Source organism: Cervus elaphus, chromosome 18, assembly GCF_910594005.1.
Source record: "Cervus elaphus chromosome 18, mCerEla1.1, whole genome shotgun sequence".
Classification (NCBI taxonomy): domain Eukaryota; kingdom Metazoa; phylum Chordata; class Mammalia; order Artiodactyla; family Cervidae; genus Cervus; species Cervus elaphus.
Genome location: NC_057832.1, coordinates 104,590,784 through 105,134,312, shown reverse-complemented (window position 1 = coordinate 105,134,312; position 543,529 = coordinate 104,590,784). Strand labels below are relative to the sequence as shown.

The 543,529-nt window shown below is 42.3% G+C and overlaps 9 protein-coding genes, 1 non-coding gene and 2 pseudogenes across 26 annotated transcripts; 4 read left to right on the top strand and 8 right to left on the bottom strand.

Annotated features, from left to right (window-relative positions):
* Nucleotides 1-15,957: 15,957 nt before the first annotated feature.
* Nucleotides 15,958-17,132, top strand: LOC122674251 (transmembrane protein 243-like). Its single transcript, XM_043872435.1, has one exon. It carries the CDS (start codon nucleotides 16,320-16,322, stop codon nucleotides 16,674-16,676), a length of 357 nt encoding a protein of 118 aa, XP_043728370.1. The 5' UTR covers nucleotides 15,958-16,319; the 3' UTR covers nucleotides 16,677-17,132.
* Nucleotides 17,133-36,494: 19,362 nt separating this feature from the next.
* On the top strand, nucleotides 36,495-93,516 carry LOC122674248 (solute carrier family 23 member 1-like). Its single transcript, XM_043872433.1, has 12 exons — nucleotides 36,495-36,608; nucleotides 51,282-51,425; nucleotides 54,395-54,552; nucleotides 65,875-66,034; nucleotides 77,728-77,909; nucleotides 79,583-79,703; nucleotides 80,794-80,950; nucleotides 81,603-81,856; nucleotides 89,327-89,491; nucleotides 89,874-89,982; nucleotides 91,358-91,453; nucleotides 92,803-93,516. Exons 1-12 carry the CDS (start codon nucleotides 36,567-36,569, stop codon nucleotides 93,045-93,047), a joined length of 1,833 nt encoding a protein of 610 aa, XP_043728368.1. The 5' UTR covers nucleotides 36,495-36,566; the 3' UTR covers nucleotides 93,048-93,516.
* LOC122674252 lies at nucleotides 43,153-43,497 on the bottom strand (annotated as a pseudogene).
* On the bottom strand, nucleotides 82,402-82,915 carry LOC122674250 (40S ribosomal protein S19). Its single transcript, XM_043872434.1, has one exon. It carries the CDS (start codon nucleotides 82,874-82,876, stop codon nucleotides 82,439-82,441), a length of 438 nt encoding a protein of 145 aa, XP_043728369.1. The 5' UTR covers nucleotides 82,877-82,915; the 3' UTR covers nucleotides 82,402-82,438.
* Nucleotides 93,517-94,041: 525 nt separating the features above from the next.
* On the bottom strand, nucleotides 94,042-116,502 carry STRA8 (stimulated by retinoic acid 8). The gene is given in 11 exon segments (XM_043871797.1): nucleotides 94,042-95,429; nucleotides 98,635-98,746; nucleotides 100,853-100,926; nucleotides 104,357-104,633; nucleotides 105,432-105,650; nucleotides 108,824-108,908; nucleotides 109,520-109,595; nucleotides 113,069-113,296; nucleotides 115,463-115,585; nucleotides 115,588-115,713; nucleotides 116,494-116,502. Coding segments are annotated over 11 exon segments (1,404 nt in total). The 3' UTR covers nucleotides 94,042-95,354.
* An 11,017-nt stretch (nucleotides 116,503-127,519) lies between these two features.
* WDR91 (WD repeat domain 91) lies at nucleotides 127,520-151,796 on the top strand. Of its 4 annotated transcripts, none has more exons than XM_043872566.1 (15): nucleotides 127,520-127,691; nucleotides 129,034-129,213; nucleotides 129,785-129,992; nucleotides 131,710-131,789; nucleotides 132,785-132,915; nucleotides 134,220-134,385; nucleotides 141,539-141,694; nucleotides 143,416-143,609; nucleotides 144,079-144,229; nucleotides 144,833-144,927; nucleotides 145,073-145,241; nucleotides 146,697-146,805; nucleotides 147,600-147,712; nucleotides 149,022-149,219; nucleotides 151,266-151,796. In XM_043872566.1, the coding sequence occupies exons 1-15, from the start codon at nucleotides 127,569-127,571 to the stop codon at nucleotides 151,428-151,430; spliced, it is 2,238 nt and encodes a 745-aa protein (XP_043728501.1). In that variant the 5' UTR covers nucleotides 127,520-127,568; the 3' UTR covers nucleotides 151,431-151,796. The 4 variants fall into 4 exon arrangements, with proteins under 4 accessions (XP_043728501.1, XP_043728500.1, XP_043728502.1 ...); XM_043872565.1 differs by having other exon boundaries at nucleotides 127,521-127,691; nucleotides 131,707-131,789; XM_043872567.1 differs by lacking the exon at nucleotides 127,520-127,691 and adding an exon at nucleotides 127,873-128,010 and having other exon boundaries at nucleotides 131,707-131,789.
* LOC122675030 lies at nucleotides 145,737-145,855 on the bottom strand (annotated as a pseudogene).
* Nucleotides 151,797-156,906: 5,110 nt separating the features above from the next.
* On the top strand, nucleotides 156,907-161,764 carry CYREN (cell cycle regulator of NHEJ). 2 transcript variants are annotated; one of them, XM_043872943.1, is made up of 4 exons: nucleotides 156,907-157,162; nucleotides 158,532-158,791; nucleotides 159,967-160,042; nucleotides 161,198-161,764. In XM_043872943.1, exons 2-4 carry the CDS (start codon nucleotides 158,661-158,663, stop codon nucleotides 161,447-161,449), a joined length of 459 nt encoding a protein of 152 aa, XP_043728878.1. In that variant the 5' UTR covers nucleotides 156,907-157,162; nucleotides 158,532-158,660; the 3' UTR covers nucleotides 161,450-161,764. The 2 variants fall into 2 exon arrangements, with proteins under 2 accessions (XP_043728878.1, XP_043728879.1); XM_043872944.1 differs by lacking the exon at nucleotides 156,907-157,162 and adding an exon at nucleotides 157,169-157,400.
* A 327-nt stretch (nucleotides 161,765-162,091) lies between these two features.
* TMEM140 (transmembrane protein 140) lies at nucleotides 162,092-176,496 on the bottom strand. The gene is made up of 2 exons (XM_043872942.1): nucleotides 175,826-176,496; nucleotides 162,092-163,578 (listed from the first exon to the last, which is right to left on the bottom strand). Exon 2 carries the CDS (start codon nucleotides 163,549-163,551, stop codon nucleotides 162,985-162,987), a length of 567 nt encoding a protein of 188 aa, XP_043728877.1. The 5' UTR covers nucleotides 163,552-163,578; nucleotides 175,826-176,496; the 3' UTR covers nucleotides 162,092-162,984.
* A 7,406-nt stretch (nucleotides 176,497-183,902) lies between these two features.
* On the bottom strand, nucleotides 183,903-184,009 carry LOC122674960. The gene has a single exon (XR_006335121.1). It is a non-coding gene; the product is annotated as a U6 spliceosomal RNA (small nuclear RNA).
* Nucleotides 184,010-185,761: 1,752 nt separating this feature from the next.
* On the bottom strand, nucleotides 185,762-287,628 carry AGBL3 (AGBL carboxypeptidase 3). 4 transcript variants are annotated; one of them, XM_043872928.1, is made up of 20 exons: nucleotides 285,828-287,628; nucleotides 281,653-281,806; nucleotides 280,571-280,678; nucleotides 279,649-279,709; nucleotides 265,411-265,596; nucleotides 251,123-251,230; nucleotides 248,190-248,328; nucleotides 246,197-246,976; nucleotides 242,614-242,776; nucleotides 240,619-240,745; nucleotides 239,524-239,624; nucleotides 239,202-239,314; nucleotides 238,347-238,413; nucleotides 228,376-228,465; nucleotides 220,157-220,214; nucleotides 218,311-218,376; nucleotides 203,332-203,380; nucleotides 201,691-201,884; nucleotides 196,719-196,950; nucleotides 185,762-187,177 (listed from the first exon to the last, which is right to left on the bottom strand). In XM_043872928.1, the coding sequence occupies exons 3-20, from the start codon at nucleotides 280,631-280,633 to the stop codon at nucleotides 186,766-186,768; spliced, it is 3,009 nt and encodes a 1,002-aa protein (XP_043728863.1). In that variant the 5' UTR covers nucleotides 280,634-280,678; nucleotides 281,653-281,806; nucleotides 285,828-287,628; the 3' UTR covers nucleotides 185,762-186,765. The 4 variants fall into 4 exon arrangements, 3 of the variants coding, with proteins under 3 accessions (XP_043728863.1, XP_043728864.1, XP_043728866.1); XM_043872929.1 differs by lacking the exons at nucleotides 242,614-242,776; nucleotides 246,197-246,976; nucleotides 248,190-248,328; ... (2 more) ...; nucleotides 281,653-281,806; nucleotides 285,828-287,628 and having other exon boundaries at nucleotides 265,411-265,428; XR_006334986.1 differs by lacking the exons at nucleotides 185,762-187,177; nucleotides 196,719-196,950; nucleotides 201,691-201,884; ... (8 more) ...; nucleotides 248,190-248,328; nucleotides 285,828-287,628 and adding an exon at nucleotides 281,888-282,136.
* Nucleotides 287,629-289,174: 1,546 nt separating this feature from the next.
* Nucleotides 289,175-516,817, bottom strand: CALD1 (caldesmon 1). Of its 10 annotated transcripts, none has more exons than XM_043872933.1 (16): nucleotides 516,726-516,817; nucleotides 446,151-446,191; nucleotides 416,488-416,580; nucleotides 392,945-393,056; nucleotides 329,002-329,148; nucleotides 324,250-325,336; nucleotides 322,947-323,024; nucleotides 316,780-316,922; nucleotides 312,117-312,375; nucleotides 309,030-309,170; nucleotides 303,189-303,232; nucleotides 303,005-303,083; nucleotides 300,735-300,872; nucleotides 300,163-300,258; nucleotides 293,930-294,010; nucleotides 289,175-291,451 (listed from the first exon to the last, which is right to left on the bottom strand). In XM_043872933.1, the coding sequence occupies exons 4-16, from the start codon at nucleotides 393,013-393,015 to the stop codon at nucleotides 291,446-291,448; spliced, it is 2,370 nt and encodes a 789-aa protein (XP_043728868.1). In that variant the 5' UTR covers nucleotides 393,016-393,056; nucleotides 416,488-416,580; nucleotides 446,151-446,191; nucleotides 516,726-516,817; the 3' UTR covers nucleotides 289,175-291,445. The 10 variants fall into 10 exon arrangements, with proteins under 10 accessions (XP_043728868.1, XP_043728869.1, XP_043728870.1 ...); XM_043872934.1 differs by lacking the exon at nucleotides 516,726-516,817 and adding an exon at nucleotides 491,531-491,841; XM_043872935.1 differs by lacking the exon at nucleotides 416,488-416,580 and having other exon boundaries at nucleotides 516,726-516,798.
* Between the last annotated feature and the right edge of the window lie 26,712 nt (nucleotides 516,818-543,529).

Below are 543,529 nucleotides of genomic sequence, written 5' to 3'. Positions count from 1 at the left end.
AATCATAGAGTGTGAGTCAAAGGTTGGCTGGGAAATAGAACTCTGAGGGACTTCTTGACTATGTTGTGCTTATGTTGAGTTTTGTTTACATAGACTACCAAGTTAGCCAGTGTCTCCTGGATTTGGGGCAGATAAGAAAAAGGAACAAGGTAATTGTTTTCAAATATTTGAAGGACAGTTATGTAGGAGAGGAAAAAGGATGAAGGACACAACTGAGTCTGGGATGTAAAGGAGAAATTTGAGTTTAATAAAGTCTAACATTTGTTTCCAAACATCTACTTTGGGCTGGGCATTATGCCAGGTGCTTCAGGAGGTACAAAGATAAGGTGATTCCTATTCTCTTACTCTGAAAAAGTCTGGATAGTCAACTCTAAGACTGTGGACTTCTCCAGTGGTCTAGTGATTAAGACTTTATGCTTCCACTGCTGGGGGCACATGTTCGATCTCCAGTCAGGGAAATGAGATCTAATATGCCACCCTCCAAAAATAAATAAATAAATAAATAAAAATTAAAAACTAAGACTGGATGTGAATGTCTAATGTATGAAATGTCAAACCAGCTCAAAGAAATGCAAGCTTTGGATAAACTAAGACTTGGGTGGGGACACAGCCTGAACAAAGAAAGGCCTTGTGATGAGATTGCATAGGCCATGTTTAGGGACTGCATCTCAGTTTGGAAGGAACCTGGGATTGTGCAGGAGACTTGTGAGAAAGAAGGCCTGCAAGAGTCCTGGACTCTGATTTTGTTGGAAATGAGCCTGTTTCCAGTTTCTGTTTTAGGAGAGAGACATTATAAGATTGCACTTTGTAAATACACAGCCCTAGGCAGGAATGATGAAGATGGGAGAGACACTGAAGTGAGATTCTTTAGGTTAATGAAAAACCCCAAGAGTCTGGGGTTTTGCCTCAAAGGGACTGTTGATGACCGCCTGAAATTTTCTGTGAAATAAGGTGTGTGCATGTGTGTTCCATCAACACATAGGAAAGTCCACAATACAATAAAAGGTCTAGCTAGGAAACAAGAGAAATAGTCCAGGTGAAGGTTACTGATTAATAAGGGGTGAGAGGATGAGAAGGGGAAATAATTCAAAAGATATTTCAGAATCTTGAATTTTTCCCAGTGACAGATTAAGGATTAAAAAAAAAATTCAGAAACATGTTGAAGTTTCTAGAAGTTTCCACTAGACTAAGTTCTGAGAGCAAGGAAAACACCTACCTGTTTGTTTGTTTAGGCCATACCAAGTGGCATGTGGGATCATAGCTCCCTGACCAGGATTGAACCTGCCACCCCTTCAGTGGAAGCACATAGTCTTAACCAGTGGACCACCAGGGAGGTCCCCATATCTACCTGTTAGCCATGCTAGTCCCAGCACTTAGCAAAGGGCCTGGCACATAGTAACCTCTCAATAAATGTTTACCTGAATGAGAGTAAAATTTAGTATGGCTGTGGTTTGCAGCCAGATAACTGGAATAAATAATAAATAAATAACTGCATTGTGCTTAAAAGAACTGTGGACTCATGAAAAGGAACTAGTTTGAAAAGAAGGTGATTTTTATGGAATGTGTCGATTTCGAGGTTTCCGCAGGTCATCAAGATGGAAGTGTCCAGGAAATAGTTGGAAATTTGGATGCGGAACTTAAGAGGAAAAGCCAGAGGTAGAAAATATAGTTTTGGCATCATCTTTACAGTGGAGAGAAGTGAGGTAGAAATCTGGGGGGAAATAGAGATGAGTGGTCTGACAAAGAACTGAGTATATGGTGTCAATGTAGGACTGTTTCTAGGCAAGACTTACTCAAAATGGTATCCTGTATGAGGCTTTCACCAGGAAACCAGGGGTTTCACAACCCCCAGGAAGGCTGGGAGAGGAGAGGCTAGGAGGACTCTCTGGCTTGCAGGAGATCTGGAATTGCTGGGGTCCGAGGAAAGTCTTCACCCAAGAGCTCCCTCTCAACTGCCTGCAGCGCTAAGTTGGTGATTCTCAGGAGGCTGCGGGAAGTGGCTACCAAAACCCTGTGTTTGCCAGTGGCCAGCGACCTGCCCATAGCTGCTGATTCTAGGAGTAAGACTTTTTCTTTCTCACCTTTCAGATTTCACTTTTGGGCCTCTTACCAGCAGGGCCTAGCCTGGGATCCTGTTGGAGGCACTCTGAGAACTGTGATGCAGAGAAAAGGGTAGCAGGATGTGGGGCTGATGATTGTCAACAAAGCTGGCACCTGTGGTTTAGAGCAGCTAAAATGGGTCATGTCACTTCCCTTCAAAACTCTCCAAAACCCCCACTCCCAACACGTTCATAATGAAGTTTAAGTTTCGCTAGGGTGGTAGCCAGTGCCTTCCCAACGCACAGTGATATTCTGTGTTTCACAAGACTGTCTGTTCCGTGCCTTTCTGTTCTCTCAACTTGGAATATCCACACCAATCTCATCTTCACCCTGGTAATCTGCTCCTTGAGGCTTGCTCTCAAGTTTTGGTAGTCCTTGGTACCTTTCTTACCCTGAGTAATGTTTTCTTTATTTTTGTCTACATGTTTCCAGGGCTTAGCGTACTGACTGCCATTTTATTGGCATAAATGAGAGAAGGAAAGAAACTTTGGGTGGTGGACTGCTATTAAATTTTATTGGTAGGTGATCAGTAATGATCTTCAAGGGACTGGTTTTAACTCAGAGGAGGTACCGAAAGTCAGTTGCAGTATGAGTTGAAGAATGAGTAGGAATTAAAGAATTAAGAGACATGAATGGCCAAGACGTTTGATGAAGAGATGATGACAACACAATTTCAGAGGCCAAATTAGAGTACCAGCAGCTTCCTGCCTGTCGCCACCCACCGCCTCCGCCTATCCCCGAGGAAGCCATAAGCCTTTTAGAAGTCAGAGAAGACAAAACTACCTGGAAAAGGAAATTTGAACAAGAAAGCTGAATTCAATCAAGAGCACATGTGGAGGTTTACTCATAGAAAGAGGGATATTTTTTCCTCCAAGATATTAGTAGTAGCAAATACGAGAGAGGATTTTGAGGTTAAAAACAAGAGATCTTTTCTTTTTTTAACATATATATTTTATTTAAGTGTGGTGGTTTAGCCACCAAATCATGTCCGACTCTTGCGACCCCATGGACTATAGCCCACCAGGCTCCTCTGTCCATGGGATTCTCCAAGCAAGATCACTGGAGTGGGTTGCCATTTCCTTCTCCATTTATTTAAGTATAGTTGACTTAAAATATTTCAGAATCACAGCAATATTTCATTTATACACAAGACAAGAAATTTTAAGAGAACCCATAAGCTCAGTATAATGAGGAGGCCAGGGGTAGACTCAGGGTTTGGAGCTTAACCGACAAAATGTTTAATTAGCACTTAGGAAAATGTAGCAGGAAGGTTTTAAAAAAAATGGATAAAAAGAGTGGCAAACAAGTAGAAAGGGCCTAGTTGAGGTTAGCATATATCTGAAATGGACCCAATCAGAATAATTTGATGTCGTCCCCAAATACTTAACAGTCTTACAGCAAAGAAAGGCAAGCAGGCAGTAGAGAGTACCTGGACTTTTAGGAAATAGACATGGCAGAAACCCTGGGGTTGGTGCTTTGGGAGAGTGGTGCTCTTACCACCAGGTTCGGTCCCAGAGAAGGCCAGCAGCAGGGGATGTTCTTAAGCCACGTACCGGTCTCCTGGGGCAGGGCTTGCTGCCAATGAGGTTGTGCACACACACTAAACAGTTTCTTCTCAGGGCAGAGCCGAATGCGGGGGGGGTGGGGTTGGTGGTGGTGCCATACCAACCAAGAAGTTGGACTTCTCCCTGATCCCGAAAGCTGCTTCCAACATTTAAGATTTTATGATTATTTTAGGATTGCTGTAGAAGTTGGCAATCTTCAGAATTCATAACTGAGTGTAAAATGTAATAGACTATGTGCAGAATTATTAAAATAAAATTCACAATAATCAAATTTCATATATTGATTTTCTTCCAGGGGTATCTATGTTCTCTTGTTAATAGTATCCCCTTAATTCTTTTTTTTTTTTCCACTCAAAATATTTCTTGAGCCAGAGGTACTAGGCTGTGATATGCTGTAGGGATACAGTTGGTAATAAAACAGACATAACTCCTTCTTTCTTAGAACTCATACTTGAGTGATAGTGCTGACCATTAAACAAACAGTTCAGTAGTGACTATGCACTCATCAAAAATGCAGAGGAAGGAATTCTCTAGTGCTTCAGTGGTTAGGACTCCAGGCTTCCACTCATGGGGTCTGGGGTTTGATCCCTGGTCAGGGAATTAAGCCCTGGAGAAGGAAATGGCAATCCACTCCAGTATTCTTGCCTGGAAAATTCCAGGGGCAGAGGAGCCTGGCAGGCTACAGTCCATGGGGTCACAAAGAGCTGAACATGACTGAGCATGCATGCACGTCAGGGAATTAAGATCCCACAAGCTTTGTGGCTTGGCGAAGAAAAAAAGTGCAGAAGAATATGTTTATCACCCTATGGTAAGGAAAGCATTTATAAGCAAAATGTAAGACCCAAAAGAAAAAATATTGATTCATTTACTAAACCTAAATTTAAGACTTATAAAACAAACACTATAAACAAAATTAGATCAACAATAGACTAGGGGAGAATCATTGCCACGTATGTATTAATAACCATAATCTAGTTGAGAAACCCCTGATATGAAACAGCAAAAAGTGCTGCTGCTGACTCCATGGCCTTGGGAAGACCACTGTACCAGTGCTGGCCTCTTCATCTACACATCAAGATCTTTATACTCATGTGGCCGTGAGGCTTGAATGAAATATTGTAAATGAGCATGCTTTGAAAAGGAAGTACAATGCAAATACCAAGAAAGAGTGTGTAATGATTTACTGCTACCGTGCTTTCTTCACCTGAAATACTGCTGTCAAGTGGCAGGCTGATGGCTGGGAACATGGGCATACACTTATGGTCACGTGGATTTCGTCAGTGTAGGTCAAGGAGCCTCCTAGACAGCCCTCCACAGGCCACGCTGCATTGTGACCGTCACTCCCCCTGGGAATAGCACCCACAGTTTCCTTTCAAGAAGACCTTCAGTTCAAGTGACTTCTAGGTTTGAATTCTGCTACCAACCCTCCTGGGGAAAAGCCACTTTTTTGGGTTTGATTGCCTCAGATGATCAAGATGACAGCTTTGAGTAATTACCCTTATTATATTTGACACTTAAAGAGCTTCTAGTCATAAGCAGCTGTTGTGATAACCACTGTTATTCCAGGTTTTCATGTTGGGAGCAGATGCTCCTACACGGTATATGGCAGGGTATCTAAAGTGTGTTTCAGAATCCTGTATCTAAGAAGACTTTTAGGGACCACCAAATGTGTCCTTATATATCAAAGAAGGCTGGGACGTCCCTGGTGGTCCAGTGATTAAGACTCTGTGCTTCCAGTGCAGAGGGTATGGGTTCAATCCCTGGTCAGAGGACTAAGATCCCACATGCAGCCAAAAAAAAAAAAAAAGGCTGAATTGTAACCCCACATAGACAGATGAATATTTTGCTTATTTATTCCTTGAACTTACATTTTACTGAGTACCCACCAGCTAGAGTGCCCTAAAGGAAAGGAAAGGATATGTTCCCGACCACTAAAGAAGTCACAGGCTCAAAGGGGAGACTGACAATATTTCTTAAAGTGTTTTGAATGAGAAATATAATAGAAAGTACGTAAAACCTAGATGTGTGCGGTGATCTAGTAACATGGTGGAGGGAGGGACTGGATCAGTATTGGAAGGTCAAGGCCAACTTCCCCGGGGAAGAAACACAGAAGCTGGGCTTCAGAGGATGAGTAGAGCTTGCTAAGTGAAGACCAAAGGTTTGAAGGAGGACAGAAAGGACAGGGAGGATATGATATTCCAAGCAGAGGAGGTGGCAGGTGCAGGACCCTTGAGAAAGGCATAGGAGGACTTACGTGGTGGTGTGGGAGTAGCAAGAAGTGACGCTGGAAAGGTAGGTGGTGGCCAGGTTTTGAAAGGCCTTGACCACCATCCCAAAGACTGTGGATTTTCTTTTGTAGTCAGTGTGAAAGAGTCTTTTCATGTCTTAGAAAGGTAATTTGGATTGTGCTGTACCAAAAGTGTTGCAGAAGAAAAACAAGATGTAATGTGTGTGTGTGTGTGTTAATTGCTCAGTCGTGTCCCCATGGACTGTAGCCCACCAGGCTCCTCTGTCCACAGAATTCTCCAGGCAAGAATAGTGGATTGCCATTTCCTTCTTCAGGGAATCTTCCAGACCCAGGGATTGAACCTGCATCTCCTGCTTTGGCAGTGGGGTATTTTATCACTGTACCACCTGGGAAGCCCTGTACATAATGAAACCAGTTAAAAAACTACTGATGAATTGCAAGATTCGGGTTGACGTACATACACTGTTGATACTGTGTATAAAATAGATAACTAACGAGAGCCTAATATATAGCACAGAGAACTCTGCTCAATGCTCGGTGGTGAGTAAAAGGGGAAGGAAGTAAAAAAGAGCAGATATATGTATCCGTATAGCTGATTCACTTTTACTGTACAGCAGAAAGTAGCACAACATTGTAAAACAACTATACTCCAATAAAAATTTAAAAATAAATAATGAAAAATTGTAAAAACTGCTGAGAATAAGCCAGACACAAAAGGACAAATATTATATGATTCCACTTACATGAGGGGCCTAACATCGTCAGAACCATAGAGAAAGCAGAATACTGATTACTAGGGCCTGGGGAAAGGGGGTGAGGAGTTCCTGTTGAATGAGTACCATTTCAGTCTGGGATGATGAGAAAGTTCTGGAGATGGATAGCATAGCAGTATGAACGTATTTCATGCCACTGAACTGTACACTCAGAAAGGATTCAAATGGTAAATTTCATGTTATGCATATTTGACTTTAAAACAAAGAGAAAGAAAGAGAAACAAAGCATTTGTCCTGGTAAGAAAGTGCACATGCATCTGAATTGAGATAATGAGTTTAAAGAAGAAAAGAATAATTGAATTTTCCCCCAATAAGAGTGATTTAAGTTGAAAAGACATTCCTGAGAGGTAGTTGCCAGGACTTGTGTCTGGGTGAAAAGATCAAGGAAGAAGGAAGCAGAGATGACAGAGGTCTTCGGTTTACACACAGCTGTGTGTGTGTTGGCTGAAGAGGAAGGGAAGGAGGAGTTTGATGCTGGGTGGGATAATCTACAGTGGACAAAGTACACGTGTTCATGCACACACACACACAGGATATCAGGGAAGAGCACAGGGTTAGAGATGACACTTCAGGGGTGACTAGTATGGAACTGAAATCATTCAGGGAAGAGTGAGGAGAAAAAAACAAAAAGAGAACCCTAAGCAGGCTTTTGGAGAACATCAGTTTTGTGAGACTGGAGGAGACAGAGAGGAAAGAAGAACCAGGGTGGGGAAATGGCTTTATGGAAGCAAAGAGAGGAAAGAGTATCGTGGTCAATTAGGTCAAACGCTACGGAGGTTAGTTAGGATGACGACAACACAGTTGGCAGATTAGACGTTTGGGGTCACTGACGACCTTTTTGGAGGGAAGGTAGCCGAGCGATCACAGAGGGGTAAGAAGTGCCTGGAGTGTGAGGACATGGACGTGGTCAGCAGAGAGTAATTTTTCTGAAACACGTGTGAGATTCTTCATCTCCTTTGCAAATAACACTAGAAGTTTTATCATTAACCCTCACTCTTAATTATATATGGGTTCACACTTCTGATTTCAATGAGAAACCCACTCAGCAGGGTGGAGCTGTGAGTTGAGTTGAGGCCCGCTCTGCTCTGCCTGTGCATTTGAGCACAGAATCCCAGGAGGCAGAGAATCCCAAATGCAAGCCCCCTCCCAGGTTGTTATGAAGATGCGAGTGTCAGGGTGGAATGACCGGACGGACTTAGTCACAGCGCGTCAGTGGGATGTGTAACCCATCAGTGGGCATGGGGTGCATAGGCCTTGTTTTGTGTGTGTGCCCAGGGCCTGCCCATGTCAAGGGTGCAGGGTCCCTCAACCATGCTCCTGACATGGGCAGGCAGCCTGTCTTCTCTCTAGAGGTTTATAGGGACACAGAGTATCCTGTTCCTTATTCATCCTCATACCCTTCTTAGGACATCTTTCTTCCTTAAGTTTAGTTCCCTTAAGGCACAGGATGCGGCAAGTTAGAAAGATCTTTCTGTTGACATGGGGACCGCTGCTGACGGGGACAGAGCCTGAAGTCGGATCTCGGCCGGGGGCTTGCACTCTCCAGCCCATCCTAGGAGAGGTCTAGATTGGGCCCCAAAGACTATGGGATGGAGAAGACAGGACGGATGGCTGAGTGAGCGACAGCTCCGTCTCCCGCCTCGCTCACCAAAGAACCCGGAGTGGGGATGGGGTTGGGGGAGCGGGGAGAAGTCTCCACAAGGCAGCCTGCCCAGGATACCTCCCTGCTGCCTCGGCAGGCAGAGCGGGAGCCCAGGGCAGCAGGGATCATGCTGCTGCTCCTCCCAGTTCTCCGGGGATCCCGGCTCTCCTGGGTCCCCGCCTCGGGGAGGCGTGTCTTGCGAGGTCTGAGCAGAGCGCAGGCCCCTTGGCCCCTGGAGCTGCTGGCAGGGCCCCTGGTGAAGACTCCAGAGGGGAAACTCTGGCCTGCCAATTGGCCTGAGGAGGCGTCCCTGCGATGAAGGATGAAGTGGGAGAAAAGGGAGGGAGGGAGACAAGAGGGACCCAGGACGCCATCTGTGGGGGCCCGCCATGGGGTTGTGTCTTGGCGCTCAGCGCTGTCTTGCTCTCCAGACTCGGATGTTTTCTCTGCTTCTGGGGGGAGGGTGGGCCTCCTCCCCCGTCTTCACCGGACTCGGGGAGGGGCACTTTCTCCTATGGCATGTCCCTCCACTGCTTTCCCCTGCCTTTGAGGATAAAAGCCAGCGAGGGCAGTCTGCTAACCAGTTGTAGCTAATTTCCAGTCACACAGGGCGCTCCCCACTCCTGTATCACCAGGAACCCGTTTACCATCTAACGAGAGGCACTGATGGGCTATGGGAGTCAGGTCTGTTCTCACCACCCCCCCGTCATCAGGCAAGTGGAGTCCAGGTAGCCATCCAGTCACTGGGCATCGAGTGGGCAGAAGGGCCAGGACGTGGGGCTTGAGGGAGCCGGCTCAAGGCCCAGGCACGGCTGAGAGCCTGGCTGCATAGGAGGAACCAGCCAGCACCCTGGGCAGGGCGGGAGGGTGGCTGGCAGGAAGCCACTCCAGGGGACGAAGCCCACCTCTGCGGGAGCTGAGTGATGTTGGCCGCTGACAAGCGAAAACCAAGCCAGAGGACTCTAAGTCACCGATAATAAATATGGGGGCAAGAAACCAGTCACTGGATCCAGACTCTGGGCCACAGGCAGCACCCTCAGCCCATCACTCCCGGGTGGTGGTGGTGGTTTGGTCACCAAGTCGTGTCTGACTCTTTGCAACCCCACAGATTGTAGCCCACCAGGCTCCTCTGTCCATGGGATTCTCCAGGCAAGAGAACTGGAGTGGGTTGCCATTTCCTTCTCCAGGGGAATCTTCCCGACCCCAGGATCGAACCCGAGTCTCCTGTATTGCAGGCAGATTCTTTGCCAACTGAGCTAGAGGGAAGCCCACCACTCCCTGGGCTGAAGGAAAAATTCCAGTATGGTAGCTTGACCTCACAGTGACCAGGACCACCCGCCCCCCCTACCCCCACCCCCCCTGGTGGACTGCCTGGGCCTTCAGGCACACAGATCAGGGCGTGGTCCAGCTTGAGACATTCCCTCTGAAAGCCCCAGCTATTGGGGTGGTGAGTTGATGGAGTAAAGGGCAGGAAGGTAGCTCTGCGTCCCCAGCCCAGCCCTGTCCATCAGCCCCACACACCTCTTCCTGTGTAGGGCCACCTCCCTAGGTAATACCTGGGGAGAGTGGAGAGAAGCGGGCTGGTCCTGGGAGAGGACTTGGGAGCCAGGAGTGGCTTCGTGGGCTTCCCTTGGGGCTGCAGATGTCACATGTCAGGCCCTTCTGGCACCTTCCAGTCAGCTTGCCTTTCCTCCCCACTCCAGGATGTCAGCACCATGGACAGGACCCAAGCCCAGAACTGGGGAGATGAGGTCTGTTCAGGGTTCAGGCCAGTTGGAGCAAGATGGTGATGATTTCTCCACTGGGTGTCACTGCTTCCCCTTGCTCTCCATCACACAGGCTCCGCCTGACTGCAAGGTCAGGACGCGAAGGAGGCCCCTCCCTCTCCGCCAAGTAGGGAACAGGGAAGGAATTATCTGGGTCAGTCCGGAGAAGGCTGGCTGGGAGCCCTGCGATGGCTTTTTAGTCTTTGATGCTACTTAGCAGGCAGGACCCCACTTGACCTCAGCGGTAAGATTAGGGTTGGCTGCACTCACTGCCCTGCGGAAAACATCCTCGGAGGGCTCAAGGGTTCCGTGAGGCCCTGGCCAGTCCCACTGGCGTTGAAAGTGTGCTGGCCCACCCTCAGGGACTCCAGATTGCAGCACTGCCTCCCCAGGGACAGAACAGCACAGTGCGGCCTGTTAGCTGACACCCCACTCAGCACTGGGGCCCAGAGAGTGGCCTGAGCCTGCCTGGGTGATGTCAGAGCTGAAAGGAGAAAGGCAGTGGCCTGGGCCCTGGGGCTTGTTAGAAGGACTCAGAGGAAATGCCAGAACTAAGAGAACTCATGTCCAAGAGAACAGCCCTCCAGTCCTGCAGAAGTCATATTTCTGAGCAGAAAAACCCACAGGCATTTCTATCACAGAGCATCCCAAATGATCTCTGACGTCACTTGGCAGTTCCCACTGTGCCCAAGTTGGGATGTGTGCCTGTTTCGTCTTCATTGGCCAGGCCTAGAGCTGAGTGAGGGGCTTCCCAGGTGGCACTAGAGGTAAAGAACCCACCTACCAAAGTAGGAGACATAAGAGACAAGGGTTTGATCCCTGGATGGGGAAGATCCCCTGGAGGAGGGCATGGCAGCCCACTCCAGTATTCTTGCCTGGAGAATCCCATGGACAGAGAAGCCTGGCGGGCTACAGTCCACAGGGTCACAAAGAGTCAGACATGACTGAAGGGACTTTGCATGGATGCAGAGCTGAGTGAAGCAGTTTCTGTATGTCTATGCCAGGAAACAATTATGGAAGAAAGTGTGTCATCAAGTGTAAAATCAGCCAAAGTGCCATCCGCTGGGACTATGACCTGGTTTCACCCCCAACAGAGCCATCCTTTGAATGGCTATGGGAGCCGCTTCAATGGGGACACGCAGGACAACAGAAGAGAGAGCAGGCAGGCGTGTAACCTCTGCGCCTTCAGCCCCACCCCCTCCAGTCCTCACTGCACAACCTCCCCCATCCCTCCCTGAACTGACAAGATCCGACAGGACATCTTTCTTGTTCCTCCAAAATCCATTTTGTTGGATTTTTTTTCATTCAAGTCATCTAAAGGGCTAAGGGCACAAATTGCGTTCCCAGAGTGGTCACTGGCCTGAGAACACTTTTCTAAGCTAATTACTGGAGGTGTGATGACGGTCCAGAGTGCCAGGCTGTTTCCGTGTTGGGGAGCAGGATACTGTGTTCCTGTTGCATGAAAACAACTCCTTTTGGGTCCAGGAGACAATGGGGGTCAGGGCTTCACTGCCAGAAGGGTGCCTGGAGAGGCTGCTGGTCGCCATGTCTGAGGCAGGAGGGAAGGTCAGGCCTGAGTGACAGGTCCCTCAAGAGGCTCTTACACAAGGGTTCTCCTGGCCTGCGTCCTAGTTTATTCAAATGCTCCTGCCATGACTTGGTCATTTTATGCCACTCTACTTCTGATTTGCCAGGCTTCTGAGCCTCCACGTACGTTTTTAGAGTGTCTGGTTTAAGCCTAAAAATATTTGGCGGGGGGGGGGGGGGGGGGGCTTGTGGTATATGGGATCTTAGTTCCTTGACCAGGGATTGAACCCGTGTCCCCTCAGTGGAAGCATGGAGTCCTAACTACTGGACCCTCAGGGAAGTCCTTCAGCCTAAAATTTAACATGCCTGCCCCAGACACCTACTTTTAATGAAAGAGGCTGCTTGCTTCTCAAAAACTAATAAACAGGCCAGGTTAGTGGAGAGGAGAGTTTGCTTTATTTCAGATGCCAGCAACTGGTGGGGAGCAGGGGGCGGATATCTGTGCAAAAGCCAGCTCCACCCTTACCCCCTAAAAAGCACGGGTGAAAGCTTTTATAGACAGAGTGTTTCATGCAGAAACAGCACCGTCATCTCTAACAGTCATCTTCAAATCGGTCATCAGTGGTCTGACCAGCATCATCTTGGTTGTTTTAGGTACAATTAACCTTCAGTTCCAGGGTCCATTTGTTCCCATTTCTTTGTGGCCAATTCTCAGAATTGTGGCAGCTCATGTCCTGGGTACAGTCTGGTCACCGTGTGGTTAAATTCTGCACCTCGTGTTCTAGTACCTATAAGACAGCTCCCAGGATATGGCTCAGAATATTATCTACAGCCCTTGAGAAATAACTCAAAGTCCTTGACTATGCTTAATGACTACATTTTTTATTATTTAGTCTCCTTTGACTGTTCTCCTTTGTTTTTATATGTTCTCATTTCTCTGATTAAGTTATTCTTTCACTAAAGTTTTTCCATTGACAAAAGGCAGGCAGAGGACATGGTGGGGGGAGTGGCAAGGACCATCGGATCCCGCTCTGTTTCACTGCCATTGAAGCTACTATTACAATGCCTTTTGATTTCTACCTGCCCTGCTCCATCATTTCGAGTTCATCATCCTTCCCCTGCCCCCCATCCTCCAAACACACACTCACAGCATCCACCAGAGACCCTCTGGTCAATGAGGGTGTCTTGGCCACTGAAGTCATTTCTCCCAGACTGTCTTAGGAGAAGTGTGCTTGACTTGATGACTCTGGACCTCTTAGACCCCCTCTGGGGACTTCTGAACCTACCCCTCAAATTCTTCTGAGTGTCGGTCCAGGGAGTGGCATTGCTCAGGAAACTTGTTCACATCTCCAGCAGCAATCAGAGTGGCTTTGAGATTTTTCCAGGACATCAGACACAGGGTGGATGAGGGTCTAGCCCTCTGCACTTTCCTGATCCTGGGAAAGAAAAAAAAAGTCAAAGCTGAAACCAGACAGTATCAGAAGGAGGGTGTGTAGACTTATGCAGGTGTGTGCAAGTTTCCTGAAAAGAAACTTCCGTGAGACACGGACCTGACTACACCTCCAAGTTCAGCCTGGGTGGCTCACTCTTCAGTCACCCTCAACAGAACAGCCCTCTCCCACACCCCCCTCCTGTTTATAGTTTTCAGAGCTGTTGACACAATCCTTTAATAGCTTCCTTTTCCTCCTCCTCCACAAAGCCACCTTGCTAAGCCTGATTGTGCTGCTGCTATGTTGGGGGTGGGAGTTGGGTGAGGGGCAGGGATCTTAGTTCCCCATCCAGGGTTTGAACCCACGCCCTTGGCAGTGAGAGCGCAAAGTCATAACCTCCGGACCACCAGGAGGTTCCCTGTGCTTCTGCTTTGGTGTCAGCAGCTGTGTCCCACCCCCACTTCCCAGCCCTCTACACACCTTGCTCCAACACAGAGCAGATCTGAGGGAAGGAAGGAAACAGACATCAGTAAGGACTGACCTTTGTGACTGTCCAGTTGGATCCCAGGCCAAAAGCCAAGTGACCAAGAAGTAGGTGATTCAAGCCCCAGGGCCGTCCTGAGCCGTCTAGCAGCCACTCTCCGCTTTGATCTCTGGTGCTTTCTCTCCCTCCTATCTCAGCTCCAACATCAGTCTATTTTGTCCCACCAAAGTGCAAAACTTGTTTAGAAAGGATGGCAAAGACAAGTTCTATTTCAGACTCTCACTTCTCTCTCCCCAAATTCTCCCATGGTCCTTCTCCATGGGCCCTTTTCATGGAAGAAATGTCATTACAAAGGTGTAGTGTATGTGCTCAGTTGCTCGGTTGTGTCCAACTATTTGCTTCCCTGTGGGCTGTTGCTCACCAGGCTCCTCTGTCCGTGGGATTCTCCCATCAAGAATACTAGGTTGGGTTGTCATTTCCCACTCTAGGGGATCTTCCCAACCTAGGGATTGAACCCAAGTCTCCTGCATCTCCTGCATTGGCAGGGAGATTCCTTATCACTGTGCCACCTGGGAAGTCCTCATTACGAAGGGGAAGGTGGCCAATGCAATATCCCTGAGGAGCTGCTCTGGTGAGCAGTGGGCACGTGAGAAACTCCAAACCTCTCCATCCAGGATTGTATCAACTGTGTTTTCTTATTTTCTGGCATCTGGGGCTCACAGAAAGCCTGCCCGGTGGAAGAGGAGGTATTGGAGTCTCCACCTGTTTGTGGACAAAGACCTGGCCCAAGAGTTCAAAGTCACAACTTAATGACTGAGACATACTGAATATGTCTGGATAATGTGATTCAATCCAACTGTTCTTCATGGAGGACCTACCGTTGTGTGCCATTCAGAGTGATGGGGAGTGGTGAGCCATGGGGCTCTGAGAAGGCAAATTGTGAAAGCCATCACAGGCCATGCCAAGGATTCATTTTACTGTAACCTTGGGGCACAGGTGAGTCAGGAAGAGTTTTAAAAAGGAGAATGACAAGACTAGATTTATGTTTTAAGAGTTGACTCAATGAAGTTAGCTTAGATGAAATAAATATTATAAATTTGCCACCCCTGGACAACTGGACACACATGAGATACATTTAGGAGGTGAAGTGGACAGGACTTAGGAAGAACTGCGTATGGTGGACTGCGCTCTGGCTTGGGTATTGGAGGACATTAGTGTCCTTCACTGAGATGAGATGTGTGGGCGGAGCAGGTTCTGTCCTTCTCTGGACCTTAGTTTCTTCTATAGTTCTTTCCAGATTTCATCATCTAGAATCCTACTTTCCAGAAACATGTCTGCAAGAAGATGAAGGGAAAAAAGGGAGAAGCAATGTTTACCCTGGTGGGCTCTGAAGTCAGCTGCTGATATTTTGCCAGACCGGCATTCAGAGGACTGAGTTCACGTGGATCTTGGTCAGAGCTGGGCAGAAACCACCCATGATGCCCACCTGGTGTGCCTCTCAGGAGAAGCATTTCAACATGTAGCCCAAGCTCTGCTGCTTCTCAGTCTCCTTAGAAATGTTCAACGAGAAGATGGACGCCACGTGCAAAAAGTATTTAGGTCAAACTCCTATCAGAGAAATTGAGCGAAGAAAAGGCCAGAGGCTAAAGCCACTCTTCTTGTAAAGCAAATCACAAGGGAATTCCACACATGCCAGATGGTCTTAGTCTGTCTGGGCTGTGATAACAGAACTACTATAGACTGAGTGGCTTTAACAACTGTTCTGGAGGCTGAAAGTCCAAGATCAAGGTGCTGGTGGGCTCAGTGTCTGCTGAGGACCTGCTTCCTGGTTCACAGACGGTCATCTTCCTGCTGTGTCCTCACAGGGCAGAAGGGGTGAAGAAATTCTCTGGTGTCTCTTTAATAAGGGCGTTAATTCCATTTATGAGGGCTCCACCCTTACGTCCTAATCACTCCCTCAAAGGCCCCACTTCCAAAGACCATCATGTTGGGCATCAGGATTCAACATATGAATTTGGGGGGAGCACAAGAGCGCAGATCTTAGAAGGTCTCTGGCTCTGGGCTCCCACCCCCCACCCCTCACCGCCATCAACCGAGAGCCGAAGAGCTGCAATGGAGCGCAGTGCCAGGACACCACTGCCTCCAGTATAACACTGGCGATGGTGCGAAGAACGGCCAACCATGGGCACCTCCATGATATCTAGTCCCTGATTTGAGCTCGAAGGTGGAGTGTGGGGAAGACAAACACTCATTCTGCTTTGTCTGTGGCTCACACAACCACAGTTGCTACTCCTGGAGCAATTTTCTACTTGTGTAAAGCATCAGCCCTCCTCCTTAAGGTTTCGATAACAAGGCTGAATTCCTATTAAAAAAAAAAATGTAGAGTGGCCGCGGGTCCCGGCCGTGGGAGCGGACCGGGGACCCGCCGCGCAGCACACTCTCGCCGCCCGCGCGGAAGGTCTCTCTCTCTCTCTTTCCCCGACGCCTGGCACCGCATCCCCGCGCCGACGTGGACCGGGACCCGCGCTCCCCAGTGCGGCCAGGACTCCCGAGCGTGCGGGGGGGGGGCGGGGGCTGGAGACGCCGAGCTGCTCACGATGAGGAGGGGAGAGAGGCTCGGGCGGAGCGGCCTCGTCCCGCGGGTCTGAGCGCCCACCCCCGCCGCCGGGACTCCGGCCTCCCTGGGCTTCGGCGATGAGCGCTCGGTGAGCGGCGGCGCCGCGAGTCGTAGACCCGGGACTCCGGGAGGCAATGCTGGCTCGGGGACAGTGACGAAACCCTAAAATGGAGGACTTTTCCACCAGGACCTACGGCACAAGTGGCCTGGACAACAGACCTCTGTTCGGAGAGACGTCTGCCAAGGATCGAATCATCAGTTTAGTTGTTGGCAGCTTAACATCTTTATTGATCCTAGTAACGCTGATTAGTGCTTTTGTTTTCCCTCAACTACCTCCAAAACCGTTGAATATATTTTTTGCTGTCTGCATCTCTTTGAGCAGTATCACTGCCTGCATACTTATCTACTGGTATCAACAAGGAGATTTAGAACCGAAATTTAGAAACCTTATTTACTATATCTTATTTTCTATCATCATGTTATGTATATGTGCGAATCTGTACTTCCATGATGTGGGAAAGTGAGGCTGCCAAGAGATACACTCACCAGGTCTCTTCAAAGCAATACATTTGGACTCGAATAAGAGCTGGATAAGGTATGCTGAAGAGTCTCCTGCAAAACGCTGATACATGATTTTGATGTTAATTGTAAATCTAAATTCCCTCTTGCAGGGGAGACATATCCTATATCACTTTGCTTTTTCTTTAAGGAGCCGATGCTGCACTTAAACATTACCCCTTAAAGCACAAGTCATTTTCACTTTTGAAATTTTTTATATAAAGTAATTGCAAGGCACAAGGCTATGTAACAAACAATCTTGCATTTTAAGACAAATATTCTTTTATTTCTGTTAAACTGAATATACAATTATTGTTCCCTAGGCAACCAACTTTTGCTTATAACTACAATTTCACGTTAACAAAACACAGACGGTGAAAAGACAACTTTGATTGTGTAGATCTAATTACAGTAACAAATAAAATAATTTATACAAAAAAAAATGTAGGTGGGCAAAGAGGAAAAAACATTCATTTTTTATTGTGACCCTTCATTCTACTAGGATGGTAGATGTTCAACCTTTCCAGCTGGGGTTTCCCCCTTTCCTGGAGTTTGTGGCTAAGTTCGGGAGCACATGGGTCATGCCAGGGCTTTAGGAAAGGTCCCATTTGGCCTTGAGTCACTTGTACTCAGGGCTTCCCTGGTGGCTGAGATGGTAAAGAATCTGCCTGCAATGCAGGAGACCCGGGTTCAGTCCCTGGGTCGGGAAGATACCCTGGACAAGGGAATGGCAACCCACTCCAGTATTCTTGCCTGAAGAATTCCATGGACAGAGGAGCCTGGCAGGCTGCAGTCCATGAGGTTGCAAAGAGTCGGACATGACTGAGTGACTAACAGCTGTGCTCAAAGGTGTCCCCGGAGTTGTCTGTTTTCTGGCTTTTCCATGTTCTTCAGTTCACATATGTCCCCATGAGAAGGCCCTCATCATTTCAGGCCATCAGCCATCATGACCACCTCTGATTCTCTGATTTTTTGGCTTGAGGACCCAGGAATTATTCAGTTGCCTCAGTCTCCTGGGAGGGTGCCGCTGGGTCCCTGCCACTTGGACCCATTGTGCAGATGGTCCCTTCAGGGTCTTGCCGTCCTCTTGAGGGACTCTTTCCCCAGGAAGTGGGGTTCAGCCACCTCTTGGAGATCCACAAGGCTCTGACATTTTCCATTTCCGCTCATCATCGACCCCCTCAACTACCTGCAGTGTGAAATCCTTCCCTTTATAAATGGTGAACTTTTATTTTTTAGCCTGAGGAACCCAGTATTATCATTATTTCCAAAATATTATGCTTCCACAGTGCCTTCCTAGTAAGTTTGATGTCCTCACAAAGATGGGGACATTGGCTCTGCCCTGCACAATGAGTGCCTGGCTGTGTGGGTCAGCCACTCCTAGGGTCTCTTGGGGACAGCTAGCTGAGACTGGATACCGGGCAAAGATCTCTTCTCCCTTCCTGGCACCATGCCCGCCCCTCCCTCTCTCCTTCCCATACAGGGGCCCAGCATAACTTTCCTTGAATCTGGATAAGTCTCTGAGTGCCTTCCCCGAAAGCGGGCGTGGGGGTGGGGCTTTATTCCCTGGGATCTCAGCTTTAAAGGTAAGCGGTGAATGTGGGTGGCCACCTGCCCCCGGTCTCCAGCTATATCTGCTTCTTCCAGTCCTTGTCCCTGGGTCTCAGCCCTCTGCCATCATACCGGTGTAGAGTCAGCTGGGGGTAGGATTGTGTGGGACCCTCAGCGCTCCTGCCTCTGTGTCCCTGGTCTCCTGAGACCTTCCCAACCACACCTCACTTTCACACTTTCAAATGAGAGTTCACAAGTCTATGGGTCAAACCACCATTGAAAGGGCAGAAAGTCCTGGAAATACAGCAAAAAGGACACCCATAGGCCCCAAATCCTGAAGAGATCTCTTGAAACGATGCCTCATTTGCTCTGGCTTTCCTAGGAATTCAGAACCCTCCCCAAACTCAGTTTCTGCATTGAACCTGGCCCCCTTCATTGGGTGGGCACCTGGGGCCTCTCCGGTAAAGTGCCCCCCCCCTTTCCTATCTGATGGGCCGTGACCCCTGCCTGGTCCCAGCCAGTCATACCAGGTCTAGTAAATACCCTCAACCCTCAAGGCAGAGAAGGAGGGCTCCTGGAATGGCCCCCTCCCTCTCCAGGAAGAGTGTCTGTTCTAGAAATTCCAAGACTGGCATGTTGTGTTGTGCTCAGTCATATTTGACTCTTTGTGACCCCATTGACTGTGGCCTGTCTGATTCCTCCATCCATGGGATTTCCCAGGTAAGAATACTGACGTGAGTTGCCATTTCCTTCTCCAGGGGATCTTCCTGACCCAGGGATCGAACCCACATCTCTTGCATCTCTATTGGCAGGTGGATTCTTTACTATTGTGCTACTTGGGAAGCCCCAAACCTGGCATTGGGAAGCTTAAAAATTCATTCTCTATGCCTCTCCTTTTCTAATATTTTCTTCTGAATCAAGAGTGAATCTGGTCCACAGACTCTTAACAGCCTGTGTAACTCCCATCTCTGTTCTTCCATTGGCCCTGAATCTGCTGAAAGCATTCAGCATTCCGTGGGACCCTCCCCCGTGCAGCCTGGAGGGTCACTCTGAACTCCGGCCTTGAGCGGCTCCACTGTGACTCTACCCAACTTCCCACGGCTGTGAGTGGATCTCCTTCTGGTCTGTGATCAGTCGCCTCTGCCCGAGGAGTCTAGCCAACTGGGTGAGTTCCCACACTGGAGGGTAGGATTCTCGGTCTGGAAAACCAAGTCTGGAAATTGACCACATTGTTCTAAAACTTGATCAGTTCAGGGCTCCTGCCTGCTTGCCTTAGAGCTGTGTCTTATAGAACAGGCAGAACATGGGGAGCAGAGAATATGGGCACAGAAAACATGCATTAACAGTGCAAAAATGGGATCTTCTCACTACAGTGAATGTTTATTTCTTGATGAAGGGGGGAGGGCAGCAGGTAATCACCTTCCAGGTGTGTGCTTGATAGGGCGTAGAGGTGGAAAGTGCTTCAGCGGGGGCCTAGAGGGCAGGCCCACTCTGTTGTTGGGCTTTCAGTCATGTCCATCTCTTTGAGACCCTATGGACTAAAGCCTACCAGACTCTTCTATCCATGGGATTCTCCAGGAAAGAATCCTGGAGTGAATTGCCATTTCCTCCTCCAGGGGATCTTCCCGACCCAGAGATCAAACCTGCATCTTCTGCACTGCAGATGGATTCTTTACCACTGAGCAATCTGGTGGAGGCTTCCCTAGTGGCTCAGATGATAAAATGTCTGCCTGCAATGTGGGAGACCTGGGTTTGATCCCGGGGTTGGGAAGACCCCCTGGAGAAGGAAATGGCAACCCACTCCAGTACCCTTGCCTGAAAATCCCATGAATGGAGGAGCCTGGTAGGCTACAGTCCATGGGGTCACAAAGAGTCAGACACGACTGAGCAACTTCACTTTTCATCTGGTACTTCACCTAGTGATCACTCACCTAGAGCCAGACACCTGGAATATGAAGTAAAGTGGGCCTTAGGAAGCATCACTATGAACAAAGCTAGTGGGGGTGATAGAATTCCAGTTGAGCTATTTCCAATCCTAAAAGATGATGCTGTGAAAGTGCTGCACTCAGTATGCCAGCAAATTTGGAAAACTCAGAATGGCCACAGGACTGGAAAAGGTCAATTTTCATTCCAATCCCAAAGAAAGGTAATGCCAAAGAATGTTCAAACTACCACACAATTGCAAGCAAAGTAGTGCTCAAAATTCTCCAAACCAAACTTCAACAGTACGTGAACCATGAACTTCCAGATGTTCAAGCTGGATTTAGAAAAGGCAGAGGAACCAGAGATCAAATTGCCAACGTTCACTGGATCATTGAAAAAGCAAGAGAATTTCAGAAAAATATCTACTTCTGCTTTATTGACTACACCAAAGCCTTTGACTGTGTGGATCACAACAAACTGTGGAAAATTCTTCAAGAGATGGAAATACCTGACCACCTGAGCTGCCTCCTGAGAAATCTGTATGCTGGTCAAGAAGCAACAGTTAGAACTGGACATGGAACAACAGACTGGTTCCAAGTCGGGAAAGAAGTACGTCAAAGCTGCATATTGTCACCATGCTTGTTTAATTTATACGCAGAGTACATCATGCAAAATGCTGGGCTAGATGAAGCACAAGCCAGAATCAAGATTGCTGGGAGAAATATCAATAATCTCAGATATGCAGATGACACCACCCTTATGTCAGAAGGCAAAGAAGAACAAAAGAGCCTCTTGATGAAAGTGAAAGAGGAGAGTGAAAAAGTTGGCTTAAGACTCAACATTCAGAAAACTAAGATAATAGCATCTGGTTCCATCACTTTATGGCAAATAGATGGGGAAACAGTGGAAACAATGAGAGACTTTATTTTTGGGGGCTCCAAAATCACTGCAGATGGTGACTGCAGCCATGAAATTAAAAGATGCTTGCTCCTTGAAAGAGAAGCTATGACCAACCTAAACAGCATATTAAAAAGCAGAGACCTTCCTTTGCCAACAAAGGTCTATCTAGACAAAGCTATGGTTTTTCCAGTAGTTGTGTATGGATGTGAGAGTTGGACTATAAAGAAAGCTGAGCACCGAAGAATTGATGCTTTTGAACTGTGGTGTTGGAGAAGACTCGAGAGTCCCCTGGACTGCAAGGAGATCCAACCAGTCCATCCTAAAGGAAATCAGTCCTGAATATTCATTGGAAGTACTGATACTCAACCTGAAACTCCAATACTTTGGCCACCTGATGCAAAGAAATGACCCATTTGAAAAGACCCTAGTGCTGGGAAAGATTGTAGGCAGGATAAGGGGACAACAGAGGATGAGATGGTTGGATAGCATCACTGACTTGATGGACATGAGTTTGAGCAAGCTCCGGGAGTTGGTGATGGACAGAGAAGCCTAGCGTCCTGCAGTCCATGGGGTCACAAAGAGTCAGACATGACTGAGTGACTGAACTGAACTGAACTGGTACTTCTTATTGATCACGTGGCCAGTTCACTTGCCTGCAATAGCACAGAACTTGCGTGGGAAAACTTGTTAGGCTCCTCCACCCGGATGCTCCCTATTATGGTGCCAAGTGATCATCTCCTTTCTACATCTTCCTTCTGCTTTTCTTCCCTTTCATTTGGAAAAACTGCACCTTCCCCATTCTAGGTGTCCTGCAGACAGCTGCCCGCTGTAGGACCCCACCACCACGCCAGTGCCATGGGCTGCCTGCAGGGGTGGGCACATAACCCAGGTGGGACCAATCAGATCCCGTCTCCTAGAGTCTGACTTCTGAGTGATGGCGCAAGGCAGAGACAGTGGGTGGGGGAGGTAATACCCGGAAAGACAAAGTCTGTGTTCCTGCTGCTGTGATTCTAGATCCACAGCTGCCATCCTTCCCAGCTCCTGGTTGGTCAATTCTTCATTCTCTGAGCTACCAGAGTTCTTCAAGTAAATGCCCATTTCTTGCTAAAGTTGGTCACAGTCTGTTTCTGTTGCTTGCAACTAAGAATGCTAACTCATAGCATTTGATTTACCCCTACTAGGCATCCTCTGATTTCCCAGCTCCCCCAATGGCCAGGCGGTAGCCAGTGCATCATGAGTTGCCAACAAATGCTCTGGAAGATAGCCCTCTGGCCATGTGGGCCACGAGGTGACCCACGAAGGCTGCTGAGTGGTGCTCAGGCAGGGAAAAAGATCAGATGGGGCACTTCAAGCTGGTGGAGTCTGTAATCCCAGGATCGCTCATGCCAGAAGGGTCTCTGCATGAGAGCCCAACCTGACTTTCAGTGGTCTCCAGCCAGCCCCTTGCTCCTCTCCCAGCCTTATTGACCTGATGGAGGTGGGGGGTGGCGATTAGCAGAGCACGCCGTAGGAAGAGCTAGAATTGTGAAGGCACCAGAGCTGGCTGCAGGGCAACGGGCAGCTTGTAACAGCCATTAAATTTTGGCAACCTGTTTTCCAACTTTGGAATATGCCTGGTTGTATTAGAGTATGCTTAGTCGTTCAGTTGTGTCCAACTCTTTGTGACCCCGTGGTCTGTAGCCCACCAGGCTCCTCTGCACATGGGGATTCTTTTCCAGGCAAGTACTGGACAGAGTAATACTCTATAATACTCCTCCTCCAGGGGATCTTCCCAACTCAGGGATCAAACCCAGGTCTCCCACACTGCAGGTGGATACTTCATCTTCTGAGCCACCAGGGAAGCCCTGTATCAGAGTAATAGTTTTCAACCCCACTCTCCAAAAGCTGGTTTTGGATTTTGGTTTTACAGACAGCAGTCTCCTGGTCAGTACCATCTCATCCAGGTGTCCAGCCCTGTCTCCCCTGACGCGACTTGGATATTCTTCCCAGGGCCCCGCTTGCCCAACAGAAGGACGTGGACATGCAGAGACAGACATGAGCTAAAGGATTAGCAGAAGCATTTAGTCTACACAAGAAGAGAAAGAGAAAATAGTGTAACTGGCAAATTGCCTGGTATGTTCCTATTAAGCCACAACAGGTGACTGCTCCTGTCAAGCAGCTTTGGAAGAGAAAAACAAAGAGGGATAGCAACTGAAAAAGAGAAAATAAGACAGATACACATTACTGTATATAAAATAGAAAAACAGCAAGGACCTACTGTAGAGCAAGGGAACTGTGTTCAATATTTTGTAATAATCTATAATGGAAAAGAATCTGAAAAGAATATATAAAAAAGAGGAGAAAAACAGAATTTTTAATGAGTTCTTAGCTATACTTCATTTATTTAAATTGTACCTCCATTGTATCATTATAGATGAAAAAATTACATGCTAAAGACTTAATTTTCAGACTGATATTCTCTACCAGGAATCAGCAAACTTTTTTTTTCTTTATAAAGGGTCAGGTAGTAAATTAGTTTAGGCTTTCTATCTTGTCATAGCTATTCAACTCTGCCCTTGTAACACCAAAGTTACAATAGAGAATATATAAATGAATGGGCATGGATGTGTTCCAAGAAAACTCTATTTACAAAAATGGGCCATGGTCCAGGTTTAGTCTGTGAGTCAGTTTACCAATCTCTGCATTATAAGAGAGATTTAACTGGGTATGGGAATTATTAATATTTAGACCAGGAGGTCATACATTAAAAGCCACAGTCCACTTGAAGCATTTTCCCAAGCTGCATGTATCAAAATTTGAAGTAAATAACTTGGCAAAATCAAACCTAAAAGTCTAAACAGAATTCAGCTTCTGTTAAAACAAGTCAGGACTTGATGAACATTTAGAAAATCCCAGCCTCCATGACTAATGTCGGTTTCTTGGCCTTTTACATCAAGAGTATAAGATTAACGAATCAGCATGTTGATGTTTGGCAGAAACCAACACAGTTCTGTAAAGCAATCACCCCTCAATTAAAATTAAAAAAAGATGAACAAACTAGGTTTTCATTTGAGTGAAACATCTCAGAGACAAGTAGCCTTTACCCTGCTTCCTCGTTACTCTCTTGGGTTGTGTGTGTCACATTTTAAACAATGGATTCTATTGTGTAGAAGCATGTTGAGGTTGTCTGCATTGGAGTCAATTTTAAGTTAGTTTTATTGCTTTTGAAATTTAACAATCATTGTTCGTGAAGGGTAAGACCTTGGTAAATTTTGTGTAAGTTATTCCAGAAAAAGAATCAGTCTAGGACTAAAGAGAAAAGTGTAAGTATGGGAATTTTTTTTTTTTCTTTTTTTGGCTTCAAATGACAGAAAATGAAAATCAGATTCATTTAAGCCAAAAGGAGAACTTATTACCTGAGATATATGGCTTGATGTATGGATTCAAATATCACTAGGGCCTGATCTCTCTTCTTCATATTGGCTTCCTTCACAGACTCTGTGTCATGAGGTGGCTGTTGGAAGCTACATCCTGTGGGTTCAGGTTTAGCGACAAAGACAGAATCCCTCCCTTCCCCAAATCCCAGCAAAATTCCATTGCATCTGTTACTCTGGTTGGCTAACATGCCCATCACGCATCCAAGGCAGTGGCCAGGAGCTTGCAGTGCTCCAGCTGGCCTCTCACCCTCATGCCAGAGATGCAAGAGACACAGGTTTGATCCCTGGGTCCGGAAGATCCCCTGGAGTAGGAAATGGCAACCCACTCCAGTATTCTTGCCTGGAAAATTCTATGGACAGAGAGCTTGGCAGGCTACAGTCCATGGGGCCACAAAGGTTCAGACACAACTAAGCAACTGAGTATACAACTGGCCTCTCACCCTCAAGCCAGGCAGCCAGGGGCAGAGTGAACTCTGCCTGAAGTCCATGGGCTGGCTGCTGTGGGGTCAGGATGGTTCCAGCTCGGAAAATCGGGGAAGGCTAAGCAGATTCTCAGTGGTAAAACCCTTAGTTTAGCTTGACCTTCTGAGAAACTCTGTTGGCCTCTTTCATTCCTGCCGTCAGGTATGCATTGCCCCATGGCTGTCTCCCGGCAGATTCCCTCCTACGACCACCGACTACCAATCTATCTGACCTCAATCAGTCCAGATCAAGCCTCCTTGTGTAGCCTATTCCACATACAAAGATGGTGCATTCAGTGGGGCTATTATGCATTATAGATGGAGAGACCCAGTGCCTTTCTCCTCCCAAAGTGCCTGGGGCCTGAGGAACTGTCTCAGCTCTTGGATTAGAAGTTTATGTGTGAAAATGTAATGGAAGAGTTTTTAACTCCTTCATGGGTTTGAGGAACCTTCATAGGTTCCTAGCTGCTGCTGCTGCTAAGTCACTTCAGTGGTGTCTGACTCTGTGTGACCCCATAGATGGTAGCCCACCAGGCTCTGCCATCCCTGGGATTCTCCAGGCAAGAACACTGGAGTGGGTTGCCATTTCCTTCTCCAATGCATGAAAGTGAAAAGTGAAAGTGAAGTTGCTCAGTCGTGTCTGACCCTTCGCGACCCCATGGACTGCAGCCTACCAGGCTCCTCCGTCCATGGGATTTTCCAGGCAAGAGTACTGGAGTGGCACTTGCCAGTGCCTTCTCCGATAGGTCCCTAGAGAGACCACATATTCTTAAAACCAGTTTCTTATTCTTATTTCATATTCTTAAAACTGTCATTGCTTGAACTAATTACTAGATTTCCATGGTTTTGGAGAAGACTCTTGAGAGTCCCTTGGACTGCAAGGAGATCAAACCAGGCAATCCTAAAGGAAATCAACCCTGAATATTCATTGGAAAGACTGATGGTGAAGCTCCAATATTTTGGCCACCTGATTCGAAGAGCTGACTTATTAGAAAAGACCCTGATGCTGGGAAAGATTGAAGGCAGGAGGAGAAGGGGACAACAGAGGATGAGTTGGTTGGATGGCATCACGGACTTGATGGATATGAATTTGAACAAGCTCCAGGAGTTGGTGATGGACAGGGAGGCCTGGCATGCTGCAGTCTATGGGGTTGCAAACAGGCGGAGATGACTGAGTGACTGAACAGCAAGATTTCTGTAACTTGAAACACAGGGTAATAAATAATCACATGTGACTGTATTGAATGTGTAGTGGAGAATCGCAGGCTAGTGTATGTATAGGGTAGCAGGATCATTCTAATCAGGGAGGTAGGGGTGAGCCAATGTCTGGGATAGCCAAGGAAATGGGAGAGTTGGGGTACCACTGAGGCTTTGGGGTAAGAGATGGTAGCAGAAGCTGAAACCACATAACTCAGATGAGACTTGAACCCACTGTCTTTTAATTAAAATCACACACCTGGTCTCAAGAATGACTGAAGTTCAGGTTTTATAGCTCAGCACAGAAAGAATTCAGTGAGAGACAAAGCAATAGGTAATACATGGATTTATTTGGAGAAATATACATTCCACAGACAGTATCTGGGCAGTTTCAAAAGGCAAGAGCAGCTGGAGGGCATGAGGTCATCTCATGTGAGTGCTGTCATAGAAGAAGCACACTCCACAGAGTGTGGGCCATCTCAGGAGGCAAGAGGCCCTGAAACATGGGATGGTTAGTTTTTACCGACTGGGTAACTTCATACCGACTAGGTAATTTCATAATTCCCTGGTGGTTCAGTGGGAAAGAATCTGTCTGCCAATGCAGGAGATGCAGGTTCGATCCCTAGGTCTGGAAGATTCCCCTGGAAAAAGAAATGGCAACCCACTCTAGTATGCTTGCCTGAGAAATCCCATGGACAGAGAAATCTGTCTGTGGTGGGCTATAGTCCATAGGGTTGCAAAAAGTCTGACAGGACTTAGCAAATAAGCAAGAACAATTTTGTAGGCTAATGAGTCGGAGGATTATTTCAACTATCTTGGAAAAGCAGTGGAGATTTCTAGGAATTGGGCCACTGCCCACTTTTTGGCCTTTTATGGTCAGCCTCGAAAGTGTCATGGTGGCTGTGGGTGTGTCATCAGCATGTTAATATATTATAATGAGCCCCCAGGGGCTGCTGGGAGTCAATTCTTCCACCATCTAGTCGGTTCTAGCTAGTCCTCGAGGGCCCTTCCCTCCTGTTTCAAAGCCAGGCCCAGTCAAGCATGAGAGGAGGGACGAATCTGTGGAAGTAACTTTGTTTTTTTTTCCTTTTTTGGCTGTGAGGGTCGTGAGATAGTTCCCTGACCAAGGATTGAAGTGGAGCCCTTGGGATTGAAAGCACCGAGCCCTAACCACTGGACCGCCAGGGAATTCCCTGAAAATGACTTCTAAGGTGTGGAAGGTGGAGGGAAAGTAGGGGAGGTGGGGCGGCTGGCTTGGCTCCTCACAGCACTGAGCAAGAAAGGAACAGTGGCAGAGACCACAGGCCAAGGGGCCAACGCTGGGAGGACGCCCAGCACAGAGCCTTGTGAGACAGAGTGTCAGCCCCGGAAGAGAGGTGCTGAGGTTGAAGAAGGAGGAAGACGCTGAGACACTGTACAGGCAGCCAGACAAAGGGGTGAGAGGAGCCCATCTCTCTGCTTTACCTTCCTTGTGTGGCTAACCCAGTGCCATTTTACCTCAGTCTATAGAAGAGTTTAATTGTCCATCCAAGAAATTGGCAGCAAGAGGAAAAGTCAGAGCCTGCGAGGCCAGGCCTCCAGTGTGGGGAGGGCAGAGTCTGAGAAGACGCCTCTTCCCTCGCTGTCCCTGAAGGTGACCCCAACTCTGCCCTTGCCCGCAGGTCTGTGAGGGTCGGGGGTGTGGGGGCAGTGCAGTCAACTCCCCACTCCTGGACCCTCCTAGTGCCCCCCTTAAGCCAGGCCTTCCTGGAGCAACGTACAGAGCTTGTGCTGTTCATTGTCCATGTAAATGTTGGCTCTGGCCCTCTGTCATCACCTCCTGCCTCTCCCTGCCCTGGGGACTACAGAATTAGCCTGCTCTGGGGATCCCAACCCCTGCAAGACCCATCCCCTTGAAGCTGAGCAGCCTCACTTCCCCTTCTCAGGTGGACTTGGGGCCCCAGGTGCCTTTTGGAGAAGATCCATGTGAGGCTGTCATGGCTAACGCCATGGCAGGCAGCCTAGATTAGGAGTAGGCCTGGTTTCCCAGGGTAACATAATTATCAGGCCTCCTGGAGCCAGCCAATCAACATACGCCTAGCCAGAAAAAAGGGAACCTATCAGGGGAAAGCTGAAAGCCCCACGTTTTTGCAAGCCCAAAAACTACCTTGCAACTGTGTAACCAATCCACTTATGCCAACTACCCACTGTGTAACCAATCCGCTTGCGCCAACTACCTGCTGCTTGTTTTGACCTAATAAATACCTGAGAGAACTGGGGCTCGGGGCCTTTTGTCCTCACATACCTGGTGAGGGCGGGAGGCCCTGGCTCAAGTCAGTAATAAATTCCCCTATTGCAAGTTGCATTGTTTTGAGGAGTCTTCTTTCCCGACCGGGGACTCGGACTACGGGCAGAACATTTGGGGGCTCGTCTGGGATCCCTTGACTGGGGAAGAACGCTTTTTGGGACAAAGGGGAAAAAAAGATAGGTAATAGCACCGGTGCTCAGGCAGGTTTAGAAAAGACCAGAGTAAAGCCGAGGCCCTGCTGTGAAGCGGGAAGGTGTCTGGCGTTAGGGAAAGCTTTCCATGAGGGAACGGACTGGCCGTTCCGGCTGGCGTGAGGCCGAGGCCAGCGAGCACGCTGGGAGGCAGCCAGCTCTGCGGGAAGGAGACCTCCTCTCCTAAGCCCGAATCTGGGGAACAGTGGACGCCATACGGTAAGGTGACCCTTGTTCCAGAGGATCTGTGTCGTCGGCCAATGTATGTCTGTCTGTGTGTTTTTCTGTGTAACTGCCGGCATTGTCTCCTGTCTCGTTGTTCTCTGGTGTGTCGCTGTCTACTTCTTCCTATAAGGCCTTGGAGCCTCATTTCTGTTTCTGGGAGTTTCAGTGAACAGGCAGACAGTTGTTGGGGCAACTGACGAGTCCCGGCCAGGGCTACTCCCTGGCGGATTCTGAAGGCCTCCCAACAAGTCAGCCCCAGTAATGGGAGCCCAAGAGGGTGAAACTCCTTTCTTTTTTCTCGTATTCTACACCGAGAATCTGGCCAAATAAAAACCCGTCTGTGTGGGCACGGGACAGGCACTTAAGAGCCGATAGGGCGCCTGCCACTGGAAGACTCCCGTGAAAGGATAAGGGGGTCACGGAACGGGCTAGAAACCCTTAGGGTGCCCGCCCCCAGCAAGAAAACTTCCGTGCAACGACTAAGGCACTCAAATAGTTCCACGAAGCACACCACAAGCCCAACCTCCTGGCCGCCACCACTCCCGATAAGATTTATTGGTGGAAATTCTCGGTGACTTTCTTCTGACTCTCGCTATGGGGCAAGGAGAATCCACCCCACTCTCTCTCATGACTGATCATTTCTCGGATGTCAGGGCTAGAGCGTATGATCTGTCGCTGCTAGTTACAAAGAGTAAATTAATAACCTTTTGCTCTGCAGAGTGGCCCACCTTCCAAGTTGGATGGCCTCCAGAGGGAACTTTTCAACCTTCTATTATTCGGGCGGTGAAAGAAAAAGTTATGGCTCCTGATCCCTGGGGCCACCCGAGCTAAGTCCCGTATGTTATAGTCTGGCAAGATCTAGTAGAAGATCCGCCCAAATGGTTAAAACCTTTTGTTCACAAACTCCCTGATTCTCCTAATGTACAGGCCCTGGTTATGGAAACTCCCACTCCCCCAGAGGAAGCCAAAAAGAATAAGGGCCCAAAATCGGTCTTGCAGGAATCCTCGGACCGGAACCTGATTGACTTGGAGACGGAAATTAGGCCCCTGCCATATGCCCCTCCTCCGTTGCAGGTGCCCCCAGGGGGAAGAGCCCCCCCCCCCCCGATGAATCAGAAGGGACAAGGGAATCCCGACCCCGGAGAAAAAATAAAAGAAATAGGGGTGAACAAGATCATGGGGACTCAGAGTTACCTTCATCTACTGTACAGGCACTCCCCGTCCGGGTGGGACCAGCTAACCCGGACGGAAAGCGAACCTATCAATACTGGCCCTTTTCCCATTTTGTTCACTCATAACCCCACCTGGGATGATTGTCAGCAGCTGTTGCAGGTGCTCTTCACCACAGAAGAACGGGAGCGAATCCTGGCAGAGGCGCGGAAACGGGTCCCGGGGGTCGACGGGAGACCAACCGCCCAGCCTCATCTCGTGGACGAGGGGTTTCCTCTGTTGCGGCCTAACTGGGATTTTGAGCGAGTGGAAGGTAGGGAGCGTCTCCGGTGTACCGCCAGACTCTAATGGCTGGCCTGCGGGCCGCAGCTAAAAAGCCAACAAATTTGGCAAAGGTAAATTTAGTAAGGCAAGAGCCCACTGAGAGCCCATCAGCCTTCCTAGAGAGGCTAATGGAAGCCTTTAGGCAATATACACCCATGGACCCCCAGGCTGAGGAATCACGCGCTGCAGTTCTACTAGTGTTTGTGAATCAGGCAGCCCCAGATATTAGGAGGAAATTACAAAAGATAGAGGGGTTAGGAGAACAGACAATATAAGACTTACTGAAAGCAGCTGAAAAGGTATTTAATAATAGGAAGACCCCAGAAGAAAGGGAGGAATGACTTTGTCGGGAGGAAAGGGAACTAGCTGAAAAGATCAGGAAAGAAGATAGGGAACATAGGGCGAAGGAAAACCGGAAGAACCAGAGAGAGCTAGCCAAGATTCTTTTTGCGGGGATGAAGGCCGGAACAGAATTGAGGGAGCCTCGAGGCCCCCAGATGGGAGAAACAGAGAGACCAAAAAGGCAGGCCCTAAAGAAAGATCAGTGCACTTACTGCAAAGAACGGGGGCACTGGAAAAATGAGTGCCCTAAGAGGGACCCGAAGAAAAGAACAACCCAGAGAGAGAATTTCCCCTGGAACTCGAGTTCTATATGTGGGGGAAGACAGTGACTAGGGGAGTCAAGACTCGACACCCCTCCCCGAGTCCTAGGTAACCATACATGTGGAGGGGAAACCCGCTGGCTTCATGGTGAACACTGGCGCCCAACACTCTGTTTTAAATAAAAAACTGGGACCAGTGTCTAAAAAAACCAGCCTGGTGCAGGGAGCCACAGGGACAAAAAAAATATTGTTGGACCACGGAACAGAAAGTAAATCTGGGGACCCATCAGGTGTCCCATTCGTTTTTGGTGATACCAGGATGCCCAGCCCCTCTACTTGGACGGGACTTGTTGACTAAAGTTAATGCTCAGATCCATTTTGACCCTGGGGGAATGTCAGTCACGGATGGACTTGGACAGCCGATACATGTCTTGTCTCTAGCTTTAAGAGATGAATACAGACTTTTTGTGCCTAAGCCCTCAGAGGTTATAGCACCAGATACACAACCGTGGGTTCACAAATACCCGTTGGCATGGGCAGAAACAGCAGGAATGGGACTGGCTAAACAGAGACATCCGGTCATCATCGAACTAAAAGCCGAGGCAACTCCTGTGAGGGTGAGGCAATACCCTATGAGCCAGGAGGCTCGGCGGGGGATCACTCCCCACATTCGACGGCTCATAGATGCTGGAATTCTCAAGCGGTGCCAATCCCCTTGGAACACCCCCTTACTACTGGTGAAGAAGCCGGGGAGTACGGATTACAGACCTGTCCAAGACCTGCGAGAAGTCAACAAGCGGGTGAGTGACATACACCCTACTGTCCCCAACCCGTATACCCCCCTGAGCAGTCTCCTGCCTGAGTACACTTGGTACACTGTGTTGGACTTGAAAGATGCTTTTTCAGCCTACCCCTGGCGGCCCAGAGCCAGGAGATTTTTGCCTTTGAGTAGACTTAGGGGGAAGGCCAACCGGTAGTACAACTAACCTGGACCCGCCTCCCACAGGGTTCCAAAACTCCCCTACCTTGTTTAATGAGGCTCTGAGTGAGGACCTCTATGAATATCAGACTCGCCACCCAGAGGTCATCCTGCTGCAGTATGTGGATGACCTTATGTTGGCTGGAACCACAGAGGAGGCATGCAGCCGGGCCACCAGAGACCTCTTACAGACTCTAGGCACCTTGAGATATCGTGCTAGCGCAAAGAAGGCGCAAATATCCCGGCAAGAGGTCACCTATTTGGGGTATAAGATCAGGCAGGGGCAAAGGTGGCTAACTCAGGCCATGAAGAAAACAATATTGCAGATACCAGAGCCCAAGACCCCCGCCAGGTGAGAGAGTTTTTGGGGACTGTTGGATATTGTAGACTGTGGATCATGGGGTTTGCTGAGAAGGCCCGGCCCTTATATGAGGGAAGTAAAGAGACCCCAAACTGGACTTGGACTGAGCCAATGAAACAGGCTTTCCAGACACTCAGATGGGCCCTACTAGAAGTGGCCAGCCGGGACTACACCGCCCCCATATTAGCCGTGGGACTTCCACCTCCTGGTATGGGGACTCTGCCGCCAGTCCCCGACTATTCCCTCCCTGACCTCGTTTGGATCAACGAGGATACCACCCTCCAGAAGGATGACAAAGATGGATGGTACTGAGATCAAAACAACAACCTGATATTGCCTGCCATCCTGGGTCATCACCTATGTGAACACCTACACACAACTACACACTTGAGAGAAAAAAAGACCTTGACTCTTCTCCAGATGGCCTGCCTGAGGTTCCCTCGACAAAATGCAACTGTATGAGAGATAATCCAGGCTTGCAAAGTGTGCCAGCTGATGAGGACAGGGAAAAGGCAGCACACTGGAACGAGGTACCAAGAGGAAGAGCCAGGGCAACACTGGGAGATAGATTTCACTGAGGTAAAACCAGGCAAGTACGGGTATCACTATCTGTTGGTTCTGGTAGATACCTTCTCAGGATGGGTAGAAGCCTTCCCCAATAAGGGAGAGACAGCACCAGTGTTTGCTAAAAAGATCTTAGAGGAGATGGTGCCTAGGTACGGGCTGCCAGTGACTATAGGCTCTGATAACGGACCTGCCTTTGTGAGCCAGATTGTACACAGGCTGGCCCAAGCTCTGGGGACAAAATGGAAGTTACATTGTAAATATAATCCCCAGAGCTCAGGACAGGTTGAGAGAATGAATTGGACCCTAAAAGAAACTCTGACAAAGTTGGCAATGGAGACTGGCGGGGACTGGGTGACCCTCCTTCCCTTCGCGCTCTTTCAAGCGCGTAACACCCCTTATAAGCTGAATCTTACCCCTTTTGAGATTCTGTATGGAAGACCCCCTCCTGTGTGTCCTATATTCGAGAGAAAATGCCTACCACCCCCTACCTTGGGACAATTCCAGCAAACACTGATGGCATTAAGTAACAAGCAAGGGGACCATCCCCTCACATAATATTGGCCCGGGTGATTGGGTTTGGGTAAAACGACACCAATCTAAAGCATTAGAACCTAGATGAAAAGGTCCTTATGTTGTTCTCCTTACCACTCCTACTGCTGTTAAGGTCGATGGGATCGGGCCCTAGGTTCACTGCAATCACTTGCGGCAAGCCACCCCAGAAGAACAAGAGAAGATGCAAGCAGAATGGGAGGCAAGACATCACCCGTCAAATCCTTTGAAACTGAAACTCGTACGACGAGAGCCCTCTTAACTCTCCTGCTGATAACAGTTTTCATCGGCCCAAGAACAACCAGCCACAACCCCCATCAGCCAGCTAACCTGACTTGGGTGATCTACAATCCTGAGAATGGATATGTGCTTAATTCGAGCTCCAACGTGGCCCCCAAAGGGACATGGTGGCCAGTACTGACCTTTGATTTGTGCGTGCTGGCGGCTGACGGTAATGGGTTTGGTCCCCACCAACTGACCAAGTTCTTTGCCCACGGCTCTTTCGGTCTGTTCACCCATAACTGTGAGCGAAAAGGCCCACAGTACTACGAACAGGTGCCTGTCTATGTCTGCCTGGGGGGGAAGAAGGGATCAGAACCAAAATGAAAAATGTGGGGGAATTGACTCTTTTTATTGCGCCGCTTGGGGTTGCAAAACCATGGGAACAGTCCACTTCGCACCTCCAAAAATCCTTGAGCTCCTTGGCTAAAGTAGTGTTACAGAATAAGAGAGGTTTAGATTTGTTGTTTCTACAACAAGGAAGATTATGTGCAGCACTGGGAGAAAAATGCTGTTTCTATATCGACCATTCAGGGGTGGTACAAAAATCTCTCCAGAAAGTAAGAGAAGGACTAGCCCAGCGAAAGAGAGAACAAAAAGCCCAACAAGGCTGGTTTAAATCTTGGTTTCAGCGCTCCCCCTGGTTGACCACTTTGATTTCCACCCTCCTGGGTCCACTCATAATATTAATATTGTTACTGACCTTTGGTCCATGCATTTTAAACCGTCTGGTCTCATTTATTATGGAGCGCCTAAATACCATCCAAATTATGGTATTGAGACAACAGTATCAGTCAATTTCACAAGGTGAAGAGGACGATTCCTCTACTTGAACAACAGACAGGGGGGAAATGTGAGGCTGTCATGGCTAACGCCATGGCAGGCAGCCTAGATTAGGAGTAGGCCTGGTTTCCCAGGGTAACATAATTATCAGGCCTCCTTGAGCCAGCCAATCAACATATGCCTAGCCAGAAAAAGGGGAACCTATCAGGGGAAAGCTGAAAGCCCCACCTTGGGCCAACAAAAACTACCTTGCAACTGTGTAACCAATCCACTTATGCCAACTACCCACTGTGTAACCAATCCGCTTGCGCCAACTACCTGCTGCTTGTTTTGACCTAATAAATACCTGAGAGAACTGGGGCTCGGGGCCTTTTGTCCTCACATACCTGGTGAGGGCGGGAGGCCCTGGCTCAAGTCAGTAATAAATTCCCCTATTGCAAGTTGCATTGTTTTGAGGAGTCTTCTTTCCCGACCGGGGACTCGGACTACGGGCAGAACAATCCACATTTCCTTTCTGGGTGGTGTGGGGAAGCCTCTCTGACCACACTCCCTGGACAGTGTCCCCTGAGCCCTCTTCAGGCCCAGAACACTTGCCTGGCTCCGATGGGCATCTCCTTGAGCCCCGTGGGCTGTAGGACAAGATTGTCTGGGTTTGAATCTCAGCTCCTGCATTTGCTACGAATCTTGGGCAAATAGCTTAACCCATCGACACCCATATTTCTTAATCTTAGAAAAATCTGAATTTATAGGATTTTAACTCCTTTTGTAAAATAAGGATGTGAATGATAGTTTGTAGTGAACAATTAGTAAGAAAAACAGAAAAGGTATGGTGCAGTGCTCAGTTAATATTCAGTAAAGGTCAACTACCTTTGACTCTCTTCTGACCTTGGTTTTTTCTCTTATAGCCTAAGTCAGCTCTGTCCCCTCCCATGTCAAGCTTCTCATTTTTGTGCTTTTCAGGGCTTCCTCTTGGATGGACTCCTATCAGTGTCTATATATGTCCCACTATGTGTTTCCTGAAACTTGGGTCCCAGTGCTATCTGTTCTAGAACATTCCATCATTATGAATAACAGGTATTTGCTTGCATTGGCCTTCATGTGCATACATGCTAAGTTGCTTCATCGTGTCTGACTCTTTGCAACTCAGTGGGCTGTAGCCACCAGGCTTATCTGTCCATGGGATTCTCTGGGCAAGAATATTGGAGTTGGTTGTCATGCCCTCCTCCAGGGGATCTTCCCGACCCAGGGATTGAACACATATCTCTTACATCTCCTGCACTGGCAGGCGGGTTCTTTACTACTAGCACCACCTGGGAAGCCCCATTGGACTTCAAAGAGCGGAGTTTATCGAGAGTTTTAGAGGAGCATTTTAGTACTCTGTGCGGGATAAGACCGAGACTATGCCTTCTTGGATTTGTCTCTCCAATAGGTAGGTTGCTAGAAGTTTCTGCATATTAGGGAGACAGGCACCCAAGGAGTAGAAGCATTTTTTTCTCAGCCTCTCACCTGAGGTCTTTGCTCCACCCGTGAGACTTATTGCCCTCTCCCAAGTCAGCATTTAGGGTCAGCCGTCCCTCCCTAACGACTGTGTCCATGTATCTCAGGGGCCAGGCTGCTGGTGTCACTTTTGCAATGCTTTCATTCCAGCTCAACCAGTCACTAGAAATCAGCTTTAGAAAACAGAAAAGCCTCTATGTCTGGCCCAGAGCCTCACCCCCCTCTTCTCCTGCCCCTGGGAACCTGGTTTCCGGAAAGTGCTGCCCTGCCACTTCTCAACAGGCTGCACCCTGATTTGTCTCTTTGGTGCCATGGGGGATCATTAACTTCTGCAACTACCCACACTTTTCAAATGATGCAACGCTTACTATCACTAGGTGTACCTTGGTCCCCTGCAGTGACCGCAGGGGGCCGGAGGGGGTGTCTGTTATAGACCAGCAGGTGGGGCTTGGAGGCCCCACCCTCTCAGATCCTCGTCTTTCCCTCTCTCTTATTATTTCAGCAGGCTGTGAGAAGTTAATCTTCCTCTCCTGCAGCAGCTTTGCTTCTTTTCTATTCTGAGAGGAAGCCAAAACGAGAAGACCCCAGGTGGCCATGAACTCTGCCATCACCAGCTGTGAGCACCCCAACCCCTTGGTGAGTGCTGGTAGAAGAGAGGGGATGATAGCGGTGGGGGGTGTGTTAAGTATTAATTTCTCAGTCCTGTCCGACTCTTCGCAACGTCATGGACTGTAGCCCACCAGGCTCCTCTGTCCACGGGATTCTCCAGGCAAGAATACTGGAGTGGGCTGCCATTCCCTTCTCCAGGGGATCTTCCTGACCCAGGGATCAAACCCAGGTCTCCTGCATTGCAGGCAGATTGGTGGGGTAGCCGAAAAGAGGAAAGACTCTGGAGAAAGGTCCCAGCATGGAGTCCTAATGCTGATTCATAAGCAAGGTGGCTCGTGTTCTAAGTGAGACTTTGAATTGTTACAGCTGTTCTCTTGCCGCCACCCTCACAAGGCAAAGATTCCACCCTCGGTGCTAAACTCCGTGAAAGAATTACAAAGGAAGAAGGGAGAGCTGAAAGGTCCTCTTTGTTTTACTCTGTTGAATCTAGGTGTTTGTTTTCCAGGCTTGTCAGCATTATGATTTCTTTGATCAGAAACCCTTTCTGAAGCAAAGCAAAGAGAAAGAGGAAAGCAGAGAGAGAATGAGGGTCCAGGAGTGGGGAGTTGACTGCACCGCCCCCCCACCCCCGACCCTCACAGACCTGTGGGCAAGGGCAGACTTGAGGTCACCTTCGGGAACAGCGAGGGAAGAGGCGTCTTCCACATACAGGGAGCGAGAGAGGCACTGAACTTCTGTTGACTGAATGGCTGAAGTCCCAGCATTGTTTGCTTCCTTCAAGCCAGCGAAGCATGCACTTCTTTTACATACAAGGAAGCTGAGGCCCAGGGAAGTAAAGTGACAATAACCAATCTGGAGGCCTCTCCAGCTAGTCCTTGAGCCCTGCTCCCACCATTCTTTCCAGCCTAGTTTGGCCCCCTAAAAACAACCGGGGGGGGGGGGGTGGGGGGAGCTGACTGAGGGGGGACCCTCTGCCCACCATAGCCAGACAGAGCCTCTCCCCACCAGGCCCAGCCATGGTGTCTGTGGGACAGGTGCCATGCATGAGCCTGGGCTGGGCCCTCAGAACTGTCCCCTGGAGCCCGGCTGCCAGACCTTGCCCACTGCTAATCAGCCTTCTGGTAAAGAGACTGTGGCTGACTCTTCTGGAAAATTGTGACAGGCACCTCAGAGAAATTTCCTCTCTTCTCAGAATTCCTACTGCTGAAAGTAAAAATTCAAGTGGGCAAATTTAAAGCTTAGTTGGCTTTATTTTTTAAATTATTATTATGTCTTTTGACCACACCTCGTAGCATGCAGGATCTTAGTTCCCCTACCAGGGACTGGACCCAGGCCCCCTGCAGAGACAGTGTGGTATCTTAACCACTTGACTGCCAGGGAAGTCCACTCTAATTGGCTTTATTCAGTGATTCATGAAATGGACAGCATACCATCATAGAAGATAGATGGGAGCTTTGAGGAGCTGTACCAAATGGAGGAGTTTTATAGGCAGAAGGAGGCATGGCAAAGTTATTCTATCAAAGAGTGGATTGTTTCAGGCCAAGTCACTTTCCTGAAAAGCAGCCGTCTACCAGGCAGATCACTTCATTAGTTCTGACCAGATAATTCAAGACGGAATAGCAAAAGGTTACATTCCTGTAAGAGACCAAAACTGCATGCAATTAATTAGGTTAGGTATTAAGTCTTGGTTGGCTGATATGGGCTTAGCATTAGTTACTCCATTTTGGACCTTTAAAAATTTTTTTAAACACTCTGTTACCATCTCATAGACGCAAAAAAAAAACAAACAAAAAAAAAACCCAACTTGGGAAATAAGTTGAAGACTCTATTTCTGAAAGCTGTGATGTTTTCCACATCTTTAGCATACCTGAGGCCAATAGGGAGTGGTAGGGTCTGGGCACATATCTATCTTTATTCAGTGAACTGTCTTTTCATTTTCCTCAAAGCCTCGATCTCAGCACCCAGATTAAAAGGCCACTTTTCTGAGATGTTTTGGTTTTCCTGTGCATATTGCTTTGTTAGAACCTTCTAGGGATATAAACATGGGGAAGACAGATTCCCAGCCATGTTTGGAGAGACCTGGACAATCCCAATGGCTAGAGTCAGTTGACTGGAAGTGTTAGGAAACAAACCTAGGGGGCAAGTTGGGGAGTGGGAGGCTGTGTGGGGGATGGATAGAGTCAGAGGGCCAAGGGATTCATTTCCCCCCAGGAATCCTCCTTCCCACTGCTGTTCCCTCTGTGCCAGTCTCCTCCTGCTCTGCTCCAGGGAGACAACAGGCTGTCCCTGAACACACAGGAATGCATGCCAGCAACTGCTCTCGACCGGAGAGGAGAGTTCCATTCTCCCATTTACAAGGGGACCTGGGACAAGCCGTGTAATCTCACTGAGCCTCAATCTCCTCTCTGGAAACTGGGTTGTGAGAATCAAACGAGAGGATGCACTGGAAGCTCTTTGCAAACTGTAAAGCGCCATAAAATGCCACACCTCAACGAATGCCTCTTTGAGCAAGTGTTTTCGTGAAATTACAGCCCATGTGTTGAGCTGATAGACTCTTCCAATCAGAAGAAAAGCTTGTGGCCCATCTTCTCATACCAGTGCTGACTCATGGGGAAACTTCATTAAGAGTTTATTCTTCCTTCAAAAAGGGGCTTAGAGGCATTCTTCTGCCACTATGAGTCAAAGACTTAAAAACAAGTTATTTATTTGGCCATACCAGGTCTTAGTTGCAGCATGTGAACTCTTGGTTGAGGCATGTGGAATCTAGTTCCCTGGCCAAGGATTGAACCTGGACCCCCTACACTGGGAGCTCAGAATCCTAACCCCTGGGCCACCAGGGAAGTCTGAGAGTTACAAAATTTTACTGACCAGGGATTTCCCTGGGATAAAGTCACTTCCCTCATCTGGATATGTACTGAGGTGGGGCTTTTTCCACCTCCATCTGGGAAGCCCCTGCTCTACAATATCTCTGGGACGTCACGTTTCCATGTATATCTTTAATATGCTAGTGACTCATCTCTGACACACAGGAATCTTAGCCCACTTGTACCTTCTTATTTTACTTTTTGTCCCAGCACTTTCTGTAAGTGACACAAAGTGCTTTACAGCAAAAGACGTATTTTGATCAGGCCGTGTGCTTTCTACCAGCCATAGCTGACATGTTTCACAGAAGTCACACTCTTATCATAGTGAGGAACCAGCTGTTCTCAAGGAAGAGAGCTTTTCTCCACTCTTAAGTTCTAATTTTTTTTTCCATGTTGAGCCTCATACAAGGACAATTTCCCAGAAAAGTGTTGTAAAGCAATTACAGAAGTGGTTTCCATAACCTCATCAGATCCAGATTGATATCCAGACAAAACTTAGAATATTCAGAGTCATCAGGCTGAGAACACTCTTTGAGTCATTGACTTTTTTTTTTAAAGATTTTTTTCTGATGTGGACCAATTTCAAAGTCTTTATTGAATTTGTTACAATACTTCTGTTTCATGTTTTGTTGTTTTGGTCACTGGGCATGTAGGATCTTAGCTCCCTGCCCTGGGATCAAATCCTCACTCCCTGCATTGGAAGGCAATCTTAACCAGGGGACCACCAGGGAAGTCCTGAGTCATTCATTGACTCCTAAATGGGGGGGGGGGAGGCCCCAAACTAACATCCCCCCTACTGTCCCCCCCTACCCTCCCCCCACCCCCCGCCCCTTCGCCTTTCTGAGAATTCCAAGGGGTCTTGGGAGAAGATATGAGGTGAGTTTGCTAGAGCTGTACCTGCCTGAGTCATGTGAGCTCATTCACAGGCACACATAACAGGAAGCCACATACACTTCTGAGCATTTTTGCAACCCTCCCAGAGTCAGAAGGGGACACGGAGTCTGAGAGAGGGGAAAGTGAAAGTGAAAGTGAAAGTGAAGTCGCTCAGTCGTGTTGGACTCTTTGCGACCCCATGGACTGTAACCCACCAGGCTCCTCAGTCCATGGGATTTTCCAGGCAAGAATACTGGAGTGGGTTGCCATTTCCTTCTCCAGGGGATCTTCCCGACTCAGGGATCAAACCCGGGTCTCCCTCATTGTAGGCAGACGCTTGACAGTCTGAGCAGTGATGTGCTAATGGCTGCCAAGCAGGGGACAGACAGACCACCGCGGCCCCAGTTCAAACTGCGCGCTCTGTTGTTCTGTGTAGCCTCCGCAGCGTCAATCAACCAGCCAGCCAATCAACAGCCACTCTTTTTTCTTCTGCCCCTCCTCTTTTCTTCAGCAGGTTCTGCTGCTGCTGTGCCTATTGACTGCACCATGCGGTCACTAAAACCTCGCGATAAGTGCTCCGGAGTTCCCTCGGGCATCCTCCAGGCTATCTTTGGCTTGGCCTTGATCTGCTTAGGCAAAACCACCCTTCTTTCACATCCAACCCAAATACCAAAGCTGCATCAGTACAGCCTTCTTTTCAGGAATCCAAATAGATCAGCATAATGTTTCCAAAGAGTTCTCACCAGTTATGGATTTATTTTTAAAAGTTGATGAGAGAATCTTCATGGTCATTAATTTATACATGTGTTCATTTATTTATTTTCTCACTCAACAGATTGTGCTGTGAGCACTAACTCTGTGCTAGCGATGGAGTAGAGAAGTTATGGGACTTTATGGCCTTTTAGATGAGGAAACGTGTTTTATGGCTGTGAGGCATGCCTGGGGCTGTAGTCTGAGGCAGGAGAGAAGTCAGGGAAGGCTTCCTAGAGCAGGTTTGGGAGGCATGCTTCCAGGCATTGCTGAATAGATGAGTAGAAGCAAAACTCTTACATTTAAGTTTCAGAAACTAAATAATATATTCATGGGCAAATGCTGCACTGAGCCCCAAGAACAGGGTGACTCTGCAGACCTGTGTTGTGGCTGACTCAGTCCACCCACTCTCTGCAAGCCTGACGCAGCCCTGAGCTCCTCCCACTGCCTGGACCTCAGTGCCCTGGGATATTTTCTCCATCGCCAGTGATGGGGCCCCCACCTACTGGGAAGGAGTTGAGATCCGGTTTGCCAGTGCTCCATCCCACGGAAGAGGAGGACTGGCTTCCTCTATCTCCACGTGGAGATAGCACATCCATCCCACCCAGTCCCCACTTCAGACAGAACTGTCCTTAGTTGCAGCTTCCCTGGTGGGATCTGAACAATACTCTTAAAATGGCAGTCCTTAACTGGGGGTGATTTTTACCCTACTGGTGACATTTGGCAATGTCTGTAGTCATTTTGGGTTGTTAGAACTGAAGGTGCGGGCAGGGGCTTGCCACTGGCATCTAGTGGGTCCAGGTCAAAGATGCTACTAAATATCCTGGAGTGCATTATATAGCCCCAACCCCTGCCATATACACATACAACACAAGGAAGAATTATCCTGTCCAAAATGGCAATGGTGCTGAGGTTGAGAAACCCTGTCTTAGAATATAATGTTCCCTAGGGCCGTCTTAGCAGCAGCAGCAGGGACCAGTGCTGTCCTGGAAGTGGTAGGGGACAAACACCCAGTTCTTGAACTGGTGACTTTCTTGCTTCTCTCCACTTCAAAGCAACTGGTGACCCCTTCCCCTCCACTCATCTGCTTCTCCTTCTCCAGAGCAGGGCCACTGATCCTTAGGGAGAGCAGCCATCCTTAGGGAGCGATCCTTAGGGAGAGCCCACAAAATTGTGGGCAATTCTGTGCCCACAATTTTGCTCCCATTTCTTTCAAAATCAGAAGGAAAAAAAAAAGTTTTAGATGAAAGAGAAAATTTTTAGTATATAATAATATATCTTTATATCAATATAGTCACAAAAAATAGCAGATTTCTTCTATAGGAGGAGCCCATAGCATTGAAGTGATTAGCATTCCCAGGAGTCATAGTGCAGCTTCAGTTCAGAACATGTTCTTTGAGGCTGTGCTGGAGTAAAGGGTGCTTGACCATGGAGGTTGGTCTTGGTATAGGTGCCTTTAACGTCTTTTCCAGAACTTCTCTGTGAGAAGCCCACACTATTTTCAGGGCACCCTGGCTGTGCCAATAGGCAGAACCTGCTCTTCTTCTGTGGTCTGACCAGGGCCTAGGACCCTGCTGGGGCTTGTCACCTAATTGCCTGATCTTCATGCTGGTGGCCTTACCCCCCCTCTGGCCATACTGAAGACATTGTTTTCCTGTTCCTCTCACCTACAGCTGCCCGAATGTCACTCAAGTGTGAGTTAAAAGCCTTTGAAACATGGGACCAGAAGCTTATCATAGTTATAGCAAATAATATATTTACTGGGCAGGCTTACTGTGCAGATCACAGAACTATGTGCTTCATGCTCTGTTTTTTTCCCCAGGTTTATTAGATGTAATTGACATATAACATTGTGTAAGTTTAAAGTGTCTAAGACATTGACCTGATACAACTATATGCTGCAAAATGATTACCACCATCAGTTCAGGCACTCAGTCATGTCTGACTCTTTTTTTTTTTTCCAACAATAATTATGGTATTTATTTAAAGTAATACATTTACAGCCAAAATAGTTCTACATTGTACATTTCACATTTAACCAACTTCATAAAAATACTTGAAAACAGCTGTACCCACAGATTTAGACTATTAAATTATTTCTTTGCCCATTCTTCTCTCTCTTTTCTTTCCCAAATAACCTCTTTCAGATATGGTTCAAGTTAGAATTTATCCTCCTCATATTTTGTCCACTGCTCTTTAGGCAGGATTTGCTGCCTCATGCTGAGGTCCAGTGCTCTCTTAATGTGAAACACTCTGTCGTTATAAAGGTTCTCAGGTAGCCTTCTTATGGCTTCTTCTACATCGTCATTCTCATATATTGTGTCATCTCGCATGAAGCCCAGTTTATTGAACCTGACAGCATTGTAATGCCATTTTCGAATACCCTCCAGCCACCTGCTTGATGCTGAAACAGCTGGCCAGCCCGCCATATTGACCTGACACTGTGTCTGACTCTTTGCAACCCCATGAACCGCAGCACACCAGGCCTCCCTGTCCATCACCAACTCCCGGAGTCCACCCAAACCCATGTCCATCGAGTCAGTGATGCCATCCAACCATCTCATCCTCTGTCACCCCCTTCTCCTCCTGCCCTCAATCTTTCCCAGCATCAGGGTCTTTTCAAATGAGTCAGCTCTTCACATCAGGTGGCCAAAGTATTGGAGTTTCAGCTTCAACATCAATCCTTCCACTGAACACCCAGGACTGATCTCCTTTAGGATGGACTGGTTGGATCTTCTTGCAGTCCAAGGGACTCTCAAGAGTCTTCTCCAACACCATAGTTCAAAAGCATCAATTCTTCGGCTCTCAGCTTTCTTTATAGCCCAACTCTCACATCCATACATGACTACTGGAAAAACCATAGCCTTGACTAGACGGACCTTTGTTGACAAAGTAATGTCTCTGCCATAGCAGTTATTAATAGATTCCTAGATGTCGCTAGTGGTCAAGAACTGCCTGTCAATGCAGGAGACTTAACAGATCTGGGTTTGATCCCTGGGCCAGGTAGGTCCCCTGGAGGAGGGCATGGCTACCCACTCCAATATTCTTGCTTGGAGAATCCCATGGACAGAGAAACCTGGCAGGCTATGGCCCGTGGGGTCTCAAAGAGTCGGACACAACTGAAGTGACTTAGTGAGTTAGCAGCAGTTATTAGTAGTTAGCACCTCCATCACGTCATGCAGTCACCACTTCATTTTTGTGCTGAGAACATTTAGGATTTACTCTCTTAGCAACTTTCAAATATATAATACAATTATTAACTATAATCACCACACTGTACATTAGTTTCCCAGAACCTATTCATGTTAAACTATTTGTTTGTATCCCTTGAGTAACATCTCCCCATTTCTTCATGTTCCAATTTAAATTTTTCATCTATGAAGTAGGTGTTATTAACATTTTTGTTACACAGATCAGAAAAATAAGGCTTATACATGTCAATAATTTGCCCATGTTTGGTAAACTATATAGCCAATAAATTAGAGGAGAGAGTTTATGAGTTGAAGTTACTTTGTAGTAACCTTAAAGGAATGTAACTTGGCTATTGACCCTGCTGCTACTGCTGCTGCTAAGTCACTTCAGTCGTGTCCGACTCTGTGTGACCCCATAGACGGCAGCCCACCAGGCTACCCCGTCCTTGGGATTCTCCAGGCAAGAACACTGGAGTGGGTTGCCATTTCCTTCTCCAATGCATCAAAGTGAAAAGTGAAAGTGAAGTCACTCAGTCATGTCCGACTCTTAGCAACCTCATGGACTGCAACCTACCAGGCTGCTCTGTCCATGGGATTTTCCAGGCAAGAGTACTGGAGTGGGGTGCCATTGCCTTCTGTGGCTATTGACCCTAGAACATTCTATATGCTCTACACTTATTTACATTTGTGTTATGTCCATTCATTCCACCATTTACACAGTCTACACTGAGCATTGGGGTTGTTCTAGAAGCTGGGACAACAAAGGAGAGTAAGGCACAGTGAATGCATCCTAGGAATTCAGTTCCAGCAGCAGAAATGGATAAGGAAATAGTCCATTGTAATAAACACATTATGATAAGGGCTTTGGCACAGGGCTGGCCTGTGGGAGCATAAACACCGGCAGCTACATCATCTGGGTCAGAATCCCTATTTCCTTGCACTTTTTCTTGAGAAACCCACTTTTCTTTCTTTCTCTTTTTTTTTTTTGGCTACACCATGTGGGATCTTAGTTCTCAGACAAAGGATTAAACCCTTGCCCTTGGCAGTGAAAACATGAAGTCCTAACCACTAAATGAATCATCAAGGAATTCCTCTGCCCATTTCCTGACCATGGAGTTGATCCCCTCTTCCACAAAGTTTATTTTCTGTTAGGGCTTGCTGCAGATGTGTAATATAAAAAGTCACTGGTCTTTTGAGTCTGAATCTAGAAACCACAAGCTGGCCAGCATATATCACAATACCATTGTTCTTGCTTCTAGAAAGCTGTCCATCTGTCTGGTTGTAATAAGAAAGGGAAACTAAGCAGGAGCCTCTGGGGCTCCTGGGCACAGAAGCCTTTCCATGTCCCTTGTTCTCTGTTTGTGGGGAACAGACTCCAGCCTCCATGACCTTCCCTGAGTCCCAAAGGGTAGATTCAAACCGTTGCTAACCAAGGAAAGGAGGGGATTTGGAGATAACAGAGAGCAGCCAGGAAACAATAGTGCAGGCTTTGGGCAAGGTCCTGGTTCCACCTCAAGAGATAAAACAATATCTTTCGAGCTCTTTAAAGAACTAAAGTAGAAGCAGTGACAGACTTTATTTTCTTGGGCACCAAAATCACTGTGCATGGTGACTGCAGCCATGAAATTAAAAGACATTTGCTCCTTGGAAGGAAAGCTATGACAAGCCTAGGAAGCATGTTAAAAAGCAGAGATATCACTTTGCCAACAAAGGTCCATGTAGTCAAAGCTATGGTTTTCCCAGTAGTCATGTATGGATGTGAGAGTTAGACCACAAAGAAGGCTGAGTGTCAAAGAATTGATGCTATCAAGTTGTGATGCTGGAGAAGACTCTTGAGAGTCCCTTGGACTGCAAGGAGATCAAACCAGTCAATCCTAAAAGAATCAATCCTGAATATGAATTAGAAGGACTGATGCTGAAGCTCCGATACTCTGGCCTTTTGATGCAAAGAGCCCAATCACTGGAAAGGACCCTGATGGTGGAAAAGATTGATGGCAAAAGGAGAAGAGGATGACAGAGGATGAGAGGGTTAGATAGCATCACTGACTCAATGGATATGAATTTGATCAAAGTCTAGGAGATAGTGAAGGACAGGGAAGACTGGCATGCTGCAGTGCATGGGTTCACAAAGAGTGGGACATGACTTAGCTACTGAACAGCAATAACAAAAGGACTAAAACCCCCCAATAAATAGAAGATGTCACCATTCTTTTTATTTATTTGTTTGTTTTAATTGAAGGATAATTGCTTTACAGAATTTTGTTGTTTTCTGTCAAACCTCAATATGAATCAGCCATAGGTATATATATATCTGCTCCCTCTGAACCTCCCTCCCATCTTCCTCCCTATCCCACCCCTCTAGGTTAATACAGAGCCCCTGTTCGAGCTTCCTGAGACATACAGCAAATTCCCATGGCTATCTATTTTACATATGGTAATGTAAGTTTCCATGTTACTCGCTCCATACATCTCACCTCTCCTCCCCTCTTCCCATGTCCATAAGCTTATTCTCTCTGTCTGTTTCTCTATTGCTGCCCTGCAAATAAATTCTTCAGTACCATCTTTCTAGATTCTGTATATATGCATTGGTATATACCCACTCCAGTACTAGTACTCTTGCCCAGAAAACCCCATGGACAGAGGAGCCTGGTAGACTGCAGTCCATGGGGTCGCTAAGAGTCAGACATGACTGGGCGACTTCACTTTCACTTTTCACTTTCATGCATTGGGGAAGGAAATGGCAAACCCACTCCAGTGTTCTTGCCTTGAGAATCCCAGGGCCAGGGGAGCCTGGTGGGCTGCCAACTATGGGTTCACACAGAGTCGGACACGACTGAAGTGACTTAGCAGCAGCATATGATATTTATCTTTCTCTTTCTGACTTACTTCACTCTGTATAATAGGCTCTAGGTTCATCCGCCTCATTAGAACTGACTCAAATGCATTCCTTTTTATGGCTGAGTAATATTCTATTGTGAATATGTACCACTTCTTTATCCATTCATCTGTCCATGGACATCTAGGTTGCTTCCATGTTCTAGCTATTGTAAATAGCACTGCGATGAACAATGGGATACATGTGTCTTTTTCAATTTTGGTTTCCTCAGGGTATATGCCTAGGAGTGGGATTGCTGGGTCATATGGTGGTTTTATACCTAGTTTTTTAAGGAGGAAGATGTCACCATTCTTCATTCCAGATTAAAGGAACCTCAAACTCATAAGATCGTGTGTGTTAGTCACTCAGTCATATCTGACTCTTTGCAACCCCATGGGCTTCAGACAACCAGGCTCCTGTGTCCATGGAATTCTCCAGGCAAGAATACTGTAATGGGTAGCCATTCCCTTCTCCAGAGGATCTTCCCAACTCAGGGATCAAAGCTGGGTCTCCTGCATTGTAGGTGGATTCTTTACTGTCTGAGCTACCAGGGAAGCCCAAGAACAAGGTTCTCATCAGATTACCTGAGAGCAGATTATAGCAGTGCCCTGTACACAGTCTTCTCTTGTGTTGTCGGAAGAGGGTGTTTGCTGGACCAGTGCGTTCTCTTGGCAAAACTCTATTAGCCTTTGCCCTGCTTCATTCCATACTCCAAGGCCAAATTTACCTGTTACTCCAGGTGTTTCTTGACTTCCTACTTTTGCATTCCATTCCCCTATAATGAAATGGACATCTTTTTTGGGTGTTATTTCTAGAAGGTCTTGTAGGTCTTCATAGAACTGTTCAACTTCAGCTTCTTCAGCATTACTGGTTGGGGCACAGACTTGGATTACCATGATATTGAATGGTTTGCCTTGGAAATGAACTGAGATCATTCTGTCGTTTTTGAGATTGTATCCAAGTACTGCATTTCAGACTCTTTTGTTGACTATGATTCTTACTGCATTTCTTCTAAGGGATTCTTGCCCATGGTAGTACATATAATGGTCATCTGAGTTAAATTCACCCATTCCAGTCCATTTTAGTTCGCTGATCCCTAAAATGTTGATGTTCACTCTTACCATCTCCTGTTTAACCACTTCCAATTTGCCTTGATTCATCGACCTAACATTTCAGGTTCCTATGCAATATTGCTCTTTACAGCATCAAACTTTACTTCCATCACCAGTCACATCCACAACTGGGTGTTGTTGTTGCTTTGGCTCCATCTCTTCATTCTTTCTGGAGTTAGTTCTCCACTATCTCCAGTAGCATATTGGGCACATACCAACCTGGAGGGTTTCTCTTTCAGCGTCCTATCTTTTTGCCTTTTCATACTGTTCATGGGGTTCTCAAGGCATGAATATTGAAGTAGTTTGGCATTCCTTTCTCCAGTAGACCATGTTTTGTCAGAACTGTCCACCATGATCTGTCTGTCTTGGGTAGCCCTACATGGCAATGGCTCATAGATTCATTGAGTTAGACAAGACTGTAGTTCATGTGATCAGATTGGTTAGTTTCTGTGTCATAGCAAATATCTTCTTCCAACAACACAGAGAAGACTCTACACATGGATATAAGCAGATGGTCAACACCAAAATCAGACTGATTATATTCTTTGCAACCAAAGAAGGAGAAGCTCTATACAGTCAGCAAAAACAAGACCAGGAGCTGACTGTGGCTTAGATAATGAAAACCTTATTGCCAAATTCAGACTTAAATTGAAGAAAGTAGGGAAAACCACTAGACCATTCAGGTATGACCTAAATCAAATCCCTTACAGTGGAAATGAGAAATAGAGTCAAGGGATTAGATCTGATAAACAGAGTGCCTGAAGAACTATGGATGCAGGTTTGTGACATTGTACAGGAGGCAGGGATCAAGGCCATCCTCAAGAAAAAGAAATGCAAAAGGGCAAAATGGTTGTCTGAGGAGGCCTTACAAATAGCTGTGAAAAGAGAAATGAAAGGCAAAGGAGAAAAGGAAAAATATACCCATTTGAATGCAGAGTTCCAAAGAATAGCAGGGAGAGGTAAGAAAGCCTTCCTCAGTGATCAGTGCAAAGAAATAGAGGAAAGCAATAGAATGGGAAAGACTAGAGATCTCTTCAAGAAAATTAGAGATACCAAGGGAACATTTCATGCAAAGATGGGCACAATAAAGGACAGAAATGGTAGGGACCAAACAGAAGCAGGAGATATTAAGAAGAGGTGGCAAGAATACACGGAAGAACTATACAAAAAAGATCTTCATGACCCAGGTAATCATGATGGTGTGATCACTCACCTAGAGCCAGGCATCCTGGAATGTGAAGTCAAGTGGGCCTTAGGAAGCATCACTACAAACAAAGCTAGTGGAGGTGAGGGAATTCCAGTTGAGCTATTTCAAATCCTAAAAGATGATGCTGTAAAGTGCTGCACTCAATATGCCAGCAAATTTGGAAAACTCAGCAGTGGCCACAGGACTGGAAAATATCAGTTTTCATTCCAATCCCAAAGAAAGCCAATGCCAAAGAATGTTCAAACTACCCCACAATTGCACTTATCTCACACACTAGCAAAGTGATGCTCAAAATTCTCCAAGCCAGGCTTTAACAGTACGTGAACCGTGAACTTCCAGATGTTCAAGCTGGTTTTAGAAAAGGCAGAGGAACCAGAGACCAAATTGCCAACAACTGTTGGATCATCGAAAAAGCAACAGAGTTCCAGAAAAACATCTGCTTTTTTGACTATGCCAAAGCCTTTGAATGTGTGGATCACAACAAACTGTGGAAAATTCTTCAAGAGATGGGAATACCAGACCATCTGACCTGCCTCCTGAGAAATCTATATGCAGGTCAGGAAGCAACAGTTAGAACTGGACATGGAACAACAGACTGGTTTCAAATAGGAAAAGGAGTACATCAAGGCTGTATATTGTCACCTTTCTTATTTAACTTTTGTGCAGAGTACATCATGTGAAACACTGGGCTGGATGAAGCACAAGCTGGAATCAAGATTGCCAGGGAAAATATCAATAACCTCAGATATGCAGATGACACCACCCTTATGTCAGAAAGCGAAGAAGAACTAAATGAAAGTGAAAGTGATGAAAGTGAAAGGAGGAGAGTGATGAAAGTGAAGGAGGAGAGTGAAAAAGTTGGCTTAAAACTCAACATTTGGAAAACTAAGATCATGGCATCCAGTCCCATCACTTCATGGCAAATAGATGGGGAAGCAATGGAAACAGTGGCTGACTTTTTTTGGGAGGGGCTCCAAAATCACTGCAGATGGTGACAGCAGCCATGACATTAAAAGATGCTTGCTCCTTAGAAGAAAAGCTATGACCAACCTAGACAGCATATTAAAAAGCAGAGACCTTACTTTGCCAACAAAGGTCTATCTAGTCAAAGCTATGGTTTTTCCAGTAGTCATGTATGGATGTGAGAGTTGGACTATGAAGAAAGCTGAGCACCAAAGAATTGATGCTTTTGAACTGTGGTGTTGGAGAAGACTCTTGAGGGTCTCTTGGGCTTCAAGGAGATGCAGCCAGTCCATCCTAAAGGAAATCAGTCCTGAATGTTCATTGGAAGGACTGATGCTGAAGCTGAAACTCCAGTACTTTGGCCACTTAATGGGAAGAATTGAGTCATTTGAAAAGACCCTGATGCTGGAAAAGATTGAAGGCGGGAGGTGAAGGGGATGACAGAGGATGAGATGGTTGGATGGCATCACCAACTTGATGGACATGAGTTTGAGTAAGCTCCGGGAGCTGGTGATGGACAGGGAGGCCTGGCACGGCAGCCCATGGGGTCACAGAGAGTTGGACACAACTGAGCAACTGAACTGAACTGTACATGGCCTGATCTTATTAGCAGCCCCACGCTTGAGCCGTTGCTATGAAACTTCTCACCAAATCCCTCTGGGTGGAGACACATGGTTTTCGAGGGCAGGAGCCATTGTGTTCCCCTTTGCCTGGCAAAGCAATGAGCTATTCTTTTCTACTTCATCCAAAACTCTGTCTCTGAGATTTGATTTGACACTGGTACATAGAGGCCAAACTTTTGGCATCAAAATGCACTTGATTCTTCTTGAAATGCTCAAACGTGTTTTTGTCTTTTTCCCAGCAGAGGGGTGATGGTGTGCTCAGCTCCCATGAAAGTGACAAAGGCAGAAAGAAGGATGGCCAGCTCAAGACTCCCAGCAGCAGCCACCTGGCTTATGGCATCCTGGATTTCCCACCATGGTATCTCTGTATCTTCTTGGGGATCCAGGTAAGGCCACACAGAAGCATTGGGTGCAAGGAGGCTCTGTCTCAAAAGGCACATCAACACACATGGATCAAATTAGTCAAGATCTAACTTCAGTTGCTTATGTTCTTGGCTTCCGTATTGTGAACCTTTTGGGGACTCAAGGCTCCTCCAGGCTTTCTTTTCTCCCAAGGAGTTTGGGGATGGGGGCAGGGAGTTAGGGGAAGTTTCTCCCCCATGTTAAGCTACTAGGTCACATCAAGGACACCAACTGGGCCATTGTGAGGTTTTTTTTTTTTTTTTTCCAAGATGCCAATTTTAATTTGTTTGGAAACAACTGAAATGTTTGATAACCAGTGCTTGGGGAATATTGGAAAACAAGCATTGTCAAACACTTGTTGGAATGTTATCTGGTGCAACTTTTCTATTTACTGGTAAAATACATGTTATTTAACCCAGGCCTTAATGCTTAAGAATTTCTCTGTAAAGAATTCCCCAGTGGTCCAGTGGTTAAGAGTCCATCATTTCACTGCCAAGGCATGGGTTCAATCCCTGGTGGGGGGAACTAAGTTCCCACAAATCATGTGGCCTGGCCAAATTAAAAAAAAATTTTTTTTTAAACAATTTCTGTCTAGATATGCTGGCAAGACTTGTTAAGATAAGTACAAAGATGTTCTATTGATTAATCATAAAATCACAACAACAAGCAAAACCCAGAAACACCCCCAAAATATCCATCTTGGAGAACTGTGGCATATTCTAACAAATAATTTTTTAATGTAGCTGTTAGAAATAGAAAGATATATTTACCTTACAGTTAAAAAATGATCACCAACATAGATTAAGTGAAAAAAGTCAAGTAAATAACTGTGTATAGTGTGATCTTTTCTTATGTTAAAGACTAACAAACAAAAAAAGAGAACAGCAGAAATAAGTATATGTAGTAATTTTTGCATGTCTTGAAGGAATCATAAGAAACTAATAGAGGTATTTAACCTTGGGTTGAGGAACTAGAAAAAGGAAAGTAGTTTTCAACTTTCACTATTTGTTTTGTAACTTTTTGTAGCTTGAATCTTTAATCTCATAGATGGATTTGTTTTCATTTTAATCCCAAAATGTTCAATGTGGAATATCAGGGGTGGGATATACTTTTCTGTTTTCATCCTTGTGCTTTTCCACAAAAGAAGAGAAGCAAATGTCTTACTATTTTTAAAAATATTATTGTGAGCCAATAAAATGGATAATGCAGATACTTTATTATGAAAGGGTGTTGAATTTTGTTAAATTTTTTTTCTGCATCCATTGGGGTGATGTGATTTTTATTTTTCATTTTATTAATATGGTGTATCATATTTATTGATCTGTACATATTTAACATTCCAGGGATAAAAATCCTACTTAATCATGGCATGTGACCCTTTTAATGTACTATAGAATGCTGTTTGCTAGAATTTCATTGAGCATTTTTGCATCTATATCCATGAGGGATACTGGCCTGTAATTTTCTTTCCTCGTAGGGTCCTTATCTTGCTTTGGAATCAGGGTTATGTGAAAGTCGCTCAGTTGCGTCTGACTCCTTGCAACCCCATGGACTGTAACCTGCTAGGCTCCTCTGTCCAAGGGATTTTCCAGGCAAGAATACTGGAGCCGCTTGCCATTTCCTTCTCCAGGGGATCCTCCCAATCCAGGGATCAAACCTGGGTCTCCTGCATTGCGGGCAGATTCCTTATGGTCTGAGCCACAACCCCATCAGGGTTATGCTGGATTGTAAAATGAGTTTGAGAGTGTTCCCTCCTCTTAAATTTTTTGGAGGAGTTTGGGAAGGCTTGGTGTTAATTCTTCTTTAGATATTTGATAGAATTTGCCAGTGAAACCATCTGGTCTTGGGCTTTTCTTTGTTGGGAAATTTTGATTACTGTTTTAGTTGCCTCACTAGTCATTGGTCTGTTCAGATTTTCTATTCTTCATGATTCAGTCTTGGCAAGTTGCATGTTCTAGTAATCTATCCATTTCTTCTAGATTATCCAATTTCTTGGTGTGTAATGTTACTATTGTTTTATGGTACTTTGTATTTCTATTGTATCATGTCTCATTTTATTTGAGTCCTCTCTCCTTTTTTCTGAGTTTAGCTAAGGGTTTGCTTATCTTAAAAAAGCTCTAGTTTTGTTGATTTTTTCTATGGTTTTTCATTTCATTTATTTCTGTTCTGATCTGTATTTTTTCCCTCTCTTCTTCAAACTTGAGACTCAGTTTGTTCTTCCTTTTCTAGTTCTTTGAGAAATAAAGTTAAGTTGTTTATTTGAGACCTTTTTTCTTTCTTAATGTAGGTATACATTGTTATAAACTGTCCTCTTAGAACTGCTTTTGCTGCATCCCATTAGTTTTGGTATGTTGTATTTCCATTTTCATTTGTCTTAAGTTATGTTTTATTTCCCTTTTGATTTCTTCTTTGACCCATTGGTTGTTCAGGATGTGTTTCTTAATTTCCACCAATTTGTGTCTAGTTTCCTTCCTCTTATTGATTTTCAGTTTCAGACCATCGCAGACAGAAAAGATTGTTGGTTTGATTTCAGTCGTCTTAAATTTCCTGATGCTGTTTTGTGACCTAATGTATAATCAGTCTTGAAGAACGTGCTCAGGCCTTCCTGGTCAATGGTCTTGCCCTCACCTTGTGCCTTATTTTAATAATGAGCCTCTTGTCTTATTCCTTTTCTTAAGGCCACTTCCTTGGTTCCCGTTACATCCTCCTGCACTGTGTCCCTACCTTGGTTTCTTACCTAGAACAGCAGTTCTCAGCCCCAGGGTCCTGCCTTTGAAGCCCAGACCTTCTGGTTGTGTCCCTGCTTCTTGCTGCCAGGGCTTCCTAGTTCCTGCCACTTGCCTGGATCTCCTCTGAGACCAGCGATTGAGCCTCCAGTGGGAGGAATAGGATTAGGCGGAGTAGGCAGCCACAGCATCTCTAAGTCTGTCTCCTCTCTCTGCTCTGCCCACAGCACTTCCTCACGGCCCTAGGGGGGCTTGTGGCAGTGCCGCTCATCCTGGCCAAGGACCTGTGTTTGCAGCATGATCCCCTGACCCAGAGCTACCTCATCAGCACCATTTTCTTTGTCTCTGGCATCTGCACTCTCCTGCAAGTATTTTTAGGAATCAGGTAGGTAAAACTCCTCCCCATGGATTCTGACTTTTATCTCCCAGGGTAGCAATAAGATTTGCTTGGCTTGTAGCCTGAGATGAGTTAGAAAGCTGGTGTGACATGATAGAGGGAGCAAAGGATCAGAAATAAGCACCTGAGTTGAAGTCCCAGCTCCAACATTTACTATCTACATTAGCCAGAGTTCTTGGTTAAAGGAATACAAATAGCTACAGGTAGCCATGCTTGAAACCTTTTACCTTTGCAAATTCTACAAGGCTTGTGGCTAGTGAACACACTGTGGGGACTCCTCCCTGGACTTTAGAAGGAGCAGTGCAAGTGAGGGAATCTTCACTGTAAGTCTGCTTGTGACCTAATCTGTGCCAGGTCTGTGCCCAGTTTTGGAGATGCAGAGGAACATGGAAAACATTCCCTACGATGTGCTTCTGTCCAACCTGTCTTGTGAGAAAATTACTTGAGAGGAAAAATTACTATTTATTCTTTTTTTCCTTCCAGTTGTAATTGTCAGACAACACTGTATAAGTGACAGCATGAGGATTTGACTTACATACGTCAAGAAATGATTAGCGCAGTAAATTTAATGAACATCCATCATCTCACATAGATACAAAATTAAAGAAACAGAAAAAAAATTTCCTTCTGATGAGAACTCAGGATTTACTCTATCATTTATTTATCCTTTGTCAATTATCTGAATCAAACTACAAGTGAAGGCTGTTACAAGGTGGCTGATTATTCCAAGATAGGCTGCCTGTAGAGAGTACCTAGAGAATATTCCTTCCTAACCTAGTCTTCTTGCCTAAATCAAATCAAAGACTCTTTCCAAAGTGCTGCTTTTGCAAGTCATTTACAGGAGATATACCAGTGCTTAAGGTCTCCTATTTTTGTTGAGGAGAGGGGTTTAGAGCCTACATCTTTGTCAGATTATTTCCCTTCTCTCTCTTCCTTCTTTTGTCATCATCTCTGAGAGCCAAGATTTCTTCCAAACCCCCCACCAAGCACTGAGAGAGGTTTAAGGTTTGGTCTGGTCTGTTTCTCAAGTCCCTGAAATCCAGGCCCCCTCCTACCTTCCCAGGATCAACCCCTGGAGTGACAGGTGCCGCAGTAGCGAGGCCTTGCAGCCACCTGCCTGGACACCCAGGAGGTCCCACCCCTGGGCCGCCCCGTGGAGAGTTACATACACAAGGCTCTTCTGGATGGGGGAGCTCCTTGCCTTAAACTGAGATGGTGTTCACTATAATAATGGAAAAAGGTTGATCTTGGAAGCTGGGGGCCTGAATTCTAGTTCTGGCTTCTGTGTTGTGGGAACCTGCACAAGCCATTCACCCTCTCTAAAACCCAGTGTTCTCATCTGTAAAATGAGGGAGTTGAAGTGTGTCGTATCTGTAAGTCCTTTCATCTCTAATATGTGGACACCTGTGTTGTTGACAGAGAAGATGATGCAGTACTATGTTCCAACTGGAATCTCAGTACTGAGGGTGCTTGTGGGCCTCGCCTTTTGGTAAACCCTGTGAGAGGTGTAACAAAATCAGAAGATAGAGTTAAAAGGATCTGTTTACCTAAACATGCAAAGAAAGAGGGAAATAAAATTAAGAAATAAAGCCATGCTAATGTCTTAGACTAAGATGGGGACAGGAATACACCTGAGATTATTTCCCCAAAATAGCCTTCCTGTTTGGAGACTAACAAGTACAGTAGCTCATTAGAGACATTAGAAATTATAAAACTAGCTGATAGCCTGTGAATCAAAGGCCTAGTAGATTTGATTGCAGGTTATCAGATAAACAGTATTTAATGATGTACTTTTTTAGACTGTAAACAACAATGCTGATACTGCAATAAGATTTCAGAAGGTGTTAATGATTAAAACCATGTTAAATAGTCAAAGGGAATGATAAGAGGCAATAACGGCTTCCCGAATAAGAGCTGGAGAGCGCAGTGCCCACTGCGGAGCAGGCAGCTGCAGCCCTGGGCAGAGGGATGGCTGCCTCCCTGGTGTGACTTTAGGGTCTTGGGTGGATCTCCCAAGGCCCTTCCCACTGAGGTGCTCAATTCTGAATTTATGTAACCATTTGTTTCAAAAGAAAGCGTTAAGTTTAAATGCTGTCACTAAAGGAAATGAAATATTGACTGTGTAATTCTGGGTCTTAATTCCATTTCTGGAATTATTCATTTTTACCTAGGATTTTCTTTTTCTGGAGTGGTTCCAAGTGATATATCTCCCTTTTTATTTTCCTGGGAATGTCTCAAGTGTGGAGACATTCAGATCTGGCTTCTATATAGTCTTGCCCAAATCAGCCTGGGTCCTTTTCTTCCATGGACTTGCCTGCAGCTGGGCCCTGATCTGCCCGAGCTCTGTATCTGTTGCTAGGTTCTGCAGAAAGTCCATGCCCGTCACCAGAGGTCTGCAGCCACCTTGCCCTTGCCTCAATGACAAACCGCACAAGCCACCAGATGTGCCATTGGAACTCTGTGCTTGCTAAGTCGCTTTAGTCATGTCCCATTGTGACCTTATGGACTGTAGCCCCCTAGGCTCCTCTGTCCTTGGGATTCTCCAGGCAAGAATACTGGAGTGGGTTGCCATGCCCTTCTCCAGGGGATCTTCCAAACCCTGGGATCAAACTTGGGTCTTCTGCATTGCAGGCAGATTCTATACTGCTGAGCCACCAGGGAAGCCCGCGAGAGAAATACATCTTATGTAAACTGATAATCATTTATCTAGTTAAAGATAGCAAAAAGAATCAAAGAAATGTTAAAGGTTATTTCTGGGTGATACATATTATATATGAAAGATATGTACCAATATTGTATGTGTGCTGATAAAGTTTATCTACTCAAGGGTTAAAAAAATGATTAGAACAAGATGTTAAAAATTATTTCTGGGTTGTGGAATTATGTTGATTTATGCTTTGTATTTTTATTTACCATTAATTTTTCTTCAGAGTCCATGTGTTGCTTTATAACTGGGAGAAATAAGAACCATTTAAAACTCTTTCTTAGAAAAGTATCAGGGCATGTTTCTTGAGCCCCACACCCTTTGAATCTTTCAGTTCAGTTCAGTTCAGTGACTCAGTCATGTCTGACTCTTTGTGATCCCATGGACTGCAGCATGCCAGGCTTCCCTGTCCATTACCAACTCCTGGAGCTTACTCAAACTCATGTCTATAGAGTCGGTGATGCCATCCAACCATCTCATCATCTGTTGTCCCCTTCACCTCCCGCCTTCAATCTTTCCCAGCATCAGGATCTTTTCCAATGAGTCAGTTCTTCTCATCCGGTGGCCAATATATTGGAGTTTCAACTTCAGCATCAGTCCTTCCAATGAATATTCAGGACTGATTTCCTTTAGGATGAACTGGCTGGATCTCCTTGCAGTCCAACAGACTCTCAAAAATCTTCTCCAACACCATAGTTCAAAAGCATCAATTCTTCAGCACTCAACTTTCTTTATAGTCTCCCTCTCACATCCATACATGACTACCGGAAAAACCATAGCTTTGGCTAGACAGACTTTGTTGGCAAAGTAATGTCTCTGGTTTTTAATATGCTGTCTAGGTTGGTCATAGCTCTTCTTCCAAGGAGCAAGCGTCTTTTAATTTCATGACTGCAGTCACCATCTGCAGTGATTTCGGAGCCCAAATAAAGTCTGTCACTGTTTCCCGTTTCCCCATCTATTTGCCATGGAGTGATGGGACCGGATGCCATGATCTTAGTTTTCTGAATATTGAGGTTTAAGCCAACTTTTTCACTCTCCTCTTTCACTTTCATCAAGAGTCTCTTTAGTTCTTCTTCCCTTTCTGCCTTAAGGGTGGTGTCATCTGCATATCTGAGGTTATTGATATTTCTCCTGGCAATCTTGATTCCAGCTTGTGCTTCATCCAGCCCAGCATTTTGCATGATGTACTTTGCCTGAGAGCAAAAGTCCAGTAGACTGCTCATTACCATCTTGGAAGTGGGGCTGGGAGATATGGCTCACGGCTCCAGGCTTGAGACAACCTCCCAGATTCTGCAACCTTTGTCTCTTCACCTGCTTTTATCTCTGTTTTCCCAATCTGTTTCCCTGTGGTGGTCAGCATTAAAGCCCTTAGAAGAAAAAAGAAAAGAATAGGTGTGCAAATCTGTGGGGCAGATCAGAAGGGAGGACTGGAGCAATGTGGGTGGCTGTCAAAGGCACTCTCAAGGCAGTAGGTAGTGATGGCTTTAAAGAAGACAGACACACAGCCTTCTCCTACCAGAGAAGGAGATCTATCCCCTCCCCTTTCTTCTAGGCAGAGGCAAGCACTCTCATCCCTCCAAGCTGATTATTTAGCTATTTTCCCCTGAGTCTCCTGGTCATCATTGAGTGTTCGCATTATAATGTTGTTGTTTAGTCACTAAGTAATGCCTGACTCTTGAGACCTCGTGGACTGTAGCCCACCAGGCTCCTCTGTCCATGGGATTTCCCAGGCAAGAATACTGGAGGGGGCTGCCATTTCCTTCTCCAGGGGATCTTCCCAAACCAGGGATCAAACCCATGTCTCCCGCCTTGGCAGGTGGATTTTTTGCCACTGAGCCACTAGGGAAGCCTGCACATTATAATGACTGCGTGTTTTCTCTAAAATTAATATCTTTTAAAAAATACTTTAAAGTTTCTGTTTATTTTCATTTCAACGATAAACTCCCTGCCTGTTGGTATAAATCTCTTCTTGATAATTTCATCGCATCAGGTAGCTATCAGCTTCATCTTGATGGACTACCCCCTGGGGCTCTCTGACTTGCTATAGTCTGGAACAGTCGATACGTGTGCCTGGTGTATATTAGACGTGTCATCTTGAGATGCCTCTTTACCCTTATCCTGGCAATTCTCTTCATGTCTATTTTCAAGTCTAGATCTCTTGATCCCAGGCCTTCCTCTTCTTTTTGGTGGAACATGATTACACAGTAGTTCCCTCGGAGACCACATGGGAGATAAATTCTGTAAGACTCTTCATATGTGAAAATATCTTGATCCTATTCTCATATTTGATTGATAACTTGGCTGGATATAGAATTTTAGGTTGGAAATAATTTTTTTTTTTCAGAATTTTGAAATCATTGTTCCCTTGCCTTCTAGTTTCCAGTGTAGTTTTAGGAACTCCAAAGTATTATGCAACCTTCCCCCTTCTGCTGCAGGATTTTGTACAAGCCCAAGTTGTGCTGAGTCTATTTAACTGGAAGAGATCCATTTAGTCATAGTGTCTTAACATACAAGATTGACTATGATCATCCTACTGTTACAACTGTTCAACTAGGCTTGACTTTTGAGCTTGCATGTTGGTCTCTGCAAGGTCCAATTTTAGCAAGAATCCTGCTCAGTCCTTGAGGTCAGACTATCCACCCTCACTCTCTGATTGGGTTCCTCATTCTCCATCATCCCCAGGTGATGTCCGATCACCTTGTCCTGTCTTCATCAAGAATCCTCTCTTCACCCTGATGCTTCCTCTTAGTACTTTTCTATCCACTGAACCCCACCCTCCTCCTTGGCTATAAATTCTCACCTTTCCTTGTCACATTGGGAGTTGAGCCTGATGTCTCTCCCCTATTACTAAATCCCATTGTAGTAGCCCCCTTGAATAAAGCCTGCCTTAACGTCTTTAACAAGTGTCATGTATACTATTTTTATGGAGTGCATGAGAACTCAGGGAGAAGGATTGAAGCTTGACTTCCCAATACTTCCAAAAGGTTAGCTGTTCCTACTTTATGAGCCCAAATGGAAGTATTCATATATACTAAGAAATGAGAAAAATTACTCACATAATCGTTACCATAAACTGTGTAAGCAGTTTGTTCTTACCACATGTCCTCTTACCAACTGTTCTTATAACAAACATACTGTCACAATTTGGCCCCGTGACTAGACTTTCTGATCAGGGCTCTGCGCTTCCCAGTTGAACCCTGCCACTGGCACCTCCCCCAGTATCAGTTCCTCATACAGAGACAAAGCAGCATTGTGCTACACACCCTGCAATACTCCTGAGATAAGGATGAGAAAATGCTGTGTAACTTTACAACACTATACGAGCTTAGATGTTGATAGTACCCCCACGGACACATATCTGTGGCTTTGACCACTTAAAATACCAATCCTATCAAATTTCTAAGGCACGTTCCTGAGACTGTAGATTTTGCAAGTTGTTGTAAAGGAAAACGGTGGGGAATGTTCTTCAGACTTGAGCATACAGATGAGATAGTAAAGAGGGAAGGGAAGGGGAGAATGGACAAGGGAGAGTCTGAGAAAGCACATCTTAGAGAACCAACCTTCAAGAAATGGGAATGCCAGGCAACAGCTTTAAAATAAAACAAAACAAAAAGCCCATATTATAACATCTGTTATTTGAGGAAAAATTAAGAAAATGTTTTAGCATACATACCTTTTCCAACTCTTTGCAACCCCACGGACTATACAGTCCATGGAATTCTCCAGACCACAATACAGGAGTGGGTAGCCTTTCCCTTCTCCAGGGGATCTTCCCAGCCTAGGGATCAAACCATGTCTCTCACATTGCAGGTGGATTCTTTACCAGCTGGGCCACAAGGGAAGCCCAAGAATACTGGAGTAGGTAGTCTATCCCTTCTCCAGGAGATCTTCCTGACCCAGGAATCAAACCAGGGACTCCTGCATTGCAGGTGGATTCTTTACCAACTGAGCTATGAAGAAAGTCCTCATATGACTGAAACCAGGCTTCAACAGTATGTGAACTGTGAACTTTCAGATGTTCAAGCTGGATTTAGAAAAGGCATCGGAACAAGAGATCATATCGCCAATATTACCTGGATCATAGAGAAAGCAAGGGAATTCCAGGAAACCATCTACTTCTGCTTCATTGACTACACTAAAACCTGTGACTGTGTGGATCACAACAAACTGTGGAAAACTCTTCAAGAGAGGCGAATACCAGATCACCTGACCTGCCTCCTGAGAAACATGTATGCAGGTCAAGAAGTAACAGTTAGAACAGGATATGGAACAATGGACTGGTTCCAAATTGGGAAAGGAGTACGTAAAGGCTGTATACTATCACTCTGCTTATTTAACTTATATGCAAAGTACATGATGTGAAATGCCAGGTTGGATGAAGCACAAGTGTAACCAAGATTGCCGGGAGAAATATAAATAACCTCAGATATGCAGATGACACCACCCTCATGGCAGAAAGTGAAGAGGAACTAAAGAGCCTCTTCATGAAAGTGAAAGAGGAGAGTGAAAAAACTGGCTTAAAACTCAACATTCAGAAAACTAAGATCATGTCATCTGGTTCCATCACTTCATGGCAGATAGATGGGAAAACAGTGGAAACAGTGACAGACTTTATTTTCTTGGGCTCCAAAATCACTGCAGATGGTGACTTACAGCCATGAAATTAAAAGATGCTTGCTCCTTGGAAGAAAAGTTATGACCAACATAGATAGCATATTAAAAAGCAGAGACGTTACTTTGCCAACAAAGGTCCATATAGTAAAGCTATGGTTTTTCCAGTAGTCTTGTATGGATGTGAGAGTTGGACCATAACGAAGGCTGAGTGTCAGAGAACTAATGCCTTTGAACTGTGGTGTTGGAGATGACTCTTGACAGTCCCTTGGACTGCAAGGAGGTCAAACCAGTCCATCCTAAAGGAAATCAACCCTGAATATTCTTTGGAAGGACTGATGCTGGAGATGAAGCTCCAATACTTTGAGCACCTGATGCAAAGAGCCAACTCATTGGAAAAGACCCTGATGCTGGGAAAGATTGAAGGCAGGAGAAGAGGATGACAGAGGATGAGATGGTTGGATGGTAACACCGACTTGGTGGACATGAGTTTGAGCAAGCTCTGGGAGTTGATGATGGACAGGGAAGCCTGCCATGCTATAGTCTATGGGGTCACAAAGAGTCGACATGACTGAGTGACTGAACTGACTGACTGACCCTTTCCAGAAGTAACCACACATTTCAGAGGGAATAATAATGAAGATTATTCTATTTATTGAGCTCTTCCCCAGGCATCGTGCTAATCACTTATATATATTTTATCTTCACTGTTACTCCTTGGGAGATTACTACTATATTTTGTCAAAGAGGACACGGAGGCTTGCAGAAGCTGGGCAACATGCCTTCGTCACACAGCTGATAAGGCAAAGTCATATTCGAACTTGCCTTTGGTCTATACCATGCTCTTAATTGGTGTTATAGGGCTGTGGTGAAAAAACCTAAGACTTATCCTGGTTAATTCTATGACCCTGGTCTCCAGATCTGTTATCTATAAAGTGATAAGTCCCGGCTGGATATGCTTCAAATGGCCCTTCTATTTCTAAAATGTTGAGTTTTAAAAATCAACAATCTGTGGTTTACAAAGGAGTTAGAAGGCATATGTATAATAATAGTGAATCATATTCAAGGTAATATTCAAGGTAATTCAATTTTTAAAATAAGATGAAATTAATTGTGAAATTAAAAGCAGCTCTGAGATACATTAAAGTCACCACAAAAGGTAAAATGTATAAAGAACAATGAAAGCCTTGTAGTGATACTGAATGCATATATCTTAAACATGTACCAAGAAAGTGCATAAAAGAAAAACTAGTAGAAATGCAAGAAATATACATAAATCTCTGTCAAAAGAGTATCAATAAGAAGTATGAGCAAGGTGGTAATGCTCATAAAACAAGGTGGGGAGGGGGACAGGAATGGATGGAAAATGGGATTGGAAGATCTGAGTATAGGAGAGCGAAGGACGAATTTATGGATACATTGTATGAATCTAGTGGTAGGACATAGGAATACACTCTAGTAAATTAATGGAAACAGTTCATCTTGCTCTTGAACATAAAATGTATTTAGTAGTTACAAAAAGGTAGGGGGAATTCCCTGGTGGTTCAGTGGTGAGGACTTGGTGCTTTTGATGCAAGTTCCCTTGGTGGGTGAACTAAGATTCTGCAAGCTGAGAGGTGCAGCCAAAAAAAAAAAAAAAGGTAAAAAGTGCATCTATCATGTTAGTACATTATCCCAACTACATGTAATAATCTTGAAAAAAAAAAATAACATGAACAGAGTTAGAAAAATGCTGAACTACTTGAAAATTTTGAAATATCCCTTAAATAAGTTCTAAGTTAGGGATATAAAAACAGAAAATATTTTTTAAGTGAAAACAAATCTCACCATCAGTGAAACTGCTTTAAATATATTTTGGCAGTATCTAATTTCTATGTAATGAGTAAAACAGTTTATAGACAAGGAAAAACAGACATAAAATCACATCTTTCATGACTTAATGAAATGCAAATTCACATTTGTCAGGATTTCATTATATGCCTATTAAACTAAAAAAATGAAATGAGAAAACCCAATGTTGACAGATTTTGCAATACTAACCTCGGTCCTGGAGGAATAGAAAAGAAAAATAGACTTCTCTGCCCTCATGGAACCCAGTAATACTGAAATGGCTGAGGCCATGGTGGTATAGCAATGATGGATTGTTTATAACTGTAAACTGTTTAAAGAATCCCTGAGGAAAAAAAAAAAAGAATCCCTGAGAGTGAGTTACTGTAAATGATTAGTTTGTTAGTACAAGGGCTAACGAGGAAATATGTAACTAGAATATAGGTGGGAATTTTGTCTCACTCACTGTGGTATTTCCAATGCCTGACAACCAGTGCTTCCCACAGAGCAAGTCCTCAGTAAATATTTGTTGAATGAATGAAATGTGCATATGGAATTACAGCAAAAAACTGAAACACAAATCTTGTCTTACATACTGTTGGTACATATGATATGCAAAGATGTCTGTGTTCATTTTAAAAGCTCAAAAGGGATTTTGCAATGATATAAGTATAGTGTGTTTCCCTTCTCTGTCAAGATACTTAGCTTCATAATTTCTATGAATTTTTAATTGAAGTATAGTTAATTTACAGTGTTGTGTTAGTTTCAAGTATATAGCAAGTTAAGTCAGTTATACATATATATAAATATATATTATATATATAGATTCTTTTTCATTATAGATTATTATAAAATATAATTCCCTGTGCTATACAGTAGGTCCTTGTTGTTTACCTATTTTATATATATATATTAGTGTGTACATGTTAATCCTGAAGTCCTAATTTATCTCTCCCCACCATAATTTTTTTAATTAAAAAATCATTCATACATACCCATTCCATCACCCATGTTTCCTGCCCTGTGTGTGCCATATATTCCAATCTTTTGGAGCCTTATGGGTCTAGATTTATGAATCTAGATCAGTTGTTCTCAACCCTGGCTGATGTTAGAATCACCTGGAGGTCTAAGCTCTCCCCATGCCTGGGTGTACCATTTGACAAGCCTGTGAACTCATCTGAGGCTGATGCTCAGGCCTTGCTAGTTCCTATGTTTAGCCAGGACAAAATCCAGTTAGGCAGTAAAACTCTTTCATATACTTAATATTTTCATTAAATAAAACGTGTTTGTTCTCAAGAAGACTCTTTAAGCTATCTTCATGGAATCCTGATTTCAAAAGTACTCTTTTAGTATTGTTAGAACAAGTATCTAAACTGGGTATGCTATACTATGACAAATGCAAGCAAGAGGCTAAGATCCTCTGTTCCACTCTCCCTCCACACCAGTTCTATTATAATATGCAGGGTGAGGAGACTAGGTCAGCCTCAACAGCTTCTGACCTTCTAGTAAGACAGGGTTATTGGAGGTTGACTTATCAGGCTACATTCACCTTGAAGGGAGACAAGTCAGATGGACACTGCTAGAAGTTCTCACAGAGGCCAGAGTGAGACGCTGACCAGGAGGAAGAAAGGCCTGTGTGGAGGACGCGCCCTGATAATGGACCTCAAGCATGTTCAGTCCCTGTCATAAAAAGGAGCCTGGAGGTAGAGGTCTGGAATTGCCCTTCATTTTTGAAGGTGCAAAGGAATCTGGCCACCCAGATTCTAGGCTGTGCATCTCTTGTCAGTGGGGGAACTTGATGTGTGTGAACTGTGCTTTGATCTCTGGGACTGGAAGGCAGCGGCACTCACCAAACATGTTCCCTGAGTTCTGTGCTGCCCCAGATCGTTTCCCAGTACGTGACTCTCTGCTCCTGGGCCCGCATCTCCAGGAACGGGATCAGGTCTGCTGGTCTTATCCTCCCCACCTCTCCTACCTGTCCAAAGTCTGGCACAGTTCGTGGATCTGACCTGGAGATTGATAGGAGTTCCCTATAACTGAGAACTGCAGGAGTCATATGTTGCCCTGGAACCAAGGTAGGACTTGGGATTAAAAGGCCTCTGCTGGGGCCAGTGACAGGCCAGTGTTAAAGGGGCTAGTGGGTAACTGTCTCCTTTCCCCTCCTCCAGGCTGCCCATTCTCCAGGGAGGGACATTTGCTTTCTTGGCACCCTCCCTGGCCATGCTGTCTCTTCCCACCTGGAAGTGCCCCACGTGGACACTCAATGCCAGCCTGGTGAACACCAGCTCGCCTGAATTTATTGAGGAATGGCAGAAGAGGATCCGAGAGGTAAGGGGTTGAGGGGGTGGGGGTACGAGGAATGGGGTGGTCCTCAAAAGGGGCTTCGGAGTTGACTCATTTTTTCAGATCACTGCTAGGCAAGATTCCAAACTTTAAGACACTTGGTTCTTGTTTAATTCAATTGTGTCATTCAGGGAAAGAAACGGGTGGCCTTGAAGCAGGCTCTAAAGTTTGGCTGTGCTCCAGAAGTTGAGTTCAGTGAGTGTTAGTTGCTCAGTTGTGTCTGATTCTTTGGAAATGCATGGACTCTATCCCACCAGGCTCCTCTGTCCATGGAATTCCCCAGGCAAGAATACTCGAGTGTGTAGCCATGGCTTCCTCCAGGGAACTTTCCCAACCCAGGGATGGAATCCTGATCTCCTGCATTGCAGGCAGATTCTTTACACTCTGAGTCACCAGGAAGCCTGTGCTCCAGGTTGACTTATCTAAATGATTAGGAAATCAGCACACAGGATTGTCAGCAGAAAGCCCAGCCACACCCTCAGGGACCGTAGGCCTCACAGCTTCCAAACTCTAACATCCTCACCTGGCCTCGGAGGTGAGGTGTCAAGGATGGCTCATGGGTGGAATAATATATGAGAGTGAAGGTTGCCTGAGATTTCTAGGAAGTCCAATCAGCTCCCTCCCAGCTTGACCTTAAATATGTAAGCCTGGAGTGACTCAAAGGACCACCTCTTCTGGAGCAGGGGCAGAGTTACACAAGCACTAGATGGTGTGGGGTTCTTCTTGTTGTTCAGTCACACAGTCACAGTCATGTCTGACACTTTGTTACTCCATGGACTGTAACACACCAGGTCTTCCCGTCCATCACCAACTCCCAGAGTTTACTCAAACTCATGTCCATTGAGTTGGTGATGCCATCCAATCATCTCATCCTCTGTCATCCCCTTCTCCTCCCACCTTCAATCTTTCCCAGCATCAGGGTCTTTTCAAATGAGTCAGTTCTTCGCATCAGGTGGCCATAGTATTGGAGTTTCAGCTTCAGCATCAGTCCTTCCAAAGAATATTCAGAGTTGATTTCCTTTAGGATGAACTGGCTGGATCTCCTTGCAGTCCAAGGGACTCTCAGGAGTCTTCTCCAGCACCACAGTTCGAAGGCATTAGTTCTTTGATGCTCAGCCTTCTTTATGGTCCAACACTTACATTGATATATGACTACTGGAAAAACCATAGCTTTGACTAGACAGACCTTTGTTGGCAAAGTCATGTCTCTGCTTTTTAATATGCTGTCTAGGTTGGTCATAGCTTTTCTCCCAAGGAGCAAGCATCTTTTAATTTTATGGCTGCAGTCACCATCTGCAGTGATTTTGGAGCCCAAGAAAATAAAGTCTGCCACTGTTTCCATTGTCTCCCCATCTATTTGCCATGAAGTGATGGAACCAGATGACACAATTTAGTTTTTTGAATGTTGAGTTTTAAGCCAGCTTTTTCGCTCTTCTCTTTCACTTTCATCAAGAGGCTCTTTAGTTCCTCTTTGCTTTCTGCCATAAGTGTGGTGTCATCTGCATGTCTGAGGTTATTGATATTTCTCCCAGCAATCTTGATTCCATTTGTGCTTCATCCAACCTGGCATTTCACAACATGTACTCTGCATATAAGTTAAATAAGCAGGGTGACAGTATACAGCCTTTACGTATTCCTTTCCCAATTTGGAACCAGTCCATTGTTTTGTGTCTGGTTCTAACTGTTGCTTCTTGACCTGCATACATGTTTCTCAGGAGGCAGGTCAGGTGATCTGGTATTCCCATCTCTTGAAGAGTTTTCCACAGTTTGTTGTGATCCACACAGTCACAGGTTTTAGTGTAGTCAATGAAGCAGAAGTAGATGGTTTCCTGGAATTCCCTTGCTTTCTCTATGATCCATCTAATATTGGCAATATGATCTCTTGTTCCTATGCCTTTTCTAAATCCAGCTTGAAGATCTGGAAGTTCATGGTTCATGTACTGTTGAAGCCTGACTTGAAGGATTTTGAGCATTACCTTGCTAGCATGTAAAATGAGTGCAATTATGGGGTAATTTGAACATTCTTTGGCATTGCCCTTCTTTGGGATTGAAATGAAAACTGATCTTTTCCATTCCTTCTAGTACAAGGTAGTTTGCTCAGGCATTACTCCAGCCCTCACTTATTGTCTTAGTGTGCCTTCCCTAAGCTCACTAGGACTGGACCAAAGGCATTCCAAAACTCAGGGCTATGGACCTAGGGTGGAGTCTGTTAGTAGATATCCCTGGGAGTCTAGCTGACTCCTTAGCGAAGCCAGGGCCCATCCAGCCTCCCACCCAGTCCAAGTTCAGCAGCCTCATGGCTGCAATAAGGGTCACATTCTCATTACGTGACAGATGAAGGAAGCGGTAATACAGAGGAGACACATTCCTAACAAGATTCCTATTCTTACCCAAGTTTGACCAATGAGAGGGAATAGAATGGACAGAACACTCCAGTGGGGGATGGGGCGGAGGGACAACAATGTAAGTCCTGATCTGTTTCCAAAGGCCTGAGAACCAGGAGTGCTGATGTCTGGGGGCAGGAGAAGATGGATGTCCCAGCTCAAGCAGGAAGTGAAAATGTTCTTCCTCTGCCTTTTGGTTCTGTTGGGTCCCTCAAAGGATTGGATGGCACTCACTCACATTGGGTGGGCTTCCCAGGTGCCACTAATGGTAAAGAACACGACTGCCAATGCAGGAGATGTAAGAGACATGGGTCCAATCCCTGGGTCAAGAAGATCCCCTGGAGAAGAGCACTCCAGTATTCTTGCCTGGAATATAACCAGTATAAACCAGCTCCAATATTCTTGCCTGGAGACTCCCGTGGACAGGGGAGCCTGGAGGACTACTGTCCATTGAGTCACAAGAAGTCTGACATGACTGAAGTGATTTAGCAGAGAGAGATACTCATTTTGGGTAGGGCCATCTGCTTCATTCAGTTCACTAGTTTATATACTAATCTCTTCTGGAAACACCACAGAAATAATGTTTTATCAGCTGTCTGGGCATCCTTCAGTCCAGTTGACATATAAAATTCACCATCACATTGTGCATATGTTCCACTTGGGTAAGCACTAGCAAATACATTTCTGAAGTGGATGTTCCAATTTACCCTCCTGCCAGCATCATGTGAGTCCCAGTTACTCCACAATCTCACCAACATTTTCTAGCTTTTTCATGTTAGCCACTCTCCTGAGTGCATTATGGTAAACTTGTATCATTCTTTTATGATGCTATTGAATGATATAGAATTAATTATAATTGTCCTCATCTTATAGGTCTATTTGAAAACCTGGACTCACTCTTGCTCCTATGCTTGCCACATTAACAGTGTGTGTGTGTGTGTGTGTGTGTGTGTGTGTGTGTGTGTGTGTGTGCTCAGTCGTGTATGATTCTTTGTGACCCCATGTAGCCTGCCAGGCTCCTCTGTGCATGAAATGTTCCAGGCAAGAATACTGGAATATGTTGCCATTTCCTAAACCAGCAGCTCTTCCCGACCTAGAGATCAAACCCGAGTCTCTTGCATCTCCTTCATTGGCAGGCAGATTCTTTACTACTACGCCACCTGGGAAGCCCTTTAACTGGTGACTAGAGTTCAATATCCCAATATAGATTTTGTTATTTATCATTATTTCTGTGACTTTCATTTCATCAAGTATCATGTAAATCACCTGTGAGCTCATAGTCAGTCTATGACCTTTTAATCTTAAAGTTCAGACAACAGACCATGTCCTAAATATGCCAGCATCACTGTAGGTATTGGTGTTCATTCCTCACTGTCCATTCAGTACAGCCCAGTATACTTTGGGTCTAACTTTATTAGATGTGCTTCAGTTTCATAGAATTAACTATGATGCCAGCACCCCTCATCCCAGATTGAAGATGTATCTAGAAGTATGACTAAGAAATCATTTTCTTATTCCCATTTTAAACACAATGGGCAAAAGTAGCATTATTTGATGCAAGATTTGGTGACTCTAATTCTTTCTGCCACCATCTTTCCCCCCCTCCCACGATGAGCCCTTCTCAACCCATTTTCTTGCTCCTAGAGGGGGTTTTGAGTTTTTCTCCCCTAATTTTTAATTAGTGGGCAGGAAAAATAACATTGCTAAACATTCCTTTGTGTGTCCTTTCCCAAGGTACTTTCAAATGATTTAATAAATATATTGTCACTGGATTCTTTCCACTGGGTAGGATGCATCCTGAAAAACATATCAGACTTTCCAATCCGGCCCATAAATACCGTCAGAATACCAGCAAGTCAAATTAAATTGATTCTAGTATTCCATCTTAAGGAACACAACCAAAGCTCTAGTCCTGGGAAAATAAGATTTCTTTACCCTCTGCTCCAACTGCTCCACTGGCAACTCACTTTTGTACCCCATTTTCAGCTCGATCTTGAGCTTACACTATGTTACCCTGCAAAGCCTGCCCTTCCTGCCTTTGTCACCCACATTTTATTGCTTCAAGCACACATTCTAATTTTGCAGTAATTTTACTCCTTTGGGGTGAAGTGTCATGAAATATGAAAAGATCAATTGATATTGTATTTCTTGGTCCATTCCTGTCATGTTCATGCTGTGAAAAGTGATCCTTGAGCTGTTTAATACATAAGTTGATCTTCATGATGATTTCAGTCTGGATTGCTGGTCTGTATATTGTAGCCTGGGCCAGGGTTTCAGTGATGGGATAGGCAAAGTTCAAATCAGAAACACTGTCCATACCAGGTTTTTCGTGTTGTTGTTCAGTCAGTAAGTCAGGTCTGACTCTGTGACCCCATGGACTACACCACGCCAGGCTTCCCTGTCCTTCACTGTCTCCTGGAGTTTGCTCAGACTCATGTCCATTGAGTTGGTGATGCCATCCAACCATCTCATCCTCTGTAACCCCCTTCTCCTCCTGTCCTCAATTTTCCCCCAGCATCAGGATCTTTTCCAATGAGTCAGCTCTTCACATCAGGTGGCCAAAGTATTGGAGTTTCAGCTACCAATGAATATTCAGGGTTGATTTCCTTTAGGATTGACTGGTTTGATCTTGCTGTCCAAGGGACTCTCAAGAGCCTTCTCCAGCACCACAATTCTCCAGAACCACCAGGTTTTTAAAGAGTGTTAAAAATCTCCCATACTCTGTGGACTGTCCAGTTTGGGCAGCCTACCAGTTCTGTGATGGGCCATTTATCTTCATGTTCTCCCACCAGAGGCACCTGTGACCATCACTGTCATTAATCAATCATTGTCATCAATCTGGATCATCCTGGGAAACACAAACAATGTCAGACAGAGATGGAGATCGTGCAGTTTGTGGAGCCCACATGTGCGTGGCTTGTGACCTGAGGTGTCATCTCCTGGACCCTAGTGACTACATTCAAAGTCATACTTCCCTCCTCTTTTTTAAGACACGGGGACATTGATATGAACCACCAGTATTTGAGATTTGACTATTAAGTCCTGTCCCATAAAAGGTGAAATTTCAGTACAGCCTCTATGACCGACTTGCCAGACCAAACTGCTAGTCCATTGGCCACAGCTTGAAAACCTAAAATTCTAAAGGGATGATTCTGGGTAATTTCGTGTCCACTGGCACATCACACACATTGTTCATTGGCTGGACTTAGACTTGCCTTCCTTCCTCCATCAGAGCCTTTCTATTGAAATGTTACACTTTTTAGAATCAGTCTCTCTCAGGTGGATGAGCAGCACCTTTAGCAAGACTCCAACTTGCTTTCTGAATTCAAAGACCCACATAGTGAGATCCAAATCTTGGTTGCTAGAGTTAGATTATCTTGTGAAGTAGTGTCCACCCAGGGAAGGCAAGGACTGTCACTTACTCTTGGATCCTATGAACTCCTCCTTGTGTAACTGTGTTTTCTTTTTCTGATTGTAACTATTTCCCTTTAACCAGCAAGTTCTGTTGACGAGACTTAGCATGCACACACGCCCCTTTCTTATTTGAATGTCTTTCTGACATCATTCAAGATATCGTTGAGATTTCTGATCTTAGAGTTATTTGGTGCCAGTCAATAGTGCTCTAATTCCAAACAGTGCCCAGTAGCAGACTAGTTAGGAGAGTGGCTTAGCCACTTCAAAGGGAGAGTGGCTGAGTAACTGCTTTGGGCCACCTCTGCATCAAATGCCCCACTCAGAGCTGAAGCACCTAGCATCTGCCAGGGTCAGGCCTCATTCAGTGTGGACTCAACCACCAACACTTCTGTTATCTCAGGAGTGCTGTGCTGGTTGGGGTGCTGGTCTGAGACCAGTCTGAGCCATAACTTGTGGATTTCAGCCAGAACTTTCTGCTGTTCTTCCCTTTCAAAACAGCCTTTCTGCACATGCCTGTGCTCTGATGTACAGTCCAAGAGATGTGGATGTACTTCAGTGATCTATCAAGTCCTTGTGCTTCCTTTCTTTTCTCAAGGTGGACCCAGAGTTAACAGGAGTTTTTAATATTTAATAAACTTTTCCATGTAGCTCTAGACCAAGACATACCTAAGGATTTCACTTGTCAAGCTGGTGGGCCCTGGATTTTTGCCAGGTCAATTGGCAAACCTTCAAATGCCATTTGTCAAACAACATTTTTCAAAGCAGGGTGTATTTCTTCTTCAGTGCAGCCTATTTGTATTATATCATCAATAGCATGAATCACAAAACACATGTGGTTTGAGGTTTGGTTTTGTTTCTGCTCTCCCCCAGGGAGCCAATACTTGGCTTTGGTAAATCCAAATTAAAACTAAGCAAAGAATAAGAAGTGGAAATTTTAATTAACTATCAAGTTAAGGAAAAAAAGTGGGGGATTCTATTCAAGCCAAACTGAGGATTATAACCCAGGGAGCAGATTGTCAGGAAGCTCTGGGAACTGTTTCACCTGTTAGAAGTCAAAGGCATAGTCATATACTTTTTTGAGACAAAGGATCATATGTTAAAATGACATACTGATATTTCATGTAAAGTTCACCAGGAACACATTGTCCAGGTAAACACATAGAAGGGAGCAGCAGGTCACCATGACTCCCAACAGAGCTGAGAAAGAACACTATTCTTTCAAGAAGTTACATTGCTACAACCTAGAGGGGTGGGATGGGGAGGGAGATGGGAGAGAGGTTCAAGAGGGAGGGAACATATGTATACCTATGACTAATTCATGTCGCTGTTTGGCAGAAACCAACACAATTCTGTAAAGCACTAATCCTTCAATTAAAAGATAAATAAACAAATAAAAGAAGTTACATTGTTAGCATCAGAAGAAAAAAAAGACTGCTTTACTGTTTATCTGGCCCTTCCATCTTTGAAGAGCTCTGGTTAATGTGTAATGTGGGTGCACACTGCGTTTTAGGGAGGGAGGAGGCCCAAACAAACAGAAAGAATTTTATATTTAATTTTTTTTCTTGTCTTCCTTTGTTGTTGTTGTTCAGTCGCTCAGTTGTGTCTGACTCTTTGCGACACCATGGACTGCAGCACGCAGGCTTCCCTGTCCTTCACCATCACCCAGAGTTTGCTCAGACTCATGTCCATCGAGTTGGTGATGCCATCCAACCATCTCATCCTCTGTCATCCCCTTCTCCTCCTGCCTTCAATCTTTCCCAGCATCAGGGTCTTTCCCAGTGTGTCAGCTCTTCACATCAGGTGGCCAAAGGATTGGAGCTTCAGCTTCAGCATCAGCCCTTCCAATGGATATTCAGGATTTATTTCTTTTAGGATTGACTGATTTGATCTCTTTGCAGTCCAAGGGACTCTCAAGAGTGTTTTCCAGCACCACAGTTCAAAAGTATCAATTCTTTGGTGATGAGCCTTCTTTATGGCCCAGCTCTTACATCCATACCTGACTATTGGAAAAACCATAGCTTTGACTATACGGACCTTTGTTGGCAAAGTAATGTCTCTGCTTTTTTAATATGCTGCCTAGGTTTGTTATAGCTTTTCTTCCAAGGAGCAATCATCTTTTATATTTAATTTTTTTCTTGTCTGCCTTAAAATATGAATTTTATTTCATCAGTTTCTTTACCCTGATCTGCTAGATGCCAGGGGCACAATTTCCCTTTCACTTAGACTTACTGAGAACTATAATTCATTTTTTTAAAATTTATTTTTGGCTGGGCTGGGTCTTCATTGCTGCGCGTGGGCAAGCGGGGACTACTCTCTAGCTGTGGCACGTAGGCTTCTCATTTCAGTGGCTTCTCTTGTTGCAGAGCGTGGGCTCCAGGGTACTCGGGCTTCAGTAGGTGAGGCACGTGGGATCAGTGGTTGTGGCTCCTGGACCCTAGAGCACAGGTTCAATAGTTGTGGCCCATGGGCTTAGTTGCTCTGCAGCCTGTAGGATCTTCCTGGATCAGGGATGGAACCCGTGTGTCCTGCATTGGCAAGTGGATTCTTCATCACTGAGTCCCCAGGGAAGCCCCGAGAACTGTAATTTCTTATGCAAGAATCTCTTGCCTTCGTACTATCTGAGAAGAAAGATCCAACAAGTTAATTTGTTTCCTCTCCTGCCTGAGCACTTCTGTTGCTCAAATCCTTCCTGGGTTCTAAAGACGTGTCTGCTGCAACACTGGAATAGTCAGAAGCAGTTACCTTGTGTTCTGAGGACACAGTACTAGCAGTGAGAGGATGTTCAGGGATGTGGGTCATGCTGAGCCTGCACCGGGCACAGGATCCCAAGTGACAGATGTAACCGAGTTTTCTTTAGTGCATTCACTATTCTTGTGCTTCTGAGTCCTCTAAAGCCAGGGTCAGCAAACTATGGCTTTTAGACCAGATCTAGCCTGTAATCTGTTTTGTGCTGCGCTGTGCTCAGTCATGTCTGACCCTTTGAGACCCCATGGACTGTAGCTCACCAGGCTCCTCTGTCCATAGGGATTCTCTTGGCGAGAATACTGGAGTGGGTTGCTATGCTCTCCTCCAGGGGATCTTCCCAAACCAGGGATCGAACCCAGTTCTCCTGCATTGCAGGCGGATTCTTTACCATCTGAGCCACCAGGGAAGCCCAAGAATACTGGAGTGGGTAGCCTATCCCTTGTCCAGGGGCTCTTCCCGACCCAGGAACTGAACTGGGGTCTTCTGCATTGCAAGTGGTTTCTTTACCAGCTGAGCTACCAGGGAAGCCAAATCTGTTTTTCACTCCTTACCAATTAAGAATAATTTTTACATTTTATTTATTTATTTATTATTGGCCACACCATGCTGTGGGGTGTGTGGGATTGAACCTTTGCCCCCCTGACATGGAAGGGTGGAGTTGTAACCACTGGACTGCCAGGGAAGTCCTGGTTTTTACATTTTTAAGTTGTTTAAAATTAAAAAAAGAATATGTGACAGAAACTACCTGTGGCCCACAAAACCTGAAATGTTTATTATCTGACCAGTTATAGGAAAAGTTTGCCAACCCCTGCTTTAAAGCACAGGGCCCAGGGTAGGGGTTCCTCTTGCCCAGATCCAGAACGGTAGCCTCCACTAATTCTTTTCCACATCACTTCCAAGTGTCTGAGAGTGAGCACAAACCCAGAGTCTTAGCTGTGGTGTTTTAGCTCCATCTGCTGGTCCAGGGTTTTTCACCAGTAAACAAGGGAAAGTTTTTGCAAGTTTCAACTTCCTTTCACTGATCAATGGATTGGTTTAATTCACTGAGCTAGCCTATTGGAATTCAAGGTAGATTTTTCCATGTTTCACTGGGTTATATTTGTTTACACACATCTCAAGTCTTGAAACCACCAATGGTTAGCAGTCCCACTCTACATCACAATAGTAGCCACAAATGAAAGTGAGGCAAATATAGGACCAATAGTCATGTCATTACTTTCTGGGAGATAAGAAATAATAGAAAGGAAAGGTAAATAGTGATTGTGTTTTAAGAAAATGATGATAGGGAAGAGATGGCAAGCTCAGGTTTCAACACGTTACACCAATTTAAACTTCACCTTCTGGTATTAGGGTAGTTTAAAAAATTGTGTATACTTGTGTATGCTTATCTATAAGTGAAATGAATGACAGCAATGATAAAATGGCTAGGTGGGAGAAATTAGGATTGTTTTGTAACTATAAGTTATTCATGCGACTCATGAAGTAGTATAGTGTTATTTGAAAGTGGACTTGAGTTCACTGTAAATGTTTATTGCAAACTCTAGGGAAACCACTAAAGGGAAAACAATGGATAATAGTTATGCTAAGAAAGGAGAGAAAATGGAGTCATATAGAAATCTCAGTTAAAACCACCAAAGGCAGAAAAAGAGTAGAAGACAAAAACAAAGAGTAGAAGACAAAAAAAGAAGTGAGGAACAAGGGCAACAAATAGAAAACAGTAATGGATATGGTGGATATTAATCCAACTAGATCAATAATTACTTTAAACATCATTGCTCTAAATGCACTGATTAAAAGACCAGAGATTGTCAGAGTGGATCAAAAAATAAGACCCCACCATATGTTGTCCAGATGAAACCTACTTTGATTTTTAAAAACTTTTATTGGAGTAGAGTTGATTTACACTGTTGTGTTAGTTTCAGATGTACAGCAAAGTGAATCAGTTATACATATACATATATCCACTCCTTTTAGATTCTTTTCTCATATGTATAGACCGTTACAGAGTACTGAGTCGTGTTTCCTATGCTATACAGCAGGTCTTTATTAGTTATCTGTTTTATATATAGTAATGTCATCCTCAGGATATGTCATCCTCAGTCTTCTAGTTACCCCTCCTCTCTTATCCCCTGATAACCATAAGCTTGTTTGCTACATCTGTGACTCTATTTCTGTTTTGTAAATAAGTTCATTTGTACCCTTTTAAAAAACATCTACATATAAGTGATATCATATTATATTTGTCTTTCTCTAGAAACCTGCTTTAAATATAAAGATACATGTAGCTTAAAAGTAAATAGATGGAGAGGAATATACTATATTAACACTAATCAAAATAAAGCAGGAATCAGACTTCTTTCTTTTCTGGGAAATCAGACTTCAAAGCAAGGGATAAAAAAGAATGTATAACACCCAAATAAGTAAAGTAAAAACAGAGAAATAAACTTAATGAGTCCCATAGCTCAGCGGTTGGCAAACTACAGCCTATGAGTCAAATTTGGCCGGTTGCCTGTCTTCTGTTTGTTTTTTGAATGGCCCGCAAGCTAAAAATGGTTTTATAATTTAAATGGCTGGAAAAAAAATCAAAGAAGAATAATATTTTACGACAAGTCCAAATTGTACAAAATACAAATTTCAGGGCCTGTCCGTGGAGTTTTATTAGAACATGGGCAAGCTCATTTGTTCCCATCTTGTCTGGAAAAGTTTTGACTGAGCCTGGACAGCCCACAGAAGCTCAACAATTCACTCTCTGTCCCCTCTGCCAGCCTCTGCGACAGAAAGTAGGCAAACAGAGAAAAGTAAAGCAGCAAGACGGTCAATACACTACTGGGTAACACCAGTATTACAAGTCGTCAGCATTATCACCCTGATCAACAGATAATCTTGAAGTCTACTTTCTGAAAAACTTCACATAAGGTGAAAATGTCCAACAGACAGTTGGCAATAGAGGGCTGGAGAGAGGAGTGAGGTCAGAGCTCGCCTTCCGTGGGTTCCTTTGGGGTCCAGCCTTGCCCCATGCCCTGCCTCCGAAGGTATCGCCGATCCGGAGGCCTGGGCAGGCCTGAGGCCCCGCCCCGCCGCAGGCCCCGCCCCGCCGCGGGCTCTCAGTCGATGAGCCCCACTCTTCCTTTTCAGCTGCAGGGAGCCGTCATGGTTGCCTCCTGTGTCCAGATGCTGGTCGGCTTCTCTGGCCTCATTGGCTTCCTCATGCGCTTCATTGGCCCCTTGACCATTGCTCCCACAATCTCCCTGGTGGCCCTGCCTCTCTTCGATTCTGCGGGCGACAACGCGGGGATCCACTGGGGGATTGCTGTCACGTAAGTACCCTCTGGGGTGGGAGGGCCATTTGAGTTCCCTCTAGAGGAAGGTTACCCAATATAAAGAGTGAGTCCTGGATATTGGCAAGCTCGGGTGGTTTACAAGTACTTTCATGAACATTTGTTGTTGTTAAGAGACCAAGTCGTGTCCAACTCTTCGTGACCCCATGGACTGCAACATGCCAGGCTTCCCTGTCCATCACCATCTCCTGGAGTTTGCCCAAGGTCATGTCCATTGAATAGGTGATGCCATCCAACCATGTCATCCTCTGTTACCCTCTTCTCCTTCTGCTTTCAATCTTTCCCAGCGTCAGAGTCTTTTCCAGTGAGTCAGCTGTTTGCATCAGGTGGCCAAAGTATTGAAGCTTCAGCTTCAGCATCAGTCCTTCCAAAGAGTGTTCAGGGTTGATTTCCTTTAAGATTGACTGGTTTGATCTCCTTGCTTTCCAAGGGACTCTCAAGAATCTTCTCCAGCACCACAGTTCAAAAGCATCAATTCTTCAGCACTCTGCCTTCTTTATTGTTCAGCTCTCACACCCATATGACTACTGGAAAGACCATAGTTTTGACTAGATGGACCTTTGTCAGCAAAATGATGTCTTTGCTTTTTAACACACTGTCTAGTTTTGTCATAGCTCTCCTGCCAAGAAGCAATTGTCTTCTGATTTCATGGCTGCTCTCACCATCTGAAGTGATTTTAGAGCCCAAGAAGAGGAAATCTGTCATTGCTTCCACAATTCCCCCTTCTATTTGCCATGAAGTGATGGGACCAGATGCCATGATCTTAATTTTTTTAATATTGAGTTTTAAGCTGACTTTTTCACTCTCCTCTTTCATCCTCATCAAGAGGCTCTCTAGTTCATGTACATTATAATACCTTAAAAAGCAGTGACATGGCTATTTAGGATGTATTATTACTATTTATTTGTTATTAATCCTCACAGACAATGAGTTCACCATAGGCAGTGTATAAACATACTTAGTGCAGGGTTCACAGATGGCTGATGCTACCCGTCCCTTGCCTCCTAGGCTTTCACTGAGCAAATATTTGTACACCTCCAGCTCCTGGGAAGGGTACAGAGACATGGCCCAGCTCTCAAGCATTTGGTAGTTTAGCAGAGGGTTAAGACTTGAGTCCAAGTACCTGTGACACCAGGAGAGAGTGTTGAGGGTCCCAGAGTGTCAAGCTTGTTCAGGGGATGGGGCAGTGACAGCCAGCTTGTGGGGGATGGAGATGGCGGGGAAGAGTGTCAGGAAGGCTTAGGAGTGGGGTGGAGAAGAGGCCCTCAACATTTAAACAGAGCTTTGGAGGAATTTGGCAACAACAGATGGATGTGTTCATTCACTCTGACCTCAAGGGCCTGCAGGACCACGTGGGAGAAAAGATGGTTTTTGGCTCCAGTCTGGATCTATGCAGCTGTCATGCTCATTTCTCAGGTCCCAAGGAATAGTAGTCCTCTGCCCACTCTTTCTCTTCAGCCACCTGCAGCCTCTGAAAGGGGCCCGCCCACCTGTTCCCAGCTGGCAGGATGCAGAGCAGGGCCTAGATGAGGGCCCTCCTAGCACAGCCCCTGCTCCCCAGACCCAGAAGCACACAGTGGCCCAGCTTCCTGGATCCTTGCTCTGGATGAGCCCCAGCTCACCAGGTTGGGTGTGGTTTGTTTCTGTTTCAGGACCATCTTCCTCATCGTGCTGTTTTCTCAGTACCTGAAAAACATTGCAGTGCCTGTGCCCGTTTATGGACGAGAGAAGAAGTGTCACACCTCTAAGCTCTACCTGTTTCAGGTCTTCCCTGTAAGAAGCACTCCCCACCCGCCACCATCCTTAGCTGTCTCACTTGGAGAGTGAGGAGCAGCCTCCTGCTCATCCAGATGGGCCTCAGGTCAAATGCTCCCCACCTGCAGTGGCCTCTACTCCTCGGCCTCCCCTAACTGCTCCTCCCCACTCTGCCCGTGGGTGGTAGGAGCATTGGCTTGATGCCCTGCAGCTCCTCCCTCAATGTTTCTCTCCTGCAGGAGCAGATAGCTCACCCCAGGTTGCTACAGTGGTTGCCAGTGTGGGACAGCTTCCTTATGTTTGCCGGGACGTCCTCAGAACATGGCCCTGGGGGAGATAGCCAGGATCACCACTGTAGGTGCAAAACGAAGGGCCAAGATGCTTAGGTTCTTTCTCATTGGTTCCTGGATGATTCAGATGGTGCCTCCTTTTTCAGAGCCTTCTCTGTTGAATTTGTTCCATTCTGTCAAGCAGGCACATTTGCCAACCCCATAAAGGTGTTTTCAGGTTTAATTCACCTATGAACGACATTCTGCATCGTAAAAAAGATACTTCCATATAGTGATCTCATTGATCCTTCCACAACCCTGTAGGCCAGTGGTTCAAAACTTCAGTGTGCATAAGATTCACTTGGGAACATTGCTAAAAATACAGATGTCTGGGGTTCTACCACCAGAGATTAACAATCAACATATCTGAGGACCCCACTTTAAGAAATCCTGCTTCAGGCTCTGCAGAGCAATGGCTGAAATTCCATTGTACAGATGAGCAAACTGAGGCTCGGGGAGTTTGAAGCAAGTCACGTGACCAGCAAACAGCAGAAAGGGAGTCAGCTTGCAGTCCTTCTGACCCAGGCCTTGTCTACTTTCCTAGACATTTCTGCCTCTACCTGGCATAAGGTCTCCCTATGGTTTATTGTCTGTGTTCCTTTACTGAGTTACTCATCCACTGACACGGCAGATTTCTGTTGTCACTGGAAGGGATCCTAATCCAACACTTCCTCCTTTTGAAGAGCTTTCCTGAATTCTCTCCTTTGCCCAGCCCTGCTGGGAGGTGTGGACCGGGGCAGGGAGTGGGGCCAGGTGTGAAGGGTACCTCCCTTCCGCAGGTACTGCTGGGGCTCTGCATCTCGTGGCTGCTCTGCTTCGCGCTCACAGTCACCGACGCCCTCCCGTCAGCACCCACAGCCTACGGGTACCTGGCCCGCACTGACACCAGAGGCAACGTCCTGAGCCAGGCTCCGTGGTTTCGCTTCCCTTACCCAGGTAATGAGAGCACTGGGCCCTTATTGCCTGGGACACACGCTTCTTAGGTCTGTCCATGGGGCTCAGGGCACCAGAGTGGGTGGTGGGTGGAGAATCTTCTTCAAGGGATCTGACAATAGCCTGTGGGTGGGAAAAGCACAGAGGAACCCGACCTCTAGCCAGCATCTGGGTCTCCTGGACTTGGAGGGTCCCACACAAGGGAGGCTCGAGACTGAAGGAGAACATTTCTGGGCTGGAGGTCAAGGCCATCGCTTAGGCCTCTTTTGTCTCCTTTCCCTGCAGTTCTTGGCTCAGGTTGTGTGAATAAGCACGTTTCAGCAGTGATAGGCAGGGGTGGCCTCGTGGACTAGGGAGCTAGCGCCTCCCTGAGTAAGTATCTTGACTTCAGAATGCTTCAGGGCCTTCCTGGGAAAAGGCCGGGGTGCTCGTTCTTTGTGTGCCCTGGGAGCTCAAGGTCAGGGCATCTGACCTACCCCCAGGGAGGCATGGGTAAGCAGGGGTTCAAGACAAAGTCTCAGGACAGTTGTGGGGCTGGAAGACGTGTTGCCCAGTTTTTAAAGCCTTCCGGAGAATCCTCTCAGAAAGAAATTATTTGGGGGTCCAGTAACTTGTTGTCTTCTGGGTTAATATTCCCTCTGCATTGGATTTTCAGGACAGTGGGGCCTCCCCACCGTCAGCCTGGCTGGGGTCTTTGGGATCAGCGCAGGCGTCATCTCCTCAATGGTGGAGTCAATAGGCGATTATTATGCCTGTGCCCGCCTGGTGGGGGTGCCACCCCCTCCGAAGCACGCCATCAACCGAGGCATCGGCATCGAGGGCCTGGGCTGCCTGCTGGCAGGAGCCTGGGGGACAGGGAACGGTACCACCTCCTACAGTGAGAATGTGGGCGCGCTGGGCATCACCAGGGTAAGGCTGCAGACAGAGGTCCATAGGTGTGTGTGGGGGACGGGGGTGGGGGTGGGTGTGCAGGCTAAGTACCTGGATCTGTCACCCATGTCTTAGTCTCTTACTGCTGCTGCAACAAATTACCACAAACTTAGTGGCTTTCAACAACCCAAATTTATTATCTTACCAATCTGGAGGTCAGAACTCCAACACAGGTCTCACAGGACTACAGTAAAGGTATTAGCAAGGCTACGTTCCTGCCTGGAGGCTCCAGGGTAGAATCCATTGCCTTGCTTTTTCCATCATCTAGAGGCTCCCCACATCCTTGGTTATGGCCCCTTCCCCCCATCTTAAAGCCAGCAACATTGCATCTCTCTGACCTTTCTTCCTTTGTCACGTCTCCTTTTGACTACCCCTGGGAAAGAGTATCTGTTTATGTGGGTATGTGTAATTAGATTGGGCCCACCTGGGTAATTCAGGATACTCTCTCCACCTCAAAATCCTTAAGTCCCTTTTGCCATGTGAGTTTTGGGATCAGGATGTGGACATCTTTTTTTTTTTTTTTAACTAATGAGGCAATTTATTAACCCAGCATCATTTGTTCTAATGCTTCTTGTTGGCAGCTGCCACCTGTCCAGCGATTCTGTCCAGATCTCTCTGTCCCTGAGGTGTTAGTTTGCGGCCCCCATCTTGGTCCTTTTCCACCATTTTCAGCCCCTCCAGGGCTTGGAGGACCCGCCGGGCCACGCTCTTGGAGCCTCTGCTGAAGTGGCTGGGCATGACGCCGTTCCTCTGACGCCCACCATAGATCTTGGTCATGGAGCCAACCCCAGCGCCACCCCGGAGGTACAGGTGGCGTGCCGTGGAAGCAGCTCGTGTGTAGAACCAGTTCTCATCGTAGGGAGCAAGTTCTTTATGCTTGGCCAGCTTGACGGTGTCCACCCATTCAGGGACTTTCAGCTTCCCGGACTTTTTGAGGAAGGCTGCCAGAGCTCTGACGAACTCCTGCTGGTTCACGTCTTTTACAGTAACTCCAGGCATTGTGCGGCCTCCGCGCTGCCAGCCAGGGGAAAGGAATGTGGACATCTTTGAGGAGCCATCATTCTGCTTACTGTTCTTGACCTTCTTGGTTGTGGTCCCCTGTACCTGCATGTCCAACGGGTACCTCTCACTCAGCGTGGCCTCTGTGATGTTCAGTCCATGCCCCGTTCTTACTTCTCCTCCTTGTAAAGCTTGTCCTAGTGAATCTTTGTCGTCTCTGTCCTGTACCCCTCACAGTGGATTCTGTTTTCTCAGGGTGCCTGTGGCCGTCTTGTCCACTTTTCTCCAAGCAGGACCACAGCTTGATCAATCATCTCTCACCTGAATGTGGTAGCATCCTTAACTGTCCCTCCCCAGAATCTTGCCCATCCCTCATCTAGCTGCCACGTGGCTGCCCAAAGATCTTCCTAGAATCCAATTAATCCCTACTTAAAATCTCTTCGGGGGCTCCCGTTTTCCACAGGAAAGCCCCCTAAGTTCAGCACAAGTTCTTCAAGATGGTGCTTTCTAAGAAGGCTTGAAAAGAATAGTATTACGATGTTGCTTTCCTGTCTGCTTCAGTGCAGAGGTACGGTGTTTCCCAGAACAAATGAAGTCAGCTTTGGAGAATACAGAGCCCGCTATCCACTTCCCCTCCCTGCATTTTCTGATCGCTCTCTCAGACCTATCCACCTCTGTATCTGCATGACCTCGGGTCCACAGTGGGAGCTAAAATGTGTGAGCAACAGCAGAGCCAGCACCCACCCCTGGAGCAAGTACCATGTGAATTGACACCATGGACTCTTGGATATTTTCCCAAAGTTTCCAAACCTTTAGTGCAAGTGAAAGGAATGTTTTTCCATGTGAGGATCACTGACCCACACAGAAATATAACAAGAATGGGCTACATGAGTATAAAGCAGCAACTATTTTTCCTGCTAAAGGAAGCAAATATCATGCAGAACAGAAAATTATACTCAATAAACGGAACAAAAATTTTTTTGATGTATCATTTCTGAACTAACTTTCACTTTTCTGAACTAAGGCTGTTTAGACTAGAGGGAAGGAGCAGGGCAGAAAGGTACATGCTGCTGCTGCTGCTAAGTCACTTCAGTTGTGTCCAACTCTGTGGGACCCCATAGATGGGAACCCACCAGGCTCCCGTCCCTGGGATTCTCCAGGTAAGAATACTGGAGTGGTTTGCCATTTCCTTCTCCAAGGCATGAAAGTGAAAAGTGAAAGTGAAAGCGCTCAGTCGTGTCCGACTCTTAGCGACCCCATGGACTGCAGCCTACCAGGCTTCTCCATCCATGGGATTGTCCAGGCAAGAGTACTGGAGTGGGTTTCCATTGCCTTCTCCAGAAAAGTACATGAGCAGGCTACAAATCCAGTTGTTGTTCAGTTGCTCAGTCGTATCCTACCCTTTGCAATGCCATGGACTACAGCTCAGTTCGGTCGCTCAGTCATATCCGAATCTTTGTGACCCCATGGATGACAGCACACCAGGCTTCCCAGTGTCCATCACCACTCCTGGAGCCTACCCAAACTCATGTCCATCACGTCGGTGATGCCATCCAACCATCTCATCCTCTGTAGTCCTCTTCTCCTCCTGCCTTCAATCTTTCCCAGCATTGGGGTCTTTTCCAATGAGTTGGTTCTTTGTATCAGGTGCCAAAGTATTGGAGTTTCAGCTTCAGCATCGGTCCTTCCAATGAAGATTCAGGACTGATTTCCTTTAGGTTTGATCTCCTTGCAGTCCAAGGGACTCTCAAGAGTCTTCTCCAACACCACAGTTCAAAAGTATCAATTCTTCAGCGCTCAGCTTTCTTTATAGCCCAACTCTCACATCCATACATGACTACTGGAAAAACCATTGCTTTGACAAGATGGACCTTTGTTGTTAAAGTAATGTCTCTGCTTTTTAATATGCTGTCTAGGTTGGTCATAGCTTTTCTTCCAAGGAGCAAGCATCTTTTAATTTCATGGCTGCAGTCACCATTTGCATTGATTTTGGAGTCCAAGAAAATAAAGTCTGTCACTGTTTCCATTGTTTCCCCATCTATTTGCCATGAAGTGTTGGGACCAGATACCATGATCTTCATTTTTTGAATGTTAAGTTTTAAGCCAACTTTTTCACTCTCCTCTTTCACTTTCATCAAGAGGCTCTTTAATTCCTCTTTGCTTTCTGCAATAAGGTGGTGTCATCTGCAAATCTGAGGTTATTGATAATTCTCTCGGCAATCTTGATTCCAGCTTTTGCTTCACCCAGCCCAGCATTTCGCATCATGTACTCTGCATATAAGTTAAATAAGCAAGGTGACAATATACAGCCTTGATGTACACCTTTCCCGATTTGGAACCAGTCCGTTCTTCTATGTCCGGTTCTAACTGCTGCTTCTTGACCTGCATACAGGTTTCTCAGGAGGCAGGTAAGGTGGTCTGGTATTTCTGTATCTTTAAGAATTTCCCACAGTTTTTTGTGATCCACACAAAGGCTTTAGCATAGTCAATGAAGCAAAAGTAGATGTTTTTCTGGAATTCTCTTGCTTTTTCTGTGATCCAATGGATGTTGGCAACTTGGTTTCTGGTTCCTCTGTCTTTTCTAAATCCAACTTGTGTATTTGGAAGTTCACGGTTCACATACTGTTGAAGCCTGGCTTGGAGAATTTTGAGCATTACTTTGTGTGTGTGTGAAATGAGTGCAATTTTGTGCAGTAGTTTGAACATTCTTTGGCATTGCCCTTCTTTGGGATTGGAATGAAAACTGACCTTTTCCAGTCCTGTGGCCACTGCTGAGTTTTCCAAATATTGGCATACTGAGTGTGGCACTTTAACAGCATCATCTTTTAGGATTTGAAATCACTCAGCTGGAATTCCTTCACCTCCACTAACTTTGTTCGCAGTGATGCTTCCTAAGGCCCACTTGACTTCACACTCCAAGATGTCTGGCTCTAGATGAGTGATCACCGCTTTGTGGTTATCTGGGCCATTAAGTTCTTTTTTGTATAGAAGTGTGTATTCTTGCCACCTCTTCTTAATATCTTCTGTGTCTATTAGGTCCATACTGTCCTTTATTGTGCCCATCTTTGTATGAAATATTCCCTTGGTATCTCTAATTTTCTTGAAGAGATCTCTAGTCTTTCCCATTCTTTTGTTTTCCTCTATTTGCTTGCATTGTTCACTTAGGAAGGCTTTCTTATCTCTCCCTGTTATTCTTTGGAACTATGCATTCAGATGGGTATATCTTTCCTTTTCTCCTTTGCCTTTCACTAGTTCTTGGTTCTCTCCTAGTTGGTGGGGTGGGAAGTGGGGGACAGGTGGTGGCGTGGGGGGAGGAATTAGGTTGAAGGTCAGAGACCTCCCATCACTTCTCTAGGGTGTTGTAGCTTCCAGCTCAGATGTCAATCCTGAGACCAAAAGAGGCCCAGGGTTGCATGGTAAATACTGTGGTGGTAGGATTTTGGATGACCTGCCATTTATGAGATCATCAGTATATCCAAAGGGCATTGGTTGAACCTGACAAGTTGATATATTGTGCTTAGCTTCATGCTTAGTTCCCACAGTTCATTGTTAGGGTTATAAACAAAACAGAAGTTTCCTTTGGCGTGGTAAACTCTTTTTTCTTTTGATAGGCAAGAAGTAGATGTATTAATATAGGATAATTTTAAGAGATGCAGCGGGCAGGCGAGGGAGGCCTGCTGATGTGGTAAATTCTTATCACATGTTTTCTTATGAAGTCAGTTAAATAAATTGTGCTCATGAGGTTCTCAAGGCAAGAATATTGAAGTAATTTGCCATTTCCTTCTCCAGTGGACCATGTTTTGTTGGGCCCTGTATAGCAGGGGCATGCCCTTCAGCCACTCCATGTAGCCAGAGGACGTGACTGGTGCCCTGGTTGTCCCACTGCTGGTCCTCACTGACCGTATAAACCTTCACCAACCACCAGGTGTCAGTCAGTGGTCACTGTGCTCTTAAGCTGGGAAGAAGAATAAGCAAAGGTAGAATCTACTACTTTATCACTGCACTAACGGATTTCAGGTTGTTGACACTGGAGTATCTTAAAATTTTTAAAAATTGTGGTAAAAGACACATAACATAAAATCTACCATCTTAATATTTTTGAAGTGTACAGTTCCGTACTATTAAGTGTATCCACAATGGTGTGCAACAGATCTTCACAGCTTTTTATTCCTACAAAATAAAATATCCTGGAGTATCTTTTTAATGTTTTTGTTTGTTTCTTTGGTTTTTTGCATTTTGGCTGGGCCACATGGTGTGTGGGATCTTCGTTCCAGGACGAGGGATGAAACTTGAACCCTGGGAAGCCCTGTCAAGCATTGCCCATGTATGCATGGACTTACCTGTGGGCTCTCAGTTCTGCCCCCTTGGTGTATGTGTCTATTTTTATGCTAGAACCATACTGTTTGGATTACTATAGTTTTGTAGTATAGTTTGAAATCAGGAATTGAGATGGCTCCAGCTTTATTTTTCTTTTTCAGGATTGCTTTGGCTATTTGGCATCTTTTGTGCTTACATAAGCATTTTAGGGGGCTTCCCTGGTGGCTCAGATGGTAAAGAATCCCCCTGCAATGCAGGAGATCTAGGTTTGATCCCTGGGTTGGGAAGATCACCTGGAGAAGGGAATGGCTATCCACTCCAGTAATCTTGCCTGGAGAATCCCATGGATAGAGGATGCCGGTGGGCTACAGTCCATGGGGCTGCAAAGAGTTGGACACAACTGAACAACTGACACTATACTACTATATATAAGCATTTAGGATTTTTTTTCTATTCCTGTAAAAATGCTGTTGGAAATTTGATAGGGATTGCAATGAATCTGTAGATGACCTCAGTAATATGGACATTTAATAATACTAATTCTTCAAGTCATGACATAATATACCTTTGCATTTGTTTGTGTCTTCTTCAATTTCTTTCATCAAAGTCTTATAGTTTTCACCTCCTTCTTTAAATTCATTCTTAAATATTTTATTGTTTTTGATGCTATTATGAATGGGTATGTTTTCTTTCTTTTTCAGATGTTTTATTATTAGTGTAGAAAAATGTGACATTTCTGTATGTTGATTTTCTATCCTGTAACTCTACTGAATTCACTGATTAGTTCTAACAATTTCTTAGTGGAGTCTTTAGGATTTTCTACATATGAGCTCATATCATCTGCAAGTAAAGATAATTTTACTTCTACTTTTTTTATTTGGATGCCTTTTATTTCGTTATGTTACCTGGTTCCTATGGCTGTGACTTCCAGTAATGTGTTGAATAGGAGTGTGAGAGTTGTCACCCTAGTCTTGTTTCTGATTTGATCTTAGAAGAAAAGTTTCCCACCTTTCAGCACTGAGTATGATGTTAGTTGTGGGCTTTTTATATATGCCTTTAGGTACATTCTTTCTATATTTGATTTGTTGAAAGTTTTTTTTTTAATCAAGAAAGGATGTTCAGTTTTGTCCAGTGCTTTTTCTGCATCTATTGAGATGATCATATATTTTTATCTTTCATTCTGTTAATGTGGTGTTTCACATTTATTGATTTGCATATGTCGAGACATCCTTGCATCCCAGAGATAAATCCCCATTTGATCACGGTGTACGATCCTTTTAATGTGCTGTTAAATTTGGCTTGCTAATATTTTGTTGATAGTTTTTGTATCTATATTCATCAAGGATATTGGCCTGTACAGTTGACCCTTGAACAATATGGGAAATGGGGTGGGATTAGGTGCACCAACCCTCCTCGCAGTCAAAAACCCTTGTATAACTTATAGTTGGATCTTTGTGCATGTGGTCCCTCCATATCCATGGGTCCATCATATCTGTGGTTCCACATTCAGAGAGTCAGCCTACCATGGATTATTTGGTGCTGCGGTGTTTACTGTTGAAAAATCTGCATGTACAGGAACCCACACGGTTCAGAATCATTGTTCAAGGGTCACCTGTACTGTCTCTGCTTGTAGCGTCCTTATCTGGCTTTGGTAATGCCAGGGTCCTGCTGGCCTCCTAAAATGAGCTTGTGAAGTAAGTATTATTAATTCCACCTGATAAATTTGGAGGCTGATATTTGGAGAGGTTAGATAACATGCATAAAGTCACACAGTTAGTTAGAGGCAGAGTTGGATCTGGCTGTCAAACCCCATTCTTAAGCATCAGGCCACTCCTTCCCCAAAGAGACTTCATGCCACTTCTTTGCAAAAAACTGCCCAGAGAAGGAGCACTGGAGTCAGGACTTGAAGATAGGTATGAGAGCAGCAGAGAGGTGAGGTGGGGAAAGAGGCCGGGACCCAAGGCCACACCCTCATCCTTTCCCTAGCCCCATGTGGGAATAGAGGGGGATCCTCCTGCGGGTCTCCTAGAGCTGTTGTTTGCGATTCCCCAGGAAGAGGGCAGAGATCTCCAGGGCATGTGTCCTGGCTGGAGCTCAGCCACCGTCTGTACCCCTTTCCCCTGAGTGCTGCAGGTAGGAAGCAGGATGGTGATTGTCGTCGCGGGCTGTGTGCTGCTCCTGATGGGCATATTTGGGAAGATCGGGGCTGCATTTGCCACCATCCCAACACCCGTGATCGGAGGCATGTTCCTGGTGATGTTCGGGGTCATCACTGCCGTGGGGATTTCCAATCTCCAGGTGAGGCGAGGCACCCTTAGAAAAGCAGCAGCATTGCATCTCCTGAGAGGAGCCCACGGGGATGGAGATGAATGGAACAGGGCGGGGACAAGGGAGGAGAAGGGAATCCTCTAGTCCCAGTAAATGCACCGGCCCCAAATGGAAGGAAGAAGTAACCAGAAACATCCAAACTTCTGAAAAACAAAATTGCATCCTTTTGGATTGGATTATTCAAACCACTCAGCTCCCAGGGTCAAGGGGGAGTTGGGACTTGGCTGAGAGCCTGTGCCCTCAGAATCCAACGTCCCCCTCCTACCTCCAGTGATGGGTGAGCAGGGGGCACTTTGGAGGGGTGCTTGGTATTCAGTACAGGTGCTGATGGCTCCGGGCCCCTCTCCTGCAGCACGTGGACTTGAACTCATCCAGAAACCTCTTCATCTTCGGCTTCTCCATCTTCTGTGGGCTTGCCATTCCCAACTGGGTGAACAAGAACCCAGAGAGGCTCCACACAGGTGATTGTCCATCCTCTAGACTGTGACCATTCCAGGGGCAGAGCTTGAGGGGGGACCCTTGGTCCCCGGGAATTCCTGTCACTTCCTTTAAATTAACTATAGTCACCATGTTGTACCTTACATCGCCATTACTTATTTCCAGTTTTGTTGAGATATAACTGGCATACCTCACTGTATGAGCTCCAGGTATACAGCATAAAGTTTGGATGTACATACATTGTGAAATGATGACCATAATGAGTCTAGTTAACACCCATCATCTCACATAGATACAAGAAAAAGAAGTGGGGAAAAAGGAAAAAATTCTCCCCTTGTAATGAGAACTCTTAGGGTGTATTTTGCTAACAACTGTATGGTTAACATACAGCAGCGTCAACCATAGTTTTCATGTTGTACATTACACCCCTCATACTTACTTATCTCATAACTGGAAGTGTGTACCTTTGGATCACCCTCCTCCAGCACCTCCTTTTCCCACTTCCCGCCTCTGGTAACTGCAAATCTGATCTCTTTTTCTATGAGTTTTTATTTTGTTTAAAGAGTCTACATATAATAAGTGAGATCATACATATTTGTCTTTCTCTCTGATTTATTTCACAGCATAATGCCCTAAAGGGCCATCCATGTTGTGCAAATAGCGACATTTCATTCTTTTCTTATGGCTGGATAATATCCGTTGTAAATATACACCACATTTTCTTTAGTTGCTCATCCATTGATGAACACTCAGGTTGTTTCCATATCTTGGCTGTTGTAAATAATGCTACTGTGAATGTGGCTGTGCATGTATCTTTTTGAGTTGGTGTTTTCATTTTCTTTGAATAAATACCCAGAAGTGGAATTCCTGGGTCATATGGTAGTTCTATTTAAAAATTTTTAAGGAACATCCATGCTTTTTTCCATATGGCTGCACTAATTTACAGTTCCATCAATGATGTGTAAGGGTTTCTATTTTTCCACATCCTTGCCAGCACTTCTCAGTCCTTTTTGGTAAAAGCCATCCTCACATGTGTGAGATGGTATGTCACTGTGGTTTTGATTTGCATTTCCCTGATATCTGTGATGTTGAACACCTTTCATGTACCCGTCGGTCAACTGGACATCTTCTTTGGGAAAATCTCTGTTAAGATCCCCAGCCCACTTTTTTTTTTTTTTTTTAAATTATTATTATTATTTTTTTTCCAGTGGGTTTGTCATACATTGATATGAATCAGCCATGGATTTACATGTATTCCCAATCCCGATCCCCCCTCCCACCTCCCTCTCCACCCGATTCCTCTGGGTCTTCCCAGTGCACCAGGCCCGAGCACTTGTCTCATGCATCCCACCTGCCCAGCCCACTTTTTAATTGCTGTCACTTTTGTCTCCACTCTAGGGATTCTCCAGCTGGACCAAGTCATCCAGGTGCTGCTGACCACGGGCATGTTTGTTGGTGGATTTCTGGGATTTCTGTTGGACAACACCATCCCTGGTAGGACTCGTCTTTGCTCTGAAAACTGGCAGTTCAGGAACCCTGAGTGGGTCCAGGGTCTGGGTGGGGTGATTTAAAGTCCCTGTCTACAAATATAGTCACATTCTGAGGAATATGAGGAAGGGAGTTAGGGCTTCAACATATGATTTGGGGGGTGGGTGGGTGAGCACAATTCAGCCCATAAAAGGACCCTAAGGTGGGAAATATACTAGAAGCAAAGCTCAAAAGGCACAGCCCCAGCTCTGTTAGAGCCTGCAGTCTAGTTGGGGAGGGAGAGAACACATGTGTATATTCATATTCCAACACAAGCCGTAGCTGGTGTGCTGTGTTCCGGGTGCTCCGTACTGAGTGTGCAGAGAGCAGCAGGACACGCCCTGCCTTCTGGAGCCTCACAGGCTTGTCGGAAAGGGAGACACAACCACAGACCATTACCATACAGGGCCCTGAGTGTGGTCAGGAGCACATCAAACCCATCAGTGCTGAGGATGTGTCAGGGGAAGGGTGCAGAGTTGTCCTCACTGGTGGCTCTCCGTGCTCCCTTCTTGGTCCTCCTACAGTTTCTTGAAAGGACCTCTGTAATAACTCCTGCTTCATGATATGCTGTTTTCCACGTTTCTTCGCTCCACCAAATGTAAAATACATCTGCATTCCAGAAACTGAAACATAGAAAGGTCCGCCCCAGAAGATGAGGAAAGAACAGTGGTTCACAGAAGGTCACACCCCAGAACTCAGAAAATGCCTGGTGATGAGCTGAGTTGTTGTTTTTCAGTCAGTCACTCAGTCCTGTCTGACTCTTTGTGACCACATGGACTGAAGCACGCCAGGCTTCCTTGTCCATCACCATCTCCCGGAGCTTGCTCAAACTCATGTCCATAGAGTCAGTGATGCCATCCAACCATCTTGTGTTCTGTTGACCCCTTTTCCTCCTGCCTTCAATCTTTCCCAGCATCAGGGTCTTTTCCAGTGAGTCAGCTCTTCGCATCAGGTGGTCCAAGTATTGGAGCTTCAGCTTCAGCTTCAGTCCTTCTAATGAATATGTTTGATTTCCTTTAGGATGGACTGGTTTGATCTCCTTGCAGTCCAAGGGACTCTCAAGAGTCTTCTCCAGCACCGTAGCTCAAAAGCATCAATTCTTTGGCTCTCAAGCCTTCTTTATGGTCCAACTCACATCCATTGAGTTGAGTTGGGCGGAGTTGAGCTGAGCTGATTCTTGGGGTGGGCTGGGAGGAGGAGGAGGAGTTGCCGGCAGGACCAGGGCACTGTGAACTGGCCTCTCCAGAGGCTCCTTCCGCCCAGGTCCGCCGGCTCCCTTGGGGCCCAGTCCTGACCCCGCTGCTGTCTCCTATTAGGAAGTCTGGAGGAGAGAGGCCTCCTGGCATGGAATCAAGTCCAGGAGGAGTCTGAGGAGACTACGAAGGCCTTGGAGGTCTACGGCCTCCCCTGGGGGATCGGAACCAGGTTCTGCGCGTCCTCCTGTGCCCGGTACCTCCCCTTCTGGCCCGGGGAAGGCGAGGTGGCAGCGAGCCGGCTCTCACTCTGCCCCCGGGACACCTCAGGAGAGCGGCCGGAGAGCGCCGTGGACACCCGCATGTGAGAGGGCCCCGAATGCACCGTCCCCACTGTGTGCTCCTCTGCCCACCCACGCATGGGAGGTAGCCTGTCGTCCTGAGCACCTCTGCACCCCACACTTGGTGGCAGAGTTAGACAAGTGTTAGATTAAGGCCAGGGCAAGCGTGCTGTGACCCCGTCAGTGAGTCAGCGAGGTCTGGCCTCAAGCTACATCCTTACCCCGTGCTCCAGCCCTCCCGTCTCCAGTCTAAACCAGTGCAGCCCGGTGTCCACACAGAAAGCCTCTAGGCAGTATTTTGATGCGTTGGGAGGCAGAGGCTTTGGGTGGGGCAGGGGACAGAGATGGAGCTGTTAGCTGAAAGGTGACAGTAACATTTCTCTTCCTCTGCAAAGAAGTATGAGGCCTGCTGACCCCTCCCATCCAGGTTCCTCCCAGTCAGGCCCCTCCCCTCCAGGCCCCTGCCATTGGTAAACGCTGCCCTTGTGCTAAGTCACTTCAGTCGTGGCCGACTCTGCAAGCCTTTGGACATTAGACCACCAGGCTCCTCTGTCCATGGGACTCTCCAGGCAAGAATACTGGAGTGGGTTGCCATTTCCTCCTCCAGGGGATCTTTGCAACCCAGGGATGGAACCCGCCTCTCTTACCTCTCCTGCATTGGCAGGCAGGTTCTTTACCACAAGTGCCACCTGGGAAGCCCCTGTAAACACTGAAGGGTCTGCAAAGCTACAGTCCCTGCATATCCCCAGTGCTAGTCCTTGGAGTCAGATTGTGCATCACAGGATGGTATGGTGAGGCCGGGAGCACTGGGGGTATGGAGTCAGATGGCACCAGGTTTGGACCCTAAGACTTAACCTGCACTTCAGGTTCTCACGGGGACATGAAACAGCCAAAGCCTCTGAAAGGCCGTCAGTGGAGTGGAGCCACTGTTATCGTGATTTACAAACTTTACAGAGCCAGGTGAGCCTGTTCTCTCTGCATCCTCAATGGATTAGTCAGGATTCTCTAGCAAAACGGAGCCAACAGGGTGTGTGTGTACATACATATATATACACATATATACATACATGTCTACAGAGAGACATATATATGTGTACACACACACACACACACACGGGCAAGGCAGATGGAGAGATTGATTTCAGGATTGGGCTCAGGTGATTGTGGAGGCTGGCAAGTCTGAAGTCTGCAGGGCGGGCCATCAGGCTGGGATGAGTTGCAGCTGGAATCTGAAGGCAGTCCCTGAAGAATTCCCTCTTCCTGAGGGAGATTAGGGCTTCTCTGATACCTCAGTTGGTAAAGAATCTGCCTGCAATGCAGGGGACCCTGGTTCAATTCCTGGGTTGGGAAGATCCCCTGGAGAAGGGATAGACTACCCACTCTAGTATTCTTGGGCTTCCCTTGTGGCTTAGCTGGTAAAGAATCTGCCTGCAATGTGGGAGACCTGGGTTTCATCCCTGGGTTGGGATGATCCAAGGGAAAGGCAACCCATTCCAATATTCTGGCCTGGAGAATTCAGAGCCATGGGGTCGCAAGCGTGGTCTGTTTGGTCCTTCAACTTATTTGATGAGGCCCACCCACACTATGGAGGGTAATCTGCTTTACTCAAAGTCTGCTGATTTAAATGTTAATCTCTTCTTAAAAAAAACCAAAACCTTCATATAAATATCTAGAAAAATGTTTGACCAAGTACCTGGGTACCATGGCCTTGCCAAGCTGACATGTAATAATAACCACCATCACCCCCCGTACACAGGCTCAGGTGCCCTGATGCACTCTGCCCAGCAGCCTCACCAAAAAGCATTCCGAGCACTGTGGGACCTGGTGTGGACTCCATTCAGGAGTCTTTATTGTCAGAAGAAGCAGATATAGGTGATTCTGCCTTGGTGTCCTGGAGCACAAGATTGAGGTCAGCACTGCTCCTGGGCTCTTAGAGCTTGCAGGATGTGGGGTGGATGCCAGAGCTCTCTAGAACCCATCAACACAATGCCCTGAGTGTGCTGCAAGTACCCAATGTCATGGGACAGATCCTGGCCGTCCTGTTCTTGAAAGACTCCTGGCTGGCCTGGTCCTCGGGTGCTCCCCTGAAGAGGAGCACAGCGGGAGCCAGTGTGTGCCCTGCAGCGGGCCAGCACCTCATTCAAAACAACTCCGAAAGACCGACACACGCACACTGTTCTTGAATACTTTATAACAACCAGAAACTACAACCATCAAAATGCTTTCAGGACAGCCCACTCCAAAACGCCAAGTCAAGGGCAACTTGGGCTGCCAGAACTCAAAACCAGAGACCACCAGCTTCCTCCATCCCCTCCTGCTTCCAGCCCTCCTGCATCACAGATCTTCATCGTCAAACGTCTCCGTACACCTCAACATTATCATCTCGTCATCGACAGGAAGGTCTGGCTCCTGCAAAACACAGGTAGAGGAGGATTCAAGTTTTATTTGAGGGCTCCAGGCCTCAGGTGGGGGAGATGGCCCCAACATCTCAGGCATGCCTCCTCCCTCTGCTTCTCCCCGACATCTCTTCAGCGGTATCTTCTCCTCCAGCTTCCAGCCAGGAAGTTAAGAGCAATGAGGGGCAGGGAGTCCATTTCCATTTCACTCGACTCCGTACTCTACAGTCTCCAGAAGGGCTTCTCCTGGATACAGTAGAACTGGCTTCTCTCCTCTCCTGGGGATTTCTAAGATCCCATGAGAGAGACAGGGGGAATCTTAAAGGTTTATCCAAATGCCCTCAACAGAGGATGATGAATTATACCACAATGCACCCACCCGTGGAATACCATGCAGCTGCTTCCAATAAAAGGAAAGGGGTCCTTCTCTGTGGGATACTCTATTTTAAGAGCAAGGTCCAGAGCAGTGTGTATGGTGGGCTGCCACTTGTGTTTAGTGTCTGTGTGCTCAGTTGTGTCTGACTCTTTGCCACCCCATGGACTCTAGCCTGCTAGACTTCTCTTGTCCATGGCATTTTCCAGGCAAGAATATTGGAGTGGGTTGCCATTTCCTTCTCCAGGGGATCTTCCCAACCCAGGGATCAAACCTGGGTCTCCTGCATTGCAGGTAGATTCTTTACCACTAGTGCCACCTGGGAATACCATTTGTATTTGATAGATTATATAAATATCTGCAGAATATTTTTGGATGACTGTATAAGAAATTGGTCATGATAACTGCCTTTGGGGAAGGGAATACAATAGGAACAAGGGACACTGGTAGGCGAGAGACTACGTTTTCTTTGTATATCTTTTGGTAACATTTAAACTTTAAACCATGTTCATGGGTTAGCTATTTGGAGATCATTTTGAAAAGACAGCATTATGTTAATTTAGCAAGCGTTTCTCATTCCCTTAATGATGACACCAGCTAACCTCCCTGATTCCTCATTAACTCTTCCCCTAAAAGTACATTCCTGGGTTTGTGTTCTTCCTGAGTATCCCCACTCCAGCAGAAAATCACCCCTGTAATTTGTTAGCCCTGCTCGTTAGGGGTTGATTCCCTTGGGCCTTGGGAAGCACCCCTAATCCAGCCAACCATCTCATGGATGTGGGACCAGATTGGGGGTGATTCTGAGAATGAAGCCTCTTCAGCTCCAGAGAGAATTGTCCTCACCTGCTGTGCCCTCCTGATAGGGGTGGGGCACATCAGAGCCAGGGTATCCAAGAGGGGGAAGAACTGGTCAAAGGAAAATCACCCCGACCCCTTGTTTAGGGTGAGGATGGTGGCAAAGGTTGAGAAAAAGGGGAGCTGGAACGTGGAGGATGCCCAGAGGCCAAACATCTGGGGAGGGAGCCACACACTGGAGTCTGTCACAGTGTGCCTGAATGTCATTTTGAGTGTCCTACTTCCTTCAGTCAGTCAGTTCAGTCACTCAGTCGTGTCCGATTCTCTGCGACCCCATGAACCGCAGCGTGCTAGGCCTCCCTGTCCATCACCAACTCCCAGAGTTCACCCAAACTCATGTCCACTGAGTCAGTGATGCCATCCAACCATCTCTAGGCCCCTGAAAATGGTGATGAGGGACTCTTCAGCTGCAGATCTGTGAAATTGCTAGCCTGCAAGAGGTGTCTGCTGGGACTGGGTGCTGAAGTGTGTTGAGTAGCATTCCCCCCAGTTCATGTCCACCTGGAACCTATTTGGAACTAGAGTCTGTGCAGGTGTGATTAACTAAGGCTGTAAGCGGAAGTCATCCTGGATTTGGGGTGTGCCCTCGATCCAAATGATAGGTGTCCTTACAAGATGAGAGGGACAGAGAGACGCACAGAAGATGGAGGCAGTGATGCAGCTACAAGTCCAGGGATCTCTGGCATTGCTGGGAGCCTACCGGGAGCTAGGAAAAGGCAGGAAGAATTCTCCCCTAGAAGTTTCAGAGGGAGCATGGCCTGTCAACACCGAAACTGGGCCTTCTGGGAAAATAAATTTTTGTTGTTTTAAGCCCCTGAGTTTGTGGTAATTTGTTACATCAGTCCTAGGAAACCAATACAGGTACTAATTAAGTTTCATCCAACCACCTCCCTGAAGCCAACAGTGCGGGATGAACGGGGAAGAGAATGCAGCTGCCCTCTTTACACACCCTGTACCAAGGCCTGAGGCCTCCTGCATGAGGACACTCTTGGGCAGCTTGTTCAAGACACAGATTCCTGGGGCCACATCTCACAACACTGAATGGAAATCTTGGGTGTGGGGACGTCAGGAATCTGCATTCCAGGGAGCTCCCAAGGTGAGTCAAGTCTGAGTGCCTCTGCTTTACATGGGCTCCAGTCCTGCCAGTTCTTTCTTTCCTGCAATGTGTAGAGTAACGAAGTGGGGAAAACAAAGACTGTCCCATCCATCCACTCTCAAAGCCTTGGTAAAGTGACCTGACTTCACTGTGTCCAGAGAAAGGGACTCAGTGGTCAGGGCTGGTGGCCAAGGGTTGGTGGGGGGGTGCAGAGAGCAAACTGCAGGGAAGGGCCTTGGCTCCAAGTGGTCTCAGCAGAGGGAAGTGAAGGGTGAGCAGGAAAAGGGCCACACTGAAAGGCTGCCCTGATTATTTTTGGCCATTTTCATCACTATCACGTGCCTTTTAAAATAAACAGCTATATTTTTGCTAAATCAGTGGGAAAATCCATGGCTCTGAATCTGAAAGGAGCTGTCTCCTTGGCAGCTCATGAATAACCCCCTCCCTCCATGGAAATTTCCAGGAATGCACCTTCTAACCAAGACCCCCACAATGCATGTCACTGTGGGCTGCAAAAAGCAGAAATTAATATCCTTCAAAAGCTGACAGCAAATATTACCCCAGGGTCTCAGAAAATGATGAACTAGTTCAGCCTCTCAGAAAGGCATCAAGGAATCACACATGTAGGAATGCCTGCCAATGGCCAGGCCTCTGACGTCTGGTCCCTGCCTCAAGGTTCCCAGGCTTGGATGTGCCCTGAAGAGCATCCCTCTGCCTTTTCCCTGTTTCCCTGGACATGCTCCTTCCACAAGATGCATTAGATTGAAGTCACCTATCCGTGGAAGAACGTCCCCCGTGGTGTGAACTGGGGGAGCTGCAGCCAGTGCGCCCCTCCAGAGCCCACCATCTGACAGGAGGCGAGCCAAGGCCTGACTGCACCCTGCTCCATCCTACCTGCTTGACCTGAGTGTTAACACAGCAAAGGCCTTTGAAAAAATCGATGATCTGCACGTAGAGCTGAAACATCTCCTCAGGATTTTTTGGGTTGCAGACGGCCAACGTGGAGCTAACGGCAGAAAGGAGGAAGAAACAGCATTTAGAATCCTGTTTACCTCCACTTTGTCGTTGCTGTTCAGTCACTAAATCGTATGTGACTCTTTGTGATCCCATGGACTGCAGCACGCCAGGCTTCCCTGTCATTCACCATCTCATGGAGTTTGCTCAAATGCATGTCCATTTGTTCAGTGATGCCATCCAACCGTCTCATCCTCTGTTGCCCCTTCTCATCCTCCCCTCAATCTCCACCTCTAAAAATATCTGGATTACAATGAGAATCAAACACTCTGAAGCATGCAGCTGAGCCCTCCGGTGGCCCAGCACCTTCTGTGGAAGGTTTACACCACCCCAGTTCCAGCATCATGTCTGGAAGCTGCTGGGGAAGCAAGACTACAGGGAGGCTGGCCCATGGGTCCTCGTTCAGTGTTCTGAGCTGTGGCCTGGGGAACAAGGAGCAAGATCTCCTCTCTGCCCAAAGTCAGGCTCTGCTCCCACCCGTGGCTGCCCAGGCTCAGGAAGCCCAGGGCATGATCAAGTTCAGTCCCTTGACATGCCTCTGCTCAGGAGGTCTAACATGAAACGCCAGCCCTGGCACAGATGGAAGGCTGCCCTGAAGATTTTTTTCCTGCTGTTTCCTGGGACAAGGGGAGAAGCCCACCAACGGGACCGTGAATCAGGCCTGGACAGCTGGTGGTGCTTTGACCTCACTTCACTTTTTTTTAATCCCCTAATTGGTTGTTTTCTGTTCCATCAGCAGGGTGAGGAGTTAACAAAATTATTTGTCAAGTACACTTTGGCCACTTTTCAACCAAATTGTGTTCACAGCCCAAGCCCAACAAAGAAATAGCAATGTCTGTCTCCAGCCGGTTTCAGCAAAATCAAACTCTGTACCGCCGGGAAGAGTCACCATGGAAAATTGCTTTGAGATTTCAGGCAAGTCTGGCTGGGCTGGGGGTGGGGGAGAGGGTGGCAGCTGAGTTGCAAATACTGCAGTCTGATCTGCCTGCAGGCTGCCAGGGTTCCGGGCTGGAGCCACAGGCCTTAGAAAGAATGGAGATGTTCTTTGGGATCATGAGAACAAGAATGTCACCTCACTCACAAGGCAGAAAGACTACATGTTCTTGCTTCTTTAAAAAAAAAAAAATGTATTTGGCTGTGTAGGTCTTACTAGCAGCACACAGGATCTAGTTTCCTGACCAGGGATCCATCCCCAGCCCCCTGCTTTGAGAGTGTGGAGTCTTAACCACTGGACGACCAAGGAAATCCCTTCTTGTTCCTTTGTAACCAGGTATCTGAGGGGGCTGTGCCTTTAGGCTGTAAGACCACAGCTTTTCAAAGTAGCAAGGAAATTTTAGTCCTAAACTCTCTCTTTCTGAGGGAACAAAACTGTTTTTTATGTGTGTGTGTGTTTAAAAAAACCAAGCTGCTTCTTGTTTTAAAATCTCCCCAGATGCTCTTCTGACTTCAGGGGGTCATCCCCTCCTTCTACATCCTTCCCATCAGCACTGTGAAAACAGCTCCTCCCTTTGTGCAACTCAGAGACCCTGTCCCTCCCCGCCAGGCTCAGGCATGGGGCCTGTTGCCCCGTTGGCCCAGGCTCTCTGTGCCCCAGAGCTCCCTGTCCACCTCTCAAACCAGACTGACTGCTGTGACCCATCCACGGCCACCTCACCCCAGGAGACAGTGCAAACCACCAAGAGTTGACAACTCTGGTTGATGTATCTCAGCCCTGGACCACAACGGAAGAACTGTCTATGCTGAAGAAGCCCCAGAGAAGATCCTTCCCAGGGCAATGGCACAATCCTAGGACCAGCCTCTTCTGAATCGCAGGAAAAAGTGGATTTCCAAGAACTTCCACTGAACTATGCTCCCCTCTGAGAGGCTGCAAGGGAGAGGGTCCTAAACACCCCAGCAGGGACATACACACACACACACACACACACACACACACACCAGAGTTTCATACCCCTCCTCACCTGGGGCTAGATGTGCCCGGACACACACACACACACACACACACACACCAGAGTTTCATACCCCTCCTCACCTGGGGCTAGATGTGCCCGGACACACACACACACACACACACACACCAGAGTTTCATACCCCTCCTCACCTGGGGCTAGATGTGCCCGGAGCTTCACTTTTGTCCAGGAAACTTGCCACGTCAAAGGCATCTTCAAAAAGGATCTGAAAGAAACCATAAAACTTCACGTGTTAGAAATCCTCCACACTCTGATGTTTGCTCTGGGCTGCCAAGGGATAGAAAGGCTCCCTACCCCTTGTCCCCAAAGGGATGCATGTTAAAGATGAGGCCCAAACCCAGGGTCTCTGCTTGGTGACCTTTACAGGGGATGAATATTAAGTTCTTGCCCACCCAGAACACACTGCCAACCCCAGAGAGTGGCTGAGAAATGGGGAAGCACTGGGGACCATGGTCTCCTCTTTTTAAAGAGGGTGGGAGCTTAGGTGGGAGAGGCAACAGCCAGAGGTGAGCCTCTGTTTACATGGGAAAGGGCTCATCTACACCGCCTGAGGGACAGACTGAGCCCAGGATCCACAATCTAGTAGTTTCATGCCAGGGGAACAGAGGTTAAGGGGTCTCTACGGTTAGGTTGCAGAGAGCCCACTCCCAGGGTGGATGTGCCACAGTCAACCCATGTCCCTGCCCCACCCCCACTCCACCTTGGGAGTCCCGTGCAGTCACACCAGTCACCTGGGGTGCTTGTTAAAAACACGGATTCTGAGCCATCCCCTTGAAGACTCGGATTCAGTGGGTCTAGAGTAGTAGCCAAGCACCTATCTTTTAACTAAATTCCATGTGAGAACCATGGGGAGATCATGGAGGGTTAACCATAAACAAGTGACCAAAGGGCAGAGATTTGAAAACACAAAAATAATCTGTGATAAAGGATGCAATCCTTAAAGCAGGAACTAGGCATCCTGGATAGGTCCTCCCCACACTGGGATCGTCTGTAAGCTGGCAGGACAGGGTGACAATAGTTTCCCATGCCTGGCCCTGGAGTCTGGGAGGCCTCCCAGGGAACGTGGTATCCAGAGCTGTCCACTGGACCACAGAAAAAGCTAGAGAATGCCAGAAAAACATCTGCTTCATTGACTACTTCAAAGGCTAAAGCCTTTGACTGTGCAGATCACAACAAACTGTGGAAAATTCTTAGAGATGGGAAACCTCTAGATCACCTTTACCTGCTTCCTGAGAAACATGTATGCAAGTCAAGAAGCAACAGTGAGAACCGGACATGGAACAACAGACTGGTTCCAAATTGGGAAAGGTGTACGTCAACACTGCATACTGTCACCCTGCTTATTTAACTTATATGCAGAGTACATCATATGAAATGCTGGGCTGGATGAAGCACAAGCTGGAATCAAGATTGCTGGGAGAAATATCAATAACCTCAGATATGCAGATGACACCACCCTTACGGCAGAAGGGAAAGAGGAATTAAAGAGCCTCTTGATGAAGGTGAAACAGGAGAGTGAAAAAGCTGGCTTAAAACTCAACATTCAAAAAATGAAGATCAAGGCATTCGGTCCCATCACTTCATGGCAAATAGCTGGGGAAACAATGGAAACAGTGAGAGACTTTATTTTGGGGGGCTCCAAAATCACTGCAGAGGGTGACTGCAGCCATGAAATTAAAAGACACTTGATCCTTTGAAGAAAACCTATGACAAACCTAGACAGCAGAGACATTACTTTGCCAACAAAGGTCCAAAAAAAAGTCAAAGTCAAAACTATGGTTTTCCCTGTAGTCATGTAGGGATGTGAAAGCTGGACAATAAAAAAGACTGAATACTGAAGAATTGATGCTTTCTATCTGTGGTGCTGGAGAAGGCTCTTGAGAGTCCTTTGGACACCTAGGAGATTAAACCAGTCTTAAAGGAAATCAACCCTGAATATTTTTTTTTTTTTATTTTTTTTTTTATTTTTTTTTTAACCCTGAATATTCATTGGAAGGATGATGAAGTTGAAGCTCCAATGCTTTGGTCACTGGGGTGTGAAGCGCCAACTCATTGGAAAAGACCCTGCTGCTAGGGAAGGATAGAAGGCAGGAGGAGAAGGGGACGACAAAGGATGAGACGATTGGATGGCATCACCGACTTAATGGACATGAGTTTGATCAAACTCCAGGAGATAGTGAAGAGCAGGGAAGCCTGGCGTGTGCAGCGCATGGGGTCACAAAGAGTCCGATACGCCTGAGCAACAACAAGGGCTGTTCCCCCAGCGTCAGAGGCGCCTGGAGGTTCTCTGGCTCTAAGACTCCCCAGAGAGGCACCGGACCTCTCCTCAAAGAAACCACCTGCTGAGGAACGTTTGAAAAGTCAGGGCAAAGCAGGGGGGTGGCGCCATGCAAGCTGAATGTCTTGCAAAGCACTAGATTAGGAGCAGAGAAGCAAAGAACTGCCCGCTCCGCTAGAGCAGGGAGGAGAGATGCGGCCCCAAGTGGGAGCAGCAGCCTTCCGCGGCTGTCCTAATTCTGGAAGACCAGCGGAGGAGCCCACCTTGATCTCAATGCTCAGCGACCGCTAACGCGCACCAGCACTCTGCTTGGCTGACCATGGCCGGCGCTAACAGCTTCAACTTCAGCATTTACAGTAAAGGCATGGGTACCTCCTCTCTATTCCCCAACGCTCTGTGGGGTGGGAGGGAACTGACCCCCCCCCCTCTCAGGTCTTGGCCCTGATTGGTCCAAACAGAATTCTATCTCGGTTTTTCATTGGCTCAATTACCTGGCAATCTAGCAAATTCTGACCAATGAGAGGGAAGGAGAGGCATGGTGGAAATTTCTGGAGATGTTCTTCCTTGATGCTTAAGAAAGAGCCAGAGGCAGTCTTTTCCCTTGCCTGACGTAGAGGATGTATGGATGTGAGAGTTGGACTGTAAAGAAAGCTGAGCGCCGAAGAATTGATGCTTTTGAACTGTGGTGTTGGAGAAGACGCTTGAGAGGCCCTTGGACTGCAAGGAGATCCAACCAGTCAATCTTAAAGGAAATCAGTCCTGAATTGACGATGGACAGGGAAGCCTGGAGTGCTGCAGTCCATGCGTCGCAAAGAGTCGGACACAACTGAGCGACCGAACTGAACTAAACTGATGTAGAGGAGAAGGAATAATAACTTGATTGCTACTGGCCGCCGTTCCACAGTTTTACCCTGTGCGGGAAATGGGAGGGCGGGAAAGGTGAGATGCCAGCCTTGAGAGGAGGCAGAGCAGGGAGAAGGGAAGAACCGAATCTGCGGCCACACGGCCTAGAGACATAGCGAAAGTCCTCCTGCCGCGGGCCCTCCCGGGTTGGGCAGAGTACATCACCTCTTGGTTTAATGAGAGAGTACTTGAAACTGAAAGAATCTTAGTGGATACAGCCTTCTAAGCCATCTCTTCTGTAATCCCCATGGAAAGGCCAGGAAGGTAACAGGAGAAAAATAAATGGTTCTGTGGTTGTGCATATATGTCAGGAAAATCAGAAACGTACTGCGCCAGCATCCGGAGAGCACCTCCAGGTGGCTGCGGGAACCCTGCTAACTTGCCGGGGCGTCTCCAGGCACAGATGATGGAGTCATTCCTATCCACCCTCCATCCCACCTGTGGGTCGGCTCACCTCCTCAGGGGTGGAGACGAGCGAGCAGCTGGCTCCCTGGCTGTCAACCCCGCTGTCCTTCATGCTGTCCTCGGCACAGGCCGGCTCTGGATAGGACCCCACGAGGCCGCTCTGTGTCTGCTCCCAGGCCTGCAAGAGGATGGTCTTCATCTCCTCCGAGAGGATCTGCCAAAGATGGGAGATGGCCGCGGACACGATGGGGAGCGTCACCTCCTTGGAGGAGATGATCTTGTTCCTGATCAGAAAGTCCATCGTCTGCTTGTAAAAGTTGAGGTACCTGCAACCGAAAGGGCAGTGACCCCCAGACCTGAACGCAGCGGCCCGAGGTCCCCCAACCCCAGGCGGCTCCTCGGGATCCCGTGGTGGGGAGGGGGGCGGTGAAGAGCACAGGCCTTGCCCCGCACTGTGGTTCACCAGGGACTCAGCCTCATTAGTCTCCGCCAGCCCTGACCCTAGCAGTGCAGAGCCAGCTTGGGGGCCACGGGCGACTTAGTTTTGTGTTTTGGGGTCCCTTCTAAGTCCTCCCAGCGCCCTCTGCGAAGCTCACTGTCAGACAGAAGAGAGGATGAGAGGAAGGGCAGGCTGACTCTCTCACCAGGGGAACACGGCTTCAAATTTAGAGCCCAGGAATGTGCAGACATGATAGGAGCCCGCTTAAATTTGGAAGCTGTGGAGTAAGCCTCTTTCTGTTGAGCCAACTCCTCCAAGCCCACATACATGGATGTGTCCGGCCTTGAGTTTGCTAAGGAGCAGTGAATAGCAGGTGGAATCTGGGCTAGCCATTCACTGCTTCCCTTGCTCCAAGACCAGTAATGCTGCGGGGGTGGGGAGGCACTTTAGCCCTCAAATCACACCAACAGACCCCCACAGTGTCACCCCAGATAAAGTCAGTCTAAGGAAACACAGTGCATGTGCTGTGCAAATGTGGTTTCAAGACTATTTCTCTAGCCCCTCTGCCAACCCCATCCCCGAGCCCTTCCTGTGTGGAAATCTGGAGGGCCCGTGACTCAGGGCCTGTAGGGTGCTCCCGCTGGAGCACTTGTCCCCTTCCCCACGGGCACCAGGCCTTTCACACCGTTCAAATTCCAAGAGATCTGGCAGCAAGGTGACGGAGGAGTTTAAGAGCTCCACTTTTTTCTCCTCTTCCTCCTCCACCTCCTCATACTCTTCCTCCTCTTCTTGGTCCTCCTCCTCCTCCTCTTCTTCCTCTTCTTCCTCCTCAACATCCTTCCCAGCTGCCTCGATGGAGCACCAAGTGTCTGAGCCTTTCCAGTTAACTTTATTTGACACCAGACTGGGGAGGAAATAGAAACAAGACAATTACAGGCTAATTTCCCTTATGAACATCAAGGCTGAACATTTTAATACAGTTTTAGCATATTTTATATATATTATATATATGCATAAGTGGGCTTCCCCAATAAGTGGGCAGGTAAAGAATCCGCCTGCCAGTGCAAGAGACACAAGACACACAGGTTTGATCCCTGGGTCAGGAAGATTCCCTGGAGTAGGAAATGGCAACCCGCTCCAACATTCTTGCCTGGAAAATCCCATGGACAGTGGAGCCTGGTGGGCTACAATCCGTGGGGTCGCAAAGAGTTGGACATGACTGATGTGCCCGAGCATGCAGGCAACATGGTGCTCTTACCCTACCTACCCTACCCTACATATGTATAAATACATTATGACCAAGTGAGGTTTATCCTAGGAATATAAGGTGGCTTATTCAAACTTTGAAAATCAATCAGTGTAGCTCACCATGTCAACAGATTAAGGAAAAATATTAATTTCTATATGTGCAGAAAAGCATTTGGCAAAATTCAACATTCATTCATGATTTTAAAAAACTCTCAGCAAACTAGGAATAGAAGGGAATTTTTTTAACCTGATAAAGAGCATCTATAAAAAGCCTATAGCTAACATTATACTTAACAGTAAAAGATTGTTTATCTGCCAAGCTCAGAAACAAGAGAAAGATGTCCTCTCTTACCACTTCTATTCAAAATTATGCTGGAGATTATAGCCCATCCCAAAAGATGAACCAAAGAAATGAAAGGTGTACAGATTGGAGAGGAGGAAATAAAACTGTCTTTGTTTGCAGACAATGTGATTATCTATGTAGAAAATCCCAAAGAACCTAAAAATATGTGGTCAGAACTAAGAAGGAAGCAAGGTTTCAGAATACAAAGTTGATATACAAAAACCAATAGTATTTCTGTAAACTAGCAATGAATAACTGGAAATTGAAATTTAAAAAGTAGCATTTACAGTAGCACCCAAAACCATGGTTAAATATTTGGGTTTAAACTAAAAGCTCCACCTAGAAAAGAAAGCAATGAATAAACTGGACTTTAAAGTTTTTAATTCTGCTCTTCAAAAGACAGTTTTAAGAGAATGAAACAATATGACGCAATTTGGAAAACCAGGGCTTGTACTCAGAATTTCTTCATACTGACAGGAATAATCTCCAAGGCATCAGATTGAGTCAAAAGGCAAGTGCATCAGAAGATAACATAGGAGGGGTCTCAGTCTCTCTCTCTCTTTCTGTTTAATTTCAGAGTGGAAGAAGTCTTTCTGACTATTCACCTAACATCAGATGCCATTGTAGATCGACAGATTAGACTTCAGTTTTGCATGGACAAGACAAAAAACAGAAATGCTGAAATAGTAAAACAACCAACCAAGGTATGATTGTTTGTAATCTATATACTAGAAGGAGAGCTGATTTCTCGTGATATGTAAAGTGCTTCTACCACTAAGAAAAAGACCACCAACCGAACAGGAAAATGGGCAGAAATTAGGTAAAAAAAGCTTCCAGGAAGGGAAATACAAATGACCCTGAACAAAGGCACTTAAGCTTACTCATAATTTAATTAATTAATTAAAAATATAATAATTATAAAATGCAATTAATCTAGTCCTCTACTGGTACCACACTTCTAATTATTGCAGGTTTATAATAATTCTAGTGAAAAATCTTCCCTAATTAATATGATTCTGAAAGAAATTTAGCCATCCAGATGTGGGTGATACAAGTATTAATAAGATTTTAGTACATGATAGTGTTCATACGTTAAATCAGGAGGGAAAGCATGGCTTACATAATAAATGGGGCGTGGAGTCAATAGCTAATGTCTGCCTCACTGAGATCATCTCCCAGGCTGGTTTCTAGGTGGGGCCAGTCTGATTTGTAAAATATGGCCACAAATACCCTGCCACATATACTCAGTACACACACACACACACACACACATGTGCGCACGCATACACACACCATTTGCCTCTTCCCCTCCACATGACCAAACAGTGTGGATTATGATTATAGGTGATTACACCCTTCTTAATACTTTTCTGTATTCTCACAGTGTCTACAATGTGAATTTAATTTAATCATTTCTCTCTTGATTATTTCCTTTAGGATATAGTACACATTTGCTGTTTTAAAAAACTGGAAATACAGAAAAGCACAGAGAAGACAATATAAGAAATTAGTAACCCCGCCCAAAATGAAGGGAAACAACATCACTTGGCCTCCACGGGTTCTCGGGAGCTTCTGATCACAAGCTGTGTGCAGTCCTCTTTTCAGACTGAGTAAGACTGTTTACACACGTACTCGGGTGCCTCCTCAGAGGCCGGTCTGAGCGTACACCGTGCTGGAAACACCCTGGGGCCACCAGAGATGACGCGGGCCCGGTCGTGGTCCCCAGAGTCCAGGCCGCGCTTGAAGCAGCTGTGCGGGCTGAGGCGGTGCAGGGCTTGGACCCTCCGAGGGCGCAAGGACTGAGTCTGCCCAGCGCACGTCCAAAGCTGCGAGAGCTAAATGTCCCCCGTGAGGTCACAGAAGCGCGAGACGCTCCTCAGTCAGCCTCTCTTGTCTGAGTGCCGTGTTACAAACGAGGTTCCCCTTTCAGCACCCCTTCCCCTTGCAGCACCTGCATGTACTACTTTTTCCTTTCTTCTCTGACATCCTTTTTAGCTTTTCTTAGGTTCCTGTGAAGCTAGAAGGTAGGCAGAGATTTGGATTTCCCTTATCTTCTTATGTATCTTTCAGTAAAACCATTAGGTAAGTTTTTTAAAAGCTATAATACTATATGAATACTGTGATCTCATTTCTCCACAAAATAATGTGCAAAATAGAAGAAAATAAGGATATTCTTGATGGTTAACATTGATTTTCTTTGAGTGGTGAGATAAGAAGTACTTTCATGTTCTTTTTTCGGGTACTTCTGTTCTTTTTGACATTTTCTGTTAATAAGTAGGATTATTTTTATATTTAGGAAAAATCCAATACATGTGATTAGGATAACACAGAGAAGAGAACTCTCCAGCACAAAGCTGTTCTAAATCGATAAGCAGTGTCTCTCACTCTGCTCTGCATTCTGGCGGGGAGGGTGGGCTGCCGAGCCGCAGCAGAACTGTGGTAGAAGAGCGGCACGTTCTGGGTCTCCTGGTGCTTGGGGCTCTTACCTGGGCTTTCTGGAGTACATGCTGGCATATTCTTTCTTGGCCTCCTCTAAGCTGTTTGCATTCCCATCCTCCAGGTTGAAAGACTCTATTAAGGAGTTGAAGGCAAGGGTCACAGGTGATAAAGTCGGGACTTGGTCCAGTCTCTCCTGCCTTTCTGGACTGTGTGGACCATGGGTGGTCGCTGAACCCACCCAGGTTCAGGGTTAGGGGTCAAGAGCCCAGTTTCACCTCTCTTTTTAGATGGGAGGGGGAGAGGGACAGGGGAAGAGCTTCTTGAGCTGACCCTTCTCAGTCAAGCCATGGAGAGCACCCCTTTCAGAATTCAGCTCCCACTGGCTCATGAAACCCCAATGTCCAGCCTGAGTGCCAAAGAAGGGAGACAGCTTCTGCCCTTTGCTTTTGAGTTGGACAGCCCCGGTCCACTTCTCTGGCCTCTCAAGAGGTCAGGCACCTGGGAAGGAACTCCTCTTGCTCACACAGCCCACTGACGTTTGTCCGTCCTGCCAGACCCTAAGCTCGCTGAGGACAGGGGCATGGGTCTGATCGTACCCCTGGTCCAGACACAATGCCTGGCACACAGTAGGCTCTCAGTAAATATATGTTCACTTGGCTTACCCCAATCTCTCTGTTTTCAACAGAAAAAACCAACCAGCCCTACCCTGGGAGGCAGAGGGGTGGCAGCCATGGATCGCTTACCTTTCAGCTTCAGTAGCTCATCCAAAGTTTGTTCCAGTTCCTGAATATGATTCTTCGCCTTATTCAAAACTTGCCACTGAGGACAGAGACAGACAGTGCGGAGAAGCCGGCCTCCCCTCGCAGAGTTGGTTTTGTGAACACGGAAGCCCCTTTTCTGCCCTGAAGCCACCCCCACCTCGGGTGCAAAGTCTCAGTCTTTGACAGCGTCAACAGAAAGGGTAGGAGTTAGTTCCTAGCCACGGAAGGCACGACATTTACTTTGTATTCTGGAAATGGTTCTCACAGAAATACCAAAGCATTTGGAAACCATTAAGCTGTGTTCAGCAGACAGTTAGGGCTGCAAATGACTATAGATGCGCTGTGAAGTTGGGATGGACAATGTCTGCAGAGGCAGCAGAGAGCCCTCCCTCCCCCCATTAACTTATGCTCACTTCGCACAGTGTGCTACCGGTGGGTTAACAGTAAATGTACTAGTTTAGTACTAGTAAATGTACTAGTTAGTAAAAATACAAAAATGTATTTTTGTTTGCCAAATGCATACATTCTAGTTGACCTAAAGTCTTATCAAGTGCTCTGTCAATTTGAACTTCTGAATTTCCTGTCCTGCAAAAATAGAATCACAAGCATTTCCTTGCTCCCTCCTTCCCTTTCTTCACCACTGGATGTAACATTATTCAAGTCAAAATGGTAACTGCAAGATTATACAACGATGAGAAACGCTGAATATTGTGTACTATGCAGAGCGCCCAGTGCCTGTGAGGAGTCCCAGACCTTCCTCAGGCACGCACAAGGGCAAAGAGCTGTGTGCCCAGCCCGGGGTCACAGAGTAAACAAAACTGCCCAGCTTTCAGGCCGCTGACATTCTAAGAGGGAAGATGAGCGTGGAGACAACCCCTCATCACACAGAACACACCACAGCCCCTCTTAATGCAGAATTCCGTGAGCGCCGCAGAGGACTGTGGGAGGGCCGGCAGGGGAGGAGGAGGGACCCACCCTCCTGGAGGGCCCGACTGAGTCCTGCTGGCGCGTGAAAAGGAGACTGGAGAGCGACTAAAGGCACCCCGCTCTGCAGACCCACTGGACGGTGACAGGAGACCCAGCGGACCACGGGGATCTCGGGCTGCTCCTTTAGAGCAGGGCCCCTGCCGTCCTACACTGGCTGCTGGCTCTAGTCCCGGGCTCAGAATTACACTGCTGGGTCAGCAAGGACTCTGTCCACTCTCGGGATACCCGGGGCCGACAGGCTGCCTGAACCTCGGGCTTGGGAGGCGAGGACTTTCTAGCCCTCTGGGCCAGGACGGTCACCTGCGTCCGCGCAGCACGGCCACCCCATGCCCACCTTGCAGTCTGACTGCGTCACCTGGGCCAGAACGGAGCCAGGTGGGCCAGGTGCCGGTCACTGAAACTCTGTTTCTACAACATTTTTGGCAGGCTGATTTTCTTAGGACCTTTGTCTGAGTTGAATTATGTCCCCCTAAAAAAAGATGTGTTAAAGTTCTAACCCCAGGCCTGTGAGCGTGACCTTATTTGGAAGCAGGGCCTTTCTCGAGGTAATCAAGTCAACGTGAGATCATGAGGGTGGGCTCTAACTCAGTATGACCAGTGTCCTTATAAAAAGAGGAAATTCGGACATAGAGACAGACACATACAGTAACTGGAGTGACGCCTCTGTAAGCCAGGGAGTGCCAAGGATTGCCAGCAAATGCCAGAAGCCAAAAGAGGCAGGAAGTGTTCTCCCCTAGGGCAGTCAGAGAGAGCCCGGTCCTGTGGACACCTGGATTTTGAACCTCTAGGGGCTAGACCTCTGAGACATTTCTGTTGTTCTAAGCCATCTCCTGTATGGTATTTTGTTTTGGCAGCCACAGAAAACTAGTACAACCTTGCTGCCACACATGTGTGCATCTCACTCTTGTAAGGCAAATCCTTTCTGCATGGACGCTACAAATGCAAAACTCAGCATTGTCCCTCCAGCAGGAGCGCAAAGGAAGAACAGGGCAGAAGATATTTGATTTCCAGTCTGCCCCCTGGCTGTGCCATCCCAAGCAAATAGTCTAACTTTCTGGAGCCTCAGTTTGCTCCTCTGCAGAGTGAGGGTGACATGAACAGAGCTTGGAGGAAGAAATGAGGTGATGCATGGGGAAATGATACTAGCCTTCTAAACCACCTAGGACCGTGCTATGTTTTTCATGCTTTTTCTTGTTAAACTCCACGGCAGGCCTCAGGAAACCGTGACTGGGGTCCCTGTTTAACCGATGTATTAACTGAAGCTTAGCAAGGAACCTGCCTCACGTGGACTGACACCACTTAACAGCCAGGCTCTCCGCCACATCAGGAGGTATGAGTTTTCAGGGGTGCAGAGGGTTTCCCTCTAGATTTACCTCCACTCCTTCCTGCCAGCCCCCAGTACCTGTTTTTCCTTTAGTCGTGCTGCCTGTCTCTGCACGCTTCTTCACTGGCCAGTGACAGGGGCCTTGGGGTTGTTGTGCACCCTGGACGCATGTCACCCAGGGGGCACGGAGCAGAGTTGTTCTGGACAGGCCTTTTGCTGAGAGGCCCGGATTTGGGCCTCTGAGGTCAGGCTAGTCTGCAGCGGGGAGGTAAGGGGCGGCTCTTAAGCTTTACCCACGTGCAGCAGCAGCCAGAGCGCCGTGAGGCGTCCACAGCTGGTTGTCCTTCTAGAGGAGCAGGTGGGAGCTCTGTTGAGATTCTTCTTGCCCCCCTTGGATCCGGGCACAAGGGTACCTGCTCTGGAAGCAGCATCAGCCCAGAGGGAAACCCACAGTTGCAGGGCAACAGGCTGGTCCAGAGAGACGGACAGTGGAAAGAGGGCCTGGTTTGGAGCCCCAAACCTGGCCTCTCCCTGGGTCCTGCCACCAACCAGCTGGCAGGTCCTGTCTGAATTCCAGTTCCCTCGTTTGTTAAAAAGGGTGAGGGGCCTTGAGGCTATCGTGACCTCCCCGACGTTGGAGACCTCCTGACTGCTCCCTCCAGTGATACCAACTCCATCCTTCCATCACCACCCGAACCCACGTGAACCTTCTGTGCTCCGCCAGAGACAGCAATCAGCAGTACAGTAGCCCAGTAAGGAGAAAGGCAGAATTAAGATCAGGAAAAGATAAATGCTTACCTGGAGAGTCCTGCCACCTAGGGAAAGACCTGGTTAGTGCATGAAAACTGAGGGACACACATGCGCCTGTAGTGGGGGGGGGGGGGGTGTTGCTTTGGGGGAGGGACGTTTGTGTGTGCTTACAGTGGGAATGCAGGGTCTGGGCAGTGGCTGGAGGCTCACTGCAGCCCACGAGAGCGATGGGCATCAGTGTGGCCAGCTTACCCGGCCTCTCGGCGGCTCATTTCCCTCCTGAGGCCAGGCTTGTCTGCAGGGGGTAGGTAGGGCCCAGAGCAGACAGAGCGTCCTGAGGTGTCCACTGCAGGCCACTGACCCACCTGGGCTGCAGCCCTCGGGGGTGGAGCTCCAGGCCAGTCTCCACCCTGGCTCCACAGTCCTTCCACGTGTGGGAGCTTTTCCTCCCTCCCCTCGGGTCCCCATACCTTTGAGGCTGTGAGATCAGAGTGGGAGTAGACGGCCTTCCTGAGGTTGCCGAAGAGCCCCGCCAGGGTTGCTCGGTGGCGGGCCTGGGACAGGCGTCTGCGGGCCACCCGCTGCTCCAGTTTCTGGAGGGGCCGGGGCATCACCCCGCCGCCGCCGCTGCCGCCGGGGTTGCTGCCTCCTCCTGCAGTCTCCATGAGAAGCTGCAAGGTGCTAGGCTTGGCTTGGCCCTAAATAGTAAAGGTAAAATATTAAAGAGAAAGGAAGGTAGATTGAAGCCAAAAGGGGAACAATTCCCAAGTAAAAGGTCCCAAACCAATGAGTATAATCGACAACAGATACACAATCAACCATAGGTGATACAAAACCTGTTATTGAAACTTGACTCCTGAAAACCCAAGGTGCTCATACCTGACTTACAGTTGAAGGGCACTGCTGCTTTACAGCAGGAAGTCTCCAGGACCTTGCAGGTTCTCACTGGACACTTGTTAATTGACCACAGTGGCCAAGGAGGGCAGGCTGTACCCTGAGATCTCATTCTTTACAGTCTGTGAGAGGTGGGGCAGGTGTGTCCCAACCCTGTGAGGTCTTCCCTAGCCACAGAATCAGAGGCCCATCCAGCCTGACGGCTAGGTTACATCAGAGGCCACCTTTTATAGTCTCCAATTTCCAGACATAAACAAATCTTTAATAGGAAGCAAAGTGAAACAGCGAAGTGAACAGGAAGCCCAGAGAAAAACAAGGGTTTCCCAGGTGGTACTAGTGGTAAAGAATCTGCCTGCAATGTGGGAGACCTGAGTTTGAACCCTGTGTCAGGAAGATCCCCCAGAGGAGGAAATGGCAACCCACTCCAATATTCTTGCCTGGAGAATCCCATGAACAGAGGAGCCTGGTGGGCTAGAGTCCATGGCGTCACAGAGTCAGATACGACTGAGGGACCAGGACAGCACACCGTACAGGGAAAAACAAGAACCTTTCGAACTTAAGAATATGAGTCTTCTTTACCTGTTTAAATTAAAAAGAAATGCATGTGCCTGGACACCAGGGCATTTAGGTTGACATTTAGGCTGAGGTAAAAACACCAAGGTCCTCCCAGAGTCTCAAATTCTCTAATAGTCTAGGCATATGAATGCCAAAGGCCTCTGGACTTGTGGGGAGTCTAGAGCTCTCCTGTGCCAATACTGATAATTTGACTTTCCTCTCAGGTTTCTTACCCGAACACATTCCTCTGGAAAGATCTGCCCGTCTGTGAAGTTTGCCGCACGCGATAAGGGTGCAGCCCTCTGCCTCTCCTGTAGGGGGCAGACACTCCCAAGACTTGCTGCCTCCAGAGGCTGCCTCCACCGCGTCTCCGTTTTTTTCCCTCCCACTTAGAATGCAACCCTCCCCCCCGCCTCCCCCCGGTTTATACCTGTCTAGAGTCAGCTTGTCCTTCAGTTCTCAATTTAAGCCCCAATTTCTCTGAGAAGTTTTTCAGACCCAGGTCACACTGGCTTCTCATTTGAATCTTGTTTTGTCAACAAATCAAGATCCTTTGTCAGGATCCATGTATTCAGCATCTAAAGTGTCTCTCCGAGAGTGCATCAGAATAGATATAAGACAGGATAGCAGGTGGCAGAGGATGAGATGGTTAGATAGCGTTCTGACTCAATGCACATGAATTTGAGCAAACTCTGGGAGATAGTGAACGACTGGGAAGCCACCTAGAGTTGAACTTAAAAAAAAAAAAAACAACAAAAACTCCCTAGGCTAAACTTTAAAAAAAAAACTATGACTTCACCCTTTCCAAGTTTCAAAGTAACTTTCAGTCATCTTAAATTATCAATCCCTAAACCATTTGAGTGTGATCCAGTTGTATTAGAGCTTCCCAGGTGGCGCTAGCGGTAAAGAACCTGCCTGTCAATGCAGGAGACGTCGGTTGGATCCCCGGGTGGGGAAGATGCTCTGGAGGCGGACATGGGCAACCCACTCCAGTATTCTTTCCTGGAGAAGCCTGGCGGGCTACAGTCCATAGGATGGCAAAGTCGCACAGGACTGAGGCGATTTAACACATGCACATGCGCGCGCGCGCACACACACACACACACACACACACACACACAGAGTCTCTTAGCAAATCCTAAGTGAATGCACACAAGACACTGGATGTTTTGCAACCCACCAGCAGCTTCCTTTGGTTCCCTATGCTTATAAGATCATGCTTAAAAGAAACCCAGAATCATTCTCAGAAATCTGTAGGGTGTCAGCATGACGTGTACAAATGTACAAAAGTTTGGACTCAGGCCTAAATGGCCACCTGTTTGGATCCACGAGTTTCACTAAGTCGCATGTATTACATAAACCACCCACAAGTCCAGTGCACTATTCTGGAGGTGAATGGGTGGCGTTTAGTCGACTCGCATCCTCGCAGGGAGATGAACACCTGGGCACCCGGGCAGCGGGAAGCCATGACAGTGGTGGCAGTGGGTCACCGGCCTCACGTGCCAAACACAGTGGGGACCCTCGCTCCCCTGGGCCCGACAGACCTCAGCACAGGCGCGCGGACCAATCGCAGTGTGGCCCTGGGCCCACAGCCAATGAGGATGTGCGGTGGTGGACCAATGAGGTGCAGGCAGTGGAAGAAACAGTGTAACAAATTGTCCAAAGGCTACACACAGCGGCGGGGAGGGGGAGCGGGGCGGGCTGACCTTTTTACCTTGCCCGATGGCCCCTTTCCAAGTGAGGCCGAGGGGGGTTAGGGAGCGGATCCCTGTGTCACCACACGGCTTGTATGTGCCCACCGAGGGCTAAATGGATGTCCTTCGACTGGGTCCGCTGGCCTGACCTAGAGCCCCAGTATCCTCATCCCTCAAACGGGGCACCAGCCTGACTGGATTTCCCTGAGGCTTAGAGAAGACGTGGTCAGTACAGGTCCAGAGCACAGGTTCCCTGTCTCGGGGGAAAGATGAGAGCAAGCAGATGTGAGGAAATAGATACAAGGGGGGACCAGGGAATTGATGTTTTAAACTAGGGAAGAAGAAAAGGGGGTGGGCCATAAGAGAGGTTGCACAGAAGAGGCCTTTAGAAGGTGGGATCAAAATAGCAAGAAGAAAAGAGAAATAGTGCTTTACTCTCTGAGACAAGAATAAACAGGTATTCTTCCAGCTTAGGCAAAAAAAAAAAAAAATTCATTTCTCCCCCAAATAGAGATTCGTGTGTCTAGGTGTCTTTCTGCTTGAATTCGTGCTCCCCTGGATGTTTCGGGGATGGTCTGTTCCCATGCCTTCAGTTTGAGGCTAGGAAGTTCCAGCAGCCAGGCGCCCCTTGCTGCTCCCTATCCTGGGGCAAGCTGCTTCACCCCGGGTAGGGGTGAACCTGAGGTCAAAAGGCCTCCTGCAGGGGGCCTAGAGGCACTTGGATTTGGATTCTGACTGGGGATTTACCTCACAGTGACCATGAGGACCATGAAGTGAAGTGAAATGAAGTGAAGTGAAGTCGCTCAGTCGTGTCCGACTCTTTGCGACCCCATGGACTGTAGCCTACAAGGCTCCTCCCCCCATGGGATTCTCCAGGCAAGCATACTGGAGTGGGTTGCCATGAGATCTACCTAAAGCAGACAGACAGGGTACCTGGCCCCCTGGTGGACGCTCTTGAAATTCAGCTTCGGAGTTTGGTGGAACACTAAATTAAACGGTGTGTTACGTGGAAAGAAACTGTCACATGGAAAGCACCCAGGAAGAGCAAATTCTCCTCCTCCTTTTCAAGAGAAATATTAAATATTCGTTTTAAAACAAAATTCTGCCTAGCCTGAGGCCCTGTCCCTTCTGGCTGTCCAGGACCCTGTGACCTAGGGTCACGGAGGGTCTCTGAGGAACTGCTTTCTCCCCTCCCCCCTCTTTGTTTCTCCTCCCTGCCCCTGCTGCTCGCCTCCCAACACCAGTCTCAGAGTTGTTGTGAGACCCCTGTGTGACTGAGGGCATTCAAGAGTCTGTACAGAACTCTTGCCTGGAAAATCCCATGGATGGAGGGCCTGGTGGGCTATAGTCCACGGGGTCAAGAAGAGTCTGACATGACTGAGCAGCTTCACTTTAACTTTTCACTTTCATGCATTGGAGAAGGAAATGGCAACCCACTCCACTGTTCTTGCCTGGAGAATCCCAGGGATAGGGGAGTCTGGTGGGCTGCCGTCTATGAGGTCGCACAGAGTCGGACATGACTGAAGCGACTCGGCCGCAGCAGCAGCACACCTCTGTCTTGGAGAGCTTTACCTTTGCGCGAAGAGGGCACAGAGAGGTCCAGAAACCAACCTGCCCAGCCCTTTGTCTAGTCATCCCCTCTCGACCACTACCACACATGTCTGGCTCCCTGGATGTGGCCATTGAGGAGCAGGTATGCACCCAGAAAAAATGCAGTCCTGGGGTAGGACGTTGCTGAGAGGGTTCCTTACCTGCTGCAGCCTGATTTCTTTCTTGAAAATGAAGACCTCTGGCCCACTTCAGTCAGCCTTCCTCACAGCCGTGAGGCAGAAGGCTCTGCTTATGAACTCTGGGACCTCTAGGTGGCTTCTCACCAGTTTTGGATACAATCAGAGTTCTCCCCAGCAACAGCCACACAGAGACACACCATCACCTTTTGACCCTGACTCCTCCCTCCCAGTACCAGAGATCCTGCTGTGAAATATCCCCCCTCATAGTAACATGGGTCCTGCCCAAAATACCTCCCCTGCCAAAGCAGCATAGATCCCGCCCTGAAATACCCCTTCCCTCCACCAGCCTGAGAGCATTTCTTTCCCTCAGATAAGTTCTATACCAGTCCCAACAGGGAGCTTTCTAAGATTTCTGCATAATACCAGCCCACTATAGCCACCCGTGTTCTGCATCCTCAGCCCTAATTTTCTGGTTGGAGAAACAGCCTTTTTCACTTGTTCTCCATTGTTGGGGATGACATGTTTAAGATCATTTAAAAATCAAAATGGAGGAACTGTGATTCAGACATCTAAAATGGAGCTGGTGGCCATTGCAGATGTGGTTTCAGACACTTTGCTGCATCAATTCCTAAATTTTCTGAACTATATCAAATTCAAGGATGTCACCAGCTATTTTCAAAACATCTGGTAGCAGCTGCCAGCTGCAATCTTATGGTCTCAAGGTCTATGCTTGTAACTATACAACCATTTTGGGCACCAACCAATCCCTGCTTAACTGGCACCCTTCTTGCCAGCTCCAGTCCTAATTCTTGACAAACAACTTATGTAAATTTTATAGGTTTTGTGTATACAAGCCGCCTCTATTTTGTGGTCCTGTGGAACATAATTCAGGTGCTTCTTGAATCTGTGTCTCCTGGGCTATAGTCCTTGCTTTGGCTCAAATGAAATTCTCTTCTGTCCCTTATTATAGATTGTTTATTGATTATTTGCATCAACATTAGTTCTATCCATTTCATGTGATAACAGTCAGGGGTCTCAGACTCTATCATCTTTGTATCCTCCAAACAAAATGACAGTGATGGATTGTGTATTGAGCATCTGCTATGTTCTTAATCCTCATGGATGATCTTGCAAAGTCTTCTCTTCCCCATTTCATAGATGGGAGAAGCCAGCTCAGAGAAGGGCAGTCACCTGCCTAAAGTCTAAACACTTAGAGTTCTCTCTGGTTTTCTGCTCACTATGCCTCGTTGGGTAGCATTTAGTGAAAGGAATATTAACTTTTTTCTGCTGGAGAGAAATTTGCATGATTTTGTAAGTTTCTGAACAGAAGATTCTCAGCTGTGAACTGAGGTCTGTGGACAATGGCACGTAGGGAAGGATGAGGAAGGTAGAGGCCCACAGAAGGGTACAGTCTCTGACTCCAGTTAGGAGCTCCCAGCTCCTCTTCTGTCAAAAGGAGCCTTAGATGCAATCCTAGATGGGCTTCTGCCTTTCATCTCCTTTGCATAGGGCCAGATTCTGGCTTCCAGAAGAGCCTGGGAATCGAGTAAGCTCCTTCACGAGGAATAGGTATTGCTGAGTCAGCTTGGCTGAGCACCGTCTACTGTAGAAGGACAGATACATGACTCCCACGACGCATCCCAGGGTGAGAGTGCCCATCCTCTCCTGACCTCCAGAGTAAAACTCCCAAAGGTCAGGGCCTGTCATCATGACTCAGAACCATGGGACCTCCCTCTGGGGTTTCTGTTTTAAAGAGTTTAAAGTGTATGAAAGTGCTGTGAAATGGAAAAAGAGCAACACAAATACTGATGAAGAAAGTTGGGGCTTGAAACTATAGAATTCCCAGAAGAAGACATAAGGGAAAATCTTCAGAACATTGATTTTGGCAGTGATTTTGTGGATATGACACTGAAAACACAGGCAATGAAATAAAAATATACATCAAACTAAAAGGCTTCTGCAGAGCAAAGGAAAGAACAGAGTCAAAATGCATTCCAGGATGGGACAAAGTATTGTATCTCTGAGAAGGGGTTACTACCCAAAATACGTGATGAACTCCTACTACCCAACAGCAAAAACCCAAATAACCTTTTTAAAAAACGGGCAAAGGACTTGAACAGAGGTTTCCGAAAAGAAGACATAGAAACAGCCAATGGCAATATGAAAAGGTGCTCAATACCACCAGTCATCAGGGACATACACACCAAAACCACAACGAGATGTCACCTCATACCTGTTAGGATGGCCATTATCAAAAAAAGTATGGCAAGAATATAGAGAAATTGGAACTATGTGCATAGTTCCTGGGAATGTAAAATGGTGCAACAGTTAGGGAAAATAGCATGAATGTTCCTAAAAAGATTAAAAATAGAACTAACTATCCAGCAATCCCACTTCTAGGTATTTATCTGAAAGAATGGAAACCAGGATCTTTTTTTTTTTTTTTCCCTTTTTTTTTTTTTTTTTTAATTTATATATTTTTTTTCCAGTGGGTTTTGTCATACATTGATATGAATCAGCCATAGATTTACACTTATTCCCCATCCCGATCCCCCCTCCCATCTCCCTCTCCACCCGATTCCTCTGGGTCTTCCCAGTGCACCAGGCCCGAGCACTTGTCTCATGCATCCCACCTGGGCTGGTGATCTGTTTCACCATAGATAGTATACATGCTGTTCTTTTGAAACATCCCACCCTCACCTTCTCCCACAGAGTTCAAAAGTCTGTTCTGTATTTCTGTGTCTCTTTTTCTGTTTTGCATATAGGGTTATCGTTACCATCTTTCTAAATTCCATATATATGTGTTAGTATGCTGTAATGTTCTTTATCTTTCTGGCTTACTTCACTCTGTATAAGGGGCTCCAGTTTCATCCATCTCATTAGGATTGGTTCAAATGAATTCTTTTTGACGGCTGAGTAAAATTCCATGGTGTATATGTACCACAGCTTCCTTATCCATTCATCTGCTGATGGGCATCTAGGTTGCTTCCATGTCCTGGCTATTATAAACAGTGCTGCGATGAACATTGGGGTGCATGTGTCTCTTTCAGATCTGGGAAACCAGGATCTCGAAAAGATGTCTGCACGCATGTTCATTTCAGCATCATGCACAGTAGCCAAAGGTAGAAACAACTAAATGTCCATTGACAGATGAATGGATAAAGAAAATATGGTACACACAATGGAATATTATTATCTATACAGTGGAATATTATTCAGTCATAAAAAGATGGATAAACCTTGACAACATTATGTTATGTGAAACAAACCAGTCACAGAATGACAAATACTGCATATGTGAGATATTTAGAATGGTCAACCTCATAGAAACAAGAGTCCAAAAGAGGCAGTGAGGAGGTGAGGGGGTGAAGCCTGGAGGCCAGGTATGCTCTTTTAATAACACAGGTGAGAAAATATGAGAGCTGGTGGTGGATGAGGTTAGAAATCACTGGATATTGAAGGGAAAGCCCACAGAATATTGTGATGGGTTGATGGTAGGAGGGCACCACAGAAAGAGGGGAATCAAAGGTGACTCCCTGATTTTGAGCCTAGAGAGCTGAAAGGATGAAATGAAAGGATAGGGAAGACCATACGGCAGGCAGGCTCAGTTCTTATAAATCAAATCATTGGTCAACTCCTTTAGTCAGTTGCCACATAAAGTGAATTTTAACTACACAAATAATACACATTCCCCTTGTAAAATGAAGACACCCGAGCCCACCCTGGTCTTCTCTCCACCTTTATAGATTTAGCTACTGTTATTAGTTTGATATGTCTGCTCCCAGATCCTTTGCTAAATGTTTACATACCTACAGATAGTCCCTTGGCAAATATTGTTTTGTGAGCTCTGGGAGGAAAGAACCTTTACATAAATATATCACTCTGCAACATGCTGTTTTTATTCAATCAAATAAATTGGAGATGAGTTCATATTTGTATTTGGGGATCTACCTAATTTGTTTTCATGGCTGCGTAATATGTATTCAGTTCAGTTCAGTCACTTAGTCTTGTCCGACTCTTTGTGACCCCATGGACTGCAGCATGCCAGGCTTCCCTGTCCATCACCAACTCCCCGAGCTTGTTCAGTTCAGTTCAGTCGCTCAGTTGTGTCCGACTCTTTGTGACCCCATGAATCGCAGCATGCCAGGCCTCCCTGTCCATCACCAACTCCTGGGGTTTACTCAAACTCATGCCCATCAAGTCGGTGATGCCATCCAGCCATCTCATCTTCTGTCGTCCCCTTCTCCCCTTGCCCCCAATCCCTCCCAGCATCAGGGTCTTTTCCAATGACTCAACTCTTCACATGAGGTGGCCAAAGTACTGGAGTTTCAGCTTCAGCATCAGTCCTTCCAATGAACACCCAGGACTAATCTCCTTTACAATGGACTGGTTGAATCTCCATGCAGTCCAAGGGATTCTCAAGAGTCTTCTTCAATACCACAGTTCAAAAGCATCAAATTTTTGGCACTCAGCTTGCTTCACAGTCCAACTCTCACATCCATACACGACCACTGGAAAAACCATAGCCTTGACTAGACAAACCTTTGTTGGCAAAGTAATGTCTCTGCTTTTTAATATGCTATCTAGGTTGGTCATAACTTTCCTTCCAAGGAGTAAGCGTCTTTTAATTTCATGGCTGCAACCACCATCAGCAGTGATTTTGGAGCCCCCAAAAATAAAGTCTGACACTGTTTCCACTGTTTCCCCATCTATTTCCCATGGGATGGATTGGCATAACTTATTTCAGTTTTTCCCTGATGTTGGACATTTTGGTTGTTTCGGATTTCTTTTTCCTTGTAGAAATCATGAAGAGATGCCTTCCTGCGCAGTTGGTGTGAACGGGTTGGTTGGAACTGTTATTGTCATGCCCAAGGATAAGCAGGTTCTGAAAGGCTGATTAGTGTTAACTTCACTACACAGGGATCTGAGGGAGATATCAGAATGCCACACTTATTGTCATTCAATAAAAAATATAACTACTGCACACACACAGACTGTGCATGGTAGCCCTGGTGTCAGTGACAGCCCCTTTGGCCTACGTTGGAAGACTAAAATAATTGGAAACTCCTTTTCAGTTTACTAGGAGAAAGACACCAGAATGCTACAACTCTTCCTGTGGTCAAATGCCAGGGTAATCAGATGGACCCCTGGTGAGCTTGGACCTAGGAAAAGGGTAGGTTACCTCTAATGGCCCAACTTTCATGGTCTAGTCATAGTCTTGTCACAGGACAGAACTCAGGATGTCTGCTGGACGAGATACACTTAAGGGCTTCAGTGGGCTCTGCCCTTGGTCACTCACTTGATCTCCGTGTTGTTGTTGTTTAGTCACCGAGTCATGTCTGACTCTTTGCCACCCTCTGGACTGTAGCCCGCCAGGCTCCTTTATCCATGGGATTTCCCAGGCAAGAATACTGGAGCAGGTTGCCATTGCCCTCTCCAGGGGAACTTCCCAACCCAGGGATTGAACCCGTGTCTCCTGCATTATAGGCAGATTCTTTTACCACTGAGCCAGTGGGGAAGTCCCTGATTTCTGTGAGTCTGAGTGCAAAACCTTTTCTGATGGACAGACACACTATTTTGTGAATTGATATGCTCAGTCAAGTACTGTGAGCCAGTAGCTTCTCTCTCTCTTTTCACTAACTGTGTTTCTTTGGTTTCTGATCCATCTTAGGCTGGTTCTGCAGTTCAGCACCCAGTGGAAATGCAGTTTCCTCATCCCTAAGTTCTTGGAGGACACCTCACTGCAGCTTCTAAGTACTTGCAACTTCCACCATTGTAAATAACTTCCATTATTACAAATAATTTGCGCTCTTACAAACAACCCATTCTACATGAATCTTGTTTTTGTAAAAATTATTCTTAAGGGAAATTTTAGAAGCAATAGCCACTGAGTTCAAGAGTATGAACATTCTGGCGGGGGGAGTAATCACTTATAATGTCATCCCTAGAAAATTAGCTCAATCTGGAGCTTGGTGAGAATGTACATTTCATTTTATGTTGATCAACACCAGGCAATAGATTTTTCAATGGAAATTTGCTAAGGGAAAATAACATCTATTTTAATTTATGTCACTGATTTTCAGTGGGGTTGAACATCAATGTGCAAACAGGTCATGCATGCCAGACCACTTCCAGTTTTCAGAAGAGCCCAGGACTCTTTATGACACTGACCACAATAAGAAAATATTTCTCTGCTGAAGACAATGGCAGTGGGAGCTCTGTACTGAGCATGTAACTTGGAGTCCCAGGCAGTACAGTCACGTGGACTTCATTCATTCATTAATTCAACAAATAGCTCTTGAGCACCTCCTTTCAAGGGACTATGCTAGGCACTGGAGGATCAACAAACACACTCTCTGCTCCCAGGAGTTTATAATCAAGGAAATGAGACAGACAGTTACAAAGCAATGTGATACTCACAAACAGGGTGCTAGGCCAAGGGAACAGAGAGAGGGAAACACCAAGTGTAACTGGAGTGGTGAGGGCCAGGGATGACTAGGCTGAGTCTTAAAGGATAGGAGTTCAAGGGAACAACCGCAGGCAGAGCAGGCAAAGGATGGGGGTGACAAGAAATATCAGAAGCTGTAGATTAAAGAAAGGGCAGCCCAGAGCATCAGGATCAGAAGTAAGGGCAGGAGGAACTTCCCTGGCAGGCCAGTGGTTAAGACTCTGTGCTTCCAATGCAAGGGGCACAGGTTTGATCCCTGGTTGGGGGCCTAAGATCTCACATGCCTCCCAGAATGTCTAAAAAAAGAAGTATGGGTAGGAGATGAAATTCTAAGATAATCCCAGAAACTTAAAGAGCTCCAGAGCTCTTATACCTTTGACCTGTTATCTGTGGGACCCAGGGTTAAACTGATTGATCCCTGTTCGCGGTAGAGTGCTCCAGCCATGAAAGAGACCCTGTGTGGTTAGTCTGAGCTCTAATACTCTTCAGGAAGGGGACATAATTGTCCTCACTTAGGCACGCAGCCTATCCCACAAGCTGACTAATTCAGTGATGCTACTGTGAGCACTGGAGGACTTGGAATCAGAAGCGTCAACCTGAGAACTTGAATAAATCATTTAAGCTCCCTAAACCTCAGTTTTTTATTTATAAAATGAGGAGAAAAAGACTTCATAGGGCTGAATGAGGTTCAGATGAAATCAGTCAGTCAGTTCAGTTGCTCAGTGGTGTCCGACTCTTTGCAACCCCATGGACAGCAGCACGCCAGGCTTCCCTGTCCATCACCAACTCCTGAAGCTTGCTCAAACTCATGTCCATTCAGCCGGTGATGCCATCCAGTCATCTCATCCTCTCTTGTCCCCTTCTCTTCCTGCCTTCAATCTTTCTCAGCATCAGGTTCTTTTCCAATGAGTCAGTTCTTGCTTGGATGGTGCCTGGGAATCTGCATTTGGACCAATTTCCGAGGGATTTGTGGGAACACATATGTCTGAGACTCACTTATTTCATGGAAATGGAGCCTAGAAGGGGTTAGCTGCCAATCAACAAAGCTTCCAAGCACAAGTGACTATTTTAAGCTTAATAGTAATAGTAATAACTATAAGTCAGATACCATCTTAGGCAGTAGGGCTATGCATGCATGCTTAGTCACTCAGTAATATCTGACTCTTTGCGACCCCATGAACTATAGTCAACCAGGCTCCTCTGTCCATGGGATTTTTTTTCCAGGCAAGAATACTGGAATGGGTAGCCACTTCCTCTTCCAGGGGATCTTCCTAACCCAGGTATCGAACCTGACTCTCTTACACTGCGTTCTCTACCACTGGACTATTTAGGAAAGCCCCAGTGGGGCTATAGTAGCAAACAATTAAGACAAAAATCTCTGTTTTCATGCCGCTTATACTTTCAAAGGGGGTAGGGGACAGATAATAAATAAGTAAAATATCTAGTATGTCAGGTGGTGATATGTGCTATGGAGAAAGATATAGCCGGGCAAAGGGGCTAGGAGTTCTGGACGTGACATCACTGCTATTTTGTACGGGATGGTCAGACTTTTCTGACAAGGTGACATTAGTGCAAACGTGCATAGCCTCCTTCCTGTGTTTGCTCAAATGAGCCATCCATATGGGTATCTGGGAGAAGGCATTCCTGGTAGAGGAAAGAGCTCCTACTAAGGCCCAGAGGAGCTGTCTTTTGTTGATCAGAAAAACAATCTTAGTTGGTTTTATAGACTCTGGTCTGAAACTGCCATGGCAGTTGGGTGGGGGGAGGGGACCGAGGTGAGGGCTGTGGCTTCTGGTGCCTTTTAAAGGAGAATCTAACTCGAAACTTTCCTGTAGCAGGAGGTATTGACATTGGCTACTTGTCAGGATTTCCCAAGTTCCCTTTTGAAAATCTGACATCCCAGTCAAAGTATTAATATGACTTGCCCCAGTTCTCCTAGTAATCACAGAGGCGACTCTTCTTGCCTGCCCTGTGTGACAAGTCTGTCTGCTTAGGGGACACTTACACCTGTGGAGACAGGTAAAGCAGGCAGAGAGCAACTAGTCTCTACCTTGTCTTGCCATGGGTTTTATGCTTTGCTATCTTTTCAAGTTTCTCTAGTGCAGATCAGAATACCTTTGGGGCTCAATTTTCATGTAATAATATTGGAGGATCTGGGCAGAGTGGCAGTAATGATTCTGAGTAGTACTTTGCCAAATACAGTAAGTCCCCGGCATATGAATGAATTACGTTCTAAGAGCGTGTTCGTAAGTCTAATTTGCTTGTAAGTCCAACAGAATTACCCTAGGTACCCACTAACACAATGGGCTATATTATAATACTGTAATAGGTTTATAATATTTTTCACACAAATAACACATAAAAAATAAACACAAAAAATAAAGAAAACATTTGTAATCAAATAGTACAGTACCTTGAAAAGTACAGTAGTACAGTACAAAAGCTGGCACACAGGAGCTGGTATCAAATGAAAAGGCAAAAAATGAAGATATTGTACTGTTATACTCCATACAGTACTGTAAAATACAAAAAACGACAACTATTTGTAGGGGATGCACACATGTGACAATGTATGCCAGACACATGAACTAACACATGATCGGACATGTGAATACACGTCTGTATCTTTGAAAGCTTGCAACTTGAAGATTTGCATGCAGGGGACTTACTGTACAGAAAGCCATACCATTAGAGAGAAGGGAACAAACCTTGCAGTTTACTGATGGGCTGTTTACTCTGCTAAGCATTTTACATACATTATCTTATTACATTTTCATTATTACTCTGGAAGGCAGGTGGAAAGTGAGGCTCAAAGATATTGAATATTTCCCTGCTTATATGCACTTTATAAAAATGTCAAACAAAAAAGCAGTAAAAATTCGGAAGTAAAAGTCCCTTGGAGTCTCACCTGGGAGAGGAAACAACTACAAGCGGTTAGTGTGTGATCTTCCTGAATTTGTAAAATGTACACAAAAGCACGCATCTCTCCCCAACTCCTTTCCTCAAGAAACTGGGATCATATTATACATTCTGTTCTGAAACTTGCCTTTTTTTTTTTTTTTTTCTTTTCTGGTAACAGTGTGCTTTGATTGTCTTGCGGTGTTGATAAATCTTATTTATGAAAGTAGGTTTTGGGGGGAGGTTAGGGCTCCCTGATAACACACCTGGTTGTGTGATTTCACACAAGTTACTTTGCCTCTAGGACTACAGTTTCCCCCATTTGTAAAATGAGGGCAGGCAGAGCACAGAGGATTCGGCGCTGTAATGCCAACGATCAGGGCATCTCAGCCCCCTGCCCGCCTCGTGACTATCTGGGATAATCTCCAAGGTCCAGCCCTACTTGACTTGGACGGCAGCCGCCCCTTTCAATAACTCAGATGACACAGCCGCCGGCGCTGCCAGTAAAACCCAGCTAGCCGTGCTGCTTTCATTTGCTCTTTGAGCTGGGTGATAGTGACGGGAGCAGCTGGGCGGGCCCGGGGGCGGGGCCGGGGCGGGTCCAAAGGCGCGCGGCGCGCACTGCGTGCTCTCTGGTAGGCCGGCTTCGGCGTGACGGGCTCGGCGCTCGCGCCCGGCCCCGCCCCGCGCGGCCTTAGCTCCGCCCCTTCGTCCCTCACCCGGCGCAGCCCCTCGCGGCGCTGGCGCAGAGATGGCGGAGGCCGTGGAGCGCACTGACGAGATGGTCCGCGAGTACCTGCTCTTCCGCGGCTTCACGCACACTCTGCGGCAGCTGGACGCAGAGATCAAGGCGGACAAGGAGAAGGGCTTCCGGGTAAGGGGCTGGCGGGCGCGGCGCAGGCAGAGGCGGCCCCGAGGGAGCCAGGAGCTGGCTCTCCCCCAGCACTGCCCTCCGGGGCGGGAGCGGCGCTGTCACCGCGCCAGGGGGATCATTGACATCAGCGCGTCCGGCACTCGCTTGACAGATGAGGAACTGAGGCCCTGAGAGGGGACGTTACTTGTCTGAAGTTGCCAACGAGTCAGGAGCATCGCCGAGGCTGGAGCCCAGGTGCCCTGACTCCTGGTCCAGGGCTCTGTTCTCTACCCCAGTCTCCCAGCAGGTGCTGGCCAGTCATTGGCTGGATGGCGATGAGGTTTGAGAAGCTATGATTGGATAGACGTTTGGGTTTTGGGACAGAAATATTCTAAAGTCGGCTTCTAGTGGCATTGGGAGCAAAGGGGTCTGCAGCCCATGTGAGCTAGGTTCAGGTATTTGAAATGGCTTTGTCAGTGACCCATTGGCAGTTTTGCTTCATCTCCGAGGAAGACCTTGTTGTACATTTGAAAACATAACTTTGCTCAGACATGATTTTCTGTTGAGTTCTTGGAAGTTATATGTGTGTGATTTGTGTGTATACCTGCTGGCTTCAGTTGGTGTTGGCAGGTGAGTTGAGAGAGGCAGTGAGCTAGCAGCAGGAACACCGGAGGGGAGTTAGGAGACCTGGGTTCTTGTCTTGCCAAAGTTAGTGGCTACTTGGTGGTGGGTAAAGCAAATCATTTCAGCTCTCTGAACCTCAGTGTCCTGGTCTGTAAAATGGGGAGAGGGGAGGTTAGAATGGTATCAGTATTCAAAACATGTTCCGTCTTGTGTCCTCTGATATGAGTGCTCCTCACACACAAGGAGGGGACCTCTTTTGGCTGACACTCTCAGCAGCTGCCAGGGCTTTAGTGGTGCTTAGAGGACTTGAAGGAGACAGTACATCTAACATGAGCCTTGGAATCCTGGAATGGAGGAGGAGCATGGAGATTGTCTCACTCCCTCTTTTTTGCTTTTTGAAATCTTAGGTCACTAAGACCGGAGAGTTGAAGTGACATTGCCAAGGTGGTTGAATAAATTAGAGCCAGGTCCAGGCCCTGGACTCTGTCTGGTTCCTGGGCCAGAGTGCTTTTACAGCTGAAATTTCCATGCCTGCCAAAGGGTAGAAACGCATACCTAACATTAAGAAAAAAACTTGAAACCTATTATGTTACAGTGTTTTGAAAGTTTTATAGATTGCTAACTTAAAGAAAAAAAAAAATCGAAGCATCCAGAAGCTGCAGCAAGAGGAAAAAAAGCTGTACTAACTCTGTGGAGTGAAGAGAGAATTCCCTTTTCCATCACATCTTTCTCTCTCCAGGTGGACAAGATTGTGGACCAACTGCAGCAATTAATGCAGGTGTATGACCTGACTGCTCTTCGGGATTACTGGAACTACCTGGAGCGGCGGCTCTTCAGCCGCTTGGAGGACGTGTACAGACCCACCATCAACAAGCTGAAAACCAGCCTGTTCCGCTTTTATCTCGTCTACACAATCCAGGTGTTTCTGGTTCAGGGATCTCTTGGTGGAGAAAAATCTTTAATCCAGAAATAGATTTTCTTTTAACACCTAGGGACAGCTCTTCTCTGTTACTCTGGGAAAGGGTGGGACAGTCAAGTGCAAATTATTTTTGACTGTTTTCCAATTTTTTTTTTCCCCTTCTCATCTGTAGATCATCTGACTTATCTTCCTCATTCCTATTTCTCCTCTTGTCTTAAACACATTAGCCTGGGTGGTGTTTCGAAGAATATAAGTAGTTGGGTTAAAGTTTGAGTAAAAAGGTTATGACTGACTTGGGGGGGGGAGTAAATCACTTAGATTATTTGAAAATCAACTGGGAATTAATTTTTAGGGTGGCATTTATCACTAGGGCTTTAAACAAACTTCTTTAAAGTTACAAGAAACTTGAGAAAAGAGTGATGATTTCTTTTATAAAGAGTTCATAGATCATGTTTGGTGACTTGCTCAGGAGGCCAGTATTCAGAGGCTCTCTGTGGTGTGGTGGTGAAGAGGCTTACCTCTGGCCTTCTGTCTCTCCCCTTTCTTTGCCGCCGCCTCTGTGTCTTGGCAGACAAACAGAAGTGACAAGGCTCAGGAGTTCTTTGCAAAGCAGGCCTCGGAGCTCCAGAACCAGGCCGAGTGGAAGGATTGGTTTGTCCTGCCCTTCCTGCCATCCCCAGACACCAACCCCACCTTCGCCACCTACTTTTCGCGCCAGTGGGCCGACACCTTCATCGTGTCCCTGCACAACTTCCTGAGTGTCCTCTTTCAGTGCATGCATATCCTCTCAGCGGCTGGGGGGCTGGCGGCCCAGTCTGAGGCCACCTGACCGCGAGATCAGCGGCTGCTGCGCTTAACGCAGTCATAAGATCATGGTCGTGTTGTCACGTGAGGGGGCTGGGCAGACTGTGGTTATTTTGATCTGGGAGGGTGGGAGTTGCAATTCTTAGTTCTGCTGCTGAATAGCTGACATGTGTGGGTGGGGAGACTGTCCTCGCTGTAGGGCGATAGGAGCCCTCGAATAGGCCGGGGTCTCTCCCCGCAAGCACAGCGGAACCGGCCGGCCTCCAGAGCAGCCTCTCTGCGCATGCCCCGTGGCCCCCCAGGCTTTCACTGGACTTTGTTGGGATTAGGTAGCAGGTGAAAACATTTCTAGGGCTGAAACATCCTTCCTGTGATAGTGTCTGGGTCACTGTCTTCACAGTGACCTCAGGGTCCCTCAACTTGTCGGAGGACAAGGCAGCTTTAAGAATAGGTGGAGAGATTTAGGAGAGAGAGAGGACGTAAATAATTTCCAAGCCTACCTTATGTACCCTTTTGTTGTGGAAAGCTGGGGACATTCTCGCTCACTTGTACTTTCTGGCAGGAACTCCCCAGGAGGAGAAGGGGGTCTGGTTTGAATGGGGCTGCCTGGTGAGTCACTGATAAGCTGGGCGTTGTGGAGGCCCACCCACCATCGCCTTTTGGTCTCTGGGAGGACCATCTTCTGGTGGAGGTAGGAAGGGAGCATTTCCTTTTGTGCTGGGGTGAGTGTGAATTACCCAGGTTGGCCCTTTTTCTCCCCCTGCTGCCACTCTTTATCCTGAGGGCTTTCAGACAAAACTTGCAGGGGCTGCAGCCCAGAGGTGGTCAGGGCTTGACCTCGTGGGCCCTCCAGGGAAGCTCGCTTGCCCAACCGTGGCCCTGCCGGCTTAGTGCTTCTCTGGACTGACGCTGTATGAGGTGGCTGGGAAAGACTGACCCTGTGACCTCGTTGGTGCATCCTCCTAGGTGGCTCCTAGGCTGCAGAAAGCTTGCTTCTCAGCCTGAACCTTTGCCAAGGAGAGACTCACCCTGAGGAGGGAAAAGGCGAGCGGCCAGTCCTTCTACCCAGCTGGTAGAGCAGCTGGCCATGTGCCCACAGATCCACTGGCCACTTGGCTGGCTTTTCGCTGAATGTCGCTAAAGCTTAGACTGAGTATGAAGCCTGCAAGATAAACCCTTTACTGCCAGCATTTGGGAGAAAGCGTCAGGTTTGGAGGTATGTCCTCTGTGGGCTAGCCAGGCATGTTGTCAGGTGTCCGTGAGTCTGTCTGAACGAAGTCAGGCCAGACCCAGGGTCAAGGGAGAGACTGTTCATAAAGCTTTGAGGAGCCCACAGCACAGAGTCTTTACTCCGTGTCACATTCAGGGGTGTTGCTGAGGTGTCTAAAGTGTCTGAAATGGCTTTTAATTGTTTTGCAGGCAGGCTTGTTCTTTTTCTTTTAAAACACGTTTATTGAATTGTGTTATTGCAGAGTTTGTGATAGAATACATATTTTAATTGGCAATTTTTCCCCATCTTTATTGGAATATACTTGACAATGAAACATTGTGTGTATGTGTTTGTATATATATATATACACATATATATATATGGTGTAAAACTTAAGGATTTGGTCTATGTACGCATTGTGTCATGACCACCGCAATCAAGTTGATTAAAAGGCAGGCTTATTCTTTAACTCAGTACACCAGTTCCCGTGATCCTGAACTTTGATGCAGAGTGCCAGAGGACCAACCAGGTTCAAGAAGAGAATGAAGTTCTTCGCCAGAAGGTTTGTCTGAATGACGCTTGCTCCTTGGGGAGCAGTTCTGCTTTTCATGTGTGAAGTTAGGCAGTGGCCGTGGAGGGTGAGTCAGTAGAGGACAGCACTGGTCTCAGGTGAGAGTGAGTCACCAGAAAGGCAGTGTTGGGAGCTGTGACAAGCCTTTGAAAACCAGAGGCGAGGTTGACGTTTTATGTCATAGCATGAGCAAGGTAGTAACAGCCGTGAAATTTTAAGAGGAAAATGACTCTACGCATGGATGTCTCCTTGCAGCTAACCTGCTTGTATATCTCCGCTTCCCACTCACCACTCCCAGGCCTTTTCCACCCATCTCCACATCTGTCTTGTTTATAGCCCAGATATGATTTAATTGTTCTCGGCCTGACCAGGTTTTTCTACTTTGGTAAAAGAACAGCTCCTGGGCAGCTCACGTTTGCCTTTCCATTTGCCTGAGCATTTCTCTAACCTTGAAATTGATGCACCATCAGAAAAGGGAGGATTTTTCAGAAAAAGGAAGCTTATAAGCTGTTTCAGTTTGGGGGCGTTTAAGGTTCTTAGGTTTGGGCCTGTGTGTATAATTATCTTCAGGCAAAAGGTAAAAAATGCTGACCTTCATTAAAAAAATTTTTTTTCCATCTGAGTTCCAAAGTCTGGTTTTGTAGATTCCCAAGAGGAAAGCAGGAGTGGGTGGAGCTATTTTTCTCAGTGAATTCAGGAAGAAGCAACTCAAATGATAAAAGGGAAGCAAGTCAAATGATAAAAAGAAAAAAGAAGTAGCTTCCGTATTATCTAACGGTCTTTAGTTTTCTCACCTCTTTGTCGTCAAGTCACAGCAGCCTCACCTATCTTTCCAGCCTGCAGAGGGTGAGATGGGCACCCCGAGGCTGAGGGCGAGTGGCCTTTGAGGCAGTGTGGTTGGGTTTTGGACGTGATGTGTCTGATCTTCCCCAGGGGAGGGAAGGCTAGGTGAGATCCCCGTCTCACTCACCCCCACCTCTACGTAGCTGTTTGCACTACAAGCCGAAATCCACCGACTGAAGAAAGAGGAGCAACAGCCAGAGGAGGAAGAGGCCTTGGTCCAGCACAAATTGCCTCCTTATGTCTCCAACATGGACCGCCTGGGGGACTCGGAACTGTGAGTGTGTGCCGCGCCCCCTCCTCGCTCTGTCCCCAGCGTTCTCCCTCCTGGTGACGCCTCCGAATTGCCAGGAACCTCCTGAGCACCCACTGTTCTAGTCTGAGTTTTCTGAGTCTCTGGGCCTGACCGGAGGCAGGGAAACTACAGGCTCTGCCAGGGGCTGACACATCCAGGTGTGTGCAGCCTGGGTTAATACACACAGCCATCGTCGTGAAGCCCTGGGAAGTTTCTGTGCTCTGCCAGGAGCGCCCCATGGATGCCAAGATTGTCAACACATTTCTCCATAGACGCATGCTCTTGTCTCAGGTTTCGGAGCGGTAGGCAGGTTGGGAGAGAGGTATCTGAGCAGCCTTAAAAAACAGCCATTGAAAGCCAGAGACCCAGATGATGATGATAATAGCAGTGGAAGAGACGCAGGCACCACAGGTCCCAGGATCAGTGGTGAATCAGGATGCAAACCCAGGTAGTCAGACCCCAAACCTGTCTGTGGCCAAGTCCTGCAGCAGATGAAACTGCTCTGGTTTCTGAGCTAGTGCCTGCTGATGGAAGTAAAGTGCAAGCCAAAATTTGAACTTAAAAACTTTCAGTAACTATCTTAAAAAAGGTAAATTTTAATGATATTTATTATTTAGCCCAGGCTTCCCTGGTGGCTCAGATGGTAAAGAATCTGCCTGCAATGTAGGAGAACCCAGGTTTGATCCCTGGGTCAGGAAGGTCCCCTGGAGAGGGGAATGGCCAACCCACTCCAGAATTCTTGCTTGGAGAATTCCGTGGACAGAGGAGTCTGGCCGGCTACAGTCTGTGAGGTCTGACACTCATGTCAGCAGAGTCTGACACTGCTGAGCGACTAACACTTTCAGTTTTATATAGTCCAACTTTTTCAAAGTATCATTTCAACATGCAATGAGTATAAAGTATTCATGAGCTATTTAACAACTCTTTTTCATGCTAAATCTTGAATTCCAGTGTGGATTTTATGCCTGCAGCATTTCTCCACTTCTCCATTTGGACTGACCACATCTCAGGTGCTCAACACCACATGTGGCCAGTGGGCTGTAGACAGCTCTGCTCTGGGCTTTACCGTGGCCCTCAGAGAGCCGCAGCCTTCCTGGTTGTGCCAAGTAGGCTGCGAGCTCCCTTTGTGAAAGGACACCAGTCATCAGGCCGCCTCAAAGCCCAGATGCACAAACCCGGCCACGGCCCTGGTTACTAGCAGCATCCACAGCCCACACAGTGTGCGCCACGGGCTCTCCCAGGCCCCCGTCCAGCGCCGTGACCTGGTGCCGTGTCTGCTTGTCCAGAGCCATGGTGTGCAGCCAGAGGAACGCCTCCCTCTCCCAGTCGCCGCGCGTGGGTTTCCTGTCCTCGCTGCTGCCTCAGAGCAAGAAGAGCCCCTCAAGGTTGTCGCCCGCCCAGGGCCCGGCTCAGACTCAGAGCTCGGCCAAGAAGGAGTCCTTCGGCAGCCAGGTAAGTACAGGTCCAGCCTCCGACACCCCGCTCGTCACCCACGTGGAGACTTGCCCGCCCTCCCCTTGGACCTGCAGGTGGGAGGGTGGATGGTGACAGGAGGAAGTGTGCTCTGAAGGGTCCCTTCCCTTTTCTCATCAATTTCCTCTAACTCATGAGTGCTTATGACTAAAATTTGGTTATTCAAGCATGAGTTCAAGCGATTCTGGACTTTAAAATTTTTGGTGATAGAAAGTAGTGGGTAAAGAGTAAAGTTCTAAATCAGTGTGGTATTTCTTTTACTACAAGTTCTTATTTCCTGATGCTACAAAGGATTTTTGCTATTTTTTTTTTTCTTTCATAAAAGCTTGCAAGAAAATTTCTTTTATGCCAGCATATGTCCAAAACTTGACTAGTTTTCCGAGCGGAGATGATCAGAATTCATTGCTTTCAGAAATGTTGGCCAGAGTGAAGCTTTAACAGACCCAGAGTGATGCTTTATTGCTTGGGTTGGGACTGTTTCCCTCTCGAGATTTTTATTACTTGCAGATACAGTAAGTTGTCATCATCTCTGTCTTCCTCTCCTGCTGCCCTTGGCTTGAGAACAGTTGGAGGTGACACAGCAGTGTGGGGCTGCCTGGGGAGACGGGGGTCTGTCCACGCTGCCACTGGGACGTTGGGGCCTTTAGCACAGCACTTGGATTTCATACTGTTGTTCAAGTGCGGATGCTGAGCAGGACATGCGGGGAGAAAAAGCATGGGCTTCGGACTCAGCCAACTGTACCTTGTTTAGCATCCTTGCTCACATCTCCCCACCCACTTGGCCTGGGAATGATAAAAGCATTTACTCCCTATGGGGAGAGGTGTTTGAGTTGAAATGAGAGCCCATGGTATATGCAGTGCCTGACAGATTATGAGCTCACAATACATTGTAGTTATTGTAGTTGGGGAGGTATTAGCCTGTAATAGATGATGTATGGAGTGCTACATCCCTTGAAATGTACGTGAAATGATGAAATTCAGTTTCATTAACTTGAAAGCATGGAGATGGGGTCTTTGCGCTTTGGCCTGTGGCCATATCTTTACGTGTTCAGGCGCTAAGCTGAGGGTGAAATGTGATTGGAAATGTTTGTGAGGTTCCTATTCAGGAGACCAAGGTAAGAATGTGTAATCTGCAGGCAAATGTTCCTTACTTTACCTTTATTACCTTTACTTTACCTATGTTCAAACAAAGCTTCTGGCTTGTTAACAGAGCAGACATAGCACTCTTCATTTCCTGGGTACAGACGATAAATGCTCTCAATCTAAAAAATCCAGGGGTTGGCTCACTTGTTTTTTTAAATGATATATTTGACTCAGCAGTGATGTTTCAGCTCTAAAAATAACTAGTATATCTGAGTTTCAAGAAAATCAGAGAATTTAGAGTTGGAGGAAGTTTAAAGGTCATCTGGCCCACCCTCCTATTGTCTAGGAGGGTGGGCCAGATGACCTTTAATTTGATTGATTGCCTCCTGTGGTGGGGAGCTCAATGCTTGTGTTGGGGTGGGTGTTGGCCTGTTTGAAAGTTGTTAGTTGAAGCCTCTGTGATTTTCACTCACAGATCTTAGCTTTGCCTTCGAGCTGCATAGAATAAGGCTTCTTTCTGTCTTTTCCATGCTAAACACTATGTTCATTCCTCCCTTTCTGCCCAGCTATTTACCTGTGTGGCATGATTTCTAGACTCCTCACCAACCTGGTTCCCTTCTTTTGGGGGGGGGACATTCTAATTTTTTAACTCCTCTATATGGTTGATGGCCAAATTCGAGTTTACAATTCAGGATGCTCTCTTACCAATACCAAATGCTGTTAGTTATAGGATCACTTCCTGTGATTTTAGTGATATATTGCTTTTAAGTCAATATAAAATGACACTTTTTTTTTTAATAAGCCTGAGTCAGGAAGATCCCCTGGGGAAGGAAATGACAACCCGCTCCAGTACTTTTTTGCCTGGAAAACCCCTTGGACAGAGGAGCCTGGCGGACTACAGTCCATTGGGTGGCAACAGTCAGATATGATGTAGTGACTAAACAACGATTGTAAGCTTCAATTATATCAGCATTTTGCCCGCTTGTGATCGGTCCCTGTAACTGCTGTTAACACTGAAAAGTTCACTACATTATAGATGTAGAGTCTACAGTGATACATTCTCTGTGCTTTCACTATGAACCTGGAGGCAAAATTTTAGAAGTAGCTGTAAAACCACAGTTCCCAAGCTCTTCCGGGCTCTCTGTTATAGAAACCCCCCAGGCACCTCCTCAGCAGGCTCCCCACTGCAGTGTTACCCCACCATCCCCTCCAGTCACAGTTTCACTCCTTCCACACCCACTCAGTCACCTTGGGAGGACGAGGGGGAATTATGGTTATTACAGAGATAACCTTTAATTGACGGTAATGTAAAGAAAGCAAAGCGTCCACAGGCTTGTGTCTTTGTAACTCTTATTAGTATCAAATTATCCTGTAGCTCCCTGACATCGGCAGTAAGAATGCCGCCCCTGGGGCTGTTTCCATGGATCTCAGCAGGATGGGGAAAAGGGAGTCCTCCTCCCCATCTTTCATTCTGTAATTTCTCTGTTACTTGGGCCTGTCTTCTGGGTGGCCTCAGGTGAGGCCAAATTACTGGAACTTGTTTTCTGTTCCATTTGGACGATTGCCTGGTAAGTCTATTCAGGCCACCAAAAATGAATTTAGATCCTTCTCTGGAGTGAGAGGAGAGAAGGTCAGATGATAAAGCATGATAGATGTACCTCTCTTGAACTGTAGGAGACAGGTAGATTATGATAGATTGAGACAATATAATTTGGACTGTTGGAATGTTACATGAATCCAGTAGTTAAGATTTTTATGAAGTTTGCTCTTAAAACAAAATGAAACTTTGAATTACTGGGTGTGTCACAGTGAGTATTTACTTAAGTCATATGCCTTTGTAGCTGGACACAGGTTTACTTTACCTACTTATTTAGGTGTTTGGTGGATAGCTGCATTCATCAGCTTTTAGTGTGCTATTGTTTTTTGTTGATGTTTCCCCTTCTTTTGGATGTCTTGGGGATTCCCTTGTGGTTCAGCTGATGAATCTTAGATACAGTTTAAAGAGAAGTGCTCTCTAAGTAGGATATGCTAGGTCATGTTTAGGTCTATAGCTCTCTTGGTATAAGTTGTCCTATCATTATAAAGATAGTTTTTCTTATTTATATGTTAACACCTGTTTGAATTTTCATTTTGGAGTACTTTCCAGCCTGTAGTACATTGGACAGCTTCCTTGCCATCTTGACTCAAGAAGGAAGCATTGCTTTTGTTCTTCTTAATGTTGTAATATACTTGCTGGGGAAGTGTTGTAAGTGTCTTTTGTGTCAGCTGCAGGAATTTGAAGTCTATCCTAAGCCCCTCTATTCCATCCATTTAGGCCAACTGAATTGGGTCCTCTTAACACCACCTGTTAGAAAGGGAAAAGACAGCATTTATCAGGTGTAGCAGGTGAGTAAGGACAGACAAGCATTCCACCAAGTGCCAGTGCCTGTTCTGCAGCCTCCTCCACCTTTGGCCCCAAAGTGGGATACCCCTGTAGTGTCTGTACTTTCCCTGGACATGCATCAGTAGTAAATGGATGCTTTTCCTGCTTCTTCTCAAGTATCCAGTATAAAGGTTTCTTGGTCAGGCTGATAAGTCTGTCAAACCTGAATCATAGTTGTGCCAGGCTAGTTTGAGACTTCCTTGCTTGCCAGGATCCCACTATTTTGGAAAACTGCTGTCAACCCAGGAAACTGATCTTGCTCTCAGCACTGTTTTCATAGCTAGCTGTGGGGTTCCCATCACCACCTTTGTGGTCCAGAAAACATGGCCTTTACTGCTAGCTATTTTATCTTTTCTATCAGAATGGTAGAGTTTTTGGAGATGTGTTTTGGAATTCATTTCTAATTTTATTTATTTGAGTCCTGGTTTTTTTCTTGGTAAATCAAGCTAACGGTTTGTCTATTTTGTTTGACTTTCAAAAAACCAGCTCCTGGTTTCAATGATCATTTCTTTCTTTTTTTTTTTTTAAAGATTTATTTATTTTTATTTTTGGTTGTGCTGGGCTTCATTGCTGCACATGGGCTTTCTCTAGTTGCAGAGAGTGGAGGCTTCTCTTCTTTCGGGGCATGGGCTCTAGGCTTGTGGGCTTCAGTTGTTGGAGCTCATGGGCTCTACAGTGCAGGCTAAGCAGCTGTGATGCACAGGATTAGTTGCTCCGTGGCATGTGGGATTTTCCTGGACCCAGGATTGATCCCATGTCCCCTGTATTGGCAGGCAGAGTCTTAACCACTAGACCACCAGGGAAGCCCTCTATTGACTTGTTAATCTATTTCATTGTTTTCCTTTCTGATCATTGTTATTTCTTTCCTTCTATTAACTTTGGGCTTTGTGTATTCTTCTTTTTCTAGTTTCTTGAGGTGTACAATTAAGTTGTTTACTTGAAATCTTTCTTTCTTCTTAATGCAGGTGTTTATAATTAGAAACTTCCCTTTTAGAATCAGTTTTGCATAGGTTTTGGTATATTGTGTTTCCATTTTTACTTGTCTCAAGATACTTTTTGATTTATCTTTTGGTTTCTTCTGTGACTCATTGGTTGTTCAGTCTCCATATATTTATGAACTTTTTAGTTTTATTCTTAAAATTGACTTCTAGTTTCATCTATTGTGATACTTGCTATGACTTTAATCTCCTTACATTTATTAAGGCTTACGTTTATTAATATATGATCTATTCTGGAGAATGTTACATGTGTGCTTGAGGGTGGTATGTTCTATAAATGTCTATTAAGTTCACTGGGTCTAATGTGCAGTTTAAGGCCAGTTTGTCCCTAGTGATTTTCTGTCTGGATGATCTCTTCATTGGTGAAAAGTAGGATATTGAAGTCCTCTACTATTATTGTATTGCTGCCTATTTCTCCCTTCAAGTCAGTTAATAGTTGCTGTATATATGAGGTGCTCTGATGTCAGGTGCATAAATATTTGCAAATATTATGTCCTCTTGTTGAAATAACCCTTTTATCATTATAAAATGGCCTTCTTTATCTCTTATTTCAGTCTTTGGCCTAAAGTCTCTTGTCTGATATAGTATAGCCTATGGGGGTTTTCCAGGTGGCACAGTGATAAAGAATCTGCCTTTAATTGACCATTCTAGAGAAACTATCTGTGACAAATACCTCCAGGTACCACTGGAGGTCGCTTCAGTCAGAAAAACAAAAATAACCAATCCTGTCAGCCACAGTTAGGCTCCAGATAAACTAATAGGCTTTAAAATTTCCTTTCTTAACTGTTCATATGACCTCAGGGTCCCAGGGAATCTATGTCAATCATTTAAAGACCTCAGGGTCCCAGGGAATCTATGTCAATCATTTAAAGTTGTTTAGTGTTAACATAAAATATAACAAGTAGAAGAACTAAAAGGCCACATGTAGACTTTGGTTGAATTTATTCTCTTTACTTAGGACTTGTGTACAAATGATTTGTGAGTAGGTTGGTCTCAAACTGAGTGGCTATTGGTATCTATATCCCTTTGCTAAGAGTGTAAAAAAAAAAAAAAGGAGGGGGGGTAGGAGTGTGACCATCACAATTTGTGGGAATAAGATTAGAAAAAGAGAACCCAGCCAGATCATCTGGAAAGGTGATGAGGTGGCAGCTCCTTTTTAAAAAGCTCTAGATTAGAAATCTTCAGTCTCATGGGAGTGGGGTGGGGGTTATGTACTCAGTCATGCCCAACTCTTTGTGGCCTCATGACTGCAGCTCGCCAGACTCCTCTGTCCATGGGATTCTCCAGGCAAGAATACTAGAGTGGGTGCCTGACCCAGGGATTGAACCCATGTCTCTTGTGTCTCTAGTATTGGCAGGCAGTTTCTTTACCACGATTGCTACTTGGGAAGCCCTGGTTAGTTGCTTAGTTGTGTCTGACTCTTTGTGATCCCATGGACTAGAATTCTCCAGACAAGAATACTGGAGTGGGTAGCCATTTCCTTCTCCAGGGGATCTTCCTGACCCAAGGATTGAACCTGAGTCTCCTGCATTGCAGGCAGATTCTTTACTGTCTGAGTCACCAAAAAAGCCTGGGGTAGGAATTACTGAGTTCATTTGCTGTAACGTTGGTTGACTTTATCTCTTGTTGCTATGAAAAGGAGCCAGAAGATGCCAGTTTCTCTCTTGTCCAGTTTATCCTGCCCCAAAGTCCTCGAGTTTCCAACTATTTCTGTTAAAAGACTTTCTGGTTGCCCAATAATCATTTCCAAATACCTCAATATTTGTTAACTTTGACTGGCTTAGTCATGCACTTGGCCCAAAACAAGAGAGGGTATTGTGTGTCTTTTTCCCTTGTAGAGGGGTAATTATATTTTGCATAATTTTTTTTCCCTCTCTGTTGCCCAAACACATTGTTGCTTTTAAATATAACACCAGAGTAGGGCCTGATCTGTCTCATAATTGTTGCTTCGCTAAGTGCTAAATAAACTAAATAAAGTTAACTGTTGCTGAATAGATCAGGAGGATATGTGTGTATCTACCTCCAGGCAGTAGATGTGGCAGGCAGAGAAGTGCTGGGGAGTTGTCCTCTCAGGATGGGGGAGTGGAGAACAGGAAAGAGGAGGTACAGACTGCTGGTGTTTTGCCCTTGACCTTGCTCATGGGCTGAGATAATAATATGTTTTTTAAAAAAAAATTTTTTTAATTTAGATTTGGCTGTGCTGGGTCTTTGTTGCTGTGTGGGCTTTTCTCTAGTTGCAGAGAGCGGGAGCGACTGTCCAATTGCAGGGCACTGGCTTCTCATGGTGGCTTCCCTTGTTGCGGAGCATGGGCTCCAGAGCGTGTGGGCTTCAGTCCTTGCAGCTCCCGGGCTCTAGAGCGCAGGCTCAGTAGCTGTGGCACACGGACTTAGATGCTCCCCAGCATGTGGGATCCTTCCGGACCAGGGATCACACCCGTGTCTCCTGCATTGGCAGGCGGATTCTTTACCACTGTAATGGCAGGGAAGCCCGAGGTAGTAACTCTCAGCCTGGACAGGGGGGAGCCTTACTCAGCACTAAAGGTAGAGTCCCTTCCTTGGCTCCTGCTCCCCTCCTTGCCCGGCCCCACGTGGGACAACACGTTTCACAGCCTGGTGTCTCGTCCTCCAGACCGCCAAGGGCAGGGAGCTGGCCGGCACGCCCAAGGACGGGAAAAGCCTCTTCGGCGGGCTGACCCCGGGGGAGTCCAGCTGGTCGCAGCACCGGCAGCGGCGCCTGCAGGACCACGGCAAGGAACGGAAGGAGCTCCTCTCCATGACTCTGCAGGTGCGGCTTGGCCTCAGTGTCTCGCGAACGCCCGCGGGGACACCCCACAGGCCCGCCTCCATGGTGGACAGCCGTGGGATACGGTGGGGGGATAGGGGTCGTGCAGGGCCTGCTCTTACCTCTCTTGATTTCTTTCGCTACGCCTTGTGTGGTTTTGCCTAACTGGCTTTAACCGCTTGCAACTTTGGTTGTTTCATTCCAGAATAATCTGGCTTTCCAGGGATCCCTTTTCCCGGTGTAGCGTTGCCCTAAACAGGGGCCATAAAATGCTGACCTCTGAAGATGTTCCCCGAAGATGAGCTCTGTGAACAGTTGGTTTGGGACCGCTGCATGCTCTGTCCTCCGCTGAGTTTAACTGTGCCTTAGTGTGCGCATGTCACGGGTGCTCGGAGTCGGGGGAGAGGGTGCCCTTGGTGTAACCCAGCATCGCGCAGACCTGCTAAGTCACGGGCCTTTTCTTCTGCACGCCCTGCTGGAGTCGCTGCCCAGAGGGCCATGTGCCCACACAGCGGCCGTGTGGCGGCCCCGGCCCTTGCCAGGCTGGTTCAGAGACACTTCTCACCAGTGAATATGGGTTGTGGTTTTCCCTTCCTGGTGGTATAAGCTGCTGCTGCTTCAGTGAAATATTCGGGATTGAAGGCAAAGCCCCAGGGGATTTACTGCCTTAAGTCACCTTGTTGACTGTTTATCTCCTAATCCAGGCTACTTGTCTGTTTTAAAGGCATTTTGGGGGTTAGCAGCCCTGAACGTGTTCTGGTCCGATGGCATAGAGCCTTACAGCTCACATCTCGGATCCTTCTGGGCTATAGAATTAGAGGTATAATCCTATACCTCTAGAGCTCAGCCACTCCTGAAAGCACCTCTGAGCTCCAAGGTCTCTGTTCCTTTATTTTGTTACATTTTATTTTTTCTGTAAAACTGCTCTTTCTGGGTCTCTGAGGAGTGCTTCCAGGAGTCTCCAGAACCAGGGGGGTGGTAGAGAGCACCCTGGCTGAGGCTCCATGGCCTGGGTTATGTCTGGGTGAGCAGGTGGTAGTCGTGGTGGCCAGCGCCCAGGGCCCCCGAGAGGCAGAGACGGACAGCAGCCCCCTGGGTGGCAGTGTGTGTGGGTGCCATTTGGTGCCCTGCCTTGCGCTAGCTTAGCTGCTGTCCTCGGACCTAGCCCATCACCCCAGTCTCCCAGGAGGAGGTGCTGGTGGGCGGCCAGGCTTACCTCGGACGGACCTGGCTTCACATCGGCGTCTCGCCCCCGGGGCCAGCTCTTGATCCTAGGCAAGGTTACTTAACTTCAGCTTTCAGTCTTAGTTTCCACAGCTGTAAAATGGGGTTAGTAACAGGATCACAGATGGTTGAGGGAGCATTACATGAGACAGTCCATCATGTTCACAGTGTCTGGCGTGCAGTGGGCAGTCCCTCCCTCACTGATTCTTGTTATCACTGGCCTGGTCTGTTAGGGTTGTGCGTGTCCTGGGTCTCGTCAACTGGGACCGGGAGTCCGTGGCCCACACTTCCTTCCTCATGGTCTCTAGGTTGGGGCTGCCAGTGAAGCAGGCTGTTGGAGTTCAGAGTTCTTTCTTTAAGACCCCATGACCACCAAGATCCTCCCCCGAGGGCTGTGGCCTGGCATCCTAGACACCCCCAGCCTGTCCCCAGACATAGGGAGCAGCCGGGCCCAGCGCCGACCCCTCAGCGCTGACTTGTGCCTGCTTTGCTTGGCGCAGGGTGCGGAGAAGAAGCCCGAAGCTGGTGGCCCAGAGGCAGAGCCCTGCCCGGAGCTCCACGTGGAGGCGCTGGAGACGCTGACGCGGGTGCCCACGGCAGGCCCTGAGGGTGGGGGGGTCCGCCCCGAGCAGCCGTTCATCGTGCTGGGCCAGGAGGAGTATGGGGAGCACCACTCTTCCATCATGCACTGCAGGTGGGTGCTGACCGCCGGGGTGGGGCCTTGGGGGAAAAAGGGGTGGGCTCCCTGGGAAGCCTGTGGTCTCGGGCTGTGCGTTTAAAGGCCTGGCAAGTAGGACGATGAGGGATAACAGAGATGCAGGTGGTGGGATAGCCCCAAGGGACCGTGAACTGTCAGAGGAAGGCTGGACAGCTGCCACTGGGGCTGTTGTTGGTCAAGTCAGCTCCTCCACTCCTTCTGATCCTGGAGAGTAACGTCCAGAGGGTAGGTGATGCCCACTGGGCCCAGCACGTAATGGATGCTTTGTGAGTAGTTCTCAGATAGATGAATGAATGAATATTTCTAGAAGTAGTCCACACCCGTCCTTGGAGCGTGGGCATCTTTCAGCAGGAGAGTCAGAAAAGGCAGTCCTCTGGGCCTGGGCTGAGGAGGATGGCGGACTCAGGCAGGGATGCTAATGGTATGCCTCTCTGTCTCATCTCAGGGTGGACTGTTCGGGGAGAAGGGTCGCCAGCTTGGACGTGGACGGGGTCATCAAAGTGTGGTCCTTCAACCCCATCATGCAGACCAAGGCATCCTCTATCTCCAAGTCACCGCTGCTCTCTTTAGAGTGGGCCACCAAGCGGGACAGGCTGGTGAGTGGTCTTGCCCATGGTTGGACCTGTGGTCTTAAGTGAGGACCTCCCAGGGTTCTCCCCTGCTGCTCCAGCACCACAGGCTTGGTTGGGACCCCAGGCCAAACCCCTCCCCTCTCTTCTCACTCGAGCACCGCACCTCCAGGACTGTCCTGAAGGCAAGGATGGCCTCCTCTATTTTTCCCGGAGGCCTTTATAGGCCCAGAGCCAGAGCTGTGCCCAGGACATGCAAATGGGGCTATCACCCAGACCCATGACCAGCTGAGGCCTCTGCCCATGGAGGTGGTGGTGGGCCAGGAGCCAGAGGACAGGACCGGGGCAGCTGGCATTGAAACTGGAAGATGGGGGGGTTGGAGGGCAGAGGGTCTCCTTTCCAGTTCTGCCTGTGGTGATGTCTACCTCCTATTCCACAGATTCCTTCAAGGTCAGCTCTAGTGTCTTTAATTTTTAAAAGAGGTCCGTTTTATCCGGTTTCCCCTGTCCTACCTGCGGGAGTGGGGGTGGGTCACCCCACAGCCTGCGCTCCCCCTCACAGGGGTGGGCCTTGCCCTCCTGTGAGCCTCTCTGAGCAGGCCTGACCCTGAGCTGTCCCTCTCCTTCCAGCTGTTGCTGGGCAGCGGTGTGGGGACCGTGCGCCTCTACGACACGGAAGCCAAGAAGAACCTCTGTGAAATCAACATCAATGATGATATGCCCAGGTGAGCCAGATGCCACTCCCCCTGTCACTGTGCCTGGTGGGCCGGCCTTGGCCTTGGCCGAGCCTCCGAGCCCAGCTCCCCCTTCCTTTGCGGGTGGGCAGAGTGCTGGGCTGCCCCCACTGCTGACACCCTCTATGTGTTGCAGGATCCTGTCTCTCGCGTGCAGCCCCAGCGGGGCGTCTTTTGTCTGCTCGGCTGCAGCTTCGAGCCTCACTGCCCATGTGGACGTGTTGGCACCAGACATCGGCGGCAGGGGCACCAACCAGGTGCCGGGCAGGCTGCTGCTCTGGGACACGAAGACCATGAAGCAGCAGGTGGGAGTTCCCCATGGTGCCCGGGGCTGGGCACCCTCCCGGGCGGGGAGCACTCGAGTTACACCGTCCGCTGTTTCTTTGGTCTCTTCCCTCTTTGCTTTGGGCTCCTCACATTTTGATTTGTGAGATTTCAGAGTGTGTTGAAAAGTAGTAATACTCCAGCGGGGCAGATTGCTGGCAGCTGAAGTCGTTCAGAAGGTGCGACAAACTTAGAATTCACACAATGCCTTCTAGTGGGCCCTTTTGGCTTATTGAAAAATTTAAACATTTTTTTAATATTTAAAACTTTTTTTTAGTAGCTTTGAAAGTGAAAGTCGCTCAGTTGTGTGCAACTCTTTGGGACCCTATGGACAGTCCATGGAATTCTCTAGGCCAGAATACTGGAGTGGGTAGCCTTTCCCTTCCCCAGGGGATCTTCCCAACCCAGGGATCGAACCCAGGTCTTCCACATTGCAGGCGGATTGTTTACCAGCTGAGCCACAAGGGAAGCCCAAAAGCCTATAGCACCCAGTATTCCCAGGCGGTCTCCCATCCAAGTACTAACCAGCCGTGACCCTGCTTAGCTTCTGAGATCAGACGAGATCGGGCACATTCAGAGTCGTATGGCCATAGAAAGGGTGGTATGAGTAGTTTTAGGCTCACAGTAAAACAGAGAGGAAGTTTCAAAGATTTCCCCATGCACACTGTCCCCACATGTGCCCAGCCTCCCCTGCTACCAACTTCCCTCACTGGAGTAGCACACTCGTTACAATCGATGCACCTACACGGACACATTGTAATCACCACAGGTCCACAGCTGACATCAAGGTTCACTCTTGGTGTTGTGTGTTCTGTGGGCTTGGACAGATGGGTAATGACATGTACCCTCCTGCCCCATTCCATCCAGCAGACATCTGTACATCTGTCCTCTGGCATCTTGTAGGTGTTGTACCTTATCCCACCCAGTCTGATCAGGTCCTTTTTAATCTTGTTATTTCCGCCTGCAATGCAGGAGACCCTGGTTCGATTCCTGGGGCGGGAAGATCCCCTGGAGGAGGGCATGGCAACTCACTCCAGTATTCTTGCCTGGAGAATCCCCATGGACAGAGGAGCCTGGAGGGCTACAGTCCATCAGGTCGCAAAGAGTCAGACACAACTGAATGACTAGGCACATTTTCTGCTGAGGGCCTTTCTTGGGATTTTTAATTTTATGTTTACTTGTTATTTTCCAATTTTTTCATTGAGTATTGAATCCATAGAAGAGAATACTGAAATCACAGGTGTTTGGAGTAAAGAGAAGACTGTAAAACGAGCACCTGTCTACTGTCACGGTTTAAAAGTGGGACACTGCTGATCCTTCTGTGCTCTGATGTGTCACTCCTCAATCTCGGGCTGCTTCCCCCTTTCAGACAGGACCTGTCTTGGGATTGGTTTCTAATTGTCTTACATTTTAAACGTGGTTTATCCTTTTTACAGCTCCAGTTCTGCTTAGATCCGGAGCCCATTGCCATCAACTGCACCGCCTTCAACCACAATGGGAACCTGCTGGTCACGGGGGCGGCTGACGGCGTCATCCGGCTGTTTGGTAAGAGAGTGTGCTCACGGCAGTCCTGGTCCCCTCCTCCATCGGCCCAGAGAAGAGAGTTGGGTTTTTGCCAGTGGGACTAGAGGCTACTGTGGAAATTCAAGATTCTCCTAAGAGAACTTAACTTTGGTCAGCGTCTGCTTCAGGGCCGCCCTAATTACCTTGTTCCTGATCTGAGCCAGTGGACATGGGAGGGATGGGGCTTAGCAGTCCTTCAGTCCTGAGCTCTTGGATCTGAGTCCTCACGGCCCAAGTGAGATCCAGGAGTGATGCTGTCCTGTCCTCTTGGTGGGGCCATTTCATAGTCCCTGTGAGAGCAATAGGAGGGTGGGCTTCAGAGTCAGCAGCATGCTCTTTAAAGCTCCTCATGCAGGCCGGTCCCAGGAGACCGGAGCCAGCGCAGAGGCACCACTGGGGACTGTATCTTTAACTGATCTCCAGGGCGCCCTGGTAGGAAGTTACAGTCCCTTCCTGGGAAGGACTTCTGTGTCCTCCTAGACTTATAGACTCCACCCCAGGATTCCTGAACCTCACCTTTGACCAGTGAGAGAAGCTTTCATTTAAGACAGGTTAACAGAAGACTAGGCACGGTGGAGGAGAGAACTAGTGAACTGAAACACCCCGTGCAGGCTCTTCACTGCGGTCAGCTCTGTGACTCCTGTTGGGTCCAGGGGGTCCTCTGCCTGCAGAACGGCTCCTGCCCACCAGGCACAGGGAGGGTGAGGTGCCTCTGCCTGCGGGCAGGTGGACCCCAGGGCCCGGGTGGGAACCCTAGCGACGTCTCGTTGGCTCAGACATGCAGCAGCACGAGTGTGCGATGAGCTGGAAGGCCCACTGTGGGGAGGTCTACTCCGTGGAGTTCAGCTACGATGAGAACACGGTGTACAGCATCGGTGAGGACGGGAAGGTAAGTGGGAGCGGGCTTTGGTCCGGAAGCTCCCTTCCCCTGGCTTAGTAGGCATCTGAGATTCTAGAGGGCCCCGCAATAGAACAGTGGACCGTGTTCAGTCCTGACCATACCTTTCACCAGCTCTGTGACCTGGGCCTCTCTCTGCTCAGCTTTGTCTTCTGTAAAACAGATGAAAATAGTAACTGGTCTCATATAGGACCTTTGTGAGGTCCCACTGAATATGAGTTCAGTGGGAGTCAACTGTTAGGAAAGGGGAAGACCCACATCCTTTCTCCTGATTGTAGCAGAAAGGATGCATCTCCCTGATCCACCCTGCTCATGGGTCCCAGTGTGGCCAGGGTGTACTTGAGTGAGTTTGGTCACCGGGTAATCACAGCATGGGTGGGTAGAACTTTCTAGGCCGGGGGGCTGGAGACAGCTGTGCCCAGAGTCAAGAAACATAAAAAGCGAGCTGGGGAAGAAGGTAAAAATAAGCGTCCCCTTTTAGTCTCCCTGGAAGAATTCGTTAGGATCTCTGGGAAGGGAGCTGGGGCAGGCAGAGCTGGGATAAGGTCTCACTTTTCGTGTGTCCCCTCCTGGGCCTTTGGGATTGTATCCTGTCCACCTCTCTTATCCAGTGAAGATAGCTGTTACAAAGTGAATTCTTCACTTGAAAACTCTTGAGAAGGGATTTTTAAATCAGAGCTTGACTCGCTGTTCATCTGAGTAGAGTTCTCAGTCGGGAGGAGGTCACAGCAGGCAGCCTGGCCCTGAAGCAGGCCGAAGGGTGTTTGCAGTACAGCCCCCGAGCTCAGCTTGTGCTCCACCACCCGTGTTCCATCGGCTGCGCTGCTGAGGAACCGGAAGTGTATTTGGAATTTAAGAAAAACCTAGCTGGGTTCTAACCTCATGAATAATACAGTTACAACAACTGTACAACAACTGTTGTATACAACAGTTGTTGTATACAACAACCTTATACAACTGTTATACAACAATTGTATAACAGTCGCTGGAGCATTGCCCCAGCTTGAGCGATGGGAGTCCAGGCCGGTGCCTACACTCTGCTGCTCCTGGAGTCAGGCCAGAGAGAAAGTTCTGACCTGGACATGATATGTCTAGATTTTCTTTCCTTCAAAATAAAAAAAAAAGCTTACATTGTGTCGGGAGGCAATGGGACTGGCTGGTCATCTCCCTACCTTTTTTGGGGCCCACGGACCCCCCCCACTTCCTGGGGGCCGCCTCACTGCTCCCCGCACCCCGTCCCCCGGGCCCCGGGCCCTGACCACCCCGCTGAGAGCGCTGCGCTCATGCTTTTTGGCTGCAGTTCATCCAGTGGAACATCCACAAGAGTGGCCTGAAGGTGTCCGAGTACGGCCTGCCCGCCGACGCCACGGGCCCCTTCGTGCTGTCCGGTTACAGCGGCTACAAGCAGGTCCAGGTGCCCCGGGGCCGACTCTTCGCTTTTGACTCGGAGGGCAATTACATGCTGACGTGTTCTGCCACGGGGGGCGTCATCTACAAGGTACCTGGGGGCCTGCTGGGTGGCAGGGAGGTTCCTCCCCAGAGGTCTGGGCCTGGTTGAGCTCAAGCCCCCGTCCCTGCCTGGTGGCCATGGAGACGCCTCTGGCCGGGGATGGACACCGTCTAGGCCTCCCGGCTGCAGGCTGGCTCGGGGGAAACTGGGGGGACGGAAACCCTGAGGGTGACCTGCCTGTCCTCCTCTCTGCTCACCTGTCCCTGTCCCTTCACGAGACTCTGCCCCTTTTCTGCCTGCTTCCTTGGGAATAATAACAATTATAGAACATCGAGAGCTAGGGAGATGTTGGTTTGGGTGAGTGCCCAGGTGGTCTGTTCCAGTTACTCTAATCTGGCGTAGATTTATTGTTTTATGAGATGTCCTGTGGGTCAAGGACATTACCAGCCATGGCTGGGACAGAAATTCAGGGGTGTGATGTGTCACGTGGCAAGTAAGTTGTCCACTCTGTTCTGTCCCTCAGTCGATCTGCTTGTCTTAATTGTCTCGTCACAGCCTCTCTGGTTCATGTACCTTGTTTGTGTATATAGTCGAGTGAAATTCTAAACCTCTCCATCTGGACTCATCTTACCAAGCAGACGGGGGCGATGAGGCTTTGTGTTGTGGCCTGAGCGTGTAGTTCCAGTTCCACATGAATGCGGTGGTGCTTTGTCTATGGGCAGAAGGAGTCACAGAGTGGGATGCTCTCTCCCGAGGGCTCACTGTCCACGGGCAGCTGTGCCCTGGGGGGCAGCCGTGGGTGGGTGTGGCCGTGGCCTCGGGCAGTGTACACCGGAGACAGTGTGGCCCCTCTCCTGGTGCTAACACTCAAGTGAGAATGAGACGCAAGCATCAGCAGTGGGGGCAGTACAGAGCTGAGGGCTCAGAGGGGAGGAAGCCAGATGGGAACCCAGTCCCTGGGGAGGACTGGGAAAGGGATGCTCGTCTGTGGAGTCACGGCCTTTGGAGGAGGAGGAAGGTGGGCCTTGGGGTCCCACGGGGCAGCGGGGAGCAAGGGGTGAGGGGGAAGGGACTGTGGAAGTGGGAAGTCAGGAGCCTTCTGGACCTGAAGAGTGGTGCCAGGGAGCCTGGGTTTACTCTCACCAAGGCTCCTCTTCCCTGTAGATGATGACGACTCGGGTGGCTCTTGCCCTCCCCTTAGAAATTAATTCCAATTTGTGTTTACTTATTTATTTGTTTCAGTGGATATTTTAATAAAAATCTTTTTTAAGCTTTACTGAGCTACAGTTGATAAATAACTTAATAAACTATATGTTTAAGGTGTACAGTGTGATGCTGTCATATAGAGTTCCATAATTTCTTGTAATTGTTATTGGGAGATACTGTAAAGAGCTTTCTGTTTAAAGCCTAATTTTATTTCATTATTTAAAGACTTGGTTGAGTTCCAGGTGGGCTCTCCTTTTGCTCTCTGTATGTATGTATATTATTTTATTTTTGATCCTGTAGGCTTTGTCACTTATCCTGATCAGTTCAGATCAGTTTGTAGTCAGACTTGCTCTTAAACCAATATAAGAGTTGAAAGTTTCCCCCCCATATCCTTTAAAAATGTCAGTTCAGTTGCTCAGTCGTGTCTGACTCTTTGTGACCCCATGGACTGCAGCACGCCAGGCTTCCCTGTCCATCATCAACTCCTGGAGCTTGCTCAAACTCGTGTCCATCGAATTGGTGATGCCATCCAACCATCTCATCCTCTGTCATCCCCTTTTCCTCCTGCCTTCAATATTTCCCAGCATCAGGGTCTTTTCAGACGCCCACAGCAGGTTAAAGGTGGCAGAGAGAATTCTGCCTCTTAGAGAATGTTAGGGACTTATTTTCCACTTTGGTTGAAGGAGTAACTGTAGTCAGGAAATTGAAGGTATCGCTGGTCCAAGTGGCGAACATGAGACTTTCTGGCCGGAGGGATATGTGTGCCTGGGCATGTCCTGGGCTTGGGGTGGCAGCCCCCGGGCTCAAGGCAGTTTGGCCCCCGGAAGTGAATAAACTGCATGTGTTTGTGAGCAGTGCCTGATGATGTTGCCTCCTGTCCCCTTGCAGCTGGGTGGGGACGACAAGGTTCTGGAGAGCTGTGTGAGCCTGGGCGGCCACCGCGCCCCTGTGGTCACCGTGGACTGGAGCACAGCCATGGACTGCGGGACCTGCCTCACTGCCTCCATGGACGGCAAGATCAAGCTGACCACCCTCCTGGCCCATAAAGTCTGAAGGGACCCGCCCTGAGGGTCACCCACAGAAGCAGTATTATCCTAGGATGCGGGCAGAGAAGACACAGGAGAACAGGAAGCTCCCCTCGCGGCCCCCTGCCGGGTGGGCAGTCTTCAGGGAGAGGTTGCCTGGAGTGCTTGGGCACTGTCCAGATACCCAACTGGAACGGGAGCCACGTGCAGTGGCGGCACATGCTCCCCAGACATGGGCTCGCTGGGTCTGCCAGGAGCGGGCTCCAGATGGCAGGGGAAAGCTCAGGAAGAAGAAGCGCTGTGGTGGCTGCTCTGTTGGCCCAGAGGAGATTGGAAGTATTTTGTATATATTTGCTCAGTTTTCTTTTTTAAAAAAAGAATACTCTTGTGGTCACCGGGCCTCTCTTTCTGGAATGTGTGTGTGCAGCAGTGTGTCTGCCTTCGCCCTTTTCCCTGGTGACAGTCATGGCGAGCCCGGGCCCCGTGCCCCAGCTCTGACCTCACCAGCCATGGGGCTGACCTTTATCAGAGAGTTGCTCTTGCTTCGCCATAGAAGTAGAACATCTTTTCTCTACCGTTCCATTGGCCAACCAAGGTCTGTGCCATTCCTTGGTCTCTGGACTCGTGTCAAGGAGGCTTTGGGCTTCCCTTGTGGCTCAGCTGGTGAAGAATCCGCTTGCAATGCGGGAGACCTGGGTTCGATCCCTGGGTTGGGAAGATCCCCTGGGGAAGGGAAAGGCTCCCTACTCCAGTATTCTGGCCTGGAAAATTCCATGGACTGTATAGACCATGGGGTCCCAGAGAATTGGACATGACTCAGCGACTTTCACTTTCAAGGAGGCTATAGTGTCTCTTCTTTTCCCTGAGAGTTGGCAGCTTTTGTTCCAGAAGCTTCTCGGCACAAGGGCAGGGTCTGAGGTGTCTGCCCCTTCCATCTATGTGACGGTGGTTTCCTGGGACCTGTCAGGGGGCTCCTCCTGTTCTGTGAACTTTGCATCCTTGAGTTTGAGCAGAGCCAGCCACCAGCGCCCTCTGCTGGTGAGTGGCCAGAGGACAGGAGCAAGTCGGCCAAGAGGTGGCCTGGAACCTAGGGTCTCGCCATCGGGGTGTGTCTACAGCCTGGCCCTCTGCTTCCTGGCTGGGTGGGACCTTGAAAAGGCAGATGCCCTCACAGGGTGGAGAAGCACGAGAGGATGACTGCCTTCTCCTGCTTGCATTTTCCATCTGAGGCGCTGGGGTTTCAGGCCCGGACCTCGGTCTCCGACCCTTGACAGGACAGCCTTGTCACCAGGCTCTGCTCAGAATAGTTGTTGCAGAGGCTCTCTGGGCTCCAACCCAGATCTGGGGTGCAGGCCTGGTGAGGGGGTGCTCCAAGTTACCTCCTTTTGGAAAATCATGAAACGATGGGTATTAAAACTTTGGCTGTGATCTACTGGGAGTTGGTGGGAAAGCAGGGAGGCTCGATTGTGAGAAAACATGAGAGACTTAGTGATAAGTAGTTACTTAAACATTTTTACCCATTTCCACCTGGTAGTCTTCCTTCAAATGAATAATCACAAGACTTTTCCACCTATAATTGTCCCCAGTTTCTGCACTGAAGCAACAACCTTATTTCTCTCCCCCAGGGATTCTGTGGGCCATTTAAAGAGTGGTCATGTGTTTCATTTGGATGAGAGAATTCACGATTTAACTTTCCCTCTCTCCATCTCGAAGTTTCTGTCTTAATGCCCATTGAGGGCATATGGACATCTTCTCCATACATATGGTTTCCGCAGCTCGCCAAAATGTCTTTAAGGTTTGTAGAAAAACAGCACTTGAAAAGCTGTCTCTTTTCTCATTTCCTTTATGCTCCGTCCCCCTCTTGTTTTGAGCTCTGTTCACAGCTGATGTGACCGAGGCTCCACCAGGAGGGATGGGGCAGGGGATTTCCACATCACTTTGAAGCTGCCTAAAAACACAAAACCAAAACAACAATAGCCTCTGACCTTTTGAAATTAGCAGGTACAATACGTGCTGCGGGCCACCCTGCCCCTCCTGGCCTGTCTCTCTCCGACCCCCACCCCATCCTAAGTGCCTGTCAGCGTGCCTTCTTCCTGGGGTTCCTCCTTGTCCCTTCCCGCCCCCCTCCAAGGTGACTTCTCATCTTCCAATAAAGCATGTCAAAACTTAAATTTACCTTTCCTTCACGATGCCAGCTTGGCACCTACCTGGGAACCACAGCGAGGTCCCTCCCCTGGCGCGGGCAAGGCCAACCAGATGAAAACCGTCAAGCCAGTCCAGCCCCAGTGCCCGGCCCTGCACGCCCGGCGCAGCGGTGGCCCTGGCGCTGGGCTGGGCTGCGTGAGAACAGTGAGGCGGTTCCCCTCGTTATCCTCGGGGCCTGTCTGCGCTTGCCTGCTCCTGCTCCGAGACCTCGGGCCCCCTGCGCTCAGCATTCAGACGGCTCCCGGAGCTGACTCCCACCCATTCAAATCCCTCCGCTTGGGTTTCTTGTCCCTAGTCGGGCCTTCACACAGAAAGGTTTTTATGCAGATGGGCGTCCTACGTTTTTCAGCAGGCTATGGGAAGAGGTTTTTAAGGAGAAAAAGGTAGAGGAAGTGGTTCTCACAGTAGTAAGTGTCCCCATTCCTTTACAAAATGATACATCTCCACTGATTAGACTTGGGTTTGTCTTGGCTCACAACTTGTGGGAACGGAGGTCAGTGAGGTCACTAGAGGTCAGTGATGTTGGAACCTTTGGGAACCAGAGGAGAGGCAGGTCCTGCCTCCTGAAGAGGCTGGAGGCAGAGCCCAGGTTCAACCCACAGCTAAACAACTCCAGTGCCCAGCAGGTTGGTTTTGTGATGTGAAATCCTTGATTTATCTCCTTAATCCTTGACTGACTTAAACATTCCTGGACAAGCCTACCTCCCTAGGATTGAGGATTAGTTATGAGGTGAAAGTGCTTTGGAGAAAGCAAAGTCACCACGCAGTTATAAGCGAGATCTGGCTCTGATTTTCCAAGCTCTGGATCACATTCCCCTATCCTGTGCCTCTAGTATATGGAAAGTAATTATTCTATTATTACCTGCTTTGTTGTAAGTCACATTTTAAATGGCTGTCTTGATAATTTCACATTTGGGGGGTCGATGGTCCTTATCATCCTTTTGCCTCAAAAACACAAATGTTTGTGATTTTAGTCATGTCTGCCACTTGGGGTCTTTTTTTTCCTGCCTTTTTGAAACTATTTCAAGCTGTATGATTTTGTGTAAAATGAGATGCTAACTCCACATGTGAACTGCAGCACTCGGCATCAAGTTGAAAGCAGAGTGAGGACACCTGGGCAACTTTGTGGAGCAGCTCTGTTCTCAGAGGGAACACCTCAGTCGCCAATTTGAGTATTAATTATTAGTAACTCCTACTTTCTAGATAACACATGTAAACGATGTTTTTAATTTCTCTTCCTGCACCCAAGGGACTCACCTTGCCACCACTCCCCCTACCAGGGGGTGCGTGCCTCCAGCAGGGAGCCTTGAACTTGGTTTCTCTGGGACTTCTCTTCCCCCTCTGCCCTTCCCCATCAGAGCTTTCCAAAATGAAGCTCCCCCTTCCCCCTCTCCTTAATTTCTGGTTGGAAGAAGGGGCCTGGGAATTGCCACTTTAACAAAGTCCAACCAGCAAGCCACAGGACTGAAAAAGATCAGTTTTCACTCTAATCCCAAAGAAAGGCAATGCCAAAGAATGTTCAAACTACCACACAACTGCACTCATCTAACATGCTAGCAAAGTAATGCTCAAAATTCCCCAAGCCAGGCTTCAACAGTATGTGAACCGAGAACTTCCAGATGTTCAAGCTGGATTTAGAAAAGGCAGAGGAACCAGAGATCAAATTGCCAACATCTGCTGGACCATTGAGAAAGCGAGACAGTTCCAGAAAAACATCTGCTTTATTGATTATGCCAAAGCCTTTGTGTAGATCACAACATACTGTGGAAAATTCTTAAAAGAGATGGGAATACCAGATCACCTGACCTGCCTCCTGGGAAATCTATATGCAGGTCAAAAAGCAATAGTTGGAACTGGATGTGGAACAACAGACTGGTTTTAAATCGGGAAATGAGTACGTCAAGGCTGTATACTGTCACCCTGCTTATTTAACTTAACTGCAGAGTATATCATACGGAATGCTGGGCTGGATGAAGCACAAGCTGGAATCAAGATTGCCAGGAGAAATATCAATAACCTCAGATATGCAGATGACACCACCCTTATGGCAGAAAGCTAAAAACTAAAGAGCCTCCTGATGAAAGTGAAAGAGGAGAGTGAAAAGGTTGACTTAAAACTCAACATTCAGAAAAGTAAGATCATGGCATCCAGTCCCATCACTTCATGGCAAATAGATGGGGAAACAATGGAAACCATGACAGACTTTATTTTTTGAGGGCTCCAAAATCACTGCAGATTGTTACCGCAGCCATGAAATTAAAAGACATTTTCTCCTTGGAAGAAAAGATATGGCAAACCTAGACAGCATATTACAAAGAAGAGATATGACTTTGCCAACAAAGGTTGGTCTAGTCCAAGCTATGGCTTTCCAGTAGTCATGTATGGATGTGAGAGTTGGACTATAAGGAAAGCTGAGTGCTGAATTGATGCTTTTGAACTGTGGTGCTGGAGAAGACTCTTGAGAGTCCCTTGGACTGCGAGGAGATCCAACCAGTCAATCCTAAAGGAAATCAGTCCTGAATCTTCACTGGAAGGACTGATGCTGAAGCTGAAACTCCAATTCTTTGGCCACCTGATGTGAAGAACTGACTCATTGGAAAAGACCCTGATGCTGGGAAAGATTGAAGGCAGGAGGAGAAGGAGTCGACAGAGGATGAGACTGTTGGATAGCATCACCGACTCAATGGACATGAGTTTGAGTAGACTCCGGGAGTTGGTGATGGACAAGGAGGCCTGGTGTGCTGCAGCCCATGGGGTCATAAAGAGTCGGACACAACTGAGCTACTGAACTTAGCCAGCAAGCCTCAAATGGAGTCACATCTGGGAACCGTTAAAAAAAAAATACTGTTAAAATTATTCACGACCCTGGTTAAAGAACAGTAAGGAAACTATTAGAGGGTGTATTAGGTAGGGTTTTGCTGTGGGGGAGAGGTTGAACTCAACTCCCAGTACAAGGGAAGTGGCTGGGTGGGGGTCAGTGGATGAATAATTACTAAGAGGAAACACCAGGGTGAAGTGGGCTTCTGGCTACATCGACCTAATAAGATTATTGCTGGGAGCGGCCGGGTAATCAGACATGACCTGGGGGGATGGCATGGCGGTGGATGAGAATCAGGTGTGGAGGGTGGGCGGACTCCGGCTAATCCAGTATTAGCAGTATTCTCGGTAAAAATGGACAATGTGGAGACGCACGCGTAAGTCCAAAAGGCAGGGCCTCGTTGAGAAGAGTTCAGATCCCACCTGAATTTGGCCAAGGAGAGACTTGGTCAGGACCCGGGTCAGCGGAGGCCTGAGTGTCCCCCCTCCGCCTCAGCGGGCAAGTCCTGCCCCACCGCGGAGGGCGCAGACCACGCGGCCCGCCGGCAGGGGGCGTGCCGGGTCGGCCACGGCGGCGGGCGGCCGGAGCCGGAAGTGCGGGAACGTAGGGGAGCGCGGGGCGGGCCGCGGTGCGCGTGGGGCCGTGGCTCGGCCGGCTGGGCTCCCCGCTCCGGACCGCCGTCCGGATCCGCCTCCCGGGCCCTCCCCGGAAGCCAGGGAGGGGGCGCGGGCCCAGAGGTAGGAAGCCCGGCCTGAGGAGTACCGGGAACGTGGGCGGCTGTGTCGCGCGTCCCCCCTCGCCCTCCTCTAGCGGGCTGGCCCCGCTCTCGTCGCGCCCGGAGCGGCGCGGGGTCCCCGAGAGCGGGAAGGCCGAGAACTAGGGGCGCCCGGCGGGTCGCTGCGCCCGCAGGGCCGCCCCAGGCCCTCACCCGTCCTCCGGCCGGCGGGGCCCAGGGCCAGGGCCTGGAGGGCCCAGGTGCGAGTCCTGACCGGCCGTTTCAAACTTTTTTTGTGACTTTGTGCGAATTGCTAAATGTCAGTTCTTCGTCTGTAAAATGGGCTTCAGAATATCCATCTCATGGTCAAATCAGTATATGCACCGAGCACCGCAGCTGTGCTTGTGCGGGGCGGTTAGCGGTGCTCATTAGATGTGGCGAAGATTGAGGGCGGGAGAAGGGGCCACAGAGGATGAGATGGTTGGATGGCATCAGTAACTCAATGACATGAGTTTGAGCAAACTCCGAGAGTTGGTAATGGACAGGGAAGCCTGGCTGCTGTAGTCCATGGGGTCTCGAAGAGTCGGACCACAATGAGCGACTAAACAACAGCCTTAGATGTGGGAGTGACTATTACCACCTCTTGAATTTTCACAGAACGCGCGCGCTGAGCTGTTTTCAGGGTTAACTGCTCAGTGGAGGGTAGAGATCTGCACCCTTTGAGTCAGAGTCGGGGTTGAGTTTCAGGAGGAGGGGCAGGGCGGGAATCCAGTGGGGGTGGGTTAGATGAGAACCGGCCCCTGACCCCCAAAGCCCTGGCTTCTGGCTTCTGCACATCCAGGCACAGTGATCTCTGACCCCCACCCCCGACCCCCACTGCTGGCTGAAATCTGACTGGTCAGAAGTATCTTTGGATTTAAGGGAGTGGGTGTTGGCCAGTGACCCCTCACTGTGAATCAAAATGGCCTTGGGGTTTCTTATAACCACTCCCAGATAGAGGGAAGGAGAAATCTGTGATGGGAGGAGGGGAGGGAGAGAGCACTGAGAGATGTTTTAAGGGTAGGGTAGTCTGGACACCCTGGGGACAGTGAGCATCTCCCCTGGAGAGGAGGAGGGGCGCCTTCCTTCCTCCTGTGTTGAGGGGCTCAGTGCAGAGGCTCCTGGGAGCCTGGGGCCCCACTGCTGGTGGGGGCCCTGGGCCCTGAGTGGAGGACTGCTTCGCCTTGACCCCCATTGCCTGCCCACTCCACACCTGCCTCTTCATGCCCTGTGAATGACCCATCTGAGTCTCCTTGGCCCTGCTCACCTCTGGCCTGCCCTAACCAGTCACTGTGGCTGATGCCTGGGAATATTCTTATATATTAGAATTCACTGGACTTTGTTCTTTGTAGGAATTAAAGCTGGACTCCTGTTGACGACAAACGGACCTACAGTTCCTGGTGTGTGATGAGAGAGTGGGATTTGCTGTCCTGAAGTCACTAAGCTTGGACCCTGGTTCTTCTTCATGAGAGACTAAAGAGATGGAAGCCTTAAAGTCTGAGAATAAAAAGAGGGTGCTGCCCACATGGATGACAGCCCAGGTGTCTGAAAAGAGGGCGGCGCAGGTGAAGACCCCCAAGAGACCAGCCACGGTGCCAGCGGCTGCAGCCAGGTGGGGCAGCTTCTGTCCTCCCGGGGGATTAGGACAGGGAGCGATTGAAACCCTCACTGTTGCTGGGGCCCAGTCGTCCAGTGTTGGCAGAACAGTGAGGGGGGTGTTTCAGTCCACAGACGTCTCATCCACTCTTAGGGGTGAGCAGGCTGCAGGTGGCTGTGCCCTGGCAGGCTGGCACTGGCTTCTGCCTCTGTTGGTGAATCTCCACCTTCAGGCCTGTATGGGTCAGCTCCCAGATAGCAGCTCCAGCTCTTGAGTTAAACACACATCAGCCAAGCTGTCAGACACCAGTTGTCCAAACTGCCAGTATCTTCATTTGCCCCAGAAATTGTGACCATCCAATGAGGGGGTAGGTGGACCAGGTGATCCACCTACCACCATTTTCCTGCAGATACATTTTCAGGGACAGGCAGACGAGCCGCAGGTTGCTGGGCCGGTCGGAAATCAGAGGCTGTGGGGGGTGGGGGGGAGGTTGGTTAAATGGTGATATTGATGGGGGTCTCGAAGCTGCCAGGGAGGGGGTACCCCTGTCCTCTCTGGGCCGTAGTCTCAGGTGCTCACTGTCCCTTTCTGACTCTTCCCCTTCTAAGTTTTCTTCATTGACCAGCCTTGCTTTCTGATCTTTGCTGTGCTGTATTAGTCGCTCAGTTGTGTCCGGCTCATTGCGAACCCGTGGACTGTAGCCCGCCAGGCCCCTCTGTCCATGGGGATTCTCCAGGCGAGAATATTGGAGTGGGTTACCATGCCTTCCTCCAGGGGAATCTTCCCGACCCAGGGATTGAACCCAGGTCTCCTGCACTGTGAGGGGTTTCTTTACCACTGAGCCACCAGGGAAAGCCCTCCTTTATTGTATGCACGCATGGGGGTGAGGGGTGGCATCCAGACATGTCTTGGTCTGTTTGACCTTCTTGTGCGCGCACGTTTGTGTCTCTCTCAGGAGCCGGCCGTCTCACCCTATTTCTTAGCAGAGTTGGTGGACGGTGGGAAGCCCCCACGGTTGCCCCAAGAAGCCCCTGTGCCAGTCACTGGTTCCAAGGATGCAGAAGCCACGGCAGTGCCCGGAGAGGCTCCTGCTCTCAGCCCTGGCAGACCGGCCCCGAGATGCCACTCTGGGTCTCATTCTTTCCTCCTGGTGATTCGTGCCTGTCTCTAACTTCATGCTTTTCTCTCAGATTTCCTGCCGTGAGGACCGTGTACTGCATGAATGAAGCCGAAATCGTCGACGTTGCCCTGGGGATCCTCATTGAGGTAAAGTCAACTGTGTCTTCTATTTTTTTAATTTTGTTTACGTATGTATTTTGGCCGTGCTCGGCCTTTTTCTCTGGTCACGGGGACTGGGGGCTCCTCTCTGGTTGCAGTGAGAAAGCTTCTCATTGCGGTGGTTTCTCCTGTTGTGGAGTACGGGCTCTAGGGTGCATGGGCTGTAGTTGGCAGAGCACAGGTTCAGTAGTTGTGGGTCCTGGGCCCAGTGACTGTAGCGTGTGGGCACTGGGTCACACAGGCTTCAGTAGTCGTGGCACATGGGCTGAGTTGCCCCGAGGCTTGTGGGGTCTTCCGGACCAGGGATTGAACCCATGTCTCCTGCATTGGCAGGCGGACTTCTCACCACTCACCCACTAGGGAAGCCCAGCTGTGTTTTTTCTGATGACCAGAGACTCCTGACAGGCAGAAACCAGATCAGGCCCTGGTTCGTGCTGATAAAAGAGGCGCCCTGCCTGTTGGCAGCTGGGAGCCCGCTCACCTGCAGCCCGCTCCAGGGGAGGGGTGCACCCGCCGGGCCCTTGGGGCTGGAGACCTGGGAGGCCGTGGCCGTGTGAGGGAGGGTGGCCCTCGCTGTCTGGGTGACTCTCTGCTGGTGGCGGGTGGAGGGGACATGAGTCGTGGACTGCTTGTTCTCTGAGGGTCTCCATCGGGCAAGGTGACTTCTGAGCGCCGCCCTTAGCACCTCGCCCCTAAAGGCCTGGCTTCCAGAAGCGGCTAATGGTTGTCCCACCTTCGAGTGGTGTAGTCCCTGAGAGTTGCTCGGGGCCTTTTATGTATTCCTATCTCCTTTAATGCTTGCAATAAGCTGCCGGTCGATACTATTGCAAGTCCCAGTGAGTGAGGCCCACACTCAGGGTTCGCATCCTGTGCTCCTTTCATTCTGCCAGCCTGCCCTTCCACGTCCGTTGGGTCCACCTGTCTTCCCTGCGCCGCTGTTCCTCAGGCCCCTGCCCGGCTCGCCCTGCTGGTCCCGATTTCTGCAGCGCCTGAGAAGGAGGGTGGGGAGGGGTGGAGTCGGGTGAGGGGTGGGGGGCCCGGCCCCCCAGCGCTGGCTTTACAGATGCTACTGGGTACGTTCTGTGTCCGTGCACGTTAGGGAAGTAAAACCCATCTGTTTTGCCTGCCGTTTCTTCTGCTTAGGAGGACCGAAAACAGGAAAAGCCGTTGGAGCCGCCACCTCTGGCAGGCGCTGATAAGCCAGAGCGCTCCCCGGCCAGCCCAGCGCCACCATCCCCAAGTCCCTCCTGGAGCCGAAGCGACGACAGTGAGGAAGAGGACTGTGGGGCTGACAGGCCTGCCCCAGGGCCCGCGGGCTCTGACGCGGCCTGCAGCAGAAGCCTCGAGGAAGACCAGGACGAGCTAAAATACGTCAGGGAGATCTTTTTCAGCTAAGGGACAAAGTTCCAGGACTTTCTGCTCAGAGTGGCTGAAGGAAGCTGGGTTTCCCCTCTCGGCCTGGGCGCTGCCTGTCAGACTGTGACAGCTTCTGCCCCCAGCGTCGAGCCTCCCTGGGCTGGGTGGGTTCACTGCGGGAGGTGAGCAATCAAAATGAGCTCCTCCCAGAATTCCTGCTCTCTGCTCTCCTGCTCAGGGGCCTGGGAGCTCGACACTGTCTTACTCAGGTACCTGGTTCCAGGGAAATGAGATCATGGGGGTCAAACTTACTGGAACTGGAGAGTCAACTTAATAATTTTCAAGGAAAAACAAGTTTGGCTACTAAGTACACTGAAATTCCTACGGTTTGGCCACCCAAGGAAGAAGCCTATTTTTAAAATCTCTTCCGTCACGTGTCAGTCAGTCACTGAGCCCTTGTGGGTCCAACCCTGAACTAGACACCTTCCCCCAGGGCTGGGCTGCCCGCTGAGAGCCTGCCTGTGGTCCCATGTACAGATTGGGAGGCCTCCCCACCCACCAGCCCCTCCTCCCCTGGGCCACCACCTTTCTCGGCCTCGGCCTTGATCCCTAGGCAGTTAGAAAGTAAGAGTGGGATAGGAGCCCCAAAGAGACAGTGACGGCAAGACATCACACTGGAGCCCGTGTTTCTGCCTCTATTGAGTGTGGCTCTGCACAGGGGTGAGCCGGTCACCTGATGTACAGATTGTCAGTGTAACAGATGCTGAAGGATACTCAAAGCGCCCCCGCGCGTGAGCGGTGCTTGTGTCCTTTCGGTGCCGGGTGAGAGGGGAGGGGATGCGGCGTCTACATTCACGTGGGCCGGTTCAGTCCCGTTCAGCTTCCTCTCCTGACCAGGGATCTGGCCTATTGGGCTCCTGAACGGCCAGGTCGCATGCTGGGAGGGGTCTGTTCATACGTAGTGGTTAGACCCTTGTTCTGTCTTCAGGCCCAGGAGCCTTTTCAGGGGAATGTTCAAAACCGCCAGACTGTTCTCTGTGCATTTTTGTTCTGTGAATCCCTCAGATCACTCCTCGGCCTTTGGGAGCATTGTCTCAAATGGAGATGGGGAGCTTGCTAGGCTGGGTTCCTGGGAACACCGAGGCGTTCCTTCATAAACCATCACCGTGTTCCCGTCTGGCATTTGGCAGCTTGTCCTGGAAATCTGGCCCCAGTGACAGGAAGCCTTATCTCCCCATTGTTCTGAGGATCAAGTCAGAATGGCTTGCTCAGGTCACTTAACTAAAGCAGGAATTCTTGCGACAATGAGCTACGTGGTTCTCGGGTGTTCTTAGAAGTCCCAAAGGACAGACCACCCTATCCTAAGAAGCCGAAGGGGCGCTAGCTGCCCTCACTGCGTCTTGTCCTCCTTGACGTTGGGCACCCAACCCCTCCGTGGTGGGTCCAGCCTGCTCCAGCAGGAGCTCAGGACTGGCTGTGAAACAGGGTGGCCGGGAAGACACACCGGCCCGTGCATTCTCTGGCAGCCTTCTCTGAGCACAGGTCAAAGCGAACCCTTGCGATCACATAAGCCTTTAGACGGAACTAGCAGCTCCCCAGCTCCTGTCCTCTGCCCTCTGAGGGAACACAGCTGTGGCCACAAGCAAGAGGATGAGCAAGGCCTGGGCAGCGCCCAGAGCTAGAGACCCAGGTCCCAGAAGGGAGAGCTGGAGCCACTTCCAGGTGTAGGTGAGGAAGAGGCCCAGGCCGCTGGCCAGCAGCGCGGAGGATGTGGCCAGGAAGCCCATGGCCAGCTGCCACTCCCCCTCGTTGTTGTTGCACCAGGCCAGGAGGAGAGGCAGGGGGACGAAAAGGGTGAGGACCAGGGCGCCGTACACGCCGAGCCTGGCCAGGGCCAGGCCCACCCGAGGCACGCCCAGGGCCTCCAGCTCCGGGAACTGGTAGCACTGCAGGGCGCCGGCGCCCTCATGCCAGAGACAGAAGTTGTAGAAGCCGACCCTGAGGTTGGGCAGGTCCACAAGGTTGCCGGCCTTCCAGAGGAGAGCAAAGAAGAGCAGGCAGATGACCGTGATCGTGAGGGCCATTGTGCTGAGGAACAGCAGCTGGCTCCGCCGCTTTGACTTCAGGACAATCATCTTCATGCCCTTCGCAGGGCGCCTCCTGGGTCCCTGTAGGGGAGGTCACACCGTGAATGTCCAGCTTGCCCTGCCTCCCTCCCAGTTTCTTCTCAAGCTCCTGTTCTGGAATTCCACAGAAACTTGTGGCCTACTTCCTTCAAGACAAAACCAAACCCAGCCCCGGCCACGGCTGCCCATTGTGGTGGGCAGTGCGGGGAGTGGTGGCCAGCGGTGGCCCCTGGGGACCGCCCTGGCGATCAGCTTCTGGAAGCCCCCTTGGGAGGCGCAGCCCCTCCCCTCTCCCCATGCTGGCTGGAGGGTCTGCCTGACCACCCCACACTCGTCCTGCACGTGGAAAGACAGAGGAAGCCCGTGAGAGGGGACTGGATGTGGACAGGCTGTCGGGGAGGGTAGCGTCCGCCGCACAGGCTGCTGCCACAGGTTACTGTGGACGGGGTGGCTCGTCGGCTGCAGAGATTTATTTTCCTGGTTTTGGAGGGTCGCAAACCCCAAATCAAGGCACTGGCTGATTCCGGGTGTAGTAGGGGCCTGATTCCTGGTTCCCAGACTGTCCACCTTTTGCTGTGTCCTTGTGGGGTGGAAGGGACAAGGGAGCTCTTAGGGGCTTCTTTTTTTAAGGCACTGATCCTATTCAAGAGGGGATAGTGTGAATCCCTGCTCTAGCCCTAATCACCTCCCAGGGCCCCACTTCCAAATGCTGGGGGTTAGGCTTCAGTGCACAAATTTGGAGGGACACAGACGTTCAGTCTGCAGTAGGCGGCTGATGAGAATAAGGATTTATCAGCAACTCCTTTGGCAGAGACAGAAAGATGTATCAAATATTAAAATGAAGTGTTTAGTCCATGTTATTAGACTGGTAGGGTGAGAAGTTTTTAACCAGTCCAACCCATGGCATGGGAAAAATTGCCAACAAGAACATAGTTTGCACAATTTTGCATATTAACAGATGTTTGTAAAAGCCTGTATCTAAGTTTTTGATGGATGTAGGAATTTCGGGGTGTCGGATGGACTTCCAGGGCTGGAATCCAGATTTATACCACTGTGTAGTGGGAAATAAGATTCCACTTGCCTCAGTGGTCCAGGAACCAGTAGGCTGGGAGTTGGGTTGCCTGTGTATAAATGCTCCGTCTTACTTCTCCTATTTCAAGCCTGTTCCACTTGGGCTTTTTGAAAAAAAGGTTATCATCAAGCTTAATGCAAAAAGATTCCTGGGGCTTCTCAGAAGAGATTGTACAGCCGCCTCACACAGCAGCTCCCCAGGCACCCAGAGCCTTTGTTTTTCACTTCCTGTCCTCTCTGGACTGACCTTTTGGAGGTTTTCAATAGAGAATGAAACAAAATAAAACTGGAGCTGAGAGGCCCGTGAGCAGACGTGCGGGTGGCAGTCCTGGTTTCCTTCCTCTCGGCCCTTCGTGCAGATAGAGTTCAGTCCCAGCTCCACCGCCTGGGGCAGCTGAGAACTTGAACCTGGGTTCTCCAGACCGGCCCTGCTGCCTTCGGTCTTCCCTCCCTCGCTTTGCTCCTGCCCACCGTCCCCCTTCCCGACCGCCCACCCCCTCAGCTGCTGCCCCTCAGTTCAGTCCAGTCCAGTCGCTCAGTCATGTCCGACTCTTTGTGACCCCATGGACTGCAGCACGCCAGGCCTCCCTGTCCATCACCAACTCCCTGTTTTCTGCCTCTCTGGGTTCTGCTGATTTTTCACCAACTTTCTCAGGCTACTTCAGCCCACACTCTGATGTAGCTGAAGGCCAGGTTATGTGTTCCCCCCTGCTGTAATCTTTCTGGGGAACAGTCTGTCTATTTTATCCCCAGAATGGTGCCTGATACACAGTAGGAACTTTTGTTTTTTTGAATGAGTGAAAATGGCACATAGCGTCCTTTAGGTGCCGCACGTACTGATCTGTCGGACCTCTAACAAGACGCAGAGCTTCGTGAGGTGAGGGGCTGTGCTGGGGTCTGCTCCGCGCTTCCAGGGGTGTGGACAGAGAGCCTGGGGGCTCGGCTTAGCCTCTTTTTTCTAAACATGTCCCAGTGAAAGGATATGGTTATTTGGTTGGAAAACCCTAGGGCACCCTCCTCTGCCTTCCTAAGAGCCTACCCCGGTTTTTTGTTTGGTTTTGGCCTTTAACAATCCTTGTAATCCTGTTCTCAGCCCAGTGAGCTCTTTAATTCCCTTTAATGATAAGCCTGTGCTTCCCTCAGCGGGCAGAAGGCAGACTGCTGAGTCACTGTTGCTATTTTTAAGTGAAGTCTTTCCTGTTTTTAATAAAGTAATGCATGTTGGTTGTAGAAAATCAGAAAAATGTGAAAGTATGGAGACAAGACTAAAAATCATTCATAACGTCAAGGTTGTAGAAATAACCACCCAGCAACACATTTCCTTCTATACTGTTTTATGTAGCTGGGGTTGCACAAATATGTGTGTGTGTATCCTGCTTTGTAAACATCCCTGTCACGTGAATATTTCCCTTTGTCACTAGAAATGTTTCCTAAACAATGTTTTTAAGGGCTGGGTTAGCTGTACTATCATGTATGGTTGATATATTCTGTTTTATGACATTGTTTTGGTGCACGGTTTATATGTCCTGTTTTACAACACTGTTTTGCAGTACTGTAAATAACGCCGTGGTGGCTGTGTGTGTGAATCAGTGTATTCCTCCCCCAGAAGTTTGAGAGTGCTTGTCTCATACATCTTACTGAATTTTCCCATCTTTTCATCTTTGATGATGAAAAATGATACAGCATTGCTGTTGTTGACTAAGGTTTAACGTTTCTCTAGTGTTTGTTGACTCTTTTTTTTTTTTTTTTTAAATCAGAGCAGGTGGAATGCTGTCAGTTCCTTTTTTTTCCCATAGTTTTTAGTTTTGGTTTTTGTCAGTGTACGTGAGCTGTTTATAAATAAAGGCTGCTAGCGTTTTGCTGTCATAACGGTCGTCATAAAGCATAACCCTTTTGTGGCAGTGGCGCCCCCGAACCAAGACACAAATCTGGACTCCGTAAGTGTGTGGCTTCACGTTTGTCACCAGAAGGAAAATACTCTCAGACTATTCATCTGAGGCACTTCGTGTTTTTTTTTCCAGTTTAAGCACCTCTGAAGTTTTCACATCAATAGGATGATGGTTGGAAGAGGCACAGACATAGGGTCCCGGTCTTTAAATTATGTTCTTGCCACTTACTGTTGAAAGAGCGAGACCTCCCTGAGGCCGTGTCAGGGAGGATTAGAGCCCCGGCGGGTTGTCGCCCTGCCAGGCCCTCTGGCTGCCCACGCCCTGAGTACAGGGCTCCTGGCAGCAGAAAACGGTGCCCGGGGAGCTTTCCCAGCGCGGGTACACCCCTGGCCTCTCCCCTGACTGTAAGCAACACTTGAGAAGGGCTGACCGCGCAGGGGGCCGGCTCTTGCCACCGACACTGGTTTGTTTACTTCAGATGGCCGGAGGCCCAGTGCGTGCTCTCTCTAGCTGCAGAATCAGAATGGACTTTTCCAAACTTCCCGTCGACCTTCTGTTACAGAGGAGGTCTGTAGCTACAATCTCCAGCTCCCAGGCACTTCTTTCTTATATGCTGGAATATCTGCCAGCTTAATCATTATGTGCCTTGTATACAAATACTGATCATGCACTTATTTATAACTTCTGATTTGTCACTGGGGCTTCCCTGGTGGCTCAGTGGTAAAGAACCCGCCTTCCAATGCAGGAGACGGGGATTTGATCCCTGGCTCGGGAAGATCCCCCGGAGGAGGAAATGGCAACCCACTTCAGTATTCTTGCCTGGAAAATTCCATGGACCGAGTAGCCTGGCGGGCTACAGTCCGTGGGGTGGCAAAGAGTGACTTAGGCACTAAAAACAATTTGTCACTGCTCTAATCGTGGTGTCACATATTCTGTTTCCATCTGTCCCAACATGTGAGATGCCCACACAACTCCCTCTCTATGCTGACTTAGCAAAAATACTACCCTCCCACCCCTGTAGTCACTCATGTCATTCTGTTTTTTCAGTTCATTCTTCCTGCCTGAAGGTCTAATGATACTCAGTGACAAGACTTTATATGTACAGTTGGACCTTATTTAGTTTCTCGCCATTTGCCCGGGTTCACCACCTGTATGTCTGTCCCAAGAGATGCGTCCTAGGGGCCCCTGCACTGCCCCTCACATCAGAGGCCACCGGCGGGAAATTCTCCTTCATCCATGAAGTGTTTAATAAGCCCTTCTAGGTGCCCATGGGGGAGGCAGGCAAGTGTCTACAAGGGTGCCCTTTAGTCCCCGCTCCCTCCCGGAGGGTGGGGACGAGACTGGAGCGCCTGGATTCCTGGGCCGGGGAAGAGCACCGTGCGCTGTGCCTGGCAGGTGTGTCGTGTGGAGCTCGTTACCGGGGAGACTGGGTGCCGCGGGCGTCCACTTTGCCGGGACGACGTTTGCAGTCATGTGGCCTCCCTCCTGCTTCCTCGGGAGCAGGGCTCCCGGGGCTGTGAGTGCCCCTGTCGCCCCCGGGCGCCTTCTGCCCTTATTCCTGCTCTCCACCCCCTCCCTCAGCTCCTGCCACGCTGGCTTCCGTGGGCATCCTCCGAAACCTTCAGACGAGCTCAGGCCTCTGTGCTGGCATCCCCCTGCCTGGACTGTTCTTCCATTATCACGTGTCTGCCGCCTCCCTTGGGTCTCTGCTCAGAGATCCTTTTCTCAGGGACGCCGTCCCTGGCTGGCCCCTTGACACCGTGAGGCTCCTCCACAGCACCCGGCTCTCTGTGCCCCTCTCCTGCTCTCCCTCGGTAGCATTTCCCACCATCTAACATCCTAAATACTTTGTCTTCAACCTACAGCCCTCAATAGAATGTAAACCTCATGAGGGTAAGGAATTTTATGTTGTGCAAATTAGACAAAAGTCTCTGGCCATCTGTCTCTATCAAAATATGTCTTTAACTGTTATACCCCCAACACTCCCTGGCACGTCTGTGAATATCCACCAGGCAACCTCTGAATGCAGCGTGAACATCAGCCGTGGCCCACAGAGCTTCGTAAATGCCTCCCTCTAATTTTTTTGACCTACTTCTCTGTCCTGGCTCTCTTCCTTCAGGTCCTTCTCTGTTTATTTTTTTCTTTATCCCATTTCCTAAACGTCAGTTTCCTCAAGCGTATCCCCTCTTTCTCAGACATGTGTGTGAGCTTGTAGTTTCAGGGATTGGACAGTGAGGCCACCTGCAAGGATGGACTCCCGTGTGATTGACGGCTGAGGCTGTGGACCAGTCGTTGCCACGGCCCTGAGAACTGCCTGGTGAAACCTGGGTGTTATCATTTGGCAGCCATCAGACGCTGTAGAGCTTGCAAGTTTTGAGGAACAGAAGCTCGAAAGAAAAATGAGTGGGTCTTTAGGTTATTATGGGCTACAAATTCATCTCCCGGGCTTTTTCTTCTCATTAATGACTTAAGAAAGCTGTAGGGGACAATAGAGGGCAGAACTTGCTTCAAGAAGTCTTTGTGATCACTGGAAGGTGTCTGAGAAGGAATCTAGCTTGACTGAGGACTTAATGATTAAGTACTAAACTCAGAATCTTTTTGAGTGTTTACTCTGTGTCAGGCCAGTGTTAAGTTCACTGTGGGAACACATTTACTGTTATCACATCCATGTCCCAGAGAGGAAAATGGAGGCTTTGTGAGGCTCAGTAGCTTCCCCAGGCGAGGCTGGTGCAGCCTGTCGGGCAGGACTGAAATCACTCTAAGAGCCTGAGCTCTGCCTCCCCAGGCCGGGCCCCCGCACGCATCCTCCCCTCCCGCGCTCACATCTATAATGGGCAGACACCCCGGCATTTTCATCCAGCACGGTGGGGATGCTGTGGAGCAGTGCCGCTGAGCATCAGCATTAAAGCTGTGTGTCCAGGGTTCCGATCCCCGCTCTGCCATTGACTAGCTACGTGAACGTCTCTCTGCCTAGGTTTCTCATCTGGAAAATGGGTATAATAATAGAACGTGTTTTGTAGATGTTGTGGGAATTAAATGAGGTGATTTACATGCAGCCTGGGGAACATGACCTAGTAAGTATCACTTAAATTATTATCATCGTGGAGAGGAAGTTGTGGCTCAGAGAAGTGAGTTCTGGGGGAGACGCTAGGGCTGGCGTTCATGACCAGTGTCCCTGGAGGACCCGGCCTCACTGGTGTCTGGTGCTGCTGGCTCCTGGATGGGGTTAGGGACGTGGCGATCAAGCGCTTAGACCTTAGTGCCAGACCAGCCGGGTTCAGGCCCTGTCCTGTCACTCACAGCATGTGACCTTGAGCATGTCACAGGCTTGCCCACGCCAGCATCCCTGCCCTCAGAGCACCCGCTGGCCTGTTCCTGGGGGCTATTGTGAGAGTGGAGGGAGCTAATTTGATCCGTACAAGTGGACTGGTGCCTGCCATGGTGCTGCCCACAAGGCGGTGTTCGGGGAGGAAGGGGAGAGGAGAGAAGAGCCAGGAGAGGCGGAGGGTGGGGCTGCAGCGGGAACAGAGAGGGAGCGAAGCCCAGGGAGGAAAACGCCAGCAGAGGAAAGTCAGAGAAGGAGCCTGGCGGAGGAGAGAGCCGGCTTGCCAGAGGAGGCCCCCGGCCCGGGAAGGGAATGTGTCTGGCTGCGCATAGCTGGGGACGGTGTGTTGGTGGTTTGGGCGTGGCTCCCGACGGAAGCAAACAAAAAGGGAAGAAGAAGGGGAACCGAGTCTGTTTCCTGCAGCAGGAATGTGAGCCCAGGCTCTTAATTCTGAAAACGAGGCCACGGAAGTGTTGCCCGAGTGTGTTAAGACGGCAGCTGCACCCGGGTTTCAGAGGCTGCGTGGACAGCCGGGCCAACAGTGGCTTTTTATGGAACGCCGTGACGTCTGGATGCACTTAATTTTTCCATGTAAATAAAGCAGCTCGGCCAGCAGAAACATGACTGCACCATGAGACTGCAGAGTGGAGCGCCCGCTGCCCCTCCGCCTCCAGCGAGCCACCCGGATAGACTGTCTCAGCGGCCCCGTTAATATTAACTCGCTGTTGGTCCAGTTGTTTTGTTGCTCATTAGCCCTGCTGGAAAGCAGACTATCCAGCTGGGAGCAAAGGTCAAAAAAAAAAATTTCAGTGGGGGGGAAAAAATCCTTAAAAATGAGGAAGTACCTGCACCTTGGGACCCATTCTCGTTTGGTTTTTATTGGGAAGACTTAACAGTGCAGTTAGTTTCCAGGGGCGGGGTGGGGGGGGGCGTGCTAAGATTCACAGGACCCAGGAACTTTCTTGGTGGTCCAGTGGTTAAGACTTCGCCTTCCAATGCAGGGGGTGCAGGTTCAATCCCTGGTTGGGGCCCTAAGATCCCACAGGGACCAAAATATAAAATAGAAACAATATTGTAACAGATTCAATAAAGACTAAAAATGGTCACATCAGGAAAAAAAAAAATCTTAAAAAAAAAAAAAAAGATTCACAGGATTTAAAGCAGAGTTTGAAGACAGGTAACAGTACCAGAAACCAGTGACTGCCTTTGCCTGTCACTCTTTTTTTAAAACTTTTCGGCCACACCCCGTGGCCTGTGGGACTCCTTAGTTTCCTGACCAGGGATCAAATCCATGCCGCCTGCATCGGAAGCTGGAGTCTTAACCACTGGGGCGCCAGGGAAGTCCCTTCAGCTGTCCCTCTTGGTTGCGCTGCTCCTGTCCTCTCTGTCTCCTGCACTCGCCCGGAGTCACTGTCCCCCTGGTACTGACCGGGCCAGGGTTTCATCCTGTGACCCCCGGGGTCACACACCGGGACGGTCCCCTGAGTCACAGGCCCTGGGCAGTCAGCGGCACGCAGGGCGGAGCAGGGGCCTGCCTTCCTTGAGCTTGCACTCTGGCTGGGGCACCAAACACCAAGCACGTATTTTCACAAAGATAATTATAAGTTTTGAAGCGATTTGGGAAGCAGATAAACAGGATGACGTGAAAGAGAGAACCTGGCAGCAGGAAGTGATGAGCCTCCAGTGGAGGGTCAGGGGAGGGCCTGTGTGCGAAGTGGGCATTTGATCTGAGGCCTGAGGGGTGTGAAAGATCCAGGGCAAGAGTCTTCCAGAAGGAGGGGGCAGTGGTTAGAGATACCGCATTGGGAGAGGAACAGACTGGGGGCGGGGTGGCAGCCCCCTGACCACCGGGACAAGACAAGGCTGGATGGGTGAGCGTACCCGGGTCCCTGAGGCCTCGGAGGCCAGGGGGAGAGGTGTGGATTGTGTCCTCACCAGGAGCTGCTGCTTCACCTCAAGGCCCTGCTCCCCAAACCTGAGGCACGTGCCCCAGGCGGCAGGGCCGGGGGTGTGGAGAGCTCCTGAGTTGGGGTGGGGGCAGTGCTGGGCCTTGGCTCTGGCAGTCCTGCCCAGGAGCCCTGCTCTAAAGCTAGTGATCGCAGTTTGCCCCCAGCAGTCAGAAGGAAAGAGGAGGAGGAGGAGGTGAAGATTGATAGACCGTCACTAAGTCTTAGTCCTTCCGTTTTGCAAAAGGTATTTTCTGAGTTAGCCGGAGGGAGCTAAGTCTTCTAGGACTCGCCCTCCACGCCCACACGGGAGGATGCGTCTCTCACCCGGAGCTTGTAGCGCACATAAAATGGCTTCATAACTCAAGCAAGATAACTCACAGCCAGTCTCAGACAAACTGAGCCGTCCATGCGCTGGGGCCCCCCCTCCTCCGCCCAGAGAGCGGATCTTCCCTGGTCGCTCGTGGAGGGCCGCTCACTGAGGCCTGGTGCTTGCCGGTGGGCGGGATGCTGCGGGCGGGCTGCTCGGGAAGGGGCTGATGTTGCGGCTCCTGTGTGTTCTCTGCTCTGCCAAGGTCTCTGCTGTCAGACCTCCACCTCCCTCCTGCTGCCGAGTGGGCAGTAGGTCTGTGTCCTCACAGAAGATCTGGGGATCTCCTCCCAAAGCCCACAGGTTTTGGCTGATGAAGTTCATTTGTGTATTGAGGCTCATAAAATGTGGCTCCAGTGACCTGGCCCCGGTCACAAATCTAAACCCAAGTCAGCCTGCGCGAGAAACACCTGTCTAGGAAGCCTAACATACACCACTCACAGCCCTCCAGCAGCCTCAGCCAGTTCACCTTCCCTAGGAAGCAGGGCCTGCTGGCTTCGAGGCCAGGGTGTCCTTACAAGTCATATGACTTCTTCCAGTGCTCTGTGGGACTCGCTCTTGCCCCAGATCCCTAGGAAGGGTGCTGCCCTGCTCGTGAGGTGCCATGCTCCCTTGATCTGTGGCTTGTTTTTCCGTGAGTGAAGGAATGAGTCAGGTAGCTACTAAATTGTTTCAGGTTTGTCCTTTTGACAGGGCTGAGAAAACTAAGGTGTGAGTCCAGGGGTGCAGAATAAAGTGTCTTAGTTTCTATAGAACCTACTATGTGTGCCTTTGAGGATTAAACCTCCAAAGATACTTGTTATATATTACTTTGCTTGAAGATGCAATTCACTGGAAGATTCCAAAGGCAGACTGATCACTGGGGTCACTGCAGTGCCCGGCTCCCAGGTAGAGGTGACTAAGGGGAAAGTGGAGCCAACAGAGGAGGGTGGGGAGGCACTGGCTGGATGGCTCAGAGAGCAGACTATCTCAGAAAAGCCACGCCTATGAATACACTGTTAATACACCATTAAGAGTGGCGTTAGAATTCAGTGGAAGGAAGGGCTTTCCTTTAACTAATGCTGAAGCAATTAGTTAAAACTATTTTAGGGCCTTATCTCACTCCACATATCAAAATAAATTTCACATGGACCCAGTAGTGAGATATAAGGAACAAGCAGACAAAAAAGATCTAGAAAAAAGTAAATATTTGACTTATGAATGAAAAAAGAATGCTCTGAGCTTAAAAGCAAATTGAAACTACAAAGGAAAAATGGTACGGATTTAACCAGGAAAATATACACTTCTATACAACGGAAACACAAAATTAAAAGTCAGTGAGCATGGAAAAATATTTGCAACCAATATGGAATGGTTACTATACCTAATATAAAAAAATGTTTATGCCAGAAAGTTAAAAAACATTTAATCCCCATGAAAATGGATGAGGCACATGAAGAGATATTTCACCTGAGAAGGAATGCAAAGTAGTTAACTGTAAAAACCTCTTTTTTGCTTATTTGTACCCTCCACCAGGGTGGAGGTACGTGCGAGGGCTTTTCCCCCACCAGGGAATTCTCTGCGACCCCTGGGTGTCCTGTAGTTCCGTCTGACTCCGTCTACCTGGAGGTGGCACCTCCCACAGGCTGAGGGCGCAGTCCCCGGTCACAAGCTGTGTGGTCACCTGTGCTTCTGACCAACCAGCGACAGCTTGGAGGTCCCCATATCCCCCTCCTCGGGTCTGATTAATTTACTAGAGCGGCTCACAGAACTCCGGCCAGCAGTCTGCGTTATCAGAGTACTGGTTCACAGCCCAGGAGCAGCCACCCTAAAGACGCTCGGGGCAGAGAATGTGGGGAGGGGGCTCGGAGCTGCCATGCCCTGTCTGGGCCTGTCACCCTCCCGGCGCCTCCATGCATCCATCAGCCCAGAAACCCTTGAACCCTGTCCTTTAGGGATTTTTTATGAAGGTTTCTTTACTCAGGTGTGATCGATGAAATCGTTGGCCCATTGATGACATACTCTATCTCCATCCCTCTCACCTCCCTGGAGGTTGGGGCTGAAGGTTCCAACCCTTTAAGTATGTGGTGGTTTTCCCTGGCAACCAGCCCCTCTCCTTAGGGACTTTCCAAAAGTCGAGTCATTAACATAAACTCAGAGGTGGTTGAAAAGGGTTTGTAATGAATTAAAAAAAACAAAACAAAACACATTTATCTCTGTTATCACTTAGGAAATGCCAAGGGTTTTATGGGGACAGAGATGGAATATCTGTTTCTTATTGTAAATCACTCTGTCACATTAACTAACATGAAAAAAAAGTCTACACCTCAAGTAAATAATCAAAGATATGCCAAATAGTCTGAGTTTCCCTATCAAAACTGCAGATAAAAACACTTGATACCAAGAGTGCAATAAAACTGGCATCTTCATAGAATAATGGTGGATGTGAAAATTCTTACAAACTTTCTGGGAGGCAGTAGAGCAAAAAGCACTAAAAACACTAAAAATCATCATACCCCTTTGGGCAATTAATTCCCCTTATGAGTCAGGCAGCAATCAGAAATGCCGTCAGTGATTTATATACAGGAATGTTTATCATAGTATTACTTTAGCCAAAAATGAGAAGCAACATTAGAATCAAATTATGACATATCAAGATAATAAAACTCTATGTAGCCTTTAGAAAGACCAGGTCTAAAATCACACTATACAGTGTGACCACAAGAAAGATACTAAGGAAATGTTCTAAAATGTTGATGTTAGTTCTGGTATCTCTAGGCATTATGGGCAAGAGTTCTTTTCTTTTCGCATTAAAAATATTTCCAGAGTCATGTGTTCTATTTATGTAAAAGTGAAATTTAGAAAACAGTGTTAGTGATTAGATAAAGCAGGTGGGTTGGCCGGAAAGAGTGTTGAGAAAGGGGAATATGCAAAATCAAAAGGAGACTGTCATAGGCACGGATTTGGGAGTTTGGGAGAGGTGAGGTTTAGGAAGAAGATACTGAAAAATGCACTTCAGTTGTCACGAGGGAGGAAGGAAAGACAATCCCAAGTACATGCGTGTTTATCTTTTCCCAAGGAGCGTTTGATTTTACAGGTGAAGAAGCTAACTGGAAATTTTAGGGGAAACATCTGCACCAACAGAACTAAAATCCCACTGTGAATTTCCATCAAGTTGTGAAAAGCAATGTAATCTAATAACACCAGGTCTAAAAATCTCTTAGATCCTACTGTCTTCTTTCTGAGTTGAGAGCAGAGAGGTCTTTCTGACAGTCTTAGTCCACAGTGCGTATTTTCAGGAGGACTCATGGTATTCCTGTTTAGCTACTGCAAGCCTGTGATCTGCTTTTGTTTGGCCGCCTTTTCCACTTCATGCGCCATAGACTATTATTTGTGTAGACGCGGTGCAAAATCCCACTGCCCATTGCTCTCCTCGGCATTTCTAACCAGTCATATTGGCATTACCTGCACCGCCTTAGAGGCCAGAGGCCCACAGGCTGATGCTGAAGGGAGTAGGGGGAAGGAGGAGGGGAGAGCTGAGCTCTTGGAGGTGGGTCATCCATGGGGGTGGGCGGTGGTCCCCAGACCCTGACTACCGGTTGTTTCCCTGGTTCTGTGGCTAGAATGCAGGGTCTGAGAGGAAAGCCCACTTGTCTTCAGAGCAGCAGGCATCTGGGCGAGCTGTTGGGCACACAAGGCAGGTACTTACCGAAAAGAAGATGCAGAACGCACAAAGCGCTTTTCAAGAGGAAGAGCAGGAAATCAGGTTCGGTGGGTTCTTCTCTCTCGCTGACTTCCTAGTGTCCAGGCTCCAGAATCCAGGCCGGTGGAGAGGGGCCGGCAGATCAATGCAGCCCCGGGCTTATGACTGGCTGGCAGGCATGTCGTGCCTAAGTAAACAGCTCTCTGAACTTTGGCACATTTCTGCTGACTGATGACACTGTCCCCTGATTTCACTTTCATTTCTTGCCGGTGGCTTGTGACTTTTCAGAAAGAAAGAATGTAAACAACGTTGCTCTTCTCCAAACTGGGCACTTTACCCACACCTGAGTCAACCAGCCAGCAGACCTAAATAGCCAGGTAAGTGTCTGGATGACAACACACAACGATTCCAGAAAGGAGACTGGCCAAGACACTTTCAAAACTCCTCATGTTTTAAACCGAGATAAACACAACCTAGAATCTTACTCAGAAGGGACCCTCAAGATGGACTAGTCCAAGATTCCAGACCCCGGTGACTGCGTGGAAGCACCTATGCCTCTGTCCTTGCCGTTTCAGAAATCAGCTTTGCAGGATGACTGGGGGTCCCTGGACACAAAACCGTGTCTTTTTAGCGTCCTCACCAGGGTGTTTAGGCCCATGCTAGAGCAGCTGGAACATCTCCTTTCAAAATAAGAGCAGAATGGAGCTCTTATTTTTGTAATCATAGGGGCTCCTAGCCAGAGTTTAAAAATTGCTTTCTGTGCTCACATGACCAGCTGGAAATTCCAATTTGGGGTTAAGCTCGGTTAAGTCAGTAGACAGCTACCTAGTAATATTTCCGAATCCTTCAGGGTTCCTCTTCCCCTCCCTGTCCTTCCTGCAAAGGACTTAATAGAACTGTTGCATTTTTCCCCCCCTTTTTATTTTCTTTAAACTCAAACCCTAGAAAGAGGTGATGTGATCTAATGAAAAGAACAGAAACCTTGGGATCAGGGAGCTGTGCTGCAGATTAGCAGATTATTTAACATCTCTGAGCATCAGTTTCTCATCTATAGAATGGAAACAATACCTACTTTGCATGGCTGTTGTGGAAATTGGAGATTATGCATCAAGGTTCTTAGTACAGTACTGGGCACACAGTAATGATAACTGTTATTATTAAAAGCAGGATTTCTGAATGTCTTCGTAGCCTTCATAGTAATGCCTTCAAGGCAGACACAAAATTAATTCTTTTGTACTAATATAAACTAGTCATGAAAATTGAACACTGTTGAATGAAGTGACATAGTACAGGAGAGATGGAAGTATACATTTAAAATTTTTATTTGAAGTTAGAATGCACATAGTTTTTAGAGTCAAGAGTTTGTCAAGCTTGTTATGGAAAACAGCAGTCCCACATTATCCCCTTCTTCTCCAGGGTAAGCACTTCACCTGTTTTACCTGATTCTCTAGGTATTTATGTTTACATTTACATTCAGTTCTGTATGTAACATGCTTGTAATGGTACAACTTGGTTCTTCAGTTTCAAGCATAATTTTTATACGTAGCTTTTTTCCTCCTCACTCCTGTTCCATAAGTACAAGTCCTCATTCCCTCTTTCAAATTGGTCACTGTTTAAACTGATCCTCAGTGTCTACAATATTGTAAATATGTAAATACCATATATCAAATCTCAGATATGCAGATGATACTACCCTTATGGCAGAAAGTGAAGAACTAAAGAGCGTCTTGATGAAAGTGGAAAGAGGAGAGTGAAAAAGTTGGCTTAAAACTCAATATTCAGAAAACTAAGATCATGGCATCTGGTCCCATCACTTCATGGAAAATAGATGGGGAAACAGTGGCAGACTTTATATTGGGGGGCACCAAAATCACTGCAGACAGTGACTGCAGCCATGAAATTAAAAGACGCTTGCTCCTTGGAAGAAAAGTTATGACCAACCTAGACAGCATATTAAAAAGCAGAGGCATTACTTTGTCAACAAAGGTCCGTCTAGTCAAGGCTATGGTTTTTCCAGTGGTCATGTATGGATGTGAGAGTTGGACTGTGAAGAAAGCTGAGCGCAGAATTGATGCTTTTGAACTGTGGTGTTGGTGAAGACTCTTGAGAGTCCCTTGGGCCACAAGGAGATCCAGCCAGTCCATCCTAAAGGAAATCAGTCCTGAGTATTCATTGGAAGGGCTGATGCTGAAGCTGAAACTCCAATACTTTGGCCACCTGATGTGAGGAACTGACTCCTTGGAAAAGACCGCAGTGCTGGGAAAGATTGAAGGCGGGAGCAGAAGGGGATGGCAGAGGATGAGATGGTTGGATGGCATCACCGACTCAATGGACATGCGTTTGGGTAAACTCTGGGAGTTGGTGATGGACAGGGAGGCCTGAAGTGCTGCAGTCCATGGGATCGCAAAGAGTCGGACATGACTGAACAACTGAACTGAACTGACGTACCATGTATAGTAGCTGAATCAGGTAGAAAATGATGATTTCCTTTCTTTTCCTGCATAAATGTTTATCTTATTCTACAGGTGATACTCACCTTAAGTTTCTGTTTGTTTCCTTGGTTTTCTGTGTATTTTATACTAACCCAGCCCTTAAGTCTGCCTGGTATTTTTCAAGGAATTTTTATGCATGGTGTCTGATCTTCTCCCAGGATAATCCCCACCAGTGCCTTCCAGCCTGCTCCAGTCTGGACTGATACCCCGCTGTCGTCCTGGCATTTCATTTCACCACCACCATCCTGGGGTTCTTACTGCCTCTCTCCAGTGTTGGATCACTTATTTCCTACATCAAAGGCTTTTTTCAAGCTATTCTTTATCTACTCTTAAATTTGATCAAATATAGAAGAATATAGAATTTTAGGTTAAAAATAATTTGCCTTTATACTTTTGAAAGTCTTGTTCCATTCCATCTAGCTTTTACTAAAGTTGAGAAGGTTAAAGCCATCCTGCCTTCTGGCTTCCAGAATGGCCTCCTGTCCTAGCCTCATCCTTGTAGCTTTGTCTTACAACACTAATTGTTATTTTAGTAGGTTTTTGAGAAGGAGCAAAATTAAATATGTGTCCAGTTTGCTAGTTTTTACTGAAAGTCTAATTTTTTTTAAACCCTAGGAGGGTGCTCTGGCAGCACAGTGGCCTTCCGAGTTTGCTGCTTTATCAAACTCCTGTGTGTGCTCTGCTTCGTCACTCAGTCGTGTCCGACTCTCTGCGACCCCGTGGACTGTAACCCGCCAGGCTCCTCTGTCCATGGGATTCTCCAGGCAGGAACACTGGAGTGGGTAGCCATGCCCTCCTCCAGGGGCTCTTACCGACTCAGGGATTCTTTACCGTCTGAGCCACCAGGGAATTCCCATGAATACTGGAGTGGGTAGCCTATCCCTTCTCCCGGGATCTTCTGAATCCAAGAATAGAACCCAGGTCTCCAGCACTGCAGGTAGCCCCATCAAGCTCCTAGGCTCCCCTTAACTGCTAACCACCCACATCTCCATTGTTTTTGATAGCATCCTTAGGAACTTCTCCACATTCCATTTCAAACAAATCAGTATAAGTAGGGGGCACTCCAGAGCTCTCAGTCTTGGTCACACACTGCACAGAGTGGCGTTTCCCTCACTCTCCACTGGGGTGAAGAGGGAAGTGGGTTGTGGTTTAAGTGCCATGAACTCTCACTGCCCTTACTGAGATTCAGCAGACTTTTTAAAATAAATGTTTCTTCACTTGTTAAGTGTTGTTGGGACAGTTTCTTTATAGAAGAATATTTATTTATTTGGCTTCGCCGGGTCTTAGTAGCAGCATGCGAGATCTTACTTGTGGTGTGTGGGATCTAGTTCCTTGATGTGGGATTGAACCCTGGCTCCCTGCATTGGGACTGTGGAGTCTTAGCCATTGGACCACTTGGGAAGGGAAAGGAAGTCCCTTAACCATTTCTAAAGACTTAATTTGTTTTTTTTTAAAACCAGTTTTGGTATTCTCACTGGGGAGTGGATGGAGGGTTTTCTCAGGTTGTAGTTCTAGAACTGGATTTGTGCCCCTTTATTATTTTTTAAAGGGAAAAAATTTTAACTGCATAAAATCTAAAGACATTTAGATAGCAAAGAATATCATGAACAAATCTGAAATGATAAATTACAGAAAATTACAAAATAAGAAACAATGGTTGTAAATTAATAAAAGTACTGATAGGTTCAGCTGGGAATGTCTTTGTGGTTGTTTAGGGTTTTGTTTTCTTTTTTATTTTATTTTATTTTATTTTATTAGTTGGAGGCTAATTACTTCACAACATTTCAGTGGGTTTTGTCATACATTGACATGAATCAGCCATAGATTTACACGTATTCCCCATCCCGATCCCCCCTCCCACCTCCCTCTCCACCCGATTCCTCTGGGTCTTCCCAGTGCACCAGGCCCGAGCACTTGTCTCATGCATCCCACCTGGGCTGGTGATCTGTTTCACCATAGATAATATACATGCTGTTCTTTCAAAACATCCCACCCTCACCTTCTCCCACAGAGTTCAAAAGTCTGTTCTGTACTTCTGTGTCTCTTTTTCTGTTTTGCATATAGGGTTATCGTTACCATCTTTCTAAATTCCATATATATGTGTTAGTATGCTGTAATGATCTTTATCTTTCTGGCTTACTTCACTCTGTATAATGGGCTCCAGTTTCATCCATCTCATTAGAACTGATTCAAATGAATTCTTTTTAACGGCTGAGTAATATTCCATGGTGTATATGTACCACAGCTTCCTTATCCATTCATCTGCTGATGGGCATCTAGGTTGCTTCCATGTCCTGGCTATTATAAACAGTGCTGCGATGAACATTGGGGTGCACGTGTCTCTTTCAGATCTGGTTTCCTCAGTGTGTATGCCCAGGAGTGGGATTGCTGGGTCTTATGGCAGTTCTATTTCCAGTTTTTTAAGGGATCTCCACACTGTTCTCCATAGTGGCTGTACTAGTTTGCATTCCCACCAACAGTGTAAGAGGGTTCCCTTTTCTCCACACCCTCTCAAGCATTTATTGCTTGTAGACTTTGGATAGCAGCCATCCTGACTGGCGTGTAATGGTACCTCATTGTGGTTTTGATTTGCATTTCTCTAATAATGAGTGATGTTGAGCATCTTTTCATGTGTTTGTTAGCCATCTGTATGTCTTCTTTGGAGAAATGTCTGTTTAGTTCTTTGAAGCTGATAAACCAATAACAATTTACTAAGGTAAATATTAAGCTACTTATATAGACTTCTAATAGATACATATATTGTAATAGTCTTTTGTCCCCCTCTGTTTCACATATCTCCATCTAGTTGTGTAAAACACTGATGATGGTTTAATTAAGAGTAAAAATACAGCACTTATATCTTCTAATTCTAGGGGGCTTAATGAAATGTAAATAACATATCACAATCAAAACCATATGTATTTAAAAATACTCTTAGGAATGAATAGTTCTATCAAACAATAAGAAAAAGACAAAAAATCAAGTAACAGCAGTTAAACTAAATCAAGGTTAATCTAAATCACTTTTAAAGAGAGAGAAAGCAACCCATCAGATGTCCTGCAGTGCATGTGGATGCTCTGGAGAGGGCTGCTCTGAAATCTGAAATGAACCTGCATGGGACCCTGCATCCCTTGTGGTGACCTCATGGTGTGACCCTCATCCTTCCTTGGAACTGGAGACGTTGTCATCCTCTGTACGATCTTCTCTAAAGAGAGCAGGTAAACTTACCACCAGCAGCACAGTTTGAGTAAGACACTGTAAGGGATCCCTTTTATCACTGCCTGTCTTACTCACGTGTAATAGTTTGCAAGCACTTCTCTTTTTCTGGCCCTTCAGTTCCCACACTCCTCTGTCCCTCGTCTTCTTGGGAAGGCAGATTTAGGTTTTCCTGAAAGATGAGTGTTTTCATCCAGACCATCCATTATTTCCCTTTGAAGTTGTTATACACATTTTTTCCTGAGATGCTTTAGGCTTTAGTTAGTTGGGACGAGAAGGATTCCCATCCCTTTCTGACTGGTTGCATGTATTCTTGAAGGTGAGTCATTAGCACACCATGACGTGAGAGTTAAGGAATATCGCTTTTTGATTCAGTTTGATCTGCTGTGTCCTCAAGTGAAGAGTGGACCCTTCCACATTTAAGTGCTGCCTAACGCAGACTTTGTACCCTTGGAGGACTGGCCTCTGCGAAAGGCAGTTTGAGGCCTTTTATAGGTTTGTGTAAACTAATCTTTTCACTGACATAACAATATTCTTTATCCAGGGCAGAAAAACTTTTGACTAGCCCTTTATTCTTCCTTAAACTATGTTGGCTTCTTACTAAAAAATAAATCACAGAAGCACCTACTGAAGGAAAACCCAAGGGGCTTTGCTTCAAGTAGTCAGAGAACACCGTCAGAGCGCGGCTCAGGAGCAGCCAGACAGCTAGTCCTGTGGCCGTCTGAAGGCCCTCCGAGGCTCCAAAGGCACGGACGCCAGGCCTCTGGCTGATAGGATGCCGTGAACCACACTGTCTGCTTCTGCCCCTCTGGAGTGAGTACATCTAAAACAAACAAGTGCCTGGCACGCAGGCTAGACCATCAGTGGGGCAGGGCAAGGGAGGCCTAGTTGAATAAAATGTTACACGCTTTGTTCTGTTCACTGTTGCACACATAGAAAGTGATATTTGTCCTGTGTGTCAGGAAAATGTAAAGGTTGACAGCAGTCAGAAAAGAACCCACAAGCTGCGGCTACTCTGGGCCCCACCTGATGTTGCATAAAGCCAGAGAACAGAGTGGCGTCGTGCTGTAACCTGCTCTCTGAACACAAGCGCGTCAGGGCATAGTGCCGAGACGTGCCGGAGCAGAGGACGCACGGGCCACGTTCCTGGGTGAGGCTCTCCAGATCTGGAATTTCCTTCTGTAGCCCTGAAGCCTGATCCTGCCTACAGAGGTTGCAGGGGTCTCTCTTCTCTGTAGGCCCTTTTGAGCCTGTGTCGGGCAGTGCAGACAAGCCGGGCCAGAGAAATGAAGGGCCTCCCCCAAGGTATTTCCTCACTGACCTGGAGTTCGGTTAGAACTCGGGAGAAATCAGAGGAACTGTCGATGTCTTCACCTTTCGTGTCATCTCAGTGGAGCCTTGTCGTAGTTCAGTCCAGGTACTCTCAGATGGGATGACTCTGCCCCAGGTGCCTGCCCTCGGGTGGCCCTGCCACCATCGGCACAGAGCGTCTTCAGAACTGTTGTTACCTCTGCTGAGGGAGTGCGTCATTCTATCAGCGAACTGTGCCATCTTTTATTTCTTTAAACAGAACCTCACTCTCCGGGTATCTCTCTAGCAGACTCAGGCCCAGAGCCTCTCTTGTCCATCACGGAGGACTCTGCCATGAATGGTTCTCTCCTCACAGACTTTTCCCAAAGAAGAAAGGATGGAACAATCTGCAGAGACTGGTCTGGGAATCCTGGAGGGGCCTCCAGGATTTGGGTCAATGGTCCATCTAGGAATGTGGAGAACAGAGGCTCTTACCAGGCTTGGAGGCGAGGGGTGAAGATCGCCAAATGCTTGATGAAGTGATAGTTGTTTCTTTCTTTATAGTTTATTTGTTTGAAAGACAAGTTGCCAACTAGGAGTTCATGTTTCTGAAAGTAGAGAATTTGGCTGTGGTAGTATAGAAGGAGATGTTCCTATGAAAAAACAATGACAAGTAAACCCCTTTTATGTGCAGAAAGGGTGCCCACCTTTCTGGGATAAAGGTGAAATACAACTTTTGGTGATAATGGGCAGATCATTCTTATCTTAAAGCCTAATTATAAAAGAACAATTTAATGGTATCAGGATGAAAGCCCTAGAGTTAGTGTATGTCTTTGTTTCCTGTTATAAAGCCCTTCTGCCGAGGTCAGTAGCATCAGTGCCAAGTCAGAAACCCAGGCTCTATCAGGCATCGCTGTTGCCTTGTGTGGGGAACCAAAGATGGTGCAGAATCTGGGTCACGTCTGCGGAGAGGATGGGGTCACAGCTCATACTTAGCCTACCTGTCACAGAGGCCTTCATTTGAAAAGTTTTTTCTTCTTTTTTGTTGGACATGAAGTTCAGGTTTGCCAATACCACACTTGTCTTTTTTTATGGAGCACTGCATGAATTTGGATGTCATCCTTGCGCAGGGGCCATGCTCATCTTCTCTGTATCATTCCAATTTTAGTATATGTGCTGTGAAAGCGAGCACCACACTGTCTTGATTAATGTTCTTTTATAGACTGTAAGTCTTTTAAGTCTTGGAGTCAAGTAACATCAGTCCTGTCACTTCTTCTGCCATTTGGGTATTGTGTTGGACATTCTGAATCTTTAATCTTTCTATATAAACTTTAGAATCAAGTTGGTTGATAATTTGCTAGAATTTTGATTGGGATTTCATTGAATCTGTACTTCATGTTGGAAAGAACTGACCTCTTAATGGTGGTGAGTCTTCCTGTCTATGTGCACATGGAATATTTCTCCATTTACTTAATCTTTGACTTCTTTCATCAGAATTTTACAGTATTCCTTATGTAAATCTTGAACAGTTTTGATTTATACCCAAGTATTTGAATTTTTGGTGCTGATGTAAATGGTACTGTGTTTTTAATTTCAAACTCTAGTATTCATTGTTGGTGTATAAGATGGTGACTTTTGTATATTAACTTTGTATCTTGCAATCTTGCTATAATTGCTTATTACTTCCAGCAGGTTGTTTTTTGTTGATTCTTTGGAATTTTCTATATAGATAACCATATATTCTGTCAACAAATACAGTTTTATTTCTTCCTTATATATATATATATTTTTTTCCTTATATTTTATTATCTTAATGAATTACCTAGTGCTTCCGGTATGATGTTGATTGGGAGAGTAGACACCTTTGCCTTATTTCTTATCTTAACAGGGACGTATCTAGTTTCATCATTAAATACAATGTGAGCTATAGATTTTTTGGTAGATATTTTTTAATCAAATTGAGGAAAACTTTGCTGAGCGTTTCTATTCATGAATGGGTGTGGGATTTTGTTCGATTCTTTTTCTGTATATATTGATGTTATATAATTTTTCTTCCTTATCTGTTGTTGATGGATTATATCAATAATTGAATATTGAATCAGGCTTGCATACCTAGAATAAAGTCTACTTGACCGTGGTATATAATTCTTTTTATACATCATTGGCTTCTATTTTCTAATGCTTTGTTGAGGATTTTTGCATCTATGTTCACAGAAGATATTGGTTTGTAATTTTCTTTTCCTGTAATATGTTTGTCTGGTTTTAGCATTAGGGTAATGCTGGCCCCATAGATTATGTTATTAAGTAGTCTTTTTGCTTATATCTTCTGGAAGAGATTGTAGAGAACTGGTATAATTTCTTCCTTAAATTTTTGGTGGAATTCATCAGTGAACTTGTCTGGGCCTGGTGATTTCCTCTTTTGGCAGGTTACTATTTATTGATTTAATTTCTTTAATTCATATAGGCCTCTTTAAATCGTCTATTTCTTTTTGCGTGAATTTTGACAAATTGTGTCTTTCAAGGAATTAGCCCATTCCATCTAGGTTATCACATTTGTGGGTCAAGAGTTGTTCATAATATTCCTTAATTATCTTTTTAATTTCTATGGAATCAATGTTAGCGGCCCCTCTTTTGTTTCTGATGTTAGTAATTTGTGTCTTTTTTCTTCGTTAACGTTGCGAGGAGTTTGTAAATTTTATTTTCAATGGAATTCAGTGCTGTAAAGAAATGAGCTATCAAGCCATGAAAAGACATGATAGAACTTACATGAATATTACTAAGTGAAAGATGCCAATCTGAAAAGGCTACATACTTTATGATTTCAATTATGTGATATTCTGGAAAAGGCAAAACTAGGGAGACAGTAAAAAGATCAGTGGTTGCCAGGGTTTGAGTGGGAGAGAGGGACGAATAGGTAGAGCATAGAGAATTTTTAGGGCAGTGAAACTAATTTGTATGATACTATAATGGTAGATACATTTCATTATACATTTATCCAAACCCATAGAATGTACAACACCAAGAGCAAACCCTGATGTGAACTATGGACTTTGGATGATAATGAGGTATCAGTGTAGGTTCATCAGTTGTAGCAAATGAATCATTCTGGTGGGATGGTGATAATAGGAGTCTACCTTCTGATTAGTATTGCTGTGAACCTAAAACTTCCTTAAAAAATAAAGTCTATTAAAACCAAGACCAGGACATAACAGTTACTCTTTTAATACCCCAGTGAGCTTGCCTTGAACCCTCTTTGGCCATTGGAAATATTGTTGAGAGTACATTCCCCAACCTCAGATCTTTAGTTGCGTCTTGCTCCTGGGACCCTAATGAAGCTTGTGGCCTGTAACTTGAACTAGCTCTCCTGATTCTCAATGGCTTTATCCTGTAGTGGCCACCATTGTTGACCTGCAACTCCAGGCAGATTGACTCTCTTCTCACTTACCCCATCCATCTTGATTTATTTGCCCGATATACCTGTTCCTCTGAAGTAAGTCACTAATGGTTTCTAGCACACTGCAAGATAGAAGTTAAAGAAACAATGTTTGTTGACTGATTCATTAAAGTGCCTAGTAGGAACATTAAGAGCAGTACATGTCATCCTTGCCTTGAGGTCTTGGGTCTTTTGGTGTTGTGTGAATAAATCATTTCAGAAGAAATAAAAAGTTCAGACTTTTTTTTATCTTGACAAAAATTAAATATAAATATCTAAGTGATTTGTCATTTTCTATATTTTTTCTGGATTTCTTTTTAACTCTGAAAGATGTCCCCACTAAAGAAGATAGGATATCTGAAGTTTGTAGTTTAGTACATGCACATGAACAGGTGGGAGGGGGTAGGGATTGAGGGGCCAGGAGGGCTTTCCTTTGTCTTTCTTTGCTTTTTCTTTTTACTGTGTTAGCATATGCTATCTCTCATCCACAGTTTTCAGAGCAGCAAAAAGCTAGATTATATGTCCCTCTGCAACTTCAGGTGAAAGGTGGGCTGTCCATGCTTCTTTTTTGGCTGCCCTCCCTTAGTTTTAGTTGGATGGGGGGCTGTCTGCATAGAGCCTTGCTGGCTGGATCCTTCAGCTTGCAGACTCTTGTCTGCATCCTTCTCAGAACTTGAGGGAGTCATCTCCCATTTGCTGCTGGCAGCTTTCATGTCTTTAGTCTTTGTGGCCTTGACTCGAGAATATTTTTTCCTCTTCTTGGGCCCTCTGAGAGGCAGCGAACTTTCAGATGACTTCCGGGACAGAGACTGGAACCATTTTGAAGTGCTTATTGTAAGAGTCCTCTGGCTCATCAAAGGGAGATTTCTGGGTGGTGTCCAAGATGTGCTGCATTTCCTTATGTTTATGTTAGAAGATGGCTTTTGTCTAGGAAAGAAATGAAATACGTGAGCTTCTGCCCAATATGTACCCTAAGTATTTGTAGTCCTTAGGTACTGTGATAGTATAAATCGTATTTTTTTTTTTCTTTGCTGAGTTCATTCTCCTTTAAGACTCTTACCTTTATTTCTATGAGAATGATCTAACTTCATTTCTGTCATGATTTTTAAACACTATTCCAGCCTTGTATTTTTAAATGCCCTGAGGATATGTTTATTTGGATACCTGCCCTGACCCTAGGCTTCCTGGTATAATGGCCTCTCTGGTCCTCAGCCCTTTCTTACATTAATGCATTCAGCTAAAGTCAACACTCTCTAAAATTCCACCTTGCTCTAAAAATCTACTTTGTGTATTCTATTAGAATTAATTCAGTGTACATGCACTGTCCCCCCCGCCCTGCTCACACCCTATATTCAGTAAAGAGATCAATATAAGTCCAAGAGAGAGGTTTTCCTTGAGAGAGTGAGGTTTTCAAAATTACTAATTGTCGCTACCTAAAGTCTCTGTTTTTCTTGAGAATTCCATTTTTTTTTTAGAATTCCATTTTTTAACCACAAAATCTCAACCATGTTTTTAATTAAACTCTTAATTTTGAGATAATTGTAGACCCACCTACAGCTGGAAGAAATAATATAGAGATGTACCCTTCACCCAGTTTCCCTTAAATGAAATATCTTGAAAAACTACAAGCAATAACACAGTGAGGAGATTGCCATTGACATAGTCAAGATACAGAATAGTTCCTTCATGTTTCCCTTTTACTGTCATACCTACTTTCCTCCCTCATCCCCTCAACTCCAGGCAACCAATTTGTTGTCCAGATTACATAATTTGGTTATTTCAAGAGTGTTGTACAAGTGAACTTGTATTGAACCTTTTGGGATTGACCTTTTTTTTCACCCAGCAAACTCTGGAGATTCATCCAGGTTGCTTTGTGTATCAGTAGTTCATTCTTTATTTATTGCTGAGGTCATGGAATGGATGTAACAGTTTGTTTAATGATTCATCCGTTGAAGGACATGTGAGTTGTTTCTGGTTTATAGGTATTAGAAATAAAGCTGCTATAAAGCTTTGTGAATACGTTTTTGTGTGAATGTAAGTCTTCCTTTCTCTGGGATTAAAGCTCAGGAGAGCAATTGCTGGGTCATATGTTAGTTTATATTTGGCTTGTGATGAAAGTACCAAGCTGTTTTCCAGAGTGAAAACATATATTCCTACCAGCAATATATGAGTGACCCAGTTTCTCTGCATCTTCATCAACATTTGGTGTTATCATTCTTTTTTATTGTAGCCATTCTGATAGGTATGTAGTGATAACTCACTGTGGTTTTATTTTGCATTTCCTTAGTGGCTAATGATGTGTAACATGTTTTCATGTATTTATGTGCCATCTGTATATTGTTTGGTGAAGTGACAGTTCATGTCTTTTGCTCATTTTCTAAGTGATCTATTTGTTTTCTTACTGTTGATTTTTTCCTACTCCTATTGTTTTATTTTTATTATTATTTTATTTTTTAAATTGAAGTAGAATTGATTTGCAATGTTGCATTAGTTTTGGGTGTACAGAAAGTTATTCAGTGTACTATACATATATATGTATATATTCTTTTTCCTATTATTTTCCATTATGGTTTATTACAGAATATTGAATATAGTTCCCTGGGCTATACAGTAGGACTTTATTGTTTATTTATTTTATATATGTGGTTTGTATCTGCGAATCCCAAACTCCCAAATTATCTCTTTCCCTTCCTTTCCCACTCTGGCAACCATGAGTTTGTTTTCTGTGTCTGTGAATCTATTTCTGTTTTGTAAATGAACTCATTTGTATCATTATTTTAGATTCCACATCTAAGTGATACCATATCATTTGTCTTTCTCTTCTTTCAGTTAGTATGATAATCTCTAGGTCGGTCCATCTTGCTACAAATGGTGTTATTTCATTATTTTTATGGCTAAGTAATATTCCATTATATATACCACATCTCTTATTATCCATTTATCTATTGATGGCCATTTGGTTGCTTCCATGTCTTGGTTATTGTAAATAGAGTTATTCTGAACATTGAGGTGCATCCATCTTTTTGAATTAGAGTTTTCTCTGGATATATGCCCAGGAGTGGGATTGCTGGATCATATGGCAACTCTATTCTTATTTTTTTAAGGAAACTTCATACTGTTTTCAATTGTGGTTGCCCCAGTTTACATTCCTACCAACAACGTAGGAGGGTTCTTTTTTTCTCCACACCCTCTCCAGCATTTATTATTTGTAGACTTTTTCGATTAATGTGTATCTCAGCGTGTTCCTCCTTAGGTTTGTCCTGCATGGGACCCCCTGCACTTTCTGGACTTGGGTGACTCTTTCCTTTTCTATGTTAGGAAAGTTTTCGACTATAATCTCATCCAATGTTTTCTCAGGCCCTTTCTCTTTTTCTTCTGGGACCCCTATAATTCAAATATTGGTGCATTTAATGTTGTCTCAGAGGTGTCTGAGACTATCCTCATTTCATTCTTTATTGTGTTCCATGGCAGAGATTTCCACCATTCTGTCTTCTCAGTCACTTATCTGTTCTTCTGCCTCAGTTATTCTGCTATTGATTCCTTCTAGTGTATTTTTCATTTCAGTTATTTATTGTTCATGTCTGTTTTATTCTTTATAGACATTTTTAATGATGGCCATTCTGACCAGTGCGAGGTGATACCTCAGTGTGCTTTTGATTTGCATTTCTCTAATAATTAGCATAGTTGGCCATTTTTTCATGTGCCTATTGACCATCTGTATGTCTTCTTTGGAGAAATGTCTATTTAGATGTTTTGCACATTTTTTGTTAGGGTTGGTTTTTTTAAAAAAAATATTAAACTGTATGAGATGTTTGTATATTTGGAAAATTAAGCCCTTATTGGTTACATCATTTGCAAGTGTTTTTCCCAGTCTGTATGTTGTCTGTTCATTTTGTTTATGGTTCCTTTGCTGTACAAAAGCTTGTAAGTTTGAGGCTCATTTGTTTATTTTTGCTTTTATTTCTATTGCCTTGGGAGATTGACCTAAGAAACATTGCTACAATTTATGTCAGAGAATACTTTGCCTGTGTTCTCTTCTAGGAGTTTAATGGTGTCATGTCTTATATTTAAGTCTTTAAGCCATTTTGAGTTTATTTTGTGTAGGGTGTGAGGGAGTGTTCTAACTTGATTTACATGTGACTGTAGCTTTCCCAACACTACTTGCTAAAGAGACTGTTCTGCACTGTATGTTCTTGACTCTTGTTGAAGACTGACCCTAAGTGTATAGGTTTATTTCTGGGCTCTCCACTTTTTCTCTTGATTCATATGTTTGTTTTTGTGCCAGTACCATGCTGTTTTGATTACTGTGGCTTTTTGGCATTTTCTGGAGTCTGGGACAGTTATACCTCCAGCTTTGTTCTTTTCCCACCAAATTGCTTTGGCAATTCTGGGTCTTTTATGCTTCCATATAAATTTTAGGATTGTTCTAGTTAACAATGTCATAGGTAATTTGATAGAGGTCACATTAAATCTGTAAATTGCTCTGGGTAGTGTGGCCATTTTAACAGTGTTAATTCTTCCAATCTAAGAGCATGGAATATTCTTCCATTTCTTTGAATCATCTGTTTCCTTTATCTATGTTTTATAGTTCTCAGGATATGGGTCTTTTACCTACTTGGTTGCCTCCTTTGTTCTTTTTTTTTTATTTGATTCTAAACAGGATTTTTTTTTTTTACTTTCCTTTTCTGATACTTCATTATTAGTATATAGAAATGCAACATATTTCTGTATGTTAATCTTGCATCCTGCTACCCTGTTGAATTCGTTTTTCAGTTTTAGTAGTTCTTGGGTAGAGTCTCTAGAATTTTCTACGTATATTGTATCATGTCATCTGCACATCGTGACAGTTTTACCTCTTCCTTTCCAAGTTGGATAGGTTTTTATTCTTCTCTGATTACTGTGGCTAGGAATTCCAATGCTATGTTGAACAGAAGTGGTGAGAGTGGGCATGCTTGTCTTGTTTCAGCTTTCAGTGAGGTTTTCAACTTTCCATCAAGTATTATGTTGGCTGTGCGTTTATCATACATAGCTTTTGTTGTGCTGAGGTATGTTCCCTTTGTACCCACTTTGGTGAGAGTTTCTACCCTGAATAAATTTTCAAATGATTTTTTTGCCGCTATTGATGATAAGAGGATCATTAATCATCTGATGATCATGTGCTTTTTGTCTTTTCTTTTGTTGATGTAGTCGTATCACATTAATTGATTTGCATATGTTGAACCATCTTTTGACCCTGGGATGAATCCAGCTTGATTGTGGTGTATGATCTTTTTTATATGTTGTTGGATTTGGTTTGTTAATATTTTGCTGATGATTTCTGCAGGCAGAATATTATAGGCTATGTTTTGTTATTCAACTGCCACTCTATGTCTTTTAGTCTATTGACACTTAAGGTAATTATTGACATATATGAATTGTTGTCATTTTAAACCTTGTTTTCCAGTTGATTTTGTATTTCTTCTTTGTTCCTTTTTTTTTCCTTTTTTCTTTTGTGGTTTGGTGGAGTTTTTAGATTGCATAAAAATTCCGTTTTTATTTATCTGTAGTGTTTTTGAGTGTATCTTTTTAAGTATCTTTTACATTACCCATGAATAACTTATCACATCTAATGGTGTAATTTTCCCAGCTTGAGTGGAATATAGATATCTAACCTTCCTTTATGTCCCCCTTACCTTCTCATATTTGTAACTGTCTTAAATATTTTCCTTTAGATACATTTAGAACCATATCAGTGTAATAACTTTTGCTTCAACCATCAACATATTTAGAGAACTCGAGAAGGAAATCCTATTATATTTACCTGTACATTAGCTCAGCATTATCTATTTCCTGATGTTCCTCCTCTATTTTTTCTGTTTAAAAAAATTTAGTCATTTTTTTAGTGTAGGTCTTCTAGTGAAAAATTATCTTCGTTTTCCTTCATCTTAACATTTGTTGAGTGCTCCTTTATTTTTGCTGTGTGTCAGATTGTGGGTTGACAATTCCTTTCTTTTTTTTTTTCCAGTGGGTTTTGTCATACATTGATATGAATCAGCCATAGATTTACACGTATTCCCCATCCCGATCCCCCCTCCCACCTCCCTCTCCACCCGATTCCTCTGGGTCTTCCCAGTGCACCAGGCCCGAGCACTTGTCTCATGCATCCCACCTGGGCTGGTGATCTGTTTCACCATAGATAATATACATGCTGTTCTTTCGAAACATCCCACCCTCACCTTCTCCCACAGAGTTCAAAAGTCTGTTCTGTACTTCTGTGTCTCTTTTTCTGTTTTGCATATAGGGTTATCGTTACCATCTTTCTAAATTCCATATATATGTGTTAGTATGCTGTAATGATCTTTATCTTTCTGGCTTACTTCACTCTGTATAATGGGCTCCAGTTTCATCCATCTCATTAGAACTGATTCAAATGAATTCTTTTTAACGGCTGAGTAATACTCCATGGTGTAATTCCTTTCTGTTTCAATAATTGAAAACATTGTGCCACTTCTTCTAGCCTCTATAGTTTTTGCTGAGAAATTGGCTGTAATTAAACTTGTTTCCCTTATAAATAAGGTGTCATTTTTCTCTGGCTGCTTTCAGGAATTATTCTTTCTCTTTAGTTTTTGGAAGTTAAATTTTGGAATATCTTGGCATGATTTCTTTGAGTTTATCCTGTTAATGGTTTGCTCAGTTGTTTGATCTGTAGGTTTATGTCTCTTGCCAGACTTGGAGTACCTTTGAAGTACCTTCTCAGCCTTGCTGCTTTCTCCTCTCTTCCAGGAACTCTGAAAACATGAATGTTAGATTTTGTTTTATGGTTCCATAGGTCCCTGAGGCTCTGTTCATTTTATTTCCAGTCTGTTTTCTCTCTGGTGTTCAGGTTGGGTTATTTCTGTTCTGTCTCTTCCAGTCCATAGATTCTTCCCAGCCTCTCCTCAGTTGTGTTGTTGAGTTTAGCCACTGAGCCTTTTATTTCGGTTATTGTGTTTTTCCATCCAAAAATTTCCCTTTGGTTCTTATTATCTTCTTTTTCTTTCTCTCCTTCTCTGTCTGCCTGACTTCACCTTTTTCCCCCACACTGAGGCTTTATATTTTCTTTTGATTTGTTTCAAGTGTTTGTGTTTGTTGAAACATTTTATTTTTTATCATGACTGCTTTAAAAATCTTTTTCAGAAAATTCTGTTGTTACCATCATTCTCAGTGTTTGCACTTGCTGATTATCAGGTTTAATCTTCCTCATACTTGGTATGATGATTTATTTCTGACTAAAACATGGACATTCTCATATAGTGTTATGAGGCTGGATCTTAAACCTTCTGTTTTAACTGACTGTGTGACTCTGCTGTAGCATGGGTGAGTCATCATTACTAACAGATGTAAGCAGAAGTCCAGGTTCCGCACTTAGACTGCTTGACACCAGAGGGGAGCAGCTTCTCATTCCTGCTGGACAGCCATGGGAGTTTCATCTCCCTGTGTAGCCTCCACCTACACTATGATAGAAGCAGTCTCATTACTGCTGGGCAATAGTAAAAGTTCTGACTCTCTTCTAGACCTACTCTGACACCCCCATAGTGAGGAGGGGGAAATGCACCTGATTTTTGTCCCATGGGTGTGGAAGTCTAGTCTCCCACGTGGCTCCCAGTGACACTCTGGGGTGGGGATCTTTCCAGGCCACTGGGGATGGAAGTCCTGACCTGGTACTCGCCTTCTTTGACACTGCCTAGCAGAGGGGTCAAGATGCCTCATTATAATCTTATGAAAATGGATGGTGTTAAATATGTAGTAAGGCCATCTGTTGCTTTCTGCTTTCCTAATTTTTCTTATTTCCTTGTATATCTATACCAGATACTTCTGGGAATGGTCCAGCCCAGGCAAAATTTTCTCTTCTCTGGGGGACTGCCTCTCAAGGTAGGGCTTCAGTCAGCCACATTTGTAACTATTTGACCTCTACCCACTGGGAATGCTGCCAGTCCAATTATCCTTCCTATAATTTAGAATTGGTAATGAGAGATAGTGGGTCAGTCTTTTAAGTGAAACTGCTGTAGGATACTGGAGAAGGCACCCCACTCCAGTCCTCTTGGCTGGAAAATCCCATGGACGGAGGGGCCTGGTAGGCTGCAGTCCACGGGGTCACTAAGAGTGGGACACGACTGAGCAACTTCACTTTCACTTTTCACTTTCATGCATTGGAGAAGGAAATGGCAACCCACTCCAGTGTTCTTGCCTGGAGAATCCCAGGGACGGGGGAGCCTGGTGGGCTGCCATCTATGGGGTCGCACAGAGTCGGACACGACTGAAGTGAATTAGCAGCAGCAGCAGCTGTAGAATACACATTTGTGAGTCAGGGGTGTGAAGACTTTTCTGCAGAGAGAGAAAGGCAGAGACCGAAGATGGATAGTTTTCCGTTCCCAATTCCAGGCCTTGCATGAATCCTGCCTGAATTCATTCTCTCTCTTATTTCCATGAATAGCCTTCCATTTTCTTACAGTTCTTCCCCTCTGCCCTACCTTATGCTTTTTGATTAAACTAGATAGAATTATTTTGTTACATGTAACCAAAGAGTTCTTAATTAATAAAGACTATTATTTACTTACACTTTTAGGCTCAGGCCAGTTCACATTGAGTGCATGTCTAGGCTCAAAGAATGTAAGGAATCTATGGTGGCTCAGATGGTAAATAATCTACCTGCAATGTGGGAGACCTGGTTTCAATCCCTGGGTTGGGAAGATCCCCAGGGGAAGGGAATGACTGGCCACCCACCCAAGTATTCTTGCCTGGAGAATTCCATCGACAGAGAAGCCTGGCAGGTGACAGTCCATGGGGTCTCAAAGAGTTGGACGTGACTGAGCGACTAACACATTAACACTTGTGAAAATAATGACTACAAATTAAGTGATGTCCTAATTATTATCTCTCACACCCCTTGCTTATATTGATTCTCAGCTTCTCGGTTCCTTTGCCTAGGTAGGTCCATTATATTTTTAAATTAATTTTCTGCTGTTTATTTTGCTGATATCATCATACTTGATGCTTTGTTTGTCTGTACTATTTGCTTCTCTCATATTAGTTGACCTATTAGATTCAGTTTTTGTAAGGCACTGACAGCTACCCCATCCCACTTGAAACTGCCATCAAGTGCCTATTTTTCTAATTTTTTTAACTTCACTGATTTTACAATGAAGAAATATGCATTAATAAAAATTTAGGAAAAAAAAAACCAGGAAGAGGAACATCATACTCTGCCAGTACTTGACTCTGCAAAGATAATCACTGTTGGGGATATGTGCTTCCAGGGTTTGTTCTAGTTATATGTTTGATTATGTATAATCTGCACACATTAAATGTATATACATAATCCATAAATGCAACCATAGCAAATCAAGCTGGTCTGCAGCTTCCATTCACTTATATACTGTGAACATCATTTTATGTTAATATATACATTGATATATTTAATAGCCACACAATCTTTCTGTTTATGGCTATACAATAATTTATTTAAGCAGTCTTCTATTGTTGAACATTTAAATTCATTTTCTTTTGGCTCCTGTAAACAATACTGCAATGAACATCACTACAGAAGTCTTCTAGCCCTTCCTGAGGCTTTTTTCCCCCTAAGACTGGTTTCTAAAGGTGGAATTTCTTAAAACAAATGTAGATATTAAGGATTTTCATATATTATCAGATTGCCTTCCAGAAATTGTACCATTTCTATTCCAACAGTCAGTGAGTGAATTCTTCCATTGAGAGACAAAAATGAGAGAATTTCATTATTGTTTTAATTTACATTCCTTGGATTTAAGTGAGATTGAACATTTTAAAGTGATTATTGGTCTTTTTTTTCTTTTGTGAATTTCTGGCTCATAGCCTTTGCCCATTTTCCTATTAAAATATTCATGATTCTGTCATTGATTTGTATGCAGTCTTCGACTATTAAGTATGTTGGCCCTCTGTTTCTTATATTATGAAGAGAAATGTCCAAGCATACTGATGAAAGACTCTGCATTCTAAATGTCTAGTTAGGGTTGAGTCCAGTTGCTGCCTATTGGCTGTGTGACCTTGAACAAATTTGAGTAACAGACTTTGCATCTCAGTTTCCTTATGTGTAGAATGTAAAATGTGTTTGTGTGAACAAAGGATGTTGTGTGGCACATAGAAAGTACTTCATCAAATCTGTTGATAATATTAGTATTATAGTTCTTATTTTCAGCTTGTCATTGTCTTTTATTTGTATTAGTTTCCTTTTGGTCTTATAAATCCAAACTAATGAGTGGTTTCATGTAAATAATCAAATAAGGCCTGATAACCTTACTCCTTCACATATCCAGTGTTTTCTTATGGCTTTAGGCCTTTGTCAAATATGGTGTGGCTGCCTCTATTAAGAGCCTATGTTTGTTTAATAGGATGTGGAATCAATAAACCATATTTCTTTATAAAAGAGTGCATGTATTAAATAGCTAAGAATGACAAAATTGTATTGACTTACTGATGTTGGATTTGAAAGCTGGTTCTTGGGTTGAATACCTCTGTTATCTGAGTGGTTTGCACATTTTTAGTGCTATGTATGATGGGGAGCAAATACTGCAATATTTCTTGAGTTTCAGCTATTTTTTTATCCCTGTAGATTCTTTTTTCATCATCTGTCCAGTTTATATCAGCCTTCTTGCTTTGGAAAGATGGACATTCTTTCATAGTGCTTTTTAAATTGTGATGCAGATCTGGGGAGCAACCATAAAAATATATATAGATACATAAACTGAATTGATTAAGCAGTTACTTACTGAGCATTATCTGCCAAAGATTCTATCTAAGAATTCTTATCCATCTCAAGCTTATACTTTAATTATGGGGCAGAAAGTAAACAAATAAAACATCTGTTAGATAATAAAATTTATGGGAGAAAATAAAGCTGGGAAGGGGAATAGAGAATTCTTGGGGAGGGGCTGATTTCTGTTTTTAAAAAGGTGGTCAGAGAAGGCCTCCTTATGATGCTGCCATGTCAGAGGACTTAGGGGGCGAGTCAAGCCACTGTTGGAGGGAGGAGCATTTGCAGCAAGGGGAGCAGTAAGTGCAAAGACACCGAGCCAGGAGCATGGTCGTGTGTGCAGGGCGCACCGTGAGGAGACACGTGGCTAAGCAGAATCAATAAGCAGAACGATATGAGCTAGATGGGTGACTTAGTTCACATAAGGCCTCACAGGCCACTGTAAGGACTCTGATTTTTACTGAGTGTGAAATAGGGAGGCCCTGGAAGGCTTTGAGGAGTATCACATCTCAGATCTGCTTTAATAGGATCATGCTGGTTGCTGAGCCAAGAACAGACTGAAGAGGTGCAGGGGTAAACAGACAGGGAGAGCTCATGGAAGGCTCCTGAAAGAATCTGTTAGCAGGAGAGCGCACGGTAGCTTGGACCAGGGTGGTGGCAGTCACCGGAGGGAGAGGCGCGAGCAGGGGGGGAAGAGTCCTGAGTATATTTTGAGATTTTCCAATGAATTAGATGTGGGGTGAGAAAAGAAGAGAGAAATCAGTGGTAGTCCCAAAGCTGCTGTTTGAGCAAGTAGAAGGACAAGATATAGAGAAAACTATGGGAAAAGTCTGTTAGAAATTCCTTCTTTATTAACAGATGATATGAAGGAATTATTGTTTATTTTGTTAATTGTGGTAAGAGTATAATAACATTAAAAATGTGTGGAGAACTGTTTTAAAAAATAAAAGTTCATTTGAAAAGTGTTTATCCCACTCCATACCCATTAGGATGGCTATTGTCAAAAAACAGAAAATGAAAAGTGTAGACAAGGACGTGGAGAGATTAAAACCCTTGTGCATTGCTGGCTGGAATGTAAAATGGTGTAGTTGATATGGAGAACGGTATGGCGGTTCCTCAAAAAACTGAAAATAGAATTACCATAGGGTAACTGATGGTCCAGCAATTCTACTTCTGGGTGTATCCCCAGAATTGATGATATCTTGGAGAGTTATCTGTACACCAGTGTTCATAGTAGTGTTACTCACAGTAGCCAAAAGATGGAAGCAACTCCAGTGCCCGTTGACAGATAAATGGATAAGCAAAATGTGGTATATATATAATGGGATATTACTGAGCCTTAAAAAGGAAGGAAATTCTCATACCTGCCACAGCACAGATGAACTTCAAGGACATTATGCTAAGTGAAATAAGTCAGTCACTAAAAGACAAATAATGTAGTTGTTTTTCCAAATATTTGATTCCATGTATATTGGATACCTAGAATAGTCAAAGTAGGATAGTTGCCAGGGCCTAGGAGGAGGGGCAATGGGCAGTTGTCATTTAATGGCTATGGCATTTCAGTTTTGCAAGATGAAAAGAGTTCTGGAGGCTGTGTACAACAATGTGAATGTATTCAACACTGCTGAACTTTATACTTAAAAATACTTAAGGTGGTAAATTTTATGTCATGTGTATTTTAACAGAATTTTTAAAATTCAATATATATAGGTAGAGAGAGGGGAAAAAAAGAACCCTAAGTAAAACTTGGAAGGAAAATTGGTAGACATTTTAAAGGATGTAGCAGTATTACTTATAATTATGATGCCTAAATTGTTATGTATGTAGACAGAATAAGAAAAAAGTAGAATACACTTAGAATAAAAGCAAGAAATACATTATGCTTTATAGAAAAAAGGTTTATCTAGTTAAGAGACATAGACTGAAGTATTTATGGGCAAAACAATATGATTTGCTGACTTTGCTTTAATTACTTCAGCAAAAAAAAAAAAAGTAGTGGGAATATAAATGAAACAAGAATAGCAGGATGCTGATAACTATTAAAAGGTGGATGACAGGCACCAGTGGTTCATTATTCTATTCTACTTTTGTTTATGCTTGAAATATCCACAATAATGCTTTTTTAAAGGGAATTGTCCATTACTAAAAAGAAAGGAAACAGATGACTAAAGCACTCACTGAATTAAACTAGACTTGAAAGACAATTAACGAGGGTATGTATGATTACAGTATCTGGCAGTGCTGGTAAATAAAATGAATTCATCTACAGTCTCTGGAGAAGCCGTTCTTAGGCTGTTCACTGAAACATTATTATGTAGCTGGCATTATGTTTAGTTTGGTAAATAGATGTGAAAAGTACATAGTCCTTGCCTTAAACATGCCAACAGTTGGGACTAGAGGGAGAAGTAAAGCTTCAGTTAGAATATATATCTCTAGGATAAGGCAAGGTACTTACTGTAGGATTGCTGAAGAGGTACTTCCAGCCATACTTAGAGCTGGAAAAAGAAATATTCCTAATTCCTAATTAATCTGAGTCTTGATGCACAGGTATGTCAGCTAGTTAAAAAAAAAAGAGAGTAGTAATTTAGGTTCATGTCTATGTCCATGTTCATGTCAATGGGCATGAGCTTGAGCAAACCCTGGGGGACGGTGAGGGACAGGGAGGCCTGGCGTGCTGCAGTCCTTGGGGCTGCAAACAGTCGGACACTGGACGACGGAACAGCAGCAACAGCAGTCTAGGCAGTGGGACCAGCACGCACACTCAGGGAATCACAAGCAAGGGTTAGAATGACTAGAAATCAGGTAGGTGTGAGTAAGTGGTTCACAACTGGAGACCTTGTCTGTAATAATAGAACTTCTGGGAGATTTCCTGAGATAGGAATCATGTGTGACAGGTAGATGCTTAATGTTTTAAAAAATGAATTGTTAGGAGGCCTTTATACATGGAAGTGACATAATCAGATATGCATTTTTGAAAGATCAGAGTGGCAGCCAGGAGGTTGTCAGGGTGAAGAAAAGTGAGGCAGAGGGACAAGTTAGGAGGCTAATTCAGGGGAGGCAGAAAGGGAGTCTGAATCAAAGGAACATATATCCATGACTCATTACAAATATAAACTCTCCCAGAACTGGAGAAGTCTGCCTAGGCTGCTTGTGAATCTCTGCCAGATCCAGCTCATCTACACTTGAATAGTTCAGTAATGGGAAACGACAGACTTCTGGGAGAAACTGAGAGATGACATACTTGAGGAAAATGTATAGCCCTAAATGCAAATACTGTAGAGGAGGAGGCAGCATCAAAAACTGACTCCCTCTGAAGTGACTTACTCCAGTAAAAAAAGAAAACTGTAGAATTTTTATTTATATGTCATCAAGATTCATCAGGACATGTTTAAAGATAATATAATAAAAAGCCATGAGAATCTCAGCTCAGGAAAGATGGGAAGGTTGAGAAACATAATTTCAAATTAAGAGCAGTGGGTGGGTGGGAGCAGTAGGGAACACTGAAAATCAAATTTCCCCTTTGCAGCAAAATTCTATAAATATGGTCTCCAATTTCTCTCCTGTTTTAAGGTACACTTTTTTTTTTTTAAGGTACACTTTAATTAGACCTGTACCTCTATCATTCTACTGAAATTTCCCTGAACAAGATCCCCAAATAAAACCTACGTTATAAAATCAAATCGTAAAACCATCTCATTTAATCAGAAGCATTAGACCTGGCTGATTACGCCCTGTTTGATACACTCTCTCACGTGAGCTTCCGGGACAGCACGCTCTCTCGCTTTCCAGTCTGTTGTTGGGTTCTCACTCTTTTCCTGCTCCATCAGTGCTGGGGCTCCCAAGGGATTGCTCCTTAACCCCCATCTATATCTACACTCATTTAAATCTCATCCAGCTTCATGCCTTAAAATACTATCTTTATGCTGAAAATGCCTAAATGCATCTTCAGCCCAAATCTCTTCCTTTAACTCTGGACTCATATATCCAACTGCCTGTTCAGTACCTCCACTTCAGTGTCTAAAAGCGTGTCAAAAGGAACAAGTCTAAACTGAAGTGATGCTCCACTCTTGGTCTTTGCCATCTGGTGGCTGACAGTTCAATCCAGCTAGTTGCTCTGGCCCAACGCCCTAGAGTTTCCACAGTTGTAAATACCTGTGAAACCACTACCATAAACCAAGATCTAGAAAAGATGATCACTAAAAGATTCCTAATGCTCCTTTACAGTCCATTCATTCCTTCCTCCCCTACTCTGTCCCTTACTCGAGGAAGCCGTTATCTACTTTCTGTCTCTAGAGATTAGCTTGCTTTTCACATGCATGTGATTTCTTGTAGTTTTTACTTTTCTGCATCTGGTTGCTTTTTGTCAGCACTGTGATTTTGAGATTCATCCATGTTGTGCGTATCAACTCATTATATTTTTATTCTATGATATGGAAAGGGCATCAATAATAAAGAGGTGATGGAAACAATACAATTAAATTGACTTTTTCAAGGCTATATTAAATATTCTTCTGTATTCAACTTGTATAGAAATTAAATAAGGCAAGTATTTTTCAGAGTGGAGTAAAATGGCTGTCTATCTTCTCTGCTTATAAAAACAGTTCCCATAATCCAGATTTCATACAATTTATTAATGATGATATGGTAGAAGCCACCTTGGCATTTATTAAAATCCTAAACATTAAAAAAACACCTTCTGTTGGTATCCTTGTCGTCCCAGTCCAAATGCGAGTCTGTTTGTTCAGAGGACACTTCAAGGATGTCACTTTGACACAGTTTTCATACAAATCATTGTTCCTGGGCTGAACTGTTTCCTCGTTTTTCTTGTGAGTTTCTAAAACATATCTCTGTTGGTCTCTGCTAAGCTTCTGAATCACAGTTTGGGAGCTGAAAGAAATTGGGTACTCTGATTTCAATGTTAACAATGAACTATCTAATTAAAAGTAGTGAAATGCCATGTTATGTCTGTATATTACATGTCACAGTATGCAAGGTATTGTTACAGATATTACTTTACTTGGGGCTCTCAGCAGTTCTGATACAGGCAAGATGGCCAATGTTATCCCCATCTTATATCAGAAAGGGAACATTAAGGAATCAGAGAGGTTAAACTATTCGCTCACGATAACATAACTAATAAGGAGGGGCAGGTCTTGAATACACGCCTTCTAACTCTAGTACTTTGTCTATTACTTTCTCTCATGTTATTTTCTTGTATTATTTCATTTCTTTCCATAGATAAGATGTGAAAGTAGATTTCCATGGAATTCTCCAGGTCAGAATACTGGAGTGGGTAGCCTTTCTCTTCTCCAGGGGGTCTTCCCAACCCAGGGATCAAACCCAGGTCTCCCGCATTGCAGGCGGATTCTTTACCAGCTGAGCCACAAGGGAAGCCCAAGAACACTGGAGTGGGTAGCCTAGCCCTTCTCCAGGGGATCTTCCTGACCCAGGAATAGAACCAGGGTCTCCTGCACTGCAGGCAGATTCTTTACCAACTGAGCTATCAGGGGAAGCCCCTTAGATAAGTAATACATTTTTTAAAAGTTAAATCTTAGTTTAAATTAATCAACTTTAGATCCAAGTACAGGTATGGCCAAAGGTGGTTTCTTAACCTAAATTTCTAGTTTTTGAGGCAAGAGAAGCCTATGTATTTCAACAGAACCCATTGCTGGGCACAAACTAAGTTCTTAGAAAAGAGGCCAAGGAAGGAAGAACAGGCATACCATGTGTCCTCTGTTCTGCAAATTCAGTCTGTTCTCATACTTACAAACCCACTGTTGAGATGGTTGTTCAGGTCATTGTTCCTGAAGATGGGGAAACTTGCCAAGGGGGCTTGTGATATGATAATTACTGGTTTAGACAAAACAACAGTGTTTATCTATGCTATCCCTGACTTCTCTTCCTATCCCTTTTCTAGTTTTTAGGTACTAATAATATCAACCCTATGTGACCAGTGCTTCAATTGCTATTATAGAAAGTAAAACATCTGACAGTCATTCATTCTAAGTATTATCTTAGGCCAGAAGAGAGAAACTCAGATAAAGCAATGATGATTGCATAGAAATAAATGCCTAACTGCAGATGTTAAGGCGTCCACTGGGGATGGTTTAGGGATACTGAAATCTGAGAACCCTTCAAAGTTCATCATATAGGCACTGCTATGCAGTCCCAGACACTGTGTCACAGACACTATGTAGACTCTAAGGACACAACTGGAAATTGTTATCAAAAAGCCACCTTTACCTGTTACTTTAATTCAAAATCAAAATCTTTTTAAGACGGAGGAAAGGGAATGAGGTAATCTGGTAGAAGAAATTGAGTGTAGTTCTCCTACCTCAGATACCTTTTTAGAAGCCAAGCAGGGACTCGTCCAGGTAGTTTTGCTAAAAAAGAGAATATACCATAAAATTTCTGAACTTAGATTTTAAAGTTAACAAAACTTAATTTTTCACTTTCTTGACAACTGCCTCAATTGCTAGCTTAATTGAGTTTCAACCTGCCACTGTCTCATTCAGACATATGAAATATATTAGTGCATATTTCCACTGGAAGCCTTTAGATAAGACTGTTTCAAGAGAAGAGCAAACAGTAGAAATACCTGTCCAATAATTATCAAGCAATTCAGAACTGCGTTCTGCATGTCAGGCTCTAGGAAGGGCATCTACATGTATAGCAGAGTGACTAACTTTTAGAGCCCCAACTCAGGACACAGCTACATCAGACCAAAGAATCATAATAATATGTAATGAACAAATGCTTACACATACATGATTATTATTTTTAACATATAGTATAAATTAGCTGTTTATTTAAAGTTATATATTATTCTGTATTATTTGCTATTCTGTTACATAAATGTCATTATTTAAGAAAAACAACAGGACTAGTTAAGAGTGGCAGTTAGTGGTATTTAATAGTGAAACCAATTAAACAGTATGGGTGAGAATAACAGAACACTATCAATAGTGTTTTCCTCTGATTCTGATTTTAAATTTTTATAAAATATTTACATTTTATAGGCAATATTATGTCTTAAGATACATAAGACCTTTTAAAAAGCTGAATGTAATACAGTAGGGATAATTAGATATTACTTATAATTAATAAAAATTGACATGTTTATGTCCCATGATAAAATATTTTTGCTCTTTGTGTGTCCTCTTCCAATAATACTTATCTCCACTGCCTGCAGTCTTCAGGATATCCTTATTTTATGTAGTGGTAAAACTGAAAACATTCAAAAGTCAAGGAGTGCGTCAAGGCTGTATATTGTCACCCTGTTTATTTAACTTATATTCAGAGTTCAATTCAGTTCAGTCGCTCAGTCGTGTCTCTGACTCTTTGTGACCCCATGGACTGCAGCATGCCAGGCTTCCCTGTCCCACCAACTCCCGGAGCTTGCTCAAACTCATGTCCATCACATGTAGAGTACATCATGTGAAATGCCGGGCTGGATGAATCATAAGCTAGAATCAAGATTGTTGGCAGAAATATCAATAACATACATCATTATGTGTATATCCATCATAGGCAGAGTAAAGCATGTGAAATGCCGGGCTGGATGACCAAGCTGGAATCAAGACTGTTGGGAGACATAACCTCAGATATACAGAGGACACCACTCTTATGGTAGAAAGCAAAGAGAAACTAAAGAGCCTCTTGATGAAGGTGAAAGAGGAGAGTGAAAAAGCTGGCTTAAAACTCAGCATTCAAAATCTAAGATCATGGCATCTAGTACCATTACTTCATGGCATATAGATGGGAAAATAGTGTAAGACTATTTTCTTGGGCTCCAAAATCACTGCAGACAGTGACTGCAGCCATGAAATTAAAAGATGCTCCTTGGAAGAAAAACTATGACAAACCTAGACAGCATATTAAAAAGCAGAGACATCACTTTGTCAGTAAAGATCTGTCTAGTCAAAGCTAATGGTTTTTCCAGTAGTCACATATGAATATAAGAGTTGGACCATAAAGAAGGCTGAGAGCTGAGGAACTGATGCTTTTGAACTGTCCTGTTGGAGAAGACTCTTGAGAGTCCCTTGGACTGCAAGGAGATTCAACCAGTCCATCCTAAAGGAAATCAACCCTGAATATTCATTGGAAGGACTGACATGGAAGCTGAAGCTCCAGTACTTTGGCCATCTAATGCGAAGAGCCAACTCATTGGAAAAGACCCTGATGCTGGGAAAGATAGAAGGCAGGAGGAGATGGGGATGACAGAGGGTGAGATGGTTGGATGTTATCACTGACTCAATGGATATGAGTTTGAGCAAACTCTGGGAGATGGTGAAGGACAGGGTAGCCTGGCATGCTGTGGCCCATGGGGTCGCAAAGAGTCAGACATGACTGAACTGAGCGACTGAACAACTGAGGTCACCTTTTATGAAGCCCACATTACACTGACCCCTGGCGGCAGGCCAATGCAATGACATCAAATTAGATATCCTGTCAATTAAGGAATCTGAACATGGAATATGACTTGACTTATTAGCAACTGAAAAGTAAAAGTGAAAGTCGCTCAGTTGTGCCTGACTCTTTTCAACCCATGTACTGTATAGTCCATAGAATTCTCCAGGCCAGAATCCTGGAGTGGGTAGTGTTTCCCTTCTCCAGGGGATCTTCCCAACCCAGGGATCAAACCCAGGTCTCCTGCATTGCAGGCAGATTCTTTACCAGCTGAGCCACAAGGGAAGCCCAAGAATACTGGAATGGGTAGTCTATCCCTTCTCCAGTGGATCTTCCCGACCCAGGAATTGAAACGGGGTCTCCTGCATTGCAGGCAGATTCTTTACCAACTGAGGTATCAGGGAAACCCCTTATAGCTTGCTGAGCTATGAGGGAAGCCCCTCAAGCAAGCAATAGCTTGACTTATTAGCAATAGCTTGACTACTACAGTCCATGGGGTCGCAAAGAGTTGGACCCAACTGAGCGGCTGAACAACAAAATTAGCAATAGCAGGTTTCTAGACTTGTAAGAATTAGTTTCCAGCTTCCCAAAAATGTCTGTTCACTTTGTATCTACAGGCTTGTTTTAGTAGACTGACTTTTGGGGATTTGACCCTTAGCAACCTTAAATTTGGGCTTCCCATGTGGCGCAGTGATAAAAGAATCTGCTTGCCAATACAGGAGACACAAAAGACGCTGGTTTAATCCCTGGGTTGGGAAGATCCCCTGGAGGAGGAAATGGCAACCCACTCCAGTATTCCTGCCTAGAAAATTCCATGGACAGAGGAGCCTGGTGGGTGACAGTCCATGCGGTCACAAAGAGTCGAACATGACTGAGCATGCATGCATATCCTTAAATTCATCATGTAGGTTTCTCCATGTCTACAATATCTATTGTTTTTATTATAGATACTCTGAAGCACACTGGATATCATCACATGTTAAACTTCTCTTTCTCAGGGAAGAGGTTTTCAAAGCACAGAGGTAATTCAAACTGAATGTGAATTTCAGTTTTTGTTGCAGTTTTTAGTGCTGTTCAACTTGACTGCTCTTTCTGGTGACATATTTTTAATTTCTGAGTCAGTCTTATTTCCCATAAATTTCACTTTTTTCACTGTATGAGTTTTTGTCATAACCTATACATAATATCGAACAACTGAGGTATAGTTCATCCTGGGCTCCTTATGACCTATTCAGAGATGATCAAATAGATTTAGAGAAACAGCATATAAATTATTTTACTGTAATCCTGTCCTTTATTCCCTTCTTCAACTATTTACAAATCAGACAAGGCTGTTCTTCTTGTCCCACATGTTGAAAATGTGACTTAATGGCAGACCAGCATTTTAACATCTTTTCTATGGCTATCAGTAATGATAGCCACCTTGTAGGCGCAGGTCTAAGGAAATACCCTCTTTCATTTCTATAAAGTAAAAAATCTCATTATGTGCTTCTGCATGTTTTGAGGAAACTAAAACGTGACCCAAAAAGTTCATTATGAAAGTCTCATTATCACAGGACAGCAAATCACTTTTTAAAGTACAAGGTGTGCAAGACATTTAGAAGATCAGAATTTTTAAAAAATTTTCTTTGTTAAGAAGTTGACAGACTGAATGAAATATGCAAAAGTATACATTTTATATTCTCATTGTCAGTCAACCATGCAGATAGATGAGCAAAGTCTAGTATGTATTTGGACAATGTATTAACAATATCTGGTTGATTTTTCCTTTGGTTTCATTAAAAATAATCATAGAAATCAAGATTCTCTGAAACCCCATTTTTCAAATTCAACTACTTAAGAGCCAGAGGAAATGTATTTTTGATTCAGTGTATCATGTGATAACTGTTCAGTCGCTTAGTCGTGTCCGACTCTTTGTGACCCTGTGGACTGCCAGGCCTCCCTGGCTATCACCAACTCCCAGAGTCCACCCAAACTCATGTCCATTGAGTCGGTGATGCCATACAACCATCTCACCCTCTGTCATCCCCTTCTCCTCCTGCCTTCAATCATTTCCCAGCATCAGGGTCTTTTCCAATGAGTCAGTTCTTCACATCAGGTGGCCAAAGTATTGGAGTTTCAGCTTCAACATCAGTCCTTCCAATGAACACTCAGGACTGATCTCCTTTAGGATGGACTGGTTGAATCTCCTTGCAGTCCAAGGGACTCTCAAGAGTCTTCTCCAACACCAAAAGCATCAGTTCCTCAGCACTCAGTTTTCTTTATAGTCAAACTCTCACATCCATACATGACCACTGGAAAAACCATAGCCTTGACTAGACAGACCTTTGTTGGCAAAGTAATGTCTCTGCTTTTTAATATGCTGCCTAGGTTGGTCATAACTTTTCTTCCAAGGAGCAAGCATCTTTTAATTTCATGGCTGCAGTCACCATCTACAGTGATTTTGGAGCCCCCCCAAAATAAAGTCTGCCACTGTATCCACTGTTTCCCCATCTGTTTGCCATGAAGTGATGGGACCGGATGCCATGATCTTAGTTTTCTGAATGTTGAGCTTTGAGCCAACTTTTTCAGTCTCCTCTTTCATTTTCATCAAGAGGCTCTTTAGTTCTTTTTCACTTTCTGCCATAAGGGTGGTGTCATCTGCATATCTGAGGTTATTGATATTTCTCCCGGCAATCTTGATTCCAGCTTGTGCTTCATCCAGCCCAGCATTTCTCATGTTGTACACTACATATAAGTTAAATAAGTAGGGTGACAATATACAGCCTTGACATACTCCTTTTCCTATTTGGAACCAGTCTGTTGTTCTGTGTCCAGTTCTAACTGTTGCTTCCTAACCTGCATACAGATTTCTTAAGAGGCAGGTCAGGTGGTCTGGTATTCAAGTATCTTTCTGAATTTTCCACACTTTGTGGTGATCCACACAGTCAAAAGCTTTGGCATAGTCAATAAAGCAGAAATAGATGTTTTTCTGGAACTCTCTTGCTTTTTCCATGATCCAGTGGATGTTGGGAATTTTAATTTGCCAACAGATGTTGGCAAGTTTAATGCTTACTTTTTTCATATTTACCATGAGTATGTTTAATGTTTGCTATATTAGCTATTGGCAGAGACTTGGAATTCCTACAATAGCCTTGTTTTTGTCTATCCTGTTGTTTTTGGGGTTCCCTAAGAACTACTTATCAGATAGAATATATGTCTTGCTTGCAGCTCTTTCAGCTGTAAATCATTGTTACTATACTGGAGTTATGTCGTTGTGGTTGTAAGGCATGGGGGAAAGGAAACATCCTGTAATCTTTTGAAATCTTGGTCTTTTAGTGGGTCTGTGTCCCTGGGCTGTGACCCTAATAAGTATTTCTTGGCTTTCTTCCCCTTACCTTTCAGTGGGAGGGGGCTGACTGGGCAGATGGAAGAAGAGTAAAATATATCCAGAACATTCTCCATAACAAAGGTCTACTCTCCAAATCCAGTCCTTTACATTTTGGAGCTAAAATGAGCAAGTCCCTTACTATGTTTACACCGTATGTCTCTCTTCTTTGAAGAGTAGTTTTAGCTCTTACATATGGGTCATCCATTTTGAATTAATTTATGTGTATGGTGTAAGGAATAAGCCCCACCACCCACTTCATTCTTTTGCATGTGCATATCTAGTTGTCTCAGTACCATTTTTAAGGCTATTTTTTCTTCATTGAATTGTCTTGGCACCTCTGTTGAAACTCAACTGACAATAAGTGTAAGGGTTCACGTCTGCATTCTCAATTCTACTTCTTCGATCTCTGTATCTACCCTTATGCCAGTGCTGCACTGTTATGATTGCTGCAGCTTGGTAGTAAGTTTTGAAAATGGAAAGTATGAGTTTGTGAAATTTGTTCTTCTTTTTTGAAAATTGTCTTGGTTATTCTGGCCTTTTATATTACCACTGCATTTTAGGTTTAGCTTGTTAATTTTTGTTTCTGCTGCGATTTTGATAGGATTACACTGAGTCTGGGTATCAATTTGGTGAATATTGCCATCTTAACTAAGTATTCTGATGTATGAACATGGGGGGATCTTTCCATTTATTTAAATCATCTTTAATATATTTCAACAGTTTTCTAGTTTTCAGTGTACAAGTATTATACCACTTTTATTAAATTACTCCTAAGGAGTTTGTGATGGATAGGGAGGCCTGGCGTGCTGCAATTCATGGGGTCGCAAAGGGTTGGACATGACTGAGTGACTGAACTGACTGACTGACTGAAGCATTATATTCTTTTTGATGTTTTCTAAATAGAATTTTCTTGATTTCACTTATACTGTGTTCACTGCTAGTATACAGAAGTACAATTGATTTTTTATAACAGATTTATTAAAATCTAATTCACATACCATATACCTCACCCATTACAATTCTGCATGTTTTTTTATCTTGCAACCTTGCCAAACTCGTTAGTTTCAGTAGGTTTTGTGGGTGCGTGTATGTACATATGTGTGAGTGTATTCCTTAGGATTTTCTGTATATAAGATCATGTGTACTGCAAATAGAGGTAGTTTTACTTCTTTGCAGTCTGGATGCCTTGCATTTATTCTTCCCAGATTGCTGTGCCTAAACCTCCATTATGTTGATTAGAAATATTGAGAGCAGACACCCCTATCTTGGTCCTGATCTTGGGGGGAAAGCATTCAGTCTTGTACCATCATCTATGACATTAGCTGTGGGATTTTCATAGATGGTTTTTATCAGGTTGAGGAACATCCCATCTACTTCTAGTCTGGTACCGTTTTTTTTTTAAACATCATGGAAGAGGTTGAATTTTGCCAGACATTATCTCTGCATTTACTGAGATGATTGTGTGCATTTTGTTCTCTATCCTATTAATATGTATATTACATTCTTTAATTTTAAAAAAAATTTTATTGGGTGGCTCAGTGGTAAAGAATTCATCTGCCAGAATGGATAAGAAAGCTGTGGTACATATACACAATGGAATATTACTCAGCTATTAAAAAGAACACAGTTGAATCAGTTCTAATGAGGTGGATGAAACTGGAGCCTATTAGAGTGAAGTAAGTCGGAAAGAAAAACACCAATACAGTATATTAAGGCATATATATAGAATTTAGAAAGATGGTAATGATGACCCTATATGCGAGACAGCAAAAGAGACACAGATATAAAGAACAGACTTTTGGACTCTGTGGAAGGCAAGGGTGGGATGATTTGAGAGAATAGCATTAAAACATGTGTGTTACCATATATGAAATAGATCACCAGTCCAAGTTCAATGCACAGAACAGGGCATTCAAAGCCGGTGCACTGGGACAACCCTGAGGGATGGGATGGGGAGGGAGGTGGGGGGGGGTTCAGGATGGGGGACACTTGTACACCCATGGCTGATTCATGTCAATGTATGGCAAAAACCACTACAATGTTGTAAAGTAATTAGCCTCTAATTAAGAAAAAAAAAAAGAATCCGTCTGCCAAGCAGGAGACGCAGATTCAGTTCCTGGGTCAGGAAAATCCCCTGTAGAAAGAAAAGGCAACCCACTCCAGTATTCATGTCTGGGAAATCCCATGGACAGAGGAGCCTGGTGGGCTACAGTCTACAGGGTCGCAAAGAGTTGGACACAACTTAGTGACTAAACAACAACAAAAGTTGATTTACAATGTTGTATTGGTTTCTGCTTTACAGCAAAGTGAATCAGTTATACGTATATCCACTCTTTTTTAAGATCCTCTTGCCATATAGGTCATTACAGAGTGCTAAAGAGTGTTCCCTGTGCTAAGCAGCAGGTTTTTTATTAGTTATTTCATATATAGTCGTGTGTATATGTCAATCCCAATCTCCCAATTTATCCCTTCCCCCTTCCCCCTTGTAAGCATAAGTTTGTTTCCCACATCTGTGACTCTTATGTCTGTTTTATAAGTAGTTTCACTTGTACCATTTTTTGAAACAAAGATTCCACATATAAGTGATACTGGGGATTCCCAGGTGGCACAATTGGTAAAGAATCCACCTGCCAATGCAAGAGATGCATGTTTGATCCTTGGGTTGGGAAGATCCCCTGGAGTAGAAAATGGCAACCCACTTGAGTATTCTTGCCTGGAAAATCCCATGGACAGAGCCTGGTGGGCTACAGTCCATGGGGTTGCAAAGAGTCAGACACACTCCCACACACACACGTGCACACATAAACACAAGCGATATCATGTGATATCTGCCTTTCTCAGTCTGACCCGCTTCACTCAGTATGACAATCTCAGGTCCATCTATGTCACGGCCAATGGCATTATTTTGTTCTTTTTATGGCCAATATTCTATCGTGTATATGTTCCAAAGAATAGCAAGGAGAGATAAGAAAGCCCTCCTCAGCAATCAATGCAAAGAAATAGAGGAAAACAGCAGAATGGGAAAGACTAGAGATCTCTTCAAGAAAATTAGAGCTACCAAGGAAACATTTCATGCAAGGATGGGTTCAATACAGGATAGAAATGGTATGGGCCTAACAGAAGCAGAAGATATTAAGAAGAGGTGGCAAGAATACACAGAAGGACTATACAAAAAAGATCTTCACGACCCAGATAATCATGATGGTGTGATACTCACCTAGAGCCAGACATCCTGGAATGTGAAGTCAGGTGGGCCTTAGAACTACGAACAAAGCTAGTGGAGGTGATGGAATTCCAGTTGAGCTATTTCAAATCCTGAAAGATGATGCTGTTAAAGTGTTGCAGTCAATATGCCAGCAAATTTGGAAAACTCAGCAGTGGCCACAGGACTGGAAAAGGTCAGTTTTCATTCCAATCCCAAAGAAAGGCAATCCCAAAGAATGCTCAAACTACCGCACAATTGCACTCATCTCACATGCTAGTAAAGTAATGCTCAAAATTCTCCAAGCCAGGCTTCAAGTGAACTGAGAACTTCCAAATGTTCAAACTGGTTTTAGAAAAGGCAGAGGAACCAGAGGTCAAATTGCGAACATCCACTGGATCATCAAAAAAGCAAGAGAGTTCCAGAAAAACATCTATTTCTGCTTTCTTGACTATGCCAAAGCCTTCGACTGTGTGGATCACAATAAACTGTGGAAAATTCTGAAAGTGATGGGAATACCAGACCACCTGACTCACCTCTTGAGAAACCTGTATGCAGGTCAGGAAGCAACAGTTAGAACTGGACATGGAACAACAGACTGGTTCCAAATAGGAAAGGAGTACGTCAAGGCTGTATATTGTCGCCCTACTTATTTAACTTATATGCAGAGTACATCATGAGAAACGCTGGGCTGGAAGAAGCCCAAGCTGGAATCAAGATTGCCGGGAGAAATATCAATAACCTCAGATATGCAGATGACACCACCCTTATGGCAGAAAATGAAGAAGAACTAAAAAGCCTCTTGATGAAAGTGAAAGAGGAGAGTGAAAAAGCTGGCTTAAAGCTCAATATTCAGAAAACTAAGATCATGGCATCTGGTCCCATCACTTCATGGAAAATAGATGGGGAAACAGTGGACACAGTGGCAGACTTTATTTTTTTGGGCTCCAAAATCAGATGGTGATTGCAGCTATGAAATTAAAAGACGTTTACTCCTTGGAAGGAAAGTTATGACTAACCTAGATAGCATATTAAAAAGCAGAGACATTATTTTGCCAACAAAGGTCCGTCTAGTCAAGGCTATGGTTTTTCCAGTGGTCATGTATGGATGTGAGAGTTGGACTGTGAAGAAAGCTGAGTGCCGAGGAATTGATGCTTTTGAACTGTGGTGTTGGAGAAGACTCTTGAGAGTCCCTTGGACTGCAAGGAGATTCAGCCAGTCCATCGTAAAGGAGATTAGTCCTGGGTGTTCATTGGAGGGACTGATGCTGAAGCTGAAACTCCAATACTTTGGCCACCTCATGCGAAGAGTTGACTCACTGGAAAAGACCCTGATGCTTGGAGGGATTGGGGGCAGGAGAAGGGGACGACAGAAGAGAAGATGCCTGGATAGCATCACCGCCTCGATGGACATGAGTTTGAGTAAACTCCGGGAGTTGGTGATGGACAGGGAGGCCTGGCATGCTGCGATTCATGGGGTCGCAAAGGGTCGGACACGACTGAGCGACTGAACTGAACTGAACCACATCTTCTTCATCTGTTTCTCAACTGATGGCCATTTAGGTTGCTTCTGTGTCCTGGCTATTGTAAACAGTGCTGCAGTGAGCACTAGGGTGCATGTTATCCCTTCAAATTATGGCTTTCTCTGGATATACGCCCAGGAGTGAGATTGCTGGATCATATGGTAGCTCTGTTTTTAGTTTTTTAAGTTTTCTCTGTACTGTTATGCATAGTGACTGTACCATTTACTCCTGCTAACAGTGTAGGAGGGTTCCCTTTTCTCAACACCCTCTGCAGCATTTGTAGATTTTTTTGGTGATGGGTATTCTAACCAGTGGGAGGCGGTACCTCACTGTAGTTTTGATTTGCATTTCTCAGTCAGTGATGTTGAGCTTCGTTTCATGTGCCTCTTGGCCATCTGTATGTCTTATGAATGTCTATTTAGATCTTCCACCCATTTTCTGATTGGGCTTTTTTTTTTAATTGAGGTGCATGAGTTGTTTGTATACTTTGGAGATTAATCCCTTGTTGATTGTTTTGTTTGCAAATATTTTCTCCCATTCTGTGTGTTTTTGTTTTGTTTTTAATGGCTTCCTTTGCTGTGCAAAAGCTTTTAAGTTTGATAAGGTCCCATTTGTTTATTTTGTTTTTATTTTCTTTACTCTCAGAGGTGGATAATTTTTGTTATGTTAAACCAACCTTGCTTTTCCAGAATAAATCCTACCTGGTCACTATGTATAATCTCTTTTATATGTTGCTGGACTCAGTTTGCTAGAATTTGGTCCTACTATTTTGTCTTAATTTTTAGTAGATACAAAGGTAAAGAAGAAGTGCTATTTATTTATTAGGCCCCTGGAACCCTTATAATTACCTTTTCAGAGAAACTTTCTGATACTCCTTCATCCCCAGACAACTCCTGTATAATACCATAGCACAGTAAGTAGCACTTATCCCACTGTTTCTATTGTCTCTCTATGTGTTTGTCAAACTCTCTTTGCTTCTTGAGAACAAACTATATACTGTAGCCCAGTCTCTAGCACAGTCATTGACTAGTATAACTTGAGACCTCTGCAAAGCAGATAATCACCAGATTTTTAAAGAAACATGAACAAATAGGAAAAGGAGATTATGTAACAAAGGATGATTATAAAACAGAGTGACTAAGACACAGAGAATAGTATCAGCAAAATTTTACTTAGCTATATTCAGAATGAAACTATGTCAACTGATGTTCAGATTTGTTCTGCTGGTGTTCTCTTAAAACACTCCTGGGAGACAAAGAGCAGACTCCCTTAGCTCCTCTGCTGCACCTGTCTTTTCTATCAAGTAGAGTTTCTTCTGATCAGACAGGGGGAGAATAAACATTAGTACTCATCTTCAGCCCCAGATATGTTACATCTCAAGTAAGAAAAGAATTTCCATATAACTAAGATCACAAAACCATTGACACTAACCTTTTAAGAATTCAAGGAAGTGAGTCTCCTCTTGCTGCTAAATGCCTAAAGATATCATCCATCATCCATCATAATCATGTTTATTTAAGGATCAGCTCCTTCAAGAAAACATTCCCTGGGATTTCCAGGCTGGATTACATCCCCTTCTTTGAGGACATAATTCATGCATATCACTCACTCTATTTCACTTTTACTTTAATGAACTGTATATGTGTCTTGTTACACTTCCTTAAGTAATAAGCAGCTCATCTTGTTGGAGAGGGAGGGAGAATTATGTTTCAGCCAGAGAAGACAATGTGAGCAACGGCAACGAGGTGAGAAGACTGACGTTTTTTGAGGCTACAAAAAAGATCACCATTGCTGTAGAGTAAAGGAAAGGCAGAGGATGGCAAGAGGTAAAACTGGAGAGGCAGTCAGGGGCCTGTTCACTGGAAGTCTTGCATGTCATAATAGGCAACTTGGTTCCTCTGCTGCAGCAAGTGGTTGTGAAATTTCTTTTTTAAAAATAACATACCATTATTGAAAGAAAAATTGTACATGAAAGCCACTCAAGATGAATAAGGGTTGGATGGGCCAGTTGGTGCTTGGCCTCCCTCTGATTCTCACTGTAGCTCCCAGTGTGGTGAGTTTAAGTGTGGTCTGCAGATTACTAACATCAGAATTATCTATGGTGCCTTATTAAAAATGCAGATTTGGGGGTCAACAACAAATGCCAGCTTAGAATTCAAAGCTGGGATTATCATAAGCTCCCCAGATAATTCTAAAATTTTAAAACCACATGTTCCCTAAGACAACTGGCTTATAATTTTCACAATGCCAGTGCTGTGAGTGACAGGGAAGAACTGAGTACATGCTCCAAATTAAAAGAGAATCAATGGATATGGCAATTAAATGCAATCCATGAAACTGAATCAGGGAGAAGTTTCGCTCTAATGGACATTGGTACATTTGGTGAAACTTAAGTACAGTCTGATACAAAATAGTATTGTATCAAAGTTGAATTTCCTTAAGAGACTATTCTTGTTCTTGGAAAATAAATGCTGAAGTTCTTTAGCAATAAAGGAGCATGATATTTATAAAAAAATGGACTTGGGGGAAATATAGCTAGATAGGTAGGTAGATATAGTTCTTTGTACTTTTTGAAATTATTTAAAAATTAAAAGTTAAAAAAATTGAAAAGAGAAAGCCTAGAACAAATTTAAATCTCAGGACTGTGCCAACTTCAACCACTGTTAGAAAACTGGGATTACTGACAGGCTTTATTTTAGACAGTGGTATTAATCAGACTTCTGCTTTTGATAGATTACTTTATGGTAGTATGAAAGGTAGAATTAGGATGACAGTACTGGCTTTTAGGTCTTTGTGGCTCAGTAGGGAAACAATGCAGGAGACCCGAGTTCGATCCCTGGGTCGGGAAGATTCCCCTGGAGGAGGGCGTGGCAATTCACTCCAGTATTCCTGCCTGGAGAATCCCATGGACAGAGAAGCATGGTTGGTTACAGTCCATGGGGTTGCACAGAGTCAGACATGACTGAAGCAACTTAACAGACACACACACACACAAAGATGGCAAGGAGACCACTTAGAAACTAAAGTGCTTCTGATAAATATGTGATGAGTCCGAAAAGAATGATGGTAGTTAAGATGAAGATAAATGGGATTATGAGGTAAAATCAATTGGATTCAGTGACTCTCTAAATATGAGTGGTGGAAGTGAAAGAAGAAAAAAGATAACTTATCAGCTTTCTAGTTTGGTAGTTACATAGATATACTTATTACCAAAGATACAGTGAATACAGAAGGAACAGCATGCAGTGTGGGATTAGATGAATTAGAATTTGGCTGTGAGGGACATTTATGTGAAGATACATAGCACATAGTTAAATATAAGAGGCTGAAGCTTTGACCAGAGGTCAGATATATGTATAGATATGTGTGTGTGTATAAGGTATATACATGTGTGTGTGGCACAACAATGTGACATCATCAAGAACGAGTTCATGAAAGGCTGAATAGAAAAAGACTTAGTTTAACAAGGATAAATTTAAGACTCCGTACACGAGACCAAAATACCAGACCAAAACTGAAGGAAGAGAATGGAGGAGACATAGTGGCAGTATCAAAATAAAACTATAGGTTTGAGTGTGTGTGAGTCCAGCGTGTCAGTATTTTAGGATAATTTTCAAAAGAACATATGTAATCTTAGACTGCATTAATGTGAATCTGGTATCTAGAAAGAAGCAAATGAGAAAGATAATTTATTGTGTATTGTTAGGCATCCATATCCGTGGGTTCCACATCTGCATTCAACCAACTGTGGATCAAAATAGTAGGAAAAAAATTTCAAGAAGTTCTCAAAAGCAAAACCTGAATTTGCTGTGCACTGGCAACAGTTTACATAGCATTTACACTGTATTAAGTATTATATTAATCTAGAGCTACTGAAGGATACGCATGGGTTGTATGCAAATACTGTGCCATTTTACATGAGGGACTTGAGCATCCTCAGATTTTGGTCTCTGTGGGGTTCCTGGAACCAGTTCCCCCTTAAATACCAAGGAATGACTGTCCTGGTTAGATGACATCTGCAATACTGTGTTCAGTTTCCTTCAAGCTTGAGTAGTGACAGAAAAGAGTAAAATATGATAGTAAAGGGACTTGAATCATATTATGGATGGCTGAAAGAAAGGAAAGGAAAATTTCAGGTAAATAAATAATAGCTTTAAAAAATACTTATGATCTGTCATGTGGAAGAGGCAATACATTTGTTCTTAATAAGCAAGGAGGATTAGGGAAAATGAGTTGATCAGAAATGTTTACCTTTAAAGTTTCTTCTTTTTTTTTTTTTTGCTCTATGTTGTTAAAGAGGTGAGTTAAAATTTACAGGGACATGTGCTTTAAACTCAACATAAAAAGAGCATTGCTCTCAAGCAGTGGAATGCATCCACTGCAGTTTCGTAAACTGCTTGTCACCAAGTGTTGTCAGTCAAAGGCTGCATGTGCTTGGGCCCTGTCATCTGTAGGAGGTAAGAGTAGGGAACTCTCAAGGCTTCTCTCTGCTGTAAGATCCAGTGAGATGGGAGTGAAAAGATTAGGCGATGAGATGAACGGTCTTTTTTTTTCCGACTTGGTAAAATTACTGGAAATCGAATTGACATATAAGGAAGTTCTACTGTCTTCTATATATTTCTAGAGTTAGAAAAATCAAAATTTTAGATACAGAATTTCTGGGAAGGTGAACTGTTCTCTGGCAATCTGATTTGAAGATAATCTTCTAGTTTCTTATGTGTAAATCGTGACCAGATACATATTATTAAATAGCTCACATTCAGATGATAGGCGACTGCTCATTACTGTCTATATTCCCATCTTACAAACCTTGGTTAGGGAGCTGTCTTCTGAAATAATCAAATATACAGTCATCTGATATAGAAGGCCTTGTATCTAGAAAAGATGGTAAAAGTCCATTAGCAGCAAGAAAACAGCTCGTTGACTTACATTTCGTATTTTTATCTTTTTATAAATGAAAATGCTAGTATGCTAGCAAATAATGTGTAAATAGTAGTTTAGCTCAATGAAATTAATACAAACACTTCTCATATCTTATGAATTTTGCTGCATTTTTGCTATTTATCAGTTCAGTTCAGTTCAGTCGCTCAGTCGTGTCCGACTCTATTTATAGGTAAGGTCTAAAAAATATTCATACTGTTTGGGTGAGCAGTTCCTTTCTAGGAATCTATTACAGATAAATAATTATATACAAATAGTGAATTAAAAAGTCTTCATTGTTTATGATAGAAAAAAACATGATCAAAATAAAATTTTAACAATGGAGGGTATCTAAATAAATTAAGTTTCACTAATACAATGGAATACTTTGCCACCATTTATTAACACTGAGAGAAGTTAATAATACACTGTGATTTTAAATGAAAACATTTAAATCTTGCAAAAAAACCCCTGAAGATTAGTCTGTGTGATTAACATGGACTGTACATGTATAGAAAAAATGTCTAAAATAAGTATTCTAAATATGTTCTCTATTTTTAAATTCTGACATTAAATTTAGCAGAAGAATATATAAAAGTTACATAGCAAAAGTGACAGTTTTTCTTGGCTTATCACTACGAGAAAGAATTTCAAGTTCAATGAAGTAACCATCTTAATTATAAAAAAATTCCCTCTTAGGTGTGGTTTTTATTTCCATTTCTATTTTTAATTAGCCTACTGCATCATAGTGGGACATAGTGAGAGACAGCACTGGAGTGCTGCAGTCCATGGGGTTGCAGAGTTGGACACAACTTAGCGACTGAATAACAACAATTGCATCATAAACTAAACGGATTTATGTACATTCATGCTGGGCTGTGCTTTAGTTGCTCAGTTGTTTGCAACCCTATGGACTGTAGCCTGCCAGGCTCCTCTGTCCATGGGATTCTCCAGGCAAGAATACTGAAGTGGGTTGCCATGCCCTCCTCCAGGGGATCTTTCCAACCCAGGGACTGAACCCTGGTCTCTGGCATTATAGGCAGATTCTTTACTGAGCCACCAAGGAAGCATGTACATTTATATATACTTTTAATCATTACCTGAGATCCTTTTTGAAAATAAGTGTGGTATAAATATATTAAAAAAATATACAGATAAAATTAAAGAATTATTTTAGATGAAATTAAAATGTTTAAATTACATGAATATTTTTCAAAGGACCTCAAGATAATGAGATAAAAATTAAGAAAAAAAATACCAGAATATAAATCTCTGAATCTCTAACATTTCTGGTATTTTTTTCTTAGAGATTTACATTTATATCAGACTTAGCAGATTCTCACAGAAGCAAATGAGTAGTCCAAAATTTAATTTCTCTCTTGGCCCATCCTTTATTAATTTATGAAACAAAAGGACCATGATGTTTTTTAAACGTAAACCCCTATATTCTGTTTGGGGAAAAACCTTTCAAATGAGGGCTGTCTCTCAAGTGTGTGGGCCACTCAGTCCAACCGTCAGGGTGCTTCCTGGGCACCCTGTCCGGACTGCAGGCACTGCACCTGCACCTAACTTGTTTGTCTGTCTCCCCATTAAGTGACGAGTTCCTAAGGGGAAGAAACAGTACAAGATATTCTTAATATACCTAGCACAAAGCACAGTGATAACCTCCGAGTTGTAGTGCAAAAAAGTGTTTGAGGAATTAATCATTTATCAGAGGGTAAAAGCAGAACATTACCTGTCACATCAGAAACTGATTCTTTGTGTCTTTGAACTAAATGTCCTTTATCACAAACCTAATGGAACACAGAACCAGAAGGAAAACAGTACTATATTATAAACATGAAAATGAGGTATATTTTCTACAATTTATGGTAATTTTCAACATTTCTCATTTTATTTTCATAGATTTAGAATGGACAAAAATAATCTTTTAAATCAGTACCTTCTAGTATCTTTCACAATACTACTTTTCTTCTCCGCCAACGGCAGAAGAAAATGTTAAATACTGTATTTTGGCATTAAAGGGAGTTTAAATTTTTTTTTACTTCATGTAGAACTTATATGATGAGAAAGAGACAAAAAGTGTATGCTTTATAATTTCATTTACTTAATAAGATTAAAAATAAAGAAAGACAAGTGGTGCTGGGAAAACTGGTCAACCACTTGTAAAAGAATGAAACTAGAACACTTTCTAACACCATACACAAAAATAAACTCAAAATGGATTAAAGATCTAGATGTAAGACCAGAGACTATAAAACTCCTAGAGGAGAACATAGGCAAAACACTCTCCAACATAAATCACAGCAGGATCCTCTATGACCCACCTCCCAGAGTATTGGAAATAAAAGCAAAAATAAACAAATGGGACCTAACTAAACTTAAAAGCTTTTGCACAACAAAGGAAACTATAAGCAAGGTGAAAAGACAGCCTTCAGATTGGGAGAAAATAATAGCAAACGAAGCAACAGACAAAGGATTAATCTCAAAAATATACAAGCAACTCCTGCAGCTCAATTCCAGAAAAATAAATGACCCAATCAAAAAATGGGCCAAAGAACTAAACAGACATTTCTCCAAAGAAGACATACAGATGGCTAACAAACACATGAAAAGATGCTCAACATCACTCATTATTAGAGAAATGCAAATCAAAACCACAATGAGGTACCATTACACACCAGTCAGGATGGCTGCTATCCAAAAGTCTACAAGCAATAAATGCTGGAGAGGGTGTGGAGAAAAGGGAACCCTCTTGCACTGTTGGTGGGAATGCAAACTAGTACAGCCACTATGGAGAACAGTGTGGAGATTCCTTAAAAAACTGGAAATAGAACTGCCATATGACCTAGCAATACCACTCCTGGGCATACACACCAAGGAAACCAGATCTGAAAGAGACACGTGCACCCCGATGTTCATCGCAGCACTGTTTACAATAGCCAAGACATGGAAGCAACCTAGATGCCCATCAGCAGACGAATGGATAAGGAAGCTGTGGTACATATACACCATGGAATATTACTCAGCCATTAAAAAGAATTCATTTGAATCAGTTCTAATGAGATGGATGAAATTGGAGCCCATCATACAGAGTGAAGTAAGCCAGAAAGATAAAGACCAATACAGTATACTAACACATATATATGCAATTTAGAAAGACGGTAACAATAACCCTATATGCAAAACAGAAAAAGAGACACATATGTACAGAACAGACTTTTGGACTCTGTGGGAGAAGGCGAGGGTGGGATGTTTCAAGGGAACAGCATCGAAACATGTATATTATCTAGGGTGAAACAGATCACCAGCCCAGGCTGGATGCATGAGACAAGTGCTTGGGCCTGGTGCACTGGGAAGACCCAGAGGAATCGGGTGGAGAGGGAGGTGGGAGGGGGGATCGGGATGGGGAATACATGTAAATCCATGGCTGATTCATGTCAATGTATGACAAAAACCACTACAATACTGTAAAGTAATTAGCCTCCAACTAATAAAAATAAATGGAAAAAAAAAGATAAAGAGAAGTACAAAATGAATGAAAATATATAAAATTGTATGGAAAAAGTATAAGGAATTGCAAAACTGTGTTTATACAGGAAAGTTGAAAAAATAATTTCTCATAGCTTGTAAAAAAGAAGTTTAGAGTAAGAAAGACCATATGCATGACACTGCCGTCTGTGTGTCATGAAAGGAGATACCTTGCCAGTCTGACCGAGCTGGACTAACAGAAACACAAAACACTGTGGAATTGTGACTGCTCATCTTGAGTAGTGTACACAAATCATCATGTGAGTGTGAAAACATTCTGCAAGTCTCTTAGTCGTGTACAACTCTTTGCTACCCCATGGGCTATACAGTCTGTGGAATTCTCCAGGCCTGAATACTGGAGCAGGTAGGCTTTCCCTTCTCCAGGGGATCTTCCGGACCCAGGGATCAAACCTTGGTCTCCCACATTGCAGATGGACTCTTTACTAGCTGAGCCACCAGGCAAGCTGAAAACATTTTAGATACTTCCAAACTGTTTCAAAATTCTCCAAGCCAGGCTTCAACAATAAGTGAACCATGAACTTCCAAACTGCCTTTCAGAAAAGGCAAAGGGACCAGAGATCAAATTGCTAACATCCGCTAGATCATCAAAAAAGCAAGAGAGTTCCAGAAAAACATCTGTTTCTGCTTCCTTGACTATGCCAAAGCTTTTGACTATGTGGATCACAATAAACTGTGGAAAATTCTGAAAAAGATGGGAATACCAGACCACCTGACCTGCCTCTTGAGAAATCTGTATGCAGGTGAGGAAGCAACAGTTAGAACTGGACATGGAACAACAGACTGGTTCCAAATAGGAAAAGGAGTATGTCAAGGCTGTATATTGTCACCCTGCTTATTTAACTTAAATGCAGAGTACATCATGAGAAACACTGCTGGAAGATTGCTGGGAGAAATATCAATAACCTCAGATATGCAGATAACACCACCCTTATGGCAGAAAGTGAAGAAGAACTAAAGAGCCTCTTGATGAAAGTGAAAGAGAGTGAAAAAGTGGGCTTAAAGCTCAATATTCAGAAAACGAAGATCATGGCATCCAGTCCTATCACTTCATGGTAGATAGGGAAACAGTGGCAGACTATATTTTTGGGCTCCCAAATCACTGCAGATGGTGACTGCAGCCATGAAATTAAAAGATGCTTTCTCCTTGGAAGGAAAGTTATGACCAACCTAGACAGCATATTAAAAAGCAGAGATATTACTTTGCCAACAAAGGTCCATCTAGTCAAGGCTATGATTTTTCCAGTAGTCATGTATGGATATGAGAGTTGAACTATAAAGAAAGCCGCTTTTTAGATAAAATTGAATGGCAGCCAAAAAAAAAAAAAAAAAGACAATTAGCATGAAAATGGGAGGTGGGAGGAAATTGTAAAAATCAAAACTTGATTATTGAAGGGAAAGAGATAAGGAAGTATTCTAGAAAAAATTAAGCAAAGTTAAAAGTAGCAATATTACATAATCATTATAAAGAATTTAGAGAGACAAGGGTTAAAACTAGGCTGAAGAAAATTCACTTGTAATAAGACTTGATTTGATGAATTCATTGTCATTTTTAGCTTTCCTCCTTTGACTGAAATATGGCTGTGAACAATAATAAAACTATTATCTTCATCTTATAGAAAATTACCAGGCCAGTGTCTTTATGGTTGGTTGGCTGGTTTAGCTGCTCAGTCATGTCCAACTATTGTAAACCCATGGACTGTAGCCTGCCAGGCTCCTCTGTCCATGGGATTGTCTAGGCAGGAATACTGGAGTGGGTTGCCATTTCCTCCTCCAGGGGATCTTCCCAACCCAGGAGTCAAATGTGGGTCTCCTGCATTGCAGGCAGATTCTTTACCAACTGAGCTACGATCAACTCTTAGTGCCCTTTATGAATGTGATCTATAAATTCTTTTTGTTGTTTTTAAATATTTATTTTTAATTGGAGGATAATTGCTTTACAATATTGTGTTGGTTTCTGCCATATTGATCTATAAATTCTAATCACAGTAATCTACAATTATTTGTTTTTGCTTAAAGTCTGCAAGATTAATTACTGAAAGTATTCTGGTAGGGAATAAAGCTTACTAAAATAGTTTAATACTTTTTTGGGGATATATTGATATCTTACAAGCAATCATTTAAGAAACAGTTGAAGAGCATGAGCTTAATTTGACCTCAGGCATTAACCTCAGTTAAGATGATACTGTTCACTCTTTTTACCAAAGATCATTAAAAAGTGAGTAGAAAAATTCAAAAGTTCTCGGAAAAGTATATTCTGTTAATCCATATCTGGCAGATGGCAGTGTATTTGCTGCTGTATCTGCTGGATGAACTTGTCATGGCTAACCTTAGATTTCCCACTGGATTACTATTATTAACACCAGAAATATTTGAGGAGAAATCTTCTAACCTGAGGCTGGTACTCAGGATGACTTCTGGGCTCTCTGCACGTAACAGATGCTTTATGGATTGACCGATGGGATCCAAGGAGGATTTTTTTTTTTAATCTCGTCAACTTGGGATGTTGTCCTTCATCTGTGTTTGTCAGGCTTATTTCCTAACTAGACAGTTCTTCTGATCTCTGGGTAGGGTACTAATCTTTCCCCCTACCCCTTCCATCCCTGACCACACTTTCTGGGTGTGCAGTGGTTTTGGCAGAAGTCTCTCTGACTCCTTCCCTGACTATACCCAGCAGTTAAATTCTGCTAATTTCTGGCTGGTAGCTCTATTGCTTTAGCAATGCCTTGGGGATATAAATTGCTCTACAGGCTAATTCAATCAAATCTGGGTTCCTTTGAAGGGATAATTTGCCAGGTCAGGGTTTCAGATTTATACTGACCCTGCTTTAGACTCCTCCTACCTGTTCCCCTGCCCCCAATTCTCTCTGTGAACTAGCCAGCCTACACGTTTGGCCCATATCTCCAAAGAATCTACCAATCTTCTTCAAATCACCTTTCTCTATATTTCAATTTTTGAGAATGATGTTAAGCTTGAATTTCTCCCCCAGGATCTGTTGCAAATTAAGTCTTTTACTTTGGGAAGACATTAGGAGCTATGTTTTATCTGGTCTGTTGTGTCATCTAACATCTCTGTTGCCTTATTGATTTTCTGTCTAGAAGATCTGTCCATTGATGCCAATAAGTCTCCTACTATTATTATTGTATTCTTGTAGGTCTTTCCCTTTATGTCTGCTGATACTCGTTTTATATATTTAAGTGATCCTGTATTGAGTATATTTATGTTAACAAGTGTAGTATCTTCTACTTATATCATCCCTTTTATCATTATATAATGTCCTTTGTTTTTCCTTATGGCCTTGTTTTAAAGTCTGTTTTATCTGATAGGAGTATTGCTAGCCCTACTTTCTTATTGTTTCCATTTGCATGAAATGCCTTTTCCCATCCCCTCACTTTTAATCTGTATATTTTCTCCTAAAGTGAGTCTCTTGTGGGTGGTAATTTTTATTCAATCTACCACTCAGTCTTTTGATTATAGAATTTAGTCCACTGACATTTAAAGAAATCATTAATAAAGTATGTACCTACTGCCATTTTAAACATTTGTTTTCCAGTTTTTATAGTTATTTATTTCTTCTTTTGGTTTTCCCTTTTGTGGTTTGATCGCTTTCTTCTGTATTATGCTCGAGTTCCTTTCTTTTTGGTCTCTGTGAATCTATTGTACCTTTTTGATGTGTGGTTACCTTGGTTTTCAAGTGTTAACCCATAACTATATCTTATGTGTTCTAAATGAATAGTCATACAAGTTCAAACACATTCTAAAAGATCTACATTTTTATATTCCCCTCCACTACATTTTGTGATTTTGGTCTATTTTATATTTTGATGCTTATCCTTTTACCACTAATTGTAGTTATAGTTGCTTTTACAATTTTTTTGGATTGCTTTTAATCTATGTACTAACTTAAGTAATGTTCAATCTTTTTATATATTTGCCTTTCCTGTTTCCCCTTTCCTATAGATACTTGCTTCTTTTCTATCTAGAGAAGATCTCTCAATATCTCTTTTAGGTTAGGCTTAGTGTTGCTGTATTCTTTTACTTTTTGCTTGTCTGAAAAATTCTTTCTCTCTCCATCTACTCTAAATGATAATCTTGCTGGCTGGAGTGTCCCAGGTTGCAGGGTTTTCTCTTTCAGGACTTTGACTATATCATGACACTCCCTTGTGACCTGCACAGCTTTTGCAGAGAAATCAACCTTATAGGGGTTTCCATGTAACTGACTGTTTTTCTCTTGCCTCGAGAATCCTCTTTAACTTCTGCCATTTTAACTATGTCTTGGTTTGTGTCTGCTTGTGTTTATCTTCTTTGGGACCTTCTATGCTTCCTGTACCTGGATATCTGTTTCCTTCTTTAGATTCTAGGAAATTTTCAGCCATTATATCTTTAGAAACAGTTTTGATCCTCTTCTCTATTATCCTTCTGGTATCAAAATTATGCACAGGCTGGCATTCTTCATGGGGCTTCTCTGGTGGCTAAGACTGTAAAGAATCTGCCTGCAATTAAGGAGATGTAGGTTTGATCCCTGGGTCGGAAAGATCCCCTGGAGAAGGGAATAGCTACCCACTCCAGTATTCTTGCCTAGAGAATTTCATGGACAGATGAGCCTGATGGGCTACAGTCCATGTGATCACAAAGAATTAGACACAACTGAGAAGGCACTCTATAATATCCAATAGCTTTTGTATATGGCTTTCATTATTTTTTTTTCTCAATTTGGCTTTCTGTCTTCTGTTCTGATTGGGTGATTTCCATTATTCTGTCTTCCAGATCACTTGGATTCAGTAAGGCTCTGCTGCCCTTAACTATGTGCTCTGTCCCAGAGGAGGTGAGTGCTGAAGCAAGTGGGGCCCACGTGGTCACAGCGTACCTGTGCGTCGCCAGTGAAGTCGCCTGCAGTTCTGCCCAGAGGCAGCCCGAGGTTGTGTCCCTTGTCCGCTGTGTTTGTCCCAGACTAGTTCTAGGCTGGGGCTGAGAGGTTGGGGTGCTATAGCTGCAGGAATGGAGGTCCCTGTGCTGCCGCCGGGGCCCTGGCTGCCTCTGCTGGAGTGCCCCCCAGGGCCTCTCCAGCCCCCATCCAGCTCTAAGCTGGGGTGTGAGGTGGGAAGGACCAGATCACTCTCAACAGGGAAAGGAGCCGCTCTGTATTCCTCCTAGGGATGCCTGCTAGAGACGTGCGGTTCTGGGAGGCCACTTGGTGTGCATGCCAACAAGGTCTGTCGCCACCGTCCCCGCGCCCCACACGCAGGTGCTGACAGCTTCTGCTCTACTGTGCATGCAGCCTCGGTTGTACAATATAAGAGGTCTTCTGCCTGTTTCCCGTCGGTTCTCTGTGAGAACTGTTCCACAGGTGGTTGTATTTTTGATGTGTTTGTGAAGAGAGGTGAGCTCCACATCCTTCTACTCTGCCATCTTGCTGCACTTATGCAAAATTTCTAATGGGGGTGTCATGCTGAGAGGGGGACAGTGGCACTTTTCTTTCGTGGTACCCCACTTTCAGAGCTAAGATGTAGGTGGGAGTAGGGCAGTAGTCTTGGGTCTTCTCTATGTGCTTCTTCCAATGTGGAACTAACACTTTATTAGCCAAGAAAAGGGCAGTTAGGACCAAAATATTTTCAGTGATGTAGCATCCAAACTAGAGCCTTATTTTCAAGAACGGGGTCTGGATAAAAAGAAGGGAGCCCCCACCTCTTAGCTGCACTTACCTGGAACTTAGCTTTAGCAATAGGTAGCTGGAGACAGAGTAAGAAATTCTAGTGCCCTGCTCCTCCTGGTATATGATAGCCCTTTGTCTGGTATCTGGGGGGAGAGGGGACCCTGTGTCCTCCACTGCAGAGTATCAGTGAGCTGGGGCTGGGGGGTGGGCAGAGTCTTGATTCAAATATCAGAGGTTCTGGGGTTTTGTTGTTATTTTTTGTTTTTATCATATTTTAGATTTTCCTGAGTAGATGTTTTTTTCATTTGCTGTATGCCCCAGGACCATTTGCAGAAACTTTAAATTAAAAAAAAAATAATAATTTTCACTAATTTTTGCTGGTGAAAGGGTTTGCAGAGCTCCTGCTGTCATGATGAAAGGCAATCTCAGCACCACCTGTTTTATACTCTTGTATTCCCATTAAGTTTTCTAAGTTTTATCTATTCTTGCTATCTTGAATGCCTCTTTGTAAGAGACCTTAAATAGTTTTCTGAGTAAGGTAATTCTAAGTGAAATTTAAATACAGAACCTTAATAAGACCCACCTCTCACCTGTCAAGATTCTTTTGTATTTTTATAAATAGTAAGTAACATGAGCAAGATTTTAATCATTAAGTTTTCCTGGGGAAAAATCATTAAGCGTGTAAGCGTGTAACTTGCTGTTCTCTTGTTTTTTTCAAACAACCGTTAGCAAACATATCAATGAATATTTACCTCTTGCTCTTCTTCTCTGATGTTTTGATGTCTTGCTATGGTAGAGTTTCTTTCCTTCTTTGTTTTTAGTTGTATTTTCTTGGCTTTTATCTAGGTAAGAGATTCATATTTAATCAATGTATCAAAGACAGTACATATGCAGATATAAAACTATTTCGAGACTTCTAGGAAGATGAAGTACTTTTTCTCTTCTTTCCACTAAGTACAACTAAAACCCCTGGCCGTTACATACAAAGTAAACACAAGAGGCTCTGAAAGGGGAAAAGGAGGCAGATGATGAGGGACTTCAGGAACAGAAGAGCTGCCTGATGGTGAGCAGTTCTCTGTGTTTTCTTTTTGCCTCATCTACCCCAGCCTCAGAGCTGGAGAAGCCAGAAACCCAGAAGTGCCAATGAGTGAAGATAAAATGCCTGAACACGTCCCAAATTTGATCAAAGACATGAAGGTAACTATCAAAGAATCTCAGTCAACTTCAAGTAAAATAAAATGCCCATAGTAAGTCACATAAACTTTGAAAGCAGTTAAGACTGATGCAAACTGTTACCTGCAAGGGATCCTCAATAAGATCATTGCCAATTTCTCAGAAACTTTGGAAGCCAGAAGACAATGCAGAATATAAAGGAAAACAAAACAAGACAAAACAAACCCCAGCAGAACTGTCCTTCAAAATTTAGGGAGAAATTAAGACATTTTCAGATAAACAAAAGCTGAGGGAGTCTGTGACCACTTGATATGCCTTGAAAGAAATGCTCAAGGGATTTCTGCAAGGTTAAATGAAAGGGCACTAGGCAGTAACTTGAAGCTGTAGAGAAAAATAAAGGTCTAAATGAAGGTAATAAATACATGGGAAATTATGAACGTTAGTATTATCATAATAATAATTTCAAACTGAATTTTCTGTCATCTACATGAAAAAAAGTGTTAGTTGCTCAGTTGTGTCCAACTCTGCGACTCCATGGATGGTAGCCCATCAGGCTCTGTCCATGGGCTTCTCCAGGCAAGAATACTGGAGTGGGTTGCCATGCCCTCCTCCAGGGAATCATCCCAATCCAGGGACTGAACCCAGGTCTCCTGCATTGCAGGCGGATTTTTTACCATTTGAGCTAGCTGGGAAGCCCTACATGATTAAAGAGGAAAAAATATTAAAGAAAAAAAAAGCATTTATTAGTCTAAAAGCTAGTACTACTATTTCTTTGGCCTGTAAAGTATTAAGTTGCTCAGTTGTGTCTGATCTTTGCGACTCCATGGACTATAGCCCACCAGGCTCCTTTGTCCATTGAATTTTCCAGGCAAGAATACTGCAGTGGATTGCCATGACCTTCTCCAGGGGATCTTCCCGACTCAGGGATTGAACCTGGGTTTCCCACGTTGTGGGCAGATTCTTTATTGTCTGAGCCACCAGACAAGCCCTATAACACCAAACCTTGTTTGTTACATAATTTAGGACACTAATACACTTAAAGAAACATTAGTTTATGTTTTTGGGCACACAATGTATAACTATGTAATTCTGTGACATATACAACTGAAAGCGTGGGGGTACAGCTATAAAGAACAGTTTTTGTATGTTTTGAAGTTAAGTTGATATAAATTCAAATTAGACTGTTATAACTTTAGGATAGTAAATGTAATTCCCATGGTGAAAACAAAGAAATGACTTACAAAACATATAAAAAAGGAAGTAAAAAAGGAACTGAAACATTTCACCACAAAAAATCAACTAAGCACAAAGGAAGACAGTAGTGCAGGAAAAGAAGGGACAAAAACACTATAAGGCATATAGGAAACAGCACAAGGACAGAAGTCAGTCTCTCTTTATCAGTAGTTATTTCCATTGTAAATGGATTAAACTCTCCAATCAAAAGAGAGCGATTGGGAGAATGGATAAAAACACATGATCCAACTATATGCAGTCTTAAAAGACTCACAAAGATCCAAACACACAAACTGGTTGAAAGTGAAAGGAAAGAGATATCTTATGCAAACAGTAACCCAAAGAGGCAGAGGTGCCTCTATTAGACAAACACAGACTAAATTTTAAAATGTTACTGGAAACTACTTTTAAAAGGACATTATAGGTTAATAAAAAATTCAATACAGCAAGAATACATAACAATTATAAATATTTACATACCTAATGATCATCAAAATATATGAAGCAAAATAGAATCAAGGGAGAAACAGACAGTTCTACAATAATAGTAGGAGACTTCAATACCCTACTTACAATAATATGGAACCAATCAGAAGATTGTAGGGAAAAAGGATTTAGCACAGTAAGTCATCTAAACTTAACAGACATACACAGAACACTGTACCCAACAACAACAGAGTATACATTTCTCCTCAGTTGCATACAGGACATTTTCCAGGATAAAACATATGTGAGGCCACCAGTTAAGTTTTAATACATTTTAATAGATAGAGAGCATACAAAGTATCTCCCTCTGACCACAATGGGATGAAGTTAGAAATAAATAACAGAAGAAAATCTAAAATATTCAAAAACTTGTGGAAATTATGCACACACTTTTTAAAAAAATGGATCAAAGAAGTCACAAGGGAAATTAGAAAATACAGAGTTGAATAAAAATGAAAACACAACAGAGCAAAATTTATGAGATACAGCATAAGTAGCACTGAGGAGGAAATTTATATCTGTAATCACATTAAAAAACAAATTCACAGATGGCAGAAGGAAGGAAGTAATAAAGATTAGAGCAGAGATAAATGAAATAGAAAAACTAAAGAAAATGAATCAAAAGGTCAACAAGATTGACAAATCTTTAACTAAATGGACTAAGGAAAAAAAGACAAATTACTAAAATCAAAAATGAAAGTGAGGATTTTAGTATCAATTCTACACAAATATAAAGGATTATAATAACAAAGTCTTATGAAAAAGTGTATGCCAACAAATTGGATAACCTAGATGAAATGGATAAATTCCTAGAAACACAGAACTTACCAAGACTATCTCATGAAGAAATAGAAAATATGAATAGACAAGTAACTAGTTAAGGAGACTGAAATCAGTAATCAAAATTCTCCCAACTAACAATAAAGCCCTGATGGTTTGTTTGGTGAATTCTACCAAATATTTAAAGAACAACTACTGCTGATCTTTCTCAAACATTTCCAAAAAATTGAAGAGGAAGGAACATTTTGTAATTTATGAGGCCAGAGTTACCCTGATACCAAAGCTAAACACAGACACTACAAACAAGAAAAGGAAGCTATATAGACCAGTATCCCTTATGAACATGCTCAACAGCACTAATCATTAAGGAAATGCAAGTCAAAGCCACAGTGAGATGGTATCTCACATCTGTCAGAATGGCCATTATTAACAAACAAACCAGAAAATAGCAAGTGCTTGCAAGCATGTAGGTACATTAGAGCCTGCATGCACTGTTGGTGGGAATATAAAATGGTATAACTGCTGTGAAAAACAGTGTGGAGGTTCCTCAAAAAATTAAAAGTAGAATCACCATATGATCCAGCAGTTTCCTTTTGGGGTATACACCGAAAAGAATGAAGAGCAGCAGCATCTTGAGGAGATGTGTGATCATATTCACAACAGCTAGAATGTGGAAGCAACCTTAGTATCCACTGAGAGATGAATTAGCAAAATTCAGTGTAAACATACAATAGAATATTATTTAGCCTTATAAAGGAAAGAAATTCTGAAATATGCTACAATATAGATGAACCTTGAGGACATCATGCTCGATGAAATAAGCCAATCACAAAAAGACAAACACTGAGCAATTCCACTTACATGAGGTACTTAGTACAGGCAAAATACATGAAGAAAGAAGAGTATACAGTGGTTTCCAAGAGACATGGGAGTAGAGAATGGGGGGTTATTAAAGGCTATAGAGTTTGCTTTTCAAGATGATAAGAGTTATGGGATGGTGGTGATGGTTGTACAACAGTGTGAATGTACTTGTACCAATGAATTATACACTTAAAAATGGTTAAGATGGTAAATGTTATGTGTAATTTTACTACAATAAAAAAAAAGAATCAATCTCTATATTTTTGAGGGGCTACTGGAAAAGAGGGTATATACCAGACTTAGAATTGTGAGAATGGGAGGCTAGAATTCCATTTTGCCCGCAAGAGAGGAGAGTCTGAGAATAGAACCAACCCAGAAGAGGCAGAAATGACATTAAAATGGACAAAAAAACTTTGCATCCTGGTGATATTCTTTGAGCCCCTTATTTAAGCCATGGCTAAAGCCACCCTTGTCTCTAAACTATTTCCCTTACTAAACCGACCAATTCCCCTTTTAGCTAAGCCATCTTTTGGAAGTTTTTTGTTCTTTGCAATGGATGAACTTCTGATACACACCCTCAGAATATGATATAGTAGGCAGAGAAGAAAACAATCCCCATGTCACTAAGTGGAAGCTCCATCTTGTTGCTCAGGCCTGGAATTCTGGAGACCTCTTTCTCTCCTTTGTATTTTTCAAACTTGTACCCAAGCCATCAGCAAATTCTCTAGACTCTGTCAGATATATCTAACATCTGGTCACATCTCATTGTCTCTACAGCTACCACCTTGCTCCTTGCCTGGGTAACTGCAATAGCCCCTTAAGTGGTTTCCCTCATGGTTCATCGCTCTGCTCTCAACACAGCAGCCAAAGTGACCCTGCTGACACAAAGCCCATCATGTTACTCCTCTAACCCAAACTCTCCAAACTCAAGAGTAAAAACCAAGTCCTAAGCCAGGTTTTACATGAGCTATTCCGCCCGCTCCCCAATGTCCAATACCTATTTCACATTCTCTCTCTTACTCCTGTTCTCTTTGTTCAATCTTCTCTACCCAGATTAGTTTCCTTGGTCTTCCTACAAGATAACAGACATGTTCTTCCTCATGGCCTTTGCACTTCTAGTACTCCTACTTTAGGAATGAATACATTTACTCTCCCTACTCCATTGATGTTAGATTTGGACATAGGAATTTATTTAGCCAGTGCAATGATACATGGGAACTTTAAACATACTTTCATGGTTTGGTGTGCCTCCTGAACTCTTGGTGATTTACTGTGAGAGAACATGCCCCAGCTGGCTGCTGGTGTCTATGGAGAAGGAAGAAATGTAGACCAGATCTGAATCAGCCCACAGTCTGGACATGAGTTCAGTGGATTCCTGGTCAGTCCAATATAGCCGTGAAAGTGAAAGTGAAGTCACTCAGTCGTGTCCGGCATGGGATTTTCCAGGCAAGAATACTGGAGTGGGTTGCCATTTCCTTCTGCAGGGGATCTTCCTGACCCAGGGATCAAACCCAGGTCTCCCGCATTGTAGGCAGATGCTTTTACCGTCTGAGCCACCAGTGAAGTCCAATATAGCCATAGGTGACCCCAAAACAGGAAAAAAGATATTTGCTAATATAAGCCATTGACATTCTGAGAATTGTTTTAATGAATAAAATATGAATAGTTTAGAACTGATACCTAAAAGTAGGATGCTGTCCTAATAAAACCTAAACTATGTGGCAATCATTGGCTTGGTGACTAAATAACATGTGGTTATAGGAAGGCAGAAAACACAAATTATATAGAGGTGACACATTTAGTGAAACTGTCTTCTGTGAGAGAAGATGTGCCTAACAAACCTGAGTCACTGGACAAAGAGACTTTGAGGCAGAAAATTTATAGAGTATGAGTTGGTGGTTGCTAGCTTCATTTGATAAGGTCCTACAAGAAAGAAATCAGCTCAAAAATACTTGGATAAAAAAATGGAATTGAGAGGGAAAACAGCCCCAAATTCTAGAATTTGTAGGTTGGCTTCAATATAGCCTTGAGGCAAAGGTCAAATCAATATTAATGGCTTTTACATCTGTGGTAGACAATCTCTAAGATGACCTCTGATGATCCCCGTCTGTTAGCATTCATACTCTTCTGTGGTCCTAGGTCATTGGGCCCAACCTAGTGACTCACTTCTAATGAATGGTGTACGGCAAAAGTGATGGGATTCTGCTTCTGAGATGAGGCTACAGGGAGACTGTACCTCCAGCCTGTGTGCTCTCTTCTGCTGTCTTACTTGCGCATTCTGATGAAAGCAAGATATGTGTTGTGAGCTGTCATACAAGAAGCACCATGGTAAGGAACTAAGGGAGACTTCCGCCCTCAGCCAACAAGGAACTGAGTCCCTCAGCTCAGCAGCCTGTGAGGAACTGAATCGATCACCAACCATGTAAGTGAACTCCAGAGATGGATCCTTCCTCAGTCAGGCCTTCATGATTCTACAGCCTCACCAATACCTTCATTGCAGTCTTTTCAGAGAACTTAGGAATCCAGGTAAGTCACTCCTGGATTCTGATCCACAGAAACTGTGTGATAATAAATTCTTGTCATTTTAAGTTGCAGAGGTTTGTGGTAATTAGTTACTCAGCAAGAGGAAATGAATACAATATCTGTCTTGGTCCATTCACCTGCTCTAACAAAACAGTTACCACAGTCTGGGTGTCTAATAAAAAAGGAAACTTATTTCTCATATTTCTAAGGCTGGAAGGTTGAGATGAGGATGTGGTATGGTCAAGTGAGAGCTTCCTTTTGGTTTGTGGACTGCTTGTTGCATCCTCATAAGGCAGAAGGGGCTAGGGATCTCTCTGGGCCCTCTTTTACAAGGCACTAATCCCATTCAGATGGCTCGGCCCTCATGACATAATCACCCCCCAAAGGCCCCACCTTCTAGTACCATAATACTTGGCATTATAATGTCAACATATGACTTCTGGGAGACAGAAGTATCCAGACCATTCCACCCCTATACCTCCCACATTGACATCCTTCTCAAAAGCAAAGTTCATTCATTCCATCCCAACAACCCCTATTGTCTTAACTCATTCCAGTATCAACTCTAAACTCCAAAGTCCTAGCTAAATATCATCTAAATCAGGTATGGATGAAACTCAAAATATGATTCATCCTAAGGTAAATTTCCTGTCCAGTTGTGAAACCATGACCAAGTTATGTACTTCCAAAGTACCACCAAGGGACAGGCATAGGATAGACATTCCCATTGTAAAAGGGGGAAAAAGCAAAGAAGGATGAGGTGATGGGTCTCAAGCAAGCGCAAAAACTAGTAAAGCAGATTCAATGAGATCTTCATGATCATGAATAATCCTCGTGCCTCGGTGATCTGCCTTCTGGACCCACTGGGGTGGCAGTATCATCCAACAGCTTGGCAGGCTGCCACTCCTACCTGGCTCTCTGTCAGTACTCTGTCCACACCACGGTGCACAGCTCCAGACAGCCTACCTCCATGGCCTTCAGTGGAAGCCATCTGCCTTGTTAAAACCTAGGCATTAGCGTCCCTGATGATCTCTTAGTCCCTTTGGAGCTTTTAAAAACTTATCTTGCTGACACAAACAGATGGAAAGATACACCGTGTTCTTGGATTAGAAGAATTAATATTGTTAAATTGACCATAACTATCCATGGCAACCTACAGATTCAATGCAATCACTGTCAAAATACCAATGGCACTTTTCATAGAACTAGAATAATTAAAAAATTTGTATGCAAACACGGAAGACCCTGAATAGCCAAAACAATCTTGAGAAAGAGGAACAGAGCTGAAGGAATCATGCTCCCTGACCTCAGACTATACTACAAAGCTTCAGTAATCAAAATACAGTACTAGCACAAAAATAAATAACAAAGACCAATGGAACAGAATAGAGAGCCCAGAAGTAAACCCACACATGTATGATCAATTAATCTACAACAAAGGAGGCAAGAATATTCAATGGAAAACAGTCTCTTCCGAAAGCAGGGGTGGGAAAACTGGACAGCTACACGTAAAAGAATGAAATCAGAACATTCACTAACACCACATACAAAAATAAACTCAAAATGGATTACAGACCTAAATGTAAGACCAGAAACCATAAAACTACTAGAGGAAGGCACAGGCAGGACAGTCAGACATAAATTGCACCAATATATTTTAGATCTATCTCCTAAAGCAAAGGAAATAAAAATAAATGGGATCTAATTAAAATCATTTGCACAGCAAAGGAAAAGAGAACCACCTACTGAGTGGGAGAAAATATTTTACAAATGATGTAATTGATAAGGGTTAATATTCAACATACATAAACTGCCATATAACTCAAAATAAAAAAAAAACCCAATTAAAAAAATGTGCAGAAGAACTGAATAAACATTTTTTCCAAAGAGAAAATGCAGATGGCCAACAAGCACATGAAAAAATGCTCAACAAAGCTAATCATCAGGGAAACCACAATGAAATATCAACCTCACAGCTGTCAGAATGGCTATCATCAAAAACACAAATAACAAATGATGGCGAGACTGTGGAGAAAAGGGAACTCTCATACACTACTGGTAGGAATGTAAATCTGTGCATCCACTACAGAAAACAGTATGGAGGTTTCTCAGCAATTTCACCCCTGGGTATATATCTGAGAGAAAAAAAAAGACCACTGGTTTTGAAAAGACACATTCTTTCCAATGTTCACAGCAACATTATTTACAGCTGATAAGATATAGAGGCAATCAAGTGTCTATTAACAGATGAATGGGTAAAGAAAATGTGGAGGGTGTGTGTGTGTGTGCGTGTGTGCATGGAATACTACTCAGCCATAAAAAGAATGAAATTTTGTCATTTGCAGCAACATGGATGAACTTGGAGGGTATTACGCCGAGTGAAATAAGTCAGAGAAAAACAAATACTGAATGACATTACTTGTATGTGAATCTAAAAAATGTGAAAATAGTGAATATATTCTAGTGAATATAACAAAAAAGAAACAGAATCACAAATATACAGAACAAACAAGTGGTTGCCAATGGGGAGAGAGAAGGGAAGAGGGAGAATACAGGGATAGGGCATTAAGAGGTACAAATTATTATGCACAAAATAAGCTACAAGGATAATTGTACAACATGGGGGATATAACCAATATTTTATAATAACTGTAAATAGAGTATAACCTTTAAAAATCGTGGATCACTATACTGTATACCTGTAACTTCGTACATCAACTATACTACAGTAAAAAACAAAAAACCCGTCAAACTTGTATTGAAGAACATTACACATTTCTCAGCTGCAGAGCTTTGTAGTATTGAAGCCATACTATAAAATTCAAGAAGTTCTGATAGCCTTCCTTTTATTCTATGTCTCCATCCCCTTCAGTTCAAGCTTGTCTTAGTCACCTCTTAATACCATCACATTGGGGGTTAGGGTTTCAACATGTGTATTCAGTGGTGGGGCACAAACATTCAGTTCACAGTACCACCTAAACTCCCTACTCCTCCTCCTGCTCTAATTTCCTCCTTAGGCACTTCTCATCATCTGACACACCATACATTTTACTTGCTCAGTTGGTAAAGAATCCACCTGCAATGCAGGAGACCCTGGTTTGATTCCTGGTTTGGGAGGATTCGCTGGAGAAGGGAAAAAGCTACCCACTCCAGTATTCTGGCCTGGAGAACACCATGGACTGTACAGTCCACGGGGTCGCAAAGAGTCAGACAGGACTGAGTGACTTTCACATTTTACTTACCAACCAGAATATAAGCTATGATGGGAAGGATTTTTTTTTTCTTATTTTGTTCACTGATCTATTCCCAAGCATGAAGTCAGAGCCCAGTACATAGTTGTTAAGTAAATAAATAAATGAATATAGGACTAACAGTCAGGCAATGTTATGTTATGCTACCAACTCTTATTAACAAGTAGTATGGCTTTTGAAAAGTAATTTAATCTCTCTGGATCTTAATTGTTCTCATCAATAAAGCAAGGGTATTAAAAAACTCTAGATTAGAAAATTCTATGATTTAAGGATATGGAATCCATAATAAGAAAATAACAATTATGCTATACAATTAATTATACAACTGCAGACTTTTTTTGGCCTGGTGGTTAGTCATAGTAAGAAGAGTACCTATGTGGCATACCCATACCATAGGCACAAATTTTCAGTCGTACCTGAGGATTTAACTTGAGAAGGTCAGCCTGAGAGTCGTTGGATTCTGAACTGTCAGAGGCATGGCTGCTACAAAAAACAATAAATTACTTGACATAATGTTTCGGTGGTGTTTTAAAACTTCAACTGTTACTTTTACTTTATTATGTTATTGGAATGGCAGAAAGAGTTCTAGTTATAAAAAGGATGTTTACAAAGGTGGTGTAGATGTTTGACAGTTCTAGGCTTTAGAAGAGAGTATTAGAGGATTGATGACTGAAATTGATTGGATCATGTCAAATATAAACAAATCCATGAGTTCAAAATGATACTCTATCTGCAAACAAACTTGTGAGTCACCACTGGAGGTTACAGGGGCACTAACTCTAAGTCTGAAAACTTATAAAGGTTAAGAATCAAACATTTGTTCTGCTTTTCCTATAGGAACTGCACTAAAATTAGTACGTTCCTTCTTCCAGTAACATTCCCTTGGCATTAAGTTTTGCACTTATTATTCACTAACTTAGAGTATTTATATGGTGTCTATAAATGTGTCAATTCTCTGTGGGTAATGACAGCGTTAAAAACAATTTGAATATGTCTTTCACATATAATACATAGTGGATACTCAATATCATTTGAATAAATGAAGTCTTGATGAGGTCTGGCTGAAGTAATGTGCATGGGGAAAATTTTCCTCCATCTCTAGCCAGGATTTTCAGTACAGACTGACAATTACATCCTTGAATTGTTATAACAGGCCTTTCTTAAACAGGAATGGAACCCTGGTCGTGGTGGTGAGAGAGTCGAATCCTAACCACTAGAGAGCATGGTAGAATAACACCGCAAATTACATTACTTTCACTATCTTGACCTACCTAGTCTCTAGATCCAATGTAATTTCTTTCAGAGAAGTATCTGAATCATCAATGACTTTTTCCAAGTTTATATGCTTCTCCATTTCTTCTAATTCTTTCAGGCACTGATAATACTAGGGGGAAATGATAGATAAGTTAATTATAAATAGCAACTTCCTAATTAAAGTAACTGAATATTTATAGACACCTGGAACATCAAGTACAACAAAACACTGAATGAACAGTCAGGATGTTAGAAGGAACAAACTGCTGCAGGTCCAAAGGCAGGTGATGTTATCTGGGCATCTGGAGTCTAATGTATGAGCAAATGGACTTGACTTACCTTGGTTCGGTCTGGATCACAGTAGTCCAAGAGAGAATCACAAAAGTGATATCCCATTGACTCCAAGTCTTTTGTGTTGAAATGAGTGCCTCTTTTATTACCTAAAACATCAATAAGTTTATCCACCCTTGATGGTGAGTTAAACATGTTTTTCTTAGCAAGAAGGCCTAAGTTGCAAAACAGAGTATAAACAAAACACCTGATATGATTCCATATTCTGTCCTTTGGATCTTCTACATTGGGGCAGGTCATTAAACAACTGACTATTTTCCCTTGTTCCCTCTCCACTACTTGGACCAAAGGTGACATTTAAATGAATACAGATTAATCTGTGTTGCAAAGCAGAAGAAAATTCAGTCAGAAAGTTATGGACTACTTGGTTACTAGTTATAAGCACCCTAATCATTACTTAGAGAAAAACCTGCAGAAATATTTAATGGTTTCATCATCATTAACAGTGTTATATCAAAGTGCTTAAAAATTAGCCAGAAAAAAAAAAAAATTAGCCAGAAGTAATATGTCTGGATTTCTGGCACTTTCGAGTTGATACATTTTCTAATAATGTGAGTTAGCCTAATATGAGGCATTCTAAGGATATGGTAAATGTGACTAAAAGCTTCCTTAAATGGAACTAGAGCACACGTTTATTTTACTTCAAGGAACCAATAAAAAAAAAAACAAAAACAAAGCCCAGTCAACTCTGTCTTAAAAATAGCAAATCTAGTAAAGATACTTCTATTCTGATAATTTAATTATAAGCATTGCTGTTTCTTGAAATCATTACAGTCATAGGAACTCTTCTAAAAGAAAAACCCCAAACAAGCAATTAAAGATCAGATCATGAAACAACCACTTAGGTATACTATATATGTGCTAAAACTTCCTTTTCTCAACAAAGGAAAATGATGCGAGAGAGATACATACAGTAGACATTTGTTTATTCATCCTATTTATAGAATTGATTAGATTACTGGTATATATCTAACTAGGAAGAAAGTGCTCACTATCCAGTTGTCAAACACTATGAATTTTACATTGAATGTGTTCCTTTGGTTTAAATCTCTGACAGTCATGAATGAGGGCCCTCAATCTTACCCAGAGTAGATCCACAAAAAGTGGCCTCCATGGTGAAGCTGTTCCTGATTCCCATTTTCCACATCACCACCCTTCCTGTTCCCTCTTTGCTCTTTTGAATATTAAACTTGCAGGATGAGAATGAAAACTGAAAAGAAGCAAATAAAAATGAGACCCACTGCTCTTCTAATCACAATGCCTGTCATAGGAAGTAGGGTTAGAAATGAAAAAGCAGGTTTGCAAAAGCATAATTCTCTCTAAAGCTAAAATAAAAGTTTCTGGAGCTGCTTTTATTTCCTCATCAGTGGAAATAGCTCATTTTAAGAATGACATGTTTACATTTCTGAGAATTATAGGCTTGAATTCTGAAATAAATTTTACTTTATATATATATATATATATATATATAAAACATATGCATTCAAAACCCAGTTGACTAATTCTTGATAGTGTTGACTTTAAAAGGTTACAGGAAGGAGTCTAAACATATTTAGGAATGATCAGTGTTGTAGATTTTTAGAGTAAAGATGCTTTATTATCACATGAAAGATAATTTGAAAATTACCCTGAAAGACTGTTATAACATCAGTATCTACAATGAGTTTTTGTAATTACCATACAATTGAAAAAACTTACTTTGTGTTCCATCCTGTGACTGTTAACACATGTATGTTGTTGTTTAGTCACTAGGTCTGACTCTTTTGTGACCCCACAGATTGTAGCCCACCAGGTTCCTCTGTCCATGGGATTTACCAGTGGGTTGCCATTTCTTTCTCCAGGGAATCTTCCCAACTCAGGGATCAAACCTGCATCTCCTGCATTGGCAGGCGGGTTCTTTACCACTGAGCCACTAAGAAAGCCCTAATACATGTAAAGGTTTGTGAAAACTGTCAACAAATTGGCACTTGCCATGGGTGCCTGCCATCTACCTCTATAAGGATTAAGTCATGTGCTACAGCAGCTTCTGACCTCCAATACTCCCCCTGAAGGAGTTCAGGGTGGAAAGCAAGAATGAGACACTCTGTACTATGGGAAACTGGCAGGACAGGTCTTTAGATAATTAGAAAACTGTCAGGAGCTGATTTTACGAGCCCAGTTCTTCTATCTCCTCATATCTAGAAAAGCACTAAGATCCTTCATGGTGACGACTGTTTCTCGAGACTAGCAGAAGCTTCACAAGACCAGCAGAAACTCTGTACAAATATGTGCTTGACTGCATGCACTTCCCGTTTACCAAAATCACATATATATGTATCCTTTCCCCCTACCTCTTTGGAACAGTTTCTTAGAGCTATCTGATGTGCTGTCTCCCAGGCTACAGTCCTCATATTGCCCCAAATAAAACTTACTCGCAACTTTCACGTTGTACATTTTTTTTTTAGTTGATAAAACACTACCACAAATCAGAATATAGAACAATTCCATCACCTCTTAAAAACTCCCTTGTGCCATCCATTTGCAGTCACAAGCCTTCTGCTTATTTTGGAGCTATGGTAAATGGTTTTGTTTTAAATGTTGGTTTCCAGTTGTTCACTGTGAATATACAGAACTGCAGCTGGCTTCTGTGGATGGACCCTGTATCCTATGACATTGCTAAACTCACTCAGTTACAGTTTTTGTGGATTGCATGGATTTTCTGTGAAGACAATCACATCTGCCTTTCCTTTCTAGTCTGCCTTTACTTCTTTTTCTTCCCTTACTGCACTTGTTAGCACCTCCAGTATAAGGATGAATTGAAGGGGTAAGAGTGGATATCCTTGCCTTGTTCCTGACTTAAGAGAAAAACAATCAAGTCTTTTATCATCAAGTGTGGTGGTAGGCTAGTGAGCGTTTTTCCCTTCATATTTCAAATTATTGGTTATTAAACATTTCACATCATTGCTTTCTATGGTCAACTGTATAAACCAGTCAAAAAAACTAAATAAAAAAGCAGTTTACTGAATAAGTCTATCCATTCAGCTGTCCTGCATGGACAATATGTAGTAAAGGAAAAGTCAAAATCTTAAAGGTGCTTACTTTATCTGGACAATTTTTGCTCAGCATAAGTGGAAAGATTCGTTGCTGTAAGTATAATGCTTTACATCTATCACTACCATCACAGCCATACATGAATATATTCTCTTTCTTGCTATGGCCATGAAGGTCACAATACAAAATAACCTCTCGTTTCTCCATCAATCTACCAAGAAGAAAAAGAACAAGTTATTGCATTTTATCTCTACATTTTTCTTCTGTGGTTGTAATTATGAATTAACAAGTCTAACATCCAAATAAACAGCATTTCTTATATCCTAGTTTTCAATTTCTTTTCTTCTGCATATTAATATATAATTTTTTAAACACCTACAATAAGCTATTAATTGTATATAAAATGTGAATGCTTTAGCCTTCTACTATAAAGACAAAATTTACCTTATTTCCAAGAATTTCTCCAACAGGATTTCTCTGCTTTTTGGTTGTTTTTTTGTTGTACACTGAAAACAACTCACTCCTACCTTTGCCCATTAGCTCTTAGATTCTTTCAGACTGAAATACCTTCTTTCTTCATCTTTGTAAATGCAAATACTACCCCTTATCCATCAACACTGACCTCAGGTCACACTTCCTCTCTAACTAGTGAGGCTCCCCATCAAATTTTTCTTTTCTTTGAACTCCTGTAGTATTTAATATTGGTACCATTTACTTGACACTTACCTAAATAGATTTTTAGATTTTCCATAGTTAATCTCGTTATAGAAAGGGAATGCTTCAAAATTTCTAAAACAGTGCAATGCATAAAACAATACCCAAATATGTATTAAAATTTGTGCCTGATGACTCAATGCTGAAGCCAGTTAACATTTACCCTTTGAGTAATGTGGTGAATAAATACCATTTTGAGAAAAATGGTACCAAAGTTTGAATTGGTTGTATTTCTAATAAATAACTTACAGAAATCATTTCTCAAGAGCACAGTTCTTTTAGCCTGTATAATTTAGGCATTCAGTGAATATTAAAGTAATAAAAAATAAGCCCCTCAAAACTGGTTGATGAAAATAACTAGTAGGCTTTCAAAAGGTGAAAAAGTGGTGGTATTAAAGTGGTAGGATTATGGGCATTTTTGCCTTGATTTTCATATTTCCAAACTTCGTAAAGCTACTTAAATAACTGAAATTACATACACTGTTTGTTATATCTGGAAGGATAAATATAAATGTTAACAATTTGTACTAATATGAAATGTACTACTTTTATAATATTAAATCTTAAAACCAAAATAGTCAAAGTGTAGCTTTTATTCAAAACAGTACTTTTTTAAACTACAGTGAAATTCCAAGCTGAAATCTGTTATATATATTAGTTCATTGCCCTTTTTTATTTGATGACTAATAAATTCTAACTGATAACATAAGATTGACATAAAGCCTTCAAATGATCATTGCAAGTTTTTAGTACTAGATTATAAAACTATACATTTTAAAAATCATTTCCCTAGTTTTAATGAACATCTGGTTTCTTTTAAGTGAGTCAAAAGAAACTCTAAGTAATTAAATCCCAAAGAAATATTAATTACTACTTTTGAAGTGAAACAAGGTAACAGGGTCTCTCATCTTACACTGAATCCCTTTAGAAACAGTTCAGATTTTTTTTCTTACCACAGTTAAGATATACTAAGTATCTTACACTAAGTATCCTATACTAAAATCTATTATTTTCAAATACTTTAAATATATCTAATCTTAGGCATACTTTCAGCTGCTCACCTATCCACACATATGTGACTGTCTATTCCATTTACTGCCTATGATTAATTGCATTAAGGTAGTTCTTTTTCTTGCAAGTCTTTCCAAAATTTACTGAATGGATTCCTGCCTTAAGCTTCTTATGAGACAATTTAAGAAGAACTAAGATAAACGTCTTTCACAGAGATAAGCCAAGGGGCTTTGGCTGTAATCCATCTTGTGTTGGGCCAGGCACCCTTAATGTCAAAGAGCATTAAGGAGACATTATAAATACTCAAATGGGCTCCAAAGTTCCCTTTCTATTAAAAATAAACTTTAAATTCTGGAATAAATTCAGATTTACATAAAATTGCCAAAAATAGTTGAGAGTGTCCATATGGCTACCCCTTGGTCCATTTTCCCCTAATGTTAACATAACCACATAACCATGAAATATTGTCAAAAACTAGGGAACCAACATTTGGATTTCACGAACTTCCCCAATAATGTCCTTTTTCTATCCCAGGATCCAATATAAGATACCACATTGCATTTACTCAGCTCTTTTATCTGTCATCCCTAGGAAACTAAGTCAATCATGGGTTATTCTTTATCACTTAAATATTTCCCAAGTAACTTCAGAGAATCCTGAAGTCCACATCTGTGAGGGGTATAAAACCAGGGTTTTCACTCCTTTTTGTGGGAATCTGCATTTCACTCTCCATGTGTCTAAGATGAAAGGATTAACTGAAAGCTGAGGCTGAACTCAGACAACTAGAGCCATGCTGGGAACTTCGGAAGCCTGTCAGCTCCTCTAAGGGACTCTAAGGGACTGAGATGGTCCTTCTTGAAACAGGGCTCTGACACTTGCACTAGTAGCCCTGGCGACAGAGCTGGGTGAGGATACAAACACTGTAACAGTACTTATCAGTGTAACATTTGAACAACCCTAAAAAGTTTACAAAGAGTTTTTACATCTATATCTAATTCATTAACTCCTTTTCTTTTTACATTTGAGGAAACAATGAATACATTTAGAACTTACAACATTCCAGTAATACTGGACACTTTATTCTGAGCACTTTAGTAATAATCTCATTTAATCCTCCTGTTTGTGAGGTAAGTAGTACTATTCCCACTTTACAAATGGATGAGGAAATGGAGGTTAAACTGCTCAAGATCACACAGTTACCAAATGACAGAGCAGGGATTCCCATTTGATGTGTTTTCATTTCAGTCTCCACAATCTTAACCAACAAAGATAAGAGGCTTTGGACTTGGAATGGGTATTGTTTCACTCCAATAAATCTTTCTACTCTAGCAACGCCTGTTTCTGATTGTTATTACTTGAATCTATTAAAGAATTCACCCAGTAATCCAACAAGTCTTTAAATATTACATGCATTTTACTGTTCTGATTCTTTGGACAATTTAAAGCTGTTCATTTTTTTCTAGGGGCAAACAAGACTATTCATGAAAGCTTAAATAAGTATGCAACTTATCATCATCCTAAGAGACTCATCACAGAGCAATGTGTGGTCAATGCAGTACTCAAAGACTCTAGATGTAATTAATTTTCTAGATGTAATTAATGAGGGATTCTCAAGGATTCCAAAAGAAACATCATTAGCTTTAGGAAGAAACGAAATTTACGACAGGCAAATTTAAGTTTCACTAAGCTATTAAAATGCTGTTATTTAGAGAAAGCTAGTGAATGTAGTGGCATAATGCCAGAAAGCTATAGAAGCAGAGTTGGGAAGAATGAGGGAAAAAATTAACTAGCTAAAGTTAAACTATCTTAAGGAAAGTTAGAGAGTAAAGTAAGTGGGATTGTGGGAGCAAAATTCTTACTATCAAGTTTACTAAATAAACAGAGGGTAATTTGAGGCTTATTTTACCTCCGGATCATGTTCCGGGTATACCAGACAGAAGGAAATGATTCCTTCAGGAGAGATGTATAGTTACGGTTTAAATCCCGTCCAGCTAAGGAACAACGATAATTTCCTACAATCACACCATCTGGATTCAGCATGGGTACCACCTTGAAGACGAACGTGTCCCGAAGCAACTTTGCATCACTTGAGTTTCCTAAAATATAATCTAGGAAGCCTTTCATGATCCAAGAGCTGTTGGTTTCTCCTGGATGTACCCTTGCAGTCAGAATCACAGCCTTCCGCTTTCTTGACTCACTGTTCTTCAAGGGGGTAGTAATCGTTAAAATATACACCATGTTCCTAGCAATTGTGTGGCACAAGACACGTATTTTACAAAACTTTGACCGTACTGGGTCATTATTGATGCCAGACAGGTATTCTTGAAGGTTTGTGTAAGTGTACGGATAGCAGTGAGCAAAGTAGCAGGTATCTTTACTGTGTGGAAATTGAAACGTCCATGTAAGTGAAAAATGATGGTGCCTATCTTGCCCCTGGTTGTTTCTATAATACTTGATCTGGTCTCCTATTCTCTGCCAGCCAATATTATGAGCACTGGCCTCTTTCTCAGAATAAAACAGTGGGCGCATACCCCGATTATAAAGACTAGCAGGCTTGGTGAAATTGATAATAGTGAATCTGTAGACTATTCCTGCTTGAGTATTAGTGACTTGGAAATAGTACCACTGGGTGTGTTTATTTGTGAACAGGTCAGGTCGCACAGTCAGCTGGTATTCATATTCTGCCCTAATACACAGAAAAAGGAAGGGGGGGGGGAGACATAAAAATGTAAAAATGACATTCAACTTTAAATAATAAAAGTAATAATAAATATACAAATAATAACCTACCTATTCATGGAAAGCTTTTTATTTGGGAAACAGTGTTTATTAAGTAGTATCTAATACCAAGTTATTGCAAAAGATCAATGTTTTGAAATTTTCTCTTTTAACTGGATGTGAAACTGATTCTATGCTAATTCTGAAGCCTTTTTATCCCTCTGTAATTCAAGAGAGCACATTAAAAAAATGGGCATTTGACAAAAATTTATGTATTTCAACCCAGTTATGTTTCCTATAAAAGAAGTGATTAAAGAGTTCTTAAGTTTTTAAGAATTAAAGTCCAGTGTCTTTTTCTTTTTTTACTTCAGACACATTTGTTTTATATTAGATTCTAACTCTAGAGATCTGAAATACATATCACTAACAAAGGTTAAAAACATATATAAATTACTATGAGCATATGAATTATAAAATTTTAAACTCTTTGAGAGGACAGGAACTATATTTGATAACTATTTGCATTCCCCATACTTAATCATTGAAGATACTTAAATAAACACAAATATAACTTCATTAGTACATTACTTATATATACAACAATTTTACCTGGTTAGCTGTGACTTTTTTCTTTACCAAGTAACTTCCTATTCTATGAGCATTACACACTTATTATGTGTGTATATGTGTTTGTGTGAATTGGTGAAATGAATGTTGCAAAACCTGAAGAGCTATTGAATCTAGGTGATGAGTATATGTAGAACTGTATTATGCTCCGTACTTTTTTTTTATGCTCTGGTACTTTATGTTTAAAATTTTTCATAAAATTTTTTTAAAAAAAGAATATCCTTGAATTGTATGCATATTCCCAAGCATGTTTTATAGAATACTCATCTGAAGACCTATTCCATTAAAAAGTTGGAGAAGCAGTGTTCATGTGTGTTTAACAGTTCATACTGGCATACTAAAAATGTACACTAGAGAAACCTGCTGAACTTTAATTCTTAGCTCTCAAAATTGTTTGAATACAGAACCTTCCATACCTACCCTCTTACGATAATCTCTAATTAGCATCTACACTTCAAGGAATTATAGTTCAGCAATGGATACTAAAACTATTGTACCTAATACAGGAAATAGTTGATAGTCTAATTCCTCAAATAAAAATAATTAAAACCTACACTTTGACTACCTTCTGTAGATTACCACTCTCAAACCTTGCTTCAAACATCAAAGTATCGTCACAGTTATCCACAGGCTGCTTCAAGGGTGTCCGGTTGCCCCCAACTCGGGAATATACAAAACACGGCTCTTTGTAGGCTGATGAGAGACCATAAAGATGTTCAAGCCATATCTAAAGTCTATAGGCTATTCTGCATAGAGTTTGAAGCTATAGTATAACTGAAGTGTCACTAAGGGTTATACATTTTACTAACATATAGGTTTATGTTGAAATAAGAAAGTCTGAGTATTTAGATTAGAGAAGCAATGCCTAAAATAAGTTCATGTATTTCTCACAGTAGAAATACATGAATTCTACTTCTGGTTATAATGAAGTAATTGTTCCTGAAACTGTCTTTTCACTGTAAATGACTATAAAACTGGACCAAAAAAAAAATATGAATTAACTATTTCCACGCATTCAGACAACACAAACATGAGAACTACATTAGATTTCTTAGGAGTACTTTTTACCTCTTAGAAAGATGACACTAAAGGATAGCATAACAGTCTTGTTGAGCTGAGGAGGCACAACTGTTGCCTAGCGCTGCTGAAGTCAGCACCCTAGGTACTAGAAGAAGCAGCTACACAGAGGGAGGGCTTCGGTAGTCCACACGGTGGCTGCCTGGCTGCAGACTTGGCTGTACAAGCACAGGGTAAGGTTGAGGAGACAGGACAGAGTGCTCCTGAGATAGCAGAGGATAAACATCCTGGCATATACTGAAATTCCAACTTATCCAGAATAGAAAGGCTTCACTGAGCACTGCAGGCATTTAACTGTGACTCTAGAAATGTTGAACATTAGGCATAAAAACCACATTTAGGAGAAGGGTCATGACCTAGAATGAAGGACAAAATAAAAACAGACCTGTTTTTATAAAGAAAGTAAACCAATTCTAAGAGAAGCAAAATGATTTGTCAGCAATTTAGCTGCCTACCAGAAAAAAAATTCAATGCAATTTAAAAAAAGAAAACTCCAAAACATGTCTTTCACAATTTCCCACATGTGATTAAAAAAAATTATGAAGCATACAGAGAATGAGGAAATGTGATCCAATAAATATTTATATATTTAACAGACCCCAAGATAACTCAGATGGTACAATTAACAGAGAAAGACTTTGAATTTATGTTAAAAGGAAAAGATAATGAATAAACAGATCAACTAATTAAAAAAGGAAACTATAAAAAGAATGAAATGAAAATTCTAAAAATAAAAAGTATAATAACAGAAATGAAAGATTTACCAGACGGGTTTGAGAGAAATTGAATATTGCAAAAAAAAAAAAAAAAAAAAGACTCAGTGAACTTACAAACAAATGAATACAATTATCCAAACTCAAGACCAGAGATAAAAAAAGAACAAAGATCCAGTGAATGTGGGACATAACTAGAAATCTACCACATTTATACTTGAAATTCCAAAGGACAGAAAAGAAAATATCATGGAGAAATTATGTGAAGAAATAATGGTTGAAAATTTCTCAAATTTGGATAGACAGAACTAATAAACTATGGATCCAAGATGTTCAGCAAACTCCAAGCAGGATAAATGCAACGATAACCAAATCTAGGCAGATCACAGAGAGAAGACACAGCATATATAATGTGGAACAATGATATAAATTATGTCTGACTTTTTCTTAAAGAGAACAGATGTCATGAGATAATGGAACAATATCTTTAAAGAAATAAAAATATTTAAAAGAAAAAACGTGAACCCCAAATTCTTTATGTCCAGTTGTTTGGGGACTTCCTTCTCCTACAGCTACAGGTCTCGACACCAGTCTGCTCTCTTACCCTTTCGTGTCGAGGAGAAACAATGATTCTGTTCTGCTGACAACTCAGTGTTGTCTCACCATCCCTTATTAGTCTCCCTTGATTCTGTCCACCCTTTTATAGGATGTCTTTTCATTAAAATTTCTTAAATTACGTTTGCCATCCAATTCCTGACAAGACCTTGACTGACTCACCTCAGCTACTTTAATTTTATATTATATCTCATTTAAGTTATGTGTGGAAGTTATAAGGCAGGTTAGCTGGGTAAATATTTGAAATCAAATTGAAAAAAATCAGAGGTGCTTTTCTCACCTCAGTTGTTTAAAAATGCATGAATATATGATTTCTGTAATCTGTAATATATGATTGCTTACTATATAGGAAGCAATCCCTGTGAATTCCTCTATTTTGCCAACTCTTTAAATAAAATACATGTTCCCTGGAAGTTATCTTTAATATATATTCTAAGATATACAAATGTGGTGGTGAAACTGTACAGGAGTCCTATACTTCCTGACATTAGGGTTTCAGGAGCAGCAGTTTAGAATACAGGTTGAGACTTCTATGTTTGATTATTAGTACACCTGACCATAAAGCAGAGATTTTTACATTACTGGAACTCTCAAAGTGCCGATTATTAATCCTGAGTGTTAAGAACACTTTCCTGAGATATAATCTTGGATAGTATTTGTGATGTGGGATGTTTTTTTGGCAGTCCCAAGCCATGCATCAAACTGGCATGAAATGAAAATAAACCATTTGAAAGACTGCATGAATGTGACCTATTGACAGACAGGTGCAGAGCACTCTGCTGGATATATCTTTGAAAACTGATGTAAAGTTTAATTCCATCTCAATAAAACTCTTCATTCTCATGGTCAACATGATGCTTCATTTTAAAATAACTGTGCATAAACTGCAGTATGCACCTTCAAGAATACAATTAACACTGAATCAACATCTGGATCAATATTAACCAAACATGGTTATGGAGTCAGGGATTTCCTGGTAATTGGCAATTTCCACTATACACAGCAGAACAAATACAACTAATAGATTAGCCCAGACACCAAATTATTATATTTTATCGCAACATGTCTCATTATGTACCCACCATCTTCAGCTAGATAAACCACAGTTTCTTCCTTGGAGTTTGCATAAAGGGGTTCCATCTCCAGGCCCGTGGGGATGTACATTGGCTCAGGATTCGAAGGGGTCCAATCTGGAGAAAAACCATTATTTGAATATGACTTCAAAATAAAGCAGTAAGATTTTATTGTATATTTTCAAATTATTCATTGGTAGATCTAGGCTCAAATCCAGCAAAGCTGGATTTCTCATTGAAAGTAATAATGAGCATGGTCACACTTTAACAAAACCCATAACATCTTATTTACACCTTGTGCTCAGTCACTCAGTCATGTCTGACTTTTTGTGAAACCCATGGACCAGTCTCCTCTGTCCATGGGGTTTTCCAGGCAAGAATACTGGAGTGGGTGGCCATTTCCTACTCCAATTTGCACCTTGGTTCTAAGTCATTATATAGTTCACGATTACTTTGTGTCACCACAGATTTAACGCTAAAGATTCTATTACTCCTGGGTGTTTGATGCCTCTCTAACCTATCTTTGGGAAACTTACTCACTTTTTTATTCTCCCTTCCCCTGCATCTTCAGTCTCTTGCTTCCTCATGGTTGCCTCCTAAGCTTGCACGCATGGTTCAAGTTTCTTTTGTCTCCCCACTGGAAGGCAGTACTTGGAGCCACATCTTTTCCTTTACCTATACCAGCTTTCCTGCTCTTCATTATTTTTAGGGCCAGATTTTTGACCATGATCTACCTGGTTGGGAAAAAATGACTTCACGGTCCAACCACCCCTGTTGTTCCCACTTTTTAGTGGACAAGAACTTGGTGATGACTCATTCTACTTATACTACTTATTATTGGCTGCTGTGTGTCAGACTGTGCTTTGCTCTTGGAATAGAAATGCTCCAGTAGAGGGAGCCAGCCTCTATGATCCCAAATACATTTGCTGAAACAAAAAGAACTTGGTGATGAGAAACAAGTGTTGCTGGACAAATACGTTTTTGGTGTTATATGTACAACTGCTTTCGCAGCAGAAGTGTATTTGACATGATGAATAAGGGTCAAGTCTAGCTACAGAAAAGCACAGAGCAGAATATCAATGCAAATATTCAACAGTGTACGTTGTAGGGTTAACAACAACACACAACACAACTGATAACAATAAAACAAATTAAAATTTAGAAGTAAGATTCTTATTAGTTGAAAACAATCAACTCAAACCAAAATTAACAATGAACTGATAATACAGCACCTGTTTTGAAATTTTGGGGAATTTTAGCTCTTTGCTTTTTTTTTTTTTAACCATCTTGATACAAAAAGCTGTACAGTCTGGCCTTTAAATAGGACAGTAATCTCATTTTATATCTTCATGCAATTTGAGGGTACCTTTTCTCACTTAGGTTACAAAGTTGTTTCATTTCCTTCTACCTCTTCTTAAAAGGTTCACAGAGAATTAACCTGATGTCTGTGTACAGATGGAATATGACTTGCCATCCCTGTAAACTTCGAGACTACTTTAGAAAACCTATTGACAGGCTGTATTCCTATAACTGTGGTATTTTATTAATAGAAATTCTTCGGCTATTGATTATAAAAGGTGTTCCTCTCCCAAGATTAATTTATGTCCCACTTTCCAATGCTGAATAAAAGGTTCAGAATAAGTGATGGGCTATATCTGGCCCATGGGCTATAGTTTATTACTACAGAGCCTGGACTCTAAGCCTTAGCTTTTCCTACATAAGAAATCTCCCCAAATCTTAGTTATCTCAGCTTGGTGATTCTTTTGGTATGGGTTAGGTCCAGTCATGTATCTTGATCAGCTGCAGGTTTAGCTGGAGGCTGGCTGATCTAGGATAACCTCAGCTCATCTCTGCCTCACTCTCATTATCCAGAAAGCTAGCAAGGAATTGTTCCATGGTGTCTGAACAGGGTTTAAGAGAAAGCACAAGTGTACAGGCTCTTGAAGCCTAGGTCAACACTGGCATGCTTTCTTTTCTGCCACACTCAATCTGGCTAAAGCAAGTCACAAGGCCATCTCAGATTCAAGGGATAGGGCAAGAGTATACCTCTTCATGGAAGGAGATGCAAAGTGGTATTTCAAAGGGTGAGGATACTTGGATCCACATGGAGAATCATGGCTATTTTTTAAATTGAGAAAAATTTACATATTATATATAATATGATACACTCATAAAACAGTACAGTTTAATGAGTTTTAAAAGTATATAATCATGTAAACAACACACCTATCAAAATATAGAACATTTTTTTTTTTATCATCTTAGAAAGTTTCCTCTTGCCCTTTCAAGTCAACCCCTACCACTGGTTTCTGTGACTGTAAACCAGTCTGCCTATTCTACAACTTCATATAATTGGAATCATATATAGTCATCTGTTTCTGGCCTCTTTAACTTAGTATAATGTTTTTGGAATTCATCTATGTTATGTTTACCAGGTTTTATTTTCCTTTTTATTGTTTATATGTATGCCATTGTATGGCTATACCATAGTTTGGATATCCATTCTTCTACTTCTGAACTGGTTCCAGTTTTTTACTTTTGTGAATAAATATGAAAATTAAAATTATATGCAACTATTTTTGAAGACATATATTTTAATTTCTCTAAATACCTAGGAGTAGAACTGTTGGTCACAGAGTAGATACATATATATTTTTTGTTGTTTTTGTTAAAAAAAAAACCTACCACCAAACCTTTTGTATTAGAATTCCAGTTCTACATTCTATTATTTGGGGTTGTCAGCCTTATTAAAACAAAACTGTTGCCATCCCAGACATAAAGTTGTTATCTCACTGTGATTTTAATTTTCATTTCCTATGTTGAACATTTTCCCGTATGTTCCTTAGCCATTATATGTCGTGCTTTAAGAAAAGTTAGCTCAAAAAAAAAAAAAGAAAAAGAAAAGTTTGCTCAAGTCTTTTCCCCATTTTTATTTAAGTTTTTTTCTTTTTAATATTTATTTGTAATAATTCTTCATATATTCTGCATACAAGTCCTTTGTCAGATATACATTGGGAATGTTTTCTTACAGACTGTGGCTTGCCTTTTCATTTTATTCACTGTGTCTTTTGATGAGAATTTTTAATATCAATGAAGTCAAGTTTATTAATATTTTCATTGTTTCCTTTTTCTTTCTGGAGTCTCCCTACAGTATTGTTGCCTTATTCTCTGGTTATGAAGATACTGTCTGGTTTTCTTTTAGGACTTTAAAATGTTAACTTTCATGTTTAGGTCTACAACCTATTTTGAATTAAATTTTAGTGTATTAAGTGAGATAGAGGTCAAGGTTTATTGTTTTCTACATGGTTCCCAAGTCATTACAGCACAAATTATTGAAAAGAATTTTTCTTTATTCCCACTGGATGGTTTTGGTTCTCTGTTAACAATCACTTGGTCTCTTTCTGGATTCTATTCTGTTGCACTGATGTATTTCTTTTTTTGCCAATTATTTGTGCTTACTTTTCAAATCTACCAAAACATACTACTATCTATAGCTCACATGACCAGAAACAAACCAAATGTTTAAACAAATTGTTTATTAGGAATTATACTTATGAAAAGTACAGAAACAAAGAAATATAGCTCAGTGATTTATCACAAAGCAGATACCACTCAGGTCAAGAAATGCTATATTGCAGGTATCACAGGTGCCCCACTCATGTCCCCTTCTAATCACTACCTTTAAAGGTAACCATTAGCCTTCTAGTATAATCACTTCCTATTTTCCTTTATAATTTTCAACTTAAGTATTCACATATATACCTATATATAATATATAGTTTATATTTACACAAATATACACATGAAACTATAGTTTTGTTTTGCCTACTTTTGAACTTTACATAAACTGAACTATATAGACCATATTCTGTGATTTTAAACATATACTTGTGAAATCAGTCATGGTATGTGGCTTTAATTTGTTCATTTTAATTGCTATATAATATGTAACTATAAAAGTATTATAATTTATTTATCAGCTTCTACTTGTAATGGACATTGGGGCTCTGTTGGTTTGGGGGTATTATGAACAACAGTGCTACAAACAGCGAGCATATGTGCCCACATTTCTCTTGGGTATATATCTGGGAGTAAGGATTCTAGATCATAGGGCATGTGTAGCTTCAATTTTAGTAGATCATACAAAGCTGTAATCCAAAGTAGTTATACCACCTTACATACCCACCAGCAGGTTATGAAGGCTGTAGCTGCTCCATATTCTCACCAATGTTTAGTACAAGTTAAAACCTGGTCTCTCTTGATTTTTAAGAAATAGTATACTCAGCCTTGTTAATAATCGGAAATGCACATTAAAACCACAATGAGACACCACTTCATAGTAAGGTTCAGGGATATGTTTACTGGCCATTTGGATATCCTTTTTAATAATGTGCCTGTTCAAATCTCTTGCCTGTTTTCCAACTGGGTTGTCTTTTCCTTATTATTTGTAGAAGGGCTTTTGTATATTTTAGATGTGACCTCTTTGACAGGTATATATTGCAGACTGCAAATATATAATCCCAATCTATAACTTGCCTTGATTTTTTTTTATAATGTACTGAAGTTCTTGACTTTGCTATAGTCAAAATTTTCAAAACTTTCTCTTATGGTTAGCATGTTTTATTCCTTTTTATTAATATGTTCCATTAATAAAATGTGTTCCATTTTATCCTTTCCCAATTTCAGTATCATAAAGATACTATCCTGTACTGTTTTCTGGAAGTTTTGTTGTTTTTAAATGTAGATGTACATTTACATCTACAACCAACCTGTAGGAGTGAAGTGGGTTTTCATTTTTTAAATACTGAAATCCAGTTATTCTAGTACTATTCATGGAAAAGACTACCTTTCAATTATTCTTCTGAAATTTCACTTTTATTATAAATCAGGTGTCCATTTGATCACTTTCCAAAAAACACTGTACACTTCGGCTATCACTCTCCAATCTCCTAGTCTTCAAGCCTCTAAGCAACCATTAATCTACTTTCTGTATATATTTGCCTATTCTGGACATTTCAGTTAAATGGAATCATACAATGTTTGTCCTTTTGTGTCTGGCTTCTTAATGTTTTCAAGGTGAATCCCTGTTGCAGCATGTATGAGCACCTCATTCCTTTTTATGTACAATTAATAGTCCATGTGGGTATACCACACTTAGTTTAGCCTTTCATCCACTGATGGACATCTGGGTTGTTTCCACCTTGGGCTATTACGAGTCATGTTGGCATATTAACACATGCACTTTTTTGGGGGCATGTTTTCATTTCTCTTAGGTATATAACAGGAACGGAACTGTTGGGTCAAATGGAAACCCTGATACACTTTGGAAAGAAGTGCCCAACTTTCCCAAAGTAGCTGTAAGATTTGAGGGTTCTGATTTCCCATCAACTTTGTCATCTGATTTTTAATTCTAGTCAGCCTAGTGAGTATAAAATGGTATCTCATTGTAATATTAATTTGCACTGCCCTAGTGACTAAAGATGATGAACATCTTTTCATGCGTTTACTGGCCATGTGTTCTTCTTTAGAAAAATGTTTATTCAGATCCCTTGCCACTTTTAAACTGGGTTGTCTTTTACTGTGAGTTATAAGAGTTCTGTATGTTCTTTACAAGTCCTTTATAAGATATAATTGTTTGCAAATATTCTCTTTCATTCTTTAGGTTGTATTTTCTTGTTTTTGATAGTTTCCTTTGTAGAATGAAAGTTTTAAGTTTTGATAAAATCCAGTTTATTCATTTTTCTTGTTTCTGTTGCTTATACTTTTGGTCTTCTAACTAAGAATCCATTGCCAAATCCAAGATCATAAAGATTTAGCTCTTTATTTTTTTTCTAAAAGCTTTATAGTTGTGGCTCTTACATTTAGGTCTTCATCCATTTGGAATTAATTTTTTTTATACGGTGTGAGGTAAGGATCAAACTTATTCACACTGCAAATATGTGTATATGAATGGCAAAAGCAGATATCCTTGTCTTGTCTTTGATCTTATAGGGAAAAGCATCCAGTCTCTATTCTGTTTCACTAATCTATCTATATATATACCCGTTCACTAATACCACAAGGCTGTGACCGCTGTAGCTACATAAAAGGTCTTGAAATCGGGTAAGCTGATTGCTCCCACTTTATGCTTCCTTTCAAATTATTTTAACTATTCTAGTTATTTTACCTTTCCATATAAATATGTCTTTATCTTCAAAAAGTCTTGACAGGAATTGCCTGGAAACTGTATATTAATTTGGGAAGAACTGACACCTTTACTAGATTGGGTTTTCCAATCAACGATCATGGAGATTTATTGACATCTTCTTTGATGCCTTTCATTAGCATTGTGTAGTTTTAAGCATACAAGTCTTAAAGGTGTTTTGTTAAATTCACACCTAAGTATTTAAAATTTCCAAGTGATTGCAATGACATTGTTGTATACTGTGGTAGGGATTTGGATTACACAGACATATGCATTTGTTAAAATTCACAGACAGATATACTTAGATTTGTACATTTCATTGAATGTAGAATTTAGCTCAAAATAAAAAAAGAATCACAAAGACTGAACTTTAGAGGTGAAATGTAAGAATGGCTACAACTTACTCTGAAATAAATGGAATGAGATGTCCCTCTTTTTGCTCCAGGCCCATAACTTATGGGTTTCTATTAACTTTATCAGGCACCTGGGTCTTATTTCAGGACCATCTTACCTAAAATCACCCACTCTTTCCTTTTAAATAAGATATCTCAGTGGACTAAGGACTAATAAGCCCATGTTTCACACATATCTGTTATTTCATGTATTTGGTATTTTTTAACTTTTAAGGGACAGTATGACTCAGTTATGGCTTTCTGAGGCCTTGACAGAGTCAAAAAAAAAAACTGTAGCTGGACTTTAATTGAATATTATTTACCAGCATCATCAATCATAAGGTATTAGGTTTATTCAGTCAATGGTTACAGGACATAAAGATAATTGCAGACAAACATACATGTATATGCACATACACATACATACATATGAACATGTGAATAGGTAATGGATCTGTTTAACAAACCCCCCTTACACCCTACTAAATCCCATGCTCTAAAAATAAATAAATAAGTAAATACCATGCTCTATATGCCCATAATGCCCTGCCAAACCCCCCAAACAAGGCAAAAGTATATAAATACATAGAACTTGGCCATCTACCCAATAACAAAGACAACTTAATACCCAAGATTGTTGCTGTTGTTCACTTAGTCGTGTCCGACTCTTTGCAACCCCGTGGACTGTAGCATACCAGGTTTCCCTGTCCTTCACTATCTCCTGGAATTTGCTCAAACTCATGTCCACTGAGATTAGACGGACCAAGAAAATAAACCCCAATCATATCAATAAACTACTTAGATATTCACCATTTATATAGACAGACATCTCCTAGATCCCTAGACAACCATTTTAGTCAAAATTTTAACATTAAGTCTAACATAAATCACACAAAACAACAATATACATGTTATTTCAGTATATTACAACAAGTTAATGTTGCTTAAAGCCTGAAAGTGAGGCACTGAAATTGCCTAGATGAGTTCACTAACTCATAAACATATAAGTTTGGTCCCAGACTTTCTATTAGTTTTAATAAAATTACACAATGCAGACATCAAGCACAGTAACATTAGTAGCTCATAACAGCTTGCTTAACCACACCCCTACAGGAAGCAGCAGTGATAAAAATTAAGCTAGAAACAAAAGTTCAACTAAGTTATACTAACAGGGTTGGTAAATCTCATGCCAGCCACTGTGGTCATAATGATTAACCCAAATTAACAGAAATATGGTGTCAAGCATATTAAAGAGTAACATAAAATACAGTTTTAATTAAGCCATAAAAAGTTGTAACTAAAATAAAAAGAGACTATGAAAGTGACTTTTTTATTTCCTGATTACACAACAGCTAAGACCCAAATTGGGATTAAATACCCCACTATGCTTAGTCCTAAACCCAAATAATTATAGGAACAAAATTATATGCTAGAGTACTACTAGCAGCAACTCAAAACTCAAATGACTAGGTGGCACTTCTCACTCTAGAAGAGCCTGTTCTATAATCGATAAAGCCTGATAAACCTCACCAACCCTTGCTAATGCAGACTACATACCACTATCTTCAGCAAACCCTAAAAAGGAGGAAAAGTAAGCATAATTGTTATACATAAAAAACATTAGGCCAAGGTGTAACTTATGGAATTGGAAGAAATGGGCTACATTTTCTGCTTCAAGAATTTATGTTCACCAAATGAACATTTTTTATGAAAGCAAAAAACCAAAGGAGGATTTACTTAGTAAGTTACGAATAGAGTGCTTAGAGCGAATAAGGCCATGAAGCATGCACACACCAACCATCACCCTCCTCAAGCACTGTAATAATTCCCTATAATCTAACAGCAAATACTGATCATACGAGAGGAGACAAGTCGTAACAAAGAAAGCTTATTGGAAAGTGTGCTTGGATAAATCAAAGCAGAGCTTAAATAATGCACCCAGTTTACACCTAGGCCATTTCATAATTTATGAATACTTTGAATTAAATCTAGCCCAATACCCTTCTCTATTCTACTAGTATAAGCAAACTAAAATATTCATTCAACATTCAAAGTATAGGAGATAGAAACTTAATATCTTCTGGCACTATAGAGAAAATATTGTTAGGGAGTGATGAAAGAAGCCTAAAAAGTAACAAAAAACAAAGTTTACCCCTTGTACCTTTCACATAATGATTTAACTAACAAACATTTAACAAAGAGAACTTAAATATCCCAAAACCAGATGAACTACTTATGAACAGTTTATTAGAACAAACTCATCTATGTAGCAAAGTAGTGAGAAGATTCTAACGAGCCTGGTGATAGCTGGTTGTCCAGGAAAAGAATTTTAGTTCAACTTTAAAAATTACTAAAAATCTTTTATAAATTTTAATGTATTTTTAAATGTTAGTCTAAAAAAGATATAGCTTTTTAGAAATGGGTACAACCTTATCTAGAGAGTAAAAATAAGCAACACCATAGCTGGTTCAAAAACAGCCAGCAATTAAGAAAGTATTAAAGCTCAAAAATAATTTTACATTAATATCAGTAACAAGTGAATCAACTCCTAGATTTATATTGGACTAATCTATGACTAATAGAGGCAACAATGTTAATATGAGTAACAGGAAGTATTTTTCCTTGCACAAGTTTTATCAGTAACTAAAAATATACTGATAATTAACAGTAAATAAATATTAATACACCTCAACATTAAACTAATCAAACACACACTGTTAATCCAATACAGGCAGGCACCCAAGGTAAGATTTTAAAAAAGTAAAAGGAACTTGGCAAACACAAACCCTGCCTGTTGACCAAACATCACCTCTAGCATAACCAGTATTAGAGGGACTGCCTGCCCAGTGACAACCATTAACATCCTGACCAGGCCAAGGTAGCATAATCATTTGTTCGGTTTTACTGTCTCTTAGTTTCAATCAGTGAAACTCACCTTCCTGTGAAGAAACAGGAATAACAAAACAAGATGAGAAGGTCTTATGGAGCTTTATCAACAACAACAAAAATAACTAAACCATCAAGAGATAACAAAAATGTATATGGGTGGACAATTTTGGTTGGGGTGACCTTGGAGAACAAAATAGCCTCTGAGGGTTTAAAGTCTAGACTTACCAGTCAAAACACATTATCACTTACTGATGCAAAAAACTGACCATCAGAACAAGTTAGCATAGGGATAACAGCATAATCTTATTCCAGAGTTCATATCGACCTTGATGTTTACAGCCAGGCTTGATATAACTAGTATAAACAATACTAGGGTTCACAACCTTGATGTTGGATCAGGACACCCCAATGGTGTAACCACCATTAAAGGTTCATTTGTTCAACAACTAAAATCCTACATGATCTGAGTTTAGTTCAGTTGCTCAGTCATGTCCGACTCTGCGACCCCATGGAGTGCAGCAGCCAGGCTTCCCTGTCCATCACCAACTCCCAGAGCTTGCTCAAACTCATGTCCACTGAGTCAGTGATGCCATCCAACCATCTCATCCTCTGTCATCTCTGAGTTCAGACTGAAGTAATCCAGGTTGGTTTCTATCTATTATATACTTCTTCCAGTATGAAAGAACAAGAGAAATAAGCTCCACTTTAAAAACTATGTCAAAACTGGTTAATGATACAGTCTCAACTTAACAGATACAAAACATCTACCCAAGACCAGGGTTTGTTAAGGTGGCAAAACCCAGAAATTGCATAAAACTTAAACCTTTATAGCCAGAGATTCAAACCTTCTCCCTAACAAAATGTTTATAATTTATATCTTAACACTTGTTATTATCCTCTTCTTTCAGTCATAGCATTCCTAACATTAATTGAATGAAAAATTTTAGGTTATATGCAACTGAAAAGGGTCAGATATCACAGGACCATATGGTCTATTACCACCCACTGCTGAACAGTCATTGTATTCATTAAGGAACCACCATGACCAGCTGCACCCTCCATTTCCATATTCATCATCTGTACCAATCCTAGCCCTAACTCTAACCCTAATCATGTGAATCCCCCTAGCTATACCCTACCCCCTCATTAATATAAGTCTAGGAGTATTATTTATAGTTATATCAAGCCTAGCTGTAAATTCCACCTTATAAGTTGGATGGGATTCCAACTCAAAATACTTACTAATCGGAGCCTGATGAGCAGCAGAACAATTTCATATGAAGTAACACTAGTAATTATTCTTTTATAGGTTCTCTTAATAAGTAGATCCTTCATCCTTAAAACCCTCATCACAAGAACATTTACAAATAATTTTCCCATCATGAACCCTAGCTATATGATTTATTTCCACTCTAGCAGAAACTAACTGAGCCTTTTTTGACTTAACAGAAAACTCTGAACTTGTATCAGGTTTCAATGTAGAATATGCAGTAGGTCCATTTGTTGTATTTTTCTTAAGCAGACATTATCAGAATAAACATTTTCACAATAATCCTGTTGCTAGGAGCACTCCATAGCCCTATATACCAGATCTATACACAACCAACTTCATTATCAAAACACTATCACTAACAATCTTTTCCTATGAATTTGGAAGAAAAAATTCATACTACTAATACATGCTGCTGTTGTTCAGTTGCTAAGTCGTGTCCAATTCTTTGCAAACCCGTGAACTGCAGCACAACAGACTTCCTTGTCCTTCAATACCTCCCAGAATTTGCTCTTAACTCATGTCCATTGAGTTCGTGATGCCATCTAATGCTAGTCCAAAGCATATGACATGTCTCATTACCCATTATAATATCAGGCTTCTACAGTACCAAGCATCCCTCCATAAACATAAGAAATATGTCCGATAAAAGTCACCTTGATAGAGTAAACAGAGGTTTAAATTCTCTTACCTTTAGAATCATAGGAATTGAACCTACCCTTAAGAATTCAAAGTTCTTTCTGCTACCATATAATACCATATTCTATAGGAAAGTCAGCTAAATGAGCCATTAGGCCCACCCCTAAAATGTTGGTTTATACCCTTCCTGTACTAATAAATCCCATCACATTATCATCATCTTAAAACCATTACCTCAGGAACCATAACAACCAGATCCTATGGACTATTAATCTGAATTGCTTTTGAAATATACTAGCCATTCAGTTCAGTTCAGTTCAGTTGCTCAGTCATGTCTGACTCTTTGTGACCCCATGGATTGCAGCAAGCCAGGCTTCCCTGTCCATCACCAACTCCTGGACCTTATTCAAACTCATGTGCACTGAGTCAGTGATGCCATCCAACCATCTCATCCTCTGTCATCCCCTTCTCCTCCTGCCTTCAATCTTTCCCAGATAGTTGGTAAGAAGTTGCTGTATAACACAGGGAGCCTAGCCTGGCACTCTGTGAAAAAACAACCAAAAAAAGTGTTAAGAGAAACACGAGAATTTCAAAACCCAGAAGTCATAGAAAAACAGTAGACATACTGATTATATAAAAATTAAAAATTTCTGAATGATAAAGTGACAAACTAAGAAGAACAGAATGCCAGGTCTATGACATAGTAAGCCAACCCACTCCAGTATTCTTGCCTGGACGTAGGAGCCTGGCGTGCTGCCGTCTATGGGGTCGCACAGAGTCGGTCGGACATGACTGAAGTGACTTAGCATAAGCAGGAGCAAGCCAACCTCCTGAATATGTAGGCAGCATTTACAGACCAAGAAGAAAAGGAAAAGTACAACCAATAACAAAATGGGCAAAGTATTTTTATCAAACAGTTCACATAAAAAGTCAGTAAATATACTTATTGTTCATTTGTTTGTCTATTTAAATTCTTAGCCCATCCTTTATTCTGGTTATTAGTTTTTTTCTTATTGAGCTACAGAAATTCTTTTATATTTTAGAGATTTTGTGATGTGAAAGTCACTCAGTTGTGTCCAAATCTTTGCATGGAATTCTCCAGGCCAGAATACTGGAGTGGGTAGCCTCTTTCCCAACCCAGGGATCGAACCCAGGTCTCCTGCATTGCAGGCAGATTCTTTACCAGTTGAGCCACAAGGGATTAACCCTTATCAAATATGTTTTGCAAATGTTTTTCCTCATTCCACAAGCTGCCTTTTCACTATTTTGATTATTTCCTTTGTGTGCATAAGCTTTTTAGTTTGATGTATATTTCCATTTGTCTTTTTTTTACTTTTGTTGCCTGTGTTTTTCCTGTCATACCCATGATATCACTGCCAAGAACAATGTCATGAAGCTTCCCCCTTGTTTTTTTCTAGCAGTTTTACAGTTTCAGACCTTAAGTTTGTCTTTAGTCTGTTTTAAGTTGATTTTTAATAAGATAAAGTCCCAATTTCATTCCTTTGCATGTTGACATCCAATTTTCTCAACATTTTTAAACAGACAATCTCTCCCCCATTGTGGATTCTTGGCACTCTTGTCAAGTATCAGTTGGCACATATGCATGGATTTATTTCTGGAGTCTGAATCCGCCTGCCAATGCAGGAGACGTGAGTTTGATCCCTAGGTAGGGAGGATCCCCTGGAGGAAGGAAATGGCAACCCACTCCAGTATTCTTGCCTGGGAAATCCAATGGACAGATGAGCCTGACAGGCTACAGTCCATGGGGGTCACAAAGAGTTGGACATGACCTAGTGACTAAACAACAATTCTGTTCCATAGGCCTGTTTGTGTCCTTGTGCCAGTGACATACTGTTTTGGTTACTGTAGTTTTTCGGTAATGTATTTTGAAATCAGAATGTGTGATGTCTCCAGCTTTGTTCTTCTTTCTCAATACTGATATGACTATTTGTGGCCTTTTGTGGTTCCATCTGAATTTAGAGTTGTTTATTATTTCTATTAAAAAAATACCATTGTAAAATTTTGATAAAGATTGCATTGTCAACATCAAAAATCTTTATAGAGAATTGTAAATCAAAGCCACAGTGAGACATCATCTTATACATGTATGGAGAAATGAAGTATTTTCTGCCATATCAATACACAAGGATGTCACAGCGAGGAACTAAGGATGTGAGTAATCAAATTGCAGGATGCTGGCCCTAAATAGCTGAGATGCATATGAAAAGAATGATTTCAATAAGCCCAGAGTTAGAAAATGATTTCAATATGAAAATGATTTCAATAAGCCCACACATAGAATTTCAATAAGAAAATGATTTCATTAAGCCCATACATAGAAAAGCACTAAATTTCTTGAGATAATCTAGTTTTCCTTAATTAACAATAATCTTTTGACGTTCAGACTACCTGCCCCTTGCTGCAAACTTCTATATAACCAGACTCCTCTCCCCCTGCCTCCTTGGAACAGCCGTCTCAAGGTTACTAGAGATGCTGTCTCCCGAGCTTGAAGTCCTAAAAAATTCCCACCAAATAAAACATAACTCTTACCTTCTAGGTTGTGACTACTTTTTTAAGTTGACAATGGCTATTATCCAAAAACCAAAAGATAGTGTTGACAAGGATGTAGAAAAAATGGAATTGAATTGAAAAGTAAGTATAAATATAGACTAGATTTCAAAGACTTCACATTAAAAAATGTAAAATATTTTAAATATATTTGGAATAAATAAAATATATTTTGAAGTCAATTTCACTTTATCTTTTTAAATGTAACTACTGAAAAATTAAAAATTATAAACATGGTTTGTGTTATATTTCTGCTGGAACATACTCTTTAATACCAAGAGTGTTTTTACTGAAGTCAAGTTTAGCATAGTAAGTCTGCCAATGTTTGAATCCCCAAAACTTGCTAAGAACATACCAATATGTTCGATTTTTTCATCAATGACCTCACAGTGGTATGGCCACCGTGTTGGGCTCAGCGGACCAGAAGAAGAGACACCATATAAATCTCGTGGTTCACGAAGACGTGGCACCCATCTCCCTAGCTGATATTCCAATAGTATCTGTGTAGTCCCAGGGAAAAATGGGTCACTAATAGAGTCAGCTGAAAAAGGATTCAAATACAATCATGAGTGATAAGAAGGAAAACCCCAATTCCTATAATTATTTTACATAGTCTATTTTTTTCTAGTAACATAATTTAAGAATACTTGTGGATATTGTTATAAAATGTTGTATTTCATGGCATTTAAAAAAATAAAAGATTAATGAAATTTTAAAATAATTTTCAGAATAGCTAGAAAATAGTTGTTGACCTTATATACTATTAATTTATGCTAAATTCTCACTGCTACTCTAAAGATATTTGTTTCTTATGATTTTTTTAGCAAACTGTCTATGGCTAAGCCTTCTTAAACTTAATCGAACTGAGGCTGCAACATTTGTCTAATGCATTAAAAGACACACACTGACCTTAATTCCTGACCACCTACTGGAACTATATTCTCAGAGTTTGCTAGTGAACTCTGAGATACAACTTCTCAATTCTCATTCCAGGGTCACTATGTGATATAACCCCAGGAACATATTTGCATAAAGTACAATTTTGTTGTTCCAAGTAGGTAATGCAGTGGCCATCTTTTTATGGGATAATTATGGACCATCAATTTGATGTTGATAGCCATCCCTCTTTAAGCTCTGTTCCCTTGGTTTTTTTTTTTTATGATGCTATACTTCCTAGTTTTCTTTCTATTTTCCACATACTTGGTTCTCCATTTTATCTCACTGACTCCTTTGCTCTTTCACCTCTGAAATGTGGGTTTTTAGATTTAATTCTTGGCTATTTTTTGTATGATAGCAGATATACCAATGGCAACCCACTCCAGTATTCTTGCCTGGAGAATCCCAGGGACAGAGGAGCCTGGTGGGCTGCCGGCTATGGGGCTGCACAGAGTCGGACACGACTGAAGTGACTTAGCAGCAGCAGCAGCAGATTTAACAACTGGACTAGGAGTCAGACAAACTGAGTTCTATCCTACCACTCTGTTTTTATATGATTTTGGTTGGCCAATGCAGCCTCTTTGAACATAAATCTTACTATATGCAAATAAGGGATAATATTACCTTCCCTTGCTACTTCTCAGGACTTTTACTTGGATCCATTTATCCAACAGCTATTAATCATCTAGCATTCCATTGTGTGAATAGACAACATTTTGTCTAATTTACAGTATGACTCAAAAATGACAAGGTAGCTATTTATGAGTTAGAAAATAAAATTAGATTTGTACCTCTTACTATTTTGTAAATTCATATAGAAATTAAATACAAAAATCCAAACAAGTAGGTAAAAGGACTTAGAGGAAATTTAGATTATATTCATGATCTTGGTGTAGAGAAGGTCTTTGTAGCTTAAACAGATATAAAAGTAAAGAGCCATAAATAAGTAACAATAAACTTAACATCATAATAATTCTAAGTAACAGAAACAACATAAACAAAGTTAACAAAGCATCATTATAAATGGGCAATTCATAATAAGGTAGAATATAAATAGTCAAGCATAGGAAACAATTCTCAATTTCTGTAGCAATCAAGAAAATCTTAGCTAAAATAGTGAGTTACCATCTTTCTTCCAACAGGCAGGCAAAATTTTAAAGAGGAAAATGTGGGGGAAGAAGTCTGCAAAATAGTACTATAAATTTTCTATGAGTATGGGTATAGGTATGTATACAAATGAAAAGAAAAAGGTCTAGAAGGGTACATGCCAAACTGAGAACAATGGTTATCTCAAAAAGGAAGATCTGTTTTAGGATGGTGGTGAAAACGATAAAAAAAAAAGATAAACACCTTATCTTCAATTTCAGAATATCTCTGATATGTGAATATTTAGAAGAAATATTTTAATGTATATTTGAAAGTACTCTAAAACAGTGTAAAAATTTAAAAAATCAAGTATATATCAAGATAGTCATAGACATGTACATTTGCAAATGGATGACTTTATTATAGAAACTTCACACAGGCATATTTCATTTTACAAAAGGATGTATTTCCAAAACATAATGTTTAGCAAAATTAAAATTTGAATCATACTGTAGTTGCATTTAAAGAACTAATTATTTAAAGAAATGTCAAGGTGGACTTTCCTGGCATTCCAGTGGTTAAGACTATGCTCCTAATGCAGGGGGCATGGTTTGGATCCCTGGTCAGGGAACTAAGATCCTGCATGCCACCACACAGCATGGCCAAAAAAAAAAAAAGCAATGTCAAGGTAAATTCTTATATTAAGTGAAGTCCTCTATAATGACCACTTTCATTTAATTTATATAAAAATCAAACAAACCTTAAAAGTTTGAACTTCAGGGGAAGATCAAGATGACAAAGTAGGACCATGAGGTACTCACCCCTCCCAACAAATACATTTAAAAAAACCTCCACGTGGCACAATTCTCAGAGAAAACTAACTGCAAACTGGCAGAAGGTCTCCTATACAACTAAAGCAGCAAGAAAGACCTTCATGTAACCTGGTAAGACAGATAAAAAGGGTACCAAGTCAGGTAGGACTTGTGCCTCTGAGAGGGATCTGTAAGGAAGAGAAGGTTGCATGGGCAGAACCTTACCCTGGGGAGGGAGCAGACAGACTCACAATCAGGGCATCCCAGTCCTGGGTCCTGCACAAGGAGACAAACCCCCTTGCCTGCTGGGAAATCCACTGAGACAGAGAAAAGGGCTGGAGGAACCTAGACTCTACCTGTGAGGGGTGCACATGAGTTGGTTGACAGGGTGGAGGGAGCCTTGCACTGGCAGCTGCTGCCTTGCTGCACTTCCCAAACCAAAGGGGTGAGCACCCTGTCCCCACTCACTCCATACTACATCCTGGCATCAGATAAGGGCAAAGATTTCGTCTAAGTACACAGAATCAGATCAGGGTACCTGGGTGTGATGCAGGCAGAGCTGTGAAGACCACTGTTAGTGTGTTCACACCAGGCAGTGCCACAACAATGTGTGAAGCAGCTAAGTGCTAAACCCTGGGTACGCAGCCCATGGTCAAGAATATGCCACAATCTGTTTCCCAGTGACTGCGCTCGGGCTCCGTCCACCCCACACTGCAGCTCAGCACCAGACGCGGGGCAGACAGGTCCAGGGAGAAGTGTGCCAGAGAGGCAGCCCAGGTCACAAGGCAGCCACACAGCCACCTCAATTCCTGCAGCCACAATGTCCACATCCTCAGCCCCAGCCTACTCCACACCACAGCCCTGTGCTAGATCTGGGTCAAACACAATGGACAAAGGGATGTGACTTTGAGCTGCTTCTGAGAGGAACTGCGGATGCCTACACAAGTGAGGCACAGGTGCACTGTGACCACAATAGCACACTTGCTTCAGCAATCACCTCTTTTGGGAAGGGGCATACACTCAAGGGTAATGGAGCCTTATCCAACCCAATCCTCAAGACTTCTACTCCAAAAACTGGGGAGCAGACAGAACCCAGCTAGGCAATGACGACCACAGAAAAAGAGGAAACCCTAGCTTACATGGAGCACAGCCTCTAGACACTACGAAACCAATCACACCTCTTCACTTATCAAGGGGTCAAGTGACCAAGCTCCAAGTTCAAAAAAGAAGTTATAAAAATGCTAAAGAAATTAAGAAAGGTTATCATTAGAAATGCAAATCACTGTAACAAGGAACTAGACTATGAAAATGAACCAATTAAAATTAGCTAATTCAGCTGCCAAGATAAAAGCCAATCCAGAAGCAGTGAATAGCAGACTAAGTGCCACTGAAGAATGAACAAGTGATCTGGGAGGTGGAATAATGGAAATTACCCAATCAGAACAGGAGCATGTGTGTGTCAGTCACTCAGTAGTATCCAGCTCTTTGTGACCCCCTGGTCTGTCTCTGGAATTCTCTAGGCAAGAATACTGGAGTGGGTTGCCATTCCCTTCTTCAGGAGACCTTTCTGACCCAGGGATCAAACCCGGGTCTCCTGCATTGCAAGCAGATTCTTTACCATCTGGGCTAGAATGGCAGACAGAAAGACAAAAAAAAAAGCAACATACGAGACTTAATGGGATAATATAAACAGTGCCAACCTATGCATAAAAAGGGGCTCCAGAAAGAGGAGAGAGAAGAAAGGGGATCAAAAATGTATTTGAAGAAATTATGGCTGAGACTTCCTGAAATCTAAAGGACGAAACAGATATTCAAGTACAGGAAGCACCAAGGGTCCCAAACAAGATGAACACAAACAGATCCATATCAAGACATATTATAATTAAAGCAGCAAAAGTTAAAGGCAAAGAGAAGATTCTACAGGCAGGAAGGGAAAAACAGTCAGTTACAAGGGAACCCCCATAAGCTTAATTTCTCTGCAGAAACTGTGCAGGTCAGAAGGGAGTGGCATGATACAGCCAAAGTCCTGAAAGAGAAAATCCCGTAACCTGGGATACTCCACCCCACAAGATTATCGTTTAGAATAGATGGAGAGGGAGAGAATTTCTCAGACAAGCAAAAACTAAGAGTACAGCAACACTAAGTCTAAACTAAAAGGAATACTGAAAGGCCTTCTCTGATAGAAAAAAAGCAAGTATCTATAGGACAGGGAAAATCACAACAGGAAAGGCAAATATACAAAAGGACTGAAGATCACTAAAATAAGTCAGTACATAAACTAAAAACAATCCAAAAAATCCTGTAAAATCTATTATAATTATAATTAATGCTAAAACGATAAGCATGAGGATATAAAATATAACATCAAAATCATAAAATGCTGGCAGGAAAGTATAAAAATTTAGCTCCTTTAGACTGTGTTTAAACTTGTATGGGGATTCCCTGGTGGCTCAGATGGTAGAGTCTGCCTACAATGTGGGAGACTCAAGTTCAATCCCTGGGTCAGGAAGATCTCCTGGAGAAGTAAATGGCAACCTGCCTGGAAAATCTCATGAACGGAGGAGCCTGGTGGGCTATAGTCCATAGGATTGCAGAGTCGGACATGACTGAAGCAACTTGCTTTCTTCTTTCTTTCTTTAAGCTTGTATGACTGTCAGCTTAACATGACATTCTAAAACCTATGGGATGCAGCAAAAGCTGTTCTAAGAGGGAAGTTTACAGCAATACAGTCTTACTTCAGAAAACAATAAAAATCTCTAAGAACCTAACCTCACACCTAAAGCAACTAGAGAAACAAGAACAAACAAAACCTGATGTTAGTAGAAGAAATCATAAAGATCAGAGGAGAAATAAATGGATCAGAGACACAGAAAACAACAGAAAAGGTCAACGAAACTAAAAGCTAGATCTTTGAAAAGATAAACAAAATTGATAAATCTTTAGCCAGACTAATCAATAAAAAAAGGAGGGCTCAAATCAATAAAATTAGAAATGAAAAAGGAGATGTTACAACAGACACTACAGAAATACAAAGGTACATAAGAGACTACTACAAACAACTATATGCCAATACAACAGACAACCTAGAAGAAAGGGAAAAAATTCTTAGAAAGGTACAATCTTCCAAGACTGAACTGGGAAGAAACAAAATATAAATAGACCAATAGCAAGTACTGAAATTGAAATAGTGATTAAAAAACTTCCAATAAACAAAAGTCCAGGAGCAGATGACTTCCATTATCTTTAGGCAAATTCTATCAAACATTTAGAAAAGTTAACACCTATCCTTCTGAAACTCTTCCAAAAAATTCCAGAGGAAGGAACACTCCCAAGCTCATTCTATGAGGCCACCATCACTCTGATACCAAGACCAGACATAGATACCACACACACACCCACACACACCCCTCACACACAAAATTACAGGCCAATATTAGTGATGAACACAGGTGCAAAAATCTTCAACCAAATACTAGCAATCCAAATCCAACAATATATTAAAAGGATCATACGCCATGATTTATGCCAGGGATGCAAAAATTCTTCAACATCTGCAATTCTTCACACTGCAATAATGCAGTGTGATACATCACATCAACAAATTGAATAAAAATTATCATCTCAATAGAAGCAGAAAAAGTGTCTGACAAAATTTAACAGCCATTTATGATTAAAAAAAAAAAACTCTCCAGAAAGTGGGCATAGACTGAATTTATCTCAACATAATAAAGGCCTCTGTAACAAACCCACAGCTAATATCATTCTCAAGGGTGAAAAGCTAAAGGCATTCCCTCTAAGATCAGGCACAAGGCAAGGATGTTCAGTGCTGCCACTTTTATTCAACATAGTTTTGGGAGTCCTAGTCATGGCAATCTAAGAAGAAAATAAATAAATAAATAAAAAGGAGTCCAAATTGGGAAAGAAGTAGTAAGACTGTCACTGTTTGCAGATAACATGATGCTATACATAGGAAATCCTAAAGATGCTACCAGAAAAGTACTAGAGCTCAATGAATTTGGTAAAGTTGCAGTATATAAAATCAACACACAGAAATATCTTGTGGAAACTCCTATACAATGAGAGATCAGAAAGAGAAATTAACAAAACAATCCCATTTACCATCACATCAAAAATAATAACCTACCAAAGGAGACAAAAGACCTGTACTCTGAAAATTATTAATATAAGACACTTATGAAAGAAATAGAAGATGACACAAGCAGATGTAAAGATATATGATGTTTTTGGATCAGAAGGATCAATATTGTCAAAATGACTATACTACCCAAGGCAATCTACAGATTCAGTGCAATCCCTATCAAATTACCAATGGAGTTTTTCACAGAACTAGAAAAAAACTTTTTTCAGTTTGTATGAAAACACAAAAAACCCCAAATAGCCACAGCAATCCTGAGAAAGAAAAATGGAGGTAGAGGAATCAGGCTCCCTGACTTTAGACTATACTACGAATCAGTATGGTACTGGCACAAAACGCTGATGCTGGGAAAGACTGAAGGCAATAGGAGAAGGGGACAACAGAGGATGAGATGGTTAGATAGCATCACTGACTCAATGGACATGAAATATGAGCAAACTCAGGGAGATAGTGGAGGACAGAGGAGTCTGGCATGCTACAGTCTATGAGGTCACAAAGCTTCAGACATGACTTAGCGACTGAACAACAACTGGCACAAAAGTAAAAATGTACATCAATGGAAAAAGACAGAAAACCCAGAAATAAGCCCCTACCCTTATGGTCAATTAATCTATGACAAAGGAGGCAAGAATATACAATAGAGAAAAGACAATCTCTTCAATAAGTGGTGCTGGGAAAACCGGACAGTTACACGTAAAAGAATGAAATTAGAAAGTTCTCTAACACCATACACAAAAATAAATTCAAAATGGATCTTCCTGACCCAGGGATTGAACCTGGGTCTCCTGCAATGCAGTCAGATTCTTTATGGTCTGGGCTGCCAAAGAAGCCCATAATTTATGTGATTATATGCTAAGGAGAGATATCAGAATTACAGAAACTCCCTTCATTGATTATTTGCTTACTTGTCTAAGACAGCAGGGATGAACTGCTTCTTTATTCTGTAGTAAACATGGGACTGTTTTCATTTCTTGACTCTTTTCTGTTAATCTCTTGTCAGTTTTTGGATCATAGGAAACTATGTTCAGGCCTCTGAGACTGGGCCTACCCTGACCCAAGGAGCAGGGTTGGTGGGCTGCAGAGGGCATGATGGAGGCATTTACTTCCTCTTTCCTATGCCCTAATCACTCAGACATGGCTTCGGCTTAAGCTTCGAGCCTTTATTCTACACCACAAACAATTCCCCATAAATTAAAACACATCAATCTCTTTGCGGACAGTGTCTCTTGAGTCTGGGCCAGATTTCCCCAGGAGGTGGAGGGATACCCATATTTCTAGGGGTATCCTGAGGTTTCTATCAGAAAGGCCTGCTTAGCATCTTGCATTCTGGCAACGGAGAGCTTCAGCCTCCAGCCTCAGTTCAGCTGATCAGTTGTGTCCGACTCTTTGCTACCCCATGGACTACAGCACACCAGGCTTCCCTGTCCTTCACCAACTCACGGAGCTTGCTCAAACTCATGTCCATTGAGTTGGTGATGCCATCCAACCACCTCATCCTCTGTCATACCCTTCTCCTCCTGCCTTCAATCTTTCCCAGCATCAGTCTTTTTCCAGTGAGTCAGCTCTTTGCATCAGGTGGCCAAAGTATTGGAGTTTCAGCTTCAGCATCAGTCCTTCCAATGAATATTCAGGACCAATTTCCTTTAGGATTGACTGGTTGGATCTCCTTGCAGGCCAACGGACTCTCAAGAGTCTTCTCCAACACCACAGTTCAACAGCATCAATTCTTCGGCACTCAGCTTTCTTTACAGTCCAACACTCACATCCATACATGACTACTGGAAAAACCATAGCTTTGACTAGATGGACCTTTGTTGGCAAAGTAATGTCTCTGCTTTTTAATATGCTGTCTAGATTGGTCATAACTTTCCTTCCAAGGAGCAAGCGTCATTTAATTTCATGGCTACAGTCACTATCTGCAGTGATTTTGGAGCTCCAAAAAATAAAGTCAGCCACTGTTTCCACATCTATTTGCCATGAAGTGATGGGACCAGATGCCATGATCTTACTTTTCTGAATGTTGAGTTTTAAGCCAACTTTGTCACTTTCCTCTTTCACTTTCATCAAGAGGCTCTTTAGTTCTTCTTCACTTTCTGCCATAAGTGTGGTGCCATCTGCATATCTGAGGTTATTGATATTTCTCCCGACAATCTTGACTCCATCTTGTGCTTTATCCAGCCCAGCATTTTGCATGATGTACTCTGCATATAAGTTAAATAAGCAAGGTGACAATATACAGCCTTGAAGTACTCCTTTCCCGATTGGGAACCAGTCTGTTGTTCCATGTCCAGTTCTAACTTGCTTCTTGACCTGCATACAGGCTCCTCAGGAGGCAGGTCAGGTAGTCTGGTTATTTCCATCTCTTTAATAATCTTTCAATAGTTTGTTGTTATCCACACAGTCAAAGGCTTTGGTGTAGTCAATAAAGCAGAAGTAGATGTTTTTCTGGAACTCTCTTGCTTTTTCAATGATCCAGTGGATGTTGGAAATTTGATCTCTGGTTCCTCTGCTTTTTCTAAATCCAGCTTGAATATCTGGAAGTTCATGGTTCACATACTGTTAGAGCCTCACTTGGAGAATTTTAAGCATTACTTTGCTAGCATGTGAGATAAGTGCAATTGTGTGGTAGTTTGAACATTCTTTGGCATTGCCTTTCTTTGGGATTGGAATGAAAACTGACCTTTTCCAGCCCTTTGGCCACTGCTGAGTTTTCCAAATTTGCTGGCATGTTGAGTGGAGCACTTTTACAGCATCATCTTTTATGATTTGAATTAGCTCAACTGGAATTCCCTCACCTCCACCAGCTTTGTTTGTGGTGATGCTTCCTAAGGCCCACTTGACTTCACATTCCAGGATGTCTGGCTCTAGGTGAGTGATCACACCATCATGGTTATCTGGGTCATGAAGATCTTTTTTTGTATATTTCTTCTGTGTATTTTTGCCAGCTGTTCTTAATATCTTCTGCTTCTGTTAGGTCCATACCATTTCTGTCCTTTACTGTGACCATCTTTGCATGAAATGTTCCCTTGGTATCACTAATTTTCTTGAAGAGATAAAAAACTAAAAACAGAACTACCATATGATCAAGCATCCCTTCACGGATCACAGCCTTGTCCTGACGAAGGAGCCTGAATAACTCAAAGAAGCTATAAGCCATGCCGTGCAAGGTCACCCAATACAGATGGGTCATAGTGGAGAGTTCTGACAAAAATGTGGTCCACTAGAGGACAGAATGACAAACCATTCCATCCACTATTCTTGCCTGGAGAAACCCACAGACAGTATGAAAAGGCAAAAAGATACAGCCCTGGAAGTTGAGCCTGTCAGGTTGAGAGGTGTCCAATATACTACTGGGGAAGAGCAGAGGGCAATTACTAATAGCTCCAGAAAGAATGAAGCAGCAGGCCAAAGCAGAAACAACACTCAGCTGTGGATGTGTCTGATGGTGAAAGTAAAGTCCTATGCTGTAAAGAACAATATTGCATAGGAATCTGGAATATTAGGTCCACAAATCAAGGTAAATTGAACATGGTGAAGAAGGAGATGGCAAGAGTGAACATCAACATCTTAGGAATCAGTAAACTAAAATGGATGGGAATGAGTGAACTTAATTCAGGTGACCATTATGTCTACTACTGTGGGCAAGAATCCCTTAGAAGAAATGGAGAATAGTAAGGAGAGAGAAGGCAGCCTTAAATAAACACTGCAAGAAAGTAAAGGAAAACAATAGAATGGGAAAGACTTAGAGAGCTGTTCAAGAAAACTGGAGATATCAAGGGAACATTTCATGCAAGGACAGCACAATAAATGACAGAAATGGCAAGCACCTAGCAGAAGCAGAGGGTATTAAGAAGAGGTGGCAAGAATACACAGAAGAACTATACAAAAAAATGTCTTAATGACCCAGATAACCATGATGGTGTGGTCACTCACTCACCTAGAGCCAGACATCCTGGAATGTGAAGTCTAGTGGGCCTTAGGAAGCATTACCATGAACAAAGCTACTGGAGGTGATGGAATTCCAGCTAAGCTATTTAAAATCCTAAAAGATGATGTTGTTAAAGAGCTGCATTCAATATGTCAGCATTTTTAGAAAACTTAGCAGTGGCCAAAGGGCTGGAAAAGGTCAGTTTTCATTCCAATTCCAAAGAAGGGCAGTATCAAAGAATGTTCAAACTACCGCACAATAGTGCTCATTTCACATGCTAGTAAGATTATGCTCAAGGCTTCAGCAGTACACGAACTGAGAACTTCCAGATGTATAAGTTGGGTTTAGAAGAGGCAGAGGAACCCGAGATCAAACTGCCAACATTCACTGGATCATAAAGAAAGCAAGGAAAAAAAAAAAAAAAAAAAAAAGAAAGCAAGGGAATTCCATAAAAACATCTACTTCCACTTCATTGACTACACTAAAGCCATTGACTGTGTAGATAACAACAAACTGGAAAATTCTTAAAGAGATGGGAATACCAGATCACCTTACCTGTCTCCTGAGAAATCTGTATGAGAGTCAAGAAGCAACAGCTAGAACCTTACATAGAACGACTGATTGGCTCAAAATTGGGAAAGGAGTATGATAAGGCTGTATATTATCACCCTGTTTATTTAACTTATATGTGCCAGTGGTACAGAACCTGCCTGCCAATGCAGAAGACCGTAAGAGATGTGACTTTCATCCCTGGGTCAAGAAGATATTCTGGAGAAGAGCATGGCAACCCATTCCAGCATTCTTGCATGGAGAATCCCATGGACAGAAGAACCTGGTGGGCTACAGTCCACAAGGTTGCAAAGAGTTAGACATGACTGAAGTGACTTAGCACACATGATTTAGCATGCACACATGCAGAGTACATCATGCAAAATGCCAGGTTGGATGAATCACAAGCTGGAATCAAGAATGACAGAAGAAATATTAACAACCTCAGATATGCAGATGATACTACTTTAATAGCAGAAAGGGCAGAGGAACTAAAGAGCCTCTTGATAAGGGTGAAAGAGAGTGAAAAAGCTGGTTTAAAACTCAACATTCAGAAAACTAAGATCATGGCATCCAGTCTCATCACTTCATGGCAAATTGAAGAGGAAAAGTGGAAACAGTGACAGATTTTATTTTCTTGGGCTCCAAGGTCACTGCAGATAGTGACTATAGCCATGAAATTAAGACTTGCTCCTTGGAAGGAAAGCTATGACAAAACTAGACAACATATTAAAAAGCAAAGACATCACTTTGCCCTCAAAGGTCCGTCTAGTCAAAGCCATGGTTTTTGCAGTAGTCAATACGGATGTGAGTTGGACCATAAAGAAAGCTGAGCGTCAAAGAACTGATGCTTTTAAACTGTATTAGAGAAGAGTTTTGAGAATCTATTCAACTGCAAGGAGATCAAGCCAGTCAATCCTAAAGGAAATCAACCCTGCATATTCATTGGAAGAACTGAAGCTGAAGCTGAAGTGCCAATACTTTGGCTACCTGATGCAGAGTCAACCCATGGGAAAAGACTTTGATGCTGGGAAAGATTGAATGCAAAAGAAGTGGGTGGCAGAGGATGACATGGTTAGATAGCATCATCAACTCAATGGACATGAATTTGAGCAAACTCTGGGAGGTAGTGAAGGACAAGGAAGCCTGGTGGGCTTTAGTTGATGGGGTCACAAATAGTTGGACTTAGTAACTGAACAACAACAACATCATGATCTGGCAATCCCACTCCTGGGCATATATGCAGAGAAGACCATAATTCGAAAAGATAATGCACCTCAATGTTCATTTCAGTACTATTTACAATAGCCAAGACATGGAAGCAACCTAAACGTCCATCGACAGAGGAATGGATAAGATGTGGTACATATATACAATGGAATATCACTCAGCTATAAAAAAAGAACAAAATAATGTCATTTGTAGCAACATGGATGGGCCTAGATATTATTATACTAAGTGAAGTAAATCAGACAAAGACAAATATCATATGTATCACCAATATGTGGAATCTAATTTTAAAAAATGATACAAATGTATTTATGAAACAGAAATAGACTGATAGATTTTGAAAACAAACATGGTAATCACAGGGGAAATGTTCTGGGGGAGGCATAAATAAGAAACTTGCGATTACATACAGACAGCACCATATATAAGACAGGTAACCAGCAAGGACCTACTGTACAACACAAGGAATTCTACTCAATATTCTGTAATAAACTTTATGAGAAAAGGATCTGAAAAAGAAATGAATATATGTATATGTATTACTGAATCACTTTGTTGAACACCTGATACTAACACAACACTGTAAATCAACTATATTCCAATAAAACTTAAAAACAAACAAAAAGAACCCCAAACAATCTAGTCAAAAAATGAACAGAAGACTTAAATAGATATTTTTCCAAAGAAGACACAGAGATGACCAACAGGCACAGGAAAAGATGGTCACCACTGGTAATATTAGAGAAATGTAAATCAAAAGCACAATGAGGTTATCACCTAACACAGATCAGAATGACTATCAAAAAATCTGCAAAGAATAAAGCTGGAGAGTGTGTGGAGAAAAGGGAACACTTATACACTGTTGGTAGGGATGTAAATTGGTACAGCCACTATGGAAAACAGTATGGAAGTTTCCTAAAAAGCTAAAAATAGAACTACCATATGATCCAGCAATCCCATTCCTGGGATTTATATCCAGAAATAACTAAAACTCTAATTCAAAAAGAGACATGCATCCCAATGTTCATAGCAGCACTATTTACAATAGCCTAGACTTGGAAGCTACCCGTCCCCATCAATAGATGACTGATTTAAGATGTATTGTATATAGATACATATATATAATAAAATATCACTCAGCCATAAAAATGAATGGGATATGGCCATTTGCAACAATATGGACCTTGAAAATACATGGATGGACCTTGAGAACATTATACCTGTATGCATGTAAGCCCAAGTTCCTTATTTATCCCTCCCCCACAGCATTTCTCCTGTGGTAAACATGTTTGTTTTCAAAAATCTATCAATCTATTTCTGTTTTTTAAATAAGTTCATTTGTGTCATTTTTTAAAATACCTGTGAAGTAAGTTAGACAGAGGAAGACAAACTTCAATATGGTTTATATGTGGAATCTAAAAAACAATACAAATGAATCTATATACAAAACAGAAACAGATTTATAGACACAGAAAACAAATTTATGGTTATCACAGGGGAAAGGAAGGGGGAGGGATAAATTAGGAGTATGGGATTAACAACCTACTATACATAAAATAGATAAAAACAAGGCTTTACTGAATAACACAGGCAATTATATTATCTTCTAATAACCTATAATGGAAAATAATGTGAAAAACTATATATATTATATATATAACTGAGTCACTTTTCTGTGTACCTGAAACTAACAGAATATTGTAAATCTCCTGTACTGCAATTTAAAAAAATGTTCAAACTCCAAAATACTCATAAAAATACATCTCTCCTTACCAATAACAGAATAATAATTCCTGTGTTATTCACTCTGACTTTTTTTTTCTAGCTTTCTCTCATTTTTCATCTACTTAAGGTCTTATCAAAAAGAGAAGGGAGAATATATGAATAATTTCAAACCTGTTAAAAGTGCACACTGATGGATGTCTTCATTTACAAACTTCATAAAGGTATCCTCATCCTAAAATGAGAATTTTAAAATATTCCTATTTTAAAAGCAGCTTGCCAATCCAGAAATATTTTACATCTTAATGCTTAGAACTGAGTGTGTCTTTAATCTTTAATAAATGAAAAAAATTAAAGGATTATTATCAGCTGTTGGTCTCAAAGCACCCAACACTTTGAATATCCTGAAACAAAGTTTTCAGCTTTTATTTCTCTTCTTCCACAAGGCAAGGCCATATTAATGATTGTAGAGAACAAATAGTTTAAAGATTCTTGGTAAACCTGGCAAAACAACTTAAATTCAATATAAAATTAACTGGAAAATGGAAGAAAGACAAGAAACCCAGAAAGTCGCTAACTTAACGGGTTATACCTCATTTGGGGAGTTTATTTTGGGACCTTAACTTACATAGATAATTTATACTTTACTAAAATGTGAAGGGAATTTCTTAGAAGTATGTGCTGGGACCAGAATAATATTTTAACTACTGCTAAACTATTTTGTTTAGAAAGAGAAACTACTGTTTCTCCCCTCCCCGATTTCTTCCTCCATGTACTTTTGCTACAACACTGCCACATGAAACCTATTACGGTGACACACAATAGGTTTAGAAATAGGAGGTCCCACTATTAAGATAACTCAGAGAAGTTTTATCTAAAATACTTTCTCAAAAAAACCCCAATATAGACTCTCTTTTTACATAGGGCATACTGCACACAGTAACAGCTTTGCTTTCAATCAATTTCCCAACTTAGTGACAAGTGATTTAAGTATCCAATTGATTGTTAGTCAATTGAATGTATAACATTTTTACTGGGAATTTGTATTTTATAATACAAATAAGTTTTAAGTAGGATAAAGTTGAGAAAAACATACTGATTCATCTTCATCACTGATTGTTCTGTCTGAATAGTCTTCCTTTTCTGAATCTTCTGACATCTCTTCCAATATTTGGCTCGAAATTTCTTTTATTATGTAGGTCAGCTGTAAAACAATTTGTAAGGAACTTGTTTGGTAGTTTTCTTTTTAAGCACACATTAAATGTTTACCCCCAAATATATTCAATTTAATTAATAGTGACAAAAGTTTTCTCTATAAAGTAAATTAGGACACAGCTAATTAAACTTTTAATTTCAAAGATTTAAAGACATTTTCTATTTTTATTAGAGACAAAAATCACAAAAGAAAAAACAAGTAAATAATTTAATTGAAAAAGGAATTTCCAGGGTACACAGCCAAATCATTTACATCCTCTATTTACAATTAAATACTATACAGCGATAGAAAGTTCAGAATGAGCCTGCGGCATTAAAAAAAAATCATAAAAAAAAATTTTAAAAAATCATGAATCAAAGAAAATTTACAGTTATTGATTCAGGCATTGAGTTTCAACAATATAGTTAATATTTTTTCTGCGTAATTTTCATTTGACCAACGGTTCAAATGAAATTAGGCTTTTATTCTCTGTATTTTGATTGATATTCTGTAGATACTGTCTGTTCTAAATATTCGGTCGTAAGTCTTACTGGAATTTCAGTCTTTATCAGAAGGCTGTACGGACAACGACCATAATCCTCCCTATGCGAGTATCCTCTTAAATGGTAAAGACCATGAACTAATAGAAATCGCTTGTCAAGAGTCTACTATTTTTGAGAGACTAAAGGAATTTACTCATTTTGAAACTACTGATTTACGCTGTTTTCTACAAAAAGGGTTTTAGAGCGTGGACTACATAAAGACTCTCTTTTCTACAAAGTGTTTTAGAGCGTGGACTATATAAAGCCCAAGCTCCATAGCGAAAAACTACAAATACAACTGAGAAGTCTGCCTTATGGGTGATACCTTCAGTGGTAAGAAACTAAAGGTTCCGTTTGGGGACCACAACTCCAATTTTGGAAAACCAGGCTGGTATAAACCTTGGTTCTGTCTTTTTACGTGAAAATATGAGGCGCACCAACCTGCTGCAGGGTAAAACCTAGGCGGCAGGGACGTCACAGACACAGGCGGATCTAAGGGGCGCTCCCTCCGCGCGCGTCTTCTACCTCAGAAGCGACACAGCCGGCACCGCCCCGCCCAGTCGTGCGGGGGCCGTCCGCGGGCAGGAACAACTTCCTAGGCGGGAAGGACAGTGAAGCCACAATTCCCGGGGTGGGGGAGGAGGGGGAGAGGGGCAAGTGTTCCTCCCACACTCACTTCGCGACCCAGCAGTGGCGGGAAGGGCACATTTTCTCTGGCGCGCTCTTTCCCCTTAGGGACCGTCCCCCTCGGCACTTCCCTGTCCCTTCTCGGCCACCTCCCCCTCGCCCCGAGTCTCCCGGCCAGGTCAGTAGTCCCGCGGCCCGACCAGGCGCCTTTTCGGTGCCGGGAGCCGCAGCTCTGCCCCAGGCGCCAACAGCCCCTACACAGGATAAAACGCTACTGCAGTTGAGCAGCCCCCGCCACGCCCTTCACCTCGCAGCGCGCCGCGCTCGTTACCAGGGCAACGGGGTCACCCTCGCGAGACCTCGGGCAGACCTAGCTAGGCTGCATTTCAGCTGAAATAAAGGGAAAGCTGTACTCTTGGATGGCATCAGCGACTCAATGGACTTAAGTTTGAGTAAGCTCCGGGAGTTGGTGATGGACAGGGAGGCCTGGCCGTGCTGCAGTCCATGGGGTCGCGGGGAGTCGGACTGAGGGACTGAACTGAACTGAAAGGGAAAGCGCTAAAGATGGCGGGAGCTAGGGAGAGACGCACAGGTGTCAAAGTGCCGCTGGCTGCGGGAAGGTGGCTAGCTAGAAATTATAGGGGCGGAGGAAGGACAGGTATTTGCTCCCACGTGCTGCACCCGAGGAGACAGTGGAGCAGACTGGTTAAGACTTGTGCTTTGTTGAACTTTCTTTGTAGCCACACTGAGTTGCGTTTTGCACAGTTGTGTGGCCAATAATCTTTATTGGATTTGGAAAATGAGACTTTTCTTTTTAAATGTTTGATAGAAGAGCCAGAGATATACCAGCGCGAAGTCTCGAGATTTTTATCAGCTCAGAGATTCTTTAAGAATAATAATCATGGTTCAGTGATAAAGAATCCGCCCGCCAATACAGGAGACGCAGGTTCAATCCCTGGATCTGGAAAATCCCGTGGAGAAGGAAATGGCAACCCACTCCAGTATTCCTGCCTGGATAACCCCATGGACAAAGGAGTCTGGCGGGCTACAGTCCACGGGGTCGGAAATGGGCCAGACACGACGTAGTGACTAAACAGCGACAACAACATACGGAGGACATTATGCAAATCAGATTACATGTACTGTTTCACCTAATTAAATATGATCTTCCCGTAACAGACTTAGTCATTATTCCTGTATATTCAACCTTGATTTTTCCCCGGGCCTTTAGCTTACTGGATAGTATATATGGAATAGTTTTCCAAGTAGAGCTAAAAAAAAAAAAAAATCTTTGGTGCCTGCATGAGGCATTATGTGTCAAGAGACTTATAATATTGTAGAAATGGAGATGATGGACCATAGCAAGTTTCACAGTAGAATAAAGAGCAAAACAATAGCTTAAACATGGAAATAGATTAATAGTCTCTGGTTAAATTTTGTCAGTTTCCAAAAAAATAACATAATTTTTTGAGGTTGGCGGTTTGGAAGATTGGCCCTTCCAGAAAAAGAAATGAGCACATTATTAGATCACACTTTCTTGAAAGTAATAACCCTTTATAATTGTACCTGGTTTTATGTCATCAGTTCAGTTCAGTCACTCAGTCGTGTCCGACTCTTTGTGACCCCATGAACCGCAGCACACCAGGCCTCCCTGTCCATCACCAACTCCCGGAGTCCACCCAAACCCATGTCCATTGAGTTGGTGATGCCATTCAACCATCTTATCCTCTGCCGTCCCCTTCTCCTCCTGCCCTCAGTCTTTCCCAGCATCAGGGTCTTTTCAAATGAGTCAGCTCTTTGCATCAGGTGGCCAAAGTATTGGAGGTCATACATGTTACTAAAGATGACATGCATAGATAATTTTTATATATGGAATCTATTTTGTGTTGGATTTTAGTGTCAAGATTTCAAGCCATAGCATCAGACACACAAGGTGAAACTCCAAGAAATGATCTAACCAGGTTACACAAGAAATGAATGGCAGAGCTGGAACTTAGGTCACAAGATCTTTAGTTCAAATGTTTACACAATCGTATTCCAAGTGATCCTACAGAGAAAAATTTTAGTGTGTAATAAAAATTAAAAAACTGAACATTGTTTTTACTCATTCTTTAATTCAACAAGTATTTATTCAATCCCTACTGCTTGCCAGGGACTGTTCCCCGTGGAAGGCTTTTGCAGGGAATAAAACAGATATTCCTTGTGGAGATTCCTTGTGTCCTACTGGGAGAAGACAGACCAATCAGTTCAGTTGCTCAGTCATGTCCGACTCTTTGTGACCCCATGAACTGCGGCATGCCAGGCCTCCCTGTCCATCACCAACTCTCGGAGTTACTCAAACTCATGTCCATTGAGTTGGTGATGCCATCCAACCATCTCATCCTCTGTCATCCCCTTCTGCTCCCGCCTTCAATCTTTCCTAGCATCAGGGTCTTTTCCAATGAGTCGGCATTTCACATCAGGTAGCCAAAGTATTAGAACTTCAGCTTCAGTATCAGTCCTTCCAATGAACATTCAGGACTGATTTGCTTTAGGATGGACTAGTTGGATCTCCTTGCAGTCCAAGGAATTCTTAAGAGTCTTCACCACCACAGTTCAAAAGAGTCAATTCTTCGGCACTCAGCTTTCTTTATAGTCCAACTCTCATATCCATACATGACTACTGGAAAAACCATAGCCTTGACTAGACAGACCTTTGTTGGCAAAGTAATGTCTCTGCTTTTTAATATGCTGTCTTGGTCATAACTTTCCTTCCAAGGAGCAAGCGTCTTTTAATTTCATGGCTGCAATCACCATCTGCAGTGATTTTGGAGCCCCCCAAAATAAAGTCTGCCCCTGTTTCCACTGTTTCCCCATCTATTTGCCATGAAGTGATGGGACCGGATGCTGTGATCTTAGTTTTCTGAATGTTGAGTTTTAAGCCAACTTTGTCACTCTCCTCTTTCACTTTCATCAAGAAGCTCTTTAGTTCTTCTTCACTTTCTGCCATAAGGGTGGTGTTAAAAAAAAAAAGCACCCACGTGATAACAATTGGCGTGGAGAGAAATATAATGGAAAATTAAAGTGCATAGGGAGTACTCTGGTGTGTGGGCCTCAGTAGGTGTGGCTCTCTTGATGAGCAGTCCAGGAAAGTGTCTGAACAGACTCTTGAGCAGAGACCTGAAGCAAGGAAAGGGATGAGCCACGGGGATGTCTGGGGGAGACCTTAGCAGGCAGGACAGTCAGCAAGCACATCGGTTCTGAGAGGAGACCATGTTATGAATTATATTAGGCAGTACTGTTTAGCCCAGGCGTCCCCCACCTATGGAATCTAATGCCTGATGATCTAAGGTGGACTTAATATTATAATAACAGAAATAAAGTCAAGTGAGAGTAGCTCAGTTGTGTCTGAATCTTTGTGACCCCATGGACTGTAGCCCACCAGGCTCCTCTGTCCATGGAATTCTCCAGGCAAGAATACGGGAGTGGGTGCCGTTCCCTTCTCCAGGGGATCTTTCCAACCCAGGGATTGAACCCATGTCTCCCACATTGTGGGAAGATTCTTTACCATCTGAGCCAAAAGTGCACAATAAATGTAATGTGCCTGAATTATCCCCAAATCACCCCCTATCCCTGGTCTGTGGAAAAATTGGCTTTCACAAAACTAGTTCCTGGTGACAAAAAGGTAGGGGACTGCTGGTTTAGCTGGAGCGACTACGTTTTAAGGAAAGAGGTTTCATTAGGACCTCTTTTTTTCCCCAGATAAATTTAAAATGATTTCCTTAAGCACCTGTTGCTTTTTGTTTTTTTTAAGAAAAACTTACTCTCCTATTCTAGACCGTAGAATATAGTGAAAATGAAATTCTTTGGCTTCAAGTTAAAGTGGACCCTCAACCCAAAGGTCATTTATGGCAGATTGAACTTTTGTTCCTCTTGTCTATGATTTTATCAGAGGTTAAGGGGTATGCTTCACATGGAGCAGCTTCTGCTTCCTAGGAAGTCAGCTTTACCTGTGCAGTAACTTTTCCTCCTCCAGTTTTGGGATGGATTCATCTCCTCTAAGCCTGCAGTATAAAAGGCAAGAGTAAGAAAAGAAAAGAAAAACCAACACAGTACTCCAAAAGGCACAGTTATTGGCATGGCAATCAGGAGGTAAGGTCACTTTAGCAACATATGGCCAAATGTAAATTGTGTTAGGAATGTGATTTATTCTGTGTGGTTATACCATTTTGAGCAGAGACTTAAATGAGAAGATGAGGTGAGAAGGGTAATCAGTTATTTATGACATCACAGAAGTCAGTGGTTATGTGGCTGTAGAAGCCTTGTCATCATTTGGCTGAGGAAGCCCTACGGATCCTGGGAACACCTGGGGTTATCTGATATTTGATATTCAGTACATGTTATGCTTCAATTTCAAACTCGATTCAGTGCCCTTCTCCTCATTACCTCCCAAATCTGTCCCTAGCTCTAGTGACTTAGAAAGTGAGAGGGAAGGGATGTTTTACTATTTACACTCATCCCCTCTTTCTTCTAAGTGCTAGTTCCTTGTTGTGTGAGGATGATTCAGGGCTGGGGGGAAAGGGCAGAATATCTCATCACTGGGCCAAGTTGCAGTATGCCTTATTGGTCTTCAGTGCTATTATTAACAATAACAGCAAGAGGAGCATGGTGGCCCCAGCTTGCCCCTTGAAAAGGGGCTGTCTTCAAGGCATGCTCCTAGGAAATAGCAATCTCTTGTGAGGAATTATGGGGAACAGAGGTTAGAATCTTGATTCTTTATTTACTACCTCGTAATGAATTTGGCTTGGATAAGGATCCAAATTTCTGTTTCCATTTACTTTTCTTCCAGCACTTGCTTCTATTAGTACTTGGCAAAGGTATTTTGTAGAAAATAAACGTGTTTTACTGAAACAATAATGCTTATTTTGGCAAACTTTTCTCATTAGGAAGTCAAAGCTAATAGCAATTGCATTTATCCATGGATACCAGTCTAAGTGAATGTATATCCAAAACTAAAGATATACAAATGTTGACAGTAAAGGTGTAGAGAAAGTTATATCATATATCAAACACACACACACCACACACACACAAAGGCTGAAAATAAAAGAGTGGAGAACTGACTGTATATCACAGGCAACTCTACTCAATGCTCTGTCGTAACCTAAATGGGAAAGAAATCCAAGGAAGAGGGAATGTATGTACACATGTGGCTGATTTCACTTTGCTTCCTAGCAGAAACTAACACAACATGGTAAAGCTACTCCAATAAAAAAAATTGAAAAATAAGAGAGACCAAAACCTAAAACTAATCATTGAGGCAGTGAAGTTAAAGAGAAAAAAGTAAAGGGTAGAAGTAAAGTTAGCAGTTGCCAAGTCTCACTTGCTCAGTCATGTCTGACTCTTTGTGACCCCATAGACTGTAGCCCACCAGGCTCCTCTGTTCATGGGATTCTCCAGGCAAGAAAACTGGAGTAGATTGCCATTTCCTACTCCAGGGGATCTTCCTGACCCAGGGATTGAACTGTATCTCTGTGTTGCCTGCATTGGCAGGCAGATTCTTTACCACTGAGCCACCTGCAAGTGCTAACCAAAAGAAAGCCATGGTAGCAATGTTAAGAATAGAAAAAATAAACTTTAAGGCGAAAATCTTTGCTATAATTAGAGAGTCACTTCATAATTGTGGTGCTACCAGTAAAGAGCCTGCCTGCCAATGCAGGAGACTTAAGAGACACAGTTCAATCAATCCCTAGGTCAGGAAGTTTCCCATGGAGGAGGGCATGGCAACCCATTCCAGTATTCTTCCCTGGAGAATTCTATGGACAGAAGAGCCTGGTGGGCTACAATCCATTGGGTCGCAAAGAGTTGGACAAGACTGAAGCAACGTACTAGGCACACGCACTTCATAAAACTAAAATAATTTAATTCACTTGGAAAATGACTCTAGATTTCTGTATGCACCAAAACCATGAGCTTAAAATATGAAAGCAAAATTAACATATTCACAAGTAGGAATAGACAAATCCATAATAGAGGGAGATTTTCACATTCCTTATTCAGTCATAGCTAGAAAAAAGGAACAAAACATTAGTAAGGATGTAGAACATTTGGACAACATGATTAATAAGCTTGAACACAAATAGACACAGCACTCAAATCAAGACCTTATTAGGCCATCTCCTTACTCCTGTGGAAGAAGTTATGCTTAGGGTCATGAGATCTTATCTATCTTTCTACTTGGAACACACATGCAAGCAAGAGTAGAAAAAACTCCCTAATACAAACCTGTTTCTACATCACACACAAGACCGTAACATCTTTGAGCTCAAACCCTGGATAGGCACATTGTAGGACTAATTTTGATGCATCCCTAATCCTATAAGTTTGGTACTACAGGCTGTATGCTTTTCATTGCTTAATTTTGTGATAGACTTTGATGATAACTATCTCATTGTCTAAACTGAGAGCCCTTCTTATTAGGATGGAGATGTCAAAAGTACTAGTTGTTTTTAAGTTACAGTAGTTAACTCTTTGTCAGTCTTATGAACAGGAATGAGGGGACTGTTCAGAGCCTCCAGACGCACAATTTAAAACCTTTATGAGGGGACTTCCCTGGTGGTGCAGTGGTTAAGAATCCACCTTCCAATGCTGTGGGCACAGGTTCAATCCATGGTGGGGGAAACTAAGATCCCTCAGGCCATGGGGCAACTGAGCCCACGTGTGCTAGAGTCCGTGCTCAGCAATGAGAAGCCTGAATGCCACAACTGCAGAAAGTTCACGCACAGCAATGAAGACCCAGCACAGTCAAAATAATAAAAATAAATAAATAAAACCTTTGTAAATGAGCCTCAGATTTCAAGTAGTGCTACTTAAATATATAAAACTGCTACGAAAAAAATCTTTGGATTTAAATATAATCACCAGTGCCTTGCAAATAGTATTTTATAGACAAACAGTATATATTAAATGGGTATTTCTACTATAAAAGACACTGCCTTTGAGAAAACAATACTGCCACCGTAGGAGCAAGAACAATGACTTGTGACAATGCAGGGAATGAGAAGGAGGAGGAAGGAACATTTCGATAATTTTTTTTTTTTTAAGAAAAAGTTTTTAATCCCTCTTTTCAAACTTTCCATAAATGTTTGATCAGTTGTCCCAATCAGAGCAATTCTTAATGTTCTGTTGAAAAACTGCTTGTAATAAGAAGTATCTAAAAATATGAAATGGCTTTCTTCTTTAAAAAATGAATCCAAGACTCAATCTGAAATACACATTTTGCTATGCCATCATCTTTATTACATCAGATAGAACTCTTGTAATCAATATAGTACATAAAACAAGTGAGGCAAAGATATTTGGAGGAATTCCATTTATTGTGGATGCATTTTCACAATATGTATTTATTGCAGCGATCAATTATCAGTGAAAAATATCGTGTTTATAAAATTTTTAGGAATGGCAGATTCACAGAACATGCTAGTCACCTTGCAGGTTTATCTCTTAAAAAGATAACAAAGAGAATTGTAATCAAACAAGTAAATGAAGAAATTCTTTTTCAAAAAATTAAATTCAAACCGAACAAAAATCTACCCTAAAAGTTATTCCATCCAAATACTGGAATAAAAGTCAGGATCAATCGATATATTCTCTTCTTAACTTTAGACTTTCTAGAAAAAATATATAACAGTGATCAGGAGAAGCTCTTATTAAAAAGTACAACAAAGAAACTTTATCTCGCCATAGGCCATAATTCAAACTTTGATCCATTTCACTCCAGTGGTGGGAGTCAGTGCTAACTCAGGCACTGCATGTGAATTCTAGTTCATCGTATCATAGACTCATGTCTACTCTGTCATGGGTGGGTGACTTGTGCAATATTGCTGGCTTTACTTTCTTTGGCCCAGGTGTGCTAAAAGCTAGAGGCCTCAACAACTCTATTGACTTACAAGGAAAAGAGCCTCTGGAAGGCGCTAGTCACTCCTCATGCCAGCCCTACCCTGGCAAGCTCCCCCAGGGAACATTGTGGATTAGAAAAGGGTCATTTGGGAGGCTCCCTCATTGTGGTAGGAATTGAGACTAAGATAACTTTGGTAAGTCATGAGGTATAGGTTTATAGAACTACACTATATGTATAGCTCTATGCTAGAACATATTGCCAAGACACTGGAGTACTCTAATCTGTTGTGAAGAATAGATGAATGCATATGAGCTAAAAGAAAATCTGATATCCGGATTGTGTGTGTACAAATGATGAGTTGATAGACTCTTGGAGAAAAAGGTAAAACTAATAAAAATTACATATATTTTTTTGAAAGCTCAGCACATTATCAACTTATGGCAAGTACCAATGACTAATAAAGGTAGAAAAGTTTAATTAAAAAGATGTTAAAGATGGAAGTAGGTCATGACTCCTAAATAGTGGCTTTTGCTTACTTTTCTGCTTCCAGAGATTAGTCAAAGTTGGTCTTAGTACACTTATTCATGGAATTCCAAGCTGTACAATTTTGTCACTAAGATTCTTGTCTTTAAGTTTTAGAGAACTCAGATAGCATTTAAGCCAACCTATTGTGAACTTGATTCTTAAGAGTGAAGTTCTGAGCAAGCTTTAAGTTTGGTATATTTGGTACAATTCCCACTGGACTTCAAGACTGCTTTTAATTATAAACTAAATAATATGTTTTATAGAAAATGTCAATGCATTTTGACACTTTGAATCTCTCTTTCTTATAGGTTATCCAGCATTGAAAACATATCGATACCTATTCTGCCATGTTTCTATTGGCAAATATGAAATATTAATATAAATTGTGATTTTTAGTTTTTAAAAAGCAGTGATATTGGCTAGTTACAGGGACATACTGCTAAATATAATAGCCTAGCACATAAAAAAGCTTTCTACCATTAGTGTGTTTGTATACGTGTATGCACATACATACATGATCAGGGTCATCTAAAATGTGGTTTACTATCACTACCAAAGAAATCCACAAAGCAACCAACCTAAAGAAATCAGTACCACTGTCAGCTAACATCATAATCCAATTTAGATATTCATCAGCATGAAAAAAGTAATACCTTAACAGTACATCTTTCTATTTTGAAGACAAACATTATTGCAGTATCTCAAATCTGAAGTGGGTTACTTTCACAAAGTGTTATAATTGCCTATAAGATAATTTCTTCCATGCTTTATTCTAAAGTGCAGAAATGACATGACTTCTGTATTTTTTTTTTAAACCACTAGGTTTCATTTTTCTGGATACTGCACATTCCTCAGGCAATTTCCAACTCGGATCTTCTTTTGTTGACTTTCAATGTGGCTGGTATCACTGTTCGGACACAGAGTTAGGATGATCAGTAGAAAAGTCTCTATTTCACAGCATGGGTTTCTTTAGAAACAGGCTCCTGTGCAAAGGCAGTACTTTTACCATGAACATCTCTAGACTGTGATTATTAAATATAGTGATAATATACATGGGTTTACTGGGATAATGAAAAACAAAACAAAAGGAAATGAACCCAATTTAGTAAATCAACATAAATATAAAACAGAGCAAATTAGCCCTCTTCAACTGAGCTGGTCCAGCATCTTGAGCGGCTACTTTGGGTTCTTTCTTGAACTGTCTCAAACCTGCTAAGAGAAGAAAGTTTTAAAAAGGCAGGCCATGGTGTTTCAGCTAGACATTTTGTGTCAGAATAAAAAAAAAGAATCATAATATGGCAGGAATAAATGTTTATGAAAGGGAGGATTATTGTTGGCATTTCATTTAAATATGCTCCTCTTCTTTCAGACTATCCTTTCTTCTGTTGTTTTTTTTTTTTTTTTGCTTTCCTCTTTTTTTCTTCTTTATATTCCCTTTTCCATATCTTGATCTGGAGCCTTGCTCATGGCATTCAGGGTCAGAGAGGTTTGCTGTTGTTTTTTTTAAACTCTACTGTAAGGGCCAGGACTCTATGATATGCATCCCAAGATAGGCACGCATGACTGAATGGCTCAGTCTAGGCCACATCAAGGCATGATGGTAAAGCAGACTGTGCTTATCTTCAGTTCTCTCTGGTTTTTTAATTTCCTACTTCCTATTCGTACACCCCTACCCTAGAAACTTGTCTGATCCATGGTCTTATTGTACACCATTTCTTTTCTTCTGCTAGCTGATAAAAATCTTTGCTGAGGTATTCACAAATGTTGAGTTGTTGTGAATCTGCAATTTCAAATAGATAGTTTCATTTCAGAGGAATTACTGCATGACACTAGTGAGTTTGACGTTTTGGACCAAAGGAGCTGTCTGCTTTGCTACCTCATAAACTCAGCTCTGGGCCTGCTAGTTGTGTTATTATTATTACTGTAGAAAGAGTTTCGTGGTGTAGATCAAAGAGGAGGGGCTGGTCTGTGTGAAGTCTCACCCTTTATCACAACGTTGCACAATTTCAGGGAGTACCATTTGTGTTGTTTCCTATGTGAGTGGTGCTGTCTGAGTCTGACCATCCCAGATCATAGCTTTACTTTCTAGAACCCTGGCTCAGAGGGATGCTGTCCAGAGGGGATCTAGTAAACCTGCGATGATGGCCATGGACAGCTGACATCTCCTACTCAGAAAGGAGACTATATAAACATTTGGACTGTCATTTATGAAAGGTCTTTCCTACAAGGGTCATAATGGCTTAGACCAACAAAAGCTCTTCTTCTTCTTTTTTTTTTTTTGAAAGAACAACTGAAAAATGACTCCTTTCCCTTCTACCAGGAGAAAATTGTATAAGAAACTCAGAATGTTATGTTTTCTATTGAGTCTGTAATTCTCATAAAAACCCCATCACGTATAATGGTTAAGAATGCAGGCTCGGATCAGACTGCCTGAGTTTAATCCAGGCTTTGCTCCTGGTTTGCTGCGTGACTTTGAGAAAGTTACTTAACTCTCTGTGCCTCATTTTCCTCAGATCTAAACAGGGCTAATAATAATAATGGTGCCTGAAAAATAAAATAAATAATGGTGATTGGAGGGTCAAATAAGGTAAGGGAGGTTGAGAAGGTAGAACAGTGTCTTGTATATAGTGGATGTTCATTATATGTTAGCGATTTGTAATGGTGATAATTATTACTGATACTTTTAATGTATTTAGTGATTATTTAGAAAGCTTATTTAAAACTCATTTAAGTAGAGAGGCTGGGCCAGTGGATTTTTTTACCAGAATGTAACAACAACTAAGAACTAATAGAGAAGATGAAGTAACACACTCAGACTTAACAGCACCAGACTTCAGCACATAGAAGTAGGAAAGAGGAAGTAATTCTTTCCCTTTTGTGAATTGCAGTGATTCTTCAGATGCTTTTGAGATGTTCTTCAGTCCTAAGTTGCTTAAAAAGTGCTTCTGTGTATGGAGTTCTACCCTGGCCCATAAGCAAACTATCCTAATTTTACTATTACTCCCTGATTTTCCTCTTTTCAATTTTCCCCCTACCAAGAGAGAAGACCAGAATTATTACTTGAAATAAAATGCTACAACAAGGGGTCCTGTTTTTAGTTTGTGCATCATTTAGGTATTGTCCAGAGTCCCCTTTATGAAGAATGAGCAGAAGACCAAAAAAAAAAACAAATCCAAACATCCTTAGCCACTAGTTTTCATAGGGTAGCAAATTTTGCTAACTTTTGAATGTTATTTCAATTTTTTGTCACAACAGGCTTGAGTCCTAGGCTGCTGGCAATGCGACCCCTTAGAATGGCTCCAGAAAGCAGCTTTCAAACTACCCTGTAGGGAGAGAGATGTTTCTTCCCTGGGCAATCTGAAACTTCTGATCTTCAAACCTGGGCTTTGTAAGGAAGGGCAGACTGCGGTTATACCACACAGCCTTCAGCTGTCAACGCCCCTTTCTAGAATGTCTGGGAACCATCTCAGGGATCTGGACTATTTACCTTGTGTAACTGACAAATCTACCATGCTGAAGGCTCCATGACCTTGCCTTTCACTGTACCATATGCAGGTCCTTAGAAACTGATGGTTACTCAGGCAAGACTCTGCGGATCAGTGCTATTTCTCATTTGACCCTGGGACCTCACACTGCAGGATACAGTAGGAAATGAACCCATGAAAAACAAATCTCCCAGTAGATTACCTTAGTGGGGGAAGTGACCTTGTCCACAGATTGCTTTTCCCAGAGGTTCCGCTTGCCAGATACATCTCCTGGCCTCAAATCCTAATGAACAGAAAGCAGAAAAATTGATACGTGGCTCTTTGTGTTTTCTGGCCGGGTCTAAATAAATCACAACATGTGTTGTTTATTTGTGTAACACACTTTATCCGAGTGATGTGAAATGGTTTGAATCAAAAGGATTGCTAACCATTTTTTGATTTTATATAGACCTTGACCTATGTTGTGACATAAGAATGGGCTCAAACTATCCAGCATTGAGGTCCCATTATTCACTGAGGACTTACTGTTTATTGACCTGTAAAATTGGAATATAAGCATATTTAAAATGAGATAGTCTATGTTTAACTTTCTATGTCCTTAGAAGTGAATAGCGCATGGGTTTTAAATAATTTTTGGTATAAAAGTGAAAGTCGCTCAGTCGTGTCCGACTCTTTGCGACCCCATGGAGTCCATGGAATTCTCTAGGCCAGAATACTGGAGTGGGTAGCCTTTCCCTTCTCTAGGGGATCTTCCCAACCTAGAGATTGAACCCAGGTCTTCCGCATTGCAGGCGGATTCTTTACCAGCTGAGCTGCAAGGGAAGCCAAGAATACTGGAGTGGATAGCCAATGCCTTCTCCAGGGGATCTTCCCGACCCAGGAATCGAACCAGGGTCTCCTATATTGCAGGTGGATTCTTCATCTACTGAGCTATCAGGGAAGCCCAAGTTTTTGGAATACTCCAATGTAAAATAAAAAGTTTAAAAAATAAAAAATACCTACAATAAATAAATAATTTTCAAGGGGTTGGATAAGTACTTCATCCCTTGCCAATTAACTTTCTTTTTGGCCCCACGGCCCCCAGCCCTTAAGACTAATGCACATCAGCTGGACTTCCAATGGCCACCCCTGCATCTCTTCGCCTGAGGACTTCCTCTGGTTCCACGTGCCCACTTTGCCCACCCAGGGGGCAACCTGGACGTTCAGAGTCACCCCTAAGAGCAGTCTTCAATCACTCATCCATGAGGTTTGGTGCGAGAATATTTCTTAGACTCGCTCACGCCTCAGGTAGGGTAACTCAGAAGCATGTGTTTTGTGGTGGCTTCTAGGCTTTTCCCAGTGGGGTTACATTTAAAAGCTCACGTAGTGAGTTGCTTAATAAACATTCTTAATTGACTATTTTCTTTTCCCACCTCACTTCCTATAGTGTTTTCCTCACGTCCCAAGTACACTACTTGCATAGGAACCACTATTTTAGGGCAGCCCAGTCTAAGACATTTTTCTAATTGCACTTTCCTCAGGCTAAAATAATTTTATATTTTCTGAGAAGCAAGTGGTAATTCAGAAGTGTATCAGGAGAAGCCAGCCCCATGAAAGTAAACATTTACTACAAACTGTACCCATAAGAGAAACTGACAGGTTGATGACATATGCAAGAACGCATGAAAATCTTGGGAAGAAAACACTAAAATATGATAACGGCTATATATCTTGGATTTTTTATTTACTACCTCATAATGAATTTGGCTTAGACAAGGATCCAAATTTCTGTTTCCATTTACTTTTCTTCTAACATTTGCTTATGTTAGTCCCTGGCAAAGGCAGTTTCTGGAAAATAAATGTGTTTTACTGAAATAGAAATGTTTATTTTGGCAAACCCTTTTCTCATTAGAAGGCAAAGCTAATAGCAATTGCATTTACCCATGGACACCAGTCTAAGTGGACATATATTTTTTCATAGATAACTATTGAGATTGTAATGCTGAAGATGCACTGGTTAAATAGTATCACATAAAGCAGTTCAGATTTGCCTTAATCTTATTATTAATAAATTTCTGGATTTTCACTGTGATGTGGATTCCTGATATTCTGTTAGAGAGTTACACCTATTTAACTTGGAACCAGTAAGCAACAAATCAGGTTGTTTTTGAAGAATTCCACTGTATATTCCAATGTAGGCAGAAGCTGCCAAATTGTCTGGAAGACTGTTTAAAAAAAGTGGAGACTGTAATTAGGATCATGCTAATGGTAGCTCTGGAAAGTGGCTATTACTACTTTATTTAATTCATATAAGAGAAATAGTTTTTTTAATGTGAATACTCTTCTACTGAGGAAAATGAATTGTATCTCCCTTAAATCCTGCCTATGAATCTTTTGAGGTCACTTAAACGGTTTAGAGAGTCCATTTAAAGAAAATATTAACATCCAAGTAGCAAATTGGCATTTTAAATCAAATGGGAAATATAAATGAAATTACCTGACCGGCCTACTACATTTTAGAGAAAGACCCACTCCAGAAGAAGAGGGAAAAATGAAGGCAGGAAAGCAGACTTCCAGTCAACCAGAGATCAAAGAATGAAGAAGAGAATTCAGCTGAGAAGGACAAAGTTGTTTTTTTTTTAAACAAAAAGAAAGATAAATTAGCATTTTAATTGCTGTATATAACATGTAGTTTAGACACAAAGAACAGACAAACCAGGTACAACAGACATATTTACAACTTTACACAGTGACACTGAAGTCCTGTAAATTCTACCCACAAATAGCAATAGATGTCCCAGTAAAGAATCAGGTATAGATCAGTGTTTAAATAAGTTATTAATTTTCAGAAACCCCAAATAATATTGATTTGACAAGCTCCTGGGCATTTTTAATTACATGAAAATTAATTCATAGCTAGTAGCAGAGGATGGTTTTTCTCTTTGGTAAAGTTCAGAACCGAACATGAATATCTTTTCCTTCTTCTTGAGGTTTCACTGGGTGAGTACTATTTTGGTGAGAGAATTTCTCTCTGATTTTTCCTTAATGGCCACGTGCCACACACCTGCAAACACAACCGTGGCCTTTCCCTCCACACACATATGCCAAGGAATAGAAACCAAGGGCTCAGAATAAATCGCTTGTGGCCCCCAGTTAGAAGGGTGAATGTGGGAGCCTCCTCTCTACTGTTGTCCTTAGATAATCCTCTGACATCCTGAGCTCAGCGTCGGCCTGACCAGAATCCCCAGGCTGTCAAACTCACATGCCTGTCATGAAGAGACAAGTTAGAAACAAAAGCCAGAAGTGGCTGGTGGAAGAAAATTTTAAATTTTGTAAAAGAGGGAATTGACAAATTAAAGAGTGCATGCCTCCACACCTCAAAAATCTGTTTGAATTATAATTTTAAAAGGGAAAATAAAGCACGATGGCCTGGTCTACACAGATCTTAGCTGCAGGCCACCAGAGTGAAACCCCCTGGATAAGACCTAGACCACAGCCTTTCTTGACCTGACTGTCTAAGCTGCCTTCCTGGATTTAACCTTTTGTCTGATAAGTTTTGTGCACTCATATCTACAGGATCCTTTCGGCTCTTTCCAGTAGTTTGGACACTTTCATTTCGTTTCTGTTGGATCCTTATTGTCTGTGGTTCACACTCCTGCCTTGTTGAACTCTAAGTTATCTCTTTTCCTGAATGACATGTTGCTGGTCTACTACTCTTGGAATGTGCACAAAGCTCAAAGTTGCTTATTAAGGATACTCAAGCTGGCCTTTTATCTATAACATCAATTATGTATCATTATCTTTCGACCTGGCCTTTATCGAGGAAGCCACACTAGTCTACAAAATCCAATGGGACATGGGGAAAAAGAGATCATTCTGATGTATACTAATTGCCACATTCTCCTTTCCTTTTCTTCTCTAGACACTAGTATAGCAGTTGCCAACGTTTTTGGCATGAGGGACCAGTTTCAAGGAAGACAATTTTTTCATGGACCAGGGGTAGGGGAGAATGGTTTCAAGATGATTCAAGTGTGTTGCATTTATTGTGTACTTTATTTCTATTATTATATTACATTGTGATATATAATGAAATAATTCTACAATTCAGCAAAATGCAGAATCAGGCAGTAATGCAAGTGATGGAAAACAGTTGTGAATAAAGATGAACCTTCACTTGCTCTCCTACCACTCACCTCCTGCTGTGTGTGACTCAGTTCCTAACAGGCCACAGACCACTACTGGTCTGTGGTCCAGGGGTTGGGGACCCCTGCCTAGTATACAGTCTGGCAAATTACTTATTAAATATTAGATAAAGCAGGCAATGATTTTGTAATTTCTCTGTAATGCCTGTTTGTCCTGCCATTTTTAGGAGGTCATCAATAATTCCCAGAAAATGTGGATATTTGTGGAAACCTTGACTCAGCTATACTTACTGTAATACTAACTGAATTGAATCTTTTTCACCCTCCCATTAGGATAAATTAGATGACAGGCTTATCAGTTAAAGTGTCGATAAAAGAGTATGGGTCAGGTCCTTGACCAAATATATGAGTATAATCTGGGACTGAAATGAAACAAGGTTGCAAATACATGTAAAAAACTGACCACCTCCTTTAGCAATGTGCCATGTTCATCCAAGAAGAAAGAAGAAAAACATACACCTCTTTCTTCTTATATTGCTATCATGAGAAGTCTTAAATGGGTCCACAAACTTGCTGAACTTGTATTATATGCAATGTTCTAGGGGAGAGGGTCCTTAGATTTCATTAGGTTTTCAAAGGGGTCCATAATTCAATAAGGTTGATAAACACTGGTCTGGAATCATAAAACTTTATGTAAACTGCCATTAAAAAATAATTTCCATCCTTCATATCACCTGGGGTGCTGGGAAACTTGAGGCGCTAAAGATCATATACCTTGAGGGTATCACCCCTTGCCTTGTGTGTGCTAAGTCGCTTCAGTCGTGTCTGACTCTTTTCGACCCCGTGGACTGAAGCTGCCAGATTCCTGTCCATGGGATTCTCCAGGCAAGAATACTGGAGTGGGCTGCCATGCCCCCTCCAGGGAATCTTCCCGACCCAGGGATTGAACCTGTGTCTCTTAAGTCTCCTACATTGGTAGGCGGGTTCTTTACCACTAGGACCACCTGGAAAGCCCTACTATCTCCTTTTATAGGCCTCCTTTCATATATCTGAGGGCTTCCCTGATGGCCCAGAGGGCAAAGAATCTGCCTGCAATGCAGGAGACACAGGAGATATAGGTTCGATTCCTGAGTCAGGAACATCCTCTGGAGGAGGAAATGGCAACCTATTCCAGTATTCTTGCAGGAAAAATTCCATGGACAGAGTAGTCACAAGGGCTACAGCCCAGAGTCACAAAGAGTCTGTATCTATTGGGAGAGGGAAAAAGATTTCTTTTCAATATATTAACTTTCCAGTTGTAAACTGGGTTCACATTAGTTTTATATCTCTGTGAGGCCTTTATGTAAAGAATCTCAGGCTGAATATTAATTGATCAGAAGGAAATGTACCCAAGAAGAGTATGGAAATATTTCCATTTTTTCTTTTTTCAGTTGGAAAGGTGATAAACTCTAGTGACTTTGGAGATTAAACATGGAGCCAATGGGTGCAATTAAATGCTCAATGGTGCAGAGACCTAGGGTTTGGGAAGCTTTTCTTCTGCCTCTGGAGTGGGGTGGTTGTGACAATAGAGTCTTTCGCTACCTTGGGCACCAACAAAGCTATAAAGCCAGTTGAGCAGAGAAAGCTCACCAGTGTACAGTAGGGAGCTTCATAAGGCTTTTGATTATAATGATAAATGCAAGGCAACTACCATATACATTCAACAAAAAGGTTAAGAGAATATTTTTTAGTAAGAAAGCCATGCTTAATAAGAAGACTTTAAATTTCCAAAAATAACATTCATAACCAGTTTTGATAGTTTCTAGTCTTACTGTTGTTTTGTTTTTAATGGCTTTCCTTTGGAGGTGTTGACAAGGAAATTACAGCAATTATTTCAACAACTACCTAATCACTGTATTTTTGTGTTAAGTTACAGAAATTAGGCAAATTAGAAAATGTGAGTTTGAGAGCCAGCATAACATTCTAAGTCCAGGGGTGCTCTTAGCAGAGAGATGGCCAAGATGATTTGACACGTTCAAATTTCTAGCTTAACTCATAGAACAGAGACTAAACACGCAGACAGTTAAGAGGGTAAATCTGAACTGCCTCAGCGTTCCGGGAGGAGAGGTGCTGGCAGCTCCGTTTTACCTTCTGGGTAATAACAGCGCAGCTGCTCGGGACTGCTCTCTCTGAGCCCCTCCTTGTCTGTTACTCAGCAGTCGCAGCCAAGAACAGGGGCCCTGTTTTCCCCAGACAAATGCCCCAACAGCCTGTTTTCTTCTGTTGCTGGAAGCTGAGCTGTCAAAGACATTCAGAAAAACCTGGAGCTACTTACAGAAGGCTTGGGAGCAGGCGACTTGCTTCCCTCGGGCGTTTTGGTTAGCCATTCATTGATGCGGCTGGAGACCCCCACCTTCAAGCCAGCGGTTTCCTGTAAAGGTCAAGCATCCAATGTCAAAGGCGGGGAAAAAAAGAAAAAAACTACCTGGAAATTCAAAGCAACCTCAAAATACTATTCAGTATTATTTCATACATCACCAATCAATTACCGATCATTATATGGACTATTTTAAGGAAAATAAACCTTGAACTAGATATTGAAGGAGTATGATATCTGGTTTTCTTCCCCCTGCACTTCCCCTCCCCTGCCAATCCCAAGGTTAGTGATGAACTCCAGGTATTGTATTTAGAGGCCTCTGGCCAGGGTATAGTATAGCACCTCAGGAACACACTCTTTCTGAGCTTGCTTTTGTGGTCATTGCAAAAGAAAGTAAGAATTATACTTTCTTCACTGCTTTTGTAATTAACTATGTAATTCCTAAAAAAATAAAGAAAAGGAAAAAAAAAAGTGGCAGGGGGAGTGCGGAATCCAACCTCTAGAATGAAAAGACAGCAATCCTTGCTCACCTTGTTTGGTGTGCCTGAAGCAGTGGGGGATGAGAACACGTTGCCTTTCTCCCACATGCTCTTGATGTTGCGGACACCTTCAGCAGGAACAGGAAGGTCCGAGGCTGCTGGCTTTGTAGGTTTTGCAGCTTTTGTTCCCTGAAGTATGTGAATTATTTTTAGGATTGGCACTGATAAGTTTGTTCTCATAAAACTATAGTGAGCCTGTTATCACTCAACAAATTCATTGGGTAAACACCTTCACCAAAAATGACTCATAATTTCTATACATTTTGATAAGATCTCTATCTCCAAATAAACCATTATATCTACTTCAGAGGATCTTTTCAAAGTGAAATATGCTTTTCATTGGCATCTCCGCCCCCACCCCACTTATTGTTATAGTGATATGTTACTTCATTTCTTCAACAGACACTTCTTCTTGAGTGCCTGCCGCAGGCACTGTGGTAGGCCCTGGGGACACGGCGGCACTCAAGACAGCCTGCTCTGTGAGCCCCACTGGACTGACATTAATAGGACAGATGGTAACTAGTTACTCAGTATTATTTCACGTTGCAATAAGTGCTATGAAAGATGAGTGTGGTGCTGAAAGCATGCCAAGAGACCACACAAGAGGACAGTGGTACTTAGTTTGGGGGACTCCCAGGTAGCTGCTCAAGTGGTAAAGAACCCACCTGCACTGCAGAAGATGCAGGAGACATGGGTTTGATCCCAGGGTTGGTAAGATCCCCTGGAAGAGGGCACAGCAACCCACTCCTGTATTCTTGCCAGAAAAATCCCATGAACAGGGGAGCCTGGCAGGCTACAATCCAAAGGGCTGGAAAGAGTGAGACAAGGCCGTGCAACTGAGGACGCATTTAGTTTAGGGGGGCAAAGTAAACCACTTTGAGGATGAGACATTTAAACCGAGATCTGATGGAAGACTTCAAAGAGGTTGGTGAAGGAAAGCACAAACACCGTTTCTTGAAGAGCTAACAGTACATGCCAAGGACCAAAGATAGGGATATGCCAAAACATCGCGAAAGACAGAGATCACTGCATGGAGAATATACTGGAAGGAGGAATGAACAGGTGTAAAAAAGAAAGATGCGCATCCAAGATACTTTTCCAGCAGTAGTGATGCACATACCCTAAATCATGTACTTTCTCTCCTGGTCCTGCTTTGGGGCCTGTGGCATGTGTCATCAAGGTGGGCAGCCAGGGTGAGTGGCCCCACTGCTGGACTAAGTAAAGGCTGAAGCCATAGTCCTGACTTCATTAACCCTGTTAGAGTTATGACCAATTCAACCACAGAAAAAAACTATTTGCAATTTATCTTATTTGTCTTATATTTTAGTGGCCATTTGATCTTCTGAAAATCTCCTCTTGAATGTTAGGACTTGATTATTCACTTGACAAACCATCCAGAACCCTTTCTTATTCCCTCTTATCATTTGTTACAAACTATTTTATAGGCATCTTCACTCTGCAGTACAAAGGTCAGGGTCAAATCAAATCAAACTGATCCAGTTACATCACAGCAGACAACTGAAACTAAAGTCTACACAAAGGAGAAAAAAAAAATCAGTATTGCATCCTGATCAATGGCACCCTACCCTCTTAGTGCTTTGGTACTTGGAAATATACATTATTTCCAAATAGAGTAGAACTCCTAGGTCAATTGGGAGGGGGAAAGAAAGTTGGATTAGACAGAGGCATAAAACTATGATCCTTCAAACATAAAACAATCAATTTGAAATTGACTATTAAATTCCAGCTGGCTGTCATCTTTATATTAATTTATACTACCAATTTATTTGATGATGAAAGTTCTTATAGACAAAGAAGGACTAATCATGGTTGTAAAGGACCTGTTTAAACTATATATAGGAACACCTTTTATGAGGAATTAAGAATATTGAAGATATACTTGTGAACATATAAATAATACAGTTAAGTAACAAACTCATTCATTAAAAAAAAATTACACCTTCATTAAAGAATACTCAGGTGGAATGTAGTAAATAATAATTTATTTTAAACTTTTCTATAATTTATCTTCACTATTGCTTTCTCTATAACTTATTCAAAATACTAAAGCATCATTAACATTCTAACACTACCGGACTTGATTATTGTCCTAAGTGTTTCTCTGATTGTTTATACAATCAGAGTATGATTTCTGTTTGACCATAACACTAGGCTACAGTCTGTGGGTTTGCACAGAGTCAGACATGACTGAGTGACTAACACTTTCACTTCAGTTGTCTAACATCGAGGCCATCTCTCACCTCAATCGCACTGGTGTACTGCTCCAGTCTGCTGTCAATCTTGGAGACTACTGCTGCTTGATGAGCTGACTTGACACCACTGTTAAGTAAATAAACACACACAGACATGCATAAAAATATGAGAGGATTTTCCCATTACATATAATGGTTGATGATTCTCAATTCAACAATCAACCATGTTTACCTTTTCTGCACAGACTTATTCAAAAATTCTGCTCGCTCTTCTATCTAGGAATAGGAGAAAAAATAAAACCAGTTAATATTTTCAGCATATAAAGAGGGTTTCTCAGTCCATACTACTATCTTCCCTGAACCTGGGGAATAAAAGCACCAAAGAATATCAAAGAGTAAGAGGGTGCTGTGCATAGCACCTCTGCTAGGGAGGAAAATGACATATTAGGTATTTGATTGAGGTTTGTGAGACTGGGAGATGAAGGTAGGATTAGCAGAAGACAGAGAAATATGAAGTTCTGGAAACAAGGACTAGATAGAATGGAATAAACATGACTCTGAAATAACATAAATCGATGGCAAAACAATCACATTCCAAGACTAACTTTTTTTTTTTGTTTCTGATGTACTTTAAATTTTTTTCATTTTTTATTGAGGTATAAATGATAGAACATTAGTTTTAGGTATACAATATAATGATTTGATATTTGTATATATAAGAATGATAACCAGGAACTGTGATCTATTCACTTACTGCTTAGCCTGGTTTCCTAATTTTGATAGCTATCCAACCTATTACTGAACTTAATTTGCCCTGAATGTAGAAGACTGATGTGGGGCTGAGTGAAACTAGGGCACAGCTCATCAGGAATGGCTGAGGATTCTCATGAAAACCCTAATAGTCAAGAAACAAGCCTAGAGAAACTGCTATGAGTATATTGATTGATTCAGTATTTTTAAAGACATTTTTATTCTAAAGCTAGAAATTTTGCTACAACTAAAGCTGCTAAATCAAACACTGTATTTTACTAAAACTGCATCACTCAAATCCAAATATTCTTCATAAGCCAGCAAATATTTGTTGACTCCTCATGATACCCAACTCTGGGCTAGAAATAGCCTCTGCCACGCATCCTCTGTCATCAGCAAACAGTAACATCTTCTCTGCATATGACTGCATGTGCAAAGTACACAGGTCCATTTTCTGTCCTGCTCAGGAATCTACTAGATTACAGTTACCCTAGACGGGTGCATATCAACAACCTCAAGTAAGATGATATGATTCTAATGGCAGAAAGCAAACAGGAACTAAAGAGCCTCTTGATGAGGTTGAAAGAGGACAGTGAAAAAGTTGGCTTAAAACTCAGCGTTCAAAAAACTAAGATTGTGGCATCTGGTCCCATCACTTCACGGCAAATAGATGGGGAAAATGTGGAAACAATGACAGATTTTATTTTCTTGGGCTCCAAAATCTCTTAAGATGTTGACTACAGCCTTGAAATTAAAAGACGCTTGCTCCTTGGAAGGAAAGCTATGACAAACCTAGACAGTGTATTAAAATGCAGAGACATCACTTTGCTCACAAAGGTCCATAGAGTCAAAGCTATGGTTTTTCCAGTAGTTATGTAGAGATGTGAGCTTTGGACAATAGAGAAAGCTGAGTGCCAAAGAATTCATGCTTTCAAATTGTGGTGCTGGAGAAGACTCTTGAGAGTCCCTTGGACAGCAAGGAGATCAAACCACTCAATCCTAAAGGAAATCAACCCTGAATATTCTTTGGAAGTATTGCTGAAGCTGAAGCTCCAATACTTTGGCTACTTGATGCAAAGAGCTTGCTCGTTGGAAAAGACCTTGATGCTGGGAAAGATTGAGGGCAGGAGGAGAAGGAGGCAACAGAGGATGTGATGGTTGGATAGTATCACTGATTCAATGGACATGAGTTTGAGCAAACTCCGGGAGACAGTAAAGGACAGGGAAGCCTGGCGTGCTGCAGCCCATGGGGTCGCAAAGAATTGGACATGACTTATCCACTGAACAACAACAAGAATACTGGAGCAGTTGACCTTCCCCTACAATCTTCGAAATGTCAGTGGCTTTTCTAGACTGTTGGCCTAGGACTCAGAGATTATTAATAAATAACCTTAAGCTTTTTGGAAAACATGCTTCACTCCTAATATCAGTTGAACAATACTTTTATAGATGTTAGTGAGGGCACTTCATCCTTTCCAGTGATTTCTTACAAAGATAAAATCAAACTCATTAAAAATAAAACTTTATGCAAAAATGTGCTATAGGTATCCCTGAGTTTATGAGGTGTAAAGGGTCTCAAACCCTTATTTTTCTGATTTTTAACATGAACTTAGAAGTGCATTTCTGGAGGAAAAGTTCCCAGCTAAACTTTTTCTGAATGAGATAAAATACATTAGAACCACACAATGTACTGGCACTTATAATATTATTCACTCATCTATCCATCCAACCTTTATCCCTGCCAACCTGTCTGTCAAACAACCAACAAACCAATAAATTATAAATGAGTACCTTTTATATAAAATAAAACACCAATGATGTGTAAGACAGGACTCCAATTCTGTAAGGAGTCAGTGGGGGAGACTAGCAGAACACATAAATGAAAATTTTAAAATTCAGTGGTAGATAAACTGTAAAGCACAGAGAACTATACCCAGTCTCCTGGGACAAACCATAATGGAGAAGAATATTAAAAAAGAATGTATATATGTGTAAAACTGAGTCACTCTGTTATACAGAAGAGACTGGTACAACATTGCAAATCAACTTCAATAAAAATAAAAATAAAAATTTCAATAAATTTCAACTTCAATAAAAATAAAAAATTTAAAATTATTAAAAAACTAAACAGTAGGTACCATATTAAAGATTAAAAAATCAGAGAGTTGGAGAAAGTTTTTCAGATGTTCTGGTATTTGAGCTGATCTTTATAGTTTATAGTTTACACAGCTTTATAAATGAGTTCATGAAAGTGAGGGTGGGGAGTGTGTGCGTTGGAGGGGAGAGGACATTTGTAGTAGAGCAGACACATATACAAAGATTTGGGGAACCAAGAAGCAAGCAGAGCAGTGGGACTGAAGAATGGCGAACCGCTCAGTGTGGGGGAAGGACGATGGACAGGGGAGACAGCAGGCCTGTTCTCTGTAGCATCGTTCTGACCTGGGGATCATCTTGTTAACACTGGCCATCACATTTATTCACATTACGGCTCTGACTCTAACGCCTCCTTTTGTATCTACAGTATTCAATACAGCTTGATTTCATCATCACATTTTGTCAGGACTTAGTGATGTATTTTTGCTGGCAAATGTCTGCACTTAGTGACTCTGGGTAATGTAACAATTTCTACTAAATTTGTTAATTACTCATTCTGTGTAAGGAGTTTAAAGAGAGAAACTGGTTCTTCTATAAACCAAGAGGTGGCAGTGTGGTCCTAATAAAACGGGAAAATCACACACATTTCGGCAAACTGGTGCTCTCCTTAATTCCACACTTCCTCCACCACGAGTATATGAAAATAATAATAATAAAAACAAAATTCTAAATTTAATTTACTTATTCTTTGTGTGCCTTATGTAAGAAGGATCATTCACTGCCAGCATAATTTAACTATGAGAAACCAGGTTCTGAGCTTCTCAGACGAGGAACGAAAGCCATGAGAAATCAACAAAATACACCAGTGGATAATATCTTGTGGTCAAATATCAAACGTTTCTCCTTCCACTGGCATTCGACAATGTTAGCTTGTGACCATTTATAAAAGCTGCAGGGCCAAGAGTGTCAACAGTTGCAGGAATTTCAATTGTAGGACATGAAATGAAGTTATGAAACAAGAGCCATAGCAAGTTCTTCAAGGCACATATTATGGAGAAAAACACTAGACTGCCTACTCTTGAAAGCACATCTCTGTTACACAGAAATTAAAAATTTCCTTTTTATACATCAATTTTGATGGGTCACACATGCCTCTCTACTAGCATGTTGATGTTCAGTTGCTCAGTCGTGTCTGACTCTTTGCAGCTGCAGCATGCCAGGCTTTCCTGTCCTTCTCTACCAGAATAAGTAGATAAATGGCTTTGTGGGTACTCTGGAGTCTGGTTGATGGAAACACTAGAGAAGCTAAGTTGGGAACCTTGGCAGAGAGATGTTTGAAAAAAGAGGATGGGTTGCCGTTTCTTTTAAAAAACAAAGTAGAAATCAGAAGTTTCGATAACTACAACTTTTCTCATGTTCCCACACAGTTCAAGGAAAGCTCAGCTCAGGTGGCAATTGAAGGAAAGTTGAAAGAGAGAGGGCACTTTTTTTTTTCTGATTATCGATGAGCCAGGAACAAAAGGACCCAGTCAGAAGGGGACCTAGTGGCTTTGCAGAGATGGTCTAAAGTGAGCAGGGTTTGCATCTTTCTGCTCTTTCTCCTTCAGCAGGGGGATGCAAATGGAGTTTTGCCCATGTTCTCCACCCACCCATAAACTAAGAACATTTTACATTGTTAAATGGTTTGGAAAAAGTCAAAAGAATATTTTGTAACATAGGAAGACTTTAAGAAATTCAAATTTCAGATCCATAAATGAAGCTCACTTACTCCTCACAGCCTCTCTCTCCTCCTTCTGCTTCACCCAGAGACCTCACTGAGCTGGTAGTCTGCACTTGGTTACCCTTGTAATTCTTGAGTTTTCCTGAGGCGGTCAACTATATGAGTGCCCTACGGACAGTGACCTCGCTTTGTGCTTCCCTCCTTCATAGTTCATAGCACATATTAGATTTGTTATAAATATCAAATAAGAAAATTCCCTTGTGGCTTAGTTTCAATTCCCCCTGAAGCAGCCCTTGAGATGAGGTTGAAGTATAAGGACTTTATTTGGGAGGGGTTAGAACCATGGTATGGAGAAGGCAATGGCACCCCATTCCAGTGTTCTTGCCTGGAGAATCCTAGGGACGGCGGAGCCTGGTGGGCTGCTGTCTATGGGGTCGCACAGAGTCAGATACAACTGACGCGACTTAGCAGCAGCAGCAGAACCATGGTAGACTGGGACCCAGATCATCCTAAAGACTAAAGGAAATGATCTAGAAATAAAACATACTGTTTTCCATGTGAAACAAGTAATAAGTGTAAGTGTAAATAACTGACTTTTGATCAAAATGTGCACACGCTGATAGACACACACACACACACAAACACACACACACACACATTATCCAGCTGCAGCCTGGCTATGATTCTATACTGGCTTTACCTGTTGTCAGGGCTTTGTAACCTAGCTAAGATGACAGAAAATAAAAACTGCTCAAAGTTCCAATCTGTAAAGATTCATTCATCCATGTATTTATTCAATAACCACTCACTCACTACATCAGTGAATATCTTCATTGTGCCAGGGACTCAAAACATGCTAACTATATAAGCAAAAATACATATTTGAGTCTATGCTCTTGTCCCTTCTTCTCAACCATCCCATCATCTCCCTGACTCAGCTCCTTCCTGCTCATTCTCTCAGCAGCACCTCTGTCTTCCTTTATTAGGAGCTATGCCCACTGAAGGGAGTAGTCGGACCAAACTCATCCTGGCAAGGGAGCCTATCTGAGTCACATTTCATCTCCTTTGATGATAATGGCTTTGAAATTTGACCTGTACCATCCCCAGCTGTCCTGCTCTTAATAATGACAAAGAAAAATAATGAAATTAGCATGAAAAAGCAGCTTCAACCTTTAAAATATATTTGCCTATTTTATAAAGTTTCAATGTTTCTGCTTTTAATTGCTCAAAGTAATAAGGCACATTGAGAGTGTGGGTCAATGAAATCCAGAGGTAATCACCATAGGTCATTTTAATCAAAGATCTAATAAACAAAAGACACAAAGTACTCCACTTGATTTCTCTCCTATCTATATCTTGAAAATGAAAAAAAGCTATGAAATTGCTGACAGAGGGAGCAAAAAGATTAATGGAACAAAAACTTTGAATAATCAATAACTAAATCAGGGGCTGAAATCATGTTTCTATCATATTTTAATAAACACAAGAAGGTTTTCTGGGGAAAAATACCTTGAGAGATGAACCTTTAGGAGTGAAGCATTTGAAGGGCTTCTTGTCCTCTGATAAACCATCTTCCGGCATCTTCTGGCGTTTCTCAGCAGCTTCCGCCCTTCGCCTTTCAATCTCTTCCTTTAGCCTTCTCTTCTCTTCCTAAGAAAGAACAAATAACAAGGACGTTAATATCAGCTTCAGGCCAAAAGGAAAGAGTGCTGTAGGGGAATGGTCATAGTCCTAGAAGAAAAAGAGCCGGGTTTTAGAAAAGATGCTATCCCTTCCTCAAGGGTGGCATCAGAGGTTAAGCCTGAGCACTTGAGTCCAGCTGCTGACGTGCACTCTGGCACGGCCCCGTCTAAACTGTGTGACCTTGGCCACGTTACTTATCTACCCCATGCCTCAGTTTCCTCATTTCTAAAATGGGATAATAATAGTATCCACTGACTAGGGATTTAACACAGACTAAATGAGAAGCTGAAGCTCCAATACTTTGGCCACCTGATGCGAAGAGCTGACTCATTGGAAAGGACCCTGGGAGGGACTGGGGGCAGGAGGATAAGGGGACGACAGAGGATGAGATGGCTGGATGGCATCACCGATTCGATGGACATGAGTTTGAGTAAACTCTGGGAGTTGGTGATGGACAGGGAGGCCTGGCGTGCTGTGATTCATGGGGTCGCAAAGAGTCGGACACGACTGAGCAACTGAACTGAACTGAACTGAAATGAGAAAGCTCAGGTAGAAGGCTTAGACTCATGTTCAGCAGGATGATCATCATAGTCATCATCACCTTGTCAAGTCATCAAACACTGGCCTTCCATTTTGTGTATGTAAAAGAAGTTATCACTTCTACTTCCTAGGAGAGATGTGAAGACAAATGAGATGATTCATATGCTAAGGTATACAAATGTACAGTACTATATTTACTAAATTGTACAAGAGATGGTTTCATGGTTGTTCCTACCTTAGCTCCTTAGCTGAGTAGATTATTTCTAAATAGTCTGACAAATCTGAAGCGGTGTAGATACTGCACCCTAGTGGTGAAATCACAGATGTTTACAATCCCTCTCATCAACCCCTCCCACCCGCCCCAGGTGCCTTCATTCCTGGCCTAGAACACTCTGTCTTCTCATCAGGCTGCACATCCTCTAGGAACAGTTTTCTGACAGATTTATGTAGTCTCTGTAGTTTTCAAACTGGATGTTCTCAAGCAGGAACTGGATGTTCATGTATCAGAGGATGCTGCAGAAAGATCATGTGTATTGTGGACTGAATATTTGTGCCCCACCCCTCCTCCCCGCGCCACCACCTCACCAAATCCCTGTGTTGAAATCCTAACCCCCAGGGTGATGGCATTAGGAGGTGGGGATTTAGGGACCACGCGAATGGAACCTAAAAGAGGCTCCAGGGAGCTCTCTCACCCCCTCTGTCCTGTGAGGACACAGCAAGAAGACTGCTATCTGTGAACTGAGGTCACACCAGACGCAGAGTTTGCGGGCATTTCGATCTTGGACTTCGTAGCCTCAGAACTGTGAGACAAACATTTCCTGGATGTCTCACCAGCCACCCAGTCTATGGCAATTTGTTATAGCGGCCGCCACTAAGACATGGTGCTTGGTAGGAGGTTAGACCAAATCATCTCTGAGGTCCAGTCCAGGTCTCAGAGGACATGTTTCTCCTCTGCTTTCATTGATACTTTGCTCCTCTAGAGAACAGCAATAACAATAAAAACAGGACTGAAAACTATGAGTTCCTGAGTGTCTATTAAGTACCAGGCACCCTGAATGCCATGATTTAATCACCACCACAATCCTGAAAGTAGATATTTCACAGATAAGGAAAAGAGGTCTCACGGTCTAGTGACCCTCCCAAGGTCCCAGCTTGCCAGTGGCAGAGGGTCTGATTCTAAAACGATCATTCCAATTACTTTCTAACCAAAGGTCATAGGCTCAAGAAGAGCTGGGAGCTGAAAGAGATCTTGGAGTAATGTATCCAAACTTTCCACACAGTTTGGGGAATGTTTGTATAGGATCCATGTCAGAAAGTCATCTAAAGTCTTTTTGCATATTTTAAATGATGGGAGATCACAATTTCTGGAGACTTGTGTGGAAAGCTCTACGTGGAGTTGGAGAAGCTGGGTCCCAGTAGCAAATCTATCAGTTATTAGTCAAGTGACTTCACACAGGTCAAACTACTTGATTCCCATTTCTTTGTCCATAAAATGAGGATAATAATGTACCTCAGGATACAAGGAAAAAAGGCTCTTTGTGAACTACTGCAATGCTTACAGTAACTGGTTAAGCACTTTTTCAGTTCTCAAAATTTGTCTTCTTGTAACTTTATCTGTCATTTTCAGTTCTGCTTAAGAAGATGGAACAAATTCATCTGCTCATAATCACTGTGCTCCCGCTACATGCCTGGCACTGTGCTGGATCCTGGGTGTACAACAGTGAAAAAAGCAGGTACTGTCCCTCCCTTTGAAAATCTAGTTACTTACTCTTCCACTTAAAACACCCCCAAAACGATTTTTGCGAAACTCTTCTCTATACAACCTCTTCAAATATCAAAAAACAACCACCATGTGACTCTTGGTTCCTGTAACTGATCTGCAGACTTTTTCATCCTTCTCTGCTCTCGTGGTCTTTACTGAGAGACATTTACAGGGACACGTGTTAAGACAAAGACAAGTGGGACCTGGGGAACATTACAAAGCCTCTCAGTGCCTTGGTTTCCTGATCTCTAAAACGGGGATGAGAAGGCTACTTATATGAGAGAGCTCTTAGGAGAACTGAATAAATTAATGTGTATAAAAGTTTTAGAACCATGCCTAGCACACAGCAAGCTGCAGCTGCCGTTCAGCCGCTAAGTCGTCTCCAACTCTTTGTGACCCTAAGGACTGCAGCATACCTGGCTTCCAAGTCCTTCACTATCTGCCTGAGTTTGCTCAGATTCATGCATTTGTAAGAACTCACATTCAAAAGGGCAGCAGCAGTTCACCAAGGAAGAAACTATTTTCCAGGGTCAGAATGTTCACGGGGAGACACCCTCTCGTGGGCTTGGGTAAGTGAAGGCGCTAGACCACCGCGCTGCGCCCCGCCTTACCTCCTCTCTCACTTTTCGCTCTGCTTCCTCCTGCTTCTTCCTCTGCTCCTCCTCCTCCAGGACTTTCCTTCGCTCCTCCCTCTTCTTCTTCAGCTCCTCCAGCTCCAAGGCCGCCTCCTGCTGCTTCTGCTTGAGCTTCTCGAACTCCTCGCTCTCCGTCTCCCCGCGGCGGCGGCGCAGCTCCTCCAGCCGCTTGCCGGCTTCCACCTGGGAGGCGCCTTCAGCCTCCTTGGCCTCGCTGACCCTCCCGCCAGCGCGGCTGCAAAGGAGTGGGACACTCGTCTGCCTTGCAGCCTACCCTCACCGCCCCTGGAAGCAGGGGAGGTCGGTCTGCAGGCCTTGCATCCCACGCGGAAATCTCCACTGCCCTCACTGGACAGCGGATCCTCACGGCTAAGTTGGGTTCCATCTGGAATTCCCAGGTCTGAATCCGAGTCCCCTCCCTGCCACTTACCCTGGGTTTCCTAGGTTGTACAATGGGAGCAAACAGGCACTGTTGGTGGGGCTGTAAATTGGTACAACCACTAGGGAAAACAGTATGCAGGTACCTCAAAAAATTAAAAGCAGAACTGCCATATGAGGCAGAAATTCCACTTCTGGGTATTTATCCAAAGAAAATGAAAACACGAACTCAAAAAGATACATGTAACACCCATGGTCATGCAGCATCATTTACAATAGCCAAGATATGGAAACAGCCTAAGTGCCCATTAATGGATGAACGTATTACAAAAATGTAAAAGTACGTACAATGGAATATTGCTGAGCCACAGAAATGGAAGAAATCTTATATAAATATTCATTAACAGGTAGTGAGGGCATTCTTAACTATATCTGAACATAGGTGGCCCATTTCTGACACTTTTGTAACAGATAATTACCATGGTCTAGTATCATTTATTCCATGCAGAGAATAGCACTGGTGTTTCTAGCTATGAAGCAAGAGGAGGAACAGAAAAGGAGTTCAGGATTACATAGTTACCCATACTGATTTTTTTGCATGCATCTCATGCTTTTAAGATAGTGAGATAGTTCTGAATAAACTATGTCCTTTAGTACTATGCTTTTCAAGCTGCATTTTGTAAAATCTATTTAGTGGACTGTAATTAACATTTAAAAGAACCAACGAGAAAACATCAGAGGGTATTGCATGGAACAAGGGAAATGACCTTTTCTTGACATTCTTGTTTCAGTTATAAGTACATATGTAGACGTGTACCGCGATATGATGTAAAATTTATATTTTACTAGGAGTTGAGGTTAAAAAGTTAAAAAATATCATTCTAGGTTCTTGATAGCTAAAGATCAACTCTTATTTTTAACTCAGTCAAGGTTAGGGGACCCCTTAAGACTTGATATTGCTCTTTCAAAGTCTTAAATGTCCATAGGCCTGTGACTCCAGAGAGGAACCCTCTCCTTTCAGATAAAGTCTCTCCATCTTCAGACAGTTGGTTCTTCCTGAGAGTTGGTGTCAGTGTTTGGTAGGACTGCTAACACGTGCCTATAGAAACTTTTCTGGACTCCACTAGGTGTCGCTCAATCTTAATTTTGGACATTCAGATGCCCATCATTAGGGACTGGTTAAATCAGTCATGACCCATCCAGCCAGTAGAACACTCTAACATTAACTGTAGGCTTATACTCACTGGTGTAGAAAGCTAGCAAAAAGATACACTGTTATGCTCAGTGAAAGAATCACTTTAAAACAGAGATTAATTATACACATATATACATCTATGTCTGTTTTTTAATGTATACACATAAAGAGTATCTGGGGAAAATGTTACTGGTGGTTTCCTTGGGTGATGGGTGCTTAACTTGCTCCTGAATTGAGATTTTCATGTCATATTTTAGAGAAAACATCTAGCTATAAGAAAATGGGTCTATCAAAGGGAAAAGTAATTAAATCAACAAAAGGAGCTATGCTCAAAACAAGAACAAGAATTTTGGCCGCATCACACCTGCTCAGATGTGTTGGATGGCCTGAGCGTTGCTGCTAAGTCACTTCAGTCATGTCCGACTCAGTGCGACCCCATAGACGGCAGCCCACCAGGCTCCCCCGTCCCTGGGATTCTCCAGGCAAGAACACTGGAGTGAGTTGACATTTCCTTCTCCAATGCATGCAAGTGAAGTCGCTCAGTCGTGTCTGACTCTTAGCGACCCCATGGACTGCAGCCTACCAGGCTCCTCCGTCCATGGGATTTTCCAGGCAACGGCCTGAGCGTTAGGGTACCACTAATATGGAAATTTCTTCCAGAAGGTTCTTTCCTCTTTCTGTGGCTTCGTTAGGTGAAAGTCAAGATGAATATAGACCTTTCACTATGAACACAGTTAGTTTTCAATTAGACTAGTAGGTACTAAGCTAATCTAAATAGAGGCTCTCACTCCTCCCCAGCTCCTCACTCTATAACTATATGGAGCAAAGTGAGGTGTCTCTGCTTCTATAGGCATCGATTTCTAATTGAAACTACAACTAATGTATGTAGGCAGCTAAATTAAAAACTAATAACATGGTAGCAGTTTGTTTCATTTTCTCCTGTCAAAACATAGCAAAATTAAAGCAAGAGTCCCAATTATGGGTTCTCAATTCTTAGTCTGTTGCCATCCCTTGTGACTTATCTTTTCGAGTTACCCAGTTTTCTGGATTCCCAAACAATGGGCATGGTAATTGTCAATTTGAGTTTTGACTGAAACTGGTTGACAAGCTTGCTAATTGTTAACCAAACTTCTTTCTACTGACAGATTTTTAAAGTTATTTCTCTTAATAAAATTGTACTTGTGCCTACAGCACATATTTTAAACCATCAAGTAACTGTTATTGCTGTTCAGTTGCTAAGGTGTGTCTGACAATTGTAACCCCATGGACTGCAGCACGCCAGGCTCCCCATCCTTCACCATCTCTGGGAGTTTGTTCAGACACAAGTCCATTGAATTGATGATGCCATCCAACTGTCTCATCCTCTGTCACCCCCTTCCTCTCTTGCCCTTAATCTTTCTCAGGATCAGGGTCTTATCTAAGTAATTAAACAATAATATTTTTAGGTAATATTCTTTGAACACTTTTCATGAACTTGACACTGTTCTAGGGCTCTAACGCATTAAAGGACTGGCACTTCAGCAAGCTCTGCACTCAGCTTACCAGCCTGAATCAGCTTGATTTCTAGATTTTCTATGAATTCCTAATAAACTTAATTTTTACATCTACTTTCTTGCCAATCCCAAGTAACATCGATAGGTTCTACCCTTCTCACTCCTTCACACTTTATTTAGGCTTTGAATACACATCTTTTCTTCCATGTGCTTTCAGCTCTCTTTTGTAAAACCGTGGCTAGATTTCTTCTCAAATTTTTGTGTAGAAAAATTGTGTGCATAACAACTATATTTACCTAAAACTTTAGCATCTTAAAGCGGCTAGAAATGTCCATCCCTCATAGTTCTGCTTGCTCCTGAGTGTTACCCATGCTTTGGTGTAAGGAGTCGTCTGACTTCTATACAATACCTGCTTGGAACTTTCTTATTTGAAGTATTCCAAAAAACAGGGTCTACAGGCAGGGTGGCCACCAAAGAACAACCCCCTGGGAATCCACATTACTGGGACCCCAGACTCTTTTCCAGAATGTTTGGCACGGCAGCCAGTGACATAACAGAGACTGCAATTTGGCACCAGCAGTTGGAGCGAGTGTGTGCAGGAATGGGGCACGGAGAGTCAGGTAGCCAGGCATCCATGGCAGGCTTCTACAAAGCTGGTGGGGGTGGGGGGAATCTCCACATTCAACCTAGAAGTGAGGATTTGCCTGCATATACTTGATCCCTGGGTCAGGAAGATCCCCTGGAGGAGGGCATGGCAACCCACTCCGGTATTCTTGCCTGGAGAATTCCATGAACAGGGGAGCCTGGTGGGCTATAGTCCATTGGGGTTGCAAAGAATCAGACAGGACTGAAGCGACTTAGCATGCACACACTTGTCTATCTGGCCTGAACTTAATCGCCCAGATCTATTCAGTGTGACGGGAGAGGGGATGAAAAAGGGGAATCTGAAGCTCTGCAAGAGGATTTTCCAAACTGGAGCATTAGTTGCATGCCCTCTTCCTCCCTCTTAGAGATTCCCCAAGGCAAAATAACATCAAAGGTTCTCCAAGTCCTGGGTAAAGAGAGGTAACTTATTTAGTTTAACCTAATGTTTGCAAAGTATCTGGCCTCCTGGCAATCTTCCTTTTCTGCAACAATTTATTTACAATGTTTAGAAAATACATTCTGAAAAATGGTATTGAGAAGTTTCTTTTATGAAGTCTGCTGGACCTTACAGATAATGAATCAATGAGATGAACTCCGGTGAAAATGTTTTCTAATAAGCTGATCTTATGTGAACGTATTAGGGCAGTGAACAAAAACATGGATACCAAGCAGGATTGATCTGCCTTGTCAAATAATGGGAAAAGCAGATCAAACCTTGTCTGAGCAGGGCCTGCTGTCCTCCTGTTAGTGACTGATAGCCTGATCTGCTGACGGAGTATCTCTAAGACAATGGCCAGTGACCTCACAACACAAGTATGTTGCCTGTTAGCACGTTTCTGTCTGGAGTCACAGGGTAGGGAGACTGACTCCCCCCCCACCCCCCCCAACACATGAGCACAGTCACTGTTAACTAGCCACTATGTCTTACCTGAAAGTATTCTCGGTGTGTTTAAGTTTGTGGGTCATGAATTCTCCATTCTGAGACTTCACTTCTGTAAACCCCTTCTTTGCATCCAAGAAGCTCTTAACGTCTTTGCTTTCTTTGTCCTTTTTAGTCTTCTCATCTTTGAGCTAACCAATGGTACATATCAGGAAGAAACATAACGATAAAAATCTTATTAGGTTTCGGTTGGTATCACCAAATAAAACCCAACATTGTTAGGAAGCCAGAAAACTGAGAAGTAAAACAAACCACTGGAGAATGATGTGGTAGACCTGGAATCAGAGGAAATTCTTGGAGCATGAGCTATGGTCCTCCAGCTTCTGAGCAAAGACCCTGACCACAATTTTAGGAGGTCAGGATCATCCCTTATTTCACTGAGGTTTTATTTTCAAAAGTGACAGAGGTGTTACCATTTGGAAACCATTATGTTCTGGAAACTCCACATGAGAGGGGTTGTTTTCAGTTCCCACTGGGAAGAGCAATTATTAGTGTGGCCTTGATGGGAGAATGGCCAAGTTGCTTGGACAGATTTCTTCTTGGATGAAGGGTGCTTCTTTGAGAAGGACTTGAATGTGATGAGGAGGAAATAAGAAACCTACTGAGTTAGCCAGATCTGTCAAGTCAGTCTTGGCGGATTTCAGAGGAAGACCACCCTAGTATTTTAATCAAATGAATAACTAGGGTCTTCAGGATAGAAGACATAATAACCCTACCTTTAGAGGGATGACGCAGAGACCTGCAGGGCCATGTTTGTAGTCATCTAAAGCATTAAAGATAGAATGCAAAGGAAAAATTCCAGGGCTGACCTTGACTTCCATTGAAGGTGATAATTTAGTCTCTGAAAGTGGCTTTGCGATTGTTGTGGGAGACAGAGGAAGGTGGTAGGTATTAGCTCTAATTTTTGTGTGCATGGGTAGGCTTTGTGTTACAAGTTCCTCACAGTGAGACAGATTATTTCAAAGTATACTGAATTTGCATAGCTTTTTTGGGGGGGGGAGTAAAAGAATTCAAATTACCTTTATCATCTCACCCATTCTTAAAAAATGAGTGTGAGCACAGGTGAGGTTCATTACTGCTCATTTGAAGACAAACAGTGAGAAAGCACTAACATTCTAAAGAGACCAAAGGAGGAGGGTTTGGGTGTAAGAACTCGGAGCTCCAGCGGCTGCCAAGAATGGTCCCTCCCCTTACCTCATCACTCACCTCTTTGCAGTTGTTATGCTTCCGATACCTAACTCCCACCAAAGTGCATGTTTTACTAAGAAAAGGTGTTTTTTTTTTGCTCTTTACTAATGAGTCTTCAGTAGTCCTTTGCCTGATTCCTTTTGCCGAGTATTATTTGATTAAATTACTATCCATGGACTATTTACTACGACGGTGCCCTATCTAGTTAAGACTTTTCATCTTTTTCCAAGTGGCATATATCTAGGACATCCCTTGGACTTGCTGAAGAGGGAGGCTGTTATTTTGCTATTCTTTCTGAGAGCTTTGTCTGAAAGTCAGGAAATCTGAGTTTTAGTCTTAGTGTTGTCAACAATCTAACTGTGACTTTAAGTCACCTAACATCTCTGGAATGCTGGCTCCGTGTGCATGAAAAGAAAGGGTTGGGCTAGATGATCCCTTCCTAATCCTTCAGCCTGTGCCTTCCCTCTTGGCTCCAGATTTGTGCTGAGAGGGTCAGAGAAGAGAAGGAAGCTCCTGGTCTGTCCCGCAGCTTTAATTCGACGGTCCTTGCCTGGTGGTAAATCAGTATTTATTGGGAAGGCAGGAGCAAGCAAGGTCTCTTTTCATTCTGACCTACCATTGTTGGGAATAGCCCCAGAAACTATGGATGGGAGTTTATATCCTGGTTAAGCGGTATCTGGGGATACACATTTAAGGGTGAGGTGGTCCCCTTGCAGTGAACCCATGAAAGAAAGTGTGAGTCACACCTCACAGTTTGTGGAGCACTATACAAAGAGAAGCTCATTTCTCCTATTTTGGAGTCAGATATTTCCAGTCTCCCAAAATGCATTATCTAATTTATTGACCAAAAATGTGTGTAAAATAGATTTGTAAAACAATACGTGTCTAACAGAAGAAACATCCCTTTTTTCCAAGTTCTGCCTGTATTGGCAAAGTTGTGGTAGATGGTATGCTTATATTCTCTTTGGAAGACTTAAAAAAAAATTCCCAAAGAAATAAAGATAATTTAATGCTGACTGCAAATTATTTTTTCTTTCTGGGAAATGAATAAATAAATTCCGTAACACTTTAAGGAGCACAGTGGGTTGGCTTCTATAGCAGATTCAACCTAAGCTAATGGGATATTCTGAGCCCACTGGGAAAAGCATTAGAGCCTCCAGATCAAAATGTTACCAAGAAGACAATCTGTGCTGATGGATTAATACAGGGCCATGTATCCTGAGTAGGAAATGGCAATCTGCTCCAGCATTCTCACCTGGGAAATCCCATGGAGAGAGGACCCTGGTGGGCTAGTCCGTGCCTGCTAAGTTGCTTCAGTCATGTCTGACCCTGTTGCAGTAGCCCACCAAGCTCCTCTGTCCATGGGATTATCCCTGGCAAGAATACTGGAGTGGATTGCCATGCCCTACTCCAGGGGATCTTCCCAACCCAGGGATTGAACCCACGTCTCTTGCATCTCCTGCATCAACAGGCAGGTTGTTTATCACTAGTGCCACCTGGGAAGCCTGGGCTACAATCCATGGGGTCGCAAAGAGTCAGACACAGCTGGGAACAGCACAGCAAAAAAAAAAAAAAAAAGTGATCAGTGGGGTAACACATGGGTGTTATGTGTGTAGGGGTAGGAATTCCAGTGACATACTCTTGTGCCAGAGAGATGCTCAAAAAGTTGTGAACAAGTCTAAAAGGACTGAGGCACCAGTTTCTCTGTTGTACTGCTTTCTATCATTTGATTCCAGAAGAATGATAAGAACTGGTGCAAGTTACACTTTTTCAGACTAAGTAGAACATACTTTTGTTAGATTCAGAAGCCTCAATTCCTTTTCCAGGCCCAATGTCTATCACATGAATGGCCCTGTCCATGGACAACATGGACTTCCCTGGGGAGCTAAGGCTCTACTCAGACCCACAGAGTCAGAGTCTGTGTTTCGTAAGATCCCAGGTGACCAGCATGCACCCTGATGTTTAGTGAGAGGCTCTGGCCTACATGATATGAATATTAGTTTCATCATTATATGAACAGCTCTGCTGGAAATTGTTTTCCTATTAGAGGCCAGGACAAAAAACGAGCTCTGGGGTGAAGAACTAAAGGGAGGCATTTTATATTCAATATCCTAGGATAAACCATAATGGAAAAGAATGTATATTAAAAAAAGAATATATGTATATGTATAAAGGGCTTCCCAGGTGACTTAGTGGGTAAAGAATCTGCCTGCCAATACATGAGACACAAGAGACGTGGGTTCGATTCCTGGGTTGGGAAGATTACCCTGGAGTAGGAAATGGCAACCCACTCCAGTATTCTTGCCTGGCAAATCACATGGGCAGAGGAGCACAGTGGGCTACAGTCCATGGGGTCGCAGAGAGTCAGACACAACTGAGCAAGAACTCACACACACAAGTAATACATGTATAACTGAATCACTTGCTGAGCAGCATAAACACAACACTGTACCTCAACTATGCTTCAGTAAAAAATAAAAAATTAAAAGAAGGCATTTTATAGCTGGGGAAGATAAAAAGTTAAGTTTCAGGGTGACTGGTCATCTGTGATTCACTGCCACAAACAGTTAAACTGCAGTGGGAGAAAGAAGGTTTTGTGTAAGGGACTGGAGTGACTTCTGGAAATGTAGCTCACCTGATGTTTGTGTTTCCTTTCCTTGCAAACTCCATGAAAAGAAAGACTTTTGTTGAGAGTAGAGAACAAAAAGGGGGTTGGGGGGGTAGAAGGAGGCCGTTTAAAATGGCCACATCACGTAAACTATGATTGAAAGTTATCTAAGTGGAGCAGCTACACAAACAGGTGGAGAGGGGGAAAACCTAGTTACTCAACTAGTAATTTATGTATGCAATGTTAAAACAGGAATGGCAGTTGTTTTTTTTTTTTTTTCAAAGCTTGGGTTAAGGAGCTAATCTGTTCTTGTGTCAAAAAGAGGCCAGGTTTTGGGACACTGGAATGTGCTGGAGGGCAGACTGAAAAAGGGGCAGGACTGAAATCATCGACCACACGGCCATTGTTGAACTGGGGGCCTTATCTGAAAAGAGGCTAAAGGATGATGGGATGACTGCTGGTGAGCTCCTTCTAGTTCACAGACACAAAATGTGGACACAGAATGCCTTGGTCATTAAAAACAATCCACATCTTACTGAACTGAATGAAATGGAGAATTCATACAGTCATTCCCGCCTCTCCTGCTCCACAGAAACGTAATTACTGAGTTATGATTTCATGCCCTCTTCCTCCTGTACTTAAAGATATTCCCCCCCAAGAAGTTTCTGTATAGCAGGGGGAGCTCAGCTCTGCACTCTCTGATGACCTAGATGGGTGGGGTGGGTGGTGGGAGGGAGACTTGAGAGGGAGGGGATATATGTATATACACAGCTGATTTCATGCTGTTGCACAGAAGAAAGCAATACAGTTCTGTAAAGCAATTATACTCCAATTAAAAAATAAGTTAAAGATATTCCCTCACAAAATGCTAGCTTCAGAGATGAAGCTAAATAATAATATATGTGGGATATATAAATATATATGTGGGAAGCGAAATAAATAATATATGTGGGATATTTCTTGAGTTTAGTCCCAAAGTAATGTTCATTTTTTGGAAATGAATTTGTAGTTGTTTTTCTGTTACAGAATGGGAACAGTTGTTTCCCAACATGTTCAACAAATTTCTCAGCAGCCTCATTAGAGCCAAATTTAGTTTTCTAGTTTTTAGCATTCATGCTTTCTCCTGCTTTTAACTGGGCAGTGTTCACATTCGGTTTTTACTCCCAAGCCACCACAAGTTCTACTAGAAAATGGGAGGAACACATACCAAAAACAAAATAAATATCACATGAACTAGCGTTCTTTTTACATGAATCTTAGGAAAAAAAGGTTTAAGAAAAAATCATTCTCCTATTAAATCTCATCTATTTGCTAAATATAGATTTGTCTGTGTCTTATTCTGTGCTATAATGGGCAGAGAAATGTAGCAAAAGTCCATCTGAGTTGGAGCTTAATAACTACAATTCAGTCCTACAGGCAGAGTAATTCAAATCTTATGTTTGATAATTTAGTTTTACCATGATCAAGTACTTTGAGCTTATTAAATACTATCATCATTTTTAGGATTGCTTGGAGCTAACAGAAGCATGATGGTTAAAACAAGATCAGACTTTCTTTCTTTTTCCTTTTTTTTTTTTTTTAAGCTGTGCTATGTGGTGTGTGCGGGATCTTAGTTTCCCAACCAGGGATCAAACTTGTGCCCCCTGCATTGGGAGCAAAGAGTCTTAACCACTGGATGGCCACGGAAGTCCTGAGGTCAGGCTTTCTGATGTGGCATTTTGATTATGCCGGGACATAATGACATGCTCTCTGCAGCAGCCTCTGGTCCACTGACTTGTTTACTACTTACCTACAGTCAAACACCCTGGCACCAGCTCCCGTGTGTGCCTCAGAAATGCAATGCAGAACATTGTGCCAAACTTTTTTTTGAAAACCAAATATCATCTTCAGTTCATCAGATTTTCTACTGAGAGGTGTGGGAGTGTTTTCTCATTGAAAAGTTAAATCATTAATCAAAGCCAGTTGGAAATATTTCCTGATTGAAATGAAAGTAGGATGGCCCAAAGGAAAAAAAAATAGCTTTTTTGGAGGAGAATAGAAAGCAGGCAAGGTTGATCAGAGAAGTGTTTTTCAAGCTTTCTGACTGTGACCCATAGTAGAAAAGACAATTTATATCACAATGCAATACTCAGTGGCCACGATGCCCTCTGATATTTTCTATTCTACTTCATTTAAAAAAATGCAGATTGACATTTTTAACTAGTTTTGCTTCAAATTGATTTCACCATTCAATGGATCATGAGCCATGGCTTGAAAAATACTGGGTTAGAGGTTACAATTTTGAGATCATCTGACCTGAAACGTCATGGAACACTGCTCTCTGTGCTTTATGACTAGGTTCCTTCTCAATGATATTTACCTCTTCTTTTTTGAAGGCAGCCTTGTCTTCTTGGGACTTTTCTCTTTTAGCAGGCACTTTAGCCCCCCTTTCTTCTTCCTTTTTATTTTCAAGAATGGTAAGGTCACTTATTTAAAAGCAAGAGTGAGAGGGTGCTCAGGTCACTCTGCATGTGGCGTGAAGTGACTTCTCTGTGGCTGTCCCAATGCTCACATTTCCCCAGTGTCAGTGGTTCTAAACAGCCACGTGGGATCGTTTCCTCCCACCAAATCTTTCCTCATGTGCCTGCCATCGTGCCCGCTGAAGTCCAGCGTGACGTGGTGCTTCTAGTGAGTGTTGAAAACCTCATGTGTTTGGTGCATCTTGCTCCTGATCATCTCTTAGGATAGCTGTGTTTATGAGCCCCTTGTAAGAAGCAGAAGTGAAGGATGACTTGAGTGCAATGTAGACTTAGCGATAGAGCATTCTCTCTGGAAAGCTCAATACACAAGCATCTCTTTTCTTTTCTGGTTAGGTATAGTGCTTTTAATGTAGCCTTGCAGACAGAGGGAAAAAAAAAAATGTTTCTTAGATTACAGACATCCCCCAGCCCCATTCCACTCTTCCTTCTGCTACATAAATCTATATCACCCAGATGGTAAAAGAAGCAAAATGTGTGCTCGTAATCGCCAACCAGTTTTAAGTTGATGCTGCCCCAGATGAATGGCTTTCTGCAAGTCTACATTAGGCTCAGGTCTACATGACGGCAAGTCAGGGTTTTGACGTTTTTTTATAAAAGGTCCAAAATGGCTCCTTTCCCTCCTTTATTACCAGTTAATTTCAAGGGGGTTATTTTTGGCTTCTTAAGATATTTCTGACCATGACTCATCATATCAGTTTCCCGCCCCAACTTTTAGCATCTTTTATTAGATGCCAAACACATAGATGAGGTGAGGAGTTATGGTCCTCCTGCCTCATGTAGACCTGTGGAGAGAGGTAAGTTGTTAGAAGGAAGGAGTTTAGATGCAGGTGCAGAATCATGTCAGTGCAGCACCACCACACTTGTCATCTTTGGGTTAATTCATTTTTTCTGGTATTCATAGCAATCAAGCACAGAGCAACTCACTTCTCTCTGGTTGTACCAGTAAATTTGGTTGGTGGAATATTTAGCTCTCAGTCGATTGCTCTATGCTTGCGTATTGCTATGACCTAAAAAAATGAACAGCTTGCCAAACGATTAAGCATGTGGGGCCTTAGGAATGTGGCCTCAGTCCCAAATTTGATGTGCATTACATTTCTCGCAAGTTGCAGGCATCACACACTTGGTGCAAAAGGTTTACGGTACCTGTTTCTTTGGGACAGCTGTATGAGGTTTATCTTCTTGTGCTTTCTTTTCATTGACCCCCTTCCCTGCTGTTTTCTCCTCTACTTTTTCCCCTTTAATCTTTTTCTCTTGCATTTGCCCCTTTTTCTCTTCTAGTTGCTTCTTACGTTTTTGCTCTTCTATCTTAGCTCTCTCCTCTTCCGCTGCCTTTGCCCTCTGCCTCTCCTCTTCTGCCTTCCTCTCCTGCTCCTTGATCCTGTTCCTCTCCTCTTCTGCCTTCCTCTCCTGCTCTTTGATCCTGTTCCTCTCCTCTTCTGCCTTTCTCTCCTGCTCCTTGATCCTGTTCCTTTCCTCTTCTGCCTTCCTCTCCTCCTCCTTAATCCTATCCCTCTCCTCTGCCTCCCGTCTTTCTCTCTCTTGGGCAGCTGCTTGTTCTTCTGCTTCCTTTTTTGCTTTCTCCTCTGCTATTTTTCGGTCTTGCTCAGCTTTAATTCTTTCTCTTTCTTCTGCTTCCAACCTGGCCCTTTCTGCCTCAGCTCTTTCCCTGGCTTCCTCTTCCAGCTTTTCATTGTGGAGAATCTCATCTGAGCCCCTTTCCCCCTCCTCCTCGGCCTTAGGCTCATCTGCACTGATCTGCCCATTTTTCAGGGGCATTACTGTTTCCTGCTGGGTGTCTGCTGTTTTCTCTTCTACCACCACCTCTACCTGATTTTCTTCAATGCTCCCTGGCTTTGGCTTCTCTTCTTCCTCTTCCTCCTTTTCTTTCTCTTCTTTCTTTTTCTCTTCTGCTTCCATCCAATCATTCTTCTGGTGGGACTTGGTGACTATTTCTGTTTCCTCCAGCTCCTGTCTTTCCTGGCGACTTTCACTTTTTCCTTCCTTCTCCGCCGTTTCATTGTCTGTTGCGTTGTTTTGCATTCTTCTGCTGGAGAGCGACAAACTTGCATCTGTTATTGTTGGGTCAAACTCCTTCTGCCGTTCCAGGGCTTCCTGGAGGCGCTTTTGGCGTCTTTCCTCCCGCCGAGCCAGTCGCTCCAGGAGAGCAGCCTCATCATCGCCCTCCACCTGAGTGTTGGTGGTGGATGTCTTGATCTCCTCGTCAGGCACACTGGACAACAGAAACAACACCAAGGACAGCTTGCTGATTAATCGGTCAGCTGGATTCATGTACTATGCCACATGGGAACTATAGCAGATACATAGAGAAATATATATACACACACTCCCCATATATAGCCCCATGTTAGTACATTCCTGCCTGGCTTTCAATGACAGCATATGCAAACCTTTGCCCATGGTCTTTCTCTGGCCATGGTGAGTCTATTCTGTAAACAGAAGAGCTGAGTATTAATGCCCCCTGGGCACTGTGCCTCTAGCAAAAATTGATGAGCATTAGTGAATAAACACCTCAGCTCCCCTCACCTTTGGAATCAGATAGCTCCGAGGTACCTGCAGTGCACTGGATCTTAGAGCTCCCAGTGGAGTTAAGCTCCAGATACTCACAGTGGTAATTTTCTCAGAAAGAAAACCTCTATTTGGTTGTGTTGCCTTCTCTGCCTCACTTTTCCACACTGCTACTGGCTTTTCCTAGGATCACTTTACAAATAAACTGTGCTCAAATCTTTGTTTCAGAATCTGATTCTTGGAGAACCCAAATTAAGACAAGGACCAAACTGAAGAAACAAATTCCTCTCATATCATATAGTGTTCCCACATGTTGCCAAGTCATCTGGAATTCCTGATCTGGATTTCTGGAACACAAAGTACTTTGAGAGGAAGGGAGTGTATGTATTAATAATAGTGCACAGATGCTATACTATACTCAGGCTAATAACCCCCACGGTGGGGACAGCCAACTGTCCACCACAATTCATGGTCCTCCTGCCTTAGTCACACGGAAGTCATTGCCCGTCAAGTCATTGCCTAGCCCTCCTTTCTTCCTTACACCTGGGTGGGGCCACAGGACCAATAATTCCAATGAAGTATGAGCAGAAGTGTGATGTCCAGGCCACGACAAATAAGAAGCAGAGGTACATAGTCTTCCTTTTCAACCTCTGTCTGCTGGCTAGATCAGAGGACTGAGGTTGATAGACTCACAAGTGGAAAGAAGATAGGGGACCAGTTCTACCAATCAGAAATACCCAATTTGGGAACTCATTGTTAAAGCAGCTGATGTTGCCCTAACTAATATATATATATATATATATATATATATATATAATATATCATCTCCATTCTTTGTCAAGATTTCCATCAGTAAAAGGTCTCTTGCCCTTCTTTTCTACAGTAGACAAAGAACAGTTAGATTTGATGTTTATAAAATAAGAAGAGAAAATCTCTAAAAAACAAACTGCAGCATGTCCATCACCATGCTCACTACTGTGGGATGCTGGCTGGACACTGCCCAAGCCAGGGGTGCTGGTCTTCACTGCAGGAAACAACTAGTCATGTGATACTAGGACTGTGACCAGAGTTGGAAAAGTATGTCTTGCAGTGTTTTGAAACTCCATCAAATTTCATGGTTCATACCAACCTTGGCCCTTTTGAAGTTCAAGTTCACTTAATTTTGGAAAAACACATTTCACCTTTTAACAATAAGAAATGGCAGAGTAGAGGCTAGATTTTAAACTTTCTTGGCCTTCACTGTTGCTGTAAGGCACCATGTCAATGAATTAGACACTTAAGGGTTAAACTTCTCTGAAAATGCAAATAGTTTAGAATTTAAGGGGAAAAAAATCTATGTATATGAGGCATTTGGATCAACTGAATTTAAATAATTTTTAAGAGGTACCCCAAATTCCAAAATGCTAGTTGGCTTAAAGAACTCTTAAGAAACAACAGACTCTACTGAATCTTTTTTTGCTATTTGCTATTTATAAATCAGGACAGCTATTATCTGCAGAAGCTGAGTAACAATTACAGTTGCTAAGCCCCAAGAAGAATACTTATTCTTCATGTCAGAGGTAAATTATATGAATATGAGCTACTAAAAAAAAAAAAAAGAATTTTGTACTCAATCAATAGCATGAAATAACTAGTAATAGTAAATGGTGAAAGAATAGAAATACAAGCAGGAGCAAGATTTTAAAAGCAAGAAAACTACAGGCACTAGTAACTTTTTAAAGCATTGTTTATTATTCCCTAATAGCCAGATTCATGGAAGGCCTTAAAATGTAAAATGTCGTGTTTAAACTCTTTTTTTTCCATCTCCCTCAGCTCAAAAATGGAAAAGGAAGTGATGACCATACTGCTCTGATTTATAAGATTCTGCTACCATCTTCCTAATAGTGGTCAAGATTACTATGTGCATTTTACATGTGTTATCATCTCATTTAAATTTAACGACACACCTAAAACAAAAGTATAATTTTTATTTCCATTTAACTGAAGAAATAGAGTGAGTGAAGGGAGGGTCAGGTTGGGATTCAAAGCCAGGTGGTGAACCCCAAAGAACAAACCTCAATCTCTTGGCTGTACACCCTCCCTAATTAGGAGCTACTTAGTGAGGGATGAGGTCTGTTTGTCCACCTAACCAAGAAGCTTCCTGATTGAGTCATCCCGCCAGCATTTTCACGACTGCCTTCAGAAACCTGTGTACCCACTGAAATTCACGTTAAAGAGGTCAGAACTCTTTCCCTTCAGAATTTTCTATGTAGACTGAATGAAGGGGATTATCAAATACAGTTTCCTCCCAACATGCACAAAGTAAAAGAATCTAAAACCAAAACCACACAAAGATCTTATATGATGATTTCATTATATGTAACCATTCCATAATTTTAAAATAAAATTATCTTTTCCTCCATTCCTTCTCAAACATCCTCATCTTTTTTGTACCTTGGAGCATATACATGACATATACTAACTATTAGCATAATGCACTGTTTGACCTTGTATGTGTGAACTTTTAAAAGTCTCTTTAGAAGAAGTTAGGGCTTCCCTGATAGCTCAGATAGTAAAGAATCTGTCTGCAGTGCAGGAGACCCTGGGTCAGAAAGATCCCCTGGAGAAAGCAATGGCAACCCACTCCAGTATTCTTGCCTGGAGAATGCCATGGATAGAGGAGCCTGGCGGGCATAGTCCATGGGGTTGCAAAGAATCGGACATGACTGAGCAACTAACACTTGTTATAAGAAATTGAACTTACTACTAAGAGATCTCGACTTTCCTGATTTCCACCAGGACTGGTATAGAAAAAATGCAGTACTAAACTCATAAGCTTGTTTGAATAACTACATTAAATTAAACAGGATTCTGCACCTTGCAGAATATTACAGAGAACAGAGAATACTGGGTTAGGGTGTATATTAGGAAGAATAAGACATCTGCAATTCATGCCTACTTTTAAAATTCAAGTATTATCTCTGTTACTGGTAGGTACAGAGGACTGTTAAACTAATACATCTTTAGTTCAGAACAGATAACAATACCTTAAAGAAGGAACGTAAATAGTTTTCCTTATTTAAGAATATAATCAGTGATTTTTAGTAAATAAAAAATTTACTAGATTACAAAGAAAATATCCTTCAACTGGGGTGTGTCCAGGGGACAGGATAGGGGGTGAGAAAAAAGGAATACTGGTGTCCTGATGTCTAAATCAGATCAACTGTCCAGTCTGGTGAGATGCCAATAATGGCCACACAAGAATTAAACAAGCTAGAAAGAGTGAAAGAGATTGAGTTGGGCTGAAGGGAATCCTTTGCCCAACACATTTCTTTCATCAGACAGGCTAAGAAGCAATTGAGAAATGTGCCCTTCCGAAGAGGACAGTACCTGTTCTGGGTATTGACCTCCACCTGGTCGGTCACCTGCCCCAAGGCTTCTTCCTCTTGCTTCTGCCGCAGCCTTTCCTGTCGGGCGCGGCGGCGCCGTTCCCTGGCGGCCTCTTCCTCGTCATCGTCATTCCGCTGGTAGGCGATTCTGCAACATCGAAAACACAACCTCTTGAGCCAAATGCCAACCATTTTTACCAGCTTCTTAGCAGGATCAACCCTGAACGTGACTACTTACTGAACCACAGGGTTCTCAGAGGGCGGTTCTGTTTCTTAACATTTAGAGACCTGATCTGACGAGTTTTTAAACTTGTATCTGAAAAGCATTAGTCCAATAGCTACAGAGGCTAATTGACAATGATCAAATAACAGCTTAAACTGAAAAAATTTATACAACAGCAACTGCCTTTGAAGACTGTGGGTTAGCTTATTTAGATTTCTTTACTAAGCTGATGATTAGTAAAGATTTAGAAGCAGAAATCCAAAGAATTGAACTGAAAGTAATCAAAACACTTAACCGAAAAGATTTAGCATGTTGTATGAATTATTTGTGGATACACTTTCACAAAGGTCAGAAAAGAATCAAGTTATGTTACCAAGCCAGGAATCTGGCATTAACAAGCCAAATAGCTAACTAAAAACCAGAGCAGGATATCCTCTTTGCTTGAATTTATTGTTTCCCTTGTAGCTCCTTTTCATGGAAGAAAGAAGGTGTCATTGACAGCTGAGAAGAGGCTTCACACTCAGGGCAGCGCCCTCTATGTATATGTGTGTGTGCTCACTGTGACCGACTCTTTGTGACCCCATGGACTGCAACCTGCAAGGCTCCTTTGTCCATGGGATTCTCCAGGCAAGAACACCGGAGTGGGTTGCCATCTCCTCCTCCAGGGGATCGTCCTGACCCAGGGATCCGACCTGTGTCTCTTATGTGTCCTGCATTGCAGGCGGATTCTCTATCACTGAGCCACTGGCAGTGCCCTCTATGGCCCCCTCTTTTGTCCTAAAACTGCCTTAGTGTTCCACCACCCTCACACTGGGCACCTCATGGGAGCCTACAGGCGTGTATTTAGATAGAACCTGTTGTCTAAGGCGTGCTGCGTTCCGTGGGGTCACAGAGTCCGACACGGGGCTGAATAACAATAGCAACAATGGCCAAGTAGAACAGGCAGAGAGGGTTTCCCAGGCATACGTGGTATTTAGCTTTCCTGGTTTATCTGAAGCAAAGAGCTATTTAGGGAAGTCATACAATCGGAATCACTAGTTAGATGTGTTTCCCCTAATTTTTAATCCCAAGTAAAGAGCTGGAGCTGGAGTGCTGCAGATGCTCAGACTCAAAAGGAGAAGGCCTACGTGGTTAACCGGGCTGCTCTGCAGGGAGGTCTGTGACTGGGATACACAGCGCTGAGGAGGCACGGCAGTGCTGGGTGACCTGATGATTCCATGGGTTGGGATGGAGCTACTGTGTGCACCAGACTGCTCTTTACATTGGAGAGTTCATGTGCTTTTTTTTTTTTTTAACAGTGTTACTTACATATCTACAAATAGAAATGCAGATATGTAAACATTACATGCCTATCAATCATGACTAAGCTAAAATAATTTACAAATGAAATCATACAATTTATACCAACAAAACAAACCTAACAGGACAGATGAAGTTTGCTCCTGTTGGACTTACAAACTAGGTATTTTTAGATCCAGTGCTTTATCTTTTGACTTCAATAATACAAATGCTTTGAATGTTTTTGGACCTAGGTATCTTACAAAACCAGATGAACAGTTCTGAAGGTTGGTTGGTTTGCTCTTTGCTACTTAAGAAACTCTGACTTCATACTTGCTAAAATGTGCTGGTGTGCAATATTCAAAAGCCAATATAAATAAACTGTCACTTAGTAATTCTATAAAGCTGACTGGTTTATTTCCACAAATATGGAGAGAAGGGTAGTGTGATACAGTTAAAGGATAACTAGATTAATATTCAGAAAACCTGGTTTCTACAACTGGTCTCTCCCTAGCTGGCAGCTCTTTGATTAACCTGCGTTACGCTGCCTTGCCTGGAAGTGGGTCACAATCAAAAGAAATCATGGATGTGTTGTGGTAAGTCAAGCTACAGTGTAGTATTTTGTTGTTATTAGGAAAGAGCAGTAGAGGAGCTGCTTTGTGAGGAAAGATGAGTTCAATTTTAGACTTGTTGAATTCGAGGTGACAGCATGACATGATTCAAATGTTCCTTTCTAATTCAATCACATTGTAGTTTGCAGTCAAAAGCCCTTCCCAGTGGTTTGGCTTCAGTCTTCAGATTCTTGGCTTCATATTCCTTTGGCTTATTTCTCAATAGACAACTTTAACCACAGCAGGGAGAATGAGTCCTTAATGATGGCTTCCCAAGCTAATCAAACAGAAAGTCTTAATTTGCCCGTCTACATCTCTGGTTCAGCCACGAGGTCTTGGCTATTACTTGGGGCCTTCCTTTTCCAAGACAAGCAAGACACATAAAAGCTCCATATGGGACACTTTTTGCCAGAAACAAAACTATCCCCTCTCCTAAAAATGGAATCTCATTTGAAGCTCTTAATTTCACATTATACTTGAACGATTTGAGATGTTACTGTCTCTTCCCACTCACCCAATGAGCTTCATGGTGGAGACTGTTGGCTTTTAGTTCTGACACCACCGAGATCTGCCATCTGTTTTGGCCAGGTCACACTCAGTCTTCCTTCATCTCAGATTCCTCACTGGAGGAGTGACCTTGAACAACTGGATCATCTCCACTGTCTCTTCTGACTCTTTTAACTTCCTATGGCTTACAATTTACCATTGCGTTGCAATGGTAGACTCTTGTCTAGGACACGCAATTGCCAGAGCTAAATTTTTGAGGACATTTATTCATTTTTAAATGTGTTTTATTGTGGTAAAATATAATATAAAATGTACTATTTTAACCATATTTAACTGTACAGTTAGTTCAGTGGCGCTGAGTGTATCCACACTGTCATGTAACTCTCACCATTATCCATCTCCTGAATGTTTCACCTTCCTAAAGGGAAACTCTGTCCCCATTAAACACTAACTCCCAATTCTCCTTCCCCACCCCCTCACCCCTGGCGCCTGGCATCTACCAGGGTACTTTCTGACTCTATGAACTTGACTATCCTAGATAACTTGTATAAGTGGAATCAAACAGTATTTGTCTGCACCTAAGTGTATTGGGACTTCCCTGGTAGCTCAGCTGGTTTAGAATCTGCCTACAATGCAGGAGACCCTGGTTCAATTCCTGGGTTGGGAAGACTCCCTGGAGAAGGGATAGGCTACCCACTCCAGGATTCATGGGCTTCCCAGTGACTCAGATGGTAAGGAATCCGCCTGCAATGTGGGAGACCTGGGTTCAATCCTTAGGTTAGGAAGATCCCCTGGAGGAGGGCATGGCAACCCACTGCAGTATTCTTGCCTGGAGAATCCCATGGATGGAGGAGCCTGGTGGGCTACAGTCCATGGGGATGCAAAGAGTCAGACACGACTGAGTAAGCACAGCATAACAATGTGTACTGGGATGCATTTTTTAATTTTTTAATTTTTTTTTTACTGGGATGCATTTTTAAGGTTAGCTTCATTCATGCCCTACAGATTGTACCTTTCTTCTTTCTCTGTGCTATATAGTAGGTTCTTGGTAGCTATCTATTTTATACATATGTCTATTAATAAAGAGACATGTTAAAATTGTTTTCAAAGTTCAAAACAAAAAAGGAGACAAAATGATTTCATGGTATTTTGAATCAGAATGTGCCCAGTTGCTGGCTCAATGACTTATCAGTTGACTTTATATGTGAAATTGTGTCCATGCCAAATGACTTGATATGTGTGCAAATTCTTTGAAAGTGAACCTCCCTACATCAGCTCTCCAAGGTCAGAGCACACAGTGGCTGCTTAGCTTTCAGGCCTCTCCCATGACAACTACCCTTCATACTACTACCAGAGACTTATTACTTTTCTTTCAAAATTGAAAAAAACTTAATTGTTAATTTTTTTTCTGGCTCCAAAAGTAACATGCATTTATTGTTTTCTTAAACCAGACATTAAAAAATTTATAAAAGAGAAAGTAAAAATCAGTTTCCTAATCACACCACTCAGATATGAACATGATTAATATTCAGTGTATTCTACCAGAACGTCACCTATCTTTACATGAAAGTGTTAGTGTCTCAGTCATGTCCAACTCTTTGCGACCCCATGGACTGTAGCTCACGAGGCTCCTCTGTCCATGGCATTCTCCAGGCAAGAATACTGGAATGGGTCGTCATTCCCTTCTCTAGAGAATCTTCCTGACCCAGGGATTGAACCCGGGTCTCCTACATAGCAGGCAGATTCTTTACCATCTGAGCCACCAGGGAAGAACTATGCATGCATAGATATTTTAATTTTTAACCAAATAGGATCATGAGATATACATTATTTTAGAAACAATTTCTTTAATTTACCTTATTTATTACTACTTTAACACATTAGCAAAATATAATTTTCAACAGCAACACAGTATTTTTTGACTGGATGTATGTAGTAGATATAAGTATATGGATGTACTATAATCTATTTAACCAGTTTTCTACGGATGGGCAGTTAAAATTTTTCCAAATTTATGTTCTTAGAAACAATGCTACAAAGGGCCTCACTATAGATATACTTTTACCACGTGTTCAATTATTTATCTAGGAAATGTTCTCAAAAGTTAGAATTTCTGAGTTTAGGAGTATGCTCATGTAAAGGCTTTTTGATACACATTGACCAACTGCCCTCCAGAAAGATATGTCACATGTGAGTGTTAATTTCACCATAACAAGAACTTACTCAAAAAGACAGATGAGAACACAGCATCCTTAATAAACCCACATGATAGGACAACTGCGTTAGGCTTTGGTTAAAGACAAAATGTTAACATTTCTGATTTTCCACACACCACATTTACATGTATTGAAATGCTGCTGACTAGTAAAAATCATACCTAACCACGCACTGGGTTGCAAAACGAAAGCATAACAATCCATTTGTTCTTTCTGTGAAACCTCAGCAGATGCTGGCAGTAACCAGTCTACTGTATCCTACACTACAAAGATAATTGATGTTCCCAGATGATTCACAAGCAGCAGAGTTCCTCTGAATCATCTGAGAAAGATTAAACTATGTTTATTAGAGTTTTAATCAAATGCATTTTATTAAAAAATGAGTAATCCCAAATGATTACTTGATAGGGGTGAAAGAGGAGAGTGAAAAAGCTGGCTTAAAACTCAACATTCAAAAAACTAACATCATGGCATCCAGTCCCATCACTTCATGGTAAATAGAAGGGGAAAAGGTGGAAACAGTGACAGATTTTTATTTTCTTGGGTTCCAAAATCACTGTGGATGGTGAGCGCAGCCATGAAATTAAAAGACACTTGCTCCTTGGAAGGAAAGCTATGACCAACCTAGACAGCATATTAAAAAGAAGAGATATCACTTTACTAAAGAAAGTCTGTATAGTCAAAGCTATGCTTTTTCCAGTAGTCATGGTACAGATGTGAGAGTTGGACCATAAAGAAGACTGAGGACTGAAGAATTGATGCTTTTGAATTGTAGTGCTGGAGAAGACTCTTGAGAATCCTTGAAAAGCAAGGAGATCAAGCCAGTAAATCCTAAAGGAAATCAATCTTGAATATTCATTAGAAGGACTGATGCTGAGGCTGAAGTTTTAATACTTTGGCCACCTGATGTGAAGTGCCGACTCATTGGAAAAGACCCTGATGCTGGAAAAGATTGAAGGCAAAAGGAGAAGAGGCCAGCTGAGGATGAGACGGTTAGATAGCATCACTGACTCACTGGATATGAGTTTGAACAAACTCTGGCAGATGGTGAAGGACAGGGAATGCAGTTCACAGGGTTGCAAAGTGTTGGACTCAACAACTGAACAACAATAACAAAATCTCAAGTGATAAGGAAAGCACCTCTTATTAAATGAAATGTTCAACTGACCAGAATCCATGACTTTCCCACCCAGGCTGGGTGTAAGCAGGTTTACTTTGGAGTATTATGCTTTGTTTCTGGGTAACTGCCTTTCCTCATCTTTTAGAGAACACTTGGAGAAAGGTGTGATTAATCTTACTGCAGGAAGGCAAGTGCTGAGGGAAGCAAAATGGCACATCAGATGTCTGGGAGAGAGATGATCTTGTGTGTGTGTGTGTGTGTGTGTGTGTGTGTGTTGTGTACGAGTAAGTGTTGACCAGTCTCAAAAGTCAATAGTAATTACATGATGTTATTTGATTGTGTCAGTGGTATGATAAAAGCAGAAAGGACTGGCTTTTCTTCCATTCCCAGAACCATTGCCTAAATATCCTGGTGTTATGTTATAAGAAAAAACAGATCTATGCACTGGGAAAACTCTCTTGGAATGCTGTGGCTTTCACACCAAAGACTTTTTAAGTCTTTACCACCAGACTTCTATTGCCTCAGTGTATTCAAGTAACACGGTAATCATGTTATAAGCTGTGCCTTTTAGATAGAAAGTTCAAATAAATAAAAGTTTTGCAGACATGGCGAATAATGAAACCACTGAGGACTCAGTGTCTTTACATTTGGCTGGACCAGGGTCTAAATGTATACTAGAAGAAAGAGGAAGTGGCAGAGGCTTCCACAGTCAGATACTGGAGCAAGCCACTAGTTGTCAGCTTGCCCCAATGTCCCCTGCATCCCATCTTCTCCAACAAACACTTCTCAAGACTTGCTCAACATTGGCAAAATTCTTTTTATGATTTCAACTACAGTTTAGAGTGTTTTTTTAACCCCGTGTTCTCCATAGTTAGAAAAATATTACTCTCATTTCCTTTGATTTTTTCTTAAAAAAAAATTTTTTTTTTTTTTTTTTTTTTGCTATTTTCTGATTTGAGACTCTAGTACATGATCCTTAAACTTTCAAGTAAAAATGCTGGCAATAACATTTTATTAACAAGATCTCTTATCAGGAAACCATGTTTAAAAATAGAACAAGAAGAAATAATAACTAGTTTTATGAGGGGCTGATTTTATTAAAAGTTAAAGAGAACTACAGAAAAGATTTAATTTTCCATATCTTATAGCAGTAGTTAGTAACATTTGAGGAATGTGAATCCCTTTAAAATATCAAGAAAAAATAAAATATTATGACAATTGCTTATACATTTGTTATCTATTAAAAATGTCTTATAAAGTGCCTATAAATTAACACTGTATAGAAAGGAATCTGTATTTTATAAAGCAGTGTATTAATACATATTTGGAGAACAGTTTTCATACTTTAAAAAATTATATATCAGACTACAGAAAACACTTGGTTTGGATATGAACTTGGGACTCTTTCAGTAATTTCATTGCTAGAGAACCATTGGTGTATAGAAGATTACCAGAGTGCCACTGAACAGACTTGGACTTGTCCCCTTCAAGCGCTTTTGCATCCTTTAACATTCCTTGTTCTTGGTAAGCACACATGCAGACCCACTGATTAAGTGACAAAAACCTCGGGGAAAACAAAAGGCTCAAGGCACTAAAATGAGGCCTGTGTACAAAAGACTTAAAGAGAGCTCATTCAGATAAAAATTTCCAAGTCTCTCTGTGTCCCTTGATTGTTTCTGCCACATCCCTCTACTTTAAAAAGAGAATGTTGCACCTAAAATTCCAACAGAACAAATAAATTCGCTACCTGAAAGGAGGACTCCTACCAGTAGCTCATCATTTGTGGATTCACAGTAAGTTGCAGACCAGTAGACACTTAGCTGAACCCCAAGTTCAGCTTTCATCTCCCTGTATCCCTCCATAACTCTGCTTTCATGCAAGGAGTCATCTGATAGAAGGTGGTGCTGACTGAAAAAGATTCCAGGTGGGAACTGAAATACTCAACCCCAAACATGATCTTGCCCCCAGTTTTCTGCAGCTGTACATTCCCCACGCAGGCCAGACTCAGGAGGAAGACAGCCTGGGGTTTAGCCACAAAGGCCAACTTCTTAGTCAATTACATTTCTTTGATTTCCATCATTCTTGGTTCTGACAATGTCATTGTCTTGACCTGGGTTTTACAATGGTGTCCAACTTAGAGCTAAAACCTCCTATGGGCTGAAAATGTACCCATCAGCTATTAGGAGGCAGAATGATTCATACATACTTCCAGTATTATTTTTCATGTACCAAAAAACCTCAGTGATTTTTTTTTTTCATAATATGAAATGCAAGCGATTCTCCAAACATATCCAGTTAGTTCTGTGAATTGCTCAAATGTTCTCAGTAAAATTGCGGGCAATGCTGTGATCAGGAGGGAAAAAATCCTGAGCTACTGAAATGAGTCATATTTGCTCTACAGATTTATTGTGTATTTGAAAGTTAAAAAGAGGTTTATAGATACATTCCAGGCTCTTAAATATGATTTTGTTTATATGTGGTATCTGTAAAATGTTGTGGCTTCATTTAATGCACATGAGGTCCAATTCTGAATGTTTTTCCTTGGATTCCTTAAAAGAAAGGCATTGAAAATTACAGTGGAGGAAAAAAATCAAGAAAATAAAAGTATTTTCAGGTCAGAATATGTTTAGAAATGGATTAATAGCCAATAGTCAATTGGTCTATTAGTAATTAACGCAGGCCAAAATGAAAGACAGCCCCTCTCATTTAGAATATGTGTGTGTGTGTGTGTGTGTGTGTGTGTGTGTATATATATATATATATTTTTTTTTTTCTGGTAGGGAAAGTAAAAATATGCTGAATTTCACTGTAGGATTCATTGCTATGTCAGGGTATGCCTTTTGTGGGAGTGCTGGCATGCAAGGGGATATGATACTCTGAAGAAGTTTACTTAGGAAGAAAGGTACGTCCTACCCCATCTCCTCATACACACATTTGAGAATTACTAAGTTTGCAAACCAGCCATAAATTTTGGTTCTCAGTAGTGAGACACTGTGTGCTTGCACACTTTAGGGTTCTCGTATATGTTGTCACCACAAGTCATCATCACCACCAGCCTACCATATGCTGTACACAATGGTGACGGCCATAATCAGATGAGTTTCTATAACCACAGACCATGATGGGGAAACGTTTGTTGCAGAACACAGTAGAAAGAAACAACTATCAGGCAGTGGGAGAAGAATCTCTTCACTTGCTTCCTCACACTCTCAGAGCAGGCTGGTTCTTAGAACTGTTTAACTGTGACGTCCTGTCAGACAAATAGATCGGGTCTGATTGATCACATATCGGGGAGTACGGGGAGTTCTGATTGTGACTCAGGTTTATATGGCTGAGGGCTTATGTGAACACAGTTCTCAGAATGGTCCCACCCTGGCAGATTCCTAAGCTTAGAGACTCACTTTTGAATTGATACACAAAGTCCCAGGAAAGTTTTAAAAGATCAACTCCAATTGTTTGGGATCGGTATTTTAAATTAAAAAGATATTTAGCATGAAATATATTTTACCTATGAATGAGTGTATAGTACATGACCACTTAAAAGAAAAATAATGAAACAAATACCATGTGCCTTCCACCCAGCTTAAATAGCACCAGCACCCTGGAAAGCCTTACGTGCTCTTCTTCAATCCCATCTGCCTCTCTTTCGTAATGCCTCCAAGCAACCTTTAGCCTGAGTTTTTCTTAATTATTTTCTTGCTTTTCTTTGTAGTTTTACCCCAACAGATGTACCCCTAAACAATTTGGTTTTCAGTTTTGCCTTTTTAGAACTTCATATAATCATACTGTATGAATCCTGTGATTAGTTTCTTTTACCCAATAGTATGCCTCTGAGATTCATCTATATTTATATAAATAGCTGTAGTTTATAATGACAGATGAGACATAGGTTTCCCAAACATTTCTTGAGATTCTAGTTTGGATGAGATAAATGTCTAATTTTTTATCCAATGGGTGCCATGTTTTTTTAAAACTCCACAGATGGTTGGTGATATTCAGTAGAAATAAAATGAATAGAATCAGGATTTCTTTCTTTTTGAATTGCTATTTTTTCACATTTTTTAAAAGAACAATGCTTCTGTCAAATCTATTAAACACGGATTTTGGAGGGATAATTCCATGGCAGTTTCCTGAGATAAAGTAAACTCTATTTATTCTGTCACAAACAGGACTGAATTTGCACCACTCCCACGATCCCACCCTATTCAAACAATAAGCTTGGTCAAATACAGTTCAGTTTTCAATTTATAAATGTTTAGAAAGTGTAGTTATGGAAAGAGAAGGTTGATGATGGAGAAGATATTTTACTTCTCACTTGATAATTCAAGTTAAGCTTTGATTTGAAATGAATGACAAGGAGTAAGAGAAATGTTTAAGTGGCCAGTAAGATAATTAAAATAAAGCAATCAAACTTTCCTCTCTTAACTTTAATTTGAAATTCAACTGGTATAAAATGTGACTGGGGGATAAACCTAATTATCACTTGTGTTTTCATAAACATTACTTTTTCTTCATCCTCAACCTAGGATTCTTTGTCGAGTAAGAATCTTAAATAAAATATGATCATTAATAAACTCAGACTTTTTAAAATGCTATCAGTCAAGAGTAAAATCTGACTTGGGGCTGTTTCCTGATGTATCTATGAAAGGACAATCTTGTTTTAATGTGCATAATAGATGTGGACAATAAACCTTGGGCTTAGGTAATTTATTTTCAAATAAAACATGATAAAATAATTCATCTGACCCAGGTACCCATGACTGGCAAGCTACATCTTGCCAGTTCTTTCTCTTGCTTGTAGGTCTGAACGTGGATATACAACTGATTGAAAAAAATACTACCTGAGAGCAGGGTGCAGGGAAAATCCAAGCCAAAGGCTGATTTGGATGCAACTACATCTGACCACAGATATATAAGCAAGCAGAGTCTTTTCACAGTCAAAAACAATCTCCTAGAAGCAGAAATTCCCATTGCCATCTTCAAATGTGAATATATGAACTCAGTTTAGATGAGTCTTAGTGTGATCTAGAAATTCACATATTACCCCTAAATTTGAAATACTTGTATGATGCAGTACAAAGGCCCATACTTCCACGTGGTGGGGCTTTGAATTATGGTACTGCTATCACATTGCTAAACATCGGACAAAAGAAACAAAGTGATTGGAAAAACAAAAACAAGATGTCCTTAAGAGGAGATGACGAACCTGTGAGTAATTAGAAGGAATTCTTGTAAGGGAAAGCAGTATTTCAGACATGCTGATGCAAATGGCACATGGCGTGTGGGTACTGCTATCTGAAGTCACATGTCCTGTCAGCTGAGAGGATTCTCAGCATCCTCTCTACATAGGCAGTGCTTAATGCAGGGAAATTTATGGGTAATGGATTTTCATAACAGGCCTTTTATGATCTCCTCCTCCCCCCAAAAGTGCCCTCTGGAGCTTTCCTGCTTCCACTCTCATTTTTCTTAATTGGAAAAAGATTCAGTATTCATTTCCTCTTTCCTAGCACTCTCTTGGCTCCATTTCCCTCTGGGTGGCATGGCCTCCCATCACCACCCCTCCTTTCTCTCCCTCCTCTCTTCTTCAGAAACAGAAAGCTTAAATATACTGATAGATACGACACTAGAGCATTGTTTCTGGCAACTCTGGGGAGTGAAGGGACTTTTATAACAAGGAAGCACATTTGAGGGGTGATTACTACCTCCCCAACTCTAGAGGTACCACAGAACCTTACCTAACATCTGTGGGCTTCCCAGGTGGCACTAGCAGTGAAGAATCCGCCTGCCGACAGAGGAGATGCAGGCTTGATCCCTGAGTCAGGAAGATCCCCTGGAGTAGGAAATGGCAACCCACTCCAGTATTCTTGCCAGGATAATCCCATGGACAGAGGAGCCTGGCAGACTCAGTCCATGGGGTTGTAAAGTCAGACATGACTGAGTGCACACATACCCACACCTAACATCCAGCTGGCTCATAGCTTCCTTGCCTATGCTAGGACCACAGAGCTTTGTTTACAAGTAGTAGCAAGTAGAAAGACAAACTTTGGATAGAGACAGGAAATGGAAAATGAAAGGCCAAATCCTGAAGCTTGGACCTGTGGGAAGAACACTTATTCTTGCAGGGCACTTGGGAGCCAACAACTGCCGATGGGCCCAACCTCCCTACTGTTAGGAAAAGAAGTCAAAGGGTCTGCTCTGTGCTTAGTGGATCATCTTCCCCAGTCAACAGAAATCCTACCTACGCTGGGACCTGCACCATGGGGAAGGGATAAAGCAGACACCTATTTGTTGTGATTTGGTTAAAGAGCCAGCCTGACCAAACTAAGCCAGATAAAAACCTTCTTCCACAGTTAAAGTTAATAGAAGACCCCTATAAAATGTGAACACTTAAATAGTTAATGTAATATTAAATAGCTAAGCTCCCACATTTATGTGTGTTAATTGAATTAGAATCACCAACAGCTTAAGAATCAGACAGCCAGGGCTCTGAAAGAGGGGGACATGAGCTTTAGAAACATTCTTGGATAGCACTTAAACTGCTTGAGGTACCTGTCCAGTACCCGCAGATTGATATCCCAACAGCAGAGTGTAAACCAACAAGGTTTATGCAATCGTCTGAGTAGACACTAGTGCAATCACTAGTTCTTTAAAGCTGTTACCCAGTACAGGAGGCACTGCTTCAGTAGGGGAGATAACCAACTTAAAAAAAATATTTTTAATTACAAATTACAAAGTTACAGCATTGGCACTGGTTTATAGGTTTCTGTAAGTGTGTTAAAGTGTTAGTCACTCAGTCATGTCTGATTCTTTGTGATCCCATGGACTATAGCCCGCTAGGCTCCTCTGTCCATGGAATTCTCCAGGCAAGAATACTGGAGTGAGTTGCCATTTCCTATTTCAGGGGATCTCCCTGACTCAGGGGATCGAACCTGGGTCTTCGGTATTGCAGGAAGATTCTTCACCATCTGAGCCACTAGGGAAGCCCTTATAGGTTTCTAATCTTGTATATATATTTCTCTACAACCAAACCACTGATCCACGCAGAACACAGACTTTGAAAAAGACAAAGTGGGACATCAGAGTGGTGGGCCATGAGCAGTCTAGATTCTGAGGAAGTGGTGGGTGATGTGCCAGATATGAATGTGGCATTTTAACTTACAGTATAGGGGTGCTGATTGTTAATGCTACTCTAACATGCAAATTGATACCTAGGTGATTGGAATTAATGCATTCATTCAACATACATTTACTGAGTATTTACTCTATTCAAACCACTGAAGGTGGAAACCAACATGAAAACCCTGAAAAGAGTTTGTAATCTGGTAGGGAAGCTAAAAAATGTATAAGAACATAATAGTAGGTAGAATGCAGTAAATATCACAGGAAATGTTGATGAAATGATCTAAAGTTTAGAAGAGGAAGAAGACAATTCCAGCTAAGGGATCAGAGAAGTACATGGAGAAAGTGGTATTTGAACTAGATCTTTAGTATTAGGGCTGGGGGGACAGAAGTAGATCCTCCCGCGTACAAAGAGCTCAGATAGCAAGGTTGCAGAGACAGGAAATATGGACATGAGAAAGCAAACAATCCAGCCTGGCCGGGGCTTGGAGTACATGAAGGGTATTACTGAGGCTCCAGTTGTGCTTGGCACACGCAGGAGGACAGCTTCCAGTAACTGGAAGAGTAAACCGACCATTTTACAAAGCTTAAGGTGGGAGTCGTCTTCCATGGCGGTGGCCCGACGGAAACACACCGGGAGTCTTTTCTAGTTTCAGTCTCCACTCCAGGTGTTTCATCTCACTCCACAGCTTTCTCTGAGAAATAAAGGGCCAGCTACTCAATATCAAGGGCTTCATAAATCTTAGCTACAAGAAGAGACTTCAGTTCAGCAAATCCTACAATCATTAGAACAGAAGCACTGTGGAGGATCCTTCAAGAGCAATGCACTGTGATTTCCAGTTTTTCAGAGTGGCATTATGTTCTTTTATATTCTTGCCACATTCTCCACTGTCTTGTCTCCACTTTGCCCACATAGAGTAAATTAAAGTTTGACTTATTCTGCTTGTTCATCAAATCCCAGGAGCAATCCACCACTGTAGCAAACTGGCAAGATATTAAAAACATAGAATAATTAAACTGGAAGGAATGTTGGAGGTTATTTTCAATCCATGCTATACATGGTAATGTGGGGTTGAAGAGGTGAAGTGACTCACACAAGCAATTACAAAACCAGGACTAGACCCAGGTCTTTATATCCCATATTTGTTTTCTTTCTAACCTATGACACTATGTTCAGCTTTCTTAGGGTGTTCTGTAGATTAACAAATGGCTTCAGTCATCTAAGTCAGAGATTGGCAAACTATGGCCCCAGGGCTAAATCCAGCCCACATTCTATTGTTGTAAACAAAGTTTTATTGGAGCATAGTCATTCCCAGATTGGCATTCAAATGTGAAAGAAATCACATACAGAGTTGTGTAATTATAATTATAACAGAGCCTGTGCTTCCCACAAATTTGAAAATATATATGTATATACACATATATGCTTATGTACATATATGAACACATACACATACATGTATATATTCACTATTTATAAATAATATACATGTAGTGCTATTTAAATGTTTATAGATTTATAAAACAGAAAAAGATATAATGACAACAAAATAGAATTTTTAAAATAAGTTTAATTTGTTAATGTTCATAAAATATTTTTTGAAAACTCTTAGTTTAACATACTGGATCAGTAGTTTGAAAATCTGTCTATAAGTTCAATTTATTTTTGATAGTTGATGTTAAATGACAACTATAACTTAATTAAAAAAACAAAAACTCCTAAAAGGTAGATACAAATAGAAAGAACACATCATTGGCTAGGCATTTTTATGCATTATACTAATAGAGTCCATCTCCCCACCAACTATGCAGTTCTTTGTGAAATTTGCCTAGGAAATTTATGTTTGTCATGTTATCAACCAGTTGTTCGCTTAAAGTCAGCCAAAGCTATCTTAGTTTTACATTTTTAAATACACAGCTTCAAATCCACTGTTACGTTTTGCTTGGGAGGTTTCTTTTAATAGATTAGAAAAGGCTGGTCCCAAGGTGAGGTATGAAGACCAATAGTCTTAGGTAGGTTATATGTTTACATCATTTTAGACAAAAAAAAAGAAAGGTCACAAAACAATGGGATTATTTCCCAAATGATTTCTCTGCTGCATGAGCTTCTTCTAAAAACAGATACATCCCTCCGTCTTTGTGGAAAGCTCTCCTTCACTGGAAGGCACAGGTGATGTGCTAAGCACTATATACGCTTGCAGCATTAGTGACACCTAGAGCTCCATCTCAGACTTGCCCTGGGTTCACATGGTCAGTATTCCCTTCAGGCTGCAGTTTCTACAGAAATCCTTCTGAGTCCAGAAATCTGAATCCATTTCACAAAGGCTAGTTTACTTTAAACTAGATAGGCTATACCATCAGTAGATGCACTTACCCAGTTACAAGTAAACTGCAAGGAGTCACAGTACGGGAAAGGTCACCTCACCTCTGGGGGTGGGACTCCTGCTCTTCCTTCAAGACCAGTCACACGTGGTTGGAAATAGGAACTAAGTGAAGGTGTCAGGGCCAGAAAGCATAATAAGCATCAGTCAAGCTTCATTTCCTATTAGTTTAACTTCATTTATACCTTCTTGCCTGCTCTTCTTTCACTGCGCTCTTCCTGCCACCTAGAGGGCTCTTCTCTACCCCCCAGGGCCAGCTCAGATCTGTGTGAGTCTTACCAGACATAATGGAAGTCAACTGGAAGAAACTCCTTCTTCCCTTGAAATCTTTGCAGTTTTTCCGGATATTTTTCAATATTGCCTTATTGTTCTTTGTGTAACATCCTATCTCTCATACATCTTCGCTGGTGGCCCAACGGTAAAGAATCTGCCTGCCAAAGCAGGAGACACAGGAAATGAAGGTTCGATCCCTGGGTTGGGAAAATCCCCTGGAGAAGGAAATGGCAACCCACTCCAGTATTCTTGCCTGGAAAATCCCATGGACAGAGGAGCCTGGCAGGCTAGAGTCCATGGGGTTGAAAAGAGTTGGACACGACTGAGCACTCATGCATTTCTCTCTCTCATACTATTTCATGTTTAATGAAAGCAAGAATTATGTCTTATACATATTTTTAGACCTCTCCCCAATGTGTTTGCATAAGGCACGTATTTAATAAGTATTTTTAGTAATAAATTCAAGAAAGGCATACAGCAAAAGACACTGAGCAATATGGCTAATTAACAATGATGAAGGCTAATTCAGTTCCCTGCATATGAGGTGAACTGCCTAAGTTCGTGTGGATTTAACTGAATCGGATATGGAAAGGACAAATAAGTCAACATGAAGCTATTTAAAAGTTTTAGTGTCAAATACAGGACAACAATGCTTCCCCAAAGGACAGATCAATGAAATGTGACTCAGTTTCATTGACTCAGGGAACAGGGAAAGGCCAACAATTCTACATGAGGCTCAGAAGTGTGTTTACTGAGAAAATTATGTTTAGAGTGATTAGAGCTTTTTCAGATGGAGATGCCACCCCCAAAGGATGTCCCAAAGGCACATGTGTGCATGAACATGCACACTCATTCAGAAGTTTTGTGAGTCTCCAAGAAGGCAGACACTCTACACTGGCTTATGAATATGAATCAGGAAATCTAGCTGTGCCCATGGCCATACTGCATCGGCCATGGGACTTGCTCTCTGACCATGAGTTCCAGCTGCTGAAGCCTAATCATTCACCTCTCAGGTTTGAACTTCAACACTATGAAGCAATGGAAGAGAGCCATATTACTTGGAACTGGGAGTGCCAGTGGCAGCTTCCAGGCTATGCCTGGAGACAGAAGAGGGTTAGCAAAAAAATGCAGGTGGTAGAACCCCAATACCTCACATTTCTCTCAAGTCCTTCCTACTAGAAGTTGGGAATAGCTACTAGTCAGAGCCATCTTGCAGTGTCTCTGTGGGTACCTGGAAAATGTAGCTCACTGATCAAAAATGCCAAAATTTTAATGCAGTTATTATAAATTTGTTTCTCATTTGAATGCTGTTTTCTCTATGTATGAGATTGTGTTGTAACTACATACAGAAATTCTCTTAGACTTTAGACTTAGACTCTGAGTTTAGGGCTGGAAAATGTATGTTTTCCTGGGTAAGAAGAACCAAATGGTTATGAACAGGAAAGATATTTGACTTTAGAATACAGGCAATAGTCAGGGACTAAAGTTAAACTGAGTCAACGAGTGTTTTCTCATTTGTTTGCAGATCCTGGCCTGCTTCAGAGGCTTGTGTGTGTGAGTGTGTGCACATGCACACCTGCCATCGGCCTGTCTCTGTTCCTGTCACAGGACTGGCCTCAGCATGGTTTGTGAGCAGAGCAGACACTCTTTGTTTTCCTGTTACTCTGGCGCATGCCTCCCCCCACTCCCATCACTCCGTCTTGCATCATTTTCCCTTATAAAATCCTTCTATCCCTCTATATTCTCTCTCCTCTCACTATCAAGCCTAGTATTGGTTTTGGCCTTTTGCAATGTGTGTGGAAAGCAAAAATACTTCAGTAGTAGGTAAACTAAGCAAATTTGAGTTAGGCAGTCCTTTAGAAATATTTTTAAGTGCTCTAGTCAAAACAGAGTCTGTAACTCATGGGATAAATCGTTAAGATAATTGAAAATAGCTAATTCCACTGTATCATGGGAAGTCTTGTCATTTGACATCTATTTTCAGAGTTAGGCTTCTAAATTAGTTTAATCTACGTTGTAGCTAACCTAAACTTACCCAGAGATGTATCTACAAAGGGCTAATGGAGTGATTTTATTTTATCTCCAGACATTTTGGGGCTTCCCTGGTGGCTCAGACAGTAAAGAATCTTCCTACAATGCAGGAGACTGGGGTTCAATCCCTGGGTTGGGAAGATCCCCTGGAGAAGTGAATGGCTACCTATTCCAGTATTCTTGCCTGGAAAATCTCATGGACAGAGGAGCCTGGTGGGCTGCAGTCCATGGGGTTGCAAAGAGTCGGACACGACTGAGCGACTAACACTTTCCAGACATCTTACCCATTTGCCCAACTGATCAAAATAACAACAACAACAACAACAACAACAAAAAACCCAAAAATGGAGCATTTCAATTTGGTTATTAAATGCTGAAGAATTGATGTTTTCGAACTGTGGTGTTGGAGAAGACTCTTAAGAGTCCCTTGAACTTCCAGATCAAACCAGTCAATCCTAAAGAAACTCAACTCTGAATATTCATTGGAAGGACTGATGCTGAAGCTGAAGCTCCAATACTTTGGCCACCTGATGGGAAGAACTGACTGATTGGAAAAGACCCTGATTCTGGGAAAGATTGAAGGCGGGAGGAGAAGGGGACAACAGAGGATGAGATGGTTGGATGGCATCATTGACTCAATGGACATGAGTTTGAGCAAGCTCTAGGAGTTGGTGATGGACAGGGTAGACTGGTGTGCTGAAGTCCATGGGGTTGCAAAGAGCTGGACATGACTGAGCAACTGAACAACAACAATCAAATGTCTCAGAACACTAGGTTGACTATTTTTGATCCAGACATTAGTAGCCATAATTCCCAATGACACTGTATTATGGGATTGTGCTCTCTAGGGCTACACTTTGGAACAAAGTGTCCAGTGACACTTTTCAGACCCCATTTTATTTGACCTCACAGAGGTCTTTGATGCTGTTGACCATATTTCCCTATGTGAAAATCCTATGTGCCTATCATTTATGAAATATTTTGCAGTTTCCTCTGTGTCTTCCTTAGTGCTAGTCTTATTGAACATACTTGCCCTGAGTAATCCCATTTATGTTTATAACTTGTTAGTCAATTTTTAGGTGATGATTTTCTAATCTATATTCCATATAAAGTAGAATGTAAGCTGTTCTCTTGAATTTCTAATTGAACTTTTTCTTTGATAATGAAATTTCCAGTGAAGAAGTTGAGAGTAATAAGTTATTCTGGACATCTGACTGATCATGACTTTCCCAAAATTCAAAACTTCTGTCCATGGTGGTACTACACTCTCAGATCCTCTTGTTTTCAAAGATGGATTGCTTAAACATACTTTTTAAAAACTTCTTAGTCATATCATCCTATCCTTGCTGCAGATAGCAAGTTCACAGTTTCAGGATGTGAAGTTGGGTTAATATTAGAAGAAAAGTCAAATAAAGAAGCATTTATTAACTAAATTAAATATCAAGAGAGGAATAGCTTGCATAGACACAGAGAAAACATTAAAATATAACTTCATTACTTATGCCTTTAAAATGGAATCACTGTTTTTTATACTAGTTGGCAGAGAATTTCACTCCTTACATGCATGGAAAGTAAAGTTCAAACAATACCCAAATGTCTAGAAGTTGATCTGGGTTGAAAGCACAAGTCTCTACTATGAGGTTTAAAACAACTGAACTGAACTTACCAACCTGAGAAGAAACCTGTCTAACTCGTTTCATATACATGTTGTATTCTCTTTTAAAGAGGTTTCAAAACATCAGAAAGAGAGAGAGGCTGGCCCTGCCATCCAGGACCTGGACAATACAATAGAGGAGGCATTCAGAGCAGCAGTCCTCAACCTTGGCTGTACATTAGAATCACCTGGGGGAGCTTTTAAACATCTTTCTGCCTAGGCTGGTCCCCAAACCAATCAAATCAGACCCACTGTGGGTTATGATCCAGGCATTAAAGCTCCCTAAGTGGTTCTAGGTTGAGAAACACTGATTCATAATGAGTGACTGAGGAACAGTTCAGGCCAGATACAGTCACGTTAAACGGCAACGGAGAGTCATTCAAAACACAAGAGTGGAGACAGGAGTAGTGGGCAAGTAGTTTGAGATCAGAGTGGAAATAGATGGGGGCACTTGTCCTTATGATCCTAGATATTCTTTTTGTTTCTTTTATTTTTTAAAATTAGGGTACATCAATATTTGCAGGCAGCAAGTGAATGTTATGTAATATTTTTGTGCAGATAAAAATTTTAAATTTATGAAACACTGGTTAAGTATGCTGAGTGGTCTATTGCACGTTCTCTCCATGACCAAATTTGACTGAGTCTGATGCCACCTTCCTTTTGGTGGCAGCCCCTCAACCTCCTTCAGGATGAAAACTTCATCTCACTCCAAATTCCTATCTTTTCCCCCGTCGGGGATGATCTGTGTCAAGATGATACTCTTGAAGCTCAGCTCAGCTTTAAGTGAGAAAACAATTCTGAGTGCCTGTTTGACAGAATTTGAACTCTAAAAGAGAGAAAAAAAAACTAGTTCGGGAGCCAGCCAAACCAACGAGGTACCTGCCAAACCACACCTTATCCTCCTCAATCAGCAAAAATATCATCCACCGCCTGACTCCTCTTAGCTCACCAATAGGAGCTTGTTCATTCCCTTATTAGGACACTGGCAGTGGCGAGGGAGACTGCTCGTGTCTGAGGCCCAGGAGTGGCTTCCACAACATGTGCAGTTCATCAAAAACGAGCAGAGGGTAACAGGCACTGAGGGAGGGGACTGGAAAAATTAAATCCTCTCTGTATGGGAGGAGAATCCATCTTGGTAGGCCACAATTATGGTTTTGGATTAAAAAAAAAATTTTTTTTTAAAGGCCAAACCAAAAAAACACAATCTTAATATTTTTTAAATGCAGTTTTTTTTGGAAGGGTGTTTTTGAAACTTAGAAATGCAGGCAAGGAAATTTTAAGTTGAATGCTTCCAGGGAGTTGCATATGTATAATCAGTGAGTACCCGGTCTTAACCTAAAGAAGGGCTAGGCTTAGATGGCCTGTCCCAGTTCTAAAGCATATACCTGAACCTAGAGGTGTTATTTGCATCTTTGGTTTTGAACCTGAAGCAAAATAAAAGCCCTGACTCCTCTTCTGTCTTTCTACTTCTCACCTGGCTACAAAGGTTCCCCTATCCATGCTCTGACCCTTGTCCTAGCTAACCACTTTCTTCCTTTTTTCACAGTGTTCCACCACTTAAAACAGGTTTTTTGTTTTTGTTTTTTCCTAGGACTTTGGTGCAACTGGGAGCAGCTTCCAAGTCAAAATGAGATGCTGCCCTGTTATGATTTGTGTCAGCAGGGCTGTCCTGTCAATCCTATCCTGTTTAGTAGCTGAGCTGTTTTCAGAGCCAACTCAGAAACTCAGATCCATCCACACAATTCTAACTTTAACTAGAGTTTATAAAACACTTCCAGCATGTACATGCTCTCAATAGTGAGGCAGACACTGCTACCATCCTTGTTTGGCCACTGAGGAAATAGGCTCAGCGAAGATGAGTAACTTATGTTCCGAGTCAGGACATCATTCTAATTTTGGACTATTCTGATGCTCTCTTCCATATCAAGGATGTCATTGAATTGTGGTGTTCTGCTCAGATGGAGCTCTGAAGCCTATCACAGAGATTTTAAGTCCTCAAGCTCCCCTAGGGACTTTTTTTAAAAAGTGCTTTCACCCCCAGGAGACTGGAGGTGGCTCCAAGAGTCACCTTGCCCTCTGGGTGCTGTAGCCAACAACTCATTTCGCTAAATTTGACTCCGTGTTAAAGTTTTAAGTTCAATGGCTAATGATCCAAACACAATAGCCATTATCCATTTGAAATAATAACATTGGTGATAAAAAAAAAAGAGGAATGTACAAGACCAGCCAAACTTGACTTTGAATGAATGAAGCAAACAATTTTTTTTAAAACAAATTGTTTAAAAAAAATGAGGGGGATTATTCAGTGGTGATATATAACTCCCACTTGAACAGTACAGGAAGACCTCAGCGATACTGCAGTTTCAGTTCCAGACCACGGCAATAAAGCAAATATCACAATAAAGCAAGTCACACAAATTCTGTGGTTTCCCAGTGCACATAAAAGTTATGTTATATTATATTGCAGTATATTAAGTGTGCAATAGCACCATGTCTAAAAAACAATTTATATACCTTAATTAAAAATACCTTATTGCTAAAAATACCAAAAATTATGATAGTAATATCAAAGATGAGAAGAGTTGACTCATTGAAAAAGACCCTGATGCTGGGAAAGTTTGAAGGCAAAAGGAGAAGGGGGCGGCAGAGGATGTAATGGTTAGATAGCATTACCAACTCAATGGATATGAACTTGAGCAAACTTTGGCAGACAATGGAGGACTCTGGCATGCTCCATCCTACGAGGTCACAGAGTCGGACACGATTTAACAACTGAACAACAATAACAAAGATCACTGATCACAGATCTCCATAACAAATACAGTGATAATGAAAAAGTTCGAAATATGGCAAGAATCACCAAAGTGTGACGCAGAGAAACAAAGAGAGCAAATGCTGTTGATTAAATGGCATCAATAGACTTGCTCAACGCAGTGTTGACATAAACCTTCAATTTGTAAAAAACGCAGTATCTGTGAAGCTCAATTAAGTGAGATCTGCCTGTACTAACTAGGTGTCGGGCAATGCACAGGGTGCATCTCATCTAACTCTTACAACAGCACTGAACACACACAACAGTTACTATTTACAGATGAGAGGAACAAACCTGGCACAGAGAAGTCAAGTCACTTGCCCAGGCTTATACCTGTAGGACCTTAGCTTGCGTGTCTGGCCGACCCCAAAGTCTGGGCTCTTTGCACAACTATGACATAGCTTGTCTCTTTCGTTTCAGGTCTCAGTTCTTTGACTTTGACAGGGCAGGACTGAGAAGTTCAGATATGGAAAAGGTCAAAATTATTCAAAGCGTTTATTTTCTTTTAAATAGCATAAGAAAGCCATGTGATGATTAATGGCACAGCTCTCCCACCAAGGGGAAAAGGAACACCCACTGTCTCTTTGTAGGGTCCTTAAAGCAATCTGTAGTCCCCTGGGTGGGTTGTTTAAGGTAAAGAGTCATGAAAGATCAAAGACCCTCACCAGACCACTTGTCTCACCCCATCCAGCCCTGCTCCACCAGGAGGAGAAGCTTGCTCATCAGGCAGGATCTGATGTCATATTACAAATGCTGCCAGATTCTCCCACTCAAAGACCAGAGCTTAGAGCTGTGAAAGTACGGGCCTGGAATAACATCTGTGTTAGCTGGAGAAAGGAGGGAGCCGCTGGGAGTCAGCCAGGAGGCAGGAGCCAGGCATTACACACCCACACAGGGAGGAAGAGGGCTAGTGAATCAACCTCTTTGGCCTCATTTTCCTCATCTGTAAAATGGACATGAGTTTGAGCAAGCTCTGGGGGTTAGTGATGGACAGGGAAGCCTGGCGTGCTGCAGTCCATGGGGTTGCCGAAGTCAGACATGACTGAGCAACTGAACTGACTGAAAATGGAGATAATGGCACTCGACGTGTCATGCTGTTGAAGAATTAAATAAACCCATATTTGTAATGTACTAGCACAAGGCTTGGCACGTTTTAAGTACTGTATGAGTTCTAACTATTATTGTTATTATTTATTCTTACTATTATTTTACCATCCTTCTCTTCCTCCTCTTCATTATCATATAGAAAATAGGTTCTGTGCTTATGTCTTCCAGGGCATGCTGCTGTTTCTAAGCATGAAGGGGAGAACTGGGCAGGAAGATTTCTCTAACTCAAGGATCTTAAACTCCTTTTCACTGAGAATATGAACACCAGAGAAGGCTTAGAAATGCAGAACAAACGTAGGGAAATATTCTTTTGTTGGTATTCTTTTATTCCTTCTCTGTTGACTACCTTGTCTCTGTGGTTTTTTTTTTTTTTGAGGGGTGGAGTGCAGAGAGGAAGAGTAGGGGCTAAAAATGTGCAATAAGTAGAATGCCTTTTATCTCTCATTTTCTCTGTCTCTTAGTCCCCATGTCACTTGTCGTTAAAATGTAAAATTTATCATCAGACAGCTTTATCTTCCCATACCAGAAAACGCATGCATGCCAGTAGAAGAGGATAATCCCCTTTTCTATTATTCTTTGGGGCTGGCTTAACACCCAAACTTGGTGGAGAACTGATGGTTCAGAACTCTACACATAGAGGTTGGTTCTGAGTGTCACTGGAATGGCTTTAGACAGATGGCCTGACACTGCCCCCATATCCTTCAGTCAGCTGGCATTTTAATTGTACTAGAAAGTTATCCCACTTACTGCTTATGAATTAAACTATGCAATGTCATGTTAAAGTATTTTAAATCTCTCAGAATCTGTAATGGGTTGGTGTGTCCTCTCTAAAAATGATAGGTTGGGGGCTTTCCTAGTGGCTCAGTGGTAAAGAATTCACCTGCCAATGCAAGAGACACAGGTTCTGTCCCTGATCTGGGAGAGATAGAACATGTCTCGGAGAAGATCCCACATGCCTTGGAGCAATTAAGTCCATGCGCCACAACTATTGAGTCTGTAGAGCCGAAGATCCACAATTACTGAGCCCACGTGCTGCAACTACTGAAGTTTGAGCACCTAGAGCCCGTGCTCCGTGACAAGAGAAGCTGCCACAATGAGAAGTCTATGCACCTCAACTAGAGGGTAGCCCCCTGTTTGCCACAACTAGAGAAAGCCTGTGCAGCAGCCAAGACCAAGCACAGCCAATAATAAGCAAATAAAAAATAAAATTATGAAAAAATAAAATGATAGGTTGGTTGGTGACCTAACTCCCAGAACCTCAGAAGGTGATCTTATTTGGAAATAAGGCCTTTACAGAGGTAATCAAGTTATGATGGTCATATGGTGGGCCCTCATCCAATAGGACTGGAGTCCTTATAAAAACGAAGAAAATTGGACACAGAAAGAGACATGCATGGAAGGTAGACTATGTGAAGAAACAGAGAGAATGTCAGAGGAAGGCAGAGGACTGGAGTGATATATCTACATGCCAAGGACAGTCAAAGATGACCAGCAGACCAAGAGAAGCTGGGAGAGAGGCCTGGGACAGATTCTCCCTCATGGCCCTCTGAAGGGAACAACACTGCCTGTTGGTTTAATGTATGTAGTATGTTGGTTTAAAGTATGTAGTGCTTTGTTAACGCAGCTCAAGGAAACTAAGACAATCCTCAGTTTAAGGATCGAATGTTTCTGCTGAAGCTCCAATACTTTGGCCACCTGATGTAAAGAGCCTACTCACTGGAAAAGACCCTGATGCTGCAAAAGACTGAATGAAAAAGGAGAAGGGGGCAACAGAGGATGAGATGGTTAGATGGCATCTCTGACTCAATGGACATGAATTTAAACAAACTCCAGGAGATAGTGGAGGGCAGAGGAGCCTGATGTGTTTCAGCCCATGGGGTTGCAAAGAGTCAGACACTACTTAGCGACTGAACAACAACGTGGTTCTACTTTGCTAATTTTTCTCAACAATTACAAGCACCTTCTACTGTTTATTTAGGCGTGTGGTTCATTACATTGAATTAGTAGCCCATCTAATTTATGAAGTTGCCTTCCACTGTAACTTATAATTTTATTTCCTCATATGCTCAGCTCTCATCTTTGCTGTGCTCCTTTTGCTCCTCTGGTGTCTGAGGGTCTTGGTTTAAGATTTACCTGTCGCTCTAGGTGGACTCATAAAACTAGCCTTCTTAAGCTCCTGGATGGAGGGAATGTTTTACAGGGTCTCCCTTCCAGCCTGCAAGTCTTCAGATCTGAGAGAGACAGACTTATAATGCTTCCCTGGGTCAAACTGAATGTGTAATTAAGGTCAGAAGTTTAAAAATGTATACAAGGGAGGGAGAATAAGTGGAAAGTAAATCTTTCCCATGATACTAACTTGTACAGGCCTGGCATGGTTCAACTGATGACTTCAAGGCTGTTTCCCTTGGGGTGAGAAGAGGCTATGCTATACATACATACTTCTTGGGTGCCTTTCGCTCACAAAGCCCCATAATGCTTGAGCCTAAGGAGCTTTTGTCCTTTCGTGATCAGGAAGTACCTGTGTGCGTGCCTGCTAAGCTGCTTCTGTCGTGTCCAACTCTATGCAACCCCATGGACTGCAGCCCACCAGGCTCCCCTGTCCATGGGATTCTCCAGGCAAGAATACTGGAGTAGGTTGCCATGCCCTCCTCCAGAGGATCTTCCCAACCCAGGGATTGAACCCACTTCTCCTGCACTGCAGGTGGATTCTTTACCCACTGAGCCACCTGGGAATCCCCCCGGAAATATCTACTACTCAGCAAACTCACATCAGAATACCATTTCCACATTAGGTATCTCCAGGGTACAGAAGGTTTGCTCAATTTGTGGAGACCTCAGCAAACTTTAAAATGTAGAGGTAAGGCCTTTGTTGCATTTAATTCTCGGAACTCTGTGTACCCACATAATTATGTAGGGTCTAACTGTATTGTCTCCAAAAATGTATTGAAATCCTAGCCTCCAGTACCCAGGATATGACTTTATTTGTAATTAAGATGTAATCAAGTTAAGATAAGGTCATTAGGGTGAACTCCAATCCACAATGACTGGAGTTCTTATAAAAAGGAGAAATTTAGGCACAGAGACAGACAGAGGGAAGATGATGTGAAGAGAAATAGGGAGAACGTCATGAGAAGTAATGGAAAAATTGGAGCTATCCTGCCACAAACCAAGGCCCAGCTGGGGCCACCAGCATCCAGAGAAGGCAAGGAAGAATCTTCCCCTCTAGGATTCAGGGGGCGCATAGTCCTGTAGACACCTTGACATCAGGCTTCTAGCCTCTAAAACTGAGAGAGACAATGAGTTTCTGTGGTTCTAAGCCACCTAGTGTGTGGTACTGCTATGTGAGACCTAGGAAACTAATAACGACCCATCACAGTCATGCACAGTTCTGTGAATACAGTAAATCCCCTACATACGACAAGTTCTGTTCCGACGGGGCATTTGTAAGTCCAACAAAGTTAGCCTAGGTACCCAACTATCATAATTGGCTATATAGTACTGTACTGTAATAGTATACTTTTCACATACATAATACATAAAAAAAAAAAACCCACAAAAAATACACCATTTTTAATCCTACAGAACATTACCTTGAAAAGTATAGTAGTAAGCTAATATATAGAGGCTGGCATTGAGTGAACAGGCAAGAAGAGTTACTGAGTGGAGGAGGGAGTGGCGGTGGGAGATGGTAGAGCTGAAGGACTCCAAGGAGACGGAGGGCAAGCTCCAATTTCATGCATGCCTGATGATGACGGAATGCACGTTCGAATCTTTGAAAGTTCACTACTTGAAGATTCATGTGTAGGGGGCTTACTGTACCAGGAAGCTACCTCAGACTCATTCCCTTAGGCATCCAGTTAATGCCAGTAATTATTACTGTCTATCACCCCACACACATCTTTTTCAGCTAAGTGCCAGGCACCATGCTAACCACTTTACATATCTTTTCCTCATTTTATAGACAAATAAACTGAAAAAACTCAGTGAGATTAGGTAATCAGCTCAAGGGCACATAGTTAATAAAATGATGCAACTAGGATTTGAGTCCAGCTCCCAACTTTATCTGCCTTTTTTCAAAGTTAATATTCTTAATTTATATTCCCCTTCTCTATCGAGCTTACTTAGAGATTGGTGGCATCCAAGTTTTGGCAAACAAATCCCTACTTCTTACTATGTCCTCCTTCACAATGTGTCTGGTTTAGGCCAGTTTTGGAAAGTAGTAATTTTATATTTTGCCCCCAAGCCTAATTTTAGCAAGTTTCTTTTAACTTGTCAAAGTATTGCCGTATGGGTTATAATTTTTAAGTAGGAAGTACATGGAACAACTAAAATCTGATGAGGAGCTCGTCTGATTTTTTAAAAATAGATGGATTTTTTGAACACATGTCAATCACAAACTGAATTCACCTGGCTTTTACCCCAGCATCTTACACCCCAGTAGTTTTGCTGGTGTAAGATACCAAGCCATTTCTCTTCTAGGGTCTGCAGGAAAAGAAGAACTCTTATGGAAGAGGAAGGTGGAAAATTTAACACTGATTGATTATCTGCTGTGGTTTATACACCTTCACGTAACTAATTCCTTTAATTTTCACTAAACCTGCAAGACAGATACTATACCTTTCTTCCCCTCCACCCGCTCCGCCCCATATATGAAGAAACTTAGGCCCACTGAAATTAAGAGACCTGCTCAATCACACACTTATCAAAGATCAAAGTCCAAACACAGATGTGGAAGTCAGGATACCTGGCTCTAGTTTTCACCTGCCAATAATGTGCCCATTTAGTGCTTTGAAAGGTGGGTCTCGTCAGTAGAAAGAGTGCTGAGACCTTTTCCCCAGCCACTAGTGCTGTTTCACTCTGGAAAGACCACCTGAGAAATAGCAGAGGTGAGCAATCAGCTCCTCTTTAAAGACATCTCTTCTGCACAGGCCACCTGGGACCTTAAATTTACTCTTAGTAAAAAGTTGTGTGAACACCATTATTTTCAATTCAATTCTTAGACATATCATATTAATTCATTAAGTGGCTATGGGAATTACACAAAAGCTATAAATATCATGAAACCATATTAAAGGTAGGTTGAAAAAATTACTTAAATTTTTTGTATTTCATGTACCCTTCTCTGGAAACTATGCAAGATAATTTTGAACTGTGGCCTTTGGTGGGGTATCACTGATCTGGGCAAGAATGCTTTCACTCTTCAGAGGGCAAAAGTGGCTAATTATCTTGGGGTGAGTATAGTCTTTACGTTATTATATTGTAATTTTATCTCTTCCGGGTGGCTCAGTTGGTAAAGAATCTGTCTGCGATGCAGGAGGCCTGGGTTCGATCCCTGGGTTGGGAAGATCCCCTGGAGAAGGGCATGGCAACACACTCCAGTATTCTTGCCTGGAGAATCCCCATGGACAGAGGAACCTGGCAGGCTACAGTCCATGGGGTCACAAAGAGTCGGACATGACTGAGTGCCTAAGGACATATTATCTCTGTTGCTTATAAAGAGCAAGGTATAGTGACTTACAGAATTGAGTTCTAGAAAAGGTGAGTGCTATTCCTTCTAACTATCAGAAGGAAGTCATGGAAAGAAAAGACAGAGCTAGCCTGGAAGAGCCTGTCTAGTATGGGTTAGACTCTCAACAGGAATTCATTAGTATAGAAAATACCAGCCTAAAATACCAGGCCCTAAATAGCAATATGCAGAGACTACTTTGTCAACAAAGGCTATTGTTTTTCCAGTGGTCATGTATGGATGTGAGAGTTGGACTATAAAGAAAGCTGAGCGGGAAAAATTGATGCTTTTGAAATGTGGTGTTGGAGAAGACTCTTGAGAGTCCCTTGGACTGCAAGGAGATCCAACCAGTCCATCCTAAAGGAGATCAGTCCTGGGTGTTCATTGGTAAGACTGATGTTGAAGCTGAAACTCCAATACTTTGGCCACCTGATGTGAAGAGCTGACTCATTTGAAAAAACCCTGATGCTGGGAAAGATTGAGGGCAGGAGGAGAAGGGGATGACAGAGGATGAGATGGTTGGATGGCATCACCATCTCAATGGACATGGGTTTGGGTGGACTCTGGGAGTTGGTGATAGACAGGGAGGCCTGGTGTGCTGCAGTTCATGGGGTTGCAAAGAGTCAGACAAGACTGAGCGACTGAACTGAAATAGCAATATCAAGATGTAAGAAGCATTCTAATCAATGTCTGCAGGAGATGAGGTTTACAATAAAGGTTATAAAGAAAAAGTGAACAATCAGTGAGAAAAGTACCATATTTTCTTTAGAAATGTATTGTTTTAAACCGTTCTTAATAAAGCTATCGCCTTTACTTTTATTTACTTTTATTTAATGTCAGTTGTTTTTAATAAAAAGCAGTCTTAATAGCAGTGGAAATGAATGTTTATCAATGCAGTGGGCCAGAGCAGATACTATCAGGCAAAGCATACTCCTTCACAAATTGGCTCAGAAGTTAAAAACCCATCGACCACCTAGTTGCTTCCTTGATTTTACAACCGGAAAAAGTATTTAAGGGCAGAGGAAAGAGGATGACCTGGCTGAGCTTCTTAAATACAAACCTAGTTACAACATCCCAAATAAATGTCACTCTGAGATTTTCATTTGTGAAGTTGCATAATATTATAGCCCATGCAAGGATCTTTCCACAACTCTATAAAGAACAAATGGTCTCTCCAAATTGCTCCTCTGATATTAAATTTTAATTGGGAAAAATAAGGCTATTTCATAATAACTTGTATTTGTTTAATACTTAGCTTTTTTTCCATATACTTTGACACACATCACTGTACTGGATGCTCTTACCACCCTGAAAGTTACACGGAGCAGACATGAGCACTTCTATCTTAAGCTGCATTGCAGCAAGATGAAGTGGCTTCCTGGAGATCACAGGGCTTATTGCTGAAGGAGTTAGACCAGAATCAAGACCCTCTGATTCCCACTTGAAAAGCCTCTCTTTAAGTATCTAGGCTGATCTCTGAAACAGGCAGCTAGCAGGGTCAGGGTTATCAAGATTATGTAATATGTTCAGTGGCTTTCAAAATTCACTTTACAGCTTCTGAAATCTACTCAGTAGGTTTTGACTAGCATTTTTTAATGAAATATAGACTAAAGAAAATATCAGAGGGCAAGAAACTATATCACTATATCAGAAATATCTGTATTTTCAGGTTATTGCAGCATTGCTCACAATAGCCAAGGTATGGAAACAACCTAAGTGTTCATCAGTGGATGAATGGGGATCCATATACATGTGTATATAAATATATATATAATATGGAATATGATAACATATATAATATACATAGTAATGTGGAATCTTACTCAGCCTTTAAAAAGAAGGACACCTGAAACTAATACAACATTGTACATCAATTATAGGCCACCAAAACTTATTTTTTTTTAAAAAAAAAAAGAAGGAAAAAAAAAGAGGGAAAAAAACAAAAAATAAAAAAGTAAAAAAAGAAGGAAATTCTGCCATTTACAACAACATGAATGAATACGGAGAGCACTGCGCTGAGATAAGCCAGACAGAGAAACACAAATACTGCGTGCTATCACTTATATGTGGAATTTGAATAAAAGAGTTAAACTAAAATAGTGATTGCCAAGGGCTAGAGGCTAGGGGAAATGGGGAGAGGCTGGTAAAAGGCTCTAAACTTTTAGTGATAAGGTGAATCAAATCTTAGGATCCAATGGATAACATAGTGACTATAGTTAATAATATAGTGTTGTCAACTGAAATATACAAAAAGAGTGGAACTTAAGTGTTCTCACCAAAAAAGGAAAGAAAGGTAAATATGATAGGTGATGAATATGTTAATTAACTTAACTCTGGGACTTCTTTCACAATGTACAGATCTATAGATCGTCATATAGTACATTTTAAATATATTATAAGCTTATTTGTCAATTAGGCTTTAATAATTGACCTGGAGAAGGGCATGGCAATCCACTCCAGTATTCTTGCCTGGAGAATCCTGTGGACGTATTATAATAATCTTATTTGTCAATCATACTGTAATAAAGCTGGAAAAAATCAGTAGTACAACTCGAAAAAAGAAAATATCAGAGGGCATAGTACATAGCAAGAGTGAGCACTATTTTGTGAAATATTTGTTTCAAAGAGATATATGTGTGTATATATGCTTAGTCAGTTCAGTTGTGTCTGACTCTTTGCGACCCCATGGAATGCAGCAGCCCAGGCTTCCCTGTCCTTCACCATCTCCCGCAGTTTGCTTAAACTCATGTCCATTGAGTCGCTGACATACTGAGTCACAAGATAAACTTAAGTTTATTATATTTAAATTTATATTCAGGTATAATAGAAACCCTCCTTTCAGAGGGTCAGAGGGAAAGAGAAAACAGGGGAACACTGATGCAGCTAGCACTGGTTAGGTGTCTGTGCTGTTCTGACGGCAGCCCCCTGGTGGACCGGGAGGTGGGTGTGGGACCAGAACAGAGGAGCATTCCTGCAGTGGGCGGGAGGTTAAAAGACCAGATAATCTTGAAGCCAGAGCCTGGGCTTTGTTCTTTTTTATGTTCTTAGTGCCTAGTCCCAGCAGCACTAACTGGCACAGGAAACCCTCAATGAATATTTGTTGAATGAATGCATGGAAATGAGTGAGGTTTACAGATTTTTAAAGGCTCCTCTTAAAAACTCAATTAGGCTTGGAAATGAATTCAGGCAGTCCTACATTTATGAAAAGCTTGTTTCCAAAACCTTAATTTGCAAATTGGTTTTTGGAACTTCAAACATTATTATACATGGCAGTTGGGATCTCGGGCCAGCCCACAGCCACCTTTTAAAACCCAGGATATATCTGAAGCTAGTACTGAGAACTGAAACTGCATTTCTACGGGGGAAAAAGCATCCTCACTGGTCCAGTTAGGAATGCCGGAGGCAAATTAGCCTCCAGATGGCAGAGAAACACCTCCCCAGCCCCCATTCCTCTAGCCTCAGCTAGCCCTCCCATTTTGGGGGAACTGGGGAGGCGGGTGTGAGAAGCAGTAGGAAGTGAGGGCTCATGTCAAGGATAGAAATAAGGTCAAAGATAAGCAGAGGGAAAGAGAAGTGAGCAATGCAAATTGCATCAACCCGGTGGGAAAGAAAGGCCTGTGGCCACCACGCACCCCGTCAGTGTGCTTGTGGCCAGGTGGCTAGGAAGACACATATGCAGAAAGTCGAGGCCATTTCAATGAAGATTTGGTATAGTCACCATTCCAGCAGAAACTCAGCAATATCGTTTATAGAGTACCCCATACTGGCAAAGCATAACTGCCCGTTTCTCTGCCATTCTTTCTTATTTTTTATCCACTAACAGAAAGTGGTAATTTTACCCTTAACCAGATAAGAGGTCTAGTGAAGTCAATCATTTAAAGCCAAACTTTGAACCCCAAAGTGAACAAAAATGGCCGGTTTGGTATACAAATCAACCGTCACAAAATGTACATGCCCTTTACTTGGTAAGAGAGAAGGCGCCTGAGTGCTCCTCTGCCCAGACTGCTGACTATTTCCTTAAACAGTTGTCACAGACGGGGTTTCCTCATAGTCTTGGCTACTGTGAACAGTGAGTGGAATAACTAGAACTGGATACACTTATTTCCCTGTCATGTTTATAACTTAGTTTCTTCAGAAAACTGTGGCATGAACTAAAAAAATTTCCTATGTTTCTTTGGTATCATGGTTTAAAAATTTATATATACCCTTCTACATTTGTTACAAAATGACAAAAGTATGGCTATTTACAGGAAACCCCATATCTTGACTCAAGAAGATTTCACCCAGGCTTTGGGAAAATGAGAAAGTAAGTGGTGAAAATATTAGACTGTGAGTGACAGAATCTCTCGATAATCATACCAGGAACAAATTAAACAGCACCTTGAAAGCTATAAAGAACTGAAAAACCATTCACAACTGCCCCTGAGAATCACACGACCCTGGGTAGGTCTTGGCACTTAGGAATCTTAATGTACCTCATAAAAGAAATACTTCCAATCTTGCTCCATAGGTGATGAAACTGAGATAAATTATCTGATGCAAATGCAAAGGAATTTAGAAATCATTTTGTTGGGCATCTGTTTTGGCATTTAACCTAAAACTTCTTCCAAAGCAGAAGGTCCAGAAGCGCTGGTGTGTTCAAATGACTCCAGTGAAAAGTGTGAACTTAGATGAACTGAGTTTGATTTACCCAATAATGGGAAAGTTAAAGAGTATTTTTTGACCACGGGCACCATGCTGGAAGCTGAAGGTCCAAAGAGTCACAATAGTTCCTACCCTCAAGTGAATTACCATTTATTGCAAGAGGACAGGCATGCTCACCACTATCTTTAGTTTAAAGCTAATAATAGAAGGATGGACAATGAAGGTTAGTGGTGCGGAGAGAAAAGAGGAGTGGAGGAAGCCTTGTGGAGAAAGGCAGCATTTGATGAGGGCCCTGAAGGACAGGAATGGAGTCAGGAGCACTTGAGATAGAGCCGCACGTCCCTACTGTACTCTCCAATCACCCCCCCACCCACCCATTGTCTCTACCTCCCACCAGACTCCCCATCTCTTCCCTATCCCACTGCACCCTACTCACTCCACCAGAACTTCCTTGGAATCCTTGGTCTCCATAGAACACTTCAGAAGCCCCAATCTTGTTCAATTCCTCCATTTTGGAGGGGAAACTGAGGTTTGTAGAGTGTTCTCCACATAAGATATAGAGTGAGCCAAGGAATGGAGGTGACTTTTATGTGAGGAGTTTGGGGAGCAGCGAGTAATCTGATTTGGCTAGAGCAGGGGGCGGTCAGAATGGGAAGGGATACAAGAGGCAGATCGGGAGAACTTTGAATGCCATGTAGAGGACAGTGAGCTCTATCTTCAAGGGTGAGGGGTGGGAGGGCCGGAGGAGACACGGTCAGAAAGGGGACAGAGACTGAAGCTGGAACCAGATAGGAGGCAATTAGAATTGTCCAGGTGTGTGTGTGGGGGGTGGGTGGGCAGAACTGCTGAAATTCAGGAAAGACAGAGTGAGTAGATAAGAGTGAGCGAGATATGGAGAAAGTAAACTGATAGAAGCATGGGCATGATAAAGTGGGAAGAGTCAGGACCAGGAATTCACAGTCACACACACACACACACACACACCCAAGATTGGACTCTTTGCCCTGCATTCCAGGCTCTGCTGTTGATCAGTTGTGAATACTGGGCCAGCCCTTTACCCCATGTTCCTCAGTTTCCTCGTTGGAAATTGAGCCATTGAACACAATCGGGGGTTTCTCAAATTCCATGGACACCTAGGATTCCAAGGAAGTTTTGGTGGAGTGGGTAGAGTGGGGTGGGGTAGATAAGGATGGGGAGTGGGGGGGATGAGCAATGGGGACTGCAGCGGTGAAGAGAAGCTCTAGATCCAAAACCACCCATTTAATCAGAACATCTCCTTTATGTAACAGAATTCCTCATAACAGTAAATTTGTTAAAAAAAAAACACCCCCAACCAGTCTGATAGCCATACAGATAACCTTCTGACACCCCTTTTCGCTCTCACACTTGAGCGATCACACTCAAAGGAACTGGTTATCCAAGAGATCTGCCAATGCAATGGACGTGGGTCTCATTTTTAGGATTCTGTTGAGTTCCTGTTTATTTGATGAACTGTTGCACAAATGCTGGAACGACTGGAACAACAATTGTCATGCTGAATCGATGCCAAAACTTTCAAAAATGGGACAGATTTACTGAAAGGCCATCTGGTGTTCTTACTCTTGTGCGGTACCTTTTCCCAAGACCCAGAGAGTTTTCCAAACCTCATAAACGCCAGCGTGAATAGGGCCCTTGCCTGCAAGTACAAAGACACTGGCTTCCCCACTATTGACTGCTGTCTGGCTTTGGGTGAGAGGAGTTGCCCCTTGGGGTTCCAGTTTCTCAGTCTATAGGAAAGAGTTTCAGCAAACAGCCCTAGGGGCCCCTCTAGCTTGAACATTCTAAGATTCCAGGATCCTAAACTTTGGAGCCTGTTATCTGAACAATTCTCTGATCGATAGCATGCGCTCTGGGTCTTGTTCTGTTATAGTCAGATGGTCAGTGTATTAAGGGCTTTGGGCTGTTGACTCTACGGATTGGGCAATGTGTGCTTTAGCCAAAGTCTCTGAGCCCTGCAGATGGATCATTCCGAGCAGAGGGCTCAGGTCTAAATTAACAGCAGATCTTTAGAAACCCGAAGCTTTGTGGATCGCTATTTGGAATAAGAAAACTCAGTGCCTAGGTATCAACCCCCCGCAAATGGTCTACGAACCACCCCAAAAAATGGAACCGAGGAAAACCAATCAGAACCACCACGAAGTTGAGACCAAAAAAGTTCCATACGGGTCTGAAACTTACACATTCACTGCCTTCCTTTGCCTCCTGGCTTCTCCTCTCTCCTCCCACTCCCACAATTAAAAAGCATTTTAATAACAGCAATTCCTTTATAAGAAAGAGAAGAAGAAACCCCCGAAGAGGTGAAGCGAGCACTCACTGGGAGAGCGCGGCCAGGCTGCGTCTTCCCTGAGATCCGGATCCCGCGAGCATGTCCGCAGCTGGAAGGGCGGCGGGCGGGCGCAGAGGTGCTGAGACCCTCCGGCGGTCAGGGCGTGGACCCGGCCCGCGGAAGTGCCATGTTATCTGGGCTGAAATGCAGTGCGCGGGATGCTCCCGGGTTCTCCCTTTGTGTTAACACTTTGGTCTGTCCCTGTGACGAAAGTCTGGGCTTGTCCTTTGCCAAATCTACTCCTCCCCACCCTTTCCCTCCGCACCGGATCATCAGAGAGCTGATTGTTATTTTTTACTGTAATCTCTCTAATAGAGGCTCATCACGTTTAGACGTAGGTTGTAAAGGGCCCAGATGGCTTCGTGATTTCCACAACGTTTATGACTGGACAGCGGGGGCCCAGGATCCCCAGTAGCTTTCATGATTAAGACTTTATATGATCAATTACAACGAATCCTTCCAAGGTAGAGAGCTAGTCAAAGAAAAAGACACTGATTGATCCACGTGCCCAGGCTTTTGGAAAACAGTCGACCCTAGGATCACTCACATACACAATCCAGTGCTACAGAGATCAACGGAAATCAGCCCACCAAAAAGTTCATCCGGGTGCAGTTCTCAGGCCCTCGTTCTGAGCTCTGTTCTCAATTAGAATTGGTGTAGGTGGCTTCCAAAGCAAACAGTTCCCACTGAGAAATCAAATCTGAGAAACCTCTATTATCCCTTTTATTCAGGGGAAGATGCATGATATAAAAATGCATACAAAGGCAAAGGGAAGAGAGCCAGCGGATCAGAGATATGCTGTGTTATACAGGACATTTGGTGAAATGAAGGCAACAGCCCGAGGAAGGAACATGTTGCAACAGCGGGCCTGTTCTGCCCCCGTGGCACTTGGTGTGATGATCTCATCGGCCAGGCCAGGCAAGGGAGCCTGGTCAGCAACAGCTTGGAAAGCAGCCAGATTCCAGCCCCTGTGGAGGGGGTGGTGTTGATTCTATCTGGAGATGACACTCCGTCTAGGCTTGAGTTGTGAATGTGTTTCTTCATCTCTAACAAGCAATGAACAGATTGCTTCTGGGGCACCAAGATGCTGATGGGACTGGGTTTCTGTTAAATCAGTTGAACAACTCAGATCTCCACAATGGAGGGTTAAGATGATTCTCTTGGTATATAGCAGGAGAAACAATCCCCTTCACACATTGATTCACATCCTTCTCATGATTTAAAAAAAAAGAAAAAATCTTTGAGATCTATGGCTTCATGTTGCAAACATGGATGCAAAAGCACAGAGCATTTCAAAAGTTCACCCCAAGTCACAGAGAGGAACCAAAGCAGGTACTCTTGTGCTCAACTTAAAGAAGTTTAATTTAGTTTGATTAAATCCTCTCTTCACTTTCACTAACTAGAAAGTTTTGGTTGTTTTCCTGCTTAAGTCCTATGCTGTTCTCAAAGCCATAGTTTATAGAGTAATAGAGTTTAATGAATTTCAAAGTTAATTATCTCCGTATACTATGATGTGGGCTTCCCTGTGGCTGAGATGGTAAAGAATCTGCCTGCAATGCAGGAGACCTGGATTAGATCCCTGGGTAGGGAAGATCCTCTGGAGAAGGAAATGGTAACCCATTCCAGTATGCTTGCCTGGAGAATTCCATGGACACAGGAGACTGGCGGGCTGCAGTCCATGGAGTCTCAAAGACTCCGACACGACTGAGCGACTAACACACACACTCATAATGAATATACACCTTTAAACATCCCTTTGATTATGTATATTATCACTCAACATATATAGACTACTTAATGTGCACAAGACACTCATAAAATTAGAGATTACACAAGTGGCTTTAATAAAATACTGACTTGGTTTGAGTTTATTGCTCCAAAGCTGTGATAGATACATGAATTGAGGCATTTTGCCATTCCTCTTTCTACCACATTTTTCCCATTTAATTTTTTTTCCTTTTAAATTCAGTGATTTGCTGTGGCAGGCAGAATAATGTTTCTCCCAAAGACATCCAATGTCCTAATGCCCAGAACTTGTGAATATGTTACCTTACACGGCAAAAGGGATTTTCCAGATGTGATTAAGTTAAAGGCATTGAGGTGGAGAGATTATCCTGGATTATCCAGATGTGCTCACTCTTAGTCACACGAGTGTCTAAAATGAGATAAGCCTCTCCCGCTGAGGTCACGGGTAGATATGGCTATAGAATAGTGGCCAGAGAGATGAGCTTGCTGGCACTGAATGGGGCCAGGAATCCAGGAATGTGGCGGCTTCTAGAAAATGCAAAGGCAAGAGAAAAGGATTTGCCCCTAGAGCCTCTGGAAAGGAATGCAGCCCTGTCTATCTATACCTTGATGTTAGCCTGGAGAGAACTGTTGGACTCTGTACCTCTAGAACAATAGATAGTAAGTTTGTACTGTTTTAAGCCACCATGATCGTGGTTCTTTGTTACAGCAGTGATAGAAAACCAATACATTTGCTTATGGGACTCAGTTGACCTTGGGAATACGTTTCACCTCCTGATTTCCTGTTTTCCACTCCCACTCCAATTCTGAGGTGGCAAGTATAATTTTGGCATCATCAGAATAAACTCATAAAATCGACTAGCCTGGAAAAAATTCAGTGGTTCTTCCAGGCCAGACTCTCTTTTTCTCCCCCCACACACACACGCACACACACACACACATAGAGGAGAGCAAGAATTTAGTAATCTTCCACTAACATGCTGACATTCATGCACTGAAAATATGCTAATGGCCAGCTATATAAAAGATATCCACCGAGTTATTTTCCTAGTTGTACAGATAGAAAGAGGGAAATCATGCACACTTGTAGCTGGCCCCTTGTTATTAATGGAATGTGTTTGGGAAGTAGCTGTCTGTCTTCAGTTTGTAAAACTAATGGATGTCATAACTCCTGCTACCTAATAGGGTACTAACATGACAATAGCAAAGAGAGGAATGAATCTGGGGCTCTGGTCAGACGCCAGTAGGGAAGAGGGAGCGCAGAGGACAATGAGAAGGAGACTGGATGCATTTGAGAGGCAGGAAGATGAGAGACTCACAAGACGAGAGCAGGGCGGGTGTAGGCAACTGCTTCCAGGTAGCCCTCTGAGGTCCAGCCGCCAGGGGCTGGAGAGACGAGGTGAGAGGAATCAGGAAGAACATGCGAGAAGGTAATTTGTGAACAGTGTCTGTTTCTGAAGAGACCAGCAAGCACATGTGCTTTCACTCTGTAGCACAGACACGGGTACTCAGGGTCCAATTGCCTGAACTGGTGTCTCTGAGAACTAAAGCAATGATCATTCATTGGCACTATGAACAGCTGGGCCAGTCATCCTTCAGCAAGAGAGTAGGTGTCATACATGTGACATTTCTGGCCTCTTTTACTAGCGGAAATGAAAATCCGGGCCACTCTTGAATTACCAATCAGTTCAGTTCAGTTGCTCAGTCATGTCCAACTCTTTGTGATCCCATGGACTACAGCACGCCAGGCTTCCCTGTCCATCACCAACTCCCGGAGCTTGCTCAAACTTAGGTCCATCGAGTCGGTGATGCCATCCAACCATCATATCCTCTGTTGTCCCCTTCTCCTCAGGCCTTCAATCTTTTCCAGCATCAAGGAAATTACTGATAGCACCCTTTGTTTCTAGAGAGTTTGTTTCATTTTTTGTCAAAGAGATTCTGGGCTGGGAAGGTTTGAAGGAGGTCAGTGCTATAGAAAGAAATAAGCTCCCACCACAGGGTGGTCCTTTATTAATAAAATATGATTAAAAAATAACTTAACTTCATGGAGGTAGGAGCTCCATGATCTGTTCCAGACTTTATGGTCTGCAATGGTTGTTTAAGAACAGCTTCTACCTTGGAGCAATTCCCTAGGGAAAAGAGAGGTATGTGGGAAGTGCCCCATGTACTGCCCTAATACACTCAAGACAGACACACACACACACACCTCCTACAGAAACACAACTTAAACTCAAAGGAAATCTAAACACATGAGAGGCAACCGCTCAAGTAATTTAAAGAGGATTTTTTAAAAAGTTCTTGAAGAAAGTTTTTCTTGTAAAGAAATTCACAGACACTACACTCTTAGAATGAGGCAAAAGATCTTGCCTAGACAGCCGCTCACCAGGAACAGGAGTGAAGGGGTTAACCGCATCTTTCCTCCTTTCCTGTGGCCTCTCAGAGTCTTTCTTCCACAGCTGAGGCATCACCCTCCTCCCCATTTCCCTCCCCGAATGGTGCTGAACATGTTTCACTTAAATGATATTGCTTTGTACTTTCCTGGGATTACTGCCTTTTTAATAGATTTTCCTGAGACACCGTCTCGTGAAATGTTTCTCCCTTTTCCATCTCCTTTTGCAGAAATTATAGACAACTCTTCCTTCTTTCTTCTGCTCTCTACCATCCAGTGTTTTCCTGGCCTCTCCTTCCATATCATGTCTTAGCTAAAGTCTGGAGTTCCCACTGTGGAATGTGTGTTGGGCTGAGCAGGGGAGGGGGTGGAGGGATGTATGGACTGTTACAGAAAGTCATCATTTACCCCTCCTCACAGTCTTCCAGTACAGCGCCCTGTCCATCAATGAATGTTTATGGCCTTTGCTGAGACAATTCTCTGAACTACTCTTTGGTCTGACTCCAGGCCTGTAACACAGCTTGGGCTGCAACATTCTCTTGTCTACCTTATAATGGTGGCCATATAGTTTCCATTCCAGCACTTTCCCCCTACCTAACGCTATTTGAATATTTACTACAAGCAAGTCATAGAGTTAAGAGCCATGAGGCCTTCAAAGATAAGAAGGGCAGTCCCAAAGGGAGTTAAGATATGCATTCTAAAATATTAATGCAAGATGGAAAGTGAACAGTATTCTGAAAGTGGCAGAGCTGAAGTACTCTACTTCTAAGGTGACATCCCATGATCAAGGTCCCAGTGTTTAATCACTCTTAAACTCTCAATTTATTCAGTGATTGAACTAGACTTCCTGTGCCTGAAATAGAAATCCACTTATCTCTGTTACGGCCACAGGTATTAAGTCATCCTTCAGTCTCGTCTTTTCTAGGCTAGATGCCAATGCCTATTTTCCATCCTTTTAATATCAGCCTGAAATTTAACAACTCTTCAAATGGGAAACCAAAATTGAACATAATAAAGGCTTGACCAAGGCTGAATGTGGCTGGCTGAAGTCCCAGCACTGCCTGCCATGTTCCTGTTAACACATCCTAACATTGTTTTCACGTTGATAATAGCATCCCTTATAGAGATCATTCATTAAATTTTGTGCTAAATCCAGGGTGGTTTTTTTCCCCTGCAGATTTGTTGTTTAGTCAATCTATCTCCAACATGTATCTGTTAAGCTATTTTTGTTGTTATTAATTACCCTCATACAAAGACCTTCATATTATTTCCAGAGGCTCATTTTTCAAATCTTTCAGGTTACTCTCTATAGTACTTTTCTTGCTCTCCTGCTTGAAACACAAAATATGATTTCAAGAAAGGAGGACACACTCTTTCAGAGAGCATATATATACCTACATTTCAATGTCTGGGAATTCTAATGATTTGAAGCAACATAGAGTTCAAGGTCCTGGACTGTACTCCGAATTTATTTACATATTTCTACCTCCCATTATTAGGCTGTGAGCTCCTTGAGGAGGAGGACTGTGTCTTACCCATCTTCGTGCCCCAGACTCTCACCCCAGTTAGCACAATGTCTGGCATAGAGCAGCCCTTCTGTAATACGTGCTGCATAAGTAAATTAGGGCACACAGCTTCATAAAGAGCAAATAATGGCCTTGACCAAGTTAATTTGTTTTTTTCTGTCATTGAGTTGAAATGAGAGGAGAATTGATGTGACTGGTGGCCCAGCCTCAAGGTCAGTTATGCCCACCACTGGAGTTGAGATGCATCTGGGCACATGTGACTGTGTGGTGAAGGGGGTCTAGGGAGCCGATCTACATGGAGGTTCGGCTCATTGTCTGCTATCCCATGCCTTGGAATTGGCCCCTGAGCCGAGACCCGTTGCCACACATTTGTGCCCTGAGGACCAAGGTGGGCTTCAGGGAAGCGGAAGGTGTTTCCTGAATCTACAAGGAAAACCACTCAGCAAAACCACAAGATGTTTGCTGAGTCTAGGCTGAGTTTTAGTGGCCTGGTGACAAAGAGGGGCAGAGGAAAGCTCCCTCCCCCGACCCCAACACACACACACACACACACACACACACACATACTTCTATAACCACAGCCGTTTTGGAATTCTGGAAGAGTGAAGGAAACACAGGACCACTTTGGAAACTTGAAAGTTTGTATTAAAGGCATGAGACAGCATCTTTGACATGGAAGAGTAGGGTCTCAAGTAAGCCCCAGGGCAGTGGTGGAGGGTGGGGGCAGGGAATCTGCAGCAGGAGCCACAGCAGGTTGCACATGGTGGCTGAATGCACCATTTGTTAGGTTTTATGAATCAAACTTCTAGAAACAGAAGGACTCTTTTTTTAAAAAAAGTTATTGGTGGAGTTAGTCTTGCATCAGCAGGGATCATTAAGAATTATACCATTAGTAATGTCATTTTGTTGACATCGATAGGCAGATCTGATTGAGGATATATGGGTGCCAGTTATAAGGTTTCTGTACGTTTTTAAAATTACATTTTATTCTAAAATCTAGGACAAACTAAAAGGAGTAAGAAACTATAATGAACATCTGTGTGCTCACCATTCAGCTAAAGAAAGAAAACTTTCAGAGTCACTTAGTGCTCCATGGGTTCTCCCAGGATGACCTTCTCCCTTTCTCTACCTGGAGGTAGTGTTTCTCCTGAATCTGTCTAATCTGCTTTCTTGAGATCTAATCCTGTGAACTATTCTTCCCCTCTTCTCCTCCCTCCACAGCTGGCCCAGTGGGCTCACCATCAATGCCACCCTAGTATGTTTTTGGTTCTTGAATAAAACAGGATGGGCGCACGGGAGTGAGACATCATTTCACTCTGCCTTGATGCGTCTGTATTTTCACGGTGAAATGTAGGTCCTCTGCTCAAGACCCCACCGTTCAGTTAAAAGGAGGGCATTCTCTCTGTCTCAAGGCCAAATGTTGAACCCCAGCATTACCTTGCTAATTCGTCCCCTTTAGGAAATCATGACCTCCAGCTGTACCCACAGGCAATCTAGCACACGAACATCCTCAGTGCAATGTACCCTAACATGGATCAAAAAGGAGACTTTTGTTCAGTGAAAAGATTATTGGCATTTGCCACTGTTTTCCCAATATCTCCTGAAATGTTCTGCCTTTACCCAATGAAGCTATTCTTTCTCCCTTTCCCTAAAACAGCCTTTTAAATTTCCTTTGCTTCTCTGAATTCTAGTGATTCTTTAAGAACCAGTGTTTGGCTCCACCTCTATAAAGTCTTCCTAGTTTTGACTTTATTTCTTTGTAATTTATCATCTTAGGAGGAGCGATGAGAAGGCCCACTCTTGCTTGCATGCATGTGAGAAATAGCTGTGTTATGTGTGACTCAGCCCTTCCAGCTAACTTGCTGTGAGGTTCCATTTCTGTTTAAATTCTTTTGCAATAATTATTTAGGTCTAGTCTCTAAGCTCTTTTTAAAATCTGAGGGCTTTAGCTAGCTGGACTACTTTCTTTTTCTGGAAAGAAAAGTTTCTATCTTAAAACAGATTGTGCCTCCAACTTCCCTCCACCCTCCAGCTTGAAACACATTTTTAAAACAGTAAGACAGTGCTTGGAAATAGTAGGGTTCTAACATCAGTTTCTTGAATGAATGGTTGCTAGTGCACATTTATAAACCCCTAGTGCTGGTCTCAGAAAATAACAATATATACCTTGTATAATTCTAGGGAAGAAGTGTGTACGTGAAAGATATGGTCTCTGCCTGTAGGAAACTGGATTTGGCCCTTGGTGATAACTTTAGAATATAGATTTATTGTATATAGATACAATTAAACTGTGAAGGAAATTAAGAAACTATTGTGGGGACTCAGAATATAATTCTGGTGCAGGGAAAAAGTCACATCTTTAAAGGAAGCATGGTAGTTCATAAGCCATGGAATTCACAGTTCAAACTATCTAAATATTTCCACACCATAAATTTATTTTCTAATGTCCACTTTATGCATCTGGATATAAAATTTACACATGGATTTCAGAGCTGGAATCAAATCCAGATTTTTTTCCAGTGATACAATGTAAGGTCTGAAAAAAACTTGATTTCTTTATTAGGTGGTCAGACCTGGATTAAAATATGTATTTCTTCCTATTGCTAGAGAAATAATCCATTGTGTGTTTTGGATACTTTGGAGGTAGCATTTACTATTTATATTACATAAATGACACTTTTTAAGGTATTGTCCTATTTTGTGATTAACAGATCACATGAATTAGTATTATAGAAATATTTATTTCTATAAATAGAAATAGATGAATGGATACAGAGAGTCTTATTTATTCACTGTTCACATGTATATACCTCTTCTCACCTGTTTTCTGGCAGGGATGTTTCCTAATACCTCTTTGGCATCTGATACAGCCTAAAATAGTGTCAGACATATGACAGATGCTGAAAGAATTCTCATCATTTGCTCTCTGGGTTAAAGGGGGACAGCAATGGACTAGAGATGCTGCATGAAGAAGGCCAGTTGACTGGTCCTACTAGATACTCCCACAGAGTGGTCTTCTTCACAGTATTTCCCATGGGGCAAGTTCTAGATGCTCTGCTGCCCCCAGCCACAGAATCTTGGGAATTCTCAGAATGGACAGGTCTCAAAGAGACTGACTGGCTCACAGACTCACGAGAAACTGATGTGTACATCAGAATGCCCAGTTAAGGCTAGTTAATTAAGATAGAATGGACGGCCTCCCTCTTCAGTGCCTGGGAAGCTCCTGTTTCCCAACCAGGATGCCCCCAGTTCCCACACCAGAGTGTCAGGAAGTCTCATTCACCAGAGAATCCTTCATGACATGGAGTCAGAGCAAATGGAAGGGAGAGCACCATAAAGAAGATTGCACCCAAGCTAAGGGGAGATGTGAAGAAACACCTCCTTCAGTGGAGAAAATATCTATCACATCATAAGACCGAACAAATCCTGAGAGTCAAGGTCTGTCTCATCTGGATATTCCTAGATACCCAGTCCCAACCCTGGACCTGGCAACAATGCAGACCTCTTCTACTGACCCGTTCTTTTTTCAGACTTACTGATCCCATCAGGGATGTGGACCGAATGTTTGTATCCCCTAAAATTAATATGCTGAAATCCTAACCCTGGATGTGATGGTACTAGGGGATGGGGCCTTTGGGGGGTCATTAGGTCATGAAGGTGGTGTCCTCATGAGTGGGATTAGTGTCTATTAGAATAGACATGAAAAGGCTTGCTTTTTGTCTCTCTCCTCCGTGTACAGATGCAACAAGGAGACAGTCAACTGCAAATCAGAAAGAGGGCTCTCATCAGACACCAGATCTGCCAGTAGCTTGATCTTAGACTTCCCAGCTTCCAGCACTACACTAAATAAATTCTTTCTATTTAAGCCAGCCAGTCTCTGGCATTCTGCTACAGCAGTCCAGACTGACTAATAGAGTAGATTACAGTTAGATTCCATTTGTTTACATCTGGGAGACCTAATGTAATTTGACACTTGTTGAATTTATAAGAAATGTTCTTTAGTATAATTTTTGAGTGTCTTTATGATATGCCTTGAGACAAGAGGTTAGAAGCAGACTAGGAGGAAGCTCTTCAGCTTTAGGACACTATTTTACTTTGAAGTTATTGAGCAATGAAATAAAACTGTTATTAAGACCAAGGCAAGAAAAGCAAATAGAGCTCCTTTTTGTTCATTAGTTTATAGAACAGAACAAAGAAGGGGTTTTAGTGAAAACATTTAATTAAAAAAATTGTATTCATTTTTCTTATTTAGAAGTCAAAAGCCATCTGGAAAGCTTTTTAAGACCTCCTGAAGACAGCAAAGAAAGTAAAATGGATGATACTTATATAAAAAGTAGCATTCAGTCAAGTCAAATCTGAAAGCCAGTGACCCGAAATATGCACTCAGTTTTCTAAACTGTGTTTCAAACTAGAGAAAGCTGATGTAATCTGAGATTCCCACAGGTATTTTAGAATTCAGTGTCTTTCTAGAATAACTTCGAATTATCTTTCCTTTTGACTCTTTTTCAGTGAATCTAAGAATTAAAAATTAAATTAAAAATTAAAAGATACAATTCTGAGACTATTTTATAGTGCATCCACGCCTATCTGTTCTGGGTGTTCCAGTTCATTAACTTCATTTTATTTATAAATTTTAGGGTAACAAATCAACCAAAGGTTATACTTTTATAATTAAGAAATCTAGTGCCTACTGTGCTGTATCACAGTCAATGTTTACTGAATCTTAGAGTTTTGATTGATAACTATTTATAAATAGTTTACTTATTAAAAAATGCTTATTTATAAATGCTTCTCTTCTTTCTTCCAAACAATACTTTTGGAGGTGTAAAAACTATGAATAAAAACAAAAAGTTCTCCATTTCACTGAAAATCAAATTAACTGTCCATATCATCCATATCTTGATTTAAAAGTCTTGGGTTGTCTAACATCTTTTCTCTATTCCTTTTTTTCCCCCCTTGGTTCCTCACAACATCCCAATGCTAGAAAACAGTGCACTATTTAGAGTCTAAACTTTAGACCCAACTCGAGTGTTAAACACTCTCTATTTCAGAAAGAGCGTTAGTAAATACTTGTCTGAGGTTGACCCTAACCCTCATCTACTTCTGCCCATCCTCCTGGGGTTAGCTGAAGAAGTTTACTCCTCCAGACCACAAACTTGGTCTTTCATTAGAGAAATTTTTGATTACATGGTTTGTTCACTGTTGGACTCTTTGGAGCTTGGTATGAACCCTGTAATTCAATGATTATCTGGTCTTACAATGCACATGTTAATTGCAAATAACACTTAAGAGCTTGAGTACTAGAGCAAATAGGCCAACTAAAGGGAATCTGCTGCTGTCGCTGCGTCCCTTCAGTTGTGTCCGGCTCTTTGTGACCCCTTGGCGTAGGTCACCAGGCTCCTTTGTCCATGGGATTCTCCAGGCAAGAATACTGGAAAGGGTTGCCATTTCCCCCTCCCAGGGGATCTTCCGACCTAGGGATCGAACCCGGGTCTCCTGCCTCACAGGCAGATTCTTTACCGCTGAGCCACCAGGGAAACTCAAAGTGAATCTACTTTTACCATATTAATATCATTTGCCTTCATGAGGCAACTAAATAAACATAATGGTCAAAAATTACATGGAACAGGAGTCCACTATCCTTAATAATCAGAGAAATACAGGAGGTGAGTTTTTTCATATCTCTAGAGACAAACACAGGAAGTCAAAATTCCAGTGGCCCGTCAGGAGAGTGACGGAACCTCAAGCACTGTATGGATGGTGCTGGTACTCAGGGAATACCACAGAGGTCACCAACGTTTCTGCCTCCCCCCGAAAGTTTATTTTTTTTAAAGACCATTTTAAAAAACGTCTTTATTGAATTTATTAAATATTACTTCTGTTTTATGCATTGGGTTTTTTTGGCCTCAAGGCATGTGGGATCATATCTCTCTGACTAGGAATTGAACCCACACCCTTTGCTTGGGAAGATGAAGTCTTAACTACTGGACCACCAGGGAAGTCCCTAAATAGCTTATTGAAGTAAGCAAAGTTCTGCCTTGGTACACAGATATAAATTGAAGTAGCTGTTTTTTCATTCATTTGTTCAGCATTGAGTATGAGTCTTTGGGGAAATAAAAGTAAGATGTAGTTTTGGATTTAGAGTTGCTTTCAGTTTGGTGGGGAAAACAGACATGTGAACAAATAAAAAATAAAATGGGTGATAATAATTAATGTACCAGAAAAGTGCTACGGGAAACCCAAGGTGGGAAATCAGTCACTTTGACTAGGGACTGTTCCAGAGGATGACTGTTGAGATGGGGCTTCAAGGTAAGAGTTCACCACTTATAAGAGTTTCAGGAGCGAAGGACAGTGGTGTGGAGCAGTACAAAATCCCTTTAAGCCTGAGGACTTTTGCTCACTTAGATGCAAAATCAGACAGGTAAGTGGCCAGCAGCAGGATTTAATTTTGAATGGGATAAAGTCATCATTTTAAAATCTTTTGAATTTTCTCTTCAATTCACCACTAGGAAAGGGAAGATGAAATGGTATCTTTTAATCTGCATTTGAGGTCCTAAGGCCTTTCCAGGGGTGATAGACTCTGGGGAGAGTAGGAGGCAACATTTTACAGCATTTTCTTTGAGTCAGATTTTTGAAAGACTTGAATACCTGAGGGCCAGTTAGACAGTGTAACACAGTACAATGTGAAGTGTGAACATTCCTCTGGAGCACATTATATGACCAGAAGGTCTGAAACACGCTATATGACCAGAAGGAAACTTGCCACAACACACAGAGTTAAATGGAAGTGAATTTGACTTAAACGAATCATACAGGTATCTCTACCTGATAAGCATTTGTCACGTGCAGCCCCTTACACTTTTGATGGTATTTGTCCATATGTCTTTTCATTTTCTCAGCTACCCTGAGAAGTGTTAATTCTATTTACTGTTGAGGAAGCCCAGATCTGCTCAATCTTTATACAGCGTCCTTTTTCTTTAATCCTTGATCTAAAAGGTACTTTCTTTCATGGAGTTAGAGGCAGTTGGAGGGGTCAGGCGCAGCACAGTGCAGAGAGGAGAGCACCGGAACTAAAGTCAATGACAGAGTTTCCAGAATGAACGCTGCCACTGACTATGCTCTTGGATGTGCTGCTTTGCAAGTCTGAGTTCAATGATTTGAATTTCTAAACTTGAGAACGCAGGGAAGAGAGTCTAATTTCTCATCACACAACCCAACACGATACCAGGATGTTTCCTAGCAGTAATTCTCACTTCAGTCAGCATTCTTACGGAAAACTAACTCCTTTCTGAAGGGCATGTCTCCCCAGTTCACGCTACCGTTGCTCTGATAAATGTTTCAATGAGATAGAACTTATATTCATGTGCCTCTGGTATAAGGCACTTAGAAATGAAAGGATTAGGATTTTCCATTCTGCCTCAGCCTTGAGTTTTATAAAAGCTTCATTCTGTTCAGTTTATAAACCATGGAGCTTCCGTAGCAATGATACTCCCTGGGCAGCCAGGATATACTCTGAGGGTGCTGGCTCAGAAAACATACATATATTAGGAATGTTTTGCTTTCATGGTTAGTTAGGTGGGAAGAGTTAAAGGCTCTTAAAAGGGGAGTATCAGCAAAGAAGGGCATCAGATATCAACTCCTTGTATATCACAACTTTTGTCCAAGTCCCCTTAAAAAGTAATTTCTCATCCTCTTCATCAAGGAAGGAGAAATGGTGAGGGAATATTAGATCTCCAAAATGGGCCCCTACTAAAAAAAGTTAGATTTACACAACAGTTTTGATTAGAGAAACAGAAGGACTCTTCAAGGAAAGAGTGGGCAGAGGCATAGAGCTAGTATGGCTGCCAAGAGTGCCTTGGGAAAGATGAAGTGTAATTATAACTGCTGAGGCTCCTTGTCTTGGAATCTGCATGATAACCCATCATCTCATCATGTTTGTCTGTTTGTTCACTTCCTGCTCAGTAATTTTCCATATTAGTCTCTTGATTTCTCCAGAAAGTCCTGCCAACAGTGCAAAGCTTTCTGTGGGAATGAAAAATGGATTGACTGCTATTATACTGAATGGGCACAGTAGAATTACTAGCTCCAAAGATAAAGGACTATTTCAGTGGCCTAGTTGCTGGGCCCAGCTCTGGAAGTTATCTAGTTTTCATTTGGAGAGCCCCTCATTATGCAGAATTCCCATGGGCAGTAAGACACAGACTACATATTGAGCAATCTTCTGGAATCTACCAGTTGGATCCCTAAATGGTATAAGAAGATGGAAGCCAGTAAAAATGTGACATGGAATAGACCATGTCACTCACAATGGAAAATATGAACATCAGAAGAATTTCCTATTCTAAACAATGTGCAGTTTAAAATACACTCTCTGGAGACTCTCCTGAATGTACAGGCTTATGGCTGCTATTTATAGAGGCTGATGTGTATTTTACCAAGATTTTTATTCCAACAAAGGAACTGTATGTGATGTAGGGGGTTATTTAAATGGAAAATACACCCTCACATTTTAATTTATTTAGTTGGTAATAATCTCAGATGTAATGTCAAATCTCACTAATCTAGAGTAACTGAAAGGACTCCTGCATTGCAGGCAGATTCTTCACCATCTGACCCACCAGGGAAGCCCAACTGAAAGGAAGGCCCGTACAAATTATGTAATATTTTGAAAGAAATTCTGTTTTGAAAATATGTTCAAGAATGTCTGGTGACTTCAACCAGACTAACAGAACATTAGAAACTTGTTTAAAATTTGCATACATAAAAATTAATTATAATTAGCAAATTAAGCCTTTAAATGAGGGTGAATTCTTCCAAAATTCTTTAAAAAGTTGTTCTCTCAAGTGCGTAATAACTAAGCCATGGAATGCAGCTTGCATATTTAACATATTAGTCAAATCCTTTATTTACAAATAGTTCAAATTTATACTTTTTCACAGTCTCATAAAGATTTTTAAATGGAAGAATCTGAATATTAATGAAGATTTATGGACTGAAAACTGATTTTCCGACTCCTGATGAACATTACCTATTATATAGCAAATTCATGAAAAGAACTGGTTTTGTTCCTAAGGTATGCACATTATTCTTCTTTAACTTCATTCACAGATGGATGAGAATCCATTTATATAGCCACTGTTCATTCCAGCATGCTCATGTTTCACATCCAGTGGTATGTTCTTGTAACAATGTTAAGAACTTTTGGGCTAATAAAGGTCAAGAATTTCCCTAGAAGACTTCAAAGCAATTGAGATAGATTTCCCTTGAATAAGAATTTGGAATAGTCTGTAATCATTCCTGTCCAACATTCCCACCTGGTCAAATGATGGCTGCAATGCAGATCTCTTATACTAGGCTGGTCAATCAGAAAACCAGTGAGCAGAATAGATGTATTCAACATACATATTTGATAGTCTTCATTACATTTTATTTGATTTTGATGAACATTCTTTGCTTGTAGAAAATTCTTTGTTTGTGATACTTCTCCAAAGTTCCCAGCTATAGACATAGAAGGACTTCTTTGGTCCTCAATGTTTAGAAAGGCAAATTTGTTGCCCTCTCAGAGAACAGTGGGCTTCTCATGAACACCTTCACTTGAGTCTGGAAAGAATCTTTGGAAAACTTTGGATCACAGGGTCCTAGAAAAACTATCACCTAAGTTCATATTATCTTATTTAGAATTTTATTTTTCAAGGTTCTAGTTTCCTCTGTGGGTGGCGGGGGGGGCACGGCAAGGGAGTGGGGTTGGAGAGGGAGTTTCAGTGGTACTAGAAATGTTCTAGGTCTTAAGATGAACGACAAGTTTATAATGTATGCATTACAATGATTTATAACCTCTATATTGTTGTTGTCTAGTTGCCCAGTTGTGTCTGACTCTTTTGCAACCCCATGGATTGGGATTTACCAGGCAAGAATACTGGAATGGGTTGCCGTTTCCTTTCTCCAGGGGATCTTCCAAACCCAGGGATCAGACTTTGTCTCCTGCACTCTCCTGAGCCACCGGGGAAGCCCTATAATCTCTGTATACATTACATAATATTATTTTGTATGTATTGGCTTTTCATAACTAAAATGAATAAAATCACTAATTTAGAATAAAGTGATGAAAAGTTATTTTGCAAAAATTAGGCACATAACTTCTTTATTTTATTAGTATAGTTTTATGTTGAGAGTCTTTAAGTTACTTCTTTAGCTGTATTGAAACCACAATTATGTAATATGAAAAAAGACCATAATTCAACTAGACAAAAAAAAACCCTGTTTAGAATATGTGATTAAGTAATACATAAATTATCAAGATAAAAAATCTTGATATGTTAGATACCAGACTACCCTATATTTTTATCTTGGCTTCAAACTAGTATAGCAGAAAAAAAGACTTTAAAATAAGGAGGTAGATTTTCTTTTCAGCATGGAGACTTCATATCCATAACTCTCCCATCACTTTCAAGTGACTGCCAGAACAGATTTGAAATGGAGTAGATTGGAAACCAGATTGTCTGAAGACATGGGGTCTGTGTACATGCTCAGTGATTCAGAAACCCCAGAATGTTGCTGGAGAGGGGTCGAGTTTCTTGGGAGATGACTCTGGAGGGGGCTTTCCCAATAGCTCCTTCCTTACTCTGTCTTCTAGCCAGCTGAAAACTAGCACCGACAGGTAACATTTACCATGCACTAATCATGGGGCTTCCCTGGTGGCTCAGATGGTAAAGAATCTGCCTGCAATGCAGGAGACCCAGGTTTGATCTCTGGGTCTGGAAGATTCCCAAGAGAAAGGCATGGTAACCCACTCCAGTATGCTTGCCTGGAGTATTCCATGCACAGAGGAGCCTGGTGGGCTATAGTGCATGGGGTTGCAAAGAGTAGGACATGACTGAGCAACTAACACTGTCACTTACACTTTTTAATCATATCAAGGTATCATGTATTCATGTCATATATAGCATATATATTCTACTATCATCTATCTATCCATTTGTCTATCATCAGTCATCTATCTCGGAGAAGGCAATGGCACCCCACTCCAGTACTCTTGTCTGGAAAATCCCATGGACGGAGGAGCCTGGTGGGCTGCAGTCCATGGGGTTGCTAAGAGTTGGACACGACTGACCGACTTCACTTTTCACTTTCTTGCATTGGAGAAGGAAATGGAAACCCACTCCAGTGTTCTTGCCTGGAGAATCCCAGGGACAGGGGAGCCTGGTGGGCTGCCGTCTATGGGGTCGCACAGAGTTGGACATGACTGAAGCGACTTAGCAGCAGCAGCAGTCATCTATCTACCTAGTGCTTTGCAATCTATATGAAACCCCATGAGGAGGAATTGTTATGAGGCCATTTTTCTGACCAGAAAATGGCCTCAGAGAGACTAAGTAGAATCATCTTTCCTAACTCAGCCAGGACTCGCTCCCAAGTCTGCATGATTCTGCTTTCTGGGAGACATCCTCATGTCTGTGTCCCACTCAAATCTGCCCATTCTCCCAAAAGATTGTAGTGATAAAGGTGAAACACAAGATCCTCTTTAATCATATCAGTTCTTACCGCTCTCATTTTTATAGAGAGACATCCTTTGATGAGTTTGAATTGCTCAGGTGAAACTGGTAAGGATGGAGAAATCCTACATAATAACTTAGAATCATAATTAAGCTTGGTATAAAGAAATCTTGCCAAGACAACGTATGTCAAATAAAATACTTCCAAAATTGATGGCAACAGGGTTCTCCTTGGAAAATCACCACAGTTTTCTTTTCCTTCTTGACTAAGACAGCAAAGTTCAATTCCTAGTTGCTAACAACTAACTTTTCATTGTGCCTATCTACTTATCTTTCTTTGCTTTTCATTTTACTCCCTGGGAAGTAATCTTACAATCTCCTCTTATTTTGTAATATTATCCAAAAGCTGTTTTTAAATTTAAAAAACATCTTACACTGTAATATACACTATTTTCCCCAAAGCATGCTGTATTTTCCTAATCAATAGCCATGGCACCTTTATCAACAATTCCATTTATTCAGGAGCCTGCACTGTGCCAGCAGGCTCTGCCCCAGCTTAGCTGGGTGATCTTGAGGAGGTCCGCATCCCTTGAGATAGGTTTCTTCTTATGTAAAATGAACTTTTAAAATTCATTAGATCAGGGATTCTTGGCCCCATGTCCAAGGGCCCCCATGAGGTCTGTGGATGGAGGACCATGACACCACTGAAAGTAAGTAAGTGCCAAGTTTTGTGGGTGCATATATAAATTTTTCTTGGAGGAGCGTCTATAGCTTTCATCAGAGACTCAAAGTAGTGTGTGGTCCAAAAATGAAAAAGTAACATTCCACTGAAGCAGATTATCTATAAAGTTAGTGACAGCCTTAAGATTTCATGAGTGATGATATGACTAAGTCCCGTCCTAATGGTGAACACAATCTTATTGAGAAAAATCCAGAGAAAAGTCAAGAAGATTTATGCCAACAACCTCCTTTGGCTAGGAGGGAGAAAATTTGATCTTCTCTGTTTCTATTTTTCTGTGAAATGGGAATAACATGGGCGTTTTTTTTGAGGGCAAAGAAAACAATGACTTTGTCTACACATGTAAGTAATTTACCTGAATAAGCAGGGCAGTTCAATTAAGCCCAATAACCTCATTTTCTCTGTTGCCACATAACTTCGTTGAATGATTCCCCTCCTCATCTTAGGGAGTTATTTTGGCATTGTAGAGATGATGGATCTTCAGCCAAGACAACCAGTTGAAACATGAAAAATTCTATTGATCAATTTATGACAGTGAAAAGGTTTTGAGACTTGGGGCAGGCAGAACCAGACTGTGGTCCACAGTTGTATGAATTTGGATATATAACTTAAGCTTTCAGACATGCAGTTTCCTCAGCTATAAAATAGGGATAATAATATTCAGGTCTCCTGCAAACTGAATGGGTCCTCCCACTAGATTCATATGTAGAAACCTAATCCCCAATGTGATGGTATTTAGAGTTTGGGACTTTGAGAAGTGACTAGGTCATGAAGGTGGAACCCTCATGAATGGGGTAAGTGCTCTCTTTAAACAAGACCTCAGAGAGTTCCCTCACCCCTTCTGCCAGGAGAGGACACAGTGAGAAGACAGTTGTCTATGAACCAGGAAGTGGACCCTCACCACACAGTGATTCTGCAGTTGCCTTTATCTTGGACATTTTAGCCTCTGGAACTGTGAGAAATAAAGTTCTATTGTTTGTAAACCACTCAATCTATGGTATTCTGTTATAACAGAGTGAACAAACTAAGATAATATCATACAGTTGTTTTGATAATTAAATGATATAAGGTGTATAGGGGCTTTCCCAGTGGCACTAGACGTAAAGAATCTGCCTGCCAATGCAGGAGATGCAAGAGATGCGGTTTTGATCCCTGGGTGTGGAAGATCCTTGGGTATGAAATGGTAACCTGCTCTGGTATTCTTTCCTGGAAAATTCCATGGGCAGAGGAACCTGGTGGGCTACATCCCATGGGGCTGCAAAGAGTCATACATGACTGAGTGAGCGCGCACACACACACACACACACACAGAGTGTATAAAGTGCATCACCTAGCCTGGCACGTGGCTGATACTAAACAAACGATGGTTCCTTTTCCTTTTTAACACTGGATGAAAAATCTGGTTATACTTTTTTCAACTTGAGAACTATTTTTGCTGAATTGAACTCTTCAGGTAATATTCTGAGTTAAGTTTTATATGCTATATTTAAGATAAAGACATAATGAATGAATTGATTAATTTCATAGCTACAAGATGTGATTTTGAAATATTCATACAGCAATTGTATTTGTGCAGTAGACTTATTTATGGTCAGAAGTTTTCATTCTTTCCCAACTTCAGTAGAAAGTATTCAGCAAGTATCTTAGCAAGTGTCTTAGCAAGTATACAGATCAGTATAGAAAAGAAGGATGAAACAAATCATAATGACTGGCCTGACAGACCAGTGAAAATTCAAACCCAGTAAAATACTATTTTGTACCAAAAGCCTACCAAAACATTAATATGACTTTAATAATAACACCTAACATTTATTGAGCATATACTCTATGACAGTCATTGTGTTAATTTCCCTACATGGGTTAACTAGCTTATTGTTTACAATGATCCTGTACGGTAGAATAATTATCCCCATTTTTATACATAAAGAAATTGAAGCATGAGATGTTTAAGTTATTTGTCATGAGGTTACCCAACCAGTAGTTGTCAAAGTCAGGATTGGAACTCAAGTCTGTCAGACTTCATCATTCACATGCTTAACCACTACATTGTCCCGTCTCTCCTCAGGTGAGTGAAGACTGATACACTATAAGTCACATATATAAATTGTTTAGAAAATTTCAGTACTATTTTATTTCTTTTTCTTTTTTTTTCAGTGCTATTTTAAACTATAAGTATATTGACTCATGTATGTGCCACATTTTTTTTCCAGCTAAGAATGAAGTTATGGGTCAGCATGTGAAGTCCTTAAGAATCTGGATTTTTCATTCTTACTGAACAAGTGTCATCTTAAGCAGATCCTGAATTCTTGATCTACTGATCATCATAAAGTAGGATACTTTTAGGACCAGAGGAATTGTTAGGTTAGTGGAAATTGGTCCAACTATGCCATCTTCATCGTTTATAATTTGATCATTTACATATCAATAGAGGCAATAAATAATGTCTATTTATGGTGCATGAGAAAGAGAGAAAGAATATGAATATGTGTATATATTTTGATTTTTCATGTGACTAGACACAAATAAATAATTAAAGATCCCTTAAGTGAAAATTACCTCTTTTTCTCAGTGCCCCTACATTCAAGTTAGGCTGACCCTACACAACATCAAATAAATATAAGAACCTTACAGAAATATTTTTAAATCTCTTTCAAATGAATTACTTGAAAAAAATCTTTTAACTTAAAAGTAAAAATGCAGATACAAATCTTAACAATTTTTTGCTCCCCTGGAGTGATGAATTTGCTGAGAGAACTGAAGGGAAGTTTTGAGCAAATTTAGCTCCTCTATTAATTTAGACAGTTTCAAAGGAATACTTTATTAACTTCCTAATGGGAAACAATTTTCTGATTACAGAGTAACAAAAAACTTCTTTGATTTGAAATTTCAATGTCACAGCACTAAGCTCTGTAAATAAAAGTGTTTTTGTATAATCATTGATTGGTCACACCATTAAATCATGTAAAAAGGTTTCAATGATAGAGTTCTGGGAGGCCACTACTTAGCCTCAGTGAACTTTAAAAAATTGTATTTTTTTTAGTGAAATAAAAATATTTACTTTCAAATGTCTAGTCATCAGTATATCTCAGAGGCCTATAAAAATGTGTGAATGATGACAACAGCATGAGTGTTTTCGCTCCCTTTATTTACATATATGAACCTCTGAATCTGATAAAAACTGTACAATAGCAGCCGTTCTTCTGATCAGAAAGAGAAACTCACATTCGGGTATGGAAAGCAGGAGCTGGGAATGCAATGAGTGCACGTCTTGAGAAGCGAGAGAGCTGCTTTTGAAAGCAAGCTAAATGCAGGGAAAAGTATGTCTCACTGAAGCTCTCTTCATGGATAAACCATCACTGCAGGTTTCCCAGCAGATACCTCAAAGCTCAAAACCCTTTAGTCCAAATGTAATAGAAGATCTCAGTTTAAATTTGTGTGAACTCTTCTTAATGAAGAGTTCACAAACCAGTCAATCCTAAAGGAAATCAGTCCTGTATATTCATTGGAAGGACTGATGATGAAGCTAAAGCTCCAATACTTTGTCCACCTGATGTGAAGAGCTGACTCATCTGAAGAGACCCTGATGCTGGGAAAGACTGAAGGCAGGAGGAGAAGGGGACGACAGAGAATGAGATGGTTGGATGGCATCACTGAAGCTATGGACATGGGTTTGAGCAAGCTCCGGGAGCTGGTGATGGACAGGGAAGCCTGGCATGCTGCAGTCCATGGGTCGCAAAGAGTCAGATATGACTGAGCGACTGAACTGAACTGAACTTCTTACTGAGACAGACCTTGTTACTAGTCACATCCTCAAAACTCTTCACTCAACAGCAAATTCCTGCTTCTCAACTTCCTAAGGTTCCTGTGTCCTTTGAGAAGTGTAGAAACAAAACCTTCATATTTTTTATTTTGTTTTGTTTTATGGTAAATATAAAAGATTTCTTCAATTCTTTGTGTGTTGCATAGAATCAGATTAGATGGGTAATTTAATATTGATGTTGATTGAATAACAGTCAATAAATAAAAGTAATCCAATGAGTAATAAATAATTATTTAAATAATAGTAAATTATTATTTAAATAATAAACACTAGATGATTAGTACTGTGTTAATACTTGCATGTATTATCTCTTTATATCCCCACAAAAACCCTATGAAGTGGATAGTCTTATTTCCCCCATTTTACAGAAAATGAAAAAGAATGTTAGGAAGAATGAATAATATGTAAGATCATGTAGCTAATTAGCGGCAGACAGTGGATTTGACAGCACAGCTGTGTAATGCTCAAGTCCACGCTCTTAACTGCTAAGCTCTACTGCCTCTCACTGGTAGGCCTATCCATGTTGCTTCGTTTACACAGAATGTGTGTTCTATTCACACACATGTATTATTGGTGTCCAGTCCATCTTTGCCAGATACACATAAAATGCTTGGCATTTGGGGGGGGGTACTTGTTGAACAGAGAGAGAGCTGAACTTGACCTCTTTGAAAATGTATCCCTTTACCCTACATTTTCCCCTTTGAAAATGTATTCCCTGATGATACAAAAGGACGTTTATGAATAATCCAGGATAATTAGGAGGAGATGGAAATAGAAACAAGTGGATTGAGTACTGATAAAGATGCACATGGACCAGAGGAAAACACATCAAGATGCACTAAGAAATATAGAGGCAGAACTTCTTTTTTTTTTTTTTTGAGACAGGACTTCTTTGGTGGTCCAGTGATTAAGACTCTACGCTTCCACTGCAAAGTGCACGGCTTCGATCCCTGGTTGGGGTCTAAGATCCCACATGCCATAAAGAAAGAAAAGGAATACAGAAACAGAGGTAGAAAGGGATTGAAATAAAAGAAACAGAAAGGGAAGCAGAATGAATGAATATACCTATTCATTTTGTATCCCCTTGACATAGGTAAAGAATAATAGACAGAAAAACAAAATGCTTATTTGTTCAAATAGGTAATTGATTCAGAAGTACAGTTTAATTTGAGATGTATACAAATAGCATTTTTCCTTAGAAACAAAACATTTAGGATTTTCACAGACTACCTGCTGAATTCATTCTGCCTATTGAAATTTTTTTCTTCCCCTTTTAATCAAGTTGGCTCTAAAGTTACTAATTCATTTATGATACGCGCTTTGTGGCTATTGGGATAATGCCTGGATTGGTGAGAACTCATCCCTTTGGTTCAATATAGTGTCTTGTACTTTAGAGATATTCCATACTTTTTTGTACCGAACAGATACAATAGATAGTCTTTGGATTTTTACCAGATCTAAAGACTGAATGAAGTACTTCCTTTACCAACTCTAAAGTCTTCATCTTAAGGACTCAGAGTGAAAGTCAAGTGAAGGACTGAAAGTCAAGTGAAGGACAAGGGTTAGTTGCTCAGTCATGTCTGACTCTTTGTGACCCCATGGACTGGGGCTTGCCAAACTCTTCTGTCCATATGCTTCTCCAGGTAAAAATACAGAGTATGTTGGACAAGGACAAGTGAGTAGTAAAAAGATGCATAGGTTAAGGGTAGGACAAAGAAGGGAAGTATATTTTTGATATAACTAGGTTCCCAGTCTAGGTGATGGCAGGCAAATGATTTGAAATGCACTGGACTGCAAACCCTTGGAATGAGGTGTGAGCACAGGAGTCTCAAGGCGGTTGAGATGCAGTGAAGACCTGTCAGTCCCAAACCCTGAAAAGCCAGCATGGCCCGAAATATACAGTCACATTTTTCAGTAATGTTTTTAAAAACTCTATTTCTGAGGAATAAAACATGTAAAGAATCTGGTTTATTTTAATTTGTGGTTTTAACATCTGGTGAGAGTACAAGTTTTAAATTATTTATCATTGCAAAGTAGAACAGCACCTGCTAGTCAAACTCAATAACAACTAATTAAAATAACGGGGTATTTTTATTTGGAAAGGCTTTGTGGGTAAGAAGAGGAAAAGTCAACAGTCTCTTCTCTGCGTTACCATTTCCCCACACTCTCTACAGGGGTACAGCATACAAAGGGAATAAGCATTCTTTAAAAACTATCAATGAATATCAGAGTACATATTACATTTAAGGACATATAAGTATAGTTGCCTGATCACCACCTGGTTTTACACAGGTTGAGAAGCATTAAGCACACTTTTCCCAATTCTGTCATTCTGTTGGTCTATCCTCAGTGCCCCAAAATAAAACTTGAAGCAGAGTAGAAGCCCAGTAAAATTTGTTGAATGAGTGGGTGAGTGAATGAATGAGCTTGCGGCTCTGAGCTTTAGGACCATTCTAGATCAAGGCTGAGTTCTTTCTTTTAGTTCTATAAACCCAAGGAAGAATTTGATCTTCTCCATCCTGACCCCAGGTACAATGCCAAAGCCCATAGAATCTTATTTTTCAAAATGGAAATCTGCCTTATTGTTTTATTTGCTTTTAAGCCAAGAAACACATGATCATTGTAAAAATTAGACAATACCAAAAGCTAAAGGAAAATAAAAATTACCGCCAATCCCCTACTCCAGTCACAGATGAAGAAGCCAAGTTTTAAAGCTAAAAGAAGAGAGACTTGCCCAGGGTCTTATGCCCTTTCAGATGCTTTTAGATGGCGCTTAATTCCTGATTCTGGACATCTGTTTCCTGTGCACACCCTGAAATTTCCCATCAAAGTTGGCTGGACCATAAAGCCTGACCTTCACCATTTCCATAAATGATCAGATTTTACAAAATCCTATAGGGTGAACATGGGCTTGCTTAACAAATTACAGAATAACATAACTAAATTGTTCCCCTTAATAAGTACAAATATAAGGAAGTACTTAAGAATTTCTCTAAAAATAAGAAAGAAAAGAAAGAAAGGAAGAAAAGGAGTCACATGAGCTATAATATCCCTGAAGAAATGTAAGTTAAACAAGGGTAGTACAGATTTGTGTGAATTTGTTTTAGGTTACCTAATTAAGCTTTACTGGGTACATTTCTTTTACAATTGACTTTAAAGGAAGACGTATCCTTCCACACAAAACAAAAAACTGGAAGGAATGAACTGTGTAGATGTATGGAAAATTCTTAGGCAAAATTCTAAAAGGACCTAGCTCATTCACTGTAGTTATCATATGGGTGTAACCACAAGTTTGTTGTATTATTCCTCTCCTGTTGAGTCCCCATTTCCCAATTCACACAACCAAGGAAGAAGTTGAAGATACTGATCTAATCTGATGCCCAGCTTCCTGTACCCACTCTTGACTCCCTCTAGCCCCAGTTCTGTTAGATCTGCCCCCTGGTCCTGGCCTGGTCTGTATTCTGATTCTGCTGCACTTTGGTTTCCTAGCATATCATGAGGAACATAAAGATGGAAGCTATGTCTATGTATATTTCCCCATTTTTCACTGTTCCTAGCAGCAGGGTACAGCATCTTGTAAACTTTCAGGAGAAACTGAGGTCACATAACACATCATTGGAAAGGATAAGAGGTACACTCCGATGGGTCTGGACACCCCTATAAGACTTCCATGTATACTTATCATGGTTGCCCCATGCCCTCCTGGGTTCTCCTCCTCTCCTTGATTTTTCGTCTCCTGTGATGGTTTCCATTTCATCTTTTATTTTTTTTTTAAGATTATTTTTTCTTTTTTGATCTGGACCATTTTTAAAGTCTTTATTGAATTTGTTACAATATTGCTTCTGTTTTCTGCTTTGTTTTTTGGCCATGAGGCATGTGGGGTCTTAGCTCCCTGACCAGGGATTGAACCTGCACCCTGAGGTGGAAGGCAAAGTTTCAACCACTGGGCCACTAGGGGAGTCCATCCATTATGTATTATGACCTCTCTCTGTCTCCACTTGCTTTCACATCGCCATTGCTACCATCCATTTTCTGTTTTTGTGCTACCATTGCTACACTGAGTCTGCCCAAACTGACTTCTCCAATAATAATTTTTCTCCCCTTTTGAACAAAGATTCGAATGTCTCTCTCTCAACGCCTGAAGGAAATCTCTTTTTGGATGTGGTTTCTACCTGAAATTAAGCACTCTCCCCATGCCTACCCAAGCGTGCAACACTTCCCAGTTTCCCCTTCTAGTTTCCCAGACTTAAAGTCTGTGGGATTGTCTTGAGTTTCTCCCTCTCCTGAAAGATTTGCTAATTCTCCCTCTAAAGGTGCTCACACTGATCTTCATTTCCATATTTGCTGCCCTGATTGGGTCCTCATCATCGGGTGTTCAACACTAACCCTTCCAGTACCCCCACACTCTAGCCCACTATAGATAACATCCCCCAGTATGTTTTCATTCCTGGCAAAGTCTCTGTCTATTGCCTTTTATGTGAAATAGAAACACCCAAGATACACAAATCTAACTCATTCTTCCTGAAGCACTCAACAGGTTTCTTGCACTAGGATTCTTATTCCCACCTCTGAGCTTCTGCAGATGTCACTGCCTCCTCTACACAGCCCCGCCTTGTATTCGTTCATCATCACCATTGTTAACTTCCTCCATGACCCTCCACTTCCAGGGAGCTTTTCCTGCCTAGTTTCCTCACAGTATGACAACTACCTTTTCCTGGCATTACTTTTTAGTTCTGGCTATATTGCTCTGTTGTTTCTTACTTGTTTAGCTAAGGATAATGGTTTTGACAAATAATAACATACAAGAAAGATGGTACAAATGAGTCTGTTTGTAGGGCAGGAATAGAGATGAAGGTGTAGAGAATGGATGTGTGGACACAGCAGGGTAAGGGGATGGTGGGATGAACTGGGAAAGTTGCGTTGACATATGTACACTATCATGTGTATAGTGGGAAGCACTAGTGGAAAGTTGCTGTATTGCATGGAAGCTCAGCTCTGTGCTGTGTGATGACCTAGAGGGGTGAAATGTGGGGGTGGGGTGGGAGGGACGCTCAAGAGGGAGGGGTCCATGCATACATATAGCTGACTCACTTCACTGTACAGTGGAAACATACAACACTGTCATGCAATTACACTCCAGTAAAAAAAATAGTAACATATATTTATGTGCCAGGTACTAGTCTAGGCCATTGATTAAGTTCAATAATCTTCACAACAACCACAGAAGCTGCATAGATATTATGCCTATTTACAAATAAGGCGGCTGTGGTGTAGAGAGAAGTCACTTGCTCATGGCCACAAAGCTCATAAGTGAGAGGTGGGATCTGAACCTACGGAGCCCAGATACTGTTCATGGTACCATGTGGCATACAGCAATCTACTCTGACCAACTTCATCAAAGGCAGTAATCTTACCTTCTTCTTTTGAATTCTCTACACAAATAAGTAGATCCCATGCTTTAAATCCTAGAGGAGGGCACAGCAACCCACTCCAGTATTCTTGCCTTGAGAATCCCCATGGAGAGAGGAGCCTGGCAGGCTACCAGTCACAAAGAGTCAGACATGACTGAAGCAATTTAGTACATGCTTTAAACATATTTTGCTATCAGTGTAAGTTTCTAGTTTTCTACTACAGAATCACTAAGGTATTATCTTAGTACCATCTTTTGGAATTACTAATATTATGAGGCAAAAATCTATTTGATTTTAAATAATTGTTTAACATTTTTCTTTCTGTGAATGCCTATTCTGCTTTCTCAACAAATGTCTGAGTTAAGTCACATTAAATGCCGCTGTCCTTTGCTCCGAGGCCTAAAGATTTAAAAGATGCTTTTATGTCCTGTGCTTCATATGTCACTGCTTCATTTCCCCAACCTGCCCTTGAAAGTCAAGACAACAGAGGCCTCACACAACACAACAACTTTCAATTAGAATCTCCACAATAACATACTCTGCCAGCTACTAACCCATAATATGTCCAATACTGGATTTGGCTGCTTTTCTCATAAGAATAAAAATGTGTCCTGAGGTCCATCCGGCCTTATTGCCTTTATTCTTTCAGACCGAAGACTTCCATTTCCTAAATGGTTTCAGTATTCAATATTTGTCACTTTTTTGGGCATTTCAATATTACAAGTGATTTAAAAACTTTTATCCATACATTGTCATTTAAAAGTCTATGGGTAATATGAAAGACACAAATTAAATCTCCAATCTCTCTTTTTCTTGATGTTTGTTTGCCCAGAATTTAGAGTCTTAATGGCTGGGAACATTTTCTATAACTGCTTTTGCAAACAGTTTAGCATGCCATACATTTGGCCCTTGAGGCCAGTGATCTTTCTTCGAGGCCTGAAACCAGTATTGTGGATAACAGAACAGAGACACCTTACCTTTCTGCTTCCAGACGCATCTCTTCTCGCTTTTGCCTCCTGAGTTCTCTGCGACGTTCAAAATCATCCATTGTGTGGGTTCAGGTTTAGGGAGACCAGAGAATGTCTGGATCTAAAGGGGAGGAAGCAAAATCGATATCATAGATGAGTCATCTCAGCCCTTCACCATGATTTTATCCCCCTTTTCTTTATTCTTAAGAAAAACACTTTAGAAGATGAATGAGGTAGCCAGGGATCAATTTCTGACTCCCAAGCCAAGCCATATCCTTTATGGGCTAAATTCAGTCCCATTCATGCAACTTAGAGACAAATAAGTAAAAATTCCAGAATCACAGGTTTTTTTTAAGCAAAGATCTTGAGACAGAGAGGTCTGATGACTTGAAATATTGCTGGGATCACGCGAAAGCTACTGAATGATATTGTTCTTTGTAACCTGCTGAACTACAGACCAAAGTGATAAAAATCAGTGAACAAAGAAAGAGGAAAGGGGAACACAAGTGAGAAAAAGAAAAGTGGCAAGAAAAGGAATGTCTGGAACTAAGAGAAAAGCAGAAGTAAAGAGAGAAATAAAATAATACAAGCATCTAGGTGTAATTTGCATATCCTAAAAGAATATTAATATCAGAATGATAATAAAGACCACAGCAAGAGCACCATGACTAAACAGCGCAGCAGCATTTTTCAAAGCAGTTACATATGATCAAACTGTTCTCAGAGCTCAGAAGTCGCCGCTCTTTGTAACCCAACCATTTTCTCCTTTCCTACCTCCTCCGTGATGGTTTTAATCCCAGAAAGATCTTCCCTTTCCAGCTCTTCAGCTGAGGAGTCCGCTTTTCCTGCGTCTCTGTGCCATGGAGTCAAGTATTCCAGAATTCCCCTGCAGCCCCCAAACCCAAAATGACTACCAGAAAAGGGGAAGCGGGCTCTTTTTGTCCTTGCTTTGTTTACAGAGCTGTCAGTGGTTAGTTAAACTCGGCCTGGAATCTGGCATTTAAGGCCTGCTTGAAGATTGTTTCCTGTGTGGAGCGGGAGGCCTCCACTTCCTCTGGAATCCTAGACTCTGTGCTGCACTCAGATCACAAAAAATATTTTCCAGCCCTTTCTGTGCACACGAGACAAGCCATTTGCCCTGCGTAAGAAGAGAGGGACATGCAAAACCTGAAGCCATCCGCTAATGGCATCTCTGTGTGGGGGAGTGAAAAGCAAAACTTAGACTTTAAGGCCAAGTTCAGAAACCTTCTGAAATCACTAGATGCTTTTATTTTTCCAAGCATTTCCCCCCTTAAAAAACCCCACAAAAACAAAAATAAAATCTCAGCCAACCAAAACAAAACGATGCAACGCTTGAATTCCCCCTCCCTTCTTATTCCCTAAGGTATTATTTATACTGCTCATAAATCCTTTAGAAATTCAAATTCGGGTGTTTATTTGGGGATTTTTGATTTTTCAGTGTTTTTCTATCTGCCTCTTACAAAGAGTTCTTTCCAAATACTTAGCTAGTTATAAAGGGAAAAAATCAGTTTTCTTTTTTGAAAAATTACTTCAGTAACCAAGAGAAATTTTCTTTATATTTTTCAGTCTGATCTCTCCATAGTTATCAGAATGGGGAAAAAAAAAGAAAGTGATTCAAGGGTCTCCTGAGAGGCCATGTGTCTCCCTGGGGTGGGCTCCTGTTCTGAGCAAAATGCAGGGTGGGTTGGGCAGTGGGACCCAACCTCCATGACTTGAGTGCTGGGTGCAGTGAGGGCAAAGGCTTCTCCTTCCTTTCTTCGGTGAAGTCTTTTTGTTGTATATACACCACTTCTGGAATAACTATAGCAACAGCAAACAGAAACAGGAGAAAGAGGTTCTGTCTGTAAGCAAACAATTTCACTTTTCTTAATTTATCTGAGTAGCTTGAAGAGCAGCCTCTAAGCCTCTGGGTCTCGCTCCAGCTTCATTAAGCCGAGGAGTCGTGCTGGTGGTTTGCTGGCAGTGGCGGCTGGGTTTTTTCTCAGATTATACCTCTAGCGCAGGTGCCTACAAGTGGTGAAACAAACATTTCCAAGCAGGCCGAAGATGCGCACGGCTGGCAGAGCCAAGCAGCATCCTGGAGCATTCGGGAAGTGCAGTTAATTAACATCATGTGGTCACTGTGGTTGGCCACCCTCACAGGCTCTCAACCCACGCACATTTTTCCCCCGACCCATTCCCTCCTCCTACTCCTCACCTTTTATCGTGTCTGTTAGCCACTCAGTCATGTCCAACCCTTTTCGACCCCATGTCCTGGAGCCTGCGAGGCTACCCCGTCCCGGGGATTCTCCAGGCAAGAATACAGGAGTGGGTTGTTATTCCCTTCTCCAGGGTATCTTCTGACCCAGGGATCGAACCCAGGTCTCCCGCATTGCAAGCAGATCCCATCTTTTATTATTTGGGTGTTTTTCTTCTTCAACCATATAGGAACTCTACCTAGCCAGGTGTTTGCTCATTGAATGAAGTAAGGCACTAGGAGGAAGAGACAGGGAGTGAGCGCTCAATGGAGCATCTACACACACGATGCCTTTCGGGGCCCTGCTTTGCGGGTGTGTAACCCTTGAGGTGGTGGAAGAAGCGCATTTCTGTACCGGGTGGTGCGGGATGACTCTCTTTTGGGACACGCGCTGTGTTTGGGGGGAAGTTGTCTGTGCTTCTGAAAATGGCTCTTTGCTGGTCCCACTGTAGGATGGAGCTGGAAGTCTCCTCAATCCTCACACCCTTATATCATCACAGAGCTTCTCTGAACCTCCCTGGCACTGTTCCTCATAAGGGGAGCCAGGTCTGGGGAGAACTGTAAGTGAATTTTCCCCCCTTTTGGAAGCAGCAGCTCCCATGTCCTCAGCTAGGAATCTCTCATTTCCTCCCTGACCCCCAGTTGATGCTGAACTCCTTCCAGTAACTTTGGACAGGAAACAAACTCTTCATCAAGCAAGTGATGACATGTCAAGGCAGAGAGCTTCTGTAAACAGCGGAGCTCGTGAGCTCGTGAGCGTCGCGAGTGGACAGAGTAGCTTGAAAGACAGACACAGACAAAGGGAGGTATGTATCCACGAATGTGACAGATGGGTTCTTGAAAAGCTTTATGAAAATCTAAATTTTTGTGCTGGGGAGATTGTAGTCATGCTACTGAAAAACCTTGGTGCAACTCCTTTTGTCAAGGGAGAAAAAGCATTTTACAAAGGCAGGAGAACCATCACCTACTGATAAACCTGTCTTTTCAATATGGGTTCTCAAATACCAGATTTTCTTAAAATAGGGCATGTTTGTGCTGGTACAATTAAGGAGTAAGTTAACGTCAGAGATTTCAAATCACTTAACATGCTGCCCTTCCTTTGGGCAACGGCACTACCAAGCCGGTGACTCAGGTGAATGGCGCTGTGAGTGGACCTCCTGTTGTGTCTGTCGTGGTCTCTCCTCCATGCCAGAGCATCCTGAAGCTTCCTCCTTCCCTTTCCTTCTCTCTGCTTTCTTTTTCCCTCTCAACTTCTTTTTGGGGGATGGGGAGATATTTATCAATATTTCTTCTGTCATTTCCTTTTTTCATGTGTCTCATTCTGTGATACTTCCTTTGTTTCCTCCTTTCTTCATTTCCCTCTCTGTACTGGGAATTAAAGTCTACTTATTAAATCCAAGCTAGGATTCTTTTTCTTAAAAACATTGAGTTTAATTTCCAATGTGCCTCTTTCAATCATGAATTATTATATTATTATGAATTATATATTATGAATTATAACTATTATTATATTTTACCTTTGCAAAGTTTTCTTTTTTTCTTTATGGGTATGTGGCCTTCACTAGAGATATTTCCTGAGACACCTTTATAAGAACTAGTTTCTGCTTTTGTTTGGGACAGGGTTGGTAGCAGGTAGGAAGTCATCTTAAATGTGCATGTGTGTGCACATATGTGGGTATATATGTGCTTGTGTGTGTGTGAGTGTATGTGCATGTGTTAGTATGTGTATTCACACACATGCACACAGGTGTAAAGATAGTCAAGGCAGTAGGTGGTAGTTAGCTGACCAGTACTCCATTATTAGGGGGAGAAATCTGTAGAGAAAGCTAAGTTCTATCTACCTTGAAATCATCATAAAGTGAATGGTGAATTATTGCAGGAGGTCCTTGGAATTTGGGGCAGTGCCAACACTGGTCTCAGAACACATCAAGAATAAAATCTGTTGTGTCAGGGATGCTAAGTTAATGCAACTTCCAAAAGTAACCAACATGAATCAAACATGTGCTATGTGCTGGATCATATTTTTTAAATTAAAAAAAAATTTTTTTTTAAATTATTTTTTAGTGTAGTTTTAAGTTGAAGGAACAACGGACATGGAACAATGAACTGGTTCAAAATAGGGAAAGGAGTACATCAAGGCTATATATTGTTACCCTGCTTATTTAACTTATATGCAGAGTACATCATGTGAAATTTCAGGCTGGATGAATCACAAGCTGAATCAAGATTGCTGGGAGAAGTATCAATAACCTCAGATATGCCTATGATACCACTTTAATGGCAGAAAGTGAAGAGAAACTAGAGAGCCTCTTGATGAAGGTGAAAGAGGAGAGTGAAAAAGTTGACTTAAAACTCAACATTCAAAAAACTAAGATCATGGCATCCAGTTCTATCACTTCATGGCAAATATATGGAGAAAATGTGGAAACAGTGTCAGATTTCACTTTCTTGGACTCCAAAATCACTGCAGACAGTGACTGCAGCCATGAAGTTAAAAAACACTTGCTCCTTGAAAGAATAGCTATGACAAACCTAGTGTATTAAAAAGCAGAGACATAATTTTGCCAACAAAGGTCTGTATAGTCAAAGCTATGGTTTTTCCAGTAGTCATATATGGATATGAAAGTTGGACTATAAAGGAGGCTGAGCACCGAAGAACTGATGCTTTTGAACTGTGGTGCTAGAGAAGACTCTTGAGAGTCCTTTGGACAGGAAGAAGATCAAACCAATCAATCCTAAAGGAAATCAAGCCTGAATATTCCTAGGAAGGGCTGAAGCTGAAACTCCAATACTTTGGCCTCCTAAAGCAAAGGACTGATTCATTGGAAAAGACCCTGATGCTGGGAAAGATTGAGGGCAAGAGGAGAAGGGGGCGACAGAGGATGAGATGGTTGGATGGCATCGCTGACTCCATGGACATGAGTTTGAGCAAACTCAGGAAGATAGTGAAGGACAGAGAAGCCGGGTGTGCCGCAGTTCATGAGGTCACAATGAGTTGGACATGGCTAAGCAACTGAACAGCAACATAGTTTAAGGAAAAATTGAGCAGAAAGTACAGAGTACCCATATATTCCCTCACTTTTACCCCCACCCAGTGTTTCTGTGTTTGCACTGAACTGTGTATTCCCCACCAAAAGATATGTTGAAGTCCTAACTTCCAGCACTTCAGAATGTGACCTTGTTTAGAAATTGTGTCTTTGCACATGTAATCAAGTTAAGACGAGTATTAGGATGGGCCCTAATCCTGTATGACTGGTGTCCTTATAATAAGGGGAAATTTGGACACAGAGACAGATATACACAGAGGGAAGATCATGGGCAAACACATGAGAATATGATGGGGCAGGAACGCCTCAGGCTATGAGCAGCTAGGAGTGAGACATTCCCTGGGGTCCTCAGAGGGACTCTGCTGACACTTTGATTTCCAGTCTCTGGACCTATGAGATAATAAATTTCTATTCTATTTTTTTTTCATTTATTTTTGTTAGTTGGAGGCTAATTACTTTACAATATTGTAGTGGGTTTTGTCATACATTGATATGAATCAGCCATGGGGTTACATGTATTCCCCATCCCGATCCCCCCTCCCACCTCCCTCTCTACCCGATCCCTCTGGGTCTTCCCAGTGCACCAGGCCCGAGCACTTGTCTCATGCATCCAGCCTGGGCTGGTGATCTGTTTCACCCTAGATAATATACATGTTTCGATGCTGTTCTCTCGAAACATCCCACCCTCGCCTTCTCCCACAGAGTCCAAAAGTCTGCTCTGTACATCTGTGTCTCTTTTTCTGTTTTGCATATAGGGTTATCATTACCATCTTTCTAAATTCCATATATATGTGTTAGTATGCTGTATTGGTCTTTATCTTTCTGGCTTACTTCACTCTGTATAATGGGCTCCAGTTTCATCCATCTCATTAGAACTGATTCAAATGAATTCTTTTTAATGGCTGAGTAATATTCCATGGTGTATATGTACCACAGCTTCCTTATCCATTCATCTGCTGATGGACATCTGGGTTGCTTCCATGTCCTGGCTATTATAAACAGTGCTGCGATGAACATTGGGGTGCACGTATCTCTTTCAGATCTGGTTTCCTCAGTGTGTATGCCCAGAAGTGGGATTGCTGGGTCATATGGCTAAGCCACCCAGTTTGTCGTACTTTGTTACAGCGGTCCTAGCAAACTAATACAGCCCATTACTAAAATCTTGCAGTGGTACATTTGTTATAATTAACGAGATAATATTGATTTGTTGTTTTTGTCACTCAGTCACTAAGTCGTGTCTGACTCTTGGTGACTTCATGGACTGTGTTACACCAGGCTTCCCTGTCCTTCACTGTCTCCGGGGTTTGCTCAAATTAATGTCCATTGAGTCAGTGATGCTATCTAACCGTCTCATCTTCTGCTGCCCTCTTCTCCTTTTGCCTTCAATCTTTCCCAGGATCAGGGTCTTTTCCAACTCTCACGTCCATACATGACTACTGGAAGAATCATAACTTTGACTATACAGACCTTTGTCAGCAAAGTGATATCTCTGCTTTTTAATATGCTATCTAGGTTTGTCGTAGCTTTCCTTCCAAGAAGCAAGTGTCTTTTAATTTCTTGGCTGCAGTCACATCTGCAGTGATTTTGGAGCCCAAGAAAAGAAAATCTGTCACTGCTTCTACTTTTTCCCCTTCAATTTGCCGTGAAGCGTTGGGACTGGATGCCATAATCTTAGTTTTTTGAATGTTGAGTTTTAAGTCAGTTTCTTCACTCTCCTCTTTCACTCTCATCAAGAGGCTCTTAAGTTCCTCTGTGCTTTTGGCCATTACAATGGTATTATCTGCATATCTGAGGTTGTTGATATTTCTCCTGGCAATCTTGATTCCAGCTTGAGATTCATCCAGTCCGGCATTTCACATAATGTACTCTGCATATGTTAAATAAACAGGGTGACAATATACAGCCTTGTTGTACTATTCCCCCAATTTTGAACCATTCCATTGTTCCATGTCCAGTTCTAGCTATTGTTTCTTGACTGGCATACATGTTTCTCAGGAGGCAGGTAAGGTGGTCTGGTATTCTCATCTCTTAAAGAATTTCCGTTTGTTGTGATCCACACAAAGGCTTTAGCGAATTCAATGAAGCAGAAGGAGATGTTTTTCTGGAATTCCCTTGCTTTCTCTATGATTCAACTAATATTGGCAATTTGATTTCTGGTTCCTCTGCCTTTTCCAAACCCAGCTTGTACATCTGGAAGTTCTTGGCTTATGTACTGCTGAAGCCTAACTTGAAGGATTTTGAACATAACCTTACTAGCATGTGAAATGAGCACAATTGTTCAGTAGTTTGAATATTCTTTTGCACTGCCCTTCTTTGAGATTGGGATGAAAAGTGACCTTTTCCAGTCCTGTGGTTACTGCTGAGTTTTCCAAATTTGCTGACACATTGAGTGTAGCACTTTCACAGCATCATCTTTTAGGTTTTTAAATAGCTCACCTGGAATTCTATCACCTCTGTTAGTTTTTAAGGTTCATGTTTACATTAAGCTTCACACTTTGGTACATTCTATGGGTTTTGCCAAACACATAATATTATGTATTCACTGTTACAGTATCAGACAGAATAGTTTCAATTCAGTCATGCATTTCTGGCTCAAATTTCAATTCCTTTATGCCTTTCCTGAGGACTCCAGTTTGGTAGTGATATCTCACTCCTTGGATATCCATCATTCAATTTTGGTAATTAATAATGTACTGCCTTGCCCTGGCTTATTAGTTGTTCTAACCAGTACTTAAATATGTTACTGGTAATTTACTTTCCACATGCTTTCATTCTTAAGGCCACTTATGAATAGATACAGCCTTTTAAAAGCTCTTTTCACTCTTGGGACATAGCAGGCACTCAGGAATTATAGCTGATTTGAACTTAGATTTTTATTCTTGATTTTACCATGCTGAGAGTAAAAAATATAACTCAAGCTGAATCATCTCTATGGTTTACTGACTGATCAGTGTTTATAAAGTGAATTAAAGACCTAGGTAATAGGCTATATATGAATCTCAAAAGTTATATAAACCCTCATTTGCAGTAGTTACACAGTAGATCTGGCAGTGTTTTCTTTCTGACGATAGAAAATGAACTTTTGTCCTTTTAAAAAAATCAATTTATCAACCTGCTTTACTCTTTTCTCAACTAAATAGTTCATTTGGGACTCAAAAACCAAATAAACACATGGATTCTAACATACAGTTTGGACTTAACTTTAGCTCAATCTTCACCATTTTGCTCCAAAAATCGATGCTACTTTAAAAAAAAATGCAATCTCCAAGACACATGTGTGAAGACCAGGAACACAGAAATAAAAACGAATGGGATCAAACTGAGGAACTCTGCCTCCTTAAGTTGTTTCTTTTCTCTCATCAGTGGAATACAGAACCCAAGGCCCTGCTAAGAGTAGATTAACATGTTATAACCTGTTTCTTCTTTCCTCCTCTGCTCAGTCTTTCATTATTACTTTTTTCTCTATTCATAATTTCTCCACTTGCAAAACAGGAGAACAGAAGTCTTAATGTTACCAAAATCAATGTCTTCATGGCCTCCTTTCCACCTTAGGAGGAGTGGACACTGGGCGTTTTAGATTTTTGAAGGGATGGTGTTTATCTATACTGGCCTTCACACTGGGGAAGACCACACACTTCGGAATTTTATGTCTCATCCCCAAGCGTTACTACCCATTTGGAGTACTTTAAGTTGTTCACAATCCCGTGGCATTTCACTGTTGGATCTTCCCAAGTAAGAAAAGTGGATTCACCTCCATTTAAAGAAAGAAGACTGAGATAAATAGGACTGTGGCATCAGCTCCTGCATCACAGCCCGTCAGTGGAAAACCGGGACTGGTATTTAGACTAATCTCTAAACCAAGCTGAAAAGTTTTCTTGTAAGAGAGAAAGAATTAAAATTTTGGAATACTATTCCTTTGGTACCCTTTTCAAGAGTTTGAAATACTCTTTCACAGCAAACTCCAGGATAATTAGACCAAAAGACACAGGACAGAACATATCAAATCAGCAAAGGCATATGGTCACTGTTGCTCTCTTGGCCCAGAAAGAAGAGAAAAGCATCAAAAGTCATGGGAGTGAATGCTACGGCAAAGACAGAAATTCTCCACCAATCTATGCCCAGGTGAGAAAAAAATGCATAGCTATAATTTAAAAATTCCTAAATGTGCTTTCTAAATGCATACCTGATCCCAGAGGCTAATTCTGATGTCACATCAGGATAGGATCCTTGTCCCAGTGGACCTATCCTACAATGGGTAGGGCTACTGAGAAAATGTGAACCCAATTACTGGAAATAGCCAGGAAGAGGTGAAATGGCCATCTGTTTAGGGTAGTAGTGGAAAGCTATTTTTTGAGATTCTAAGGCTGTATTGCTCAATATAGTTGTCACTAGTCATAGGAGGTGATTTAAATTAATCAAAATTAAGTAAAATTAGAAATTCAGTGCCTCTGTCTCACCAGCCCCGTTTCAAGTGCTCTGTGGCCACATGTGTCTAGGGGCTACATGTGTCTTCCATGTAAGACAGTGCAGAGAACATTCCATCATCACAGAAAGTTCTATTGGACAGCCTGCTGTAAGGCCTTCCAACTCCTAATATGAAGTGACTTTACCATGGGGTTATACAGTTCAGAGATGTGGTCTCTGTCTTCAAAGACCTTATATCTCCTAGAGTAAATGGAATGGAAATGAGGGGTGTGGTATGGGCCAGCCTCTCAAAGCAGGGATGTGCTCGTTTAATCCTCTCATTAGTAACTTCTTTGTTGACCTATGGGAGATCTTTCAGATCTGCAGTCTTGCTGTTCTGAGCACACTTGCAACTGAGAAAGTGAAATGACTGCTCAGTGAATGCGAGAGAAGCTGAGACACTGTCTGAAGAGAGCTCACACTTTGAATTGCTTAACAAGACCCAAGAGTGGCTTACGTGGAACAACAGGTCAGAGGCCATAGGACTTCACCAATTATAAACACGGTACGGAAGTCATCATATTTTACATAACAGTAGTTTTACTTGTGCATGACTCTCTGGCCTTTCCAGTCTACTCAGCTATAAAAATATCAGCAATCCATGAGTCTGCTCTTCATGATTGGTTTCTCATCTAACATTTCCAATTTAGTGATCAACAACAAGATCCAGAGCCTTAGCCGGGTATCCTGCTAGTACAAGACATTAGTAAGGTGACAGAGTTTAGATGTGCTCAGTTGTGTCTGACTCTTTGTGATACTATAGACTGTAGCCCTTGGAAGAAAAGCTATGACAAACCTAGACAGCATAGGAAAAAGCAGAGACATTGCCAACAAAGGTTTGTATAGTCAAAGCTATGGTTTTTCCAGTAGTCATGTATGGATGTGAGAGTTGAACCAAAAAGAAGGCTGAGTGCTGAAGAATTGATGCTTTTGAGCTGTGGTGTTGGAGAAGACTCTCAAGAGTCCCTTGGACTACAAGGAGATCAAATCAGTCCATCCTAAAGGAAATCAGTCCTGAATATTCATTGGAAGGACTGAGAATGAAGCTGAAGCTCCAATACTTTAGCCACATGATGCAAAGAACTGACTCACTGGAAAAGATCCTGATGCTGGGAAAGATTAAAGGGAGGAGGAGAAGGGGACAACAGAGGATAAAATGCTTGAATGGCATCACCTACTCAATGGACATGAGTTTGAGTAAGCTCCAGGAGATGGTGAAGGACAGGATGCCTGGTGTGCCGCAGTACATAGGGTCACAAAGAGTTGGACATGACTGAGTGACTTAACAATAACAAGACTGTAGCTCAACAGGCTCCTCTGTCCATGGGATTTTCCCAGAAAGAATATGGGAGTGGGTTGCCATTTCTTCCTCTAGGGGATCTTTCCAACCCAGAGATTGAATCCTTGTCTCTCACATCACAAGCGGATTCTTTACCGCTGAGCCCATGGGGAAGCCCATGGCAGGGCTTCCATTTACACTGTAAATGTAATTTTACACATTGTAAATGTGTAAATGTAATGTAAATTTACACAGCACTGCAAATCCATTTACACTGCTGGGAACAATTCAACAGTATGCCCTAGTGATACTTAGGACTGGTGACATTTTTGTACATGAAGGACATGCTATTACAATCAGGGGATTAATTATTCCTTAGTAAATTATTCAACATCTATTCATCATGATCATCAAATGCACTTAATGTGTTTTAGAATTTTGAAGCAAGTTAGAGACTATATTCTAGGAGTTTGTAATATAAGATGATAAGCTTTGAAACCAAACTGAGGGACATTATCCATTATGTCCCTCGAACGTAATAGATACACAATTTAAGATATAAACCTAAACATGTAAATTAACATATAAATCTAAACATATAAATGAACAAAGTTAAATAATAAATTGAAAAGTGCCTAGACTGCTTCCTCCTTCCTTTCTCATGAATCATTTAGATGGTAGTTTCACCCATTTGTTAGCTTGGGAATTTCTGGACTTTCCTTCAAATAAAGAATGGCTCGGAGTGCAAGCCCGCTTCTGACAAGCAGAGATGACAGGATTTCTGAATCTTGTATTCACTGACATGAGTGTTTACTGATACCTGTATTATTGGAGCTTGCATTTTAATTACTGAATACATATCTGTCTTCCCTAGAAGGCTGTATGGAGAAGAAAATGGCAACCCACTCCAGTATTCTTGCCTGGAGAATCCCTTGGGCAGAGGAGCCAGGCAGGCTATAACTCACAGGGTTGCAAAGAGTCGTACATGACTGAGCGACTAACACACAGAAGGCTGTGATCTCCTAGTGATTATCACTCATTTTTGTCAACCCTCAAAGTTTTTAACTATTTTTTTTTTCTTAGAGTCAGCACTAAGTTTACACTTGTTGAATTAAAGTGGGTTCCGGGGCATTGCTTATTTTTGGATTTAATTGGTAAACAGAGGAACTTGGCTAAGACATGATCAAAAGGTCTTGCCTCCAGTTGAACTCTTAGTAACCTTGGGGATGGTGGTTCACTATGAAGCTCTATCTTATTTTGTAGTTGTGGTTGTTTTCTTCTAGTGGAAAAGAAACTTGTCTTAGAAAGACAATCTGGTTTCTGGAAAGAAGGGTATTAGGCCTTTGTAACTGAGGGAATTTCTGGGATGTTCAAAGGAAAAGGAGAAAGAAGAGATAACAATGAATAAGAAGAGAATCAGGGTTGAACACATCAAATTTCCAAGGCCTTTGGAGATGCCTTGCCACTCCTCCATCATAATTAGAAAACACTGACATTCAGAGCTGATTTAAATGCTTCCATCAGTCTAAAAAAAAAGTGTTGCCTGATTTTACTCTGTGACTATGCTTGGTAATTAGAAACATACGGCACTGTTCTGGATGTTTTCTCGGGAACCCACCCTCCCAGGCTTGGTTTCACTACCCATTGGCTACAGGACCTTTATCTTTTCTCACCATCTCTCTTAGGAGCTCCTACCCAGGTCACAGGAAGAGTGTGAGGTTGCCATGGGCATTCCTGGAAAACCTGGAGACCTCCGGCGCCACTTCAGACTCTAAAATACACGGAAGAAACTCATTTTGCCTGCCTGTTCCCTTACTGAAGCTCTATAAATCTGTATTGCATTTGGAAGGCAGTAGTTCAACTATGGCAAGATAAGCATTCAAACCAGAAGAATAAAAAGAAGGATCGTTGCAATGACCAGCATGAAATAACATCCTTATTTGTTTCTGAAAACAAGAAAGCAATTTCAACAGTGTCTTCTAGAGTACCTCACACTCTTGCTGGGAAATCTGTACTTCGCAAAATGTGGATCAGAATATGATCTAAGAAGCAGCAGCAGGAGCAGTTTTTTACTTCTGACAAAATTCACAAAGAAAATGGAAAAATACTTGTAATCAAGGGCTTCAACTCAGCAGTCACCTAACTTGTCAAATTAAAACATGTGGCAACCACCTGCCAAGCATCTTGAAACAACGATAACGTCTTGTTTTTCTACCTGACCTGTAATCTCTTCGGAACACATTTGCATTTTCCAAATTTTCACACTCAAACAATGCTGTCCACACCATGTATAAAGATGACTAAGCAACTCTGTATTAAGTAACCAAAGCGAGTCCTGCCAGTTTCAGAATAATTAAGTTTCTGCAGTCTAATATAAACAGTTCCAAGAACTACATGCGGCCTACCAAAAGTATATATTACAAGTAGTCAACACTGAAGCCAGCTGGCAGACAGATCAACCTATTAAAGTAGAATTGTTCAGAATTCAGAGTATTATTTTTCTTTCCTCCCATTATTTTTTCGGCATCCAACTTTGTTTCTTTGGGAACGTTTTCAAGTATACAAAGTAAGAAAGTGTTGTGGAATTGCAACTCCTGTAAACGAATGAGTATTTCTCTTGAGATTCTTTAGAACTCACAAGTAAGTTCCATCTCAATCCTGTCTACACAGACAGTAACAGTAAAACAGAGCAAGTGAATCCACTTTGTCCCCACTCAGCTAAAGTGTTGGTACTTTGCTTGGCCACCAGAAAAGTAAACAGTGACCCAGACAAGTAAATGAGCACACAAAGCCACATGCCCATCAGACAACTGAAACAGCTTTCTGACTGTAGATCTTTGTACTGTCTCTACCAGGGAGCTTGCTGGATCAACAATTATTACAAACAAGGCTAATGTCATAGGTTTAATCCTACCAGGAATGAGTTAACTATTTGAGAGGGAAAAAAAGCCCTAAACTGTTGCCATGTGCTTTGACATTAATCTTGGCCAGCTACATTGCAGATGTCGCTGACAATTTTCAGTTGAGAGAACGTAGAGATGATTAGACCAACCCACCCCGCCATGACCTTCAGGAGAGAGTATGCTCAAATGAATGGGAGTGTGTCATCACACAAAAGGCTTCTCTACATTCAACTGAATTTTAAGTCCTAATGTCTTCTTCACTATGTTTAAATTCATGTATATTCAAGAGATGCTGAAACTGAAGCTCCAATACTTTGGCCACCTGATGTGAAGAGCCGACTCATTGCAAAAGACCCTGATGCTGGGAAAGCTTGAGGGCAGGAGGAGAAGGGGACGACAGAGGAGGAGATGATTGGAGGGCATCATGGACTCAGTGGGCATGAGTCTGAGTAAACTCTGGGAGATAGCGAAGAAGAGGGAAGCCTGGTGTGCTGCAGTGCATGGGGTTGCAAAGAGTTGGACACGACTGAGTGACTGAAGAACAACGACAGCATATTCAAGACTGGCAAAGGCTCTACATCCATCATTACAAACAAAACTTCAAAAACAACATTCAACAAATATTGTGAATTACCATTTGCTACCTTGCTGGGTGTGCCAAAGAGGTTGTGAATGCAACTACTCTGCCCTCATTGTGCTTATAGTCTGATGGTGGAGACAGGCAATAAATCAATAAAATATAAACTGGGACGGGGTTAGGAAAGGAAAATCTAAGCTGCTATGAGAGAGAACTACAGGAATGACTCATGGTTTTCTTTGTTTGTTTGTTTGTTTTTCTTTTTAATATATTTTTTTGCAAACTTTTAATTTTGTATTGGGAAATAGCCAATTAGCAATGTTATGATAGTTTCAGGTGGACAGTGAAGGGACTCAGCCATACATATACATGTATCCATTCTCCCCCAAAGTCCCCTCCTATCCAAGCTGCTACTTAACATTAAGCAGAGTTCTAACTCAAGGTTTCCTTTGGGTTAAAATAAGATTTAAGAAGTAATAGCTTTTTCAAAAAAGAATAATGTTACTACACTACAGACAAGCATTGGTAAAGGGAACATAAATGTATGAGACTGAGGTTTGTATTTATTAAATATATATCAACATCTAGATTGTGCCAGGCACTTGCTCTTCTAGGTGTTGATAAATCGAATTTGTCTCTACTTTTCTGTCCTAAAAAAGTGAGTGAAGAGTAAAGTAGCTAGTTAGATTTGCAGGGTGGTGAACTATTCTCACCCTTTCTTTCCAACTTCAGATCCTATGTAAGTAATGTAAATATAATGACCCATCAAAAACTATGATCTGCCAGAACTGATACAGACATAGGGAATCCACTTAAGATATTAATTTCACATGGCTAGAGTGGAGGGCATCTTTCTAGAAACCACCCAACTCAGTGACCTTCCAACAACAAAAGCATGTTTCTCACTCACCACTGGGCAGAAATTTGTTGATTTGAATGTAGCTGGTTCACTTCGTTTTTTCAAATTTTGGTTCATGATTCCAAGAAATGAACAACCCATAATAAATTTACTCCAGTGGCAGAACATCTCATGACCAGCTTTCCTACTTTGAATACCACAAGCAGACCTTTAATTTGTTGACACACAGCCCCTGGACATTCATGAAAACAAGATGTTCTCTTGCTGCTTTTTAAGTTAAACAGATTTAAGTCAGGGTCTCAGCTGAATTTCAAAAACAGATGTTCCGTAGCAGAAGGGCTGAACTGACCCCAGCAAAGAGAGGCCATTTCACTTGAACTTGAATATTCTTTTGTTAGTAGGACAAGTGATCAAGTCCTGGAACTGAAAACAGGAGCAACCCAGGGTTTACTACTGTCTCCATTCAATGACTGCCCTGTGGGTCTGGGAAGACTGGCATCCAGGAATCTTGGTTTGGGGAATAAGCTGAAGCTTGGGAGGTTTAGGTGCCTGGGTTATGAAGGGGTTAGTGAGGAGGGATGGTCTTTCCCCCAGGCCCCACCCCCCTGCCGGCAAAGCCACCATCCTGTTTCCCTGTCCACCTTGGGGGCCCTGCATGTAATGACTCCACTGTACCCACCACCTCTCCTGACCCCACAGTCAGGCCACTTCCTTAGTCCTGCAACAATCCAGCTAGTATTTTTGCCTCTGGGCCTTTGTCCCTATTTCCTCTCTTTTATAACCTGCAGTGCCCTCCATTCCTTCTGCAAATCCCATATATTTTTCTACAGTGTAGCTCAGTCTTCTCTTTATTCCAGAAGCATCCTGTCTTTCAACTCTGTAGCATTGTTAGCACTGTTCTTTTTGATGGTCAATACTATACAGCTTTGTTACTCAAATGTGTTATAACCTCTGTTTCTCTGAGCAAATGTGAAGCTGCTCAATATCAGGGCCTGCATCTCCTTTGGTATCCCCTCGCAGTGCTGGGTGTTTTGCTCTGCCTTTATAGATACGTGAGAATGGTTGCTGAACTGAACTTACTGAAAAAACTTCTGGCCTAGAAATCCAAGTTCCAAAAATTCCACACGTCTGGCCGTTAATACCCTTTACGCTTTCTGGGCACCTTATAGAACTGTACTTGTTGGCTTCCTTGTGGTCAACTTTGGCCAAATGACTAGTTCTGGCCAATGACTTGTGAGAGGAAGTATTCCGTCACTTCTGGGACAGACCATTTACTTGTTGATATGAGATCCTTCAGAGTATTTTTTCTCTCTGCCCTGGGGTCCCCAAGTAAGGATGGCAATGATGTGGACGAGAGACCCCTGCCTATCCAGGGTTAGAGAGAAAGCATGAGTGAGCAACCTTTGTGTTGAAGTCACTAAGATTTTGAGTGGTCCCTAACCCCAGCATAACCTAGCTGCCATGACTGACATAGCCATGGTTAAGCTAGTCCATAACAAAAATGATCTTGTGATATTAGGCACTGCTTCATGAAGGTATTTATTCAACTTACTGATTTTCTGTTTCTGTTCTATGGCTTCTAACATAGAAATAGGAATGGGTAAGCTAATCAGGTAGGGTTTAAGGGAGTGGAAATGGCTTATTGGCCCCATCTGCCTACTCCAATGAGTCATAAAACTACTGCTAACTGCAGCAGTGCTCATGTGTTATGTGTTCATTTACTTACACCAGGAATGACAAACTCAAATGCTTTTAAGGACCCAAAAGGTAAATACTTGGGGAGTGGTGGCCTGTGGGGAAATGGAGAATGCATGCATCCCTAAAAAAATTCAAAATCAAAATTTCAAGAAAACCATGCTGGGCAAAGGAAGCCCACTTTCAGGTCAGTGTGGACCTCAGGTTGCTTGTTGGTAATCCCTAATATATACAATCATTCCTTAATGGCTCTCATGTGCCAGGCTAGGCACTGTGAGGAGTTAAAGGGTGAACTTATGTGAATTCATCTATTAGCCTACACTCTAGATGGAGAAGTTTATTTATTTAGTCAATGGTTATATAGCATGTGCTATGTACCCAGTACAGTTCTAAGAACTTTATAAATATCAGTTTAAATCTTTATAACAATCTTTATTGAGTCCATTTTACAGATAGAAAGACTAAGGCTCAGAGAAGGTGTGTCATTTGCCCAAGGTCACAGAATTAGCAAATATTAGAGCCAGGATTTACATCCAGGCAGCCTAGCCCTTAGAGTCTGTGCTTTGTGAGACTATGCTACTTCTTACAAGATGTAATACAAGGTAGCTTATGGCAATAACCTCACTGATGAAAAGACCATGTAATTGCCTAAAGGATCCATGCTTGGCTACAAACAACCCTGTCTAGAATTTGTTTCCTGTTGGAAGGATTTGGCTTGCTTGATATTAGGGAGAGTCCATATTTGATGTTTATTAATGAAATGAAAATGAATCTTGTTGATGTTCATTTGGGCTTTGGCAAACTAATTTATTTTTTCATTTAAATGGGGTTCACTTTAGAAAGTAAGCTGAATTCATCCTAAAGTCTTTAAAAAATAAAACACACTTTGACTATTTCTTTTCGTTTTTTCATTGAATTAATTTCAGACAAGAAGCAAAATCATCTAAGATTATCTGTTAGTGTCTGTCTTAAGACAGACTCAGATTTTGTAGGACCTGAAAATTATTTAGGAGTCCTTTAAGAAAGCAAATACAATGTTAAATGTAAAAACTTAGGCAGGGGTGTGACAGACATCTGTTCAAATGAGGGGCTTTGTGGCTTAAGCACCACTGGTTTCACAGTGAATCACTTTGGGTCTGTCACCTTTGATTCTTTGAGCATTCCAATAAAAAAGTCACAAACCCTTACTTGGTCTTAATTTCCAATTATTTTGATTCTACAGTTATGTCTCCCCCTAACTAATTAATGTCCCCCTAATTAATAATAATTAATTATTATTAATTATTAAATTCTTCTTGAAAACAGAATTTAGGAAACAAATGAGGCAGGGGACAATTAAGCTTCATTCTTCAAAGCAATTTTCAGAAAAGTAGAATCAGAGATACAGCAGTGGTCTGCAGTGTTTTGCCTATAAACCACATAATTAAGAATGATAGGTAGATGAGACAGCAGAGATATACAAAATATTATGACTCTTTGTTAAGATAAGGCCAATAAAAAATAAATAAAAGAATCAGAAATCACAATTTATGTCAATGAGTATATTATTGGAGTCACTAGATTTTCCACTGCATTCAGTAAAAAAAGTCCATTTTATAGGAAGAATGAAGGAACACTAGAATTGTTAACGTAGCCCAGACCCAATATAGCACTGGCTAGAGAAGTTCCAATTCAGTATATAGCTGTAGAGTGAATAAATTAATGAGTGACTGAATATGTATGTTTGAAGAGCAAGAAAAGGACAGATGGTGCTAATAGTGGTCACAAGCCTCCCCCACCAACCCTGACTTAAAACTGCATCTTTTATTTCTAATCCATTAGCCAGCAAGCTGGGGGAGGCAGTAGATATGTCCCCATAGTCCCTCATGATAACAAATGTCTTTATGTTTATACATCTTGAGAGTCTGTGATGGGATCAGATTCACAGTCATGGGTATAATATACTTATGGGAGGAATCTTTTGAAGAACTTGAAGAAAATGCTTTTAGACGAGCGCCTTCCTTCAGGCCTGCCATATGTTTGTATTCACTCCCTCTCTGCATTCTCTGAATATGATAAACACACTTCTCTCCAAACTCAGGATGCCCCATTCCACGGTATGTCATTCTTGGTCATTAAATAACAGGACTTGATATTAATGTTGGCTGCCTCCATCCCTCTTTAACAAAGTGTTTTCAGCCAAAGATATTAAACTAGTCAACCTCTCTTTTCCCCTGTCAGAGAAACAGCCAGCCTCCTGAAATCACAGCTCATTTATACCACGTTGGCGTGAATATTCAGACTCCATTTGTCTCCAGCTCTTAAAGACTGGTGTTAGAGTGAATGATAGACATTTTGTTTTGAATTAGCAAAAAGGAGGAGGGAAAAAAAAAAAAAAACCCAAGTAATAAGTTTGGCCTTAAAATATCTGTTTCAGGGAATGCAGCTCCGCTTTTTCCTCCAGTAAAAGTCGATTGAAAAAAAAAATCTAGATTTAATTTGGCATTAAGTTGGACCTGATACAGAAAATAGTAGGAAGGAAAATGTCTCAGTCTTCCCCTGCCCCCCCGCCCAGATTGAGCCTTTAAGCCCTACTGGAGGACTGTTCTGTGGGCTAGTACAAGATGTTTGCAGCTTTGTTTTATTGAACATCCCAAAGCAAACTTTGGAAGTAGTTGAGTCTGTGTCCTTGAACTGAACAAATCCCATCACAGTTGGAACCTCAGACTTCTGATAGTTTTGTTTGAAAGCTAAATAGCAGGATCATTCTTCTTCTTCTTCTTCTTTTTTTTTTCTCTTTACGGCATACTCACTCATGTTTTTTGGAACAGAAGTCTGGAAAGGAGTTCTAGGCAAGAACTCCTGGCAACATTGTTTTTCTCCCTGCTATCTGTGCCTTGATCTTGGTTTGCCCACCCTGACAAAACCTCTTTCCATCAACAGCCATGCTGGGTAGGAATGTGTGCTTAATGGAGGTGCCTCCTAAGGCCAGGTGCAATTCCCTGGCCAAGGAAACACCATCACTTGGCCTAAGTTACAAAATCTGCACATGGTGATGCTGGAATGTCCTGTTACCTTCCTTATCATGAAAGTTTCAAGAACTGGGAAGACCTGAGAACCCATGCTCCTTGAGTCCTCTTGATTCCTAAGCAAACTTGGGTGTTGTTCTACAGCCACTACCAGAAATCTATAGAAAACAATTTTAGTGCAAGAGTGATCCCTTCAGATTCTGCTGTAACAAGTATAGACACACTTGAACTAAACAGGAGGCTGAATACTGTGTCAAGAGTGTCCAGAGAGGCTTGTTCTGCAAAACTCAAGAGAAGATAAAGGGAAAAAACCCTCTCTTTCTATACCATCTAGAGCTTCAACTGACTCCATAAATACTCGCCCACAGAGGTTATAAAAACTCCCATTTATGCTGTTCTAAAACAAGGCAAAGCCTGCTGGGTGCTTACAACTCAAAGCACTTCTTATACATGCTCATAGGAAAATTATCTTTCTCTTCATATCCTATAGCTAACTGAAGTGAATGAAATGCAGTCTGGAGGCACCTCTGCTGGCCACTGGCCACCATTCATTTGGAACACCCCACCTAGGCCATTCATGGATTGCAGAGCTATTTTCTCTTGACTTCAGAATTTCTCCCTGCTCATTTTATACAAATAGCAATTTATGTAAAATCCACTGACACAGGTGCCATTAGCACTTTAGGTCACTGAGTGAAAAATGGCATCTTTTTCCTGGCAACTTGAAGAATACCAAGAGGAAAGTACGGAAGTGGGGGGTACTTGAAGAAATCTGGTATCTCAAAGTTTATTTTTAAGAAATAGAAGGGGGTATGCAGAGAAGGAGGAAATTTACAAGCCTCTGACAGGCTCTCCTGCTAATAATCAGACAATCCAAAGAAAGATCATGGGTTTCTGCTAGAGAGAGAGAACCAATGGAGAAATGGAGGCCGGGTGTGGCGCAGCGGGGCGGGGGGTGTTGGTGCATGGAGAAGCAAGGAAAAGAAATGACAGTTTAGAAAATAACAGAGAAATGAATGAATAGTTTTCCTCCTTTTGTTTGTACCACACTAAGCAGGAGAAAAGTGGGAAATTCAGGGCTGGGGTGAAGATGGCCCAATTAGAAATTGCTTTTGATGGTGAGACCCAGAGAGGAGAAGCTTGCTATGGCCACCATGACTCAGGGCCTGGTCCATTCATGAGTCATTAGCCCCCATTCTGTCCTGTGCATGAAACAGGAAAATATCACCAAAACCTCCTTGAAGGCATAGGAAGTGTGGGGAGACCAATGCACTATGGAAGGGGTTCAGTGCAAAGGAGGTACATCCCCCTCAACTGAGTCCTTTGCTGACTGTCTGGACAAGACGATGCTCTGCGGCAGAGGAGTCCCAGTCACCTGACCTTCTGTCTCTTTGGACACTGAGGAGTCTAATCCTGGACCTCCCCTACTGTCCAGTCTGATCAGCTCTGATTGCGGCAGAGAACATGGTCCTAAAGGGAAGTGCTGACGTATGATAGCCCTGGGCAAGCAGCTGGGGAGTCAAACACAGGCTCGTGGGTGGAGCTGGCTGGAGAGGAGCAAGCTCGGGTAGAGAAAGCTCCCCAGGAATGGTTTGGGGCAAAGCCCTAAAGGAGAGGACAGAAGAAGTTATAAAACAGGACCAAAGGAATAAGTGAAGAGAGAAATAGATAGACATCTGCAGTTGCTAATACACATATTCTTACATTAGAAATGCCATTTAGATTTCTTCCTCCTGTTATTTACCGGGCAAACTTTCTACATGCAATTTCTAGTGGCATTGTTAAACCGCTGCTCCTCTCCCTCTGCAATCTCTCTGGGTGGCCTCATAATTCCTACGTGTAGGTTATGATTATGAAAATTTCTATCTCTAGTTATTACCTGGGCTTCAGACTTGCATAGCCCTTGTATTCTATACACACACCCTTGGTTGTCGCATAGGTCCTTAAACTCAGCAAGTCTCAGTCTAAACTCACTGTCCTTCCCTCTTGGCTCCCAAAAGAGTGTTCTCAGTATCTGGAGCAGGTCCATGTTATTTACTCTTTGAGGAGCGAGGTAAGTCTCCTGCCATCAGTTAATCATATTATTTTTTTTTCAGTCTCTGTCTCCAGCTTTGACTTATTTCCACTTTTTGGAAGTCAGGAGACGGACAGCAAGTGAGGAGAAAGCACCACTAATAATCATTATTTGGAGGTGGTCTTAAAGCAAATTAGAGGTGCAGAGACTTGTATCTTACCTCTCCATTCATTTATTCATTTAATAAGTACTATTGAATGCTCACTATTTACAAAGCCTCCTCTAGTGCTATGAAAGATGTAAAAGGCACACTTTTCAGCTTCAAAAATTATTTAATGAAACAGGGAAGTGAGAGATGTATACAAAGGACCGTAACATACTGTAGGAAAACCAAATATTCTAAGAGTGAAATAAATGCTAAGGGAGTTCAGGAGAGGAGACTCAGAGAGCTGTCCATATGCAACAAACTAAAAATCAGCATATGGGGGAAAAAATGATGGGATATTAGAGACTGAGTTGCGTCCCCACAAATTCACATGTTGAAATCTTAGCTCCGAATAACTTAGAATATAAACAAATTTGGAGATCTGGTCATTAAAGAGGTGATTAAGTTAAGATGAAATCTTTAGAGCATGCATTAGTCCGATATGACTGTGGCCCTTCTAAGAAGAGCAAGATGTTGGACAGAGAGCGCACACCAAACATGTGCGGGCAGTGGGATGCTATGTGAAGACCCAGGAAAAGAGGGCCATCTGCAAGTCAAGGGGAGAAGCCTTAGAAGAAAACAAACCTGTCAACTCCTTCACCTTGAACTTCCAGCCTTTGTAACTGTGAGAAAATAAATCTCTGCTATGTAAGCCACCCGGTCTGCGGTATTTTGCTCTGGCAGCCACAGAAAACCACTTCTCCCTACTAGTGCCAGCCTTGGAAAAACTGTGAATGAGTGAAGTTTCCTTTAGCTTCTCCATCCTCTACCTTCTGAAAGCTCCTTTTTCTGCTCCCCGGGTAGACCGTCTACTGGTAGAAGTTCTTCCAGGTGAGGAGGATTTGCTAAGAGTGAAGAGTACTTCCTCCTGAAATCATTGTTTGTTCAAAGGTGAGCTCCTTTACCCTGAAGACTGCCTTATCATCTCTCTATTCCCTCAAGTCAGCAACATTCTTGGGAAGTGAGAACTTCATTATTGATTGGGGACTGTTTTGCTTAATATACTATAGATGCAGGAAAAAAATTAAAATTAAAGCAAAAAAAAATCAGATTACAAAACAGGAAAACAATTCTTTCAAACTTGATAGATTACTTGGTAAATAAACTATGAAGGGCATAGCAGAACCCTTGGTTTCTCACAATGAATCTTTAGGTGCGAGAATTTAGACAATCAGGCAGAAAGGCTATGTAATTTATAAGATCAGAGCCTGCTCCACCAGCAAAATCACATAAACTCTACTCACAGGTAAGCAGTCAAATGTCTGCTTGTGAACCTCTGGTTGATTACCAATCCCTATGAATTCGGCTGGATGATCTTCAAGCTTTTCAATGATTACCTGGTATAAAAGGATGGAAACTCAGTGGAGTGAATTTTAGTTAATGCACAACTATTCCAAATATTTAAGATACAATTTCTTCCTCAGGTACTGATATTGGTTAGGACCATCAAAGGGAAATAAAGCACAGATATAAATAGATATTGCATTTGCAATTGATAGTTGCATTTTAAAGAAAATTAATACAATTATTACGGAGTCAGTCCCTAAATTCTTCTAAATAATGGAGGTGAGAGATGGTTTGTACAAAGCAGGGAGCACTACCAATGCCAACAATCAAAGACCAAAGGCATTAGAACATAGCCAGGGACACTGCCTTTTCTAAGTTCACCTTCAAAACCTTCTAAACCTCAGACTCTCAAAGTCTTTTTGGACCCTTTGCTTTGCCCAAAATCTTCTGCTATTGATGGTTAGGAACTTGGTTAATAGGTAAAAGAGGAGGCTCCAGAAGATTACAAATAATGATAGAATGCCCTAGTAGAGAATCTAGAGGTAACTCTCTTGTACTTGAAACACAGCAACAAATATTAAATATTAGACCAAAGAAATAATGAACTGCAGCCGCAAATCACCATCGCATCCCTAACCTGCCCTAGAATGATGCAACAAAGATGCTATGAGTATGAGTGTGGGAAGTGCAGCTCTGGGTTTTAATGCTTGCCTTTTTTGCTAGAATAATGGGGCCCACATGGACCTTAAGAACACACCTTGCTTTCCCCCACCCCATTCTTTGCTTTTTTTTCATTGGAAGGAAATAGAAGTTCTTGGAGTTTAGGGGCTGGCTTGGAATCCCACTGTTGGGAATCAATCTTAGATTCCTAGATTCTCATTTCAGATTTCACAGGTAAAAAGCAAACCAAACAAAAACCTGCCTAGCATGGTATTGATGGTTTGTATCCATCTCAGGAAGGCTGGTTTGCAAAGTAGGGATGGGGAACCCTGAGGGGCTTGTAAATTATTCAGCAGGGCCAGGTGTTATTTCTTATTCTGTTTCTTTATTTGTGAGCAGACATTCAGGCTATCTTCAGCTCTCCTCCTTGAACCTCTACCATCTCCTCCTATTTGACCAAAATGCACACTTCAACTGTTGTATTGTTGTACATCTATAGCACCTTGCTCATTATTCTGGGGATGTGGGTGTTGATCTTAGGAGCCTAATATCTAGTTGGAGTGATAAAAGATATAACTATCCTTCTAGGTTACAATGCCAGAAAGTGATAAGAGCTCCAAATCCCATTTAAATTCCTTTTCTCCTACTGTGGGCCTCATTTTGGAGGTCTTTCTTATAAAACTGCAGAAAAGGGGGACAAGAAATTCTGTGAGACATCTGCTAGCTGGAGAAGTTGCTCAAGCCTGGTTTACAGTCAGTTCCCTACAGCTCCTAGGTTTCTGCCAGCACGCAGCAGGGCATCAAGAAATTTTGCTGAGTGAGTGAACAAAACCTATGAGTTAGAGGGGGGTGATGAGCTCCTCAAAACTGTAGGCCAGATTTTGTGTGTTAACTTTCATTCATTTCTGAAAGTAGTCTCTGCTCCCTTTCCCCCCCACCCCCCCGAATTAAGAACCACTGCCTAAATGATTAGGATAGCGCTACTACCTGTGCGTTAAGTTGCTTCAGTCATGTCTGACTCCTTGCCATCCCATGGACTGTAGCCCTCTAGGCTCTTCTGTCCATGGGATATTCCAGGCAAGAACACTGGAGTGGGTTGCCATGCCCTCTTCCAGGGGATCTTCCCTACCCAGGGATCGAACCCACGGCTCTTATGTCTCCAGCATTGGCAGTGGGGTCCTTTACCATTAGCGCCACCTGGGGAGCCCTGGCGTAGCACAAGAGGATAGTGTTTAGACGAGAACAAATCCTACGAGTAAATTTACAAACAAATAAGGATTGGGTACCTAGTCCCGATGCTGCCACATCCAGACCTGCTGCATCTGTTCCGTGGCCTTTCTTTCATCATCTCTACAATGCAGGGAAGGCATGATCCCTGACCCTCCTAACTGCAGGGCAACTTCAAGGGCCTAAGAGTTAGTTGGTGGTCTTGACCTTGGCTGTACACTACAATCACCCAAGGAGCACTGAAAAGATGACCCAACCCTGGGATCCTCCTTTGATCAAACTAACGAGGATTTGGGGGGTTAGGCCCCAGGCATATGTGTTTCTCAGCTGTCCCCAGGGAGTCTAAAGTGCTGGCAGGTTGCAAGTCACTGAGATAAAGACGCAGACTTCTTTTCCAAATCACTGAGACGTGTGCACATGTAGGGTGCAGGTGGAGAGATTCCCCTCCAGGTTCTGCTCCTCTCTATGTGCCAGGAACATATCGGAGATTTGCCAGTGAACAGACAGCCGCTGAACCTGGCTTCATGGCACTTACAGTACACTGTCCCCCTAGAATTGAGGTTCTCAGACTGGCTGCATATCAAAATCTTCTGGGAGAGCTTTTTCAAGAAAATGTGACATGGGAAATTCCAGAGAGGTGTCCAGAAACTTGCACATTATAAGAAGTTCCTTACATTCAGATGCTGATGCAGATTATAGAACCCACTCCCCATGTTGCTCTTGCTGTTGTTTAGTTGCTTAATCATGCCTGACTCTTGGCTACCCTGTGGACTGTAGCCCTCCAGGGTTTCCCAGGCAAGAATACTGGAGTGGGTTGCCATTTCCTTCTCCAGGGATCTTCCCCACCCAGGGACTGAACCCAGGTCTCCTGCAGTGGCAGGTGGATTCTTTACCACTGAGGCACCAGGGAAGTCTATCCCTTCCACATAGGCCTCTCATTCTTGACCCTCAGGCTTCATCAAAGGAACAGGAGACTAGAAGAAATCATGGAGTTACTTGCCTAATGAATGAACCAAGAGATTTAAACTTATAGGGAAAAAAAATCCTCAGTACCTTCCCCCAAACCCACTGGCAGGGTCGGTACTTGTTTGCCTAGTTTCCCTTTCCCTGGTCCCAATTCCCTCAGTATTTTTATTTTTAAAATTGGGAATGAATAAAGAAAAATATAAAGAAATCAGGGACCTGGGGAAATGTTTCTTTTTTGGTAGGAAGAGTCTATGTATATGTTAATGAACCATCTTGTTAGTGAGACAAAGATAGAAAGGCTTTTGAGAGAAATCATAAGGTGAATAGCACAGTGACTAAACACAGAGTTTGTCTTCACATATACTTTTTACTTTCAGATTGAGGACGGAAGGGCCAGAAAGTTGATGAAGCTCTCACTTGCTGTTTCAAGATCATGTCCACTACCTTGCAACTGCAGATTCTTGCCTGGGTGAACCGTTATTTGCTGGATCCCTCTACGCTTTTCATTCAGTGCCCAACATATAGAGACGGGCTGACCTGGCTCAGAGGCAGCTGCTGAAATTCTCTGCAGGCAAAGCTAAGTCTAGACCGGACATGGTAAGGAAGGGAACGACTCGAGATGAAGGAAGAGGGGCCGGAAGAGCGAGCAGGACGGCGTGAGGCAAATAAGCCCCGCTGCCTCGGTCGTCGCCTTCCCAGCCAGTGGCAAACGGCCAGGTGCTATTTATTGCTCCTTTGATTGAACTGTCTGCTCAGGCATGTGGGAAAATTGAGGTTTTATATGAAAGCATTCACTAAGGGAGAATCAAGGTGTAATAAAAAGAAAGGAGGAATTTCTTTCCTTTCAATCAGCTTTCTAGTCTTTTAAGGGGAGTGATTTTCTTAAAACCCTCAGGAAACCTCTAGGTAAAGCCATTCAGTAGCATGAGGAGCAGGACCTAGCACCTTCCTAGGTTACACAAATGGAAAAATATTGACTGTACATACTTGCAAAAAGTGGTTATGCTTCTCCTTTAAAATTCCTAACACAAGTGTTCACAGAAAGATGCCATATTCCAAAAGGATACCAAGGGGTCGGATAAAGGAGAGTATCTCAAATGATAACTTATTATAACAGAGAGTTATTGAAAAGGTTCAATTAGAGATCCTTTATAAAAAAGAATAACTTCATGGAGTCAACAAGAAGAACCGGGTTTTCATTAATTTAGATATTGCCTTATGGAGTTGAGTTAGGATCCTTTGATTTCAACATTAATATTTATTTTAAAAAATCCCCCATGACACTTTTGTAATATGCTCTGCTCTCCTCATGGAGATTCTGATAACTACTGTGTGTTAAGGGTTTTTAGTGCCAGGCCCTGTGCTAAACTCCTTTCATACATCTATCTCATTTATCACTACAACAACTAATGAGATACATGTTCTTAACCTAGGAGAAGCCCTGAGAAATTTGTTGTGTTTAACACATTGGCCTAAATTCACCCAGCTAGTAAGTAATGAAGCCAGTGTTCAAATCCGGGGCAGACCCAGCCTGACAGGTGTATGAGAAGGATACATGCCCACATTCATTTACAGACTGAGTGAGTTCTCTAAGCCAGAACTAGACACACAGTGAGGAGCAAGGACTCTGCTCTCACGGGAGTTATAATCTGGTGGAGTACAGATAGCACGCATGTTTCCAATGGTGAGCAAATAAAAGAGCCTAACGTGATAGAGCGCCACTGAATGTTGGATGGTGAGAGATGGTCTCTCTGAAGAGTAGATACCTAGGCTGAAAATATACTTTTAGTTTAAGGAGTCACTCATGTGAAGAGTGTTTCTGGAAGAGCCTTTGAGTATCCTGGTGGGAGGCAGAGGGTTTTATGAGATGACTGTGTGTTCTGTGATCATGAAACTCTTCCAAGTTGTTCAGTCCATATGGGATTCAGGCTTATCTGTCCATTAGCAGAATACACAGTGCTGAAAGATGTGCTGAACAAAAAGGGACTTACCAAAAATAAAAAGATTGTCAGAGCACCACCTTTGCCAGAAAGCATGAGGATGGCAGAGGTGCTGGTCATCTGTCTCTAACCATCAGGGAGCATGCCAGGGATACCTGTGCATCCAACGCCCAGGACAATAGACGCCCCTCTGCACTCCTGTTAACTTGGTAAACTTGAAGACAGCAGACTTCTGTGGGTTTCCATGAGCTCCTTTCAGTCTTGTGCATTGGAGAATAAGGCAGAATATTTCTTAATAATAAAAGAATGAAACACTACAGGATATAATCCTTGGAATGGGAAAGGAATGGTAAGAAGCTATTTCAGACTTAGCTGGCAGGAAGTCACATAATTTGTGGGAATGGAAATTAAAATAAAAATTTTAAAAATAGATCTATGGGTTTTAGTCAAAATGTGCCAGTAACAATAAAACATTAATAATTGTCTCTTGTGAATTGTCTCTGTTTTACATTTATAGTTGAATATGGGACCTAGGAGTATTTTGGAAGAGAAGAAATATGTGATCTCAGGGAATTTGGGTCACTTAAGTAAATACTAATGAGTGAGTTGACCTTGACCAAGTTATTTAAGTACTCTTGGCCCCTCAATTCTTTCATCTGTAACACAAAGCATTTGGAATAGATTTTTAAAGATCTCTCCAATTCAGAAGGTTTTCGTATAATTTTATGGTTTTTTAAGGGAAAAAAAAATAATGTGTATATCTCAGTATCTATGAATGACCTTGTTATGGCTGGGAATAAAACAAGTTCAATCAAGTTCAGCATCGAAGGGGGTTCCCAGAGAAAAGAATTGCTTTTCAGGGACCACCTACACCACCCCTTCTCCATTATTTCTAAAAGACGAATGTATCTTACAGTTCTGGGAGAATCTATTGAACACCTACTAAGTGCAAGGTACTTGGTATTTGTGATCTAATTAACCTTCAAAAGAAGACTGAAAATAATTGTTTTAGTATCTTATTTCAAAGTAAGAATACAGATTCAGATTCATTGTCACATAGTTAACATGTATCAGAGCTAAAATTGCAGCCCAGACTTGTTCAACTTCAAAGCTCTTTCTAGGACTGAACACTTGGAGTGGAGTGGAAAGGACAAGAGTAAATAAGAGAAAAAGAAGCAAAAAAAAAAAAGAGAATAAGAAGCAATGTTTCTGAAAAGCATAGCAGAGTTTTCTGCAGTATTATGGTGTTGCAGCCATGAAATTAAAAGACACTTACTCCTTGGAAGGAAAGTTATGACCAACCTAGATGGCATGTTAAAAAGCAGAGACATTACTTTGCCAACAAAGGTCCATCTGGTCAAGGCTATGGTTTTTCCAGTGGTCATGTATGGATGTGACAGTTGGACTGTGAGGAAAGCAGAGCACCGAAAAATTGATGCTTTTAAACTGTGGTGTTGGAGAAGACTCTTGAGAGTCCCTTGGACTGCAAGGAAATCCAACCAGTCCATCCTAAAGGAGATCAGTCCTGGGTGTTCATTGGAAGGACTGATGTTGAAGCTGAAACTCCAATACTTTGGCCACCTCATGCAAAGAGTTGACTCAATGGAAAAGACCCTGATGCTGGGAGGGATTGGGGGTAGGAGGAGAAGGGGACGACAGAGGATGAGATGGCTGGATGGCATCACCGACTCGGTGGCATGAGTTTGAGTAAACTCTGGGAGTTGGTGATGGACAGGGAGGCCTGGCGTGCTGCGATTCATGGGGTCGCAAAGAGTCGGACATGACTGAGTGACTGAACTGAATGGAACTGATGGCGCTGAGTAGGAAAAACTCAAAAGCACAAGAAGGAAGAACGACTCTGGAGCTGATGCACCTATTGCTTAATTGTGGTGGAAGTTACACAACTATCTGTATTTGTCAAAACTTATAGAACTGTACACTAAGAGGAGTAAATTTTTACCACGTATAAATTATACTTTGATTAAAAAAACACAAGCAAGAAAAAAAACGAGGAAAGGGTCTTGGGATATAGTCTCAGACCTTAGGAGAGTTCATCCATGGAGAAGGGGCAAACTACAAGTTAATGGAATTGTAGGAAATGGCAGATGGATTTCAAATTCAACTAAAGAGAATTTCCCCAATTCTGTCAAACCACAAGAAGATAGAATAACTCAGTCTGGAGGAAAGTAACATCACCTAGCACCTCAATTGGATACCCATATGGAAGAAAAGAAAATCAAATCTTGACTTCTATTTAATATCATGTATCATACGCCCCCTCCTCCAATTCTAGATTGATTATAGATCTAAATGTGAAAACTTACACATTAAAGCTCTCAGAAAAAAAGAAGATACCTCCATGATCTTGGGACAGGCAAAGATTTTGTAAATAGGGTATATAAAAGAATAAAATTGATAAACTGTACTGCATCAAAATTAAGAACCATAAAGAGAGTGAAAGGCAAACCACAGATTAAGAAAATATATGTTAGCAAAACCTACATCTCATCTGACAAAGGACTTGTACTTAAATATACAAAGAATTTCCACAAATCAATAAAAAATATGACTCTATAAAAAATAAGTAAAGACTCTAATGGGTACTTCACAAAAAGGATATTAAAATGGCAGTAAACATATGAAAAGTGCTTAACTTCATTAAGCATTAGAAAATTCTAATTCAAATTACGCACTACTAGAATAGCTAAAGTTGAAAAGACTGGCGATTCAAAGTTTTAGTGAGCAACTGTAACTCTCATGCACTGCTGTGGGAATGTCAATTGGAATAATAACTGAGGTAAAATATTTGGCAGTATCTGCTAAAGCTGAATATTGATCCAACTGGTGGCCCAGAAATCTTACTCCTAGGTATACAGATGACAAAGATCCATGCACATATTCATCAGAAAACATGAGCTAGAATGCTCAAACCAGCACTATTCAAAACAGCCACAAAGAGGAAATCACCTCTGTGTCTATCAATAGTAATATGAATAAACTGTGGTTGGCAAACAACAAAATACTGTGTTGCAAGCTAGAATAATATAATAATCACTCACGTAATGAATTTCAGAAACATAATTTTAAATCACAGAGATTGCACAACCCCCTCCCCCAAATTCTATAGGATTACATTACTATAAAATTCAACAAAAACAAACAAAACAAGCTATCAAACAAACAAAACGGTCACTAGGTGTCAAAAATCAAGGTGATGGTTATCCTGGGACAGTGGGAGAGGGGCGGGGAGGAGGCATGACTGTGGGAGGGGGCCCGAGGCGGGTCCTGGGGTGCTCAGTAATGTTCTGTTACTTGATCTGGGTGCTGACTACACCACTTTGCTCATTCTGTGAAAATTAACCATGCTGTATAGTTATGAGATGTGTGCTTTTCTGTATGCTACACATCAATAAAAAGATTATTTTAATACCATATGAATAGAAAAATGTGAAGCCTCAATCTGGAAAGATGACAACTAAAGGGAATTTATGAGCTCAGAATATATAAAATTATGAAAATTTAATATCCCCAGTCATATATTACTATATATTAGAGTAGGAAAATAAAATAATAAAAGGAAAGACAAATAATGAGAGAAAACAAAAAGGTAATACAAATGAATGTACTCTGCAGGGGGAAGATCGCAGTCGGGAAGGCTGGGATCAATTTGGCCAGTTATTTCTAAATTAAAAGTCAACACTGGATTATTTACCAATGACTTAGTGAACTTTCCACATATATATTTTGGCTTACTATATCTTAGAAGGGAAATATTGAATGTTTTTGCAAGTGGCCCATACCAAAGCAATTCAAATACAGGGACTACTTATCATCTTAAGATGCTGTGAAACCTCGCAGTGCATTCAGACCCTTGCTCACTAACCACAGTGTCTCCTCTTCACTTCCCACAACTTCTCTTCCTCAATCTATCTCCAGTGCCTTATATGTGCCTTAAGTTCTTGCACAAAGTTTCCTCTTCACTTGTTTCAGCTGTTTGTTTCCATTTAAGTTTTTGCCTGTGTATCTTGAGTAACACTTGCCTATAGTATGCTTCTATTTCAGTGTAAATTTTTATGCCTGTGGGAGAATCTCTTGATTTTTGTAGGGTGCATTTTTCATATTCTTATGAGATTATGCATATGGATATACAGAGATATTTGTATAAACTAGTAGATAAGAGGGGCAACATGTATCAACAGAATACTATGTTGGGAATTTAGCTACCAAGCAGACTAAATAAAGCAAGAGACTGAGGAAATTGCTCTTATAATTCAAGAAAAAGTCAATTATCCAATGAAAGTAAAAATTGTCTTGGCATTCTGCAACTGTTTCACTGGATTGCTAACAAAGCTTTACAATATTCAGTTGGGTTGGAAATGTCTTTCCCTTAAAAGCAGCATGGAATTGTGAAATAAGACAGGCTGTGAGGTCGTAAGAGAGATATATGAGCTTAGATATCAGTTACTTTTTTTTGCTAGTGGTAAAGAATTCGCCTGCCAGTGCAGGAGACATAAGAGATGTGGGTTCAATCCCTGGGTTGGGAAGATCCACTGGAAAAGGGCATGGCAGCCACCCATTCCAATATCCTTGCCTGGAGAATTCCATGGACAGAGGTGCTTGGTGGGCTATAGTCCATAGGGTCCCAAAGAGTTGGACACGACTTAAGCACTTAGCATGCATGCACAGCAGATTCTATTTTAAAATGAGGATAATAATAACTGCTCTGAAGGCCTTTTACTCATCTGTGCCTATGGAGTACTTTGCTAATGCTGTTATGGAGGCATTGCCACAGTGGGCTGGCATCTTATGAGCATGGGCTTTTAATTTATTTTATTTTTTACAATGAAAAGAATTGGAGTATAATTGCCTTGCAGTTTTGTGTTTGTTTCTTCCATGCAACCATGTAAATCAGCTCTATGTGTACATATATCCCCTTCCTCTTGAGCCTCCCTCCCACCTTGCTCTCATCCCACCCTCTAGGTCATCACAGAGCATCAAGCTGAGCTCCCTTTGCATTACAGCTGCTTCCCACTTGCTATTAATAATCTGTTTTACAGATGATAGTGTATATATGAGCATGAGCATCTTGATGGCAAGGAATGTCCTTACTCATAATTCTATCCCAAGCATTTAGTAAATTCCATGACATATAACACTCTGTAAAGTTCACTGGTGAGTGAGTGAGTGAATAAGATAACATATAAGGTGTCCATTACTGAACCTAGAATGCTATAGGCTCCCAATGAATATCACCCCTTTCTTTTCCTCTTCCTTTTGTTATTCTCTATCTGGAAAGGAGAATGAATCAACCCTTAGCTTATTTTTATTAGATGGGCAGGACTAGCCAAGGTAGCCAAGGAAGTTTTTCTGAATTCCCCTTCAAATTTCATAGGAAGACAAAGACATAGCTTGTATTTTTGTTCACAGAGGAGCCAATTTTGTACAAGTATGAAGATGAAAAAAATTCTTATTTGAACAGAACCAGATCACATAATGGTACAAAAGAAGGGCTTTGATATCATAAAATGGTTCCTATTTGCTGCAGCCTTTCCTTTTTTTTTCTTGGACAGTTTTTGAATAGGAATAATCCATGATGTTATTTGCATTGGCCAAGATTTTTCAATTGTTAATAGAAGAATAAGGGTGAATTTTTAGAGGCAAGATAATTTCTGATCAGAGAAGCCTTAAGAATGTGTCTGTGGCAGGGTGAGGGTTAGATGTTTATTTTTAAGCTTTATGAAAAGTTCTCTACTTGTCTGAAGCAAGCAGGAAAGCGAAAGTAATTTATGGTACTATGAAATTTCTGAGCTTCTCATGGGAAAGTAGCTGACGTCAGTGTTTGATAAGCTTCCTGTGACTACACACATATGAGACATTAATTCCTAAGAAAAATGCAATCTTTCTCTTTACAGAATCATGGTGTTACTGCACCATGATTTCGTTTAACTGCCTCCCATCAGGAAAAACCTAATGTAGATATTTTTAGAAGTCCAAAGATTGTGGAGACGCAATGGCACTTGTTTTTGTCACCGTCATCATCATAAACATCAGCATTACCACCACCATTATTACCATTATCAACAAACACTGGTGTTTGTTTATATTATTTGTAAGGCACTCTTAAATACTTGGGCTCTCATGAGTAATAATAAATGGTACACTTAATTTTTACATATATTAAAATCTCCAAATCATACAGTCTTCACGGCACTCATCTGCCTATGTGATTACATATGGCTTCTTTATTTTTCAATTGAGTATATTTTATTTATCAGGTATTACTTTATTTTTAAAAAACAGTTCTATTAAGATATAGTTCACGCACCACACAATTCATGTCAGAGAATTTATCTGTTTAAGTGTGTAAATCAATAATTTTAGTACATTCAGATTTGTGCAATCATCACCACAATCTTAGCCATCTCCCCACCCACCATAACATCCCCTATATCTTCCAGCCCTAAGTGATCACTAAAAACCATATTTTGTTTCTATAAAGTTCTCTGTTGTGAACATTTCATATGAATAGAACCATATAATATGTGGTCTTTTGTGACTGCGTTATTTCACTTGGCACAATGTTTTCAAGATTCATCCATATGGTAGCATGTATCAGTATTTCATTCTTTTTTATGGCCAAATAATATTCCACTGTATGGATACATCACAATTTACTTATCCATTTTGTTTGTTGATGGATGTTTTGTAATTTGCTTACTTTGCCTATTGTGAATAATGTTGGTATAAACATTTGTGTACAAGTTTTTGCACAGACATATGTTCTCATTTCTCTTGGGCATATACCTGGGAGTGGAATTGCAGGGTCATATTGTAATTCTATGTTTAACTGTTTGAGGGACTACAAGACATTTTTCCAAAGTGGCTGCACCATTTGATATTCCTACTAGTAGGGCTCTCTTTTTCCAACATCCTTGCTATGCAAGGCGAATAACTTGTAAATATTTGCTGTGCAGTAAACATCAGGCATATAGAATAAGTTTGACAATTGTAAGTTTAGTTACAATTCATTAACTCAAACCCATTAGTTCCAATAGACTCTCAGTTTATTAACAATCTCAGTACTCAGGCATTTTGGATATTCACAAAGAAGCAGCGCCTAATTCAGTACTTTCTGGTTGAGACTACAGGTAATCAAAGCAACTGGATTATTTATTCAATTCAGTCAGCTCAGTGGAAAATTTGAGCACACTTTATTGATTTAGTGAACCAATATTCTTGTTTCTATTATATAATATGTACTTTGTTTAAAGGATTCTTAAAACTTTTACTAGTGTTAGCTTTTACTACTGATTAAAATTCAAGGACTACATATTATATATTTTTTGTATGGCTGGCTGCTCAAGATGAGCAAAACCACAAAGCAAAATAACACCGAGAGTAGGATGAACCTGTTCCTCTTCTCTACGTTGTAATCAACTAGCACTGCCCACCATTCTCCTTCACTCCAGGGTTGTATGCCAACACCTGATTCAGAACCTTAAGCGCAAAAGTCTGACCAGGAATGTGAACAGTGGTAGGACTGAGGGCTTACAACCTACAATCACCTTGTCCTACCCATGTGACAAAGACAAAACCATCCATGTGCGTAGCCTTGAAAAAAATGTGCTGGTTGATGCCATCCCTCAGCATTTAAAAACGTCAGTCTCTGAATAATTTATTTGCACATTTAACTTAAAAAGTAGACAGTGAAGGCTGCAATCCCATGGATGAGATAGAGGGGCCTTTGCACTAGAAGACTGGTGTAACATCACGCACACTCTGTCTCTGTTCATCATCACCCCCCAGTTATCAGTCTGTGATTGTCTTGGAAACTGTGGACATCAGCAAACACAGCAAAATAACAATGCACAGGGGACCATTTTGTGCACAGGGCCCTGGGAAGGGCCAGTGGAATTTCTCTGATCAGTTGCCTTTTGACTTTTTCCCATAGACCTTGTTTTTGCACTGAAATGTCTGGAATGCTTGGTAGGGATGAAGTGGTTGGTCACAAGGCAATTATGCTTCTGTCATCAGTGGGATCAGTCATTTGTGGACTGATTTCCAAGTGACTAGTAGTATCATCAATGGACTAAGAATACAAACGAAAGCAATTTTATAGTAAACAGAGCTTTCATATTCCTTTTCCCAAATGATTTTCATGTCAACCCTGGATATCAGTAAGATAAATATTATTGGAAACATTTTATAAACAGACCTAGAGAGTCCTGGAGAAGTTAAATGGTTTGTCCAAGGCCTCTCAGCTAGTGGTGAGTAGATATGGGTCCCCAGATCTTTTCTCTTTGTAGAACACTACTTTGCCTCTAGTTGGTTACTTAACAACCAAGTTCAAGCTGGTTGTTTTTTATTTTAAGACAAATTAATAACTATATTTGTTTTTAGGGGACAGATAAATCCATTGATTTGATTCCCAACTACTATCATGGGATAAGATTTTTCAAAACAACAATCCTGAGAACTGATTCTTTGTGACACTTAAAATTTGCACTGTCTTTGCAGTAATGACATGGTGCAGGGAGTGCTACAATCGATAAACCCTTCAAGTAACCATCTTAACCTCAAAGCACTTGAACATCAAAATAGATCTGTCAAGGTATGGATGCCCACCAGAGGCTTTCCACATGAATTCTCAATCACAGCATCATTACCCGTGACGTGTCATCAGAAATCTGAGGTTACATGTGATTTACTCTTAATTAAAACATTAGGAAAGAGTCAAGGTTATCTCTGTAAACCTGATTCTCACTCAATTGCATTCTTGGAATCTTTCTTGGGTGGAAGAAAAGGCCTTCTTATGTGTGTTCCTGAGAGTGAGACTTCGCTGTGGATATCATTCCTCACACATGAAACAGGGAGAAAACTATTTTGAGATCTGCTCATCTTCTATTCCTATATCATGACACAAAACATCAGCCCAGTTTGAGATTCTATTTCTAGTTATAAAATGGAAACTGCGAAGGATGATGCAGAGACAGACTGACAGGATCTCTGCCCTCACTGAGCTAATTCCCTAGTGAGAAAAGTAAAAAATATTAAGCTATTTTTCACTTTTTTGTTGTTTTCTTGGCTTGAGTTCTTGAAAAAAAAATTTGTGATTAGGAACCCTTAACATATGATCTACTTTCTTAATGTCTTCTTCACTTCTATATCCCCAGCACTTTGTGGAGTTCTGAGTACATGTTAATTTCTCAGGAAATATGTGTGATGTCTCTAGATGTTCCAACTTTTCTATTTCTAAATCTTGGCTTATTATCCAGGGTCATTCTTTCTGGGACCAGATTAAAAGTGGATACAAATAGGACAATCAGAACCTCGCTGAAGCCTGTTATTAACAATTTTATTGGCAATTATATTAGATGGTTGATGGTTGTGTGGACAATACCTCAACTTCAATCTTTTATAGCCACAAACTTAAACCCAGGCTGATCTCTTAAAAAAAAAAAAAAAAAAACTGTGTGATTAAACAAATGGAGCATGGAGTGAAGATTTTTCACATTAATACAATATTTCACATTTAACATTCTATAGTAAATTTATCTCTAAAGAACAGCATTTTTTAAATAGCAGTGTCTAATCATATGCCAACAAAATTACCAACAGAAGCCTCATCAGGGACAGCATTTATAGCTGAGTTCATTGAATTAAATGAAAGAGACAAATTAGTTCAATAAAATCTTCTGGGTAACTGCCACCACCAAATAATTTCATACTGGGCAGCTCTGTCTTTTGAAGTGGCAATTCTGGCAATACGAAGACGTATAAAGACTGAATAGAGCTGACATGTATGTAAAATGTATCTTGCAGCTTTATAAAGAAAATGCACTTTTCAGGGACAACAATTCTTACATGTTTGGAACATAAAATGAGATTGTGAGAAATCACTGCTAAAGAATGAAAAACAAATGTCTGTGAATAATTCAAAACAACTAAGCTTGCATACAAATGCCATACGAGAACTTCAGATAGAATTACAAATACATTATATGAAATATACTAAAAATGTGAGAGGAAAACATTAAATTTAGCCAGGATTTAAATGGCATTGAGGCTGCGTAGATACTTAAGCTGCTCGGGTAGTGTTTTTTCCTCTCTCTCTCTCTGAGCCCTTTCATTTCCTGATGTATCTCAAAAGGAAAAGCTCAGAGACAAAAATAAAAACTGTCCTTATTATGTTTTTAGGCTATTTGAATCCAAAGGGGGGGAAATCTAGGAGAGCAGAGAGATCGTAAGTTCCTTGAGTGAGGAGTAACATTTTTATCACTTTACATCCCCACAGCAACTTGTGCAGTAATCATCAATTACTTCAGAGAAGGCAATGGCAATCCACTCCGGTACTCTTGCCTGGAAAATCCCAAGGACGGAGGAGCCTGGTAGGCTGCAGTCCATGGGGTTGCTAAGGGTCAGACAAGACTGAGCAACTTCACTTTCACTTTTCCCTTTCATGCATTGGAGAAGGAAATGGCAACCCACTCCAGTGTTCTTGCCTGGAGAATCTCAGGGACAGGGGAGCCTGGTGGGCTGCCATCTATGGGGTCGCACAGAGTCAGACACGTCGCAGTGACTTAGAAGCTGTAGCAGCAACAGCATCAATTATTTATTGACAGACTGAAAGACTGATGCTTTTTAAGACTGCTTTTATTTCCATTTTACTGTTGAAAAAGGTTTCAGATCATTAAATCTGTAAAGTCAGATGTATCTTTGAGTGCTCTGTAGATAAACATCTTATTTAGATAAACATGGAGAATACGGCCTTTCCAGGTATCTCAGTGGAAAAGAATCTGCCTGCCAATGCAGGAGATGTGGGTTCTATCCCTGGGTCAGGAAGATTCCCTGGAGAAGGAAATGGCAACCCACTCCAGTGTTTTAGCCTGGGAAATCCCATGGACAGAGGAGCCTGGCCTGGTTGGAGAATTTTGAGCATTACTTTGCTAATGTGTGAGATAAGTGCAATTGTGCAGTGTTTGAACATTCTTTGGCTTTGTCTTCCTTTGGGATTGGAATGAAAACTGACCTTTTCCAGTCCTGTGGCCACTGCTGAGTTTTCCAAATTTGCTGGCATATTGAGTGCAGCACTTCTACTGCATCATCTTTTAGGATTTGAACTAGCTCAACTGGAATTTCATCACATCCACTAGCTTGCTCCTTGGAAGAAAAGCTATGACCAACCTAGACAGCTTATTAAAAAGCAGAGACATTATTTTGCCAACAAAGGTCCATCTAGTCAAAGCTATGGTTTTTCCAGTAGTCATGTATGGATGTAAGAGTTGTACTATAAAGAAAGCTAAGTGCTGAAGAACTGATGCTTTTGAACTGTGGTGTTGGAGAAGGCTCTTGAGAGTCCCTTGGACTGCAAGGAGTCCATCCAACCAGTCCATCCTAAAGGAAATCAGTGCTGAATATTCATTGGAAGGACTGATGATGAAGCTGAAACTCCAATACTTTGGCCACCTGATGAGAACTGACTCATTTGAAAAGATCCTGATGCTGGGAAAGATTGAAGGTGGGAGGAGAAGGGGACGACAGAGGATGAGACAGTTGGATGGTATCACCGACTCAATGGACATGAGTTTGAGTAAACTCTCGGAGTTGGTAATGTATAGGGAGGCCTGGCATGCTGCAGTCCATGCAGTCACAAAGAATCAGACACGACTGAGTGACTGAATTGAACTGAACTGAGAAGCCTGGCGGGTTACAGTCCATGGGGTCACAAAAGAGTCAGACATGACTTAGTGACTAAAAGACAACAACAAAAGGGAGAATATACAGATATAAATTTCACTCTAGAAAATTTAGAAAAGATAGAAATATATATAGAGAACAATTTTAAAGTCTCTTAATCCCTCTCTACTCTGAGATTTAAAGTTTAAATATATTTCCTTCTGGTTCTCTTTACTAACACGTATGATAGTATTTTTAAAACAAATTTAATATGCTATGTATTCATATTTTTCACATACATATATTTTCCTACACCATCCTTTTAACTTGATTAACAATATCATAGTTTACATAATCATTCTCCTATGACTGGATATATATTTCAAGTTTGGGCTAGTATAAGTAATATTATAATGGACATTCTTGTATATAAACCATAATTCCCAAATCTCAATCACTTTCTTTTTAATTGTTAAGTAATATAGAGGGTGTAGTGGTGCTCAAGGGATCAAACTGATCACATTTTCTTTATGTGAATTCTTGTTTTCAAATAACCAGCTGGAAAAGTTGGAACAATAATTGCAATGCCACCAAAATACTTATAGATGAGTTACAGCAAATAATATATTCCTAGTAGGACAAAATTGAAAAGACCTCTAGTACTATCCATTCACTGCCAAGATTATAGAAAAACTCCCCCCCAAAAGTTGTTTCTAAGAACCTAATTCTCGGGAACTTCCTTGATGGCCCAGTGGGTTAAGGCTTCATGTTCCCAATGCAAGGATCCTGGGTTCAATCCATGGTCAGGGAACTGGATCCCACATGCTGCAACTAACAGCTCATATGCTGCAGCTAAAGACCCTGTATGCCACAGCAGAGACCTGGTGTGCCACAACTAAGACCTGGCATAGCCCAGAACAAAACAAAACACCCAATTTTCAAGACTGACTGATTTAAGTCTTGAGAAATGAGATAATTCGAAAGTATATTATAAGCAAAATATACCCAAAAGTGTATTGTAAGCAAACACATTATAGTAGGTACACGCAGTGGGGGATAAGAGAGGGAATAAGTCCTAGTAGTGAGGTAACCCATAGCATCATAGGAGAGCCTCTGGTGGTTTGAGAAGGTCTCATAGTGAAAGTCGCTCAGTCGTGTTTGACTCTTTGCGACCCCATGGACTGTAGCCTGCCAGGCTCTTCTGTCCATGGATTTCCAGGCCAGAATATTGGAGTGAGTAGCCGTTGCCTTCTCCAGGGAATCTTCCTAACCCAGGGATTGAACCCAGGTCTCCCCACATTGCAGGCAGATTCTCTACTGTCTGAGCCACTGGGGAAGCCCAAGGAAGTCAAATAGTGTCAATCGTGGGCTTAATGCTTACCGTGCAAATACTCTGAAGGAGGAGTTCACACTTTATACTTTCGTTTCCTCTCTACAACTCAAAACATTCAAGCACTGCTCCTTTTTCTTCCAGCAAAAAGAATATGTTAATAATTGAACATAGTCCATATTCCCTGAATTCTTCCCGTCTTCCAATATGGCACCAGCATTCACCCGACCGCTTGAGCCCTGACTTGGGCGTCTCTCCGGCCACCTTGTCCTCACTGTATATTCCCGACCCCTCCCCACGCAATAAATAAGTCCAGTGGTTCTCCCTCCAGAATATTTAGTAGAAGCAGTCCATTTATCTTCATAATTATTGCTACTGCTCTAATCTGAGCCACCTTATCTCTTTGGATCATTCCAGGAGACTCCTTTACATGTCTTTCCGTTCAAATTTTCTGTTCAAATTTTCTGGCCTTGTACAAATAAAGACCTTTTAAAAAACGCTAATCTGATTGGATCACTGCCCTGCTTAAAATACCTCTATAGCTTCACAGTGCACTTAGATTATAGATTCACTTATTTACACAACCTGCAACTGCTGTTAATGGTCTGTCCCTGCCTAACCCTCCAGTTTCCTCTTGTATCACTAATTTTGTGATTTGGTCAGACTTTCTTTCAGTTTCTTGCATGGATCCAAATCTTGCAGGCCCTAGGTCATGCTGTTCTCTAAGACTGAAATGATCCCCTTACCTTTCCTTAGTAATACCAGCACATTTCTTACTTGGATAGCACTTCAGTTCCGTTCAGTTCAGTTCAGTCGCTCAGTCGTGTCCGACTCTTTGCGACCCCATGAATTGCAGCACGCTAGGCCTCCCTGTCCATCACCAACTTCCGGAGATTACTCAAACTCATGCCCATTGAGTCGGTGATGCCATCCAGCCATCTCATCCTCTGTCGTCCCCTTCTCCTCCTGCCCCCAATCCCTCCCAGCATCAGGGTCTTTTTCAATGAGTCAACTCTTTGCATGAGGTGGCCAAAGTATTGGAGTTTCAGCTTCAGCTTTCCTTAAACCCACAAAGTCAAGGTTTTTGCAACATTCACAAAATACTGATTTTTTTTTTGTTATAGCACAAGCACAAGATACATGATTAAAGCTTTAAGTATTCTATCCATTTATATTGCTAAGGTATATCAAATTAAAGGTATTAGATATGAAGATTTTAAAGATTTTTTCCCTTCATATTATTTTTTTATGGCTCTTGCTATTTATCTTCATGTACAATCACAATTGGTAATGACATTTATGTTTCGGTGTCTATGTATTTATTTAATGTTTGTCTTTCCTACCAGGTTGAAAGCTCCATAAATGTTATCTGCTTTTTTTTTTAACCATTGATCCCCAAGCACTTTACAATTACCTAAAATATAGTGATCCCTCAACAAATATGTATAAAATGAATAAATGACCAAGAAATAGTCAATATTTCAAAAGAATATCCAGTTACAAGATAGGGAATTAATTAATTATAGATTAATTAATTTACAGGCTTTTTAAAAATCGATTTGCAGAGAGAGTATTTATTAAATTTGTCATTGACCAAGTGCTCAATAAACTGAATAAATTAATGAAAATATGGATGAATTTGTATTAGGTGTCAAAACAGAATATGATTAAGTTATGAATGAAAGGGAGATAACCATACCAAAGCAACCAGGTAAATAACCTGCTGCTACACTTTTCTCTAAAAGTAGTTTGGAAGAGAAAGTATACTTTCCATCGTTAGTGGTTGAATCATGCATTATCTCATTTGATTCTCATAAGAACACTGTGAGATAGAGAATATATCATCTCTGTTTGGTGAACAACGAAATTAAGTCCAATGCCTATAACTACTCAGAATGTAGTGGATCCAGAACTCAAATGCTGAATTTCTAACACTAGAGACTGAGTGATAACAAAAGCAAGAGAAAATATAAGACAGTTAATGTGATTTTGTTCTCTTCTCTTCCTCTGCATCTGTGATAAGGTTAGTTGGACTTTTAATAAATTGATACAGCCCTTCAAATATTTATTTGTTTCTTCCAAACTATCAAGGAATTCAGATTTGTAGAAAGTGAAAGTCGTTCTTGCCCCCTGCTGTGAAAGTGAAAGTCGTTCAAATGCCAAATGCAAAGGTAAATATTCTTTCCTTCCTTCCAAATATTCCCAAGTCTTCCAGGTTAAAAATCTGATTTTGGTCTCAATTGCTATTCCTAATGCTTTTGGGATTGGCAAGATTTTATTTTTCTTTCCAACCATATATCAAATATACTCTGAGCCACATTTGCCTCTTTTCCGTTTAAACTAATGAGAAAGACTCTCAAGAAAACTGCCTTGGTACAGAAAAACTACTCATACACCGGCCATGATACTGGCTTATTTCCATATAACCTAATATGGCTAAGAAAATGTATGACTGGAACAGAGTGAGGATTGCCAAATTTAACAACTTTTTAGTAAGAAAACTGCCACAGACTCCTCTCTTTAGACATAGAGTAATTGCTGTTCAGATGCTAGTACTTATCCGTTCACATCAATAAAACTCTAAGGACTTCTACGCAGTAACAAAAACCAGATACCTGCCCGCCTTGCCCACTCACAGGCAAGATGAATAAATAAAAGTTGCCCAAGAAGGCTCTCAGTGATACCACATTGAACACGTTGCCCATCTTGGGTTATAAAGGCTGAGTGACTGAGCATACCCAATTAAGATTCTGTGGAGGGCCTCTGAGTGTGTGTAAAATCAAATAGCTTCACACAGAAGAAAGGATGAAAGAAAGTTTGCCATTTCCCATCATGGATTTATCATTATCTTCTACAAACAACATCTCTGACTGACATTTCTGCTTCTTACTTCTGGTACTCAGATATAGATATCAGTTCAGTTCAGTTCAGTCGCTCAGTCGTGTCTGACTCTTTGTGACCCCATGAACCGCAGCATGCCAGGCCTCCCTGTCCATCACCAACTCCTGGAGTCCACCCAAACCCATGTCCATTGAGTCAGTGATGCCATCCAACTATCTCATCCTCTGTTGTCCCCTTTTCCTCCTGCCCTCAATCTTTCCCAGCATCAGGGTCTTTTCCAATGAGTCAGCTCTTCCAATCAGGTGGCCAAAGTATTGGAGTTTCAGCTTCAACATCAGTCCCTCCAATGAACACCCAGGACTGATCTCCTTTAGGATGGACTGGTTGGATCTCCTTGCAGTCCAAGGGACTCTCAAGGGTCTTCTCCAACACCACAGTTCAAAAGCATCAATTCTTTGGTGTTCAGCTTTCTTTATAATCCAACTCTCAAATCCATACATGACAACTGCAAAAACTATGGCCTTGACTAGATGGACCTTTGTTGACAAAGTAATGTCTCTGCTTTTTAATATGCTGTCTAGGTTGGTCATAACTTTCCTTCCAAGGAGTAAGTATCCTTTAATTCCATGGCTGCAATCACCATCTGCAGTGATTTTGCAGCCCAGAAAAATAAAGTCTGACACTGTGTCCACTGTTTCCCCATCTATTTGCCATGAAGTGATGGGATCAGATCAACACTATCTTAAATTCACTCTTTCTCTCATCACAAATACAGTGCATATGCACGTGTGGTCCATCGTGTCCAACTCTTAGGGACCTCATGGATTGAAGCCTGCCAGGCTCCTTGGTCCATGGGATTCTCCAAGCAAGAATACTTGGATGGGTTACCATTTCCTTCTCCAAGGGATCTTCCCAACCCAGGGATTGAACCCTTGTCTCTTATATCTCCTGCACTGGCAGGTGGATTCTTTACCAGCTTATCAGCTAAGCCATCAGGGAAGTCCACAAATACTACGAATGGTCATCAAATCTGAGGATTCTCCTTAGGCTGTTTCAGTCATGAGGGCTTGTTTCCATTCCCACTACTGTTTTCATCGTTCACAAACTTTTGTGCCTGATTGCTACAACTGTCATCTGACCAGCACTGTAATTTCTTTGGCTGTTTTGAGACATGAGCAATGTTTTAAAGTCAGACAGATCTTGATCTGAACTTCAGATCTGCCACTTATTTGCTGGATGACTTCTGTGCACTGTTTAATTTCTCTGTAAAAACGGAACGCATCTACATTGCATGGTTGTTTTGGGAACTAAATGAGATATCACATGGTAGTATGACATCTGACGTGAAGGAAACACTCAGTAAATGTCAGCAAGCTCCCATGTTTCGCTTCTATTCCCTTCCTAATCTCAGGGCACTCTGCACATCTCTGCTGGAGGCTTTTTCCTAACTACCTGTGCAGAAATTGAAAAGGAAAAATATACCATTGACCTCAGAAATTTGCCTTGGTCATTGAGGAATGAAGTGCTACCTAAAAATTCAGTCTGGCCCAAGTTAAAGAAAAACTAACGTCAACATTTTTGTTGTGATTTAGAGCTACTAAGAGCATAAGCCCAGGGCAGATGACTGTTTTATGTAAATTTAACACTGATCTATTTTTGTTTCTATAAATGTGAACAACATCCCCACCCCCAAAGTTGCTTGGGAGAGAATTAAGGCAAAGAGCTAAAAAGCTGAGTTTTTTCCCTGTAGCCATTCCAGTCTCAGGTAACTTCTCATTTGCCCTCTTCCTCCTTAGGCCCCACTGGCCACCATGTCTAACATTTTGTTTTAAACTGTGACCCAGTCTGGGCTGTACCATGATGTTCTTCTAACACTTCAAACCATTCATCAGAGTCTATTAAACAGCAAAGTTTTGTGGGAGTCAGGAAAAAAGGAGTTTTTCCACACATAGGGTGAAGCCGAGAGAGATAGGGAAGGGTGGAAAATTCAAAGAAGATGACAGGAATTTGGAGCAGGAGGTGACAGGAAAACATAGGCATTCCCAGCACTCTCTTTCTTGGAGATTCCAAGAAATATGGAGATTGAGGCCCCAATAACCCAGGAAGAGCTTTGTCATTTCCAGGTTACATACTTATGAACAATTAATCAACAATACAAAAAAAGGTTATGATTAGTTTAAATAATTCAGATAACTGTCACCATGCGATGGAAAGTACTGGCTAGATGTTAAATGGCCTCAATTTTAGGTTCTGGTGACACTGCTAACTAGTCATGGGACTTTGGACAAGTCATGGACTCTGTAGACCTCAAGTTCATCAAGGGTAAAAGGATGAAGGGTGTATTGGAAGAGCTCTGCTATTTATGGATTAGATGAGCCACAGTATTCAGGAAGACTTCCCAGGTGGCACAGTGGTAAACAATCTGTCTGCCAATGTAGGAGATGCAATAGTTGCAGGTTTGATCCCTGGGTTGGGAAGATCCTTTGGAGTAGGAAATGGCAATCTGCTCCAGTATTGTTTCTTGGAAAAATTCCATGGACAGAGGAGCTTGGCAGGCTGTGGTCCACAGAGTCGCAAAGAGCTGGACACAACTGAGTGGCTCAGCACACACACACACACACACACACACACACACACACAGTACTCAGGAGAGGCTTCACAGAGAAGACTGGCTCTCAGGGAAGAGTTAAGATTCAGGATAACTAGAAAAAAAGGAGTGAGGATATTTCACTCTTGCTCAGGAACAAAGCAAAGCCATTTGGGCGGAAACACACAAGTTAAATTCATGAGCAAGCACATTCAAAAGTATGGCTGGGAGTGTTGGGGAAGCATGCTGTATTGATTATGTCCTTGGATATCCATTTCACACTTTATTCTTGGAACAGTCAGTAGGAATTAGGGTTTTTAAATATAAATGATAGTTTGGAAAGATTCACAATCAGTGTCTAGAATGAGATGGGTCAGGGAGGGGACTAAACAATATGGAAATAAGTTTGGTGATTCTTGAAATCTTAATTAAAATGGTGACAATGAAACTTTGGATGAAAAGATAGTCAGTGAAGACTCTAGATATGATGCATTTATTTCTCTCCAACCTGTCCTATTTCCTCTGGTTAGTCTGTGAAGTTATCCTCTCTCAGATACAACACTTAATTCTAATCCCTGGGTCTAAGAATTGAGCTATTAATGATTCATAAATCATTTGGAAGATTTATCTACAGGAAGTATTAAGATCATTTTTTTGGTAAGTATAAAATGACTTTGGGCTATTTTGCAAATAGAGGTCTTTTCTTTAATTGTATGATTGAATATAATTTTATAAATCATATAGACCAATAATCCACTCCTAATGACTTCAGTAAAAAAGAAATCTCCATATTATTCTGAAAGAATACACATATTATACACATAGCAAACTTAGGCCTGCCTCTACCTTATGAGGTTTTCCATGGTGGCTCAGGTGTCTCAGATGGTAAAGAATCTACCTGTAATTCAGGAAACCCAGGTTTTATCCCTAGATTGGGTAGATACCCCCGGAGAAAGGAATGGACCCCACTTCAGTATTATTGCCTGGAAAATTCCATGGACAGAGGAGCCTGGTGTGCTATAGTCCGTGGGTCACAAAGAGTTGGACACGACTGAGTGACTAACACTACCTTATAAAGATTTAGTTCCTGCTTCTCACATTTTTCTTGAAATCCAGCTAAAAGCAAGAGATTGTCTCAGAATGAGAACTTTCACCCTGAGGAAGGCCTGCAACGTAGGAAACCTTGATCCTCCAAATCACCTTTCTCTTTTCTTTGACATGGGAAGGTTATTGCCACCTAGGCACAACTTGAAACCTAGCTCTTGGGGTTTGATGCTTATCTAGAACAAAATACCACCCTAGTGGTCCTCAAGATGTAGTCCCCAGACCAGCAGCGTCAGTATAATATAGAAATTTACTCAAAATTGTGAAACTTTGGGGCCTCTCCCCACACCTCCTGAATTAGAGACAGGGGAAGGGGCATGGCAAACTGTTTTACAAGTTCCCCAGATGATTCCAGTGTGAAAGTTTGAGACCCACTATGTTGAAGTATTAGAGCAGATGTCCTTAGCAATAAAAATGGTTAGCAATAATTCACGGGGTGGGGGTGGAAATAATATATATAAGACTTACTCAGCTGGTAAAGAATCCACCTGCAATATGGGAGACCTGGGTCCCATCCCTGGGTTGGGAAGATCCCTTGGAGAAGGGGAGGGCTGGCTACTCACTCCAGTATTCTGGCCTGGAGAATTCTATGGACTTGTATAGTCCATGGGGTTGAAAAGAGTAGGATACGGCTGAATGACTTTCACTTTCTACAAATCTGAAAGTTAGGCTATGAAATTATCTTTACACAGAGAAAACAATACTAATTTAATACTTAGATTATAGCTAATACTTAGACATTTTATAGCAATTTAAAGACCGTAAACTACCCAAGTTACTTTTTCTTTTTTGGCTGCACCACATGGTATGTGGGATCTTAATCTCCAGACCAGGGATCAAACCTGCACCCACTGCAGGACAAGCACAGTGTCTTAGCCACCGGATCACAAGAGAAGTTCCCTTAATTACTCATTAAAATAAATGATTTGAAAGAAGGAATCCAAAATTAACTGTCTGCTAGCATTAGCAAAGTTTGCAAAACAGATTTGTTTTAACTGGGTACATAGCATCCTCTTAACAACCCTATGAAGTAGAATGAAACAGAGCTGGAATGAAGTCCAAGCCTGCCAGAATGTATGACCCCCATTCATTTTCTATTAAACTTTCTGTCATCTTATAAATATTAGTTGCCTTGCCCTTTTCCCATCTCCCATTCCCTGCTTTATCTCAGTCTTGATGCTTTGAAATGACAGTTTCAGGCCAAATAATAGAAGAGCCTCTTCAAAGTATGTGTACTAAACACTTGGAAAACATTACTTGCAGTGCTAGTACCAGGCTAAAAATGCATATAGCTTCAAGAAGAGTTTAGAGATATTATTGGATAATAGGCTTAAAAGGGCCTCTGAAAGAAAGGAAAGAAGTAGAAGGCTTGAAGATAATATCAAGTTCTAGAGGATGAACAGGTTTCATAATATAACATAAATTCCAGCAACAGTCCCTTCTTGCCATTATCTCAGACATCAGGCTATAGAACTTGAATTTGATCAAGTGAGATATATCTTAGAATCTGATATTTATAATAGTCTAATGACTTGAGTGTCAAATATTCTCTTCATTTTTTTATTGAGAAGTTATCATTACAGTAGAAATCTTCTGCTTTTGCAGAAGATGCTACGTATATGCCATTCAGGCAACTGGAAAGAAATTTATATTTACCATATGCTAAGGGTGTGTCAAATGCCATACATCTTTTTTTTAATGTTTCAGACAAACCCACGAGGAAAGTGTTTTTTCTCTCCACTTGTCGATGAGAAAGTACAGGCTTGAGAGGTTAAGGAACTTGCCAAGCATCAGATAGAGGTGGAAGAGTTGGAACTAGAATGCACATCTTAATCTAGCTCCTTCCCACTGCTCCAAAGGGAAACATTCAAAAGAAAAAAAGAATTAAAGAAAGAAAGAAAAGGTTGTTCAGTTACTCAGCTATTTCATTCACAGTTGTTTGAACAGAAGCAACTGATGTCTTAAATCAATCTGATCAACTGCACAAGAACTGGTTGTTTGGATTTTTTATAAAGGTTTGATTGAAAGCCAGTTATTTCAGTGGCCATATGTAGACCTGGACTTAATAAATGACCACCTTTGAGTCCCGCAGCTGGAAGAGCACAAAAGAAGCCAGAGGCAAGTCAATGGCAAATTGCCACCCCAAACAAATTGCGGCATGTAAGCTCCAAAACTTGAATTACCCTTTAAGGATTAAGGTTCAGGACTGTGAAAAATTAAAAATGTTGCCTAGCCTAGGAAATAGCATATGAATCAAAAATATCATTACTAAGTTTAACTGCACTCCTAATCTTCCACTTTCATGACATCTACACTGTTTTGTTATTCTTAATGGACCAAATCCCCTTTCTGGTAATGTTCTGGAAATTCTATTTTTGTGGTAATTTAAAAAGTCATATGGCATGTTCTTTACATTTGGTTTATGTAGGAGTTAAGACCACTTCAAACATACTTTTCTTTTTTAGTCTGATGGCTATTTAATATTGTGTCATTCACTGGTTGAAATAAAAGTAGGTTAATCTGCAAAAATACATGAACACCCAAAAAAGACTGAATTGTATCTTTAGAAACGATTTTTTTTTCAAAGTCAGACATCAAAGGCTGCATATTGTAGAAAGTTTATTTTGAGAGGCTTCAGTCAAAACAGTTTGGAAACTATGAAATGAGTCATTTTTTCTTAAAGAAATGTAACTTTGTCTATTCCCACTGCATTTTTGGTTTGGTAGGAGACATCTTTATTCCACAGGATTTTAAAAGCATGTTTAAGATTCCATAGGTTTAGTATTACATCACTAATGGTTTCTAATGAGATCCAGGCAATAGCAAGAGGGGAAAAAAGAACAGCACAAAAACTGAATTCTACAACATCAAGTACCATGTGAAACATGGAAAAGTCCATGCTTTATCTACGGCTGAAGCCATCTGGTAAAAAAAAAACAAAACAAAAAAAGGGTGTGGGGGAGGATTCACATTCTATCAACCAGATGTAGATGACAAGATACTTAATGTTTGACAATTTGGAATCAGGAATCTAAAGGGCTGAATTTTTTACTTTTCAAGCAGATGTGTGCTGCCCTGTAAAATCTGTGAAACATGCAAGTATCTATTCTGTATTAATTCTATTGAGTGCTTGCTGTTGCTGTTTAGTCTCTAAGTCGTGTTCAATTCCTTGTGACCTCGTGGACTGAACCTGCCAGGCTCCTCCGTTCATGGGATTTCCCAGGTAAGAATGCTGGAATGGATTGCCATTTCCGTTTGCAGGGGATCTTCCTGACCAGGGATCGAACCCATGTCTCCTTTACTGCTGAGCTATCTGGGAAGCATATTGAGTGCTTAAGTCTTTAGTTATTTGTCTGATTTTGTCCTCATAAACACCTTTTATGTAAGTATTATACTAATTGTACTTTTGAGATGATGTCAGGGTGTACATAAGAAGATAATGTGAAAACCAAACCTTCCCCAAGCCTTTAGCAACTCTGGTATTTCAAGGAACATAGATGAGGGGACAGCTGGGGTTGGCAGGATGACCCACAGAGATTAGTAAATGATAATGGGTAAATGAGATAAATGGAGACTTTCTAGCATTTTTGCTTAAGGGTTCCAAAGTTAAACTTTCCAATTTACAGATGGGTGTGATAATAACCACTAACACCAGTTTCTGTTGAAGGGTGGGGCTGTGTTCCCTTCCTGTTATTTGACCTGAGGCCAAACTATGTGGAGGTAATGAAGATAATGGCGACCTCCTCCAGAAGGTCCCAGGCAGGCACTGCTGCACTCTGTGCCCCCCACCCTGCAGCAGGCCGCCACGACCCACACCTCTGCTGGAGACTCCTGGACGCTCACGGGCAGGTCTGGTCAGTCTCCTGTGGGGTCCCTGCTCCTTTCTCCTGGGTCCTGGTGCACAAGGTTCTGTTTGTGCCCTCCAGGGGTCTATTTCCCAGTCCTGTGCAAGTTCTGGTAGCTCTGTGGTGGGGTTAATGGTGACCTCCTCCAAGAGGGCTTATGCCATACCCAAGTCTGCTGCACCCAGCCATACCCAGGTCCACTGCACCCAGAGTCCCTGCCCCTGCAGCAGTCCACTGCCTACCCTCACCTTCTCAGGAGACACTCAAAGACTCTGAGTCTCTGTCTGAGTCTCTGTGGGGTCTCTAGGCTGAAACTAGGCTGCATCTCTGAAGGTGCACTCCTAATTCTTTCCTCAGGATTCAGCCCTTTGGAACACATTAATACAGTTCTCCAGGAATTCCATTCAGTCACATATCACATGCTTGAAGCTTAAATGATGAAAAATGTCTTTAAAAAGCAGAGACATTACTTTGCCAACAAAGGTCTGTCTAGTCAAAGCTGTGGTTTTTCCAGCAGTTATGTATGGATATAAGAGTTGGACTATAAAGAAAGCTGAGCGCCGAAGAACTGATGCTTTTGAACTGTGGTGTTGGAGAAGGCTCTTGAGAATCCCTTGGACTGCAAGGAGATCCAACCAGTCCATCCTAAAGGAAATCAACCCTGAATATTCATTGAAAGGACTGATGTTGAAGCTGAAACTCCAACACTTTGGCCACCTGATGCAAAGAACTAACTCCTTGGATGCTGGGAAAGATTGAAGGCGGGAAGAGAAGGGATGACAGAGGATGAACTGATTGGATGGCATCACTGATTCAACGGACAAGAGTTTGAGTAAACTCTGGGAGTTGGTGATGGACAGGGAGGCCTGGCGTGCTGCAGTCCATGGGGTCACAAAGAGCCAGACATGACTGAGCAACTAAACTGAACTGAACACCAGTTTATAACTTTATAGTGTCAAAACTTTCTCTGTCATGATTACATTTGAGCTTTGTCACAGGCCTATTACACAGGAATTTTCTAAAAACCTATCCAACAATTTCATCTCAAAGCAACTCAACAATTATTGACCTAAGTCTGGAGTGTCCATATATAAAGTACTGTACTAGTCATAGTGGAGAGGGAGCAAAACAAAGGTCAATAAAGGCACAGTTTTTGTCTTCAAAGAACTTAAACAGGGAGACAGACACAACCACTATATCACAAAATAGAAAGCTGAGTATAACAAATGCAATAGGGACTCTCCTGGCAGTCCAGTGGTTAAGAATCTGCCTTCCAATGCAGGGGACTCGGGTTCAATCCCTGAAGAGGAACTAAGATCCCACATGCATCAGGGCAACTAAGTCCACGTGTCACAACTAAGACCCAAAGCAGCAAAATAAATAAATGAATGCATTTCAAAAATTTGTATTAAAAATAAACAAATAAAAATGCAATAAAACATACCTAATTCTCTTCAAATGAAGTAGCACAGGTTGCTTTAAGATCTGGAAAGGAAGTTTGAAAGGTTATGATAAGAGGCACTGTTTTATAAAGTTGAAATACTTTTATGCAAGGAGGTATCCATGTCATAGATTATATATGGTGTTAGCTTTCACTCATATGACAATTATTCAACACTGACAACATTCCAGGAGCGTGTTAGTCAGTGTCTTTCTTTAAAAAAATTATAACATTAAATTTTGTCAAATTTCTTATGAAAATCACCACAATATGACATTCAACTGAAGAATAAAAATCTTGGTCAGTCTACTGCATGGCTTATTTATACCATGTTGGGCAACACATTTGACAAGTGAAAGGATCAAACGTATGTCTTGTTCAGACACATGATTCTAGAAATTCTAGAAAGTCTCTCTTCATTCAATTTACCCATTATCATTCACCAAATAAATTGATTGTCAGAACAAAGCAAGGAAGTATAACATTTTCCCACATACCAGGGAAATGAGGCAAACCTCATTTTAAGTCCAGACACTGTAATAGTAAAAGGTAGCTATTGGCATCTCATTAAACACAAAATTCTAAAACTGAACATTTCTGATTTCCCTTCTGTGTATAATTTTAACTTAGCAAGCAGTACTGTACCTAAAACAAGATAGAGTTGCCCAAGGATTGACATCATCTTGAGCATCATCATCATCATTTTGGTGAAAAGTCACAAAGTTGTCAGTTGTTTTGTTAGTCTCAACTATTTGTTAACAGGGCTTCCCTGGTAGCTCAGCTGGTAAAGAATCTGCCTGCAATGCAGGAGACTTGGGTTTGACCCCAGGTTTGGGAAGATCCCCTGGAGAAGGGAAAGGCTACCCACTGCAGTATTCTGACCTGGAGAATTCCATGGACTGCATTGTCCATGGGGTCACAAAGAGTTGGACACCACTGAGCGACTTTCACTTTCACTCTCATTTTAATAGTTTAGGACTTTCCTCTACAAGTGTCTGACCAATAGAATTTGGTGTGCTGACGTTTACCCATTTTTATAAGAATTATATGCTAAATCTTTGAAGGACACAAGGAAAGATGGATGGCTAGACAGACAGACTGGGGTTATAACTGTTGTTTTCACTACAAATGTCATCTTTAGACATTACCTGACTCTCTACTATAAAACATAGGGAAATTTGTTTCCTTAACACTATGTTTTACAGTTCCTTCCCTATTTTAAAACAATATCATTATTATTTTTTAGTTGTTAAGGTATATAACATTTACCTTTTAAATCATAATAGTAACAGTTGTTTAGCTTTAGTTTTATATTTAATTATAAATATAATCTAAGATTAATATAAAACAACATGTTACATTATGAGCCTTCTTTTAAATAATGGGAATGCTCAAATATATTTTAAAGTTGAAACTTCTACCATATCCCACCACCCCCTGCTTCCTCCCACCTTACCTCCCAGGGAAAAAAATTGGCCAAAATTGCAAAGTAACACATATTTTTTTTAAATTGGGCAACCATGGACATCTAGTGCTTACAGAGAATCTCATTTTACATTATATGAATCACTAAATGTGCAAGAGAGTTGAACTATAAAGAAAGCTGAGCACCAAAGAATTGTTGCTTTTGAACTGTGGTGTTGGAGAAGACTCTTGAGAGTCCCTTGGACTGCAAGGAGATCCAACCAGTCCATCCTAAAGGAGATCAGTCCTGAATATTCATTGGAAGGACTGATGCTGAAGCTGAAGCTCCAATACTTTGGCCACCTGATATGAAGAACTGACTCATTTGAAAAGACCCTGATGCTGGGAAAGACTGAAGGCAGGAGAACAAGGGGATGACAGAGGATGAGATGGTTGGATGGCATCACTGACTTAACGGACATGACTTTGAGCAAGCTCCAGGTAATGGACAGGGAAGCCTGGCATGCTGCAGGCCATGAGTTTGCAAAGAGTCAAACACGACTGAGCAACTGAACTGAAAGGTGTAAGGTAGATCTTCAGATCCCTTAAACATTTCTAGTGGATAATACAGTCAAAAAGTCTTCCAGTAGCCAGATGCTTTTTCTCTATCTTGTGTTATTTTCTATATACTTTTTCTGTAACTTTTCTTTCAATACTCTGTATATCACACAAAAGTATCTGAATAGGATCATCCAACATCTAGACTTTCATACATCTTTCAGCAGTCTTTTAGGCCCAGCAGTATTTTACCTGGAAGACTAAATGTGCTCTATTTATTTTTAACTGTGTCAGATTTCTCCTACATTTTACTGATCTTCCTTGAAAAAACAGAACTATTTTCTTATAGAAACCAATCGACTTTGGAGTAAAATGGTGTAAAGGGCAGCTCCTCATTTTGGAGCTTTCAGACTGCTGTCCGTCTGTGCCGTGCTATGCCAAGTCTCAGTCATGTCCGACTCTGGGACCCCATGGCCTGTAGCCCACCAGGCTCCTCTGTTCCTGGGATTCTCCAGGCAAGAAAACTGGAGTGGGTTGCCACGGCCTCCTCCAGGGGATCTTCCCGACCCAGGAAACCTGCGTCTCTTATGTCTCCTGCATTGGCAGGAGGCTTCTTTACCACTAGTGCTAACTGGGAAGTCCTACTGTTCATCTACACAGGGTCAAAATCATCAGATCAGTCAGTTTAATCTTATCTCAGTGTAAACAGACTACTCAATTACTCTCAACAATATGGACTGAAGTTACACATAGACTATGTCTTAGAAGTTTCTGGTTACCATATATATATATAAAGAGACATGACTCAAAGTTCAAGTTTTGAGTTTTGAAAACTGAAAGTTTTTAGATTCAAATTCTCCTGAAAATAAAAACTGAACTGTGTAGAAGGCTGAAAAATAAGCACATTAACAAAATTACAAGATCACGTCTGATTTTCACTAGACCCATTATTTCAGTTCCTGTTATCTTTTCAGGTATATTTCATGGCTATCTTAATCCTTTCTTTAAAATTTGGAAGACGACTAGAGAAACAGAAACTTTTATTTTGGGGGATTATTAGCGTTCCACAATTCTTCTTTCCATTGGGCAATAAAGACTGGCCACTGGTGGCAGAGGGATATTCAAGTGGCAGTTAACTAGAGCATGCAGAACTGTGGGATGCCATGTCTGTGAGGTGCCACAAATAGGCTGATCAATTTTTATAACCTTGGTTGATAATTCTCTACTATGAGGTCTGACTCTCTTCACTTATGAAATTAAAGCTATTTCTCCTTTTTTCATCTCTACAGGGACTTTATGATTAAAAAAACAATACATATGATAAAAACAATGTGCTTTATGTGCAGTCATTGTGGGGCTCTACAGTGATTTTACAATGGCTTCTTAGCTGTTGACTGAACTTTCCAAAACTTTATAGAGATGATTTCAACACTACTGGACTGGATTGAGGTTCTGAGGGTATGCAAGTACTTTTGTTAAGCAGTCTTGAGTATCCCAAACATTAAGGGTGTGGATATCACTTGGGCCTCACTACACCGACTCAAAACAGCACATTTATAGTGAGTATTTACTATGTGCTAGATACAGTGCTAGGAGCATTGAGAATAAAGTTATAAACACGAGAGACGTTGTCCCAGTCCCCTTAAGTCTGTGGTCTACTAGGGGTACGAAAATCAAATATCACAACGCAGTGTGATAATCTTGCTGTAGAGAAAGAACTGTGCATTGTCGGAGCACAGAGAAGGCTGTTAGCCAAACATGAGTCTGTTAACCTTTCCTGAGGAAGCGACATCTAAGCTGAGACTTAAGGTAGTGGAGTTAGAGGGTGTGGAATGGCATGGAGAATCTTTTTTAGTTTCTTAGAGAGAATCATTTGTGCCTCAAGTATATTCTGCATGCGAGGGCCTTGGTTCTTTCTCCTGGGCCTCACCTGGGGTCACTCTTCTGTCTGGTCAGATTCCTTGTCCTCAGTCCCTCTTGCTTTGCACAATGTCAGAAGAGCTTATAGAGGAGACAGGAGAAGAGGACATATGTCTAGAATTTAGATCTGGACTTACTGACTTTCCTTTCAAAGAAAGGCCCTCTTTAGAGTGGTCAGTTCAGATTTTCTCCAGTGACTGAACATGGTTAAAATCTCTACCACACACTCCTGGCATCCAGTATCCTCGTTTTCCGCCTAGCGTTTTCCATTCCAAACAAACAAAAATGTTGGCATGTGGATTACTGCCATCAGCTGATGGCTTGGTTTTGATCTTGGAGAGTGTCACAGACACCAGCCTCACACTGCATTCAGGGGCTTCCTGGAGCGTGGCTGCCATCTGTCCTGCTTCCGTGGTGACCCACAGAAGCTCTGGCACACTGGTGGGTCATCCAGTTACATTTTCCAGAGAGGAGTGATAATTGCAAGATTTACTGAGCAGAGAAATATGACCCATTAAATTTAACCTAAAAATAATTTTTGCTCAGAAAAAGAAAATCTAATTACCTTGGTCTTCACTATGAAAAATTGGGTTCATCTGGGTACAGACACGTGGAACCTTCCTTTGAAGTAGATCGTACATTCCAAAATATCTCTGGCAGAGCCTGGGGTCTGCTTCTGATTAGATAATTGACATAAACCTTCCTCCAATAAACACTGAACCCTTCAAAAACAGAGGAACCCAAGAATAAAATACATCTATGTTTTGAGCAGAAAGCCTTCTGTGATAATTGGTTATCAGAAAACAATTTCCTTTTCCTTTTATCAACCAGCATTAAGACTTAAGAAGCAAAAAGTATGCTTGATGAAATTCTAGCTGAAACTTCAAATCAGTCTTGGATCTGTTCTAGATGGTATCAGGTTTATCATTGACTTTAAGGTAGTACTTCCATATTTACAGTGTTCCATCCTTATCCCACAAAACTAAATTCATTGCTAATAACTTCTAGTTAAATAAGTAAGTACTAGGAATACAACATAGCTAATACTGCTATATGATACATATTGATAGGATGTTAAGAGAGGAAATCATGCAAGTTCTCATCACAAAGAGAAATTGTTTTTCCCTTTACTCTTTTCTTCTTTCTATTTTATCTATAAGAAAAGATGAGTGTTAGCTCAACTTAGTGTGGTAAGCATTTCATAATCTGCACATGAAAATCAAACCTTCATGCTGTATGCCTTAAACTTATACAGAGAGGTAAGTCACTTACACCTCAATAATATCTTGTTGCTAATAAAAATTTGGACAAGTAAAGCACTGTATTCACCTCAGAATATTTGGGTGTTTGCACTCAAAATAGCTTAAGTGTGTGTGTGTGTGTGCGTGCTAAGTCACTCAGTCGTGTCTGACTCTCTGCGACCCAATGGACTGGAGCCTGCCAGGCTCCTCTGTCCATGGGATTTTCCAGGCAAGAATACTGGAGTGGGTTGCCATTCCCTTCTCCAGGGGATCTTCCCAACCCAGAGATCAAACCTATGTCTCTTATGTCTCCTGCACTGGCCGGCGGGTTCTTTATCAATAGGGCCACCTGGGAAGCCCAGTTTAAGTATACCATGAAGAAAACAGTAACGCAAAACAACTTGTGTGTGTGTAACTTGCCTCTTCCTACAAAAATTGTGATTGATATATGTACATATGCTGCTAAGTCTCTAATATATGCATATTGTATATATGTGGATCAAACTTGAAAACAGTTAACTAAGAAAAAGGGGAAAAGGGAAAACTCTATCTCAGTGTGTTGAAGGTTACTCTGAGGAAAACTATTGTTTGAAAATTCCTATCTTGCTGCCACACACCTGTGACTTTTCAGGCAAATCCTATATGGGGAAATAAAAAAACAATATCCTCTGTCTTGAAAGGCTTCTTATATAATGGAGTGAGTAAGAGAAATCCTGCCTCACTCAGCTTTCTAAGCACTTTGTGCCAACTGATTTCTACCTTCCCATATGGTTTTTCCATTTAGCTTTTGTATACTTCATGAAAGGAAACAATAACTTTGTTCTGTTCTCAACATGCTGAACTTTGTGAAGATAATATTTTAGAAGTAATGTAGTTTTTTAAAAAAGTTCAGTTCCAGGTGAGTTTGTCTCTGAAAAGTGTGGAGAAGTGCTCAATAAACAATACTCAGGTTCTTCCCTGTAAGAAGGTCAGGTTTTAGAAGACAACTGTGGTTGTTATGAATTATTTCTTGTTTTGAAAAGTCCTTCCTACATGAACAAGATCTGCGGGTTGTACCAAAGTTGATTTCTCGGGTTTTGATAGTGTACTGTAGTTATATAAGATACTACCACTGGGGAAAACTGAGTGAAGGGTTCTTAAGGACCTCTGTGTACTATTTTTGTAACTTCCTGCAAATCTATAATTATTTCAAAATAGAAAGTTAAAAAATGAAAATAAATGTCAGTGGTCAAAAAGCACAAACAAAGAAAATAGTCCTTTCTGAAGGTACGTGTTTGTTGAGACTATAACTGTTTGTTAAATGGAACTCTTAGTCCTGTAGACAGCAAGCTTGCCTACCTTACACTCCTCCTAAGGTACACTCTTGACAGTTTTGACCATACATAAGACTAGTGATAAAAAATGAAAATAAAAATAAAACCAAAACAATCACGATTTCCTAGCAAATGTAAACAGCACTTCACTGCTCTGGTTATAAGATTAACATTCTCTACAATAAATAATCCAACTCAATGAATCAACACCTCTAATAGCCACTGTTCCAAAAACAACAGATAAAGGATCATTTTTAAAGCCAGGAAGAAAACAGATTTCATCAGGGATTTCATCATTAATTTCATTGTTCTACTGTCTGATTCTGTAAAACCTCACCTACTAAATCCATGAGATTGTTAATGAAATGGGACCTGCACTCGAACCAATGAAATTGTCTTTACTTGTATTTGGCAGAAAACATTGATCATATGATCAATGCCCAAAGTGTCCTTACTCTCTAAATTTTACCCATTAATTTGGAGACTCCAAAAGTCTTCTAAAATGCCAGTTCAGTCAAAGCAGTAACATAAACATAAATCTTCCAAACTCACTGAACCCACTCCAGTATTCTTGCCTGGAGAATCCCCATGGACAAAGGGGCCTGGTGGGCTACAGTCCACGGTGTCGCAAAGGGTTGGACCCAACTGAACAACTAAGCACAGTGCATACAAAACGGCCCGCAGCTAGCTTCAAATGGCTGGATAGAGACTGTTCGGGAACGGTTCTGTTGCTGTGAATGTACACCTGATCTGAGAATGGCATCCTAAACTTATTTGTTTTTGAAATTTATTTACTTATTAGTCTGGCTGCCTTGAGTCTTAGTTGCAGCGTGAGGGATCTTTTGCTGCCATACTCGAGCTCAGCAGTCGTGGCTTGTGGGCTTAGTTGCCCCCACGGTATGTGGGATCTTAGTTCCCTGACCAGGGATCAAACCTATGTCCTCTGCATTGCAAGACGGATTCCTAACCACTGGACCATCAGGGAAGTCCCCTAAACTCTTTTAAATATTTTGGAGTAGCCTTTAAAATGCAAACTAAATATAATTAGTCAAGTTCCACTTTCTCTAGCATATGAAAATTACTAACTGGAAAATGCAAGAACTCTAGTAATTTCTTTCAATAAAAGGTTGTTAATTGATAAGCTGTGAGATTCTTAGTCTGAAGGTGATGGCAGAATCCTTCTGTTCCTCAACCTCACCTTGTTATTCTGGGAACACAGTTGCTGATTTGATATACACATATAACCAGATACTGTTAACACTTGATTTGATATAACATTTTGTTTTATTTTAAAACTCTACAGTCTATATTTGTGCATATAAGCTCTTGCACTTTTCCAGAAAAACAAAATATTAGGACTGAAGGAAGATTGCAACTAGAAGGAAAGTACCTAACTGAACTAAATTACCAAACCCTTAGCTAGGCTGGGAGGAAAACAGAATAGCAATGGGCAAAACTAGTATTCTAGATGTGGTCAAGAGAAGACTAGATGGATTCACAACTCCATGACCCTGGTTAACATAACTGCAATTAAAAGGAAGATTCTTAAGAAACTGATATTCACAAAAGGAATATACACCACTTACATTTTTTAATAGACTTTTTTAGAGGAAAGATCTTTTTAAATGCTTTATTTGATAAAAACAATCTTTTGAGAATGTCATATATTGGTAGTGTTAAGTATTCGGGCTTCCCAAGTAGCTCAGATGGTAAAGAATCTGCCTCAATGCAGGAGACCCAAGTTCGATCCTTGGGTTGGGAAGATCTGCTGGAGAAGAGAATGGCTATCTACTCCAGCATTCTTGCCTGGAGAGTTCCATGGACAGAGGAGCCTGATGGGCTGCAGTCCATAGGGTTTCAAAGAGTTGGACATAACTGAAGTGGCTGAACACACATGCACGCACAAGTGACTAACACATATTTGAGCTCTACTTTTCCATGCATTTGGTTCAAACACCAGATTTCTCAGTGCAACTAGTTCAGTAAAGTTGTTCAGCTTAGTAAAAACCCTAGACCCTGTCAGCTTCTAGAAGTTAAAATAAAACTCTGGGACTGGGATCTCATAGTCTTAAACTTTCCCTCAACCTTAAAAAATCATTAAAAAACCCATTGGTTTGGTCACTCCTCCAGACCAGTGACTAGGGTAACAACATTGATGACCCAGCAGGAGCTGGTGCAGATCAGAGCAGCTGATTGGAGGAACACTGCTGGTAATTGTGAAGGACCAGGAGAAACTGAGAGAAACACAGAGTGGGGTGCAGGGCTCAGCTCCGTGAAGGAGGGAGAGAAGGAAGGCGGGTAGGTAAGAATAATTTTTGATTAGAGAGCAGTTCTGAGAAAGTCAGGCAAGGACTTCTGTGGTGGTCCAGTGGTTAAGACGTCACCTTCCAATGCAGGGGATGTGGGTTCAATCCCTGGTCAGAGAGCTAAGATCCCATGTGCCTCATGGCCAAAAAACCAAAACAGATAGCAGAAACAATATTGTAACAAATTCAATAAAGACTTTAAAAATGGTCCTTCCACCAGCCCCAATCTTGAAAAAGAAGTCAGTCAGGACCTAGGGTAGTCCTCAAAACCAAGTCGCCCATCAGAGGAGTCCCACGTCTCCCAGGAACAAGCCTACTTTAATATCCCTGGCAAGGTTCCATGGGATCTGTGGTTTCAGCCAGAACACAGACTTTAAAGTGCAGCTGCTGAGGCATCAAGCAATTACACCCCCAACAGCTGAAGAGCTGAGAGGCCATTTCAAAGTTGCTGCTGTGGACTCAACTTTACCTTTCATTACTCCTGTATATTCACCTTCCACTGCCATCAGGTCAGTGAACTCCCCAGGAAGTCTCACAATAATGCCTGTATTGTTGTGCTTTAATATAAATATCTCCATATGACATATTTTTGTCTCTGTCTTACTCCTGCTTGATCTTTAAGGCCCAGATGAAACCCCATCTCCTCCGAGTAGTCTTGTTAGATCATGATGACTTCCATTTAAACTCTTTCTCCTGCTCTGGCTGGGTCTGACCCCTGCCTTCTATCATTTAACTACATACTATTTTATCCTGTTCTCGATGGTTACATGTCTGATCATGTAGCTTTCATCCATTCTAACAATCTCAAAGTCCCTGACTTTGCCCTTCTCTGTAGTCATCTTAGGGTTCACCACAGTGTGACAAGAAATACAGTTAATTGAAAGTAAGTATCAATCTCAGAAAGATGATTCTAAATGTAGAATTTAAATCTTATAAGTAAATTTCAGGTTAGTATCAGCTACATCAAAGTCCCTAGCCCACCCATCTTATTCCCTAAAGAGGTCTCAAGTCTAAGCCTCCTGAAACTAATTAGAATTACTATTTCCTTACAAAACAAGATGGCACCATTAACTAAGTATACTAAAGGATGAAGAGCAATCATAAGCAATGGTTGCTTTGGGTTGAGGGGATGCAGCCGGATATTGCTTTTTAAAAAACATTTTATTTGGCTATATTGAATTTTAGCTGTGGCATATTCATTGTGTCATGTGGGGTCTTTTGTTGCAGCACATGGACTTTCTAGTTTTGGCATGCTGACTTAGTTGCCCTGTGGCATATAGGATCTGAGTTCCCCAACCAGGGATTGAACCTGCATCCCTGCATTGCAAGGTGGACTCTTAACCACTGGACCACCAGGCAAGTCCCTGGATACTGCTTATGAGGGCCACAAAAGTGAGGCCAGGTAGCTTACCAGGTCATCCTAAACACACCAATGAAGGGGCAAAACTTGTGCTCAAAGCCCTCTCTCAGAAGCTGGCAAATAGTGAGGTAGGTCAGGATCAGGAGAGTTGGAGCTTGGTCACTAGATTCATGTTTTGGCTGTGTGCTAAGTCACTTCAGTTGTGTCCAACTATTTGTGACTCCAAGGACTATAGCCCCCCAGGCTCCTCTTTCCATGGGATTCTCTGGGCAAGAATACTGGAGTGGGTTGCCATTCCCTTCTTCAGGGACCTTCCCGACCCAGGGATCGAACCCATGTCTCTCGTGTCTCCTGCACTGGCAGGAGGGTTCTTTATCACTAGTGCCACCTGGAAAGCCCTTCATGTACTAGAGTTACACCTGTTTACAGAGGATGATGCAGTCCACTCAGAAAGACAAAGTGTGAAGGGCTTGGCTAAGTTTGCCAGTGGGAGTCAACAAGTCTAGTGAGTTCAAGATTCAGGAGGGAGAAGTCTGTTGAGGAAAGATCTTGGGTGGGAGCAGAAGCTGCTTCTCACTTTGCTTGTTTGTTTTTTTTCCAACACTAGATCTTTAAAGATTTACCGTTCTTTCAAATCCTTATTCATTCATTCACTTGTTCATATTCCTGAGCATATTACAGGAGAATGCTAGGACTAGGGACACAGACATAGGCAAGTGAACTTCTAGTGTTTCAGAAGACTGTAAAGTAAAACAGTATTAAATCTTGGTGAGCTAAGAGCTAAAAAGAAGGAACAAATATTATGCAGGAGTAGAGGTGGCCTGTAGAGCTTTCGCACTCTTAGTAAACTACCCCTCCACAAGCCTCTACTGAGCACTAAGCTGGCTTGAAAAAGAAGCCCCAGAATTCTGCATGTTCCTGGAAAGAAACCCCTCCCTTCTCAGCAGTAGTCCTAGTCTGCACATGAGACCATCAGGACTGACTGTAACATGCACTACATTCTGCAAGGCTCCCAAGACTGTCAGATCCTCCTACATTACCCATATTCCAAGTCCAGCTGGCTCTATGCATCTCCTGTTTTGATCCCATATCATCCTCCTACCTGATTTCTCTAGAACTCAGAATCTGTCATCAACCAAGACCCCATATTGCAAACTCTTCAATTACTCCCTCCGATCTCATGCTTCATAAATCCCTTTACAATTTACAGTCCTTCTGTCATCCACACCCATTTATTACAGAGCTTGGGGGTGGAGGAGGTATCCTCCTTTCTTCTCTTTGCCATTTTTCATCCCTCATTTCTCCCTAAAAATACTACCCATTACCTGTTCTTGTTACAGTCATTTACTGATTTCTGCATTACTCCCCTTCATTTCTAGAAGATTCTAGCTCCTGGTTATAACTGTTTTCAACTCGATACCTACCAAAATTCTCAGTGATTTCAAATTTCATGTACGTGATCCTTCTAATACCTGGCCTCCTAGTTCCTTGAGCTCCTCTCTTCCAACGTTCTTGTTCTCCAACATATCTCAGCCACCCACCTCCTTTCCCAGATGATACCCCCATGATTCATCGCTCTAAACACTACTTTCCATGTAGCAGGCAGGCAGCTGAACCCAGCTGGAGGAAACTCATAGCTAAGCTGACTGGTTTTACTTAAAATTAATTACTACTAATGTTGAGTGGATCCTTAGTGCTACCTGGCGGTTCTATGTTTCTTGAGTCTAAACATCCTCTCTTCTCTTAAAACCTCCCAAATCTCCTCTCCCCTTCCCAGCTTAGCTGATAAACTTGCTTCCTATTTCACTGAGAAAATGGAGGCAATCAGATGGAAACTTCACAGGTTCCCACCATCATATTTCCCAATCTACCTATAGCTGAATCCTTCCCAAGGGCATTGTCTTAGCAACTGCTAACTTCTCTTCTTTATCATCAATATTTCTTTCTCCACCAAATTATTTCAACCATCAGACATGCCTAAATATACCTCATCTTAAAAGAAAAGAGAACTTTTATTAAACTCATGTGATGCTTCAAAAACTACTGCAATCCTCTGCTCCTTTGTCAATAAAAATTCTGAGGCTTCCTCTGTGGGTCAGTGGTAAAGAATCCACCTGCCAATGCAGGAGACACAGGTTCGATCCCTGATCCAGGAAGACCCCACATGCCATGGAGCAACTAAGCCCAGACACAACTATTGAGCCTGAGCTCTAGAGCCTGGGAGCCACAACTAAGGATGCCTGTGAGCCCTAGAGGCCGAGCTTCGCAACAATAGAAGCCACCACAGTGAGAAACCTGAGCATTGCGATTAAAGAGTAGCCCCAGCTCCCCTCAACCAGGGAAAAGCCCAAGTGCAGCAACAAGACACAGAACAGTCAAAAATAAATACATGAATAAATAAAAAAATAAAAATTTTTTTAAAAATCTGGAAAGAGTTGCCTTTACTCACAGTTTCTACTTCTTTTCCTCCCATTTTCTCTTGAAATCCATGCCAATCAGGCTTTTTATCCACTTTTCTTTCAGAGTCATCAACATTTCTATGTTGCTAAATCCAATGATCATTGTTTTACTTGGCCTATTAGCATTTGACATGGTCTCTTCCTCTCTTTGGAAGTCCTTTCTTCCCTTGGTTTCTAGCACATCACACCTTCCTGGTTCTCTTTCTACTTCCATTAGCTAGTCTTCTTGGTCTCCTGGGATGGTTCCTGGCCTTCATTCTGATCTTTAAAAGTTGGAGGACCCTGGAAATTGTCCTAAGATTGTGTTTCTCTATCTAACTCACTTCCCTGATCATATCTTGTCACCTGGCATTAAATATCATGAAAATGCTGATGACTCTCAAAAACATCTTCACCCAGGACCTCTCCCCTGAACCCCAGATTTGTATATCCAACACCCTATTTAACAATTCCAATCAGATGAATAGTTGTTATGTTAAATTCAAAATGTTCAAAACCAAACTATGGTTTTCCAAGCCCCAGTGTCTACATTTTTCCTGAACCTGGTAAATGAAAATTCCTTTCTTCCAATTTTTTAAACTAAAAACCTTGAGCTCATTTTTGACTCCTTTTTTCCAACGATTTTCTGGTAAACATGTAAGAAGTTTTGTAACAGGGTGGGCAGTAGGAGAAGGTCCAACTTTCTGTGTATAAATACTCCCACAGTTATGCATTTCTAGCAGCAAAGATCACATCACTGAATACTAAGTTGCAAAGAGATGCATACTCGCTCTTCATGTAATATTTCCACCATACAGATAACCAAAGATGTAAATAACTTCAAGAGCTTAGGTAATTGTAAAATGCAGTAAAATAACTAGGAAATGATGAGGCTTTTTTTTTTTTGGTATTCATTACCTTTGTTTTAATACAATTTTTAATTAGAAGTTTATATAATTAAAACACCACCCTTATGGCAGAAAGTGAAGAAGAACTAAAGAGCCTCTTGATGAAAGTGAAAGAGAGAGTGAAAAAGTTGACTTAAAGCTCAACATTCAGAAAACTAAGATCATGGCATCCGGTCCCATCACTTCATGGCAAATAGATGGGGAAACAGTGGACACAGTGTCAGACTTTATTTTTCTGGGCTCCAAAATCACTGCAGATGGTGATTGCAGCCATGAAATTAAAATATGCTTACTTCTTGTAAGGAAAATTATGATCAAACTAGACAGCATATTAAAAAGCAGAGACATTATTTTGCCAACAAAGGTCCGTCTAGTCAAGGCTATGGTTTTTCCAGTGGTCATGTATGGATGTGACAGTTGGACTATAAAGAAAGCTGAACACAGAAGAATTGATGCTTTTGAACTGTGGTGTTGGAGAAGACTCTTGAGAGTCCCTTGGACTGCAAGGAGATCCAACCAGTCCATTTTAAAAGAGATCAGTCCTGGGTGTTCACTGGAAGGACTGATGTTGAAGCTGAAACTCCAATACTTTGGCCACCTTATGTGAAGAGCTGACTCATTGGAAAAGACCCTGATGCTGGGAAAGATTGAGGGCAGGAGGAGAAGGGGACGACAGAGGATGAGATGGTTGGATGGCACCACCGACTCGATGGACATGGGTTTGGGTGGACTCCAGGAGTTGGTGATGGGTAGGGAGGCCTGGCGTGCTGTGGTTCATGGGGTTGCAAAGAGTTGGACGCGACTGAGCGACTGAACTGAACTGAACACAGTTTGTGCTTAACAACTGGCTTACAAAATTCCTAAAAATTTAGCTATTGGTTCTCATGAACTCTAATGAGCTGGCTCCAGAATACCACTTACTATCTGTTTCTCTTTCACTTTTCAATTCATTAGCAAATCAAGATGGCTCTATGTTCAAAATAAATAACTAGAAGCTGATCACTTTTCATTGCCTCCATCACTGCCACTCTAACTCAAGCCATCATTCTCTTTGAGCTATATCAGCTTCCCCACTGCCCCACTCTCCCCACGTGAGTCTGTTCTCAACACAGGAATCAGATGTAAATGCTAAGTCAATTCACATCACTCTTTTGCTTAAAACTTTCTAATTGCTTCCTGATTTACACAGAATAAAATCCCAACTTCAACAAATGGTCCACAAGGCATTACCTGAAAGAATGGGGATAAAATGGAAGAAAGAAGAGAAATGAAAGAGAGGTAGAAGAAGAGAAGGAAGAATGAAAGAACAAAAAAAGAAAAAAGAGAAAGAAAATAAATGATAAACTGGAAATAGAACTGCCATATGACCCAGCAATCCCACTTCTGGGCACACACACTGAGGAAACCAGATCTGAGAGACACGTGCACCCCAATGTTCATCGCAGCACTGTTTATAATAGCCAGGACATGGAAGCAACCTAGATGCCCATCAGCAGATGAATGGATAAGGAAGCTGTGGTACATATACACCATGGAATATTACTCAGCCGTTAAAAAGAATTCATTTGAATCAGTTCTAATGAGATGGATGAAACTGGAGCCCACTATACAGAGTGAAGTAAGCCAGAAAGATAAAGAACATTATAGCATACTAACACATATATATGGAATTTAGAAAGATGGTAACGACAACCCTATATGCAAAACAGAAAAAGAGACACAGAAATACAGAACAGACTTTTGAACTCTGTGGGAGAAGGTGAGGGTGGGATGTTGCGAAAGAACAGCATGTATATTATCTATGGTGAAACAGGTCACCAGCCCAAGTGGGATGCATGAGACAAGTGCTCGGGCCTGGTGCACTGGGAAGACCCAGAGGAATCGGGTGGAGAGGGAGGTGGGAGGGGGGATCGGGATGGGGAATACGTGTAAATCTATTGCTGATTCATGTCAGTGTATGACAAAACCCACTGAAAAAAAAATAAATAAATAAATTTTTAAAAAAAAGAAAAGAAAAGAAATGATAATGGTATGGACAGGTGGTGCTGTGAGAGCAGATAGATATAGAGCTTAGATAGGGGAGAGGGAAATTTTCCTGGAGGATGGAGCCCTTCGGTGGCCCCTGGGGTACACAGTCAATTGAACCCCAATTTTGTATTCTGCTTGTTCAGTCTTTCTGTGTAGTTCCAGATTTGGGAGAAGCAGAACTGGAGACGGCATTCTTCTTTCTTTATAGAAAATACCATATCAGCTAGATGGCTAAAGAGATAATCATAAGAAGCAGGAGAGTAATGGTGGCATGCTATGTATCAGGAGCACAGTCCTGTGACATTCTTAGTAACAGTCTGGTCTTGGAAAAAAATGGCTAATTGCAAATATTTGATAAGTGCTTAAAAGTTTTCCCCAAAGCTCCAAACCCTAAGGGAAGATAGAGTGTTCCCAGGCCAGACTAAAACCTTTTAACCTTAAGTCCCTCAAACATAAATATGTTGCCAAGATGCCGAGTGGATATTTAAATCATCCACTTCCTGTTTCAGTGCTATCTCTCTGTTTTGGAGAGGGACCAAAAATGTTTCATTCCTTTTGGCACTGTTTTCTTCATTTAAAAAGGATTTATACTTCAGGGGTTTTGACTCCAGAAGGAAAAAAAAAAAAGGGAAAAGAGCACATATTTTGGATGTCAGATTCTGAATGTTTTGACCCTTTCAAACAAGAACGCACTATTCTGTAGCCAGTGGGGTGAGAGAACCAGATCGGGGATAGAACATGTCCAAATGGGCTTCTAAAGTGACAAGCAAAGAGGGAAAATTGGCCCACCTACAATAACTTGTTTAGGAAACATTAAAAATAGCCCATCCAAGAAATAGATCTTTTGCAAGTAGTTTTGTTTAAATGTAACTTAAGATAATCTAGCTAAGCATTTCCATCATGCCCAAGCTATCAGTCAGTTAAACTTCAAATGTGATGAAAACACAGCTATGGGTAGTTTTATGAAGTTTTCATTAAAATGAATAAGAGTAAATAGAAGGTTCTGAATGGTGAACCTTAGAGAGCCTTCTCAGAAGGTTCTCAACCAGGATGAGGGCTGGTGGGGGAATGGGTGAGGATAATTTCAGAATGTCCTGAGTAGCACAATTCACACTGTCAGCCCGTGTAGTTTGAAAAAACTCTCCAGCCAATTCTGATTGTACTTGGCAACCCTTCTCCCCAGTTATGAGTCCCCAGGGAGACAGAATAATATCACAAGTATTAATCGTGTCAGTGAACATTCCTGTCTTCAATTAATTGAATTCAATTCAGCATTTGTTGATCCTCTACTTTGGACTTGAAGTTGTAGTTTACAGTGGAATTGAGGGCCGGATATACAAAGATCAATGAAAATTGTTCCTGCCTGATGGTGAAGTGGAGAGAAAAGAATAGTTAACTCTTTCGGTCAGATATAATACACAGAGGTTTAAGTTGTGGGAAACTTCTCCATCCACTCTGACTGGGACAAGAAGGAGGTGGTGGTACATGAGCTGAACTATGGATCACTGACTTTCAGTCCGTAGAGAGTGAATGGAAAAGGACCCAAGGACCAAGAAACTTTCTTCTTAGCTGATGGCTTGTGTTGATAGACATGTTTCTGGAAAATTATGTGTGTAACTTGGGTGGTTAGTCATTCCTCTTTGGTCCAGGAGATGCCAAGAGTCTTGCCCACACACACCTAGCAGCTGCACTATCAGCTGAAAGGGAATGGGAGGTATACTCAGACTGAGAATACAAAAGTTGAGAACAGAATGACCACCTGAGCAAACCTCACAGAAAAACTTTGAGTTTCATTAAACTGCTACCCAATTAAAAAACTGGCATACACTTGGGTATGGGTAAAGAGAAGGCCTTCTGCCACCACAAAGAGGAGTATGAATGAAGAAGTCAATGGTTTGATCTTCTCAATGGCCAGATCATCGGTTGTAGACTGTAGCTCTCACTCCATGAAGCCATTGCAGAGGGCACACTTTTGACCTATGGCGCTTATACAAGAATATATGGATGACTGGAAAAACAACATGCAAATATCCTACCAACAGCGTTTTCATAGTGCATATTCTTATAAATAAATCATGGTAATTATAACCAATATAATTATAACCAACCAGAGAAAGGGAGACTAGACCCTCACCAGGCATAATCTGGCAATTCAGAGGTATGTCAGAAACTGGAAAAATCTAGAAAACACTGATTAAGACAACAGAGAATAATTCACAGAGGAGATTTGCCATCTCCAACCATTTGATTCTCTTCACACAGGCAGGATTTGTCTGTTCCTTGAAAATGCAGGATTAGGCCAGCTGGGTTAATTAGACAACTGGCAACTAGTCACAATATGTTCACTGTAGTAAGCATTTCTGATTTTTAAGTTTATGCTATTTCTGAGACTAATATTAATCCATTTAAGTACTTTTATTAAAATTCAATATCTGCTAAGTGTTTTGGTGACCTTACTATATCTGTAAGCTATCCAAGAATCCTTTAAAAGTGTACAGTCTTTGGTTTTCTAAACTTTGTCAAATTGTGGGGAAAAAAATCTTTAAACTTGAGGGTGTTCTTGTGGAATTTGGCTCTCATGTCCCATTTCTGTCTGTATAGCTTAATTTTTTTTCTAGCAATGAAAATATGTTCTCATCACCTCTATGATACAAAGCAAAATGTTGGCTCACAGTCTCTTGCAATTGTGAGTAAGCTGTCAAGGCATTAATATTTTTGTGGCTCCAAAGCTGATTTGAAGGAATTTTAATCTTATTGTCTTTGTTTTCCACTGTGACTACTATCCTAAACCTTTCTTTTCATGTTGGAAAATAAAAAATGACAGACATGACTAAAACTGACAGTCAAAATATAGACAACTGTACCATGTCGAATGTACATTTTGTTCTAGAGGAAGTGTTGTTCTCATAGAAAAGACATGAGCTGAAAGTAACATTTATCATCTTCATAAAAAAAAAATCAAGGTTACAAGAGGGGGGAACTAATATGTATTGAACCTCTACAGGCTCTGTGCTAAGTTATTTATGTTATTTCATTTAGTTCTTATAACATCCAGCCCTGCCTTTTTTTTTTTTTTTTACAGATGAGGAAATGAAAACTTGAAGGGGTTCAGAATTTTACCTATAGGTCTTATATACTGTACAGACCCTGTGACTTGTCCTACACCAGGTTCTCACTTGTCTGTCAATTCTAATCTATCAGCTTCAGCTGCCTAGAATACTGCACTGAAAAAGAATTCTGAATCCATGAGAAAGAACGCTACGTTTAATTACCAATGTCAATCAAAGGCTAGCAGCATTATTGGTAGTAAGAATATTATTTGCACCCCCATTATTATACATAAGGGCCTTCCCAGGCAGTGCTAGTGGTAAAGAACCTGCCTGCCAATGCAGGAGACACAAAAAACACGGGTTCAAACCCTGGGTGTGGAAGATCCACTGGAGGTGGGCGTGGCGACCCACTCTAATATTCTTGCATGGAGAATCCCATGGTCAGAGGAGCCTGGTGGGCTATAGTCCAGAGGGTCTCAAAGAGTTGTACATGACTGAAGCAACTTAGTATAGACTCATTATACATAAATCATATTGGTAATTTTAGCTCAAAAGTAGAAAGCTTGGAGGAACATATTATCCTCATGGGTTTTAGCCTTACTATCATTTTCTTTGTAAACATAGATTTTTTTATAAGTTAGTCTTTCCCCTAGTTGTACTATTTTCTCACCACCCTAGACTCCTTAACTACTTTTTTCATCCCTCTGGAATGAGTCCCTCATTACTGGTTTTCAAAGAGTTAGTTCAGAGTTATGACCAATGTTACACTGTTGGAATTTTATTTTTAAATACTTCAGTGTATTCAATGTAATTTATACATATGTGTGAGAGCTGGAGAATAAAAAAGGCTGAGTGCCAAAGAATTGATGCCTTCAAACTGTGGTGCTGGAGTAGACTCTTGACAGTCCCATGGGCAGCAAGGAGATCAAACCAGTCAATCCTAAAGGAAATCAACCCTGAATATTCATTGGAAGAACTGGAGCTGAAGCTGAAGCTCCAGTACTCTGGCTATCTGATGCAAAGAACTGACTCATTGGAAAAGACCCTGATGCTGGGAAAGGTTGAGGGCAGGAGGAGAAGGGGACACAGGAGATGAAATGGTTGGATGGCATCATCGACTCAATGGATATGAGTTTGAGCAAACTCTGGGAGATGGTGAAGGACAGAGAAGCCTGGCATGCTGCAGTCTATGGGGTCTCGAAGAGTTGGACATGACTAAGCAATGAACAACAACAAATGCATGTGTGTGTAAATTAACTCTAATCTGTATGCTAGGAACTATTGTTAATTAGTATATGAAGGACTCTAGTTAGGAATATACACTCCATAAAGTGTATAAGCCTGATGTTTAAAATACCACTGAAAGTGAAAGTGAAAGTCGCTCAGTCGTTCCCACTCTTTGTGATCCCATGGACTAGTCCATGGAATTCTCCAGACTAGAATACTGGAGTGGGTAAGTCGTTCCCTTCTCCAGGGGATCTTCCCAACCCAGTGATCGAACCCAGGTTTCCCGAATCGCAGGCGAATTCTTTACCAGCTGAGCCACAAGGGAAGCCCAAAATATCATTATCTAAATACATACCTAAGAAGCCTATGAATTAGCATAAAGGATGCAGAAATAGCTTTTCATTTGGCAAATGAGTTGGGGGTTCAATATATATGATTGATTTGCCTAGAAAGACTTGTTCATGCATCCCATCCTACTGTGTATAGCAATTAAGAATCTGGCAAGCCCTGCATTGGAGAAGTGCCATAACTCTAGGATCCTATTTAGGCTTCAAATACGCCCATTTAAAAATTTGGACCCGGGTGGAAGGAAAACTGATGCTGTCATCAGAATATTGTAATCCTTGCCAGGGAGTAAACCTTTTGTAAAAGGTGTTTGTCAGAGCAACTAAAAGGACAAAGTGAAAGCGTCTCCAAGTCTACAGAACAGCTTTTCTAGTTGTTTCTGTGCCTACTGGCTAATGAATGTTTGCATGGGTACAGAACTTAGTTTCTGAGCCTTATTTCCATTGTAACATACCTGGTTATCTGGCAGGTTATCTGAGAGGAAGCAGTGACTATATCTGATAATTAGAGACTACTGACATTAACCATAACGAGCCAGGCAAATTAGAGTGGGTCTTTTTACAACAACCAGTATTGTGGAAGTCCAGTAGAGACGTCTTCCTCCTTTTCTCCTCTCCCAACCCCCCAGAATTCCAGAGTTATTCACCTTGATGAAAGAGGGGCAGGTGGAGTTTTGAAAGAGCCTCAGCCATACATCTCTAAGCCACTAGACTATCCTGGGAATAGAGGTGGGAGCAGAGCTTTGAATCAAATAAGAGATGAGATTGAAATTTTTAAATAAACATTTATCTTTCTTGAGTTTGGATGCTGGGCGGAGATGTACTTAAGGGACTCCTCTCCTCTATGATAAAAGGAAATTTGAAACAGAACAGTTAAAGGTACTAATAAGAAAAAAAAAAAACCCATAAAACCATGTTGTCTTTATACACCCAGTGATTTGAGACTTCTTAATAAACCAGTCATTCTATCACAGAAAGAATTTTCTATAGTTGGGTTAATGTTTAAATATGTATGCAATTAGACGTCTCCAGATCTCATATTCTTCATGATTCTCAAGGTGCAAGGTTTATATTTATCCCATTAGGAGAATCATCTCTGTTTAAGAAGTTGAGCATGGAAAAACATAAACAGGAGTAGGAACTAGCTTTTCCGACCATCATGACTGCTTTTTGAAAAGTGAAAGTGTTAGTTGCTTAGTCATGTCCAACTCTTTGAAACCCCATGGACTGTAGCCCTCCAGCTTCCTCTGTCCATGGAATTCCCCAAGCAAGAATACTGGAGTGGGTAGCCATTCCCTTCTCCAGAGCATCTTCCTGACCAGGGATTGAACCCTGGTCTCTTGCCTTGCAGGCGGATTCCTTACCATCTGAGCCACCAGGGAAGCCCATAACAATTCTCTACCTACACACAAACACAGAAGGTTAACTTTCTGAGTATCTTCCTCCCATCACAGATATCTCAGAGGAGGCAACAAATTTCCTTTTAGAATATACTCAAGGCTAAATCTCCAATAGGTTAACTTAATTTTCCTCAATTATTAATAATAATGTGGACTGAATGAAGAAATAGGTGAAAAAGAGGAATCAGGTGGAGAGGGAGGTGGGAGGGGGGATCGGGATGGGGAATACTTGTAAATCCATGGCTGATTCATGTCAATGTATGACAAAAACCACTACAATATTGTAAAGTAATTAGCCTCCAACTAATAAAAATAAATGGGGAAAAAAAGGCGACAAAGATTATCAAGATATTCCAAAGAATTTAGTTTCATCTATCAGATCTACTTTTGGGGAGTCAGACTTTAAAGGAAGAAAAAAAAAAAAAGGAGGAAAAAAGCTACCAGAAAAAAGAAATGTCCCTTAGACCAATATCCCCACATTACTAGTTTGTTAGTGACTTTACTAACTGATACATACAGAAAAACAAGTACTATAAAAACTATACTGAGAAAACTTTGTAGATAAAATTAATGACCAAGGATTGATAACATACACAAAAACAAATGTACACATTATAACTTACTCAGAGCTCTAAGAGATAAGTCTTTTGAATCAATTATTTTCTACTTCTGCTCAACATGGTAGACTAAGTAGATTCAAGAAGTGTTCCTACTATGCTCCAAACACATAAATGTTGCAGAAAAACATTTAGAAACATTTAAATGAGGTTGAGATGGTTAGATAGCATCACCGTCTCAATGGACATGAGCTTGAGCAAACTATGGGAGATGGTAGAGGGCAGGGAAGTGGCACGCTGCAGCCCATGGGGTCTCAAAGAGCTGTACATGACTTAGCAACTAAGCAACAATAAATGAGGTTTACAGCAAGAGAGGAACAGTTATAAGTTACAGAATCCAGAGGGAATTCAAAGACAAAGAGGTTAGCCTTTACTGAAGGTGTGGCAGATTTCATTGTTAACATGACAGAAAAACTATACCTAAGCATAAAGCCAAGAGCTAGGAAGATGGTGCTCCATCTATGAACAAGAATAGGAATACTCCACCTAAGATAACTCACTAATGGGGAAGGAATCTGTTAGCAAGAGTCAAACCCTGGACTGAAACAGAGAAGACCTCTTTCTGTGTAAGGGAATGGGATCTAAATCTGAACGTCCCACTTAAAACTTTCAGCCCAGAAACGGAAGAGACACATGATCTAAAAACCAATGAAATGGACAGAGACTAGTGAAGACAAACAGGAAACCATCCTGTGGGGTGCCTCCAAAATCTAGGCCTTAAAACCTCTTAAACTGCTGGAGCTGTGCTTACAAGTACCAGGAGGAGATTGTGAAAGTCTTCTTTGCATAAACTTGTTCAAGGAAAAGAATCTAGAGATATAGGCATTTGGTGATTGTCCATTGAAAAAAACTGGTCCAACATATGCCAGGGGGCCTACGAGTGCCCCGTACTTAGAGCTTCATTGGTGTTTTATTGTCTCACTTCTAAATATGGGCATCCAGTCAAGGATCACCAGTATTTTTAGGAAGGAATTAAAGACAGAAGCCAGCACAAACAACAAAATATAGAAACACAGAGGAAACACGGATGAGACAGGAAGAGAAAAACACTTAAAAGCATAAATGATATTTCCAAGAAGATGGGAGAACCATTGTATCTCTGAAAAAAATCAGTATGTTATAAAAAGGAACATTCAAAACAATAAGAACAACCAAAGAATTCTTGGAAATTCAAAGTATTATGGTTAAAAACAAGGAATATAAAGCCAAAATTAAGGAAACCTCCCAGATATTAGAATAAGATCTAAAAAAGATCTGAGAAAATATAAAATCAGAGGATAAGTGTATAAGATATGAGAGAGTTCTCTTGAGAGAGAACATGGAAAATGAATGAGAAGGAAATTGCCACCAAAATGATATAAGAAAATTTCCCCAAACTAAAAGATGTGTTTTTCTAGATTCAACAGGTGCACTAAGTATTCAAAAGAATGAATAAAAATCCTAATAATACCAGGGTACATTGTCATAAAATTTCAGAATATTAAAGATAAAAAGAAGATCTTAAATGTTTCCACCGAGGAAAAAAATCAGGCAACATACAAATGTTCAGGATTCAAAATGGCATCAGATGTAAAAAATCAACATTGGAGTCTAGAAGACAATGTAGGCATACTTTGAGAAGTTCTAGGGAAAATGATTTTCAGCCTAAGATTCTGTGTGTAATCAAATAATCAACCAAGTATAAGATAAATGAAAGACACTAAAATTTGTTCTTCTCCTCTGCATCCATGTTCAGGAAGATCCTGGATGATCTTCTCCATCAAATCAGGGTATTAAAGAAAGAGAAAGAATGGGAATCAGGGAACAGGATTCAAATTTCAACCCACATGCAAAGGAAATTCCTTTCAATCCTAGGAAGGAAATTCCTAAGATGACTGTGAAGTAAAGATTTAGAACAGCTAGCTGTGCAACAAACCTAGAAAAATTCTAAGCAGTTTCCAAAAAGGATACCTTTAAAGAAAAAAAAAAATGTCAATTTACCTGATGTATTTGACTGTATTGAAAAGAGTTTGATGTTTGCATTAATAATATAAAGTTAAGCAGGTAAAAGAAACAGAGTAACTATTAAATTATGAGAGTTGGGAGAAGGAAGATAGTAATATAAGAAATAAAAAGTAATAATAGTATTAATATATACTATGTGGTCAGCTAGGAGCAATATTTATACAGGAATAATATTAGAAAAATGGGGAATATGATGTCTATTTCTGACAGTAGTTTCTCTTCTGTCTCATAGATCTGTTTGTTAATTCTTACACCAATATCAAACTGTTTTGATTTTGGTAGTCTTATTAGTATTAGAGATTACCCGTTAATTTTCTGCTATAACAGATAAGGATTTGGCATGCTTATACTGCAGGTTAGTTCCGTTTTCAAATAATATGTGCAATATGTCTTATATAACAAACGTACCACATAAGGTCTAACAATTCTGGAAACTCAAGGAAAATAGTGTATATACTTTTTTTTAAGATTAATAATTGGTCCCATTGCTTTAAATTTAGAGACACTTCACTTGAAATGCTTTCTGAAGCTTGAAGAAAAATATATTGAGCAAATTATGTTAAAATGTAGCTAATTTACTATTTAAAATTAAGTCTGAGGGCTTCCCTGGTGGTCCAGTGGTTAAGAATCCATCTTACAATGCAAGAAATACTGGTTTGATGCCAATTGCTGCAGAGCAACTAAGCCTGAGAGCCACAACTACTGAGCCTGTGTGCTGCAACTACTGAGGTCTGCGCCTAGAGGCTGTGCTCTGCAACAAGAGAAGCCTCTGCAGTGAGAAGCCTGCACACCCCAATGAAGAGTAGACCCTACTTGCTGCAAATAGAGAAAGCCTGGTGTGGCAGTGAAGACCCATCACAGTCAATAAATAAAAGTCTTAAAAAAAAAATTAAGTTCGTCCTATGTTTTCAGAATTTTCAATCAGCCTGTATATCATGAATCATAACAAATGGACATATACATCAAATGATAAAAATCTTTGAGCATATTTAGAATTTGTCAAATGGCAATCCACTCCAGTACCTGTGCTTGGAAAATCCCATGGACCGAGGAGCCTGGTAGGTTACAGTCCATGGGGTCACAAAGACTCGGACATGAGTGAGTGACTTCACTTTCTTTCACTATATGCCATTTATGAAAGAGTCACTTTATTTTTATTTTTTAAATGTTTTTAATTTTTATTTCACATAGGAATACTGATGTGAAAGGTTTAGTATTTATTTAATAAGTAAATAACCATAGAAAGAAAGGCATTGTAGCAATATTAATAGCAGGCAAAGTAGAATTTAAGGTGAATTAATGATGAAAAGAATACTCCATCAGAAAGATTTAAAAATCATGAACATATATGTATTGATAACAGAGCCTTAAAACATGTGAACCATAATAATGACAAGTTTTACAAGTAGAAGTAGGCAAATTCACAATCACAGCTCTCTTAGTAATTAACAGATTAAGAAACTAAAAAAATTAATAAATATATGATATTTGAAAAATACAGTTAAACTCAATCGAAAAAGCTTTAAGCAAATAAGAAGTGTCAGAATATTCACTTTTGTCCCATTAGATAAGCTAACATAAAAGCATCCAGTTTTTTTTAAAGAATCAAAACATTTGTGTTAATCTAGTGACCAAAGTTAATTAGCCAGCAACATTTTTACTCTCAGTGTCTAGAATTTTCAAATCCTCTTTTTGCGTGCAATTGTTAAAGTGCTCTGTGATTTACCAAGTTAATTTTTTTAAATAGTCCTGACTTTATGTTTCATTTAGGCAGGATATTTGCCTCTTTAGTTTAATTTTTTCATCTTTTCTCATGTTCTGTTTTTCTTTTCCCCAGTCTTCTAATCATTTTCATTCTCTTGGCCCTTTACTATCAGATGCTGAAAAATGTCATAAATATTTGTGACCTGTTCCTTGTCTTTCCTGATGAAGAAAAACACATATACACCATTTCCATCTATTCACCAGCTATTCCCTCTGGGTGCAAACTGTAACGGCTTTGCCTGATCACTGGGATGGCATTTGCTACCAAGTCTTTCATAAATACTAAATGGTGCATTTTTTCACGTTGTGCCCCAAGTAGAGCAGGTTCTCTTTATATATCAGAAGGCCAGTCCAAATGACACATGTTTGCTTTATCAACCTCTGTAAAAGTCTAGAGGTAATTTATATTGATTACATAATAAGAAACTCCATCCCTGGTACAACATGTTCTTTCAGCTGCAGAGCCACACCTGTAGAAATGCTAACTCACATCTGGTTCCATAAATCTGTTCTTTCTGATCCTTTGGAGAGATATTTTTATGTAAACTATATAGCTACATGTGGAACAGGAAAGACCAAAGCAGATGGCTAAACCCAGTAACCATTTCCACTCCATGGCTTTAGCTTTTACTCTCTTTCTTGACTTTGATGTCTTCCTATTTGAGAGTCAGTTCAATCATTTCTTTTATGGAAGGTGTCTCTTACCAGCTTTATTTACACATAGATAACAAACTCAGTGATGATAATGTTATTATCAGGAGGTTTTAAGAACTATCTTTGAGTCAAGACTATCACCTTCACTCACTGATATGTAGATTCCGTCAATTAATTTTTTTGATAAGAATATAACAAGAGGTTACCTTTCTCAATATGTATTTTCATTTTTATTGTTTTCATTGCATGTGTTACATTTCTGCAAAATCTACTTTAAAAACAAACTTTTCTTAAAAAAAGAAAAAAGAAAGCCTGGCTACCTTGAATGCAACTGATTTCTAATGACTGTTTGACCTAATTTAGCTTTTTGTTGTTGTTGTTGTTGTTTACTCGCTCGATCGTGTCTGATCTTTGCGACCCCAAGGATTGTAGCCTGCCAGGGTCCTCTGTCCACGGGATTTCCCAGGCAAGAATACTGGAGTGGGTTGCCATTTCCTTCTCCAAGGGATTCTCTCAACCCTGGGATTGAATCTGCATCTCCTGGAAATCTCCTGCATTGCAGGCAGATTCTTCACTGCTAAGCCACCAGGGAAGCCCAAATTAGCTGTTATTCTCCCTTTAAGATGATTTGCCAATAAAAGTACAAGGTTAGATTTCCTGATAGAAAGGACAATAACAAGCCTCTTGAGGGGAAGTCATAAAGCCAATGATCCATGGGGCATTAGAGCTAGGAGAGACCACATCTAGTACAACCTCTTCATTACAAAAACTGACAACCAAAAGGTTGAGTCACCTGCCTGACATCATCAAGTGGCTCAAAGGCAGAATTAAATGGATTCTTTCTGCTATTATCTACTGCTAACTCTTTCTACTATTATCTACTGCTAACTCATATTTCAGAGAAAGTTTGGAAGCTCAGTATAAGGAACACTGTTACTGAGATAACTTCTATAAGGCAAGTCCCTCCATAATTTATGTTTTAGTAATAGTTTTTTTTTTTTAAATAAATTGTGGTGTTTTAAAATTGGCTAAAACCTATAGATTTCAAGGTTTGGGGGATCACGGATCGTCTTTCTTGCCTTTGTTAGTGTTGAAGCTCTTACAAATAACTGTGATAGGATGTAGTTCAGGGCAGAGTGTCAGGAGTTGAGCAGCCAGGTAAATAAACCCTTTCACTCTTAATACTTCTGCCTAAAACTGTAAAGTGAGAGTGGGAGGCATTGCTGGATGTTACCATTTGTTTGGGATGACCCATCTCAGTAAAGCAGTGAGGGGGTTCCAGAATCTGGCATCAAGATAGAGCAAGCTGAGGAATCTGCCATCAGCCTCAAGGGAAACAAACCAGAATCCAGAGGAGTATTTGGGTATTCAGGTGGAAAGTCCTCAGGGGATTACACAATCTTCATACATGCAATAATGCTCCATCCATATCTCTAATGACATACATATAAAACTTTTACTATGTAAAGCACAATTCTGTTTTAAGGGGCTTAAAATTAAGCCAAGAATACTAGGCACAATCTAAGGTGATCCAAATAAAGTATGAAAGTGAAAGTGTCGGTTGCTCAGTCATGTCCGACTCTTTGTGACCTGACTCTTTATGACCCCGACTCTTCGTGTAGGACTATGTAACCAACCAGGCTCCTCTGTCCATGGGATTCTCCAGGCAAGAATACTGGAATGGGTAGCCATTCCCTTCTCCAGGGGATTTTCCTGACCCAGGGATCAAACCCGGGTCTCCTGCATTTCAGGCAGATTCTTTACCATCTGAGCCATTATGGAGTTTTGTTAATAATTATGTTAAAGATAATGACTCATTTGCTGTGACACATATGCACAGCAATGTTAACAACAGAGGATATTGGGTGTAGATATATGAGAACTCTGTAATGTCCTCTCAACTCTTCTATAAATCTACAAATTATTATTCTAAAATAAAATTTTAGTTCAAAAATAATAAACAGCATGACCCACCCATAGGACTGCTTGTGCAAGCTGGGCCCAAGCACTCTTGTTTGGATCAAACTTGCTTTTCTTCTACTCTTCTCCTTAGGTTCCTAGAGCATTTTTAAACTTTAACATATTTGGCCATAGATGCTATAATCATAGACATTACAAAGCACAGCACTTTCATATATGTGATCTCATGTGTTAGAAATTTAAATGCTAATGAAGACAATTTTAGCGAATCAGAGGGTGACAAAGATTCTAAGATCCGCAACTGTTCATTTTGTGCTTTGGTTTCAGAAAAGCGTGTAAAAAAACTTTTCTGACTACATTAGAGAAAAAGCTCAAATTGGATGGTAGTTTGTCTTAACTTTTTCAGCATCCTTTCTCAGCACCTTGGTGTTTCAGATTGTCTCCAAACAAGATGCTGGTCAATACTGCTTTTTAAGGCAAGGATATAAAGCAATGTGCTTGTCCCAGAAGCCTTAAAAAGGAAAAAAAAAGGTGGGTGGGGGGAAGGAGTGGGGGGAAGAGAAGGAAAGACTGAACCAGGGGTGGGGCAGCTTACTCCAGAAAGAGAAAGCAGAAGCTGTCAGGCATGGCATAATTTTTGGAAACTTCAAATTCTGAACTTAGAGTCTAGAGAGTTTTCTTTAAGAATGTATTCAATATGACTTATATCTTCCCAGAAAACCAACCAGCAAAAGTCTTCATATTTCAAAAAAAAAAAAAAAAAGAAAGAAAGAAAAGAAAACTATGTCCTAAAGATACTTTAATACATAAAGTGCCTTTATGTTTAAGATCTCACTGCTCCCTACCTGGGTTTACAGAGAAGGAAAAAGGCTATTGTGAGTTTTATAATCAGGAAGCCTGAGGCATAGAAGTCTGTTCAAAGCCACACAGGTTATCAGCTATAGACATGAAGCCGGCAACAAGGCCACTTTTCTGTGAGACCACCCACTTGGAATCTGAGGTACCCACAAAACGTAAGAACCAAGATAGCAAAAACTTAAACCTCATTGCACATGTTCTCAGGAAAAAGAATTAGCAAACTAGAAACTATTCCCAATGGTAAGACTGTTTTAACAGCGTAACTAAAAGCAGAAATATGGAAAGTTATGGCACATAAAAGAATTCTCAAACTTCTATACTTCTCATTTCCTATTTATTCAAGCACAGGTGGGTCAGCAGTTCCAGGCTGGCTGATATAATCTCTGTATCCAATCTTAGGGGCACTAGAAAGCTCCTTGGCTAGATATTTCCATTCTGTCATTGCCATAACTGTATATTATACTTACCCTGCAGAGTGTTTGAAAATTGAGTTTTCCTTTTATTATCATCAATACTTTAAAGAAGAAATATCTAAGCAAGAGAGACATAAGGACTTCATGGCTAAAGCGTATGGCTACCCAACAGCTATAGAACATTTTCAACCAAATAAATCTCAGTGGGAGAAGAAACAACAACAACAAAAATAGAAGGAGATCAGGGAGGGGCCAAGTGCTGTGGCATCAGTATCATGCCTGCACTACCTGGGGAAAAAGCCATAGAATTGAGGGACTTCCCTGAAGGTCCAGTGGCTAAGAATCTGTGCTTCCAATGCAGGGGGGCTGGGGTTCCGTCTCTGGGCAGGGAACTAGAACCCATGTGCCCCAACTAAGACACGGAGCAGCCAAATAAATAAGTAAATATATAGTAGAGGGAAAAAAAGCCACAGAATTGAGTGCTGAACGTGTAGCCCACCCTGTGATCCACCAGGAGTGCCACAAGCCTAGTTGCTCTAGTTATATTCGGCAAAAGTCAGAAATGACTTGAGTTTTTCACCAGGCAAACAGGGGTATAATCATTCAATGGACTGTCAGCAAAGTGAGGGAAAGGGTAAAGGACACCGCAGGCAGGGTCAGGGGTGAACGGCTGGCCGATCTGGTGACAGGGTAAACTTTCACAAGCCACACAGGGTGCTCCTTCATGAAGGCTAGGAACAAATGGATGGAAGGGACAGAGGCCAGAACAGTGGTTCCCTGGGCCCAGGTACAGCAATGGGGAGAGGGGCTAGAGGAGAATGGATGGAATTCATCTCCATCTTGATCTGGAGGATAGTTATATGGATGTGTACACATGTAGAAATTCTTCCAGCTGTACCTTTAAGATCAGTGCACTTCATTGTATGTATATTAAAACTCTATGTATATTCCACCTCAAAAAAAAAGTGAAGGATGTCACATTTCAGCCTTGAGTCAGTCTTTCCCATAGGCTCCAAAATCAGACCAGGTTTTAGTGAAAATTCTCTACTTTTGTCATCTTCAAAAAAAAAAGAAAGACGATGAAAGGGAAGGAGGTCCAGTAGTGGGAGAAGAAAGGAAGGATGGAGGGAAGAAGGGAGTAAACTTTAACAAAACCTTTATTTCCTTCCAAAAAGTACCTTCTTTCAGTTTCCCTTATTTATTAATTTTTTGAGTACTTTAAAAAGGAGGGAAAATTATGATCCAAATTCTAAAATAAGTAAATAAATAAAGGACAAAAGAAGCTTTTTCTGGCTGACATAGTACTACATGCACGCGTGCTCAATCAGTTCAGTTGTGTCTGACTCTTCAGTCGTGTCTGACTCTTTGAGACCCCGTGGACTGTATAGCCTGCCAGACTCCTCTGGCCATGGGATTCTCCAGGCAAGAAAACTGGAGTGGGTTGCCATCCCCTTCTCCAGGGGATCTTCCTGACCTAGGGATTGAAACCCCATCCTGTCTCCTTCATTGCAGGCAGAATCTTTACTGCTGAGCTACCAGGAAAGCCTGACACAGTGCTATACTGTCAAATATTTCAGAATTGAGGGCTTAGTTTCTAGTAATTCACAAGAGGAAACTATTTTGCCTTTCTCATTTTAGAGTTGAGAAGGCATATCCTTGCATGACCTCGAATGATAACTGATATGATTTTTCAGAATGAACCGTAAGTTGCAGATGACTGAATCATAAAAAGAACTGCATTTGAAAGAGATCTAAGTCAGTGTTTATTCTTAATCTTTTCACCTCAAAGTTTATTTCTACATATGTTAAGCCTATAGCAGCCATTACTAGATTTTTAGAGGCTAAAATAATCCAGCTTACTGAAGTCACAACACAGTCAGTTTTGACTATCTTTTTCAGGCCATATATTTTCAACTCTAAGTGTATACATGTACACATACTGAAAATATGCCCTGTAAGAACCCAGATGCATACACAGAATGCATCTATGTGATAGTTCTAGGTATGGCTGCTTATGTAGGATAGAGATTGTTCTAGTCTCTGAGCAGAGGTGCTGAATTGGTGACAGTCCTATAAAGGAGTCACTTGAGACCCATTTGATGGTGGTGGTGGTTGTGTGTGTGTGTGAAACAAATTTGTCCTGCATGTATTATGGCAAACAAATGTGGCCTCTTTGAGATGCACTCAAGATTGTAGCAAAACAAAGGGAAGAAGAGGCACTTAAGTGATGACGTAAGATCTAGAATAGAGAAAAGGAAAGAAAAGTGAGGAGGGGATAAGGGAAAATAGAAACTCACAATGACAAAAATACAAAAAGGTTCCTGGGGTGGAAATAAAAAGAAGAATCAGAACATAAATGGTGTTGTTTTTTTAAGATCCAGAAATAGAGGGAGCCGTTGCTAAGTGAAGTAGGCTCTATGGAAGGCAGAAAACAATCATGGGCAGGATAACGGGTCCATCCCAAATTACCCAGGACTGTCTCCGTTTAGAACTGTTATTTTAGGAAAATTATTAATAGCTCTTCCTTTCCCTCCTGGTTTAGATAATAAATGATAGAGTTACTGTCTGTATAGACCACCTCTGGCCAAAGACAGAAAGTAGCCATAAGCAGGACTCAATCTGGGCAATGACATCAAGAAGTGCTTTAAGGAAGGGGTAAAAGGAAACAATAGCTAAACAAAGAGGGGGGAAAACGAGACCAGGTATAATGTGCAGACAATTTGTAACCAATTATGCCAAACAGATAAAGTTAGAAAGGACTTGTAGAGGAAAAAGTGTATGAAAACTTGAAGATGGATGGGGAAGAGATAGAAGAAAACAAAGATAAGAGACATGATTCAGAGCACAGATATGTTTAGGCACCTATATTTTCCCCTGTATTGGGGGATTCGTGGTTATGATCAGCATGTATAAAAATGACTTAAAATGGCCATCTTGGCTTTCCACCCTGTGTAGGCACGCATAAAGTCTCATCTGCTGTTGTCTCCTAGTCTGCTGCTCCAAAGCTGCTCACCTCCTCCTAACTCTCTGCCTCTCAGCCTTGCAGGCTCCCTTGAGCAAGCCTTCCCACCAAGCCCCTGCCCCCACCTCTGATGGCCGCATACCAGACTGTCTGCCACTGTGGTTTCACAGGCTTCCACAGATAGGCCACAGTATGTGAAGCTGCCCTTCGCTGCGTCATTTCAGAGACCTCTTTTGACTTTTTCCTGGATCGGAATTTTGTGTTGCGAAAAGCAGAAAGTAAATGTCAAGGGCAAGTTCAAAAGGCCAAGTGATTTCTAGCTAAGCCTTGCTTACACCCAGAGGGAAGATGGAATACCACCAGCAAGAGGGTCTTTGGTATTTAGAGTTTCAAAAACTATGTCTCATAGATTTCTACCAATAATTTGAATTGGGGCATGTTATGGGTTGAAGTGTGTCTCCCTCAAAATTCTTATGTTGAAGTCCTAACCCCCAGCACCTCAGAATGTGACCTTTTATGAAAATAGGATTTTCACAGAGGCAATCAACTTACAATGAGGTTATTAGGATGAGCCCTAATCCGATACTATTGGTAACTTTAGAAGAAGAAATCTGCATACAGAGAGGATGCTATGTTTACATGAAGAAGGCCATCTACAAACCAAGGGGAGATGGCTGAAGCAGATCCTGCACTCACAGCCCTCACAAAGAACCAGCTCCTCTGACACCTTGATGTTGGACTTCCAGCCTCCAGAACAATAAGTTTCTATTATTTAAGACATCTAGATTGTGTTACTTTATTATAGCAGTCCTAGGAGACTGATACCCTAGAGATGCAGTCTGGTGGAAGATGAGAATTAGGAGAAGCTCGCCAGACTAATTACAGTTTTTTTCATTTCCCTAAGAAGACTAAGGAATGCTTCTTTGAGTTATCTGAAAGAGTCCCTATGGCAAGTGGGACTGGATGATCCGGAGGAAATAATTTTGATAGTTCATGCCTCAGTTTCTCCCTCCATGGAGTTGATCATGGGGCCTGTGGTCTGAAATTCACACTATGACTGAGTGGCAAGGTGAAGGGTGATCACAGAAATATTCTGTGTTTGGGGCAGGAAGACCAAACTTAAAATGTGAAGCCCTATTAATAAATACACTGAGAACAGCTGTCATGGAAAGTAAACCCTCAATTCTTTACCTGATCACTGAAGTGGAGGACTTCCCACCTGATCCTCACAGAATCAGCTCTCTCCACCTTTTGAGTATCTAAATTTGACACGATTAAAACCCAAAATAGCTTGATGTATTTGGACAAAGAGTTTTCCTTCAGTACAGACTATCTCTCCTTGTATTAGAGAAAAGGCTTGCTAACCTGCTTGTTAAACTATCTCTGCTACCAGAAAAAGAAAACACAAAAATATTTCTGCACATTACTTTTTTTTTTTTTTCAAAAGCTGTTATAGGCCTAGATCTCATCCTATCAAACACTTACTTGAAAAACCTCTTGAGTCACTAGTAAAAGCAGTGGTGTTTAGCCCTGCTTCCTTATATGGCAGGGAAGGACAATGTGCTTGTCTATTTGAACTGCAGTGTGGCTCTCTGACAAATTATAATGACTGGTTATGGAAACCTCCTGCTCTGGTTTCCATCACTCTTCCTAGGAAAGACAGAACAGACAGCTGTAGGGAAATGGAATAGTTTGGAGTCAGGGAATATCATTGAATCTAGCTTAGTTATTTGCCAGTTGTGTGACTTTGGGCAACTAATTTACTTTTGAGAATTTTGAGAGACCCTTGGACTGTAAGGAGATCAAATCAGTCCACCCTAAAGGAAATCAGTCCTGAATATTCATTGGAAGGACTGATGTTGAAGCTGAAACTCCAATACTTTGGCCACCTGATGCGAAGAACTTACTCACTGGAAAAACCCCTGATGCTGGGAAAGATTGAAGGCAGGAAGAGAAGGGGACAACAGAGGATAAGATGGTTGGATGGTATCACCAACTTGATGGACATGAGTGTGAGCAAGCTCCGGGAGTTGATGATAGACAGGGAAGCCTGGCGTGCTGCAGTCCATGGGGGTTGCAAAGAGTCGGACACAACTGAGCAACTGAACTGAATTTACTTTACTGACCTGAGGTAGTTATCTTCTACCTGAACAGTGCCTGTCATGTAACAAGTACACCAACAAGGTAGTTTACTGAGTTAGCTTACCTTCACAACCATCTCTAACTTAAAGGCTCAGGAGAGATATCAATCACTTCATTTGTTTGCTCTATCTTCGAAGGTCAGTGCTTTGTTCTCTAGATAAGTCTCAATCTTCTTCCTTCTCTCATTCTCTCCTCTTTCCTCTCTCCCTCTCTTACTCTAGGTCTAATACACAAAAATCCTACAAAACAACCCAGTCTCAGGAATAATAAAACTCTAGCCAGACTAGATAAAAGATGATTTAGAATGTTCAAGGCAGCACAGACCCAATGATAAGTGTAGAAGAGAAAATCCTGTGGTTGAAAGGGATGGTGGGAGTTGTCTGCCTCTGTAGTGTATGGCTGTCTGAGCTCTGAGCTCCAGAGACAGATAGATCTAGTTAGAAAGTGCTTATGCTGACCTGAAACAGGGTTTCCTAAAATTGTTTCTATTGGTCCTAGTTGTACTTCCTGGAGAACTGGACATGAAAGAATTTGGCTCCTTTTGCTCTGTCTATAGGATAGCAGTGGAGTAGGCAACTTGGGAGAGTGGGTAGCTAAGGGCACTGGCACTTTTAAAAGGAGTCCCATGCCTACAGATAGCCCCCACAGGAAGCCACGGCTAGTAGCTGACGATTTTTAACTTAGTGCTTGTCATGTGCAAAGCAGTTCAACTCTATTATTTCTAGTCCTTATAACAATGACAAAAAGAAGGAAAAAATGATCCCCTTGTTAAGGTAAAGAAATAGGCCAGATAATAGTAAGTTTAAGATTCCAGCTCAAGTCTTCCTGATTTTAAAGTGTGTTCTCAGATAGGCCACATCCCCAGAAATATACACAAGCTCAAATGGAGTAATTAGGCGGCACAGTGCGGTGGTTGAGGATGTGGACTATGGAGCCAGTTTATCCAGGTTTGAATCCTGATTCTGCCACTTACTAGCTGTGTGACATTAGATGTGTTACTTAACCTGTGTGACTCAGTTTCCTCATCTGTCAATCTGATTGTTATGAAGATTATTTATTTAATTAGCTACTTGGCCTGTGTCAGGGGCTATTGTAAGCACTCAGGACTGATACAATTAGAGAGCAATCAAGGAATTCAAACATGAATATTGGCTTCCACTTTCTTATCAAGAAGAAATTATGGACATTTATTCCTTTAATTAGTTAACTCACATATTAAGCATCTACTTTATGTGGGGCAAGGCACTTTTTTAGGCTCAAGTCACAGCACTTGAAAAATCCAGACAAGGTCTCTGAGTTCATAGTGCATTGTTTTAGCAGCATGGGAAACAATAAACAAGTAAACAAATAAATAGGCAGTCATAAGCATACATTATGAATATGCATGTACCTAAGCATCGGGGGTATCCCGATTGGCTCTTCAATTAATTTTACTGACTTGATATTTTAGGGTCAGTGGTGTGCTAATAAATGTTCGATAACAATCCCTTGGGGTTGGCGGGGCGGGGAGTCTGATTTGTGTTATTTCCTAATTTCCAGGGTGTAAATACTTCCATCATGGTTGACCTCAAGCTCCCAACATGTCATCAGTGAATGAAGAATTGGGAGAAGTTCTCTTGCACAGTATTTGGTGGTATTTCCATTATATGGATAAAATAGATGTAACTAATCTCAACAGCATAGTTAATAGTAAAATATAAAATAATTAGGAAGAGATCAGTTTTGAGTAATTTTTTAACCTTGTCTTTTGCTATAATTTAACTGAAAGTCTATGTAACTTAATTTTGGATAATGACTGTATAATGACTAGCTCTCAAAATCTTGAAAATTCAGCAATTGGCTTTTGGGAGCTAGTATGAGCTGGCTGCACACACTACTGGGTAAGGAGACATTTCAGAGGAAGAGGAGACTGAGTCACAGTTGTGTCATCACTCAGACATAGGTCCTAATCTGATTCCTTTTTAGTTGCTTTTTTCCAGCAAGCTCTGCTTTCATGTACACAGTGGAAGCACTGCTCTGTAAACTAAATACCGTCGGCACAAATATAGCAACCATTCTGGCATTCTTCTTAGACCAGGTTGTTCATACAGATATGGTTTTAACTCTACAGGCCTTAGTGAATATAATTTATGTCCTTGGTGCTCTGAATATAGCAGATTCTTCTGTGCAATACGGAGGTACCTCCTGACTGTTGTCTAAGGGAAAACCCTAGGGATGGAGTTTCTGTCCTACAAAAGCCAATTATTCCCTCTGTCCATGAACCTGAGGCCTCTTGTCTCTTAGGGCTAACAGACTTCTGAAGGGGCCACCCAAGGAAGCATCCAAGGCCCCAGACTAAGAGGAGATAGATGGTGAGAGTGGAGGATTTGTACATTCCTTACCACAAAGTGGAAAACAGAGAAAAACATTTTCTGTTTTTCTTGGTAAGCTAAATATCTAAAGTAACCAACCTCCAAAACATCCTAAGGACAGAAATACTTAAAGAGACAATTTTTCTTCAATTCATCCCTCCCTGAAGCCTAAATTTCACTTAGTAATGGTGGCTGGAACAGGAAGTGGAAATACCATGAGAAATTTTATTCTTGCCACATTTTCAGTGCTTTACAAAAGCAAACACTGGAAATCTCATCAGAGAGCTTGACCTTACAGGGTTGATAACTTTGCGGCCAAACCAAAAGAGTATTGGAAGCTGGAGGAATTTTCAGATAAATATTCTAGTGCTTCTGGAGAGACTCTTTAGCAATACTGATTATTTGGAATAGACAGCTGTAACTTTTGGAAAGAAATTATCTGAAACTAAACAACAAGGCTTCTGAGGAGTAAGTGATTCCATGGATCTACTATAAATTATTTTAAGCACAGATGTACAGAACTGTTTCTGAGTCGAGGTGTTTTAGCAGAATCACAGGGAGTTTTCATAAACTGGACCCCATTCTAATCCTACTGTATCAGAATCTCTGTAGATGGGTCTCAGGGATGTTTTCAGAAAATCCTACAGATGACTCTGATTAAGATCTCCTGGATTATAGGCAAATTGGGGTGCAGTGTACAATCCAAATCCATATACTGTTAAAATGGGAGGGACATTTTCTTATGCTACCAGGAGAAGCAACCTGGTGTACTGAAAGATTAACAGCGTGGGACTTAGGACACGTGTGTTCTGGAACCACCTTTTCCACTAATTAACTGGGTGACCTTGGTCAAGTCACTTGGTTTGTTCTTTCATTCAGCAGATATTTACCGGACTTCCGTGATGTGCCAGGCATTAGGTATATATTGGGGGAAAAAAAGATGTTTCCTGCCATTATGAATCTTCCTGACATGAATCAAAGAAACCTGCAAATATGTGTGTAATTTTACTTGGTGTGGCTAAGCTTTAATTTCTCACCTAGAAAATGAAGAGTAGATTACTGGTTCATTTTTTTTTAAAGAATTTCTTCTTTAGATCCCAAATTTCTTGTCCCAACCTTCCCACACACAATATAATTACATGTTTTAGGGCCACTGATTGAGATAACATAATACCAAAAGCTGCTATGAATTCAATAACTGTTTACAATAAATTAACATTTGTGTCATCATAATGCACCTATATAACTAGAAAAATAGTAGCACATATTGTTTACTCAGCTTGTCAAAATCACTTACTGCATATATGGACTTATTTACCTCTTGTAGGAACTTAGTGGCCTCCCAGGGGTCCAAGGTACAGAGGTTAGGAAACTACAGACTATATTAATCTCATGAAATACGTGGTACTTGAGTAGCAATGGCTCTTTTCTTATACAACAGACATCACTATCAGTGACAGCATTTAATTGCCCAAAGGAAGTTTAGCCTCAGCCTCAGAATCCTTCTCCACAGAGTATTCCAGATGGTCACTACCAACTGTTTAAAGTTGGCAAACAGATGAAAACTTATTATCATTCCCTGGGTCAAATGACTCCTAAGGCCTTGCCCAGCTTTTAAAAATCCACGAATTGTTTATATTTAGTTCTGCTGTCCTGTGGGGCTTCCCATGTAGTGCTAATAGTAAAGAACACACCTGCCAATGCAGGAGATGTAAGAGACCTGGATTCAGTCCCTGGGTTGGGAAGATCCCCTTGAGGAGGACATGGCAACCCATTCCAGTATTCTTGCCTGGAGAATCCCATGGACAGAGGAGCCTGGCAAGCTATAGTCCATGGGACTGCAAAGAGTTGGGCATGACTGAACTGACTTAGCATGCACTGTTGTCTTGCAAACACTACCAAGAACTGAAACGTTTACTAAGAGTACATTAGCTTTTATGCATTTAACTTACTCAGTACTATGATTTACACTGAGATGTATTGATATGTGTGTGTGAAAGTTGCTCAGTCTTGTCTGACTCTTTGCGACTCCATGGACTATATACATATAGTCCATGCTATTCTCCAGGCCAGTATACTGGAGTGGGTAACCTTTCTCTTCTCCAGGGGATCTTCCCAACCCAGGGATCGAACCCAGGTCTCCCCCATTGCAGGCGGATTCTTTACCAGCTGAGCCACAAGGGAAGCCTAAGAACAATGGAGTGGGTAGACTATCCCTTCTCCAGCAGATCTTCCCAACCCAGGAATTGAACCAGGATCTCCTGCATTGCTGGCGGATTCTTTACCAACTGAGACAGGGAAGGCCTAAGAGATATATTGATAGTTATTTTTATTTATTAACATTACTAAGTCATTGCATATTTAATTTTAAAGATTGCCTTATTTTGCGGGGAGCCATATCACAAAAATGACTCATATGAAAATACCCATGTTTTCTTTGGAATCTTTCTAAAATGGATAATCCTTATCTTTTTAATTATCAATGGTACAAGTTTCCAGGCCAATTCCTTTAAGGTTGGTTCATCCGACCATGCCGAAGTGATCATTAGGAACCGTATGACTCTGACAGTGGGTGTTTGATTCTCCATAAATTCTGTCACATAAAAATTCAAATGATATTCATTGACAGCTGTTGGACATTTCAGCTAATTTGCTTTCCATGCCTAACTTTCTCTTCTAACTAAATAATTGCCCACTGGGCTGTATTATTCCCCAGGGGTGACGACTGCAGCCAGACACACTGGTAATTCATCCATAGGCATGCAAGTAACCCTTGATTATCCTAAGGGATTTGCCAAAAACAATAGTTATTAGCTGAACCAATCACATTTTCTCCCTCAGAATTTAACCAGGAAGCACAGAAAAAATTCCCCAGTCTGCAGGTCAACAAAAAGCAGCAGCCATATGTGCTGCAGCTGAGTTACGTTAATGGTAGCACATGGACCTCTGCTGGGTTGCTTTGACCTACCTTGATTGCAGCCCCATTCTCCTTGGACTCTGGTCCCTTCTTGGCTTCTATCCTTGGGTTTCCTTGAATTTCCATCCCTTTATTATCCCACATGTATCTTATCATTCTGTCCCTTTACTTAAGCTACTGAAACTTATTAACATAAGGGTCTATTTGTTCCAAGCAGTGTGCCAAGAGTTCTCACATATGTTACTGTACCTGTCTGTACACTGCCTTGCTAAGCAAGCTCTTGGTTTTTAACCTCTGTCTGACTTCTGATTTTTGCTGTTTTTCTTTTACTTATCTGGCTGTAATTCACATGTTAGCCCATCAGTGTATTTTATGTCTATGTGGCTTAGACCCTCCTGACTCCAGTGGAATGAAAGTACTTCTGGCCCTAGGGTCTCTGGTGGTTGGGGGGTGGGCCTCACCCTGGTCCTGCCCCTCTTCAGCACTCAGGTGAAATCTGCCTAGTTCCCCAGCTTGAGCCAAGAGGGAATGTTGCATGTGAGGGTAAAAGAAACTAATTAACTATTCCTACTTAATATATCCCCCTCCTAGTGAGATGACTTCCTTACAGTTAAGTGCTCTCATCTACATATTTACAAAACCATGCTAGAAGCCTCAGGAAATTATTAAAAAGTAATTTATCTTCAAGTTAGCCATCAGTGGTACACATACATTTTTTAAAAGAAAGGCCATGTTCTAAAACGAGCGCTTAGTAAGAATACCCAACTCACCTAAAATATTCCCCCAAATATTCATTTTCTTTCAACCATTCTTATCAATCCTCTTACTAAATTCTCAGCATATACTTAAGAGCATAACAGCAGCCTTTCCTGAATTCTTCAGCCCCTCAATTCCCTACAGAAAACTTTCTCTAGAGATGATGTTTTCTTTGAAATGGAGGCCATATGAGGTAATCTCCTTCTATATATGCATATATTTACACCATCCTGTCTTCCTTCCAAAGAATCTGGGAAACAAGGAAGGACACCTCCTCACATGTTCTGCTCCCATTCACTCTTGTCTCCAGGGAGAACCAACACTTTATCCCACTGCCCACCCCAACCTCCACCGGCTCAAGGGTTTCTCACAAGTCAGTCAGAAAAGTGGGTTCTCAATGGACCTTGAGGGGTTAGAGTTTTTATCAGCTTCTCAAAGGCTTCCATGAGAAAACAACAACAACAGCACAGGGAAGGACGGCTGACAGGGCAGCCCCATCCCCTCTTCCTCACCGCTACCCCATCACCCCGGCCTTCTCCCCCCGCTCACAGCACTCGCCCACCAGCAGCCAGCCTGTGAGCCGAAGAGTGGCTCTTTACCACAGAAACTGCTCTTTCCCTATCTTGAGCATATCTAGGCTTGATTCTTCTGCTATTGTCTGGGCCTCACCCTACAGCCCAGCCACTGTAAATTGTCTGTGTCGGATCAGGAAAGCCCCCTTTGTTTGGCCTGGGGATGGAAGAACTAGAGAAGTTGGTAGAGGCGGAGGCCTGGGGTAGGAAGTGAGGGATGCCACCACAGGGTCCGTCACAGGGGCCCCAGCTGGGGGTGCTGAAGACTGAAGCAAGCAGAGATGAGAGGCCAGATGCGTGGCGCTCTCTGGTCTCAATACCAACAGGAACACAGCCAGGTGCTCTCAGTTACCTCAGCCTCCTCACAATCCCAGGCTTGACATGCTGGGATTCGTCCCATGCTTTTGGCTGGGGGCAGAGAAACTGCCTCATTTACCAAGGCCTTTCTGTTGTCAGCGCCTTGTCACTGGTCTTCCATTCAACAGGATCTTCAGATTTCCTAGTTCCTGGATGTGGCCTCACACCACTGATGACCCAACTTATTCGACTCCTGAAGCTTTTGTCCTCCTGGTCTCTGATTATGAAAGCCAAAGTTTAGTTAACACTGGGGTGGACCAGTATTCCCTAAATTCTGGGTTCTGGGTTTTAGAAAGAACCAGGATCTAGCAGGTATCACTCAAAGGTCTTCAAATATGAGGAAGAACGGAGGAGATAATTAGGGAAAATAGACAAGAAGGGGAGATACTAGTCAAAATGCGCATAATGTCCAAAGGACTCAAATTGAAGGCAGTGGAGTGTACAGCCTATAGAGAAGAAGGGGAAACATCTCATTCACACATCGTAACCACTGTGGGAGGTAGGAGAAGCATTAGAAGGCCCATTCCACAGATGAGGTCAAAGATTGATGACTTCCCTCAAAGTTCTGGGCTTTTTAAACAGGAGAACCAGTACTCAGACTGACTCTCAGGAGTGAAGCCAGAGCTACAAGTATCTCTTTAAATTAACCAACTACTCCAATCCTATGGGCATTTCTCCAATATCAAACTTGAATTAACTTGATGGATGAAGGCCTTTCAGTAAGGAGAAAATGTTTCTATTTTGGGGCCCTGGGAGAATTTACCCAGAAAATTCTTTTTTAAAGTCTGAAAATTCTTTGGCAGCATCTTTCTAACCTCCTCCTTAGTCCTACCATGCTATTTGCATACCACCCCGTCAGCATTTTCCCTGGTCCCCCACCATGGCCTCACCCTACCACATTTCTGAGACATGTGACAGGCTGCAGGCAGATGGGGAACCTGCCAGTCTCCCCTCATGCCCACGTACAGGTCATTTTTTTGTCTTGCTAAAGAATGACTAACCAGTAACCATTCTACCATGAAAATGACAAATGGAGATAACTACGTGTGTTCTTAAGAAAAGGTCTACTAAGGTACATTTTGGGGGCTTCTCCAGGGGGGCTCAGTGGTAAAGAATCCCTCCTGCCAATGCAGGAGCCTCAGGGGACCTGGGTTTGATCCCTGGGTTGGGAAGATCCCCTGGAGAAGGAAATGGCAACTCACTCCAGTATTCTTGCCTGGAAAATCCCATGGACAGAGGAGCCTGGTGGGCTACAGTCCATGGGGTCGCAGAGTAGGACATGACTGAGTCAGCATGTACACGGGCACATTGTACTCATCAGAATAGAAAATACAGCCAGATACAGGATCACCCTATACTATCTGCTCCAGAGCAGATCCTCAGACCAGTCACAAGAGCCAATTAGAACTGCTAATGGCCTCACTGTCAGGGAATGCTTATATGCATCTCATTTAAATCCTTTAAGCTCCATTTTGAACCTTCTCTTCAATGTAAGAAGTGTCTGTTTATCTAAAGCAGTCTTTTGATCTGAATTATTTAAATTGTACATTCTGCTGGTTTTGAATAATGGAAACAACCTAGCATGTTACCTATGGATCAATTCATTGTACATTCCTCCTGTGTGCTGAGATCACTTTTCACTAGTGACTTTTTAGTCCAGATTTCTGCCATTGCATTTCTTTTTAATTAAATGATTCTAATCAAAGAGAAATTTTTGTGCTGTGGTTTCATTGTGCTCCTTTGCTTTACTATTTGGGGAGATGTGTGCTAGCTAATATTCAACAAAAGTAGCAGAAAGAGTGGCCTGAAGTCCTACCTAAAGTATAATGCCCAAATCCTCTTGCTCCATCACTACATAGAGTAGAACACTTGAAGCATTATTTTGAGAAAATGTGTTTTTGTGGTTGTTTGGGGGGTGGGGAGCACACGAGGAAGGTAGGAGAGAGCGGTAGTAGCAAAGTTTGAACTGTCAGGGATTCAGAGATGTTGGTTGCAAAATGGAATTTATCCTCAAATCCCAAGATTATAGATTTCCTCCCAAACTACATTCCCTACATGGTTTAGAGAGCAGTTAAGAAAGAAACTGCTCTCTGTATTTTGATTGACATTAAAAACACTGTGAAAATAGTTTGGAACTTGATCTCTTCGAGGGAATGACAATAATCAAACGATAGCTTTGCCTGCAGCCTTTCTTTCACACTTACTCAGAACTGTTCCAGGAAGAGAAACTCACAGGGAATTCTGTTCTCATATATCACTTCTAGAAGGAGAGGGAAGCATTCTCAAGAAAATTATCCCCAAACTTTTAAATATGAAGGCAGAAGATTATTTAATGAATCTCAACACAAAACCACCTCTATTCATGGAATAAAATCAAATCGAGTCAGTCATTTGGAACTGGAAACCTTTAATATCCAGGTTTATTTTTGAAAAAAAAAAAAAAAGCTCAGATATGTCTTTCTTGCCCTATACCACCTAGTCTTCACTTAAATTCTAGACATCCATGTCTGGTTTTGCCAAACACGTTAGAAGGATTTCACTGTTCCAGTTCACAAGTCCATCTGCATAGTCTGATTAACAGATGGGATCCACAAATACCAAGTACTTTGTTCTCACTCATCTTTTTTTTTTTTTTTTTTTTTTTACCATGTATTGCCACTCAAATTTCCCCACCCTTTACAACCATCTCTTTCTAAAAGGAATTCCAGGCTATTACCAACTAGCTGCCTTGCACTACTGTTTAAGATGCCCCAATATGTCTGACTATCTTGAAATGAAAGCTTGCTCCCTCCCTTCCCAGAACAAACTTGCAACCTACACCTTTTTCAAATTCTCCAGTGACACTCAGGCATGCTTTCAAACAGAAAATAGGATTTCTTGAGAAATAGTTTGGTCAGATGTGAAATGCGATTTCTAAAAACACACCCACTAGCACATGCATTCTCTCATTATTAGGTTTTATAGGAAACAGATCACGGGAGGCATCTTCTGTCTGGGCAAATAGCAGATCAGTTACATTAACCCAGCCTATGCTAAATGCCAGTGCTCTTCCTCCCCCCACCCCGACCTTATCTCCTTGCAGCTCTAGAAGTCAAGTCTTAAACACTGGTAGCGAATAAAATGTAAATGCGTTTGGTTAAAAATTATCACTTTTGCCTTCTCATCCACCTAGAAAGTTTTTGTTGTTTTTAAAGCAAAACCTCTTTAAATCTCTGATAATAAAAGATGCAGGAGAGACGGCTGGCATGAGCAAATAGGCACCACACGACTATTGACACTGGCCTATGGCGGTCAGGTATATTCCCCAGGGCACTCCTGAACAAAACGCTATCTTATCAAGTTGCCAGTGGTCCCTGGATATAAGTCTCTCTATAATCTCTTCTCTCATCCAGACTCTAAGAACGAAACTTGAAATCTCATCCTGTTTGTCTTCCGGGAACATCTGCAGGGCAGCAAAGCCCAATCCCGAGCATTTGCGTGGTTTACTGACTTTTATAATCTTGCATCTCCAGCTACCTAGCCCAGGAATGCTGACTGAAACCCAGAGAAAGCCCCCACGCTCTCTGGAGGAGATTAAAAGAAAGCCCTCTGTGCCTTACCTCGTAGGCTGAAACTTCTTCCCGGGGACTAAGTCGGAAAGGAAGGACTGATTTCTTTAAGCAGGAGCACAGCGAGAGGGCAGGCAGGCAGGCAGCCCAATACACACTGCTCTATTCAAGAAAACTCCAGACCGCCCTTCCTCAGCCCCTCCCAGAAGTCCATGCTAAGTGAACACATATCCCCTATGTTTACAGTCGGCATCGGTGGTATGCATTGTCCTGTAGTTTTTCTAATAGGCAGCCAATGACGACACCCCAGCCGAGGTGGATGCAGCCTGCCTGTGGAGATGCCTGTCATTCCCTAGGCATGCTCAGGAAATCACTCATCAGAAAAAACCAAGACCTAAAAAGCTCTGAAACTGCGTGCAGGCTGCCAAAACCAGCCTGCTACATGCCCTTTTTTGGTTATCCTTAGCAGGGCCTCTGGAAGTGAATCCATTGTCAGGAACAATCATAAGAAATGTTAATCTTGGAGAAAGAGGCTGTCTTGTAGAACACAAATGGAGCTTTAAAAAGAAAGCACAGTCCATGAAACTTAAACTTAACAGTCCGTACTTTTATTGGGGTGGGGGTTGGGAACAGCTTTTTAATTGAGAGATAGCCTATTTCTTTTATAAGTCGTTGTACATACAAAATGGAATTTAATTGTGTATGCAATTTTAAAGCCTGAAATGACTAGGACCCAGGTCCAATGTACAGGCTAAATTTTAAACTGAAAGAGGCACAGCCTCCTAAAATATGTGCTATAAAAACAACTAATCCAAAAAAAAAAAAAAAGCAGGTCTTTTTTTAGTAGAATAAGTATGCTGCCAGAAATTCATCCAGGCAGGGTCCTATAGACTTGGCTATCCTCTTTGATTTTCCACATCACCTTTCTCTCTCCTTCCCTCTCCCCTCTTTTTACTCAGATTTGGTGACAGATATTGCTAGAAGCTGTGCAAAGCAGAGAGGGTGTGAAGGGATCTAGCAGCTGCTTTGGAGCTGGTGTGGATGGATGCATATGCCCACAGAGATGACACTGACATCCTCGTGTCTTCTTGAAAGTACTCCCAACGACTCTTCCTTGATAGGATGTGTGCTGTGAGAGGGTCAGAATTAGGAGATGCTGAATTAAAATGAAATTAACTAGCCTGTGTGTATATATATTCTGTGGTCTTGTACTTCTCAATACAGAATTTACTCAGTCGATCAGTACTCAATTCAGTCACAAGAGACCGTGAGCCAGGTGCTGGGGCTAGGTGCTACATTTCTGCCTCATTCATTATTGCTCTGTGTTTGGAGACTCTTCCATTACTGACCAGAAGGAGTTAAAATATTTTGCCTGGCTAATTACAAGCCCAGAAGCATGGTCTTCAAAAATCTTAGGTATAACTTGTATAAGCCTTTTTCCTATTTAGGAAGATCTGAATTAGAAATGAGCTCTACTTAGGAGAAAGTCCCTGCCCATTTTGCCTCCCTCAGAAGACTGGGGAAGTGACTGAGCCCCATCTTGGCTTCCTTCCTTAGTTCCAAAGCACTAAGTTACCCAGAGGCATCTCTGTCAACCTACACTCACCTTTTTGGGGGAAAGGCTACTCTGTCCCCTCTTTCCAATGGCTACTGCAGCACGGCCTAGAAAAAAAAAAAAAAAAAATCTACAGCAAAGGCTGCCAGGCGGAGGGAGAGGTGAGCTCCAGGCATCCCAAGTTGAAACCCAGAATGCACTTTCCCAGGGAAGCAAAATAAATAATGGCTTGTGGGAATAGGACAGTCACTGCTGCATTTCAAGTATGCTGTGGCTCAACCAGGCATTTGTGGAACACCACTGTTTATAAAAATTGTTCCTATGGGAAAATGCTCTCTGATCCCAAAGAAATGATTTGGAAATAAACTTTGGGAACACAACCAGTTTGGGCTTCTGGGGACAGGTTGTAAAGATAGAATAACACTCCGTAGTCTGATAAACTGCTGAGCTTGAACACTTGGTGGGCCGGCATCCCTAAGCTCTGAAAACAACTCGGCTGGTGAAGTTGATGTGAAGATAGGACCTGTGTCCAGAGAGGTTTGGTGCCTGTGATCTCCGGGCAGTATGACTGTAACTCAGTGAGGCCTGTTTCGATGTGCTGCTTCCCATGGCCAGCGCTGGTTATATCCTAAGCAGCATTCTCCCTGCTTGTTTGAGTAAGACCCTTTGGTTGAGCAGGATCAAGGCATAATTTACCATCTATGAATAAAATAAGTACCAGCTTTCCAGAGGAAAGAAAAGTTGTGCTACAAATGGGGAAAGTATTATCAGCAGGAAACATAGAAAGGACATGCATTTTGCATGGTTTTTAGGAGATAAATGGCTAAATATTTTTGGATTATGTCTTCAGAAAAGAGACGTATGTTTCCCTAGATAAATTCTGAGTCCAGGGTTTTGTGGATGAGCAATCATTCAGCCTATTTTGTGTATTTGAAAATAGACTTATTGTGCAGGAACTATGTAGTTGGAAGAATAATTTAACAAATTCCATGTAATATACACCATGACATAGAAAAATTCTTTTTTCATTGTCCTTTTACTTTTAAAAAAAGTAAACAGGAATAAAAAAGGAAAGGGAATAAAAAGAAAGAAAAGAGATATATGTTGCTAATCTCAGTCATGGGATAATAATATTCACTTTTTCCAGAAGTCATTTGTAAATGACACTAAAAATACAGGATTTACATAGGAAACTTCTGTGGAATATATTTCCCACTCGAATCATCCCAGATAAAGAACAGCTTGCCTAGCATAGGCTGTATCTACCTGATCAAACCATAACAACTCTAAAAAGACATTTGGAAACACCTGGATGATTCATTGTATTCTTTCATTTCCAACTGAGGATTTGCCAGCTTGCAGTGGTGAGCAGTTTTATTTTGCTAGTGGGTCAATTTGGGAAAAGTAAAAGCAAGTCATACTTTTCTCATTCAAAATTAAAATCAATTCATTGAGTTCCATGAAAAATATACATTCTTCCAACTTAAAATATCTACTTTATTGAATTGCACGGATATTTCAAGCATTTTAAAAGGCAGTAAAACAACCTGTCTCCCACACACACATACCTTCTTTTACTCAAATGAAGTATGTCCAGAAACTCAAGTTTATAAACAATAAAATCAGATTGGTAGAATGTTAACATCAAAGTTGGACAACAAAAATGGTAAAAAAAAAAAAAAAAAGAAAGAAAGAAAGAAAAAGAAAAGGAAATTAGACTAAATGTACTTATGAACCTAGATGGAAAAATTAACATATTGAATCTAACAGTGCAAAAAAAAAAAAAGACAGGGCCAATTCTGTGATGGTCAAAATCTGAAAATCTATGGATATATTATACACTATTAGCAGTTTAAAAGTCTATAAAAATAGAAAAAAGGAAAGTGAAAGCTCATCTCAATAGATAAAAAATAATGCTTGGTAGGACTGATTGGAAGGACTGATACTGAAGCTGAAACTCCAATACTTTGGCCACCTGATGCAAAGAACTGACTCATTGTAAAAGACCCTGATCTAGAAAAGATTGAAGGTGGGAGGAGAAGGGGATGACAGAGGATGAGATGGTTGGATGGCATCACCAACTCGATGGACATGAGTTTGAGCAAGCTCCAGGAGTTGGCGATGGACAGAGAAGCCTGGAGTGCTGCAGTCCATGGGGTCACAAACAGTCGGACATGACTGAGCGACTGAACTGAAACTGAATGCTTGGTAAAATTAGTAATCACTTATAGGAAAAAAAAAAAGCTCTTAAAAAACTAGCACCAGAATCTTTGTAAACATAAGAGATATTTACCAGAAATATAGAGCAAACATCACAATTAATGATGAAATTTAAAAGTATTCCCATTATAATCAATGAAAAGACAAGAATGACTATTATCTTTTCTGCAATTAAAAAATGGATTGGAAGTCCTAGCCAAGACAAAGAAATAGAAAAAAGAAATAGGAGCTATTGAAATTAGAAAGAAAAACATGCTATTTGCTATGATATGATTTATTTATTTGCTATTTATTTGCTATGATATGATTATCTATGTCGAAAGAGAATCATCAAATATATTAGAACTACTAAAAGAGGTTAGCAAGATTATTGGAATCAAGTTCAGTATGCAAAAATTCAGAGTTTCTGTAACCAGCCATCTTTAATTTTAAAATATAGTGGAAAACTATGTTATTATTAGCAACAAAAGTGTGCATTACCTGGGAAATAAATGTAACAAAATATGTGCAAGCAAATTACAAAATGCTTATGTCCTGGATTTAAGGACATAAAAGGTCTGCCTGAATGGTGAAATATATCACTTTTATAAAATGGCAAACCTCAAAATTATAAACATGTAAATTCTTCTCATATTAACCTATGCATTTACTATTACAACTAAAATCCCTAAATGATCTATTTTATAGAATTTGACAAAATAATCCTAAAAGTAATATGGAAAAGTAAAGATCTAAAGAAAAGCACCAATATATTTATAGGACAATTCTAGTTAAAATAAGACAAATAGATTAATAGGATAAGGTAGAAAGCTTAGAAACAGTCCCAAGCATTTATGAAAACATTTAAAATAATAGTGAGGGCATTATAGATTAGGGAGAAAATGGTGTATTTTTCATGGTAAGGTTACAACCAATTATATGAAAATAATACAATTAGATTCAGAATTTCCACCTACAGCAAAAGAATCTAGACTACATGAAAAACAAAACTTGAAAATGATTAGGAAAAATTGTAGGAGAATATATTTAAGATAGAGGATGGCAGAATTCTTAAATCATAAAAAGTAGAACATACAAATGAAAAGACTAAAAAAAAAGATCGAGGATATGGTTAAACTCAGCAGATTAAATGCACATCCCTCATTTATTTCTGCTCCTTCCCCAAATCTCATCAAAATGATAACAAAGAAATAAAAAAATCATAAATAAATCCTACAGGGCAAAGTACTGGAAAAGAGTCAACACAGGTCGATGTGAGCCAAATTCTGAAATATGGAAAGTGGACGGATGGTTAGTAATTGACTTACCAGAGCTGAGAAACTGAACTCTGGCCCTGTGGAGCAGAAGGCCGATAGACAAGAAAGAAGCCAATTATAGCCTCAGAACCAGGAAAAACTCAGGATGTGGAAGCTCGGGAATCTCTGAGATGAGAGATGGAGGAGAAAACAGGTTAGGCTGAAAATCCAAGTAAGGAACAATTAGAAGCCTAGATACTCCTCCGCCCTCACCAACCCAGATACCCACCCCTCACCCAACCAGACAGACATGGAGTTGATTTTCTGGAGAGCAAAGCAGTGGACAGAAAAGATGCCATGTGCTGAAAACAGACTTTGAAATGAATGTCTGCTCAAGGAACACTGAGCCTGCACTCCACAGAAAGGAAACTGGGGGATCCCACTTCAGGGAAACTGGCAGACCCATGGAAAAAGGATCTAAAGGCAAAATTTGAGGGACCCTGGAAATGTCTATCTTATCACCCAAAACACTTTTGTGAACTTTTGTGAATTGAAAGGAACTTTCAATCAACTGTTTAGCATCTCACTCTTAAATATGAACATCAAGTTAAAGTAAAGCTCTGAAAAAAAGATTAGAACAACAGAAAAAAAGAGACTCAGAGGAAAAAGGGGGAGGGTGAGAAGTGGAAGAAAACTTCAAGAAAACTATAATTACCATATAACTTCAAGAAAACAATAATTACCATTCTCAGAGAGATAAGAGAAGATACTGTAGCCACGAAACAAGAAATACTCTGTAAAAAGGTATTTGCAGGGAACAGGAAAGACCTATTGTAAATGAAAAATACTATGACAGAAATTCATAAAAATTCAATTCAAGAAATGGAGGATAAAGTTTAGAAAAATCTTCCAGAAAAGTAGAAGAAAAAGACAAGATGGGAAAAAGGAGAGAAAAGAACATTAGAGAATCAAGCAAATAGCCAATATCTGAGCACTCCAGAAAACTGTGGGAGGGAAATTATGAAAGAAATAATAAATTAAAATTTCCTCAAACTAAAGGACAGAAGTTTCCAGATTCAGAGGGCCCACTGGTCATTCAGTAAAATGAATGAAAACATATTGTCTTCTGAAGTCATCAAGTTCTTGAAGTTATATATTTTAAAGGGAGAAAAAAGTAGGAGCTAAAACTAGAAACCAAGAAGCTTCGAAGACAAGGATCAGGAAATAGGGGATGCAAACCCATGACAGAGGTAAAAAGTGGTCCCATAATGAGGGTGAAAGAAAATTCGGGGACAACAGCTGGTCCAGAAACCAATCAGCAGAGATTGGAGCAGAGGACTCCAGGAAAGATATTTTAAGAAAAAGGCAAGTAGATAGATTACCTGATACGTTCTTGGGAAAAGTATTTATGATAGGTACGTAGAAAACAAGTAACTATAAGATTGAGGTCATTATAATTTCAGGAAAAATTAAATATTTGTATGAGAAAGGAAAAGTAACTATTGTACACTACACAGGTCAACTGTGAGAAAAATTTACAGGTGTAATTGTGTAAACATTACATGTTGAATTCACCAAAGCAGTGATGATGTAATTAGATTCAGAGGAGAATGAGCAAGAACATGTTAGTAGGATGATGCTAGATAAGAGAGCTAAATCTGCATTTTGTTTAGCAGGAAATTAGTAATAAATGTCTACTTTTGAACTTTTAGTAAATAGTTGAATTAGTATATTGTTAGGAATATGAAAGCAATTACCAACTCCCCCTACAATAGTTCATTCATTCACAGAACAAATGTTTATTGAGTCTCACCCACATGCCAGGGCCTGTTGTAGGCGTTCACTGTGAACAAAATACATTTCGATGAAGGGAGACAGATAAACGCATTAGCTAATACATAAATATATAATATGAGGCAGGGGGAAGTGCTGTACAGACAAAATAAGAAAGTGCAGAGGAAGAGAGGAAATCGGAAAGTCCTCTTTGGAAAAGTTTTTCAATAGAGAAGTGGATAAAAAAAAATGAAGGAGTAAGCAGTGAGGCTACAGGAAGGAAGGGCATTTCTGGCTGCAAGCATAGCAGGTACATACTGAAGGAATAACAGAGATTTCAGAGTAATTGGGAGAAGTGACCTCCAGTGGCTCAGATCATCCAGAACCTTATGGCCACGGTAAGGACTTTGGGTTTTGTTCCAAGTCAGAGGGAAAGGCACTGGAAGGTGTCAAGCAGAGAGAAAAGGGTCACTCTGGCAGAGTGCACACTCAATTGTGCAGAATAGGCGGCAAGGGCGCGAGGCAAGAAGCAGGAGGGAGCTGTTGCCTCCTCCTAGGCATGAGGTGCTCCTGGGACTAGGGCCGCTGTGCTCAGAGGACTGAGAAAGCACTGAATTTTGGACACATCTGGATGGTTTGAATGAGGGGTGTGAGAAAAAGAGAGGAATCAAGGATATCTCTTTTCATGGTCTGGATAACTGAGTGGGAGTGTGATTTCATGAAACGGGGACCACTGAGGGAGGTATAGATTTCAAGGAGGGGGTGGGAATCACATGAGACATATGTTAAGCATATTAAGATGATAAGAGGCATCCAAGTAGAAGCACAGATAGGTCCTGGGATGAACAAATCTGGTGTTAAGGGGGGAGGATGAGGCTGGAGATGCACCTTTGAGAGTTGTCCATTTATAGATAGTATTTTTAAACCAGGAATAAGTTCCCTGAAAAAAAAAAAAATGATGCAGGCAGTGAAGAGAAGAGGTGTGGGAACTGACACCCCATTTAGAGCCCAGAAAAGGATGCTGAGAAGGAGTCATTGAGAGTCATTGCCTAGGGGGAGGATCAGTTACAAGAGTGGGTGAGGAAGATGATGACTGTCTTTTACTGAAAGTTGCATGTATGATTTGACTTCAAAAATAATGTGGTTTGTAACAGATTGGATTCTTACAGCCAGATATTCACTTCCTCTGTGACTGGGATTAAATGCTCATGTCCTCTGCCTTGTATTGCTGCAGTGCTCTTCCTAGGAGGTCTTGACCTGGGTTTTGCTGTGAATCATGGGATGTGGCTAGAAGGGATGATGTGCCCATCCCAAGTGGAGGCTTTAAGAGGCATCACATTTTGCTTTTACTCTTGAGTGTCTGCCCTTTGCTGTGATAACAACAGGTGCAATGGAATTGAATGGGGTCTTCCCGTCCCCTCAAAGATATATTCATCCAGAACCTGTCAATGTGACTTTGTTTGAAAATGGGGTCTTTGCAGATGTATTAATAATTAAGAATTTCAAGATGAAATCATACAGGATTATCTGTGTTGTGCTTATTTGCTAAGTTGTGTCAGACTCTTTTTGATCCCCTGGACTGTAGCCTGGATGGATTATCTAGGTAGGCCCTACATCCAATGATAAGTGTCCTTATAAGAAAAGGACAGGGACTTCCCTGATGGTCCAGTGGTTAAGACTCCACCATCCAATACAGGAGACACGGGTTCGATCCCTGATCTGAAACTAAGTTCCCCCACATGCCATGGGGGAACTAAGTCTGTGGGGAAACTAAGCCTATGCATTTCAACTACTGAGTCCATGGACTCTGGAGCTTGAGTGTCAGAATTAGAAAGAGGCCCTTGCACCACAGTGAAAGATCTCACATGCTGCAGTGAAGTACCTGGGTGCTGCAAATAAGACCTGATGCAGCCAAATAAGTAAGTAAATATTTGTAATGCTAAGGATTGCCAGCAACCTTAGGAGTTAGGAGAGAGGCGTGGAACAGATTCTCTCTGAGTTGTCAGAAAAAGCCAACAACCCTGTCAACACCTTGATTTTGGACTCCTGGCCTCCACAACTGTGGAAAAATAAATTTCTGTCGTCTTAAGCCACCCAGTTTGTGGTAACTTGTTATAGCAAAGCAGGAATCCAATACAGCTCAGATCATGGCTGCTCTTCAGCTTGAGTTTCAGAAGACGACACGTAAAGAGCTCTGCTGGGCCAGTGAACCCAACCAGGACCAGCGGAGTTGCTGCTGACCAAAGAGTAAGAGATAAATGTCTGCCATAAGCCACTGAGATTTTGAAACATTTTTTAACCAAGAAAAAGCTAAGTAATATTTATTTCTATAAAGTAAAAATTAAGCTAAAGAAATTTAAACTAAAGAAAATTTAGTTACTTCAAGATTTCAAGATGTAAAAACTTCTGTGCAACAAAAGCCGTCATATACAAAGTGAAAAGACAAGCCAAGAGAAGATGTGCAAGGTATAAAACAAAAGATTAGAATCTAGAATATCAAAAAATGCCTGAAAATCAATTGTGGTAGGTATGGGAGGGAGAGAGAGAAAGGCACAAAGACACACACACAGAGGAAAAACCCAGTGGAAAATGGGAATAGGATATTACAATCCACAGATGAAAAAAATTTAGAGGCCAAAAACCATGAAATGATGCCCAAACTCATTAGTAACCAGAAAATGCAAGATAACGCATTAATATCAGTTCATAACCAGCAAACTGATAAAGAAAAAGACATTTGATTTTGAAAAACTAAATATTGCTGGCAATGTGTATATATTTTGTGTAAGAAAGTAAATTGGTACATTCACTTTGCAGTGATTTGGCAACATCCAGTGATGTTCCGTGTATGCATTTCTTATCTAGCAATTCCATTTTTAGGTATATCTTCTTGGGAAACTCCCACATTCTTTAGCAAGCATGTAAAAGGCAGCTGTTTGGAATATCATCTGTAATTGCAATATCTTTGCAAAATTTCCAACAGCCATCAGTGAGGGAAAGGCTATATAAACTAAAGTATAGGGTGGAATACTATATAGCAGCTAAAAGGGATGGATGATTGATTCTATTCCTATGAATTATATAAATACCTGTGATGGTAGAACCATACCAAATTCAACATGCTATTGCTAAGTCACTTCAGTTGTGATCGACCCTGTGTGACCCCCATGGACTGTAGCCTGCCAGGCTCCTCTGTCTATGGGATTCTCCAGGCAAGAATACCAAAGTGATCTCCATGGGATTTTTCCAAGCAAGGGATTTGAACCTAGATCTCTTACATCTCCTGCATTGGTAGGCAGACTCTTTACCACTAGACCACCTGGGAAGCCCCAAAGTTCAACACAGTGGTTTCCCATGAGAGGGAGAGAGAATGGTACTGGCCACAAAATCAAGGAACTTGAAAATTTTCTGCAAGATATAAAAGAAGATCTCACGCAATGATGACAAAATTATTATATTTGTTAATTCTGCAGAGCATGTACACAGGTTTTATTCTATCCTTAAACTTTTTTTTTTTTTTTAAAGAAACTGCTATACAGATGAGAACTCTCTCTCCAGGTCATGAGTATGTGGTCACCTATAGGACACTGGGAAAAGCCATTGCCCTCCTTTGTCCTCAGACCAGTGGTGTTCTTCACAGGGCCAGCCTGACTAGCAGGAGAGGGGATCTGCCCTGAATGGGAAGTCCTCAATTTAGTCACACACTTGTAGTACAGCTTTGACACCATGGAAACAGTAGTTACCCTTAAGGGCTAACACCTTAAGCCATAGCCTATGTTTTATCAATAGGGTATGGTTGAAGGGAGAGCCTGCACTTACAGGGCAAAGAAGAAAGAAGGAGGGGCTGGTCTCCCGAGGCATGAGGTAGAAGAAGAAGGACATGGTCGCATGGGATAAGGGTGAGGACTTGACAAGATGGAAAGGGAGTGAGGTCGGAGAAGATCCAGTGTGGCAGGAAGAAGGGCCATCTGAGACAAGTTATTGTTCTCCACTTCTACCCAACAGGATTAAACAATTCCCTCAGTCTCCAACAAGAAATCTGTCTCCCTATTTCTGATGGCTCTATGGTTTCCACTCTTCCTTCACTCTTTCTGTTGGATTTGCTTTCCCCTCAGAGAAAGCAAAGAGGTTTCATTCACAAGAAATTCCTCTTGTCACTCAGAGCTGTAAATTGGATTCTTCTCAGATAGTTTTGTTCATTCATTCAACCAACCTCTGAACACCTATTACCTGAAAGGCTTAGTGTTAGGCTATGTGCCTTTTGTAATCTTGTAAAAACACTGCACCTGCCTTCACAGAATCACTGTTCTAATGGGGAAGCTCAGACAAGTGCACGAGCTAGACTCCCAGATGGTAAATGCTAACAGAGACCTCCTTACTCTACACGTGTTAACTCAGCTGTAGGTGTTCCCTCTCCCTGCCCTAGGCTTAGGGAAGGCTGGCTGAAATCCAACCAACACCATGTGGTGAGACCTAGTGTCCACTTTTTTACCAGAAAATATGTCTTCTCTCATTTCAGGAAAAAAAAAAGTCAGTCTCATAATTGGCTTTGCATTGCAGGCATACTTGTGAGGGGTGCAAATAAGAAAATATTTAAAATATTCGATCTATTTTGGGTGAGGTTTTGTAGCTTTGGCCTGGCAGAATGTCATCTAAGAGGCAGTGATTTCTCTTGGGGGGCAGACTATTTTTAAGATCCAAAGAAAGAGAAAACATATTTTCAAAGATAGTGGAGTCTGGTAATACATGGGGAAGGATGGCTGTCTGGAACAAGCAAACTAGCTATGTACTTAGATACATCTAACCACTGATCAAGCTATGCTGGGGTTGATCACATGATATCCGCGAGAGAGCACGTGTGAGACCTGAGCTGTCTGCTGTCCAGCAGCACCTCACCTCACGCGCCCGCCTGCATGCCTCTTTCTGCACTGGTCAGTGTACTCTGTCCAAAACATGTCCGAGGCTTGGGGGAAGATCACCTTGCATCTTGTTTCTTTGAGTTTCACTCTTCTCTTTCAATGTCAAATTTCTCCAAACGATGCATTTATGATGCAGTCTCCCCCCACCCCACTTCTTCTTCCATGACCTCCCTTCTTCTTGGCCCTGGACATTTTACCTTCTGTCCCCTCCTCCCCCGCTTCTGAGCAGTCCTGTCTGTGACCCCTGAAGAGCTGACCCCTGTGCAGTCCCCCAGCTCTCTTGGCTCTGTCTTTGGTGGCTCCTGCCACTGGTGTCCTGACTGTTGTCTTACCTCTCTGGCCTCTCTGATTTTCCCATTTGTTCTTTCTTTTCCCACAGTTTTGACATCCCCCTACGCTCAGGCCTGATCTCCCTCAGAGAATAATAATATCTGTTTCAAGACCACCAGCCCAGGTTGGATGCATGAGACAAGTGCTCAGGGCTGGTGCACTGGGAAGACCCAGAGGGATGGGATGGAGAGGGAGGCGGGAGGGGGGATCGGGATGGGGAACACATGTAAATCCATGGCTGATTCATGTCAATGTACGGCAAAACCCACTACAATATTGTAAAGTAATTAGCCTCCAACTAATAAAAATAAATGAAAAAAAAAATAATATCTGTTTCACAGGGCAGATGTAAGAATTAAATGAGATAAAATGGTTATGAAGTTGCTTTGTGAACTAAATGCTCATTTATTTATGCATAGGACAAACATTTATGAAGTACTTTCCCCATTCTGAAACTTTTCTTGGTCGTATATAAGGCCCTGTATGGCCCCTTCCCAAAAAGGGGCTTACCTTTTGCTAGCACACACAGGTACTCACAGAAACACAGTAAAGTAGGCAGGTATTATCAAAAAAATTCTGTACAGTGAGGGTCATATTGAGGAACCAGGGAGGGAGAGGTAATTTTTATGTTAGTGGATTTAAAAAATCTTTTTCACTTGTTCTCACGTTTTCAACAATTACCTCTTCTGATATGAAAAATAAAAATACATATTTAGTGTTGAACTTTAGGTTTTATCATGAATTTCCTTGCTCAGAAATCTTCAATATCATCTTACCACCAAAATGATAAAGTCAAAACTTGACTTGGCATGTTACAGTGATTTTCGTAATCACCCTCTTTCTTGCTTCTCTGATTGTTCTGACACAAACCACTCGCCTTCCCATTCTGATCCTGCACCTTCTGCCTCAGGGACTCCAGTCACCTGGCTCCTCCTCCTTCATGCTTCCGGAGCCCCAGATCCACCTAAAAACCATCACTAAAATCTCAGCCCTCAGTTAACAGTCCTCTTTAAATGAATTACAAACTTGATGTCAAACCGACTCATTTTCTATTTATCCATTACTGACTTGATTATTTCATTTGGATTTTTACATCCTAGATTAATTAATTAATGATGGCTTAACCAGTTATTTCACTAATGGTTAATTAATTGATAATGAAATCCATAAAGAAAGCTGAGGGCCAAAGAATTAATGTTTTTGAATTGTGATGTTGGAGAAGACTTTTGGATCTCCTCGGACTGCAAGGAGATCCAACCAGTCCATTCTAAAGGAAGTCAGTCCTGAACATTCATTGGAAGGACTGATGCTGAAGCTGAAACTCCGATACTTTGGCCACCTGATGTGAAGAACTGACTCATTGGAAAAGCCCCTGATGCTGGGAAAGATTGAAGGCAGGAGGAGAAGGGGATGAGAGAGTATGAGATGGTTGGATGGCATTACCGACTCGATGGACATGGGTTTGTGTAAACTTCGGGAGTTGGTGATGGACAGGGAAGCCTGGAGTGCTGCAGTCCATGGGGTCACAGAGTCAGACATGACTGAGCGACTGAACTGAACTGAATTGATAATCAAAAAATATTTCTTGATTGTCTGCTATGCATTGTTAACACTATCAGGTCCTAGTGATGCTGTGGTAAACAAGGCACACAACTTGTAAAAACAGGGGCCAGGGACCTCCCTGGTGAACCAGTTAGTGCAAGGGACACAGCTTCAGTCCCCGGTTTGGGAAGATCCCACACGCCTCATGACAATGTAGCCGTGCACACAGCTACTGAAACCTGCCTGCCTTAGAGCCCGTGCTCTACAACAAGAGAGGTCCCCGCAAAGAGAAGCCCTCATACCACAGCTAGAGAGTAGCCCCTCTCCCAGCAACAAACACACGGGGCAGTCAAAAATAAATAAATAAAATAAGTTAAAAAAATTTTTAATAGAAAAAAAAAATAGAAACAGGATCATACTTAAAATTTTGGGCCATCTATTATGCTTACTTATGTCCCTCCAACACTGCTTTGGGGGACCAGAATTGGGAAATACAAGCAAATAAAATAGTAAAGTCTTGACAAAAACTATTTATTTCAACTGTATGTAAACCTAGGACCAAAACTGAGAGTTCAAGTCAGTGCTTGGGGACTGGTGAGTGTGACTGGGTCTAGGCCAGGAACCCTGGAGTCTTGCTGTTGCAATCCTAATTAAGAGGAGCAGGTGGCTGGGGGAGGCGAACGCCCTCATGCACATGGATACCAGACATACCTCAAACAGAACTATCCATGTATGGGCTTTTGGGGATATTGGGTTCTCATGGCTCTTCTGGAAGGCAGGGAAGTAAGAGCCATGATAAAAATAACAGACAAGTGGGTATGACTAGTGTTGCCTTAGAAACTAGAGTGCTGACTTCTTATCTAAAGGCTAAAATATATCCCGAGTCAGAAAATTTAGGTGGCCATTTCAATCAAGTCTTCTTTCCAACAGGCAGCTTAGGATGCCGAGGGAGGTATTAGGGAAAGTTCTGACCCAAAGCCCAAGAGGCTGGCCAGTTTGGAGGGATGATTTCACTTCTTCAGTGGTGACTGACTAAAATGCCAGTCTTTAAGGAACATTTCTGTCAGAAGAATAGGACTCCATTGCTGAGAGAACTTCTCCTAAAATAGTACTGGGGGAATACTGGCATTTTCTTCTGTCCAAAGCTCTAAAACACCAGACTTCTCTTTGCCTATCCTACCATCTACATTGAATTCTTTCAACTTACATATCTCAAATTTATATATTATTTGTAACTGACTATCTCCACATAATCTATAGGAATCTATATTACAAGAAATTATCTCCAGAGAAGGACTACCTCTATATCTGTTCTCTGTTGAGTGGACAATTTCTGGGAAGTTTTCATTTAAGTCAATTATTCATAATCTGTCCATATCTCTTTCTCTATATGCACACACAGTCACAAGCAAATATTCATCTCTGTATCCCAATACATAGTATAATACCTAACACAAAATGTTATGGAATGAATGAATGAATTTTAGAGAAGCTGGGCTGGATGAATCACAAGCTAGAATCAAGATTGCTGGGAGAAACATCAATAACCTCAGATATGCAGATGACACCACCTTTATGGCAGAAAGTGAAGAACTAAAGAGTCTCTTGATGAAGGTGAAAGAGGAGAGTGAAAAATTTGGTTTAAAGCTCAACATTCAGAAAACTAAGATCATGGCATCCAGTCCCATCACTTCATGGCAAATAGATGGGGAAACAGTGGAAACAGTGGCAGACTTCATTTTGGGGGGCTCCTAAATCACTGCAGATGGTGATTGCAGCCATGAAATTAAAAGATGCTTGCTCCTTGGAAGGAAAGCTATGACCAACCTAGACAGCATATTAAAAGGCAGAGACATTACTTTGCCAACAAAGGTCCATCTAGTCAAAGCTATGGTTTTTCCAGTAGTCATGTATGGATGTAAGAGTTGGACTATAAAGAAAGCTGAGCGCCAAAGAATTGATGTTTTTGAACTGTGGTGTTGGAGAAGACTCTTGAGAGTCCTTGGACTGCAAGGAGATCAAACCAATCAATCCTAAAGGAAATCAACCCTGAATATTCATTGGAAGGACTGATGCTGAAGCTGAAGTTCCAATACTTTGACCACCTGATGCGAAGAACTGACTCATTGGAAAAGGCCCTGAGGCTGAGAAAGATTGAAGGCAGGAGGAGAAGGGGATGACAGAGGATGAAATGGTTGGATGGCATCACTGATTTGATGGACATGAGTTTGGGAAAGCTCCAGGAGTTGGTGATGGACAGGGAAGCCTGGTGTGCTGCGGTAAATGGGGTTGTGAAGTACCGGACATGACTGAGCGACGGGACTGAACTGAATATCATTCCCAAGTTTGGGGATTCTTCTTACTTTGGAAGCAGTTAGCTAGGAGAACTTTCAGCAACACTTTCAAGCCAGCACTCTTAACACTCTTGCCTTCCATAGAAGAAAACCGTTGCTAGGGATTGGTCAAGTTCAAGGACTCCAATTGGGCTAGTTTTCTAGGCGTTAAGAGCTAAAGCCTCAGCGTAGAGCTCCTTAGGGTCAGATGCCGTAGCTTTTCCAGATTAGAGTATTAAGGAGAGCTGGGCCTGTCCTCAGGAGAGCAGTGGGCCATTCATCTTCTCCACGCCCTCCTCACATACTTCCTCTTCAGTTTTCTGGCTAATGGGCTTCTTCCTCAATGGAGGGATAAAATCCAAGATTTAACTGTAGATTCAATTTAATCCAACCAATCTCCCTTGGCAGTTATCCTGGATTTGGGGCCAGATCTCCAGCTAATAGATGAAAAGATACTTCACCCAACACTGGATTCTGTACATTATTTCTCTTGAGAAACTCAGAGAGAAGGCTGCTTGATTGTGTGGATCTAATTTGAGTGTTCCTAGGTCCCTGCTAAATACCATCCCTTTAAGATAGTTTATAAACTGCAAAGACTTGGTTGCAAATATTTCAAAAGTAATAATAAGCCATATAATAATAATAACATACAAATAATGGTAACTATCTATATCTACCTATATATACATATATATTGTGTAAACTTATTTGCACATAATCTATTTATTTATACATAATGTATCAATGTTATAGTACTCAATTTATTTAATACATTATTTAATTTAAATAACACTCAATTTATTATTTATTATTATATATTAATTAACCTATTTAGCACTTTTATCCCAAGTAACCATTTCATTCATAGTATCATCACTTTTCTCTTATACATTTCTATAAAGTCAGTTGGCAAATGTTATATTTACTAATGTGAAGCAAAGAAAGGTTAGGAACCTGCCCTCAGAACACAGAAAAAGTATAGATCACAAATTAAGCAATCTTAATGTCATGTAAGGGGTTTCCTTGGTGTCCAGTAGCTAAGACTCTGCACTCCCTTTCCAGGGGTCCTGGGTTCAATCACTGGTCAGGGAATTAGATCCCACATGCTGCAAGTACAGTTCCCGCCTGCCACAACACAGACCAAAGATTCTGTATGCCTTAACTCAACTAAGACCTGGTGCAGCCAAATAAATAAGTAAAAATAAATATTCTAAAATGATTTTTAAAAAGTCATTTAAGCAGTCTGAGCTTTAGTTCTTTCATTTACATAACAACTCCCCTGAAGAGTTGCTATGAAGATCAAATAGATTAATAAATGTGAACATGTTTTATAAACGGTTAAAAAAGTACTTAGCTATGAGTGGTTACCATCATCAGCACAGAACTGAGATTAAAATCCAAGTGGTCTCCTGACTGTCAGTTGTTTTTCTTTTTTTTTAACTTTAAGTTAATCTACTGTAAATTTTCTTCCTGTGAGATCTTGACTCTTGATAGATTATGGAACAGTGATCTTAGCAGCCGCAGAACTTTTTCTGATACTTGTCATTCCGAAGAAATTGGTGAAATTCCACCGTGTGCACATAAAAACACTAAAGTTTTTCTTAAATATTGGAATAAGATACTTTTGGAAAATTGGGTTGGGATGAGGAATACGGGTGGGGAGAAGCAAAAATAAAACTTAATGTTGTTTTCACAACATCCTCTTATTTCACCTCTCTGCACTGAAGACAACCATTCTCTTCTATTAATTGTGCATTTTTGATATTACATGTCTTCTTCCCAAGTTTATTGGTATCATTTTGTGTGCATGTATCTTCAGCCACATGGGGATATGCCTAGTCCATTGTCTCTTGGGGATTTTTAAACAAGCCTTGATTTGGGGAATTTCCATGTAATATCAGCTTCATCTGTGTGAAAGCCCTCAGGCTGGAAGAGAAAGGACTAGAAAAGGGTGCTGAGCTGAGTGACAGATAGCTGAGTGTTTTGTGGGTTATTTTAAGTACATATTTCCAGGAAGAGAATGCTAAGCTCTGTGTGAACTTGATTTTCTCACGTGTGAACATGAGAATAGCAATAAAGGCAGAATATTTCCCAGCACCCCTTTGAGAAATAATAAATAAATGTGATAAGAAACTGTTTCAGAAAATAAAACAGGCTTTGAAATAAAAAAGCAGCCAGCCAGAATTCCACATGTTGCTGGAAATTGTTTCACATTTTAACCATTCCTATCAGGCTAATGGGTGATAATCAGTAACTTCATCCTCACATTCTTATAATTGCACATTCATGTACATTCAGTAGGTGCTATGGATATTTTAAAGAAAGAAGAGCTAACTTCATGTGTTTGTAAATATATTTAGACTCTTATCCCAAATGATTAGTTCATATAAATTTTAAATATCTATAACTAAACTTATTATATATATATATATATATATATATATATATATATATATATATAAAATCAAGTGTGTCAACAGGGCAATCATCCCAGTTCTAAAATGAGATGGTTAGACTAGAATATCTCAAGGCATTTCCAGTTCTAAGAATCTGTAAATCCAGGATTTGACTTTGACTTTGCATTATCTCACACTTGCTTTAAGAAAGAAGAACAGAGTTGCAAATAACAGTCAGAATAAGCTAGCACCACTCAAAAATACCAGCATATCTGGGGAGAAGGGAGAGGAAAGTTAGTTTTCATTCAATTGGTCTACATGGAAAGCAAATATGGACAACGAGATTTATACTTCAGGTTGCTTTTTCTTTTAACCAATAACCAAATAACTAAGTCTTGGATTTAAACAGCTCTCAAAGAAAAGGATAAGTTGATTTGAAGTTTTCTGGCTAAGAAAGACAGATTAATGCCAAGTCCAACACTTTGGCCTCTGATGCAAAGAGCTGACTCATTAGAAAAGACCCTGATGCTGGGAAAGATTGAAGGCAGGAGAAGAGGATGACAGAGGACAAGATGATTGGCTGGCATCACTGACTTGATGGACGTCAGTTTGAGCAAGCTCCAGGAGATGCTGAAGTACAGGGAAGCCTGGTGTGCTGCGATCCATGGGGTTGCAGAGTTGGACACAACTGAGCTACTGAACTTTTCTAATATCATACATTGTAAAGCAATAAGAGCAAAACAGCAACTCTGAATGAAGCAAATCAGTAAAGTGTCTAGAAAAAAGAAATAATAATAATAATGCTTTTTTTAAAGTTAAGCTTCTACAACATTGTAAAGCAACTATACTCCCATTAAAAAACAAAAAAAGTTTTTCGTTAAAGTTAAGCCTGCTATTGGCTTCTTTCACCCTGCAAATGTGTATTTAGTGCTGACTATTTGTCAAACTGGGTTACCAGATGTATCTTACACTTAAGGTCCTCATGGCCCTATGGAAAAGCTCAAATGCTTTACACTTTTGTTGCAAGTGATCTATACATTTAAAGCTAAAAGATATAGTTATTAATTTTTATTAATTTACTATGTACATGGTTAAATCAAGTTAAGCATTTTCAAGTCAAGCATAGTATTCAGGAAAAAAAAGTTTGGCTGCTTAACTGGGCACCAGAATCTTGTATAGAAGCATTATGTAAGATCCACCAGTTCTAACTATATGTTTATAAGAGCAACTAGACAGGGTTTTCAATGTAGGGACTCTATAAATATGACAGACAAATTAATAAGATAGACTGAGCCTCCTCTCAGAAGTGAGAATTTCACATAATTTGCAACACAAAGTTTAACATCAAGTTGTATACTATGTATTAAAGCCAATATTAAATGGATTCTTATTTTAATCTCAACCTCTCAGTTATTAGTAGATAGTTATAACCCTAATGTAGCTAAATGAGTACTTTCTCCAAATATTATTTTACTCATAAGACCGTAGTGTAGAACCCCCAAATGCACTCAGGAGTATAGGAAAAAAGAGTATATAATAAAGGTAGTATTTTAGATAAGGGGATAGGATAACTATCCAATAATTTGTTGGGACTATTGGTTATGATTAATAGGAAAAATAATGTTTAGATTCCTATTTCACATCATTTATAAAATTTAATAATTTTCAGAAACATTAAAGATACAAGCATTAAAAAAAAAACTATGAAAACAATCAGGAAATACAGGAAAATGTCTCATTACCTTTGGTAGGAAAGACCATTTTAAACAAGACAGAGAAGGCAAACAACACGAAGGAAAAGACTGATTAGGTATGACTATTCTACTGTGAAAAAAATAACACAAGCAATGTTAAAAGACAGGAGACAGATTAAGGATAAAATGCTTCCATAATTTATTACAAACAAAAGGTGAAGAACGGCTGTATGACTGTGTAAATTGTACACTGTACACCACCAGGGGGAGACTTTCCTGTGGACCACAATGTGAATGGTGTCCCTAAAGTTGCCTTGATCAAAATCCAAGATACTCAAAGCACTCCTATGTCAATAAGAAGAAAAGATCAATAAACCATCCAAGAATACTGTGCAAAGGATATGAAAAGTGAATTCAAAGAGGAGGAAATACAAGTAACAATAAACATATACAAATATGTCAAATCTCACTCACAGTCAAAGAAGTGCAAATTGGAACAACAATGAAGCATATTTTCACAACATCAATAACGAGAAAACATTTCACATCAATTAAGAAATACCATTTCAGATCGACAAGATGTAAAATATCATTGTTGGCTAGGGTATAGTGAAATGGTATCCTCTTGCATTCCTGGTATGAATGTGATGATACACATTTAAATTAAAAATGCATATGCCTAGGATCTAACAATTTTATTTCTCCATTCAAAGAAAGCTCTACTCTCACATATATAAGCTATTTATGGCAGAATTGTTTGTAATCACATAAACTAGAAACATCTTATTTGTATGCAGATAGAGTTTAGCAGTTAAGTAGAATGAGATAGATCTGTATGTAGTGAAATCAAAGATCTTCATTATATACTGTTATGTGAAAGAAGTAAGTTTCATAATGACACGTATGGTATGATACCAGATATATAAAACATACTCTCACACACACATTAATCGATTTTATAATATAATATCTATATTACATAATTATATGTATGTCTTTGTATGTGAATGCACTGGAAGGATTATACCTCAGTTTATGGGGGATACCTCTGGGAGCCAACTGGGATTAGGCATGGAAGTCAGTTTTAGTTACTTTTAATGTTTGCATTGTTGAACAGGAGAATATATGTGTTTTCTATTGACATTTTAAAACATTTACACTCCCATTCTGTGCTTGTACCCTTGAGACAACTGTGCTATTAAAAAGTCACAAAGAAGACATGTTGCAGGAATTAAAAAATGATAGTGGCATCTGTACAAGCTAAAGCAACCAGCACTAACATTTATTGTGCACTTCCAGATTCACCTGAAGACTATTACTTGTCATTCATTTTTCTTCCCCTCTACCCTTTATAATGTTCCACATCTCAGTGATAACTGGTGCAAAGGTTGGATTTATAATTCAGTCTTACATAACTCAGGCTCAAATTTTATTGGCAGAAATGTAAGTTGCATAATTACTCGGCAGCAGTTACACATTCTTGACACATTTATTCCTAGAGCTTGAACTCTGTACATGCATGGACACATAAGAAATTCCCCACTCCTGATGCCTCTTCTCTGGCTCATGGAAGTACATTTATGAAGCACGATAGGTAGTTTAACTTTTATAATGTGGATGGTTTGGAGTAGCCAGGAAGAGAAACTAAACCTTCACATACTGAAATAATAATTTATTCCTTGGAGAGTTTTGGGCTGGATGTACAAATGCAAGCATAAAATGAAAAATTAATGTGGAAATTATTTGACTAGTTGTTTTGACTAGATAACAGATTTCTTTGGCATAACAAAGACAGATTCATTTTTCTGACAGTCTTGAGATGCCCTGCTTAACCTATATGAAATAAGCATTCTGTCCAAGTCAAATACCCAAGACAGATCACCAAGCTCTTGAAAGTTATTACCTTAAGCTTTCATGTCTGCTCTCATGATTCCTCTGCCACTTGAAGATTCCTGTTAACTTGCTCCTGGAAATCTCCTCCCAGCACATCTCAAGTTTAAAATGCTGCAAGGACGACATTAACTGAAAAGAAACTAAGAGGCCTGGGCCTAGGAATCAAAAGCCAATATAGCATAGATGATAGACATAATTTCTCTATTGACAGCAAAGGCTTGGAAGAGAAAGGAAGATGTGGGAGTTGAACGTCCCAATAAAGAGATGATGAGAAATGAGATTTAAAAGACATAACTCTGGTCTTAGATACTGGGAGGAGTGATGGATGCATGGCCAGGGAAGTATGTATAACCAGAGTCTAACTGACTTGGTTGAAAAACTAAAGAAGGAGAGAGAGACAGTCACTTGATAAACCTATGAAAGTGGTACCTGTAGAGGATAAGTGTAAGATGAGAAGAAGAATAAGAGTATCGGGAGGGACTTAGTATTTTGTACCCATAAAATATTGGTGAGGAGAAGGAAATAACTGATAGACTTAATATCCTTATACTAATAATAACTGTCATTGATTATTTACTCCCTGCATATCACTTAAACTTAAGAACAATCCTTTAAAGTAGGTACCACTATTGCTTACATTTTACAGATAGAGAAATGAAGCTTATAGAAACTAAGCTTATAGACATTTAAGAAGCTGTGCGCACAAGGACATGCACAGCAGGTAAAAGGGAAGGCAAGGATTTAGATATGGGCAGTCTGGTCCAGGGGGCTTCTCAGGGGTCTTCCCAGGTGGCATAGTGATAAAGAATCTGCCTCCCAGTGCAGGAGCCACAGGAGACACAGGTTCAATCCCTGGGTCAGGAAGATCCCCTGGAGAAGGAAGTGGCAATCTGCTCCAGTATTCTTGCCTGGAAAATTCCCTGGACCCAAAGGAGCCTGGCAGGCTACAGTCCATGGGGTCACAAAGGGTCAGACATGACTGAGCAACTGAGTGCACACACACACAATGTGGCCCAGGATTCACACTACATCATATGGTCTCTCTAACCTACTGAGTGTGTAGTGTAAGCAAAGTGAGCTTGAAATTATACCACAATGTGATTTTTGAGACATGGTAGGAAGAGATTCCATACTGAAATACGGTGAGGGGAGAGCAAGTCCTAGTCCTAAATGATGGGCCTCTAATAAGAAGCCTGGGTGGTATTATATGTCAAGGAGCAATTCACATGAATAACCTATGGAAATGGGTTACATTTAATGGAAACACCGTATAGTGAGGATGAGTTAGAGAAGAAACAGCTTGCTTTGGGATTGTTAGGGGCCGTCTGCTCAGAAGGAGAACATTAATTACACATTTCTGACAGATAAAACTAGTACAGGAGTAAGAGCTGGAATTAATCATTGAATATAAATTATGTATATATAGCAGTACTGGGCTTCCCAGGTGGCACAGTGGGGAAGAATCCATCTGCCAATGCAGGAGACTCAACAGACTTGGGTTCGATCTCTGGGTTGGGAAGACCCATTGGAGTAGGAAATGGCAACCCACTCCAGTATTCTTGCCTGGAGAATTACATGGACAGAGGAACCTGGTGGGCTACGGTATACAGGTTTGCAAAGAGTCAGACATGACTGAAGTGACTTAGCATGCACACATTTATCCTTTTATTTACTTTGCTAACAGCTCTATATCTCATTAGCAGGCTTTAAAAACATGTTAAATTCTCTCTGTTCAAATAACTAGTAGCAGTTTAACTTCTGAATGGACCCAAACTAATAGAGAAAGCATTGGGAATGCTAAAGCCTTGAGTGAGCAGAAAATAGCAAAACATAAACAATTTTTAAAAATCCGTGGCAACCAATGGAGTTTTTAAAGGGAATTTCATGATCAAGAGGAAGAGCAAAGGAAGGCCAGATGTTTGGAGAGGATGGTAAAATGGCTGGTGTCATTTTATTGGAGGATTTAGAATTTAGGCTGGGGCATCAATGGGCAGAAATGTGCCAGAGGAAGTCATCCACTGGAAAGGTGTTACTCAGAGGACAGGTAGGTCTCAGGATCCTGAGGGGCAGTACCCATCCCGACTCAGAGTTCCCCAGTGCTCTCACCTTATCAGAACAGTTGTTTTGGGGTTTCTGAAGGGATCATTCTTCTTTCTTCCTCTTACTTCTCTAGTTCTGAGAGACCTGCTTTTCCTAGAAGGCTTTTCTTTACTGTGAATTGCATTCCCTAAAGGGGTCTCAGAATTTGCTCTTTCTGTGAGATCAAGAACATCTTTGCTCCAACCCTGAGCTCTAGAAATCTATGTGTCCTCTAAACAAAACTCCAGAAATGTCACCCACTCTTGTACCTCTGGCATCTCAGACATCTGTGTATTTCCTAGGCACTATTAATACTCCCTGCTGTTTTCTGGAACTTTGAAAAGCCCCCGTCTAGGGTTGGCTAAACAGAATCCCTTCATAAAGTTAGAGTGTCCACCTCGGTCCCTGACTGGGGGTCCATCTTGCCCTTCTGTGCCAGAAGCCCTTTGAGGCTAGACCCACGGCACATCTGCCCTTGAGCTCACTCTTTTGGCTTTGGCCTTGAGAGTCCTGTTCCTTGCTCTGCACTCTTGGGTCACTTCCATTGTTGGGGCCAGGGCTGAGGGGCATTTCTCTGTATTTGTGAAGAAGTATAAACAAGCCTCTGTTTTCGTTTCTCTAGCCTCTTTAGGCTAACCTCTAATTATTATTTCTCATCAATTTCTTCCTTCCCCAAAGTCCAAGTATCCAAATGACAGGACTTAAGTTCTGTGACCCAAAGTTATCACTGCTGGAGATTTCAGCCCAGTTAGGCTCTTTGCACGGATTGCCCACAGATCCTCCCCAATCATCCCAAACTAATAGCAGCTGTTTCATCAAATCGACACAACCATGAGAGATAACACCATGCATTACAAACTGAAAAATAAATCCCACCATTGCCACAATCAAAAAGGCTTCCCAAGTCTCCCAGAACTCTTAGACACTGAGTAATCAGGACAGGAACTATCTTTCCTACCTTTTCTTCCTCCTTTTAATTCTTCTACCACTTGTTCCTCATCTTCTCATTACTTACATATTAAGACCACATCGTACCAGGTATTATATATAAGGCAATCAGGAGATGAGAGGCACTAGTGTATTAAAAGGAGACGGTTTGTTTAAAAGCACTATGTTAAAGAATGGCAAAGCAAACCCCACCCCACCTCTTTTTTATGTAACCAGGGAAAATTTATCAGAGAAGATAGGTCTGAGAAGTGAAAGCTGAGTGGCAATTGCCCCTTGGAATTTAGCTTAAGTTCACCCTTCCTGCATATGTTTTGATTTAAAATAATTACCTTTTGTTCAGCATTACTCTCAGCTCCCAATTCCTTCTGCTTTCAGTTCTTCAAGGAAGGCACCCCTGAGTACGGTGTGAGGGAGTCAGTTAAATTCAGACTTCTTGAAAACAGCTTGGTATTTTCAACTAAATCTAGTAGTGGAATGTGGGCTTAACTGGCCCCACCCAATTTCTCCCACCCAGATATTTTTCCTTTTTGTCTAGTAAAGTGTCATCTGTTCCCAAGGAAGAAAAAAAGAAAGAGAAAGAAAAATGTTAAAAAAAAAAGAAAAATGTTTACTTGGGTTTACTTTAGGTTACACTCTAAACCACTCAGTTGATTCTGACCAAATTTAATATGCTCAGTACTGAGTTTTGATAGAGAAAATAAGGGAAGTATTTATTTGAAACTTAGAAAGTGGAGCTTTGACTTTCTCTATCCTTATTTGTAAGAACATTTTGGTCTCAGGCTACTGCTGTGCAGTAGATCTGGCCTTGGATGTATTTATTTCATTGCTAAACAAATACTACTGTGCCTTTTAAGTACGAGGTACGATGCTAAATAGTGTGAAGATACAAATTATGATCCACATAGCCATAGGCTGTGTGGATCACAAAAAACTGTGGAAAATTCTTTAAAGAGATGGGAATACAAGACCACCTTACTTGTCTCCTGAGAAACCTGCATATAGGTCAAGAAGCAACAGTTAGAACCAGACATGGAGCAACTGACTGGTTCCAAATTGGGAAAGGAGTATGTCAAGTCCATATATTGTTACTCTGCTTTTTTAACTTATATGCAGAGTACATCATATGAAATGCCGGGTTGGATGAATCACAAGCTGCAATCAAGACATTTCCAGGAGAAATACCAACAATCTCAGATATGTAGATGATACCACTCTAATGGCAGAAAGTGAAGAGGAACTAAAGAGCCTCTTGATGAGGGTGAAAGAGGAGAGAGAAAAAGCTGGCTTAAAACTCAACATTCAAAAAACTGAGATCATGGCATCTGGTCCCATCACTTCATGGCAAATAGAAGGGGGAAAAGTGGAAGTAGTGACAGATTTTGTGTTCTTGGGCTCCAAAATCACTGTGGGTGACTACAGCCATGAAATTAAAAGACACTTGGTCTTTGAAAGGGAAGCTATGACAAACCTAGACAGCATAATAAAAACTAGAGACATCAGTTTGCCAACTAAAGTTCATCTAATCAAAGCTATGGTTTTTCCAATAGTCATGTATGGATGTGAGAGTTGGACCATAAAGAAGGCTGAGAGCCAAAGAATTGATGCTTTTGAATTGTGGTTCTGCAGAAGACTCTTGAGAGTCCCTTGGACAGCAGGGAGATCAAATCAGTCAATCCTAAAGGAAATCAACCCTGAATTATTCATTAGAAGGACTGATGCTGAAGCTGAAGCTCTAATACTTTGGCCACCTGATGTGAAGAGCCGACTCATTAGAAAAGACCCTGGTACTGGGAACAACTGAAGCCAAAAGGAGAAGGGGGCAGCGGAGGATGAGATGGTTAGACAGCATCACCCCTCAATGGACATGAATTTGACCAAACTCTGGGAGATGGTGGAGAACAGAGGAGCCCAGTGTGCTACACTCCATGAAGTAGCAAAGACTCAGACATGGCTTAACAACTGCACAGTGACACAGAGTACGATGCAGATCTTCCTCGACTTACAGTGGGGTTACATTCAGATATTGTAAGTTGAAAATATAGTTAATACACCTAACCTACCAAACACCATATGTTAAATGCACTTAGAACACTTACACTAGCCTGCAGTTGGGCAAAATTGTTTAATATAAGGCCTCTTTTATAATAAGGTGTTGAATAGCTCATGTAACTTATTGAACTCTGTACTGAAAGTGAAAAATAGAATCGTTGTGTGGGTACAGAATGGTTGAGAGTGTATCCATTGTTTACCCTCACAATGGCATGACTGACTGGGAGAGGTGGTTACGGCCACTGGCCAGCATCAGGAGAGTACTGGACTGCACATCACTAGTCTGGGGAAAGCTCAAAATTCAAAATTTGATGTGCAGTTTCTACTGAATACATATTGCTTTCATACCCTTGTAAAGTCAAGAAATCATAAGTTGAATCTGAAGTTAGGGACTATCAATATATCACAGATATTGCCTTCCAGGAGCTTAAAAGTCAGATGAGGTAAGTACAAGAGATAAGATGTGAACATACACTGCTACAATGCATCACAATGAAATAACTGCCATGAAGTGGTGCAAGTAAAGTTCTGCAAGAGTCCAGAGAAAGGCGAGTCGCTCCTTTTCTCCAAGAAAGCCTCCCTGGAGGAAGAGGAGTTTCAACTACTCTTTCAAGAGAAAAGAGAGACAGGCCTTCCAAGGCTTAGGAAGGGCAGGAACTGAGAGGCTAGTCAAGGAGGGGGAGAGGCTCCTTTGAGAAAATCAAGTGATAGTGACCAGGAAGATGTAGAGAAAATATCTTCTGAAGAATTTTGCTCTGACAAGCTTACTGGGACTGGTTTACTTTGATTAAAGGTTCAGTTCAGTTCAGTCGATCAGTTGTGTCTGACTCTTTGAGACCCCATGGACTGCAGGGAAGCACGCCAGGCTTCCCTGCCCACCACCAACTTCCGGAGCTTGCTCAAACTCACATCCATCAAGTGGGTGATGCCATTCAACCATCTCATCTTCTGTCGTCCCCTTCTCCTCCTGCCTTCAATCTGTCCCAGCATCAGGGGCTTTTCCAATGAGTCAATTCTTTGCATCAGGTGGCCAAGGTATTGGAGTTTCAGCTTCAGCATCAGTCCTTCCAAAGACTATTCAGGACTGATTTCTTTTAGGATGGACTGGTTGGATCTCCTTGCAGTCCTAGGGACTCTCAAGAGTCTTCTCCAACACCACAGTTCAAAAGCATCAAGTCTTTGGTGCTCAGCTTTCTTTATAGTCCAACTCTCACATCCATACATGACTACTGGAAAAACCATAGCTTTGACTAGATGGACCTTCGTTGGCAAAGAAAGGTCTGCGTTTTAATATGCTGTCTAGGTTGGTCATAGCTTTTCTTCCAAGGAGCAAACATCTTTTAATTTCATGACTGCAGTCACCATCTGCAGTGATTTTGGAGCCCAAGAAAATAGTCTTTCACTGTTTTCATTGTTTCCCCATCTATTTATTAAAGGTCCATCTAGTCAAAGCTATGGTTTTTCCAGTAGTCATGTATGGATGTGAGAGTTGGACCATAAAGAAATCTCTGAGTGCCGAAGAACTGATCATTTTGAACTGTGGTGTTGGAGAAGACTTTTGGGTGTCCCTTGGACAGAAGGAGATCAAACAAGTCAACCCTAAAGGAAATTAACCCTGAATATTCATTGGAAGGACTGATGCTGAAGCTGAAGCTCCAATACTTTGGCCACCTGATGTGAAGAACTGACTTACTGGAAAAGACCCTGATGCTGGGAAAGATTGAAGGCAGGAGGAGAAGGGGACAACAGAGGATGAGATGGTTGGATGGCAACATCGACTCAATGGACATGAGTTTGAGCAAACTCTGGGAGATAGTGAAGGACAGGGAAGCTTGGTGTGCTGCCGTCCATGGGGTTGCAAAGTATCAGACATGACTGAGCGATCAAACAACAGCAACAATTTCAGAGTAATTCAGTCAGCGTCTGCATATATAGGTGAACCTTCTATGCTTTAAATATCTCCAAAGCTTCCTAAAAAGAAATTATGCAGTCGGTCTTGCTCTGTCCCTCTCATAACCACCCCCATCCCCAAACACAAGTATTTCCTAATAAAACAGAATAGAATAAATCCTTAAAGCTAACTCTAACGAGGCAGGACCTCTGATTTTCTGCATTAAATATCTGACCTGAACTCTAAGCTACAGACTCACTCTCATCAGCAACATCCGGAGGTGGTCCCTGGTCTCGCTTCCTGGGCATGAGGTCAAAAGATTTGGGGCCCGAGAGCAGGCTTGATACTTCTTTAGCACTTTGCTTTGCCTAGAAAGTGACAGTTCTCAGTAACACCACACATTGTCCTCTTTAACAAAAATAGTTCTTAGGACTTCCCAGGTGGCTAAGACTCCATGCTCCCAATGCAAGGGACCCAGTTTTGATCCCTGGTCAGGGAACTGGATCTCACATGCCACAACTCAAAGAATCCCGCATGCTGCAACTAAAGTTGCCATGTGCCGCAACTAAGACCCGACACAGCCAAATAATTTTAAAAAATAATTCTCATTACTATGATGTACAGTGAGCTACTACTAGAGAAAAAGTTTCCCACTGGCCAAGGGCTTTGGGGCTTTGTTCTTCCATCTTTCTGTCTTGATCTTCCCCTTGTTAAAAGATAAAGTGAGGCATATTACACTTTTAAGAGTTTATTTGAGCAAAAATCGATTTGAATTGGGTACCAGCAAACCAGAGTGCTTCACCATTTATATTATAGACGCTCGAGTAGAGACTTGATAGAGAAGAGGCAAAAACAAAGCAATTATCTGCTTGACTATAGCTTAAGCAGTTGCCTTATTTGGGAACGTCTACTTGGTTCATTCTGATGGGTTCTCCTTAGGTTTGATTTCTTTACCTTGAGGTGTCTACAGGTTTAGGTTTGGGTTTGCTTAGGTTTGGCTTAGGTTAGGCTACTAAGGCATTAAAGCCACTTTAATCTAATACCCTCCTTGTTTAATTAACTTCCTTGGGCTTCCCTGGTGGTTGAGTGGTTGAGAGTCCACCGTGCAATGCTGGGAACTCAGGTTTGATCCTGGTCTGGGAAGATCCCACATGCCCCAGAGCAGCTAAGCCCAGAACTACTAAGCCCGAGCTCTAGAGCCTGCAAACCGCAGCTACTGAAGCCCACGCACCTAGAGCCTGTGATCCGCAAGAGAAGCCACCGCAGTGAGAAGCCTGCACACCACAACAGAAGAGGAGCCCCTGCTCACCACAACTAGAGAAGACCCCATGCAGCAACAAAGACCCGTCACAGCCAAAACTAAATAAAGAAAAGAAGTAAAAAATAATTAACTCCCTTAAACATGGGGACTGCAGGAAAAGAAGGCCCATTGTTTCCTAGACCTTAAAATATCTCACTGCTTTTTTAAATGATAGCAAACAACTGATAAGATTGGTTATTTTTCATTGAATTTATTAGAGGACTATAAGCAGTTAAGGAAGGGATGCCCAGAGAAATAAAACCAGACATAGCTTTCTCAACATAAGAGAAGCCATTTTTGGCCTAAACTGTTCTGTGACTCAAGCCTAGTCATGCCCTTGACCAAGTCTCAGTAATTAATGATCTCTAGGGAACAAAAAAATGCAGAAACAAAGACTCTTATGGCACGAGAAATAACACTAGCAAAGATAATATACCACTTGTGAAGAGTCCCAGTTCTATTTCAAGGTAAAGATTAGCCTGAAACACTCAACCACACAAGATCAGCTGGAACGTAAAGGATGAGGATGTTGACCTTTACTGAACTCCTGACTTTAATTAGTTAAAGTTTGGTCTCTGCCTACTACTCAAACCCTTTCAAGAGTATGCATTTATCTTTAGCTTAAACTTCCCCAATTTTGCTGTCTGGGAAAACACTGCTTTGGGAAAGATCCCTGATTCTCCTTACTTGCTGCAAGTATAGTAAGAAAACCTTCCATCTCCCGTTCCTTGGCTTGATTGTATCTTTTGGCTCAATATCCCAGAGGTGAACCCAAGTTTTCAGGTAACAGGACTGCACTGAGGAAATTAACCAACAGCTTGAGGATCATATAAACACTCAATTTATGGATGTTCATTCTTCGTCCAAGGGAACAGTGATTTCTGCCATGCCATAGCATAAGTAAATTAGATTTCAGTCATGAAATACTACATGATTGAAGTCATGCAAATCTCAAAAGGTGAATTCAACAGAAGGTGAGCAGAAATTAAGCTGCAGCATCACTGCAGATTATATTAGGATGCAGATATTTTAGTAACCATTAGAGCTTTCTCATCAGTTCCAAGCTATTATTTTCCAGCACACGCTGCCTGTTGCTTGTTCACTGATAAAATGCTGACTTGAGTGACTGCACAAACACAGAACATGTCCCTTTGGAAAGAGATGACCAACAAAACAAAATCATTTCACCAGGCCTCAAAGAAAGGAAGCTAAGTATTTGCTGGAATCTCAGGGAGGGAAATGAACTCCAAGCCCCACTCCCCTTAGAGTTTCACAGAATTGTCAAGAGCTGAAAAACTTCAAAGTATAACAAAACTATGGCTCAATTTTAGAAATATAAAGCATTTGGAGTAACTAATTTGGCCAAATATTTATGTTTTGGTGCATAGTTGAACAACTTATCAGACCTTCAGGAATTCTTTGTTTTTCATTTTTGTGCTTTTATTTCCTCTCCTATCTCCTCCTCCCCTCACCAGAAGCAAAACACCCCTGGCAATGAAAGTTAAAGATGCTTCTCCATAGAGGCACCAAGCCAGGGCCTAGGGGGAGGGGGGGAGCTGATACCCAAAGCCACTGCCAACTTCAGTCTAAGCAGTAATTTTCCTTCCCCTTGATTCTCTTCTGGGAAGTTCTGGGAAATGTAGACGTCTCTGAGGCCTCCCAGGAGAGACACAGAAATCTTTCCCCTGATGAGCATTCCAACTCTCCTTGAATGATCTCTTATTGACAGCACTTTAAAAGGCTTCTGCAGAGAGGCTAGCCTTTGTGTCTGTACTAAAAGGGAGAAGTGGGCAGGCGAGTTCCCAGGAACTTCCAGGATTGAAGCACCAAACACTTTGCTTCTCTTTTCACTACCAACTCCTTACCCTTCACTGCCTGGGTCCACAGTTTCTCTTCAGTTCTAACCTTAAAGAAGACCGTTCCTTTAAAAGGAAGAAGGATAGGTGACACAGACTTTCTAACTCTCCGTGGTGACAGGGGTGAGGGAGACTTTTGGATAGCCTCAGCTGGAAATTGCGCTGACCTGGTGGACATTTGTAAGAAAGGATAGAGCAACCACTCTCTTCTTTGGTTTTGGTTTCTCCCTGAAACCACCTCTGCTCTCAGGGAGGCCTGCAGTGACAAGATGTGCATGCAAGTGTGCGAAGTAGCTTCCGTCGTGTCAGACTCTTTGTGACCCTGTGGACTGTAGCCCACCAGGCTCCTCTGTCCATGGGATTTCCCAGGCAAGAATACTGGAGTGGGTTGCCATTTCCTCTTTCAGGGGATCTTCCCCACGCAGGGATCAAACCCACGTCTCCCGCATTGTCAGGCGGATTTTTTTGCATTAGTTTCTTTACCTTGCTGGTGAACAACACCAGAGGTCCCAGGTGGGTCCAGACCAGCCCCTGCTATCAGAGCCCTACTGTTCCCAGACTCCACAGCCCACACTCATTCGAGCACATTCCAGGACATTCCACAGCTGGGAGGCCTGGAGCCTGGAATGTCTGGACGGGAAGGTGTCCTGGCTTGCTCCCCTCAACCCCAATCACACTTCCCAAAGATCTCAAAGCACCGTCCAAGGGTGATCTCACTTTCTAACAGGCGTTTATTTAAGAATGTTCATCCCTATTGATAATGATGACCCTTCTTTGCATTTATGTCGCTTTGATTTTTTTTCACATAATCTGTCTAATGTAAGAACATCATATTGGAAACCAAGAGCGCAACTACTAATTAGATATGGAAACCCCTTTCCAGCACATAGGGTTGTGAAATTTAATATTGAGGAAGAATGACCCTTCCAACTTCAACCTTTGAAAGAAAAGTATGTAATGTTGGACCCAGACATGTATCATATATATGTGTGTGTGTATATACATACATATATATATATATATATGTATATATATACACACATATATATTGTGTGTGTGTGTGTGTGTGTGTGTGTTTATCTCATAGTGCTGGTGCTGATGCAATCTTCAGAACTTCCATTTCCTTAAATATGAAATAGAGATAACACCTGCTTTATAAAGTTCCTATGATCTAGTGGTATTGTCTGGAACATAATAGACAATAAATGTTTGTTGATAAACATATGGGTGGATGAACTAATGTAGTCTTTCTGGACTTGTTTCCTTATTCTAAACTTGCCATGCTTAATTTACAAAGAAATGTGGAGGATTAAAGAGCATCAAGTGTTTCTGAAATGTTTTTGACACCTGAAACTAATGTAATATATGTCAATTATGTCTCAAATTTAAAGTGCTTTTGAAAAATAAAAGTATGTGGATATTATTCATGAAGCTACTGGAATAGGTGGCCAGGTGTATCCAAACCTCATGAGTGTATTCTCTTATATGCAGCGGGCACTAGACAAGTTCCCACCGCTTACCAGAGAACTCTGCCCCTCTTGGTTCTTTGTACACCTTGGTCTCTATGTACCACTCTACTCTCCCTCAGTAAAATGATTGAGCATGAGGGCTTAAGGTTGGGGGTTTAAGAGCTTGCCTGACACTGTGCCCTGATTCCATCATTTACTAAGGAACTTGACCCCACTATGTCTTAGTTTATGCATAAAAGTGGGTCACTAGTAGGATCCATTTCATAGAGCTGCCATGAGGTTAAATAAGGGAATATATGTAAAACATTTAGAGAAACGCCTTGCATAAGGGAAAAACTCAGTCAATGTTACCTGTAACCATTGTTGATGCTATGATTATTAGGATCCGTTCATTAATGGAGCTTGTCTAGTGGATGAGACAGACTGTAGTGCAAAGCTGGAGAAATGAGTGCTAAACAGTGGTATGCTATGGATGCAAGGCAGCAGACCTCTTTATTCACCATCTTCATCACCTCCTCCATGGAGTCTCTAGTTCATCACTGTTCCAACATACACAGAAGTTTACAATTATAATTAAAAGTCTTCCCTGGTGGCACAGTGGATAAGAATCACCTGCAAATGCAGGAGACATGGGTTTGATCCCTGGTGTGGGAAGATCCCACATGCCATGGAGCAACTAAGGCCATGCGGCACAACCACTGAACCTGTGTGCCACAACTCCTGAAGTCCGAATGCCTAGAGCCCTGCTCCTCAACAACAGAGGCCACTGCAGTGGCAAGCCTATACATCACACCGAAGAGAAGCCCCTGCTCACTGCAACTAGCAAAAGCCCTTGGAAAGCAGTGAAGGCCCAGAGCAGCCAAAAATAAATAATAAATGAAATTTTAAAATTACAATTAAAAATAACACCCCAGGTTTCATCTGAGGAGTACACAGCCTAATGTGTCTCATGATGGTCCCACGATGCTTTGATTAAAGCAGATGTTTGAGAAGCCATATCACACTATTGGCTCAAATCGAGCTTTTGGTTAAACAAGACCCCCAGAGCCATTTTACACCAACTGCCAAGTTACATATTCTCCATCTTGTATTTTTATAATTCATTTTTTGAGCTAAAAACAAGACCTTTCATTTACCCTTATTACATGTCATGTTGCTGGTTTTGGCCCAGCACTGCAGCACATCAAGATAATGAATTTTGATTCTGTCAGTGATCTTATATCTCATTTCTAGCCCCTCCAGACTTTTGTCACATGGTCAGCATACTTACTACATCCTCATGCAAGACACCAATAAAAATGCTGACCAAGACAAGGCTAAGAGAATAGCCCAATATTTCTGGAGTTGCAGAACACTCTACATACTTAAATGTGTCTACTAATCATCTGGGGTATAATTGATCAGGCAGTTTTGAGCTCATTGAGTAGTACCCCTATTTCATTACTTTATTCAAAAATGCTGTTGAGGACTTTCCAGGTGGCACTAGTGGTAAAGAACCTGCCTTCCAATGCAGGAGATGTAAGAGATGTGGGTTCAATCCCTAAGTTGGGAAGGTCTCCTGGAGGAGGAAATGGCTGTCCACTCCAGTATTCTTGCCTGGAAAATCCCATGGACAGAAGAGCCTGGTGGGCTACAGTCCACAGGGTCACAAAGAGTCAGACATGACTGTAGTCACTTAGCAGGCACACCTTGTTGATATTAAGGTACACTGGATTTACAGTATCATTGAATATCATTTTAAATTTTCCTGGAGTGCTGCTATCTCCTTTGAATTTAATGAGACTATTGATGTCTATATCCAGATTGTCAAAGATGAACATAGGGCATATAGTTTAATGGATTATTTAAGAATAAAGTTATGCCATTTGATTATCATTCTTGTAGTCCCATTTTAGGTTTTTATTTGAAGGGTGCATTTATTATCTGCTGTAAAAAAAAAAAAAAAAAAAGAATTCCCCAAACCCCAGTGACTTAAGACAATAGAAATTTATTTCTCACTCACAAGAAGTCATACAAAGTTCTCCTGGTTGACAGGCTGCTTTCCATGTGTAATCCAGGAAATGTTTCTTCCATGTTATGGATTCACCCTTTTCTTGGTCCTTGGAGTCCTCTATATTCAGCAGCTAATGGAGAGAAAGGAGAGATGATGACAGGTGCAGGGTTCTATGGTCCAGACTGGGAAGTAGTGCATATCACCTCTGCATATTTCACTGGTTAGAATTCAGTCACATAACCACCTCTACCTGCATGGGAAGTTGGGAAATGTGGTCTAATTATGTGCCCAGGAAAAAAAGGAAATGACTTAGATGAATAGCAAACCCAACTCTAAAACAGACAGCAGACATAATTTAGGTGGGAGCCACATATTATTCCAGATCAAATACAAAGCTAAACCTGTGACTAGAGGAGTTCAATGGGTTAAAAGTTAAAAGAGCCTGACTCTAATTCCAAGTCTACCATTTTTGGTTAAATACAGACTTGGAGAAAACACAGAACTGTAAGATTTCTGGGCCCATGAGAGCACAGTCTTAACTCATTTTATCCATTGCTGTAACCCTAGCCCTAGCCCAGGGCCTGTCATGTAGTTGGTACAATAAAGATTTGTTCAATTGTTGAGTGAATCAATGAATAATCTTATACGCAAGGACAAGGAAATCAGACTTTATGCGACAGACCACAAGAAGACCATTAACTGTTGTAAAGCCTGGAAATCTTGTGGTCACAGCAGCATTTTAGAAAGATGCATCTGAGAAATCATATCTTAGCCCGCTTGGAGGAAAATACATTAGGGGGGGCAACTGCAGCAGTCTTACGGAGAAGGCTATGGCACCCCACTCTAGTACTCTTGCCTGGAAAATCCCATGGATGGAGGAGCCTGGTAGGCTGCAGTCCATGGGGTCGCTGGGAGTCGGACACGACTGAGCGACTTCACTTTCAGTTTTCACTTTCAGGCATTGGAGAAGGAAATGGCAACCCACTCCAGTGTTCTTGCCTGGAGAATCCCAGAGACGGGGGAGCCTGGTGGGCTGCCGTCTATGGGGTCGCACAGAGTCAGACACGACTGAAGCGACTTAGCCGCAGCTGCAGCAGCAGTCTTAGCATGAGGACTTAGGAGTATGGGGAAGAAAATATAAAGCACAGGTGCAAGGACTTCTGATTATGATAATATGCCAGGCTAGCATAACTTGGAAACTCTTCCTTCCTAAGTATATCTAGGGTTACAGGATAAAAAATATAACAAAAACAAAATTTTAAGCAAAGTTAAGACCGTAGGAAAGAAAAAGAAATCACAGAAGGAGGAAGAATGAAACCAAATAAGTTAGCATATGAACTGATGCTCCTTTTGCCCTCAAAACTGGAGTGAGTCACAGATCTTCACCAGCCTTGGAACCTGGATTTTATTAATAATAGACCAAGGATATAAACCTGCAAAAGATGGGGATGAAAATGAGACTCCCACAGGAAGCCAAGATCCTTGGTAGGCCTGAACCATCAGGGAGAATATTGACCAGAAAAAAAATTTTCTAACCAGCATAGCAAGATGACATGAAAATTCATTTGGCACTCTTTATGGAAAAGAAGTCTTTCCTGAGAATTTGAAACCCTGGAACAGCTCTACAAATGAATTTGTTTTTTCAAATTGCCCTACTGGAATGGCCCAGAAACTTCCAAGCCAAGAAATTAATGTAAAAACTGGTCCCTGTCTAGTAATATTTTGGGAGTGTCTGGCATAGGCAGTTATAAAAGACACGCTAGAGAAGCATTTAACAATTTAGAATACAGGTAGTTTCACAGAAATAAGCAAGTCCCACACGAGATGAGCTCACAATAAAAGAAATTACAAAACACTGGAGGGACAAATCCATCATGGGCAAGAGTCAGTAGAAATTATGAACCAGGACTTCCCTGGCGGTCCAGCAATTAAGACTGAGATTCCACTGCAGGGATGGCAGGTTCAATCCCTGGTTGAGGGACTAAGATTGTGCATGTTCCATGGCATGGTCAAAAAGTGTTTTTTAAAAAGAAAGAAAAAATACTTCAGACAACAGATTTTACCTGCATCACCTCCCACCTCCCATGGAATTGAGCTACTAAAACAATCTGAAAGAGAAAATGAAATAAGCATGCTCAAAATGATTGCAGACATTACAAAAGGAAAGAAAGAAAAGGAAAGAAAGAAAGGAAGAAAGAGAGAGAGGAAGGTAGGAAGGTAGAAAAGAAGGAAGAAAGAAAAAGCAGATTAAAGAACTGAATAGAAGGGAGTGGGGGAGAATGGATATATGTCTATGTTTGGCTGAGTCCCCTGGCTGTTCACCTGAAACCATCACAACATTGTTAATCGGCTATACTCCAATACAAAATAAAAAATTCAAAAGAAAAAAATAAAGAACTGAATAGAAAGCTTAGAAACAAAATAGTTATTGGAATTAAAAACTCAACGGATAGACAGTAGATTAGATGCAATCTACTGAAGAAGAATTAGTAAATGAGAAGACCAAGCTAAAGCAACATACCAGAATATAGCCCAGAGAAATAAGGAAATGGAAAACTTGGAAGGGAAGTGAAGATAGAAAAGGTAGCAAGCATGAGAAGTTTCAATTAAGTCTAAGAAGATTTCTACAGGAATTTCCTGGCCGTTCAGTGATTAGGACTCAGTGCTTTCACTGCCCAGGACCTGGGATCAATCCCTGGTGGGGGGACTAAGATCACACAAGCCACGAGTCACAGCCAAAATTTTAAAAGTAATAATAAAATAAATAAAAGGATTTCTAGAAAATAAGGAGAGAGAAAGGTGCCAAGGCAATAATGAAAAAGGTAATGAATGGTGAGAATTTTCTAATTTGATTAAAAAAAAAAAAGAATCCTCCCAGTGAAGCAGCACATACTACAGTTTGCCAAGAACATCGTCTTTGGGATGTACCCTACCTCCGCACCATCCGGTGAGTGTTCTCAGGGAACTTAAAGCCACCTAGACAGAGTTGTTGGAGAAGGCACTGGCACCCCACTCCAGTCCTCTTGCCTGGAAAATCCCGTGGACAGAGGAGCCTGGTAGACTGCAGTCCATGGGGTCGCTAAGAGTCACGACTGAGCGACTTCACTTTCCCTATTCACTTTCATGCATTGGAGAAGGAAATGGCAACCCACTCCAGTGTTCTTGCCTGGAGAATCCCAGGGACGGGGGAGCCTGGTGGGCAGCCGTCTATGGGGTCACACAGAGTCGGACACAACTGAAGTGACTTAGCAGCAGCAGCAGAAGACAGAATTGTCATTAGCCAAATCAGATGACTCTGGCCAGGTGACATATTGTTTAGCTTTGTTCTTTAAGGGATGGAGTGTGGCAGTCATTTTGTCTCTCTGTACAAAACACATGATTTCTCTTTGAAGCATCTGAGGCTTAAAAAGAAAGGGAGGGGTCCTGCTGCTCAAAACCTCCGATTGCGAAGATCAGTCTGGGAGTGTGCAGCTATAGAGGAATAGCCTGAGGGGAGCGGATGGATAGAGCCAATGTGCATGTCTAAGCATTTTTCTGTAGCTCTACACTGTCAGATATGTATGTATACAGACAAAGAGTTTTAAGTACATAAACGTGCTGTCCTCTTTTGCTGGGTCACACCCCAAATTGGAATTTGAGACTTTCTTCAGAGGCTTTCACAGATCTTACACCTCCAGTAAGAGACTTTTGGACTTCATCCTATCTGTTCAGATATAACTCCCTTATTATTCCCTGCATTTAAGGGAAATATTTGGTGTGGGTTTTTGATGGTGGTGATAGTGATTTTTAAAGCAGAAAAAGACCTCTGCCTTCACTTCTTTCCCTTTAACAGGCACATCAAGGAGAAGGATTTACATTACCATTTCCCATGGCAGGCACCACCACAGGCAGGAGGAATCTAGAACCAAAACCCTTTGAAGAGGGGCTTTTTAAAAAGTGCTATCACTGGCAAAGTCCATTAATAATTCCAGGGAAATAAAAACAGAATCTCGGTAATAAATTCTGACCATTTTTCTCCTTTCTTTTCCTTTGTGCTTCACCTAGTTTCACTTGCTCATAGGGCGCCCTGTATAGAGACCTCACACGCTGCACTTCAGACCGGAGTTCGCAGGGCACATGGCTGCTCAGACGCTTTAGCTGGGCAGGCCGTGAGCAGAAGCTCTGCACTCGACACTGCAATGCACGATGGTGACGACAGGCCGTGTGCAGAGATTCTGCAACCGGCACTGCAATCAGAAGCTTAAGGAGCACAGCCATACAAGTTTGGAAAGCGTCCCCTTGAGGTCCTATAAGGCAGCCTCAGCCACAGCCTGTCTGGAGAGGTGTACTCTAGAGCACACGCTTGCACTTCTCTGGTCTTAGATCAGAGAATGAAGCTTTCCTGGGATTTCCCTGGCAGTCCGGAGGTTAAGACTCCATGCTCCCAATGCAGGGGGCGTGGGTCCAACATCTGGCCAGGGAAACAAGATCCTGCATGCTGCACGACATGGCCAAAAAAAGAAAACCCTAGCCCAAAGCTTTCCTTTGCTTCTGAACTGAACTCTGCCTCATTCTATTGGCTCAAAGGACACAGGAAGGTGGACCCTTGTTAGGTCCCAACCTGAAAAGGTCAGTAACAGTAGGACACTGTATCTACTCATTCTTCTTCATTCTTGGATCTTAAGTATGAGTAGCTCTTGCAGATTTCTGCTCAGTGTCCCTGTGGATTTTTTTTTTTTTTTCTTTTTTTCCTGTTGGTAAAGAGTCCACCTGCCAGGACAGGAGACTCAAGTTCAATTCCTGGGTTGGGAAGATCCCCTGGAGAAGGAAGTGGCAACCCATTCCAGTATTCTTGCCTGGGAAATCCAATGGATGGAGGAGCCTGGCAGGCTACAGTCCATGGGTATGAAAACAAGTCGGACACGACTTAGCAGCTAAACAACAAGCAAAGTAATCTCATCAGTTTCCCGAATGACAGTCATCAGCGTTCCTAAAATAATTCTCCGTCGTCTGCTGCTCAGGGACCCAATCAGACCCCTCGTAAAATGGATCCCAGGTGTGCTCTCAAAAACCAGCTTTCAGAGGACCGTACAGAGCTTCCAGGTCTACACACAGCACTTCTCCAGCCCTGAAGCTCTCTCCCCTGAGCACCACACACTGCCTGACCAGGGAAGCAGCATGAACACTGTCTTACCTTAAATGAGTTCCTTAATTATTTAGTGGTTTCCTCTGAGTGGTTTGTTACATATCCCTACTTCCCAGCAGTGCTCAACCGCAGGCAGCCATGGAACTTCACAAAAAGTTTTAAATTCAGCTTTAAAATCCCTTAGGGCAATAGGATGGTGTGTAAATTAAGTCCCAGAAGCAGTCCAAGGGACATGATAGTATCTGGAATAAGGACAGAAAATTGTTTCTACTAAGAGAATCAGGTTCCACCTAGACACACACACACACACACACCCCAAGAGAAAGAGAGAGGCCATTCCTTTAGAAGTGTTTGACTGTTATTTAAATAAGTGAGCTATGTGATATGCACACACTCACCAGATTATATGCATATATGGTATTACCACCCAAGTTTAAGTTCTAAGGTTTACTTCAATATTTCACCCTTCTGAACTCAGTTATTCAAATATACTGAATGGTGTTTGTTAATGTGCAATAAGTTTTTCCATCAAGACTCTCCAAATAGATTAATGTGTCTAAATTTTGAATTATGTGCTGTGACAACATGACATGTCAATATTAAAGCACTTCAAAGAGACGCATTTGTGTTGCATCTATTTGACACCAAATATCTTAATGAAAGTTGAAAACAGTGAGTCACAAATGCTAGTTTTCTACATACCCAGATGGTTGGCATTGTAGGAAGTGTCTGGGTGGTACAAAAATGATTCACTGTTAAAAAAATAAAATGAATAAGTTTTCTTATGAATTTTGGAAAGAAACAAAAACTTGGCTGCTTTGATAGGATTTTTAAGAAATAACTCTTCATAGGAAATATTTTATCTAATAATTGCCTTATTCTATCTGATGATACACGAAGCTCTAAATGTGTCCATTTTCTCTGTAAACCTCCCCTTATGCTATGCAGGCTCAAGAATAATTTGTTTCACTGTGTTATAACCAGTTCTGCTTCTGTAAGTCTCTGCTAATGTCACTGTTGCATATTAGTAGCTCTTTAAATTTTAATAATTTTTAATATAAATAATTTTATATAATACTTTTTATATGTGATATTTCAGAAAAGCATCTACTTCTGCTTTACTGACTATGCCGAAGCCTTTGACTGTGTGGGTCATAAAAAACTGTGGAAAATTCTTCAAGAGCTGGGAACACCAGACCACCTTACCTGCCTCCTAAGAAATCTGTATGCAGGTCAAGAGGCAACAATTAGAACCGGACGTGGAACAACAGACTGGTCCAAAATTGGGAAAGGAGTAATCAAGGCTGTATATTGTCACCCTGCTTATTTAACTTCTATGCAGAGTACATCATGAGAAAAGCTGGGCTGGAAGAAGCACAAGCTGGAATCAAGATTGCCGGGAGAAATATCAATAACCTCAGATATGCAGATGACACCACCCTTATGGCAGAAAGTGAAGAAGAACTAAAGAGCCTCTTGATGAAAGTGAAAGAGGAGAGTGAAAAAGTTGACTTAAAGCTCAACATTCAGAAACCTAAGTTCATGGCATCCAGTCCCATCATTTCATGGCAAATAGATGGGGAAACAGTGGAAAACAGTGTCAGACTTTATTTTTTTGGGCTCCAAAATCACTGTGGATGATGACTGCAGCCATGAAATTAAAAGATGCTTGCTCCTTGGAAGGAAAGTTATGACCAACCTAGATAGAATATTAAAAAGCAGAGACATTACTTTGTCAACAAAAGTCCATCTAGTCAAGGCTATGGTTTTTCCTGTGGTCTTGTATGGATGTGAGAGTTGGACTACAAAGAAAGCTGAGCGCAGAAGAATTGATGTTTTTGAACTGTGGTGTTGGAGAAGACTCTTGAGAGTCCCTTTGACTGCAAGGAGATCCAGCCAGTCCATCCTAAAGGAGATCAGTCCTGGGTGTTCATTGGAAGGACTGATGCTGAAGCTCCAATATTTTGGCCACCTGACGTGAAGAACTGACTCATTGGAAAAGACCCCGATGATGAGAAAGATTGAAGGCAGGAGGAGAAGGGGATGACAGAGGATGAGATGGTTGGAAGGCATCACCAACTCAATGGACATGAGTTTGAGCAAGCTGCAGGAGTTGGTGATGGACAGAGAGGCCTGGTGTGCTGCAGTCATAAGGTCACAAAGAGTTGAACACTCTGAGCGACTGAACTAAACTGAATATAAATAATTTTATATAATATGTTTTATATGTGATATTTTATAATAATATAACATGCCAAGCTTATAATATATAAATTATATAATATAAATTGTTTATAATTACTATTATCTTTTGTGTGTAATAATTATCATATAATTTAATATAATGTAACAGACTATTGGGGCTATCCTGGTGGCTCAGTGGTAAAGAATCCACCTGCAATGCAAGAGCTGCAGGAGACTTGAGTTCAATCCCTGAATCAGGAAGATCCCCTGGAGGAGGGCATGGCAACCCACTCCAGTATTCTTTCCTGGAGAATCCCATGGATGGAGGAGCTTGATGGGCTACAGTCCACAGCGTCACAAAGAGCTGGACACAACTGAAGCAAATTAGCTTGCACGCATGCACAGCAGACATTATTAAGCACCCAATATGTGTATCACCTTAAAAGATTTATAAAATCTAGTCCTTGACTTCAAGAAGTCTATGATCTTACCAGAAAGAGGATTTTGAGTTCTTTGATGGTTTCTAGGAGAGATGTCTGCCCCTGAAGATTTTGAGTTTTTCAATGGTTTCCAGGAGAGGTATTTCCCCTAATCACTCCTGGGTTCTTGTCCCATCCCTTATTCCTCCCTTTGGAGAAGTGAGTTACCATATGTAATTTCCAGCGTACAGACTGGGATGGGCCACTTACTTCTTGCCCATTCAGGAGCCCTGTCTTCTAACCCTGCCTGTGACTGGAGAGGCATCTGTCATGTTCTGGGGTTTCGTGTGTTAGGAAGACCTTTGTTGCAACACAGACAAGCACCTTTCTTGAGAACCAGTTTTATTAGTAATAAAATGTTGTTTTGATCTTATCTGCCACTCCTTCCTCTCTCTGCTTCACTTCAGAACTCACGTGGAGAGGAGAAGGGTGTAATTTCATGGGGCCCCCTCCAGTCTCAACAAGGATAGGACTGGTAACAGGTAATTATAACACAAAGATCATACTGTGATCAGCACAGCGTGAGTTCCAACTTCGAGTGAAGTTGTTAGCAAAGGAACAGTCACTTCTGTCAACAGAATTGCAAAGAAGCAGGATCAGAGCGGGAACATCCATGCCAGGGGCCTCCTGCTTCAGAACTTCCTGTTGTAATTTTATCAAGTATAGCCTAAAATTAATCAATTAATTTCATTATCACTAACTAAATCTATACATACATGAGTTATTAAGTGATGTTGAGTTAGAGTATTTTTTGGTTGTTTCTTGCCACTAGCTGTAAAACTTTAGCATGTGAGGGCCCTCCCTGGTGGTCCAGTGTCTAAGACTCCACATCTCCAGTGGAGGAGACCTGGGTCTGGTCTCTGGTCAGGGAACTAGATCCCTTATGCAGCAACTAAAGATGCTGCATGCCATAGCTAAGACCTGACATAGCCAAATAAATAAATATTTTAAAAAAATTAACATGTGATTGTGTGGTGGTGGCCAGAGTAAATAACTGGTAGAGAAAAAAGAAAAAAACTGATGGGAAATAAACCTAGAGAGGTAGTTCGGGGCTAGAGGTGAAGGATCCTACACATATTGTGTGTGTTAGGGTCTTTATGCTTTAGGCACTGGGCAGCCATTAAAAGTGACTGAGCAGGAAAACAGCCAGCTTGGACACGTGTTTCAGGAAGATGAATACAATAGGTGCAGCTCAGTGGGGTGAAACAGGAAGTAAGGAGGGAGACCTATTAGGAAATTGTGGCATTAAATAATGAGGGAGGAGGTCAGATCTTGAACTAGAGGGTATCAGAGGGTATAAAGAGGGAAGAAGAAACACAAAAGATACATGTTTTCAACAAATTGACAGAACTATCAGTTCAGTTCAGTTCAGTCACTCAGTCTGTCTGACTCTTTGCAACCCCATGAATCACAGCACGCCAGGCCCCCCTGTCCATCACAAACTCCCAGAGTTTACTCAGACTCATGTCCATCAAGTCGGTGATGCCATCCAGCCATCTCATCCTCTGTTGTCCCCTTCTCCTCCTGCCCCCAATCCCTCCCAGCATCAGGGTCTTTTCCAGTGAATCAACTCTTCGCATGAGGTGGTCAAAGTACTGGAGTTTCAGCTTCAGCATCAGTCCTTCCAATGAACACCCAGGGCTGATCTCCTTTAGGATGGACTGGTTGGATCTCCTTGCAGTCCAGGGGACTCTCAAGAGTCTTCTCCAAGACCACAGTTCAAAAGCATTAATTCTTCGGCACTCAGCTTTCTTCACAGTCCAGCTCTCACATCCATACATGACCACTGGAAAAACCATAGCCTTGACCAGACGGACCTTTGTTGGCAAAGTAATGTCTCTGCTTTTTAATATGCTATCCAGGTTGGTCATAACTTTTGTTCCAAGGACTTTACTACCAATCAAATACAAGACCACCCCACCCCCCCAAAAAAAAAAAACAGAGAAGAATGAGAGATTCTCCAACATTTTGAGCTGGTGTGATTAGAAAAGTCTGAAGCGACTTAGCAGCAGCAGCATAATACAGGTAACTATTGAGAATCTACTGTAAAGCACAGGGAACTGTACTCAATGCTCAGTGGTGACCTAAAAGGGAAGGAAATTTTTAAAAAGAGGGGATATATGTAAATGTATGGCTGACTCACTTCTTTGTACAGCAGAAACTAACACATCGTAAGGCAACTAAGTGTGTGTGAGTTGCTCAGTCGTGTCCGACTCTTTGTGACCCCATAGACTGCAGCCCCCCAGGCTCCTCTGTCCATGGGATTCTCCAGGCAAGAATACTGGAGTGGGTTGTCATGCCCTCCTCCAGGGGATCTTCCCAAACCAGAGATTGAGCCCGACTCTCCTGAATTGCAGGTAGATTCTTTACCATCCGAGTCACCACTATACTCCTGTAAAAATTATTATTTTCTTTTAAAAAGAGAGAGACTAGGGTGGCAGGTTAGCCTAGGAGGCTGCTCCAAAGGCAGGTAGAAGCTGGGGAGGTAACATCAGAACCACAGAAGTCTAAGTGGACAGATGGAATGATGGAGAGACAAGGGGGAGAGACCAGATGCTAGAGGTGACTGTGGGTCAACAGATAACAACAGTGCAGTGGGACCGAGAGGGTAGGATAGGTGGGTGGGGGCTGGGTAAGCACCGATTTCCTGTGGGTATATGCACTCTACATCTGGAAATCTCCCCACTCCACCACCTTCAGTCCCTCCCTGGCCCTCCCCCACACAAATGCCAGCTTGTCTGACATAAAATCTTATGACTCATGAAAGCCCGATGTCTAATTTAATTCTAAAATTGCCTTCTACATTGCTGTTTGTAACTTGTGTTGTTCTTAAGTATGGTATTACCCAATGTTTTAATATTATTTTTTAATTCTAAAGCATGGATAAGGCCAAAAAATTTATAAATAGACTAATTCGCATTGCTTGTTTCTGTGTTTGCTCAAAAGAAAGGATGCTGGATAGAAGACATTTTTGAGATATAATATGTTATCAGTCTGAGTGCCCTAAGTCTGGGTGTTTCAAGAAGCTTAAATCATGGTGCAGTGCTCACGCTGCTACTTGTAAAGCCTATTTCTGCTGATAGTACCTGACTCGCCTGCCAATGAGCAAAGAACTAGAAAGTTGGAGTTATTGCAGGATGGTTTTGGCAGAAGCTTTCCTGTTTTTCTCCACCATTGTCTGGTCTGGGTGCAAAAACTGAAGGATTGCTTGAAGTTCTTTTGCTTTATTTCTCTTATCTTCTAATGTTTCTGGTTGTTTGATTTTTATTTAGAATCAGACACTCTGGATGCTCTAGGGTAGGGAGGGAAAAGAGACCAAGAGAACCAAGATGTGATTTGAGTTTGAATTCGGACTTTTCTGTGAAATGGATGTGTGCATGCTACATTGCTTCGGTCCTGTTCTACTCTTTGCAACCCTAGGTAGCCCGTCAGGCTCCTCTGTCCATGGGGATTCTCCAGGCAAGAATACTGGAGTGGGTTGCCATATCCTCCTCCTCCAGGGGATCTACCAGACCCAGGGATCAAACCCAGGTCTCATGTCTCCTGCATTGGCAGGTGGATTCTTTACCACTAACACCACCTGGGATGCCCGAAAGGGATAGTTCCACAGAACTGAAACTCACTATTTACTTTAGAGGTAGTAAAACCCTCAGCAGAAACAAGAACAGCCACTTCATGGCTTCCTGTCTGTGAATATTGTGCTTGTGTGGTGCTTCGTGAATTCATCTCTCCAGTGAAAAGGCTGGACAGTCCACAGAGACTGCCATCCTGGCCGTTAAGTCTCCCATCTGACTCTCCATTTAATGATGGCTCCAACAGCTTTTATTTCTCTCATCAGCAACTGGCCTCACTGTTATACATGTTGCTGACTTTGCTTCCCACAGGCAGCAAATCATTTTCTGTGCCTCTTTAGCAGTGTTCAGAGAGTTCTGTGTAATAGTCCCCCCTCCCTCATCTTTGTCCTTGGACCTCAAGATGGCAGGCAGAGTTTGCTGATTTCATCAGAAATGCAAGTAGTTGGAGACTTCTTCAAGAAGGCAGATCCCTGAAGTCAGAGCCATCGGCACAAGACGGCAAAGGGCCTCCAGCTAGAAAGAAGGCAGACCCTTAGCCATGGGGCGATCTGTGCTGTCCAGGCCCCTAGATCTGTCTTCCTTGTGTCCCAGAGTTCCCACCTGGACTCAGGCCTGCCCTGCATGTGCGGTGTGCTGTGCCCTGGACCTGGGCTCCCTTCTCCCTCTTCTCAGCACTTAGCTGCCCCGCGTCTTGTTCAGGTCAGTACTCCCTTAGGTGAGAGGCAGCCACCAGTCTAGCACAGAGGCCAGGCAGTTGCAGAGCAATTCCGGGGATCTGAATCACAGCTCTGCCATTCACTGTCTGGGTGCCCTTGGGCAAGTATGCGTGACTTCTCCGACCCTCCCTTTCCTCATCTGTAGAAAAGCTGCAATAATAATACCCCCAAGATAGGACTTCATGGATGATAGTGACTTAAACTGCACGTGAAGCACTCTGTTGTTATTGTTAGGTGCTCAGTCGTGTCCAACTCTTTGCAACTCCATGGACTGTAGCCCGCCAGGCTCCTCAGTGCATGGGGTTTCCCAGGCAAGAATACTGAAGTGGGTTGCCATTTCCTTCTCCAGTGGCTCTTCCTGAGCCAGGGTTCGAACCAAGTCTCCTGCACTGGCAGGCGGATTCTGTACCACTGAGCCACCAGGGAAACCCAGGGCACTCTGTAGTGCCAAGTAAGTGTTAGTTAGTGCCAGAAAAACTTAGGCCTCCAAGGTGTCAAAAGGGATTATTGTTTTATGTGTTGTCCCTTCTATGTTTTTTCGTTTGTTTTTGTTTGGTATTTTAGTGAGAGACTTATGGAAAGTGTCCAGGGAATTAACTTTAAAGGACAGAACTATAGGGACAATGTAGAGATCCTCTTATCACTCTTAAGTCATACTAATGCAGCTTTTAAAAACACTGGTCAGATATTCCCTACTACTTCCTTTTAAGCAAGGAGAATCCAGGCTGGTGGTGTGGGGGGTGGGGGGTGGCGTGGGGGAAGCAGACTGCTTAGAAATCATCACGGATTAAAGGCATAATCCAGGAAGCAAGTTGGACTAAACCAGAGTTAAAGTCATTCTCTACAGTAAATATCAGAGCACAAAGGAAAGAATGCATTTAACTGCCATTCTCTTTTTAGATTTTATTTTTCCCATCCTCAGTACAAAGGCTGGTAGCCAATAAGATGTCCATAGAGTAATGGACATGTTAGTAAGAAAATCACCAAAAATGGGAAGTTAATAACACTGACTTAGATGATTTACTTCAGAAGGATCACTCACACATCTCAAATACATGTAACTATGACTAAAATGTATTCATTAGGAATAAAAAACAAAGGTGGGCTTAGATGGGTGAAAGCTGGATTCTGAAGAGTAGAAGTTGTGTCAATAATACCAGGGCTTCCCAGGTGGTGCTAGTGGTGAAGAACCTGCCTGCCAATGCAGGAGATGGAAGATGCAGGTACGATCCCTGGGTGGAGAAGATCCCCTGGAGGAGCGCGTGACAGCCCACTCCAGGATTCTTGCCTAGAGAATCCCACGGACGGAGTCAGACATGACTGGAGAGACTTCACGCGTGCACCAATGCTAAGGCCCCCCTTCGCTCTGCACTCATGGCTTGCCAACATCAGTAGAATCTGAACTCATAAAATGGACTTGGTCGGTAATTACTATTATTATTACTACTGTCATTACTACTTGGCTGTTCAGTTTCTGCACCCTCTTCCAGTTTTGAGACAATTTCTTTTTCTCTTGATGCTTTCTGGGGCAGAAGCTGAAAACTCCTGTCAGCCTTCCTAGCAGCTGGGACTCAGACTATGGCGAAGCTCAGTTGTCCGATGCATCCGTGGCAGCTTTTAGCTAGTGGTCCAAAGAAACAGGACAAGGAGCGCCCCTGTTGGCAGCTGGCAGCTGCAGACTCCACGATGTGGACTTTCTGGTTACAGCAGCGTCCGGGGAGCCCCAGCTGCACATGCGCCAGGTGACTTCAGAGGGTAGATTATGATGTCCAGCGAACGTTATCCTCACTAGATGGGCTCTGGAGCAAGATTTTGGCTGTGGTCCTGGCTGCTGCCAGATCTCATTTGTTCCTGATCAATTTCTAAGCCTGGTTCTAAAGTCTGTGAAATACACAATATCCTTTTATTAAATTTTTTTTTTCACGTAAATCAACCACATCTGTTTCAGTTGTTTGCAACTATAAAACCCTGACTAATACAACTGGTGAGACAAGTTTTTTCTATGATGGCTGGGACTGCTAGCCATCTGCCAATTTTCTCCATTTCATCTTTTGGTTGTAGAACTCAGGATTTCAGCTGCATCCACAGCAGCATCACGTCTTGACCGTAGGTCCTGAACTGAAAAAGTGAAAGTCACTCAGTCGTGTCTGACTCTTGGTGACCCCATGGACTATACCATCCATGGAATTCTCCAGGCCAGAAAACAGGAGTGGGTAGTTCTTCCCTTCTCCAGGGGATCTTCCCAACCCAGGGATCGAACCCACGTCTGCCACATTGCAGGTGGATTCCTTACCAGCTGAGCCATAAGGGAAGCCCAAGAATATTGGAGTGAGTAGCCTATCCCATCTCTAGTGGATCTTCCTGACCCAAGAATCGAACCGGGGTTTCCTGCATGGCAGGTGAACTCTTTACCAACTGAGTTATCAGGGAAGCCAAAAAAAACAGAAAAAAAGGATGTATGCTAGTGCTACCATCTGTGTTTTCTGGGTCAGTTCAATCGATTGATTTTTCTCTTCGTTATGTATTTCCCAGTCTTTTTGCATGCCTGGTAAGTTTTGCTTGGATGGTAAACACTGTGAATTTTATCTTGTTAGGTGCTGAATAATTTTGTATTCCTATAAATATTCTTGAACTCTGTTACGGGATGTGATTAAGTTACTTGGTGTATTAGTCTCCTGATGCTGCTGTAATAAATTACCTCAAACGTAGTGGCTCAGAACAATAGAAGTTTATTCTTTACACCAGAAGTCTGAAACCAGAGTGTCAGTGGGGGCAGCTCCAGGGGCTCCAGGGGGAGATTTCATCTCTTGCCTCTTCCGGCTTCTGGTGGAGCCCAGCATCCCTTGACCACATCACTCCAGTCTCAGCCAGGCGTCTTCACATTGCCTTTGCCTCTGTGTGGCTCTCCTCCTCCCTCCTTCTTTGATTTATTTATTTTTGTTCGCAGCTAGGTCTTCGTTGCTATGTTTGGGCTTTCTCTAGTTCTGGCGAGTGGGGGATACTCTCTAGCTGTGGCATATGGGCTTCTCACAGAGGAGGCTGCTCTCCGGCGGTTCACTGGTTCTAGAGTACACGGACTTCGGTAATTGAGGTGCCTGGGCTTAGCTGTGGGATCCTCCCTGACCGGGGATCAAAGCTGAGACCCCTGCATCGGCAGGCAGAGATTCTTAACCGCTGGACCATCTGGCAAGTCCTGATTCCCTCTTTTAAAGACACTTGTGGTGGCATTTGGGGCCTACTTGGATAATCCCGGATGGTCTTCTCATCTCAAGATCCCTAACACAGTCACACTTATAAAGATCCTTTTTCCCAAATCTGGTAACATTTCTAGGTTCCAAAGATTAGGACTTTTATCTTTGGTCCCCCAATTTATCCCATTACATTAGGAAATGATCTTTTTATGTTTGGTTTTAGGTTTTGTTAGGTGGAAGCAGAGTAGCGTTTAAGCTAGAATTCATTTTGTCCCCTACTGAGGCGGAACTCTCTGAGACTTCTACTTGACGCCCTGTAAATTAGAAGATTTTCTACTCTGGCTACTGTAAGAGGAGCTCTTTCTGCCTCTGGGTGAGTTCTAGAGAATTTTCCTTCCAATACTCTCAGGCCTTGGCTAGTTTCTTCACCATGTAGTGATCAACGCTCAGATGAGACCAGGTGGGGGTTGGGGTGGAGGGGTGGTGATGGGGGGGCCCTCGGCAGATCTCCAGAATTATCTCCATGCAGCATTCTCTTTCCCGGTGCTCCGCCTGTGAACCCTAACGACCTGGGCTTCTCGGGACTCCCAGCTCCACTCCACTCCCTCCACTCTGGATTTTCCCATCTTGCACCGAGGTCTGGGACACCTTCAGAGCTCACCTCCTTTGTTTCCTCTCTCTCGGGGATTGTTGCCCTTTGTTGCCTGATGTCTTACACCTTGAAAACCATTGTCTCGTATTTTGTCTTCTTGTTGTTGTTGTTTGGAACAAGAGGATAAAACCAGTCCCTGTTACCCCATCTTCTCTGGAAAAAGAAAGCCCCATTTAAAAAAAAATAAAAATCATGGGACTTCCCTGGCGGTCCAGTGATTAAGAAAATGCATTTACACTGCAAGGGGTATGGGGAACTGTTTGGGGAACTATGATCCCACATGCTGCATGGTATGGCAAAAAATAATTTTAAAATTAAGAAATATAATTAGCCTCCAACTAATAAAAAAATTTAAAAAAAAAAGACGCAAAAAAAAAATTAAGAAATAAAAATTAAAAAAAAAATCATGACCAAGTGTGCCCTCCTCTTCCCCTTTCTCTTTTCTTTCTCACTGGAATATGGGTATGATGGTGGGAGGTGGAGCAGCCCTCATGGACTATGAGGGTAAGAGCAGGCTGTTGAAGTTGATAGAAAATTGAGATGAAGGGACCTGGGTGCAGCTTTGCACTGCCTGTCCAGACTCTTACATGCAGAAAGATATATTTGCTATATTGTTCAAGCCATTGTGTATTTAGATCTCTGTTTTTCTGGTA

Coding starts and splice junctions, on each gene's coding strand:
- LOC122674248 (XM_043872433.1), top strand. CDS start 36,567: ATGAACTCTGCCATCACCAGCTGTGAGCACCCCAACCCCTTG. Junction 79,704..80,793: donor ACCTGTTTCAGGTCTTCCCT/GTAAGAAGCACT, acceptor TCCCTTCCGCAG/GTACTGCTGGGGCTCTGCAT. Junction 89,492..89,873: donor TGGGGATTTCCAATCTCCAG/GTGAGGCGAGGC, acceptor CCTCTCCTGCAG/CACGTGGACTTGAACTCATC.
- TMEM140 (XM_043872942.1), bottom strand. CDS start 163,551: ATGAAGATGATTGTCCTGAAGTCAAAGCGGCGGAGCCAGCTGCTGTTC.
- AGBL3 (XM_043872928.1), bottom strand. CDS start 280,633: ATGTCAGAAGATTCAGAAAAGGAAGACTATTCAGACAGAACAATCAGT. Junction 279,710..280,570: donor TCAGTGATGAAGATGAATCA/GTATGTTTTTCT, acceptor TTCTCATTTTAG/GATGAGGATACCTTTATGAA. Junction 196,951..201,690: donor GACAAGGATACCAACAGAAG/GTGTTTTTTTAA, acceptor GTTGCTCCCCAG/ATCTGCATCACAATTTAAAA.
- CALD1 (XM_043872933.1), bottom strand. CDS start 393,015: ATGGATGATTTTGAACGTCGCAGAGAACTCAGGAGGCAAAAGCGAGAA. Junction 325,337..329,001: donor GAGGTCAATACCCAGAACAG/GTACTGTCCTCT, acceptor TCTGTTGTCCAG/TGTGCCTGACGAGGAGATCA. Junction 294,011..300,162: donor CGCCTGCTCCCAAGCCTTCT/GTAAGTAGCTCC, acceptor TCTGTTCATTAG/GATTTGAGGCCAGGAGATGT.
- CYREN (XM_043872943.1), top strand. CDS start 158,661: ATGGAAGCCTTAAAGTCTGAGAATAAAAAGAGGGTGCTGCCCACATGG. Junction 158,792..159,966: donor GTGCCAGCGGCTGCAGCCAG/GTGGGGCAGCTT, acceptor CTTTTCTCTCAG/ATTTCCTGCCGTGAGGACCG. Junction 160,043..161,197: donor CCCTGGGGATCCTCATTGAG/GTAAAGTCAACT, acceptor TCTTCTGCTTAG/GAGGACCGAAAACAGGAAAA.
- LOC122674250 (XM_043872434.1), bottom strand. CDS start 82,876: ATGCCTGGAGTTACTGTAAAAGACGTGAACCAGCAGGAGTTCGTCAGA.
- WDR91 (XM_043872565.1), top strand. CDS start 127,569: ATGGCGGAGGCCGTGGAGCGCACTGACGAGATGGTCCGCGAGTACCTG. Junction 129,214..129,784: donor ATCTCGTCTACACAATCCAG/GTGTTTCTGGTT, acceptor GTGTCTTGGCAG/ACAAACAGAAGTGACAAGGC. Junction 132,916..134,219: donor CGCCTGGGGGACTCGGAACT/GTGAGTGTGTGC, acceptor CTGCTTGTCCAG/AGCCATGGTGTGCAGCCAGA.
- LOC122674251 (XM_043872435.1), top strand. CDS start 16,320: ATGGAGGACTTTTCCACCAGGACCTACGGCACAAGTGGCCTGGACAAC.